This window comes from Nomascus leucogenys, chromosome 21, assembly GCF_006542625.1.
Source record: "Nomascus leucogenys isolate Asia chromosome 21, Asia_NLE_v1, whole genome shotgun sequence".
Classification (NCBI taxonomy): domain Eukaryota; kingdom Metazoa; phylum Chordata; class Mammalia; order Primates; family Hylobatidae; genus Nomascus; species Nomascus leucogenys.
The window spans coordinates 45,577,178-46,086,660 of NC_044401.1; the positions used below are offsets into that span (position 1 = coordinate 45,577,178).

The window sequence follows — 509,483 nt, forward strand, 5'->3', positions numbered from 1 at the left end:
GGAGAATTAAGAGTGAGCTGGATACCATTTCATAGTCGCTAGAATAACTATCAACAAGAAAGGTAATTGCAAGTGTTGGTGTGTACGTGGAGAAATTGGAACTGTGATACACTGCTAGTGTAAAATGGTGCAGCCAATCTGGAATGTAAAATGGTGTAATGTAATGTATGTACTTAATGGAATGTAAAATGGAGAATGTAAAATGGTGCAGCCAATCTGGAAAACAGTATGACAGTTCCTCAAAAAGTTAGACATAGAGTTATTATTTTGATGCAGTAATTCCATTCCTAAGTATATACTCAAGAGAAATGAAAATATGTCCACACAAAAAACTCATACATGAATGTACATAGCAGCATTATTCATAATAGCCAAAAGGTAGAAACAACCCAATGTCTATCAACTGATGAACAGATAAACAAGACGTGGTATGTCTATATAATGGAATACGGATGCTCTTCAGCTTACAATAGAGTTAATGTTCCAATAAACCCATTATAAGTTGAAAACATCATAAGTTGAAAGTGCATTTAATACATCCAACCTACCACACATTATTAGTTAATCCAGCCTACCTTAAACATGCTTGGAACAGTTACGTTGTCTGTGGTTGGGTAAAGCCATCTAATACAAAGTCTATTTTATAGTAAGTTTTGAATATCTCATGTAATTTCTTGAATGCTGTATTGAAAGTGAAAACAGTATGGGTACCACTGTAAAGTCAAAAGATCACAAGTCAAATGATTATAAGTCAAGAACCATCTATATTATTTCACCATAAAAAGGAATGAAGTACTAACTACATGCTACAACATAGATGAACCTTGAAAATATTATGCTAAGTTAAAGGAGCCAGACAAAAAAGACCACATATTGTATGATTCCATTTATAATAAATGTTCAGAATAAGCAAATCCACAGAGGCCAAACACAGTCTAGTAGTTGTCAAGGGATTGAGGGGCATGGGAGGTTTGGAGTATTTTGGCTGAGAAGTTCAGGTTTCTTGTTGGAATGATGGAAATGTTTTAAAATTGATTGTTAATGATTGCGGTAATGCACTGAATTTACTTTTTATTTTTATTTTTTATTTTTGAGACAGAGTCTCACTTTGTTGCTCAGACTGGAGTGCAGTGGCATGATGTTGGCTCACTGCAACCTCTGCCTCCTGGGCTCAGGTGATCCTCCTGCCTCAACCTCCCGAGTAGCTGAGATTACAGGTGCTCACCACCACGTCCAGCTAATTTTTGTATTTTTAGTAGAGATGGGGTTTCACCATGTTGGCCAGGCTGGTCTCAAACTCCTGACCTCAAGTGATCCTCCCGCCATGGCATCCCAAAGTGCAGTGTGAGCCACTGTACCTGGCTGATGTACTGAATTTAAATGAGTGAATTAAATTGTTTGGTGTGTGAATTATATCTCAATAAAGCTGTTACCAAAAAAAAAAAAAAGAATTTTTTTCCTTTAATGAGTTAGGACTGATTAGATGGAAACCCCTCCAGGGCAATTTGAGAGCAGACTGACTTAAAGGAAATTTTTACTCAGAAAAGGGCTCCCTCTGCTACACATAATCTTTTGCAATGACCACAGAAAATAGATTTTGAGATACGGAAATTTCAAAAAACTTTCTTTGCACTTGCATTGGGGGCCAAAAAGCAGCTGTTGAGACAATAGTTTAACTTCATAAACTATGTCTGCTGCAAATTTGTGTGGGAAGGGAGATCTTGCTTCTCATTGTAACTTTTGACCACCTGGTAAGTAAGGAAAACTGCTTTACATTACTCGTGAGTCATACAACATCAGTTGTTAAAATGACTTTACCGAAGGATAAAATTTGCATGTAAGTGCTATTTTGCCTTGTAATTATAAGTTGAATTCATTAAGAAGCATTATCTGGCCAGGTGCGGTGGCTCATGCCTGTAATCCCAACACTTTGGGAGACTGAGGTGGGCAGATCACTTGAGGTAAGGAGTTCGAGACCAGCCTGGCCAACATGGTGAAACCCTGTTGCTACTATAAATACAAAAATAGCCGGGTGTGGTGGCACACACATAGTCCCAGCTACTCAGAAGGATGAGGCAGGAGAATCGCTTGAATCCAGGAGGCGGAGGTTGCAGTGAGCCGAGATTGGGCCACTGCACTCCAGCCTGGGCAACAGCAAGACTCTGTCTCAAGCCAAAAAAAAAAAAAAAAAAAGAAGCATTATCTAACCTTCAACAAAAGATTATTTCAAAAGCCATCCAGTGTTTGATAATAGTGGTTGAAAGTGGTTCTTCTGACTCAAAATTTTAATCTTAGCCCTGTGCTCAAAAACTTGCAATAAAATGTTACCACTGCTAAGCCATGAAATTGCTGTACAGTAGGGTGAGTGAGAGTATTCAGCTTCTCTATCTGACAAAAATTCATGGAACCAATGATGGTTAAGTCTATTTAGAGGGTATAAGGCTCACTCGACACTACTGGTTCAATAACACATGATATATTCAAATATTTTCTGCAAAATACTTGCTCCTGCGTGCAGTGAATAACCATATATTTTAAATGCCTCACAATTTTACAAGCTTTGCAAATGTGCCCAACTACAAATGGTTCTGTTCCAACATATTTCTACCACCATCAATTGTAATACATCTTAGAGGAGTCTACTTCAGTTTATACCAAAATATTGCATTTCTAAGTTCTTTGAAAATATTCATTAAACAACAAAAAAACCCAGCTTTATTGAGATTTAATCCACATATTATAAAATGCACCCGTTTAAAGTGTATAATTCCATTAAAATTATTCTTGCCCATAGTTGTTCCACAGAGGCTATATAGGCTAATTCTTTAGTCATTTCAAACTTGTCATTGACTCCTTAAATAAACAGCAGAGCAGTATTGGTAGCAACTGTTAGCTCATCAAGATTCAAAGAAAACCACTCAAAGTCATTTGCCTTGTTTTTAAATTAACTGTTGATACTGTTCCCAGTGATTTCAACTCTCCGAGCAACTATTCTTTCCAAAGCAGTCTTAAGCAAGTTTAGCATGGTCTTGAACAAGTTTCTTTTCTCTGGATACATTTCTTTGGCTGCTACAATCAAACACAATGTAATCAACTCATCCCTAAATGGCTTTCCTTGCTTGGCTTACAAATGAAGCACTCAGAAACTTGCTTTAGTTGCAGCCTCATTTTCATTATTTAATTTTAAGAAGAAATTCTGCTATGATGAGACGTTCCATTTTAAATTTTCTGTTTTTTTCTATGGCTGCTTTCCTGTGACTTGGGAATATTGTGATATGTGTTTAGTGTAGTAATATTAACATGAACTATTATTTTAGCCTACCTATACTGTCATTGCATAGTACACACAATGCTTTGCCATCTATTTTGATAACAAAATAATCCCTATTCCACACCCGAAAATAATTCATACTGTGACTTAAATGCATGACATTTAAAGTCCCCTTTTCTCTTCTTTTCTTGTTTTGACACGATGGGTGTGCATTGGTAATTTAATAAAAAGAAAAGAAAATGGGCTAGGCGCTGTGGCTCATGCCTGTAATTCCAGCACTTTCGGAGGCCGAGCCAAGCAGATTGCTTGAGGCCAGGAGTTCGAGACCAGTCTTGCCAACATGGTGAAACCCTGTCTCTACAAAAAATACAAAAATTAGCCAGGTGTGGTGGCAGCCACCTGTAATCCCAGCTACTTGGGAGGCTGAGGCAGGAGGATCACTTGAACCTGGGAGGCAGAGTTGCAGTGAGCCGAGACTGTGCCACTACACTGCAGCCTCAATGACAGAGTAAGACTCCATCTCAAAAAAAAAAAAGAAAAGAAGAAGAAAGAAAGAAAGAGAGGGAGGGAGAAAGAAAGAAAGATAATGTCATGGTATGACCATATGCATGGCATTTGAAATATTGTTGAGTCATAGCTGCATCACTGGGATGTGTAGTGTTCTGTTTCAGCGTGCAGTGGTGACAACATCACATACAATCTCTGTCATGACTACTATACTCTGCTATTACAGCACAAATGCAGCTACAGATTATATACACTCAAATGAGTGTGGTTGTGTTCCAATAAAACTTTGTGGACACTAAAATTTGGATTCTATATAATTTTCACATTTTACAAATTATTACTTTAAAGTTTTACTTTAGTGATTTAAAATGCAAAAATAATTCTTAGCTCGTGGATCCTACAAAAATAGGCAACTGGCTGATTCTAATTCATGGCGTATAGCTTGCCAACCCCTGATCTAGAGAGCTATCAGCTCAATGAGGATAGGTACTTCCCTCACCAACATAAGAGCTCATCATTGTCCAGCAGTGTCCCAAAGATTGACAGGGGAAATGGGCTCTCAATTTTGACCTCCTAGAATGACCACAAGGCTTGACCTCCATTAGGATATCAGAAACCACCATCTTTCAGAACTCTTTCCTGAGGCTAGGTTGAATATTATAAGACATCCATTGTCTCCTTTAACTCAACTCTGAGAAGTCAGTTTTATGGGCACATTTTTATTGACTAAAAAATTCAGCAACAGAGAAGTTAAGTAACAAAGGGATATGTGTCAGATCTGGGATTAAATCCCAGGTTTCAAGGCCATGCTGTACTCACTAGGCCACACTGTCACTATTTAATCTAGACACTTATCTATGCCTGCCCCACATCCCTGCCCGTGTTCCCCAACCAGGCCTTCTTCCAGAATCACCGATGACGTCTGCCTGTATCCTGCCTAGTCAGTCAACACAGCTGTGCTTGCGGGCCTGCCCTCTCCCGTATGCTTCTGTAGCTTACGTGCTTTTATGACACACACTTTCAATGACTACGTGTGCTGCAGAAAGGATAATAAACTGGACTCTTATTCCAACCTTCTATAAACCAGCTATGTAACCTGCAAAATATTTTGCCCTCTCTGATCTTTAGTTTTCTTATCTGTAAAATAGGACTGGGAAGTTGAGTGATAAACCAACATTTCCTGAGCTCATTTCTAATTTTAGCCTTCCATAAGTCAATTGATTCCCTGTTTTATGACCCACATGTTGCAACGTCACATTATTAGTAACTTACAGAAAGTTATTACTGCTGATAGACCAGAGAATCATGGACCCTGAAACTTGTTTTAGGTATATGACACAATTGTCTATTAATAAGCATACCACCCCTGAAATGTCAACTGGTTGGCACATTCACAAGGGTATTTAAGAAAAAATTAACTGTGTTTCCTGTTGGGCGTCAAAAAAAAAAAAAAAAAAGAATAAATTAGCCAAAGAGGCCAACTTGATCCTTGATCTTTAGCCAAATGCATGAACTAAAGAGGGTAGAGAATGGGGCATTATGGAATGGGGAGGGACTGAAATGAAAGCCGATTTTACAAGTACTTATTAAGCACCTACCATGTGTTAACAGGGGGAGTAGGGGTTGATACCAAAACAAATAGATAAGTAAGACTGAGGTCTTTGTTCTTGAGGAGTCCACAGTCTAGTGGGTGATGACCAAGAAGCTAATAATAGAAATTTAAGAATAATACACATTTATGAATCAATAGCATTGATGTCAGTGAGTCTTTCGACCTATCTGCCACTGTAGAGAAGTAGGAGGAGAAAATTTGCTTTATTGTGATGCCTATCAATAAGGGGACAGAGAGAGGCTCAGTGAATATTCATGGCCTCGAATTTCCATTACCATTAAAGGTTACTCTGACTTAATTCTTTGGACACAAGCACTGTGTTGAGGGGCAAGAGAGTGAGTAGGATGTGCTCCTCTCATTACAGTGTGCTTCTCAACTTGTTTCACAGTTTTGGAGGTTGTTGGGAATATGCTAAAAAAAAAAAAGAAACACGGCATTATGTGAAATCAGCTACATAAATGGTGAAACCCAAGTCACAGTTCAATTGATTGATTCACAGTGTGAACTACAAAATGTAGTTTTTACATTTAACGAATAGGTACATTTATACATGCAATTTAATACATATGATTGTATTAATAAATGCTATATTTAATGAATATTGACTCGTTCAATTCTCATGATAACTCCAACAGGTAGATTCTATTATTGTTAACATTTGAAGAAACTAAGGCACAAAGTGATTAAAAATAATGTGCCCAGGGTCACGGAGCTAGTAAGTGGGGATGTGCACCCAGGAAGCCTGCATGAATGGCCAATGTCATCCACCCTCACCCACTAACTCTTCAGCCTCTGCCCTCCCCACCATGCCTGTGAGGATGGGTGGGGAGAAGCCACGGAGATGAGCAGGGAACTCTTGCTCTTCACCAGAGTCCCTGGAAAGTTGGCTGTGTCTGCTAGGGCCTCACCCTGGGACTCAGAGCAAAAGAATCTGTCCCCTTTGGCTAGTGCTTCTCAGCATGTGGAGCCCACCCTACCTTCACGTAGGAGGACAACAGACCCTCCTCTGCACTGTCAACTCTCCTCTCTCCTGATTAGCTTTGCTCATATCTGTCCCCATGCAGCCCTAACCTAAATCCACTTTCTCAACTCCTCCCTCCAAGCTCCTTACCCCTTCTGAGAGGACTCTCTTCCAAGCAGAGAAAATCGCTGGGTTGAAATTAGGAAAGGACGTTCCTCCAGTTGAAGCTACGGAGCTCTACAGGGGGCCTCATTGGAGCAAATGAGCTCCCTGTCACTGGGACATGTACTCAGAGAGAGGATTTAGGCATGTTTAAAGGGTTTTTAGGCATTTTAGAGTAGTTGATGGCTAAGATCTCTTCTCATCTTGAGATTTCAGTAATCTATATTTCTGGTGTTATTTATATATTTTTGATTTCAATAGCTTTTGAGGTACAAGTGGTTTTTGGTTACATGGATGACTTGTATAGTGGTGAATTCTGAGATTTTACTGCACCTGTCTCCTGAGTAGTGTACATTGTATCCAATATGTAGTTTTTTTTAATCCCTCACTCCCAACCCTCCTCCTTTTCAAATATCTAATGTCCATTATACCATTCTTTATGTCTTTGCATACTCATAGCTTAGCTTCCACTTATAACTGAGAACATACAGCAATTGGTTTTCCACTCCTGAATTGCTTCACTTAGAATAATGGCCTCCAGCTCCATCCAAGTTGCTGCAAAAGACATTATTTCATTCATTTTTATGGCTGAGGAGTATTCCATGGTGTATATATATCTCACTTTCTTTATCCATCATCTGTTGATAGGCACTTAGGTTGGTCCCATATTTTTGCAATTGTGAATTGAGCTGTGATAAACACATGCATGCAGGCATCTTTTTGATATAATGACTTCTTTCCCTTTGGGTAGATACCCTGTAGTGAGATTGCTGAATTGAATGGTAGATCTACCCTTAGTTCTTTGACAAATCTCCATGCTGTTTTCCATAAACGTTGTACTAATTTACCTTACTACCAGCAGTATATAAGCATTCCCTTTTTACCACATCCATACCAGCATCTATTGTTTTTTGGCTTTTTAATAATAGCCATTCTGGTAGAGGCAAGGTAGTATCTCATTGTGATTTTAATTTGCATTTCTCTGATGATTAGTGATGTTGAGCATTTTTTCATGTTTATTGACCACCTGTATATCTTCTTTTTCTTCTTTTGAGAGATGTCTATTCATGTCATTTGCCTACTTTTTGTTTCTTTTTTTTTTTTTTTGAGATAGGGTTTCACTCTGTCATGCAGTGGTGTGATCAAGGCTCACTGCAGCCTCGACTCCCCAGGCTCAAGCGATCCTCCTACTTCAGTCTCTTGGGTAACTAGGACTACAGGGTCACACCACCAAGCCCAGATAATTTTTGTATTTTTTGTAGAGATAGGGTTTTGCCATGTTGCCTAGGCTGGTCTCAAATTCCTGGGCTTAAGTGATCCTACTGCCTGGGCCTCCCAAAGTACTGGGATTATAGGTGTGAGCCACTGCACCCAGCCTTTTGCCCACTTTTTGATGGGATTATGTTTTTTTCTTGCTGGTTTGAGTTTCTTGTAGATTTTGGATATTAGTTGTGTCAGATGCATAGTTCGCAAATATTTTCTCCCACTCTGTGGCTTGTCTGTTTACTCTGATGGTTATTTCTTTTGCTGTACAGAAGCCTTTTAGTTTAATTAGGTCCCATTTATTTCTTTTTGCTTTTTATTGCATTTGCTTTTGGGGTCTTAGTCATAAATTCTTTGCCTAGACCAATGTCCAAGATTGTTTTTGCTAGGTTTTCTTCTATAATTTTTATGGTTGCAGGTCTTATTTTAAGTCTTTCATGCATCTTGAGTTGATTTTTTGTATAGGTGAGAGATAGGGATCAAATTTCATTCTCTTACATATGGTTATCCAGTTTTCCTAGCACAATTTATTGAATAGGGTGTCCTTTCCCCAGTTTGTATTTTTGTATGCTTTGTCAAAAATCAGTTGGTTGTAAGTATTTGACTATTTCTGGGTTCTCTATTCTGTTCTACTGGTCTATGTATCTACTTTTATACCAGAACCATGCTGTTTTGATCATTATAGCCTTGCAGTATAATTTGAAGTTGAGTAATATGATGCCTCCAGAATTTATTTATTTATTTATTATTATTATTATTATTATTTTTGCTTAGGATTACTTTGGCTATGGGCTCTTTTTTGGTTCCATATGAATTTTGGGATTTTTTTTCTAATTCTGTGAAAAATGATGTTGGTATTTTGATAGGAATTGCATTCAACCTGCTTTGGGCAGTATATTTATTCTTGATACTGATAATTCCAATCCATGAGCATGGAATGTAACAAATTTCCATATGGTTGCATAATCTGTGATTTCTTTCAGCAGTGTTTTGTAATTCTCCTTGTAGAGATCTTTTACCTCCTTGGTTGAGTGTATGTGTAGGTATTTTATTTATTTTTATTTTTTTGCAGTTATTGTAAAAGGCATTGAGTTCTTGATTTGATTCTCAGCTTTGTCATTGTTGGTGTATAGCAGTGCTACTAATTTGTGTACATTGATTTTTGTAACCTGAGAATTTACTGAATTTAGTTATCAATCTAGGAGTCTTTTGGAGGAGTCTTTAGGGTTTTCTAAGTATACAATCATACAATCGTATCACTGGCAAACAGAGATCATTTGACTTTCTCTTTTCCAATGTGGATGCCCGTTCTTTCTTTCTCTTCCCTGACTGCTCTCTAGGATTTCCAGATACATATAATAAACAAATAAATAAATAAATATATATATATATATATATATATATATATATATATATATATTTTTTTTTTTTTTTTTTTTTTTTTTTTTGAGGTGGAGACTTGCACTGTCGCCCAGGCTGGAGTGCAGTGGCACCATCTTGGCTCACTGCAACCTCCACCTCCCAGGTTCCAGTGATTCTTCTGCCTCAGCCTCCCAAGTAGCTGGGATTACAGGTGCCCACCACCACGCCCAGCTAATTTTTTGTATTTTTAGTAGAGATGGGGTTTCACTATGTTGGCCAGGCTGGTCTTGAATGCCTGACCTCGTGATCTACCCACTGCAGCCTCCCAAAGTGCTGGGATTACAGGCGTGAGCCATCGTGCCTGGCCTGCAGTACTATATTTAATAGAAATGGTGACAGTGGGCATCCTTGTCTTGTTCCAGTTGTTAGGGGGGATGGTTTCAACTTCTCCCCATTCAGTATGATGTTAGCTGTGGGTTTGCCATAGATGGCTTTTATTATTTTGAGGCATGTTCCTTCTATGCCTAGTTTGTTGAGGTATATTTAATATTTTTTAAAGCAAAGGATCTCCATCTGATGTCTTAAAACATTTCTCTTCCACCTGTGCTAGTTTTACCTTTAATGCTGTTGTTTATCACAAAGGATGCTGTTGGGACACATCTGCTTCATCTGGAGAGGTTTCTCTACTTCTTCCTTCTCTATAGCCATCCTCTTCACGAATGCCTGTGTCCTTGCAGGCTAAGGGTCAGGAACAGTAGTTCCTCCTTCTCCATGAAGCATTTGTTCCAAGACCCCAAGTGGATGTCTGCAACCATGAATAGTACTGAAATCTATATGTACAGTAAAACTATGTTTTTCTTTACACCCAGTATATATGTGTATATATATATAAAAATATATATATATCACGTGTATATATACACACACGTATATATACACATATATATTTTATTTTACTTATTTTTTTATTTTTTAGAGATGGAGTCTTTCTCTGTCGCCCAGGCTGGAGTGCAATGGCACGATCTTGGCTCACTGCAACCTCTGCCTCCAAGGTTCAAGCGATTCTCCTGCCTCAGCCTCCTGAGTAGCTGGGATTACAGGTGCCCCCCACCACGCCCGGCTAATTTTTTGTATTTTTAGTAGAGACAGGGCTTCACCATCTTGGCCAGGCTGGTCTCAAACTCCTAACCTCAGGTGATCCACCCACCTCGGCCTCCCAAAGTGCTGGGAGCCACCATGCCAAGCCTATATTTTTTAATAATATCAACTCTCTCCTTCTTTCAGCTAAGAACTGAGAGGTCTCTGATAACAGTGTTTTTACATTGGATAAGGGGTCCCTTCTCTGAGATTTTAGAATTTTACGTAAATATATTTCCGTGAATTAGCAGAACCTTTGAATAAGTAAAAACCAATTTACCATAGGTTTCAGGTGATCTCAGGATTCTTTTGGTCTTTGGATCACCAAGCATCAGAAGGGGTATTTAGGAGGTGGACTGGACAGCAATTGCCCTTTCTGAGGCTGCATGGCATCTTTGCAGCCCTCCCTGCAGCTGGGGATCTCCCGCATCACGAGGCCAGCCTCTGCAAGGTAGAAGCCAGGACCTTGCTACCACAGCCTTTCTTGTTGCTGGGATACTGGCCTGTTACTTGGCACCATAAGTCAGAGGCACCTGCCTAGGACTTGTATTTAGAAGAGATAAATGGGCCGGATGTGGTGGCTCATGCCTGTAATCCCAGCACTTTGGGAGGATGAGGCAGGCAGATCACCTGAGATCAGGAGTTTGAGACCAGCCTGGCCAACATGGTGAAACTCCATCTCTACTAAAAATACAAAAATTAGCTGAGCATGGTGGTTCATTCCTATAATCCCAGCTACTCAGCTGGCTGAGGAAGGAGAATCGCTTGAACCCGGGAGGCAGATGTTGCAGTGAGCCAAGATCATGCCACTGCACTCCAGCCTGGGTGACAGAGTGAGCCTCTGTCTCAAAAAAAAAAAAAAAAGAAGAGAGAAAGGAAGCAGGCACAAACAGAGTCCTTTTTTTGCCAGGATCAGTGGTGGGTGCTGTGTAGTCCATGCCCTGTGGTGGTGGCAGTGTGGCTGTCTTCACTAGAGCCCTCCTGCAGAGTGATTTGACTCCTGTTCCTGTCTGCGGATCTTCCAAGACCCTCTGGAAATTCTGTGAGTCACCTGATATCCTTTAAATCAAACAGATTGGATGCTTACGTCTGCAACTAAGAACCCCAACTAATACAGGGGGGTATGATAGTTAGAATTTAAAGCTCTTATTCGCCTCCTCAAGAAAGCCATAATAATAGCCCTCAGCATCTATTGAGTGCCTACAATATGCCAGGAACTGTGCTAGGATATATATAGATACACACCAAAAATAAGCAGAAGAACATCTCATTTTTCTTTCCCTACCTCCTGTTTTGTTGCCTATATTATTTTTACTCTATCAGGGTTTTATAACATATTCTATTTCCAAATCTTAATTCGTTCAGTTTTTAGCATTAATTCTATATCAAACACATCTAATATTTATCCCTCATAGCATTTTCATTCCCAAACTCTGTGTTTTGATTCCTCTCTTAGTTGGCAGATGTCCCCATGGAGTGGTTTTCCTTGCATGCCAGGTTCTCTAAAATCATTTCTGTTGGACAAAATCTGCCCATTGCTTTCATGATTAAATTAATAACCTCATAGATGTTGACTCATTGCCTTCTGGCTTTGCACGTTGCTGTGAAGAAGTCTGGTTTTGCCCTTTGAAAGGGACTTCCCTTAATTTTTTTTTTTTTTTTAAACAGAGTTTTGTTCTTGTTGCCCAGGCTGGAGTACAGTAGTGAGACCTTGGCTCACTGCAACCTCTGCCTCCCAGGTTCAAGTGATTCTCCTGCCTCAGCCTCCCGAGTAGCTGGAATTACAGGCACCCGCCACCACACCTGGCTAACTTTTTGTATTTTTTAGCAGAGACAGGGTTTCATCATGTTGGCCAGGCTGGTATCAAACTCCTGAACTCAGGTGACCCACCTGCCTCAGCCTCCCAAAGTGCTGGGATTACAGGCGTGAGCTACTGCGCCCAGCCAGGACTTCCTTTTAATGCCAGAACTGTCCTGGTTTTAAAAGTAGCAAACAAAAGCAACAACTAAGATCTGAGAATTCCGTGGCCTTGCCAAGGTCCTGTCCTAGTAAGTAGCTCATTTGAGCCCAGGATTTGCATCTAGATCTGTCTGTGAAGCCTGCATTCTTCTGTCCCACCATATGAGGATGTTTCTGTCCTGCTGGGGAAAAATACAACCAGGGACATTAGGAAACTTTGGGTAAAGTCATTCAGCCTCACTGGGCCTGAAAATCCTCTTTTGTAACATGGCAGGACTGGACTACATTAGTGGCTCACAGATTTAAAGGCTTAGAAAAATTAGTGACATGTCAAAAAAAAATTGATTGTGGAGGGGACTGACATGGAGCTGCTGACTAAGTGTAGGTACAGAAAACTACCATCTTCTATCACCATTATAAGGGACATTTTTATTACCAAAAATGTAGAAAGGACATTATCGCATATCAATGAGGTAGCATTTAAATTGAGTACATATTGCTTTTAGAAAAATCTCCCTACTTATTTTATGCATTTGGCCTCTGCCCAGTGATAACGTCTTCCTGAATCAGCATCTTTCTCTCTATATATATATAAGTAGGATTTTTAAAGCCCTGGCCCACATGACCTCACTAAAAAGTTGTCCAGGTCTCACATTCTGATACTTTGATCAAAGAGGAAGCTGCTCCTATTTTACAGGCTAAGATGGCTATAATCTGTCCCTTGATCTTTACAAAGGAATTAGCCTCAGTGCAAGATGTGAAGCGACCAGAAAGGAAATGAGGGACAAGGGACTCCCCATTGGGAGTAGTGGGTATGGACAGGCAGGAAACTTGGACCTTGCTCCTGGTTAACTTAATTATCACCAGGCTAAATATAGATCGAGTTCTACATGGATTATCAAATTATGGCATATTGTCCAATACAGCTTTTGTCTTTTTTTTTTTTTTTTTTTTTTTTTTAAGACAGGGACTGACTGTTGCCCAGGCTGGAGTGCAGTGGCATGATCTTGGCTCACTGCAACCTCCGCCTCCTGGGCTCAAGCGATTCTCCCACCTCAGCCTCATTAGTAGCTAGAACTACAGGCACACACCACCATGCCTGAGTACCTTTTGTATTTTTTGTAGAGACAAGGCTTTGCCATATTGGCCAGGGTGGTCTCGAATTCCTGGGCTCAAGCGATCCTCCCACCTGGGCCTCCCAAACTGCTGGGATAACAGGTGTGTACCACCATGCCCAGCTGCTCTTATCTTATTGATGATAATAGTATCACAGTGATAATGCCTTACTTGCGCAACCGTGAAGTAAGCAGGAGGGAAGGGCAGAGGAATTAATATTTTAGTTTTTTCTGTTCTATAACAAGACAGCTGCTTCAAGTGTGCCTGCCACAGAGCCTAATACACAGTTCCTCACGCCTGCTTCCTTTCAGGTCCAGAGCCTTAGATGCACCCTATCATTTAGACACAATTTAGAGACATCCTATCATTCAATCCCTCAACATACGTCTAAATTCTCTAGTTTCATTGCTTCTATGTTATGGAGGAGGAAACAAATGACTGGAGTGGTTAAGATATTCATCAAGGTCTCACTGCAGTAGAGGTGAGTTTCAAATCTAGGTCCTTCTGGTTCAACAGCCCACTCATATCACAAAGCTTCACACAGCAGCTTTTGCAAATATTAGACACACAATAAGTGCTTCTGATTTAAATGTTTAAAAACAAATTAAAACAACTTGGTTGAAGAATGTTAATGATAATCATAAATGGGGCTGGGCATGGTGGTTCATGCCTGTAATCTCAACACTTCGGGAAGCCAAGGCAGGAGGATCGCTTGAGGTCAGGAGTTCAACACCAGCCTGGGCAACATGGCAAGATCTTATCTCTATATATATTTTTTAAATTAGCTGGGTATGGTGGCGCATGCCTGTAGTCTAAGCTACTCAGGAGGCTGTGGTGGGATGGGAGAATTGCTTGAGCCCGGGAGTTCGAGGCTACAGCAAGCTGTGATTGTACTACTGCACTTCATCCTAGGCAATATAATAAGACCTTGTCTCAAAAAAAAAATCATCTGTCTAAAAAAAAAAAAAAAGATAACATAAATGTCCCATGGCATTGAACTAGGAATCAAACAATTTGCATGAACTGTAGTAACTAGGGTTACTTTTGGAGAGTTGTACTCATCAGCACTCCAGCTAAGTAATGCTGCAATAACAAGTCAAGTGATGCCTAAGTCTCAGTACCTTAACATAGCAACATTTATTTCTCATACTCTGGTCCAACTCTGGTCAGCAAGGCATTATGTTCATCTGAGGCAGTCAGTGTCCCAGAGCACCAACAGCTCCATCCCAGCACATATTTCCATGATTGCTGAGACTAGAGAAGTGAACATCATATACGGGCTCTTAAAGCATCTTCCAGGGGCCGGGCGCTGGATCACAAGGTCAGGAGTTTGAGACCAGCCTGGCCAATATGGTGAAACCCCATCTCTATTAGAAAAAATACAAAAGAATTAGCCTGGCATGGTGGCGCGTGCCTGTAATCCCAGCTACTCAGGAGGCTGAGGCAGGAGAATTGCTTGAACCTAAAAGGCAGAGGTTGCAGTGAGCCAAGATCATGCCATTGCACTCCAGCCTGGGCGACAGAGTGAGACACTGTCTCAAAAAAAAAAAAAAAGCAACTTCCCAGAAGTGACACATTTCACTCCCATCTACATTTCTTTGGTCAAAGCAACTCACATGGCCACATTTCAAAAGGGTAGAAAAGTACATCCTACCATGCGCCTGGAAGGAAGAAAGCTAGACATATTTGGTAAATAGCAGAAATCTCCTCCACCTCCAGGCAACCACTCATCTGTGTCCTGTTCCTATAGTTTTATCTTTTCTCAAATGTAATGTAAATGGAAAAGCCTTTTGTGTCCTTTTTGTGTCCAGCTTTTTTCACTTAGCACATTGCTTTGACACTTTTTCTGTCCAGCTTTTTTCACTTAGCACAATGCTTTGAGACTTTTTGTGTCCAGCTTTTTTCACTTAGAACAACACTTTGAGACTCATCTGTGTTGTTGCCTGTTGTAGTACTTTGTTCCTTTAAATTGCTGAGTGAGATTCTGTAGCACAGTTCCACAATTCCCCAGGGAAAGGACTTTCTAGTGTGTTTTGAAAGTGTTTCCTCCACAAATGTGTGCCTGAGCTTTGCTACAAGAGATCTTTGCTAAGTGCTCCTGTTCAGTGACATGTCATAGCTATATATTTTTCCACCATCAGCCAGTCATCAGCCTGCAGCTACTAGAGGAGCTAGAGCTCCAGAATCTTTAATTGTCATGATTTATTTATTTTGTTGGCTGATTGGTCTGCCCACTTACTCATTCTTTGTTTTAGTGAATGCCTGCTAGGTGCCAGGCACTGAGCAGATAATATTTAACAAGGATAGGATTGGTTCCTATGCCCGCAGGATTTATGATTTTGAGCCCATTAATCCCTTCATGATATAGGAAACAGGCTGGAGAAGGAGTAAAGGGGAAATGATGAGAACATTTTGACCACAAGTCCAAGGTCTTCAGGGGGAGTTACTAGCATATCAGTATGGAGATGACATTCAATTCTGCAACTGTCTTTCCTCTATTTTGTGGTTGTTATTGTTTTGTTGGCAGTAGTGGTATCTTACTCTGTCACCCAAGCTGGAGTACAGTGGCTTGATCCTAACTCACTGCAGCCTTGAACTCCTGGACTCAAGCAATCCTCCAGCCTCAGACTCCTGAGTAGCTGAGACTACAGGCATGAGCCACCATGCCTGGCTAATTTAAAAAAAAAAAAAATTTGTAGAGACAGAGTCTTGCTTTGTTGTCCAGGCTGGTCTTGAACTCCTGGCTTCAAGCGATTCTCGCACCTTGGCTTCCCAAAGTGGCATCTTTCCTTCTTTTGGTAACAGGAGGGCCCTATTGAAGAGAACCAATGTGCTATTTCTTCATAGTTTTCAATTCCTAGGGCTGGATTGTGGTAGCCACTTGGCACAGAGAGCAGGAACTTCAGGTCAGAAAGATAAAAAGATCCCAGGGGTAAAGATATTTGTGTTGATTTGTATTAAAATCATAGGAAACGCTCATAGTGTTTTCCTGTGAGTTCTCCCCTTTAACCCTCACGATAACTCTGTGAGGCAATGATTATTATCCCCACTTTACTGATCAGGACACTGAGGGCTCAGAGAACTGGGCAGCCTCTTAGGCCTGACATCATGATCTGGGAAAACAGCCACAAAATGGCTGGAGAGTGTCTTGTACCAGCTGATGGTGCTGCAAGTATTTATGAGGTCAATGCACATCGACATAAATACCTTTACTCCTGGCATCTTTTTATCTTTCTGACCTGAAGTTCCTGCTCACTGTGCCAAGTGGCTACCACAATCCAGCCCTAGGAACTGAAAGCTGCCACAGCCGTTCAATATCCAGTACGGGAGAGGACTCTGATCTGTATGATCTATGCATTGTGCCCCTTACCTTTTACTTCCCAAGCAACTGGGAAATGGCTCATTGCGCATTGCTGAGGTTTAGCCCAACAGTTTAAAACCACTTTTTAGCTCTTTACTTGCTGGTAATCAAAGCCTGAGGTGGAGGTTCTGCGCTGCCAGGTCAGGGGCACAAGTAGGATAAAGCACTCAGGCCAGCTTATCATGCACAGCAGAAGTTTCTTCCATTTTAGGTTCAAAACAATTACCAGGGTTCAGCATTATTCACAATAACCAAATACAGAAACAACCTAAGTACCTATCAACAGAAGAATGGATAAAGAAACTGTGTTGTATATTACCACATGTGGAATATTATTCAGTATTAAAAACAGAGATCCTGCCATTTGCAACAATGTGGGCAACAAGGAACCTGGAGGACATTATGCTAAGGGAAATCGGTCAGGCACAGAAAGACAAACACTGAATGATTTCACTTACATGTGGAATCTAAAAAAAGTTGAACTCATAGAAACAGAGAGTAGAATGGTGAGAGGGCACAGAAACGGGGAGAAATAGATCAAAGGGTACATACTTGCAGTTATGTAAGATGAATCGGCCTAGAGATCTAATGTACGGTCTGAGTACCATGGTTAGTAATACTGTGTTGTATACTGAAAATTTGCTAAGAGAATAGATTTTAGGTGCTCTTACCACACACACACACACACACACACACACACACACGTAACAATGAGATGATAGATATAATAATTTGCTTGACTATAATAGCCATTTCACTGTGTATATCAAAACATCATGCTGTATACCTTAAATATATACAATTTAAAAAATAAAATACAAACAAAAATTAGTATGAGGGGAGAGAAGGTCTGGACATGATGTGATGTTTATAAGTCTGCCTAAGCTGAGTGGGAACAAGCAAGGGGTCAGTCCTGGGTTCCAGCTCAGACCTCAGTTGGGATTGTGAGCTGTGGGGAAGGGAGAGCTGAGTGGGTGGGGCTGGCTCAGGAGAGGAGAGTGCTACTGGCCACCTCCATTCATCTGGAAGGCCGTAGCCCTGATCCAACCTGCCAAAAGGTCACCTTCATGCCCCAAACTGCCATTACTGGCCTCCCCCAGTGCCAAGGTTTTTGCCATAAAGCATATGAGAGGTTCATCATCCCTGACCTGCAAGGCATCCAAGGAAGCAATTCATTCACGAATGTATATCTAAACAGGCAGCCACATCCCTCAGTCACCATGAGCGTAAGATCCATGGACCACCATCTTAAAGTTCTGCAGATTCTCCCCACCAGAGCACACATAGGCTTACTTTCCCGTCTCCTCCAACACATGAAGAGTTGGCATGGAAGGGGTAGTGGGAGACATTGAGGAGGAAATTGTAAGTGTCTGAATTGGTCACTTATGCTCTCCAATTCACATAAACAAAAGCAGGTGTTAGATTCTAAGTTTGGCTTCCTGCCATTTAGTTCTGTTTGTCCATCCCTCCCTCCATCTATCCATCCATCCATCCACCCATCTATCATCAAAAGTGTACTTCCCCAGTGCTGGGCACTGAGAATACAGAAATGACTCAGCCTGCACATTTGCCATGTGGAAGTTCACTGTACAGCTGTTCCACTGTTTAAGTGATGCCCTCCTGAAAAGTAATTTGTTGCATTCTGGTCTGGTTTTCTTGTTATTAAGAGGAAAACACACAACGAAAATGATATTAATTTTATTGCATTATTTTACTGACTAGAACGCCAGACTTATAATGGATATAAGTATAAAAATAACCAAATTCTTACAAATAATACTTTGCTGCTACAGTACTGAATAATTAGTGGAGGTTGCAATTATAATACAACTTTAAATAACATTCTCATAATGGGTTTAACACAATCAACCAGGGGCTAAGGTTTAAAAGTTTACAAAGAGAAATCCAGGACAACATGAAAACTCCAAAAGTTCATATTCCAGCTACATGCTTCATTTAACCGTCAATCCACCAACACAAACATTAACAAAACTCAGAGCAACTCATGATGAAACAGTCGTTCTCTTTTTAGGACAGGCCAGGGTTAATACAGAAAGGTAAATGAGTCGGATTAGTTTCCCAGGCAGAACTGATTCCATCCCATCCCTGGCCTATCCCATCCTCCCTACCCAAGAAATCTGTAATGAAGTATGTTAAGTGCATTTAAAAAATCAGAATATGCAAATTCTTCAAAATGTCCTCTTTGAAAATGCCCAGGTGACAGACCCAGTCTCGGACCTGTCTCTTTTTAGACCTAAACGGTCCCCCTTTGGTTTCATAGGGTTTTCTGTGAGGAGTTTACACCAGATATGATGGAGTATAACGCTAATGAAGATACTTTACTACAGCAAATTAATTGGCATTTAATACTTTCATGTTCCTACTATTTTAGTCAGTTATCTTTCTTGGAGATTTAAGAAAAAGAAAAAAAGAAAACATACCCAAAGGCAAACTCTACAAAACCAGTATCTCTATTTCCAAAAACACACATGAGAACCTCAGAATGACACTTTGTTAAGGGAGGCAATGAAATATCCCTTCTCATCCACACAAAAGCTTTCAGATAGGACAAAAAGATGATACTAAGGGTAATTTCAAGTAAAATACAAAGTATTGAAATACTGAACTTTGCATTCTTCCTCTTTCCAAAGAAGTGCTGTAGTCTCAAAACTGGTGTATTTTAGAACTATGGGTCAAAACCCTAACTTCGGGTGTGTTAGGCTAAACTTAGCCAAGGGCAACTGGACTGGACAGCTCCTCTTCCTCAGGCAGAGTTAAATCAGCTTACAGGACACCTGGGCACCTCACCAGGGGGCAACACAGTTTCACGCAGGCACCAAAAAGCCACGCGAGGTGGGTGACCCAAAGGTGCCTGCTCTGGGAACTTTCACATCTGAATAGGTGTCATCCTTCAACGGCATATTCTTGGGTAGCCATCCAGCCTAGGAGTCCAAAGATGCTGCCCTCTCCCTTGGGCCCACTTTAAGAGTTACCTCTTTAAGAACTCAATCGTCACATCTTAGTTTTTGACCTCAGATGCCATCAGCCAGCTTGACTGAACCACCTATCAGCAATTTTGGCTCTAAATGACTTCGCTGCTTCTGAAAATATACTTCCCCTCAAAGGAGGAAGATGTGTCAGCGTTTAAGACATTCCACTGAATATGTTCCCAATTCTGAAAACAGTTCACAAAAATATGCTTCCAGTATGTGGAAGCCATGGCCTCACCATAGGAACAAGGCAAGCAGCTCTCAGATGGATGTGTATGTCTGACTGCGCTTGTCAGAAACCCAGGTCCTTGCCTTCCACTTCCTATATATACCAAAGCCACGTGCCAGTGTGCTTCTTGCTGAGCACAAGCCAGCCACTATTTTCTTAATGACAAGTGTCTAAGAAATATATATAAATACCAATCTGAAAGCACATTTTCAAAAGGGTATTCAGCATTTTTTTTTTTTGCATTTCATGTCATTAATTTGGTTACTCCTTAAAAATAATATTAAGGTTCCTTAAAAAAATAACTTATCTTTAAAGCCCTTTCTCTCTTGCCCTCTTTGATATTTAAGGTACACAGGACGGTGAGGGGTGTCCCAGACAGTAAGGCAGGGGGCTACAGTGGGCAGAGCAGCCGGGGGAGTCAGGCAGACAAGGGTTTCAGTCCTGCTTCTACAAGGCAAGCTATTTATCCTCTCTGAAGGTTTCTGTATCTGAGAAATGGGCACTTCCATGCCCACCTCTCGAGGATGCTGTAAGGAGCCTTGCCCAGAGCCTGGTCATGGTAGGAGCATGTCAGTTCATCCGCCTAAAGAAACAGACTCCAGGGCCTTGGGCTGGCTCAAGCGGCAGAGGAAAAGACAATGGCAATAAGACCCTCTGGAGCTTAAACCAAACCACTGATACCAGGAAGCCAGCCAGCCACCCTTCCCTGCTGCAGTGTGTGACAGGACATACAGATGCCCCTGCGCCCGGCTCCTCTCTACAGAGGTTTAAGCATCTTTTGAGCAGTTACACATCACTTGCCCCTTCCTCTCACCTTCCCCCATCTGTGGGATATTGGTGCAGGATTGTGGCATCTGCGCATGTGAATCACACACCCCAAGTGAGGGGCTGACATGGAGCACTGTGTCTGGGCGGAGAGCCTCGGCGTGCCAGGTGTGCATCCAGGCCTCTTCTGCTACCAGGTGTTTCCCCTCGGCCTAGGTGGGACCCTTCTGCAGCTAGGAACCCAATGCAGGAGTGCAGCTGGCCTCTCCCTTCCTCACTGGGTCACAGACATGCTTTACTGATGTCCCCTTAGAGCCTCATGCTCTGGAGGTGCCTTCCCCACCCCCACACGCCTCCTGAAAACTGTGGAGACTGTGTGAACTCAACCTTGTGGGTGCCTCCTTTTTTTCTCAGTTAAAACAACAAAATAAAACACTCTTAATCCACTCCATATGCAAGAAACCCATGAACAAGAAGCATTGTTGGAACTCACAGGACACCGTTTTCTGGATGTTGAGATTCTTCCCAAGAATGTTTTCAGGACAGAACACTTCATTTTGTGGAGCTGAAGGCTTCTGGCTCCGATAGAGGAGATGATTTGTCAGCTGTGATGTCAGCTGAAGGCAGTGGAAGTGTATGCCTGGGAATAGCCTCCCTACATGGTTCTTCCCACAGCTGCGGGTCCTGGGGATGAGCAGGCATGCTGCGGAAGGAGCCAAGAAGCCTAGTCTGTGGGCTCAGGTGAGCTGCAGGAGCTCAGAACTCTCCAGTTAGGTGTGAGGCCGTGAGCCACAAATGGCCATTGGTTCTACAGAGAGAGAGGTAAGGCCCAAGATTTCAAAAAGGCGACACTTTGAAATTTTAGGTTAGCCTCCACTGATAAAAACAGTTCTCCTTTTATTTATCTCATGGATGAGTGCAATTTAACTACTAAAATGCACCTCCCCTGACTAGGACTCCTGCTACAGCAGGGTGATGGTGAGTGGTGGAGACCATGGGACACAGGAGTTCATGCTTAAAACCATCAGGGCCAAGGATTATGTAAGAATAGGGATTATATTTAGGGGACCTTGAAGAAACAACCATGCCCAGGGCAGAACTGTCCCCAATGGCTGCACCATTTCCAGAAATGAGAAGCGGGCTCCCCGCTTCAGGCGGAGACAATTCTTTTACCTCCGTATTCCCCTCACTTTATCCAAAACCAGGATGCCCCAAAGCAGGCCAATAAACACAGTTCCCCAGGTGGCAATTAAAGACACCGAGTACTGGATGTCTCCCTGGCAGGACCCACATCACAGGCATAATAAATAAGACGAGTGGAACTTCCTTCCCGAAGGTCAACCCTCAGTTCCTCGACCAACTGGAAGTCTTCAGTTCTCCCACACTGACTGGAAGTATAACCACGTTTCTGGAGGGTGCGACACAGCCATATGAAGAGGTACAAATGACTGGGTGAGAAAAAAAAGTTATTTCTTCAGCCGAATAAACAGCTTTGAGTGGTTGAAAGTTTACATGGGGTTTGTGGACATGAGATTCTGGGAACAAAGTGCTGCAGTAGCAGGTGAGCAAACTCATGTGTGGCTCCATCTCGGCTCCCTGTTCTTCCTCAAGAATCCATGCAGCTTCCCAAAGCACTGTTGATGCAGGAAATCTAACCTGCCTATTCAGCCCATCCCTCTAACCACATCCAGCTGCAGGGGCTCAACAAGCTGCTTTCCTAGAGTGGTGAAACCTGCATTCAGTTTGACATTTCTCCTCCATACGCAGCTGCCTCTGGCCTCCACAATGGTGATCAGAGTCCCAGGCCCCAGGCTAGGCCCTCATGGATGAAAAGTGCCCCCCTGCCTGCAATCTGCCTGCTGAGCCTCCAGCTAAAACCAAATATAAGTTGTTTTGCCCTGATCCAGGCTTGTTTGAAAAAAGTGAGATTTCACTGCAAAGAGATTAAAAAAAAAAGTCTTAAATAAATGTGTCACCTTGACTTAAAAAAACACATTGCAGTTGTGTGCTGTGCCTCACGCATTTCTTCATTGTGGGAGTTGGCTTGGAAACTGTAGCATAAGAAACATGAAAATACTGTCCGTTCAACGGCGACATCTTCAGACTTTAGTGGTACGCTTATCCTCATCTGTTGTTTAGCACACAGGTGCTGGGCAGGAAAATAATTAACAAGCCAGTATTTTGCTGCAAATAAATCACCAAATTGCTGCCTATGGAAGTGTCTCAGGAAAGGAAGCCTTCTTTCTGGAACAGTCTTGAAACAGATCCAAAAGGAAACCTCCCACCCAATTTACTAAAGTGCAAATGAAGGGAAAACCAGGTCCCTGCACTGATGTCTAGTGGTCTGCCCTGGCTAATAGTCGCCCTGGTGCCAGTGCCATGGTGCAGTCACTCAGAGAGACTCTCTTGATACTGGCCCACATTCACGTTCACAGTAACAACAAAGGTGCCGAATGAGCAGCCTGTGGTTCCACATCCGCCTGTCCCCTCCACTGTGGTCACGCCCCGCATGCCTGTCCCTCTTCCTGCTTGCCACTCAGCGTGGCTCCCGACAAATCCTGGGCGCAGCCTCCTGGTGCAGTCCTCTGAGCAGAGGTCCCAGGTGACTGGCTCAGAGCAATGAGTCCCTCTCTCTCCTGGACTTAAAAGTAGTCTCTTCTTCTGCTTTCATCACTGATGAAAGACGGGTTATACTGTCCGGGGAAAATGCAAGAATGCCGTGATCCTGGCAGTCCAGTGTAGGCCGGGTAGAGTCCGTTTCGTTCAAGTTCTGGATTCCTTACACTTGTGGGCTGGTTGCCAAACAGAAAAGAAGGAAAGTCAATTTATCATCCTTGGGTTTAAATTACAGTGTTAAATCCCAATGATTTTAGACCAATGTAAGAAAAGATCTGGGTTTATCCTGTATGATGTGGTTCTACTGATTATTTCTAATTTTTTTAAAGTATCTTTCTCTCTGGAGCACGACCCACTTTAAACCCTTCCTGTCCCTGACCATGCAGAAGGCGACTGATGCAAATGGAGGAACTGACCTTTGTAAGGTCCTACGACCACCTAGTTGGACCCCAAACTAGAAGGCCAACAGCAATCCTCAAGTGACCAGTTTGATCTCAAAAAAAGGCTCCCTGGGAATAAGAGGGGCTACTTTGAGGCCTTCGTAGTAGCACCAAAGGTAAATTATTTCTTGGCAGAAATAAAATACTAGCTACTGTGTATCATAAATGAGTTGCAGGAGGGCCCAATGTGGGAATCACCTGGACAACACCTGAGCCCACTGTGCGGAACAGCTTGTCTACCCAGGTGACAGCTTCATGCCCTAAGCTTAGGCTCTGCCTCTACAGACTGCTCAGCCAGCTATCTTTCTTCCTTCTTTTTCTTTTCTTTCTTTTTCTCTTTCCTTTCCTTTCTCCTTTCCCTTTCTTTCTTTTTCTTTTTTTTACCTTTCCCTCTATTTCTTTTCCTTTCTCTTTCTTTTTTTAGATGGAGTCTCACTCTGTCGCCAGGCCGGAGTGCAGTGGCGCAATCTCAGCTCATTGCAACCTCTGCCTCCTGGGTTTGAGGTATTCTCCTGCCTGAGCCTCCCGAGTAGCTGGGACTACAAGTGCACGCTACCAAGCCCAGCTAATTTTTGTATTTTTAGTAGAGATGGGGTTTCATGTTAGCCAGAATGGTCTCGATCTCTTGACCTCGTGATCCACCTGCCTCGGCCTACCAAAGTGCTGGGATTATAGGTGTGAGCCACCGTGCCTGGCCTTTTTTTTTTGAGACAGGGTCTTGCTCTATTGCCCAGCCTGGAGTGCAATGGCACAAACACTGTTCACTGTAGCCTTGACCTCCTGGGCTTAAGTGATCCTCCTGCCTTAGCCTCCTGAGTAGCTGGATCTACAGGGGTCCACCACCATGCCTGGCTAATTAAAAAAAAAAAAAATTTGTAAAGACAGGGTCTCACCATGTTGCCCAGGCTGGTCTTGAACTCCTAGGGTCAAGCAATCCCCCCACCTTGGCCACCCAAAGTGATTACAGGGATTATAGGCATGAGCCACCGTGCCTGGCCAGCCTGCTATTTTTGGAATAAAAATGGGGTTCATTTACATTCTTGACTACATTTATTTAAGGTAACTCTTTAATACCATGAAAACAAGCAGTGAAGTTGGTTCCTATGATGCCACAGGCCTGTTTGTTGCTAGTTATTGAACGTGCTGGGGCTGAGGAGTCCCGAGTAAAGGATGAGAGTGTGGGGACACACCAGGGTAAAATACCAGCTCAGTTATGGCTTCAGTTGGTAAAGGAAAAGGACTTTCCTGATAAACAGAGAAACAAAGCCCAATGCAGAAATATCAATGGGAATATTTTTGCTAGAGCTAAGTTTGTATCTCTTTATGTTTTTTCCTTATTTATAACTTTTTGTTCTTCCTCTAGGTTCAAATTTTTCAAAAAGAGTCCATGGAAATAAACAGCTCCTTAGCATGAACAAACTTGTCCCTCCCATCCGAAGTCTGAATCCCCATGGTTAATTCCCATAGCAACCCAGAGGAATTATGGTTTCTGTCATAAGATTTTCTAACACCATTAAGTCCCCACGGGGCAAGGTTTCACATTTATTGCTATTCCTCAAACAGCTCCACATGGCACAAGAAGTCACCTGATAACCGTTTACTTCTCAGCTCAGATACGCCTGTTCATGTTTGCTTTGTGGTTGATACAGTGATATGAAATGAGCTGGGCAGTTTACAGGAATATGACACAGGTTAAATTCAATATGGGAGGGAAGCAGCAAGGGTTCAAGGTTGTCTCCTACCTTTCCAAATGATGCAGTCCAGGCTGGACATAGCAAATTATTAAAGGCATACTGAGTATACAATATTCTAAACCCGAGAAGTGCTTGTTGAGGACGACATTGAATTGTTGTTCTCTTTATACCTTTTCCCCATCCCCTAGTTGGTTTTTTTTGTTGTTGTTTATTTTATTATTATTGTTGTTGTTGTTGTTATTATTATTATTATTTGAGATAGGATCTCACTCTGTTGCCCAGGCTGGAGTACAGTGGTGCAATCTTGGCTCACTGCAACCTCTGCCTCCCCAACTCAAGCAATCCTCCCATCTTAGCCTCTCAAGTAGCTGGAACCACAGGCAAGCACTACCATGCCAGGCTAATTTTTTGTAGAGATGAGCATGGTTTCTGTAGAGACATGGTTTCACCATGTTGCCTAGGTTGGTCTCAAACTCCTGGACTCCTAAGATCTGCCCACCTCGGCCTCCCAAAGTGCTGGGATTACAGGTGTGAGCCACTGTGCCCAGCCACCAATCCTCTAGTTTTAAGTACCTAACCACACAAGGTAAGCATGGCAGACAGGAGACAAAAATGAAAGGGCCCAAGGCTAAATATCACTAAATTCTTGCTCGACCTTTCAGTATCCATTCCTATAACTTAAAAGCCAAGTTTAGTAACAAGAGGGTTACTGCTACAACCACATAAATATAATGTGCTTTATGGAAATATCCTTCATACCTCAATAGCAACACTGATAAGTACCATGCAAATAGATAGACAGTAGGTAAACTGAATAGTAAATCAGAGTTTCATGCCACTACTCTTTAACCCTTAACTAACTGTAATGCTTTTACTACAACAAAACAGAATTCTTTTACTTCTCAGAGGAACCGGGGGCCCTGGGGTCATCCTGACACAGGAATACACACCGAGTAGTACACATCCGTCATCTGGAGGAGGTTTTTGGTACTTCCATTCTCATGCATTTCAATCGCTTCTCGGCCCCATTCTTGTGAGCGAGGATTTTTGGGGTATTCAGCATATGGGGACATTTGGAAATCTCCACTTTTGAAGATGAGTTTGCTTATGTCATTTTTATTCTTTCTGTGGGATACAGAAATATTTGTAAAGCTCAATTCTGTAAAGAAGTGATATCTGTGAAAGCACCAACTATGATTTTATAATGTAAATTTAACTGAAAGCTATCATTATATTTATCTGTAGCTGCCCACTGAGTAGTATTATTATTGTTGTTATTTGGTATTTTCCTACAACAAGTAAATATGCAGTTAGGTGCAAAAAAAGATACAAAAAGTCTTCCAACCCCAAAGGGCCAGATTATCAGGGAGTGGGGGAGAAAAACAGTGGCATTAGGGCAGATTTAGACTCTTCTACAGGACAGAGATCACTGTGTCTTGGGGGTGGCCAGGAAAACAAGGGTCATAAATTCACAGAATGCTGGAGCCAGAGGGGCCCTTAGACTCATTCTAGTCCAGTGGATCCCGAGCTGCCCAAGCATCAGAATTTACATGGGAAGAGTCTGGGTCTCCCCCAGATTGACTGAATCAGGAGCTCTGGGGATAGGATGGGGCAGCTCCAGCTCAGTAAAGAGACCTGACTTGTCTTCTGGGTCACCTTTTGCTACTAGAAGGTTTGGAACTGGAATTCAGGCCTTCAACTCCCCAGGCAGTGCTCTTTCTACTACAAAAAGCAAATATTTCACAAGTCATAAAAACAGAATGGTTTATGAAAAAGCCCACCTATTTATACACCTGTACAAATTCTCATTTCAGCAGGTTACAGAAATGCTACTCGTGAGATTTCACTGACTGCGAATTGTTGGAATCTAACCGGCCCAGGATCAGAAATTTTAAATTATATTTGTCACAGATAGGATGATCTGAAGTCTTTTTCTTTCTACCTCACCTAAACTACAAATAAGTTTTCTAGGGAAGGCAAAAAGTGACTCAGGGTCATAAAACCAAATGTCTAGCATGTGGCTTAGGCGCTGGCTCTTTGTAGAAGTTGGGAACAGACCTGCCACTGTGTTGCTTCCTGGTGGGTGGGGTACCTGGGCTCAGACAATGACATACTCATGCACAACCACCTTCTCTTCTCAGGAGCCAGCAGGCACAGGCTCCTTCCCCAAATGGGTACACCACACAGTACAGAACACATAGCAAATATGAGGCTTCTGTCCCTTGAGCGCTCAGGTTATGTCCCTCTAGGTAACCATTCCTAGTCTCATCCCCTGAAGTTTATTTCCACTCATATGGTTTATCTTTGATGATTTGATGGCAATTTGGAAAATGATAGGCAAAGGCTATACCATAAGGCCTGCATTCCTAGTTGGGCAGTTAGGGCACATTGCTCTCTGCTGCCTTTTTGGAGACGGAGACTATCTTAAAATGTCCTTTATGTCAACGGTAGAAAAGATAACTAGCTATTTTGGGAGGTTCCCCCCATCTGTTACATCTAGATAATTCCTGCCATTATTATCATCTAAGTCAGAGGTCATAATTTTCCCTTATCTGAATAGATCATCGCAGAGAGGGGGAATCAATTTCCTTCTTTCCCTTCCTTTTCCAATAGAAACCCAATCTCAGTGGCTTCCAGGAAGCCCAAAGCATCCCACATTGCTGCTACAACTTCTCTACTGCAAAAATATTTCATCTTTCTTTGTCTGCCCCTCTCTGTACATAGCTTTACTGAGAAACAGTTCACATATCATACAATTCACTCATTTAATGGTTTCTGGCATATTCAGACTTGCACAACCATCATCACAATTTTAGAACAGTTTCATCACCCCAAGAAGAAACCCCATACCCCTTAGCCACCATCTTCCAATTCTCCCCTTTTCCCCACCACCCTGGCCCTAGACAACCATTAATCTACTTTCCAACTCTATTAGATTTGCCTATTTCAGATAAGTCATATAAATAGAATCATACAATAGGTGGTCTTTTGGGACTGGCTTGTTTCACTTAGCATATTTTCAGGGTTCCCCATGTTATAGTATGTATCAGTACTTCATTCATTTTATGCTGGAATCCTATTCCATTGTAGAAATATATCATATTTTGTTTATCCATTGACGAACATTGGTAGAGTTTTCACCGTTTGGCTATTGTAAATAATGTTGCTGTGAACATTCATGTGAAGTTTTTGTGTGAGTATACCTTTTCACTTCTCTTAATATACCTAAGAGTGGAAGTGCTGGGTCCATTGGTAACTCTGTCTTTAACTTTCGGACTTTTTCAAAGTGGCTGCACCATTTTACATTCCCACCAGCAGTGTATGGGGGTTCTAATTTTTCCACATCCTCACCAATGCTTGTTATTTTCTAGGTGTTTTTTTGTTTTGTTTTGTTTTGTTTGAGACGGAGTCTGGCTCTGTCACCCAGGCTGGAGTGCAGTGGCATGACATGATCTCAGCTCACTGCACCTTTGCCTCCCGGGTTCAAGCAATTCTCCTGCCTCAGCCTCCCGAGTAGCTGGGATTACAGGCATGCACCACCACACCCGGCTAATTTTTTTATATTTTTGGTGGAGACAGGGTTTCACCATGTTGGCCAGGCTGGTCTTGAACTTCTGATCTGAAGTGATCCACTCACCTCGAACTCCCAAAGTGCTGGAATTACAGGCTGAGCCACTGTGCCCAGCGGCTATTTTCTATTTTTTTTTTTTTTAATAGCCATCTTAGTGGGTGTGAAGTGGTGTCTCATGGTGGTTTCGATTTGCATTTCCTAGGTGACTAATGATGTTGACTATCTTTTCGTGTGTGCTATGATCGGGATATAGTTTATCCCCACCCAGTCTCATGCTGAAATTTAATCCCCAGTGTGGAGGTGCTAGGGGATGGGGCCTACAGGGAGGTGTTTGGGCCATGAGGGCAGATCTCTCATGAAAGGACTAATACCTTTCCTGGGAGAGCTGGTTGTTCAGAAGAGCCTGATACCTCTCCCCTAGCCCCCCACCTCTTGCTTTCTTTCTCATCAGGTGGCTCCCTTCATCTTCCTCCAGGAGTGGAAGCAGCCTGAGGCCCTCACCAGATACAGATGCCCAATCTCAAACTTTGCAGCCATCAGAATTGTGAGCCAAATAAACCTTTTTCTTTAGAAATTGCCCACTGATATGGTTTGGCTATGTCCCCATCCAAATCTCATCTTGAATTCCCACATGTTGTGGGAGGGACCTGGTGGGAGATGGTTGAATCATTGGGGTGGGTCTTTCCCATGCTGTTCTCATGATAGTAAATGAGTCTCATGAGATCTGATGGTTCTATAAGGGGGAGTTTCCCTGCACAAGCTCTCTGTTTGTCTGCTGCCATTCACGTAAGACATGTCTTGCTCCTCTTTGCCTTCCACCATGATTGTGAGGCTTCCCCAGCCATGTGGAACTGTAAGTCCATTAAACCTCTTTATTGTGCAGATTGCTCAGCCTTGGGTATGTCTTTATCAGCAGTGTGGAAATGGACTAATGCACCTAGCCTCAGGTATTCCTTTACAGCAACACAAAACGGACTAAGATAATGTGCTTACCGGCCATCTGTATCTCTTCTTTGAAGAAATGTCTATTCAAGCTTTTTGTCCAGTTTTAAAATTAGGTTGTTGAGTTATAAGAGTTCCTTCTATATTCTAGATACAAGTCCCTTATTAGACACAGAATTTGCAAGTGTTTTCTCATGCAACCCATATTTGCAAGCATGGGTTGCCTTTTCACTTTCTTGATAGTGTCCTTGGGAGTACAAAAGTTTTTAACTCTGATGAAGCCCAATTTATTTCTTTTTTCATTTCCTGCTTGTGTTTTCGGATATTCTTTTCTAATAAAGAAAATGAAGTTCCATTTACTCCCCTTCTTTTTCCTCACAGGCACCAACTACGATGAATTCCCTTTCTCCTTTTTTAAAAATGGGTTAGTCACACATTATGGTTTAATATTGTGAACCATCTCAAGTATCCCGTAAAAGAATACAAACTGACCCTTGTATAGCACAGGCAAAGGAACAGGATTGGAGTCTGAACTCTCATCACTTACCTGCAACAGGTAACAATCAGTGCGATGCCTAGGATGAGCAGGAGCCCACCTCCCGCGGCTGCGATCACCACAGTGATAAGCTGATAGGCTAAACGTAAAACAAACAAAAAAGTGTATTGGCTGGAGGTAATGAAGGAATCAGTGAGTTCTCAAGAATGGTCTCCCCTGACTCTACGGTCACCACCCTGCCTTGAGGGGTGCCTTCGCCTACAACTTCCTACTCTCTGGCAAGGGATCCTCAATGGCTATCTCCAAGGCTCTCCATATTAAGAAAAGTTTTTTCTTTTTTTTTTTTTTTCTGAGACAGAGTCTCGCCCTGTCGCCCAGGCTGGAGTGCAGTGGTACAATCTTGGCTCACTGCAACCTCTGCCTCCCGGGTTCAAGCGATTCTCCTGCCTCAGCCTCCCAAGTAGCTGGGACTATAGGCACGTGCCACCGTGCCCGGCTAATTTTTTGTATTTTTAGTAAAGATAGGGTTTCACCGTGTTAGCCAGGATGGTCCAATCTCCTGACCTCGTGATCCACCCGCCTCGGCCTCCCAAAGTTCTGGGATTACAGGCATGAGCCACCGTACCTGGCTGAAAAGCTCCCTTTTCTAAGTCACTCCTAGGATGGTGGTGGCTCCTAACTTTTACCTGTGCACCAGCCCCGATGACATTTTCACCAACCCACGGTAGAAAGAGAAATATAAATGTGAGTTATGAGTTTTTTAAAAACTTAATTTGTTCCTTTTTGATAACTGTTCTATAATCTAAGATTTTTGTCCTTTCTACTTTTCTCTCTCACTTAAGATGGATGCCTTTTATCATATGTAAATTATGCCTCAGTAAATCTGATTTTTATTAAAGTAATGGATGAGCCCAGGAGACCAAGGTTGCAGTGAGCCAAGATCAAACCACTGAACTCCAGCCTGGGTGACACAGTGAGACTCTGTCTCAAAAAAATAAAAATAAATAAAAAAGTAATGGAGATAACGCAGAATCTTTTCTTGGCCACTTCCCACCCTTTGGTGTTGTTTAATTTTTTGAGTTAATGGTGATAGTAGATGTAAAAATTCTTTTTTTTTTTTTCCTGAGATGGAGCCTTGCTCTTGTTGCCCAGTCTGGAGTGCAATGGTGCGATCCCGGCTCACTGAACCTCCGTCTCCTGGGTTCAAGCGATTCTTCTGCCTCAGCCTCCTGAGTAGCTGGGATTACAGACACGTGCCACCATGCCTTGCTAATTTTTTTGTGTTTTTAGTAGAGACGAGGTTTCGCAATGTTGGCCAGGCTGATCTCGAACTCCTAACTTCAGGTGATCCACCCGCCTCGGCCTCCCAAAGTGCTGGGATTACAGGCTTGAGCTACCATGCCTGGCCTAAAAATTCTTGATTCAGTTCTAGATTTTTACTTGATAAAATAAAAAGGAGGCAACCCTAGGTTAGACTCCCCAATTTTATAAGGAACATTACTCATCAGTTAAGTCCAGAGTCTGGGAATCACTGCGTCAACCATGCTAGGGACTGAGTAGCTCCTCAATAAATACACATCAAATTTAATTACCAGAAATTAGCAGTGATTTAAGCAAGTACATATCATATGTAGAAAGCAATATTAAAAGCTTTAATTAACTGCTTTTATAACTATGTGTTTCTGGTAAAATCATATCTTCAATAAATTTTATTAAATATTCCGATTGATTTTTTGATTGTGGAAATATAAGAAAATTGTGTTCTCTAGCTGTAGGATCCAGGATGAAACACCAGTAGCCGGATTCTCGATAGTAAATTAAGATTGGAGCTTGTAATCCCAGCACTTTGGGAGGCCGAGGCAGGCAGATCATGAGGTCAGGAGATTGAGAGCATCCTGGCTAACATGGTGAAACCCCGTCTCTACTAAACAAGGATGTAAACAAGGATGAGGTACAGGGCTGACACCCTCCTCACCAAGCTTCTAGGGCACTAGGTGCTGGTTGAGAATGAAGACAGGCAACAGGAAGACTATGAGCAAATACAAGCCATGCAACAATTTTCCTATCCTTTTATTTAAATAAATAGCACAGAAACCTGACTATTATGTAAAACCATCAGTATTAGGATACAAAAGCCATCAGTATTAAGATACACAGGAAACAAAGCCAAGCCACAGAATAAACACATTCTCTTCCTTACCCCGCAACACATGTATTTGAAAGTTTCTTTTTTAACAAAAGTGAAGACAGAAAACAAACCTCTTGAATTTATCCACTTTTCTTCATCTCCCCCAACATGGCTCTGAGCTACCATCATCCCTTGTCTGGACAACTGCAGCTGCTTCCCAACGCATCCACCTGTACCCAGTCTTGTCCACTCACTATTATAGAAAGCAAATCTGATCTTGCCATTTCCCTGCTTTAAAAAACCCTCCGTGGCTCCCTTTTTTCCTAAAGACCAGAGTCTGGCTCCTGCTTATCCTTCCACACCAAGTTAAATTTTCTCACTTCCAACAAAACAAGTAAGCATCCATTTTAGAAGTGACCCTTGCAAGTGGCTGCAGCTGTAGCAGGTTCCTGTTGGAAACAAGCAGTTTTGTCTAAAAAGAAACACAGATGGTGTAGACCAGTGCTTCTCAAACTATCTGTGGTCAAGGACCAGTTTTTGGTTTTTTTCATTTTTACAGAGTCTGGCTCCATTGTCCAGGCTGGAGTGCAATGGTGTGATCTCGGCTCACTGCAACCTCTTGCTCCCAGGTTCAAGCGATTCTCATGCCTCAACCTCCTGAGTAGCTGTGATTACCGGCACGTGCCACCACGCCCAGCTAATTTTTTGGTACTTTTAGTAGAGACGGGGTTTCGCTATGTTGGCCAGGCTGGTCTCAAACTCTTGGCCTCCAGTGATCCGCTCACCTCGGCCTCCCACGGTGCTGGGATTACAGGTGTGAGCCACAGTGCCTTGCCTGAGGACCAGTTTTTGCTTACTTGCTTGTGCTTCTGGATATCCTTTTTTTTTTTTTTTTTTTTTTGAGACAGGTCTCACTATGTTGTCCACACTGGAGTGCAGTGGCACAATCACAGTTCACTGCAGCCTTCAACTCCTGGGCTCAAGCAATCCTTCTGCCTCAGCCTGCCAAGCAGCTGGGACCATGGGCACAGCTAATTTTTGGTTTTTGTAGGGACAGGGTATCACTATGTTGTCCAGGCTGGTCTTGAACTCCTGGCCTCAAGTGGTCCTCTCACCCTGGCCTCCCAAAGTGCTGGGATTACAGGTGTGAGCCACTGAGCCCAACCTGGATATTCTTTTTAAATAAGGAAAATAAAGTCCCATGTGCTCCTCGCCTCATCTGTCCCCACAGGCACCAACTATCATAAATTTCACTTTCCCCCTCTTTTTTTTTTTTAAGGAGTTATATTTGGACTGATATATTTGTAAAATACAATACAACTCTTTTCCAAGGCTCCCATGCTTGGATGTGACAGTTATGTCAAGTTAATATAAACATTTCTAAGTGCTCACTCTCAGCTTCTGTGTTATCTTGCCATGGTCCAGTAACAGTTCACACGGCAGACCACAAGTTGCGTAGCACTGGCATAGACGAGGGCTTCTCAAACTCCCGTCTGCATCTCAGTCACCCACAAGCCTTGTTAAAACCCAGATTCCTGGTCCCTGCTCCAAGAGATTTGGTTCAGTTGTACTGGGCAGGGGCTCAGAACCTCACTTCTAGAGGCTTCTATGGGATGGTGCTGCTGCCAGCCAATAGACCAGACCATGAGTAGCACTGGTTTAGATTACACAGGAGAGGAAAGAGCACTGGGCTGAAAGCCAGGAGACCACCCAGCACACAAGCAGAGAGAAAGACCCTGGGAGGAACTCACCAAAATGTTTGCACAAGTTAGCACTGCCTCCGGTAATGGTGGATAATTTGCTTTCTTCCTTGTGCTTTTCTGTATTTCCCAAATTTTATTTACATATTTACATATGCACGCACACACACACACACACACACACACACACACACCCCTCCCTGAAATCTTGACATTGTGTATATATACACATACATTTTTTTTTTTTTTTTTTTTTTTTTTGAGACGGAGTTGCCTAGGCTGGAGTGCAGTGGCACGATCTCGGCTCACTGCAACCTCTGCCTCCTGGGTTCAAGCGATTCTCCTGCCTCGGCCTCCTGAGTAGCTGGGACTACAAGTGCGCGCCATCATGCCTGACTAATTTTTGTATTTTTAGTAGACACGGGGTTTCAGCATATTGGCCAGGCTGGTCTTGAACTCCCGACCTCATGATCCACCCGCCTCGGCCTCCCAAAGTGCTGGGATTACAGGCGTGAGCCACCACGCCCAGTCATATACATATTTTTTAGAGAGTACATTTGAAGTCCTTTGGCAGCCATGTCACTGTAACCTTGTAATATCCTCCACAGATCTTCTTAAAATCATTCTACAACTGATCTTTTGGGGTTAAGTACTGATTTTAGATTTATGATGATGTAGAAGTGCACAGATTTGAATAAGTGCCAACTGAAGCGTTTCCTAGCTTCAGAGGTGCTCTGAATATTTAGGTGAGACAGAGGCAGTGAATGTCATCTTAGGCTTGTCTGTCCTATCCTTTTTAGTGCGAAAAGATTTTCTGGAATGAAGAGCTTGGAATTCTTAGTCCTACTTTCTTCTTGGCATTTGTTGACATTTCAGTCTTTCTCAAGCAATGGCTCCATGTTTCCCTTACTCTTCACAGCTTGACATTGTTGTCATCACTGTTAGCATCTTTCATCAAACCAACAGCACATTCTGGGCCTTAGCCTTTCCCCAGAGTCATATGTGTCTATGTTTATATGCTTATTTGGATGGGATCTACTGGACTATCTGCTTAGCCACCCCCCTTCTGAGAACTGTGCACCTCCTTCCATCTGCAGCCGGGGATGGGCACACTCGGACATGTAACACCATCACCTGGACACAGCTCACTGGTCCTGGAATAAACCCCCCATCCAAAGTGGATCAATTAGTTACTTCCCAGGAATTTGGGAAAAGAGGGCCATCACTTTCACAATTGCTGAGCTAGGGACCTCCCCACCCCCGACCAAGAGCTGTTTGGTGACCCTATTTTCCATCATGTTATCTGGGAAGGAGAGCCTGCATACAGATACGCGGCAAAGAGCGGAGACGAGACATGAGGATGCAGTCATGGCAACATGTGCTCTCACAGGAAGCCCCTCGCTACCCCCAGCTGCTGAGCTTCCTTCCTCCACTTCCTTGGTTCCTTCCACTCCTGATGCCAGGATTCTTCCAATAAACTCTCTTTGTTGCTTAGGCTAGCTAGGCTTACTTACTCCAGGAGAACCTTAGCCAACCTTCCTTTAAGATTCTTGAACACATTACAGAATTTTCTAGGTAGCCACATTAGTTTTTATCTTACAATGCATTCAGTTCTCTCCATATTTTTCCTCACTAAGCTCACTCGTGATTTATGGTTAGAATTTTGCCTTTTATTTTTTAATCTTTTTTTGAGATGGTCTTGCTCTGTCACCCAGGCTGCAGTGTAGTGGCATGATCACAGCTCACTGCAACTTCAACCCCCCAGCTCAAGTGATCCTCTCACCTCAGTTTCCCAAGTAGCTGGGACACTATGGGCATGCCACCATGCCTGGCTGATTTTTTTTTTTTTTTCAGAGATGAGGTCTTGCTGTGTTGTCCAGGTTGGTCTCAAATTTCTGGGCTCAAGCAATCCTCCCTCCTAAGCCTCCTAAAGTGCTGGGATTACAGGTGTGAGCCACTGCACTCAGATGAATTTTGCCTTTAAAATCTTTCCATTCCTCTTCCATCTCTGTTCACAGCATTCTCATTTTCCCCTGCACCTTCTGAAATTCACCTTTTGCAAGTCTACAGCCAGGGTGTGAACATACCCAGTGCCCACCACTCTCCACTGTGACAGTGCCCCACATGATTCTGTCACTTTCTCCTGATGTTTTATACAACTCTATCCCTTCCACCTCACCAAATAGTACTCGCTAGCAGAAGGGTTGGGTACAGAACAGCAGTTCCCTCTCCCCAATCCCTGCCTTACCCCATTTGAAGTGAAGGGAGGCCAGTCAAGACCGAGAAAAATGACTGCTTTTAGCTAAATGAGACTTCCAGCTGCCTTCTGGGTAATATTAATAGATTCTCCCTCCTTCCTCCTAAGCAGTTTAGTGCTGTCTTCCCAGATGTTTGTTCTGAGTGACTCCCACCAACACACAGAATTTCCATTGGTCTAAGTCTTTTATAACCCAAGGCAACAACTGGGTGAACACAACTGAAAGACACCTTCTACACCTGCCATCGGACCATGGGTTGGGCTGGGAAGACAGTGCAGAATGATATTTAAGCGGAATGTCTGGCTTCACGGGAAGAGGGCTGTCAGTGGGGAAGGCAGACTCTCACTCCCTGCTGGCTATGCTGGGAGGCTGTGAGGAAGGGGTCTCCTCTGAAGAGGTGCAGACGCTTTGAATGAAAGGATGACCTACAAAAGAGACATGTGGCAAATATGAAAGAGGGATGGAAAAAAATATCTGTGGCCAGAAAAAAGTAATCTAGGAGAATTATGTGAGCTCTATGATCACAAAATGACAATAACCATAAAACAGGAAAATGGGGCCAGGCATGGTGGCTCACACCTGTAATCCCAGCGCTTTGGGAGGCGGAGGCAGGTGGATCACCTGAGTTCAGGAGTTCGATACCAGCCTGGCCAACATGATGAAACCCTGCCTCTACTATAAATACAAAAAGTTATCCAGGTGTGGTGGTGGGGGCCTGTAATTCCAGCTACTCAGGAGGCTGAGGTAGAATCCCTTGAACCCCAGAGGCAGAGGTTGTAGTGAGCCGAGATCGCGCCATTGCACTCCAGCCTGGGCAACAAGAGTGAAACTCTGTCTCAAAAAAAAAAAAAAAAAAAAAAAACAAAACAAAAACAAACAAACAAAAAACAGAAAAATGGCTTAGATGACAGGAATATTTTAAAAAGAGACTTTTGAAAGGCAGTAAGAGGGGAATGGTTAAGCAAATTACAGTATGTCCATAGAGCAGAATTCCACAGGACTATCCAAAGTAACATAAAATTATGTAAGTGAAAACATTCCACAGTTTACTAGGTTTAAAAGCAGGTTACAGAACAGTATGTTCAGTGAGATCCAATTTCTGTTAAAAAGACATACACATATCTATCTCTGGAAAAATATATAATACCAGTGTTTCTCAAACTTTAATATGCATACGAATCTGCATATTAACTAAACTTATGGGCCTGGTGAAAATTCAGATTCGGATTCAGTGGGTCTGGAGTGGAGCCCAAAGCTGCTCATTTCCCACAAGCTCCAAGGTGGATCCTGCTGGCCACGCCCCACACTCAGTAGTAAGGAAACGCGGTGAACATAGAGTTTAACGGGGGGTGAGACTGTTTACTTTACTCTCCTCTTCCCTTAACTTCTATTTTCTAATTAATTTGGGTTAAAATAGGGGAAATTAATGGGCATGTGCTATATTGTTATTTTTTTAAAAAGGAATTTATTTTAAAAATAGAAAAAAGGCTAAACAACCTAAAGTGTCATGAGAGCAATTATGAAACTGTGAGGAGGAACCAACGTAAACTTCCAGCAACAGAGGAAATGTGCACACCCTAAGAAAAGGGTGGAGGCAAGGGGAGACGGAGACACATCTGATGACACATTCCTAAAAGAATTCCGGGGCCATCTGGCAAATGGTATATTTGCTGTTGGAATTGGTGGAATCTGGGATATAAACAGAGAGATATTTTACGTGTCTAGAAAATTAAAAGGAGAGCAGTGATAAGAAAGGTGCAGGCCTGTGCTGCCCAGGAGTGGGGGCCCTGCTCCAGCAGGGGGTGAAGACTTGAGAGAAAGGCTTGTCCTGCCCTTTCCAGATATTTATTCATTTATTTATTTTTTGAGACAGAGTCTCGCTCTATTGCCCAGGCTGGAGTGCAGTGGTGCGATCTTGGCTCACTGCAGCCTCTGCCTCCCAGGTTCAAGCGATTCTCCTGCCTCAGCCTCCCGAGTAGCTGGGATTACAGGCATGCGCCACCACACCCAGCTAATTTTTGTATTTTTAGTAGAGACGAGGTTTCACCATGTTGGCCAGTCTGGTCTCGAACTCCTGACCTCAAGTGACTCTCCTGCCTCAGCCTCCCAAAGTGCTGGGATTACAGGCATGAGCCACTGTGCCTTGCCCTTTCCAGTTTCTCTGTAAGGAGCAAGGACTGAAATCTGGGCACAAGTAGAAAGTGAACAGAAACTTTTGAGGGGTAGGACATAGGTTATGCCTAATGCCAAAATCTACTGGAGTTGGATGATGTGTGCTTGGCTGGAAAAAGCCAGCCTCACTGGGCTTGGGTAGAGCATGTGCCCTAAGAAGCCTGCATAGAGAAGAAGCATTTCTTGCCTACGAAAAATCCAGCCTGAGTCACAGCCCCAGGAAGGCCCCTGCTGTCTTGGGTGGCAATAATGGGAGTAATAATGGTGGGCAGTCAGAGCCCTGCTATTTGGCACAAAATGTTGAGTGATGAGTCACAGACTCCCAATATGCTATTACCATAGAGAGGGATGAATTCCCAACTCCTTAACCAACACCCAGGTCTGGGCCCAGACCTCAGAGAAAGAGGCAGGTGGCAAGCGCTACTTATTATCAGCCACTATAATATTAACTGCCTTGCAACACTGAAACTAATAGAGATATCAAAATGATAAAGTGATATTTACATGCCATCACAGAATAACAATAGTTACCACACTAATGATAGGCTGCCGGTTCTAAAAGGTGGCCAGGAGCAAACCATCCAGACAGGCCTCTGCCCTCTGCTGGACAAAGTGACAATGACTTGGACAAATGGGAAGGAAAAGGAAGTCTGAGGAACCAGAGAGAAATCTTGGCTACTTCCAGAACCCCACAAAAATAATGGAGAGGGCTTGACTTTTTCCTAACGTAAGAACTTACAGAATAGTCAATGACACAGGGAAACAGCATCCCAAAACATGTAGTACTTAATAATCTCCGAGAAAAAAATTACCAGTGCCACTTAGAATAATGCCCTGCAGCTCACACCCCTTTCCTGCAACCCTTTATAGACTCATGTTCCCTCGATGGATCACTCTTCCATTCGCTGAGAAACATGAAGCATTTTCTAATAAAACTTATTTAGGAGTCAGGTGTGGTAGCTCACGCCTGTAATCCTAACACTTTGGGAGACCAACGTGGGAAGATTGCTTGAGCCTGAGAGGTTGAGGCTACAGTGAGCCACGATCAGGCCACTTCACTCCAGCCTGGGCAACAGAGAGAGACCTCATCTCTAAAAATAAAAAATAAAAACTAGGGAGCTGTCTGACCAAAGCAGGTTTAAAGTACTAGCTCATTCTATGAGAGGCCTGTCAGGGATGAGAGGCCCCAAGAGGACTGAGCAGGTCATATCTCTTACCTCCTGCTCCCTGGCTCACCCGAGGGGCACACGTGGAGAACAGGGTGGGCACACGTGGAAAACAGGGTGGCCACACCTGCACACCTCTCACCTGTCTCACTGGCTCTCTCTTTCTCTGCCATCAGGTGGGATTGCATTCAGATGAGTTTTCTGCACACGTGATACAGGTCTGCTGCACCTTGAGCCTCCTTCTGCATGAAATTGTCTAAGCCTCTCTGTTTCTAATACTTACAATATCTTAGGATCAGGTCCGCAGGCTTGTGGTGTAATCTCTACTCTTAGCCTTGAAGCATCTCTTCTGAAAGACTATATATGCGTACACACACACACACACACACACACACTCACACACACGTGTATATATATATACCATGTAGTTCTAGTATTCCAGCATTTGGGAAACAAGTCTCAAATATCTTAAATTTCTGTCCGATTAGTCAGCCTCCTTTTTCCACATCGAAACTTTATAGATTTTCTTATCTATTTTTGTGCACAGGCTACTCCATTCTCTGATCAGTTTATGAGCTCTCTGTGACTCTGTTCTGGTTTCAAGTGAGAAATGAGATTCACATGAAAAAGTGAACACACACCACTCTGTAGACCAGGCAGCCCCTTTAAGGCACAGATATCCTCCTAAACACAAAAGCACAAAGACCCTGAGCCCAGCTGAGAAACTGGCTTGCCTAAATACTGATCTTTAGAAAAGGACACGTACTGCCATCCAGACTGTTTTACATAAGCCAAATCTCCAAAATACTCAAGCCTACCCTGTTCAGCATTGACACCTAGAAAGAATTTTGACTATTCTTTATTAAATAAAAAAGCCTAACATATGATAACTTCCTTGCCTTATTAAACTGAGTGCACGAAACACCAGTTAGAGCGTGATGACTGGGGTCCATCAGAGTGAAGGGCCGTGCTCACATGGTTCTATGGCCCCACAGTGTCCTCTGGGACTTCTAAAGAGTACAGCGTTGTTTACTACACCACTCAGGGCTGCAGGTTGCTCCTAAAAAACAAACACCGGCCGGGCACGGTGGCTCACGCCTGTAATCCCAGCACTTTGGGAGGCCGAGGCGAGCGGATTACAAGGTCAAGAGATCGGGACCATCCTGGCCAACAAGGTAAACCCCGTCTCTACTAAAAATACAAAAATTAGTTGGGCGTGGTAGTGCACGCCTGTTGTCCCAGCTACTTGGGAGACTGAGGCAAGAAAATCACTTGAACCCAGGAGGCGGAGGTTGCAGTGAGCCGAGATTGTGCCACTGCACTCCTGCCTGGCAACAGAACAAGACTCCATCTCAAAAACACAAAAAAACAAATATCAATTCTGTGAACTCCTCCCTCTCTACTCATATACCTATAAATATAATTGCTTCTAGAATTGCCTCCCTAGTCTTTCTCTGAGGCTATCTTCTGTAACCTCTTGCTAGTCTGCAGTCAAGATAAATCAGAGGACCAAAGTCATCAGTAATCCTAAATGGATATGTAATTCTAAGTCTCTAGACTCTGGCCTGAGAGTAGTGCCATGCTGGGTGCACCAAGAGAGTTTTATGTCAGTTTTATATTCAGCATTGAATGTGTTTGATTTTATTTCATTATTTTTATTTTTTAGTTATGCTCAAAGAAAGTCAATAATGAAACTTGCTAATAGAAAACCTTTACGAACAAAGAAAACACCACTGAAGAAATCAGATGTAAGGTATACCATTGGGGAATAGAAACTGGGGGCTTTTTTACACACATTAAATAAAATCATGTCTACTTTCCTTCCAGTAAACTTAGAATATAGTCCACTGGCACATTTGTCTGTAGGATGACAGACAAAGCTGTCCTAAACTAAAATCTTCATTGTTAGTATTTCTATTACATCCTATGATATGCTATATCCCCAAATTTAATTTTGCAGATAATTTCAATTTCTAATGTATGAATATAAGAAAACGTCAGCGCAAGCAATCTTAAATGAATCACAACTGCTTTTCTCTAAGAACTGGATTAGGTGCAAAACACGCCCTGCTCACAGTCCCCAACAACACTCTTGGCTGCTTGGCGTTCCACCCTCTACTTCCGCTTGGAACAGAGAGGACTCCTAAGTGTGTCTCTATCATGCCTGGTGGGACTATGCTGGAAATCTCTAAGCTGCATCCACATTCTCCTCTGTCCAGTCTGTTCTCAACGCAGCCCAAATTGCTTTCTTTAATCAAACTGCTTTCCTGCTCTAAGAATTTTGCCAGCTGCCTGACAGTTATTGATTAGAGTCTACACTCCTCAGCCTGGTGATCCCAACCCCAACAGTTCAGACCCCATATACCTTGCCAGTGCAAATCCTCTACTTTCTGCCTTCCTATCTTCCTATCTTCCAGCCACACCCACTTATACACTGTCCCCAGAACACCAAGGGCCCATGGCTGCCTCAAGACCTTTGTCTAAGTTGTTCCCTCTGCCTGGGATGTCCTCCCCCCATATCTGCCAGTCTAAATCTTTCCAACTGTTCCTTTAATTCCACTCCCTCCAAGAAGTACTGTCGAGTGTCCTCTCATTCTTCTGTGGGCATAGTCCCTGCCTCCCCGTCCCATACCCCATGTCTGGTTATCACAGTAACACTCAGCACACAGCAGGGCTATTTAGGAGTGAGTGTTTCTCTCCCTGCCCAGACCTTGAGCCCCTGAACAGCACCAGTCAAGTCTTTCTCTTTGTTTTTTTTTGTCGGTGTTTTGGGGTTTTTTTTTTTAAAACGAAGTGTTGCTCTGTCACCCAGGCTGAAGTGCAGTGGCGTGATCTCGGCTCACTGCAACCTCCACCTCCTAGGTTCAAGCGATTCTCTCACCTCAGCTTCCCTAGTAGCTAGGATTACAGGCATGTGCCATCACGCCCAGCTAATTTTTGTATTTTTACTAGAGACGGGCTTTCACCATGTTGGCCAGAATGGTCTCTAACTCCTGGCCTCAAGTGATCCTCCTGCCTCTGTCTTCCAAAGTGCTGGGATTACAGGCGTGAGCCACCACGCCCGGCCTTTCTCTTTGTTTCCCCCATGCCATTGGCACAGAACCTAAGAAGACAGCGGGTGTGAACTGAGGGAAGTGGGAGGAGACTGACACCTGTGCACTAACAACAGGGCCAGGCCCCTGCCCACGCATAATGGTCCACTTTTGTACACTTACGGTTTCCACAGTTGAGACCACCAAGGCCAAATGGGCAACTGCAAGCCAAGAAAGAAAAAAGGGCAATAATTCGTTTCCAATCTCAAAAGAAATAAGTGAGACAATTTATCTAAATAACTTCTAAATAAGATTTGTAATAAAATTAGACTAAATCAACATGGAGCCTACCTCATGCAGGTTTCATTTTCAAGCCTATATCCATCTTCACATGCTGAAAGAGAAAAGGAAAACGCTTGAGCGTGTCTATTTACCTCTCCCAAACTCCCAGTTAATTAAACGCCAGCCACCCTAAAGTCCACAAGATTATTCTAGTACCAGAAGGCTGCAAACTGCTTTGGAACGATTCTCACTTAAATACTGTTGCCAGCACAACTCTTTTTTTTTTTTTTCTGAGACAGAGACTCGCTCTGTCGCCCAGGCTGGAGTGCAGTGGTGCCATCTTGGCTCACTGCAACCTCCACCTCCTGGGTTCAAGCGATTCTCCAGCCTCAGCCTCCCAAGTAGCTGGGATTACAGGCATGTGCCACCATGCCCAGCTAATTTTTGTATTTTTAGTAGAGATGGGGTTTCACCCTGTTGCTCAGGCTTGTCTCGAACTCCTAAGTTCAAAGTGATCTGCCCGCCTCTGCCTCCCAAAGTGCTGGGATTACAGGCATGAGTCACCGTGCCTAGCCTCAAATCTTAACCTTATCAAGAAACTTTTCTTAACCTCTTTGTGGCTCTCAATCTCCCAGCTATAAAAAGTATTTTATTGGAGGTGCTTAAGTGAAATAAGGCAATCAAATGGCTTAGTACAGGTCTGGTACACAGTAACCACTAAATCAATGTTTTGTAGTTGTAATTATTATTATTTTTTGAGACAGAGTCTAGCTTTGTCACCCAGGCTGGAGTGCAGTGGCACTATCTCGGCTCACTGCAACCTCGATCTCCCAGGTTCAAGCGATTCTCCTGCCTCCACCTCCCAAGTGGCTGGGATTACAGGGGCCCGCCACGAAGCCTGGCTAATTTTTGTATTTTTAGTAGAGATGAGGTTTCACCATGTTGGCCGGGCTGCTGAAACTTCTGACCTCAGATGATCCACCCGCCTCGACCTCCCAAAGTACTAGGATTAAAGGCGTGAGCCACCATGTCAGGCATGTAGTTGTAATTATTATATGACCAGTGCAATTCATTTAGAAGTTCTCTATAGATGAAGAATGTCCCTTGGGGAAACTCCTTCCATCACAAAGACATATGGCTCCCCTTCTTTAATGTAAATCAAACCTTTAACCTGATAATGGCCCTGCTGACACCCTTCCATGAGAAGGGGGAGCTGTGGGTGACATCTTCTGGGGCACAGTCCTGGTGTGTACCCAGGTTTTCGTAACAGAATGCTCACCCTAGAGTCTGTGTAGGGGATTTTGGACATATCTAGATGTGTGCTAATCGGCACCTTGCCCAAGAACAGAACTTTGAATCCTCGGGTGGTGCGGCTCATGGAACGCTGCTTCACTGAAGCAGTTGCAGCCCGGCCATTTCCCTGGATCAGCAGTTCCTGAATTTATGTGATCACAGAACATTTTCAACACAACAATAAGATGACAGAACACCATGAGCTATAATGCATGCTTGAATGAAAGCAGACAATGAAAAATGGCCTCACAGACAAATTCTCTGCTGCAAGGAATGATAAAAATGTGATTCAGGGTTAATATAGGAGATACATTGCATAAAAGATCCTGAATAAGAAAAGGTACAGAGTGTAGAGCTGCGATACTTGATGGGATAGCAGACATGCTAATGGTGGGTTATGGGGGCCAGTAGCATGCATGGCTGGGGGTGAGGAGGGGCAGGGGGCTGGCGAGTGATGCCCTGAGGGCTGGGTCCAGCGTCCTTGTGCATGATAACTTTCCTCATGACAATGTGTTGAATGTTCTTCCTCCTACTTTCTTAATGTTAGCAGCTGAATGTCTCTGGCATCTGCTTTATTGTTACAGACTTTCTATTAACATATCACTGGAGTGTTGTGGAATACAGTTTCAAAAACACTGTTCTAAATCATCTGTAATGTGTCTCACAGCAGATATTAGAGAGCTGTGCACCTGGACGGCACTGTTTTGGCCCCACAGTATCACTTTTCCTGAGCTACATTCTCTTGTATTAAGGGCTTTTTGTTATAAGCAGCAGCCATGGGAAAGTCCCTGTGGTATTTATTTCGGGATGTCATGGACTGCTTTGCTACAATACCACTCAGTAACCTCTTGATGAGGATGCCCCAGAGAAATTACTCTTGGCCCCATTGTTTTAAAAGACAGGGTTGCTCCTGAACAGCTGCTTTTTATTTTAGGGACCCTGACTCTTTTCAAAGTCATGTTTCCCTTTTTGCCTCAGTGTCCGGGAACCTCAGCACTTAAGTGAGGGGCCTTCTTTTAGCAAGTGTGCAGGACCCTGCTGTGTCTCGTTCTGCATATTTACTTTCCTTCTGGCCTCAACAAAACAGTCCGTTAATTTCCCCTTTGACCTGATTTACCTTTTACATATTTTTAAATCTTATTTTATCAAATCAGTTTTCACTAGGTGCTTTCACTTTATGCCACAGGGAGAGCGTAATTGCATCCTGTTTAGGGAAGGAGTAACGAGGCCCCATCTCCCAATCTTTGATACCTGAGTTCTCTGCTGGCCTCACTCAGGTGGGGCCTTCTCTAAGGAGGCATCTGAGTGCTCCTGCCTCTCCCATGTCCGGTGGCCCTCCTCCTGTGTATGCCTCTGCCTCATACTGCAGCAGGTTGTGGGAGTGGGGGAAGCTGCCCTGGATGATCTGTGGATGGCTAACGCTGCAGGGCAGCCACCAGAAATTGCTTGCTTCTTCAGTGACTCCTCCCCACCCATCTCGGCACTGAGGCAGGCTGATGTCACACCAGCCTTTTCTATTTTGAACACTTCTTCCTGGAAATGTTTTTACATCCAATCTCCCCACCCAACATTAGACTTCATCTGCTGGGTGGAAGCGCTCCACTCCATGGCTGTCATCCAGGCAGATGTAAGGTCCATCTGTTGTCTTGCCCGCGAGCTGATGGGTTGGGCTGTTTTCATTTTGTATCAGAAGTGACCTGGCTCCCTGATGTCATGATATTTCTCTATTTCAAATGGGTTCATTCCATCACGCATCAGTGGTTGAGTGCTACAGTGCCGTGGCGCTGTTCTGGGGAAATCTTGTCAATGAGGTGCTCCTGTGCTCCTTAGGACCCAGCTTCTCATCTCACTCACCCTAGAGCAGCAGTCCCCACGTTTTTGGCACCAGTGACTGGTTTCATGGAAGACATTTTTTCCATGGACCAGCAAGGGGTGGTCTTGGGAAGATAGTCTCAGAATGAAGCTGTTCCACCTCAGATCATCAGGCATTAGATTCTCATAAGGACCACGTAACCTAGATCCTTCACATGTGCAGTTCACAATAGAGTCCACACTCCTATGAGAATCTAATGCTGCCGCTGATGTGACAGGAGGCGGAACTCAGCTGTGCAACCCAGTTCCTAATTGCGCCTCCTGCTGTGCAGCCCGGTTCCTAACAGACCACAAACCGGTAGGGTTGGGGACCCCTGCCCCAGAGATATTCTGACCACAGAGCACTGAAGATGAAATGAATTTGGCAACAGCTAGTATATATTCCCAAACTGGGCTTCCCCTGTTGCCATAAGATACAAGTGAATTCAAGTCTTCTGGACTTAAAAATAGAAATAAGTAGATGGTGGCATCTTTTTTTTTTTTTTTTTTTGGAGACAGAGTCTCGCTCTGTCACCCAGGCTGGAGTGCAGTGGTGGGATCTCAGCTCACTGCAACCTCCACCTCCCAGGTTCAAGCGATTCTTCTGTCTCAGCCTCCTGAGTAGCTGGGACTACAGGCGTGCACCACCACGCCCAGCTAATTTTTGTATTTTTAGTACAGACAGGGTTTCACCATATTGGCCAGGCTGGCCTCGAACTCCTGACCTCGTGATCCTCCCGCCTCAGCCTCCCAAAGTGCTGGGATTATAGGCGTGAGCCACTGTGCCCAGCTGACAGTGGCATCTTAAAAACTCTTTTGTTCCCTTGCAGGAAATTATATCTAGCCATGTCAATCTTTTCCCATCTTATTTGCTGCCTTATCATCCACTCGTTCATTCAACAGACATTTGCTGAACCCTGCACTGCTCAGGACATGGTTCTGGCACTCAAGGCAATGGCAGTCGGATTAAAGAAAGAGACATGCAAACAGGTTGTGAGAATTCATTGCCAGGTGTGGTGGCTCACGCCTGTAATCGTAGCACTTTGGGAGGCCGAAGTGGGTGGACTGCTTGAGCCTAGGAGTTTGAGACCAGCCTCGGCAACATGGCAAAAGCCCATCTCTACAAAGAATACAAAAATTAGCTGGACATAGTGGCAAGGACCTGTGGTCCCAGCTACTTGGGAGGCTGAGGTGGGAGGATCACTTGAGCCCAGGAGGTCAAGGCTGCAGTGAGACTTGATTGCGCCACTGCACTCCAGCCTGAGTGACAGAGCAAGGCTTTGTCTCTAAAAAGCAAAAAAAAAGAATTAATCATGATACCTGCATGATGAAAGGAAGCTAAGAAACCTATGAGAGGGGTATCTACTTAGATTTTATGTGTAGCTTTGAAAGTCTGGTAAAGACATTTTCTGTGAGACACCAAGCACATTGTGTGTGTGTGTGTGTGTGTGTGCACACGCACGCTGCAGAGAACATACAGACTTGCTAATGTATAGCTTGAACTGTAGTGATTTGGAAAGCACACACTCCTCTATCTGATATTTATATTGAGCCTTGATTTGAGGTGTCAGTGCTCCAGCACTGATGGCCAGAAGATGTCACTGCTAACCCATCAGAACCCAGCCTAAAGGGCTGTGGCCCAAGAAGCTCTGGAATCCACTCCTCAGAGGCCTGATGGTGCAAATACTGCTGAGAAAGGACTTCACAGGGTCTCAGCAACAAGCCCAAAAGCGAATCAAGGTTTCCTTATGCCACTTCTTGGGTCCTCACTTGGTCAACATAAGGTTGCTGGTGCCTGTGTCAGCACACTTCGTAAATCTTTCACAGCTATTGAAATCTTTCACAGCTATTGTTAATGCTAGCCTGTAACTGAAACAATTATAAAATTGCTGACTTGGAAACAGAGGAAGTGGCCGCAGGCCAGCCAGAAGCAAAGGTGGTAGGGCCATTGTTGAGACACTGGTCACAGGGAACACCACAGCACTATGCCCATACCTCTGCCCACCTTGTGTCATCCCCTGTCAGCAGCACAGCGCCCCAACACACATGGATGTTAGCCCAGCCCCCTTCCCACGTGAAGATGGGCTCAACTTCTCATTTGTTTTCTTTTTTTTTTTCTTTTTCTTTTTTTTTTGAGACGGATGTTGCCCCGGCTGCAGTAGCACAATGGCGTGATTTCAGCTCACCGCAACCTCCACTCCCTGGGTTCAAGTGATTCTCCTGCCTCAGCTTCCCGAGTAGCTGGGATTACAGGCATGCATCATCATGTCCAGCTAATTTTGTATTTTTAGTAGAGACAGGGTTTCCCCGTGTTGGTCAGGCTGGTCTCGAACTCCTGACCTCAGGTGATCCACCCGCCTCAGCCTCCCAAAGTGCTGAGATTACAGGCGTGAGTCACCGCGCCCGGCTCAACTCCCCGTTTCTAAGAGGTGCAAGGAACAGTTTGCATTAAAGCAGATAAGATGGCATGAGGAAGAATCATCTCTTTGTAGCAATGTGGCAGTCTGGCATGGCACTGAGACACGCAGTGTGCTAGTCACACATCAGGACTTAGGCCCAACACAGAGAGCTGGCCCTCCACTTCAAAACCCATCACAGGTCCCACCTGGAGAGCTGATGATGAGCACTTGAGAAGAACTTTGCATCCAAACCTAACAAAGTCCAGAGGGTCTGAAGCTCAGGATAAGAGTGCTGCCCTGAAATATATTTTTATCTGTGATGAACAAGTCCTCTCATGGGAAGTCCTGATAGAGAAAAGTGGCATGTCACCTCGCCCCAGTATGTGATTTTTATTCAGATTCCAGTAACATCCATTGACATCTATCACCAGCAAGGTGTTGACTGAGTAGGAAAACTGGCCACCCATGATGGCCTTTATATCGTTAGTTTTTCTGGTGATTGCAAGTTGCAGCAGCCTTTTATAAGTCAGGGTGTGTGGTGCTCTTGGACCTGAATTAATTTTATTTTAAAGCAGTATTCTTGGACTACATTCTTTGAGCAGTTTTTCCCTCAAACTAAATGAATTTAAGCCTCACCTTAAAGGTTAGTAGAATTAGATTTCTGCTCTCAAACACTTCATGAGACCTTTAAAACCAGAACTTATTAATTCAACAACAACCTGGACCAAATACAAGAGCAGATGCTGATGGCTTACAAAGGGTCTCTATATCCACTGCCTTCCTTAACTCTTAGAATAAATATCCGATAGAGGATCACCATACCCATTTCTCAGAAGAGGAAACTGAGGCTCAGAGAAACAAAGTGACTTACCCAAGGTGATACACGATCAGTGAGGCAGAGTCAGGCTCTGACTCTGGCCTCAGCTGCCTCTGAAAGATATAAGCCTGACTCCATGCTTGTACTTCCACTTTAAAAGATTAGCAGACAATAGATAAAGCTTTGGGAATTAAAACAATAATTTTTCTAACTTCTTTTAAATGGAAAAAAAAAAAAAGAAAGAAAGAAAAGGCACTGCTACCACAGGCATTCCATTCTCTCTTCCTTTGAATTTAATTGGCCAGACCAGCATGCACCAGTCAAAGATAATGCTATTATTCCAAGGAGATAATGTATTCAATCCTGCCATGAGCAAAATAACAAGAACCAGTTACCCTCAGTTTAGAATGGTCACACCTAAGCAGACAGAGAGAGAGAGCAAGAGAGAGAAACAGCACTAGGCAGAGTGTCCCAGGACTGGGCACAGAACCCCAGGCGAAGCTGTGGCTACCTCGGCAGGAGTGGTCCATCTTGTTGAACTGAAAGTATCCCGACTTGCACTGGCACAGGGCAACGCCGTCCAGGTCAGTGCAGATGGAGGTGTCTTTGTCACACTCAGGACTCTTCCGCTTGCACAAGCTGCCCGCTGGAATGGAAAAACAAGACAGTGAAACAAAACAAAACCTCCTCCACTTCAAACCTTCAAACCTCCTCCACTTCAAACCTTCAAACCTCCTCCACTTCCAAGCTCATGCGTCTGCATGAACTTTCTATTTCAAGAGGCTGAGAAGAGTTTTCTGAAAAGTCTCCACAGAGCAACACTCCTCTCAGGAGTCCATCTGCGCTGCCTTCTGCCACTCCTCTGATCAGCCGCAGGCTGTGCACCAGCGTTCCCCGTTGAAAACACCCTCACAGCATGCCGTGGACCGACTGAAAAACCAAATTGGAATAAACAGGGCCCTGTTCCCTCCTCCGGTGCTCACTGCAAATACAGCCCTTAACGGCCCTGTGTCTTCCAAAGGACTGTGGGGGAAGGATCAGCACAACCAGAAAATACAGCCGAGTTCTTGGAAGCCGAGACTTGGCCTAAGAACAGGAGTGCAGGCCAGACCTGTCTAAAGTGGAAGTATATCTCAGCTCTGTGTGTCTGCATGGCCTAAAGTGGCACCTAGCACCACTCCCTGTGGCAGGGTGGCTTGCTGTCCTGACAGCGTGCTGCCTACAAGAGACTGGTGATGAGGAGGGGTCTGAAAGACAATCTACTTGCCCTGGGCTGTAGTGTAATTCTGTTTATCAGGCAGTCTCCCCTACTCCACTGATGGGTTCTTGAGTCTTCTTCATCTCTGGGTCTTCAGTGCCTTGCACAGGGACTGGTTGGTACACATGGCAGCCTGTCACTGACCAGGCAGAGAGAAACAGGGGCAGGCAGAGAAGGAGCCCATCTTTCAGGCTTGCTACCTCGTTCACTTTAGGGCCTTATTCATCTCATGGATGACAAAGAATCATTTCATTATTATCAGAAAGCATTTCCTGTGGGGCATATGGCCCTGTGTGAAGTTGTGCATCGCAGACACAATGAGGGTGCATAGGCCTACCATGTACATGGGGTACACAGAGAGGAGAACAAAAATAGGAAACCAACTGGATAGTGGATAGTACCTTATTTACACCCATGTGCAGGGCCAGGCAAGCTAGATATTTGCATTGTTATTGGGGGGCAAGCTCAAGTTCAGAATGGGAAGAAAGATGCAAGAGGAAGGGCCATGTATCTCTTGTGCAGGGAGGAATGGCTGCCAATTTTCCAGGCATGGTCTCCCATTTCCCACCCAAAGGAGGAAGCCAACCTATTCAGAAGCCAGGTACCCCTTTTAATGCTGCAAAACTGCCCCTGCCCAGGCAGGTTTTGGTGACATGAGCTGCCACCCCACATGGGGTTCCTGACATCTGCCCCCTTTTGTGAGTCCTGAGAGCTCAGGGCCGGTAGACAGCCTGGTCATACGAGGTAAGCTTAGGACACAACTCTAGTTCTCAAAGCTGAATTTCCTGCCTTTATCAGTGGAAGCTGGCATGCTCAATCAGAACCACATTTGTGTGTGTGATAGAATTTCCTTTGTTTATTGTAAAAAGTTTGTATTTAAGGGAGAAAAATTAAAAATGGAAAATCTCACCAGGCAAACACTGCAAAGCTGGCACCAGGGAGGTGATGAACTTCCACAATCCCTCATCTCAACTCTTTGAAGGCTTTGCCAGTCCTCAAACCTTAATATAAAGAAATTCCTCCAGGGCAGAAACCTGTCCAGGCTGACACTTGCCTTGTCCAGCAGCCAGCCAGAGTTGCCTGGCCTGATTAGATATTTTCTGGAAGCCAATGTCACGTTTTCCTTCCACCCTGCCCATTAATCCAGCCTGCTGGCAAGTCACTCTGCTGGAGCAACTGTGCCCTGCACAGAAGCAGATCCATGCAAAAGCATGGGACACAGGCCCCACCGCTGCAGTGGAGGAGCTGCTGCCCTACGAATTCTCACAGAATATTCTACCATAAATCCATCCAATAGGACCATGTAGAATCCCATTTTCATATAAAGCCTGGCAATGTGATTTTGCTACATTCACAATTCCCATGGTCTTTCCTGGGCATAACATCCACCAAAACAGACAATGAGACTCTAAGTAAATCTAAAGCTGAGACATTCCATGGGGGATTTCCAAAGACTAAACCTCTGGAGATGACAAGAGCTGCAGTTCTTTGAAAGGCAGGGAAGTGAAGTGAAGACAGAAAACCCTCCTTTCCAATGGCAGTGTCCAGAGTAGCTCAGCACTGCCCTTATGCTAGGAACATCCAGATGTCAGAAGCTGTCAAGGCCACCTCTCTAGCACTCAGAAAGGTTAGCATGAGACCAGGCTGGTCTTGGCAAAACCTGGAGAAGACCTGGGAGGAAAAACAGGGAAACAAGCCTGTTTTTTTTCAGCCGATATGCATTGCTGTCTTTGTTCTCACGGGCTCTGAAAGGAGAAGTAAATAGGAACTTCAGCAAGGCAGCAAGGCAGCAAGGATGAGAGGTACTTTCCCATAAACCATATACAAGCAGTCGGAAGAATGGGAGTCAGAGGACAGGTAGGGCTGCCACGAGCAGGCTCTTTCAAATCCAAATGGCTGGCACTTGATTTGCAAGGCACTTGATTTGAACGCATTTATGGGGCACAAAAAGTAAACTGGTACAATGCTGATCACATAGAATGTACTCCATAAATATTTAGTGAACTGAAAGGTGACTTTCCTACCTCACTGGGGAGGACAACTTGGTACCCTTGAATCCTTGTCAAGAGAAACAAAAAAGTAAAACCACAGAGTCTCAAAGTTTCGAGCATGATATAATGGGGCATGACCTTTCTACCTCACTCCCCCATCAATAGTAACTTCGACTTCAGAAAGTTTAGCTTTTTTTTTTTTCTCAAATTAATAACAGGCTTTAAATGGGCCAAGCTCCAGCTCTTATCCCAGAATGAAGGGCTAACAATCTGGCTCCCAAGCTCTGTAATATACATGCCCACTCCAGAAAGCTCTCTTGACCAGCAGTTCCGGAACCCAGGCCCACTGGGAATATCAATGTCATGGATCTACCAGCAGACTGTTACAACCTGATATCTTCTACTCATGTCCAGCATCTGGATGCCAGATGGGCAGTTTAGACTAGATTCTCCATCCTTTGCCAGCCCTACTTGTGTAGTAAAATGAGCTAACTTTGATCACATAGCACGTGGCAACAGGGACAAGCCCCCTTTGCAAAGAAGTACTTTAGATTCCAGTTGAGTTTTCCTGTCCTGGAGGTGAAACTTCTCCTCCAAGACCCAAACTTCCCTTTTGAACTTGTCTGCAATCCCTTTCTTCATTTGCCTCACACCAGAGGCACTATAGAAGCTTTTGACAAAACAGACAAAGCAAGAATGAGAAAAGGAAAATAATTGTTTATGGTGCCACTGTGGACATTCTGGCCTCCATTCTTCTGGTTTTGTTTCTGTGCATTTATAATGTGCAAACGAACAAACACAAACGATGGGTAATACTGCACATGCTTTTTTTTTTTTTTTTTAACCTAATAATGTATCATGATGAAGGTTTTGGTGGTGGTTGTTTATTTTGTTTTTTGAGGCAGGGTCTCACTCTGTGGCCCAGGCTGGGGTGCAGTGGTGCAATCATAGCTCACTGCAGCCTCGAACTCCTGGGCTTAAGGTCACCTCAGCCTCCCATAGTACTGGGATTACAGGTGTGAGCCACTGCCTCTGGCCAGATGAAGGTTTTTTTGGGTCACTGACAAGCATGTACATTCTGTTTCCCCAAAGAGAGCAGGAACTTTTCAATGGAAAAAGAATGATTTCTGCTTTGTCACATCAGCTCCTATGCCCCTCTCCCTCCCACATCAACACTAGATAAAATAAACAGAAGGAGCTGCATGCCAAAGACCAGGTGTCTTCAAGGCTTGTGTACAGGACTCTGGGTGTGTGTGTGCATGTTTGTACATGCATGCACACATAAAAGAAGATGCATGTGCACAAAGGTCTTTGACTTAACACCCATGCCAAAAATAGGCTCTGTGAGGGCCTTTCCTGGGCCTGGGCCCTAGATGCCTTGCATATCCATCTTAGGTCTGTGCCTAACTATATGGGTAGGGTCCTCCCAGAGGGCTGCCCTCTTACCTCTAAAGATCCGCCTCTGAGATCCCAAGAGCTGGCAGACCTCGGCAGAGGACTTGCAGGAGTTGACACATTTCTGCATCCTATCAGCCAGGTCAAATAGTGTCACATTGGAGGCCAGGGAAAAGGTTGTTTGCAGTGAGATCACCACCGCGTTGGACTCCCTATAGGCAAAGTTTGTGGGTTTTTAACAGCCCTGAAATGACACGTGGGTCCCAAGTCTTTTGGAAATGTATGTCATCGCCATTCTCCAGTGATGGAATGGGAAAGCATGAAGGTCAGTGACCTTGGCCCTGGATTGCCCCATGGCTGGGTGAAAACAGCCCGGTTTTGTTGCTATCACCCATGTTAGAACAGCCTCCCCTTTCTACAGACTAGTTCACAAGCAAATGTAATTCTGTTACTTACCTAGAGGCATGAACTGTAGATCGGATGTAACTAGGTAACGCTGAAAAACACATATTTAACTGAAAGGAAGAACAAGCCTGTTGTTAACAGTGAGTTAGACAAAAGCCTTGGACCTAGAACCAGTTTCCTATTTTCAGGATAAAACAGGCATTTTCTAGCCATCAAGTTATCAGCAGGCGGCTTTGCACAGAAGTGGTGTCCTTTTTTTGTTCCCCTCTTAAATGCCTTTCTGTTGTTCCACGAGTACAAAGAGAAAGAGGCAGAGAGTAAATCAGTGGGGAAAATCTTGGCAGGAAATGATGTTCAGAATAGCACCCTTGGATGCAAAACATCTTCAAAGAAGCAGCTCTCTTCTAAGGCCCAGGGTTTCAAACAACTCAGAGGCAACTGTTTATTTGGACTTTGCATAGTGAACGAGCTGCACTGGAAAGGCTCCTTTCAGCTACCCTAGGTCTGACAGGCCCTACATAGATGCCTCATAATCTACAATGAGTTGACCTAACTCAAAGACAGGTCTTCTTCAAAAAGGCTCTCCGTGAGAAATTACATTACGTGGGTCAAGAGCCCTTTTGTTGAGAGCAAATTAAGAGATACTCTCCCTATGTTTGCCTTGTGCCCTTGGAGACGGCAGAAAATCCCTCTACGGCATGAAATACCAGACCTGCTTCCCTGCTACCCTGCACAATAGGAGCTATCGGGACTCCCTTCCCGGAGTGGAGGGTCTCAGTACTGGGCCCAGTGCAGACCCACCTGTCTTCAAGGCCTGTGTATCAGATACATGCCACTCTGCAGAAGATGGAGGCAAACATGGGACATTATCAAACCCTTTTTATGACACCAGTTTACAGCCTAATAGCAATGATTTATTATTGTTGTTTTATTATTAACCTGTTTTTCCAGGTTTGGTAAACAGAATAACATCTCGGGAAAGAACATTTGAGTGGCTTCCTCAGCCAATGACGGACTAATCTTCACTCTTTCTTGGGGGCAGGTATGTTACATCACCAGCAAATTATACATTGATACTGGGCAAAAAATAGCAAGTCAAATAAGTCACTGAGCGCCATGTAATGCAAAGGACTGCACTTCTGCATAGAGTTCTAAATCCCTGTACTATCTTGGCAGGAGATATCGACCTGCAGCACGACCAAGGGGCAGCTGTGGCGAAGGGACAAGGTATAGGATTAGTAGACATAAAATTCTGCTGTGTAGTAAAGAATTTAACCTTGGCCCAGGGAAGTCAGGCCTTTGCTCTTGGGAGGCCATCTGGGAGGCCATCTCTAAGCCCTTGGAATGTGCTGTCTAATAAAAACTTCTTTGTTTACCTGGGGGTGCTGGGCCGTGCCAGAGAGTCCAACAATGTGATTTATGGTGGGGTTGGGTAACATGGTATCAGCTCAACTTCTAGAGGGGCTAGAGATTGAGGTCAGCCACATGACAAAGCCCCAGTCAAGGCTCTGGAGAGCTTCCGTGGTTGGCAGTACTCCCTGCGTACTGGACACACTGTTGCCAGGAGGAGTTAACACTGTGCAGGACTCCTCAGCGGGAGGACAGCTGGAAGCTCTGCATTTGGAACTCTCCCGGACTCTCTGCCCTGCGCATCTCTTTCCTTGGCTGATCTTAACCTGTTGACTTTCACTGTAATAAACTGTAGCTGTTAATATAATCACTTTTAGTAAGCTCTGTGACTCCTCTAGTGAATTATTGAAACTGAGGGTGATCTTGGGGATGCCTGAACTTGAAATGGGTATCAGTAGTGACGGTGGTTTAGTGGACTGTTCCCCAACTTTGCACCTGCTCTGCGTGGACTCAGGCAATGTCATTCACTTCCAGACCTCCCGGGGCTCTATCTGCAGAAGTGCTGGCAATGCCTGTCACAGGAGTGTGCCATCTGACATCATCCCTATCATGAATTTTATCCCGTATTTCACACAAATAAAGTCCAAAGTCCTATAGAAATGTATAATTCCTAGCTAATATACTAACTCTTATCCACAAAGAACAAGTAACACTGAGATTGGAAATCATTCATCTCTGAAGTTTTTTAATGACAAATTTCAATTTTCTGAACCTAGAGCTTAAGAACTCACTGTATAGACGAGTCAAATCTCTGACTCAGATAGCAGTTGAGGAGCAAAGTTTATTATATGAGCTTCATTTTCCTCTCTTCTTTCTTCCTCTCCATTTTCCTTTTTAGTTGTTGCTGTTTTGGGGGGTTTCTTTTGTTTTTGAGACAGGGTCTCACTCTGCCACCCAGGCTGGAGTGCAGTGGTTCGATCACGGCTCACCACAGCCTCAACCTCCGGGGCTCATGTGATCTTCCCACCTCAGCCTCCTGAGTAGCTGGGACCACACGTGCATGCCACCAACCCTAGTTAATTTTTGTCTTTTTTGTAGAGACAGGGTCTTGCCATGCTGCCCAGGATGGCATTTTTCTTTAAAAAAAAAAATTCTGATAAAAAGTAGGCAAAGAGGGAAAGAAGTAGAATCAAAGACCCCTTGGTCATCTACACAGTGAGTTCTCAAACCCTAGGACATCAGGATTAACTGCTGCACCTTTGGCATTCCTTTGAGGAAAAAGAGTATCATTTCCCCAGGCTCCAAAATACAAGGGGAAAGTCACACAGCCTGTCAACAGCAGATGGGACCGTAAGATTTTCCGGGTCTTTCCTCCTCACCAACAGCTCCTGCTGGTGCCTGTCATTGGCATGTCTGTGACTATGAGTTTGCACATGGAAAAGAAACACAAAGGTGCAGATAAAGACTGTGCATGAGGACACATTTGAAGAAACTCTTCTACTGGGCACCAATACCTCACTTCCATTTCTGAAAAGCTTTTTATTTTACCATGAAGTTTCCCTTCCAAATATAACAAAAGTGAAGAGCCCAGGAGACACAGCTGACCCCTAGGCAGTCCCCTCTTGGAATAAAATCTGTTCTAGGAAACACAAGACGAGTAGAAAGATGCCATTCAGGACACTTACCGTTTTGGTGATCTCATTTTCAACTTCTTGTAGGTCTGAATGTTTTTCCACAGTTGTATTAAGAAAAGTTCTCTTTAATTTAAACTCTGTCACGAAGGTTCTAACTGCAAATGAAAATGTAACTTGTTAGATTACACAACAGAAGAACCTACGCAAGGCTGTGTGCTTGCAAATCTCTGGGGTGTCCGGCTTTACTCCACCTCACAGGACAATCTCTGTGCATTTCTTTCTCCTTATGGGCGGAGACTCCCTCTCCCTCTTCTAGATTTTTCTCTAGCAAAGTGAGCATCTACTGGACCGTGCTGAAGGCTTAGATTGAGCAAACTTTTGAGAGAGAGAAACTCCAAAGAGCCTTTTTTGTATATGCGAGGCTGCAAAGAGAAGGAGCCTTAGCAATGTCCCTAGGATGGCCTCCTGCACAATAGATGCCCAAGAAAGCTGCTACAAAGAAGAAAGATGAACAGGTCTAAACAATGTCATCCTAGGAGGAGGGAGGGAGATGTGTTAGACACTAAAAATGCTCCTCAAGCCTCATCAGGCTTTCGACAGAGGAAAGCTCTTGTCCTCCGAGGTCTCCAACTGAGTCATGCCCTCCACTTCGAGGGAGTGCTTCAGTTTCCTCTTGTCCTTAGAGCCACCCCCATCCAAACACCATTCCTCTTGGTCAGAGGAAATTCCCATTTTATCATTGATAAAGGGGGCTTCCAGAGGTCAGGCAACTTCCTAAGAAAGCTCACCCAGGCTCCCAGGGGCCACCATTGGCACTGGAGCATGTGCGTGTCCATCTTCAAAGCTCTCCTTTCCCCTATAACGTCTGTGCCCTGAGGAATCTGATATCCTAAGGACACTCAAGGGGTTTGAGAGAAAGAAAGGTGCCAAGCATGTGTCGTGGGGCTATACTCCATGGGGCTGCCGACTCCATGATTATAAGCCACGTAATGAAAACAGCCCATATTCAAGATACTGTTGGGTTCGGAAATGAAAAAAAGCAGCCTCATTTTCAAGGCCCATTTCACTCATAAATAAAATTCCAGTTAACATCAAATGGTGCTGATTGGGCCTGAGGGGAATGGGACTTACAAATGGGCAGGCAATCAAAATTTAGTATGGTGTGTTTCATCGCTGGCTGTTATCTTCCTTTATATTAAATGCTTATCTTTCCCTCCAGATGGAAAACAAATAACTCAAGACACAGAAGTCCATGAAGCTGCTCTTTCCCCGAAAGCTTGCATGCTGAATTGAGAAAAAGACCCACAAATGAGCCAGGGAAAACATTTAACATCTTATACTTACTGTCTAAAGCGCTTAATCCTTACTTAACATCTTTTTGCTTGTTCTACAGTTCAGTGAAGCCAGCTGCTTAGGACTCTTTCTGAGCAGCAGGGAGCTCTCTGAAAACATTCTTGGCCAAATGAAAGCATTTCAGCATGCTCTAATTTGCATGTTCCTCTGATGTTTATGAACAATGAAGCTAAATGACTTGAAAAGGGAAAGATGATTGTGAAGGCAATAGTGCTGCTCTCCTCCTGAGCCGTGCTACCTGTGGAACCCTCTGCACACAGGCTTCCAGAACAGTGGTCCCGCTTCTTCACTGTCTCATCTCACGTGTCTAGGCTGATACCCAGACTCTCTGTATAGAAATTCACATCGCAAATGTCAGGTACATAGATCTATTCTGAGTCAGGACAGTAAATGTGGCATCTGCTTTTGGTGTGAATATAAAGATATATCAGTTTCATTCCAAACCCTGTACTCACTCCAGGCAGGGTTTTTTGTTGTTTTTTTTAAAGACACTTATACCTTTACACCTGCAGTTACAGCACCTGGCTTTAAGTAGAATTTTTACTTCCAATTTAAATGTTGATTTCCCTATGTTATATAAATGATTTTTTTGGGAAAGAGCCATAATTATTACTTTGTATTCAGCGCAGTTTATTGTTTTCAATGCTTTCAATTCTGGTCCAAGAGTTTGAAGACTAAAGTTAAATGATACCTCCCATCTGGACAGCTCTTCACCATTTTCAAAGCTTGCTCAAATATATTACTTTATTTGATCTTCACAATAATCTTGAGTGGGAAGCAGGACAGATGGTAATCTGATTTTACAGATGAGGAAATTAGGGCTCAGAAGCCATGTGCTATAGGTGGTGGCCCTGGAGCTGGAAGCAAATCATTTGAGTCCTGAGCAAATACACTTTCCCCACAATCCTTAAAAACAAAATCATTTCCAGCTTCTCTATTCTTAAACTGAAAATTCCTGGCTATATGTTAGTGTGTGGCTAGTTTACTAAAATGCAAGTAAATTATTAGAATAAAAGAAATTCTTTTTTTTTTTTTTTTTGAGACAGAGTCTCGCTCTGCAGCCCAGGCTGGAGTGTAGTGGTACAATCTCGACTCACCACAACCTCCACCTCCTGGGTTCAAGCAATTCTCGTGCCTTGGCCTCACAAGTAGCTAGGACTACAGGTGTGTGCCACCATGCCTGGCTAATTTTTGTAATTTTAGTAGAGTCAGGGTTTGACCATGTGGATGAGGCTGGTCTTGAATTCCTGATCTCAAGTGATCAGCCCACCTTGGCCTCCTGAAGCATTGGGATTACAGGCATGAGCCACCACGCCAGGCCAGAATGAGAGAAATTCTTGATTTTGACTGATGTCTCTATTTCTAGATCCTTCTTTTTGAAACAATGTTTTGACTTGATCTTTGTTATTTTAAACAATTTTCAAAATTCTACCATTATTTTGGTAGGGTACTTCTTAAAAATTCCCTTCAGCCCACAGGTAATAGCACATTCAAAGGATACAGACATTTGCTCTCTCAAAAACACTGAGCAATTTTTGTGTGTTAAGTGTCACACCGGGCAATTTAAGACGATTGAAAGATGAGTTATTTTATCTGCCAGTTTCCTTACTTAGCTTAGAAACTCTGTATCCGGCCGGGCACAGTGGCTCACACCTGTAATCCCAGCACGTTGGGAGGCCAAGGCAGGCGGATCACTTGAGGTCAGGAGTTCGAGAGCATGGCCAACATGGCGAAGCCCCTTTTATACTAAAAGTATAAAAATCAGCCAGGCATGGTGGTGCATGCCTGTAATCCCAGCTACTTGGAGGCTGAGGCATGAAAATCACTTGAACCTGGGAGGTGGAGGTTTCAGAGAGCCGAGATGGTGCCACTGCACCGCAGCCTGGGCAACAGAGTGAGACTCTATCTCAAAAAAAAAAAAAAAAAAAAAATCAAAACAACCAAAAAACTCTGTATCTTTCATTTCTAACTTCTTCAACAAATTATGTATTAAACTTGACATTCTAACAAGGGTCACACCCTGCAAGCAAGAAAGCTCCTAAAATTAACACATTATCGTGTAATAGAAAGAGCGGTGGGCTGGAAACCAGGCTTCCCACCAACCCGTTACGTAAGCTTAGCCACTTAGCACCTTGTGAGGGCCTTGGTTTTCATCTGGTTTGTTTGTTTGCTTTTTAACTTGTAAAATAGAGATTATTTTCAAAATCAAACAGCTTCATGAATCTATCAAATTAGCGAACAAAATACGACAAATTGTGTGATAGGACAGCAGCTTTCTCAAAATCTATCTGCCTACGAGCAAGAGCATGAAGGTCATTTTTAAAAACTGAAAGAATGTGTGAATGTGGTAGGACAATCAGAGTTTTACTGTCTCTTTTCTCCATCTAAATTGTTTTTTTTTTTACTATGTAGTCAGAATAATCCTTTTGACTTTTTTTTTCCTGGCTCCAGGGTGGAGTGGTTAAGCAAATAATATTATACACAAATGATGGCATAATATGCCATCATTAAGATGTTTGTACAATGTTTTCAACAACATAGGAAAATGTTGAAGATATAAAGTTTATATGAATATCCTAGGATTTCAACTATGTAAAAATATACTGCACATCAAAAACATAATGCAAAGTAGGGTGTTCTGTCTCCAAGTATTAGAATAATGGACAACAGCTTCCACTTTTTTCTATATTCCTTAAGTTTATAGCTTGGACAAATACTGATTTTGATTAGGAAGAAAAATAACAAATGTTACCTTGTGAAATATATTGTGGTATGGAATAAAGTCCGAAATAGACAAAGTCTCTTACCCAAATTGCATATCCCTTTTTCCAACTGGTATCCAACCGGGCATTTGCAGATAAAGGATCCCTGAGTATTGTTGCATGTGGCCGTGGATGGGCAGGGGTTCGACAGGCATTCATTCACATCTGTAGAGGAGAAAAAAGAAGAACATCTTGAATCTGTAGCAAACAGCAAAACCATAACCCAGTATAGTAAGTACTTACTAAGGGCCAAATGGTGCTAGGTGTGGTGAGACCCCAAAGGATGAGTATGAGAACACCCTTGCCCTCAAGGGGGTTGCCATCTATTGATGGTGGAGGTGGCCATATAAACAACTAACTGTAAATTCAAGACAAGATTTGCATATACGGGGGAAACAGCAAATTTTAATGGGGGGGAGAATTAAAGACTGTTTCACATAACATCTGGACTACAACTGGAAGGACTTTAATCAATAGATTAGGGTGGCAGCGGGGGGATTCCAGGCTGAGGCATCAGCACAGTAATGTCCAGGGGCAGGAATAGGGTACAGTGTGGCAGGAGTGTTGGGAACAGATATAGATCAGGAAGTCTGTCAGTGCCACACTACAGTTCCTGACATTCTCCTGCAGATCACAACCTACAAACATGCTAACTCTCAAGTAAGCAGGGTATTAACTAAAACAGCGTATTTGTCCACATTTTGGAGGAAAAAGGAGTTTATTGGGTAGCCCAATGTGGTACTGTAGTGCAGACCACTGGGCATTACTTTTTCTCTTACCCACACTGCAATCATCCCCTTGCCAGGAAGGCGGGCACCTGCAGTGGTAGCCACGGCTGGTGTTGTCTGTGATGCATTCGCCACCATGAAGACAAGGGTTCACGGCACAGCTGTTGACTACAAACACATTCCAGGAGTAAAGCGGTTAACCACACAGGAAATGTAAAGGCAGCTCTAGGTAAATATTTAATTCTCCCAGCTAATATTTGATTCTTGCTTATTTCTGTTTACTTGCCCTGAAAGGCCACATTACAAAAGTAAAATGGGTTTCCCAGAGGTGCAGTGGGACTGGGTCCTGGTACTAGCTTGTGTCCAGATACAAGTGTTAGACAATGGGATCCCTGAATGCAAGAACTGATTGTAATCAAATGCTGCTTACAGGTGACTCCATTCAGGATTGATGATTATATTGCCTTTGTGACACTTAGGAAATTCTACTTGAATCAATGCCAATTGAAAGCACACTTTAGGGGGAAAAGCGATCTCTGATCAACTCATCCCCCTGCTAGAAGATTTACTCTGTGTGCGTGTGTCTGTGTGTGTGCACACGTGCCCTGCCCTTTCTCTTGGGCTTTATCAAAATCATAGTATCCTTTACCCCAAAATCTCCAAATGTAACTGAGCCTCCACATATTGTGCCATATTTAGAAAATGATCAGAGTTGAGCAGCTATGTAATATGCTGCATACAGGTTTCTGACATACTTAGAGAAGCCGAAGCCTACAACATACCTGCATTGTCTGCAAAAAGGAAATCAGTGGTGGAATGAAAAAAAGAAGGTAAAAGTCAAGCCTTCACTCAAAAAAAAAATAATAGTAACCCTGAAAACAAATGAGCTAAACCTAAAGATGGTGTTCCTATCCTGTATTGCCATGTCAAGTGTTATCTAAAATCACCCATAGAAGCACAGCACTTATATAGCCAAACACTAACCCATGAACACTGGCACAAAAAATATACTAACAGCCAGTGAATCTGCCCCTAATACTTGCCTACAGTTGTCATCAGAATGGCTAATGGCTTTAAGGCAGACTTGTGAATTAGATTTCATCTGGCACTGGAATATATGTGGCCTCTGAAACTGAAGGCTATAGGCCTTGAAGCAAGGCTCCCAAACTTCCCTGGAGAAAGAGCCACCTTTCATTTCCCAGAGGTGCTCAGATCACTGATACAAAGGGGCACTGTGGGGCTGGCATGGGGGTGGTTTGCTTATGAGCCTCCAGCCCAGGTTGATTGTGGCTGACAGGTTGGAACTGTGCTGCTCACTGAGCTTCCTGCTCCAGCCACTACAAAGCATCATCTCTTCTTTCCTTCTTCCCTAAGACGCCAGTTTCCATTTCACTCCTTCTCCAACAGCAGTTTTCCTTTCCCGCGTCTGGACAAGCCAGAAGTGTAACTTTGAATATGACATGAAAAGCTGCATCATCCTACTTCCTTCTACCGTTCCTTAAATGACAAAGGATCATTTGGCTGGCTTTACTCTCCTGGTACCAGCAACTTCAACATGGCTATAAAAACCCTAAGTGTGACGTAAAGGAGCCCTGGCCATGCAGTCACTGTGCGAAAAGGTTAGTTCACCATCTTTTCATTTACATGTCTCCCCACTCCCATTTATCAACTAGCCACACACTCTTTGGGAGACAAAGGAGCTTGGGCTTCCCTGGATCAAGAGAAGCCCAGTGACGCCAAGAAGCCCCCTGGTGACTGGGGAGCCCCTGACTCAGAGACTCTGGGATCTGATCCAGACGCAGATACCCAGTTGATCCCTGTCTCAGCCAGGCCACCTAAGCTTCTTTACTTGAGTTTCTCCACCCTGCAATCCTGCATCACTGCCCTCCTCTGACCTCTGAGAAGTTAAAGGCATGCTTGAAAAGCTCTTACAACTACAGGGCACTAAAAGCTGCAATGGTACCATCTACTGATGTGACACATGGCCAATGCATCCTTTCCTCTTTATTCAGGAAGCATTATGCAACACAGGGGTGAGAAAATTAGGCCCACCCATGACCTTCTTTTACACTTTAAGTGTTTCAACAGGAAGCATTTTAGGTCACAAAACAGAAGCTATTTCAAATGCCAGCCATTTCTACAAATTCACATGAACCCTGAGCCCCATGTAGCTCTCAGTGCTGGACTGGGCCTTGCAGTTAACATGTGCTTGTGTGACTGCGTTTTACCTGAGGCTGAAGAGGACAGTGTTGTTGGTGACCGTGTGCTGCTCTGAACAGCAAAGGTGGCAGATTTGGGAGCCAAGGCTTCAGCCGTGGAAACAACTGTGGTTTGGGGAGAAGGAGATGTTCCGAGGGAATGTGAAGCTGGGCTATACTCTGCTGTAACGCCAAGCTTTGTGGTCATTTCTTTTGCTGATGTGGGTACACTGGTCAAAGGGATCAATCCAGTGGTAGCATCTACATTCACTTGGTTCCTTTCTGTGCTGATGCCACCTTCTGTTGAGATGTGAGGAACTAGAATTTCAGGATGGGTCAGCGAGAGCTGTTTTCCAGCTGTAGTCTGTATGGCTATAGGGCCAGTGACCAGAGATGCTGTGCTTGACAGGGTGCCAGGAGTGGTCAAAAGAGGCTGAGAGGTCTTCAGAATGGTGGTTGTGAAAGTTGGAGACATTTGTGCTAAGTTGGTGCTTGTGGCTGGAAAGGTTTGCTCTGTGGAGGACTCTGTTAAGGATGGAGGCAAAGGAGAGTTCGTTGTTACAGCTTTGGTGGACTCTGTGGGCAGAGACACCAGGCTTGGTGACTTTGATTCTGTAATGACTTTCTCTTGGTGTGGGGTGCTCTGGTTCTTAAGGTCTGCAGTTTGACTACTATGGAGCATTGTCATGAATGATGTCATTGTTGATGTCTGAACTGAAGTCACAGGAGTCTCCCTCACCCTGGGCAGGACTGGGGTAGAAGATGACTGTGGTAAGGTTGTTTGTGAGACAGAAAGTGGGGCAGCTGTAGATGTCATTAAGGATACTGGTAAAGGTGATGGTGAGGAAGACAACGGTGTGGATGCATCAGAGGTAGACTTTAGTAGATGCACAGAGGCCCTGGTTGATGGTAAAATTGATGAAAATAAATGGTGGGATTGTGACACAGAGGGCAGAGGCAAAGGAGGCCCTGAAGAAGAAGAAGAAGAAGAGGAGGAGGAGGAGGAAGAAGAGAAGGAAGAGGAAGAGGAGGAAGAGGAGGAGGAGGAGGAGTCACTAACAAACTCAGCATCAGTGTCCAGAACAACCGAAGTGTTTGGCATATTAATGGTGGGTGCGTAAGATGGAAGGTTGGATGTATGCAGAACTGGCGACTCAGTAGAAGGCTGAGCATATTCCCCGTCATAGGATGAGATGTTACTTCTCTCAGTCTGAGCATGAATAAAGGAGGAATACTCTGAATGTGAAGAGTTTGAGATCTTAATATAAGAAGTTGAGCTCTCCACGATGTCTGAGGATGAACTGTTATCTGTAATGGACAGTAATGCCCGTTCTCCTTTGGTGAAAGTAGATGACAGGTAGGTGTGGTCTGTGTGGTCACTGGAAGTCCTTTGTTCAATAGCTGTGCCACTCACTTGACCGTAGCTAATCCCAGTGACTGTAAACGGAAAAGCCAAAGTTAGGTCAAGTAAAAGAACAACAAATCTCTGAAATATGCACTATCAAACAGACTTTCAGTGTCATGAAACTCAATGAATTCTAGTGGGTGAAACACTTGCTTTGGAGAGGTGGTTTTCAATAGTGAGCACTCTGAAAAAGGACATTGTGGGCAGGCAGGAGTGGTCGGTGTCTCCTCTGAGCAGACTGACCTCCTGAGAGAAGCAGTGGTAGCGGCAGTGGAAATGGTAACAAAAAAGAAGTGGGGACTAAGGGTCTAAAAATGGAGAGGAGTTGCAAATTCCCTCCCCATGCCTTTTTCCATAAAAGCAAACTGGTATCTGAAAAGCTCTTAAGACCCCAAATAGAACAACTGTTATGCCTAAATGAAAAAAGGAAAATCTTCCCAACTTTCCATTCTGTAGAATGAGATATTTCTTTCCCAGGAGATTGACCTTAGCCACAAGTGGTTGGTCTCTTATTTTAAGTCTCCCAGCAGACACTATCCCAAATTCCTTAGGTGAGTGTGTGTGGAGGGCTGGGGGTAGGAACTGGGGAGGTGTATTCACCTTCCTGAGGGGGGAGAATCTAGAAAGTTCTCTCCATAAAGAGCTTGTAAGGCACTTTCTGGCTTGACAGCTAACTGAATCATCCCAGGACTGTGAGTAAGTGAATAGATGAGCTGAAGGGATGTGTTAAAAGAGACTGTGGAAGACACCCCACCTCCGAGGGCACTGGAGGCGGCCAGTGACCGTGAGACCAGGCCTATGTCATCCGTCACGTTCACGTGCAGAGAGGCACTCTCTGTTTCTTGGGGCATGGCCGCTGCAGGGCTGCCTGCTTCCCCAGAAGTCATGCTCATGCTGGTGTTGGTGAGGGTGACAGACCGCAGTGTGCGTTCCCCATTTCCAGTGACAGTAGCCAAGGTGTGGGTGCCGAGAGAGGGCACCCCAGAAGTCCTGTCCTCTGCATTGGTGGAACTGTCACCTAGCACGTGGCCTGGCTCTCGGCTGTCTTCCAAGGCTGAAAGTAGAGTGAGAGAAGATGGCTGAAAAATGCAGGGCTGGAGCGACAGGACTGTGCACCAAGCCTCACTTCCTGGGCTGTGGGAGCCAAGACGCTTTCCCGTACTCTTAGGGTCTTTATCTGAGATGTCTGTTGCTCTTGCAAACATGGCTCAGTGATTGAAACCTCAAGAGGAACTGTGGATCAGCACATCTGTTCAGGCACCCTGGATTTATAGGAGGGTATATTACTTTAGCAAATAGGATCGATACTGGATTTCTGTTCAGTGATACACAATAAACAGAGTTTATGTCAGAGAAATTGGTAGTGGTGTGAAGAGGTAAACAGTGGGTGAAAGACTAATAACCCTACTGGGGCTTTAGACATTTTCACAAGGCCCAGGAGGGAGGCCACAGTCCTCCTTAGAAGGCTCTTCCTCCCAGAAGGACCAGGAATACATGAATGGCCACAGGGCCAGTCATTCCATGGCATTAGTACAATGGCAAAGAAACAGCCTGAGGTGGGGGGTGAAAGGTGGGCTTGTTTTTTGTCTTCTTTTATTTTTTAAAATGCATGTGTTTTATTCTATTGATGGGGATGGAATAGGGAAGACGACACATGAATAAATGTCCTTTTCATTCTCTTTTGGGTATGTGTTTATGCTACAAACCTAAAGGGTCTTAGAACTAATCTTAGATTGTTAGATTATCAGATAAACCCTTCTTTTCAGAAATGATGAAAATGAGGTCCAATTCTCCTTGGCCTAAATCCTTCCTAATCTGGCTGTATAAAAACAAAAAACAAAAAACAGGCTCTTTTCTGGTTCTTATTCACATTCCCAGCCCAGACTGGCTGTCAGTACCCCATGGCCATGCTTTGATGGAAAACAGTGTAAAGCTGAGTGTTGGCTAAATTCATTTTGGGATAGGTTTGAATTGACAGAGACAGGAATGAGTACAGGCCACAGGCATCACTGAGAAAGCCAGAAGCCAGAGAGAGATGCGACTCAAGCTAGTCTGAAGGGCTCAAGACCTGTGGAGAGCCAACCAGGAGAGGCTCAAGAGCAGGATCTATCTGAGTACGATTTCTCTGGGCAAAGAGAAAAAGGCCTTGGATGGGGAGATCCTAAACTCCCTGTTAAATGAAATTTAGGCCAATGACCACATCAGGGTTACAGGCTTAACAAAGTAGAGAGAGAGTCACAAAGTAGAGAGAGAGTCAGACATGAAATGGAGACTCTGAATGCAGAAAAGGGAGTGGGCCAAGAACTCTAAAAGGCTAGAGTACAGAACCCCGTCAGCTCTGGGTGACTCTGAGGGAACGAGATAAAGCATTGTGTTAACCCACAGTGAGATGGTTTCAGGAATGTGACTACTTTCTATCTAGCTCTTTATAACTGAACTCCAAGATCTGATCACACTGAAATCATATGTTCCTCGTGAACCAACTGAGCATTAATTGCAGAGAAGAGCGTACTGAAGAGATGTAAAAGGGAAAGGCTAAGAAACTCAAGATCCTGGTTTGAGAAGGCAGAAGTCCTGACCCCCACAGTAGTGAGGGTGAAAAATGATTCCTTTTGCTTAGGAGATAGATAATGTGTTTTCCAGGCACAGACATAAAAGAGCATAAATATCTCCCACTCGTATGTGCGGTATTCTTTCATGATAAGCATATGCTTTTCCACATCACATGAGAATAAATGCTAATCTTTCTCCTCAATTAGGATTCTCAAATGGGGGAAATGAAGCTATAACTAGTGATGGAGAAGTAAGAATTTAAACCTATTCAAAGCTTAAATGATAAGCTAATACATTTTTGCTTTAGTCAGAATATACTTTACATTGATAAGAGACTGCTGAGAATTGTTTTAAAAAATTATCCCTAAGCATTATTAAAAAGAAACATCAAAAGAAAAATTTTCTCAAATTGACAAATTGGACTTCTTCAAATTTAAAAACTTCTGTGCTACAAATGATTCCATCAAGAAAGAAAAGACAACCCACAGAATAGGAGAAATGTCTGCAAATTATATATTTGATAAAGGACTGTATCCAGAATATGCAAAGAACTTTTTTTTTTTTTTGAGACAGGGTCTGTCTGTCACCCAGGCTAGAGTGCAGTGGCACGATCTCAGCTCACTGCAACCTCCGCCTCACAGGTTCAAGCAATTCTCCTGCCTCAGCCTCTTGAGTAGCCGAGATTACAGGCACGTGCCACTGTGTCTGGCTAATTTTTGTATTTTTAGTAGAGACAGGGTTTCACCATGTTGGCTGGGCTGGTCTCGAACTCCTGACCTCAAGTGATTCACCCACCTCGACCTCCCAAAGTGCTGGGATTACAGGCATGAGCCGCCACAGCCGGCCACAAAGAACTCTTACAATTTAATAATAAAAAGTCAAATAACCCAATTTTAATAGTCAAAAGATTAGATTAGACATATTCAAAGAAGATATACAAGTGGCCAAGAAGCACATGAAAAGATGCTCAGCATTATTAGTCAACTGGAAAATACAAGTCAAAACCACAATGAGATGCCTTCACCCCCACTCAAATGGCTATAATCAGAAAAGATGGATAGTTACAAGTGTTGGTGAAGATGTAGCAACATCAGAACACTTGTACACTGCTGGTGGGAATATAAAATGATGCAGCCACTTTGGAAAAGCGTTTGGCAGTTCCTCAGAAGGTTAAAAATAGAGCAGCCACAGCCACATAACCTAGCCATTCCTAAATGATTGAAAATTTATGGCCGGGTGTGGTGGCTCACGCCTGTAATCCCAGCACTTTGGGAGGCCGAGGCGGGCAGATCATGAGGTCAGGAGATCAAGACCATCCTGGCTAACATGGTGAAACCCCATCTCTACTAAAAATATAAAAAAAAAAAAATTAGCCAGGCGTGGTGGTGGGCACCTGTAGTCCCAGCTACTCGGGAGGCTGAGGCAGGAGAATGGCGTGAACCCGGAAGTCAGAGGTTGCAGTGAGCCGAGATGGCGCCACTGCACTCTAGCCTGGGCGACAGAGCGAGACTCCGTCTCAAAAAAAAAAAAAAAAAAAAAAAAAGGAAAATTTACGACCACATATACACTTGTACCTGAATGTTCACCACAGCATTATTCATAATAGCCAAAAGGTGGGAACAACCCAAACATCCATCAATTCATGACAATTGATAAACAAAGTGTGGTATATCCCTGCTACGGCATATTATTACGCCACAAAAAGGAACGAAGTTGTGATACAACATGGATGAACCTTGAAAACATGACACTAAGGGAAAGACACAAAGGACCACATATTGTATGATTTCATTTATAGGAAATGTCTAAAATGGACAAATCTACAGAGACAGAAAGCACAGGAGTGATTGTCAGGGACTGGGAGGAGGGAAGAATGGGAGGTGACTGCTGATGAGTTTGGAGTTTCTTTGTGGGGTGATGGAAATGCTCTGGAATTAGACAGTGGTGATGCTGCACAGCTTTGTGACTACACCAAAAATCACTGAATTGTGTGCTTTAAATGGGCAAATACTATGGAATGTGAAATATACCTCAATAAAGCTGGTTTTTAAAAAACAGAGAATTTATTTGGATGAATGCCCCGACAACTACTAACGAGAAGGTGATATTTTCACCTTCCAGAAGCTCTGTGACCTTGGCAGGTATGGAGTTATGGGTTGGCTACAGGGAATGAGAGGATGTGGACAGAGAAGTCCCTGAGCTGTGTGTGGGAAAAGGAAGTGGCAAGAACAGCTTCTCAGAGATGTACCAGAAAAAACTGGGGGATATATAGGTGTATCTGTATCAACCAGCTAGAAGAAGGGCCTGGGAAATAAGGAAGGAAAGTGGAGGGGCCTGAGGAGTTATTTCATTCATGCATGCTTTTTTTTTTTTTTTTTTTTTGAGACAGTTTCGCTTTTGTTGCCCAGGCTGGAGTGCAGTGGTGCGATCTCAGCTCACTGCAACCTCCACCTCCTGGGTTCAAATGATTCTCCTGCCTCAGCCTCCCAAGTAGCTGGGATTACAGGTGCCTGCCACCACACCCGGCTAATTTTTTGTATTGTTAGTAGAGACGGGGTTTCACCATGTTGGTCAGTCTGGTCTTGAACCCCTCACCTGACATGATCCACCCACCTCGGCCTCCCAAAGTGCTGGGATTACAGACGTGAGCCACTGTGCTCGGCCCTCATGCGTGGTTTTAATATGCCACAGATTTCATAAGCATCGTGAGTCCCTCTCTCCTCTATGGGGCACAGTTGCATGAAATGGAAAAACTCACTCGAACGTTCTCCACGTGGTGCTGATGAATTCAGGCTTTCTGAGGAAGATGTAGATGAAGACTCTGAATAACTCCTATCTCCCAACGCTGTGTGACTTCCTCCAGACTGTACAGTAGAGTCTGAGAACTGGGTCAACACTGAAGCATTCACACCTTCAGGATATGAAGCAGAGCTTCCTGTCACATCTGCAGATGTTGTGCTGTTGGTCAAGAGCCAGTGTGCAGTGCTCTCTCCACCTCTCACGGGTGCGACTGACCTAGACACAGTCTCAGTCTGAGACACGGGACTTCCATTTTGCACCTCAGAGCTGCCGGCAAGCTGATGTTCTCCAAAGGCTGTAAGGTAATATAGGAAAAAAGGCCATTACATAGATATGAAAGAGATTCCTTGGCAACTAAGAAGTGAGACCTCTCTAGGGAAAGATTCTTTGCCAAGGAACCTGGTATAGTGTTTATTAAATGTATTATGCACTATCATATTCTAAATAATTATTTCAAAACTCTTGGGTGGCAGCAAGAGAGTAATACAAAAAATATAACTTGTTGAACAGGGGACCTTTGAAACAGCATGTGCAAGTAGCAGAGTAACCTATAGGCTTGAGTGTTTCATTCTCTTTCCCATAAAAAGCGTTCGAGAGAGTGTGTGGTTATGTACAACAAATACAATGCACATAAATATAGCACGGTGAGAGCACTTTCCTAAAACAGTTCTCATATGAATAAAGGTTATTATAAGTATAGCAAAAACAAAAATCAATTATAAGGATTAAGCCAAACCATGAATTTGGGAATAATATTTATATCTGCACATTTATGTGGAAAGATGATCTGTACACAAAATAACTGAAGCTAGTTTAAAGAGTGGGCCAGGCTGGCTGCAGTGGCTCATGCCTGTAATCCCAGCACTTTGGCAGGGCAAGGCAGGAGGACTGCTTAGGGCCAGAGCTCAAGACCAGCCTGGGCAACATTGCAAGACCCCATCTCTACAAAAAATAGAAAAATTAGCTAGGTGGAGTGGCATGCACCTGTAGTCCCAGCTACTCCAGAGGCTGAGGTGAGAGATCACCTGAGCCTGGGGAGGTTGAGGCTGCAGTGAGCCGTAATCATGCCAGTGCACTCTAGAATGGGTGACAGAGCCAGACATTGTCTTCAAAACAAAATAAAACATAAAGAGTAGGCCAGCTCTCAGCTTGAGGACCATCCTGTAGGCTGAAAAAAAGATGGAACCAAGAACCCTGTGGCTAAGCTCTCAGCTCTACTGAGTGAGCTAAATGGCCAGACACCCATTACTTAAACCCTCAGAGCCGTAGTTTTCTCATCTATAAGAAAGCAGGAGGAATGACACCCGTCTGACTAACTTCACAATGTTCTCATAAGAGTGACCATCAAAATGCAATAGTGCCATTAAAGAACACACTTTTCTCTGGAGATTACAAATGGTCTTGAAGAGATCCCTTAAGAAAATTCAATGATTTACATATGTCCCTAATAGATCAAGTAAAGAGGGAATACTTACTTGGGGAATCATTTTGCCAATGCAAAGATGTAAGTCCAAATTCATTTTCCGTGGATGGTTCAGTGAATTCCTCGTCCCCTGGATTCCCAGTTACTCTACTGTTTCTTCTCGATTCCACTGCAGAGGGTGAAAGAAGGATTGAGGCTGAAGTCGTGGCAATTCTGGAGTCCTTGAGGAAGTCTTCTGTCTTGCTCACAGGTCCCAGACTGATCGTCAAAGATTGGAGCGTTCTCGGGCCACCATCAGTGAACACGGTGGCAACGTGCATTGTCTTTGTTTGACTGACTGAGGAGCTCTGGAGGCCAGTGGAGTTGTTAAGCTTCTCTGTACTTTCAGAAGCTACGATGGAAAAAGATATCCTTCAAAATTACTCAGGAGTTTAAGAAAATCCGGACTACATTCGAGATACAAATGACGTTTCTTACATTTTGGTGGATACATGTAAATACCGTGGACCTAATATAGATACAAACATATCTATACACACACATGCTACCAGGACACATGCCTGCACTCTCCCCTTACTAGGTCTAATTCTCACAGAGGAAGGTGGAGAACACCGAGATCCCTCACCAGGCACAATGAGAAGCTTATATGTTGTTTGCATTATTTGTTTTTTAAAGAGAAAGATGAAAATGTCTGCTGAATTCTACATTACAGCTTAAACAGGACTGGCCACTGTGATAAGGTTTTTGTAATTTTGTTCTGCTTTGTTTTAGCAATGTAACCTTTTTGTTCAAATGCTATTATTGATTAAAATCTCATACATAAAATGAATAACAGTGAAGCTGCTGCAAGGTGCTCCACCGCAGGTCACTATTGAGGAGGCCTAGGGTTTTGCAGAACACAGCTGGGACACTCATGGCCTACAGCAGTAATTCCCAGGCTTGTCACCATTAAGGGTTCTTTATTATTCCCCACCTCACGGCCACCATAAGCCCTATGTTTTGAAAGACTATTAACCAAACTGCATTTATTAAGTAACAGAATTTCTAACCAGCAGGAAATACTTATTATTACCCCACAAATTTAATTCTACCCAAAAGCAAACAGGCTTCATTATCATACTTTGCCCCATTAAGCTTTAGAGACCAGCTCTCAAATCTGCATACTACTCCAATGGGCCCTTGGAGATCAAGGACTCCAGGAGCGTTTTCTCTAATCGACGGATGGCAGCCATGGGGAAACTGTCAAGAGCCTCAAGGAGTGAATCAGACACTATTGGTCAAAAGGTGTAGTCTGCTCCACGTAAGTACGGGTGGCTCCCTTCCACAAACAACTTTCCAAAGGATGCCCTGAGAACTGACCTCCAGAAAGGTCTATTAAAATCTTTATTCCAAATGGGAATAAACTGCAGGAAAGCTTAGGGAATGGAAAGAAACATGGTGGGTAAGACTAAAGTCACAAAAAGAGAGTGTTTTTCTTCTTTTTGGGCTAAAAATAATAAAAAGGACTCTACACTTATATAATAAAAGGCTTTGAGCTGTTAATTATGGCCTAGAAAAGGGAAAAAGGAAGTTATCATTACAAACAATTCCTTGAAGACCAGTCCTATGTGCAGTTGTGACCAAAACCACAAATAAATTTTAAATATCACTACAGCGAGAGAGAGAGAGAGAGCAAGCATGGGAAACAAAAAGGTTCCTCTCATTCTTGTGCAAAACCATAAAAGCAGCTATATCTAGAACATGGCCGGCAGCTCTGGTCACCCCACCTTAATGGAGACAAAATGAAGATGCAGGCAATCTATAAAACTAGTAATGGAAACAAGAAACAGAAAGACCTGGACACAAAAATAGAGTCCCAGACCACCAAAACCCACCTCTACTTAAAAACATAAACCAAACCAAAGCAAACAAACAAAACACACTTCAGTATTAAAAAAAAAAAAAAAAGAAGAAAGAAAAAAAAGAAAAGAAAGCATAATAGATATGCCCCAAATCCTCACTCAACCATGTGACTTCTCAGCCCTAACTTCATTGGAGTCATCATTTATATCCACCAAATTACAGCCTCATCAGCTTGCTAGAGGTTCTTTCAAAACACTTTTATTCCCAGGATACTGCATTAATTTCACCCATTCAACATTCCCATCAAAATCCGGTGGTCGGCCGGGTGCAGTGGCTCATGCCTGTAATCCCAGCACTTTGGGAGGTTGAGGTGGGTGGGTCACCTGAGGTCAGGAGTTTGACACCAGCCTGGCCAACATGGTGAAACACCATCTCTACTAAAAATACAAAAATTAGTCGTCTGTGGTGGTGGGTGCCTGTAATCTCAGCTACTCGGGAGGTTGAGGCAGGAGAATTGCTTGAACCTGGGAGGTGGAGGTTGCAGTGAGCTGAGATTGTGCCACTGCACTCCAGCCTGAGCAAGAGAGAGAGACTAGGTCTCAAACAAACAAAAAAAACAAACAAACAAAAAAACAAAACAAACAAACCAAAAAAAACTCCAGTGATGATACTGAATTCAGCCTGAAAAACCCAGGCCTGTCCACCTCTAGTGGATTTAGCAAATCAATGGCCACAGAAATATAATGACAAAAGTCACAAATGCTGAAAATCATGAAAGGAAAATGGCTGTTTTTCCCTGACTCTGAGAGCTCTGCAGAACATTGCTTCTTTATCTCATTATCTCATCATTATCATCATTATCAAAAACTACCATTTACTGACCAATTATGACTTGCGAGGCATTGCGCTAAGTACATTACATACAAATCTCATTTAATCCTCACGGGAAAGCTATGAAATGTGTGTGAATACTTTGGCAGAGTTGATGACTCTTTGTAAAAACAGAAAATGTTTGGTCAAACTAATCTACAAACGCCACTTACATTACTAAATGAGCACCTGTTAAATAAATCTAGGGGGAAATGTACCACATTTCTAATCAACAGGCTGGATTCCTGGTTATTTAGTAATTGCCCTTCTTGCTCATTTCTACCCCGAAAGCAGCCATTCAAAGATGGAAAGACCATCCATCTGGGAGCAGAAACAAGCCAAATTCCTGATCTTTATAATGGGAGGTTGCAAGAATGCCTACTCATCTGCTAAAAGTACATGGGTCTCTCTTCAATCACAGCACAAAACACTGGAATCTTAGGAACACATCGGAACGCTCAACCTTGACCTGACTGCTATCCAGAACTTGCCAAGAGTACAGCTGAAGCAGCTGATACTTGAGAAAGATACGTCACATCTACAATCTTCTGAGTTATTTATGCTCTCTTTCTTTACAAAGTGAAATCACCACAAAGCAATTTACCTGGACCACAGTAGCTTAGCTACCCACAGAAATACTTTCATAAGTTGAAATACATTATTATGCCCTCAGCTCCTATTGAGAATCTATATAAAATATCACCTTTTAAAGAACATTAGCACAATTTCCACAAAACAGCAATTGAAGGCATTTTCCATTATGATTCTCAACATTTCTTATATAAACAGTCCTCTTAAAATGTACTGCCCCAAACACTTATGCCTATGGATGAAATTGTATGCTTACTTTATCTGAAAACAATTGCATGCCCCACCCGGTTTCTCTTTGTGCCCTGGTTTCCAGGAAGCTCAGTACTAAATTTAGTGCTCAATTGTAGCCACTCTCACACAATTCAACATACACATATCTCTTTCCACCTTCAGAAGGGAGCTTTTTTCCCTGTTTGTTGCTTTGTTTGCTTTTCCCTCCGATGATCAAATAGTACAATGGTCATTATTAAAAAATATGGGACATACAGAAAGATATAAAGCAGCAAAAGATGTAAAGCAGCAAGAAAAACAATTTCCAGTGGTTTCTGATCTCTTTCTAAAAATCTGATTCCATTGCCTAGGCCTATACTTGCTTTAACACTGTAAGGCACACAATTTGGTTTTGGAAGCAGGTAACTCCTGGCTATCCCAGCCTCGGAAGAGGTTATGTTGCATGCATGTTTCTGTGTAGCTGAGTGAAGAGTGAAATGAGGCACAGAATACAAAGGCTGAATACATGTGGAATCACAGATGTATTCAGATGTATTCAGATGTATCCAGTCTGAAACTAGAAAGAATCTTTCAGATCATCTGCTCAAATTCCTTCATGTTCCAAATAAGAAGCCCCCTCCTCTCCGTGCCAGGCTCCTAGTTATCTTCCTTGTGTTCACCTAGTGAGGCGCATCACTCATCAGACTGGTGTAAGCGCCAGGCTTTTCACAGGGTCATATTTCCTAGTGGGTGGAGTGACCAAGTGTTCACCTCCTTTGCTTTTGTTTTTCCAGAGCTGGCCAGCCAGGCTGAGTCGACTCCAGGTCTGCCTGGCAGGTCCTGCTGGCTCTCTCTCAGCACTCTTGCCTGAGTGCCTGGAGCTCCTGTATCATGTAGTCAGAAAGGGACAGTAACGTCTCAACATTTAGATTCAAGGGGAAGATACTGGTTAGTGGGTTAGCAGATGCCAGCCCAGCTTTAAAAACAAAGCGGAACTTTATTTCCCATGTAACTTCAGGTCCTTGTGCAGGTACCCTCTGCATCCCCACAGGGAGGAGGGGAGGTTGGCAGGATGGATTTAGACATACTTGGATGCCTGGTGAGAACCCCATTTAACAGCACCCAGAGCCATCTCTAATATCTAAAAGGGTGGTGGGACTCTACCTCGAACTGAACACACAGTTCACTAAAAAGGAAAAGAAATGCTCAGTAAAAGACTCAAGAGATATGAAAGATATGATGAAACTCACCAGCAGTTAAAAGTATAAGCTTTTAAAAGGATGGATGGTAAAAGAATTTCAGGGACAATTATATTTTTTAGTGTTGAAAAATATAGGTGAAAAAATATATAGGTGAATATAGAGTCATAGAGTCAAGTCCAGTAAAGTTGGAAACATAGGCTGATTTTTCAAATATACCACCAAACTAGGTTGAATTTAAATTATAAATATTAAATGATCCTGACCAGAATCAAAGCATAGCTTCCTAAAAAATGCTTCCTTTCTACCGTTTAGTAAAGCTGTAAATCACTGAACCACAGAACTTTGAGGCTGGAAGAACTGCAGCTTTTATCCAATCCAAGCAATGTTTATGAATAATCTTAAAAAGCAATCTTCTAAAAACATGAATCATAAATTATATCCAAATCCAGTCGGCAGGAAACCGTATACAGGGTATGTGGAAGAAGAACTGGCTGCTTTAAACAGGGACTCCAGAAGGGATTTCTGGGTTTAGTTTTTGCTTTGATGACACAAACCCAAACTCCTAGTCTCGCAAGGTACTTCTAAAAACCTCTGACCTGTAAAAATTTTGCAATGGCAATTTCGGAGGCAACCTAACCTCTGTTTCCCAAGAACATTTCCAACCCTCTCTGTCCTGCTCCCTATGGCATGAGGATGAAAACACAAGCAGCACAAACACTGAATAAAACCTCGGAGAAGAAAAAAGATGGTCAGAGTTTCCAATATTCTCTTTGGCCCATGGCATGATATGCCCTGTGAGGGCATCTGGGGCACATGCTAATCCCTATGTCTTATCGGCTGTACCTTGTTCTGGGGCGAGGGGGAACCTAAAGGAAGTAACAGACACAGCCCTTGTCCTCAAGAGGATTACAGTCTCTCTGGGCAGAGAGGCATTAGACGATCTGCTGTGACGAGGTGTACAGCACAGAGGACCAGATGGTTGGTTGAAGAAAGGCTCGAGAATCCCTGAGCTGAGACTTAACTGATGAGTAGTAATTGGAATAGCAGAGAGAGAGGAGAGCACTCCACAGCTGTAGTTACTAATATCACACCTTGCAAACTCCTGCATTATATCTGGTTTTTTTTTTTTTTTTTTTTCAAAATGGTGCCTAGAAAAATGTACACTCATGTTTTCTTTACCATCGAAGGAAACATTTTTGCAATAATAAAGAAATAAAAATCTCACTCCTAATCAAATGGTACAATGCTCACCATTTCATGCACCCCAAGGTAAGGTCTCTTGTTTGAGAATAGACACCAATAGCTGGGCGCAGTGGCTCACGCCTGTAATCCCAGCACTTTGGGAGGCCGAGGTGGGTGGATCGCCTGAGGTCAGGAGTTCAAGACCAGCCTGGACAACATGCTGAAACCCCATCTCTACTAAAAATACAAAAATTAGCCGGGCATGGTGATGGGCGCCTATAATCCCAGCTACTCAGGAGACTGAGGCAGAAGAATCACTTCAACCTGGGAGGCAGAGGTTGCAGTGAGCTGAGATCGCGTCACTGTACTCCAGCCTGGGCAACAAAAAAAAGAAAAACCATGTTAAACATGAGCCTCAATACTGAGATAAACTGGGTAGGTTGTACCTACTTCCACTCCAAGTACCTGAAATTAGAGGAATGGCATTTTGGCTTGATGTCTTTTCCCCTTACCCCCTATTATGAGTATGTAACTAGCTGGCTATGCACATTGATTTATGTCTACTTTGAGAGACTTCCGAGTGTTACACTGGATATGTGGCACTCACATGAGGAATGGTCTAAGAGAGGAGAGGAAGCTGCTGTCCTGTAGAAATGCAGCCAGGAGAGATCTGGTCCTGAGGAATTTCTCTTCCTAGAGGGCGTGGTCAGCTCTCCCATCTCCAAAGCAGGAAGAGAGGACGGGCTCCAAGCCGAAGTGGTGGCCTCTTGGATGTGCACAGTCACTTCTTCTGACGGCCCCATCGCCCTCTCTGTTCCCATCTCCAAGGTTGTTCCACTCTTTGTTTGAAAAGTGGCAATTCTTTCATCGAACTCTGAACTGCTGGATGGCAGGTGAAGACTTTCCGAGGCTGAAAACAGACAGCAACAGTTAGAATTCCACCAGCAGACTTCAAAATGTCTTAATATGATTTTAGGGGGCTCAGTTCTGACATCTACAAAATTTACAGACATAAGAAGAAATTAGGAGAATAATTCATTCTATGAAAAATAAACTCCTGAAAGACCACAGACCAAGGCAGAGAGTGTTATTAGATCTCACAAAGATTCTGTGTATTGTGGTAAAATTCTCAGAAAAGGGGCTCACTGGAGGTAAGTATCAGACAATATGGAATCAGAGATCAGGGTCTGATCATCAGGACCCAGCATCCACATTCCACCAAATTGGTCCCAGAATGTACCTGAATGCAATATAAACAAAATTCCCAATATCTGGGTGACCAAGAAGACCAGGGAATGTCATGTGCAGAGTTTCTAAGCTCTGTAGGAATCATTTATGAATACAAAAGACTTTCAGATGCATCTTTACAGAATCGAGTCCCTCCCAACCAGATCTCCTGCCACTAGGACCCGAAACCATGGAGTCATCTCTGGCAGCTTCATCCTTTACTTTCAGGCCATCAACAGGTCCTATCACTTTTCCTTGGTGAAGTCTCTACCAATCCCCTCTTCTTCATCCCTGTGGACACTAAGCCACATCACAGCACCTGGTGTCTGAATTTCTCTGTCTGCCTGGGTGGTCCCCTTGACTCCAGGTTCCCTCCATCCTCCCACCCCCACGCTAGACATCCTGTACCTGCCTGCCGGGCGAATCCTCCTCAAATTCACTTCAGTTATGTCACTTACTTGCTCAGAAACCTTCATTGACTCTCCTTACCACACCAAATCTAAACTGCCAGGTTTCAAAAGTCCTCCGTGATTGTCCCTAACCCCGTTCACACAATGGTCCTACCTGTTCGTCCTCTCCTTTGTGGGCAACTGATGCCCTCCCCAAGGGAGGCTGCTGGCCTTACCACCCTACAGACAGGCCACACCTGTCTTTCTCTCCTCTGCACCTTACTCTCATTGTCCAGGCATTCCACACCTCAGCACCCCCACCACCTTGCTCAGATACACACACATAAGCTCTAATCCCAGTTCTGAAACCTGTTAACTGTTTGACCTACACATATTGGGGCAACTAACTTCTCTGAGCTTCAGTTTCCAAATGCCTAAAAGGAGAATAACATGATCTCATAGGCTTGCTAGAAGGATTGAGAGAACAGACATGATGGTAAGTAGTAGGTCTCTAATTAATGCTAGTTTTCTTAGTCTTCTCTTCCTTAATGAAATTTTACCCATTGAGCCCCAGCATCTTCTTGATATTTTTTGCTAAAAATAGCAAACCACCAAGCTGTGCACACCAGAGCAAGAACAACCGTTTGGGCCACATCAACACAAACCAAACCCAAGCCTGTCCCAGCTATGCATCCCACAAAACCTACTGCCTCTGAGACCCTTGGGTGTGGCAGGCTCCCTGAAAAGGAATGAAGTTTGGATTCCACTGGCCATGGATCACAGATACCACAGGACCAGCAAATCTGCACCCTTGTCTGGTCGGTATTGACAAGCATAATACAAATGAGGCCTAAGTCACAGGTCTGACCCACCCCAGCCTAGGAACCTTGGAAGGGCACAATGGCTCAGAATGGGGGTTGTGGGCAATGGCAGAAACTTTGTTTTCCAGGACTGGACACACATACATGAAATGTGCATCATCAGCACAAGCTCACCTAAGTTGCCACTCTGGGAAGTCAGAGCTGTTGCTATCTCCAGCGAGTACCCAACAGGCGAAATGGTGAAGTTTGTTCTACTCAAAGAGCCGTTCCTTCCTCTAGCATCTGCTGTTTCAGCGAGTAGAGTGAGGTTTTCTGGAGCATCCGAAGCAGCATGGCTCTTCCCGGAGGTCTGAACCATCACGCCCTCTTTGGAGGACACTGTTGAAAAGTCCTCTTGATTCTGATAGAAGGTGATGTTTTCTACATGGGGCTCAGTGTTACTTTCTGGCCAATGTTTCCAGGCAGCATCTGAAAGAAGAAGAGGATGCATCAGGGAGAGTTTGCTGGCTTCTGAAAAGTAAACCTTCAGAAAAGACACCGTGAAATTCATCAGTAGAGAGTGAATTCAAGTAAAAGAATTTTGGCCAGGTGTGATGGCTCACACCTGTAATCCCAGCACTTTGGGAGGCTGAGGCGGGCATATCACCTGAGGTCAGGAGTTCGAGACCAGCCTGGCCAACATGGTGAAACCCTGTCTCTACTAAAAATACAAAAAAATTAGCAGTCGTGATGGCAGGCGCCTGTAATCCCAGCTACTAGGGAGGCTGAGGCAGGAGAATCACTTGAACCTGAGAGGCGGAGGTTGCGGTGAGCCAAGAACGTGCCATTGCACTCCAGCCTGGGCAACAAAAGTGAAACTCCATCTCAAAAAATAATAATAATAATTTCACCTTCCTTTTTTTCCCATATTCATTATTCTTATAATCCAGAGGAAGGAATTATGAAGCAACAATATAATACAGGATTAAATTGCATTGTGCATAGAATAAATGATGAAAATTTATTGATAGAAAGAGATCAACATGGGGCTCACGGAAGAGCAACTGAACCTCTGGCACCTGTGCAGGGTCAGAGAGGGGATTGGAGGAGGAAGATTGGGTGTAAGCAAAAGGCAAGAAGCATCTCATATTCGCCAAGGTTGCTAACTGTGCCTCCTGGGGTGGTGGGAAGCTATTATAAAAGCTGGCAGCCCTTGACCCTGACACCGACTCTTGCAGGTGGGAGGTGTAACGCACAATTCTGATAAAACATGAAGACTCTGGCAATATTACTAAAACTTGTGTGATGTGCATGGGTTTGAGGCAGCAATTCCAAATTGAATTTATCTGAAGGAGATACTCAAGAATGTGGACAAAGATTTAGCTGCATAGATGTTCATTACAGCATTGTTTACAGTAGAAAAAGGAAAAGAAAGAACAAACCTAAAACTCCTTCAGTAGGTTATCAATTAAATCAGTTACAGCAGACGGTATCCACAAGAAAGAAAACTATGTGGTCACTGAATTGGTGCTACAAAATAAAGATATCCTTCAGGGATTGTTGAATTAAAACAGCAGGCTTCAAATAGACTTTATATGTAATGATCTCATTTTGTGAAAAATAACAGTAAATATGCACTGAGGTAGGTAGCAGACGTAGGTGCCTGATGTGTATTCATTCAAGCACTGCACAAAGATGAAGACAGGTCCTCTTATTCTTCCCATTTTACATAGGAAGCAAAGGAGACATGGAGGGTGGGGGACATCATGCATCTTGCCCAAGTCGCACAGTCAAAAAGCAGGAGGGCCAGGCAGCCTGCTCCAAACCCAGGCCCCTCACCCGCCAGCTGTGCTCAGCTGGAAGGGAAAATGGTGGAGAGGAGTATGGTTTCCAGTTGGGAGTGCTGAGGAAATAATGCTGTTGAGGATGGACTGTTACTTGAAGCCTGTATATTAGGAATGTATTTATATTAGTCAGAAAATATATTTAAATGATAGCTAACTTCCGTAACACCCAAGATGGTGGCAAAGAGGGTATTAGTTAAAAATGTTCTGAGGATGAAGATAAAGTTGGGGGTTAAATTGGGCAAGAGGAAGTCATATGTAGCATCAAATGCCATTTGTCAAGGCAGGAGGCTCAGGGTCAGAGCAGGTGCGTGGGATGCCCAAGTCCAGTCCAAGAAAGCTGCCCTGTTACTCTGGAAAAGTCTGCACCCAACCTGGCCACTGCTTAGAAGCCAAAGCTGGGCCACTGCTGAGTGCTGGGTCACTGCTGGGTGCTGGGCCCCTAAAAAATAGCACCAAAGCCAAACAGCATTCTGAGAACACTGTCCTTTCCCCATACATCCAAACTAATGTGGAATCCAATATCAAATATGGGTGCCAATTGAGGGACACTGAGCAAGGGTGAGGACAAGGCCACGTGAAGTTGTCGCGGATTACGTGACTCCCTGAAAAAACCATTTAATTTTCCTCACTTGGAAATGTTATTTCTCTTTCTGCTTGGGAATGGGGACTGTAGGCATTGGTGAGAAACCTCTGTGGGGATGAATGGAATCACTTCTATTTATATGAATCAAACAAAAATGGCAAACCATCGGACAAGTAGAGGCTGCAGGTAGAACCTACAGTTTGTATCTAAATACCACACACACACACACATATACATACATACACACACACACCCACATATACCCCACACACACATACACATACACACACACACGCACATATACACACACATACACATGCATCCATACATATACACATACTTACACACATACACACATACACACATGTACACATACACACACACACATATACACAGAACAAGTTATCTTTCAGATCAGTGCTGCCTAAAAGATACTGAGTCACAAACACAATCCACATGTGTACACTTTAAATTTTCTAGTAGCTGCATTTTTAAAATTAAAAAATGTGAAATTAATTTCAATGTTAATATTTTATTTCACTCAACATAGCCAAAAGATTATCACTTCAATGTGTAACTGATATAAAAATATTGAGATATTTTATATTCTTTTTTTGGTATTAAATGTTTAAAATCCAGTGAATGTTTTAGGAGCCACATCTCGAGGGCTCCATAGCCACACGTAGCTGGTGGCTGCATCAACCATACATGGCTGGTGGCCGCATCACTTGCCAGTGCAGTTCTAGATCAATGGTTCTGAACATTTCTCCACTCTGATTCACTCCTTCTAGAAGCAGTGGCTCACTTATTTGGGGTTAGGGGATGATGATTATAAAAAACTTCCAGAAGACATTCTGACAAACTTTCCTAAGGGAATCACTTCCTCCCAAAATCCCTTGAGTGTTACTGTTTTTATGCCTCCTGTTCTGTTTCCTGTGGGTGATAATTAACAGACGCTTCCTGGAGGGGGAGGGAAGTTGCCATGCATCTGGGCTCCTCTGGGGCCCAGTTCCAGACAGGCAAGACCCACATGCAGCTAGAAATGGGATGTGGAAGGGCGTTTCCAGGGGCAGCCACAAGGCTTGTAAGTTCAACTTGAGAGACTGGGGTTACAGACAACAGTGGCCCACAGGGCATGTCCCTTTGTTCTACCTCTGGGAGCTGCGAAGGCAAGCTGGTCTCCTGGGAGGAGTTGAAAGGTCTGAGGATGCTTTTTGTCTCCTCTTGGTTAACTGTGCACAATGAGAAATTATTCTCTAAGGAAGCCAGAGAGAAGTGATTGTGGGGAAGCAGAAGGGACTCAAAACCCATGCCCCAAAGCTGGCCAGCTGTGAGCAAAGGGAAGGCAATGAACTTGGCTCCATTACAACCTTCAGACAAGGTGAGACTCAGCCATTGGTGAGTGTGGCGGGGACTTTGAGGAAGCAGCTTTGTTCCCTTCCTCTCCAGGGACCAGGATTGGAGGTCCCAGAGCCCATTCAGCTCAGGGAACTCCAGTGCAGTCTCCGAGGGGAAAAGAATGGCCACGTGCAGACAGGGCAGGACCCACACTGACCTGCGCTCTCTTCCTAAAGGGGTGACTAAAGATGTAAGAAAGAAAAAATGCATACTATAAACAAAACTAAAAGGTAGACAATAGTCCTGCAGTATCCTCCATAACCCTGCCACTATAAACAACTCAAAATGCGGAATAAAATATTTTTTTAAAAAAATTTCTAAAAGCATTGCTGAGCTGGCAAGTAAGTAAAGAATCAAATCTGAGGCCAAAAATGAACCATGACTAGGAATCCAGAGAAGTGAGCTAATGTTGAGGCTGGCAGCTGCCCTGGAGGCACCTGTTCAACATTTGTGACCTTGAATTTCTGTTCTGATGGCTGCCGAGAATCAGGAGATAGGAGACACGATTCTCAAGGAGGGAATCCAACAGGAAACCACACTGTAAAGCTGGGACTTTACACAGCTATGCCTTGGGTGTAAGGCAAATAGAAACAAACCTGCCCCGCAGAAGGGCACAGCAAGGAAACCTGGCCCTTCAATCTTGGTTTCAAGTGAAAGAAAAAATAAATCTCACCCGAGTATATATAACCATAAAGCTAGCCCTCGTATGGGTGTGCTGTATGTCACATTACCTCTATTCACGAGTGGTCCTGAATCCTGTGAATGCACTAAAAACCACCGAATTGTATACTTTCAAATGGTAAACTTTGTGGCATGTAAATCAGGGACCTCCAAACCCAGGCCATGGACTGGTAGTGGTCCATGGGCTATTCGGAACCAGGCTGCACAGGAGGAGGTGAGCAGTGGGCGAGTGAGCATTACCGCCTTAGCTCAGCCTCAGCTCCGCCTCCTGCCAGATCAGCAGTGGCATCAGATTCTCAAAGGAGCAAGAACCTTATTGTGAACTGCACATGTGTGAAAGATCTAGGTTGCATGCTCCATATAAGAATCTAATGCCTGATACATAATCTGAGGTGGAAGAGTTTCATCCCAACCCCCAGCCCACCCCACCCCACCCTATCCATGGAAAAATTGTCTTCCATGAACCCAGTCCCTGGTGCCAAAAAGGTTGGGGACCACTGATGTAAATTATATCTCCAATACACACACATCCTGTTAATAATGGGGCAGGGGCGGTCCTGATGGATAGTGCCTCCAGGTACCTGTATTGTGTAGACACAAATACAAATGCTCTCTAGATAAACATATCTTCAAACCAGTTTTTATCATTTATTGATAACATTCTAAGGAATAAGAGACCACAATCAAAAATCACAAAATACATGAGAAAATGAGGCATCCATGAGGAAACAAGACATCCACACCTCTTTGTCTGGTAATTCTAGTAGTTGAAGTCTTTGCTTGTTAAATAATTGCCAACAAATTAGACAAGCAAAGACTTCAAATGCTAGAATTACCAGACAAAGAAGTATACAAAACTACATTAGAAAAAAAATTTTTAAAAAGAGACTATAATAACCCAAAATATTTGAAAGAAAGCTAGATGGAAATTCTAGAACTAAAAGAAGTAATAATTGAAATTAAAAAAACTCAACAGCGGATTAGATGTGGCCAAAGTGAGAGTTAGAAAATAATTGTAATTCACTAGGCATAGTGGCTCACGCCTGTAATTCTAGCACTTTGGGAGACCAAAGCAGTAGGATTACTTGAGCCCATGAGTTCAAGACCAGCCTAGGCAACATAGTGAGACCTTGTCTCTACAAAAAAATAAACAAAATTAGCTGGGTGTGGTGGTGCATACCCATGGTCCCAGCTACTTGGAAGGCTGAGGTTGAAGGATTGCTTGAGCCTGAGAGATGGAGGTTGCAGTGAGCTGTGATTGTGCTACTGCACTCCAGCTTGGACAACAGAGTGAGACCATCTCAAAAGAAAAAAAAAAGAATTAGAAAATAAATGATAACAGAATGCCCAAAATGAGATTAAAAAACAGAAAATATGAAAAAGAGGTTAAGAGACAAAAAGAGTGAGAAAGTCCAACACACAAATGATTGGAGTTTAGGAGGAGAAAACAGAGAAAGTAGAAGCGAAAATAATTATTTTTTATTTTTTTATTTTTTATTTGAGACAGAGTCTTACTCTGTCACCCAGGCTGGAGTACATCTCAGCTCACTGCAGCCTCCACCTCCTGGGTTCAAGCAATTCTCATGCCTCAGCCTCCTGAGCAGCTGGGATTACAGGTGTGCCACCACACCTGGTTAATTTTTTTGTATTTTTAGTAGAGATGGGGTTTCACCTTTGTTGGCCAGGCTGGTCTCAAACTCCTGACCTCAGGTGATCTGCCCACCTCAGCCTCACAAAGTGTGGGGCTTACAGAAGTGGTAATATTTTAAAAGGTAATGGCTGGAAAATTTCCCAAAGTAATGAGAACTATAAATCTTCATTCCAAGGAGGCTCCTTAGGAGACTAAATTAAAAACGAAACATATACCTCTATCATAGTGAAACTGCACAAAAACCACAGACTAAGACTAGGTCTTAAAAGCAACCAGAGGGGAAAAAAATGGCAAATCATCTATACAAGGTGACAATTACAGCTGATTTCTCAACAGTGATAATGGAAGCCAAAAGACAGTGGATAAATATTTTCAACGTGCTGAGAGAACTATAATTGTATATTCAGCAAAGCTATCTTTGAGAAACATCTTCAGACTATCAAATAAAAACATGTTTGGTCAAAATTGAGTTTTTCAACCATTTCTACTAAAGTAAATTATAACAAATTTCTTTCAAGCAGAAGAAAAACAATCCTTAATGAAAGATATCAGATGCAAGGCAATATAATGAGCAAAAAAAATACATGTGTGAATAAATCTAAAGGAACACTGAATTTATGAAATAATAACAATAACTTCTCATTTGTGAAATTAATAAAACAAGATGGAACAAATCCTGGATAACAATAGTTCATAAGTCTGGCATGGGATAATTAGAATCATGTTGCATAGGAGAAGGGAAACTTTGAATTCTGTGAAAAATGCATTTAAAATACCTTTCTAAAGAATAGAAATAGAGGCCTGGCATGGTGGCTCATGTCTGTAATCTCAGCACTTTGGGAGGCTGAGGTGGGAGGATTACTTGAGGCCAACCTGGGCCTCAAGTAGAGATTCTGTCTCTACAAAATAAAAAAAATTAACCAGGCATAGTGGCACATGCCTGTAGTTGCAGCTACTTGGGAGGCTAGAGTGGGAGGATTACTTGAGCCCAGGAGGTCAAGGCTGCAGTGAGCTATGATGGTACCACTGCACTCCAGCCTGGATGACAAAGCAAGACCCTGTCTCAAAAAAAAAAAAGAACAGAAGTAGAGTGTGTCACTTCCAAACTGGCAGAGCTTGGAATGATATAAAATTGTCATAGAGAGAAATCAGTGAATACTGTCTAAACCAAAATTTAAAAAAAAATCAATAAATAGCAACATAAGCAGGTTAGAGATATGGAAAAAATGACTAAGATAATCAGTTAAAAGGGTTGAGAACGGTTAATTCTGGGGAACAGAAAATGATGATGATAGGAGTGGTCAGAGTTTTTATTACAGTCTTATACAATCTATTTGATTTTCAAACTATGTATAAGTCTGATAAAAATAAAAGCTATATTTGTAACAAGTTGAATGACAAACAAGGGTAAACATCTGCAGTGCCTGATAAAAATGTTTAGCATCCTTAACACACAAAGAACTTTTTCAAATCCCTAAGATGTACCCCTTGTAGACAAAGAACATGAATGTGCAATTCACGAAAGGAAATATATAAGTGGAGAATAAATACATGAAAGCATTGTTGAAAAGCAAGGAAATACAAACCCAAACTAGAAAAGATCTTTTACATTACTTGTTTATTTTTGTGTATCAAATTGGCAAAGATTTAAGAATAATATCTAATGTCATCACAGGTACTTTCATACGATATTGGTAAAAATACAATTAACACAGTCCTTTTGGTGAGGAATTTAGCAATCCATTGCAAAAGCATTAAAAATAGGCATATATTTTGGCCCAAGAATTCCATTTCTGGAAATTAGTTCTAAGGAAATTATTAGGAAGTGTGCAAAGTTTCAGGTATAAGGAAGTTTATCACAGAATTGTTTATAATAATGAAAAGTGGAAACAACCTAAATTTCTACAATAGGGAGTTGGCTAACTTAATTATGAGACAACATTTTAAAGGACTGACCAAAATATATTGTTGATACAGTTTTTCTTATGTATTATGCTCACACTATATTGTTAAATGCAAACATAAATTATAAAATAGTATGTATAATATGAATCCATGTTATTAAAAATACATCTATGACAAATGTGTCTCCCAAGATAAAGAACAAAAATGGTTGGTATCTTGATAAAAGGATCCCAGGTCTACGGACCTGGAGAAGCCACTTAGGAATGGGCTTTCTGGGATCCCCAGACGGCCTCCTAAGGTAGGTGAATTCTGTGACCTTTAATAGAAAGTTGGCTCATGCCAACTTGCTACTAACAAAGTGTGTAGGTAGGAGTTCCAGTGACATTTCTGAAACATAACGTAAGCATGTGAGTGGCTTTTGACGGCACAGCTGAAAGACTGACGAGTTTCCTTGTGCCTCGGCTGCTCTGCACCTGGATGCCTAACTACTCTCAGTAACAGTCATGGCCATAACTGGTGGCCCATGACCACCTCTCCACAGCAGCTAGACACCAAATACACCCTTGGTTAGTGCAGCCACTGCTGGGCCCTGCTGGCCCCAGAGACCTACCTTCTGTGGTTACACCTCCACTTCTCCTTAGTCAGCGGGCACCAGGGTCACCTGCACTGGTGAGAAACTACTGCTTTCCGTGTCTCTAGAAATTCCATCCTTAATAAGAGAGGCAGTGGGGGAATGCACAGACTGTGGTTCAAGTCAGACCATGTAGGTTAGACTTCTGGCTCCACCTCTTTCATACCCTATGATCTTAAGTGAGATCCTTAATTTCTCCACGCCCCAGCTTGCCTTCTGTAAAATGAGGATATTAACAGTATCTCCCTCACTGGGTTGTTGTGAAAACCAATGGAATGTAGACATGTAAGAGCTTAGAAAGAGTACCTGGTACACAGTGAATGCTACATATGTCATAGCTATTAAATGGATTTAGGGTTGTCAACTTTTAAGAAATAGATTTGGGTGGATGACCTTGGCAGGTACTGCTAATCAAAGCTCAGTGTCCTAACCCTTCTTCAGGTAGTGGACCAGAGCCCATACCAGAGCGGCCCCAGGCTCCCAAGCCCTCTTGGAAGCTATGCATCCACTCTGACAAAAGCACTGAGGCTAGACAAATGGCTGCAGGAACAGTTTGGGCCTCGCTGAATTCCACTCCACGACACCTCTCCTAGGAGGTATAGGGAGAGCTTAGGGCGCACAGGGTGAGACCTGGGACCACCTCCAGCATAGCAAGCTCTTGAAGTCACTGGCCTGGTACCCCAAAAGAACAATATCCCACTGTCCCCTACTGAACTCCGGGTACCCCTCTATCTCTCTTATTGCCTACTAACTCTTCCTTGGAAAGGGATTAATAAACCACACAGCTGGAGCAGGCAACACCCCCAGCCCACCCCTACTGCCACTGGAGGTCTTGTTTGACCGTGAACATCCAAGGGCTTTATACGATTCCAGGTGGCATCTCAGCGGGGACAATGGCTCAAATGCTAAAATATGTACTGAAGTCCAATGACTGATCCTTTCTGAAGCCCTGAGTTCATCAGGGCCACTATGGATGAATTCTGTTTAGGGCATGGCTTCCTATTCAGCACCTGTGTACACCCTGAGTAGGAGAGTAATTTGGAATAAACCTGCCACATGGGGGGCGAGCTGTCAAAGAACCTGCTCTTATTCTTGGTGGAGAAGAGAAATGGCCCGGAGGAAAGGAGATGGGATACCTCAAGCTTCAGAGCCTGGGCCCAGTGAAGTCAAGAGTAAGGAGAAGAGGCTGTGCCCCCTCAGACATTCATGGGATGGGAGGGGGAACCCTGGAGGCTCAGTAGGCTGGTGCTGTGCACCTCACCCAGGCCAGCTTCGCAGATGGTCAGAGATGATCATTCCAACCCCATTCACACCAACCCTCCTCATATTAGAGATTCGACATCCCATTTCTCAGGTATCTTTTGAGCTGAAAATACCATCCTTCCCTCTGTACTTAGCCCCCTGTGCTGGGCCATAACTTTCCCTTGTACCATGAATGGAGATTAAATTAACAAGAGCGTTTTATTGCTTGCTTTGCCTGTTTTTTTTTTTTTTTCCTTCTAAAGGACAACTTCCACTTCTGTAGCGTCTTAATGTTCCAAAACATCTGTTTGTGAACCAGCATCATCAGGCATGCTAGCATAGCCCAAGAATAGGGTTTCCTAATTAGCAGCTGCTACAGAGTCAACTCCTTGCCACCCCCCACTCCCTGCCAGTGATTTGGGGCTTTTCAATTTGCATTGTTTCTGAGCAGTGGAGTGAGTAGGAGCATACAGGGAGTGTGCTGTGTTATCCAAAGAGGTGATTTCCTCCTGGAGGGTCCACCCCACCCCCACACCTCAGCATCAACCCCTGCAGCGGGCCAAATGACAAGCGCTGCCAGCTACAAGCTTCTAGGGCACACAGTTGAAGAACAAGCCCTTTATTTTCTTTTCCCTCCATTTGGATTCAGATTTCACTAACATCTATTTAGGGCTTACCACGTGCTAAACATTTTCACATGCATTATCTCATTAATACCCTGTCAAGCGGGTATTATTATCCTCATACGGCACATGGGGAAACTGAGGGTCAGAAAGATTAAGTGATTGTTCCAGGTCATGCACTCAATAGTAGTACAGACACAGTCTGAACCTAGGGCTCATTCCATAACACTCCAGCTTATTCCATGAGGCTTTAAGACACTGGCCGGAAGAGCAGAGCCAAAAAAAAAAAGTCCCCCACAAAAAGCCAAACTGCAGCTTGAAACACAACTGTGCTGACCTTGTTTCTCTCTAAGAGGAATGAAATGGTGCCTATCACATGGGCTTTGGAATCAGACAGACTTGATTTGACAACAGCTGCACATTATTAGCTGGAAGACTGAGCAAGAGGACTTCTAGATCAGCTTCTAACTCAGAGAGGATTTTTATGCATAACGAAAAGAATAAGAGAGAAAGAGTGGAGCCATAATGAAGAATGAGCTTGAGGAACAAGAAAAGTCTGTTTTTGATATGTGACATTTGGGGTGATGTTACAACTTCCAAGGGAAAATGTCTGGCAGACAGTTAAAGATTTGGGACTGTTGATTAGGAGAAGGACAGGATATGACATACGAAGGGAAAAACCAAGGATCAAGGACTGATTCCCGGGAAAACTTGAATGTAGAGACAGGAGAAGAGCCAGTGACAGAGACACAGACGACAAGGGAAGGATAGGATGAAATTAAAGGCAGGAGCCAGTGAAGAGGAAGGCAGTGAGACCAGCCCTGCAGAAAGTCCCTAGGCCTTTCTAGGGTGTCGCCTGGTAGAAGAAAGATGAAGGTCATATTGCTCAAAAGGGAGCGGTTCCAGAACAGTAAGACACTGATACCCAGCTGTGGAATTGCCCATTCCTGCCTCCCCAGTAGAGCATTCCTGGGATCCTCAATTTGGGGACTGGTGGACCACATTCAAATGAAAATATAACATTGTCTTAGATACCAGCAATGGATCCTTACACCTATAAGAGGGGGTTTCTTTGTCATTTTAAAACATTTTCCTAAAATTTAATTGTTCATACAGGGAAGGGAGAAAACAGACTTTTTTTTTTTTTTAAAGGACTTTTAGCACCCTCCTTTAAAATTCCCCTTTGAGTATGATGGACGGCCACAGACTGAAGAGGGGCAGAGCACTGTTCACAGGTCCTTTCCAGGAGAATGAATCTGTGCTTCTCTTCCCACAGATCAAATTAAGAAAAAAATTCCCATGCATTGTACAATCGACAAAGCACTTTTTGCAGGATAATATCATGGCCTAAATTATCCCTTTAGATTCTGACCCTCTGAGGGCAGGCAGGAGGGTAATTCTTGCCCTATTTTACAGAAGTGGAGACTGAGGCTCAGTACAGAAGTCAGCTGCCCAGGTTAACCCAGAAAATAGGTGGCAGAGCAAAGACTAGAGCCCAGCTCCTTCATTCCAGTGTCTTTCCTAACTGACCACTTTCAAATGAAAACCAGTGAAGATTGAGCAGAGAGAAGCTCTTGCTAAACTGATTTCTGGCACATGGCAAGCTCTACTGACTAGCATCCATACTGCTTTACATCCTTCATTCTGGCCAAAGTTACCTGGATTGTCTCTGGTGCCCCCATCCCTCTCCAAAGGTGACCACTACCCTTACGGACCACAGCAACCAACTAACCTGACCTTCACAGGGCTGAGGTCCAAGAGGGATAGTAACAGTTTCAAATCTGCAAAACACCAATGAGTAGCATTTATAAATTCAAAAAATATTTACTTTCATACCCATTAGGAAGGCTATTATCAAAAAAGAAGAATGGAAAAGAAATGCTGGCGAGGATATGGAGAACTCAGAACACTCCCACAGTGCTGGTGCGAATGTAAGATGGTGCAGTCACTGTGTAAAACAGTATGGTGGTTCCTCAAAAGCTGAAGAGTTATGAGTTCATCCAGCAATCCCACTTTTGGGTCTATATCCAAAAGAACTGAAAGCAGGAACTCAAACAGACACTTATGCATCCATTTTCATAGCAGCATTATTCACAACAGCTAAAAGATGAAAGCAATCCAGCTGTCTATCAGTAGATGAAAGGATAAACAAAATGTGGTATATATGTACAATGGGATATTATTCAGCCTTCAAAATGAGGGAAATTCTAATTAACACATGCTACGACATGGGTAAATCCTAAAAACATGATGGTTAGTGAAATAAGCCAGCCACAAAAGGACAAATATTACATGATTCCACTTTCATGAGGTATCAAGAATAGGCAAAATCACAGAGACAGAAAGCGGAATAAAGGTTATCAGGGGCTGGAAGCAGGGAGGAACAGGAAGTTATTATTTAATGAGTTTCTATTTGGGATGATGAAAAATGTCAGTAAACAGATGGTGACGATGATTGCAACAACATTGTGATTGTACTCAATGCCACTGAACTGTATACTTAAAAATGGTTAAAATGGTAAATTTTATGTTGCGCATATTTTACTACAATAAGAAATGTATGTATTTAATAGGCCACGTGCAGTGGCTCATGCCTGTAAACCCAGCAATTTGGGAGGCCCGAAGTGCGTGGATCACTTGAGGTTAGGAGTTTGAGACCAGCCTGGCCAACATGGCAAAACCCTGTCTGTACTAAAAATACAAAAAAATTAGCCGGGCATGATGGCACACGTCTGTAATCTCAGCTACTCAGGAGGCTGAGGTACAAGAATCACTTGAACCTGGGAGGCGGAGGTTTCAGTGAGCCGAGATCATGCCACTGCACTCCAGCCTGGGTGACAGAGCAAGACTCTGTCTCAAAAAAAAAAAACAAAAAGTATGTATTTACTGAGCACCAACCATAAGCAAGACACTGTGAGGGTTACAAGGATGAATCAGGTACAGAATCTACCTCGAGGAGTTCCAGGAGAGCTGGACCATGTTAATAAGTCCCTGTGATGCTTCTGGGGTGTGAGAAGGGGCCCCCCAGGGGTAGAGACTGAGACTGTGCCTGGGAGTTTGGAAGGGGCAAGGCTAGGACTAGAAACTCATCCTTCCTTCCACGGCTGCCAGTCCCAGTCCCCTTCAACTAGCAGGGGCCCTTCCCCTGCAGGCCCTCTTTGCCTCATACCTTCCCCCAAGGGTCCTCTGGATGAGGGGGATTTCAGGCTGGTGGCCAGCAGTGGGATATTTCTGGGACATGCAAGAACCTTGGGGGCCTGTGGGAAGGTGGCTGTGGCCTCCCCAGAAAAGCAGCCGCCCACTCAGCGAGGCCACTCTGGGCTGTGTTTTGAAATGCTGCTGCGGATGTAATGATTTTGGGCGGAGGACGTTTAGAAGCCAAATGAGTTTGTGCGAACAAAAGACTAAGCCCTCGATCTGGACTGTCCAGGGCTCTCGGGGAGTTTCGTTTCCTTCCTTGTTCTTGCCCTGAAAGAAGCAGCCCTAAGAAAAATCAAGCGTGTTGGAAAGTGCTGGACTTGAGATTTGATGATCAGATTTTTAAAACGCTTCCCCTGCAAGCGCTCTAGCAATGAAGAAAGTAAAATCTATCTCCCCTCCCTGTGAGGGGTGGGCTGTTGTTGAGCTGAGCATTCTCTCCGGGTGACAGACGTCTGCTGGACTGAACCCAGACCCAGGGGAGGCCTGGCCTGGAGCTCCCAAGTCAGGGTCAGCCTTCCAGAAATAGAACTGGCTCTGAGGTGGCCTCGGGCATGAAGGAGGGATGCAGCCTATCCCAGCAGGAGTGAAAGATGAAGGACCTTGGAGTGACCTCAAGCTCTTTGCTTTAAAAAGAATTCTGTAGGTTTTTTTTTTTCAAGGCCTTGAGGAAAAGTCCTAGGGTCAAAGGTCAGAAGATTCCCAGTTGGTTAAATAAGTGAACAAAAAGGCTTTCTGCAGGGAGGAAAGGGGGTCTACCTTGTTTCTAGGGGCACCTTCCTTGCTGCCTCCATTTTCTTTGCCCCTCTCATCCTTTGACAAATAAACATCCAGCACAGTGGCTGAAGAGGAGGCTCTTCGGTAAAGGGGGAGTTTCCAGAAAGAAGTTGAAGCCGGTAGCTCCCAGTCCCCTCTGGACGCGAAGGCCAAGGGTGCCAGCGGGGTGGTGCGGGCCTCCGGGTCTCCTGTGTTGTCACCGTCACATTCGATCACACCCAGAGAGGAAGCTGGGTGGCAGGGCTCCACCAAAGGAGACCTGCCAGGTTAGCGAAACAATAAAAAGGCAAGGAAAAACATCCTGGTTCCGAGGAGGAAGAGGGGGGAGAGGCGGGCGCAGGAGGGGCGGGAGGAAACCGGCCTGCTCCCGGGGGTGTGCGCACTGGGCAGCCCGGCCCGGGCCCGGGCCCCGGTGTCCACACAGCTGGCGGCTGACTTTCAGAAGCTCTGCAGTTAATTTACTCGACAGACCTCTGTGAAGCGGCCCAGGACTCTGAGGAAATCATAGAAACATAATTTGTCTGGAGCGTTGACGACTGCTAGAAAATGGAGCCGTGGAGTGATGTTTCAGCACGAAGGGCTCTGAGGCCTGCGCTGGTTGATGGGAGGGAGCTCCAGGGCCTCTGAGGGGAGAAGCTAAAATCTAGTTAAGAGAGAAATGTATAGTCTGCTAATGCGTTTTGTAAATCAAGATTGGGAAACCTGACATTCTATTCAAATATAACCAGTATTTTAAAAAATCAGTTGTATACCATAGCCAGTTAAGAAAGATAAAACAGAGAAAGAGGAAGAAAGGAAGGGGGCTGAAAAGAGAAATAAGACAAAAAGAAATAAAGTTACGGAATTTTTTCAAAAGACATACCAGAGCAGGACAATAATAATGATTATTATGGTTATATTGCAGCCAAAACGTAGGTAGCATCCACTCCATGCCAGCCACTGTGCTGAGCATTTCACGTAGACTGTCTCAATCCATCCTCACGACAGCCTTATGAGGTCCTCCCGTTATTATCCCTGCTTTTCTGATAAGGAAACTGAGGTGTAGTGAGATTAAGTAATTTGTCCAAGGTTACACAGCAAATAGTAAAACCGGATCCAAACCCAGGTCCGTCTGACTGCAATAAAAATCCAGTTTAAAAAAATACAGAAATAGAGAAAGAATGAAATAAGAAAGAGCAAAACTAAGACTGAGAGCTCCAGAGAAAGGCTAACATGTACTGAAAGCAAAAGCCAGAAAGGACAGAGCTAGGCTTCCTCCTTGTGGGCTTCGGGGATGTCTCACTAAGGACGCTGGGATCCAAACTGCAATTTCCTGACACAAACAGGGATAGGACATCTTGATGTCCTATGTAACTCACTGTCCAAATGGAATTCAGCGCTCTGATACGATTTAGAAGAAAGGGAGGAAGCAAGGCTGGGAGGAAGGGAGAGAGAGGAGTCCATGCTGATTTCATGCAAGTAAGAAAAGGTGGCAAGAGACGAAGATGATGGTTTGAGTGCATTATTGGGAGATTAGTGGGACCATTAGCAAGCAAAGGGAGGTCAGGTTTTGGAGGAGGAAGAGATGACGTGTTTGCGTTTATAACTGTTACCTGTTGGTTTAAAGTGAAGCTCACTAAACCTGTGTGAATGCTGGCAGATGGCTGAAGGCACAGAACTGGATTGTAGTTGGAAGCACTCACTCAGAGAAAACAGGGGAAGCCACACTGTGTTTTCTTTCCAAGCCTTTGTCCCGCAGTTCTCTCTACCTAGACTGTCCTACTTCCTTCCCCTTGGCCTCCTGGCAAAATCAGCTCAGAGATCACCCCTTCCAAGAAGTATTCCCCAGAAACAACTCTCTCCCTCTGGACTATTTTATCTTGTTACACAATTCTAGCTTATTCTCTCGCAATCCTAGGTCTCTTATGAGAGACTGTGGCTCATAGCAGGTGCTCCGTAAATATTCACTGAACTGAGGGGGAGGCAGAAGGTCAAGGGTAGAGCTGTGAAGGACATCCCACCTGGTGGGAGGCAGAAGAGGTGGCAAAGCGTTAGCCATGGCAATCACAGACAGATGACAGGACAGAGACGAACAACTGAAAAGGCTATTGAGATTTCCCAGAAACGTTCTCCCTTTCTCCAACTCCTCTCCAATTTTCCACTCATCCTTCCACATCTACCTCTTCCTGATGCCTGACTCTCTTAGAGACATAACGCCTGATGTGTTCCCGGGAAGCATTCATGACTAACATGTACACAGCACACGCATGTTTGCAAAGCGTGTCCATGTGGATCAGTTCCATTCATCCTTCCAACAACACTGAAGTCAACAAAACAGTTATCGTCTCCATTTTACAGATACGGAAGCAGGTACAGAAGTTAAATGACTTGCCCAAGGTCATAGCCAGTTCACTATATCACAACTAAAACATTGCTCTGTCCAGTAAGTGCTTTCACAGTCATAATTATATTTGCTCCTCCTCAAAAATCTTGTTAGAAGCAGGAAAGTCTTTATTATCCTCATTTTTAATATGAGGAAATTAAGGCCTAGGGACATTAGGCAGCTATCCAATGCCACAGAGGCAGAAAACAGAAGGGGTTAAGCACAGGTCCTCCAACCCCCGCCAGAGCTCCACGGCATCTCTCCCCAACTCTAACAGCAGCTACAGCCAGTAGCACTCCATTACCATAAAGCATGACTGTACTAGAAATAATTCCTAACAAACCACAAGAATTCCCCTACCCAAGTGAGTATGGTCCTCTTCAAAGAGGTCCCAATAAGACAATACTTATTCCATCAATACTGTTATTGCTCACACACACACACACACACACACACACACACACATATATATATATTTTAATTATACAGATGAGGTCTCACTATGTTGCCTAGGCTGGTCTTGAATGCCTGGCCTCAAGCAATTCTCCTGCCTCAGCTCCCAAAGTGTTGGGTTTACAAGTGTGAGCCACTGTGCCCGACCCAATTGGCTAGTTTTCAATAGAGCCTGCAGAATATTATTCTCTTGAGTTTCCTGAATAATGATACATTTCCATCCCTTGATAACGATGTTGGATTATTTTGGAAACACAAAACTTCAAAGACGATCTGATGAAAGATGCAGTAGATGGAGATCCGCAACCCCATTTTCAATCCAGGAGGTTTGCTGCAAGAAACACCAGGGAGTTGCTCGTGTGGCTCACACACACTCTGAAGGTGGCTCTCAACTCCTTCAAACACTTGTGAAGCACGTATTGATAACCCCCAAAGGTTCTGATTTGAAGAATACTCATTGACCACAGAGGTCCAAGTGTGACTGATTTTCAAAGGCTTCTTATTTTGTGGTCACACCTGGCATACTGCTTTTATTCAATCCTGATAGCTTTCTATGTGTTCATCTGGTCTCCTCAGATGACCTTAGGTGAGGGCTGTTGCACTTGGTTTTTCTGACTTCAAATCATGCAAGTTGGCTCTTTCCTCTCCATGTTTAAGGCTAAGAAGCAAGAGAGAGTTCTAGGGATACCAAGGGGTGAGGTTGGCAGGGGTCCAACGAGGGGAAGACCAGGTAACAGAGGTCTTTGAAACATGGACTTGAACCCTAGGCAGGGAGCTTGCCTGCTGTCCAGTAAAATGCCTGGAAGGCAAGGTGCGGTGAGGGGGTTGCTGTCAACACCATGACCAGTGTAAACGGGCAGTGGTTTCAGTAGCATCACCGTTGCTAGCATTTCTAGAGCTCTCTTGCCCAGGCAACAAGCCGTCTGCTTTAGAGGTGTTATACTGCACTTCTCCATTCCGAGCAGGCCTCTTTCTATTAATAGCCCATTTGACAGATGACAAACTGACCACACAGAGAGGCTAAATAACCTACCACAGTCCTACAGCTGGCAAGTGGCACTGCTAGGGTTTGAATTGAGACTGTCTGACCCTTCCAAGCCGGGACCTCGGTGGCCTGTGACTGCAACACCAGCAGGGCTCTCGTCCACACCCTGGCAAAAGATGATCCCTGAAAAAGTCTCACCACATGGCCATAATAAAGGTCCTGGTGGCCAGGGAGGCGGCAGGAGTGAAACCCGTCCCCAAGTTAAAGCTGTTTCCATCTCCTATCACCCAGAAAAGGAAAATGGAGTGGTTTTCAATTCTAGCCCAACATATGATAATCACTAGTCACAGCCCTGCACGAGGAACATCCCCCCAGATGACAAGCAGGCGTCTCTCTCCTGACTCTTGCTACTTCTTCCTCCAATTTGATTCTTCAGTTCCAAGGTGGAACTGCAGGGCCACCTGAAGAGCTTGACCTTGGCCTCTGCCCTCTTCTTGTCACTTTTCTTCCTCCCCCATCTTCATTTCCCAGCCTATCAGAGACATTAAGAAGAAACTTGTCAACTTATCAAATCCATTTCTTTGCCTTCAGCACCTTCTCTGCACAGATAGATGGGGGCTCCTGTTATTCAGGGTCTTCAGTGAGGTCAGATCCTCCCTCGAGTTCCCCGAGACATCCCAGGAATTGGGAATGCAGTCTTGCCTGCCTGCCATGCTATCTGACCTGTAAGCTTTCCTCAAAAACATTTACATGACACAAAAGCTAGAATGAAGTTCAAGTACCTCAGAGCTAAAATATTAAGCAAAAGGAAACTGTCCATTTTTAATTGCCTCTGTAGACTTTGCAGATGGTCTTTCCAGCTCCTTAAGGACCTTGCAACCAGAGCCCCATACCATGTGGTGGTGCAGACCCTGCTGCAGGACCCTCCACAGCACCTAGAGGAAAATTGACCTCCTTACCATGGTTCTCACGGCCCTGGGTGATCCAGACACCCTGGCCTTCCTTCTTGCCAATCCTGCGACAAGGCAAGCTGGGTCCTGCCTTAGATCATCTGCCCTGGCTGCTCCCCCTGCCTGGAAGGCTCTTGCTGCTATAGGCAGGGGGACGCCATGTGCCAAGTCTCCAAGACAGAAATGAGTCTGGCATGTATTAACAACTGTCTGGTGTAAGTGGGGAGCAGAGCAAGAGAGGGTGAGAGAGGTGGCCAGTCAGATCCTGCAGGCCTCATATTCCAACTTAGGGGGTCTGGATTTTATTCTAAGTACAATGCAAAGCTCTTTGAGGGTATTAAGCCTCCGAGTAAGGTGACCTGAGTTACATTTTAAGAAGATCACTCTGGCTTCTGTGAGTACAGATTAGAGAGAGAGCATAAGTGGATGCAGACAACAGAAAAGAGCAGTGGGGAGGAGAGCAGATTCACCATGTATTCTGGAAACAGAATCACCTGGAGTTGCCAAAAAAGAATCACGGTAGTGGGTGAGGAAAGGAGAGGAATGGAGGGTGACTTCTAGGCTTCTAGCTTAAGGAACTAGGTGCATGGTGTTGCTAACTCCCGACATGGGAAGCGGCAGGAGTTGACACAGGGTGAGGGGTTGAGAATCAAGGATTCTGATTCTCTCTGATTTTCCTCTTTTATTTCACCATCAAACTTTGCCACAGACAGGCCTTCCATGCCTATCATACGGTAGGCAGGCTTCTTCCTGCACTTTTAGGAGTCCCACTAAACACCTCAGAATGGAGGCCAGTGGCCTTTCCCCAGACCTCATTCTCCCCAGTCTCCCTCTGCCTTTTAACTTGGATAGTTTCCAGGTGAGAGGACAAGTCAAGGTAGAAAGCAGAAATATGTTAACTTCTATGGACCTTCACAGACCTCCACATATGATGCATAAACCATGCTACATCCAGATTATCTGCCAATCCACAGCCAACCTGCAAGCCACCCCCACCTCTCATTGCGCCCTCATGCCGGGCTGGCATCCCTTCCTCTCCACCATCCACACTGGATGTTCTCCACCTGACTGGAGCTGATTTCCTCTTCCTCTGTGGCTTTAACTACTGCCCCTCAGGGCTGAATCTGGCCCTGGCCTCCCTCTAGTTCAGTTCCACATTCTCAACCATCCACAGAATACTTCCAAGGGGACATGCAGTCTTTACACCGAAAGGCTGAAACTGAAGGAGCCCCTTTAACAGCAAAGAGCTCCTTTCCATTCTGTCCCGTCATCCCTGTGGCCAGGCAGTCTAGTACTCCAGCCTTACTCTTTTAAGTGGCCCTTGCATCTCTCCCTTTCAATTTCCACTACCTCCACTCTAACCCATGCTCTGTCCTCAGTCTTTCCTCCCAACACATCAATACGATGCCCACCAGCATTCCAGTGTCTCTTTTTTTTTTTTAATTATAAATGAGTATTTTTATTCTTATTTTTATTTTTTTTTCTTTTTTTTTCATCCAGTGTCTCTTAAACAACTACGGGGCTGTAATGAGGACAGATATGTATGTGGTGCATCTATGAGACCCCAGCTCCAAGCAGAAATGAACAAGCTAATTATGCTTTCCCTGTTCAGAAGCCATCAGGGGCTCCTTGGTGTGGATGGGATGAAAACAAACACCTTAATAGGCCTCTAAAGCCCTCCACGATCAGGTCTAATCCTCCTTTCCAGTCTTGTCTTCAACGACTAGTTGATTTGGGAGCCTAACTAGCCTCTTCAAGTCCTTTTCTCCAGCCTTACTGGCTGTTGATCACCTCCATTTTGAAAAGTCTTGGGCTTTTCAATATTTGGGATTTTGCGGATGCCATTCATCCACCACCTCTCTTTTTTTTTCTTTTTTTTTAGATGAAGTCTCACTTTGTCTCACTTTGTTGCCCAAGCTAGAGTGCAGTGGTACATTCTCGGCTAACTGCAACCTCCGGCTCCCAGGTTCAAGCGATTCTCATGCCTCAGCCTCCTGAGTGGCTGGGATTACAGGCACATGCCATCATGCCCAGCTAATTTTTGTATTTTGAGTAGAGACAGGGTTTCACCATGTTGGCCAGGCTGGTCTCGAACTCCTGACCTCAAGTGATCCACCCGCCTTGGCCTCTCAAAGTGCTGGGATTACAGGTGTGAGCCATCGTGCCCAGCCCATCCTCCACCTCTCTGTCTATCCACATCCCAGTCAACTTTCAAAATTAAATCAACTCCCCTCTTTCCCACTGAAGTCTCCCTGGACTATCCAGCCCCCAGTGGTCTCCACGTCTGCATGCAGCAGCCCATCTCCACCCTCACCATTCCTTTGGTCAGTATGATCTCCTGTGGCATTTCTTCAGCTGTGAATCACTCATGCATCGTTATTTTGCTTTTTACAATCTTGATGTGTGTGCTCCAACAAGACTGAATGTTCCCTGGGGGAACATCACCTGGCACGGCTCTTCCACATAGCAAGGCTTCTGTAAATATATCTTGATTTACAAATCAGTCCAATGTGACACAAACAGAGACATCTGCCACACTCCAACAAAAGAAGAGTGAAAAACAGGATAGAAACGTCTTTGTTTCTGTCTATGCCCGATGAATGGTGAGTGGGTAGAAGAGAGCATAGAACGTTCAAATGAAAGCAATTTGACAGCATCTGCATGGAGTGCCATTTAACCTCACCTCCTACTAGGCAGGTATTCATAACAACTGCCTCACAATGTCAGCCACTGCTCCACATTCCCAGGAGAGGGCCCATTAAGAAAGTCACCAATTCATTTCAGCTTGGCTTATAATTAATGCAGCAACCTCTGGCATCAATAACCTATGGATTGGCATATGAGTAGGGCATAATTTACAATCTCTATATAAAATGTCATTTTAAAGACTTGTGGTCTTGTCTCAGGCAATTTCAAACAAAATTTTAAAAAAATTTTTACTCAATAGGTGTCCTCATTGCCACTGCCATCTCCTCATATTTTCCCCACGCCAATGCTGGCCCCTAATCTCTACAAAAAAGCAAGAGCAAGGAATGGAGGGAGGGAGGAAGAAGAATGATGAGCAGGAGAGGATCTTAGAGATCTAGGACAACTGGCACCCCATTTTACAGATGAGAAAACTGAGACCTCCTGATATTGTGGGACAAGCACATGGATTTGGTCAAAATCTATTTAAATCCTGCTGCCTCCATTTACGGTGTGATCTAACCTCTCCTGGCTACTGTTTCCAGAACTGTAAAACGCAAATAACATCCCTCATGGGCTTGTTTTGAGGGTTAAATGGACAAGGAGTGTGAAGGCACCGACCACACATAGGTGCTCAAAGGCCAGGGAGTCAAAAGTCAGACCCCAAAACTGGTTTCCTTCCTTGTTGCCTCCCCAGGATTCTTGGAAGGGAACATTTATGGCAGCTGAAACCTCCCATTCATACAAAAAGGACACTGGAGAGAGAGGGAAGCCACTGAAGAAGGCAGTAAGTGGCTAACAAAACCACAACTGCCATCTGTTCTTTGCTTTCTTTCTGAGTGTCTCTGGACAAGGACAAGTTAACTTCAGGAACACTGTTTTCAGCCAGCTGGGCAGGGCTACTGGAAGGCAGGAGGGATCACCAGGAGGGCACAGGCTCCTTCCCCAGCCTCCAGGACAAGGATGCAGAAACTGCCCAGCTGGGCAGCAAATACCTTTCAGTCTCCCTCAGTCCACACCATTCGGGTCTCTGGCAAAACATAACAGTTCAGCATGTGCACACAGGCTGAGGACAGCAATAAAAGGGTTCTTGCAAGGTAAAAAGGATGTGGCTTTTAAACACTCATGCACCACGGAGAGTCCCTTGCCCCCTCCCGCCTCCCCCCTTCTATTTGGGACACCCTCCATCAAAGCAAACAGGCTTCTCAGGAATCCCCACTACCACCACCCCCAAGCCTCCGCCAGGAGTGAGGCAGCTGCCTTCTGGAGGAAAGCCACTCTCCCTTCCCTGAGGGGCTGCTTCTTGCCCGCTGCACCTTGTAATGGTTCTCCCAGCAGCCAAGCTAAATGACGAAGTTGGCCCACAAAGTTAGAGCAATTCAGGCGACAGCTATTTAACAGCTCAGAAGGGGCTCAGCTCAAAGCGCTTCCTTTCCTCTAGGGAGCTGCATTTTTCTAAGATTATTATTTCTCGGGCTGGCTGCTCAGCTACTCAGCGTCATTTCCCCTTTGGGTGGGAAAGTTCTTTCCTTCTGCATTGATTTTCATTATGATTTAAGCCTTCTCTCCCTCTCATCTGCAGATCCCACAATGAAAGCATAGCATATGGGTCACAAAATTAAGGCATATAAACTTTGCATTCAGCTTAGAACTGTGGCTCAGAAGTCCTGAGTGGTAGAAAAACACACGCAGAAAAAGAAAACCTCTAGGTCTCAGCATCTTATCACCACTGGCTGAAACACCAGCAATAAACATCAGCTGAACAGCCAGCAGGGTGACGGGTGGGCGCTAAAGCTTAACAATGGCTATATAAACAGGGAGCTGCTCTCCAGGGACTTACAGTCTAATACAGGCAAACAATCCACAAAATGGAATGCAAACGCGGTTACTCAGCAATGAGAAGTTGAACTCTGCCAGGAAGAGAAGAGCTGGAAATGGCCCACAGGGAAGAAAAGGACATCTGTGGCCCTTGCTGCTGACATCAGTGTATTTGGAAGTCCCAGGGGCCAGGCCCTGACTACCAGCATCCCCATGGCACGAAAGGCCTGCAGGAAGCTTCCCCAACAACCAAATGGAGCACGTTACTTGTGAGACTCAGGGCTTGTTAGTGGCAGTAGCGTGGTGCCTCCCCAAACACAAAAATGCTGAGGGAGAGCCGGGATGACCATCTGTCAGGGGTGCTGGAGGGGCAGACATTTGCATGGGACACAGTGTGGACTAGAGGACCTGTGGAGGCCCTCTCAGCATTGAGACCTTGCTGCCTTGTGAAATGAGTGATAGCATCTAGTGATACATGAGGACCAATCCATAAGGCCCCCAATCCTGGTTATCAGAAAACTCAGACTCACTGAAATCACTCAACACTGGTTTCCTTATGTGTTGTTTCTTTTTTACCCCTAAATGACACTGTTTGAGCCACTATCAGAAAAACAAGCACAGGTCATGCCTAGATCCTTGGCCATATGAGTAGCTTCTAGCAGCTTCAACAGGTGTTCATTTCATCTCTTCTAATAGCACCTTTCTAACATCTCTTCAGAGACTGGGCCTTTGAGCCACTGAAGAGGAGGCACTCCTTGGGTGGTGTCTGTGGGGCACCAGGAGAGCCTACTTAGGTAAGAGAAGGTGTGCACTATTCCAACTACTCTCTCGCTGCTTTCTGGGACTCTCACATGTATTCCTTCCAGTACCTCATATACCTGAAGCCTCCATCACTCACCTCTGCAAAGGAATCAAACTGGGAAAGCCACAAAACCAAGACCAGCAGTGTTACCTGCCACACCTGTGAGGGATGTTTGGGTCCCATAAGGCCCCAATTCTTAGCAGCTGAGTGCTCTAAGCTAGCAGCCTCCACTGTCCCTATCTCTCTGTAATACCTGTAATACCTACCTCTCTCTGGAGATCCCACCCCTAAGAGAAGGAAAGAGACTCATTTGCCTGCCCCATCCAGCCAGGGCCCCTGCAAGTCAGTGTCCCTCCCACCTATCCCCTAACAACAAGATGGGGGCCATTCAGCTAAGACAGCCTGACTACTACCCAGAGAAATCTGCCTTCCGCTCTTGGGTGTCTCCTCTGAAATGTTCTCAATTCTCTGCAGTTTATCTTCTGTTTAGAAAAACTCACAAAATACTACACAGTGTTCCTCAGTTACTTTTCCCGTTGGAGAAAGTCGGGAAATATGTTGTTTTATGTTCTTGATTCCTTCCCGTGGAAGTTAGCAAAACAGCGTATGCTGTAAGTAATCTAAAGTCAGAGTCACTCCGGGATGTGTCTCCTACAAGTCTTCAGAAGCTTATCTCTCCTCTCCCTTTTCTTACTGTTCCTCGGTTTCTCAATCTTATGCCAGTGATTTAAAAATTCACAAAATAAGGCATTTTGCGATAATGGGAATACTGTTGAATATGAAATTGAGTTTTTACAGGAGAACTTGATTTTTAAAAATCCAAACTTTTTTTTATTGAACTCTAAGAAGCACCTCTAGGTTGGAGGAAGCAAGCTAATTCACGTGCCAGAAAGTCTGCATGATATGAGAAACTTAAACGAATTGTCAATTACGCAGACAAAAAACTCAACTTTCAGGGAAACTCCAAATCAATGTCCAGTGTTGCAAGCAACCCAGCTTATTTGAATAGCCCGGACAGAGCATATGCCCTGTGTCACTCACAGGAAGGCAAAGGCTAACACCACCACGTTGCTGACTTTGTTCAAAGCACTTTCCATTTATTTTTACTTTCATTTTGTCACATCATCACTAGGAGGCTAGAAGGAACAGGGATCATCACTTCCATTTCACAGATGGAGAAAGTGAGCTCAAAGAGACACCATTCCCAAGGTCATAATGGTATTATGGTTAGAATTCCACTCAGTATGTGGCATATTTTTCCAGATCATAAGAAAGAACTGGACACAAAGGTGGCAGGGAGAAGAGGTCAGTTCCTTCTCTCTGCGTGGGACAGGCGGTGGCTACCACGGAGCAACAGTTCACTGGGAAAGGAAAGGGGAGGGAAGAGGCTCGGGGATGGTCCTGTATCAGCCTGTGCCTTGCAGGGGTTCAACCATGCAACCCCAACCGCGTTCCTTTGCTTTTAAGTCGAACCAGTAGAGCGTTTTGTTTCAAACTACGTACATCCTTTGTCCTTTACAATATCCCGTCCTAGAACCCCTTAAAAATCAGTTATTTAGATGAGAAAGTCCAGCCCTGTACCTGGAGAGGCCAGTTCTGTATAGCGGAAAAAATGAAACTGGGGACCGGCTGGCCAGATATCGGAGGTGGGAGAGATGCTTTGGGGTCTTTTTCCCTTTCCTTTCCTTTCCATTTTTTTTTTTAAAGTGGGGTGGAAGAGATACAGGGTACCCCATAGGAAATAAGTTTTCTTCCAAAGGGTTGGGGGAGAACGGGATGGTCACACCCCTCAGTCCAGCCAACTGCGAAAGCGTCCCTCCCTACCCGCCGACCCTCAGGGTCCCGCAAACGCCGGGCAAGGAGCCCCCACCCTGGGTCGCGCGGCGCGGAGGGGCCTACGGCTGGAGATGCAGCCCGGGGCGCGCCCACGCCCCCAGCCCAGGCTGGCCAGGCGCCAGGTTCCCGGCTCTCACTCACCCGCGCTCCCGCCTCTGGGGGCCCGGCCGGAGGGTCCCCGCTGTGTTGCGGCGCCCGGCTCAGGGGCCCTGTAGCTGGGGCCGGGGGTCGCGGGCCCGCGGCGCTCCCGTGGCGGCGTGGGCGGCGGCTCGCGCTCCGGGCGGCGCTCCAGCTGCAGCTCCAGCCCCGCTCCCGCGACGGGCGCCAGGTTCAGCGCGCGGCGAGCCGGGGAAGGCGGCGGGTCCCGCGTCCCGGGGGCCGCCGGCGGCGGCAGCAGCAGCAGCGGCAGCAACAGCAGCAGGAGCGGCGGCGGCCACCGCGAGGCGCGCGGCGAGGCCATGGTGACGGCGCCCGCCCGCGCTCACATGCCCGGCGCGCGGGGCGAGGGCAGCGGGCAGCGGGCGGCGGGGCCGCGCGGGGCCGGGGAAGTGAGCGGAGTGAGGCTGCTAGCGCGCTCCCCGCCTCAAAAGTTGTCGGGAGCCGCGGGAGGGCGGCCGGGGGCCGGGCTGGCTGGGCGGAGGCGGCCCGCGGCGCCGCTACATGCTAATTAGCCCGGGCGGGTCGCTGGCTGGAGGGCGGCTCCTCCTCAGTTGACATCACCGGCCCCGCGCGGCGGGCCCGGGGGCGGGGAGAGGGCAGGAAGGGGGCTGGGGCCCGGCGCCTGGAGAGCGGCCCGGCCCGGGACAGCGGGATGAGGTCAGCGGAGCCACGGTGCTGCAACTTTTGTCACACACATGCTCCGCATAGAGTCTTCTGAATCGGGCACCACTTTCCCAACTCCTTAAACGCACAAGAAGTAGGTGAAAAGCAGGTCCTGGGTAATGTGATTAGCACCAGACTAGATTATCCCAAGTGCTTTGATAGGAGAGAGAAAGGGAACGGTCCCCTGGTACCCAGCCCGCGCTGTCACCGCCCTTACTGATTTGAAGTGTCCCCACTCCCACCCCCACCTCCCCTTCTCCAGGCCCCAGGGCTGGTGATGAGCTCGTGTTTGCCAAACCTAACACCTCACCCTCCGGCCAACGCGAGAATCCGAGTATCCCCCACGCCCTCTCAAGCTTGGATGCCGGCCGTTCTCATCCGACCACTGCCTTTGGCTCACACCAGAGTTCTGCAGAGATGTCACCGCGAGGACACCCAAACAGGCTGCAGGGAAAAGAAAACTGTGAATTCAGGCAGCCTAGGGCAAACTCATCATCAGGAAAAGAACTGCAGATCGCAAATTAAACCAAATGATGCCCAGAGATCACAGAATTTTAAATGGAAACCTATGGGGAAAGATTCAAAGATTTCATGTAAACAAATTTTCTTGGTAAATAAAGTTCCATTTGTTTCCATAACCTCTCCCTCCCCAGTAAATGAATAATAAAATGTCTAAAGTTTAGGACTGTATGCCTCCTCATTAAGTGCAGAAAGAGGGGCTCAAATGGGAAGATATCTTGCTCAAGATTCTGAAGGTAGACCCAAAAACGCAATGATTGATCTGTGAATGACCATGTGATATTATTAATTCTGGTCTCCCAATTCAGAGTTTGCAATAATTCGCAAACGGAAACAAATAGTATTGCAACAGAATCAAATGTTGCAGCTCCTTGGGGATCTTGCCAGTTCTGTTGGGGGCCCCTGTCTGACAACCAAATGCTCGTGAAAATATGAGTATGCACCTCACTTTCAGGCCTGGCTCTCCATCCCATTTCTCTGCTCTTCTCTGTTTCTCTGTCTTCAGATCTCCATGACCCATCTCCAGGAGAATGAGATCGTAGTGTCCAGGGCAGCTGCAGATGGGCCTAGGCCCACTTTCTGGTGACTCAGTACAAGTGAGTCATTTGGCAAAAAAACATAAAGGAGGCTGTGTATAAACAAACTCACCTTAAATGAGGGAATGAAGAGTAAAGATTTGGTTTTATTTTGTTTTGTTTTTAAACAAATCAGCTTTCCAGGGCTCTAACACAGAACTTCCAGGTCCCTCCAAGAAAGTATCAAACAGTAATCCCCCTGAAACTGACTTGGTTTGCTCCCATGGCCTGAGCTCAACTTCTCTGGATGCTGCTCTCACATTAACAGGCAGGACTGCACAGCTGCCCAGACCCAGCCAGACAAGCCCCAACAGACTAGGACTGTGCTCAGAGGTTCTGGTCACTGCCACTCCCTCCCCTCCAAGGAGACCATGTCACATAGTACTGGTTGCACTCCCAGGCAAGCAGAAAGGTTTAAGGGTAGAATGGCCCTTACAGGCTTCTAGTGTGGATTCAGGGATCCTATGAGATAATCTGCCTTCTCTACTAAGACCCAAGGAGTAAACATGTACCTGCCACCTCCCACCAATCCTCCCCCACCCCCAATCCCACCCCACTTTAAGTACCACAGGCTTATCTCTCTCTAATCTTCTTTCTGCCTTCTAAGAGAAATGACTGAATTCAGGGTAACTGCCAGCTAGAAAGGGCTTAACCAGCAGATTAGGAGAGGGACACACAGGGAGAACTTGGAAAGATTGATAAAGGTGTAGATAGATTTCAGCTCTTTTTCTTCTCCTCCTAAGGCAGAACCACCATAAAGTGGATTCATAATGTGAATTCTTGTTCCTTTAACAGCCTTAGACACTGATGTTCAGCTCAATAGGCTGTGTGAAGAAGCTGTCTCATTGAGCTGAACATCAGTGTCTAAGGCTGTTAAAGGAACAAGAATCCACATTATGAATCCACTTTATGGTGGTTCTGCCATACTTTAGGATAGCTTCCAAAGTTGCTCTGGGAATTGGCATCCCAGTCAGCCAGAGGTGAAAAGAACATGGTGGTGTGAGCAGAGGAGGTTTCGGTGGGCCCGGTCTGGAAGCGCCTCATCTCCTCTTACATTCCACTGGAGAGAGCATGGTCACATGGCTCACCCAACTGCACAGGAGGCTGGGAAATGTAGTCTAACCACAGAGGCAAAGAAAGGGAGAAGGGATTTGGGTAGACTGCTAACAATCTCTGCCCTACCTCTAGATATCGGTAGGGCAGGGAAGGAAAGGGAGAGTAAAAAGATTCATCTTTTGGTCTCAGTTTCCTTCTTTATGAGGGTGTTGAATCAAATGATCTCTCAAGGCCCACCTAATCTAACATTCAGTGGTGTGAAGGGGCCATGAAATGTCCTTCCACACCAAAGTGAACAAACTGTGCAGGTTCCTACCACAGCAGACCTGCAGCTTGAGGAGGCCTCCTCTGCTGATTGGTCTGACTGGTAGACTTGACAGAGAGGACCCTGGGTTCTCTCTAAGTTCTGTTCCAAAGCTATTCTCATTCTTTGGCCAAGTCAGGTGATCTCTATTGATCTGTCTCCTTAGCTGCCCAGTGGGGAGAAAAATCATTTCCCTCTGCTGCCTCTTGGGGTTGGCCTGAGGATATGATGAGATTACTGGCCAGAAGGCACCAGGAACTCTTCTGACTAAAGTGCTCTGCACGATGCCCTTATTGTAGCCAGGGCCTTTTATAACACTGCATTCTAACCTGGCCCCATGGTGGGCCCAGTTCCTGAGGATGGTGCCTGTGCAGGATTTGTGGTCACGCAAGTTGGCATTGCCATGGCTGGGATGCAGTGGCAGATGCACAGCAGTAATATCCTAGGGACACTCAGGACTCTGGTGACTATGGGTCCCTGAGAGCTGACAGATCAGTTAATAGACACCTGGATTGAGCTTCACTTAGGGACAGGTAGGTTGGGCCCACGGATCACTGTCTCCACTGGGGCATCTGGCCGGCTTCTCTGTTATCTGCTCATCACCCTATTAAACCCTGAGTCTGTTTACTCATCCTCTCATCTGCTTGTCCCCTCCCACTCTCAATCTACAGGGTGCTTTCTGGGACGCTCTGTGCTTTATTCATCTTTATATCCTCAAAATCCAACCTAAGACTTTCTTTTATTTAGTCATTCAACAAATATTTACTGAGTGACTACACTGTGCCCGGCACTGTGCTGAGTGCTGGGCAAGTCTGTGACATCGTAGAGCTTAAGGGTTTGGAGGAGATAGACAGTAATTAAGAGTATAAATGTAAACTTGTCATATGTAAGTGCCCGAAGGACAGCACTCAGGAGGGTGTGTTGGGTTTCCCCGTGGGCATGAAATTGAGCCCTGATCTGAAAGCTCTGTAGGCTGTTAACCAGGCAAAGCAGAGTGGGGAGAGTATATGCAAAGCACCTGAGGCAGGAGGAAGTGGGATGCATGGAAAGAACTGGAAGAGAGCCATTGTGGCTGAGGTAGAGAGTGACGAAGAACATGGAAGGAGGTAAGCCTGGAGACTTTGATAGGAACTAAATCAGGGAGACCTAACAGCTCATTTTAAGGATTTTTTATTTATTTTAAGAGTTTAAGGAAGTCATTATAAAGTGTTAAGTAGAGAAGGTAGAGTATAGTGAAGGTGGAGGAGGAGGAGTAAAAGGGTGAGGGGTGACATGATTTGGGATTGGAAATCATCATTCTAACTATGATAAGAGGAACAATTTAGAAAGAAACAAGAACTCATGCCCGGACTCTTGGAGTCCAAGTGGGAAGTGATAATTCTTGGATAAGAATAATAGAAGTGAATTCAGGGGAGAATATGGATGTGAGAGATGGCAGTAGGTAAAATCCACCAGACATGTTGACGGACATGGAGGATGAGGGAGAGAGAGAGAGTGGAAAGGTTTCTCAGGTTTCTGGTTTGCATGATTGGATGGATGGTGGTACCAATCACAAGGAGAGGGAACGGTGGACAAGAACTATTTGAATCTGCAGACTTGGAGCTGAGGGGAGAGGTCCAAGTTTAAGGTTTGGAGTACAAGGGGATGGGATTAAGTAGGGAAGAGAGTATCATAGTCAGAGAAGACAGGCTGAAAATGAGTCCTGGGGAACACAACATGAAATGGCTGGGAGAGGAGGCTGAGCCAGAAAAAAGACTGGAAAGGAGCCACTGAGAGATAGGAGAAAACCCAGGAGAAGGTTACATCACCCCAGCAAAGGGAAGGAGATCCTGGCTCACAGTGTGCAATGCTACCGAAAGGTCAAGTGAGGTGAAGACTGAAAATAACCATTCGTTTTAGCAACATGGAAGTCACCGGTGATCATAACAAAAGTGACTTCAGAAGAGTGTTCAGAGCAGAATCCACATGGAGAACAGTGGGAGGAGCGAGAGCTGAGAAAGCAGAGCTGGTGGAGATAACTTTTCAAGAGAGTGTTGCTCTGAAGGGGGAGAGTGAGCTGGGACAGTAACTACAGGGGAATGAGTAGAGGGGAGTTCTTGTTTTTAGGGGGAACATTTGGACGTGGAAATGGTCTGGGTGGGAGGGAGAAAGTCAAAGGTGATGGGATAAGGTTTCTGAGAAGCAGGAGGGGATGGACTCCCTAGCCTAGGTGGACAGACTGGCCTGGGAGGAGGAAAAGAGGAGAGCATGGGACACCGCAGGGCCTGGACTTCCCTCTGAGGACTTCAGTTTTCTTGGCAAAGTAGGGGACTTGACTTGTAAGAGGGGCTACTTGCTGTGAGTGGAGGGAATGACAGGGTGGCCCTGAGGGATTTGAAATTTTGAGAAACACCAATGTATTCTTTTCCTAGAGCTGCTGTAACAAAGTCCCACAAACTGGGTGGCCTAAAACAACAGAAATGTATCCTGTCACTGTTGTGGAGGCTGGAATTCTGAACTCAAGATGTCAGTGGAACCGTGCTCCCTCTGAAGACTCCAGGAGAGAGCTCTTCCTTGCCTCTTCCTAGCTTTGGCGGTGGTTGGCAATGCTTGCTATTCCTTGGCTTGTAGCCCCTGCCTCCATCATCATGTGGTCTTCTTCCCACTGTGTGTGTCTGTCTTCACGTGGTATTCTTAGAAAGACACTGTGACTGGATTTAGGACCCCTTATAATCCAGTCTGATCTCATTTTATTCACATCTGCAAAGATGCTATTTTCAAATAAGGTCACATTCACAGATACCAGAAGTTAGGGCTTGAACATATCTTTTGGGGAGGCGTAATCCTATCCATTATCATTAAGACATTTGGAAATGGTTGTAGAGAGGGAGAGAAATGGAGAAATGTCCCAGCATGCCCAGCCTTTCACGGGCCCATGGGGACTGGTGAAGATAAACCAATAGTGAGAGTATGCTGCAGCATCAGCTGCTCTCCCACTTGCTCCTCTCTGCTCACCGGCATCCTTGGGCACAGCTGGGGCACCTAGCCCTCTCCTGCTGCAGGGCAGTTTTCCCTCCCACAAGAACAGAACCTTGTGACCTCTCTTGACTCCTCCTCCCTTCCTGCCTCAGCCTCCATCTCTGCCTCCCATTCAGTCCCTTTCTCTGCCCCAAGGTACATGAAGAACTCCTGCAGACAGGAACTGCAGAGCTGGCCCCACAGCACCAGAGCTGTCACAGAAGAGCAGAATTCCAGCCCTCCATGGCACATGGGCTATATCTGCACTATTTTGTTCAGAGCTCCAAGAAGCAGGTGCATTGGGATTTTCACCAAAGAACGAAAGGAATAAACCCATCTCCCTATTTTTTAACCCCCCAGAAAAAGCCTTATTCTCTCCTTTCTGGAATGTCAGGACCAGTGTCATTTTGTCCAGGCTGCATTGACCTCTTTGCTGGACCCCGGGCATGGGGAGCCCTTGCTGCTTCTCAACCCACCAATGCTGAGCTCCAGGGGTATTTGCCTTGCAGGTCCAAGGTGATAATATAAACACCGCAATTCCTCTGAAAACTGGCTGGAACCTCCTCCAGGGAGGAAGCGTTGCTCATGGGCTGGCCAGGCTCCCAAACATCACACACAGCAACCTGGAGCTCCAACTTAACACAGCTTGGGGCAGGTCCTCAAATGACCTTCCGTTTCTTGTCTGCCCATCTGAGAGGACCATTCCATTACAAACAACATTCCTTTGATAAAAGTGGTTACACATTGTAAACATCAATGAGCCAGGAACATTCTCCGGTGCAACAGGATTCTGATAAAGCAGTCCTATTTTGCAAAACCTTCCAGTGTGAAACATCCTCCCCACAGCAAGCAGGGAAATTCCTGGGATGCCACAACATTGGGCAGAGTGTCCAGGGCCCCAGGGAAGGAGCAGAAAGTCTAGAGATGGAGCTCCCATTGTGGGTAGAGGGACCTGAGTTTTCAATCATCTGTTCATCAGTCACTCACTCAACAAATATTTGCTGAACACGTCCCAAGCGCCAGGCTCTGATGGAGTCACTGGAAACGCAGTGTTTTCACGTGACTGCAAAGCTCCCCTGACTTTCAAAAAGCAGCAATGATTTCCTCTCCTCACAAGTCCAGGTTGACAGTCGGGTGCAATGTCCACACACTTCTCTACCTCACTTGCTCTGTGAGTCTGGATGTGTTCTTCTTCCTCTCCAGCCCGCTGGGCCCTCATTCTGTTGGCTTTTCTGTTGTCACTCTCTGTTTGCAGGTATCTCTTCTTGAGCCTGTTTCTGGGTCTCTCAGTCTCTATTCTTCAAGTCTCCCTTTGTGTTACCAAGTGCTTCCCGGCCCAGCCACTCTACCTCTCCATCAGTCTGCCCTTCTTCCAATCAATTCATCCCCATTTTTTTCTCCTTCCCTCTTCTGTTTCTTCTCCTTAAGTGACTGTTGATATAGAACTAAATACATTTTTCTTAGGTTTGTAGAATAGACTTTCACATTCTCTGGTGTTAAGTTCTAAAATTCATTGAAAAATGTTTGCATTCTTTAGTGTGGTCTGAATTTCTTGTAAGAGTATGTGTAATTCTTTAAAACTGTTTATTAAAATACGATGCCTGTATTAGTCCATTTTCATCCTGCTGTGAAGAAGTACATGAGACTGGGTAATTTATAAAGAAAAACAGGTTTAGTGAACTCACAGTTCCACATGGCTAGGGAGGCCTCATGGCAGAAGGCAAAGGAGAAGCAAAGTCACATTTTACATGGCCGCAAGCAAGAGAGTGTGTGCAGGGGAACTGCCCTTTATAAAACCATCAGCTCTCGTGAGACTTACTCACTATCTTGAGAACAGCATGGAAAAACCCACCCCCATGATTCAATTACCTCTCACCGGGTTCCTCCCATAACACATGGGGATTATGGGAGCTACAATTCAAGAAGAGATTTGGGTGGGGACGAAGCCAAACCATATCAATGCCCGTGGAAAAAAGTGCCCATGAAATGCCATAAACATGCCAGGCAGAGCTCCAAGAATCTCGCTCACTGAACACACTTGTGTAGCCACATCTCGGACTAAAAGTTGCTTATGTTGCCTTTCAATATTCTCCCCCACATGTGTCACCACTGCCCTGACTTCTCTCAGCATGGACTCCTGTCTGATAAAAGACCAAATCCCTGGTTTTGTATGTTATGGAAGTAAAATGCAGTCATATGGATTAGTTCGTGTCTAGCTTCTACTGTTGCTCAGGACTTCACTCACTTTGCTGCATGTAGGCATGGACTCTTCATTGTCCTTGTGAGGTGGTGGCCATTGTGGGGCTATCCCACAATTTACTTTCTTTTCAGTTGTTAATAGGTATTAGGGTAGTTTCCATTTGCAGCTGTTACAAATACATTGCTGTTAAAATTCATGTACATGTCTTTTGATGGCATGTATTACTGTTATAAGCAGGAAAGAAAAAAAGAAAACTATTTCCATTTGGAAAGATGGGCATGGCCAAGTGGGATGTTTTCATAAAAGGGCTCTGAAGTACGAGACAGAACACGAGTCTTCCTTCTGGCTTCTCTATTATCTAGTTCTACAACTTTAGGCCAATCAGTTAACCTCAGTGAGTTTCAGTTTTCTTATCTGTAAAATATGAACAGTAATGCCTGTCATTGGTAGGCATTACTACCTCACAGGGTAACTGTAACAATCGAACGAGATGATGGATATGAGGAAAAAAATTTTTAAGGTGTCATGCAAAAAATAACGACCAGGTGTGGTGACTCATGCCTGTAATCTTAATGCTTCGAGAGGCTGAAGCAAGAGGATTGCTTGAGCCCAGGAGTTCAAGACTAGCCTGGGCAACATAGTGAGACCCTGTCTCTACAAAACTAAAATTAAATAAAAATTAGTCAGGCATGGTGGCATGCACCTGTAGTCTCAGCTACTTTGGAGGCTGAGGCAGGAGGATCGCTTGAGTCCAAGAGTTCAAGGCTACAGTGAGCCATGATCACGCAACTGCACTCCAGCCTGGGCAACAGAGCAAGACCCTGTTAAATAATAATAATAATGTCTTTATTTCTCTTATTACAGAAAAAATTAACAGCAACAATGTGATGCTCCTGACTTATTTGTTTTAGAATTTTGAACTTGTGACTTTCATTAGACATGAGAGCTCCCGAATCCCTGATCCACTGTGGGCCACAAAAGAGAAATGTCTCAAAATGTCCAATCTCCAAAGGTCTATGTTTTGCATGAGCAAGTGGGAACATGTGGCCTGTGCCATGTTTTTCCCCTTCCAGGTGGCCCTTGGCTCGCATTAGCTGGGGGCTCCTGGTCTAGATGAGCAACAGAAAAACCCACCGAATGAGCTGTAAGGGACCTTGGGGTAGACTCTGACCCCTCAAGGGAAGTCATGTACCCACAAAGGATGCACAGAACGCCAGGTCTGGACCTGTCTTCAGACACCAGCCAGCGCCTCATCCTCTACCTTACACCGCCCAACCTCATATAGCAAGGATCTGACGACAGTGTGGGCAGGAGACAGGAGTCCATGTCTGCTGACCATCAGAGCCAATCTAAGACTCTTCACTCTCTGCCAGCATGGATCATCTGTTAGTTTATGGAGGCTGTTGGAGTCCACACACTGGTGAAGATAGGCAGGGCACCCTCCCACCCAAGTTCTTCCTCCCCATCCACCCAAAGCAAACCTCATGTCCTGAGGCTCATGCTGTGAAATGTGTTGTTTCCTCAGGCCTCACCAGGATGGTTTCTACCAGGTGAGACCTCAAGCAGCCAGCCCACAGATTCTTTGTGAGCGCCCACCACACTGGCAGCCCTATCTCAGTGCTCTGGGGATACAAAGCTACAGGCTCCCTGCCCTTGGGGCACTCCCACCTGGGTGAGGGGAGAAGTATAGCCTGAATGACAGAGAGTGATATGAGTGAGGAAGGGTCTACAGTGCAAGGAGGCTCTGAGGATGAGCAACATGTGAGAGGGGTTCTGAGGCAAGAGCCCCTGAGAGCCTCCTGGGGAGATGGGGAAATGAATGAGAGCCTTGAAAACTACATGAAACTGGTGATTCTCAGCCCTGGCTAGACATCACATGTGCCAGGAGAGCTTTCACGAAATGCCAGTGCCTGGAATCCCCCTACTCCATCACAATCTCTGGCTGTGGGGCCCGGACATCAGTATTCTTCCAAGGCTTCCCAAGTGGGTCTAATGTGCAGCCACACCTGAAACTGAAACTTACTGCACTAGGAAAAAGAGACTCAGTGTAGGCTTTCAGCAGTAGAGGGACATGATCAAAGGGTCACTCAAGAAATATTTATTGAAGGGAGAGGGCCAGGGTTGAAAAACTACCTATCAGGTACTATGCTCACTAGTTGGGCAATGAGATCCTAAGAAGCCCAAACCTCAGCATCACATAATATACCTGTGTAACAAACCTGCACATGTGCTTCCTTAATCTAAAAATGTTTAGAAGAAACATTTAGCGAGCACCTACTCTGGGCTATCCAAAGATGAAGAAGATATATGTAGTGCCTGCCCTTGTCCAGCCAACAGATTAGGAGAAAAAATGGATCCATAAATATGTGTGATGTAAGGGAAGTTATTTCACATAAGTATGAACCAAGTGCTCTAAGGACATTGAGAGTTGCTAGAGAAAGCATTCTTAGAGATATTAGAACTCTTTCCCGGGAGATGTTTAGGAGTTTCCCAAGCAAAAAAACAGAGGAGAACATTATACATGAAAGACAGAGTACTACACAGGTGTGGGGCCTATGGGGACCAGGTGTGCTCAGGGAATATTGGGAGAGGGGGACAGGAGGCTGGAAAGAATGGGGAAGGTAAATGCCAAGGGCCTGGATTCTATCTGAGCTCCCAGTATTTGAACAATGAGACAGAGCGGACAGATTAGAAAAGAGAGAGGAAGGTAGACCAGTTAGAAGCCATGGTAGTGATTCAGATGTAAGGTGATGAAGGGCTGGACCAAGGAATTGACAGTGGGAATGAGGAAGGGAGAAACCCAAGAGAGATTTCCTTAAAAGGCAATGGAATTTGGTAGCAGAACAGAGATAAAGAAAGAGGGAAAGGTGAAGATGGCTCCACAGTGACTAATTTGAGGCAATGGGATAGATAACACAGGAATAGCAAAGACTGAGGCCTCTGGGTAGATGACTTAAATTTTAACTCCAAGGCATCCACATGGAGACGTGTCCAAAAGGCTAGCAGAAGGACAGAAGCTGGATCGTAGAAGGTGAAGGGGGAAATATAAGGAAAGTGGAATATCCAGATACAAACTATATACACCAGGCACTTGGCAGGAGAAGGAAAGAACAGGGGTGGCACCTGGCAGATCAGGTACCAGTGTATTTGCCAGGACTGGCCCCTGTGTGTGGGTAGAGACTGGAGAAAGGAGGGGGAAACAGGAGTCGCTGAGGAGATGGTCCGTAAGGCACAGGAGCATGGCAGCATGGCGTCCAACAGAGGGGAAGAGTTTGCCTTTAGAGAGGACAGGCATTTTTTTTTTTTTTTTTTTTTTTTTTTTGGAGACAGGGCCTCACTCTGTTGCCCAGGCTGGAGTGCAATGGCATGATCTGGCTCATTGCAACCTCCGCCTTCTGGGCTCCAGCAATTCTCGTGCCTCAGCCTCCCGAGTAGCTGGGATTACAAACGCACCACGACATCTGGCTAATTTTTGGATTTTTAATAGAGATGGGGTTTTGACATGTTGGCCAGGCTGGTCTCGAACTCCTGGCCTCAAGTGATCTGCCTGCTTTGGCCTCCCAAAGTGCTGTGATTACAGGCGTGAGTCACCATGCCTGACTAGGGCAGGCATTTCTTAATAGAGGTAGAGATGTCTGAGAAAACGTTCCCCAGGGCCCAGGTCCTGTCTAAAGAGAATAGATCAAAATCATCTAAAGCAGGGCTCAGGAAACATTTTCTGTAAAGGGCCAGATAGTAAATATTTTAGGCTTGGTGGGCCCTATGGGTGCCTGTCACAACAGCTGCAGAACTCTGCTGCTGCAGTGTAAAAGCAGCCACCGACAATGCATGAGTGGATGTGCTGTGTTCCGATAAAGCTTTCGTTTCAAAAACAGGCAGTGATTACAATCGTTAATTTTATGTTATGTGAGTTTCACTCAATTAAAACAAAAGCAGGCCATGGGTTTGATCTGGCCCATGGGGCTGTAGTTTGCAAACACCTGTTCTAGACAGTGGGGCAAGAGGGGTGAAGGGCAGGAGGGGGAGGAGCATTTGGGGACTTAGAGAAGACAAGGGCTGGGCTGGCTTCCATGGGTCCCGTGAACAGTGACCAGTGAATGATCTGAGTTCAAATCTGGCTCTGTCACTTCCTAGCTATGGGACTTTCAGTAAATTACTTATTTACTTATCCTGAGCCTCAGTTTCCTCTTCTATAAAATGGGGAAAAAGAGTGCCTACCTCATTGCATTGTTCTGAGAATCAAATGAGATAATGAATGTGGGTGGCTAGCATAAGGTCAATAAAGATTTTCTTATTTAATTTTAAGGATTGGCTATGAATTGCAAGACCCTAGCTGTTCCTAGGGCTCCAAGCCCTTCCTGGGCTCCCTGATCATGGATCAGCTCTTCTCTGGACTGGTGTCTAGGCAGGGCTTGGAGTCCTAGCAGCCAGAGAGGTGAGACTGGAAAGAAGGGAGGAGTTGGGGGCTGGGGTGGGAGGTAAAGGAAGAGGCCCTACCAGTCAGTGGCAGAGAGAACAAAATGTGCATCCCCAGATCTACAGAGAAATAGACCCCACAGGTGCCAACACAAACTTCATGCACACATGCACATCGAGATGATGCAGCCCATCTCCACCACGCTTAGTAAAACAAGGCTCTGAAGTGCTTTGTCTCCAGCTCATCAATGTGACCCACAGGGACAGGCCTCACTGCAGTGTGGTTTATTGGACCGCAGTGTGGACCAGTGTGTCTCACTGGCACTATCACATGAAGCTCTGGTCTGGGACTCCTGCTACTCACTGCAGAGCCTGGAGCTGATGGAGACAGCTAGTCACAGACTCAGGCCAGCCCAAATCCCTTCCACCTGTGCTTCTCGAGCTTTAACGAATCACCTGGGGAGGGGTTGCTTAAATGGAGGGGCCCCAAATCTGCATATTAGCAAGCATCCCAGATGATTTTTTATTTTATCAGTGATCTGAGGACTACACTTTCAGACATAAGGCTTTACTTCCTCATCTTTGAATGCAGTCGTATGATGGTACAAGGAGGTCCCCAACTTCCTTCCTGGGCTGTAGCTATATGGCAGGGTCCACCCTTATCTCTTATGCTTCCTCCTCACTGCTCATGAGAAAAAGATAATCCGAGGTTGTATTTCTTGGGGTAACGTAAGTAATTTCTGAAATACATGTGATGATATTCCAAGACACTGGGTTTATCCAGAAAAGCAAAACACCAGTCCAGGGAAGAGCTGATCCAGTGTTCTTCAGCCAATAAGAAAATTTTATGGGTAATCACTCTTCTCAGAACATTTCAGTTGAACCATCAAGTGCAGCCTATTCCAAGACCAGTTTCCTCTCATACTGGCCATCCAAGAGGTCTGTGCCCGATTCTTGCTTCTTCATCCTAGAACACTCTGTTGCTAGCACCTACAAACTGAGCTTCAGGCTGCTAGGGAAGCAGTTGCTGTCATCTAGTATCACAGTTTGTCTGAATCAAGCAAAATAGCTTTGCACACATAGACATTCAATACATACTTAGTGAGTGATGGAACAAATCCATGATGGGTTATACAGGCTGACGGCATGTCAAGAATACTTAAAACCGTAAATTGAGATGATTGCTTACAGAAGATACACCTCTACTCCTGCAGATTCAGTTGATTGGGCAAAAAGACCAACACAGATCATGAATAAATGATAGTGTATGAACCTAAACTACAAAGTCATCCACTACACACACACACACACACACACACTCAATTTATCAAAATGTATATACAGTGATGTGTCATTTAATGACAAGGATACGTTCTGAGAAATGTATCCTTAGGCAATTGTGTTCTTGTTTGAACATCATAGAGTATACTCACACAAACCCAGAAGGTACTGCCTACTATGCACCTACGCTGTATGACGTAGGCTACTGTTCCTATGCCACAAACCTGTACAGCATGTTACTGTACTGAATACTGTAGACCACTGTAACACAATGGTATTTGTTTATCTAAACATGGAACAGGTGCAGTAAAAATACAGTATAAAAGATTTAAAAAGATACACCTGTACGGGGCACTTACCGTAAATGGATCTTGTAGGACTGGAAGTTGCTCTGGGTGAGTGAGTGAGTGAGAGGTGGGTGAATGTGAAGGCCTGGGACATTCCTGTGCATGACTCTGCAGACTTTATATAGACACTGTGTTTAGGCTACGCTAAATTTATAAAAGATATTTCTCTTTCTTCAATAACAAATTAACCTTAATGTAACATTTTTACTTTATAAACTTTTAATTTTTTTAACTTTTTGTCTCTTTTGTATTAACATTTAGCTAAAACACAAACACATTGTATAGCTATACAAAAAGATATTCTTTCTTTATATCCTTTACATCCTTATTTTATGATTTCTGCTTTTTTCTACTTTTCTACTTTTTTTCTAATTTTCTAATTTTTTTCTACTTTAAAATTTTTTTACTTGTTTTTACTTTTTAAACTTTTTTGTTAAAAACAAAGATACAAACACACACATTAGCCTAGTTCTACACAGGGTCAGGATCATCACTATCAATGTCTTCCGCCTCCGCATCTTGCCCCACTGGAGAGTCTTCAGGGGCAATAATACACATGGAGCTGCCATCTCCTGTGATAACAATGCCTTCTTCTAGAATACCTCCTGAAGGACCTGCCTGACTCTGTTTTACACTTAACTCTTTTTTTTTTTTTAAATCTGGAAATACCAGATTAGGTTTACTTTAAATTTTAAAAAGAGATTTTAGCAGATTTATTTAATTTTTCTTTTTTCTACACCACTTAACTCTTTTTTAATAAGTAGAAGGCGTACACTCTAAAATAACAATAAAAAGGCTGAGTGTGGTGGCACACACCTGTAATCCCAGCACTTTGGGAGGCCAAGGCAGGCAGATTACTTGAGGTCAGGAGTTTGAGACCAGCCTGGCCAACATGGTGAAACCCTGTCTCTATTAAAAACACAAAACAAAATTAGCTGGGTGTGGTGGTGCACGCCTGTAATCCCAGCTACTTGGGAAGCTGAGGTGGGAGGATCACTTGAACCCAGGAAGCAGAGGTTGTAGTGAGCCAAGATCATGCCACTGCACTCCATCCTGGGTGACAGAGCAAGATTCCGTCTCAAAAAAAAAAGAAAAACAAAAAATAAGATAACAATAAAAAGTATAGTATACTAAATATATAAACCAGTAACATGGTTGTTTATTATCAAGTATTATGTACTGTATATAATTGTATTAATATGTGCTATACTTTTATACCACTGGTAGTGAAGTAGATTTGTTTACACCAGCATCACCACAAGCACATGAGTAATGTGTTGTGTTATGACATTACAATGGCTATAACATCACTAGGTGATAGGAATTTTCTTATACAATCTTATGGGACCCCTGTCATATATGTGTTCTGTCACTGACCCAAATGTCATCATGCGGCACATGACTGCATCTAAATGAATGTCGTTCCTTCCAAATCAGCCCCTTGGGAAGCCTCACAGAATTATTCCAGTGACACAGTCAATCCTCAAAATGTGCTGCATGGGTATCTCATCTTTGGAATTTGCCTCAAGAGTTGGTTTACTTTATGGTCACACCTCGTTTTTGACCCAAAGAAGGTGATTTAGCTTGATCAGTCCCCTTATTCCCAGGCTTGGTTCCAAATGATTTCTGGTGCTTCTAGGAATCAAAAGAACTCTCAAAGGATGAAAACTTACCATTCATTAGAATATTCAAAGGCTCTGAAGAGAGTACCAAAAATGGAATCCCAAGCATGATTTGAAGAATGGCAGAATTGTTGGCTGGAGTGTGTGATTCACCGCAGGAGACAGAGCTCTGAAGGCACAAACCTAGTCAAGTCAGGAGACTCACTCATTTGCCCTTAATAAGGAACTTCATCCAGCTTTCCCATCCAGCAGCATGGTGGCAGGAACTGGCCAGATGCCCACCAAACTCATCCTCTTCTTCCTGAGCACACAGCTGCTCTGTAACTCCCAGACTGCTTTCAGTCTGACAGATTATATGTCTACTTCTGGCCAACTGAATGAAGGAGGAAGTGACAGGAGCCCTTTCAGCCTTGGCCCCTAAAACCTTCCTGGGTTCCTCCATGTGTCCCTCTTCTCTCACCTGCCAGCTGGTGCTGAGAATTCAGGGGAAGACTCTGGGGTCATAGAAGATGTTCAAGCCATGCAACTGAAGGAGCCCAGGCCCCTGAATGACAGTGTAAAGAAAAACTCATTCCCTTCTGACTTGCATTGGACTGTAACATGAACTAGGAATAAATTTATAGTGTTCAGTCACAGCAATGTGGGGGCCATTTGTTACAGCAGCAAGTCTGGCCTAACTGACACAGACACACAGAGTTACACTGAGTTGCCTATGTGAGAAGCAGCTTAAGTAGAATAGAAATTGACACTGCCATTTGGAGCATTTATCCTTATGACTTTCAGTTTGGGGTTCATATTTGAAGCCAGTGTTATTTTCTCCATCGTCAGCCTCTTAATACATATGGTATATGTCACATTGCACAGATCAGCACTCGTCAAGCCCTCCTGCTGGCTGCTGGGGCATGACTGCTAATCCTTTGAAATGCCACCTGCCCTCAGAGCTCCCCAAAGTGAATCTGATTTATACCACATGGCCCGTATTTTAAGCCAGGCTTCACATTTGGTGAGTCCAACCTTCTCTAACAGAAACAAGAAAGTGCACACATGTACACATGCACTGGTGTGTGTTATTTAAAACAAGATAAAACAGAAAAAAAAAACAGGCTTTCCAATATTTTAGAGACTCTCATTTAGAGAATCACTCTGCACCTTTTAGAAGGTGGCTGTGTCCCCCTTCACGCCAACGAATGGTGGTGAGTCTGCATCCCCCACTCACCCTTGGCCGGTTGGAGGTTGGGAACAGGGAGCTGGTGCCAGCCGTGATGCTGCAGAATGGGCTGCATTCCCAGAAGCACAGCCAGCTGGAGACCCCTGATGCTGGTGGGCCTTTCTCACCATCTGCTTTGCCTTCTACTTGAATGTGGCCTTCTTCCCAAGAAGAGTGCCTTATCAAGAGTCAGGGGCTTAAGCCTCTCCTTCCTGCCTCAAGCTGACTAACTGGCATCTGTTTCTGCTGTGAGTCTCCCCAAAGGAGCCCAGGTACATCTCCAAGATGCAGGACTGCTGAGCAGTATTTGGTGAGCACAGATTTCCGCAGTCCCCCTGCCGATGGAGAAGTGCAAGCAATGTAGAAAAATCTCCAGCCTGCGCACTTCCACAGCGGATCCTCTCCTCTCAGATGCCTATGAGGACCTCGAGGGGATAAGACAGAGCAAGGCATGAGTTGTTTACTCTCGGGTAAGCCATGGTTCAAAAGAACTGGAGAGCAAGGTAGGTTTAAGTAACATTTCCAGCCAGGTGCAATGACTCATGCCTGTAATCCCAACACTTTGAGAGGATGAGGTAGGTGGATCGCTCGAGCCCAGGAGTTCGAGACCAGCCTGGGCAACAGAGTGAGACCCTGTCTCTACAAGAATACATTTTTTTTAAACTTACCTGGGTATGGTAGTGAGTGTCTGTGGTCCCAGCTACTCAGGAGGCTGAGGCAGGAGGATCGCTTGAGCTTGGAAGATTGAGGCTGCAGTGAATTATGACTGTGCCACTGCATTCCACTCTAGGTGACAGGGTGAGCTCCTGTCTCTAAATAAATAAAATAAAATAAAATAAAATAAAAAATGTCCAGGGCTCTGGAAAGGGAGGGAGATGGCTGGGCAGAGGAGTGGTATACGGAAGTGGCCAAATAAATTTGATAGGCTAAGGGGGTGGCTGGGTGGGGCGGTGGGCAGAGCTGAAATGGCAGTTGAGCGGCAGCTCTGCAGCTTCTCCTCTCTCTGATTTGGGTTTGCAGGCTTCCTAGTGCTGGCTAGTGAGGATGCGCCACTGTGTCTGTGTCTCACACGATACAGCGTGACCTCCTGAAGCAGAACCCCACTGTGCTCCAAAATTCCAGGTGAGCAGGTTTCAAGACACACTGCAGTTTTCATGGCTTTTTGTTTTTTTCCTGTGGTGTTGCCCACAGTAAGTGGCATGGAATGAGCAGGGGTGGGAGGAGAACATTCTAGAGATGCTCCTCCACATCCCCCACCAACACCCCGTCTTTATCTCCTCCAAAAAAAATGGGTCTCACATTTTTGGTACTCACAACTCCACGTGGAGGAAGGTAGGATTATAATTCCCATGTTACAGAGAAGGAAACCAAAGCTCAGGGATTAAGAAGACCGCCCGAGGCCACAGAGCTAGTAAGTGACAGAGCTAAGGTGGAAACAGAGATTTTCTTTCCCAATTCCCATGAATTTGCAGCTACACCAACCTCCTTCTCAGGTGACCTCACTTAAAAGTAAAAGTCAGGAAGAAGAGGCCTGGGTTGCAGGTAGGCCTGCCCTCTCCTGCCTGGGGCCTTCTGCCCCATGTGTCTTTGCCCATCTCATTCTCTTGGTTCAGAAGCCTTGCCATGTCCTCTCACCAACCCGGTTCGAAACTCGCTTCCTCCAAGAAGTCTCCTGGGCTTCTTCCTCACTGGTTGTCTCTCCGGCACTTGTGGATTCATCTTGTAGCATGTCGCTTGGCTGCGTGCTGTATGCTTTGTGGTTACGCTCCAGCCATTTCCCACACGCACCCAAGTCGCATATGGCAGGCAGAAGGATGCCCCTCCAAAGATGGTCTAGTCCTAATCCCCAAAACCTGTGAAGATGTCGCTTATGGGACAAAAGGGACTGTGCAGCTATGATTAAATTAAGGATCTTGAAATGGGGAGACTGTGCTGGATTATCCAGGCAGGCCCGATCTAATCACAGGGGTCCTTCAAAGCAGAAGAGGAAGGCAGGAAAGCCGGAGAAGGAAGTAAGATGGCAGAAGCAGAGGCCAGAGGAGATGTGCTTGCTGCTGCTGGAGCTGAAGATGCAAGGGCCCCGATCAAGGAAGGCGGACACTTCTAGAAGCTGGAGAAAGAAAGGAGCAGACTCCCCCGCAGAGCCTGCAGCAGGAGCCCAGCTCTGCCGACGCCTTGATTCTAGCCAGTGAGACCCATTTCAGCCTTCTGACCTCTAGAACTGTAAGATAACAAATCTATGTTGCTTTAAACGTGTGCAAATTTGTTGTAGCAGCCGCAAGAAAGTAACACTTCAGGGGCTGGGTGTACTGTTCACTTTGTTCCTGTCTCTACTCTCCCCCAAGACCACTTCCACAGGCCCCCAGTGCAGCTGGAGCTCAGCATAGAGTGGGAGCTCTGAGAACTGCAAGTGACTGCCCCCTGCCCCTCCAGGGGTCTGGGCTGGCTCCTCAGCCTCTCCTCCCACTGGCCTAGTCTCAGGGGTGGAAAGCCCCCTGCTGGCCCTCCCTGCATTCTCCAGTGTAGCAAGGAGGGCAGAAACAGGAACCAACGAATGTGTCAGGTAAAGAGGAGACCAGAAGCTGGATTTTTCCTGATCCTGGATCATGCAAAGTCATTTAAAAAATAAAACCCCGTAACATTTAGAGGATTGATTTTTGCTCTCACTCTCCAGCCTTCCCTCCTCATTCTCTAGGCACATAGGGTGGCCTGCAAGCCCATTCAGGATCCGACTTTACCTACCTCTCCTGCCTCAGGCTGCTGCAGCCCATAGGCTCCTGAAAGCCTAAATTATGGCCAGTCCCACACACTGTGTCTCATCTCCTTGCCTTTGATCACGCTGTCCCCTCTGTGGAGATGCCTGGCCGTCCTCTCTGCAGCTAACTGCTTGGGTGCGGGTCATTTACCTCCTCCTCCAGGGAGCCCTCCCTGACCATTGTCAGAGTGGGCTAGGGGCTTCTTTGCCCATCCATGGACCCTGGCTCTGCCACTGTCTCTGCTGTCACCACCACTGGACTCCTTTCTTCAGTCCTTACTTCCCTCCTCTACTCATGGAGAGGATGGAACTCTCACCCAACTCCCTTCCTCCATGACAAAGAAGAGGGAACACTCTGCCCCCTGCTCCACCTCTGTCATCCTGTATTTGCTCCTCCCCATGGTGGCAGCAATCTGATTGGCCAGTGCCTGGACCACCCTGCATTGGTAAGCAGGGCCCTGAGTTGAAAGGTAATGTGTGGCCACCACATGGTCTCTGTCCATCTGTTACGGGGTGACGAGACCAGCTGCCCTCGCCACCCAGATGGGCATTCTTTCTCTTGGTGCCAGCTTCTCATCCATCCTCATGGGGTCTCTGGATTCTTAGACTTAAGAGGAATAAAGGTAGACTCTAGAGGACTTGTGTCAACCCTCTGACCTTGGCTGCATTCTCCACTACAGCTCTTAACAAAAGCTTTGCACCCTCATCCTGGTATTAATACATTAACAGACACATTGTTTCCCATCTCTTCAGTCAGAAACCTGGAGAGAAGGAAGGATGATGGAATCCTGGACCTCAAACTCCCACACTAATTTATAATTGTGCAGGATACCCCCTATTATATAGGTGAGAGGACTTGTTAGCATGACTCCTGGAGACAGCTGAGAAAATCACCGCCGTTCTGGTTCCTCACCTGAGTTTAAGAATGCTCTGGCATTGGGCTGTACTCATCCTTAAGGTCTGAGGGTGGTGGCTGGGGAGTCTGCTTATACCTGCATGGCCTGTGATCATATTTTTACACGATAGAGCTCTGAGACTGGTGAGGTGTACCTGACTCAGATGAGGTGGTTTCAGACACCCATCTACAAAGTTATGAGAACAGTTGCTCCAGCCATGGATGGATGGGTGGATGGATTGATGGATGGATGGCTGGGTAGGTCAATGGGTAGGTGTGTGGGCGGGTAGATGGATCATTGGATGGATCAATCTATAGACTGGTCTGAAGGGAGACATTCATGGGCCCCGAAGGTCTAATACAACCTTCACTCATTCAGACATTATCACATATAACTGTGGAGTTCTTGGTAAAATTCAGGCCAGGAATCTGCCCCTCTCCCTATCTTAGAAAATGTTGCTGGTCTCACTGTCACATATACCAGCTGTACTGACATTTTGGGGGCATCCTTTAGATAAGAATGATCCAGTGACATGCATGTTTTGTCTTTCTGACAACCTGTACTTACCACTGACCTCTGTCAATATACAGGTTATTTATAATCCCTCTTAATGTGCCACCTCAGATCCTCTCTGCTTCACCTGTCTCTAGGGCAAGTCCACTTGTTCCATCTCAGCCGCCACTGGAACAACCAGTTCTGGTGGGCTGCAGCAAGTGTCTTCTTGCTGCAGCCTGCTAAGCACTCACGTCGTGCAGGTCACAATGGCAGGGTTGCTGGTGCCCACCCAGAGCTAACTTTTAGTTATGGGAAGCAGAAGCCAGTAGATGAATTCTGATCCCTTCCTACCCCTAGGGTTCCTGTGGTTTCTCAGCGGAGTCCTTTGAGGTGAAGCATCATTTGCATGTGATACTAAGTGGTTGCTAGCCCTCCTCCCCTGCTTTACCCTTCTTTCCTCTCATCCTGCTTCCATGGCTGCACTCTCCAATCAAGGGGTAACTCATAAGCTTCCACTTTCTGAGAAACCCAGGCTAAGACCTGGTTACTATTACTATTTTCACAATCCAGCTGGAGTGAAATACAAGATTTTTGGACCTCATTAGAAAGTCAGCCTGTGTAGCACCTGCCTCCTACACTGGACTGAGCCATTCATTTTGGTGTCTCCAATGTGGAAAATAATGTTTGAATTATCATGCTCCATTCTTCTCTTATTCTTTTCCATAAAATCAGTCACGTTAGGAGGGTGAACTTCCTGGATACTTGGATATTCTACTGCATTTGGTTTTTAACCTTGGTACCATCTTTTTCAAACTGCTGGTTTTCAAACTCAGTACTATCCTTTTCAGAGTGGTTACTTTCTTAAGTGTATAATTCAATGAGTTTAATAAGTGGATATAATCATAAAACCACCACCAAAATCGAGTTACAGAATAATTTCCCCAGCCAGGCGCAATGGCTCATGCTTGTAATCCCAGCACTTTGGGAGGCTGAGGCAGGAGGATCACTTGAGGTCATGAGTTCAAGACCAGCCTGGCCAACATGGCGAAACCCTGTCTCCACTAAAAATACAAAAATTAGCTGGGCATGGTGGTGCGCACCTGTAATGCCAGCTACTTGGGAGGCTGATGCAGGAGAATCACTTGAACCTCTGAGGTGGAGGTCGCAGTGAGCCGAGATCGCACCACTACACTCCAGCCTGGGTGACAGAGCGAGACTCCATCTCAAAAAAAAAAAAAAAAAAAAAAGACGACGACGAATTTCCTTACCACAAAAAGTTGTGTTATGCCCTTGGCAATCGATCCCCTCCCAGACCCAGATCCAGCCTTCTGTCATTGTGCTACTGCCTTTCCTGGAGGTCAAACAAATAAAACTTCAAGTATTTCATCTTGTGTGCCTGGCTTCCTTTACTTACCCAGTGCTTTAAAATTCAGCTACATGGTTTCCTGTGTCAGTACTTTAATACTCACTAGGATTCCATTGCGTGGATGCAACAGGATGTTGATCCATTCTTGTCAATAGAGAGTTGGGTCATTTCTATTTTCTGGTTATTTTACATAAAGCTACAATAACATTGCTTGTTACCTCCGAACTGGACTGGAGCTGGACTCCCAGGCAGTCCTGGATAGAGAGGAGCCTAGGGGCAGAAAAGGCCAGGACCTGAAAACAACTGGCAGCCACAAGACTAGAGCTCCAGCTTCTATTTGAAAAGATTTCTCTGGCTGCCACACAAAAATGATACCTTGGGCCAGGGTGGCATCAACATGAAAGGGGATATATTTGGCACTACAGCAATTCCAGTTGCTCTTCCCGCCCTCAGCCTCCAGGTCCACTAAATGACAATGAGCAAAAATAGATATATTAAGATTAGTCATGGCCGGGTGTGGTGGCTCATACCTGTAATCCCAGCACTTTGTGAGGCTGAGGCAGGAGGATTACTTGAGCCTAGAAATTCGAGACCAGCATGGCAACATGGCAAAATCCCATCTTTACAAAAACTACAAAGATTAGCTGGGTATGCTGGTGCACTCCCAGCTTCTTGGGAGGCTGAGGTGGGAGGATGGCTGGAGCCCAGGAGGTTGAGGCTGCAGTGAGCTGTGATTGCACCACCGTACTCCAGCCTGGGTGACAGAGTAAGACCATGTTTCAAAGGAAAAAAAAAAAAAAAGATTAGCCATAACAGCACAAAAGGAAAGGAGCAGACAAGATAAGGATCTGTCCACTCAAAAGTCAGGGCCAATTGCTGTGATTACCTTGAGCCCTCAGGACACAGATTTGAGGACTGACCCAGAGGTCTTGAAATGAAGAGAATCAAGCTTAGTCTTGATGGACACCATCAGAGATGTCACCTTTAAGCATTTATCGCAGTTACCAGTTTACATTTTTGTAATTTTTTTAGAAATGCTTGTTTCCTAGTAGAATATCTTTCCACTGTATCCTACAGTCAGTGACATCTGATTACTGGTTTCTAGACTTTTGAGACCAGTCTCCTAGGCAGGTGCTGGAGACAACCTCTTCTCAACACTGCTGAGGAGTGTGGGACATCGTCTGTAAACAAGAGACCTTATTCTTGCTGCTCCAGGAACCACTGGAGGCTGTCACTACAACTATGGTCCCTCAGGCTGAGCTCTAGGCCCAACATGTAGTCATGATATCTAGGCCACAAGACTTGGCCCACAGAGCTCTGTACTCTTTCCAGGAAGCTCTTGGGCAACAATGCAAATGAGAACACACCTGAATTTTGACATATTCCCTACCATTCTGCTGTCCTCTCTGAAGCAAAGTCAGGAGTCTCCACAAAAGCCTTCCCTTCTCTATTAAACTATTGCCAATAAATGACTGTGACAAAGCACCAACTGAAGCACATGCCTTGGGAGAACAGGTGGCTCCTGCACTTGGTGCTTAAGGCCAGCAGTGCCTGATTCTGTTCTCAATCCATCCCATGCAATGAGTAGAAACCCCAGGATTGAAGTGGCTTAAACTCTTTGTCACACAATCCAGGACAGTGTAAGGCAGGCAACTCCTGGGCTAGAAGAGTTGGAAACTCCATGAGTCTCATACAGGCATCATGTGTGGACCAACGATATCCATGAGAAAGGGGAACCACCTCTGGAAGCCCTGAGACCCCATCTCAGGTGCTCTTGGCCAAGGTTGGATCATGTCCTTACCTAACCTGTCAATGGGGAGGCAATGAGGGCCCCCAAAGGGCTTAAACAGAGTGGTTACTTTTTAAGCTTGTTATGTAGAATTCAAAAAAGCAGATTCAGTAAAGGTTCTGTGATAGGCTGAAAAAGGGCCCCCCAAAAGACCCACGTCCTATTCCCTGGAACCTGTGAATGTTTCCTCATTTGGCAAAGCCTTTGCAGATGTGATTAAAGTATGGCTCTTGAGATGTGGAGATGATCCTGGATTATCTGGGTGGTCCCTGAATGCAATCACATGTATCCTCACAGAAAGGAGACAGAGGTAGACTTCATATACACAGAGGAGAGGGTGATTTAAGATGGAACAGAGAGATTTGAAAATGTTGGCTCTAAAGATTTGGGTGATGTGATCACAAGCCACCAGAAGCTGGAAGAGGCAGGGAATAAATCCCTCGCGGAGCCTCTGAAAGGAGCTCAGCCCTGCTGACACCTCAAATTCACCTAAGTGTTACGATTTCAGATGTCTGGCCTCCAGAACTGTGAAAGAATACATTTCTGTTGTTTTTAAGCCATCCAATTTGTGTAATTTGGTATCGTAGCCACGGGAAAATAGAACAGCTTCTTCTTAAAAAGGGCCTGGGTAATATACCAAAAAAATTAGCCAGGCATGGCGGTGTGTACCTGTAGTCTCAGCTACTTAGGAAGCTGAAGTGAGAGGATCACTTGAGCCTAGGAGGTGGAGGCTGCAGTGAGCTATGATCATGCCACTGCACTCCAGTGTGGATGACAGAGTGAGATCCTGTCTCAAAAATAAATAAAAAGGTCCTCCAATGTCACCCAACTTAGCCCTTCATAGCTACAACCTTTTTCAGCATTTCTCCTTCCTATATGCCTACTGCCAACTCAGACTCTGCTTTCTAATGATGCTCAGAAATCTGGTATTTAACTAAAGCCAGATTGTGAGAACAGTAATCATAAATGAAACCTCATCTTCCAGGAGAGAACGTTAGGATCTAGCTGACCCTTCATCCTGACTTTCCCAGCCCTCACCCACTCTAAGCCCCATACATTCAACAGCTCAGCGTTTCTCAAAATGCGGTCCGAGGACTGCCTGCATTGAATCACCTGAGGCACTTGTTAAAGATGTAAAGTCTAGGACTGCAACCTCCGCCTCCCAGATTCAGGCGATTCTCCTGCCTCAACCTCCCAAGTAGCTGGGATTACAGGCCCCCGCCATCACACCCAGCTAATTTTTTATATTTTTAGTAGAGACGGGGTTTCACCATGTTGGTCAGGCTGGTCTCAAACTCCTGACCTCAAGTGATCCACCCGTCTCGGCCTCCCAAAGTGCTGGGATTACAGGCGTGAGCCACCATACCCAGCCTGAAATCTGCACTTTTGACAAGCATCCCAGGTGACTGTTAGCACACTGACTCATGACAACCTCCACTATAGAAGGAGCCAGAAGTGATCTAACAATACTTTCCTCCGTGGCTCGATGGCGAAGCCTCTGACCCTGGGCCAAGTGCTAAACTTTTCTGAGGAAAGCTACTGCCATGGCCCCTGGTACTGGGTGCTTGTGATGAATGTCAGGCAGAGCTCATAAGGAAACCAAAAGAGTCCTGTCCCCTCACGCCTTTCATGCTGCAAAACAGCTGCAAAGGCATTCCAGGAGTTGAGGACCACAAATTCTTTTGAGAATATGAGTCACCATTAGGCAATTCATGTTAATTCTTTAATTAAAAAGACCCCCACTAAACAATAATAGTTTACAAATGCGTGTACCTTTTGATCCTGCAATTCCACTTTTGGGAATTTATCCTAGAGATACACTTTATGCTTGCACATTTGTACAAGATTATTCACTGCAGAGCTGATTGTCATTGCAAAAGATTAGAAAGAATCCAAATGTTCATCATTGTGGAACTGGTGAAATAAATTATAACACATTTATATAATGAAAAAAATGAAGAAATGGCATATGAATTGATATGAAATGTCTCCAAGATAGATTGTTAAGGGAAAAAAGCAAGGTGCAGAACATGTGTATAACATGCTAACTTTTGTGTATAAAGAGAGAATGTGAGACTCTACATTCCCATTTGCTTGTATATCCATAAAGAAATGCTGGATGTATGGATGAGAACAGTGGTTACCTCTAGGCCAGGGTACACAGGAACTGAGCAGGTGAAGAATAAGGATTGGAGGGAGACTTTTCACTCTATATATCTTTTGGGTGTGGAACTACGTGAGTGTATTATTTATTCAAAAATAAATAATACAATAAAATATAAAACATACACTTATTGTGGCCCTCTGCACAAGCAATCTGGTTGTGGATGAGTTCTAGTTCTCCACACCTGGGAGTCTTGGTGTCCCCTGCTAGTCTTAGTACCTGTGTAGAGCTCTTCAGACTGGGTGTTGTGTTGTAGAGGCTGGCACCATTCCTTATGTCACCCTGGGTGAGACGTGGTCCTCAGAATCCAGATTTCCTTTTTTGTCTTTTTCCTTCTTCCACATGTTCTAAGAAAACGTCGATTTCTGGCCAGGCATGGTGGCTCACGCCTGTAATACCAGCACTTTGGGGGGCTGAGACGGGTGGATCACAAGGTCAGGTGTTCGAGACCAGCCTGGCCAACATGGTGAAACCCTGTCTCCAGCAAAAATACAAAAAATAGCTGGGTGTGGTGGTACATGCCTGTAATCCCAGCTACTCAGGAGGCCGAGGCAGGAGAATTGCTTGAACTCGGGAGGCAGAGGTTGCAGTGAGCCAAGATTGTGCCACTGGACTCCAGCCTGGGTGACAGGGCGAGACTCCGCTCAAAAAAAAAAAAAAAAAAAACTAAAAAAAAATGTAGATTTCCATTGTCCAAAGTGACAGCGGGAGGATGGGCCTTGAGTTTCTCAGGTTGGAGAAGCAGCCCCACGAAGGTTCTGGGCTTGGGTCCACTGTGCATGGGACAGCTCCAAAAGAGGAAGGTCCCAGAGCTGCATCTAGTAGTGAGGCATCAGCTGCTCCCGGCTCATGAGGGAGGAGTGGTGGTAGCGATCCCGAGTGGCAAAGTCTGCATTCTCCTGGGTGAGCTGAGTCATCTCCATGTCAACCTTAGCCAGGGACGGCGCCAAGATGATCTGCTCCTGAGGGGACCGCAAGCTCCTGCAGTGAGAGAGACACAGAGGATGGTGAGAAGGACAGAACAGAGACTGAACAGTAGAGGTGAGTCTACTGGGCATAAAGAAATTATTTGTAAACACACATGTATTTAAATGTCTAAAACATAATTGTTGAAAGGTATATGTACAAGTAGATATGAACTCAAAGCATGAGAAATACAAAGTATCAAATAAAATAAAAAGAGAGAGTGATATTTACCCTCCCTAAGTAGAAAAGTATAAAGCTGTACCTACCTGATAGGAAATAACCAACAAAGAGAGGTTTTGCCTTCCAAGTGGTATCATGTTGGGGCTCTGTAGCTTTTCTTTGCTTTTTTTGTCAAAAATAATGGAATGAAGAGGCTGGAAAATTGACAAGAGTAGAAAGAGAAAATTCTCGTAGATGTATTGAAAAGAAAGTTGAATAAGGAGTGATTTCAACAGCTAAGGCTCACACAGCAAGCAGCTAAGAGGGACTGCAAAGGCTTTTGACACCAAGGTGGCCTCAAGTGAAGAGCAAGTCCCATATGGATTCCACTGTCACTGGAGTCTCTGCATACAGTTTCGGTTGGGATAAACTGGGAAAGAAAAATGTTAGGGATGCATAGGGAAAGTGCTAAGAGGAAGAAAGGAGTGAGGAAAGCTCAGGCTGGCTGCCCGGGCAGCTGCTACAGAAGGCAGACCCAGTCACAGCTCTGTCCCTAATCAGCTAGGTGGCCTCCAGAAGCCTCTTTACCTTCTTTTGTCTCTATTTTCTCATCTTCCCAGGTCTCTTCCAGTTCCTATAGTCTGTGTTAGGTCCTTAAGTCATACCTTAGACATGGATTTCCTCTTAAAATTTTTACTCTAAAAGAATCATCTACTTTATGAGTAGTAAGGTTCAATTGTTTGAATATGGAATATATTTGAGAGTTGCGAAAAGGTAGAAATCTAATGTTATAGATCTGTGGAACTTAAACAGAAAGTTTCAACGGACTCTGGCCAAATGTCCTGCTATAGAAGTTCAAATCACATGACTATGGCATTACAGCCAGTTGTTGAGAACATGTATAAATTATATAGGTCTCTGAGGGTTCTTGAGAATTGAACTAACTTCTATAAAGGCTGAATCTCCAAAAAGGTTAGGAGGTGACAAAAACGTCATACCAGTCAATATGTAAGTGTTTTTGCTAATGCTTTTGTTTTGATTTTTTAGGTGAAACCATTACATTCTTCTGAGTCTGGAGAAGTAAAATACTTCACTCTCTAGTCTAGAATGACTTTCGAATCCTCATTTGGACAGTTGCTAGTGCTTCAAGAAACAAAGACTTCTCAACAATAGGCTCAACTTCACATAGTTTATGGGAATTGTAGGCATAACAGAGGAAGTAACCTAGCCAAATTCTTCTGCCAAAACACATCCTACATTCTTCTTCTTCTTTGGTTTTGAAGAGCATTTTGGGGGTTATAGTTGGGGACTGGGAGGGGAACTCAAAACTACAAAGCAGAAACACAGCTACCAATCTCTATTTTTATTTTTTATTTTAATTATTTGAGACAGAGTCTCGTTCTATCGCCCAGGCTGGAGTGCAGTGGTTGATCTCAGCTTACTGCAACCTCTGCCTCCCAGGTTCAAGCAATTCTCATGCCTCAGCCTCCCAAGTAGCTGGGATTACAGGTGTGCACCACCACACCCAGCTAACTTTTGTATTTTTAGTAGAGATGGTGTTTTGCCATGTTGCCAAGGCTGGTCTCGAACTCCTGGCCTAAGTGATCCGCCTGCCTCAGCCTCCCAAAGTGCTGAGATTACAGGTATAAGCCAGTGCATCTGGCTAATCTCTATTTTAAAATAAATCACCATTTTTTGGTTCTTTTTTTTTTTGAGACATGGTCTCACTCTGTTGCTCAGACTGGAGTGCAATGGTGTGATCTCAGCTTACTGAAACCTCCGCCTCCCGGGTTCAAGTGATTCTCCTGCCTCAGCCTCCTCAGTACCTGGGACTATAGGCACCTGCCACATGCCTGGTGACCGAGTTTTGCCATGTTGGCCAGGCTGGTCTTGAACTCCTGACCTCGGTGATCTACCCGCCTCAGCCTCTCAAAATCCTGGGGTTACATGTGTGAGCCACTGCGCCCAGCCTTTCTTGGTTCTTTCAACCTCCTCAATAACCAACCCAAAATATCACCCAGCAGCCATGGTGAGGCCAATAAGTTTGAGGTTGACTTAGCTGAGGCCTCTGCCACCCACCTCACAGCCCACAGAGCCTGGTGTTTGTGTTATGAATGGTGTGGACTGATTCTACTCCAACCAAAGTACTGTCCTTTTCTAAGAATAATCTCCCCCTAGTACATTCTTCTTTCTACATAGCACTGCTGTGACCTCCAAGGTGAAATCCTAGGAATTCAGAGTACAACATAAGGACTGGTGACCTCCTGTGGCATTTTTAGGTTTTAAAACCAGAAATGACTAAAAATATTCCTGTAAATCAGGCAAGGCAAAAAAATAGTCTCACCCACACACCACTTGCAGCTCCAGAATCTGTAGGCAGTTTTACACAGAATCTATTCCCATTTAAACTCTACTCTTTCTCAGGACTGGGTTGTAGGGGAGAAGAGATCAGTGAAGTGCTGTGACCTGGCTCACCCAACCTTGTGCATCGGACAGGACAAGAGGCAGAAAGATCACTCACCCTCTCTGCAGTTCCACATGAGACATTGAGCCCAGCTGGCCCAAGTAAGCAGATGACAGAGTGCTCCCCATGCACCCCAGCCTCCATCCCTGGGCCCTCTCCCTGCTGGTTTCTATAGCCCTTGCTGCTGCTTCTTGTCATCCCAAGCTCCAGCACGAAGGCTTTATTTCTTGTGCCTTCTTGAATAGTTCGGCAATTGTTTGAGAAGATTTGTCTTAAAAAGGATTCTTGGGAATGGAGAGTGTTTAATGGGCATGGTGATGATAGCACAGCAATGTGAATGTCCTTAATGCCATTGAACTGCACACTGCACGTAAACATGGCTAAGATGGTACATATCATGTTACATGTATTTCACTTTTTTTTTTTTTTTTTTGAGATGGAGTCTCACTTTGTTGACTAGGCTGAAGATCAGTGGCACGATCTCGGCTCACTGCAACCTCTGCCTCTTGGGTTCAAGTGATTCTCCTGCCTCAGCCTCCCTAGAAATTGAGATTACAGGCAAGCCACCATGCCCAGCTCATTTTTATATTTTTAGTACAGATGGGGTTTCACTGTGTTAGCGAGGCTGGTCTTGAACTGCCGACCTCAGGTGATCTGCCCACCTCGGCCTCCCAAAGTGCTGAGATTACAGGTGTGAGCCACCACGCCCCGCCCTATTTTACCATAATTTTTAAAATGAGGGGAAAAAAGGATTATGAAGTTACATCTGGGATCAATGGGAAAGGATCCCATGATCCACTAGCAATGTCTGGACATGGAGGGTGGAAATATTAGCAAGTACAACCCAGACATCTAGAGTCTCAAAAACAAACCAACAAAATGCAACCAAATGAACACTTGGTTGGGTTCTGCCTGGAATTTCCTAGCCTGCAGCTCTAGCTCCTCACTAATATTGAAAGGGGATGGAAGGGTGGGTGTAATTCCCCAGAATCCCAGGGCCTTAAAAGGTAAGAAGCAGTGGCACTGCAAGAGTGGAGGAGGAGTGAGATTAGGGCACATGTGAAATATGCCTTCTCTATGAGGCTTCTATTTCTCAGGAAAGTTTTTTTCCCCTTTCCTGTATATCTGACCATGGAGGTCCCACGGAAATCCTCCAGGATCTCCACTTTATTTCTATACTTGGCCTCTGCACTGTCCCCAACCTAGTCATGTCAACTACGTCTGACTCAGATGGAAGAATATGCATCCTGGCGTTACATTTCCCTTAGGCTTTAATCTTGTGTGTGATTATGCGTTGATGTTAATGTGTCTTAGACTGTAAACTCATTGAGAGTAGTGACTTATCACCCCAGCAACCAGATTCTAAATAAAGCCTCTGTTCTTGATGGCTGAGGATAAGAAGGGAAGAGGACATGAGCCTAGAGGAAGCTTCTGATGAGCCGAATCTGGGGGCTGAGTGTGGTGGAGTGCAGACAAGAGCAACATCTGAGTCTCCCAGAGGTGCCCAGTTGTTAGGTTCTCATGCCACAATCCAGGCCCAAGCCCAGCCCAGCCAGGAATGGGACACCCTTGGCACCTCCCAGGACTCTGGACACTCATCCATTCTGATACTGGCTCCAAGTTGGCACAGACCTGCAGGAGGGGAGCAGCAGAGACCTCATCCACCGGAAAAAGCTGAAGTTGGAGGCTGATCCTGCAGGGAAGACATATACATAACCATTTTTGAAGGTTCTACATATGCATCTAGAAGCTCAGTTTTAATAGGGTGAATGCATACCCCAATACACACACACGCACAGAATTAACACAAATGTTTTCCTTTTTCAGTCTAACCAAATAATAGTCATTGTAATCCTCCAGGACAGCAGCCTGCTAAGGACTTTTACTCATGTGAATCTTTCAAAAATTTATTTCCAAACTCCAAAATCACTCCCAAAAAACTGGATAAAGTGCTACAAAGACAAATGCAGAAGACTTGCTAACTTTAGTCTTAAGAATTAAAAATCTTTGATAAATTTTTTAAGATTCATACGGAGGAGTGTTGAATACACGCTATAAAATTTTCTACTAGACCATATACTGAGAATAGGGAACATGTCTTTTTCATCCTATAATCATCACAGTACCTCACAGGATCTGGCACTTAAGAATTTTTTAACAGGTGTTAAGTGAATCAAATAGTTCCACATGTAGAAATGTTAGAGCTGAAGTTTGAAGTGACGTTGTTGTTGATTCTAGCCAAATAATCCTCACATCAAACACACTGATTTGAATAGGGTTTATCAATTGAAAAAAATCCATTCCTCCTTTGGTGTAGGTTTAAAAAAATTCACATAGTAAATTATATATAACTTTGGAGAAACAAATCAAATGTGATTTTAGAAAATGCTTTTCTAAATTATACATATATATAATTGAAAATTGATTGATTAGATAATGTTCAATATATGATCAGGAAAATAGCATTATTTTAAGAGGCTTATATAAGAATCTCCACAAATATCAACAGTATGCAGCTGATAACGTGTTTCCTCAATATCATTTAGGCCCATATGGCTAAAGGGAAGACAAATCTTAGATCTGCATTTGCAATTGCAAAGAGAAGATTTCTAATACATTTTGAGATTGTCAGAAGGAAGAAAATAAACATAAACATTTTATTAACTCACCCTACTTAAGTGTGATAATTTAGATTCTAAATTATTTGAATTTTAGATGGACATTGGCCTGAAATTTGATTTCATGTTTTCCTATGAATAGATTTCTAGGAAATAATTGAAATTTCTTAAGATCAAACGACTTTTTAAGAAATAAAGAAGCAATCACTGAAGTAATCATTGTTAATTAAAATATATTCTATCCATGAAGTCAGCTAACATAAGGACCTCTTCTTAACATTACTGTTTTTCTAAATCATTATTTTTAATACTTATGTGACTTAAAATGTTTGAAGTGCATTTCTTTCAAAGTGTTTGAAGTGCATCAGACTATTCTAATTCTGAAGAACCTTTTTTTTTTTTGAGTCGGAGTCTCACTCTGTTGCCCAGGCTGGAGTGCAATGGCTTGATCTCGGCTCACTGCAACCTCCGCCTACTGGGTTCAAGCAATTCTCCTGCCTCAGCCTCCTGAGTAGCTGGGATTACAGGCACCTGCCACCATGCCCGGCTAATTTTTGTATTTTTAGTAGAGATGGGGTTTCACCATATTGGCCAGGCTGGTCTTGAACTCCTGACCTCGTGATCTGCCTGCCTCAGCCTCCCAAAGTGCTGGGATTACAGGCGTGAGCCACCTCGCCTGGCAAACCTTTTTTTTTTTTTTTTTTTTTTTTTTATTTTGCCTAAATAGTTATGGGCTATTTGATTTAGTTAGTAGTTGTAACAAGTTGCTTTATTTTAAATCAGAGCATCATAGGATTTTGCTGAAAAGGGTTCTCTAATGTATTTTTAAACAGCTTTATTATTAAGGAATAATTGATATGCAATAGACTGTGTATTGACTATATTTTCTTGTTTTCTATATTCTGGATGCCCTGGCATTTTGGATCTTGATCCTGGAGGGTCTAGCTAATTCCTAGATACTGAATAGCAAACAATTCTCCAGTGGGTGGGCTTTTGATATAAAACCAACCAATCCAGGGCCCTCCCCTTAATGTAGTTCTTTATCTAACTCTCCCACACCAAGCCAGTATTACCCCTGCCCTAAATCACACCAGGACGAGACAACTATAGTTCATCCCTGTAGCCCAGAGTCTGCTAAAATTACTCGAATTATTCAATCCTAGCCTTATGCAGTGTACCTACCCTGCCTTGCTCATTCTTTTCCACAAAAACCCAAAAAAGGCTCTAGGCCATGATCTCCCCTCTTCCTCTTCTGCCCCATGACTAACCCTGGTCCATCCCCACGTGGCCCTGCATGGCATGCCAAGCCTCCTGTTTCTAACGATCTTCCTCCTTCATGACAGTCATTTCCAGGTCTGTGTGTTTTACCACACCTGACTAAAACAAATCCTGGGTACATCTGCAGAACAAACTGCATGTAAAGACAGTCCATGACTTACAATTATTCTTTACGATTGGTTTATCAGGACATAATCCCATCATTAAATCAAGGAGTGTCATATTTAAAGTATACAATTTGGTCTGTGTGTGTATATGTGTATATATATATATATATACACACATCCAACCATGTGTACACTGTGAAACCATCACACAAGCAAGATAATGAACGTGTCTAGCACCTCCAAAAGTTTCCTCAAGCCACTTCATAAGATCTCTCTCCCATGTATCCTTACTCCACTCCCATTCAAAAGTATCCACTGATCGGCTGTAACTATAAATTAAACCCAGCCTTAAAAGTATTTTTTGAAGGTCAGAAGTCCTTAATTTTTATAAAGTCCAATTTATAAATGTTTTCATGCTTTTGTTGTATTTAAGAAATCTTTGCTAACTCACAGTTGCATAGGTTTTTCTCTTACATTTCCTTCTAGAAATTTTATAGGTTTAGGTTTCACGTTTAGTTCTAATATCCATTTTGAGTTATATTTTTACATGGTATGATATATAGATGGAAGTCTACTTTCTGCATATGGCTGTCTGGTTGTTTCAGTGCCATTTGTTGAAAGACTATTCTTTCCTCCCACTGAATTACCTCTGAATCTTTTTCAAAAATCAGTTGACCATATATGTGTGGGTCAGTTTCTGAATCCTCTACTCTGTCCATTGATTCACTTGTCTAGCTCTTCCACATTACACTGTCTTGATGACTTTAGCTTTAAAATCAGTCTTGAAATCAGGAAGTGCAAGTCTTACAACCTTATTCTTCTTTTACAAAATTGGTTGGGCTATTAGGTCCTTTGCATTTCCATATAAATATTTTAGAATCTGATTGACAATTTCTATAAAAAGGCAGCTGAGATTTTTGACTGGGATTATGTTAAATCTATATACAAATTGAGGGATAATTAAAATTTTAAGAATATTAAGTCTTCCAATTCATGAACGTAGTATATCTCTTCACTTATTTCTTTAATTTACTCTTTCATTTTTTTTCAGAAATGCTTTGTAGTTTCCTTTTCTCATCTGTAAATATGGTGAATTACATTGATAAACTTCAAATGCTAAATGAACCTTGCATTCCTGGAATAAACCCACTTGATCATGGTGTGTTATTCTTTTTACATATTATTGCATTCAATTTGTTAAAATTTTGTTAAGAATTTTTGCATCTATATTCATGAGATATGTTAGTCTACAGTTTTCCAAAGAGGTTGTATAGAATTAGTATTTTTTCTTCCTTAAAGGTTTGGTTGAATTTATTAGTAAAGCATAGGCAGAGGCTTTTCTCTCTGGTAAGGTTTTTAATGACCAGTTTAATGTCTTTAATAGATTACCTGAATAGCCCCATATCTATTTCTTCTTGAGTGAACTTTGATAGTTTGTATCTTTCAAGGAATTTGTCCAATTCATCTAAGTTGTCAATTTATCAAGAGAAAGTTGTTTATATTATTCCTTCATTTCACTTTTAATATCTATAGGATTTCTAATGATGTCATCTCACTCATTCGTTGTATCAGTAATTTGTGCTTCTTCTTTTATTCTGATCAGTCTGGCTAGAGGTTTATCAATTTTACTGATCTTCTCACATAATCAGTTTTTGCTTCATTTGCATTCTCTATTTTTTTCTGTTTTACATTTTATTAATTTCTACTCTGATCTATTCTGATTTATTATTTCCTTTTTTCTTCTTACTTTGGTTTAATTTGCTCTTCTTTTTCTAGTTTCTTAGGTTGGATGTTGGGATCATTGATTTGCACATGCTCTTCTTTTCTAATGTAAGCATTTGATGATATAAATTTCCCTTAGCTACATCCCACAATTTTGCTGTTCCATTTTCACTTTTATTCAGTTCAAAATACTTTGTAATTTCACTCTGCTTTCCTCTTTGAATAATGGATTATTTATTTTCTGTATTTTAATTAGGGTTATGTAATATTCTTTAGTTTCTAAATATTTGGGGATTTTCTTTCCTTTTTTTAATTTTTTTATTTAGGAGACAGAGTCTTGTTATTTTGCCCAGGCTAGCCTCAAACTCCTGGCCTCAAGCAATTCTCCTGCCTTAGCCTCCAAAGTAGCTGAGACAACAAGTGTGTGCCAAATGTGCCTGGCTTATTCAAGGATTTTCTGATATTTTTCTGTTATTTATTTCTAATTACTCCCCGCTCCGGTCAAAGAGCATACTCTGTTCCTGAATTGACTTGAATACTTTTAAATTTATTGAAATATTTTTTATGTACTAGAATATAGTCTCTCCTGGTAAATGTTTCATGTATAATTGAAAAGAACATATATTCTGCTGTTTTGGGGTAGAATGTTCTCTAACTGTTAATTAGGCCAGGTTTGTTGATAGTGTTATTCAAGTCTTCTATAGACTTACTGATTGTATACTTTATCAATTATTGGGAAAGAGGTATTGAAATCTCTGACTACGGTTGTGAACTTTTCTATTTATTCTTGTAGTTCTATCAGGTTTTGGTTTGTGTATTTCAAAGCTGTGTTTTTAAGTGCATAAACGTTAAGGTTTGTTATGTCTTACTGATGTGTTTTTCCCTTCAGCTTCATGAAATGACCCTCTTTATCCCTGTAATATTCTTTTCTCCAAACTCTACTTTGCCTAATGTTAATATAGCTACCCTGGCTTTGTTTTTCATTAGTGTTAGCCTGATGTATCTTTTTCCATCCTTTTAACATGTTTGTGTCTTTACATTTAAAGGAGGATTCTTGTAGGCAGCATATAGTTGGGTCATGCTTTTTCATTCAATCTGACAATCTTTGGCATTCAATTAGGGTGTTTAGACCACCCATATCTAGTGTGATTATTGATATGGCTGGGATTACATATACATAAACCATCTTGTTATTTGTTTTTTGTTTGTCTCATTTGTCCTTTATTATCTTTTTCTTCTTTTTCTGACTTATTTTGATTGAGTACTTTTATCTCCTTTATTGGCTTAACTATAACTGTTGTGTTATCTTACGTTGCTTTAGGGTTTATAGTATGCATTTTAAACTTACCACCATCTATCATCAAGTGATGTTATAGTATTTAACAAAGTATAAGAAACTTACAACAGTATACGTTCTTTTCACTCCTAGCTGTTGGACTATTGTTATCCATTTTGCTTCTACATATCTTATAAACCTCACACTAAGTTATTATTTTTATTGGTAATCATTCACGTGCTTGTCACAGTTCCCCTCCAAGACTATAAATTATTTGAAAATGGGATTCACATCTGAATCAGTGTTGGCATTCAATTGATATTCAAAACCTTTTTTTTTTCCAATGAATGGTAAAGAGAATGAGGGAACCAGTGGCAAAATGGCTCTGCTGCTTACCAAGGCGAAGCCCTGGACTAGCCCGGCCGATGTAGAAATACACGATGGCAGCAACACCCATGTTAACCAGGGTATACACCCACTGTATCACAAACATGATGAGAAGGGACCCAACAGCCTGTGAAAACAGAGTAGGAAGAGCAAATCACCTAATGGCTTTCTACATGGTAAGCAAGCCACAAGGCTAATGTCTTCAGCAACAACATTCCCTCTCATCAACTTCCGATCACTGTAAAAGTCTGAATTGAAGTTTATGAATAATTCAAAAAACCTCACTTAAGCAGATATTTGGGCAGATACCCTCTGAAAATAACTCTTTAATTAAAACTATCAACTAGATATTCTATCTTATCTCCTTGTCCCATCCTTCCCTATAAGAAACAAATTAGGATGAAAGTATGATAACTTAGTGTACCTTAAAATTTGGTAACCCAGAAGTTATCATAGACAATTATTTAAAAAGGAAATTATTGATTAAAATAAGCGGTTCATTAAATGTAATCTTGCTATATGTAGTCTCATCTAAATTCTAATAAAACAGGCAAATCACATTGCTTCTAATTAGGCCCTCCATCTTTCCTCCCCCTCAGCCCAAGATCACACATGTGTCCACCTGAACTCTGTCCCAAGAACAACTGAGATCAAGATGAAGTTACTTACCCCCAACAGGGAGACCCAGGGGTTGCACATGTGGGTATAGAAAGAAGTTGATCTTCTCCAGACATCTTGTTCTTGGAGCCTGGACTTCAGGAAGAAATCTAAAAAATAGCCAAAGATTTGGCTGCCAAATTGCTATCAACTCTCTACTGTTTTTTAGGAGAAAATACCTATGAGCTCCTCTTCCCCAATTTTGTAACTTAGCCTAAAAGACATCTCCCAGGGCTTGCTCTTGGAGAAGGCAGAAAGAAGTGTTTATGGCCTCCCACCAGCCAAGGATCTGAGAAAGAAAGGGAAGAGAGACACAGAGTGGAGAGGAAGGTCCTCTGATGCCCAAGGCACATCTGTCCAGATATGTCATCTGGGGGAATTGGAAACTCAGCTTTCCCCTCTTTTTCAGATGTAAGAGGTTAGAGTGGGAGAACTAGACATCTGGTATTCTTGGCTCCCAGGTGTGACCACTGGGACTGCTGGGGCAGGTTGGGTTTTGTCTAATGAGATGATCTTTGCTACCTTCTGACTCTGAAAGTTAGCTCATGTTAGAGCTGTCTCAGGTATCAACCAGAAACTGATGAAGGAGAAAGATGGAGGCAGAACAGCTCCTCTGATTCCTTCCTCTGGCAATTGAAATGGCTGAGGGGAAAGGGGCCCAGCAATAAACAAATGCATGATCCTGCCTCATCCTTTCAGGCACAACAGGGCTTCTCAGAGCTATGTCATATTCTATTCAGCTCTGCATTCTCAGTTTACAGCTGGTTCCAGAAGCGCTCAATTTAAAAATAATAATAATTTTTTAATGTCAGAGTAGTGAAGTTTGGGCTTTTAGTGTAAGCCTCACCCAAATAGTGTACACTGTAGCCATTAGGCAATTTCTTATCTCTCAATCCCACCTTCCTACCTTTCCAAGTCTCCAATGTCTATTACTCCACAATCTGTGTCAATGTGTACACATTATTTAGCTCCCACTTTTAAGTGAAAACATGAGGTATTTGACTTTCTATTTCTGCAGAAATGCTCAATTTAACTATGAAAATGCATCTAGATTGTTTAACAATATGGTCTAATCACCATAAACACCACAATAATGTTTCAAACAAATGATATGTTGGATTAACTTTGCCGTATGTTTATACTTCATTTCAACACTAAAACTTCAGGTGTTCTCAACCTTCATAGTTTGTTGCTCAGGAAATATAGTAGAAAGCTCCCTACGTAGCCCTTCTCTGTTCTCCAATATCAAATTTCTGCTTCAGCCAAACTGTCTTGACTGTGCCATCTCCTCTGCCCAGCCCTTCCTTCTTCACTACGGTCCAGATCCTGTCTCATATACCAGTGTTCTTCCCCACCTCAACCACTCTGATGTGTTGATTCCTGGAATCTATCTGGGATCCACGTCTCATGGATCCCCTAGCCCTCTGCTTATCTAACTCCTATGTGTCCCTCAGGTCTCAGCTCAGTTATCACTTCCTCAGGGAAATCAGCCCCCACAGGAAAATCTAAATATGTTCCCTCATACCATTAATATTTCCTTATGACCCATTTCCTCCACAGCACTTATCATCATTTGTAGTTGTATACTTATTTACATGTTTCTATGCCCACTGGATTATATGCTTCATGGGGGCAGAGTCCACATCCATCTTGAGCCTAGGGCTTGGCATGTAGCAGAACTCACTAAGTATTCCTAGTCCAAGTCTCCCATCCTCTCTGGTCACTGTTGCTTTATGACCTAGCCCCTTTGAAGCACTTGCCATCAGATTATTTCACACCCCACCCTTTATCATTACAGTCTTTTACCAACTTGTCATTCTTCTCTTGCTTGTTAAATATTTCAGCCCCTGGCTCACCATCTTTTTCTCTATCAGCATCCATTGCCATCCTTGGTGACTTCTACAAAAACAACTCATCCAAAGCCCTTCTTTCGCGATTCCTTGAAATCCTCTTACTAATAATCTTTTCTTTCACTCATCCCAACCATCAACTCCCTTAGCTGCACTTGCAGTGTGTCATTACCAGTAACCTTACATTTCCTAAATCATGACTTTAAGCAATCTACTCTCAGCCCATAACCTCCTTTAAAAACAATGTTAAGCTCATTTGCTCTGCTGTTCCTCATTCCAACCATTCATAGTCTACAGAGGGACCTTTAGATAATTTGCCTTAGTATGTTTTTGATTTCCATCACCTACCTCCCGCTTTCCCTAACCTCTTTCCTACCACATCTGCTCCCATGATTCAGCATTACTCAGCAGCCTCATACCTAGGCAACTCATCCTCCTACTCTCTGATAGAACAAATTTACAAGCTCTCCTCTCCAAAGAGAACTTTTTATGTTCTCTCATCACCCAATCAGCCAATTCACTTGCATCTATACCCTCTATTCTGCCTTCCTTCCTTTCACGGTGGATGAACAGTCTCTGATCCTAACTAAGGCCCATCCCTCCACTTGTGCAAGGATCCCATCCCTTTTGGCCTGTTCAAGGACTTTGTTTTCACATAATCAATTTTTCTGTCCCCTAAAATGAATCATTCCCATCAAATACAAATATACTGTCATCTCTCCCACCTAAACAAATGTCTACAGGTCACCCCTAGTTATTGCCCTATTTCTGTGTCTCCCTTATAGCAAACCTCCTCAAAAGAATTGCCTATGCAGTCTCTGTATCCCATTATTTCCCCAACCCACTCTTATGATGGTATCCACTTTTCCACTAAAACTACTCTTGCCAAAGTTGCCAATGATTTGAATCTTTTCAAATTCTGTGGTCAACTCCTAGTCCTCATCCCATTTGATCTTTCAGGCAGCATCTGATACATGTGATCACTTTCTCCTTCTTGAAACAATTTCTCCTCTAAGATGCCTCACTCTCGATTTTTCTATGTCACTGCCCACTCTCTCAGTCTTCTTTGCTGGCTTGCCTCCTCCTTCCAGCCTGAAAATATTGGAGCATTCCAATATTCAGTCTTCAGCACTCCTTTTTGCCATGTATACCCACTCCTAAGAGATTTATTCTAGTCTCATGGCTTTAAATGCTACTGATACACTGATGACTCCAAGTTTACATCATCCTTGACCTCTCCCTTGAACTTAAGTTTTGAATAGCTCATTGTCTTCTCAGTATCACCCATTAGTTGGCTAATAAGCACCTTAAACTTCACATGACTAACACAGAAATCTATTCACCTCAAATCTTCATTTGAATAAATAACACCACCATTTACACAAACATGTAAGATTCATCCTGACTGCCTTCTTTCTCTCACACCTATACTTATTCCATCTGTAAACGTTGTTGATTCTACTATCAAAATATATTCTGAATACAATGACTCCTCACTGCCTCCATTGCTCCCATGCTAGTCCAACCCACTTTCATCTTTCATCCATTTACTGCAGCGGGCTCCTGTGGTACAGACCACAGCTAGAGTACAGTCCCCAGGATTTCTCACTGTTAGGTATAACCATGTGACTAAGTTCTCAGCAACAGAATGTGAACAGAAGCAGTGAGTGCCACTTCTGGCCCAAGGTCTTTAAGAGAATGTGTGCCTCTTCTCTGTGCACTTTCCCGTTCCTCTGCCTGAAATCTGAATGTGGTAACTCAGTCTTGACTCTGCACATGACTAGGTCCGAGGGCATAGTGAAGTCATACAAATGGCAGGAGCCTGGATCCCTGAGTGGATGCATGGAAGAGGCGCTCCCACAGAGTTGGAACACCCTTCTTCCACTGTAAAGCAAGTAAATAACATTTTTTGGTTATCTGTTTAGCCTACCCTAATTTATATACCTCCAAATTGGCCTTGGCTCTCTCTCTTACCTCTAAAAGCCAGTGATCTTCTTAAAGCCTGACTCTGGTCACATTGTAGCTGTAGCTAGAACTTTCAGAGGCTTCCATCACACTCACAATGGCCCACATGGCCCTATACAGCACTGCCCCCCACTTTCCTCACTGGACCCCTCTCATCTCTCTTCCCTGGCTCACTGCTCTCCAGTCACTACTGGGCCTCTGCCATTCTTGATGAGTTGCCAGTCCAGTTCCCACCTAGACCTTTTTACATGCCAGGTCCTCTACCTGGAACTCTTCTTCTACCTCTCTGCATGGCTCACTGCTTCATGCAATTCAGTTCTCCATTAAAATATCATCTTCCCAGTGAGATCTTTTCTAATAAACCTATCTGAAACAGTGCATTTTCCTCCCCACCCTGGTCTCTCTTTATCCCATTACTCCACTTTATTATTATTCATTATACTTATCACGTATTGACATCACAGTGTGGTATTTGCTTGTTTATCATATGTCTTCCCCTACTAGAATGTAAGCTCTACAACAGCAAAAACCTTCTATGTCTATTCAGCATGTTACCCCAGCACTTAGGACAGTGTCTGGAATGTACGAGGTGATCCACACATGTGGGTGAATGAATAAATCATTCTACACCTTGAGAAGACTTCATTCTCTGAACATCTATTTGCATTCATCATGTGCCTCCAAGTATTATGCTTGTCTTTTTATACATCTATACCTTCAGGGATAAAGACCCTCTTTTATTTTCTAAATGCCAACTCTAGGCATTTAGAAGTTTGTGTATAGGAAGCGCTCAGTAAAGTCTCCTTAATAATTATGGATTAAAATAAAGTCTGCAAGATTGATCTGAATGGATGGCTCTATTACTTTTCAAAAAATAAATATTATGTTATGATTGCCATTAATTAAATTGTATAGTTTTAACAATTTAATTAAATTGGTTATTTGTTTAGCTTTGTACTTATCACTTATTGACATCACAGTGTGGTATTTGCTTATTTATCATACGTCTTCCCCTACTAGAATGTAAGCTCTACGACAGCAAAAGCCTTCTATGTCTATTCAGCGTGTTAAATTGTGTAGTTTTAACAATTTAATTAATGGCAATCATAACATAATTATTTTAAAAATTGTTTAATTTTAACAATTTAATTAATGGCAAACATAGGCTTAGTAAAATACAGTTGCCCTCTTGGTTATTAAGAAGGAACATCAGGCCAGGCGCAGTGGCTCATACCTGTAATCCCAGCACTTTGAGAGGCCGAGGCAGGCGCATCACGAGGTCAGGAGATCGAGACCATCCTGGCCAACATGGTGAAACCCTGTCTCTACTAAAAAAAATACAAAAAATTAGCTGGGCATGGTGGCACATGCCTGTAATCCCATCTACCTGGGAGGCTGAGGCAAGAGAACTGCTTGAACCCAGGAGGCTGAGGTTACAGTGAGCCAAGATCACACCACTGTACTCTAGCCTGGGCAACAGAGCAAGACTCCGTCTCAAAAAAAAAAGAAGAAACACTATTGGTTAAGAACTTATATTTTTGCCTCTCTCTGAGATCTGTCACCTATTAAAGCTCACCCTTTTACAACACTTGATCTTACACAACCTCAATTTTACTGAACCTAAAGGGAATTGTGTGTGTGTGTGTGTGTTCTGAGGAACTTGGGCAGAAGTAGTAGGAAAGGTTTGTCCTCTAGGCAGCCACAATGCTATTTTATATATCAGCAATGTAAGGGAGAATTTATGCAAAGATGCTCAATGACTCTTTGAATAGGTACTATAAAATAGACAATTATCCGTAATTCTGAATAGCCAGGGTTTCAAAACTCTTCCAAAGTGACTAAAGGAATTTTTTTTCTTGTCTCAGATTTTGCTGGAAAAAGCAAGTTGTACAAACTTGTCAGAGGGGCAGGGGACAGCTTCTCATGCTAGAAATAGGAAGTTACAACTAGGCAGGCAACTTTATTTATCAAGCCTCTACTCATAAAACAAACAAGCATGCATCGTGCATGTTAAAAATGCCAAACATAACAAATATAATGCAAAATATTAAACTGACTTTTAAAATCTAGTGATATGTCTAAGTTCTACGTTCACAGCAGATATAAACTCTTTAAGCATAAAGGAAGAAACCCCAATTATGTTAATTTTTAAATAATAAATTTAAGTAATTTTACAGAAATTACTTAAATCTTAAACACTGTGAAAATTCACTTCATATGTTTAACAGAATAAGTAAACATGTAGTTCTAATTAGCATGTATAAACTGATAATGTATATTGCCATAGTCCACACAGAATCATGTTTAAAGTCCATGTGGTATTTTATCATGTTGATGTTATAATTTGCTTAACCACTTTCCAAATGCTGAGCACTTAAGTTATTTCTAATTTGTCATTAGCACAAACAATGCAGCTATGACAATCTTGTACACATTTTTTGGTTTGTTGTTTGGCTGATTTGGGGTTGTTTCCTTGATAAACAGTTCCCTCAAATAGACTTACTAAATCAGGGCAATTAAACAGTTTTGTGTTTCTTGTTACATCCTGAAAGATCATTCTCCACAAAGAATGAACCAGAGGGACTTCTAGCCATGGCAGTATGAAGAGGTCAGTGAATCTTCTCCACACACACACAAAAGTATAAAACTAGACAAAATAATCCAAAACAGTTACTTCAGAGCTCCAGAAATTTGCCAGATGAAGAAAACAAATTGAGAAGTATTTATTTTTCAAAAATTTCTAAAGCTGAGGGTAAGAAACACGAAAGCCTGTAGGCTTCTTGCCTAGGCTGCTCCCATTAAGCATGAAGCTGATCAGAAACCAGCAGTTTGCTGTCAGAGGGGCAAAGTTGATTTGAAGCCAGGGCAAAAGGCTGTGGCTTTATAGGCTCAATATGATGAGCACAGTAGAAAAATGAATGGGGAAAATCCTTGCTAGCCTGAAAGTGCAGACCCAGCTAGGGTGAGCAGAAGACCAGCAGAAATTTAATGGGGAGGTCCTGGAAATGAATGCACCATAGAAAGACTAGATAACCTCCTCACATTTCCCTGGATGACTAGAAAACTATGCCCATGCCTGGGGAGGCCTGAAAGAACCTGGCAAAACATAAAACCCAGAGGAGAATGGGGAACTAATTGGATCCAACTTTGACTGTGCTTCCCAAGTGACACACAGATCCACTGGCAGAGAGCAGAGCCTTAAGGGCTATGCAGACACAGGGGGCAACCTCCTAGGAAGCAAGGCTAAACAAATAAAAATAAGAATAAAAAGATAACTAATGATATCAGCAGCCATACACCACAGGGGAGGCAGATGCCACAGTTGAAATCCAGGCAATTTACTAAAATAAACAAAAAACCAAAAACTCAGAAATATATATCAGAATAAAGAGTTGCTACATTATTTAAATTGTCTAGTTTTCAACCAAAAATTACAAGACATACAAAAAACCCAGAAAACTGTGATCCATGCTCAGGAAAGAAAAACATCAAGTAAAAGAAACTAACTGAGTAGGTTCACATGTTGTATTTAGCAGACAAAGACTTCAAACTTCAAAGCAGCTGTTAAAAATATTTTTAAATAATTAAGGAAAAATATAATGTTAATGAGAAAAAAATTAGGATGACAATGACTTTAAAAATAAAGAATACCAACAGAGAAATAGAAACCATAGGCCAGGTACAGTGGCTCACGCCTGTAATCCCAGCACTTTGGGAGGCTGAGGCATGCAGATCCCCTGAGGTCAGGAGTTTGAGACCACCCTGGCCAACATGGTGAAACCCCATCTCTACTAAAAATAAGAAATTAGCTGAGCATGGTGGTGGGCATTTGTAATCCCAGCTACTTAGGGGCTGAGGCAGGAGAATCGCCTGAACCCAGGAGGTGGAGGTTGCAGTGAGCCAAGATCGCACCATTGCACTCCAGCCTGGGCAACAAGAGCGAAACTCTGTCTCAAAAAAAAGAGAGAGAGAGAGAGGGAGAAATATAAACTATAAAAAAGAACCAAATGAAAACTCTACAGTTAAAAAGCATAGTAACAGAAATGAAAAAATGTACTAGATGGGATCAACAGAAGATTTGAGATGACAGAGGAAAGAATCAGTGAACTTCAAGACAAAAACGATCCAAAGAGAAGAACAGAGGGGGAAAGGTGGAAGAAAAAGAGAGTCTCAGAGGCCTAATGGGATAATGTCAAGTATATCAACAAATATGTAATGGGAGTCCCACAGGGACAGGAGAAAAAGAAAGGGCAGAAAAAATATTTGAAAAAATATTAGCCAAAAACTTCTCAAATTTGATGAAAAACTTTAATCAACAGGAAAGAAGGAATGAATCAATTAACGTTGCCTCTAGCAATGTGTACATACACCTAATTATCACAAATCTGCTATTTTTATTTAAATTTTTATAGCTTAATAGATATGCAATTATATATATATATATATATTTATTTATTTATTATTATTGTTTTTAAAAAATGGAGTCTTACTCTTATTGCCCAGGCTGGAGAGCAATGGCACAATCTCGGCTCACTGCAACCTCCACCTCCCAGGTTCAAGCAAATCTCCTGCCTCAGCCTCCCGAGTAGTTGGGATTACAGGCATGTGTCACCACGCCTGGCTAATTTTTGTATTTTTAGTAGAGATGGAGTTTCTCCATTTTGGTCAGGCTGGTCTCGAACTTCCGACCTCAGGTGATCCACCTGTCTTGGCTTCCCAAAGTGCTGGGATTACAGGCATGAGCCACCATGCAGAGCTTTATGATATCTTAAAGATGATTTAATTTGTGTTCATTTAATCAATATCATGGCCTAGTTCAAAACAAATACTCATTGCAAGTGGTGGCATACACATTGTGTAGTGGTTAAGAGCACAGGTTTGACAGTCAGACTGACCTGGATTCAAATTCTGACTGTCTCCTATCATGAGCAAGTGTTTAACTTCTCTGAGCCTCAGTTTTATCATCTGTAGAAAGACAGAACAATGCCTGAATCCGGGCTTCAGTGAAATCATTCATATTAAATGCTAATCTCAGTGCAAGGCACATAGGATGTGCTCAGTAATTGCTGGCTATTTTTACCTACTAATAATACTTAACAATAAGAATTCATTTGTTGAATGGACACGAATGGGTGAGCATTGATTTTTCAAATGTAAAACTTTGTATTTATCTCACCTGACATCTTTTCAGTAAAATCTGGATTTTGACCTTCCTGTTTTTAAAAATAATATGCTTTGGAAGGTATGCTTTTATCAGTTGTGTTTGTCAGAATAATTGTTTCCTTTTGTGACACTGTGTTGTGCAAATGTTTTTTATTTCTATTTAATCAGATACCTTGTCTTTGATGATGTCTACATAGTTAAAAATATCTCTCTTGCACAGCTGTTGTAAATAAATAATTCTTGTGTATATAAGGTATAAAATACAGCCTCAAGTTAATTTTTAAAATCCATGCTCTCAGGAATATTTATTCCATCGTGATTTGATTATTATTATTTTATAGCATCTGGTTTGTCAACGATTAGGTTCCTATAATAGTTTAACTCTTTCTATTTGATAAATGCTTCAATGTTTTAGCCAATATTTGTTCAATTGCTCATCAATTCAAGTAGGCTTTACTGAGTGTTTGCTACATTATGTGTACTGTGTGGGAATATTGTGATGAGTACAGAGGTGAAAAGACATAGTTTGCAAACAAAGGAATCTGACAGTCTAGTGGCAATGAAATGAGATTAATATTTATTTCCTTAAGATAGACAAATAAACCTAAAGACAAATGTGTAAACAAATGTGATATAAATATGATCTGATATAAATATGAGATAATAGTTTATATTACTAATATGAATCAAATGTTATGGTTGCACAGTGAAAGACATCAGAGAATCCTTCTCCAAAAGAGGTGAAAGTGGGTTTTAAAAGTCAGATGGATTTTAAATGATGTCAGAGTTTTCCAGATGGAGAAGGGGGAGGTGAAGCAATTGGAGGAGGCAGAACAGGGTGTATGAAGGCAGGAAGGAATAAAGAACATGGTGTGTTTAGGACATCAGTTTGGGTGAAAGTGGAACGTACAGTGCATGGGTTGTCATGAGAAGAGTGGCCAGGAAGGTAGGTTAGGGCTGGATTGCGAAGAACCTTGCATCGCACGCACTATCTGGGACTTCACATGGAAGGGGTTAAATTCCAGCAAGCATTTTTAAGTAAGAGAGACATGATGAGAGTTTTATTTTAGAAAGATCATTCAGTGGGCAGCATGAAGGAGAAATGGGATGGGGGAGAGTCTTGGAGACTCAGCAAGAGTCCAGGTACAAGATGATGAGGGTCTGCACCAAAGTAAAGGCAGCAGGGAGTGGGAGAGAGGGAATGGTCAACAACACCTATGACATTTCTAAGACTAGGCAACTGGACAGCGACCACTTCCTTGATTAAACATTGCAGACTGTCCATGTCTCTCCTGAAAACTCAATGAGAAGACAGAAAAGGAATGAAACAGACATAAACCCACAAACACGAAGAGAATGAGAAGGAAAAATAAAAACAAGTCCTGGAAGACGGAAAGGTGACAGTGGTGACAGACTGAGCACAGCAGAGGAGAGTGAGCCCTAGGGCATCCAGAGAGGGTGCTGGCAGGGAGCAGCCCAGTTCATTCTGGCAGACCAGGTTCAGGACCAGGAAGCACCACATCCCATGCAGTGGTAAGGTATAGGGGTCTGGTGGGAGGTCTATATTTGTTGTACACCAAGATCCTTTTCTCTGCCTATGAAGCCAAGTAACAACCCTTCTGTTGCCCAATTCCCTCCCCAAGGGGGCTTTCCTTTGAAACAATCAAGCCAGAGAGTGCCCAAACTTGGCACAACAGGCACAGCAAAGAGTGGGGAAATGAAACTTGAAGCCAGGGAATTAAATGAACATCTATACCCTAAACAGTGGGACCCCTCTCCAACTCACTCACCTCATCCTGTTCCCAGAATGCCCGTACCTATCTGTGTGTCCCTTGGGCAAGAAATTAAAGAACTCTTCTCTAGAGGAACACGCTGAAGAGCCCAAAAGAAAAACCTCTGGTTATTTGCATTTGGAGGTCCTCCAGTAAAAAGTCTAGCCCACTCCTCCTTATTCTACAGTAAGGTGCCCCAATTAACAAGCCCTGCTAAGGTACAAAGCTCTTCTAAACAGTTTTTTAGTACTTCACTTAAAAAAAGAAAAAAAAAAAAAGAGGCTCACCCTGTCAGCAAAGCTGGAGTACAGTGGCGTGATGATGGCTCATTGAAGCCTCAACCTCCCAGGCTCAAGCAATCCTCCCACCTCAGCCTTCTGAGTAGCTGGAACTACAGGCATGTGCCATCACACTTGGCTCATTTAAAAAAAAATGTTTGTAGACACAGGGTCTCAGTATGTTACCTAGGCTGGAGTGCAGTGATGCGATCCCCACTCACTGCAGCTTCAACTTCCCAGGCTCAAGCTATCTTCCCAGCTCAGCCTCCCAAGTAGCTGAGACTACAGGCATGTGCCACTATACCCCACTAATTTTTTAATTTTTTGTAGTGGCCAGATCTCACTATGATGTCCAGGCTGGTCTTGAACTCCTGGGCTCAAGCATTCCTCCTGTCTCAGCCTCCCAAAGTGCTGGATTACAGGTGGGAGCCACCGTGCCCAGCCAGTGCTTCACTTTTAAGTACAAAAAGAAGTCAAAAGATCAATGGGCATTTTAGTAAAAGCCTCCAAGATTTAAAAAAAAAAGAGAGAGAGAGAGCCCAAACCAAAGAGAAAAGAATTAAAGAAAACAGGAACAGTGAAAGGAACAGAAAAACTTTTTTAAATTATTATTTTTTTTATTTTTAGAAGCAGGGTCTTGCTCTGTCACCCAGGCTGGAGTGCGGTGGAGTGATCATAGCTCATTGTAACTTCGAATTTCTGGGCTCAAGAGATCCCCCCACCTCAGCCTCTGGAGTAGCTGGGGCTACAGGCATATGCCACCATGCCCAGCTAATTTCCTTTTTAATTTTTGTAGATATGGGGTCTCATTATGTTGCCCAGGCTGATCTTGAACTCCTGGCCTCAGGTGATCCTCCTGCCCCAACCTCCCAAAGTGCTGGGATTATAGGTATGAGCCACCATGTCCAGCCTCAGAAAAAAATTTTAAAGGGGGAAGATCAACGATATTATCAGAGAGAGAAGGTAAGCCATTGTACCCATAGAACAAAAATAGATGATGTTCAGGCCGGGTGCGGTGGCTCACGCTTGTAATCCTAGCACTTTGGGAGGCCGAGGCGGGCAGATCACAAGGTCAGGAGATCGAGACCACGGTGAAACCCCGTCTCTACTAAAAATACAAAAAAATTAGCCGGGCATGGTGGCGGGCGCCTGTAGTCCCAGCTACTCGGAGAGGCTGAGGTAGGAGAATGGCATGAACCCTGGAGGCGGAGCTTGCAGTGAGCGGAGATTGTGCCATTGCACTCCAGCCTGGGCGACAGAGCAAGACTCCATCTCAAAAAAAAAAAAAAAAAAAAAAAAAAAAGATGATGTTCAAATTGGAAAAAAAAAAGACAAGGACAAATTAGATTACAACCAAGAGGTCTTGGAAATTAAAAACTGGATAATTACGGCATAGACTGATAGTTGCTACCTTATCTCTCCTTTCTTAGGAAAAAAAACTACATAATTTTATGTAAAGTAGTGATATGACCAATTAAAAAACAATTTCTCAGCCTTCTTTGCAGTTTGTTGTAATCACATGACTAAATTCCAACCAGTGAAATATGAGAAGTTGGAATGGGACTTTTGAGGAAGCCTCCTCCAAATGACTCAATTTAGAGGCTCACCCTTTTGCCCTTTTTTCCTCCCCTTTTTCTAGTGCCTGGAATATAGATGTAATGGCATGACCCCAGCAACCACATGTTGGATCACAGAACAATATACTAAGGATGATGGTAAAGAAAATGATAAAGGAGCATGGGTCACTCAGGACCATGGAGCTGCCATGGCAGCCATGGACTGCCCACCTCTGGATCCTTGTGTATGAGCTAGATGAAGTCACTATTATTTTGCAATTTTGTTATCCTCAGTCAAAAACTAATCATGACTGATACAACAACCAACACTTTAAAAAAATCATTAGAAGCCTTGGGAGAGAAAATCCATGAAATATCCCAGAAAAAAACAACAAATAAATGAACAATAGGAAAGAGAAGAGAAAGAAAATTAGAGAAACATTTAAGAAGATACAAAATCAAGATAATAGAGGGGGGATGGAGGGATGGGGGTGAGGAATTATCAAAGAAAAACTATGTAAAAGCATGAAATTGGTAAGAAATCTCTTGTTTCCTGGATCTGACACAGAAGTGTGGTAACAAGAGGAATTCTAAGACAATAGCTTTGTAGCAGACCTAGCAAACAAACAGTCTAGAGTGGAACAGAAGCATGGAGCCACAGGACAGAGGGGAAAAAAGAAAAGAACATATTTCTGAAGAATTGGAGCATTTTGAAAATAACACAAAAAGGCATTTGACAGATCTGCCAAAGCATTTAAAGAAAAATGATGACAGAAAACCAAGCAAAGAAAAAACTAAGGCAATTATTAATTCCGGGAAACAGCAAAAGTTGAGCAAAAAAGGAAATGTAATCATAGTGTAACATATGGCTCAGAACTGAGCAATATTTACTTAATCATGATAACAAGAACACTAGCTTTTAATTTAATAAAAAACTGTGGGATAACTACTCTGGGGGCACTAGATAAGGAAAAGTCAGGAATGGCATATAAGAGTTAAATCCAGGCAGGGTGTGGTGGCTCACGCCTGTAATTTCAGCACTTTGGGAGGCTGAGGTGGGCAGACCACTTGAGGTCAGGAGTTCAAGACCAGCCTGGCCAACATGGTGAAACCCCATCTCTACTAGAAATACAAAAATTAGCTGGGTGTGGTGGCGGGTCCCTGTAATCCCAGCTACTTGGGAGGCTGAGGCAGGAGAACTGCTTGAACCCGGGAGGTGGAGGTTGCAGTGAGCTGAGATCACACCAAATCCTCATTTACCGTAAGAGGAACTCAAAAGATAATGTCAGAAACTGACATATCAAGAAGTAGCAATGCAAATACATTATTTAGTGACAGATTAACAGAAGAAGCAGAGTTTCGGTTCAAAGTGGGATTTTCTGGGAATGGGACTGGAAGTAGAGAAGGGCAAAAGGGGTGGTATAAAAGAGTAGGAACTACTGTTTCTGATTATGTGACTTTTAATATTATTTGGCTTATTAAATTGTACACTTATTACACTGATTAAAATAAAATAATTTTTAATTTTAATTAAAAGGTTCCCAGCAATTTAGAGGCAAAGAAGGAAAAACAGGTTTCTGGGAGAACATAAAACACTAGGTTTTTGGGTTTTGTTCTTTTTTTGTTGTTGTTGTTTTGTTTTGAGATGGAGTCTTATTCTGTTGCTCAGGCTGGAGTGCAGTGGCATGATCTTGGCTCACTGCAACCTCCGCCTCCCGGGTTCAAGCAATTCTCCTGCCTCAGCCTCATGAGTAGCTGGGATTACAGTCACCAGCCACCACGCCTGGCTAATTCTTTGTATTTTTAATAGGGACAGGGTTTCACCATGTTGGTCAGGCTGGGATTACAGATGTGAGCCACTGTGCCCGGCAAAAACACTATTTTTTAGACACCTCCTTCTATGTCCCTCGTCTCCTCCTCTTTGCCCACACCTGTCTGTATATAGCTCCAGGGAGAGCATAATGTAGAGGAAAGTACATGGGCCTCAAATACAGACAATACAATGCAGGGTGATGTCCAGCTGTGCAAAGAAATCAGGTCAGAGTCTTCTCTGTGACCTCATGGGGACACAAGGTCTTCATCTGTAAAATGGAAAATGCTATTATATGTTATATTACATGAAGTAATAGATGTAAAGCACCTAGAATATGGTAGGTCCTTGAAAATAAGAGTTCTCACTTTCAGAATTTCTCATACTCTATAAGCCTCTCTGTGAGTGTCTCTCTGTGTCTGTGTTTATAGATTTGAGAAAACAAAGCTTGAGCCACCTTCTTTCCATCCCCTCTTGCCTGGTTTGGGAGGTTCATCTTCCACAAAGAAAACATATTGCGTCCTTAACAGGTAGTTTATCACAACACATTTCCCCTTTTCTTGTAAGGAGAGATTGATTTTACTACATTGGCTTTACACTTCAGTTCATTTTTGAGTGAAAAGAGATTGATACCCAATTACTAGCTGTGGCTCCCAGGTCTAATATACAGGAGTAGATAGAAATTTCTGTTTAAAAGTAACTATCTATAACAGAGTACAATTATAAATAATTCAGCTGATACCTGAATATAATTTTTTAAATAAATATTGCACAAAATTAACAAGGATTTTAAACCCAGTTATAACTAGTTCACAATAACTGGGTAGGTAGGATAATCAGTGGTCATCCCCAAATAAGAGGCCCCAGTGTGATGCCAGAGCACTCACCTTCTCCACTGGACTCTGATTGGTTGCACAGCTCAGGAACAAGTTGCTCTCCATATGTTCCCTCAGGTTGAGTCCCTTCGCTCCTGGAAGTCTGCTTGTTCCAGCAGGACTCCTGCCCCTCCCAGGAGGCAGCGGGCAACCTGTCAGAGATCTCGACAGGGAAAGAAGGAGGGGATTTGAGGTCCAAGAGGAAGCTATCTTGTAGGGTCTGCTTGGTGGCCTTCTTGCTTTTCCTCTTCTGACTTTCTGGGGTCCTGTTACCCTCTCCTTGCCTGGGCTGGCTACTCTCAAGCTTCCTGGTTAGCTGGAGGAGCTGATCCATGTCCTTGGTGAATTCCAGCAGCGTGCCCTCCAAGACTCTTTGGGCAGGTCCCTCAGAGCCGTAGCTGGGAGCTTTCTCTAAGAGCAGGTGCTCAGAGCAGTGGAGGCCTTCTGGGCCCTCCCTGAGCACCGGCTCAGGCACCGGGGTCAGGCTGCAGGAACCCATGGACAGGGAGAAGTAAGAGTAGTCCACTGCGACGTATGTCAGCATGAAGTTGATGGTGACGATGGGGGCCAGAATGTTCACTTGACCCACAAGAACAAAGGCCATGGTCACCAAGCTGGTCAGGCAGATGGCAGCCACGGGTGTTTTGTTTGGCCCCTTCTGCAGCAACAAAAATAAGAAGCAGGACCATAAAATTTCAGATAGAATGTTTCAGAGATTTCAGAAGTTATAGGCTAGAAACACAACTCATAACGACTCAGCCATTTCTCCCCATGTGATTGTTCATCTATAAACTTGAGATAATAATATCCTACTCATGGGATTAGTTGATGCATGTGAAATGCTTCACACAGACTGACATGCAGTAAACTCCACAGATATTAGTTATATTAGCAACTTTTTGTTTTTTTGAGACAGGGTCTGGCTCTGTTGCCCAGGCTGGACTGCAGTGGTGTGATCTCAGCTCATTGCAACTTCTGCCTCTTGGGCTTAAGCCATCCTCCCACCTCAGCATCCTGAATAGCTGGGACTACAGGTGCACACCACCACGCATGGCTAATTTTTGTATCTTTTATAGAGATGTGGCTTTGCTATGTTGCCCAGGCCAGTCACAAACTCCTGGGCTCAAGCAATCTGCCCACCTCGGCCTCCCAGAGTGTTAGGATTACAGGCATGAGCCACTGCGCCCAGCCGTATGAATAACTATGAACACGGGGCATTATTATAGAACTCTGACTTCCCAAATATTTTCTCCTTTTGTCTTTCATTGGGTTTTAATACCAGCATAGAAAATCAAAGAAATGCAAAGTTGATTCTTCCCAGGGAGAGGCAGATTCCGGAAGACACAGCAGAATCACTGGTGGCTGGAGGAGGGGAATTCTGACACTAAACATCCACAAATGCTCACACACACACATTACACACACCTGTTATTAATGGAGGTGGGTATGGTGACCTGCAGGTGGACAGGAGTGGAAAAAAGGTGCTAGCTGCCTCTCCTGGGAGCTCTTCATCACAGTCACTGACAGAGTTCTTGGGCCAAAAGCAACAGTCACTTCTCAGTCCCTGTCTTCTTTGACCCAGTTGGCTACTCCGTCCTCTTCGAAACACTTTCTTCACCTCACTTCTCCTGATTGGCCTCCCTCTTCACTGGCTGCTCCTTCTTGGTTTCTGTGGCTGGCTTTTCACGTCTCTAAACTCCACATTTAAAGCAGCCCCAGGCTCCATCCTCAGATCTCTATCTGTACTCCCTCCCTTGGTGAGTTCAACTAGGCTCACGGCTTTGAATACCGGCACTATACTGACAACTTCCAAATTTGAATCTCCAGCCTAAAACATTCCCCTGAAACCCAGGCTTACATATCCAACTGCCTACTCAACATTTCCAGTGAATGTCTAATAGGATCTCAAACAGACTATGTCCAAAACCAAACTGCATTTTTGGAGGAAGGTAAAGGAAGAAATCAAGGATAAGTTGCAACGATGTGTTCCCTTAACCAGAGAGAGGCTGAAAATTGGAAGCGGGTGGGGAGGCCCTCTGTGGTACCCCCAACAAGACAAAAATGAACTCTAGCTTGCAAACCATACTAGTGGGAAATGGGATTCTCTGTTTATGTCTCTTTGGTCCTCCCCTGGACTTTAGGAATGTCTATTTTAATCATTCCAGCCATGTCTCAACTGAGCTGTCCTTTATGTATCAGTTAAGGTTGGTTCGTGATGGTTAACAGGAATTGTAGAGGCCAGAGGTGTAGGAAATCATCAAACAGCAACCCGCAAGAGGCAGGTGAACCTCAAGGGCAGAGTTAGAGCTGCAAGGACCAGCTCGCCTCCTGACCAAAACATGCTTTCTTCTATGCTAAACCTGGAGGATCCTGAATTCGTTCTTATTAAAGGATGGGGCACTGCATTTTCACGCTGCTCAGGGTCCAAGATGTTACTAGGACTGGTTAGCTAACCCAGTACTAAAAGTGCTAAGGGGCTGGGTGGCTGTGACATTTAAGATGCTTCATCTACTTAGCCCTAACCTAAGCCAGCCAGAGGACAGGGCTGAAAGACATGACCTCTGCATTATTTTCTGTGTCACCCCAAAGAAACTGACCAGAGGCTCTGATCAGAAAAGCTTAACCAATTGGTGGGCCAACAATGAGGTTAGCAGCAAAACATGTTTCAAAAAACAAACCAAAAAAAGAGGATTACTCACCCCTTGTCCCAGACAGGCAAGTGCAGGGATCACTTTCTCCTGGGCAATGCACTGCAGGATACGGGGAGCTCCATAAAGTCCTCCCATACAGGAAGCCAGGGACGAGATGTATAAGCCCAAAAGGAACAGGAAGCCCACAAGGGATACCTGTGTGAGAAGCGGTTTCATTCGCCAGTGCCAGAACCTGCTCCTGTGCCTTTCTACTTCCCCGGCACCCACCCACCTGCACCCCATGCAATCATCCACTGAGTCCTCTAGATCTGATCTCTGGGATACAGTTTCCACATCCCCAGCCTCACCCCCATTCATTCCATGGTTTCAGCTGAATCCACCACCACATTTCATATGGATTGCACAGTGGTCCTCAAATGAAGCATCTGCCAGACTCAGCTGCAGGGCTTGCTAAACACAGACTTTTGGGTCCCCTCCTCAGAGTTCCTGGTTCAGTAGGCTTCGGGTGGGGCCCAGAAATCTGGATTCCGCACGCGTTCCCAGAGACCACACTTTGAGAACAAACTGGCCAACCATAATGCTCATTGGCCTCTTGCCTTTAAGCTTACCCTTAAAGATGAGTTTAAATCTTCAGATGATTCACTCTGAATCATCCCCTAAGCCTCTGTTCTCTAAACTCAAATCTGATCACAATGTCTCTGATGCAGACATATCAAAAGCTCCCCCTGTCCTGACATATAAGGCTCTTCATGGTCTGTGACCTCTTTAGCTCCACACCCTGCACACTGAGAGTCTGATCAGCATGATTTTTCTGTCTGTAGGAAGCCTCTGTCCACACGCCCTAATCTACTCATTGTCTGTTAAACTCCAAATTGTGCTACAAAACTCAGCACCAACCTCACCTCCACTGTGAGGCATCCCCTCTTCCCTGACTACAGTAGTCACTTCTCAGTGCTCCATAGCATCCCCAACATGACGTTAGGACAGCACCTATCATGGTACCCCCTCCACTAATCTGGAGGCTTCATTTAAGCAGGTCTTCTGTCTTGTTTACCCTAGAATTCTTGGTGCCCAACACAAAAATATAAATGATGAATGAATGAATGAGATCCATGAACCACAAGGCACCAACAGATAGAATAAGAGGGCACCGCTGTTCTTCTTGGTGTCAACTTGCAAAAGATCAGGGTCCAAGATGTTACTAGCTAACCCAGTGCTAAAAGTGCTAAGGGGCTGGGTGGCTGCATAACTGCTTGCCATGTGCAGCCAGGTCCCAAGCTGTCACTCATGAATTCACCCTCCTGGGCCAGACCTCATCTGTACCCATGGGGAAGCATCTTTGTTTTCTTATTTGAGGTGCCTTTTCCATTCTACTTTACTTTAGGCACAATGGCTAGAACTGTACATTCCAAGTACTCATGTGTCCAATGCTTACAGATAGGTTAGAGTTAATATTCAGCTTTGTCACTTACACCCTTCTTGATGAAGGCTCTCCTCGCCCCATTTTTTACTTCCTTGCGTCAGCAAAGCACCGGATTCGTGTCATCAAGCTAAATTGAACACAACCCACTGGCTAGACTTCTTTCCTGGCTCATAAATTATCACTGGAATAATTTGACTGACTGATAAATCAGTCAGGACAGTTGACTGGAAAAAAATTTTCTTAGAAAAAGAATATAATTGTAGGACACTGGTGGTTTGTAGAATCATCAGGAGGCTAAAGGATGAGGCTCAGAAAAGGGCAGGACCAAGCCTGGAGGCATACCCAGCCTCTTCCCCAGGAACAGCTTGGCCAGGATGCTGCCAGCACCCCTGCTGCCCTGTGGACGGATTCTCACCAGCTCTTTATCTTTGCTTCATTGGTTACAATGGGAGCACGCAATGGCCTAGCGTAGGTCATGTGCCCTACCAGGGCTGCAAAGGGACAGGCAAGAGAGGTCTGGTCCATTGGGTTTCTATTACGCAAAATGGGCGTACTCTCTCCCTTCAAGACCATTGGTGGAATAACCCCCAAATGGTCAGGAAGGTCAGAGGCTTGATGAATAAGACTAAGGTCCACTACGGAGCCCACCTTGTCTTTAATTCAGTGTTGATTCCTTTCCCCTATCTTTATCATCTCATGCTTATCCCCAAAGAATCTCACCTGTCTCTTTTTTCAATATCACAGGTTTCTTGGGTTTGTCCTGCCCACCACACTCACCGTTTTATTACTACGGGAAATCAATGTCAACTAGTGTTTCCATCACTTTATGTGATCTGATGGTATTTTGTTACTTTCCATCCTGTGGGATAGTTTGTTATGCTCATAGCTTATCCTGCCAGCATCCTGAGCACCTCACAGGTAGAACTGTATCATGCATCCTGGCCCCCTTCCCCCAGCACCTCATGCAGAATCTGGCAAGCAGAGCTCAACGGCTGAATTCGTGCAGCTTCACAACTTTGCTGTAATCGTGCCCTAGGCGCCTTACAAAACTGTTAGACAAGCTGGATCCATTATCAATCCTCAATCCATTCTGAGATGTGATCATTCATCGATTACCTTTATTTCTGTCTTCTCTACCAAATGCATCCTATGTTGACTAGTTTTTAAAAACCAGATTCTATGATGAAATTTTATCAAGAAAGAGCCTTTTGAAAATTTAAGTCAATAGTGCTCCACTCTGGCTAAACATAAGAATCACCCAGAAATTCTGATTTAATTAGTGTAGAGGGAGACACAGACGTGGTTGATTTTAAGAAAGCCCTCCAGGTGATTCTAATGTGCAGCCGATGTGGAGAACCCCTGGGCACAACACATTGTAGCCACTTCATTCTCCCCTCAAAAAATTCTTTGGGAGAGTCAGGCATGGCATCTCCTTGCAGAAATTTCACTGCTTCTTACCTAAAAGATTATGTATATTTGAATTTTTACAACTCTTTTTCTTTTAAAGCCTGTCTATTTACTCAGAGCAGGAATGAGTGGGAATGCCCCAGCCTGACATCCTCCTAGTGTTGGACTGACCTCAGGAACTGGGTTGAGCCTCTGGCACCATGAGTACACGATATGGTGGCTTCCGTCTTTGGCCAGCTTTCCCACAGACACACCCTGGGATTCCTCCAGAGCCCTAGGAGCTGGGGTCAGACAGGGCCAAGTGTAGCAACCTATGTCCAGTTTGTCAATTGTGTAGAATGATCCATTCACTTACCACTTTAAAAAAATATAAAACTATTATTCAGTCTATTTTCTGAATAATATATGAAATGTTGGTCTCCACATCTAGACAAATTATAAAAACTTCATTCCATCTCTCTCCTGGCTAAATCCTACCTCTGTCATTTGTCATCCACCCACCCATCCAACCATCCAACCATCCATCCATCCATCCATCCATCCATTCAGGAAGCATTTCCTGACGACAGGTTATGTTCCTGGCATGGTGCTAGGCAGAGCAAGGCTTATAGACACACAGCTCTGCTCCCAGCCCTCACAGAACTTAATCATTTTCTCTATTCATGTCAGACTGAAAATTTGCTAAATGTGCCAGTGGAGGTGGAAGTGAGAATTTATTTGAGCAGAGGTGTGTCAACAGCTCTTTTTAAATAAACAGTGATTCTTTTCTGGCATACACCTGTTTGAGCCATCCCCCAACCCCAAAGCTCTTTCCAAAATATTACATGGGGTGTGAGCTACCCTGTTTTCTTTCTTCAGTAACTACTGATGAAAATAATTACTTCCAACTCTCTGCTCTTAGTATTTTCTCCCAGCTCCCACTTGAGCTTCAGTCATTGAGGGACTCCACTCATTCACTGGCTGCTCTCTTCTCTCGAAGGACTGGATTTAAAGTCATTTGCAAGGGGCTCATTCTGTCTCATCTAATTGCGGTGACCCCTGACATCACTGGGGAGTGCACCCTAAAAACCTTTACAATCCCAAGTGTATTAATAAGGCTGAGTCTCAACAACGCTTTGGTTTTTTCCTCCCACATCTCATTTCCAGAGTCATGAGTTTCCTAACACTCTCCACGCTCCATGAATTGATCAACATCTCAACTTTCAGTCAAGTTTTACCTCTCACTTGAGAGCCATTTTCCATAATGAGACCTAGTCTGCATCCCTTCCTGAGAGGCAGGACTGTGTCCACACTGGAGGGCAGAGGACACTCAGGCTGACCCATTCCCAGGTGCTGAGTGGCCCACTAGGCTCACTCCCCAGACACCAGCGCTATCCCATCCCCATCTTCCCTGTACAGCTTGTGTCACGAGCTTCCAAGGTCCCTCTTGAATATGTGAAACCATGACTATTAAATCCAGGAATCAGAGTTTGCTCTGTGGGATTATCCAGTTTTAGGGGGGTTTTGTATTTTTGAGACAGAGTTTCGCACTGTTGCCCAGGCTGGACTGCAGTGGCACAATCTTGGCTCACTGCAACCTCCGCCTCTCGGGTTCTAGCGATTCTCTTGCCTCAGCCTCTCGAGTAGCTGGGACTACAGGCGTGCACCACCACGCCTGGCTTATTTTTGTATTTTTTGGTAGAGATGGGGGTTTCACTGTGTTGGCCAGGCTGGTCTTGAACTCCTGACCTCAAGTGATCTGCCCACCACGGCCTCCCAAAGTGCTGGGATTACAGGCATGAGCCACCCAGATTCCCTAGTCTTAACAACAATACTTTTGGGATATTTTTCCTTCTTAGATTGCTCTTATTTTGCTAGTTAGCAAGCCCCAGGGCTCCTAAGGTATTTGGTCTTTTTTATTTGTAATAAACATCTGTTTCCTGGACTGTACACAAGTTTATTCCGAAACATTTAATCTATTTAATTTCACTCCAGCTAACACTGTGTTTATACAATTTCTTTTCTAACTAAATAATACTGAGATTGACTGTTCTGGCTTTTCTCTTAAATATGGTGGATTTGCGGGGAGAAAATGTGTTCCTAAAATAAATGTCTTGATCTGTAAGGGTATGCCCATAAGGAGTGTGGAAGGGAGTTAAAATTTAATTAGCACCTGCTATGTGCCAGGTAAAATGTATTATAATTAGCACTTACTACGTGCTTTCATGGGTTATCTCAGAGCCACCACTGTATACAAGACGTTTAAGAACGCACATACACCTGAGAGCTGGGAGAAAGTTCCTCTGTGGTGGGGATAAAAAGTAAAAAGACGTGGCTGGGCGCAGTGGCTCATCCCTGTAATCCCAGCATTTTGGGAGACTGAGGCGGGTGGATCACCTGAGGTCAGGAGTTCGAGACCAGCCTAACATGGTGAAACCCCGTTTCTACTAAAAAATACAAAAAATTAGCCAGGTGTGGTGGCATGTGCCTGTAATCCCAGCTACTTGGGGGGGCTGAAGCAGGAGAATCACTTGAGCCCGGGAGGTGGAGGTTGCAGTGAGCTGAGATCATGCCATTGCACTCCAGCTTGGGCAACAAGAGTGAAACTCTGTCTCAAGAAAAAAAAAAAAGTAAAAAGACGCTTCTTAGAGAAACTGTGAGTTGAGAAGCCAAATAATTAGAAATAGATCAGAGAAGCTGTAGGAAACCCAGAAAGAAACAGATTAACTGACCAGCTGCAGATCAGTAGAAAGGAATCCAGGGCAGCCTGCAGTCATTGAAGACGATTGTTCTGGCAGAAAGCCCCCAAGAGAAAGAGAGAAGAGTGCATTGGGGAGCTGCGAGTGAACAAGCGCCAAGGAGAGTATGTCAGAAACCCACCCTGTCTCAGTGTCCAGAGGTGATGCGCGGGGCACACATACAGAATAGGCCTTTTTTCAGGCCCAGGAAAGCTCAGAGATGCGCCGGCTCAGAACTGAAGCCACAAGTAAGACAGGAAGCTGAGGTGAACAGGTTATCAGGGTGGCCGGTTGTGTCAAATGACCAAAGTAAAGAGACTCCGCACTTGCACCTCCCAACCAGTGTAGGTTGCACCCTCCAATTCTCCAGGTACTGCCAGTAAAAACATCTGTGGCCCAATCTACTGCCTGAGCACGGTACCTGCTACTGCAGCAGAGTCAGTCCCAAGCAGCCACACCAGTGAGCAGGAAAGCAGAAAAGGTGTAGGAGGAAACTCCTGTGTGCTCTCCTTTAGGGGGTGGGTAGTGGGAACCAGAAGACCCAGGTGCTGCTATTTTGAAGTCATCAGGGTCGGTTCCATCACTGCTTACTGACTTGCTGCACCTGCCCATTTCTACTGAGCACCAAGAGCAGTAGCTTTGTTCCTTTATAGCCTTTACAATGGCCTATTCCAGGGAACAGTCTCTTGTCCTCTCCAAAAACTAAATCTCCACCTTTCATCCCAGTGTGTGCATAATTACATTCCCAAGTGTCATTGCTGGGCCTGATGCAGCAGGTGCCCCCAGCTGGCTAAGTGCTTGCCTACCTGCTCACTGTCGGGACAGGTGGCATTCCAAAGAGGCTCCCTTGGTTTGTGTGCCTATTATTAGGTGTGGGATTTCCACCCACAAAGGCTCTCACATGCTGTCTCTGGGCTGTTTTTACCCTACTGCTGTTTGTGGCCTTCCTTAGATACAAAGCTGCCTGCCCTCCCATATACCTACTCTGATCATTCCCTTGAAAAGCAGGGGAAGAAGAGGAGGGAGGAGAGCTGCGGCCCAGGGGATAATCAGATCAGAGTCTCTAAAGGGTGGAAGGACCTCTGTGAAGGAAAGCACGAGAAAGGAACTTTAGAAGCAGGCAGAGCTGGCCAGCCACTGGCAAGCTGCAGACGAGCAGGAAGCATTTCCCTCGGTCAAACCAGCCTCACCCAGGCTGCTCCCTGAGGCCTTCGATTCCTGTAATGCAGCCAAGCTTTTCATTCCACAACTAGAGAACAGGCCCTTGGGAGTGAAACTTCAGATGGAAGCGTGCATGTAGATACAAATGACAGCTATAGATTCCTGCCCTGAGAGCAAACCTTGCCAGCTGGGGGTCTGTGACCTTGGGTACTGGAAGGTGGGTATCAGTTCTCTCACTAACTGAACTGCACTGCCTTCCAAAAAACCTGCTTTTATACTAAGGGCAAGACCCTTGAAAACAAATAATCACCTTTGCTTGGGTTCCTACAAGCCTTAAAAAGAAACCTGTGCTAATGTGAAAACCAAGCTCAAACATATCTCTCAAAAGAAAATTCAGAGTTTCCTGCCCCAGGTTGCCCCAGGCACTGGCCCTCCATGAAGATCAGCAGGGCTGCTTTGTAAAGCCTCACACCAAGAGAAGGTACTCTATCCTAAAATATCGGGGCTCATGCCTGTAATCCCAGCACTTTGGAAGGCTGAGGAGGGAGGATCACTTAAAGCCAGGAGTTCGAGACCAGCCTGGGCAACATGGCGAAACCCTATCTCTACAAAAAATTGAAAAAAAAAAATATTAGCTGGGTGTGGTGGTGCATGTCTGTAGTCCTGGCTACTTGGGAGGCTGAGGTGGGACAACCACTTGAGCCCTGGAAGTTGAGGCTGTAACGAGCCATGTTCACGTCACTGTACTCTAGCCTGAGTGACAGAGTGAGACCCTGTCTTTAAAAAGTTAAAATATTAAATTTTAAAATACAAAAAATATAAGCAGCGATGCTCAGAAGTTAACAGAAAAACTCCCTAACCAACTACATTTCTCTGAAAAACGATGGGAATCTCAGGGTCTACTTTTTCTCCAAGAACTTAAAGGAGGGTAGGAGTTTTTGGAGATTTCCAGAAAAATATCTGGAAATCTTATTCATGTGGATTCTAGGATGCCAAATAAATGTCCGCGATGTCACATGACTTCCAGCCAATGCCAGGAATTCATTAATCTTCTCCTGGCAGGGTGCGGACTCTAGAAACAAAGATGTTGCAGCCAAATCAACCCGGAATGTCTGAGATTCTCAGGAAAGCCAAAGGGGTCAAGGACCTCAGGGACAAGGAGGGCCTCGGCCCTCACCCTGGCACTGGGCTTCCTCCCGCTCCCTCCACCTCTGCCTATCCAGCCTCCTTCTCCACTTGCCACTTCTGAGCAGCACATTCGATTCATCGTGGAAGGTGAAGCTATTAGCAAAAGTGAGGCGCTTGCTTAGCTGGGAATTTGGGCTGAGCAGATTCTTCCGTTTCTGTCCTGATTTTCGACAGGAAGAGATGTCCCCATTATCTAGCCCCTCATATTCGTGAATCTCTCTGGGCATCGTTATCTGTTTCTAGAAATCCCTAAGCAGAGTCTGTACCTTTTCCATCATCTCTCTTCCCCACCACAACCCAACACTTCATTCCTGGGCTAGAGACTATACGGAGGCTGGGCGTGGTGGCTCACGCCTGTAATCCCAGCACTTTGGGAGGCCAAGGCAGGAGGATCACTTGAGGCCAGGAGTTTAAGACCAGCCTGGGCAACATGATGAGACCTCATCTCTGCCAAAAAATTAAAAATAAATTAGCCCAGCATGAGGGCATGCCCCTGTAGTCCCAGCTACCTGGCGGTCTGAGACAGGAGAATTGCTTGAGCCTGGAAGGTTAAGGCTACAGTGGGCTGAGATTGCAACACTGCACTCCAGCCTAGGCAACAGAGTGAGACCCTGTCTCAAAAAATAAACTAGTTAAATTTTAAAAAGACTATATGGATTCCTAGACAGTACTGCAAGGGGAGTTGGCCATTTGTTGGTGAGAACAAATAAATGACTCCGGCAGACTGAGCCCTTGGAGTAGCACAGGGCCCACTCACCTTTTCCGCTATCAGGAAGTCATAGCGAAGGGCCTCTCGAGTGCAGATGGCGCCCAGGAGGAAGACGAAGACGATGTACAGAAACCACCTGCAAAACCCAAGAGCAGAGCTGCCCCCCACTCACCTCACCCAGCCCCATCCAATCCCCCCACTCAACCTTCTGTTTCCAAAGGGAACTTGTCTCAGAACGAGAGAAAGGCCAGTCATGAAGCTTCCCCAGCTGGCTTGGGAGGACACTTTTTGTACTATTTCTCTTCTGGCATATTTCTTACCAAAAAAGGGGTCCCATTGTTTTATTTCTTTTTTTACTTTTAAATGTATATAAAAATATGGAACGCTTCACGAATTTGCATGTCATCCTTGCACTTGGGCCATGCTAATCTCTGTATTGTTTTAATTTTAGTATATGTACTGCTGAAGTGAGCACTGTTCTTTCTCTTTCTTATATTAAAAAAGAAAAACATACAAAGGGCATTCTGAGTAGGGAAGCAGGAGGCCCAGTTTCCTCTAGGGTGCCAGGATTCAGGCCAGGGTTGCCCCGCAGCCTCACACCCCAGCCTCCTCCAGCAAAAGAACAAGCTGATGATCCTTCGGGCCTCTAAGTCCTGCTGGTCTGTTATCTTTGGATCAGATAATAAAGAGGGAAACTAAAGTCAAAAAGCAGAGAGCAGAGGCCTGGCTCTGTCCCCAAGATGCCCTGTAACCTTGAACAAGACCCAGGCTCCTGTGGTCTCCTCATTCCCATCTGGGTAGTGAGAGGATGGGCCAAGGGTTCCTCCTGGAACCTCCCAGCTGGGACCAGAAACAAGACAGGGTCCTCATTCAGAAGCCTCTTTCTTTCATTTCCTTCCCAACACTCAACTCTATCTCTGTTGTCTTCATTTTCTTCCCAATGTTATTGCCTTGTTTTGCACAAAATACCCTGATACTGTATGCCAGGCTGATAGCAATGGTTTCACTGCAATAAGCTAAGAGCAAATTCAGTGTTTGTGAAACAGAGACATTAATATTTTCTAAATACTGTGGTTAGAATAACACAGGCCCTTTTAACTTCTCAAGTCATTGTTTCTGGTCTCTGATCTCATTGCCTCTTCACACCCACCCAATGAAGGGCAGAGAAGCTTCTTCCTGTGGTACAGAGAGAAACAATATTCTAAAAGGTCAGAAATAGACTCAAGGTTACCCAGCCTGCTTGTGTGGGTGGCACAGTGTGAACTAAAACCCCAGAGGCCTGATGGCCTGGGGGAGCTGGAGGGGAGGCTCACTGGGGGAAGAAGAAGAGCTGGGTGCTGAGCTTCCACTGTGTGCCTTCTCTCTTCCCCGCAGTCTATAAAGCACATATAATGTCATTATCCCCATTTCACAGGAAAGGAAATGGAGGCTCAGAGAACTCAGTAAATTGTCCAGAGTCATGCAGCCCATCAGCGGCAGAGCTGAGATGCAGCCAGAATTCGTCTGATTGCAAAACTCTTCATCTTTACGCTCCCTCCAGTGATCCTGGAAACTCCGTGGTTAAAAAAATCCCCAAGTTCAAAATGGGGGTGGGGGAGGGACAGGGGCGGGAGGCCGAGGAAAGGAAAGAAAGGATTTGATCTGTGATCTGGGTCCTGACACTCCTCCTAGGCAGCATTCCCAGGCAGGGCGCATGAAAGGGCAGTGTCTGAACCCACCAGACGTGAATTTTCCAGCCCACCGAGTGTTAAAAGAAGGATCGGAATATGAAATAGATTGGTCACAGTCGGGGCACTCTCAGAACAAAAGGGGCAATCCCTCTTCTGCCTGGGGTTTTCTCTCCCACTCTCTAGCTCAGACTGACTGCCATGAGGGGAACTTACGAGATGCCAACAGCTGCCAGGGAGCCCAGGGGAATGCTGGCGGCAGGGTCCCTGAGGTCGCCCCCCATGTTGAAGCCGGCCATGACTCCTGAAAGACACCCAGATGGGGAATGGGGTGAGCAGCCTTCTCCACGCATCGCCTTCCCCAGGGCTGCCCCTTCCTCTCCTCCGGGACCCTCTCCTGGAAGCTGTCCCACGGCAAGCCCTCCAGCTGCAGCTCTGCGCACAGGCTGCTTTTCAATCTCCCCTAGCAACCAGGGAGGCATCCCTGTGGCGTGAAAGGGACCTTTGTGGGTTGGAGGAGGCTCAGGAGGAAAGCCCTCCCAGCTCCAAAAGCATCCTACCGCTCAGCGCAAAGCAACCAGGAGGAGGAAGGCGGCTTGCAAGGCACACAGAGGTCCTGCGCTGCGTGCTGAGCTGGGACAATGCCCTGGAGAGGCTCAGCATTACAAAGGTCTGGCAGCCTCCTGCTCAGCGGCTTTCCCTGCCTCTGCTGCCTGCTGATTCCATGGGAGCTTCTTGTGTCCTTGGGGTCAGGTACCACCCTCCAAGCCCCTGAGCTACCAAAGGGCTTGAAATAAACTTCAAAAAAACCAATCCTAATGCCACTGACATGGAGTCACAAGCTCCTTTTCATCATCACCTCTCTTCTGCAAGAAGACTAATGAAAATTAATTAATCCATGAGGGACCCACAGCACAGTGCTGCATGGTGAAGTGGGGATGTTGCCTCTTCCCATGCAAACAAATATATGAAAGCAACAAGACAGGGTGTTCTGAACATCGGATGAGGATCCAGCCCACAAGTGCCATAACAACTCAGTGTGATGGGCTGCCCTGGTCAGGAAAGCCCCATGGAGGGGGTGTGTCTTGAATGTGGCCTTGGAAGAGGGATTTGAATGGGCTTAGGGATGGGAATGAATCTAACACCATGATTTGTGAACACTTTCAACCTGCCTGGGCCTGTGTCAAGTGCTTTACATGCATTTTTTTAATCCTGTTTAATTCTTTTAACAACCTCATCAGAAAAGTAGAATTATTTCCTCATATTACAGAAAAGTGTTCAAAGAGGTTAATTAAAACAGCCTAAGGTCACACATTTAATAAGTGGCAAAGCTAAGATTCAACCCTGGTCTGTCTGACTCTGAAAATTATGCTCTTAATGCCTCTGCCATAATGCTTCACAGAATGCAAGCGAAGTGCAGTGAAGTGACAGTTTGGAATCAGAAAGTGAAAGTAGGGGGGTGTATTTCGAGAGAAGCCTGAATGCTGGCCCGCAGATGGGGTGCATATACTGTCACCCAGCAACTCCACTACGAGGACTTTACCCAACGTAGGTAGCCTTCCCTCATCAAGGCTATGAGGGAAGATTTAGCCCAGCATGTTTATAAACGCTTGTTTAGAATAGTGGAAATTAGAAACAACCTAATGTCTAAAAACAGAGGGTTGGTTAAATAAGTGATGATATAGCTTTCAATAAATACTAGGTCTCAGAATATTGTAAGGGATATGTTGTGACATGGAAAGATGTTTAGAAGCTTTTGCTTAGTTTTAAGAAGCATATTAGAAAACAGAACACATGGTATGATCCCATTATTATAAACATATATAGAAAAAGGAACTAGAACATGTTTTAAAACATTAACAATGTTATTTCTGGGCGATAAAAGAACAGATCATTTTTATTTAACTGTTTATATTTTCTCAGTTTTCTACAATGACCATTTTGAAAAGTGAAAACTTCTAAGGTTTTGTTGTTGTCGTTGTTGTTGTTTTTAACAGCATGTTAGGCACATTTTTTTTCCTCTCATTCCCTCCTCTCCAAGATCCTATTAAAAGCATAGTAAAGGGGAAAAGTAGATAAATTCCTAGAAGCAAAGAGAAGTTGGGAGGGGGACCCTAAGTAGAGGAAAGGTTCCCATGAATGTCCGGAACACAGAACATAGAAAATGGAGAACATAATACAGAGGAAAAGAGAAGGAAAGAAAGCCTCGGAATGCTTCTCTACAAGATCTCAATACACTGAGGAAAACCAGGGCTGGACGTTTGCACCCCAAATGAAGTCCTGCTCAAGAATCAACAGTATTCACAAACTTCTCATCGAGGTAGGGCCCCAGCGGAGAGACAGACCTAAATGTGCGACAGCTGGGGAAATCCATGCCGGCAACCAAGGTCACCCAATGTGTGATGAAAACCAGCAACAAATAAACAAACACATGCATAAATAGAAACAGAACAACCCAGGCTGGAAGAAACATATAAATCAGGATACAGAGAATTTGGAAGAAAACACTAATTAGTAACTCCAGATACATCCAAGAAGAATACTCTATCTATAAAACAAGGTGCTGTGAAAAAGAATCCAAGAACAAGAAAGAACTTTTGGAAATTAAAAATATGATCACTAAAATTAAAAATGCAATAGATTTAAGGGCCAGGTGTGGTGGTTCATGCCTGTAATCCCAGCGCTTTGGGAGGCCAAGGCAGAAGGATCACTTGAGGCTAGGTGTAATGGCTCACACCTGTAATCCCAGCATTTTGGGAGGACAAGGCAGGCAGATCATCTGAGGTCAGGAGTTCGAGACCAGCCTGACCAACATGGTGAAACTCTGTCTCTACTAAAAGTGCAAAAATTAGCCAGGTGTGGTGGTGCACACCTGTAATCCTAGCTACTTGGGAGGCTGTGGTGGGAGGATCACTTGAGCCCAGGAGGTAGAAGTTGCAGTGAGCGGAGATCATGCCACTCACTCCAGCCTGGGTGACAGAGCTCCATCTCAGAAAAAAAAAAAAGGATCCCTTGAGGCCACAAGTTTGAGACCAGCTTGGGCAACACAGCATCTCTTCATGAAATAAAAGTTATCCGGGCATGGTGGTACACACATCCCAGCTACTCAGGAGGCTAAGGCAGAAGGATCTTGAACTCCTTGAGCCCAGGAGTTCAAGGCTGTGGTGAGCTATGATAACACCACTGTACTCCAGCCAGGGCAACAGGGTGAGACCCTGTCTCTAAAAGAAACAAACAAAAAGATTTGAAAGATAAAGGTAAGTAAATATCCCAGTATTTAAGACAGAAAGATAAAGAGATAGAAAATATGGGTGAAATAGAGGAGAAATTTTGGAGTTTCAACAACCAACTAACAGGATATCTAGAAAGAGAGAACAGAGAATCAAAAGAAAATAACCAAATAGATAAAAGAAATAAATTCCCCCCACTGAAGACACAAGTCTTCAGATTGAAATATCGCACCAAGTATCCAGCTCAAAAAATGAAAAAAAAAAATCTATACCTAAATGCATCATTGTGCTATTTCAGGAGAAATCCTAAATGCTTCTGAAGATTGAAACATTTGCAGAGCAACAAAAATTAGACTGGCATCAGACTTCTCATCAGCAACACTGAACATTAGAAAACAATGGAGTACTGATTTTAAAATTCTGAGGGAAAATTATTTTGAAACTATAATTTTAGCTAGATTACCAATTGAGTAGTTAAACAGACAAGAGTTCAGAAAATTTACTTCCCCCATAGTGTTTCTGAGGAAGATACTAAAGTATGTATTCCAGCAAAATGACGATGTAAACCATGAAGGAGGAGAACATGAGATTCAGAAATCAGTGGTGATAACTGAGGAATGGAGTGAAGTTCCAGAATAAGGGTTGTACAGCAGAGAAACCACCAGGGATTAAAGCAAAAAATGGAGGCTCCTGGAGGGATGCCTCTGGAGAGGAAATGCTTTCAGCACAATGGGCAATATAATTAAATTGAATGATTTTAAGGATATACTGACTCACATTTTGGCAACAACATAAGAGTTATTGAAACTCCAGGAAAAGTGAACAAGAAAGTTAAGGTTTACAAATAGCTAGAAGGGGGATATTGAATGTCTCCTATATAAAGAGATGGTAAATGTTTGAGATGATGGATATGCTAATTACTCTGATCTGAGCACTATACATTATATGTATCACTACATATCCCAAAAATACGTGCCATTATGTGTCCATTTTAAAATTTTTAATTTAAATTTAAAAATTTAAATTAAAAAATTTTAAATTTAAATTTAAAAATTTAAATTAAAAAAATTTTTAATTTAAATTTAAAAATTTAAATTAAAAAAAATTTTAAATTTAAATTTAAATTAAAAAAATAAAAATTTAATTTAAAAATTAAAAAAAGAAAGTTAAGGTCTAAATATGAAGCAAACCAAAATGTGACATGACTTTAAACAACTAATAAAATGTTAGAAAAATTCTCCCATTTGACCATGGTATAGGAACTTTCTCTCCTAAATCACACAAGGACTATATGAGAATCACAGTGAAGAAAATGAAATTCTAGCCCACGACTTTGCTCTTCAGTGAGCAACAGCTGCATAGTCATAATCGTGTATTTGCTTATTGTTCTTTAACTTCTAAAATTGGCCCATAGACAGAGCACAGAGGACGTAACTATTGATATGGTTTAGATCTGTGTCCCCGCCCAAATCTCATGTTCATTGGCATCCCCAATGCTGGAGGTGGGGCCTGGTGGGAGGTGATGGGATCTTGAGGGTGAATCCTTCCTGAATGGGTTAGCACCTTTAGCACCATCCCTTTTGTGCTGTTCTTGTGACTCATGAGATCTGGTTGTTTAAAAGTATGCGGCACCTCTCCCTCTCTCTCCGGGTCCTGCTCTTGCCATGTGAAGACACCTGCTCCCCCTTTGCCTTCTGCCATGAGTAAAAGCTCCCTGAGTCCTCCCTAGAAGCAGATGCTGCCATGCTTCCTGTACAGCTTGCAGAACCATGAGCCAATTAAACCTTTTTATACATTATCCAGTCTCAGGCATTTCTTTATAGCAGTGCCAGAATGAACAAATGCAACTATAGTTATGAAACAGAATATGAATATTATTTATCTTGACAATGTAAAAGAAGGCTATAGCTAACTGATATTCAGAAGTGAAAAGAGGAAAGAGAAGGAGCGGGAAAAGAAAAAGCACTAATATTTTCATCATAGTAATGTAGAAAACAAAAATATGTAAGTCCCATGTTCATTCACCAGGCCTGACTTGAATGTTACAAGCTTCAATTAGTTTAATAAGCAAATTTAAAAGGTAATCTAAGCCATGCCTTTTGAGCTACCCGTTAAACGTGGTAGGTAGCTATGGAAAAAAACTAGCAAATATTTATATAGCAGTTGCAATAAATTTTAAGTTAATTATTTTGTATCTTGTTATAAAGTTGAGTTTCTAAGTGTTTGCTAAGCAGACCAAAGAAATGTCAAATAATATGAAGCAGTTTGTTTTCATAGTTCCAAAGATAGTTGACTTGTAACCTTAAGGCAAAAAATATTTTTAATAAGTGTGTGTGTATTTGTGTGTATGTGTGCATGTGTGTGCAAGAGAAAAACTATCTGTTCAGTGGAAGTTGTAAACTACATTTTTCTTGGGATTTTGCCCACTCGCCTGCTAATAATCAACTTGCTATCTATAGCTTTCCTGATAATGCTCTAAAAACTTAAGTACAAAAGGATTATGTAGATTCCCTTAAAATTAGGACAATAACTAAAGCATTCCTTATAAAAATAAAGACACATAAAATAAATATAATTCTAATACATTAATCTTAAAACACAACACAGAATCTCAATTTCCCACGCCAACAGCAAGAACTGAAGGGATGCAACCTAAAACTGACAGAATAGCCGAGATTTAAGTATATTCTTTAAAATTATCAATGTAATCATCAAAGTAACTAAAAATAAAAATATAACTATCAAACATTGGAAAGTGGATGAGGGAGCATGTAAGAAAGCTAACTCTCATATTTCCTAGCATGAAGTCAACAGATGATGTCTGATTTTGATTAACCAAATTATAGGTATACACATGTTGCTTGGTTATACACAGCTCTCAAAGTACTAAAAATGACTAAAGTGGTTGTCCCTACGGAGGAGTATTGGGGATAGTGAAAGGTGGGGTGGGAGACTATTGCTTTGTATTTCAAGCCCCTGTACTGTTTTATTTTGTATCATGTACAGGTCTTATTTGGATCAAAAAAAAAAAAAAGAATGCCCAGGACCTGCTGTATTCATCTGTTCTCTCCCTGCTAATAAAGACACACCCGAGACTGGGTAATTTTTAAAGGAAAGAGCTTTAATTGACTCACAGTTCCACATGGCTGAGGAGGCATCACAAATCATGGCAGAAGGGGAACGAGAAGCAAAGTCACGTCTTGCATGGCAGCAGGCAAGAGAGAGCTTGTGTAGGGGAACTCCCATTTATAAAACCATCAGATCTCGTGAGACTCACTCACTGCCATGGGAACAGCATGGGAAAGAGACTCACCTTCATGATTCAATTCCCTCCCACCAGGTCCCTCCCACGACACGTGGGAATTGTTACAATTCAAGGTGAGGTTTGGGTGGGGACACAGAGCCAAACCATATCATGACATAGTGCTCTTTATTCCTCGCCATTGTTGTACCTCCTACAGTTTGTCAGGTCATTTTGTACACCTTCCTTCAGATCATTTATACAGAAGTTAACCTATGAAGACCCCTGAGAACGCCACAGTAATATATGCTTCTGTGGAGGAAAGTGACTGATTCATCCTAATTGCTTCCTGCTTCCAAACACTTAACTGTCTCCATAGCAAACCCCCTTTCCTCCTCGCCCAGGTTCTGTGTAGGCTGCCTGATGTGCAGTACGTTAGGATGCTGGTCAGTGGGAAGAGAAAGGACTGACCGTGACACAGGAATGAGCCAGGCCCAGATATGGCCAGAAAGTTGGCTTTTGAGACAAAACAGAGAAGCCAGAAAGTAGATCATATCACAGACACAAAGAGCTAGAGACAAGGAGATGCAGGCAACTCGGACTGCAGACAAGAAGTCTCATGGGTGATTCCTGCTGGGGCAATGTGGGTGGTTCCCATGGCAAAGTGTACATTTTTGTTGTTGTTTGGATTTTTATTTTGAGGTGGAGTCTCCCTCTGTCACCCAAGCTGGAGTGCAATGGTGCAATCTTGGCTCACTGCAACCTCCGCCTCCCGGGTTCAAGTGATTCTCCTGCCTCAGCCTCTCAAGTAGTTGGGATTGTAGGCACCTTCCACCATGTCTGGTTAATTTTTGTATTTTTAGTACAGACGGGGTTTCACCATGTTGGTCAGGCTGGTCTCGAAGTCCTAACATCAGGTGATCTGACTGCCTCGGCCTCCAAAGTGCTGGGATTACAGACGTGAGCCACCGTGCCTGGCCTGCACATTTGTTGTAGGAGCTCACTCACTGTGGCTGTCATTTCCAAAATTCTACCTCTGTGTTACCACACGATTCTTGGGCAATGTTCTCCAGCTTCGGTGAATTATAAATGTTTCATTCGCTAGTTAGAGCTAGAAAAATTATTTTGACTTAGGATTTTTTCCCCATCTTTGTTAAATGTTACAGAAATCCTCTAGTTTGCTTTCCTTTTGCATCCAGTGCAATTTTAAAACACTATCGTTAAGGTCAGAGTTACATTTAGGGTTGGCATAATAGAACAAATACTATTTCCCAGAGCATTAGTGCCCAGGTGTTTTACAAATACTATATTTTTTAAAAAGTTCCACAGTTGAAAATAAGGTTGGGAAAACCTTAATTAGAGAGGTTTTCAGTGCTGGGCTATTGTAGTGCCTATAATATGCTAATATTCATTGTCCATCTCTAAGAAAAGAAATAAGCACACAGTGTTTCGCAAAACTTATTTGGCGTTGAACCCTTTTTTTTTTAAAGAAATGAAACACTTTCTTCATTATTAAAGTTCCACAGAGCACAGTTTGGGAAACGCTCAATGCCCATTTTATAATTACTATTTGGTCTTGACACTTTTCTTGGCGGGCTTCCAAAAATTGTTTAAATTTGGCTATTTAGGACTGGATGCAGTGGCTCACACCTGTAATCCCAGCACTTCGGGAGGCTAAGGTGGGTGGATCACCTGAGGTCAGGAGTTCGAGACCAGCCTGACCAACATTGTGAAACCCCGTATCTGCTAAAAATACAAAAAATTAGCCAGGCATGGTGGCACGCACCTGTAGTCCCAGCTACTCGGGAGGCTGAGGCAGGAAAATTCGCTTGCATCTGGGAGGCGCAGGTTGCAATGAGCCAAGATCATGCCACTGCACTCCAGCAAGACTCCGTCTCAAAAACAATAAAAATAAAAAATAAAACAGCTATTTAGAATCATGATTCTTAAGGCTAGGTGATACCCTAGCGATCATCTACTCCAACCTCTTATTTCACAGATGAGGCAACGGAGTCCCAAAGAAGGGAAGCCATTTGATTCAAGTGTTCCAAGCTAATTGCTAACAGAACCAGCACTAACCCTCAAGTTTCCTGATTCCAAGTCAGTGTTGTTTCCACTACATCACACAGCCTCTCCATTTCTTCCTAACACCCCTGCTCTTCATAGATTTCCCCTTCTGAAACAGTAATTGCATGATTAATGTGGGGTTACATACCCACAGGAAGGCTGAGCTTATCAGTTATAATCGGCGCTGTGCGTTGGTTTCCCCACAGGCACTTGCATCACCAGCTCCTAATCTCTAGACAGTGCTGGATTGATGGCATTTCTGGGTTTTAAACGCCAGTTCCAGGAAGCAGTTAATTGCTTTACCCAAAAACATTTTTTCTCCCTGCATCACAACGATGATCTGTCTGGTCTGCACACTGTTACCATGTGACTTAGGTAAACAGCTTCCTTAATATGGGGAAAGCCTTCTGGCTTGGGCTTCCACCCCAGTCCTGGGGCCTTCAGGCACATCTTTATGGTCTCAGCTTTAACATGCAAGTCTGAAGGTGTCAGCCATCACTTGACCAGCTTAGGTTTATGAGGCTACACCTCGAGTGGCATCTGTAGCCACCTAGACATCGACATTACGCCTACAGTTTCGATGGATGGCACCAGGTGAACAAGGGGCTTGGGGTCAGCACCTAGTTCCGGTGTCTGGTCTCACAGCAGACATAGATGGCCAGAAGATGAATCAACCCCTTATAGCTCTCAAAAATATATCCTTGGGTAAAATTATCAGTGTAAATGTCAATGACCACTTACCAACATTTGCAAGTGGGCAGGTCATCTCTTTTCTTCCCTGCCCCCTGAATCACCCAATGGCACACATTGATCAAAGTCCTTACTTTTCACCAATTACCACAAGCCCACTTCCCACCCCAATTCCCTTTTCTGTTCCTGAAAATGAAGATTAGTAGGAAAAGAAAAGAAAAGCCCAACAGTTTTTCTAGGCTTTTCAAGTTCCTGTTAGTTCATAAAGGACTACTTACTCTTTCTCAAGGAACTTCCAAGATTCCTCCTGGGGACTTTTCAATCCAAATCTGTGTCCTTAGAAACTCTTCAACTTTTTCTTTCCATTTATAGCTTAATCGTTTCTCTGCTGCCTGTTTTCTAAGTTCATAACTTTATTTTTCTTTCTTATGAAGGTAGACTACATGTGCACTAACGTGCCCAAGTCTTATCTGCTGCCTTTTTTTTTTTTTAACTGAAAAAAAGGGATCTATTACTGTTTGGAGGCAATGTGGCTCTGAGCCCTGCTTTCTTCACCTGTAAATGAGGATTATACTATTTGCTTTGCAGGGCTGTGGTGAAGTTGGAACAGATATTCATAAGCACCTAGCATAGTGGCTGGCACCTTCTGGGTGCTAAATAAATGCTCACCCAGGAGAGATGGGCTCTACTCCTTACTCAGAAATCCCTCAGATTCCTAAAGACTGGTCTGCCTCTCCTTACCTTCCTTCTGATTTTCAAACCCCATTCCTTTCCCATACCTGGCTTGCTGGTTTGTTTGTTTAGCTGTTCCTGCAGAAATCTCTAAACCTTTCTTGCTCTGTTCTTGTGAGTTTCCCTCCCTCTCAATGTTTTAGAGATCCTGCTGGGACACACAGTATCAAATAATGCAACTTTCCAACTCCAGGACCCAGGCAAGATTTATTGGCTTCTGGAGGAGGGGCGGCACCAACATTGTGTGTTCTCTCTTTATGGGAAGCAATGGGGTTTACTGCTTACTGGCATTGGGGAAATAACCTCTCTATATCTTTGTTTCCTCATCTGTAAAATGGGTAACTAATAGAAACTGTGGGAGGATCTAGGTTCCATGCGGCCTGAAATTTTTTTGAAAGTACAAAATTATGAATATAAAATTAGGAACAAGGCTTTGGAAGGAGCTCACGCAAGTGAGAGACCTTGAAGCCCAGGCTTCAACCACTTCATGGCAGCCCTGTGTCTGATGGAACCAGTCAGGCTGTGGAGAAGTTTAAACAGAAAACTATACATGAAGTGCTTAGTGCCTGACATAATACGTTATTATAATGATAATAAGTATTGTCGATATTTATAATTGTTTTGATAAAAACTGTTGATATGTATAATTATTTTGATAAAACAATTATAAATTAATTCCATAAATAAAATTACAAAAAAAGACATGATAATAATTATAAAGCTTTTTTTTTTTGAGATGGAGTCTCGCTTTGTCACCAGATTGGAGTGCAGTGGTGCGATCTTGGCTCATTGCAACCTCTGCCTCCCAGGCTCAAGTGATTCTCCTGCCTCAGCCTCCCGAGTAGCTGGGACTACAGGCATGCACCACGCTTGGCTAATTTTTGTATTTTTAGTAGAGACAGGGTTTCACCATGTTGGCCAGGCTGGTCTTGATCTCTTGACCTCGTGATCTGCCCACCTCGATCTCCCAAAGTGCTGGGATTATAGGCGTGAGCCACTGTGCCCGGCCTAAGCTTTTTTTTTTTTTTTTTAAGACAGGGTCTCACTCTGTCGCCCAGGCTGGAGTGCAATGATGCAGTCTCGGCTCACTGCAACCTCTGCCTCCCAGGTTCAAGCAATTTTCCTGCCTCAGCCTCCCGAGTAGCTGGGACTACTGGCTTGAGCCACTGCACCCAGCCAAAGCTTCCTTCTTGTCTCCTGTTTCTGCTCATAAGTCCATCAGAATGTAGGGTGTGGAGTGAGCCCCCATCTTCAGACTGTCCGTACTTGGGGCTCTCTAGTCCTTAAACATGGGGACCCCATTCTGATCCAGCAGGTTCTTGTCCTCTCACTCACAAGACACATAACTTGTGAGGAGACCTAGGGGATGCCTGGGAGCAGGGAATGGGGGAAGTAGGCCAGAGGAGGGGTGAGCACTAACAGCTGGGCTGAGGGGCCTGGAGCCAGCCAGCCAATTGGAGGGCCCAGCAAATTCCCAGAGCTTCCCAGGGTGTGTACATGAGCAGGAGAGAGGAGTCAGGCCCAGGGAGGTCAAAGGGAATCACAGAAATAGCTGGGCTCTTGAAAAGGAAGGTGACTGTGGACGTTTCGGTAAAGGCTGTAGGTTTCCTACCACATTTTTTCATGCTGGGTGTGGTCAACCACAGGCCCATGTGTTGGCTGTGGCCAAAGAGGCCCTTATCCCTTCCAGTAAGAGTTTAGAATCTGGGAACAAGGGTTACAGGACTTCACATGACTGATATTCTTCTCAGTGAATTTCCATTTCCCAGTTTCTCTGAATCGTGTTCCTGGATCCCTGGAGTGGCTGCATCCACATGGTGTGTGTGAAACCCTGGAGAGGAGATGTCTGCTTCTCAGGGAAAGTTTGGTAGTGGAGCTTGGAGAAGGAATGCACTTTGAGAAGGAATGCACTTTAAGAAGCAAAGCAAGTACAGCGTCCACTCCAAGCTCCCCCCACTCCACCCCTGCAGCCACCAGCACAGGGTGTAATGGAGAAGAGTGCAGTGAGGGGGCAGGGGGACAGCTTCCTAAATCCAGAGGAGCCCCCAGACTGAATCTCCAGCCACTCTTCCCAGGAAGCTGCCTGCCCTTGGGATAAAATATCTGAAGTAACTTAACTATCATATCTCTGACGGGAGGATGGGGGGCTGGGGGACAGAAGGGTTTGTTCTTCAAAACTCTCTCCTCGCCACAGCCTGGAGATTCTCTTGTTCCAGAAGAGGATGGCGTTGGAGGGAGCCCCAGCCATGACTCACTCGGAGCTAATCCTTAGCAAATCTATCACCATGGAAACTGCCAATCATCCATGCTTTTCATAGCTTAACCGAACATCTGCCAGGAGACAGCAAGTCATACAAACCATTCGTCCTGCCTATCGTGTTTACAATTGGGGCCCTGAAAAACAGAGACAGAGACACGGAGGGCAGCTCTCCACAGCAGGGTGATGGCCCAACTCTGGCCACTAATCAGCTTCGTGACCTCTGTGGGGTCCTTCATAAGCTCCTCTGCGCCCCTCCTCCCCAGCTGGTAAAATAAAGGATCAGATCAATGATTCTTCACCTGGGTTGCGCCAATGGAGAGTGAGAGGGACAGGAAAGCAGGTCCCCTAAGAGGGGTGGGGCAGAGAGGCCTGTGTAGTTACAATCTATGCACTATTATCATTTTACATTTGAAAGCTTTCAAAATAATACTCGTAATTTAAACCACAGAAAATAAATCTTGACTCATCGTCTTAGGTAGCTATAGCTTTCTCAGCGGAAGGACAACGACAACTCCATCTCTGAGCCAGAATGTCCAGTGTCTATGAGGCTTTTAGTATCATTATCAAAAGGGAATATAGGCCAGGCATGGTGGCTCATGCCTCTAATCCCAGCACTTTTGGAGGTGGGAGGCTGAAGCGGGTGGATCACTTGAGGTCAGGAGTTCGAGACCACCCTGGACAACATGGCAAAACTCCATCTCTATCAAAAATACAAAAATTAGCTGGGCATAGTGGCATGCTCTTGTAATCCCAGCTACTCAGGAAGCTGAAGCACGAGAATCTCTTCAACCCAAGAGGCAGAGGTTGTAGTGAGCTGAGATCACACCACTGCACTCCAGCCTGGGTGACAGAGCGAGACCCTGTCTTAAAAAAAAAAGAAGAAAGAAAGAAAGAAATATGGATTAAAGAGACAAAAGCTTGGGAGTTGGACTAGCTGATCTCACATGTGAATCCAGCTCATACTCTGGGCTACTGGGTAGCAACTTCAAGCCTCAGGCTGCTGCTAACTCCTGCCTGGAGGGAGAAGCTGGAGGGCAGGCTCACCGCCCCTTGCCCCCACTCACACCAGGCATCCTCTCTCTTAGGAAAGCCAGCCGTGGGAGCAGGGTGGAGAAGCACATGAGGGCCACATTGCCAAGACAACCCCCTGGTGCACCTGAGGACGCCCAGTACATTCCCTGCACAGTGTGACCAGGCAAAGAGGCCTTCTGCCCTGCCTCTAGGGTAAATGCTAACCTGGCATCTCGGCCCCGGGGTCTTCACTCAGTGGGGACACTGCCAGGCCCCAGGGAACACTCAGATGGTTTTCAATTTGGGTGTGGAAGGAGAGAGGAAGAGCGGCCGGGAAACATCTTCAGATGTTAACTTTGTTTAATTCCCTCTGTTTTTCCCCTTTCCTTTTCTGTCCATTCAAGAGGAAGCTGACCTATATTCTCTTGCCTTGTGGGAGACAGGAGGCAGAGAGGAAGCAGAATTTGCCTGTGCACTGTTTTGGCTTCTGTTTCTCAAAAGCCTAGGTCCTTAGAAGATTTTGGAGGGAAACAGAAAAGAAACAGCAAAATCGCTGGGAGAACATGGGCGGACAAGGAGAAAAACTATCACACAGTTTGTGGGGGCCACATAAAAATACAAATGCAGAATCAAAAATTATTAAGTTTTTTTAAATTTTTTGAGACAGAGTCTTGCTCCGTCACCCAGGCTGGAGTGCAGTGGCACGATTTCAGCGCACTGCAATCTCTGCCTCCCAGGTTCAAGTGATTTTCCTGCCTCAGCCTCCCTGAGTAGCTGGGATTACAGGCATGCCCTACAACACCTGGCTAATTTTTGTATTTTTAGTAGAGATGGGGTTTCACCATGTTGGCCAGGCTGGTCTCGAACTCCCGGGCTCAAGTGATCTGCCTGCCTCATCCTCCCAAAGTGCTGGTATTCCAGGCATGAGCCACCAGGCCCGGCCCAAGAATTTTAGCAAGAGCAAAGCCTTAAAACAAGCACGAGGCCCTTCTCAAGGTGGGGACAGTGTAAATGCATAGGTCACACACCCGGAAAGCTGGCCCTGGACAGGAGTGTCCCCATATTTGACAGAAGATTCGTTCTGGAGTCGGGGGCAGGGAGAGAGAGAGGTTGTTCACAGGTTCTGGGGAAATGAGGACCTGGGACCCCCCCCCACTCCCTGGCAGTACTGGTGGGGAGCCGGTAAGGCCCCCAGAAGGAAAGGTTTGGGGAGTACATAGACCCTAAGCATAGGGTTCCCAATCTCAGATTTCCGGTCCTTGAACGTGGCTCAGAGGCAGCACAAACCTGAAAGGCCCTATGGACAGGACAATGGCAAGGCCTGGTTCTATTTACAGATAAGGAATTGCAGAGCCCCCCAACCATGTCTGGGTTTAAACCCTAAGCCCCTGGAACTAGTGCAGAGCATGGCAAGAGCAGGTGGAGGCATGCTGAATTACTGCTGTTACTTTTAAGCCATCCTGGCAGAATGAAGGCTTAGAGTCGGAGACTGACTCTTTTTGTTTTATAAAAATGAAAACGATGCACTATTTCTGGCAAATCTGGATTTGTGGACCAGGATTCAACCTGCCACTTCCAAGCCCTAGTTCCAGGCTCATTTCCATGGCCAAGCCTTAAGAAAAGTCAGGCACGAGGCTGACACAGTGATACAAGTGATAGATGAACCTGGGACCAGAGTGGTCAGGTGGTAGACATAAGGAGAAGTAGAGAGAATCTAGCGACTCTTAGGAGGTAAAATTGACAAGACTTAGAGGGCACTGGAAAGAAAGAGGGAGGTCTGCTCACTGGCATAAGCAATTGGCTGGGTGGAGGTGCCATTTACTGACATCAGGAGTACAGGAGGAGGACGAGTTGAGGGGTAGGTGAGATGGGTTTCTTTCAAACTTGTTCAGTCCAAGATACCCAAGAGAACATGTCACATGGGCAACTGAATGTATGATGTGAAGCTTGGAGGAGAAGTCTGGGCTGGAAGTGTAAATTTTGGAGTCATCAGTTTTGAGGGTGGTTATTCAACAATAAGCATGGATGAGACTCCAAGGAAAATAGTTGAGAAAGAGATGCGAGGGCCTAGGAATAGCTTGAAGATCTCCAACATTGGACGGGCAGGCGGAGGGGATGCACCTATAAAGGCAAGTCAGAGAGTAGGAGGGAGCTGAGAAGGCTGCATCGTGGAAGGCAAGAGAAATGCAAGGGGAAGTGGGTTGTTGCTGAGAGTTAAATAAAGTGAGAGACTAAAAATGCGTGCTGCATTTAGTAACAAGGAAGTCACTGGTGAAAGAGCCATGTCATTGGAGAGACAGGCTTGCAATTCCCAAAGGAGAGACTGGGAGAGTTGAGTAGGGGATACAAGAATGGACATGGGGAGCCATGTTATGTTTGGCTATGAAGAGGAGAGGGAAAGGCTATTGCTATAAGGAAAAGTGGGACTGAGGAAAATCAATTAAAGATGATTAAAGTTATTGTCTTTTTCATTTTAACAGCTTTATTGAGGTATAACTAACATTCTATAAGATGTACATGTTTAAAGTGTAACAACTTGAAAAGCTTTGCTATATGAATATACCCATAAAACCATCACTATAATCAGGAATACACACACGCACACACACACACACAATTTTTTTTTTGATACAGGGTCTCACTCTGTCACTCAGGCTGGAGTATCATGGTGTGACCAAGTCTCACTGCAGCCTTGACCTCTCAGGATCAAGCAGTCCTCCTGCCACCTGCCTCCCACCCCTAAGTAGCTGAGAATCACTACAGGTGATTCTCCTGCCTCAGCCTCCCGAGTTGCTGGGACTACAGGTGCATGCCACCATGCCAAGCTAATTTTTGTATTTTTAGTAGAGATGGGGTTTCACCATGTTGGCCAGGCTGGTCTTGAACTCCTGACCTCAGGTGATCCACCTGCCTCAGCCTCCCAAAGTTCTGAGATTGTAGGCATCAGCCACTGCGCCTGGCCAGAGCTAACTTTTTAATCATCTTTTGTAGAGACCACAGGGTCTCACTATGTTGCCCAGGCTGGTCTCAAACTACTGAGCTTGAGGGATCCTCCTGCCTTGGCCTCCCAAAGTGCTAGGATTACAGGTGTGAGCCACCACACCTGACCAGTTATTTATTTTTATTATTGAGTGGTTTTCTATTGTGTGGCTACATCATAGTTTATTTATGCACTCACCTGTTGATGAACATTCAAGCTATTTCCAGTTTGGGACTATTAAAATTTAAGCTGCTTGGAAGTTCATGTACAAATCTTCATATGAACACAGGCTTTTGATCCTCTGCACTAGATAACTAGGCATGGAATAGCTTTATGTAATTTTTAAGAAACTGTCAAACTTTTTTCCAAAGTCATTGCACCATTTTACATTCCCTTCAGCAGTGCATGAGGGTTCTGGTGCCTCCACATCCTTGCTAACACTTGTATGGACAATCTTCTCAATCTTAGACACTCTAGTAGCTTCTCCTTCTTTTTCTGTCCCTATCCCATTTGGGGTGGGGACAACAAGTAAGGAAATGGCCATGTGTAGGAGGGCAGAGGGAAAGGGGAGAGAGACAAGGAGACAAGGCAGATACCCTCCGGCCATCAACACTCTCTTGATCAAGAGTGAAATGCTTTTCTTTCTTCATGAAGAGTCTGTTCCCTGGGGACAAGCCCAGTCACTAGCAAATGTTATTTTTTATGGAGCATCTGGTCAACATGTTAGCTTATTGCCTTCCAGGCCAGGGACCCAAGCATGGGGCAGGGGCCCTACAGGGACCTTGGCTGTGGGAGTCACTGTAGAGCAGGAAGTTGGGGAAGGGAGGGTAAGGAGATTCATTCCACACCCCTGGGATACTGGTTTGGCTCACACCTGATATAGCAAGAAAAGAAAAGACAATAGTGTTTCTCTGCCTTCTGGAAGAAGATGTGCTGGTACGGGTAGGGGGAAGGGAAGTTTCTATTCCAGGCATGCACTTATTCCACCTGTGAAAAGAGCGGCTTGTCCTGCTGAGGAATCCGTCCTGTTCAGCCCTATGAGATATGTATCCTTTCTATGAACAAAAGGTGTCAATGTGTAAGGAGTGAGGACGATTAAATCATATCGAGGGCCTTCAGTAAACTCTTAAAATAATAGACTTTTATGTTTGAGGCCAGGGGTTCAAGACCAGCCTGGGCAACATAGTGAGACCTTGTCTCTACAAAATACATACATAAATAAATAAAATAACAGAATTTTAGTCAAAGCTAAGCCCATATCTAAAGTTGGATATACATACCAAGAGCACATGCAGGCCAATGATGACGCTGAATTTTGGAACCAAGAACTTATACCCCTAATTTGAGAGTAAAAAAGAACCCAGATTACCATACCTGTAGCCGCTGGGAAGAAAACCCCAAAGACAGTGAAAAAAGATTCCCCCGGGCTGTAATCGGGCAGCGTGTTGTTCTGTAGCAGTTCGGATGAATATCCAATGAAACCATGTGCTGAAATGATGCAATGGAGAGCAACGTGAGCCCAGTGAGAAGACACAGGACACATTTCCCTAGATTATAGTACTATTTCATATATCACTTTAAATATTGGAAAGGTGGGGGCATGTATGTGACACAGAGTGACACAGCGGGTCTGCAGAACCATTTTCCTTCCCACTTCTAGGGTTGGCTGCCGAGCCCAGAGACACAGGTGGATGAAATAGCATGAAAGGAAGCAGTGGTTACTTCTGGGAAGGGGAGCATTTTCATCTTTTGCTTCATATACCTGAAATATCTTCCAATAAGCATGTATTTATGTGTTTGTTTTCCATTTAAAAAATTAATCGATATTTGCAAGTTACTTCTGTATTCGAAAACATTCCACGGGTCCCTAATAGCAACAGAATCAAGTCCAAACTCCTATCAAAGCCTCCACAACCTGGCAACAGCCACTGCTCCCTTCTCATCCCTTGCTTTTTCTCCTCCCCAGCAGCCACACCCTGAGGAAGGCCACCCACACCCACCCCCGTGCCTTCGTTAGGCAGTCTCCTGGCCTTCCAGACTCTTCTCCCGCATCTCTAAGCATCGTAGTGGGCCAGCTCTTCAAGCTCAGCCCAAATGGTGCTCCTTTGGGCTTTATAAGCACTCCCTAATCAGAATCTATTCCTCCCTCCTCACTGCTCTTGGCGCTAGGTCTGGCCACAGTAGGACTTTCCCCAACTAAACTCCTTGAGGCACAAAATCCAGGTCTGCAGGTCTCTATCCCCCAGAGCCAAGCACTGCACTGGTGCACAGTAGGTAGGTTGCAAATATGGGTCATGCTGAAAAGAACCTTTCTCTTAGATCTCTCAGCTTATGGGCACATCTCGCTTCCACACTTTCAATTTGACTTGTTCACAGACTACTTTATAGCAGGAACATCTCAGATCTCATTTCCTCAAAGCATTTTAAACATTTTTGTACATCGACTTTAACAAAGTTTTTTCAAGTGGTTTCAACCCTGCAGGCATATTGCTTCTTTGTCAAAAGAGGTCACTTTGAACAGCATCTGTGAACATGCTAGTGGGCTGTGGAATTTTAAGACACAAGTCAAGTGTTCTTGGTTTCAGGAACACCCAGGATATTCAGCCTCTGCTTCTGAATCTCATCTCTGAGAAGGAGTTGGTTTGTTCCTATTAACTGTCGTCCAAGAGAAGCCAATCCCTGCTCCTTTTCCCTCAACCCCTGTAGTCCCGTAGGATGGGTATTCAGCTGTCACTCCATAGCCAACCCCAGGGTTTTCGGGACAGAATTTCCCCAAGCCTCATCCTCCACCCGCTCGGAGCTTAATTACAGCCCAAGCTTCCATCCACAAAAGAAGGCTCCTGCCACTCTGATGAGTCTAATGAGGTCGCCTGCACTTCACACAGCTTCCAAGATTCATAACTTCATAAGAAAATTATTTTTTAAAAAAATAATGAAATGAAAGCTCAGGGAAGCACAAGGGACCCTTGGGAGTCCAGTCAGGACTTAAATCATTGTCAATTGCTTTATTTTGCCTAAACACAGAATTTGTTCTGGCATATTCAATCCCAAGTGCTGTACAACTTTTCTGAATGGTTTGGCGTCTTTGCAGCTGGCCCTCCCCTCATTAACAAAAAAGCAATAATAGCTAAGTTAACTTTAGCTTATCCTCTGGCTGACCTCACTGATGAGTCTTAAGGAGGAGAAAACCAGCCCAACCTGCCTTGGAACTGAGCTCAGCCAAGCTGGACTGATGTGCACGTCGGAAAGCACATCCGAGTGGAGGGCTGTGTATGCCCAGCAGGCCCGCCTCGCAGGACAGAAAACACTTCATCAGGCGTATTCATCTCCAACGGCCCAAGGGCGGCCCTGACATGGGAATATTTGGCCACTGGGCCTGAAGGACTTTGCCCTGGCCAGCCTGAAGGTTCAGAGGGATTTCAGGCCCAATAGATGAGTCACTGGGAAGCCTTTTCTCTGCCCGTCTCTTCAGCAAGACCCATAGACTGAGATAATGAGTCACTTGGCTCCCTCGTGGGCCTGCCTCAGTTGCCCTCTCTTGCAGGGCCAATGAGAAATGGAGCCCTGCCACATTCACAAAGTGCACACTCACACTCACGCTCACACTCACACTACTGCTGGCCCAGCCTGCTCTGGGCTGAAGCCAAGCTCGGTTCTGAACCTTGCTCAACGAAATAGTCTTAACTTTGCAAAGAACACCATGGACAAAAATATGTCAATGCTTTGTTTACAATAATGTAAAATCGGGGGGCGGGGGGCAGGTGCAGTGGCTCATGCCTGTAATCCCAGCACTTTGGGAGGCCGAGGCAGGCAGATCACTTGAAGTCAGGAGTTTGAGACCAGCCTGGCCAAAAGGTGAAACCCCATCTCTACTAAAAATACAAAAATTAGCCGGGCGTGATGGGGTGTGCCTGTAGTCCCAGCTACTCTGGAGGCTGAGGCGAGAGGATTGCTTGAACCCAGGAGGCAGAGGTTGCACTGAGCCAAGATTGCACCACTGCAGTCCAGCCTGGGCAACAGAGCAAGACTCCATCTCAATTTTTTAAAATTTAAAAATAAATAACAAATAAAAAAATCAGAGGAGGTTCTAAATGTCTATGTGGAACTGAGACATTTTAAATGCTTATAAAGAGTTTTTAGTATGAGAGAAAACTGTCCATGTTATACATAATAAATGCTAATTCAGAAAACTGGATGCCATTTATAGTATAAATACAAAAAAAAGGTGTATTAATCTATACATGTAAGAAACAGCTAGAAGAAAACACACCGAAATACTAACTGTGGTTGTTTGTATAATGCAATTACAGGCAATTCTTTTACTTTCTTTTTTTTATTTCTACAAAACATCAACATTTAAGTTAATGGGCTGAGTGTAGTGGCTCATGTCTGCAATCCCAGCACTCTGGGAGGCTGAGGTGGGAGGTCTGCTTGAGCCCAGGTGTTTTAGACCAGCCTGGGCAATACAGAAAGACCCCTTCTACAAAACACACACACACACACACACACACACACACACACACACACACACACACACTTAGCAGGGCATGGTACTAGCTACTCAAGAGGCTGGGGTGGGAGAATCACTTGAGCCCAGAAGGTCAAGGCTGCAATCAGCTGTGACTGTGCTACTGCACTCCAGTTTGGGTGACAAAATAATTTTTTTAAATGAACATAATCTACTTGTCATCAAAAAATACCTTTTAGGAAAACAAACAAAACATCCCACAATTGAAAGCCCACTTTCTCCAGGCAGCTTTTCTATGTATGAAGAGCTTTTCTTTCTTTCCATTTGTACTCTGTTTCCCAAAATGACTTGAGTGGCTTATGAGAAAAACGTAAACAAGACAGGAAAAATAAAGTAAGGACCAAAGAAAGAAAGAAACTGAGTGAAAGAGAGAGAGGGTGAGAACACCCCCAGTTGTACCTCCATGGCCCACAGTCCGAGGCCTTATTCAGGGAGAATTTTCTAACTCTTTTGACCAAGCCCACTGAGGCAGGGCATTGGATCTGGTGGCCCATCCCTCACATGGGCCACTTTCCAGTGGACAAAAAGGAGACCCCAAAGCTGGCACAGTGGACCCTGCCTCATTTCCTCTGCCCGTATCATCCCAGGCCCTTATGACTTGCGCCCCTCACCTATCACCACCCCACCTCAGGGTCCCCAGTCCTGAGCCAGTCCCCAAAGAGTCTTGCTCACTGGTCCCCATCCTGCCTGCTGGGGCCTGGGTCTCTTTCCCACACCCTGAACCTGGTGGCCCACTCAGACCTGAGGCATGGTTGACTCTCTGTTGGGCTTATGCAGAGTGGGTGCCCAGGGGAGGCACTGATGTCTCTGACTGGCCGGTACTGGCTAGCTAAGCACGGTGTGAGGTCAGTGGGTCACACCCAGGGTAGGGCTGAGGTCCATGCCATCTGCCATGCCCTCTGACAGTGGCTCTTAATGCCTGACTTGCTGATGCCCAGACCAAAGATTCCTAATTCTTTTAGTTGCCCCCATTTGAGAGTCTGATGAAAACCATGGTCCCCGTCCCCATAGACACCACATTTTGCATACCATTTTGGGAGAGGGCAGATTTCTGAAGCCTCTCTGGAGAGCATGGACCTTTAGGTTCGAGACCCCTACTCTAGCAGCTACATCTGCACCTGAGACTGTCCCGCCAGGAGGCACCTACAACTTTCCAAGCCCTGACTGCCACCATGCCCTGCCTCAGAGTGGACAGCAGCCCTGAGAGTGACGTAGCCAATAATGTCTTCATGCCACAGTCCTTGCCAAGCAATGGCCAAGACTGTGTGCACAGAGATTGTGGAGGTCACCCCAGGGACATCACAGGGCAACCTCACTTCTGAAAATAATGCTGAGCGACCAGTGACTGAACCTTTCCTATGTGCCAGCCACTGAACACCAAGACCTTACAATGTCATACTTGTACGACCACTAACTGAGGACACGGAGGCTCTGGAAGGTGAAAAATCTTGCCCGAGTTTACATAGCCAGATCTGTCTGTATTTCACCCACTCCCTCTCCCGGTGGCAGAAGCCAGGCCTCTCTCTCCAGGAGGTGGGTCCCCAGGCCCTGGCACTGCACCCCCTTACAGCACAGGTTGCCTTTCAGCCCCAGGAAACACGCCCACAGAGATCACGGCATCTCCCCCGGCCCCATCTGTGTAGGGCAGGCAGGAGTCCTATCCTGTGGAACACCATGTGCCTACCAGGATGCGATTGGCTGGAGCTTACACAGCTGGGAGGACACAGCCCATCCTGGACCCCACATCTGAGTGAATTCAGGTCTCCATCTACCACACTGACCCTCTGTAATCCATCCCAAAGTCATTCTCCAAGAATTTCCTTTTTTTTTCTTTTCTTTCCTTTTTTTTTTTTTTCTTAAAGAGATGGGGTCTCGCTCTATCACCCAGGCTGGAGTGCAGTGGCACTATCGTAGCTCACTGCAACCTCAAACCCCCAGCCTTGAGCAATCCTCCCACCTTGGCCTCCCAAAGCACTGGGATTATAGGTGTGAGCCTAGCCTTCTCAGGGATTTCCAACACTTGTTTCTTGACCTCAGAAGAGTCTCTTTGCCTCTCTGTTGGGCTTTCGATTCCTCCGCTGGTGAAACCAAGCCTGTGGTCTGGGGTCCTGTCATCTGACATCTTTCAACTCTCAAAGGCCTGGGATGCCTGGGGCCTGCAGCTGCTGCGTGTGAATGGATCTGGGTTTGACCTGAACATCTGTTTCTCTATCCACGGAATGAAAATACTTTGGTCCAGTTTGAGCTGTATGCTTTTAGGAAGAACAAAAACAAAAAGAGGGGGTGGGGTGCGGGTAAGAGAGAGAACAAATGACGACAAGACCCAGGCAGGAACAGGCAGAGGGAAAGTCCTTGAAGTTCTGTCTGCAGAAAGGCTTGATGTTTCCACCCGGAATTCAGGTAACTCAGGCTTCTTGTGATGTGGCCAGTGGGCTGTGGCTCTTCGGGGCCCGCCATCTGCTCCCAAGGGGTGCTCGTGGGAGCCTACACTCCTCCCCTTAGCCAAAGACAGGCAGCGAGGGTCACTAGTGGGACCGAGAGCTGCTCCAGCAGGGCTGCTTGGGGTGCCCAGCAGCCGGGCATGGGACCCTTGCCCTGGGTAGGCGGCTGGCTGCTGGGGGGCTCTGGGTGGCACCTGCGGTGCCCCCGACATCCCCCCTACGCCGCTGGGGGCTGCTGAAATTAGAAGAGGGAGTCGGGAAGTCATACCCCTCCCTGTGGGCGTCAGGTTGCACTGTTGACTAACTTAGCGAGATTTCTAAAAATGATGCTGGGGCTGCAGGCTGCGGGCTGCGGGCTGCGGCCTGCTGCCGCGGCAGGGGCTTCCGGCGGCGCTCCCTTCTGGGTCCCCCACCCCTGGACCAGCGACCGACGACCAGCCAGACAGCCCTTTCCCGGGAATGGACAATGGGAGAGGCTGGCGCAACCGAGAATAGCCAGCGCGGAGGAAGGGCTCGGGACAGAGCGAGGAGGGTGGGGCTCGGAGGGCGCAGGAAGAGCGGTTCTGCGAGGAAAGGGAAAGGAGAGGCCGCTTCTGGGAAGGGACCCGCACGACGACGCCCCAGGAGCGTCGGGGGAAGTGGTAGGCCCCGGAGACTGCGCGAGGCTCCTCGGCAGAGGAAGTGGGCGCGGCGCGAACGGGAGACCTCGCACCCGGCCTCGTGCGCCGCCTCTGGACAGCCCAGCGCCTCTCACCACCTGTACCTCGCCAGACGCGGCCTCACGGAGACGGGGATCTGCAGCCAATCCGAAACTGCCTGACCCAGGGGGTCTGCGGAAAGGGGAGGAAGGGGAGTGTCCACGGGCCCCATCCTGTCACTTGTCACCCACAAGGGTTCCTTCCCAAGAAGCCCCACCCTCGCCCGGACACTCACTCAGATACTGCCCAGCCCCAGATGTGCTAAGAGGCACAGAGATGGACAATTAAACACAGCAGACCCGGCCTGCCTGGGCTGGGGATGGGGTTTTTCTTCTGGGAGCTGCAAAGGGTGAAGCAGTTACAGGTTATCAGGGAGGAGCCCAGTCAAAACTGAACTCAAGGAGCATAGATTTGGGAGAAGTCCCCGCCATGCTTATCCTCCCCCGGCGTGAAGCACAGGGACCCCTTCCAGGCAGAGGACCCTGAAGATCTCTGGGTGGAGGAAGGCAAGAACAGTGGCAAAATCAGGAATCAGGACAGCTGGGTTCGGGCCCTGGTTATGCGAGGACTCACTGTGGGACTGTAAACATGCCCTTTTCCCTCAGAGCTTTGAAACGCAAATTTTGGGTCAGCGAGACTGGCATGGGCCAGAGACCCAGCCTTCCTAATGAGCTCCCTGGAGATGCCACGCTCCTGCCTGCAGATCGCATTCTCAATAGCAGAGTACAAGATGATTTTTCAGAACCCTTCTAATTCTGAAGTCTACCCAGCCAGAAGCCCACTCTCAGGCCTCTCAGGACACACTGTCCAAAGACACAGTTGGTTTCCAATGGCGGAGGTAAAATCCCAAACCAGCTTCCATAACATGCCCTCCTCCCTTCCCTGACTCTGTGGTTGTTGATACAGGATGTGCTCCAGAACCGTGAAACAAGCTCACTACCACAGTTTCATATGTTAATAAAACCTTACTGGCCGATAATGAGAGATTACATGAAAGGGCAGAGAGATGAGGAAACCTTCATGGTCTAATTCATTGGCATATTTTAACAACTGAGGAAACTGAAGTGCAGAGCTGGAGCCAATTGTTCAAAAGACACGCAGAGTCAAAAGGGGAACAGTAACCCTAATTGAGAGTACAGTTTGGAGTCCAGATAGTATCAAGTCCCAGTCTGTTGGGCTCTGCCATTGAACTGGGTCATAACAATCCTGGCACAACTATTGGTGTTCAATAAAAGTGATTTGAAATAGAACTGAATCGGGCTGTATTGCGTTGGACTGTTTTGAAATTAAACTGGATCGGGCTGTATTGCTTTGCATTGATCACTGCCTGGAGATTTGGAAGAGGAAATAATGATAGGTTTTGAAGAGGCCCCCAAAGAGTTCTGGGCGTGAGCCTGGACCCTTCCTCGGACCACAGTCTCCTCTCTGGCTTCAGCCCTATTGACTTTGGTCCTGCAAAGAGAGGGTGGAGAGAGGATGTGCACAGGGTTTCCAGCCTAAGACCCCACCCAGAGAGAAAATACACAGAGGGAGGGCTGGGCATTCTAGCAGTGGCCAGAAGGGAAATCTGAAGTGGGGCTGGACCTGCCCAGAGGGCCGGGGGAGTCCCGCCCAGCCCGCCTAGAGAGGAGCAGCCTAGAGCCCCTGCCTGGCCATGGGGAGGGCCTCCACCCTGTGGGACGACTGGCTGTCCTGAAACAGTGGGAAGGACCCCCAGGGCTGGGCAACCCAGGGGATGAAGGGCCAGGTTGGGGGATGTCAGGGCAGCCTCCCTGGCCTGGGAGGGAAGTGGCTAAAAGTGTCCCGTAACAAGAGCAGCTCCTGCGGTCTAGGAGGGCAGTCCCGGGGCTCTTTCTTAGCTAAGGATTCCTCATTTGTGAAAGGAAAGATAAGCCTTTTCTTCATGAAGAATGGTTTCTAATAACCAAGAAATTGTTCCATCTGCTAACACGGGCTCTATTTTCAATGCTTAATGAACCTTTTCTCATAATGGCCTTGGGGTCAGTAAGCTGAGATGAGATTTTTGCCTAGAGAGGCCTACAGCAGAAAGAGCTGTCAAATGCCCAAGAATGTGAAAAGAATCTGACTTGAGGAGACACTAGGGTCTCACCTGGGCCCCAGGAAACAAGAGGTGTCTTGGGGTGAGAACAGTGCTGTCCACTTCCACTGCATACCATTCGTTCCAAGTGCTTTACTGTATTAACTCATTGAAGCCTCACAACTACCCTATGAGGTAGATGGATTTTTTTCAGGGAAGGAAACTGAGGCACAGAGAGGCAACTGGGATTCAAACGTTGTGCTGCCATTGCTGTGGCAATGCTCGTCCAAGGCTGCAGGGAGTCTTGGACGAGTGCCAGGGGCTCCAGCTGGTCCAGCTGGGACCCTGCAGAGGGGTCCAGAGAGACCCCGCCCCAGCCCAGCCCACAGAGCCTCCACTAGCCTACTCTAGAAAGGAGCCCTGAGAAAGGAAAATCTGGCCTCCTTATCTCCTGGGGGAAAGGAATGCACTCTCCCTCCCGCCAGGATAAGGGGCGGTTTTAACGGGAAGTCTCCACCCTGGCTGTGGGTTCCTCCCAGCCACCACTTATTCCTTCTGGCTGTCTCTGCCTCTGGCATTCCACTTCCCATGCTTCAACTCCTGACCCCTGACACCCCCAAAATAATCCTAACTCAACTCATGGCCCCCTCAAATCAGCTGCCCCTGCACAGCTCCAAGCTGGTCAAGAAGTCTGCCCTGCCCCACTGTTGCTTGGATATCCTCTCCAGGCAGGCAGCTGAGAGAGGGTGGGAGGTCAAGTGGCCCCTGCAGGGAAGGGGCAGTCAGTATCAACACACAGATATGTAAGCAGAGCCCCCCTCCTGCCAAGCACCAGGCTGAAAATATTCACATGCTCAGACCCCTTCCCCACCAAGTTCTGAGGCCATGGGCAGCTCTCCCCCACCCGAAGTCCTACCCAAGAAACAAAGCAGGGCCTCCCTCAGAATCCCATGGCTAAAGATTCAGTATCATAGAACTGTAGAAAGTTAGCATCACAGCAGTCTTTAGCCTCAAGTCCATTTTACAGATGGGAAAGCTGAGGCCTGAGAAAGGAGACGCCCACATCACAAAGTTAGCAGCTGCTCAGGGGAGACCAGAACGCAGTGTGGCCAAGCCCTTGTCCAGTATGTCCTATGGGTCCCCATCTCTCTGCTTTACTGGCTGGCTACTTGCCTGTTTTTTCCACTAGACTATGAGCCAGGTGGGGGCAGGCACCATGCTCTCTTATTTTCTGGGGTGTCTCCAGCACCTAGCCCCAGGGGACGTGCAAAAAATATAAAACATTAATAATAAGAAACAATAGAAACAACCCAACTGTCCATCCACAGATGAATGGATAAACAAAATGTGGTATATCGATACAATGGACTATTATTCCACCATAAAAAGGAATGAATTTCTGATACACGCTACAACACAGATGAACTTTGAAGACCTCATGCTAAGTGAAAGAAGCCAGAAGCAAAAGGACAAATGTATAATTCCCTTCACAGTAGTTCCCCTTTATCCACAGAGCATCCATTCCAAAACCCTCAGTGGATGCCTGAAATGGCAGATAATACCAAACCCTATATACACTGTTTTTTCCTATATATACCTACCTGTGATCAAGTTTAACTTATAAATTAGGCTCAGTAAGAGACTAGCAACAATGACTAATAATAAAATACAATTATATTGTAATAAAAGTTTTATGAATGTGGTCTCTCTTCCTCATCTCAAAATATCTTTTTTATTCTTTTCTTTCTTTTTTCTTTTTTTTTTTTTTGAGACAAGGTCTTGCTCTGTCACCCCATCTGGAGTGCAGTGGCACGATCATGGCTCACTGCAGCCTCCACCTCCCAGGGCTCAAGTGATCCTCCCACTTCAGCCTCCCGACTAGCTGAGACTACAGGCTGGCGCCACCATGCTCAGCTAATTTTTTATATTTTTTGTAGAGACAGGGTCTCACTTTGTTGCCCAGGCTGGTCTCAAGCCCCTGAGCAGAAGCAATCCTCCCACCTCAGCCTCCCAAAGTGCTGAGATTATAGGCATGAGCCACTGCGCCTGGCCCAAAATATCTTATTGTACTATACTATTTTCATCTATTTTTGGACCACTGTTGACCGTGGATAACTGCAACTGCAGAAAACAAAACTGTAGATAAGGGGAACTACTGCAGATGAAATATCTAGAATAGGCAAATTCAGAGAGGCAGAAAGTATCACAGAACAGAAGTTACTGGGGGCGGAGTTTCTTTTTGGGGTGATGACAAAGTTTTGGAAGCAAATGGTTAGGACAATTGCACAACAGTGTGAATGTAACTAATGCCACTGAATTGTAAAGTTAAAAATGGTTAAAATGGCAAAGTGTGTGCTATGGGTATTTTACTACAATTAAAAAAAAAAAACAAAAAAAAAACTTGAGCCATTTCTTTCCACAGCACCCTCCCCAGGGATCCTCAGAGATGGTACCCTGCATCCTTGCTTAAGGCCTGGGTTCCTCCCTGCCGTACAGATGTGGGAATAGAGGATAAAGGGGGCTTCCTGGCCAAGGCTGGTGGAAGGCGAGGACAGAGCCACAGGTCCTGCCTACTAGTTGTGGCCTCCCTCAGAGTGCAGCAGCATGATCACGGCTCACTGCAGCCTCCACTTCCCAGGGCTCAAGTGATCCTCCCACTTCAGCCTCCCGACTAGCTGGGACTACAGGCGGACGCCACCATGCCCAGCTAAGTTTTTACATTTTTCGTAGAGACAAGGTCTCTGTTTGTTGCCACAGGGAACACCTCTTCACACCACAGGGAGGTCCTTCCTCCACAAGAAGCGAGGCGGGGAAGCTGCCCAGCGAGGCATCTGCCCACCAGTCACCAATGTAGGCAGAAATCACTGTGTGCTCAGGGGTTTAGGTGGAAAGGACCGTTGTGCTCAGGAGTTTGCTGACGTCTGGAATCCTTGGAGTTTTCCTCAAGGGCAAGTTGTGTGAGAATTTGCAGCAAAGCTCTCGAGAAAGGCAAACGGCAGGGTCTCAGTATCAAGCACGCCCAACTTCCAGGGAAGGCTTCCCCAAAATCAAGGGCGCTGTTGTCCTAGTCCTAGGGTCAACACATGTTCTCATTTTCAAAACTTTCCTGGTCACTGGGACCCAAGGCCCGGGAGCAGTGTTTAACCTGCAGTCCCACTAAATGAGAGCTGGCCTTGAATGAGTATGCCTTTAGCCGGGGCTGCCCTGGGCTAGTGCCGTATCACCTGACCTTGCAGCTTCAGGCTGCTCCCCGCTTCCCTTTGTGGGGCTGGCAGGGGCACTCTGCTCTCAGCCTCTTGGCTCTGAGAGGAGAAAACCAGAAGTGGCCCCTTCCTGTGCCTCTGTGTGTTCCTTTGCAAGCCGTTGTGTGCCTTTTCTGCAGGCGCTTATGGAGAGTGAGGTGTGTTTGTACCATCTCCCCATCAGATTAGGAATCCTCAAGGTCAAAGACAAGTTTCCTCCTCCCTCCGGATCCCCTCCTCATCCCCAGGTGGCTGCAGTCACTGGGGTGCTGGATGGGTCCAGTGACCACACATCCTGCCGTATATCCGGCCTGGACAGCCTGGGAAGTGTTTTGATGACTGATCAACCCAGAGAGCATCAGGGGAGAGCAAGAGGAGGAGAAAGGATGCTGCTGCTCCTGACTGAACGTGATGGAGGTGCCCCAGGAAACTACCTTGCTATGCAAAGTATGGTCCCCAACCTGTGGCATTGGAACCTTCATTTTAACAAGATCCCCAGATCCTGAAGCACTGTCTTAGAGTATAACCCAGGGCCTCCAGGGACCTATTCTTCCAAGACAAGCAATGATAATGACAATAATTATTTATTGAGCACCTACTTTGTGCCAGGCATGACACTAGGCCTCTTATAAACATTATCTTATTTTATACTTTGGCAACCCAGTGAGGCAGGCATTATTACTGCTTTTCAGAAACAAAGAGAGCAGGTCAGAGAGGTTACCTACCTCGACCAAATCTATGCAGCAAATTAGAGCTGAGCTGGAACTTGAACCTGGAGGTCTGACTCCAAAGCCATGTCTCTGACAACTGTAGTATATGTGATGCAATCTTTCACATCAGGCCAACAATGACAGCCACTTGCCAACCCTCTATGGGGTCCAGAGATTTAAAGGCAAATGCAATCCCCAGGGAGATGTCTAGAGGCTGCCCCATTGCCTAGTGCTGGCCTGGGGTGTGGGCACCTATGTGTTGGGGTTAGGTCAACCCTATGGCAGAGGCCTCAATATTTCTTCAAAACACATCCCTGAAGATGAAGGTGGATGCCTCAGTCCCCAGGCAGCATGAAGATCCAGGCAAGAGGGACATGTAAGTTGGATTGTGAGCAGGCCTGGAAGCTCTAGCACTGGCCTTGTCTGGGCCCTGGAGTGAGGGTAGCGGGGAGAAGAGTGGGGTGGGGGGCCCAAGTGGGTCCTTTGTATATTATTTAACTTTCAAATTTGCAATTTGGGGCATCATCTCCTGTCAGCCTCAGGAGGCGGCACTCTCCTGCCAGCTCCACCTCTGGGTTCACTCCCACCCCCGACCCTCAGCCAGCACTCACAGGCTCCTCGCACCACAGAGCCCACTCTCTGCACGTCCACTGTCAGCCCAGGACTTCCCACCTTGTTCTCTGGGTCTTCAGCTGGCCGCCTTGCTCCCCACCCAAATGTGAGTGACTTGAGGGCACATCTCCCACTTTGTGCTTTATACAGACCCACCATCCTGCCTCCTACCCCAGGAGGTACCCCCAAAATGGTGAAGCCAGAAGTGCCTTCAGGGACCCTTCTACAGTCACATGGAGAGTAATCTGCAAATTCCCCACAGCCAGGGGACACCTGCCACGTGCAGTGAGAGGAACACAAACCATCAGCGGGGGGCACAGGCGGGATGTGTCGGCCCACCCCTCAGCGGTCACCCACCGCTTCCTCAGAACTCCCAGCTGCTCAGGGCTGAGGTGGGCGAGGCTCAGAAGTGTGGAAGGGCCCTCCCCAGCTGGTGATTTCATGTGTCAGGCATCTATCCCCGGAACGCCCAGCCAGGGAGCCGGGCCAACCCATCCCTCCTGCTCACAGAGTCACAGAGTGGGAGCAGACTCAAGGGTTGAAGCTGGGCAGTGCTCGCTCGCACCTCCTTCTGCAACCTTGACCAGGTCCCACGGCCTCCTCAGCCCATGGCTCCTTTCTCTGATCCCCAAGCCAAAGCCAGCAAATGAGAATAATCCAATAGAGACGGCTGGGTTGTGGGATCAGGGTAGGGGCTCAGAGCCAGGGGTCTGGGATTCTGGTCAGTCAGTTTTTCTTCATCAGAATCAATCTCAGAACAAGAGGGAGGCCTAAGGCATGCCTGCTGCTGGCCAGGGGTGATGGGGACCACTGCCCACAGAAAGCCTTCTAACAACAGCTAGATCCAAACAGTCAGGGAACAAGGATGCCTAAAGCATTAGTTCCTCACCTAGCCAGAGAAATATTAAATGTGCAACTCACATAGTTTTACAAACAAGAACCACCAACATAAAGTAAGTGGAATATTGAAAATATTCAACAGGTGGAACAAGTCAAAGAACATGCCTTGCTTCCTATTCAGGCCAGGAAGGGAGAGAAAGAGAAGAAATGGAAGGCGAGGAGGGATGGGGAGATGGCAAAGTGGGGGCAGAGGGGAAAAAGACAGACAAAAGGATTGGGGAGAAAAAACAGAGAGACAAGCATAAAGGAAGAAAGGATGAGGCAGAAAGAAAAGAGGAGGGAGAGCAGGTGCTCAGAAATCCTTACCTGGACATGAGCCTTTGTTTATAATTCTTCACTGTTCTAACCCTTAAAAATACCTCTGTTCTAATCCTTAATCTTTCCCCTGTCAGGTCAAGAATGCCTTTGAGAATCTGGCAGTAGTTCTGAACCCTGTCCTAGAAAAATACACTTATTTACATACAATTTTGCATGCAACTTCAGGGGCTCAAGGACTCTATGTTAAAAATACTTATTCTAGAAGCTCCACTCTGATTGGGAGAACCATAATGGCCAAAGCAAAAACACCTCAATTGCCAGATGAAACTAAAATGAGGGTGGGATGTGTTGTATTCAAGTCATCACATTGAGCTTTAATTATACCATTGGCTTCAGTGACAGATTTGGGGCCTAAGCACCTTCTCCTGGTTACTACCCCAACAGTCATATTGGAAGCAAGGCTGGTTACTCCAGGGAGTCCATTGTGTACGTGGATGGTTATTTTGCAGTAAGGGGCCTGTCTTTGACTCAGGTAACAATATGTGAGTCAAATTAACCCTTTACAGATCCATAGGATTAGTAAATCCCATATACGTAGTAGCTTCCAAATCTGAATGTACTTAAGAATTTCCAGTATGCTTATCTAAAATGTAGATTACTAGTCCAAAATTTGAGAGTATGGATCAGACTGTTTTTCTAATGAGTTTCTAGATAATTCTGATACAGGAAATCTCCAAACCAAACGCTGAGACACACTGTTCTCAGGGAAAATTGCAAGCCTAAGAGGCTGAGCTTCTGGTCCCACAGATCAGCTGATTCTCTACTCTTTGCAGTGTGATTCTTGTACACTAGGGGGCAGGACTGAGCACATATACAAGGGCACCGCAAGGCAAGGTTTGGACTGTTGCATTAAAAAGGCTACCTTTACAGGGGAAAATAGAACGAGCAATGCAGAACATGAAAGGTATAGTGCCAGGAGAAACCTTCTAAGGGCCTTGAAGACAGTAGTTCCCAGATCTGACTTAAAAATCATGATAAAAAAACTACCTGGAGCACTTCTTACAATCTAGATTCCCAGGCCTCAGGCTATTAGGAAACGCGCGTGCGCGCACACACACACACACACACACACACGCACACACCAAGTTTCCTCAGGGATTCTGATACACACACGTATCACAACTTGTTTGTTTATGGCACTTCAAGCCCAAGGGTATTTTGATCACTATACAAGACCATTATTATAAAGACAATTCGAAAAACTAAAGTGCCCTTATAATTCTAAAGCAAAAAACAGTGAACATTACCAGAGTTTTCTTCTTTTCTCTTCCTCTTCCTCCCCCTCTTTCTTTTGCATTGAGGAGGCTAATTGGAGAAGGTGGGCCACGCTGGAATGCCCTGAATGGGTTCCAGATGGTGAAGTCATTGGCCTCTTGGCCCAACTGTTCCTCACTTTTCCCTTGAGTGCTGTACAAATATTATCATTTTCTGGCTGTGCGGTGACATGAAAATGGTTGAGAGGCTCTAGGTCAGGTGTAAAAGAAACTCATGGAAAGGGAAGAACAGCTCGGTCCAAAAGAAATTGTGGAGATACTTTCCGATTCTCTGCAAGGTGGGGAATCCCACATCAGATGCCAAGCTCAGCGTGGATTGGTTTGGGCTCATCATGGTGTCCAGTCCCCACTGGGTTTGGCATCTGATCTGGGATTGTGAGGGGGTGGGGTGGGTCTCAAGAGAAATGCTGAAGGGGCAGCCCTGCTTCAGGCTGCTTAGCAGAGTGGTAGCAACAGGGAAACCTAGGCACAGATTGCAGATCCTCCGCCCAGTGAGGATGACCACGATAATAAGACTGTCTTACATTTATTTAGAATCTTCCTTTGCCAAGGCAATCGTATTTATAGTAGTTGCTCATTTTGAGTATAACTTTTTAAAAACATTTTGATTTTCTGAAATTTGGATGTCTTACAAGCAACATGAGGACTTAATGTAATGCTTTTTTCCACCTGAAAATTTGGTGTGAATTAAAATTGATGGTGACTTGGAATTGAGGAAATACGTTTTATTACCTCATTTAGTCTCTAAATAATCTGTGAGGCAGATATTATTATTCTCTATTTTCTAGAGGAGGAAACTGACGCTTAGGTGATTTCCCCAAGGTCAAGGATTGAGAAAGTGGCAGAGCCAGGACTAAAATCCAGGTTCCAGTATTTCTTCCCTGATAATGTGTGAGCAGATTTGTTCATACACTAGGAATTTGGGATTGCAAAGTAATTGCTCCAGAACTGCTCCGAAAACCGGCTGCCACCCAGAGTTACTGGGGCAGAGAAAGCAAGAATTGACTTTCCTTTTGCTTCACGTAGAAATTTGAGGGAAAAAAAATAGAAATGTATATAGGTTTGTATGGTGGCTGTTTGTTTGCTTTAGGCCATAACAGAAGTCCCTTCATCACTTTAGGAACTTCAGAATGTACCATGCTCATTCCTCGTACCACGATCACCTCTGGTACATGTGAGTTTAAAATGGTGCTCATTCAGTCATTACAGATTTACTGTTTGAATTTGTTATTTTATTTACTTTAGAATGTTTTTCATTTTTAGCAATCAGGATTCTAGAGTGTCATACCTTTAAAAGTCTAGCATTTTGATTTCTGCCAGTTCAAAAGGATGCAGGAAGAAGTTTAACAGAAGAAACCATCTTCAAAATAATAAAACCCCAAAATTATTCTCTACAATATCCAGTAAGTGCTTATTTTCTAGAAAACAGTTGGCAGGGGGAGAGGGATAAGGAACCACCCCTCCCCGCAAAACTCAAAGAAAAAATAACTACTTTTGACGTATTATTTCTAATCCTTTAAAAAACACTCTTCCAGGAGGGTATTTCTTTCCATTAGACAGATGAACAAACTCAAAGGGTTTCAGTGACTTGCCTACAGTCACACGGCTAACAAGAAGCATGTGTTCTGATAGCATTAACCAGAAAAGCACATATTGCTGACATGGATTCCCTGCTTCATGAGGGCAGGGTCCATCGCTATCCTATTCTCCGCTGTATCATAAAGCCTACCTCCTGGCACCCCGTAGGCTTTGATGACTACCTATAGGGTGGGAGGATGGGAGGAAGAAAGAAAGGGAGGCGGAACAGGTGTGTGTGCAGCCAGGCGCTCAGTCCACCCTGCCACTCCTCTTCTTTGGAGACAGTGCTCTGACAATCTGTTCCATCAACTCCATCCTCCTGCAACTCTCATCACACTTTCACAAGCTACGCAGATTACATTTCCTAGGACTGTGTCCATCCATCTGCCTCACGGGATGCTGATCCACTCTGGTGTGTTTCCCAGTCAGTCACTCAGCAAAGTGCAACCAAGAGCCAACCATGTGCCCGGTACTTTCCAAGATGCCGGGATAAAACGGCAATAAGATGGGATTCCTGTGCTTGAGGTTTTTACAGCCTGAAAAACAATGACCTCTGCATTTCCTACTCAGCACTGTGTGCCCTCAACATCCAAGGTATGGGGATTTTCTGTAGCTGCCTATCAAACTCTCTCAGCTACCACCAGTGCTTCCTTCTGCTATTTCTGATGTCTTGTTTTGTTACTTTCAGAGACACCAAAGGATGGCCCCAATTGAGGGACTCTTCTCAATAGCATGTTCTTGTGCTTCTTCATTTAGGGCACATCTCCCATGCTGGGAAGTACAAGACAAACACGAGGAGTTGGGCAAGTGTCACACTAAGTTCTGCCCCTGGCTGGGCAGCTCACTGACTTCTAAGAGATAATGAAATTTATGTATTTATTTATTTATATATTTTTTGAGATGGAGTCTCACTGTCTCATCCAGGCTGGAGTGCAGTGGTGTGACCTTGGCTCACTGCAACCTCCACCTCCCAGGTTCAAGCGATTCTCCTGCCTCACCAGGAGAATCTTGTGATGCTGTAAGATGATAAAATGCCTATGTGACGAGACAATGTGGGGCAGATGACACACGCATCGTGACATAGCACTTGGCTATTATTGGCCTTGAGGTCCAGACTAGCTGGGGTTACAGGCGCGTGACACCACACCCAGCTAATTTTTGTATTTTTAGTAGAGACAGGGTTTTACCATGTTGGCCAGGCTGGTCTCGAACTCCTGACCTCAGGTGACCCACCCACCTTGGCCTCCCAAAATGCTGGAATTGCAGGTATGAGCCACCGTACCCGGCCAGATGATGAATTTTAAAATCAAGTTTTATTATGGGGAAACTGAAGACCCACAGATATTAAGGTGCTGGCCTAGGGTCCCACAGACAGTGGTAGAGAGAACGCTGGCTTCAAGTCTCCCAGTGCAAAATACTTTAACTACCGTCCCCTTTCACTTCACTAGTTAGCAACTTTGCAAACTGCATTTTCAATGCCATGCCCTGCATGGGACTTATGTGTCCTGCTTGCTAATTCAGTCAGTGAAGAGCAGGCGGCCCCAGCAGCTGGAAACAATGTGAGCTTGATGGTTAAGGACATGGACCCTGAGGTCAGAAGCCAGGGCTCAAATTCTGGCTCCATTGCTTACCAGCTGGATAACTGCTGGGCAATCTAACCTCTCTGAACATCAGTTATCTCATCTTTATCATGGGGACAATAACAGCACAGGGACCCCATGGATATCGTTAGGATATAGTGAGATGTATAATGCTTAGTGTAGCACCTGGCACATACAGAATGCTCAATAAACATTAGCTATTACAGTATCCCCCCTCCCCTCCCTTATCCATCGGGGTACATCCCACAACCCCCAGGGGATGCCTGAAACCAAGGATAGTACCTAACCCTATATACACCATGTTTTTTTCCCATATATACATACCTATGGTAAAGTTTAATTTATAAATTAGGCACAAGAAGATATCAACCACAATAATTAATAATAAAATAGAACAACTCTAACAATATACTATAATAAAAGTTATGTGAACGTCTCTCTCTCAAAATAGCTTACCATGCTGTATTCACCCTTCTTCTTGTGATGATGTAAGATGATAAAATGCCTACGTGGCGAGAAGAAGTGACACGGATGACGCAGGCATCGTGACATAGCACTTGGCTATTATTGGCCTTGAACTCAAGCCCTCTACTACTTGACAGTTGATCTGATAACCAAGCCAGGTACTAAGTGACTGATGGCAGGTAGTGTGTACGGTGTGGCCACACTGGACAAAGCAGGGTTCACGTCCTGGGCAAGACGGTGCAAGGTTTCATCATGCTACGCAGAATGGCCGGCAATTTAAAATGTATGAACTGTTTGTTTCTGGAATTTTCCATTTAGCATTTTTGGACTGTGGTTGACTGCGGGTAATGGAAACCATGGAAAGCAAAACCATGGGTGGTGGGGTGGGGGCTACTGCGTTACTTTCCTTGCTCACCGCACCACCTTCAAATCTTAAATTCAAGAAATGTACAGCAATGTGAATTGACCCAGGACTTTTTTCTCATCTTAATAAATTATTCCACTTTACTTTCTTCTCTGCTTACAAGCAGAAATATACTCAGTGTTTCGAAAAGTATTAATTTTAGCCAGGCCGTTTGGTAAAGAATGTCTGATAAGGACACTGTGAGATTCTGATGCAGGAATTGATGTAGACATCTGACATAATTTTCTGATGGCTTATTAGAAATAAGTTTGGGCCGGGCGTCGTGGCTCACGCCTGTAATCCCAGCACTTTGGGAGGCCGAGGCGGGCGGATCACGAGGTCAGGAGATCGAGATCATCCTGGCTAACATGGTGAAAGCCCGTCTCTACTAAAAATACAAAAAATCAGCTGGGTGTGGCAGCGGGCACCTGTAGTCCCAGCTACTTGGGAGGCTGAGACAGGAGGAGGGCGTGAACCTGGAAGGCGGAGCTTGTGGTGAGCCAAGATCACGCCACTGCACTCCAGCCTGGGTGACACAGCGAGACTCTTGTCTCAAAAAAAAAAAAAGAAATAAGTTGGAAAGGACTAAGAGCAGGGTAACAGTTGATGAACCACTTTTCTTAATCATTATCGTTTACTCTTGCAAAAAAAAAAACCCAACTTCGTAACTCCAATTATTTTTAATTTTTCAGAAAAGTGGCACATATTCTCAGAGAAGCAAGGGAAATTTCCCTTCACATCCCTAGACCGTATGCTCAGGGTGAAAGAGACTATTGTTTGGGCCACAGACTTGTGAGCCAGACGTGATTTTCACATGCAAATGGTGGCCACATACAGAGATAATCCAGGCCCCGGGCCTGGCAGAGACCCCAGGCGGCTGCCTCATCATGCTCTCACGGGGCATGTGGCTGAGCTGTAGTGCTGTGATGAGGGAGTCTGCCATCCAATGGGAGAGGCCATGTGTGGAAAAGGACTAAAAATATGAACCAAGCTAGAAACCATGCAAATGAATTTAGTTCAGAGTGAGAAGGCATTTTGTCACTGAATCATGGATGGGGCTGGCCAAGGTCTACCAGAGGAAGTGAAGTGCTTGAGTTCATGTGCCAGACATGGTGCCGGCTGCTTTCTCTCCAGTATCTCAGGGCCAGGCCATCCGTGTGCATGATCATGCATGGGTCTATGTGTGCACCCACTCACGTAGCCAGTGGTGCAAGGAAAGGAAATACTTATGGCAGGATCTTGGACCCTTTTTAATTTTTTCATCATTGTTTTGGATTATAAAATAATGAGACAAAAAATCAATCAAAGTTCTCATTGGTTAAAACAAATTTTGTTTGCATTTAACAAGTGTGTGTGTTTGTTCCCGATGGCAGTGGTGGACCAAAGATGGGATGGGAGGTGGGATGAGAAGGGCAAGAATGGAAACAATTAAGAGGCATGTACAAACAAATCAAGAGAATGAGATCACGAAACTGTCTCCCAAACTGCATCTGGTCTTCATCTCTACCCCACCTTGACTGCATCAGTCCAGGCTGTGTCTTCTCTAGACTGGACGATTGCAACCACCTCTGAAGGGCCCCAGCCTCAGTCCCTCCCCATCTGTGCCTACCCTAACTCCAGGCAGGGCTCCAAAGAGCAAATCCGATTCAACCCCTTCCCTGCTTCAAAGAAAAGCCTATTGACCTTTTGCTCAGCTTTTATGATTTCTGTATCTTTAAAATGCATGTTGAATTTTAAACTTATTTCTGGTTATTTTGTTTGTTTGTTTGTTTGCTTTTCTAACTAGAGAGACTAAGAAAATTCTCAAGATATGTCATCAAGCCTCTGTTTATAGTACATTCCATCTGGGACTTCTGAATGTTGCTACATTAGTTTTAACTTTAAAAATATTATATACTATGTAAGCTCAATTATGTTTTAAAACAAAAAAGGATAAAAAAAGGCTATAAGGAAATAGCTTTTAGACATCATATTTTTAAATTAAATATGTATTGTTCTTAATAAAAATAAGTTAAAATTATAAGTTATAGGTACTATCTACTCACATATATGAATACAAATATGCAAGGCCAGAATACTGGAAGGAAATACACTAATTATAAGTACCGATGCTCCTTGACCTTCAGTGGGGCCATGTCCCGATAAACCTGTCATAAGTGAAAAATAATGGCTGTGATCTGAACAGAGACAAGCTACTGTTCCACTTTTCACCAAGGCCTGTGATACAAGCCGATCCTGGAAGCCCTAGAAGCTGAAAGTTCCCTGAGCTTCCCTCTGCCTCCTTGCTTTGAAGCACCATCACCTAAGGGAAATGGAAAGAACTCTCTCTTGAACCTGAAAAGGCCTTGTACCCTTCTGGCCCTCTGTCCCCAAACCCTGTCCCAGCACACTCAGCTCCAGCACACCTACCTTCCTGCACTTTCTGAACTCTTCCATGCGTGCTGAGTGTTCACATATGCTGTTCCCATTCCTTGGGATCACCATCCCCAGTTTACTACCAGGTGAACCCTTATGTGACCTCTGGGGTACACTCACGTCACCCTCTCCTTGAAGACATCTCAGAAACCCCAAGGTCAAGGTTCTTCCACTCTCCTTCACCTGCAACTTGCATATTTTCCTTTAAAATACTGACCCAGGAAATGGTGATTGTTTGGTTGGGGAGAGACTGTGCCTTATTCTTGTGTGTATCCTCAATTTCTAGCTTTGGGTCTGCACATAGTGGGACTCAGGAAAAGTTTTTCAGTGAACTGATTAGAGTGGAGGAGAGAGGGAAATACAGGTGGAGAGGAGACAAAGAAATACAGAGATGAAGAGACACATGAGCCAAGGAAGGACGGCAGAAATGAAGGAGTAAGGGACCGAATGTTAGCAAGACACAACTTGACAACTCACTGTGGAAAATCTTTCCAGGAATAAATACATTTTCTCGTTTCAATCTAAAGTTTAGTTTCTAAGTAGGCCATTTCTCTGCTTATATTTGTTCCTAGTAAGCCCCAATGTCAAATTAGCTTTTCCTTTTTTTTTTTCTTTTTTGAGACGGAGTCTCACTCTGTCACCCAGGCTGCAGTGCAGTGGCGCAATCTTGGCTCATTACAGCTCCTGCCTCCCAGGTTCAAGCAATTCTCCTGCCTCAGCCTCCCAAGTAGCTGGGATTACAGGCATGTGCTACCACGCCCAGCTAATTTTTGTATTTTTAGTAGAGACAGGGTTTCACCATGTTGCCCAGGCTGGTCTCGAACTCCTGACCTCAAGTGACCCGCCCACCTCGGCCTCCCAAAGTGCTGGGATTATAGGTGTAAGCCACAGTGCCTGGGCCCCCAGTGGGCTTTTCTAATTATAAGTGTATCCAACTATTATAAGATCCTCTTTAGACAACTTAAGCTTTTTCTTTAGATACTGTTCCCACATATTTCGAACATGAAATCACTATTTTCCCTGGAGCACTACCTAAAACTTGCTTCTCTGCTGTTTGCAAATCCTCAAAAGTCAGGGAGGAAAGCTCTTACAGTCACTTTGGAAGGGTGTCACCATGCAAATTCACAGTTTCTGACTGCTGTGATTAAGTATCAGCCCATAAGGTAACACCTACTGAAGATAACAAGTAGTCTCAAATATTTATGATGACACTATGTCAGAAATCATATTGCAGCAACCCACCAAGAGAAAATACCTTCTTCATATCTCTTCCATGATATCATCCCAAATGTCTTCAAAAAGACTCAGAAATCTGTTTACAAAGCACTATTCAGATTTCCACAAATGGTCCCTAGAATCAGGGGTAGAATCCACAGTGATCACAGTCCTGAATCTAGGACTGTAAAGTTTGCCAGAGCAAGAGAGACGATGATCTCTTACAAAGAGATATACTAATACACCTTTCTAAATGAAGAATGATACTTTTTGGAGAGGAAATAATAAAATTCTCTAATTAAAAAAATTTTAAGTATGGTTAGTTTGTCATTGAAAAATATTAATACCAGACTTATCAGTTAAGATGGCGGACTGAATACATGTACCTAATTGTGTTCCCTCCCCACATCCCACCAATATATATCAAAGAACTTTTTTTTTTAGAGGTGGGGGTCTCACTATGTTGCCCAGGCTAGTCTCAAACCCCTGGACTCAAGCAATCCTCCCCGCTTGGTCTACCAAAGTGCTGGGATTAGAGGCAAGAGCCACCGCACCCATCAAAGAAATTTTTTAAAGGATATAAATCCGTAAGAATGGGGAAAACAGTAGAACACAGCAACAAAATTTCGGAAGTTAAAAAGCCGATAGTCCAGTGGTACAGACACAGACCCAAGAAAATGGAATGTCAAGTCAGCAGAGAGAAAATCTGAGAACCAATCTGATTTAGCCCTCCAAATGCTCAGAGGTCTCAGGAGCTGGCAGCACCAGGTATTTCCGGACATGGGTGTGAGAGATGGAGGCCTTGGCCTGCCAAAGTGCTGGGATTACAGGCGTGAGCCACCGGCCCCCAGGCAGTTTTCTGGTTTGACCCACTCCTGAGGGCTAGAGGTAGGCAATGAGGAGCTTAGAAGCAAAATACAGAGCAGCTCGCTCTCCCAAGCACTCTCTCCAGTCATCTAGAACCCCAGGCCTATGACGGACCCTCCAGCTGCCCAGACATATGCCCTTTCCTGGGACTCAGATTTGACTCTATGAACAGAAAGTAGGTACATGAATAACCAAAAGTCTGAGTGACTGCTGTGGAGATGCAACTGGAGAGAAGCAATGGTACTGGTAATATTCTATTTCTTTCTTTCTTTTTTAGGGTCAGGGTTCTCGCTCTGTCGCCCGGGCTGTAGTGCTCACTGTGACCTCGAACTCTTGGGCTCAAGTGATTCCTCCTGCCTCAGCCTTCTGAGTAGCTGAGACAGCAGGCAGGTACCACTATGTCCAGCTAATTTTTAAAATGTTTTCTAGAGATGAAGTCTCACTGTATTGCCTAGGATCGTCTCGAACTCCTGGGCTCAAGTGATCCTCCTACCTCAGCCTCCCAAAGTGCTGGGATTACAGGGGTGAGCCACTGCACCCAGTGCGACTTGGTTCTCAACTCTACCTATGGTAGGTGAGGTACTCACCTCTCACCACCTCTGTTTCCCCACTGTAAAATGGGAATAATAGTATCTACTTCTTTTGTAAGAGTCAAATGAATTAATACATATAAAGTACAAAAAATCAGTGCCTGGCATATAGTAATGCTCAATAAAGGTTAGCTACCACTGTCCTCACTGTTACAGATAAGCAGCATCTGACTACACATAACTATCTGCAAGTGAAGTTCTTTCCATCCAAAGGTCTACAAGTCCTGGGCCTTGCTGAGGGGGTCCTTCTCCTCATGGCTTCCTGATGTCCACAGCCTTTGCCGTCTCTCAATCGCCACTGGTTGCAGATGCGAGTTTAGATGAAGCAGGTGATGCTTATAACACCTTAAGTCTTTTCACACTCAGGATTAAGACATGGATCCCTAAAAGTGGCAAACTTAGCCTGCTGGCAGGCTGTCAAACAGCATAGCTGCCTCTTCCACCAGCCAGTGCCATAAGGGGCCTCTTTGCAAGAGAATTGATACACAGATGTGAGTGAGGACTCATCATAAACACAGGTGGTCACATGGGACTCAGAGGGAGCTGCATGGGGATACACGGCAGAGAGCACTGGGTGGGGAACTGGGAGAACTGGGTTCCAACAGTGGCTGTGTGTGACCCAGCGAAGTCACTCATCCAGATTCCACATGCCCAGGTTCCGGGACTCTTAAGTGGTTTGTTGGTTTGCCTTTATATACCATGTAATTAATGCAGGGAGAGAGGGAGGTCAGTCACAGGGCAGTGAGTCTACTGAAAAACACAGTCTATCATCCCAAACTGACTTCAGAGCCAGTGCTGACCTGCTTGGGCTTCCCATCCTCTTGTCTCGGCAGAGCTCATAACAATGTTATCACTTTTTAAAACATATGCCTAAGCTAGTTCCTATTCTAGACAATTGGCAGGTGCCCAGTTAATAGATTATTCCAGCAGACAGTTGAATGCATTGGCCATTGATCAAAAATGAGGTCACTGCAATCCTATGTGCTAGAACTGGAAAAGCCTGATGAGAAACAACTGTATCTTTTTTAACAAATAGAAATCCATATTCCTCTTTCCCTAAATTTGTCTTGCCTAGCATGTAGCTCAGAAGCAAAGGAGGATTTTGTTTAAGGTCAAGTCGGTCTTGCTTTTTGGCCCCGAATGTTTGGTTTTGTGACTGTCCATGCGTGTTTCACATCAGCAAATCCCCAACCGGATTCCAACTGACCTGCAGGAATGTCTGGCCAACACTGCCAGATCCCTGGTCTTTCTCTCAACCTGCACAGTCAGAAAGAACAGGTCAAGAGACTCTTCATCCCAGCTCTCTGGATCCTTGTTTAAATTTTACTCACTTACATCTGTGCTGTGGACACAGGTAATATGAAGCACATGTACTTTTCTCAAAAAAAAAAAAAAACTAAGGAACACAGAGCTGTTATTCCAGAGGCTGCAACGTCTTCCCAGCACATGGGCATTTGCAGACAAAGCTATCCCTGCCGACCTGCTGTGGGAAAGACATGCACTCTGATTTTACCACTGACCCAGCCACACTCTTTTGTGCAGTATATAATGCCTCCCTAAGCATCTCCTTTCCTTGCAAACAAAAAAACCCTGGAGGAAAACTTTCAAAGCCACGGTTTCTTCTCAGTTGCAACCCTTCCTTCCTTCCTTCTTCCCAAGACGGTCTGACTGGGCTTGCAAGCTGGCCCCGCCCTGGGCTGGGCCTCCACACAGGCATTGTGCGATCCTCTGCCATTCTGTGCAGACGGAATACCTGCGAACTGCTGCCAACACAGGAAGGTTGGCGCCTCTCTGGAGGGAGGCCTGGGGAGTATCCATCGCCCAGGCGACTGCAGATAAGCAGCTAAGGGGCTAGGGTTCTCCACGCCTCCATGTGGGTTCCAGAGCCTTTCTTTTGTACTTCTTTTACTGTTTTTGATTCATCCTTAATTCATTCACCTAGCAAACCTATTGAGCCCCTGCCCACAGCAAGCCCTGTGCTGGTGTTGGAGGACACAGAGTTGACTGAGGTAGATTCCTGTCCTCAAGGCTCTCATGTTGCTGAGACAGGCCACTCATGGAGCAACCCTGGCACCTGGGACTCCTGGAGCCCCCAGTGAAACCACCTTTCTGCAATCCCAGTATCAATCCCATCAGCAGGGTCCCTTAGATCACGTCACCAGAGACAAAGCCAACGGAGGGTGGAAGCAACAGGAGCGTGGTGCGGATCCACCAGCCCCAACTCCACCTCCTGGGTTTCATCCCTCCCTTAGCACCAGCAAGGACTTCCAGATTCAGATTGTTTTTGGTCTTAAGAACTTTCTTGTCACAGCCAAGTGGCAGGCGCTTAGACCTAGTGAATGAGTAAACTTTTCAAGACTAAATCATCAATGCTACCCACTCTGGATCCTCCAAATGCCTGCTCATTATCAGCATCTGCAATACAACAAGTACCTACCTGGGTGGTAACTAACATATACATAATGGTGATTCACAAAGAGGAATGAGGGCAGTAAAAGGAAGGATCCCAGGCCTGGCCAGAAACCCCTATCCAGTAGCTCATCCCAAGGGTCCAGCTAGGGATACAGGCAGAGGGAAAGAGATCAGAACCAGAAAAACAGGTAGAGGAAAAAGAGTCAGAAAGGGATGGGAAGAAAGAAAAAGAAAAAAGACAGGTGAAACCTAATAAAGGTTTGAAATGGTACTTGGGGCCAGGCGCGGTGGCTCATGACTATAATCCCAGCCCTTTGGGAGGCCAAGACAGGTGGACTGTTGGAGCCCAGGAGTTCGAGACCAGTCTGGGCAACATGATGAAACCCTATCTCTACAAAAGATACAAAAATTAGCTGGGTATGGTGGTGCACACCTGTAGTCCCAGCTACTCAAGAGGCTGAAAAGTGGGAGAATTGCTTAAGCCTGGGAAGTCGAGGCTGCAGTGGGTGAATATCACACCACTGCATTCTAGCCTGGGTGAGAGAGCAAGACCCTGTCTCAAAAATTAAAAAAAAAAAAAAAAAGAAAGAAAGCCGGGTGCGGTGGCTCACGCCTGTAATCCCAGCACTTTGGGAGGCCAAGGCGGACGGATCATGAGGTGGGAGATCAAGACCATCCTGGCTAACATGGTGAAACCCCGTCTCTACTAAAAAAAAAATACAAAAAAATTAGCCAGGCGCCTGTTGTCCCAGCTACTCGGGAGGCTGAGGCAGGAGAATGGCGTGAACCTGGGAGGCAGAGCTTGGAGTGAGCTGAGATCGCGCCACTGCACTCCAGCCTGGGAAACAGAGTGAGACTCTGTCTCAAAAAAAAAAAAAAAAAAAATTAAAAAAAAGAAAAGAAAAAGAAATGCTACTTGGTGCTTCCCATGTCTTTCATTGTGGCCACAAATTCTAGCAGGTCTGCTGCCTCTTTAGGGGCCCTGTGATCCCTGTGTACTTCTGATTAACACAACCTTCCAAGGAATCATCCAAGAAAGGGGCAGAAATTCTCCCTGATGCTGGGGTCAGACTGCCTGAGGCCAAGGATGCAGAGGGCTGGGGCCGAGCAGCTGGGCTCCCAAGCTGGCCTCAGCCTGTGTGCTCCAGGAGGTGCTGCTGAGGCCCTATGGGCTGAGCTGGGAGCGCCCCTGCCTGGCCGGACACCATTCCCCACCTGACTTGGGACTTGAGTTTGGTCCTGAGCTGAGTGTGTCTATGGCCTCTGTTCCTGGTGGCACTAGGGAGGTATGTTTTAGCCGCCTCAGCTCCTGGTCCTCACAGTCCACACCTCATTTCCTGCTTCCCCTTGAAGAGGCTCACCTCTAATAGTTTTAACCAGGCATGAACGGGCCCAGTGGAGACTGGCAGGTTCTCAGACCCCCTTGATCCGAAAGGAGAAAGGAAGCAGTAAGGAGTTCACCAACTTCCTCCAAGGGCACCCCAGAGCCAGCAGGTGCCAGGGGGCACCAGGGAATCATGCTTTGGAGTCAGATGCCTCTGAGTTTCAATCCTGGCTGAGCCACGGACTATGCAAACTCAAGAAAGTTGCACAACCTCTCTGGGGCTTTGACTTCCTTGTCTGCAAAACTGGAATAACCATCTCACCCATCTCACTCAGTTGTTTCAAAGATAAATAGAATAATCTATGCAAAGTGCCTGACACAGAGTTGTTGCTCCTTCCCAGTTCGTCACACACATCCATACCCACAACTAAGCAGGTGTTTGCTGTACTTGTGGCCCTCAGCTGAGTGCAGGTCGAGTGGGAAATACAGGAGGAAAAGGAGCCAGTCCTTACGTCAGGGGCTAACTGAAGAAGAGTTCCAGTCCTGGCCCTGAGCCCGTGCCCAGTGTAAAGGGGATGACAGTCTTGTCTCCAGGGTCTTGCCAGCCTGAGCGCTGAGGTACTTGGCCTGGATTGCTTTGGTTTCCTCCACTGAGCCTGGGTGCCCATATTTGCAGATAACAGAGCAGAGCCTGCATGAGTAGAGGCTGAAAGGCAAAGGTTCTCAACCCTGGCTGCACAGTAGCACCAGGAGCGCTTGAAAATACAGACCAACAGGCCCACCCCAGAGCGCTGATTTACTCGGTCTGGGGTGGAACTTGGGATACCTTTTTCCACACCTGAGGCTCCCCTGGTGCTTCTGATGTGCAGACAGGGTTAAGGACCCCAGGGATGGAGGCCAGGCTGTGAGGCTGGGGCCCCCACTTAAACCACTCATCAGCTATTCTGAGACTTTCTTCCTCTCTGCTGGGCCAGGAAGGGGGCTGGAGACTGAGGCCTGGGTTTTGAAGTTACTTCACCTCTCTAGGTCACTGTTCCTGCATCTTTGAGGAGGGGAAAGCAACCGAGCCTACCTCCCTCCCACCATCATCATGAGGGTCACATGAGAGTGTGTGGAAGGCCTTGCTGTGTAGCACCACCCACCCCAGCAGCCCAGAAGGAGAATGTGAATGTCAGGATCCCACAGCCATTTTACACAAAAGAGTGTTTCCTCTTAGTACCTCTGTGGGCAGCGAGGAAGGGTTGAGCCAGCTGTCCTGGGACGAACCTTTCCAGCCATCAGAGGCCAGAAAACAAACAGTCAGAATCACAACTCCACACAGAGGCCATCCCGGGCACTGCAGGGCCCTTCCAGGCTGCCCTAGCTCACTGGAGCCCAGAAGACCCTTCCTGGCAAAGCCATGCAGATGCCCTTCCACCACATGGTGAAGGGAGCCGCAAAGGAGACTCCGGGACACGCCCTGCTGGGAGGACGATTCTACAGAATTTTGGTGCTAACTAACTGCTGGCTCTTCATCTCAGGAGGATAACAGAGCCCCATCCAAGGGGGACCCAGGCAGATGTTCCCCATGGGGGCGTGGAGGGCTCCCTCCAGGCACCCATGGATGAGCCATCCTCACCCGTCCGGGCAGAAGAGGCCGCTGAGTCAGGCATCACAATCTTTCACGCAGTGTGTTCGTTCCTTGCACAAATATTTCCTCTATACCTACAATAGGCCAGCACTGTGCATCCTAGGAAGACCCCAGGCCTGGCCCTCCACAGCCACGGTGCAGGCCAGCTGTGAGGCCCAGAGAGCAGCCAGAACATCCATGTGCTCCCTGCATCCCGAGTGGAACAGCCACCTGGGGAGACTGTGGGTGTGTTTCTGGGTAAAGAATATTAATTTTTAGCTTACCCACTTTGGAATTTTGTCAGAAAGGCTTTTTAAAAATATATAGAACAGTGAAAATGCCTCTTCTGGTAAATTAAATTCACTCAACAAATACGGCTCTTTCTGCTTCCAAACCAGCATACGCTGCCCAAGCATTTCGCCCAGCCCACCGCTTCTCCTGCTCCCACGCTGCGGGGCACATTACCCTAGCCCTGACCACACCCCTGAGCTCTGGGCCACTGTTTTCAGCTGACCTCTCACGCTAGCTTCGCCATTTCCCCTACACTTGCTCCAGCTGCCATGTTCCTCCCGAGTCCCACAAGGTGAAGCCACCAGCCAGCCAGGTGTCATCCCTTTTCTTGGCCTCACCCCATACCCCGCCCCCATCTCGTCTCTTTTCCACCCCAGAGGCCCTGCCTGGCTCTTTTGGGTTGCCACAGCAGCTTCTCAAGTGAGTCCTGCCTCCTTTCTTCATCTCTATCCCGGGCCAGTTTCCGTACTGGGACCAGAGCAATCTTTCTAAAATATGAACTTGAGTCAGGTTTCCCGCTGCCCCCAAAATAAAGCCCAAGCCCCGCTGGGTGGCAGACAAGTCCTCTGCGTCCGTCTCCCTTAACACTCAGCTCCAAGAAAATCTCCTCTAAAAAGTCTTTCCTGCCTCTCCAACTGCACGGGGAGTGCCAGGAGCCCTGGGTGCCTTGTGCAAACCCCTCTCACACCACTTTCACCACTCAGTAACTTTTCTGGGTCTCCCTTACACGAAGAACAGTTAAAATGAATGAAATGCCATGACATGCATTAACATGGATAAATTGCAAAAATATGTTGGCTGAAAGAAAGCAAATTGCAAAATCATTCATTCACCATTCAAATTATTTATCAAGTGAAAGGATCCATGCAGTATGATACAATGTATATAAAATTTTCAAACACTAAATAATAGCAGACATCACTTAGGGCCATCTACATATGGTAGAAAAATAAAAACACATGGGGAGGATGAGCCTCCGGACAGTGGTCCCTTGGGGAACAGGAGGGGGTTGGTGAAGGTACAGCTTAAACTACATCTGTAATGCTTTATTTATTTTTATGTTAAATAGAGCTCTGAAGCAAAACTGGTAAAATAATATCCATTAAATTTGGGTGGTGGATAAATGAATATCTGTTATATTCTTTCCTGTATACTTGAAAGCATTCATCAGTACATTTTTAAAACTGTTTTTTTTTTTGGAGACAGAGTCTCCCTCTGTCACCTAGGCTGGAGTGCAATGGCACAATCTTGGCACTGCAACCTCTGCCTCCCGGGTTCAAAAGATTCTCCTGCCTCAGCCTCCCAAGTAGCTGGGACTACAAGCATGCACCGCACCTGGCTCATTTTTGTATTTTTCGTAGAGATGGGGTTTATGCCAGGCTGGTCTCAAACTCCTGACCTCAGGTCATCCACCCACCTCGGCCTCCCAAAGTGCTGGGATTATAGATGTTAGACACAGCACCCAGCCTTACAAATTTTAACAAGGAACCAGAGTCCCAAATGCCCTCATTAAAGTCCCTGGGGTCCCAAGCAGACTGTTACAGCCCCTCACCCAAAGGATCTCCACGGGCCTTGGGCCTGGCAGCCACGCTGAGACAGGCAGGAAGGCAGCCTGGAGATGTAAATATGATTTTCATCCTTGTTTTTAACCAATGAGAAAACCAAGGCTGAGAACATCTAATATGGCTCAAGACCACACAGGGGATGCTGGATTTCAGACCACGCCTTCTTCATGTACAATTTCCCAAACTACTTCAGCCAAGAGCAAGAACTTAGGTCCAACAAAGCACGGTGAAGAGAATTCCAGAATTAGAAGCAGAGCTGTATTCATATGCTTCATAAATCAGTGAATAAACACGTTTTGCGGGGAATTGTTCAGAAAGGGGCAGAACTGGAGATACAACCAAATGGGAAATTTAGGGATAGCCAATGTGGCTCTTTGAATGCAAACAGAATGGGTTTGGGTTTTGTCCTATAGCAACAGAAAGCAACTGATGCTGTTTAAGCTGGAGAGTGACCGAGACAAAGCACTGTTTTAAGAAAAGTGATCTGGCTTCAGTGCATAGGAGGTGTCAGTCGCCCTTTGGAAATGGCTGGGGACAACCAAAGGGAAGATCCTCAAGGGATAAATTCGGATTTGGACATTATCTAAATGGCCCACAGAGGAAATGACATCTGCTAATCTAAGGTGAGAACTATGGGGTTGTAAAGGATAAAAGAGCTTAAGCTAGACAGAGAAATAAAAGTTCTTTTCCAAGTTTTCCAGGCTTGGGGAAATGGTGATAGGCATTCAGATGATAAGCTGATTATTGGCTTGTTGATTAATCGGTGGAAAGGGCAGCTGGGGAAGAAGAGGCTAACTAAAGAGAGGAGGGAGAAATTGAGGGCTTTCGCTTTGTTTGCCTTTAATTCAAGATGGTGCCCAGATAGCCAGGTAGAGATCCGACAGGAGCTGGCGATATGAGAGCTATATTGAAGAAAGCTGGAGAAGCTGGGGGGAGCCACTGGTGCAGCGATGGTGGAAGTTTATTTCTGAGGAAAAAGGCACAGAAACAGCGACGTGATAGCAGAGGACTGAGCCCCGTGGCCTCCCTGCCCACATCAGGGAACGGGAAAACCAAGAAGAGAGCTAAGCCAGTGTTGCATTGTGGAAGAAATAGGAAGAGATCATTTCAAATTAGCATAGGTGGTCAACAGTGCAAAAAGTTTCAAGAGTAAGAAATGAGTCAAGGTCCTGGGGTTGAAGATCAGGAGATTATGGGAGCCTGAGATAAAGGAATCTCAGCAGACAGCAGAGGCAGGCATGCTTGCCCCATCCCTTTTACAGCTCCAAAGCAGTGACCTTGTCCTCACAGCCAAGCACAAGCCCCCTCCCTCACCCAGCAGAAGCAGCTCCCGTCTGTATATTCAGCGTGAGATGGAACTGTGCCTGGCCTGGCCCAACTGACCCACCTCCCACAGATGGCAGAGTGCCACGGCAGGACAGAGAGTGTGCACTGCAGGCTCTGGAGTGGAACCCTGTAGAGACCAGGCTACCGTCTTCCTAGATAACCAAAAACTTAAGCTTGGAGAGGCATGATTTCATTTTTAAATGCAGAACATAGAATTCAAATGTGCCACATGTCACTTTATTTTCTAAAATGTATTTTCTCTATATTTGCCTGACTTCTATGGCAATAAAACCATTTTGGCATGACACTCATCTTACATAAATGAAAATATGAGCCAACAGAATGGCATTTTAGTAGCTTTAAGCCAAACAAATTCTTGAGAGGGTCTTGTTTAAATTAAGTTTTCATGCTATTTAGATTTTTACAGTGAAGAAGCTCTGTGTCTTCAGAGAGCCTTGTGCAATGATGCTTGTTTTTGGAAGGAGGGGACAGGAGGTGAAGAAAGGAAGAGGGGCCCAGGCTGCCAGGCTGCAGATCGAGAAGTCAGGAGGTGAGGAAATGAGGCGATGAGGAGGACCCACTGTTATGGGAAGTTTGGAGATGAAATGAGAGACAAGACATAGAGTGAGGGTGACAGGGGAAGACAACTTGAGATGGAAGGACACAGTGGAGGGAAGGGTGTGCCAGGGGAAAGTATCTGACGAATGACAGTCTGCACCTGACTATGACGCTGCCAGCCCCTTTGCCCACCTCCATTCTGCTCCCCGAACTGAGGCAGCCAGGCATGTCCCTGGCAGGAGATGAGAGAATTCTTCTCTGGATAATACGAACTATACCAGAGAAAGACTTGCAGAAACGAACATTTGGGAGACTTCCAAAGAAACAACGCAGTTTGCCACCAATCACCCTACCGTGATGCCCACCTGTCACAACTGCTACCCACTTGGGTTGTGGATGGAACTCCCGATCAGCTCTGTGGTGCCTCATTACCAACAATGGATGGACAGCCAAGGACTACCAGACATTTGGAGAAAGCTGGCAGCACCTGACAGGGAGAGCAAAACAAGATTGTAGAAAAAGAAATCTGGAAAAGAAAATAGGGAAAATAGAAAGCAAAAACAGGGAAAGATTATAGACGATTCAAAGAAAAAAAATACAAGTGGGAATAAAATACAAAAAAAGAATCCTCATTAATGATTCAAGAAAGGCAAATTAAAAGAAAAAGATTACATTTTTTTTGCCCATCACATGACAGAAACTTGAAAAATTGAGCCTCTTCAATATTTTCCAAGGTATGGGGAATCAGTAACTCTTAGCTACTGTTAGTGATCATTCAGAATGCAACAACTTTATTGGAAGGCAATCTGGTAGAACCTAACAAAATTTTAAAACTGTTTGACCTTTGTCCTGTGAATTCTATTGATAAGCAATGATCCTGCAGAAATTAGCTCAAACTTTTGTACAGGATGTACACATCAGCAATATTTGTGATAGCAACAAACTGGAAAAACCTAAACACTCATCAGCAAGTTAATCTTTAAATATAAAGTATTTTAGGGGGCGGAGCGTGTGGGATCCGCTGGGAGCCTCAGATCCCCGACAGTTTTGCAGAACACTGATATCTATGGACTCTAAAATGGACTTCATTTAAAGAAACCCATGGACCATTAATGGACAAAAACATGAGTCAATATGTATTGTGGCATTCAAATCCTAGCACTTTGGGAGAGCATCAAGTACCACGTTTTTGAAGACCATGGCCTATCATCATTATGCATTCAAGATTTGAGTTTGAATAACCTCATCAAGACTTAGATCTTATTCAAAAGCTTCAAGTCTCATCTGCATTAAAGCTCTCCATTGAACCCTCTCACAAAAGTACAAGCTTAAAGGGACTAAAATCCATTAATACATTGCATTTTATATCCCTTCCTCTGACTTCTCTTCAATTTCCTTGGCCTCTAGCATCCTTCATATTGCTTATGTTCCTTTAGACTAGAGCCAAGGAGACAGTGCTTTCCAAAAAAAAATGTGTTCTGTGGCCATAAGTTTTCATTGATAGAGAAGCATAAATTTAACATGATGAATTTAGAATTAGGTCTTTTATCATATCCTATAAAAAGTTGAGTTAACAGGCTGGGCACGGTGGCTCACGCCTGTAATCCCAGCACTTTGGGAGGCCAAGGCAGCTGGATGCCCTGAGGTCAGGCATTTGAGACCAGCCTGGCCAACATGGCGAAACCCCATCTCTACTAAAAATACAAAAATTAGCCAGGCGTGGTGGCGGGCACCTGTAATCCCAGCTACTCAGGAGACTGAGGCGGGATAATCACTTGAACCCAGGAGGCGGGGGCTGCAGTGAGCCGAGATCACGCCACTGCATTCCAGCCTGGGTGACAGAGCGAGACTCCGTCTAAAAAAAAAAAAAAAAAAAAGTTGAATTAACAATAAGGAAATGAGGATGAAGCGGTGAAAATATTTTGGGTTACATTATACTCTCAGAAGCCATGTGGTTTAGAGGAAAGGGCCCCCAACCACAAAAGTTAGTGGTTCTTACTCTGTCTGCCTCGTACTAGGTATATGGTAACTGAGAAAGTCACTTAACCTCTCTGAACCTTAACTTCGTCATCTATAAAGTGAATCTAACATTTTCCCCCCGGCCTACCTCACAGGGTTGTTGTGAGGATCAAATGAAATAATGTACATGAAAAGACATATATAAAATGTATAATACAGACAAAGGGTCCTGTTAAAAATAATAACAATAAATAAATAAATAAATATAAAGTATTTTAAATCTCTAATATGGAATGCTATGTGGGTGTTTTAAAAGAATGAGGAAATCCTAAATGTACTGACATTGAAGGATATCCATGATATGTTAAAGAGTGGGGAGTAGCAAAACCATGTGGAATTTAATTATACTTTTACAAAGAGCTGTGCTGTGTGTGTTTATGTACATGCACGTGTGCATGTGAGCTTGTGCATGTATAGAAAATAGACTGGGGGTTGGGCGCAGTGGCTCACGCCTGTAATCCCAGCACTTTGGGAGGCCGAGGCGGGCGGATCACGAGGTCAGGAGATCAAGACTATCCTGGCTAACACGGTGAAACCCCCGTCTCTACTAAAAATACAAAAAAATTAGCCGGGCGTGGTGGCGGGCACCTGTAGTCCCAGCTACTCAGGAGGCTGAGGCAGGAGAATCACTTGAACCTGGGAGTCAGAGATTGCACTGAACCAAGATCGCGCCACTGCACTCCAGCCTGAATGACAGAGCGAGACTCTGTCTCAAAAAAATAAAAAATAAAAAATAGAAAATAGACTGAGAAGCTATGTGCCGATCTCCCTCTGGGGAGTAGGAGTGGGAAAACGGAGTGAAGGGAAGAAACTTTCACTTTTCACTCGATAAATTTCAGGATATTTTATATTTCTATGAAACAAAGACATTGATTTTGTCTTTAAAATAAAAATAAAGAGAAAAATATAGTTTGACTTAAGTGTATTTATAACTTTTTTCTGATTTTAAAATTAACTATTGTGGTTTTTAAATGTGCCTTCAAATTCTTTGACACTTCTCCATTGAAAAGGTGAAAATTTGGCCAGGCATGGTGGCTCAAGCCTGTAATCCCAACACTTTGGGAGACCGAGGCAGGCGGATCACCTGAGTTCAGGAGTTCAAGTCCAGCCTGGCCAACATGGTGATACCCTGTCTCTACTAAAAATATAAAAATCAGCCAGGCACGATGGCAAGTGCCTGTAATCCCAGCTACTCAGGAGGCTGAGGCAGGAGAATCACTTGAACCCGGGAGATGGCAGTTGCAGTGAGCTGAGATCTCGCCACTGCACTCCAGCCTGGGCAACAAGCACAAAACTCGTTCTTAAAAAAAAAAAAAAATTCATCTTCTCTGTTCTCTCTCTCTCTCCCTCTCCCTCTTTCTCTCTCTCTCCCTGTCTCTCTCCCTCTCTGATTGTTTGCTCTGGGAGAAGTCAGTTACCCCTTGTCTTAAGGATACTAAAACAGCTCTCAGGAAAGGACCACATGGACCACTGAGGCCTCCTAACAAGAAGCAATACCAACTTGCTAGTGAGATCCTCCAGCCCCAATTAAGCCTTCAGATGACCACAGACCCTGAAGACATCTGACTGAACCTCACCAGAGACTCTGATCCAGGGCCGCCAGCCAAGTCACACCCAAATTACTGGCTCACAGAAAAGGCCAGAGATAACAAATGTTTATTGTTATCTTATGCCACTAAATGTTGGGGTAATCTGTTTGACAATAATAGATAACTAATACATGGACCAATCTCCCTCTGGAAAGCAGTGGAGAAACTGAGTGAAGGAGGAGACTTTCATTCTTTACTTTTTACATTATACATTTCAGGATTATTTGGAATTGTTTCATTTTTTATATTTAAAGAAATGGGAAGAAATAAGGTTAGGCTTAAGTGTACTTTAAAAAAACTTTTTTTCTGATTTTAAAAGTAACGCTGGTCGAGTGCGGTGGCTCATACTGGTAATCCCAGCACTTTGGGAGGCCGAGGCGGATGGATCACCTGAAGTCAGGAGTTCGAGACCAGCCTTGCCAACATGGTGAAACACTGTCTCTACTAAAAATACAAAAATTAGCCAGGTGTGGTGGTGCATGCCTGTAATCCCAGCTACTTGGGAGGCTGAGGCAGGAGAATTGCTTGAACCCAGGAGACGGAGGTTGTAGTGAGCCAAGATTGCAGCACTGTACTCCAACCTGGGCAACAAGGGTGAAACTCCATCTCAAACAAACAAACAAACAAAAAAACACTGGTGAAAAGGGACAAAGTTGGAGGATAGATGCTAACCAACTTTAAGACTTACTATAAGGCTGTAGTAATCAAGACAGTATGATATTGGAGACAGAATAGACAAACAGAGCAACGGAACAGAAAAGAGAACCCAAAAACACACAAATACAGTCAACTGATATTTGACAAAGGCACAAAAGCAACTCAATGGAGACAGGAGAGTCTTTTCAACAACTGGTGCTGGAACAACTGGATATTCACATGCCAAAAAAAATAAAAAATAAAAAAATAACCTGGACACTCATCTTACACCCTTCACAAAATATTAACTCAATCTGGATCATAGACCTAAATGTCAAACAAAACTTCTAGAATGAGAAAATCTAGGAGTTTGGCAAAGAGATTTTAGGTACAGCTCCCAACGACCCAAGGCATGATCCATGGAAAAACATTGATAAGATAGACTCCATTACAGTTTAAAACTTCTGCTCTGCAAAAGACACTGTTAAGAGAATGAAAGAACCAACCACAGACTGGGGAGAAAAAATTTGCAAAACACACATCTGATAAAGGGTTTGAATCCAAAATATACAAAGCACTCTTAAAACTCAATGGTGGCCAGGCATGGTGGCTCACACCTATAATCCCAGCACTTTGGGAGGCTGAGGCGGGTGGATCTCTTGAGGCCAGGAATTCAAGACCAGCCTGGCCAACATGGTGAAACCCCATCTCTGATAAAAATACAAAAAATTAGTCGGGCATGGTGGTGCACGCCTGTAGTCCCAGCAACTTGGGAGGCTGAGGCACAAGAATTGCTTAAACCCAGGAGGCAGAGGTTGCAGTGAGCCAAGATCATGCCACTGCACTCCAGCCTGGGTGACAGAGCAAGACTCTGTCTCAAAACAAAACAAAACAAAACAAAACAACTCAATGATAGGAAAACAAACAAACAAACAAAAAAACCCACCAGTTTTTTAAAAAGGCAAAAGATCTTGACAAACGCTTCATCAAAGGTGATATACAGATGGCAAATAAGCATACAAAAACACATTCAATATCATATGTCATTAGAAAATCACAAATTAAAACAATGATGAGATATTACTGTGCATCTACTAGAATTACTAAAAAACAAAAACAAAAAAACTGACAATACCAAATGCTGATGAGGATGTGGAGCAACAGGAACTCTCATTCATTGTTGGTGGGAACACAAAATGGTACAGCCACTTTAGAAGACAATTTGGCAGTTTCTTACAAACATAGTCTTACCATATGCTCCAACAATGATGCATCTAGGTATTTATCCAAATGAATTAAAAATGTATCCTCACAAAAACCTGAACATGGATGTTTATATCAGTTTTATTCATAATTGCCAAAAACTGAAGGCAACCAAGATGTCCTTCAGTAGGTGAATGGACAAACAGTGCTACATCCAGTTTCTTTTTATTCAGTGATAAAAAGAAATGAGTTATCAAGCCAGAAAAAGACATGGAGGAATCTTAAGTGCATATTACTAGTGAAAGAAGCCAAACTGAAAATGCTACATACGGTATGGTTCCAACTATACAACATTCTGGAAAAGGCAAAACTATGGAAACAGTAAAAAGATCAGTGGTTGCCAGGAGTTGGGGAGCATTAAAAGACAAATCACAGGGAATTTTTAGGGCAGTGAAACTCATCTGTATGATGCTGCAATGCTGCATACATAACATTGTACACTGTCAAAATCCATAGAATGTATAACACTGAGTGAACCCTAAACTACTAGCAATAACCTATCAATATTGGTTCATCACTTCCAGTAAATGTACCACATTAATACAAGATATTAATAATAGGGGAAACTGGTGGGGGAGAGAGAAAAGGGGTATGTGGGAACTTTCGTACTATTTGCTTAATTTTCCATAAACCTAAAACTGCTCTAAAAGTGAATTAATTTTTTTTTAAAAAAATAACACTGGTCATTTGAAGGAAAAGTAGAAATAAGATAATTTAGCCACATATAATCTCAACAGAAAGATAGTCACTATTAGGCATAGTTCCTTCCAGTCTTTTTTTTCAAATGTCTGTGTATATGTCCTCATTTTTTAAGAGTTGAAATCACTCTGTTAAATTCATTCTGAAGGTTTAAAGTTTGGTTTCAGTTTGGATTTTTAACCACAAAGAAAATGTCCCATATGAAACATCAGTGATACCAAAAACAGATTCTTGAGGGGCCAGTTGCTATGGGAATGAAAATAAATTTCATCTCGCACTACACTCTACTAATGTATTGACCAGAAGGAAGGAAAAATATTTGGAGTAACTTAGAAGAGCAGCCAAGAAAACTTCTAATCAAGAAGAAGGAAAATACATCAGGCTAGTGTGAGGTTTCAAAGAAGCCAGTAGCATGGCCTTGCAATTTCACTAATTAAGCTCTTCCAGCAACCGTGTCGCTGGAGGGGGAAGTACCAGGAATCAGGGACCTGAGTGGACTCTGTCTTTCCTTCACTGACAGTTTGATGGGCCAAAGGCCAGCAAGTCTCCCTCCATATGTGGGCCATCTCTTCAGGGTGGTACATGGCCAGGAAAAAAAGAAAATCACTGTTTCCTTCCTGGAGATGCATCAAATATTTAGCAAGCTGCAAAGCCTGGGCTCCAGGTGATCAGTATGGACATCACATTGTCCCTGAGCATTAGAGTGGGCCTGGGGTTAACCCTTTAGGTGCCGGATCATTGGGGCATCTGAAGGTTCCTGGGGAGGGACTGGGATGCCAGAGGGTAGGGGATACTCAGCAAGTTCAGGGGAGTGACAATTTTCCAACAGAAGATTTTAATATGCTCAGAAGCAATAAGGCCAGATCAGTGGATGCCAACCAAATGCTGACCTTCCCACAACCAACATTTTTCTAAAAGGCAGGACTGTGTAGGTGCACATCAAGGCTGGCCTCCAAGGGGAAAAGCAGAGTTGCTGTCACAAAAAGACAGCATATCATCGTGCAAAAACAGGCCCCACTTCTCACCTCAGGGAACAGCTTTAGCATCAAACAGATCTCCCTAAATAATTTTTTTTGCATTTAGTAGAGACAGGGTTTCACCCTGTTGGTCAGGCTGGTCTCAAACTTCTGACTTCAGGTGATCCACCTGTCTCGGCCTCCCAAAGTGCTGGGAATACAGGCATGAGCCACCGCGCCTGCCCTGGTTTTTTTTAATAGCAATAAAATAAAAGGACACATAGGCATGGGCAAGGACTTCATGTCTAAAACACCAAAAGCAATGGCAACAAAAGCCAAAATTGACAAATGGGATCTAATTAAACTAAAGGGCTTCTGCACAGCAAAAGAAACCACCATCAGAGTGAACAGGCAACCTACAGAATGGGAGAAAATTTTTGCAACCTACTCATCTGACAAAGGGCTAATATCCAGAATCTACAATGAACTCAAACAAATTTACAAGAAAAAAACAAACAACCCTATCAAAAAGTGGGTGAAGGATATGAACAGACACTTCTCAAAAGAAGACATTTATGCAGCCAAAAAACACATGAAAAAATGCTCATCATCACTGGCCATCAGAGAAATGCAAATCTAAACCACAATGAGATACCATCTCACACTAGTTAGAATGGCGATCATTAAAAAGTCAGGAAACAACAGGTGCTGGAGAGGATGTGGAGAAATAGGAACACTTTTACACTGTTGGTGGGACTGTAAACTAGTTCAACCATTGTGGAAGTCAGTGTGGCGATTCCTCAGGGATCTAGAACTAGAAATACCATTCGACCCAGCCATCCCATTACTGGGTATATACCCAAAGGACTATAAATCATGCTGCTATAAAGACACATGCACATGTATATTTATTGGGGCACTATTCACAATAGCAGAGACTTGGAAGCAACCCAAATGTCCAACAATGATAGACTGGATTAAGAAAATGTGGCACATATACACCATGGAATACTATGCAGCCATAAAAAAGGATGAGTTCATGTCCTTTGTAGGGACATGGATGAAGCTGGAAACCATCATTCTCAGCAAACTATCACAAGGACAAAAAACCAAACACTGCATGTTCTCATTCATAGGTGGGAATTGAACAGTGAGAACACATGGACACAGGAAGGGGAACATCACACTCCGGGGACTGTTGTGGGGTGGGGGGAGGGGGGAGGGACAGCATTAGGAGATACACCTAATGCTAAATGACGAGTTAATGGGTGCAGCACACCAACATGGCACATGTATACATATGTAACAAACCTGCAGGTTGTGCACATATATCCTAAAACTTAAAGTATAATAATAATAAAATAAATAAATAAATAAATAAATAAATATACATAAAAAAAGAAAATAAAAGGACACATAGAAAATGTGCTAGGCGATGTCTGTGTGAAGAGGAGCTTCCAGCCTCATGAAGCTGCTCCAAGACACAGCCGCTCACCTGATCCAGGAACAGTTCACACCAATTGTAGGTAAAGCCTATGGTAAAGCCTATGGGGGTTAGGGGGAGATGGGATTGGCAAACTCACACCTACAAACATCTCCAAAGCAGTGAAGATCCATAAGGCCACATACTGGACTCCAAAAGGCTTACCTGGGTCCAGGTGGGTGAAAGAACCCACCACAAAGTCCAGTGTGGACACGGCCAGCAGGAACAGCAACAGCAGCTGGAGGCGGATTATCCATTTGACACCTGCGAGGTTAATGCCCAGCAAGGCCAGAAGCACTGCGACTGAAATTCCTCGCACAGCCCAGATATTCCTGAGGCCCAGCAAATCCGAGATGCATTCAGCAAAGCCGGTGATGTACATGGCACCTGCAACACACTGACATGCGATTCCAGGTAGAAGAGTCAGCAGGAAAGAAAGGCATGGACCCACGGGCAGAACTGCCCGGCGCTGAGAACCCTGCACCCCCATCGGACACACTCACTGGCACCGAGGCTCAGCGCCTGGGACCAGCGCAGGGTTAAACCAGCCCTTCCCACCCGTGAACCTGCCTCAGGCCCCATTTCTACTTGTCTACATCTCAACCAAAGAATGAAGGAGGAACCCAAGCTGAGAGCTGGCTGCCAGTGGTAACAAAGATGAAAAGACTACAGGAGGAAGAAGATGGGACACTGGGCCAAAGAAGCCTCCGGATTTCTCGGTCCGAGTTATTCAAGAACTAAATATAGAACAAGAACACACAGGGGTTCCCATCTACAGAGCCTTAAAAGGACACTGCAGTAAACCAGATTTTTCTTCATTTCTCTGTAGGTCAGTATTATTTTTAAAATTATCTAAAACTTAGCAATAGAAAAAAAAAGTGAGTGGCACATCTTTTTCAATGTCACATGTGACAAAGGCTACCCAAGGACTATCTAGGTGAATGTATTTCATTTTACTCACTATTTGCTGTTGATTAAATGCATTATATGCCTCAGATTTAATAAAGTTACATGTTACCTTATGGATTTTCTTTCCAGTACAGATGCAAATAACTTCTGTCCAGTGGAATATATAACCCAAAAGATTAGGATTTGTTGTCCCGTAAGACATTAACTGATGTCTATGAATTTACAAATTTGACCTCTATCCACCCAGCATCCTTTGCAGATGCTCTTTAACATCTTACTGGCTCCTCCATTAATTCATAAATTAAATAAAATCCCTGGTCCAGGTGAGGCTTCCTATGAGTATTTGTTATATAATCTTTAAAAAAAAAATGAAATGAAATCCTTGGCACATGTTTTTCTTACATTTGCCTGAGTGTCATGATTTTATCTTCTGGGAAATATTTGAAAGATCATTTCAAATTAAATTATTGAAAATAACATCAGTCTCACTTTTCCTAATTCCTCAGCCTCAGCCTTCTTCTCTCCTCGGGTTTGTCCTTCACTGCCCCCAGAGCCAGCTGGTCACTCATCACTGTAGCCCTGCCCTTGCCATTCTCTGGGAACAAATTCTATTAGGGCCTCATTCGTTCAAGTCCCTCCTTTTCCATGAAGCCTTTCCTCAACCTGCTTTTCTGAATAAATAGTAAGCTAACTGCTAAGGCCATACAATTAATTATCTGGTTCCATATTCTATTATCATGTCATGAACGTAAGTTTGTCTCCCCACCCCACCACCAAGAATGCAAATATCTTAAAAAATTGTTTATGCTGATTGTACCCCTTCAAATGCTTGCATTTGCTAAGTATGTTGCAAGCATTCAATAAATACTTTGTGATATGCTGATCATATAAAACGTGCTCTGGGAAGCAGGCTCCATGAGTTCCAGCCCTTTCGTGTAAAGGCAAAAGGGTAATACAACTTCTGGATTTGAAAGGAGCTTGTGAACAAGGCCCCACTCTTCAATGAGATCAGCTCACTTTGCAACTAGGCACATATCATGTTTGTCAGCATCCCCCAAATTTACACTTAGCTTAACAGTTATTCCAGCATCCCATAATGGTAAACATTTCTGTCCATATTAGAGTGAGGTGGAAAGCCCAAGAAATGTGAGGGAAATACAATCATTTCTGAGAGAGAGACAGAGAGAGAGAGAGAGAGAGAAAGAGAGAGAGAGACTAATGTTTTCCTGCATTCATCTCAGAACTCAAACTTCCTCTTTACTAAACACCAAGAGTGTGATGTGTGACAGTGACGTTATTTCATCAGTATTTGGCCAGATCAACAGGACTCTTCATGGTCAAAATTATCTGAGCAAAATAAAAGAAAATAAAATAAATGACAAAAATGTAGCAATGGATACCATTTATATGGGCACCACTTTCCCAGGTACCTGATGTCTCTGATGTGCAGAGGATGATGCCATGGGACCATTTGCATCTGAAGCTTCCAAACTGATTTTTTTTTTTCTAGCAGTAGAACAATTTGCTCACGCAAAGTGAGCCAAGCTGTAAATAAATGCTGCCTTTTGTTCCCAGTAACTCCAGTGGATCTCATTCTTCTGGTTTGTACCTAAAATTGCTTTTTAGCCCAAAGATGCCAGCAACAGAGGACGGGGCAGGGTAGGGGGCAGGGGAAGCTCCTCAGGAGGCTTGTAAGGGCATGGTGGTTAGGAGCATGAACTGCAAAGCCAAAATATCTAAGGCCAAATCATGGCTGCCTTGGGAAAGTGTTTTAACCTCTTCGTGAAATACAGATAATGATAGTAACCTTCAAAAGGTTACTGTGAGAACTAAATGAGATGATTTATGTAAAGTCCTAGAACAATATCTGGCTCATAGAGCTGTAGAAACAATAGCTACCACCTGCAATCCCAGCACTTGGGGAGGCCAAGGCGAACAGATCACCTAAGGCCAGAAGTTTGAGACCAGCCCGGGCAACATGGTGAAACTCCATCTCTACTAAAATAAAAATAAGCCGGGTGCGGTGGTGCACACCTGTAGTCTCAGCAACTTGGGAGGCTGAGGCAGGAAAATCGCTTGAACCCAGGAGACAGAGGTTGCAGTGAGCCGAGATCACACCACTGCACTATAGCCTGGGCAGAAAATAATAATAATAATAATAGCTACCCTCATTATTATGACTTTGTTATTATTCGCTGCTGAAGAAGAGGAAACAGTAGCTAGCTATGAATATCATAAGATCCTTTGTTGATGCTAAATAGATAAATTTGCAATGTAAGTTGTAAATAAGGGTGCTTGAGACCAAAGGGACTTACTTTAAGGAAAGCAATAACAATCCAAAATTAAACCATCTTCTCACAATGAGTCTGGGGGTAGAAGTGGGGGTGTTTACAGAGAGTAGGAAAGTAAATGTATCATAGAAGTTTACATTTGGGCCGGGCGCGGTGGCTCACGCCTGTAATCCCAGCACTTTGGGAGGCCAAGGCGGGCAGATCACGAGGTCAGGAGATCAAGACCATCCTGGCTAACATGGTGAAACCCCGTCTCTACTAAAAAAATACAAAAAATTAGCCGGGCGTGGTGGTGGGCGCCTGTAGTCCCAGCTACTTGGGAGGCTGAGGCAGGAGAATGGCGTGAACCCAGGAGGCAGAGCTTGCAGTGAGCAAGATTGCACCACTGCACTCCAGCCTGGGCAATGGAGTGAGACTCTGTCTCAAAAAAAAAGAATTTTAATGTTTGGTTGGTAGAGGAGCTAGTAAATAATGTGTCTTGGTTGAGAAGTGTAGAAAATTATGATAGAAAAGGATAAGTTTAATTATGACTTCTGAGGGTAGACTGTCACTACCAGAAGAACTAAAAGCATAGTAGAACTTCCAAATCAACCAAAATGCAATAGAAAAATAACTGACACATGTTGGCAAAGTCAAGAGAAATGAAAAATAAAATTTTATATTTTTTACAAAGTAATGAAAAAGAGAATGTGTTATTCAAAAACTCAAGAGGCATAACTAAACTTGTGTTCAGAAGAATAAAATGTATAGTCTTAAATGATTTTATTAGTTAAAAAGAAAAATAAAGGAATGAAGTATTAACTTGAGTCACAAAAAGATCAACATAAAAAGATAACAGAGAGAAGTATTTTATATAAAGAAATATGAAATTAATGAAATAGAAGAAAAAATAACAAAAGAAAAATACAAGAAACCAAAGCTGATCTTCAAAAAAAAAATTAAATAGATAAGCCTCTGGTAGCCTGATTACAAAGAAAAGAGAAAATGCAAAAAATATAGACTATTAGGAAAAAAACTACATATACAGAGGAGAGTAAAGAATGAATAGAGGGCCAGGCCCAGTGGCTCATGCCTGTAATCTCCGCACTTTGGGAGACCAAGGTGAGAGGATCACTTGAGTCCAGGAGTTCAAGACCAGCCTGGGCAACATGGCAAAACCTCATCTCTACAAAAAATACAAGGCTAGGTCCCAGGTGCAGTGGTTCATGTCTATAATCCCAGCACTTTGGGACACCAAAGTGGAAAGATTGCTTAAGCCCAGAAGTTCAAGACCAGCCTGGGTAACATGTCAAAACCTTGTCTCTACAAAAATAATTTAAAAATTAGCCAAGCATGGTGGTGCACGCCTGTAGTCTCAGCTACTTGGGAGGCTGAGGTGGGAGGATCACTTGAGCCCAGGAGTGCCAGGCTGCAGTGAGCTGTGATGGCGTCACTGCACTCCACCCTAGGCAACAGACTGAGACCCTGTCTCAAAAAAAATTTAAAAAAGAATGAATGGAGAATAGAAATGAGCCATAAATTTTGGTGTATTTATACTATACGATATTAAGTAACTATTTAAAAAGCATTGGTTTAAAACATTGACCAAGAGATATATCTATTACTTAAAGTGAGAACCACAAGCTATGGAATAATGTATGAAATTTGTCCTCCCCCAACTTTTTTTTTTTTTTGAGACAGAATCTTGCTCTGTCACCTAGGCTATAGTGCAGTGGCATGATCTTGACTCACTGCAACCTCTGTCTCCCGGGTTCAAGTGATTCTCCTGCCTCAGACTCCTGAGTAGCCGGGACTACAGGTGTGCGCCACCACGCCTGGCTAATTTTTGTATTTTTAGTAGGGACGGGGTTTCACCACATTGGTCAGGCTGGTCTCGAACTCCTGACCTCGTGATCCACCCACTTTGGCCTCCCAAAGTGCTGGGATTACAGGCGTGAGCCACCGTGCCTGGCCTTGGCCTTGTCCACATTTTTGTAAAAACAAGCAAGCACTTCAAAAATCCATAAATACATGTGTATAAGCCGAGGGAAATGTTCCAAAAGAGAACACTGGATCACCTCAAGGGTGTGAGGGAAAACTCTCTCTTTTCATTGTCTCCAATGTGTTAACTGACTACAATGAATGTCATTATGTAACTGTCAAAGAATTTTATTAAAAAATACAAGCAAACATATTAAAAATACCCTTATGTTTATAAAAACTAAATCAGGGTATATCATCGCCCTGTCTGCCCAGGTTTAGGGAAGCAGCCCCCGGACTCAAGGCCTTCTTCCACACACTCAGCAACTGCCCGGCCTTCCCCAGAGCAATCCAGCCACCCCAGAGGCGGTACCCCTTCCAACCTGAATGCTGCTCTTCCTTGGAAAACATTCCTGGTGGTTTGTTTAATGTGTAAATGTCTTAAGGGTTTATTATATGTTAAACGTATTCTATTTCCTCCTAAATCTTAGACCAGGCATTGCTTTTCTTTTTCATTCTCCGCAGAGAAAAGTCTAATTCCTTCTCACAAGACACAGTGGGTGTTGCTCACCATTTTAAAGAGAGAAGGTGGCCTATTTTCAGGATGTAACGCTTCCATTCCAAGGTAATTCTTTTAGCAAAATTGCACCTTGACAAGCACAGGCATTTTCCTTCCACCTTACCTGGAGGACCAGTGGTGCCCCTCAACACCCCTCCCCTTCTGACACAAACTCCCAGGTTTAAGGTTAAAGAGTTGGTGGATTAACACATATGTCCTGAATATGCGTTAACTCCCATAACAAAAACTCCAGGCCTATATCAGGTCCATAAAAACTTTCCAGTCATTCATTGTTTTTATACAGAGTCCAGCACAAAGCATGTGAGCCACTAATGAATGTTCTTTGACGTGTCAGCACAGGCTGAAGCTAGACATTTTGGTGTTCAGGGTAAACAGTCCCCAAGAACCCTCAGGCCCACACAGGTAAGTGGAGCAGGGAGTGAGGGGAGTCTCTAGTCCATCATCTCCTCCCCTGACAAAGAGTTTGGTCCCACAGAGTAGACCCTGCCACCAAGGCCTGAGAGGGATAAAGGGGGAAGGGTTTTGTAGGATGCAGGGCAATGACGAGCCTTTGCAAGCTTTTATTTTATATTATATTATATTATATTATTATTATTATTATTGAAATGGAGTATCGCTCTGTCACCCAGGCTGGAGTGCAGTGGCGCATTCTCAGCTCACTGCAACGTCTGCCTCCTGGGTTCAAGCAATTCTCCTGCCTCAGCCTCCCAAGCAGCTGGGATTACAGACGTGCACCACCACGCATGGCTAATTTTTGTATTTAGTAGAGACAGGGTTTTACTATGTTGGTCAGGCTGGTCTCGAACTCCTGACCTCAGGTGATCCACCTGCCTCGACCTCCCAAAGTGCTGGCATTATAGCCGTGAGCAACCATGCCTGACCTGCAAGCTTTTAAAATCATTACTTAAGTGTTAATATCTCCTCAATTTTGATGCTCTAGGGAAGGGACTGACAAACTTTGGGTCACTGGCCAAATTCTTCTTGCTGATTATTTTGGTAAATAAAGTTTTACTGGGACACAACTGTACCTGTTTTTTGTATGCCATTTATCTATGGCTGCATTCACGCCACAGTGGCAGGGGTGAGTAGTTGTGACAGAGCCATGTAACCCTCAAAACCCAAAATATTTATGATCTGGCCCTTATAGAAGTTGGCTGACCCCTGCTTGGGGGTAAAATCAGGGAATCTGTTTTGACAATCATTAGAAATAAATGAACGCACACATGCCCCGGGATGAGGGCTGAGGGAGTTAATAAGAACCAGGAATAGGGAGCCTCAAAACCCCAACCACACCCTAGAGGAAGGAAGAGCTCAAATCAATAACCCAATCTGTCACCTTAAGAAACTAGGGAAAGATGAGCAAAGTGAACCCAAGCAAGCAGAAGAAGGAATCAATAAAGGTCAGAGCAGAAATGAATGAGGGACCAGAAAAACAATAGAGAAAATCAGCAAAACCAATCATTAGTTCTTTGCAAACACACTTTTATCTAGGCTGATCAAGAAAAAAGAAAGAGAAGACATTATTTAAATTAGGAATGAAAGGGGAGACATTACCACCAAACTTACACAAATAAAATGGATTATAAGAAAATCTATAGACAATTAATACGCCAATGCATTAGATAACCTACATGAAGTGGACAAATTCATGGCCGGGCACGGTGGCTTACGCCTGTAATCCCAGCACTTTGGGAGGCCGAGGTAGGCAGGATCACCTCAGGTCGGGAGTTCGAGACTAGCCTGACCAACATGGAGAAACCTTGTATCTACTAAAAATACAAAATTAGCTGGGCGTGCTGGCGAATGCCTGTAACCCCAGCTACTCGGGAGGCTGAGGCAGGAGAATTGCTTGAACCCAGGAGGTGGAGACTGTGGTGAGCTGAGATCACGCCATTGCACTCCAGCCTGGGAAACAAGAGCAAAACTCCGTCTCAAAAACAAAAAACAAAACAAAATTCCCAGATTAAAAAAAAAAAAGAAATGGACAAATTCCTAGGAAGATATAAACTATCAAAACTGAATCAAGAAGAAGTAGAAAATCAGAATATGCCCGTATAAGTAAAGAGATTCCATTAGTAACCAAAAAACTTTCTATCAAAAAAAACCCAGGACCAGATGGCTTCATGGCAAAATTCTACCAAATGTTTAAAGAATTAACACCAACCCTTCACAAACTCCTCCAAAAAATAGAGAAGGAGGGAACACCTTCCAACTCACTCTACGAAGCCAGAATTAGCCTGACACCAAAACCAGACAAAGAATCACAAGGAAACTACAGACCAATATCCCTCATGAATATATACACAAAAATCCTCCACAAAATGTTAACAAACCAAATTCAGCAATTTATAAAAAGGATTACACAGTAACCACACCCTGATCAGGGACTCCCGGCCCGCGCCAGCTACAAACAAAGCACAGGCACTCCAGAGACAGCGACCGGGGGACTCTAATGTTTGGGACCAAGGCCCAAGTGGAAAGGCGGCAAAATAGCTGGGATGCTGGTGCAGTGGCGTCTCAGGCTGTGGCTGCCAGCACTTAGAAAACATGTTATTTGTGAACATCTTTTTTCCAAATCAGCCCACGTAAGTGGGACTCTCAGCAGCCCAGCTCCCTCGCTTTGTCCAGGGGTGTTCACGCCAGTGCCCATCCATGGCATCTGCTTCTAGAGGCTCACTTGGTGTCTGCACCAAGAGGGGGAAAGCAGGATTTTGCCTACCTTGCAGCCTGGTTAGCTATAAAATAACAGAGAAGTTAAAAAAAAAAAAAAAATTTATATACCAAGTCCCCAGGGTAATAAAGTAAACTGACCATTTATTACTCCCCTCTCCAACTACTACACTTAAAGAACTTTCTGCAGTCAAGGCAAATGCTTTTTAAGAGTGCAGAGGCCATCCGTCTGCCTTCCCTGCACTGTCCTAGACACACACAGGCACCCCCACCGCCCACACATGCACACACGCAGCTCTGTGCTATTCGAGAATCAGATGTATTTATGCTGAAACACCCTGCTCCTGGCTGCCTAAAAATAAAAGAAACAAAACCGATGCTTTCTCTGGGGAGATTCTTGCACACTCTTACTTAGACAAATTCTTCTCTTTAAACTGTTTTTTCAACCACCCACCACCATTTGCACTCTCATAAAAGCCTTTTTCAATCCAAGAAATGCTGACAAAGAACTGCTTCTTAATGTCTGTACTTTGTTCCCTCAGCATTAAGTCACCATGCCTGTGTTTTAGCTAAAAAAGCCTTAGGATTTCCCCCTACTCGCTCGTTTTCGGAGCGCCTTCGTCCATTCTGATGAAGCACACTCCTCATTAACATTCTCCCTCTCAGACAGGGCGTCCACACAAGGGACTGTCGGCCTCCCTGTGAAGGCCACCCAAGCTATCAAATGCTCCCGGGAGCTCCAGCTCATTTGAGAAGTGCCTGCTTCCAGGAAAGCCCTTTGGCACAGGCAAAATACCCGTCTTCAGCAAAAAAGCGCCCCAGGGCCCAGGCCACCTGGCTGCCACCTGGGCTTCAGCCACTGTCATGCATGCTGGTCCCCACATTGAACAGCAAGAATGTGCTGGCCAGGCCCTGCCCTGCTGGTCATATCAGGCATTCAGGAGGCGGGAGTGGCAGAGGGAAAGGAGTGCTAGACTAAGGGGTCAGGCCCTGGATAGCGACTTGGCTGTCTGCTGAGTTCCCTTCAGAGCCCCAGCCTGCTCGTCTGTCACATGGGGCAATCGTCCCTACCCTCGCCTCTCACCAGGTCAAGTGAGGAAATGGACAAGAAGAAAGTGGCAGAGGGCCAGGCAGGGGAAGCATCCCCGGCGCAGGCCTTACCTGTCCAAACACATAGAGCAGCCCGATGGTGCCTCCCGTCTGCCCACCCAGGACCGAGGAGATCATGGAGTAGACGCCACCACTGCCGATGCTGCTGCGCTCCCCGACGCCGATGCCAGACAGCACCGTGACGAGGGCCACCAGGACGACGAAGGACACCAGGAACATGCCCAGGAGCACTCCCGTGTTTCCCTGCAGCAGAATAGCAAGGACTGAGGCTGGGTTCGGTGAGGAGGCCCCACCAGCTCCCTGCTGGGGGCACTGACCGCCTCCCCTCCTCCCACAGCATTGGAATGGGGGCCGGGGGTGGGGGCACAGAGTCAGGAGAGCTAAAAAGGACAAGCAAGCACCACGACAGCCAAGGCCAGGAAGACGTTCTAAGTGAAGGGAAGCGTCCTGGCTACAAATTCTTCAATGACTCTCGCACCTATCGGGTACAGTCAGAGCTGCTGATGCCCTCACGAGGTGCCTCCTAATCTCGCTTCATGCCTAACATGCAGCGACAAGTTCTCTCCCCACCCCCACCCTTCCCCACGCTGATTCCCCTGCCTGGAAGGCCTCTCCTGCTCATTCTATATCTTTGTCAGGTGAACTCCAGCACATCCTTTAGGCCTCAGCGTTTAGGATTTCTCACCAGGAAGCTGGCCCTGTAACCCTTTCTCTGGGCTCCTCCAGTGCCAGGGCTTAGTACTTTTCACAGGACTTGTCATATTGAGTCTGTTTCCAAGCCAGTTTTGACCTCTAGGCTGTGAGCTCCAGGGGAGGATGATATGGTTTAGATGTTTGGATTTGGATCCCTTCCAAATCTCATGTCGAAATGTGATCCCCAATGTTGGAGGTGGGGCCTGGTGGGAGGTGTTTGGGTCATGGGGGTGGACCCCTCGTGAATGGCTTGGTGTCCTCCCACAGTAATGGGTGAGTTCTCACTCTGTTCGTTCACAGGAGAGCTGGTTGTTTAAAAGAGCCTGGCATCTCTCTTGCCTTCTCTCCGGCTGTGTGGCACGCCGGCTCCCTCTTCACCTTCCCCCATGAGTGAAAGCTTGCTGAGGCCTCACCAGATGCAGATGCTGGTGCCATGCTTCGTGTACAGCCTGCAGAACTGTGAGCTAAATAAACCTCTTTTCTTTATAAATTAGCCTCAGGTATTCCTTTATAGCAATGCAACGTGGACTAACACGGAGCAGGATCATGTTTTCTTCCCCTTCATGTTCTCAGTGCTTAGCATAACCTCCACAAAATAGGTGTTCATTAAATGCTTGTTAAGCAAATAAACAAACCATGCATGCCTGGAGATGAACACATGTAGACAGAAACATTTCAGTGTGAAAAGCAAGAGTCACAGAGAGGCGGTGGACACAGCACTTCTAAGAAGGAGATGTAATGTCACATGTTTTGCAATAGAAAGCAAGGAGGACTCCTGATAGTCAAGACTCCATGTGTTGTGAGTGCTGGAGAGAGTCCTAGGAGTGGGCAGAGCCAATTCAAGAGCTGGGTGGCCTAACATGAGCTGGAAAATTGTCCTGGAAGTCAGTTGTACTCTGTTCCAGTGTTCATAATATAATGCTCAAGGGCTCCACTGCTGGTCTGAGACCCACCCTGGCTGTGGCTAAGGCTGAAATCTGAGCTGAGGATCTGAGTGTGGCATAGAATGAGAGCTTAGGAAGGTCTGGCCTTGCCCAGACTTGTTATGGGGGCTAAGAATCCTGTACATCCCACTACAAAGGAGCTTAAATCTCCTGAAATTTGCCCATGTAATGGTTAATTTTATATGTCAACTTGGCTAGACTATGGCAACTAATTGTTTAGTCAAACACTAGTCTAAATGTTGCTGTAAAGGTGATTTTCAGGTGTGATTAATATTTACTATCAGTTGACTTTAAGTAAAGGAGATTACCCTCCATAGTATGGGTGGGCCTCATCTAATCAGTTGAAGGCCTTACAAGCAAAGGCTGGTTTCCTAAAGAAGAAGGAATTCTGCCTCCAGGCTGCAACACAGAAATTCTTCCTGCATTTCCAGCCTTCAGACTCAAGACTGCAGCATCAATCCTTACCTGCTAATATATACCTGACATACTTACATCTCCTGTTGGCATTGGCCTATTTCTCTGGAGAATCCTGACTAGTAGATTCTATACCTTGAATGGCCTCCTCTCTTTCACTCATCTAGTCCAGCTCACCCTTCAAAGCCTGGCTCAACCGCATCTCCTCCAGGAAGCCTTCCTGGACACCTCAGTGACTGCAGCACTCATAGCCTGTTCCAACCCAAGGGACTTAATGCTGTTTTGAGAACTCTCCTAATGCAATATCTACCCACCATAGCTGTTAGCTCATAGGGTGGGGCGGGGAGGAGAGGAGGGGATGAGGGCCCAGGCCACGTCTTGTCTTTTGTGATCCCATTGGCACTAAGCAGTGCTTGGCCCACAGCAGGTGCTCATCTATGTTTAGATGGTGACTGGCTTGCCTTTTGTTCTGCACACCTGTGTGGTCTACTGAAGTCCCACTGCATGAGATGGCACTGTGTGTGGCACTGAGAATCCCTGCTCCAGGCACACATCTGCTTGGAAGGTCCTAGGATACTTTTGCATAAGACTTAAAGAACAGGCCTTTTGTTCCTTCTACAGAGGGAGATGAACTGACCCCCAGGTCTCACACAGCAGAGTCCATCCTAGGCAATCCATCCCTAGAGGTAGGCGGCCCACACCTTTGACCAAGCATCCCCATGCACAGTCTTACCTACAGGGTTGCAGTGCAGTGGGGGAAGGCAACCATGTGGGCAGGCCCAAGATGAAGTGAAGAATACCAGGAAAACTACAGAGGGCCACAAGCTGGAGGCAAAATTGCCATCAATCTGATCTCTCTGACCCCTCTCGAGTCCCGCCCATGATGAGCCCTGACTTCTGTGCTCCTATTCTGCAGTTAAATCTATGGTGTGAGGTTTCCATCAGAACTTCGGAAGCCTATGTTCGCAGGATGCTCATTTAACAAGCAATGCTAGCTATTCGTTGCGCTTGCTTCTGTTTCATGTTCCAGGAGCATCTGTGCTTCGGGAATCTGTGGCCTGCACTGTAGAATGCAAGAGTGGCAGAGCTTTCCTGTCTTGGGCCTGTGAGAGGCTCCAGGCCACTAGCTCAGCACTCACCACCAGCCAGCCAGTCCTCAGGAAGAGCACAACCCCAAAGATGTTGATCATGCAGGATGTGAACACACCATCCCAGGTCCCAAACAGCACAGGCTCCCACACGAACAGCTGGCTCTTCCACCAGGGCTGGGGCTGGGCCAGGGCCTCCTGCAAACAGAATACACAGAAATCAGCTGAGGGGCCATTGGGAGGGCCAGGGATGGCATGAGAGTGGAACAGGAGGAGGGAGGTAGGAGAACTCAGCTTAAAAACAATCCTGTCTTATTGTGCCAGGGCAAGTGTGTGTGTATACACACACGCATGCACACACACACACACACACCCACACATGCACACACACACATTTTGAAGCATACCTCTACAAAAGGATCACTGTTCTCTCGCAACAACAGTGATTCCCGTATCCATATGTAGCAGAGACTCGTTGTTCACAAACCTAGTCCTTTTCCTCTGGTTAGCACTCAAGTAGTCAGGGAGTCAGGTAGACTCCCAGCCTCTTTGCAGCTAGGTGTGGCTGTGTGACTGAGTTCTTGCTCACGGAATGCAGGCAGAAGCAATAGATGATGCTTCTAAGTGAGTGTGAGATTCTGGGTTTCACCTCCTGGGGCTCATGGTCATGAGCCCTCTTCATCTTCCAGTCCCAGCAGGGACAGCAGCTTCCAGCAGTTGACCTTTGGCCAACCTTACTGGGCGCTCTTTGCTCCTTCAGCCCTTCTAACACCTCTGCAATCAGCCCTGTGGATGAGATTCCCTATTTAAAATGACTGGAGTTAGTTCTGTTTTCCTTACTGAGCACTAATACAGTGATCTCTGCTGATACCCCAGGATTCTACAGCATTACTGGACAATTGTTTGGAATCAGAGGCGAATAACGCAAAAACAGATTCCTTACTCATTTTTCCAATTCACAAATAACAAAGGCACTTATAAACACTCAAATGGAAACCCTTTACTAAAAAAACCATAACTTCGTGGATGTACTAAAATGATCTTAAACAAAACCAGTAGCAACTCACACTGTGAACGCTCTTATGTAGGTTTGGCAATTAATCTAAACTCAGGCATGAACAGAGTCTTCCAGTGACTGCAAACGACTACAGCAGTGATTATGGTTCTCAGCTGGGTGGGGTGGGTGGGGAGAGGAAGGCATCCAAAGCTAGGAGTCACCGTGTGCAATGAATCTGGACCTGGTGAGCAAATGTTATCCATAAACACAATAAAAAGGCAGAAAAATCAAGAGTTTAGGGGAAAATCTAAGATCCAGAGTCCACGGGGCATGGCTCCTGAATGGCTGAGAACAATGGGTACGCCCAGGATCTAGAACCAAAGGCTGAGGCCAACGGCACGTGCTCAAAACCAAAAGGGAGGATCCCAGCTCCTCTTCCACCTCCTGGATCACACATCCACAGATCAAGAAGGGGCCTTGAGAAATACTCAGGGATCTCAATTCAGCCACATGGGACTGATGGGCCAGGGGACCCCTTGTGTCTCCACCAGTCTCCAACTCCATAAGCTTCATTTATGCATGTACATGACTGCTTGCCTGTCCTTCACCAACCACAAACGAGCAATCTCCTGAAAGTCAATAAATGTCAGAGCAGTCCTCGTGGTTTGGAACAAAGACTCTGCCAATCTAGGCCTGTCCTTGAGCAAATGGTACCAAAGGACCTGCCTGGGGAATACAGGATTGTTTCCCAGGATCCTAATCTCGAAATTCAGGATGGGTCCCAACTTCCTGTCTCTGCTTGTGTTCCACTTCCTATCGTGGCTTGTTACAGGCCGACTGTTCCTCAGTAATAACAGTGACTCTCAGCAACAAAAAGACTAATACTGTAGAGAGTGCCGTCAGCTTCCACAGGAGCCCTCTGCTCTGCTCCTCGCAGCAGCCCTGTGAGGCAGGCACGGAGGGGCCCCCACTGACGGCTGAGGAGACAGAGGCTGAGAGAAGAAACCTGACGGCCCAGTCTCACAGCCAGGGCTTCCCCCGGCACTTGTAAGATCTATGCTTTTCTCTGCCCCACACTCACCTAAACATTACTTGCCCTTTTTGCCCCTAAGTTTAAGTCTTTCAGGTTTCAAATTCTAACACTCTGGACTTTGCATAACTGCAAATACATCTGCCTTACCCATGAATGCCTTTGTGATGACAGAAAACTTATTCCTCTTTCATGCGTGCCTTCATTTTCACACTCTGAAGGCTGGTTTGCACATGCGCTTGTTTGCCTGCTGGTGTATGAAATGCCTTTCATTTCCTTGATCTCACTGGACTAGTCAGTCAGCCTCAAGGGTAGAAACTTAGAGCAGGTAGAAACTTCAGGAAACCCTTTACCCTGAGAATGAAAATATAACTGATTTAAAATGGGTTTGGTGACTGAGCCTGGCAGCTTGTTTCAGGATATTTAGGGGTGTGTGCCTACCTTTTCTCACCACGTGACAAAAAACTATAACTAAGTCTTCCCACAGTCTGCTCATCAGAGACTGGGTGGGAAGAGCGTAGGTTTGACCCCAAGGGAGTAACCCTGATGTTCTTGGAGAGAGAGAGAGACACTACGTAAGCCCAGCAAGAGAGAGAGAAAGAAGGAAAAGGAAGAAACCAAAACACAGAGAAGGGGAAGAGGATGAGATGGAAAGCCCCAGAATAAAATGCCAAATAAAGCCCCCGAAGGATATTTCCCAGATGCCACGCTGCCTCCCAGGCATCCACATAGAAGTAGCAGCTTGGGGCTGGGCACAGTGGCTCATGCCTGTAATCCCAGCACTTTTGGAGGCCAAGGCAGGTGGATCACTTGAGGTCAGGAGTTCGAGACCAGCCTTGTTAACATGGCGAAATCGTCTCTGCTAAAAAATACAAAAATTAGCCGGGTGTGGTGGTGTGTGCTTTTAGTCCCAGCTACTCGGGAGGCTGAGGCATGAGAATCACTTGAACCCGGGAGGCTGAGGTTGCAGTGAGCCGAGATTGCACCACTGCACTCCAGGCTGGGTGATAGAGTGAGACCCTGTCTCAAAAAAAAAGAAGTAGCAGTTGTGTGTCCCTGCTCTTCTCACAGGTCCCTTGTCCAGGCTCGCCACATTTGTGATGCCATTCAGACTTTAGCTAGTGCCCAGAGCTCGCCTCTTGGGAGAGGACTGGCTGGAGAACTCAAAGCAGCTCCCTTGCGTCGTGAGAGCTCTTGCTCTGTCCTGCGTGCTCTCCCGTTCTCTTCAGCTCCTGCTCTGACAGGCTGAGGGGCAGGGCCACGGTCTGCAGTACGGGCAGACATGTAACATGAGGACAGAAGGTCAGCTCCCCTCCACATACACACAAAGTACTGGATTCTCCTGAGTCTGCATCCCCAATTCCTTCCCCTAAGGCAGAAGGAAGGAACCCCTCACCCCAAATAGGCCCTCCCACAAAGTCCACGCTAAGATTCTCTGAGTGCCACCACCCAGTCATTTCTGTTGCCCAGGGGAGGAGGGGGTGAAAGGGCTGGGGTGATGGTTGCTGAAGATTAGGCCAGTTCCAGGCTCTCTTGCTAAACACCAGGAGAGAGGTCTGGTCCCAACCATGGGTAGCTCTCTTTAGGATCTAGTGTCCCAGATTTGGGCCCCAGTCACCAATTCCAGCATAACATGAATCCCATTCAACATCCTATTACATAGACATAATGGGCTGGGGAAATGGAATGTACCCTATACCCAACATTGGGTCTATGGCAAAGTAGAGATAGAGGATGAGGGGGATAAGAAAAGCAAGGGGCAAATCAGTCCCTCAGAAAGGGCAGCATAAAACATGCCTGAGGGCAAGAGTCCTCTTCTCCCTGAAGACCCTCAGCCTGGCAGGGGCCAGCTTGACAGGTTCCAGGGCTGCGGTGACTTGGTGCCCAGTGCAGGATGATCCCTCTGCCATGCTCCTCATTGCTAGCATCTTCCTTCCAAAGCCCCCAGGACAAGAAGCCAGACTCCTGTCCCTCTGAGCCCAGGGGCCTGCGCGCCACGCTGGAAAAACCATGACTGCCTGGTGGGTGTTTTTAGTTCAGAAGGGGAAGTCGTTCTCCTGTGAATAATCTCCATACTTGAGCGAGGTAGGGGGCAGGTTGGGGGTGGGGGTAGGGGGTTGTCTAGAAAGGCGGGGAAGTTGCACTTGAGTGGGAAATACTCTCAATCCTGCATCCAGCAAGCAGAGCTGAGTAAGAGGCTGGAAAGTTCTGCCAGAGGCAATGACATGAGCTCAGCCCCAGAAGCCTTTTGCCACAAACAGTCACCAGCTAAGCCCCAGAAGCCTTTTGCCACAAACAGTCACCAGCTAAGTCTTCATGAATGCATCTGCAATGTGAGATGACACCTTTTCTCCCTTCTGGGAGCTGGAGGAAAAACAATCAGGTGAGAAATTCTGCTTCCGTCCATGCAGGTCAGGGGTAGGTCAAAGCAAGACCCGGCCTGCCCCTTTTTCCCAAAGTGCACCTGCAGAGACCGGTTCCACCTGGATTACATACACATGCGAACCAGAAGATGGCTTTCTGAAAGTTAATTATTGGATTATTAATTAAACATCAGAGAATATACCCAAGCTGCTGCTGAACTGCAATCCAATGGGCAGTCTGAGGAGCCTCATTCCTTTCGCCTGCCTCTGAACCGGCCCCATGTGCTGGACCACAGGGATTGAGAGCTGGGCCAGGCGCCAGCATGGCTGTGGGTTCCATGGGCCACAGCCCACATGTGCAGCTACATGACTGCCTCAGGGGGGCTTTGTAAAGTTTAGATGAGATGATAGTTGTGAAAGCTTGCGTAAACACGAAACACAACAGAGGATTTTAAATATACATGAGGATTTCTTCAGGGAAGTTGGAAGGAAGACAAAGAAGTCTTTTGACTGCATTTGCTATTTTCCCCAGCTAACTTGTCTTCATGTTTAAAGTGGAATCCTTGCTCTACAGCTCAGCCCTGAAAGCTGCGTCTCTAAGCCCTGCCCAGCCCAGGCATTCTGAGTAAGAGAGAACCCATCCCTTCTGTTTTGTAGTGGGAGTTCCAGAATGGACCTCCAGTGAGTGCTGTGCCGTGTGACTGATGCTGGAAATGGAAATGGCTTTGTAGCCAAGGAAGCAAGGATCCAGTAGGAGCTGTCAAAGTCTGATTTCCCTGGGTTAGGATCTGGGCAGCACCCTTGGTCTGTATAGATTTAGTCATTCCTAGAAATGTGAGGTCTTCGTGGCTGTGTCAGTCTCTTCTACCACAGAGCTGATATGAAAGCTGGGGTTGAAATCTAGTCATTCCCACAGACTCAATCTGTTTTTTTGTTTTTTTTTTTTTCTCCATACCTGTGCATCTTCACACTTGTTCAAGGCTGGGATTCTCACAAGGGCATGACCTGGTCACACATGGCTCAGCCCCCAGAGTGGCAAGACCATCAGAGGCTGTGAAAACATTGATGCTGAAGTTCTGCCTCCCAGGACCACACAGCAGCCTCAAAACTCAGAGCCCAGAGATGAGCTCTGGACACCTGATGTCATCTGGCAAACAAGAAAACCCCACAGCAGCCATGCTAAGACCACCTAAACAAGGGCTTCCTCTGCCCTTCCCAACTTCCTTGGCAAAAGGGCAGAGCTTTTCCTGCTGGACACAGGCTGCCACTAGGAAGTCTACTTGGATTTAACACAAGGAGGAGCAACATAGACCCTAATGCCCTCCCCCTAATAACAGGCGAACCAGTGAAACATCAGCTGCAAAAAGGTTATTCTTCCAGGTGCTTCAGTGGATCAGCCACTATTCTATCCATTTAAGAATTCTTATTTAGTAAGTAGACCCATTCATATAGTTAAAATTTTTGGAATCATGTTAATATTTTACGTATACTCAAAATCAAATACAATTAAATCAACAAAAATGAAAGTTAAAAATCTAAATAGAATGCAAAGAGAAACAAATTATCCTAGCTGTATTTCAAATGAATGACATAACCATACTTAAAGTGGAAAAAGAACTAACCGGAGAGTAACTTATGAACACAGTACTTTGACTATGCATCACATTCTAAAACAAAAATAACTGCAATTAATATTAAATGCCATATAGAAAATTTGGGTATTTGTAGGAGTATGAATTACCAATTCTAAATCTGCTTTCTGTGAATTATAAGCAAATAACAAAATATATTGAATAAGAGTCAAGTTTCTCCTGGTTGGAGAAGGAATTCCAACTAAGGAAAGAAGAGAAGAATAACCCCCATACTGAGGAACTGGAGTTAGACGTATTAGTATGAATTTATGGTTTTTAATATATAGAGACCTAGATAGATCAATGTACATATTTATATTTACATCCCTTCCCTCTGCCCACTAAAAGTGTCTATAAGGCCAGGCATAGTGGCTCACACCTGTAATCCCAGCACTTTGGGAGACAGAGGCTGGATAATTGCTTGAGGCCAGGTGTTTAAGACCAGCCTGAGCAACATAGTGAGACCACACCTGTACAAAAAATTAAAAAAGTAGGCAGGTGTGGTGGTGCATGCCTGTAGTCCTAGCTACATAGGAGGGTGAGGCAAGAGGATTGCTTGAGCCTGGGAATTCAAGGTCACAGTGAGCTACGGTCATGCTGTTGCACTCCAGCCTGGGCTACAGAGGAGACCTTGTCTCAAACAAACAAACAAAAAAAGTGGCTATAAGCCAAGACATCCCAGTGGCAATGAACATACCTAGCACCCAGATCTTGATTTCTAAATATCATTCTTCCCTTTAAGGAACCAGGGCTCCTTGCAGAATTTGCTAATTCAAGGCTAGGGCAGAGAATGTACAAAATGAGTCTGGAATATCTTGTACCAGAAAGTAGGGAAGTGCTAAAAAGAAAAAAATGACAAGGATGTGTCAAAAGGACACAAGAGCCACTTGAAGGGGCTCCCACTAGCCAAATCTGGCACAATTTGGTCCTGAAAGTAAATAATAGCAATGGAATATTCAAGGAGTAGAATAAGAATCTGAGTCCATACAGACATAAATAAATAAATTAACCAATTTTTTTTCTTTGAGACAGGGTCTTGCTCTGTCACCCAGGCTGGAGTACAGTGGCATGATCACGGCTCACTGCAGCCTCAACTTTCCAGGCTGAAGCAATCCTCCTGCCTCAGCCTCCTGAGTATGTGGGATTACAGGTGTGCATCACCATGCCCAGCTAATTTTTCTATGTTTTGTAGAGACAGAGTTTTGCACTGTTGCCCAGGCTGGTCTCAAACTCCTGGGCTCAAGTGATCCTCCTGCCTCAGCCCCACAGAGTGGTGGGATTACAGGTGTGAGCCACCCCACCTGGCCATGACTAATCATAATATATCTATTTCCGCTCATTGTCACTGAGTGGACCTGGAGGCTGAGGGCTGGAAAAGCAACTGGAATTGCTGTAGTGCCAAATATATCCCCTTTTATGTTGATATGGCCCTTCAAAGGTATCATTCCCGTGTGGCAGCAAGAAGAGAAAGCCCTTCCTTACAGTGGAAAACCAACTGATCCATGTGGAAGGAATTATGGGGTTAGAAAATCACCATTTTGCAGCCATCACAGCAATAGCCAGTTCTGCCAAGAATCATCAATGGATGCTAATGCTAGTGAGTGAAGGATTAATGGGGAACAGGGTATTTCTGTAGTCTCAAAGCATCTACAAATTACTTATTAACTACAAAGAGAAATTAGTAACTTTAGAGGGGATTAACCTAGTGGACACCACCTTAAATAAACAGCCAAAGTTAACATCACCAATAACGGGACAAATGGAAATCTTGTAGCTCCTACTGTGATGTCCTGGGAAGAGCATGGCATCACTGCTATGGTGTTCCTGCCAAAAATAGAAAACCTAAATCTACCTGTGACAGATCATGCCCCAAACTGAGGGACATCATCCCCAATTCTGCCTATAAAATACAACAAAACAAAAATAAGAAAACCTGAGGACAGTCTACAAAATAACCAACATGTGTCCTTAAAAAAAAAAAAAAAAAAGTCAAGGTCATAAAAGACAAAGAAAGGCCAAGGGACTATTCCAGATTAAAAGAGACTAAAGAGATTATCACAACTGGCCAGGTGCAGTGGCTCACACCTGTAATTCCAGCACTTTGGGAGGCCGAGGTGGGTGATCACCTGAGGTCAGGAGTTCGAAACCAGCCTGGCCAATATGGTGAAACCCCATCTCTACTAAAAATACAAAAATTAGCTGGGTGTGGTGGTGGACGCCTGTAATCCCAGCTATTTTGGAGGCTGAGGCAGAAGCATTGCTTGAACCTGGGAGGCAGAGGTTGCAGTGAGCCGAGATCTCACCACTGAACTCCAGCCTGGGCAAGAAGAGTGAAACTCTGTCTCAAATAAAATAAAATAAAATAAAATAAAATAAAGAGAAATTATCACAACTAAGGGTCATGTATGATCCTGGATTGGATCCTGGAAGGAGGTGTTGGGGAGAAGCTGGGGGATGCTAGTGGGATAACTGGCAAAATTTTAATGTAGAGCTATAGATTAGACAATAGGTTTTTTTTTTTTTTTTTTTTTTTTGAGATGGAGTCTCGCTTTGTCGCCCAGGCTGGAGTGCAGTGGTGTGATCTTGGCTCACTGCAAGCTCCACCTCTCGAGTTCACGCCATTCTCCTGCCTCAGCCTCCCCAGTAGCTGAGACTACAGGCACACGCCACCACGCCCAGCTAATTGTTTTGTATTTTTAGTAGAGACGGGGTTTCACCGTGTTAACCAGGATGGTCTCGATCTCCTGACCTCGTGATCCACCCAGTGATGGCTCACTGGAGGCTTAACTTCCCAGGCTCGGATGATCCTCCCACCTCAGCCTCCTAAATAGCGAGGACCACAAGGGCACACCACCATGCCCAGCTTATTTTTTGTATTTTTAGTAGAGATGGGGTTTCGCCATGTTCCCAGGCTGGTCTCAGACTCCTGGACTCAAGTGATCCGCCTGCCTGGGCCTCCCAAACTGCTGGGATTACAGGCGTGAGCCACCATGCCCAGCTGACAATAGGATTTTTCTATGTTAAATGTCCTGATCCTGAAAAAGATACTGTGGTTAGGTAAAAAAACATTCTTGTTCTTAGGAAATAGACACTGAAGTATTTATGGATAAAAGGACATGATGTCTGCAAATTGCTTTTATATGGTTTAGAGAAAATATATACATATATAGAGAGAGAATGGTCTAATGATAAAGCAAAAAGGCAAAGTGTCAACAAGTGGTCAATCCGAATCAACTGAGTCAAGAGTATGTGGGGTTTTTTATTGTATTATTACAACTTTTCTGTAAGTGTAAAATTTTGTCAAAATAAATAAATAGGTTGCAAAACATTATGAATGTATTTAATACCATTGAACTCTACACATAAAAATAGTTAAGATGGTAGGCCTGGGGCAGTGGCTCATGCCTGTAATTCCAACACTTTAGGAAGCCAAGGCAGGAGGGCCACTTGAAGCCAGGAGTTCGAGACCAGCCTGGGCAACATAATCAGACCCCTTCTCTAGAAGAAGAAAAAAAAAAGGCCAGGTATGGTGGCACATGCCTGTAGTCCCAGCTACTTGGGAGGCAGAGGTGGGAGGATCGCTTGAGCGCAGGAGTTCATGGCTGCAGTGAACTATGCTCACGCCACTGCACTCCAGCCTGGGTGACAGAGCAAGATTTTGTCTCAAAAAAATAATGAAATAAAATAAATTTTTATAACCAACTATAATAAAAGTGAAAATACAGTTACAGAAAATATGGTATAAACCTTGACAATGTAAAAATAATAAAGCAACTATTTAAAAATGGAAATGAAATGAGAGAAATGGAAGGAAGTGTATACGTGCCAATGTCCTATTTTTCATATGGGAAGTGAGAAGTAAAATGACAACAAATTGGTAACCTAAGAAACTGAGGTATAAGGATATTATTTAAAGTTACAGTGAGAACAATTAGAAGACATGAAAACCAGAAGCCATTAGCAATGACTGCCACTGGGGAATAGAAGTGAAGGAAGAGGGAAGGAAGGCTTTTCATTTCATGTCATGCCGTATTGTGTGAATCCTTCTCACTTCATGCATGTAGTACTTCTATGATAAAAACCCTAGACCAGCCACGGTGGCTCACACCAGTAATCCCAGCAGTTTGGGAGGCCCAGGCAGGTGGATCACTTGAGTCCAGGAGTTTGAGACCAGCCTGGGAACATGGCGAAACCCCATCTCTACTAAAAATACAAAAAATAAGCTAGGCATGGTGGTGTGCCCTTGTGGTCCTAGCTATTTAGGAGGCTGAGGTGGGAGGATCATCCGAGCCTGGGAGGTTAAGCCTCCAGTGAGCCATGATCATGACACTGTACTCCAGCTGGGGACAGAGCGAGACTCTGTCTCAAAGAAAAACAACAACAACAACAAAAACTAACTTATTTCATGTTTAAAGAAAAAATTACCACATTATTAGAAATATTTTAAAAACAGAATGGGTTTTTTGGCTGACCTAGCGTTAGGGATACCGTTTATGGCTATATGTCATTTTATTCAGCTGATGAATTCACCAAAAGATTCCTGTAATTTCAACCACATTTTAAAATGTATTGAATACATGGAATACCAAAGATGGTGAATCCTTTTGTAAAATCAACGCCTACCTCAAAATTTTTTGTGTATCTTTAAGTTTTTAAATTTGTTTTTGCTTTGTGTTATTCTTTACTAATAACTACCTAAACTGAAAAGGAAAGTGACTTAAAAGGAGTCATGGCTTTCTGTTTTAAGTTAAATTCTATGAACGCTGCGACTCATGGTAGAGCAGGAACACAACTATTTTTGGCTTAGTGACGGTTGCTTGGCCACCATTGCCTCAAGTTAATCAGTAAGCCCCTAAAGCCTGTAACCAGGGACAGTGACCATGGATGTGATTTACAGGATATCTGCAGACTGGGAAAAGAACATGCTAGAATTTTTACACAGGTGAGTGGTTTTTACCACACTACCCTTTTTTCTTTCTTTCTGGCTGTTCATGTGGGGAAGAAGACATTCATTCACTCAACAAATCAAAAACAAACAGGCTGGACACAGTGGCTCACATTTGTAATCCCAGTGCTTTCAGAGGCTGAGGCAGGAAGATCACTTGAGGCCAGGCAAGGAGTTCATCACCAGCCTGGGAAACACAGTGAGACCTCATCTCTACAAAAAATTTAAAAATTTGCCAGACATGGTGGCATGTGCTGTGGTCCTAGCTACTTGGGAGGCTGAGGTGGGAGGATCCCTTGAGTCCCAGGAGTTTAAGGCTGCAGTGAGCTATGATCACATCACTGCACTCCAACCTGGGCAACAGAGTGAGACCTTGTCTCTAAAAACAAAAAAACAAAGGGAATGTAAATAGGACCTTTCTCCCAAGCAGTGGTAAATGTTAAAGCATTATTGTATTAGAAATGCATCAAAGCCAGGTGAGGTGGCTGATACCTGTAATCCCAGTACTTTGGGAGGCCCGTGGGAGGATTGCTTGAGCCCAAGAGTTCGAGACCAGCCTGGGCAAAATGGCAAAACCCTGCCTCTACAAAATATTTTTAAAATAGCCAGGCATGGTGGCATGCACCTGTGGTCCCAGCTACTCAGGCCCAGGAGGTTGAGGCTGCAGTAAGCCATGACTGAAAAAAAAAAAAAAAAAAAAAAAAGAAGCATCAAAGCTTAAATAGGTACCAACTCTAAAGACTTTTCATGTCAAGCACACCCACCCTTTGATTAAGGTGTTAAAATTCGGAAAGAAAAAATTTAGGAATTAGATTAAATTACACTTGATAATTATTGAAGAGCAAAAAGAGATACTGAATTGAATTATACTGAAGTATGTGTATTTCTTTTTAATTTAATTTTTTTTTGAGATGGAGTCTCGCTCTGTCACCCAGGATGGAGTGCAGTGGTTTGATCTCGGCTCACTGCAACCTCCGCCTCCCGGGTTTAAGTGATTCTCCCACCTTAGCCTCCTGAGTAGCTGGGATTACAGGCACCTGCCATCACACCCGGCTAAATTTTTTTGTATTTTTGTAGAGACGGTGTTTCGCCATGGTGGCCAGGCTAGTCTCGAACTCCTGACTTGAGGTGATCTGCTCGCCTCGGCCTCCCAAAGTGCTGGGATTACTGGCGTGAGCCACCGCGCCCGGCCATATGTGTATTTCTCTTAATCCTACTACAATTAATTGATAATGTTCTATGAATACAGAACTATCTAATGTTTTAACTGTTATTCTGAAGAGATACATTTTGGTCAGAGAAAGTATAAAATGAATGAAAAGGTAAGCTAAAACTCAGTTACTCTCCCCTACAGGAAGCCAGGGTGTTCAATCAGGCCAGGCGGCCACAGTAAAAGCACCACCTAATGGCACCTTGTTCAAATTACAAGAATAGTACTTCAGAGGCATTACCATAGCATCTAGGCTTCCCTTGCAAACCCCAGACGATTAAATGATGGCAAGTGCAGTATTTTGTCTATATCTAACCATGGATGAAATTTACCTTAAGGCAGTAAGAAGGTTTGAAGTTACCTAGTCCCTCTATTCGTAGCTAGGCGGAATGTATTAACCATGTTTAAAAAAAAAAAAAATCTGTATCTAATGATGTTATGACAACTTAAAAATCTTGCTGACCAAGGACATGAAAAACCTCTACAATGGGAACTACAAAACACTGATGAAATAAATTAAAGAGGACACAAACAAATGGAAAGACATCCCATGGTTAGAATTATTAATGAGAAGCTGGGCACAGTGGCTCACGCCTGTAATCCCAGTACTTTGGGAGGCCAAGGTGGGCGGATCACCTGAGGTCAGGAGTTCGAGACCAGCCCGCCCAACATGGTGAAACCCCGTCTCTACTACAAACACAAAAATTAGCCAAGCGTGGTGGCAGGCGCCTGTAATCCCAGCTACTCAGGAGGCTGAGGCAGGAGAATCGCTTGAACCCAGGAGGCTAGACCCCCATCTCTCAACCTATACAAAAAGCAACACAAAATGGATTAAAGACATAAATGTAACACCCAAACTATAAAACTGCTAGAAGAAAACATACGGGGCATGCTTTGGGACATTGGTCTGGGAAAAGGTTTTATGGCTAAGATTTCAAAAGCACAGGCAACAGAAACAAAAATAGACAAATGGGGTTATATTGATCTAAAAAGTTTCTGCACAGCAAAGGAAACAGTAGAGTGAAAAGACAACCTGTAGAATGGGATAAAATATTTGCAAGATATTCATGCAACAAGGGACTAATATCCAGAACATACAAGGAACTCAAACAACTAGACAGCATAAAATGACTAATCCCATTAAAAAGTGGGCAAAACACCTAAATAGACATTCCTCTAAAGAAGACATACAAATGGCCAACAGGCACATGAAAAAATGCTCAACAGCACTAATTATCAGGGAAATGCAAATCAAAACCACAATGAGATACCACCTCACACCTGTTAGAATGATTATTATCCAAAAAATGTGAAATAACAAGTGTTTATGGGGCTTTGAAGAAAAGAGAACCGTTGTGCATTGTTGGTGAAAATGTAAATTATTACAGGCATTATAGAAAACAATATGGAAGCTCATTAAAAATTAAAAATAGAACTACCATATGATCCAGCAATCCCACTGTGGGTACTTATCCAAAGGAAAGGAAATGAGTATATCAAAGGGATGCCTGCACACCCATGTTTATTGCAGCCCTATTCACAATAGCAAAAGGAGTCAACCTAAGTGTCCATCAACAGATGAATGGATAAAGAAAATGTGGTAAATGTATACAATGGAAAACTATTTAGCCATAAAAATGAATGAAATCCCGTCATGTGCAGCAACATGGATGGAACTGGAGGTCATTAGGTTAAGTGAAATTAACCAGGCACAGAAAGACAGATATCACATGCTCTCACCCATGGGAGCTAAAACAGTTGACTTCATCAAGCTAAATAGTAGAATGGGCCGGGCGCGGTGGCTCACGCTTGTAATCCCAGCACTTTGGGAGGCCGAGGCAGGCGGATCACGAGGTCGACAGATCGAGACCACGGTGAAATCCCGTTTCTACTAAAAATACAAAAAAATTAGCCAGGCGTGGTGGCGGGCGCCTGTAGTCCCAGCTACTCCGAGAGGCTGAGGCAGGAGAATGGCGTGAACCCGGGAGGCGGAGCTTGCAGTGAGCCGAGATTGCGCCACTGCACTCCAGCCTGGGCGACAGAGCGAGACTCCGTCTCAAAAAAAAAAAAAAAAATAGTAGAATGATGGTTATCAGAGGGTGGGAAGGGGATTGGGGGGATGAAGAGAGGTTGGTTAATGGGTATAACTGTATAGTTAGATAAAAAAAAGTAACTTCTAGTGTTCTACAGCAAAGAAGGGTAACTATGGTTAACAATAACTTACTGTATGTTTCAAAATAGCTAGAGGAGAAGATTTGAAATGCTCCTAAAACAAAGAAATGATAAATGTTTGAGGTGATGGATACTCCAATTACCCTGATTTGATCATTACACATTGTATATATGTACCAAAATATCACATGTACCCCATAAATATGTATAATTATTGCATATCAACTTAAAAATGTTTTAAAATCTTGCTGGCCTAGGAAAGACTGACCCTCTCAAACCTAGCCAATTCTCAGAGACAGCAAAAGGCTTAGCCATGAACACACCTTTCTTAAGCAAAACAACCAATGCTGAGTCTATACATACTCCAAAGACCACCTTCTCATCTAACTCACACACCGAGCCAAGATTTCTCCTGACCCAAATCATCCCAGAGCCAGGCACCTGACAACCAGAGGCTACTCCTATAACCCAGAGCCCACTAGAATTGTTCAAACTGCCAGTCCTAAGCTGTCCACCATGCCCTGCCTTTCCTCTCCTGCAGAAATCCCAATAAAGGCTTTGGACTGGACATTCCCCTCACTCCTGTCTTCAGCCCCCTGAGCATCCCTGGTGCTTCCCCTGTGACCCTGCGTGGCATAGTGTATTCTCTCTTCTCAAGCAAGGTAAGTAACAAAAATCTTCTTTCAGTGGCATTGATCTCTGCATGTTCTCACCTCTATAAGTTAAAATATGGCAAGTACAAATGAGTCACAGAACCCTGCCTAACTCATTTCAGTGAAGAACACTTTCACTCCAGTTTCTAGGTGGGACATTTTTATCCAGAAAATGTCCCCACTCTATTTTTTACAAATATGCAGCATTTGGGCCCAGTTGTCATTTTCAGGCAAAGTAACCAACAGGGCTATAAAGTGGAAAGGGGGAATGACAGAGGAGAAAGAGAGGAAAGGATGTCAGTGTGCATATGAAACGCTTCTGCCGCATCTCAATCCTGAGAACAGGATCTGCCATTACTTCTCTCTAGCTCCAAGAGCATAAGCCTCTTGTCTTCTGCTGCCTTTAAAGTTGCTTCTGTCCATTGACCAGAGGTGGTTTTATGGTGAAGCTAACAGCTTAAGCCTTAGGATGCATCACTTGGCATTTGGTACCTTCCAAAGATTATGCCAAATTTTCTATTTGCAATTTGTATCCTTTTTACTAGAGAGTCCATAAAAATGGTATATGCTTCATGCCCTACAAAACCTGGGATAGTGAGGGGGTCATGGCCCTAGGAATCCCAGAATTGAGCCCTGCTCTTCCACCCAACCATTTGGGCCCCAGTGTCCTCATCGTAAAAAGAGGAGCTTCAAGAGATATAAATATGCATAAAGAAAAAAAAGAGGGGCTATCAAGACCATCTTGTCTGAAGTTCCCTTTTCCTTCCTTCTCAGCCGCATTCATTTTTTTACATCTACTAATAAAGCAATACGCTATTGCCTGGCACGTGGTTGCCGAGGCTCACTTTGCATATTGGCTTTTTAAAGATGCTAAAACAGCCCTGAAAAATGCATAGTAAAAATAAAAGCCAGTTCTTAACCATACACTGGCTAATGAGCACTCAGAAAATAAGAGCCAAGCTTTTGGAGTGAAGCCTGACACCCATACTCACAATTGGATGTGTCAGGGTCAACTCAGGGCTGTGCTCTGGGGCCAGTAGCATTGCTTCTAACCTGGTTCCGCCTTCTAACCTTGCTCTGGGCCAGTCATTCAACATTTACGTCCTCCTGGACCCACTACTGCTGTAACTCAAGTCTCTGGGCTTTCTTCTTGACACGACAAGCAAAGGGACTAGGCCAGAGGATCTCTAAGGACTCCTCCGTGTCTTGATTGTTTGGTTCTGTTTCTATCTGCCTCTCTTGCCGGTGCCACTTCCCTATTCACCATTGCCCCAAAACTTGACCAGGCTCTATCTTACCGTGCCAAGCTAACTCAGGTAAGCCATCTAATTGAAGAGGAAAAGACAGAGGGAAAGTGTGTATTAGTCTGTACTTGCATTGCTATAAAGAAATACCTGAGACTGGGTAACTTATAAAGAAAAGAGGTTTAATTGGCTCATGGTTCCACAGGCTGTACGGGAAGCACAGAAGCTTCTGCTTCCAGGGAGGCCTCAGGAAACTTTCAGTCACGGTGGAAGGCAAAGGGGAGGCAGGCATCTTACGTGGCCAGAGCAGGAGCAAGAGGTCCTGGGAGGTGCTGCACACTTTCAAACAACCAGATTTCATGAGAACTCACTCACTATCAGAACAGCATCGAGGGAATGGTGCTAAACCATTCATGAGAAACCACCCCCAGGATCCAATCATCTCCCACCAGGCCCTACCTCCAACACTGGGGATTACAATTAAACATAAGATTTGGTGAGGACACAGATACAAACCTAGGAGAGGAGAGGACACAGCAGGGAAAGAGCTGGGACGTTGTACAAGAAGACAGGGAGCAGAGTCAGAACCCAGGCAGGCCTCAGCGACCCGGAAACTCCTCCTCCTGCGCTTGGGCAAGACACCATGGTTCTGATGGGGAGCCTACTTCCACGGCCTGCAGCGGGTTTTTTCTAGAATAATTAGCCAGACTTTGGCCTGCAGACCTCCTAGAAAAGGGTCCACATGGACCCACCAGTGCTATACTTCAAGTCTCTGTGGTAAAGCAGAATGCAGAAAAGCATGAATCCGGTGTACTAGTTATATTGGTTTTTGGTGACTTATTCTCAGGCCAGCTTCCCTTTTAAGTTCCTATTGAGACCCTCCCACCTTGAGAGAAGGAAGACAAAAGCCTCAGGCTAGCTGGAGGCACTTCTTATTCCATAAGAACTAGGAGATTGCTGTTGTTTTTGTATTTGTTTTAGTATCTCCAGCAGGAGCTGGGGATCCTGGCAAGAACTGTCATTCAATAAACACCTGGTAAATGAAACCGAGTTTTCTCCCTATTCTTGATGCTAAGAGCATGAGATTCCGCTGGACTTCAGACCTCCACACAGCTTGTCAGCTTGCCATCTGTTTTTGTCTCAGGCTACCTGCTTCCTCCTGCCAACTCAGTCTTCCTGAAACACCCACATCGTCACAGTCCTGTCTGTCCAGTACCTGGCACAGACAAGCACCCAATCATTGCTCATTAGCCTCCTGTTCACCTCCCTCTGCACCGGCTGTTTCTTTCTTAGTTTTCAAGCCCCAAGTTTCACAGCCTACTCCGCTGGGTTTCCGTGTGCAGTCGGCTTCATCCAATCATCAAATGAGCATTTTACTTAGTGCTTGTCATGTGAGAGGCACTGGCCCAGACCCTTCCACATATGGCATCTCCTTTAATCTCATAAAAACCCTGAGAATCAGGTCCACTCACCCCATCACATAATTGTAGAAATAGACTGGGAGCCAGTGGGTAACTTGCCCAAGGGCCCAGCCTGTCCAGCGGCACAGTCAGAATGGGAAACCCAGAACCCAGGTTTGAGTCTACCACCAAAGCACTCAAAGTGCCTCCAGACGGAGGCCCCTGGAACAAGACTTGGCCTGCCAGCAGTTCGGTGGGTCTCCAAACACACACTAACATTCCCAAACCACTCCAGACTCACCCAGGCCTAGAAAGCACCCATCATCTTCAACAGACTGCCCACCCAGCAGGTTGTCCGGAACAATGTCCCACAGTCTGATGTTGGCCCAAGGTATGATTCTGGGTTTGAGACTCCTGCCTTAGGTCTTCTGCCTGACTCAGCTGTGCTGAGTCATGCATTTATTTGCCAATGGATCCTTCTGCTCATTTATACCACTACCCCCTGGATTAAATACATACTCCCCACCTTAGTTTTATTATTAGCCATTTATATAATATAAGCTGAATGCTGACCAGGAACCAAGCACTATACCAAATATTTACACAAATTATCTCTTTTGATTGTCTTCATTCTCTATGATAGTTTCAATCACTGGGCAGTCATTTTGTAGGTGAGGAAATGGAGGCTTAGTGAGGTTACGAAACTTGTTCAAGGTTCCAAAGTATTAGAGCCAGGACTTGACCCAGGCAGCACATGCACCCTCGACCACCACACCATTAACACTCAGATCTACAGATCCTTCCCAGCTGGCTCACTTATTACTGACCAATCTACACACACACACACACACACAGAGAGAGAGAGAGAGAGAAAGAAAGAGAGAGAGAGAGAGAGCTACCCTATCTGGTCCTAAAATGATTAAAGCCAAACCAAGAGTCCATTCATTCACCCTCCACCTAACTTCCAAGTGTCCCCACCCTTGCCAAACTTTCTGTGAGCTACTTTCTAATCACCATGACCAAGAGAAGAGCAGGTCAAGACTGAAGGTGGCATGACACCCACTAGCCTGTCTTCCCACTGGGCACTGCCTCCTAATCTTGTGTTCTGCAGGCCCCAAAGCTCCCAGCAGAATTTCTGATCCCCAAGACTGGAATAAAATTGTTCAAAGGTTCACAGGAAATTTCTTGAGGGCCAGCCACTCCTAGAGTTCAGCTTCCAGCATTTTAACCACCTAACTTACTTTCTGTTCCCCCGCAGAGGTCCTTAATTTGCCATCTGGGTGGCTTTGCTTATACCATTTGGAGCAGGAGGCACATAGCAAAAAGGATGAAAGCTTGAGACTTGGCATCAAACGTGCCTGGCTTTACAGTGCTACAGTTCTTCTGGTGTCAAACCAAAATAATCATATCAACTTCAGAGTGTTGTAGTGGAGATAAATGAGGTAATGCATATTAAGTGCTCAGTATACAGTAAGTGCCCACTAATTGGTAGCTATTATCATTTTCTCACCCTCCCACCTGGAATATGCTTCCCAAGTCCACCATATGTTCCACTGCCACCATTACTTTAAGACTTAATGCAAATGGCAACTCACCCAATTCCTAGCCAGGTGAGTTCAGTTCAGTAGAACCAACACTGATGGGGCATCTTCTATACACAACACACTATGCCAGGTATTGGGGATACAAAAATAAATAAGACATGCCCCTGAATTTAAGTTCACAGCCAGCTTTAAGGGAGACAGAAAAGAAATAGCTCATTTCAATGCGACATGGTAAGTGCAGTGACGCAGGATGCTATGGAACAGGAGGGGTGAGTTAACCATCACAGAGGGCCCTGGGGGCCAAGATGAGGAGTCTGAGCTGAATTCTGAAGGCAGTGAGAAGCTATTGAAGGAATTTAAACAGAGGGGTCAAATACACAGATGTATGCTTCATAAAAGAATCACTTAAGTAGCAATGTGGAAAAAGAAGTTAGGAGAGTATGAATCATCCAATCAAGAAATGGTACCTTTAACAAGACAGTGCAGGGGAGGGAGAGAGAAGGAAAGGATGGATTTCTAAATCATGAACACCAAAGGCCTTAAAATTGGGCATTGGGCCGTGTCCAATCCTTCAATGTTTAGATATTAAGGGAGAAGGAGGCAACACAGAGGTCATTGTATCCATCACATTTTAGAAATCAACTCTCTCTTAGGGTACTTATGACAATTTAACTTGCATTGTAGTTTTCTGTTGTTTGTTCATGTGGCCAATCAACTAAAATTTACTGTCCATTTAAATACCAATTTAAATACTTAAATACCTCTTAAATACTTGGGTGAAGGTTTCAGTGACAAATTGTTGATAAGAAGCATCAGCAAAGATCAAGGGAAAGATATAAGCTCTGGGGAATGGTGTGGTTCTGCTGGAAGGTGTGGCAGGAAGAAGATGTGGGGAACTCGACTTGAGACTCAGATGGGGTCAGACTGTGTAGGGCTGAGGCTGAAGAGTTTGAGCCCTTAGTGGTGCACATGAGGAGACACTGAAGGTTTTAAACAGGGGAGAGAGGAACAGATGCTATCACAGGGGAGATCCCAGAATGTCTTATTTGTCTCTCCTTTGGGAATTGCTGGGCCTCACATTTTCTATCTGGATTTCTTGTTCATGTTGGTTCTCTCCCCTCTGGTGGGGATTGTTCCCCTGTTATAAGGCTGGGAAACCCTCCTGCCCCTCTCTAGAAAGCAGGACAGAAAAGCCCAAGGGATGGTGAAAACTTCATGCTGAGTGATCATGGATGGCAAAGACCCTGGGTGCACATAGTTTCTGGATAAACACCTTAGTATGGTTTATTATTATTATTATTTCTTAAGGGATCAGCTCTCCATTTCTGGGTAGAGCCACTTCAATTCCTTATCTACAGAACGCATGTAACTAATGCTCAGCAGGGAGAAGATAAAGAAAAAAAAAAAAAAAAAAAAACAAAAAAACAGCAAACACCAGGGCATCCAGAAATCCTTTTGGCTTCAGAACATAAGAGTTTTTTCAGAAATAAATTTACCTTCTTACATTGGTTTGATTCAGAATTAAAATGAGTTCATATTATCTGAGTCCTCACTGTGACTGTCCGTGGAAGACCTCTCAGGATGGAGTTTGGAGTTGTGGGGGATCCCAGGATTCAAAATCCACCACAAATAATGCCAAAGGTTTTCTGTGTATGAACAGTTAATAATGGCTATAATATTTTGGCTATAATATTTTCTCATTAAACTGGATGACCAAAATAGACTTTGGAGTTAATTACATTTAAAGGGTGCACTGTAATGTTTGCATCCAGCCCACTGTCTGGGGATCCCCGTGCTCACAGGCCTCCATCACAGACCCTGGCACATCCTGAGCCTACCTGCTGGGCTGCCTCATGGAAGAGCTCCTGCACCTGGGACATCTGGGTCATTCTCCAGCAAACAGGGATCCTGGTGATCTGGACAGGGAGACTGCTCTGGAAGGCAACAGCATCCTTGGTCAGGCTGGCTCCTCCTCTCCTCTCCCCTTGTTGTCCATCCTTTCCCTCTACTAGAATTGTTCAAACTACCAGGCGAGGCCCTGGCTGAGGAAGAAACCTTGTCTACCTCATCTAGAAACTTGGCCAGGTTACCTTTTTGGTACCCAAGTAGATCCCGCTGGTCCTTCAGAGCCCACCTGTGCTCAAACCTTGCTGCCTTAGAGCCTCAGGCACTCCCAGCTCTCTCCTTCCCTGAGCTCCTTAAATATGTGAGGGTCAGAGCCAGCTGCCCGGCTGCCCAGCCCCTGAGGACACAGAGTCACACTCCTCTCCCACTTTCAAGTGCCTCGTGAAGCCCTCTCTCCAGGAGGAGGGCATCATGACGCACTAAACCTGGCTGCAGGTGGTGAGTGAATGTAGGTGCGCCCTCAGCAGAGGGGAGAGGTGCCATGAGGAGGCTGTTTTGGGGCCCTTCTGGAGCAGGGCCGGAGAAGGGTAGCAGAGTGAAGAGGGTGGGTGAGAAAAGGCTGGACAGGACTAGGGCAGCTCCTCAACCCACCCCAGGCACCCTCCCCTTCGCGCTGGACCTGGCTTTCCTTGAGGGGAGGAGGGAGTTTGTCCCCTTGATCTGTGTGGCACCTCTCCCCAGCACAGTGCTGCAAGGTAGACGGGGCTCAGGATCCTTTGGAAGAAGGAGGAAGGGGGAGGAAGAGAGCAAGGGGGAGGGGTAGAGCTGATCGTCCTGGGAAGAAGGCGACTAAGGACAGCAGCCAGCGCTGGCGAGGAGGGAAGGCGCCCGGAGCACTGAGTGGAGGGTTGGGGGAGCAGGGTTAGCCCAGTGGGAAGCTGGGAAGGCTGGGGGACTTGGTGGGCTGCAGTCCTGCCAAACGCCGGGTGATAGGTAGGGGGCCAGCGCACCCGGGTGTCCCCGGCTGCCCGCGCCGCACAAAGCAAGGGACCCCAGGCCTCCGCCCGCCCTTCCCGCCGCTCGGCAGAGCCCGCTTCTCCGCGGAGCCCCTACCCTCACGTCTGGACAGGGCTGGGACCCGGGCCCCTTGGCACCCCACGCAGACGCGAACCCCCACCCCAAGTACTGAGGCCAGGCCCGTGTGCCGGCGTGCAGGTGACCGGCGGTAGGGAAGGATCCACCTGGGCTAGGAGGTGGGGGCAAAGGTGACCCCAGGCCTGGCTCCTAACTGCGGGCCGGGGAGAGGAACTGTCCCGAGACCACCCTCTCCACCCCCAACAGCCCTTCCGCCCTCACCTGCTCCTGGTACAGCCAGCTCCCAGCGCCCGGCCCGCCCGGTCCCCGCCCCGCCGCCACGTGGCTGCCCCGGCTCGGCTGCGCGGGTCCCAGCTGTCCCGTCCCGGCGGGGGCACCCCTACCGCGCCAGCAGCCGGAGTCTCGGGCCCAGGTGGAGAGGGGGCGCTGCAGAGGCTTTCCCTCCGCAAGGGTCGGGCCTTCGCGCCTACCTGGACAAGAACCTTCACCTGGGTAGGGGCAGGGCTGGGGGAAAACAGGGAGTAGGGGCCGCAAGCCCACAGGCTCGACGTGACCAGCCACTGCCGCTCCCCCCTCGACAGTGCCACCAGCGGAGGTGCCCAGCCCCGGGACCAGGGGGGTAGGGACAGGAGCCTACCCTGTGCGGCTCTGAGGAACGGCTGTGAGCACTGCACGCAGGACTGAAAAAGCCCGGGATAAGCCCGGAGTGCAGGGAAACCCGCAGACCCCCGGGCAGATGCGGAGAAGCATCTGGTACCGGGGGTCTCCGTGTGTGCCTGGCTGCGTGATCAGGTGACCCCAGACTCTGAGGGTGTGGAACTGCTTTTGCCAGGAAAGTGCTCTGGGCATGCTGTGTAGGGGTGAATTACCCTTACCCCCTTCAGCAAGACCCAGAACTGCCTTTCCTAGGGGTGAAGTAAGGTTTCCAGGGCCTCATGTTGCAGAAAAAAAAAACCCTAAATTAACATACAGAGAGATTAAATTATCTCCATTCCCAATCTGGCATATTTCCTAAACCTTAAATAACTTGAGAGGCTTCCATGTGGGCTTCTGAGAAACAGGAGGGCAGCTGTGAGAACTTCCCACGCCCACAAGCCTTTGTGTGAAAATCCCTAAAAATAGAGGTTGTTCTTTTAAAAACAAAAGGGAAGGCTAAGCCATGGGAACACTGAAAGAACCTAACCTCTCGCTTCTGCTCCAGCAAAGACGTGTGTGAAGATATAGAACATCATATTTGCCATTTTTACCATTTTAAGTGTACAGTTCAGTGGTATTAATCACACACAATATTGTCCAACCATCACCGCTATTTCCAAAACTTTCATCGTCCCCAATAGAAACTCTGTACCCACTAAGCACTAACTCCCTGTTTCATCTACCCTGAGAGGTAACTCCCCTCATCTACTTGCCGTCTCTAGGGATTTACCTATTTTGTGTATTTCATGTAAGTAGACTCATACAATACTTGTCCTTTTGTGTCTGGCTTACTTCACTCAGCATAATTTCGTCAAGGTTCATCCATGTTGTAGCATGTGTCAGAATTTCATTCCCAGCAAAGAAATTTTTAATAACCCATCTCTGCCAGAAAAAAAGACCCCCCAAAAATTACAGATTAACCATCTGTGAACAAAGGATGAATAGGCGGACAGGTTGACACAGTCATGTTACTGGAATCCATTATGCAGTCACCCCTTGGCATCTGCAGGAGATTAGTTCCAGGCTCCCTGACCAATACCAAAATCCATAGATGCTTAAGTCCCTGATATAAAATGATGTAGTATTTGCATTTAACCTACACACAATCTCCCACATACTTTATGTCATCTCCAGATTACTTACAATACCTAATTCAAGGCCAGGCACAGTAACTCACACCTGTAATCCCAGCACTTTGGGAAGCCAAGGTGAGAGGATCACGTGAGCCCAGGAATTCGAGACCAGCTTGGGCAACATGGTGAGAGCCTATTCTTCTCCCTACAAAAGAAAATTTAAAAATTAGCTGGGCATGGTGGTGCATGCGTGTAGTCCCACCTACTTGGGAGGCTGAGGTGGGAGGACTGCCTGAGCCCAGGAGGTTGAGGCTCTAGTGAGCCATGATCTTACCACTACATTAAAGCCTGAGTGACAGAGTGAGATCCTGTCTTAAAAACAAACAAACAATCAAACAAAATACTATGTAAATTGTTGTTATACTGTATTGTTTAGGGAATAATGACAAGAAGAAAACTTTGTACATGTTCAGTACAGCTGCAACCATGCTTTTTTTTTTAACCAAATATTTTTGACCTGCCATTGGTCAAATCCGCAGACATGAAGGGCTGACTGTATTTCCATAGATTCATCAGAATGACCAGCAGAATCATTTTTCTTATTCATTTTTGGTGGGTCATACATGACACTTCTCTCTTTTTTTTTTTTTTTTTTTTGCCTCAAGCTGGTTTCCTGTTCGCTGTCACCTTCCGATGAGTCTCCCTCTAAGTGTCAACATGAATTTTGAAGAATCTGCATTCAATTCCATATCAGCCTGAGTTAAAAACTTTAGAAAAGGAAATCCACCTCTCGCTTTATAACCACCTACTTCCTGTCACTCGTCATTTTCTAAATAAATGAGAAGTTCCCTTCAAAGCTTATAAGCATCTTCTAAACCCAGGAACAAATATAGTTGTTTATTTTCTTCGTGTTAAGGCTAGAAAAACCTGCCCTTTGCAAAGAAAAATATATATGTATCCTGCTTAATGTAGATTTTTCTTATAACAATGACACTAACCTTAAACAAACAAACAAACAAACAAAAAAACTCGTGTTGAAAAATACACGCCCTGGCTGGGCGAGGTGGCTTGCACCTGTAATCCCAGAACTTTGGGAGGCTGAGGCAGGTGGATCATCTGAGGTCAGGAGTTCGAGACCGGCCTGGCCAACATGGTGAAAAACTGTCTCTACTAAAAATACAAAATTTAGCCAGGTGTGATGGTAGGCACCTGTGATTCGGGAGGCTAAGACAGGAGAATTGCTTGAACCTGGGAGGTAGAGGTTGCAGTGAGCTGAGATCATGCCACTGCACTCCAGCCTGGGCGACAGAGTAAGATTCTGTCAAAAAAAAAAAGAGACAGAGAGAGAGAGATAGTATCCTGCATATCCTTTAAACATTGCCATTTTTAAGATACTGCCCTACATGAACTAGTAAAAGCACGTTTGTTGCATCATTACTTTGTAATACTTTAAACAATGAGAACCTAAATGTCCATCAACAGAAGACTGCTTAGATAAGTTATAGTACAGCCATACTATGACAGCTGGCATTAGAAATAATTAGGTGTTTCTGGGCTGGGTGCAGTGGCTCACGCTTATAATCCTAGCACTTTGAGAGGCTGAGGTCGGTGGATCACCTGAGGTCAGGAGTTTGAGACCAGCCTGGCTAACATTTGTTTTTGTTTTTGTTTTGTTTTTTTTTTTTTTGAGACGGCGCCTCGCCCTGTTGCTCTGGATGGAGTGCAATGGCATGATCTCAGCTCACTGCAACCTCTGCCTCCTGGGTTCCAACGATTCTCCTGCCTCAGCCTCCTGAGTAGCTGGGATTACAGGCACCTGCCACTACGTCCAGCTAATTTTTGTATTTTTAGTAGAGATGGGGTTTCACCATGTTGGCCAGGCTGGTCTCAAACTCCTGACTTCGTGATCCGCCCCCCTCAACCTCCCAAAGTGCTGGGATTACAGGCATGAGCCACTGTGCCCAGCTGCCTTGCCAACATTTTTAATAAAAATACAAAAAATAAAAACCCCATTTCTTTTTTTTTTTTGAGACGGAGTCTCACTCTGTTGCCAGGCTGGAGTACAGTGGCATGATCTTGGCTCACCACAACCTCTGCCTGCCAGGTTCAAGTGATTCTCCTCCGTCAGCCTCCCGAGTAGCTGGGATTACAAGCGCCAGCCACCACACCCAGCTAATTTTTGTATTTTTAGTAGAGACGGGGTTTCCTCGTGTTGGCCAGGCTTGTCTCGAAATCCTGACTTCAGGTGACCCACCTGCCTCGGCCTAAAAACCTCATTTCTAATAAAAATACAAAACAAATTAGCTAGGTATCATGGCATGTGCCTGTAATCCCAGCTACTCGGGAGGCTGAGGCACAAGAATTGCTTGAACCTGGGAGGCGGAAGTTGCAATGCGCTGAGATGGTGCCACTGCACTCCACCCTGGGTGGCAGAGCGAGACTCCATCTCAAAAAAAAAAAAAAAAGAAACAAAGAATTAAGTATTTCTGTACGTGCTAACATGGAACTCTGTTCATCACATAATAATGAATAAACACAGCATGTCGAAGAATAATGTATAGTGTTTTTTAAAAAAGCAGTGTATACACATACACACACACACGTATATATATATAGTTTGTATAGAAAAATATGGCCAGGCGCGGTGGCTCACGTCTGTAATCCCAGCACTTTGGGAGGCTGAGGCAGTTGGATTGAGGTCGGGAGTTCAAGACCAGCCTGACCAACATGGAAAAACTCCGTCTTTACTAAAAATACAAAAACATTAGCCGGGCATGGTGGCGCATGCCTGTAATTCCAGCTACTCTGGAGGCTGAGGCAGGAGAATCGCTTGAACCAGGGAGGCAGAGGTTGTGGTGAGCCGAGATCGCGCCATTGCACTCCAGCCTGGGCAACAAGAACAAAACTCCGTCTCAAAAAAAAAAAAGAAAGAAAGAAAGAAAAGAAAAGTACACATCAATCTGTTAATAGTGGTTATCTCCAGGGAGGGATTGAGATAGTGAGTACACACTTTGGTATATAAATTCTGAATTTTTGTTGTTGTTCTGGTAGAGACAGGGTCTCACTCTGTTGCCCAGGCTGGTCTCGGGCAATTCTCCTGCCTCAGCCTCCCAAAGTGCTGGGATTATAGGCGTGAGCCGCCAAACCAGTCAATTCTGGATTTTTATTTAATTTTTTTTTCTTGCAATGAGCATACGTTACTTTGGAATCTGGAGGGGGTGGGGTGGGAGATGAATAAGAAAATTAAAAAGCAAACAATGTGGGGTGGACTGTATTTCCCATATGCTCTAATTACAGTATGATGTTGGGATTCCTTCAAAAGGAGTTAGGGTCTCTGTTACCTCCCACTGAGCCTGAGTGGACCTTTTTAAGTGCCCCAGCCAACAGGAGAAATGGTAGAAATGACACTACATGACTTTGTGGGCTAGGTCCTAAAGGCAATAGGGAGCCTGGCTTCCTCACTGTCAGTGCACTGACCCTTGGGATTCAGCCACCATGTTGTGAGGAAGCCACATGGAGAGGCCACATGTTGGTGTTCCAGCCAATAGCCAGTGTCAACCACTGGACATGTGAGTGAAACAAGCCTGCAGATGATTCCAGCCCCCCCGCGGAGGCTCCAGGCATTGTAGAGCAAACACAAGCTGTGCTTGCTGGGCTCTGTCTGAATTCCTGACTCACAGAACCCATAAGAGAAAATAAATTATTGTTGTTGTTGTAAGCCACTAAGGTTTGGGGTAATCTGTTATGCAGTGATAGTGAATACCTAGAGCATCCAACCAAGGTTAAAAAAAATATATATTTATTTCCTTTCAAAGTATTTCTATTTCATTGTTTGAATTCACTGTTTTTGAAGCCCAGTTATATATTAAAAAAGAATAATATTGTTATTAAACTCACTTTTTTTTTTTGAGACAGAGTTTTGCTTTTGTTGCCCAGGCTGGAGTACAATGGCACAATCTCGGCTCATGGCAACCTCCACCTCCTGGGTTCAAGCGATTCTCCTGCCTCAGCCTCCCGAGTAGCTGGAATTACAGGCATGCACCACCACGCCCAGGTAATTTTGCATTTTTAGTAAAGATGGGGTTTCACCATGTTGGCCAGGCTGGTCTCGAACTCCCGAGCTCAGGTGATCCACCTGCCTGAGCTGGGTGAGACACACAAAGCAATAGGCTCACTATTGTGTGCTTCACCTTGACCTTGAGTTGTTACTGAATAGAAGAAAAGGTGAATTTAAGGCCAGGCGTGGTGGCTCATGCCTGTAATCCCAGCACTTTGAGAGGCTAGATGCTCCCTCACCTCTTTCCTTCCAGTGGCTGGCACTGAGAAATGCCATCTGTGTGAAGGCTGGCAACAAAATCATAACCTGAAAGATAGCGTCATTTGTCAGAAAGTCTGAATCCTGGAGAGGGATCAGGGCTCTGAAAAGGTCAACCAGAATAGGAACGGGAAAGCAGGTTGAAAACATTAAGTCATGATGTGAATAGGTATGTACACAAAAACATATGTATCTCATAGCCTAGGCCCTGGAGCCACAGTCAAAAGTGCCTTGAGAGGTTGCCCACCTAGTGTGGTGCACATTTTACAATCACCTAGGGGTGGTTTCAGAAAATACCAATACCTGGGGGACCCACCTCCAGATATTCTGAATTAATTACTTAATTGGTCTGGGGTGGGGCCTGGAAATCAGCATTTTCTTTAAACTTCTCAGATGATTCTAATGCTCAGCCAAGGTTTGAAAATCATGAGATTTCTAGCCCAATAGTATTTTTTCCCCTCTTCAAAACACCTGAGAGATGGAATACATCTTTTTGGCAGTGGTGTCTTATTGTAGTTACAATTTTCAATGACAGGGAGAAGGTGGATATATTACTGAGGCAGCACAAGTAATTTACTACTTAAAGAGAGTAATTATATAAACTGCATATATATGTTTTAGTTGGTCATTGTGATGCACCTCCCTAAGGCAAGCCTGCGTATTTAAAAAAAATCACAGGAATTCTGCACACACTCACAGGGTTTGCTGGCTCTGAGGGTGGAGCCGAGATTGGAACCTAGGTCTCATTCCAATGCCAGGCTCTCTCCTCTGCACAGTGCAGCCTCTTTAATCCAGATGAAGAGATAAAATAGAGAAAGGTTTTTCTTCTTCATGGACTTTGAAATGCACTTCCAAGAGCCCCAGGCCCAAGAGGGTGTCCTGCCAGAGGGCCACCCAGTATTCCGGGGAGCTGGGAGGAGGTGACTCGGGAGACACAGGCCCGAACAAAGCACAAGCCCCTCACACAGGCTGAGAGAGCCTGGCTCCCAGGGAAGTTGGGGCGGGCCAGTCTCTTCCTCTGGCTTCCCTGATAAGACTGAGTGGAGAGGGAGGGGCTGCAGCTTTCCTGGTGTCGGGTGTTCAGCTCCTGTTGGGTAGGTCTCTCCTCCAGGATCTAGGCTATTTGTTGATTCTGGGGGTTTGCCCTGACAAGAGAAAGTCATCCTGCCTCTATCAGCCACCTGGCATCTGTCATGGGCTAGGACCTGTTGGGAGCACAAAACAAAATGTAGCTGCAGAAAGGAGCCTGAGAAACAGGGTCCAGATTATTTTATGATGACAGTGGCAGCCTCACTAGACTGTGACGACACAGTGATTAGCATTAGCTTTTACTCAAATACCATCTACGGCCAACCCAGTGACAGGCTGTCTAGAGTGCAGATGAGAGAAGTCAGGTCCGGATCTGAGACCTGGTTCTCCCTCTTCACTGTATGACCTTGCCCACGGTCTCCAATGTGTCTAAGCTTCCATTTTCTTACTTGTAGCATGGAGTTAATGATTAAGACCTGCTGAACCTACCTGGCAGAGTGGTTATGAACATTCTAGAATTTTACTGGGGACTGAAATCTAGATCAGCTATCTCTTGTTTTCACAATCCACTATTTTCCCTCCCATTTTGAAAATCACATGTCCAGTTTTCTGGTCTTACTGCGGTTATCCAGAGCCTCAAACTCCCTTGCAGTGGTTCTTCTGCAGGACCAGCAAGCTTCTCTTTCCATCCTTGGATATAGCTCAGGGGGCCTGCATCCCCTCCTTCAACCACATTCATCAAACATCTGTTGCTCACCAACGACTGTGGCCAACACAGAACACACAGTGTTCTGACCGCTCTGGACAGGCAGGCAAGACACATTCATCAAATTCTCACACATTACAAACAGCCATCTAGAAGCTAGAGAAACCATACAGAGTGATGAGAGAGAGATTCTGAAATGGTTAATGTGACCTAATCAGGAAAATCAGGATAAGCTTTTCTGGGAAAGTGATGCTAGGGCTGAAATTCAAGGGACGCATGGTGTGGGAGTAGGTGGTTTAATAGAATGTAGAGAGAAAATAGTGCCTTTGTAGCCCAAGAGGGCATGACCAAGTAACCGAAGCTGAAAGCAGTCCAGTGGTGGAAGAGCAGAGAGGATGACAGGCTTACTGTAGGAAAGGCGGGGGCTATGGGCAGCAGATGACCTCACAGGGCCAAGGTAAGGAATGCCATGTTTCTCCAAGTAACAACTGGGAAGCTTCTGATGCACGGCTGTTATGTGGAGCAAGAACCAGAGGCCAAGAAGAGTGCATGTACAGGAACTTACAGAAACCCAGGCAAGACCTGAAGGTGGTTCGGGTTGTGGTAGTTGTAAAGGGAGGGAGGGCTCCAAAGAATTTGAGAAATATTCACAAGCCCTGCCCTCCAGGAGTGGCCTGATTGATCAGATCATAGAATACTTACTGAACCCCATCCAGCAGTGAGCATTTTCCATTACTAAGCCTCACATGTGGACATGTCTCTTTTTTGCTTCTTCCTTTCTTTGCTCCTATGCAACTGGAGCAGTGAGAAAAGGGCTGGGGCCCACCTGCTCACTGATGAGTCCTGGCCATCCTACTCCTTATTCACCTGATTCTCATATACTGAGATGCCCTGGTCAGCGTGAGGTGGTAAGGTGCCAAGGGGAAGGAAGTGGCTCTAGAGGCCTTATAGTTCCAGCCACATCCTCTAGCTCATTTCTACACTAGGGTTTGGGAAATGACCATTGATGTGCCAGTTTAGGGAATTTTTTTTTTTTTTGAAGGTTATGGCAAGTGCAAGTTGTAGTTGAGTGCAGAATTCTGGCATTTCCAGGCCCCTGGATCATAGCATCATCTTAACGCCATTGAATCTCCACCATACTTCTAATACCTTCAAATAGCCCTCCAAATGCCTCCTGTACCCCCTAGCATTGTTTATTCATTCACATTTGCTCATTGTGTGAGGTAGCTTTACGCTCTCTGAACTTAATGCCTTTAAGAAGCTTACAAACTAATCCAGGGGTTCTCACAAGCTTCTCCTGCTGATCAATTTAGTTTTGAATGTTACTGAAATATGAATACTAAAAAAAACAAATAAGCCTAACCTGCATGAGAGGCAGGGCTTCAAATCTCATCACATACCATCTGCTGGTTGTTTCTATTGGATGTATACCTGTGATTATGGTATAGACACTCAGGAGAAAGAAAGAAAAAAAAAGAATAGCAAAGAAGGAACAGAAATAGTGAAAGAAAAATAATGTGAGAGAAAAAAGTGGTTCCAACATCCTAACCTCATTGTCCGTAATTTTGCTTTTGTCTCATGGGTCAGCCAGGTTCCCATTCATGATTAACCAATAGCTTAGGAGTGAGAAAGTGGGGACTTCCACCTCAGTATATTCCCTTACTTTTGTAGGATGACACTTCTGCTTATTGTTTCTCATTTGTGGCAATGTATGTCAGTGTTGTTTAGACTTCATCCAGAATGTTCCATCCCGTTGAGTGTATGTGATAATGAAATCATACCTTTTTTTGAGACAGGGTCTCACTCTGACACCCAGGGTGGAGTGCAGTGGCACGATCACGGCTCACTGCAGCCCCAACCTCCTGAGCTCGTGATCCTCCCATCTCGGCCTCCTGAGTTGCTGGGACTTTAGGTGTGCACCATCACACCTGGGTGATTTTTGAAAGTTTTTTTGAGAGATGGGGGTCTCTGTATGTTGCCCAGGCTGGAGTCAGTTTTTTAATGAAGCTTTTTGAATTATGTGTTCCTAAGGTTTAGGGCATGTGCTTTATAATACCCTCTATTCCATTTGCCAGTGAACACAAATTATGATAAGTGACCACTTATTTACAAAATTCCTATCATGTCTGCCTCACTAACTAGTTATTCCTTGTTGGTCAATTAAATCCAGACAGACTCTCATATCTTCTTCAGTCTTTTGAAAGATAATATTGAATGCAAGTGAAAGTTATTATATGTTCTGCTTTACATGAAATGAGGCTTCCAATTGTGAGGAAGCCAGGCTCTCTATTGAATATAGGACCTAGCCCACAAAGTCATGTAGTGTCATTTCTACCATTTCTCCTATTGGTTGGGGCACTTAAAAAGGTCCACTCAGGCTCAATGGGAGGTAACATAGACCCTAACTCCTTTTGAAGGAATCCCAACATCATATTGTAAGAAGAGCATATGGAAAATGCAATCTACCCCAGATTGTTTGTTTTTTAATTTTCTTATTCATCTCCCACCCCACCCCCTCCAGATTCCAAATACTTTGGTAATCTGTATTTACTGAATACAGTAAATACACTTGTCCAACTCTGCTCTATCTTGCTTTTGTGCCACTTCAAAATCTGGATAGGCTGGGCACAGTGTAATCACACCTGTATTCCCAACACTTTGGGAGGCCAAGGCGGGAGGACTGCTTCAGTCCAGGAGTTCGAGATCAGCCTGGGTAGCATAAACAAACAAAAAAACCCTGTCTCTATAAAAAATAAAACAAATATTAGCTAGACATAGTGGAGCAAGCCTGAAGTCTCAGATATTCAGGACGCTGAGGCAAGAGAATCTCTAGAGCCCAGGAGTTTGAGATTGAGCTATGATCATGCCACTGCACTCTGCCTGGGCAACAGAGCGAGACCCCCTTAAGAAAATAAATAATCTGAATAGGGTATGTATTTAGTACCTTACAGTTTACAAATTATCTCAAGTGATTTGACATTCACAGCAATTCATATAGGCATTTATTATCCTTATTTTGCAGATGAAAAAGTTGAGGCTCAGAAAAATATGTGACTTGAACAAGACTACACAGATAGATCAAGGCAGAACAGTCATTTAATCCTCTCAAGTCCTCTGCTTATTTCGCTGCCCCTTATTTGCCCATGCAGCCTATAGAATGTTATCAAACTACAGCTCTACTGTCTCACAATCATCCTCAACAAAAAACACACAGTTCATTTAAAGCTGTCCCATTTGGATACGCTGCCTTGGAAGTACTTTCTTAAAGGATATTTTTAGTCTGAGGTAGAGTGATCACTTGAGACCAGGAGTTCAACAGCAAGCCTGGGAAACATACCAAGACCCTGTCTCTACACAACGTAATGAACATAACTGGACATGGTGGCACATGCCTGTAGTCCCACCTACTCAGGAGGCTGAAGCAAGAGGATCACTTGAGCCCAGAAGTACAAGGCTGCAGTGAGCTATGATCATGCCATCCCATTCCAGCCTGGGCCACAGAGCAAGACTCCATCCCCCTCCCCCCCAAAAAAAACCATAAAACAATCCACAAAATTCTTTTTTTACACAAATACTACTAGACTGTGTGTATACTCTCCCCTTCCCCACCACCCCCGACAATGCACAAAACTGCTCTCAGCCATCTTCTGTAAGGTCTCAAATTACTCTGCATGCGTTTACTCTGCTGTGTCCTCTTTCAGCCATTTCGTGATCTAGCAATCAGGCTTAACCCTCATACTGTCTTCACAAAAGTTGCGTTAGGGTGATGGTGCTGAAACTTCCATAGTTTTCCCACAGGGGAAACTACCATATCGGAAGTTTAAAAGGTAAGTTTGGCAGAGGCCAAGATACCTTGAAGGAAATGGCCAAGGAAGAGAAAGAGAATCACACATAGGGACAGCTGGAAGTTATTTAACATGAAGTACCATAAACATAGTCGTAGTCTGGGAGGATGGAACAAGTAGCATATGACTTCAAGGTGTTTAAAATATTAATACCTTTCCATGAAGACTGTGCTAGAATGACGAATCAGCCTTGGTTTAGTTATTTCTCCACTTCCACGAAACCACCTCTCACCACCCATTTCCAACCCCGCAGTGGGGTACAGGTGACCCTCTAGTGTATTTTCACTCTAACGTGTGTGAACCTCAGTCCTGTGGTAAGTCAGTTCCTTCAAAACAAAGTCTGTTTCTCATTTCCACAGTCCAGGCTTGAATCCTATCCCTAACTTTGTTATTTTAGGTAGAGTCTAATTTTTGACAATGTTCCCTATTTCCACTTTTTTAGTCTGTATATATTTTCTATCTTCTGAAATTTATTAAGATTATATTTTCTAATCCTATCCTAAAACAGGGAATAAATGTACTTACAAGTTTGAGGGATGAGATTACTCAGCATAGCACTCAACACATCTTAACACTCATTGTTTGCTTGAATAATCTAAAGTACAATACTGTAACCTGCAATTGATAACACTATAAATACCTTTCACATGGTCAAATAAAGACGCTAATGGCCTCAACCATCTATTATTTGCATGGAGCACAATGCCTGTTATTAAATAGGTGATTGGTGCTGAATGAACGCAGGGTCAAAGAAGTCGGCTCCAGTAAGATTCAAATCAATAGAAAACACAGTTCCTACCTTGGGCAAGGCATTTCTTTGGCTCCCTTCCCCACCTTGACACAACATCTTATTTTCAGAACCTTATTAAGAATGAGAAGCTAGGGAAAATTAAGGTTACAACTTTAAAAGTTCATCTGTATTAGTAGGTAAATATGCAAATGCTCAAATGTTCTCTAACAATTCAAGTCCATTTCTAAACTTGAGTTTTCCCAGTCACTTGAAAATCACTTTGAAATGTCATTCTAATTTACAATATCACATTTCACATCCCAGCTCTTACACATATGCATATACAGCTGTGTGAATGTCTGGGTAAAATGTTCCTTTTAATTACACTTGAAAATGACAAAAGAAAGAAAATTATGAGACCCAAATTTTAGCTTTAGTTCACTTAAAACTTTTCACCTCCATTTATTCTTTATGCACCATATGAATATAATTTATATCCTATCAGGTTCACCAGAGAAGAAAGAAAACAGAACAGCCAGCACTCTGAAAAAAAAAAAATTTAAAATTCAATCCAAACATACAATCAGGAAAATCTTCATAATCACTTTGTGCATGATAAATTGTCAAGTAAGACTCAATGACAACACATTAATTCAAGTGACTTCAATTTTTTATTTTTTCTTATAATCTTTAGAAGATTGGAGAAATATCATGTAGAATATCTCCCCTCCCCTCTCCCCACCATTCCTAATCATTCAAGAAAAACTGGGATCTAGGAAATGCATTAGTAGACTATCAGTGGTATTATTATGTACAATTGGTTAAAGCACCATGCTAATAATAAGGCCAGGGTCCTAGGACTGATCATTGCAAGGGCCAATTAGTTTAAATGTGTTCCATGGACCCAGACTGCACTCCTAACCACAGACAACTTTCTTACAATGCATCCCGCTGGTCACAAGCTAGGGTACTGGCAAGGTGGTAGATGGATGAAAACAAATCTCCACTAATGAAAGAAAAAAGAAAAGAAATCCCACGTATGCTGACAGTGGGTTAACAGAGTCTTATCTGTGAAGAAAAAAACACATATTTTCTTAGCCCTACGATGAACACGTTTCAAGTCTAAAATATTCAATGACAGTAACATTTGACTCTTGCATTTTAGAATAACATTCCACATAAAGCTATAATAAAGGCCCTGATAATTGTTACCCAATTTGTGTAACTGTTAATTCCACACAGAAATTATTTTCTCTTTACTGTTATATCTATGCACCATGATTTTTGCATATTTACCATTCGTTATTTGGTTCAGAATATTGTGAAAAATTCAGCTCAAAAATTATCCATAAAACTGTATTCTATATTTTATTTTTCAAACAGCCAGTGTCCACATTTAAAATGCAGAATTTGCAAATATTAGTCTAATAATTCAATTTAAAGTAAAGCAAAACAACTTCCTTTAGTATCACAATACATAAAATGGTTTCATAAACTCCAAATGGCAAAGATAACTATATGACAATAGTGTTGAAAGCCGTGAAACTCATTAAACCTCTTATCAATAGGTCAGTTTAAAGAACATCTCTATGTTCCATGACTATGCATGAAACAAGCTGTCACTGTATTATAAACGCTCAGCAATTCATTCATGGCATAATATAGGGTCAAGCAAGATTTTGTTTTTACAATGAAATTAAAATATATTTAAAGAAACAAAAAATCCTCCCAATTGTTTAAAAACAATTCTATTTGGAGAGCAAAATATTTTAAAATATATTGACTTACCAAATTTCAATTGTTAGGCTGCTGACTACTGATGTAAAAGTTTGTATTTAAAAATATCACAAATCTCTTTTTATTTAACACTGAAAATTTCAATGTGATAAGTTTCATTGCAAAGCAACTGTCACCTGAGTAGATTTTAAAATTTAGTGCTCCTATTTTTTGGGGGAGAGGGGAAGGAAAGACCCATTTTGTATCTGATCCCGAGTTTGCAGTTGAATCCTTCACAATGATTTCTTAAGGAGTTGAAGAAACAACCTGCTGCAACCTTCCCAAGACACACGATGCCCCCCTTTCCCTCGGAAATTTGCTCTGGCATTTTAGGAACTCTCAGTATTCATCAAATATTTCCATTTCACTACCCACTCAAGCATAGCAACCCAATTCATTTAGTTCTATACAACAGTGTCTATATTATATACATATTTAATTATCAATAGGAAATAGAAAATAAAAATTTACAGTGATTGAGAAAAGGTCAGAAAATGGGATAGGAATAGTAATACTGTATAATCAGAATATCCTATTATCTTACCAGTTTTAATGACAGGGTTTTTCCTTTATTAGTTGAAATACAAAGAAGGCATAGGGGATCCCAGGAAAATAACACTATATATCAGAAAATTCAACGTGCTCCACCATCAGGATTTCCATCACACATTTAATTTCTTCTGTACAATGTTTATAAACTTGTTTTTTTTCAAAATCATCAGATTTTCAGATTAAATTCAGCACTACACAGTATGCCCTTGAAGTAAAATGAGGTTACCTGCTTTATTTGGATACCAAGTTCCCTTCAGACAGCATTAAAATAAAGACAAGTAAGACTACACAGATAAAATCCAGTATAATTCAAATCCAACAATGAAAAATTTCCCCCATATTGTTGCAAAATTCTTTCTACTGAAATGCTTTGCTACAATAATAAAAAGCATACATTACATATAAAAGATACCAGTGTACTAAAAAGTGACAGAAGTGGACTAGCAAATCCTTCAAAGCACATTATATAAATGACTAGCATTTAAAAACATTTTTTCCTATAAAATGTAGGTCATATACATTTATAAATTGGCGGTTTTATTTCTAAAGCAGTGATGTGTGTGTTCAAATAGCTGTTCTGTACAGTATAATATCTACTCACTTGAAACTATAATAGGTTTGTCTTCCTTTGTATTGAAGTTGAATAAATTCATCTGATCAGCTGAGAAATCAAGCTTGAAAAATAAGTATCTAAAAATCAATGTAGAAAGTTTAGAATTATTGAAATGTAGTTATGAAATATGAAGAGAACTATCTATTTCACAATGGATCTGAAGTCACCTCAAAACTTACGGGCTTGAATCTAAAACAGAAACAAATATTAAAATCCAAAGCAAATCACAAAGTTAGGTAGCAGTACAGAAGCAGGAAAAAAAACCACATCCCTTCCTTCAGTGTGATGGGCACTAAGTTTTGCGGTCTTCCTCCATCTTGCAGAAGAGTGGTAAGGCCATTCAATGCTTAGTGAAAGTGAGTACAGATGAAGTCAGATTTAGCCTGTCTCCCCTGCAACTTCAATTATGCTGTGTAAACAGTGTTACGTTCCAATAGGAGGAACAATGGAATTTGCTTATAAAAACTGATTAAAGATAATCATTATTAAATGAAATAAGGATAATTAATAACTCTGAAATGTTTTTAGAACTTTCCTGATGCTACTTGTAAAGTTAGCACTGCTATGTATTATTGCTTACATACAGTACAACATCATATGCCTTCTAACATAAAGCAGTACTGTGATTTGTTTGTACATATTTACAGATTCTTAAAAACAAGCTGTAAAAACATTACATACTTTCAGACAATACAAATTAGCACATTGGTACTCACTTCAAAACAAATGGAATGCATAACATTAATAAACATCATAAAGGAAGACTCACATAAAAGTCCTTGATTGTCAAGACACGTTTATATATAAACTCTAACTGTGCAGAATTAAAGATTCAATCATAGGTACATCCTTATTTGATGAACCATATTTACAGCATGGTATTGCATAAAAAAATAAAATAATGTTTACAGGGTTTTACTTTTTTATCCATTGGATTAAAGAAAGCAACAAACATAACAAGAAATGTTTGTCTGCTTTAGTTTGTTTCCTACCAAAGTTTAAGTGAAAAAAGGAAACACGGTTTTTATTTGCAGAATATAGCAAAACAACTGGAAAATTATTTCCCTGAAATAAAGCAATTTGAAACGGAAAAGGTTTTAAATTAAATTTCAGACTCAAAATATTTCTCAATGATTATTATAGTGCTTCTTCAAGTAAATATACTGTGAGAAAAAAAATGAGTTCTAGTTTAAAATGTTCTAAGAAATGCAGTACTACAGTAATGCCTACTTTTAGTTTCCCGGCCTTTTTTTTTCTTTTTTTTTTTTAAACAGCCCTTTAAAAACCCAAATTAATCAAATGAAAGAAGTGGCAAAAGATCTAACCTAGCTGGCACTCTGCAAGTGTCTCTCCTCTGTGGAAATGAAATCCTGCCCTGAGCACAATTCTTGACATAACTGCCTTCTGCCTCTTGAGATAAAAATGACCTGACCGATGGCTGGCACCCTCAGCCAGAGCTAAGAAGACGGATTCCTACCTTATCAAGTACATTTGCATGTAGACCCAAAACATTTAAGAGCCACTTAAATATTCAAAACAAATGAAATATGTGTGAATAAGGTTTTAAAAAACCCTTTAGAAGATGTTCAAGAGATATTACCTCGCCTAACGTGATGTTTCCAATCTTCAAACGTGACAGTAGGTCCCAAGAGGAAAAGCACACCTCACTCAGATTGATCAAAAGTTTAAGGGTGTACCAGCATGTCTTTATAGAACAATGTGCTCACTTTGAGAAATGAGAAACATGAATTGCAAAAGAATATCTCATATCCTCCATGTTTCAATCTAAAGCAGCACACAAGGCTACTTATTTTCTCCATTAATGCCCAGATAGAAATTAAATAACCTTCTGAACCAAAGTGGGGAAACCCAAAACTGTTGAGATGTTTATCATATTACGATAGAACAAGGTAACTCTGGTAGGCATTTGGAATTTCACAGTAAGAGAGTGATGACTATACATACATGGTAAGTCAATAAGTTATGCTGGCTGAGTATCACTTATCTAAAAAATGCTTATAACCTGGTAGAAAAGTCTGCCATTATGTAGATTTAAAGAAATGTGTTGAAAACAGGAATGCAACACCTGAAAGTCTCCTTGCATAACTACCATTTTCAAAGGCCTTCCTTCCCAAGCTCACCCTAAATGCTCAGCAAGAGTCACATTCTAAAAACTATGCTGGTGATGTTAAAACAACCGAAAAAAACCTCTACACTGTATCAAAATTGCATCAAGCTCTCCATGGAACAAAATTTTTGATCAGGCTCCAAAACAACTCACGAAATAAATGCCTACTCTCATCAAAAGTACTATGAGAAAAATACCAATGCCCATTTAGGGTGAGCACAGTTCCATTTTTAACATATCACCTGAATGAAGCCTTTTTGTAATTATGTAATGCACAACACAACACACACAATCTTAAGAGTCAATAATGGCAGAACTTAAATATTTACTTCAAAGAAGTCTAAAATTCTTGAAAACTTTGGCAGCAAAGAAAGCTGTCAAATGGGAAAACTAGTATTTCAAGCAAAACTTAATAACCAAAGTATAGAGGAAACCACATTAAATATAATTTATATTCCTTATCATAAAAACACCAATATATTCAAAATAAATGAAGGATGTTAAGGGTAGATAGTTATTTCTTCCCTTTCTTTATGAGAACAGTCTTGGGATAACATTAAATAAAAGAAAAATAATTTAAATGGATAACATATTCTATACTGAAACAAAGACTGCAGATCTATAGGGCCAGTATAAGAGTCAAAATGGAAATTAAGAATATTTTCATTTTCCAAGGGTATTAATTTTAGATTTTCACTGGTGCTATATCAGTATGTGCATTGTGACAACGATGGCAGAAATTTGAAATGTAAAAATGAAAAAGTTGTAACAAAGAGTCAATAACTAATATAACTTCCAAAAATCAGAACTGCCCAACGCATAACTCAAACCATCATTCTTCAGAAAAGTGTGTGTGTGTATATATATATATATATATATAAAAGCACTATTTATTGTACCATGCTGTATTATTTTAAGACAGAGTATTAAAAAAAAACATTCATGGTATAAGGATAAAGTCTGTAGTTTATTTAGATTTTGAAATGCAACAAAAATTTTCCGATCACTCATCTAGCTGAAAAAGAAATGGTAGTTACTGGAATTAGTAAACACTTTTGGTTTGTAAAGTTGTAATGAGCAGTGTTCATTAAAAAGTAACTCAAGATAAAATATGCAATTAAAATGCCCATTTCTTTAGTTTCTCTGGATACTGTTTAATTATCCAATCTATCAAGAGTCTAGAAAGAAAAAGATTAAACCAGGTTTTACAGTTCCAAAGATATCCCAATTTCCTTTTATTGCCAAAAGTTAAAATTGTCAATTATGAGATGATTATGACACAACCATATCAAACCTAAAAATCTAATTTTTTTTTTACTTTGAGAAATCAAAAATACCAAATAGATTCTAAGTGCTCTATGTTAACTGAAGTGTATATGTAAAGTAAAATACAATTAAGCTTTAAAACGTGGAATATACATTTTGTGTAAGCATTATGTTCTTGGGAATGTAATCTACAGAATTTCTTTTACTAAAACTTCAAAACCTTGATACCTGCACATGAAAAATCATAAAAAACATCTAGGTACAACTGTACAAAGAAACTGACACCAATATGCATACTTCCATAGAGAAGTGACTGCTTCAACAGTTGTGTGTTTTGGTAAAAGTTTTGAAAGTATGCATATTTTTAAAGTAATTAGGCTTTTAAATAGTGGAGTCTTAGACTATCAGATTTTTATTACTTTTTTTCTTCAAAAAAACACATGTCAATATAATGCAAAATGAAAATCAAGGGTATATGGCATATCATTCTTTTTAAAAGGTGGTTTCTTGGTTTTTTTCCCCCTATAGGACACACTAATTTATTTAAGCCATAATCTCTTGACATTAAACTTTTAAGTTCACTCTGTCTGTAAAGTATACTCAGATTCCCTGCTGAAGTGCAATGACTATGCTGAAAAACTTAGAAACAGTATGAGTAAATTTCACACAATTACTAATCTCCTAAGAATGTACAATGTTATCAGTTAGGAAACAATTGTGCGAAAGTCTTTTTTTTTTTTTTCTTTTTAACTTGGTGTGGGTGGAATAGCAAGTTTCTGATCTAAAACAAGTAATGCATTGCTTCTATAAAGGTGACAACATGTAAGGCAGTTCAAAGAATGCTGACTAACCAAACGAAATGCAGTTATTGGATTATCTTGCTATTCATATCAGCTTAACTTGTTATTACGCATTGCTCTTAAATCTGTACAGCACTCCATTTACACAGAGTAACCCCACTCTTGATTAATCTGTTCTAAAGTGCCAGTATTATTTACACTTCTTTTTTTTTTAGCCAAAAGTCTGGCCAGTTGTGGCATCAGGTGAAGATGTCATCCCAGCTCTATTATCATTTACATTCACCAAGGGAAATTCTGAAAATTCAGCACTTGTCCCTGGTCCCCGAAGGTTCACCTGTCCATTGGCAGTGCTAAATTGAGTAGCTATTCCAGCTCTTGATCCATGATACGGAGCACGGAAGGGCTGTTCAAAGGAGCTCATTTGGTAAGCTTGGTGGACAGGCTGGGCCTCAGCTTTCTTCTGAGAAGTCACTTGATCCAAAAAGTCCTGTGTTGATGTGGCAGAAGCATGGTTTGTCTCATCACCTGAAAAGGGAAATGAGTGCTGTGAATCACCAACTATTAGTCCAAAGTGGGACTTATCTGGAGTTGTTCTTAGTGGAGAATTCATTCCTGATCGAAAGCTATTGATGGGCATGGTGGCATAGACCTGCTTGTCTATGGAAGAGAATGCTGGCTGATTTGGGAGGGTCTGGTTATCAGTCACAAAGTTAAGGCTCGGGCTATTCAAATAGGCATCATTTTGGCTAGTTCTGTCCAAAGCCTGCTGCAGAAACTTGGAGTATTCCTGCAACATGTTGGCTTTATCTGATGAGGATGCTTGGGAGCTTGATCCAACATTCTCTGACGGGGTGACCTCTGGTACTTCTGAAGAATTTATTGATATGCTAGAAGTTACTTCAGTATCTGCAACACTGAAGGATATCTCATGCTGTCCATTAGCTTTGTGGGAATAATGATCCAACAGAGTCTGCAGTACCTCATCTGGAATAACATTTTTGTCATGATTACTCTTAATCTCCACATTCAGTGCCTGTGACTCTAATATGGATGCCGTGGTACTTTCATCAATGACACTTGCCACAGCTGCTTGTGTTACAGAAGGCTGAGAAGCTATGGTACCCACATTCAGCGCATATTCCCTGCTGTTGTTACTTGCTGCTTGAAGATACCGCTTCTTCTTCAAAAACTGCATGGCATCATCATAATTGGTACTACTATGCACAGGTTTACTGGGCCCCTCCTGCAAATTATCAACCTGATCAATGTCAGCATTGCCTTCTGAGTCCAGTAAAGCCTGTTTATCCACAAGTTCAAAAGCATACTTTGAAACTTTGCTCTCTTCATATGTGGATAAAGGTGAAATTGTTTGATTTTGCTCCAGTGGCTGTTTCAGACTTCTCTTACTATTAATTTTTTTGAGAACTAACTTAGGTGGGTGTATTTCTCCTGACGCATCTTCTAAATGCGAGCCCCCAACTGAAGAATGTGGCATTTCAACAGCATATTCTGCAACCATATACTCATCTTTTACTTTAGTACTTGACGAATAAAGAGGCAAGTAATCATTTTTGTCTTTTTTCAGGTCAGATTTGTCCAAAGCACTCTCTTTGTCCATTCCAGATGATTTTTTCTCCGCCTTCTGCCTTTTCTTTTTTGGCAGTGAGTTGTCTTTTGGTGACGTAGAAAAGCCAGAATCTTCCTCAGATGTCAGAAGGCCACCTTTGATGGCACATCTATTTAGTTTTTTGTCATGATTTTCATGGCACATACGTTTATGTTTCAACACACGATCTGTTCTGGAAAAATACTGTTGAATTCAGAGGATGGTAGTAGGTTGTTTGTGGTTTTGGTCAATCAAGAAAAGAAAAAGTGAAACAAAACAATTAATATAAAGATATATTAATGCAATAACATACATAATTCCAAACAAATTCACTGAGCCAATTTTCTATTATAAATCTAATCCATAAGAGTTAGAAGGCCCTCAAATAGCTCTAAGTTGTAATATTTTCTAATCTAATTTATAATTATTGTATAATTTAATTACAGTAGAAGAACTTCAAGCCATCTCTCTTACCTGTAAACAGTATTCACACTGGTAAGGTTTTTCTCCACTATGAGTTCTCTTATGCCTTTCCATATGATATTTTTGTATGAATCTCATACCACATTCATCACAGCGAAATGGTTTTTCACCTAGCACATAATATAGAAAGTTTAAAACAAAACAAATATTGTAAAATAATGAACTTCTTTGCCATAAGAATCTCTAAAATAAATGGCTTTTGAAAGTTATAACTTCCAATTTCATTTGTCAAATATATTTTGCTTTATAAAAATGAAAAGGATTAGCATATGCCATTGGAAAGAAAAGGATGAATACAGGCACAGTCCATTTTCCTGTCTTTTTGTTATGTGCGTATGTAATACCCTCTTTCCAAGGAGAACAGCAGTGCCAGGAATTTATAGCAATATGAACAGACTAGCTGATGTTTCTAATCTTTTTTTCAATCATATAAAATATTGTATAACAGTAAAAAACAAAAAGTTACCCATGCACAATACAACACAATTCCTGGGGACAGCTTTTTAACTCAATTTCTTTTTTAAAACATTTGTGGTTACATAAAATCTGAATCCTGAAAATATCCTTAAAAATCTAATTTAATAAAATATAAAAAGAACTTAGAGTCTTAAGTTTGTTTATATTTATTCTTTTCCTCAACTCAAGCCAGCACTTCCCATGTCATTTAGGGAATGAATTAAACTCAGCATTGTTAACTGGACACATAACACAACACATAACCCCCACTCCCATTTTTTAAAATCCCCTAATGACTCCTAGAATCTTCTGATTCATAGTCAGGTGTGTTATCCATTGTGCCACTAGCTCCCGCAATGATTTCTAAGCTGTAAAGAACCACTACTATGAAGCTCTAAAATAGTTTTTACTGATAAAACCACAGTCTAAGTAAACAGAAGGGTATGACAAGAAGTTACCTTGAATAATGCTTGTTGGGGAAACTACTGTTTCTACCTTTCATACGTTTAACAAAATTTTTACCAAATACTACTACTGTATCCACAGCCCTTGTTGTACGAGGTTAAAAGTATAAGACATACTACTTGTCTTCAAAGTTTATAACATAATCGGGAAAACAAGATACACACATTTTAAAAAGGCAACTAACAACACTATGTCTATTCTGATTTACTTTTACATCTTTATATTTCACTCTTTCTCTTGATAACCCTTTCAGACAAACCAAAATACCTACCATCTCATGCTTTCCTACTTTTGCCCTGATTCACGCTGCTCCTTTGATAGGGAATGCCCACCTTTGGGTGTTCAAATACTATATTCCCTTGGAGACCCAACCCATCTCCTTTGGGATACTCTGTCCTTTTCTCCCAGGTGAAAGGTATCTTTAAGTTTCCACAGAATTCTATCTGTACCTCTCCTACGGCACTCATTACTTTCAACTCAATAATCATTGAGTTAAACTTTTTTTTAAATTTCAAATTACTGAGTTGTTTACTGCGGCACTATTCACAATAGCAAAGACTTGGAACCAACCCAAATGTCCAACAATGATAGACTGGATTAAGAAAATGTGGCACATACACACCATGGAATACTATGCAGCCATAAAAAATGATGAGTTCATGTCCTTTGTAGGGACATGGATAAAGTTGGAAAACATCATTCTCAGCAAACTATCACAAGGACAAAAAATCAAACACCGCATGTTCTCACTCATAGGTGGGAATTGAACAATGAGAACACATGGACACAGGAAGGGGAACATCACACACTGGGAACTGTTGTGGGGTGGGGGGAGGTGGGAAGGATAGCATTATGAGATATACCTAATGTAAATGACGAGTTAATGGGTTCAGCACACCAACATGGCACATGTATACATATGTAACAAACCTGCACATTGTGCACATGTATCCTAAAACTTAAAGTATAATAATAAAAAAAAGAAATAATTATATTTAATTATTGTGCATATCTCTATTCTTCTACTAGATTATATTTCTTTAGGTCAGAATCCAGGCCTAAATTATACTGATGTAGTTCAAAGTACCTTATGCAATTAAAAAAAATTTTTTTTCTTGTACAGATGGGATCTCACTATGTTGCCCAAGGCCTGTCTCAAACTCCAGGCTCAAGCAATCCTCCTCCTGCCTTGCCCTCCCAGAGTGTTCGGGTTACAGGCATGAGCCACTGCGCCTTGCCCCTTGTGATAATTTTAAGTGCCAAATGAAAGGCATAAATAGTGACCATTACAGTGGATTATTAAGGGGAAAATGTTACTATGAGCTAGTATGATTTGGAATGGTTTCTTAGAAGTGTTGAAATTTAAGCTGAGTAGCAGAGAGATTAAAGCCAAGGGAAAAAAAATGTTGGGGGTGGGGAGGGAAATAACAGTACTCAAAGTGTTTAGATACTATAAAATGTGCAGGAGAAATGGTGTCTAAGAAGAGAATTTAATTTGGCAACAAGTAAATTGCTTAAAACTTTCAGGAATGTAACTTCAGTAATTACCGTAGAGCTACCAAATTTTAGAGCTGAAGGGTTTCCAGTGGCTTTCGAGCTGTGCTCTTTCAAGCTCCAGAGGCCCACACGGACGGCTGCTGATATGGCAAAAGGCTCAAAGCTTGCCACATAAAATTAGTACAGAATAGCTCACTTTTATACAATGGGGCTCCAAGTAAGGGTTCCAAAGATTCAGAGACTAGAAAGAGAGCTTACTACAACGAATCCAGACCAATTCACTCATTTTACAGAAAGGAAATATTGAAGGCCGAAAAGTTAAGGCACTTGGTCAAGGGGTAATGAATGCATTAACTAATGAAGCAATGGAAGCTGGGAGAGAAAGTCATTTATAAAGGAAGTTTGGAAGTGAAAGAAATGAGAAGATGGAGATGGGAAATAATAGTTAAGAGGCAATCCATTCCAGAATAAGCGCTGTTTAGGACAGGGAGACTGAATTGACTGAAGGCAGAGGAGCCAGAGAAGAGAAACTGATTATCAATACTGAATACCGTTGAAATGGTACACAATCAAAAGAACAAAATCCAGAGGAATCAAGATGGGAAGGGAAGGAGATTACAGGTAATGTTGGACAGTGGAAGAAAGAATATATGCAAATTTTGAAATAGGGCTGGTAAAGCTGGGTGCAGTGGCTCATGCCTGTAATCCCAGCACTTTGGGAGGCTGTGGTGGGTGGACTGCTTGTGCTCAGGAGTTTAAGACCAGCTTGGGCAACATGAGGAAACCTGTTTCTCCTAAAAATACAAAAATTTAGCCATGTGTGGTGGTGTGCACCTGTGGTTCCAGCTACTTGGGAGGCTGAGGTGGAAGGATCGTTTGAGCCTGGGAGGTGAAGGTTGTAGAGAGCCCAGATCGAGCCACTGTTCTCCAACCTGGGTGACAGAGTGAGACCCCATCTCAAAAAAAATTAAACTAAATATAAAAAAGAAGGTAGATGATAGAGCTCATTAATGTCAGAAGTTAGTTATTTATCAAAAGTGATAAAGAAAGAGAAAAATCAGTAAGTTGATTACAATTCAATTCATTCTACGTATTTGTGGATTGGAAGACTTAATATTGCCAAGATGGCAAAACTCCTCAAACTGATCTACAGATTTAAAGGAGAAATTGACAACCGAATGTTAAAATTCGCATCTAAAAGAGCCAAAACTATCTTGAAAAAGAAGAACGAAGCAGGAGGACTCATACTTCCAGATTTCAAAATTCACTACAAAGCCACAATAACCAAGATATCGTGATAATAGCTTAAGGACAAGACATACATATCAAGGAATAAAATTCAGAGTCCAAAAGTAAATCCTTACATTTATGGTCAACTGATTTTCTAAAAAGGTGCCAAAGTAATGGGGAAAGAACAGTTTTTTCAACAAATTTGATACCCACATACAAAAGAATGAAGTTAGATCCCCCCAACCAACTCCCACACCTCTCACATCATAAACAAAACTTAACTGAAAATGGATCAGAGGCCTAAATGTGAGACCTAAAACTATAAAAATGTTAGAATATAATATAGGAATAAATCCTTACAACCTTAGTTAGGTAATGGTTTCCTATATAAAACCAAAAGCAGCACAAGCAACCAAACAAAAAATAAATAAATTGGACTTAATCAAAATTTAAAACTTTCATGCTTCAAAGGACACTATCAAAAAAATGAAAAGATAGGCCAGGCACTGTGGCTCACACCTGTAATTTCAACACTTGGGGAGGCAGAGGTGGGTGGATCACTTGAGGTCAGGAGTTCAAGACCGGTCTGGCCAACATGGTGAAACCCCGTCTCTACTAAAAATACAAAAATTAGCCAGGCATGGTGGCACACTCCTGTAATCCCAGCTACTCAGGAGGCTGAGGCAGGTGAATCACTTGAACCTGGGAAGCAGAGGTTGCAGTGAGCCAAGATCACACCACTGTACTCCAGCCTGGGCAACAGAAAAAGACTCTGTATAAAGGAAAAAAACAAAACAAAACACACAAATGAAGTGACATTTAGGAAATATGTCTGCTGTTGGGACTGAAGAAGAGTTTGGCACTTCCTCAAAAAGTTTAACAGAATTATCACATGACCCAGCAATTCCATTCCTAGGTACATATCTAAAAGAATTGAAAACATGGATTCAAACAGATGCTTGTATGCCAACACTGATCACAGAATTATTCAAAATAGACAAAAGGCAGAAGTAACCCAAGTGTCCATCAACAGATGAATGGATAGAAATATGTGACACATACAAAGAATGAAGTATTATTCACCTAGAAAAATGAAATTATGATACATACAACATGAGTGAATCTTGAAGACATTATGCTAAATGTAAGAAGCCAGATACAAAAGGGCAAATGTGGAATGATTCTGCTTATATGAGGTATCTAGAACAGGAAAATTCAGAATAATAGAAAGTAGAACAGTGGTTATCAGGACTGAAGAAGAGGGGAAAAGAGAGTTATTGCTTAATGGGTACAGAGTTTCTATTTGGTTATACATTATACATGTACTTAATGTCACTGAATTGTACACTTATGATAAACTTCATGGTATGGTTGTAAAAAAGTGAAGACATAATTCCAGAATGGAATAAAAAATATTTACAAATCATGTATCAGATAAGGAACGTGTATCCCGAATATAAAGAGAACTCTTACAACTCAATGGGAAATAGACAACTAATTTAAAAATAGGCAATGGATCTGAATGGGCATTTCTCCAAAGAAGATAAATAAATGACCAATCAGCACATGAAAAGATGCTCACCATCATGATCATCAGGGAAATATAAATCAAAACCACAAGATTTCACTTGATTTCACCACTTCACACCCACGAGGATGGCTAAAATAATAACAAAAGCATGTATGTAGAGAATTGAAACCCTCATACATGGCTGGTAGAACTGTAAAATGGTATTAAGTACTTTGGAAAACAGTTTTGCAGACCATGAAAATGTTAAATATGACCCAGCAATTTCACCCCTAAGCACATATCCAAGAGAACTAAAAATGTTAAGTTCACACAAAAACTCATGCACAAGTATTCACAGCAGCATTATTCACAATGGCCAAAAGAGGAAACGGCCCAAATGTCCCTCAACCAATAAATGAATGAAAATGTGACATATCCAACTATAAAATTGGAATGGAATATTACTCAACTATAAAAAGAAAGAAAGTACAGGCTACACACATGCCCCAAATAGGCAAATCCACAGTGACAGAAAGTGATTAATGGTGACTCAGGGCTGGAAGGGAGTGGAGAATGGGGAGTGACTACTAACAGGTATGGGTTTTCTTTTGGGGGGTGACGAAAATATTCTAAACACCAGATAGTGGTGATAGTTGTACAACTCTGTCAACATACTAAAAACTAATGAATTATACATTTTAAATGGGTGGGTTTTCTGATATTGTGAATTATATCTCAATAAAGTTATTTTTTTCCCTCAAGGAGCTCAAGATTAATTAAAAAGAAATTAACTGGAGAAAGCCGGGTGCAGCGCCTCACGTCTGTCATCTCAGCACTTTGGGAGGATGAGGCAGGTGGATCACTTAAAGACAGGAGTTCGAGACCAGCCTGGCCAACATGGCGAAAACACCCCCAACCCACTGTCTCTGAATGAATAAATGAATACACACATACATACATAAACTGGAAAAAACCCACATTTAAATTACTTGCTACATTCTAATAGATGAACCAATAATTAACACTTTATTTAACTAAAAGCAACACTACGGCATCTCCTTTAACAAAAAAGTCAACCAGGTGTGGTGCCTCAAGCCACTGATCCCAGCACTTTGAGAGGTTCAAGCGGGAGGATCACTTGAGTCTAGAAGTTCAGGGCCAGCCTAGGTGACACAGTGGACCCTGTATCTACAAAAAATTTTTAAAAATTAGCAGGGTATGGTGGCACATGCCTGTGGTCACAGCTACTCAGAGGTACATACAGGCAGCAGGATTACTTGAGCCTGGGTGGTTGAGGCTGCAGTGAGCTGTGACTGCACCACTGCATTCCAGCCTGGGTGATAAGTGCAAGATCCTGTCTGAAAAAAAAAAAAAAAAAAAAAAAAAACCAAAACAAAACCAGAAACATTAACGCCTTAAAAGTGATTTGTACAAATGTTCTTTTGTTGCTAAAAACAATCCTCCTCCCAACTAAATAGAGCAATTATGATGGCTAACTCAGTCAAAAATGTATGCAAACATAAATTCACCTTCCATGGTCATTTATTATTTTTTGATTGGTTCTCATTTTTTATTCCTGTCTTTTGCTCTCCTTTAGTACATATTTCCTTCCTTTTTTACTGTACCATCTTTTTTCATATCCCTTTCCCTCCCTCCCATTCTTCTACTCGTCTCCATTCCTTTCTTTTAAAATTAGCCATTCTAGATATTTTTAAAATTTAAGTTTTGCCACTTAAGGATCCCTGTTTATTTATGGATTAGGGAATGAATTTACAGAGTTAAAAAAATCAAAACACTTAAAAAGAGTATACAGGAAAATGTCTTCCTCCTATCTTTGGCCCCGACAAAGGTAACTACATTTATTTGTTTGTGCGAGTTTCTTTACAGAGTTTCTTTCTTTTTTTTTTTTTAAAGACAGGGTCTCGCTATATTGCCTAGGCTGGTCTCGAATTCAGGGGCTCAAGTGATATTCCCACCTTCTGAGTAGCTGGGATTACAGGCACACACCTGGCCAGGTTTCTCGACACAACATAAGTAAAAATGAATACATAATCTTTTCTACTTTTCCCTCATTCTTTTACAAAGATAGCATATCTAATTCACTGTTCTTATCTTTTTTTTTTCCTTCACTCAACAACTTATCTTGGAGATCTTAGCAGCAGAAAGAGAATTAGCTCATTCTTTCTGACAGCTGATGTTATTTATTTGTCATTGATGGAAAGACATACTACAATTTATTTAACCAATCTTCTATTATTTCCCAACATTTGCTATTATGATTTTGTAATGGATAACTTGTAAATATATTAATTCACATATATGCAGGTATATTTGTGGAATAAACGCCCAGAAATAGAATCTCTGGACAAATAAAACATATATTTATGAATTTGAAATGTATTACCAAACTGGTCTCCACAGGAGATGCTATGAATCTGTACTCCCACACTAGCCATGGATGAGTTACTATTTCCCTATAACCCACTATGTTGTCAAACTTTCTGATGACTACATATCTAATAGGTAAAAAAAATTATCTCAGTATGAGGTGGAGCCATCTTATATTTCATTTTCTGCGAACTGTCTGCTCATAACTTCCACCTACTTTTTTGTAGTTCCAGGTTTTTTGCTTGATGACTTAAAATAGCTTTATTAAGAAGGTTGGTCTTTTGTCTATAATGAGTTTCAGGATTTTTTTCCTGGCCTTTCCCCTGCCCTTGAATGGTAGGGGTAGAGTTGTTTGCTAGTAGAGATTTTCATTTTTGTGCAGTTGAATTTATCAATCTTTTCTTTTATGGATACCGGATTTTGAGTGTTATTTAGAAAAGACTTCTCCACTCCGATCTGCTCATAATTTCAAACACATAAGTTTAAACTCTAAGTTTCATTTTTTACATTAAATCTCTCATATGGCTGGGTGCGGTGGCTCATGCCTACAATCCCAGCACTTTGGGAGGCCGAGGCAGGCGGATCACCTGAGGTCAGGAGTTTGAGACTAGCTTGGCCAACACGACAAAATTTCCCGTCTCTACTAAAAATACAAAACTTAGCCGAGCGTGGTGGCACGCGCCTGTAATCCCAGCTACTTGGGAAGCTGAAGCAGGAGAATTGCTTGAATCTGGTGTCAGGGAGCAGGCAGAGGTTGCAGTGAGCCGAGACTGCGCCACTGCACTCCAGCCTGGGCAAAGGGGTGAGACTCTGTCTCAAAAACAAAAACAAAACAAAAATGAAAAACAAACCCTCATATATTTGGAGCTTATCTTGAGGCAGAATGTGAGGTATGGACAAAACTTGTTTTTTCAGATGGCTATCCAGTTTCCCCAACACCATTTATTGAAAAGTTCAGCTTTTCTTGATCACATTTCTTACCATTCCTTTATCATAATCATACACTAATTAAGTTCCATGGGTCTATCCCTAGACCTGCTCATCTGTTCCACTAGTGTGACTGTTCATAAGCCAGAACCAAAATGTTTCAATTCATAAGCCTTTATCCTTTATTGTTGGTAAGGCTAATCTTCCTCATTGCTTTTTCTGCATTTGTCTTGTTTGTCCTGCTGGACCACTTTCCACATAAATTTCAGAACTAGCTTATCTAGAATTAGACGGAGGAGAGTTCTCTGAAGTGTTTATGTTAACTTATGAACAATTTGATATTATTTACCATGTTTATTCTTTTCACCTAGGAAGGAAAAAGATACATCTTCCCATTTCACAAACCTTTGTATCCTCCATAGTGCTTTGAATGATTTTCTCATATGGGATTTTCTACATCTTCTTAAATTCATTCCTGGGCTTGCCTTCTTGTTGATACTGTGAAGAGTGTTTTCTTCTGTTATATCTTCTATTCCTTGTGTATGTGTGTGTGGCTATATAAAGGGTATGGTTTTCTGCTATTTTAATGAAGTTACTTATTTGCAGTAATTTTTCAGTTGAACCTCTTGGGTTTTCCAAGTTTATAATCGTATTGCTTGCCAAAAATATTTTTTTAACTTATTTGTCTCATCCACTATTCTCAAACAATTAAAAAGAAGTAGTGATAATGGGCTCTATATCTTATTCCTGATGTGTGTACTTTGGTATGTTTCTGATTCTTTTTTTTTTTTTTTTTTTTTTTTTTAAGGAGCAGGGTCTCACTCTGGCACCCACGCTGGAGTGGAGTGATACAATCATAGCTCACTGCAGCCGTGAACTCCTGGGCTGAAGTGATCCTCCCCAACTTCAGCCTCCCAAGTAGCCAGGACCACAGGCATGCACCACCATGCCCAGCTAATTTTTGTATTATTAGTAGAGATGGAGTTTCACCATATTGGCCAGGCTAGTCTTGAACTCCTGATCTCAAGTGATCTACCCGCCTTGCCCTCCCAAAGTGCTGGGATTACAGGCGTGAGCCATCGCACCTGGTCCAGAAATCTTACTAGTCCTCTCAACAGCATTCAACTCAAGTGATCCCTTTCTTTTTCTTGAAACTCACTTTTGCCTTGGCATCTATGACATCCATACTCCTTCAACCTCTCCAACTGCTCCTTCTCAGTGGTCTTTCCAGCTCACCCTCTTCCTTCCAAATGTGAACTGTTTTAGTTCTTCAGAACAAGCTTTCTGCTTATCTCATTCTATATTTTTCTCTTTGGCATGAAGGGAAGCCCATCTATCCATAGCTTTAATTACTCTCAAGACCTCCAAAACCACATATCCAAACTGCATACATATCCACTTCTATAACACTTAAGGATCTCAAATACATCATATCCCACAATAAACTTAGGGACTGTGACATGGTTTGGCTCTGTTCCCCACCCAAATTTCATCTCAAATTGTAATCCCCATAACCCCCATGTGTCAAAGAGGGACCAGGTGAGAGGTGACTGGATCATGGGGGCATTTTCCCTCATGCCGTCCTCCTGATAGTGAGTTCTCATGAGATCTGATGGCTTTCTAAAGCAATTTTCCTGCTCTTGCTTGCTTTCTCTCACCTGCCACTACATAAGACTTGCCTCTTCCCCTTCCACCATGATTGCAAGTTTCCTGAAGCCTCCCCACCCATGTGGAACTGTGAGTCAATTAAACTTGTTTTCTTTATAAATTACCAGCCTTGGGTATGTCCTTACAGCAATGTGAGAATGGACTAATACAATCTTCAACTTACAGCTTATGCCACAAATGGCACTCCTCTCCCCGCTAAACTGCACAAACGAGAGGACTGTACAGCTTTTTTCTTCTTTATTCTCTCTCCATATTTGGACAATTGACAGGCCCTACTGATTTGGCCTACTAAATACCTATCAAATCTGTTCACTTCTCTCCACTTCCCACTGTCATCACCCAAAGGTCAAGACGCCATCATCCTGTGGTCTAGCCTATCACATAATATCCTCCTAAGGAGTAGTCTCTCTGGGTTCTATCATCTTCTTCTAATTCCACATTACAGCCAGACTCTGTTTATTTAAGTATATCTGATCATGTTTAAAGCATACTATTGGCCTTCTGCTGTTCTAAGAATAAAAATTAAAACGGGGTCCTCTATTCATCTGGCCCCTAACTTTCTTGTGTCTGACCTTTCTTTGCAATTCCCCACTCTGCTTTCTGAGCTCTAATCAAAGTGGCTTTCTTTCTACTCCTAAACTACCATGCTTTTTTCTTACCTCTATAATCATTTTCTGGTGATTTTTTTCTACAAAACTTCCCCAAATCAATTCTTTGTTATGATAGCAAATGTAAAGCACTTAATACTCAAAAAATGGTATCCATTGTTGTATTAATCAGAATATATGTGAAAATTATTTTAATAATAAAGGGTCTTCATAAAATCTGGGTGAAAAATAATTATGATGAGAGTATGACAAAGTTAACATGGCATAGTAATACATACTTGACAACACAAGGAAACATCCATATTTAATAAATTACAAAGGGTAGACAATAAAATTTACAAGCATCATAACCATTATACTAACCAAAAAAAGATCATGTACCATTATGTGATGCAATATAAAATAGTACTTAAGAGTACAGGTTCTACAGCCAGATGAGCTGAGTGTTAATGCTGGTCTCAGCATTTCTTACTGTGAGAAATAAGCGTGTATTTAAACTTCTATGACTTTATATTCTCATCTGTAAAATGGAAATATTAATAGAATATACCTCAGAGCCAAATGTTAAATGAGATAACTAATGTGAAGTAGGAATTTAAGAATGAAGCCTAGCACCGTAGTATAACAGCTCAAAAAATGTTAGCTATTAAGAACAGGAATGAGGAGGTTGATAACAAATGATTACCTACATATTGATTATACTTACATATTGATTATAATTATAACCATACTTACATATTGATTATAATTATAACCCAATGTCTGGGCTATATATCCTAAATGAAAATATCCTTAAGCTGAACAATAAACTTGAGAAAAGGTGAAACAATGACAATTACTAAAATAAATCCATGGACTAATAACCACATACCCAATAATTTTCCTTAAAACTTTAGAAAATATGAGAGTATCTTTGGCATACAGTCCTTCTAGGAGGTTAGAAATATCATTTATCAAGCTAAGTAGAACCCATATACTATGCAGGAAATTACATCCTATAGGAAATCATCTGAGACTAAATAACAACCAATGAAGTAGAATATAAAAACTGAGAAGCTGCAACACTAACACAAAGACATGTCAATGTCAGTTAAATCAAACTGGCAAAAAACTCAAAGGCGTTAAGGTAACTAATGAAATAAGTAATTTTTCTGGGTATCAAACTTTTTAAATAACACGTTTCTAGTATAGAATGGTTTTCTTTCCCTAGAATGTAGGGCAGTGAGAAACTTCAAATTCTGCATTTCAAACTTCAGAAAGATTGGCAATGTTTGCCCATTTTGTAAAATAACAGATTGGGGTCACTAACTCCTCCTTCCCCAAAAAGAAAGTTTAAAAGATTCTTTTTTCTGGGTTTTCTTTTGCAGAGTTATGAAATTACACATTTATATACACTGTAATATTTAAGTAGTCTATTTCTCAAGTTTCTTAGGATGAAATAGCAAATGAGAGCAGGAAAACTTTTTTTTTTTTTTGAGACAGAGTCTCACTCTATCAACCAGGCTAGAGTGCAGTGGCGCAACCTCAGCTCACCACAACCTCTGCCTCCTGGGTTCAAGCGATTCTCATGCCTCAGCCTCCTGAGTAGGGTGGGATTACAGGCACGCACCACCAGGCCAGGCTAATTTTTTTGTATTTTTAGCAGAGACAGGGTTTCACCATGTTGCCCAGCTGGTCTCAAACTCCTGACCTCATGTGATCTGCCTGTCTTGCCCTCCCAAAGTGCTGGGATTACATGTGTGAGCCACCATGACCGGCTGAGGGAAACTGTTTCATGGCTTCCAACAGATTAGGTTTTAAACTTCCACTTTATGAGGGAGCCATCAATGAAAACTGATCAATTGCCTCTAGTAAGAGCAACATCCTCAGGAAGCCCTATGCACAAATTAAAGATCTGAGAGTTGGTCTAGGAAACATACATGAAAAATACAAAACAAAACAAAAAAACCATTGTCCTAATTCTAAAATAAGCTGAACACCATACATTTAAGACACTTCCACATCTCACTTTTCTATCAGTCAGTTATACACTCGGTACACAACTGGTATTAGCATCTAAGCATATTAACACTAAATAATTGATGTTCCAATGATGGCACCTAGGCAGTACAAGACCTAAATTAAAGCAACAGCAGTTACTGTAAACACCATCTAAATATGATGTATGTAAAATTAGCAAAATGGCTAGATATGTAGGCACCAGTGAATTTCTACCAAACACAAATGAGTTAGAATCCCAAAATGTACAACAGATTTTTAAAAACAATGTTTACTAAAAAGTGTCCTGACTTCTAACATTTTAAATTAGTCATGTCTATTTCTGAACTTGATATAAGCTCCCCAATTTCCAGCTACCTCCTGAAAACAAGTTCCCTATAATAAGAGCTCAACAGTGAAGGCTACATTAAGCCCATAATGGACTTACCAAATCAGATGACTCTATGTTGAGTCCCCTTAAAAGAAACCCATCATCAGCTTACTCTTCATATAAAACTGTAAAAATGCACATCAGTTTTCTTCCCTTTAAAAAAATTAACTAGGGTATAAAAGATGAAGGACCATTCTCTCAGAAAGCATACTTTTTTCATGACTAAAATCATTTTCCTAATCAGGGTCCTATGGCTTTTTGCCCACCCATACGATGTCACTATTATTCTGCCACAATAAAATGATTTGCTTTTTTTATACTAGCTGCAACTTACACTTTAATTTCATATACACTGTATTTCAGAAACATGGTTTAGGTGCTTTAATTTGAGCAAAGAGCATTAACACTACTTTTATGTAAAGAAATGAGAGAATCAGACTCAGAATTAGTGACAAATTCAGCAGCTATCTCTTCTGGATTTGGCTGTCAATTAAATATCTAAAGAGAATAAACAAGCACTACAGGTTCCAGGAACACGAAGTGTTCTACTGCAAGAGGTCTATTTCTTGAAGTATCATCTTAAAAATGCAGGTGTAATTTGCATTTCAATCTAGAATACCTGTCTTATCTCTCTCTTTAAAGCTTAAAATCTCTATTCTTGTACACCATACACAAAAAAACAACTCAAAAAGGATTAAAGACTTAAATGTAAGACCTGAAACGATAAAAATCCTTGAAGAAAGCATGGGGGAAAGCTCCTTGACATGGGTCTTGGTAATGATTTTGTAGATATGACAACAAAACCTTATAAGCAAATAAAACAAAAATAAATGAGTAGGACGTCAAATTGAAAAGTTTCAGCACACTCAACAAAATGAAAATATAACCTATGGAATGGGTAAAAACATTTGCAAGCCATATATCCATCAAGAAAAGAAGCTAATATCCAAAATGCATAAGGAACTCATACAACTCAATAGCAAAAGCCCACAAATAGCCTACTTTTAAAATGGGCAAAGGACCTGAATATACATTTTTCCAAAGAAGACCACACATTTTTCCAACAGGCATATAAAAATGTACTCAACAACACAAATCATCAGGGAAACGCAAGTCAAAAGCATGAGATGTCATCTCACACCTGTTAGGATGGCTATTATCAAAAAGTCAAATGATAACAAGTGTTGGTGAAGATGTGAAGAAAAGAAACCACTGCACACTGCTGCTGAGATTGTAAACTGACAGAGCCATTATGGAAAACAGTATGGAGGTTTCTAAAAAAACAAAAAAACTAAAAATAGAACTACCATATGATCCAGTAATTTCATTTCTGGCTATATATCCAAAGGAACTGCAATCATTATCTTAAATAAGAGTATCTGAACATTCACTGTAGCATTATTCACAACAGCCAAGATACAGAAACAACCCAAGTGTCTGTCAATGGATGAATGGATAAAGAAAATGTGGAGGTGTGTGTGTGTACATAATGAAATATTATTCAGCTTAAAAAAGGAAAGCCTGTCATTTGTGGCAATGTGGGTGAACCTGGAGGACATTATATTAGTTGAAATAAGCCAGACACAGACAGACAAACACGCATGATCTCATTTATAGGTGGAATCTAAAGAGGCAGAACTCAAAAAACAGAGAGTAGAATAATAGTCACCAGGAGCTGGGGTAAGGGGGAATGGGAGGATTTTGGTCAAAGGTTACAAACTTTCAGTTGTAAGATGAGTTAGTTCTGGAGATATATAGCATGGGACCTATAGTTAATAATTTGTACACATGGAATTGAGAGTAAATCTTAAGTGTTCTCACCACACACACAAAAGATTGTTATGTGAGGTGATGGTTATGTTAATTAGTTTGACTGTGGCAATCACTTCACAATGTATACATATATCATGTTGTATACCTTAAATATATACAATTTCCATTTGTCAATTTTACCTTGATGAGGCTAGGGAGAGGAATAAATTATCCTCACTAGGTGATGAAAGTTTTGCCCAGGTCATCATGCTAATAAACCAAGCCTGGGAATGAACGCTGGCTGGCTGCCTTTCATCTCCAGAAAAGCTGCTTCAGTGCTTATTCATCTGAGATAGCTTATCTCAGAGCATCCCTGAGTGTGGACCTCTGATTACATGTACATACTTCTTTCAAATAATCTGTAACTTACCTATAAGAAACTAATGCTCAATATTTTCTATAGTTAAAAAAAATGTAGACCAATAATGTGCCAAATGGTACCCCAGTCATTAATTCATTTAGCAAGTATTAAGTTGTTACTAGTGTCTGGTCTTCCAGGTAGATGACAGCAGTTGGAAGGAGTTGAACCTAAGTTTTCTGGGTTTTTTGTTTTTGTTTTTTGCACTATTTGACTATTTGATTGGTTCTGAAAGCATCATCACAATCAAGACAATATATCTTAAACCACGAAATTTCCTTTTATTCTCTATATTTCCTTTCTCCTGCTCCTCTCTGTCATCCCCCTCCAGGAACAAATTGTCTGCTTTCTATTCCTATAGTTTATCTTAATTATCATTATGGATCTTTTCAAACCTACACAAAAGTAGAGAACACATAAAGATCCCTCACTTATCTATCACCCAGCTTCAATAATTACCAATAATCAGCAAATTTTATTTCGTCTAGCCCTTCTCATTATTTCTTCCTTTGCTACTTTCTTATTTTAGGCAAACTTTTTACTAGAGTGTAACAGTCATAGAGAAAAGTAAATAAATCATAATCATAGCTCATTAAATTTCCACAAAGTCCATCAACTCACGTAACCAGCACTCATAATCAAGAAATAGAACATTATGAGCACTTCCTAAGTGCCTCTTTAAGTTTCGCCTGATCAGCATGTCTAACTTCTCAAAAATAACCACTATCCAGGCTTCTAATACCACAAATTAGTTTTCTCTTTTAACTACCTTTTTATCAAGGAAAATTTAAAGCATATAGAAAGTACACAGAAGGTACCCTCGCTATATTTTAAAAGTAAACATACTGAACTGTAATAATGTATAGAAAAGTATACAAACCGTTAAGTGCCGTTTGAGGAATTTTCTCAAAGTGAACACACTTGTGTAATTAGTATCCCAATAAAGAAAGGGAACATTAGACACTGCAGAAGCACCTCCACTCCTTTTCTCCATCAGTGATCACTATCCTAATTTCTAACACAATTAATTTTGCCTTATGAACTTCACATGAATGGAATTACATAGTGTATATTCTTTTGTGTCTTTTAGTCAATGTTATGCTTTTAAGATTAACCCACAATAATGGGTCCAATATTCATTCCATTCATATACCACAACTGATTCATTGTAGTAGATTCTTGATGGAAATCTGGGTTGTTTCCTCAGTTTTTGGTGACTACGAACAAGGCTGCTTAAATGTTCTTATCCTTTGGTGAAATTATGTATGCAATTATATAGGGAGTGGAAATGGCAGATCATAGGGTTTGTGTATGTTCAGCCTCCACATATTACCGAAGTGGATGCACCAATTTACAGACTTAGCAGTATGAGAGTTCCAACTGTTCCACATCCTTGTGAGTACTTTGTACCACCTGTATATTTCATTTTGGCCATTCCAGGGTATATGCAAGTGGCCTCAGAGTACAGTTTTATGTAATTTTCCTGATGGTTAATGAAGCTGAATACCTTTTCATACATCTAACCATTTAGATATCCTTTTCGTGTTTCTGTGAAGTGTCTATTCAAGCACTCTGCCCACTTTTCTACTAGCTTGTCCTTTAACAGATTTGTAGGAATTCTGTACATATTCATCAGGCTTGGTTTTTCACCTTCTTGATGGTGTCTTTAATGAACAAAAGATCTTAACAATAATGTGACCAATTTTTCCATTATGATTAGTACTTTCTATACCCTGTTTAAGATTTTCCCCCCATTCCAAGTTGTGACATTATTCTCTAAAGTTTTCTAATAGAAGTTTCATTATTAAAAAAAAAGTTTCACTATTTTACCCTCATATTTAGATCTACAATCCATCCAGAAATGATTTTTGTATATGGTGTAAGATAGAAAGTCAAGATTAATTTTTCCTCCTAGACCCAGCAACATTCATTAAAACATCATCCTGCCGGGCGTGGTGGCTCACGCCTGTAATCCCTGCACGAGGCGAGCGGATCACGAGCTCAGGAGATCGAGACCCTCTTGGCCAACATGGTGAAACCCCGTTTCTACTAAAAATACAAAAATTAGCTGGGGGTGGTGGTGCATGCCTGTAATCCCAGCTAATCAGGAGACTGAGGCAGGAGAATCACTTGAACCAGGGAGTCGGAGGTTGCGGTGAGCCGAGATCATGCCACTGCACTCCAGCCTGGCGACACAGCAAGACTCTGTCTCAAAAAAAAAACCAAAAACCAAAAAAACAGAAAACAAAAAACAACAACAACAAAACACATCATCCTTTCTCAGCCACACTCCAGTGTCATCTTTACTGTACATCAAGTGAATGTAATACATGTAGGTCTGTTTCTGGAGCAACTGATCTCTGTTTTTCCCTGTGCCAATTATACAATGTTTCAAATGATTATAGCCTTACAATATATCTTGATATCCAGCTTAGCTCCATGCTTTTCCATATATGTTTTTAAATCAGTTTGAAAGCTCTCCCCTCCCATTCTCTCCCCTCTCTCTCTCTGACACATACGCATCTGCTGGTATTTGATATTTTAACTGAAATTGCATTTAATTCATAGATCAGTTAGTAGGATAGACTAACATTAGTCTCATAATCAATGAATACATTATATCACTCCATTAAGTTTTTTCTTATCTCTTTATAATGTTAATTTAGAAGTCTTGCACATCAGGTCAGATTTATTCCTGACTATATGATCCTTTTAAGTTATTTTAAGTGGTATCATCATAACATTTCATGTTCTATTCATTGGTATACATAAAAATACAATTAATTTTTGAATACTGACCTTGTATACAGTGATAACTGAAGAATTTACTATAAATTATCTGCAAGTTATTTTGAATTTTCTATGTATTTAAAATAATTTGTGAATGACAGTTTCCTTCTTTCTTTACTTTCTTTTTGTTCTGGCCTTACTGCACTGACTAGGACTTCCAATACCATGTTGAACAGAAGTGGTGATACCAGGCATCAATCTCAGGGGGAAAAATTTTAGTATTTCACCATTAAATAATTCAATAGTTGTTACAGATGTTTGACACATACTCAGATAAAATAAGTCCCCTATTATTCTAGTTACTGAAGATGTTACTAATCAGAAGATGTTAAATTTCACAAATGTTTTCTACCTACCTACTGAGATAAAATTTCCCTCCTTAACTTGTTAATTAAGGGTGAATTCGATTTGCTGATATGTGAATATTAAACCAGTTTTGATACTTGAAAAGTTGATGTTGTCATGATAAATTATATTTAAATACTGCTGGATCTGATAGTTAATACTCTACATAGAATTCTTAAACCCATGTTGATAAGACAGAAATAGGTCTGCAATTTTCTTTTCCTGTCATTTCTTTCTTGGGGTTTGGATCAAGTTATGATGGTTTCATAAAACAAACTGAAAACTGCTTCCTCTCTTTCTATTTTCTGGGAGAGTAAGACCAGCATTATTTTTTCCTTAAACATCTAGAAAAATTCACCAGGGAAGCCACCTGAGCCTGGTGATATGTGAAAAAAATTTAAATTTAGATTCAATGTGTTTAATATATACAGAATTAGTCACAGAATTATTTCAGTTTTGGTAAACTGTATTATTTTAGGAATGTCCATTTATCTTATTTTTCAATTTTTGAAACAAAGTTTTAATCTCTCTCCCTTTTCTTATGACTATGTAGATCTAAGTGATGTACACATTCATGTTCCTAATAATCACCAACTATATTTGATAGTGGGCTGAGGTTTGCTTTATGGCCAAATGCATGATCTCTTTTGACAAATGTACCTACCATGTACATTTGAAAATAATGTGTACTTGGTTACTGTTGGGTACATGGTCTATGTATGTTACTCAGGTCATGGTTATGTTATTCAGATCTCTATCTCACAGATACTTTTGTCTCTTGGACTATCGATTATTGATAAACACATTATCATAGGTAACCACTATGTGAATCTGTCTACTTCATTTTGTTCTGTCCATTTCTGCTTAACAGACACACGTTTAAAATTTTTTGAAAAATCTTCTGATGAAGACAACACTTTATCATTATTAAATGTTTCCTTCGTTTCTAATAATGCTTCTTGCCTTATTCTCTTTTGTCTGATATTAGCTTAGCAACACTTGCTTTCTGTGGTGTTTCATACACTGCACTTTTTTTTCCAATTATTTTATGTTCTGCCTTACTAATCCTTACATATAAAGCGTGTCTCTTTTAAGGAGCATGCCATAGGGCATGTTTTGATATGAATCTAACTCTTTACATGAAAGTATTTAGATTATTTGCATTTAATGTACTTTCTGATCTATTTTGGATTAAATCTCTATTTGTTTTCTGTTTGTCCCATCTGTTCTTTGTTCTTTTTTTCTTTACTGCTTTAAGACTCAATCAAGTATTTATTTTTCCATTTTTCTGCCATTTGATCTTGTTAGATTTTATAATCCTTTTAGTGATTATACAGAAATGAATTATTACTAATTTCAATGATTACTATTACCACTTCCATGACAATACTAGGATCCTGGAGCATTAATTCCATTTACCCGCCTCACTATTTTTGCTATTGGTGTTACACATTTTCAGACTACAAATATTTTAAGCCTCACAATAACATTATCAATGTCTGGTCTGTAAATATTCATTTATGTTTAACCACATATTTAATGATTTAATGTCTCCACCTGCTTCTTTTTTTTTTTTTTTTTTTTTTTTTTTTTTTTTTTTTTTTGAGACGGCGTCTGGCTCTGTTGCCCAGGCTGGAGTGCAGTGGCACAATCTTCGCTCACTGCAACCTCTGCCTCCCAGGTTCAAGCGATTCTCCTGCCTCAGCCTCCCAAGTAGCTAGGATTATAGGCGTCCACCACCGTGCCTGGCTAATTTTTGTATTTTTAGTAGAGATGGGGTTTCGCCACGTTGGCCAGGCTGGTCTCGAACTCCTGACCTCAAGTGATCCACCTGCTTCCACCTCACAAAGTGCTGGGATTACAGGCATAAGCCACCATGCCTGGCCCATTCTTGACTACATTTCCATGTTTTCATATGGGATCTTTTTTTTCAACCTAAGGAATTATGGTTTCTTTTAGTGTGGGACTGCTGGGAACAAATTTACTCAGTTTTTCTTCACCTGAAAACATTTTAATTTTACCTTCGTTTTTTATGACTAGTTAGCGAACTAGTCATAAAGGTACAGAATTCTAGGTTAGCTTTTGGCATTTTAAAGATGTCATTCCATCTTTCTCTGACATTCCATTTTTTTCATTTCTAATGAAAAAGCAGCCATTCTTCTTACTGGTTCTTTGAGGATAATTTGTCTTTTTTTTCCCCGCCTGTCTTTAAAATCTTCTTGGTCTTTAGTTTTCCGCTGTTTCAAATGATGTGCCTCCTTTGTTCTTTTTTTAAAAAAAATTTAACCTGCTTGGGATTAATAGACGTGGCTTGATATTCTTCATCAATTTTGTAAAGTTCAGCCACTGTTCTTTCTCCTATTTATCTGGGATTCCAATTATAAATATGCCCAGCTTTCCTCGATTAGAATTCCGTTAAAAAAAAAAAAAATTGGCAGGGAGCGGTGGCTCACGCCTGCAATCCCGGCACTTTGGGAGGCTGAGGCGGGCAGATCAAGAGGTCAGGAGATCGAGCCCATCCTGGCTAACACGGCGAAACCCCGTCTCTACTGAAAATACAGGAAAAAAAATTGGCCGGGCACGGTGGTGGGTGCCTGTAGTCCCAGCTACTCGGGAGGCTGAGGCAGGAGAATGGAGTGAACCCGGAAGGTGGAGCTTGCAGTCAGCCGAGGCAGCCCCACGGCCTGGGTCAAAGAGCAAGACTCCATCTCAAAAAAAAAAAAAAAAAAAATTAAGCCCTGGCTAGGTGTGGTGGCTCACGCCTGTAATCCCAGCACTTTGGGAGGCCAAGGCAGGTGGATCACCTGAGCTCAGGAGCTCAAGACCAACCTGGCCAATATGGTGAAACCCCACCTCTACAAAAATACAAAAATTAGCCAGACATGATGACAGATGCCTGTAATCCCAGCTACTCAGGAGGCTAAGGCAGAAGAATCGCTTGAACCCAGGAGGCAGTGGCTGCAATGAGCCGAGATCGTGCCACTGCACTCCAGCCTGGGCGACAGAGCAAGACTCTGTCTCAAAAAAACAAAACAAAACAAAAAATTAAGCCCTAATGCTCTAAGACACCCACTGTATGCAGTAAATTACCCTTTCCTACTAGTTATGTACTATCCTTGAAAGAAGTGAGGAATCCCAATAAAGAAAGATTGTGTCCCATGTCTCTTTTTCTGTTTTCATTTTCTCTGTGATATTTCCTACTGATGTCTTTCAATTCATTAATCTTCTCTTTTGTTGTCTCTAATCTTCCATTAAACTTATATGCAATGTTTCTTATATCAGTTATTATGTTTTCAGTTCCAGAACTTCCACTGTTTTTTTCTTTTTTTTTTTTACAAACTGCAATTCTCTGGTAAAATTATTTCTCTTTTCATCTATTTTCTATACCTTTTTCCACTATTTTCTTAAATGTTAGTAACAGTTTAAAAACCCTACTCTGATAACTCTAATCTCTGAATCACCCATGAGTTTGTTTTTATTATCTATTTTTCTCTTGGCTTTCTGTCATTCTGTCCTGTCACTTGGCATGAACTGTAACTTTCATTGGATGAGAAACACTGTATATGAAAAATTACAGAGACTGGATTATAATTTCTTCTTTTAAAACAGGTTTGGCCAGGCACGGTGGCTCACACCTGTAATCCCAGCACTTTGGGAGGCCAAGGTGGGCAGATCACCTGAGGTCAGGAGTTCGAGAACAGCCTGGCCTGAACATGGCGAAACCCCGTCTCTACTAAAAATACAAAAAAATTAGCTGGATGTGGTGGCGTGCACCTGTAGTCCCAGCTACTTGGGAGGCTGAGACAAGAGAATCGCTTGAACCTGGGCTGTGGAGGTTGGTGGTGAGCTGAGATCATGCCACTGCACTCCAGCCTGGGCGACAGAGCAAGACACTGTCTCTATTTAAAAAAAAAAAAAAAAAAAAAAAAAAAAAGTTCACCCTTTCTTCTCCAGAGCACATACAGTGGATTAAGCCAATTTGAGATTAGGTTATTTTGTGGCAAATCCACAACTATGTGGTTTTTCAAAATAAGAAAATGCCTCTTTTCCTTCCCATTTCTCTCCACCCTCAAAAATTTTTATTTTTAATAAAGACTGCTTCCAGATGTCTAATGTTCACCATGACTTCATAAATCCCTGAAATATTTGCAGAAGTATTATACTCATTGTTTTTTCATCTCAACTGTTTCCTCCTCTTCTGAAAACTGCTCTTCCTTGTCTTGTTACTCATTGCCTATTCTGCCTCCTTCACCTTTCCTACCTTTATAGTGTTCCTTCCAGTCAGTGACAAGCAAAGCACCAAAAACTGTAATATAATTACAATAGTAGTTCTAAGATTTTATATAACATATTCTCTCTAATAGCATCAGGTCCCTTAATTTTACTATGGACTTTTAGATTATTTAATGTGAATGAGGGTCTTCACTTACTGAGATCATACTGTTTATTTCACATATACTGTGGTAACGGCATTTTTTTTAAAGAGATAGCATCTTCCGGCCAGGCGCAGTGGCTCAGGCCTGTAATCCCTAGCACTTTGGGAGGCCAAGGCAGGCGGATCATGAGGTCAGGAGATCGAAACCATCCTGGCTAACACGGTGAAACCCCGTCTCTACTAAAAAATACAAAAAAAATTAGCTGGGTGTGGTGGCGGGCGCCTGTATTCCCAGCTACTCGGGAGGCTGAGACAGGAGAATGGTGTGAACCCAGGAGGCGGAGCTTGCAGTGAGCCGAGATTGCGCCACTGCACTCCAGCCTGGGAGACAGTGAGACTCCATCTCAAAAAAAAAAAAAAAAAAAAAAAAAGGGATAGTGTCTTCCTATGTTGCCCAGGCTGGGCTCAAACTCCTGGGCTCATGATGCGATTCTCTCACCTTAGCCTCCCAAGTAGCTGGGTCTACAGGTGTGCACCACTGCACCTGGCTATAACTACATTTTAATTGTTACAAGCAAAGCATGAATCTGAAAATTAGTAAGAATACAAATTAATCATATGTTAAAATACTTTCCAAATGTAATTTATTACCCATATAAGTTAAATCTTTTAGTGCTTCAGTTTGGTAGTAAACTTTTAAGTATTTTATTTTACCTAAAACAGTCTAACCCATTTTTTAAGAAATAGATGTTATGTAAGAATACTTACATTACCCACTGAATATTTAAAAATTCATAATGTTCTTTAACATATATAATAAAACATAGGCTCCAAACTCAATAGAGAAAAATCAAATCCAACTGATATGTCAAATTTTTGGTTTTGGATTTTCACCTATTTCAAAAAAAAATGTTAATGTAAACTCATTACCCTTTTACTTTTTATTTTGTATTACAGTTAGAAATATGAAGTTAATAGTATATCACAGAAAAATAAAATTAAACATGATGTTATAGCTTGAAAAATACTAAGAGGCCTTTTGAGAAAAAAATGCTTCATCAATTTGAAAAACAATCTATGGGAAAAAAATTGCAAATCACATATCTAATAAATGAAAAACTCTTCAAAAATCAACAACAAGGAAATAAACAATCCAATTTTTTAAATGCGTAAAATAGCTGAACAGACACATTATTCCTCTACCCCCAAATATACAAATAAACACATGAAAAAATGCTCAACATGTTAGGTCCTTATAGTAAAACCACAGTGAGATACTAGTACACACTTATTAGAATGACTAAAATGAAATATAGCAGTGCCAAATGCTGTCAAGGACACAGATCAACCAGAAATCTTGTAAGATACTGTGGAGATGTAAAATGGTATAGTTGCTTTGGAAAATGCTATGGTGATTTTTCATAACATTAAACATACAGGCATACCTTGGAGATATTGCAGGTTCAGTTCCAGACAACCATAATAAAGCTAACATCACAATAAAGCAAGTCACACAGATTTGCTTCTCAGTGCATGTAAAATATGTAAAAGTTATGTTTACATTATACTATAGCCTATTAAGTGTAAAATAGCATTACGTCTAAAAAAAACCAAGGTACATATCACAATTTAAAAATACTTTATTGCACTGGGTGCGGTGGCTCATACCTGTAATCTCAGCACTTTGGGAGGCTGAGGAGGGCAGATCACTTGAGGTCAGGAGTTCGAGACCAGCCTGGCCGACATGGTGAAACCCCATCTCTACTAAAAGTACAAAAATCAGCCGGGCATGGTGGCGGGCACCTGTAATCCCAGCTATGTGGGAGGCTGAGGCAGGAGAATCACTTGAACCTGAGAGGTGGAGGCTACAGTAGCACTTTTAATTTCCTTTAAGAGCTTTTTCCTTTGCATTCACAACTTGGCTTACTGGCACAAGAGGCCTAGCTTTTCAGCCTCTCTTGGCTTTCAACGTATCTTCCTCACTAAGCTTAATCATTTCTAGCTTTCGACTTAAAGTGAGAGGTGTGCAAATTTTCCTTTCACTTGCACACTTAGAGGCCACTGCAGGGTTAACTGGCTTAATTTCAGTATTGTAGTGTCTCAGGAAATGGGGTCACAGTAGAGGCAGAGAAATGAGGGAACAGCCAGTTGGTGGAGCAGTTGGAACACACACAACATTTATCGATTAAGTTCACTCTCTTATATGGGCGCAGTTTGTGATGCCCCAAAACAATTACAGTAGTAACATCAAAGATCACCGATCACAAATCACCACAACAGGTAATACTGAAAAGGTTTGAAATATTGAAAGAATTATTAAAATGTGACACAGAGATAGAAAGTGAGTGCATGCTGCTGGAAACATGATGCTGACAGATGCTCAACACAGGGTTGCTATAAACCTTCAATTTAAAAAAAACTGTAATTTGCAAAGTGCAGTAAAGTGAAGTGCAATAAAATGAGCTATGCCTGTCCATTTATCATATGATCCAGCAATATCACTCCAAGGTATTTTCCCAATGGAATACTACTCAGCAATAAAAAGCAATGAATTATTGATGCATCAACACAGATGACTTTTGAATGCACTATACTAAGTGAAGTAAGTCAGATTCAAAAGGCTACATACTATATAATTCAATTTATATGATATTCTGGAAGAGGCAAAACTACAGAGACAAAAATCTTATCAACATTTGTCATGGGGTGTTGGTAGGAGAGGGGCTCACTTCAAAAAGTGCAAGGCACTCTTGGGGAGTGACAGAACTAGTCTGTATCTTGATTGTGGTAGTAGTTACAAAACTGTCAATACGCACAGAACTATACACTAAAAATGGTAAAGCTTATTGTATGTAAATTGTACATAAAAGAAGTCTGAAGTCAACAACACATATTTCCCTTCATGGAAAACAAAGATTTAAACTACCTATACATACCTAAACAAAACACTGGAAAAAATCCTCAGCTTTTTTGCAAAATAAAATAAATCACTATTTGCCCATCTATCTCCAGAAGATCAAAACTTCCTGATTTATTGACAAGCAGAAGTACTACAAACTTACTGAATTTCTCATCTGATTACTGCAATTTGCTCAGTGATTGGTAAAGGGCGGGGGAAGTGTTGGAGGTTTATGGAAAGGAGAATGTATGAAACACCTGTTTAGGAGAAAGACTGACAAGCTTTTAAAAGGGCCACACAGTAAATATTTTAGGCTTTCAGGGGCCATACGATCTCTGTCACAGCTACTCAACTTTGCTGTGTAGCCATAGATAATACATTAAGGAACTGGTATGGCTCTGTTCCAATAAAATTTTAATTACGACAATAGACAGGTGGAGCTGGCCCATTGTTTGAACTAAAGACCCAGTCTGGATGAGCAGGAGAATGAAAGGACTAAGGAAATCATTTCCAGAAGTCATTATGGGCCCTCTTAAAATCTAAAGTGACCCTAATTCACTGTGGCTTTCTGTTGGAGTAACACAGTCAGGTGAATAAAAAGATCAATAAATTTACTTATGGCTGTAATTTAGCCAACGTAAGTACTATGTATGCGAGGGCAAGGGTATGAATGTAAGCAAGGGAGTGAATATGATAAATGATGACAATTTAAATTAAATAAGGAAAATGAAGATATGAGGAAGACGAGGGATAGTGAAAAGGAGGTAGAATCACTGGATTGTGGGTCCTCGTGAAGACAAAGGGCTGTTGAAACCTAAGTACTAAACGACATGAGGAGGAATGATAGGAGAGAGTGCCTGGGAAATAAGAAACTAAAGTCACAGGAAGACTAAAGCTTGGTGAGCACTAGTCTAACATACGACCATGACAGAGGAAGAATAAATGACAGTGTCACCAAGAAAACAGAGGTCTAAGAACTGAGAGGGTGGGGCATTCAAAATAACCTGACAGGGGTTGACAAGCTTTTTTTTTTTTTTTTTTTTTTTAACACAAAGGGCCACAGAGTAAATTATATATATATATATATATATATACATATAGTTTTTTTTTTTTTTTTTTTTTGAGACAGAGTCTTGCTCTGTCGCCCAGGCTGGAGTGCAGTGGCACGATCTCAGCTCACTGCAAGCTCCGCCTCCCGGGTTCACGCCATTCTCCTGCCTCAGCCTCCCACGAAGCTGGGACTACAAGCGCCCGCCACCACGCCCAGCTAATTTTTTGTATTTTGAGAAGAGACAGGGTTTCACCATGTTAGCCAGGATGGTCTCGATCTCCTGACCTTGTGATCTGCCCGCCTCGGCCTCCCAAAGTGCTGGGATTACAGGCTTGAGCCACCGCGCCCGGCCAGAGTAAATAATATTAAGCTTTGTAGACCAAAAGGTAAAATCAAGGATACTGTATACAAACTCATATGAGAGAAAACAATTTCCACACAAAATTTATTAATGAAATTCAAAGTATGATAATAACGCATAACTTTTCACCATACAGGTCTACTAATGAAAACGCTGGAATTCTCTTTTATAGGGCTTCAAAATTGGCATTCCCTATCATTAAAGTCGATTGTAAATGTATGTTAATGCTGATCTGCAATGAGATTTTATGCATTTCATCTTTGCAACTGTCTTGTCACAAAGACAGATACTGATATCAATCCGTGAAAATGTGATTTTATCAAGCATTATTCACCACTTGGAAGGCATTTACAGAAAATTTTATTAGATCCCTGATATTTGCCTTTTATCATGTATTACACTGGACATTAATCACTTCCAATTAAAGAGTAGGTAGAGTTGCACAATTAAGTGGATTCTGAAATATGAAAATTTTCTTTGCACTTGCATCAAGGTCCAAAATCTGATGAAATTGTAGTTTGAGCTTGGAAAATATATCCACTGCCTATTTGTGTGAGAGTGGAGATTTTGTTTCTTGTTCTAACTGGTATCATAGGAAGTACATAAAGCAGCATTTTGTGATTCAATATTAGCTGCTGTCAAGATAACTTTATCACAGGAGAAATTTCACATATAAACACTGGTTTCCCTTGTAATAACAGGCTAAATTTATTAAGAAACATTTTCAAGTCTTCAGCCAAAGCTAATTTCCAAAGCTATTCTTCAGTGATTGAGATTGGTGCTATTAATTCAGAAAAAGTTTAATTTTGGCTTTACATTCAAAAGCTCCCAATAAGACTTTACCACTTCTAAGATGTTAAACTGCTATATAATAGAGTAAATCAGAATATTCAGCTTCCATAGCTGACAGAAATTCACACAACACTGATAATGGTTAAGTCCACCAGAGCAAATGAAGTTCACTATTGACACTATTGGCTCAATGACACATAATGTATTCAAATGTTTCTCACAAAGTACTGGCCACAAATACTATTATGAAAGGCCATAAACTTTAAATGCTTTGTATTTCTCAAGCTTTGTAAATTAGTTCAACTAAACTATTCTGTTCCACATGTATTTTTTTTTCCCTACCATTCGCTGTAACACAACTTAGCAGATCCACTTCAGTTTATATTAAAATGTTTTGTCAAGTTATTTAAAATACTCATTTTTTTGAAAACACCTTGACATTTAAGTTGCATACCATTCCATTCATCCATTTAAAGTGTATAATTCCATTTTGAAACTATTCTTGCCTATAGTTGTTGCACAGAGACGAATTCTTCAGTCACTTCAAACCTAGTATTGACTTCTTGAATAAATAACAGGGTAATATTGTAGTATAAGAAGAAATACATGTTTAGGCTGGGCACGGTGGCTCATGCCTGTAATCCCAGGACTTTGGGAGGCCAAGGCGGGTGGGTCACCTGAGGTGAGGAGTTTGAGACCAGCCTGGCCAACATGGTGGAACCCTGTCTCTACTACAAATACAAAAATTAGCCGGGTGTGGTGGCATGCACCTGTAATCCCAGCTACTCAGGAGGCTGGGGCAGGAGAATCACTTGAACCCGGGAGACTGAGGTTGCAGTGAGCCGAGATTGTGCCACTGCACTCCAGCCTAGGAAATAGAGTAAGACTCCATCTCAAAAAAAAAGAAAAAGAAATATACATTCAATTTTTGTCCCTAGGTCCAGACAAAGAGCTCCTAAAACTCTAGTAAATTTCCCGAGTGATCGAGGTGATAAAAGCATCTTTTGTTCTAATATTTGGTCTTTGTCCCTGATTCCTGACAGAGCTCCTAAAATCCTTTCAATTTCCTGAGTGATAGGAGTGTCTTTTGTTCCTGACACAGAACTCCTAAAACCCTAGGGATTTCCTGGGTGATAGGAGCCTCATTCGTTCTAATGAGGCGACTCTTTCTGGGACCCTAGATAGCTTCAGGATAGGGGCTGGTCACCAGAAAGACAAGGCCTTGAGTAGAAGCCTAGAAATTTCAGCCCCATTCTCCTCAACCTCCAGGAAGGGAAGAAGGGCTAGAAACTGAGTTAATAATCAATCCATCATGCCTACATTACTAACCTCCATAAAAGCCCCTAAGTAATGAGGTTCTGAGAGCTTCTGGGTTGGTGAACACATCCAAGTGCCAGGATGGTGGCACACCCTAAATCCACAAGACAGAAGCTCCGGTACTTGGGACCCTTCCAGACCTTGTCCTGTGGACCCTCTTCATCTGGCTGTTCATCTGTATCCTTTATAATAAAATGGTAAATGTAAGTAAAGTGCTTTCCTGGGTTCTGTAAACTGTTATAGCAAATTATCCAAACTCCCTCCCCCCATGATTTATAGCCAGTTGGTCAGAAGTACAAGAGGCCTAAACTTGTGATTGGCATCTGAAGAGGGGGCAGCCTTGTGGGACTGAGCCCTTAACTTGCAGGATCTGATGCTAACTCCAAGTAGTTAGTGTCAGCATTTAATTAAACTGTGTAATAGGACACCCGGCTGGTGTCCAAAGAGTTGGAGAAGTGTTTGTTGGTATGAGGAAAAACCCACACACTTGGTGTCAGAAGTGGGTAGAAACAGATCATAGTAATTGGTACCATCTGTCAACTCATCAATAGCCAAGGAAAACCACTTGAAATCATCTGCCTTGTTTTTTAATTGACTATTGATGTTGATACCATGTAGGATTTCATTTGAGAATCAGAGTTCCATCAAAAAAAGGTTAAAAGCCATTCTCCTATATTAGTTTCACTCCAATTTCTTCTGTTTAAACTACTATTAAATTTCATCTGTATTTATTTTTCCTCCGAAATGCCTTTCATGTCCATTTCATTCAATTTTCAGTCTTAAGGTCTTTTTCAGACTCTCATCACTTAATAAAATATACTTTGCTAGAGTATGATAGTAGTATTCCTAAGAAATCTCATTATAAAACAATCATTTCAATGAGGCAGGGGAAAAAGCGACTGGGATTAGTTTCAGAAGTTAGTTTCCTTCAGGGGAAAAAAAATTTAATGGCTAATTAATTAGATCTACAACCCAAACGCTGCTGAGCAAATATATCCAGACTGTTATAGAGTAAGTAGCTTTAACTCTCGGTTCAAAAGAGTAATGATTTCAGGTAAACTTCAAGTTTATACACAATATTCCAAGAACAGCTTTTGAATACAAAATATCACATAAAATACAAGGGGGAAAATGAACAAAAATACTTTTATTCTGCTAAGATAGTCTGTTACTACTGCTTATTTTTTCACTGCAATCTTTTACTTTTTAATATCAGAAAAGGCCTAGATAATGTTAGACACTGAGCAAATTCTCCTACTAAATAATCTAGCAGAAGTCTGGATGACTGAAGCATAGCATCAAGTACTGTTTTTAGTAGCTAGCCTCCACTCATCCTGTAACAATCAAGAGCTTCTTCAGCCTTACCTGGCATCTCATCTCCTTAATAACAGCACCTCAAAAGTTTCTCGACCAGTCCCTAGTATTTTTGTCAAAGGCTTCTGCATAAGCCAAACTCCCTTGGATTTGTCACGGCATCTTAACATTTTAAAATAATACCTTTCAGGTTCCTATAGGTCCATTGTCTATTTCTCCTAAATACCATTTAAGAAAACAGAATGTCTGAAGAACAGGTAGAGCACAACAAGATTTTTCTATTGGGATAAAGTTAGACTTTCTCAGGACTCTAGAGTTACAGTGGATCAAACTCCACGTCCTCCCCCTCTATCCATTGATAAAGAACTAAAAGGTAGATGAAGTGGGCAAGACCATATATGATTGATTTTTAAGGTGAAGAGAGATGAAGTGGGAAAGAATATATATGATTGATTTTTAAGGTAGAGTTCCTCCATTATATAAGTACAATAGGCCCATATAGAATACTGTGTGTCTTCAAACAGCAACAAATAGGTTGTTCTTTTTGTGTTTGCAGTAATTTTGTATTTTTTAATGAATGCACTTGTTTCTTTAATTTTAACTAATCATACAAATATAAAACAAGAAAGAGTAGGGGTCATCATTCTTGTATCAGATAAAAAAGACTTTAAACCAACAGTAAAAAAAGACAAAGAAGGTCATTTTATAATGATAAAGGGTTCAATTCAACAAGAAGACTTAACTATCCTAAATATATACGCACCCAAAATTGGAGCACCTAGATTCATAAAGCAAATACGTCTAAACCTAGGAAAAGATGTATACAGCCATACAATAGTGGCAGACTTCAACATCCCACTGACAGCATTAAATAGATTACTGAGGCAGAAAACTAACACAGAAATTTTGGACAAGTGTCTAATTTCTCACTTGACCAACTGGACCTAATAGAGCTCTACAGAATACCCAACAACCATAGAAAATACATTTTTCTCATTTGCACACAGAACATACTCTAAGATCAACCTCATGCTGGGCCATAAATCAAGTCTCAATAAATTCAAAAAAATGGAAGTCCTACCAAGCACATTCTCAGACCACAGTGAAATAAAAATAGGTATCAATACCAAGAAGAACCCTCAAAACCACACAATTACTAGAAACTAAACAACTTGCTCCTGAATGACTTTTGGATAAACAATGAAATCAAGGCAGAAATCAAAATATTCTTTGAAACAAACAAAAACAGAGACACAACCTACCAAAATCTATAGAATGCAGCAAAAGCAGTGTTAAGAGGAAAGTTTATAACACTAAACTCCCACATCAAGAGGACAGAAAGATTTCAAATTAATCATGTAATATCACACCTAAAGGAACTAGAAAAACAAGAACAAACTAATCCCAAGGCTAACAGAATAAAATAAAACAGAGTAGAAATGAAACTGAGACCCAAAAACCATACAAAGAATCAACAAAACAAAAAGTTGGTTCTTTGAAAGGATAAATGAGATTGACAGACCACTAGCTAGATTAACAAAGAAAAAGATTCAAATAAGCACAATCAGAAACAACAAAAGTGACATTATAACTAATCCCACAGAAATACAAAAGCTCCAATGAGATTATTATGAACACCCCTATACACACAAACTAGAAAATCTAGAGAATATAGTTAAATTCTTGTAAACACACAACCTCCCAAGATTGAATCAGGAAAAAATTCAAATCTTGAACAGATCAATAACGAGTTCCAAAATTAAATCACTAATAAAAAACACACCAACCAGGAAAAAAAAAAAAAAAAAGCCCTGGACCAGATGGATTCACAGCTGAATTCTACCAAATGTACAAAAGACAGCTGGTACCAATCCTACTGAAACTATTCCAAAAAATCAAGCAGAGGGGATTCCTCCCTAACTCATTCTAGGAAACCAGTATCATCCTGATACCAAAATCTGGCAAAGACACAACGAGAAAAAAAAAAAAAAACTAAAGGCCAACATCCCTGATGGAAATAGATGCAAAAATCCTGAACAAAATACTAGCAAACTGAATCTAGGAGCACACCAAAAAGTTAATTCAGTTTGATCAAGTATGCTTTATTCCCGGGATGCAATGCTGGTTTACCATATGCAAATCAATGAATGTGATTCACCAAATAAACAGAATTAAAAACAAAAATCACATAATCACATGATCATCTCAATAGACACAGAAACAGCTTTTGATAAAATCCAACATCCCTTCATTATAAAAACCCTCAAAAAACTAGGCATCAAAGGAACATATCTCACAATAATAAGAGCCATCTACGACAAACCACAATCAACATTATGCTGAACAGGCAAAAGCTGGACACATTCCCCCTAAGAACTGGAACAAGACAAGGACGCCCATCCTCATCACTCCTCTTCAACATAGTACTGGAAGTCCTAGCCAGAGTAATCAGGCAAGAGAAAGAAATAAAAGACACCCAAATAGGAAAAGAGAAACTCAAATTATCTCTTTGCTGACCATATGATTCAGTATCTAGAAAACCCTAAGGACTCTGCCAAAAGCTCCTAGATGTGATAAACAATTTCAGTAAAGTTTCAGGATACAAAATCAACAGCATTTCTATACACCAATAACATTCAGCTGAGAGGCAAATCAAGAACATAATCCCATTTACACTAGATGCACACACACATACCCATACCCTAGGAATACATCTAACCAAGAAGGCGAAAGATCTCTATAAGAAGAACTAAAAAACACTGCTGAAGGAAATCATAGATGACCTAAACAAATGATAAAAATGTTCCATGTTAATGAACTAGAAGAATCAATACCATTAAAATTGTCCATACTTCCCAAAGCAATCTACAGATTCACCACCATTCCTATCCAATTACCAATATCATTTTTCACAGAAATAGAAAAAACTATTCTAAAATTTATATAGAACCAAAAAAAAAAGCCCCAAAAGCCAAAGCAATCCTAGCCAAAAAAGAATAAAACCAGGACTTCAAACTATACTACAGACTACAGTAACCAAAACAGCATGGTACTGGTACAAAAATAGATACACAAACCAATGGAACAGAATAGAGAACCCAGAAAAAAAAGCTGCACACCTACAACCAATTGATATTCAAGAAAGTTGGCAAAAAATAATCAATGGGGAAAAGACCCCTAATAAATGGTGCAGTGGAAACCAGCTAACCATATCCAAAAGAATGAAAGTGGACTCCTACCTATCACCATATGCAAAAATTAATGCAAGACAAATTAAAGACTTAAATGTAAGACAAAAACTATAAAAATCCTGGAAGAAAACCTAGGAAATACCCTTCCAGACATAAGCCTTGGCAAAGAATTTATGACTAAGCACCGCAACTGCAACAACAACGAAAACTGACAGGCAGGGCATAGTGGCTCATACCTGCAATCCTAGCACTTTGGGAGGCCAAAGTAAGAGGACTGCTTGAGGCCAGGAGTTCAAGACCAGCCTGGGCAACATGGCAAGACCTGATCTCTACAAAAAAACTGCGACAAAAACAAAAATTGACGAGTGGGACCTAAAGAAACTAGAATTTCCGCATAGCAAAAGAATCAGCAGAGTAAACAGACAACCTACAGAATGGGAGAAAATATTCACCAACTATGCATTCAACAAGAAACTAATATCCAGAACCTGTAAGGCAGTTAAATCAACAAGCAAAAAACAACCCCATTAAAAACTGGTCAAAGGACATGAGAACAGACACTTCTCAAAATGAGACATACAAGCAGTCAACATATGAAAAAGGCCAGGCACAGTGACTTATTCCTGTAATCCCAGTACTTTAGGAGGCTAAGGCAGGTGGATTGCTTGAGCCCAGCAATTTGAGACCAGCCTGGGCAACATGGTGAAGCCCGGTCTCTACAAAAAAAAAAAAAAAAAAAAAAAAATTCGCTGGGAGTGGTGGTGTGCACCTGCAGTCCCAGCTACTCAGAAGCCTGAGGTGGGAGGATAACTTGAGCTCGGGAGGTTGAGGCCACAGTGAGTTCAGATCATGCCATCGCACACCAGCCTAAGTGACATAGCAACACCATGTTTTAAAAAAAAAAAAAAAAAAAAAAAAATGAACACCACAATGAGATACTATCTCACACCCCTAAGAAGGGCTATTATTAAAATGTCAAAAAATAACATGTTGGTGAAGCTACAGAGAAAAGGGAACACTTATACATTATTGGTAGACATGTGAATTATTTCAGTGCCTGTGAAAGGCAGTCTGGAGATTTCTCAAGGAAGTAAAAATAAAACTACCATTTGACCCAGCAATTCCATTACTGGGTACATACCCAAAGGAAAAAAAAAAAATTCTACCGAATGACACATGCACTCATACATTTATGGCAGCACTATTCACAATCAAAGACACAAAATCAATACAGGTATCCATCAGCAGTGGACTGGATAAAGAAAATGTGGTACATATACACCATGGAATACTACACAGCCATAAAAAGAGCAAAATCATGTCTTTTGCAGCAACATGGATGCAGCTGGAGTCCATCACCCTAAGTGAATTAACATAAAAAATAGAAAACCAAATAACACATGTTCCCACTTATAAGTGGGAGTTAAATCTTGGGTACATACAGACGTAAAAAATGGGAACAACAGACACTAGGGACTCCAAAAGGAAGAAGAGGAGGAATGGGGGAAAAGGCCTGAAAAACTTCCTATTGGGTACTATGTTCACTGTCTGGGTGACAGGATTAATAGAAGCCCAAATCTCAGAATCATGCAATATCCCCTTGTAAGAAACTTGCACATGTACCCCCTGAATCTAAAGTAAAAATTTTAATTAAAAAATGTTTAATAATTAACCTATGACCTCATCAATTCACTCCTAGGTAATTAAGAGTAAACTGAGTATATTTTCTGGAATAATTAAAAATGCACACTGAAGCTAGGCACAGTGGCTCACGCCTATAATCCCAGCACTCTGGGAGGCCAAAATCGGAGGATCACTTGAGCCCAGGAGTTCCAAACCACCCTGGGATACATAGGAAGACTCCATCTCTAAAAAAAAAATACAAAAAATTAAAAAAGATTACCCAGGCATGGTGTTGTGCTTCCTATATTCAAAAATCCTGAGGTCTTCAGGAGTTTGAGTTTAAAGAAGTAATTGAGTATTTTTTCAAAAGAATATGGTGTGAAATAATTTGTAAAACAAAGCATTATATCTAGACCCAACTGAATGAACGTTTCATCTTCTGTAGAATGTAAAATAATTTTTTAGGGGGCCCTACATTAAAGGAAGGCAGGTTAACAAGTCAAAGAGTAGAGAAACTTATCTTGTTTCAGAGTACATTTTGTACAGTTTTTGAAAGTATTTTAAAAAGGCAAACCAAACCATACTATGGTCAAATAAGAAACTACTGTGAAAAGTAACTTTAGCCAGGCATGCTGGTGCACACCTGTAGTCCCAGAAACTCAAGGAAGCTAAGGCAGGAGGATTGTTTGAGCCCAGGAGGTGGAGGTTGCAGTGAGCTATGATCATGCCACTGCACTCCAGCCTAGGCAACAGAGGGAGACTTCATCTCTGAAAACAAAAAAAGTATTTAAGTTTTGCCTACTTCTCAAACTGCCCAAAACTAAAGTAATATTACATTCCTTAAAGCTTAACTATGTTGTTCCGTTTGTTTTTAAAAAATTTAAATACCTAATTTGATTAATACATTTGTAATTATGAGTAAATATTTTAGCATAAAAATATTATACAATTTTTTTCCTATTAGTTATGATTAACAAAACAGTAACTTATTTTCCAAATTTCCATCTTTCCTCACAAAACAGTATTTTTTTAACATGGCAGTTAAACGCCTTGGTATCTTATAATGCTTTACAAGATAAATCTGACATTCCTTAGCTTAGCATCAAGGCTAGACAATGCAATTCCAAAATCAAGCTTTCTAGACTTATCTCCTCACCCCCTCTCCCCGTCCTTCCTGCTTTCCTCAGAATGGCCATTTACATGCATATCTTGCCTCTGCCCACTCCACTGTGAAATCCAGTCTTACCCCTACACCCACAGACTTCATTTCAGTGAAGCATAGAAGGCTACATACATACAGGCTACAGGCCAGGTCCAGGACTGGCTTTTCCCATACCTGAACAAAATAAAAATCTCCCTGGTTAAAACCAAAAGTTGATGTCACTTTGAAATTTCCTTGGTGCTTGATCTCCCCTTTCAACAGCACATTGGTTAAGGGCACAAACTTTGAAGAGCTAGATTGTTATTTACCAGTTATATGCACTGAGGGAGGTGACTTAATCATTTTGAACCTTATCTGTAAAACAGGAATACCAGTACCCTCCTCACAGGACTGCTGTGTGGATAAAGTGAGATAATTTATGTATTGGGTTACAGTGCTTGGTGGAGAACAGATACTCAATAAATTTACTTGAGTATCACTAGGCTTATGATAATCATGAATTCTTAGGAATTGCTAGGTTTTTTTAAACTGCAATGAAGTACCTGCCTCTTTCTAGTTCTTTTAAGCCAGGATATATGACACTCTGCTTGGCCTCTTGTCCAGCATCTGCAACTGTCTGGGTGTTTGCCTGTCTGCCTCAGTTTTAACTTGCTACCCTGTGTGTGTTTCTGAATCGATTATCTGAGTATCTGTTTACCTGTTCTTGCCCAACAATTCCCAACTTCCTTCAGTATACTGTAGTGTACTGGTCCTGGCTTCTGGCCCTGGCTTCCGGTCCTGGCTTCCATCATGCCTTTGCTTTACTACCTATTGTTCCTGTGATGACACTTGACTCCCATGCAACACATGGATTACAAAGCCTAAATCAAATTCACTCTTGGGGTCACTTAAGTTCTATCTCTTCCATGAAGCCACCAATCTGAATTCTGTCTCGTCTATTTCAACGAAATTCTAAAGCACAGGTTGTGTGCACCATTGTGTTGGAAATCTGACATACGCTTCATCGAATTGTGAGTCACATGATTCACATGTTCATTCACTCAACGACTATATGTTAAGAATGAGACCACTTCAACCAAGTCTCAATTTGTTAAAGGCTTGTTAAAACAAATGCTAAACATCTTTTTAAAATATAGCTGCTGTGAACTAACAAAGAACATTCTATATAGATTTGAGGGGTAGGGATACTCATACATAAAATATATACACTTAATTGAAAACTGGGCAACTTTCATTATAAAGCCTCTGATTTGCCATATTTCTGTTGTAAGACATAATAATAAAATGGAATCAATCTTCTGGATGACCTCCCCTATCCTCCTAAACAAAAAAAAATTTAAGTATGGTTTAATATTTTTATATATATCAGGTTTTTATCAATTTATATATAATTACACCATACTTTAATTATATACATACACACACGTATAAATGATCTCTTTCATTGTCTTTACTGAGATATTTTGATATATAGTATTAAGCTTTTATATGTTTTATGTATAACCAATCTTTTAGTATGAATTATTAACAGCTTTGCAGATAAAAAAAAAAAAATTGGTTTCTAAAAGCTTTGTTAAAGCAGAAAATGTCAGTCCCAGCAATCCATACTTCTCTACTTAATACTTCCTTGGCAAGCTCTGTCCATGCCAGTGCAGTCTGGGCTTCAGCAATCACAACGCCAGGAGCTTGTAGTGCACACAACATTCTCAGTTATACAAACAGTATTCATTTCCTTCATCCTCACAAATTAAGAGTTAAACTCTAAGTAGGTCTTTAACATTTTCTTTCATAAGACTTCTCTATTAGAGCTAATTAACTATAAATTAGGGCTTAAAAAACGTGAGCGGAAAACTAATTTTTATAAATAACTGAACCATACTAAGGGAAATATAAAGGGTTAAGCTAAGTTAGTCAAGAGTAAATCAACATTCTCTCTAACCCCACCCCATTAGCCCAACTGGTTTACAAAAATAAGAATGCTGTTATTATTCAGCTATTTAATACAGCTATTTAATATAGTTGTGAATAAAAGTCATAGTAAAGAGGAAAAGAGGACTGCTGTGTTTTCAGGCATGAAGAACACTAACTTAGATGACAGGTTTTCCAGTGTTTTTATATTTTCACAGACAGAACTGTATACAGCTAAGAACTAAATGCTTAAAAAAGAACCTTACGGAAAAAGAAACCTAGTGAACATATATAATTCTGAGTGATTTAGTTTTTTCAAAAATCTCTTTTGTTTTTGGGAGGAGAATCTTTTTTTTTTCTTTTTTGAGACAGTCTCGCTCTGTTGCCCAGGCTGGAGTGCAATGGCATGCTCGGCTCACCACAACCTCCGCCTCCCAGGTTCAAGCGATTCTCCTGCCTCAGCCTCCCGAGTAGCTAGGACTAAAGGCGTGTGCCACCACGTCTGGCTGATTTTTGTATTCTTAGTAGAGATCGGGTTTCACTATGTTGGCTGGTCTCAAACTCCTGACCTCATGATCCACCTGCTGTGGCCTCCCAAAGTGCTGGGATTACAGCATGAGCCACCGCACCTGGCCAGGAGGAGAATCATTTATAAAAACTTTCCTATAGAAATAGCTTCGTGACATTTTTACTAATTGAAATAAAAAATAAATTATGAAAATTGGCATAACTAAAAAGCAACCATAATTTGTATAACAGAACATCAGGAGAGGTATTCTGTGGCTTACTATTCAGAGGAATTTACAAAAATAAAATTAAAAATGGTACTTAAGTTTTTTACTCCTCAATCCCTCTTGGTGATAAGACTGGCAGTTTCTTAGAGTAAAATGCTCATAAGGTGAGAAGAAAATAACTCAATTATGGATATATGCCATTCTAACATTTATTCTATATATGCATTTTTAAAATAGGCACCTTAGACAAGGAAAGGGCATGTCAGACAAAAGTACTTGATCCACAAGGAAATCTGCCAATGATGATAAATGTTTAACCTTGATATGCACTTGATCAGTAATCCTGGCCCTAAATAAAATGATCAATTATAATTATCTTCGACCTTAGCCTCGAATCCTCATTGTCCCTCTCACATCCAAAACATCACCTAAATAAAGGATCTGTAACATTCACAAAAAATATAATATTCACAAAAAAGGTAAATCTCCCATAATTGCCAAAAATAGCAGTCCTGAGGATATTTACAATGTGACAGTTTTCAGTGCCGTAGTCTAAAGGAATAAAGCTTAAACCAGAATTTCAGGGATCAGCCTCTGGATGAAAAAGTACTCTCCCCTAAAATGGTATTTCATAGACAAGCCCAAATTTAGGAAATGGAATTAAATAATAGCCTGTCTAGAGCATGTTAAAAATTTTTCCTTTTGAAACCAAATCAACTATGTTCTTGGTTTTAGTAAGACACAGGTTTCTTTATTGTTGGCCACAGCTACCAAGCAACTAATGATTTTTAACCATGTTGCAAAGGGGCAGAGAATGGGCTTGGAGGCTTGAGGGACCAGGAGGACACAGTATGAGACCTAAAGGGAGAAGGAAGGAAGGATGTATGGAAAATGTATGTAACTGCACTGAGCTTGCTTATATGTGTGTTTTTCCACATCTGTTTTTCCACAAGAACGTAAACTCCAAAGAAAGAAACTGCCTTATGGTTTTCACCAACCTTTGAGGGTCAGTTAGGTGACTCATTACTCATTTGACAATTTAAAAATGCATAAAAATATGGAAAATCTTTTTTAATGCCATAACTATTTAAATGCATTCTTCTAAACTAAGGGCCTACAAAGAAAGCAAGCCTTCACATGGGCAAACTTTAGGGCACTACCCTCCTCCAAAAATAAAAGTCATTTAGAAAATGAAAGGAAGAACAGTAAGAACAGAATAATAAATGATGGAGCCCTATTTGTAGTTCTAGATATATATTCCCAAATAGGTTTAATAAAAAACATTTTACTGTCTTTAAAAAGAATCTATAAAAAGAATCAAGAATATGAAGTAAAGAAGGGAAAACTATCCCCTTATATCAGTTCCACCTAGTGGGGAGGGAACAATAGGGCAGAATTGATTGTCTCTTCAAAAGAACCTTTCTTTGTTAAGGAACCCTAGTGATCGCTTTGTCCTGGTTCCTCTCAACTCCTTATCTTCTTCTACACTGTTCTCTCTTAACATGAGAACTCCAGCCTTTGCTTCTACCACTTTTACATGCTACTATACCTATAGGAAGGCTAAGCCATAATTGGCTTAGTGACAGAGCAAGAAAAACTCAAAAAGGCCCAAATATAACTTTCTGCTTCTAGTCCCATTCTGCATAGCCAGTGATTTCACATGCGTACTCTGGAATCACAGAGGCTTGAGCTGAAATCTTGGTTCCATCATTTATTAGATATATACATTTGGGAAAGTTTCTTAACTTATGTGCACTTCTTACTACCTCCTCATCTATAAAATGGGGATAGTAATAACTCCTGCCTTTCAAGATTAATGTGAGGACTAAATGAGATATTTAACACAGTTTTCTGGTACTTAGTAAATTCTAAATAAACATTAACAACCCATTATACTCTGCTTAAATCCAAGATTCCCCATGGTCTAGTGCAATTGATTACAGGATTGTGACCAGCACTTTCTTAAAAAAAGAATTCATACACACACACACAAAATATCACAGTGCAATGAAGGTAAGTACTGTTTCAAAAATATTTTTTTCAGATACACACCCACCCACACACATATATTCTTAACTTAGCCTCATGTAGCTTTTCTGTGACACCTTCCCTAAGAACGGACAGCACATGTGTCTCTTCCTCAGGGCACAATAGTATCTTGAGAGTTTTGTATAAAATTCTACAACACTTAACTGCACTGTGCTTGCTTATATGTGTGTTTTTCCACAAGAACGTAAACTCCAAAGAAAGAAATTGTCTTATGTTATCTATTTCTGGTGCTTGAAAAACACTGGATGCTCAATAAATTTTTGTTGAATGAATGAGTAAAATATCAAAACCTATTAGGTATTAAGAACACACAAAAATAATCACTTTCATTTGTATCTGACCAGGTTTTACTGTTATATAGGAATTTAAATTTAGCTATAAGTCACACAAAATCTATAAATTTTTTTCTCCCACAGTGCCTAGTATAGCCCCTTCTAACAAAAAGAGATGAATACGTTTACTTAAAAAACTGAAATGAGTAATGTGCAAAATGACTGTTAAAAAGTAGAACATCCAAGCATACAGACATGTTGCACAGTTAAAGTTTTATTTATTCATTTATTTATTTATTTATTTTTGAGACGGAGTTTCGCTCTTATTGCCCAGGCTGGAGTGCAATGGCACGATCTCGGCTTACCACAACCTCCGCCTCCCGGGTTCGAGCAATTCTCCTGCCTCAGCCTCCCAAGTAGCTGGGATTACAGGCATGTGCCACCACGCCCGGCTAATTTTGTATTTTTAGTAGAGACAGGGTTTCTTCCATGTTGGTCAGGCTGGTATCGAACTCCCGACCTCAGGTGATCCACCCACCTCAGCCTCCCAAAGTGCTGAGATTACAGGCATGGGCCACCGCGCCCAGCCCAGTTAAAGTTTTATTTAAGCAGACCAGACACATTCATGCTTCTTTTTAGGGGCAAAGAAAATTGAAAAAAAAGTTATCAGACAGAAAAGGTTGTTTCTGTATGACAAACTGTCCTATCACAAATACTGCAGGTCCCATGAGAACACATCTAAATAACAACACTGGGCAGGTACTTACTTGAGTACTTAAAACAGAAAAATATGAAGAACTTTAATATTTTCAATATTCTCATATTATCACAATTCTCAATTCTATTCAAATGTAAAATTCAAAGTTATACAAATTTACCAATTCTGCTTTTATTCCATCACAAAAAGCAAAACACTGGAAATCAACTCTAAAGAAACACTTTTCAACATGCTTAGACGCAACAAAGGCTAAATCAACAGACTACTAAATCAAAGTTACTTATAAAAGTTGGTTTTACCATTGGCAAAAATAGATGCAAACAAATATTTGCTCTAAAATGAGACTTAGGTTTTTAAGGTATGTGTTCCTTTATAGTGATCCTCTAGAATATTTAATTTCTAAATCATTAATAACTTGACTGAGAAATTGGCAGTTCTCAACTTTTTAAGATTACATGTCTACTGATAAGGTAAGGTATATACATGAAATGGAAAGAAAATGAATTGTATTGCTGCTTTAGGAGTTAGGAATTTGCTTCCTACCCCAGACTAATTAATGATAATTTTAAGCTTAGTAAACACCTAACGAAATAGCAATTTCAGAAAACCTTCCTTCCTTTTGTGACTTTAAACGTATATTTTAGGTTATTACGCAACTCTAATTCAAAGTAATTTCTTGGGCTTGGACATTAAAGTTAAGTCTTAACAGTTAACATTGATTTATTGAAGGGAGAAAAAAGATAACCTGTGATTTATAGTCTAAACCAATGGAAATGGCAGCAAGTCACTGCCACTTATTAAAAATTCTTCCCTCCATTTGAAATAATCATTTTAATGAACCTAGTAAGGGTGGTTAACACTCACCAGTATGAATCTTCTCATGTCTCTGTAGCAGGTACTTCTGTATGAAACGCATGTCACATTGACTACACTGAAATGGTTTTTCACCTTAAAATAATTTCACATCCACAAATTAGTCACTGAATAAAACAACAGTTTTTAGTTACTGTTTCTGAGGAAAGAAAAATCTTAGCTGCCCAAATTTTGGAAAATTACAAAATAGCCATACAAATTTTTGATGTTATTAACAGAATTTTATGTCCTCTCAATTTTTTTCCCAGGATTTAAAAATTCATATTCTCACAATCACATAAAAATGAGATTAAATTTGATCTATATATTCAAGGGGGGAAAAGGAAATAAATAAAACAATTTAAAATTGAATTTTAACATCATGGGGTGAGAAAGAACTACAGGTTCTCACGTGTCTTAAACATCTTTCCTTCCTTTTTATCTGGAAGAAGGTGCGCCCATCCTGTTTTCTCCCTAGTTAACCATCCATTTATGCCCTTTTACATATTTTCTTCAGAACCTTCAGAACATTCTAAACATCCCTTTTTTAAAAGATCCTGTCTCTTCAAACTTTCTCTCTCTGCTGGGGCTTTTCCTTTTAAGGAAAGTATTCTCTGGCCTGCTCTATGCTGAGAAACCTTGTTTCAGTCCTGAAACACTTCTACCTTAGTACTTTCTCTCCTTCCCTTTCACTACACCTCCTTAAAAGAGTAGTCTACTCTAAGTCAAATTCTTCACTGCCCACTTGTGGTTTAACCTTTACTCTGCTTTCTGAAAAGCTACTTGTGATCTCCTTGCTATTTATTTCAAAGATTTTTTTCTTGGTTCTCTAACCTCTGTCCTCCTAGGGCACTGGCACTGTTGGTCACACCCTGCTTGGAATCCTATCTTCTGCTAGCTTCTGGGACACTATTTTCCTAGTTCATTAAATCTCCCTTATAACTGTTTTTCTTCCTCATTTCATCTTACATGTCTAGTTTGTTTATCCAAAGGTCTGTCATCTTTAATATTGTTCTCTACAATTTCATTATCTTAGCTATCATTTATTTATATTTGATTTCCAAATCCATGTTTTAAACTCTGCCTGGACATTTTGCACACACAAAAAATGAACGCTGATAAACAGGCTTTTAATAATACATTCTTTAATCATTTCTCTAGCTAAATGGAGCACATTAAGCCAAACAGGTGTCCAATTAAGACTATTTAATTAATTTTACACATCCATGCTAATTGTTTTCTCACTTAAGAGTTTTTCCTGATTTCCTTCTGACATTCTGGCCTACAAAATCTCTGATTTGGAATGCCAGATTAGCTATGGTCTTAGGAATGAATGACGGTTACACGAAGATGAAAATAACAAAGATAATAACTTTAATGGCCACAAGCCCATTTTAATTCAAGAAATACCTGTATGAATGAAGACATGTCTCTGTAAGTGATAGTTCGTTCTAAAGGCAGCATTGCAGTGCTCACAAACGTGAGATTTAGGGGTTTTCAAACCAAGTGATCCATCCTCATTTATTGTAAGGATCTAGTTCAAAAAAAAAAAAAGGCAAAAAAAAAGAAATAAGTTTTAAAAACGTAATTAAATAGTAATTTTCAAAAAAAGAATGCAAACAACGGTCACCACAGATTATGAAATATATTGTTCTTAAATAATCTTGAAAAGACTATTAGAATAATGTTATCATTAACTGTAGGAAAGTACAATGTGACTCAGAATAAGCAAAAATCACTAATAAAACCTTGGAAGCTGGTTAAGTAAGATCTCACCACGGTCTTCTCCTCTGTAATGCTGATGCATGATGGAGTTCCTAAGTGTTCAGTTAGGGTGAGCACAGGTATATTTTCAATTTCAAATTCTCATATACGCAGGAAAAAAGCCTTTAGACATGATCTAATATCAATTGGTACGGGGCTAATTAAATAAATCATGGAAAATGAATACAATTTAATATGTGGTTGTGAAATAAAATGACAAAGCTGTCTATATACTTATATGAAAAGCATGTCAGGATTTGTTAAGTTAAAAAAAAAAAAAAAGGCAAAGTTTAGAACCCAGTGTAGTTTTGCTAACTTTTGTATATAAAAGGTACATATAGGAATATATATTTGCATAGGCATAAAAACTACTTGAGAAGGATATATATATAGAAGTATATAACCTTGATTGTGATGGCTGGGGAACTGGGCAGACAAGAGATAAAATGGGAGGGAGGTTTTACACTGTCCACTTAACACATTTTTTTGAACCATGTAAGTGGTTACCTACTACTTAAAAAAGAGAGAACACTAAGTTTTCAAGTTATAATATGGTAGAATTTATGGTCTGTTTCAGTCTAGGATCACTAAGGTTATTCTAGAACTACTAAATTATTGTTAAACATATTCCTAAGAATATCTGTCAAATAAATAAATTAGAAGTGGGTATGGGGTCCATCTGGGGCATAAGTACTAAATAAGAAAATTATTTAAAAAAAATTTTTTTTAAAATAGAAGTGAGTAAAAGGAAGGAAGACAAGAGACAAAGAAAGCAACCTTATCTTTCTGAGCTTATTGAGATTAAGAGTATTGTGAGCCTGGTCTGGATGGTACCAGAGAGAAACTCACCTTAGGCTGCATGTATTCCAATTTACCAACTTGTTCAATGTGCAACATTAAGCTGCCTTTTGGCCAGGCATGGTGGCTCAAGCCTGTAATCCTAGCACTTTGGGTGGCCGAGGTGGGTGGCTCACTTCAGCCCAGGAGTTCGAGACCAGCCTGGGCAAAATGAGGAAACGCTGTCTCCACAAAAATACAAAAATTAACCAGGTGTGGTAGCACACACCTGTACTCCCAGCTACTTGGGAGGCTGAGGATGGGGGGATCATTTGGGCCAGGAGGTCAACGCTGCAGTGAGCCATCATCATGCCACTGCACTCTGCCTGGGCAATAGAGCAAAACCCGTCTCAAAAAAAAAAAAAAAAAAAAAATTGCCTTTCATCAGACGTGGAAGAGTGAAAATAATGATTCCTTTTTCATTATTGACGAAAGCAAAAAAAAAAAAAAGGGCAGAATATTATGCTGAAGCAGCAAAGAAAACTAGATCTGATCAGGAGGGGTATGGCCAGTGAGAGGGAAACAATGCTCTAGGTGTGGGCACACAGAATGGGAGCTAAGAAACTGTCCAACATAGGCAGAGAAATCTGGCAAATAAATACAAAGAACTGTGGAAACTGATTAGGGCCTGCAAACACACAGCAATGACCCCTTCTCAAACCTAGAAAAGGGCAGTAGGTAAGGGAAAAAGGCTTTAACCCTTAAAACATTTTTACTTAAATTCAAGAAGACAGTTCAGCCTATACTATAGGCAGATCAGTGGTAATTATTACGCAAATTATACAGGGCATTTGGATTCTGGGCAAACAGCCAATGTGGTCAACAATGCTTCAAAGTCTATGCACCAAAGTCATGGAAGGGAAACATTTGGCAGGAGAATGGAAGTGGGTGCCACAGCTTCCTGAGGAGAGTCAAAGAAAGTGGAACACTTCATCTCTGGGCCAGTCAGTTTTAAATTTTTTCAACTCCTCCAAGTCACATAATAATAAGCAAGTCAACACCGTGCAAAAGGAAAACACACAAAATCTTTTAAAATATGACTCAAAATTATTTTCAACATAAAACAAAAAGATGTTAAATACTTATATAAAATGGAACTAAAAACAAGACAGCACCAGGTATGCTTTTTCATGTATGTTGATAACAAATAAGAAAATCCAACTGCCAAAAAACATGGCACTTCAATAGCTTTCTGTGGCATAGCAACTGCAAGGAAAGGCTTTGTAAAGAACAAATCTGGCCCAAGTTGCTTAATGTGAAACGGATGTAATCCTTGACTGTACAAAGCCCTTTTATGAAGAGTTAAGGAGTTCTAGGTCATTGTTTTCTGGCACTGGAGGTACTGCTGCCTTTCATTGTAGATTCAAGCCTTAATTCAAGGTGAATTTTGTGGATGAAACAGCTACCACTGCCTTGTGGATAAACACACAGGAAAATCCAGCTTTTTTTAAGTTCAAAGACAGAAACACCAAATTCTTGGACATTTTATATTTTCCTTACTTTCTTTAGGCCAGAGTAACAAACATCTTTGTTTAAAGGACACAGAGTAAACTCATCTTGACTCAGATGAGCATCAATGGCCCTTCCACTTTGTAACCTATTTTAAATACATCCAACTGATTTTTATTCACCCTCATAATCTCAGTGTTCAAAATGGTATCTGGAGCATAGTGGAGACTCTATATCTGTCAAAGGACCTGGCTGCCTGCTGTCCATAACAATTACTCCTCCTAGCTTACCACTTTATTGTTTTTTAAATTTATTGCTAAAAGCAATACTTTACTTTTCAATTTTTTAGTCTTCGGATAACTGAGTAGTCAGAGAAGCGGGTAGGCAAAGAATAAAATCCCTTAGCAGAACACAAATAGCACATTAATGCAGGCAAAATTTTCTTCCCCGGTATAGACTTGCCTTCTTTTCTTGCTCACACCTTTTCAAGATCTTTTAGTAGAATGTGACCTACCAGCTGAGTGTGTATGCCTTAGAGATTAGCAGTCTTACCTGCGACTGGTTCCATAAAATATTTTTGCTTTTCCTTTTTCCCCAACATATGAACACCATTACAATTGAAGAATTTAATGTTTAAAATTTTAAATTCTAAGATGCCTGCTAGACATCTTCAGATGCTTCATCTTGCCCCTTGTCATTGCTACTTCAGGAGAAATATAGTATATTACACAGACCAAGCAATCAGGCTTTAGCAAGTGGAGAAATTAGTAATACTCTAATTCTCAACACACTAGATTTTTTTTTCTTATCTGTTCAGTAAATTTAAAACAACATTTTATAGAAAAAAATTGAGTATCAAATGGAATTTCTCAGTTAATCTGCTTTCTTAATCTCATATCCATTGTGACATATTTTCTGTTTTAAGACAAATCTATTACCAGCCGGCTACCTAAATATACACATATGGTAAAGGTTATCTTAAATAATATACCCATTTTCAACAGGCAAAGCCCTAAGGTCTGCCTATTCAAATTCAGAGATTTTTCACTCCATAAGGATCACTGCCACTGAATAAATGAAACCTGACACCCCTCACTGAGAAAGTTCTGTTTTCTTAAAAGGCAGACATGATTTTTCACATTCAAATGTGTACTACTAAAATTATTAAGGCATATTTTAAACTAAACACTATAGGTTTTTTATCATATATTCCTGAATCAATCAAAATCAACTTCGAAGCCACTAAAACTCAAAAGACAACTTAGATAAGAGAGTTTACATTTCTCACCTATTATGAGACGTTCTACTGCAACTGGGGGTGGCGAATGACAGCTGTGACAATTCTCTTTACTCTCCAAATCCAACGAGAAATGGAAAATAGTGCAAGTCCAAAGATATACAAATAACAAAGTCACCCTGAATAATACCCATCATGGCAACTTGACTGTCCTGGTCATCGTTAATCACCTATTCTAACATTGTCACTTTCTTTTATTCATCAAGATTTTCTATTGTTTCTCAGTACTAGATTTTTCTCATCACCAAATTTCATTTTTAAATGGTAAGCTTTTGACAGCACCAGAACAAGAAATTCACTGTATCATAACCATGGCACAACAACTATGTTCAGCAAAATGACCCTGGGTTTTAGAAAAAGGCTGTTTCTTCCCTGTTTCCTGAATATTAGGCAAAGAAGTAGGTAATATTTTCTAAAGAAAGATTTACATCAGATTTTTTTTTCAAAGTTAGGGTTCAGTTCTATGGAAAAACAATTTATCCAAGACACACAATTTCCTGGGAAAATTAGATAAATAAAACTCTATTATTTTGCCAATCTTCTTCCTTCATTTTCTTACTATTCCATACTTCCTGTTTGCATGCTCAGTCTTATAATCAGTTCATCTTTAAAGCTACTTCTTCCTAAATCAAGGTAACATGTAGAAGAAAGCATGATAAATGTCTGGTATATCTACTTCTGTTTCGTTTCATTAAATTTTACTTATTTTACATAATTCAATCTTAAATCTTTTTGATACCAAAATCTAAAATCTTTTCTGGGAACCAACAATATATAATAAATTGCTGGGAAAGGATTCTTTATATAATTTATAATCTATTTGATGTGTGAAAAGTGCTCTTCCTCAGTTCAGCATAACTTTGAATAATCAATTTTTATTTGGATCACCTTAAGTGTTAACAACAAACAACCCAGTTCCTTTCTTCAGTACCTGATGAGAGATCTTGGCACATAACAGGCACTCAAATTATTTGTGGAATAAATGAAAAGAGAGATACATTTCAGAATAAAGAGATGTAATTAAAAATATCCTCTCTCTCAGTTACTAAGGAGTTGGAAAAGACCTATATAATATATACAACATGGGATTTAGATAATATTGTTATATTTTACTGAAAAAAATTCTTAGAATTCATTAATGTTAACCCAACAATCCTCCTAAAACCCTTCTGAGATGGAAACTGTTACTAATTCACGTAACAAGTGAATACCAAAGTCCAGTAGTAATACCTCATTTATTCAGAAACTTTTAGTGTCAAGATTTGAAGTTTTCAAGCTTAAGAGTGTAACAGTCACCAAAAACAGACTCAAAGGGGCAAAGGCAAGTGATGTTAAGTGACCACTCAGATATACAGCAATGTAAAAATGAATAGCATGTCACCAAGGAATGAGAAGTGAAGTGATTATAAGCAGTATAACACTTAAAGTCTAGCAGTGAGGATTTTCAGGGTCAGGTGGGTGGGGGAGAGCCCTAAAATCTCTGTTCTCCTAGAGGGCTTCACCTGCAATACACGATTTTAAAAAATGTTTATGTCAGCTTCAAGACATTAAAAGCTGAATTATGTTCAAATACACTATATTTAAAAGGAAAACAACACGTTAAAGATTTCCCAAAAAAATGGTGAAAATAAAATGAAATTTGATATTTAAAAGGTGTAAGCTTCTCTTATGTAGAAAACTTACTTTCTTAAAACAGCTAATTCCACAACAGATGCAAATAGCTTGACCTAGATGATGTTCCCTAGCTCTGTTACCCTCTTCATCAGGCATGCTGCCAAGTGTATTCAGGCAAATTTCAAGTATCAAAACCTACCTTAAGATGATCAGGCTTTCCCATTGCATTTAAGTTTTCCAAAAAAAAAAGACTCAGCTTTGCCATATGAGAAAAGTTCAGCTATTGCTTAAAATCCATGGCAGCTAAAGATGGCATAACAACACAGTACTTTAAGGGAGCCATAGTTACACGGATGTTTATAAGCGCTGATGTTTTTACTAAAACTTTTATCACATTATACTTCTTGTGCAGATCCCCAATCTAATACTACACAATGGTGACACAAACTCAAAATATTCACAATGGCAAGATTTTAAGATTTGGAAAAGGTGCTGGGGAGAATGGAGTCCTCTAGGCATAATAAATCATAATTCTTTGAGGAACTTAAAATTGTTTTTAAGGAATTTAAAACAAGTAACACTTACTGATTTACAAACATGGGTAAGTTTCTCTTTCTCTTCATACCAAAGAGCAGAATGAATTACTTTAACAGAAGTTCTAAAGCATAAATTTTTATATACACTCCTGAGAAAATGTAAAATTACTCACTGGTTACATCTTAAAGTTCTAAGACTCTAGATACAAAAAACCCATTCATCTGGAGATGGCAGACCAGTGGTTAAAAACAGTCCACAACCATTCCCTGTCCCATTACAAGTAACATGCCAGGACAGTTGAAAAATAATTGTTTGTTCTTTATTAAAAAAAAAAAAAAAAAAAAAAAAAAAAAACAGAGACAGGGTTCCACAATGTTGCCTAGGATGGTCTTGAACTCCTGGGGTCAAGCAATTCTTCCGTCTCAGCCTCCCAAAGTGCTAGGATTACAAGTGTGAGCCACTGTATCTGGCCTGTTTGTTATTCTTACACCTCTGTCTGCTGTATATTGTTTCTAGTCACTTCATCTTCCTAAGAATTTCTCTAAGGGGCTACCCTAAAACATTCTCTTATACACACTATACTTAGAATAGGACAACTCTGTCATCTGGCCACTACAGAGGTATATAAATACTTAAGTAATACCTTTAGAAATATTCTAAAATGATACATTATGAGTTTACCGCAAACTAGACGAGCAAAATAGCTTAAAGCCTGTAAATACCTAATCTATATTTACAAATACCTAGAACATATCACCAAATACAGAGTCCAACACCCAATGAGAAGATAATCTGGGTTTTAGTCAGAATTTCAAGAAGAGAGTACACTTGAAATAGATACCCCATAGATCAGCAATGAATCCAAAGTAACAATCAATCACTATCACAAACGATTTTAGAAATAATTTTTTACACAAAACCTGGTATTCTTCTATATTTGAAGAACTTGATTTGTTCATTAATGTAAAGAACCCCCAAAAATGATATAAATTACTGAGAAAAACATTAAAGCCCCAAGAAAAGAAGTGGAGAGAGAGGGAAGAAAAGAAGGGAGAATTTCACAAAACATGAAATATAAAAGGCCAACAAAAATTTTAGAAGTTTAGTGTGACCAGAAACTAAAGAAATTCAAATTTAAACTATAATGAGCTCCCATCTTAAGCAAAGTCAGACACTCAAGACCAGTGAGAATGCAGACAGATATACCTCAGGTCCACTGCAGGTAGAAATGTAACTGGTCTAACATTTCTGAAAAGAGTAACACTATCAAGAAATCTTTCTAAAAGTTCATACCCTTTGATCAATAGTGCACAAAGATACATACTCAAACATTTTAAGTGCAGCATGATTTAAAACAGAAACAGGACTACAACTTTCAAACAACATAATAATGTCTAATAAAGCAATCATTAAATATAACATTATCTATCAAAAAATAGATTATGTAGCTAATAAAATGATTACAAAAAACATTAAAAACTTTAAACACAACAATTGCTTGCATTTCAAGTGTTAAAAATCAGCTAATTAAATCTATATTATACCTCCATATCTATCTGCACAAATTTGAAAAAAGATAGAAAGGGAATATGGCAGAAAATCCAAGTAGTTATCTCTAGGAAATGTAACTATAGGTTATTTTAGTATCTATGTTTTTCAAAATTTGCTATTGTAGGCATATTTATATATCCCCAAATTAGTGGTATGCTGGCAAATATTTAACCACCAGCTAAGGAATCAGGGGGTATAGAAACATTTGCTGATTTCTGGGGTGTAAATATTCCCACCATAGCTAATTATAAGCTACAAATGGTTTTGGCAACTAGTTTGTAAATGAAATCTTGCAAGCCAGCTCAAGCTGGCTCCAACACACTAATAAGTCCAAAAGTATACAGAAATATAAATAATAATGATGATTATGATTTCAAATCACAAATTTTTAAAAAGCCATCAAAAAATCATTTTACAGTATGATCTTTTTAAAAAGGACTTTCTCACCACATGAGGGAAGAAAAAAATAAGACTTAACTATAAAAATGCAAATATACTGCAGAGAGTTCAGAGAATTTCTAGGAATACCAAAAATGCTGCATACATTCAGCTATCACTATACTAAAGGGAAAAAAACAGGCCAGGAGTGGTGGCTCGCGCCTGTAATCCCAATACTTTGGGAGGTTGAAGTGGGAGGACGGCTTGAGACCAAGAGTTTGAGACTAGCCTGGCCAACATAGCAAGACCCCATTTCTGTAAGAAATTCAAAAATTAGCCAGGCATGCTGGCACATGCCTGTGGTCCCAGCTACTCAGGAGGCTGAGGCAGGAGGATCCCTTGAGACTGGGAGACTGAGGCTGCAGTGAGCCATGATCATGCCACTGCACTCCAGCCTGGGTTACTTGTTTATTTACTAATACATTCATTAACCCATAAAATATTTATTGAGGATCTATTATGTCTCCTATTCCAGGGTCTTAGGATACAGCTGTGTACAAAATGAAGTCCCTGCCCTCATGAAGTTTACATCCTATTAACAGGGATCCTCTATCTTTTCCTGATGAATAACTGGAATTACATTTTCCTGAAACCTTAATATAAAGATAAGAAAAACTAATACAAATGAGACGAAAGGGCAACGCATGCCATCTGTCAGAGATATGGAAAAAGAAAAGTTCATTTTTAGACAAGTCAGGAACATGGTGAAAGAGAAGCAGAAAAATTGAAAGTAAGGTCCACCACCTCCATGCAGGCATGCACCCCTTCCTACTAAACCACACAAGACTTTTACATCTGCCTTAGGGTCCAGCCAGGTTCTTGCCTATAGAATTAACCAACAGTTGGAATTAAGAGGTTGTGATTACCACCTTAATAAACTGTCTTACTTTTGCGGGAGAACGTTGTTTCCGCTTCTTCTTTTTCTGTAAGTCTACTGGCTCTCTGATTTGTTTTTTGTCTCTCATCAGTTGCTCAGATACATCAGTAAAAGTAATTTCCTGCTTTACACTTATCTGTTTAAAAAAAGAAAAGCCAATTTTAGACATAAATAAAAAGTTCATTGTGACAAAAGGCCATTTTATGTTTAATCCTTTGCTAAACCCACATATGGTTGCTTCCGGAATGATGATCTATGTGTGTGTGTGCTAACTATATACAGTACTATAGAATTCATTAATAGGCAGTGGGTAATAAGAATTGAGAGTACATAAATTGAGGGATAAACAGATTTTTTTTTTTAATCTACCTGAGAAAAAAGATCAAAGACGTCCTGGGAAAAGATGATCATAAGACCAAGCAGAAGTCAGGAAATCGTAACATCAATTTCATTCCCACATTTAAGGAAACTGATACTGAAGTTAAAAGCACACAAAAAAGGTTAAGGTCCAAAAATCAACACAACACTGGGGAATAAAAGAGGTATTTAGACTTCTAGATGGGCTCTGTATTTATAAAATATCAAGCAAACCACACAAAATTCTAAAAGATAATTTGTCAAAAGAAAGACAAATTACCAATGAAAATCTAATTATCTTCATGCTCAACAGTTTTGACATATGACTCAAGATCTTAGCCAGTACTTTCCTGGGCTCTACAACAAACCATCACCAAATATCTGTTTACAGAAGCAAGTATAATTTTAGGCCGCTACACTGTACAAGACATGATGCTAACTACATAATAGAGAAATACTAGAAGAAACATTAAGATTTCAACAATGTTCTTCAATTTTCAGATCTCAATTCTCAGAGTTACTTGTCCTTAAAGAAAAGAAAAACCAAGGTTGTAAGTTCACTAACGGTACTGTCGTCAGTTCTCATCAGATTTGATGGTGTTCAGTCATCCCGTCCTCACTGCTACATTTTCAATCTATCCTTGAAGTAAAACAAGAACCTTAAAACTAGGAAACTTTCAACTCAGGCTATAAAATACAGTAAAGATCCTTGAGAATAATTCAGTAAGTACAACGTGCTAATGGCTACATTTTCAAGAAACACACTAAAAAGCATGCTGCAAAAGATGATGAACATCTTACAAATTCACAGTGTAAAGGTGGAAAACAGCTGTGTGGAAGAGGTTCACGAGAAAAATGCAACCTAAGCCAGGAATTTCAGACTGACAAAAAGCAGAAGTTCTCACGAATTCCTGAAAGGCAGGCCATGTGAGAATCACAAATCAAGAACCCTGGCACAAAAACATGATGTAAATGATTATTTATTTAGCTAGTAATTCTACCAAGTTACAGAAGGGTACAGTGACCACTCTTGTGGCTTCGTTGGTATCAATTATTTTGAATACAAAATAGGATGGTAAAATCACCACCTACAAGACTTGGGAATACAGACCTCTTATCACCTCTGAAGTGATATTTACTGAAAAACAATAACTGGGAATGGGTATAAGACAAGAAGAGATAAAGACTATGTAAGCAGCTGTGGAATTTCTCTGCCCTATTTTGAAGGAGTACCAAAAAGTAGTACAAACATTTCTGTGAGTGTGTAAATTCCAAATAAACCATGGAAATGTAGCATGTGGCAATAAAAAAGAGGAACTCTTTTTAGCAAGCGTCAAGAAGAGTGTAAGATAAATTCATAAATAAGTTCTGCTGTTCACTGCCATTCACAAACCAAACAAGAGCCTTTATATGCAAACAGTAAAAAAGATTAACACATATATCTGAACCTGTTATTTCCACATATATGAAAAGTGATTATATTAATACTGTGATTTTCACCTAGTCCCATTAGTACCCTCATGCCTATTTGCAGGCCTGAATTTCAATGCTGTTCTTATTACCAGTCCAGATATGCCACCACCACCACCATCCACCACCACCCTACCTGCCCTTCTTTCTTCAGATTTGACTAAACTCAGATATTTCTCCTAAAACTCTAAGGCCCCTGCTCATCCACTGAGTCAATCTCCCTCTGGGCTTCCCACTTTGAAACTACAGAAGCTTTCAGACATGATTTCCTTTTCATATCTCCCTTCTATACTCATCTAACTTCTTCCCCAAGTTAAGACAGAAGTAGAGACCTATAGTGTCATGCTTCCTCTTCTCTGCCACTCCCTACGCTGGTTCTTTCTTGCAAGTTCTAAAATATCTCTTAATTACCCTTTTTCTCATTTTCAATCTTTCCCTCTTTATTTTCCTGACTTTAGAGAGTCCTCCCTATACTGAAAATATTCTTCCTTTGATTCTAATCATTAACTCAACTCCAGAATGACTTGCTTTATCAAGACTTATTTCTCACCCCAAAATAAAGTCTTACTTTTATATTTAACTATTTCATGTACATGTATACTGTTTTGATATTTTAAAGTAAGATACTCTGTTAGTATTTCTTATAATAGCTGTCATTCATTTTCTCATTCAACGGCTATTAAGTGCCTGCTCTGTCAGGCTAAAACACTGTAACAAAAACATTTACTGAGATTGTAATATGTGCAAAGTGCCATTCTAGATATCAAGCACATTCTAAATATCAGATTTCCTTTTCAAAGGTCTTAAAATGTACGTGCAGAGTTCTGATGCATTACCAAAAAAAAAAAAACCTAATACAGAAAGCACATGTGTCATACTGTAACTGAACGGAACAGAGAATAAGGGTAGACATTCAAAGGGAGAAATAAAGACAATGTGAAATAACTGCATCAGGCTTTGGGGATGAAACAACAGACAATGACAGCTGCAAGTTTAGCACATATATCCCCCCTTTTAATTTTTTCTTGCAAATTTGCTACTCTTCTTAACTTCATCAAGTCTCAATAATGATAATAAGTGATGTAACAAATATAAATTGTACCTAAATAATGTTGCCAGACATAATGTGATGAATAAGTATTTCACTACGGTTGCAAATCTTGGTCTACCCCTTCTCCCCACCTTCCAAACAAGATGACTGACTCCTTGGAATCATTTTAGACTCTTTCTTCTCTTCATTCTCAACATCTTGCACCCATACCCAGTGACATCCACTTCCCTCCAATTAACCATACCAACCTCACTGACTTAGAGTATTATCATCTCCCAATGTATTCTTCTACAAATAAATTAATATAAAACTATTTCCTTATCATTTCCTCAGTGAGGAATTGGCAACAGACTGTTGCCTATAGTATTCATTATCAGCTCCCCAGCTCAGCTTTCAAAATTCTGTATGATCCACTTTACAGAAAAGACCTAAGGTACTTGGCAGAAGGATATGACCTTACCATCACTTCTCTCCATTTCTGGAGTCACATGTTCCTATCAATTTTCAATTTCAAATTTTGGTATTCTCACTCATCTTCCAACCCAGTAGAGTAAAAGGAAGGTGGTCTTTCTGTTTTCCCCTATACTCCTGATTCCATTCCCACCCATTTTCATGGCTCTGCTGCTTCACTATCTATTTTATAGTCTCCCTAACACTACTAGCTACTTCTTCTCTTCTTAAAAGCACACTGAAATTTCCCCTATAAGTTCTTGTGGACCAAAATTTTTCCAGCTACTATATTCCTTCTTTTGGCCAAACATTTTGAAAGAATAATCTGTAGTCAGCATACAGAGATAAAATAACTGTGCCCAAATTTAGAGAAATGGTTGTTCTGAGAGTAAAAGTAGTATACACAGACGTGTAAAAAAAGATGTGTTTAACTATCACTAGAAGGAACCTGTTCCAAAATATTGCCTAGGACACACCCAAGTTGAATCAAGGTGACTAAAAGTATAACAAGTTTAAATGTAAAAGGAAAGGTATAACACAATTAACTGTACTGTAAACATACTGTCTAATGAATGTCAGCAATATTTGGGGGTATTCATGGAGTCCAGAAAAGGAGAAATTTAAGATTTAACTTTAATTTGCATGTGTATTTCCAGGATAGAACTGCAAGAACAGTTTGATGTAACCAGACAACAGGAAGACTTCAAATTCCAAGCTCACAAAGCCACTGAACAGGACAGGGAGGTGAAGCAGTACACTGATGGATAGGCTTGTGTGAATCACGAATTATATCCGTCCTGTTTGCCTGATCCATGACTGCATGCAAAATTTTGAAAGGAGCTACATTTGTCAGGAGAAAGTCCATAGCTATCCTTTGATTTTTGAAAAAGTTCAGAGAGCCACAGTTGGAAACAGACATTCTGATCTATTTCCCTATTACATTTCTCACTATAAATGTAAACTCTGGTTACTATATCAGCATCTTACAGTTTATATAATTAAAGATTAACTAGATGAACTGATCAAATCAAGTTACCTTACCTGAAACAGTGCTGACCATCCCTATCCTACTTGGAAATTCTAGTCTTCCAAGTTCCATAAAATCACCTAATTTAAGTTCTCTCCTTTTCTTCATAGCAGTTCTTCTGGATCCATCCTTCCAGTAATATGTGCCTGTATTTTGTAACAGTTTCAGAAAATCTACATCAGTGGTTCTTAACTCTTTATGTTTAAAGTCGGGAGAATAAAAAAGGAAAGACTGAAAATGAGAAAAAGGTCAGGGTAATTAAGAGATGTTTTAGAACTTGCAAGAAACAGCCAGCATAGCATGGGGACTCTTGAGGTCCCTTATACCCTTTCAGGTCATTCATGACATCAAAACTACTTTCATAATAGTACCTGCTTTTTAAAACTCTCTTTCCCTCAAAAGTATACAGTGGCATTTTACAGAGGCTAATTAAAATGTGATATCACTACAGACTTAATATATGTCACCACAGATATGCATTATATCCAGTTATATTAAGCCAGATAATAGAGATATCAAAAAAATGTAAAACAATTTCCCTCTTCTCACTAAATTTTTTGTTTTGGAAAACAGAGTTATTTTTTATTTACAAATGTTACATGCTAACATGTAGTGAGTTTTATTGTGACAAATTAATACATAAAACTTTAAATTTCTCAGCTTTAATTTTGAATATGGTAAATACTGATACATATAACCAACATAAGCAAAAGCTCTGAGGAGTCCTCAGTATTTTTTAAGAGTATAAAGGGACCCCATGGCCAGAACATTTGAGAGCTGCTAATCTAGATACATCTTAACTATACAATCCCTTTCTCTCTTTCACTCAATCTCTTTTAATACAGATGCCTGGGCCCCACTAATATAAAGAAATTACTACAGATGTTGTGTGCCTGTGTGGGTTAGTAGACATATACGTATTTCCTAGCTTGATTGCTGAGGTCACTGAAAAGCAATGACACCCAACACACCTAGCACCCAGAACTTAGTTTCTAAATGCCATTATCCAAATAAAAAAGAACCAGAGTTCTCTGAGAAGTGGTTGAGCCCAGAGCTGGGTCGGGGAAAAATATAAGATGACTCTAGAAAATCATAATGTCAGAAGCTAAAGTGTTCAAAAAAGGATCAAAGGATGTCAAAAGGACATAAGACCCAGACTGAAAGAGCTCCCAATGGCCAAAGATGGAATGATCTGAGCAAGAACGTAAGCAACAACAGTGCTGGATTATAACCCACAGAATAAAATGCATATCCACAGATACAAAATGAAACAGTAAAAACAACAAATAAATGGAGGAAATGGGACAGCTACAAGGAACATCAATATAGAAGGAATGAGGAAAAGACAAAATCACAATTAGGTAAACATCATGCTAATAACCATTACAGGCAAGGTCCCCACCAATAGATGCTAAAGTTAGTGGGCAAAATTTTGAGAGACAGGATATTTAAACGGTCTCAAAGTATCTCCTCCAAGATATCTGTCAATTATAAAGAAAAAAACAGTAACTCTACAGTGGGGAAACCTGGCAGATAATCACAGTAAAGAAGGATCAAGGTTACTATCACCAGTTTTAAGACCTATCTACATTATGTGCCCCCGATATGATGCACTGAGGGGGACACAATATCACTTCTGTGGGGAGTCAAAAATGCAGAGCATCAATCTAACCATGAGAAAATACCAGAGAAGCTCAAATTAAGAAACAGTCTACAACACAACTGACCAACACCCATCAAAGTATAAAGGTCATAAAAGATGAGGAAAAGTCTGCGTTCAACTGAAACAGATTGGAGGTGGCTAAAAAAACAGGATAACTCAATGAAATGTGGGTCCTGAATTGAATCCTCAAACAGAAAAAGGGTATTTGGAGGGAAACATAAAATTCAAACAAGGTCTGTAATTTAACAGTATTTCACCAATGTTAAATTCTTGGTCTTGACAACTGTACCATATGGTTACATAAGTTTTAACATTAGAGGAAGCTGTGTGAAAGGTTTATGCAAACTCTACTATTTCTGCAACTTTAAGTATAAAATTATTTCAAAATGAAAAGTTAAACTAGACTCTGATTTTTCTAACTACAAAAATACTCAGCATTTACATGGCATTTTTATGAGTTTGTGATTCTGCCTCCTCAGCATATACTAAGATTTATCAGACATTTACTATCATGCACTGTCCTAAGTGCTGAAGATATTAATACAATACATGGGGAAGACATGGTCTCTAGCCTGTAAAGTCTATTGCATTAAATCCTACAGTAACACTATGTCAAGAATTTTCATTAAAAAAATAGAAAGCTAAGGCCCAGGAAGGTTGAGTTACTTGCCTAAAAGCACATTAATTAAGACAGAAAGACAAAATTTAAACCAAAGTCTTCTGAATCCAGTGACTAAGATCCTAAGATTGTGATCTGTGAATTCTTTCTTATCCTCGTGTTACCAATAAACAAACTAAAATTTCAGGGAGGTAAGTGTCTTACCCAAGTTATTAAGTTGTAAAACTAGGACTTAAGATCAAATACCTTTCAGTCCAGGACTGCTTTTCAATAAATCTAAATTATTCAAACTTATTTAAAAATGCTTTTTGTAGAAACGTACTGTATTTTTCCATATATGAACTATAGTTTGGTTGCTTCCAAAATAAGAAAAAAATTTTAGTGGTTTTAGAACACCTAGTGATTATTACTAAAGGAAAATAAAATGTTAAAAAAAAAACATAGGCCAGGCACAGAGGGTCATGCCTGTAATCCCAGCACTTTGGGAGGCCGAGGTGGGTGGATCATGAGGTCAGAAATTCAAGACCAGCTGGCCAAGATGGTGAAACCCCGTCTCTACTAAAGCTACAAAAATTAGCCGGATGCAGTGGCAGACGCTTGTAATCCCAGCTACTTGGAAGGCTGAGGCAGGAAAACAGCTTGAACCCAGGTGGCAGAGGTTGCAGTGAGCCAGGATCGTGCCACTGCACTCCAGCCTGGGCGACAGAGTGAGACTCCGTCTCCAAAAAAAAAAAAAAAATGCCAAGAATATTTAGATGAAACATTAGAAGACTTGGGTTTCAACACTCTCTTCCAATTACTAGCTAGTTGAACTTGGCTTCCAGAAGTAGTATGACAAAACAAGAAAAGCACAGGGTTGGGAATTCAAAGAAATAAAATCCAGTTTCAAACAGTAATACTAACAGTGTGTGAGGCTGAACAACTAAAATTGAATCATGCCGAACTTTGCTCACCTGTAACCTGGAGGGGAAAATCTCATAGGATTTTTACAGAGTTAAATAAGATAACTCTGTAAAGTACTAACTACAGTACAGAGCAGTATGAAATAGTTCTTGATGCTACTTAGTATCATAATAAACTCATCTGTTAATTGGTAGTAGTAATAATATCCATCTTACATCAGAAAATCAAATGAGATTACATGAAAAGCACCTTGAAAACCTTAAAGCACGAAATGAATATATAGTTATTAATTATCATACAATTAATAGGTGTGTAATTGCTTGGATACACAAAGGATTAGCAATTTCTATAAAATATCTCTACGTAGACATCTTGATATCTAAAACTCAATATGCCTAAAAAAAAAATCTTTCCTTTCACATTAGATCCTCCTTCTAAATTCTCTGCCTTTCAATATATCATCCCAGTATCCTATCTAAAGATTCTATTATTTTTTTTTTTTTTAAGACAGAGTCTCGCTCTATCACCCAGAGTGGAGTGCAGTGGTGCAATCTCGCCTCACTGCAACCTCTGCCTCCCAGTTTCAAGCAATTCTCATGCCTCAGCCTTTCAAGTAGCTGGGACTACAGACATGTACCACCACACCCAGCTAATTATTTTGTATTTTTAGTAGAGACGGGGTTTGCCATGTTGGCCAAGCTGGTCTTAAATTCCTGGCCTCAAGAGATCCACCTGCCTCGGCCTCCCAAAGTGCTGGGATTACAGGCGTGAGCCACCATGCCCAGCCAATGCTATTTTTTAGTTTTCCTTTCTACCTTCCACCCAGGACAAAGTCCAGTTGTTGCTGTTCTTCCTAAATATAATATACAAATCCAGAAATTATACTTCATATTTCCTTCTTTAGATTATTTATAATGATACTAAGTTGGGACTCTCATACACTACTAGAGGGTCATCTTTTGTAGACTACGATTTGGCCAATATACAATAAAAGCCTTAAGAGACCTATATTGAAGAAATACTTTCACATGACAAAAAAACACATATACAACACCACAATATTATTTATAACAGTAAGAAAAGGGTGCAAATGTCTAATACCCAATAATAAAGAAATAGTGAGATAAGTTATAATACAGCTATATGGCATACAAATATTAGAAATCTGACTTTTAATGACCAAGATGAAATGCTCATGGTTTAAGGTAAAGTAATAAATATAAATAGGCATGTAGATAAATACATTTTCACAATTTTATACAAACACAAATATAGACACAGCAAATTTTATGCAAACACACAACTACCCACATAGAAAAAAAAACAAAAAAAGAAACATTAAAATGCTAGGAATGGTATGTTAAGAGCAGTTATCCTAGAGTAGTAAGATTATAACAATTTTTATTCTCTTCTTTATAGTTTTAAAATTTATACATTTTTCAATCTTAGAAAGATATTAAATCTAGTCCTAGTACAAATCCTTTTCATTAATTTAAAAAATATATTATTATCTCAATATACTAAGTTGTTCTAAAAACTGAAACATTAACCCAGCAAAGTGAAAGAAAATCTCTATGGGTAAGTTTGAGAAAGAAACCAGAACTATCAAATAAATCTTAATCTCCACACTTCACATCACCAGCAAAAATCAATTAGTGGATTACTGATCTAAATGGGAACGGAAAACCACAAAGCCTCCAGAAGTTAAAAAAGGAAAATATCTTCACAATGTTGGGACAGGCAAAAATTTCTTAAGAGGGACACAAAAAATACCAAAAGGAAAAGACTTACACAATAAATCGAACCTTATTAACTCCTGTTTACCAAAAGAGTAAAAAGACCAGCCAGAGTCAGAAATGATAATTGCAATACATACATCCAACCAGTGGATAAAGAACTACTAGAAATCTGTAAGAGAAAGAAACAACCTACTAGAAAATTAAGCAAAAGATGAACATCTACCTTACTAAAAAATAATATTCAAGTTGTCAATAAACATGAAAAGATAATCAATTTCATTAGTTACCAGTGAAATGAAACGTTAAGTCATATTGCAATTCCACTATCATACCACCAAAACGGCTAAACTCAAAAGGACTGACAAGATCAAATAGCAAGGATATAGAGCAATCATTATAAATTGGCAAAACCAATTTAAAAAACTTCTGTCAGTATGTACTAAAGCTGAACATATGCATATCCAGTAAATTCAATTCTAAGTATATAACCAACAGAAATGAGTACATACACACACAAGTGACATCCAAGAATATTCACAGCAGCACTTAATACCAAACATCTAGAAACAATCTAAATGCCTATTAGACTAGAATAAATGAAATTCACCCAACTGATGATTCTACAGAAATTACATGCAATAACATGGGTATATCTCATAAACAATGAAAATAAAGAAACCAGATACTTAGTATATAGTGTCTATGATTCTGCTTATTTCTAATGCAAAGTCAGGTAAAACTAATAGACTATGACAAAGTGTTGGGGTAGTAGTAATCTTTAGGAACTAGAGGAGTGCTGTCACCAAAAGGGATTCTACATCTTGATCTTGATAGTGGTTACACGAAATGTTCACTTCGGAGAAATTTAATGAAGGTGAACTCTTATGATTTGTGCACTTTTCTGTATAAATGTTACATTTCAATAAAAAGACATATACCTAGAGCAATGTTATAAATGTGCATGCATACACACACACACACACACACGCTCCTTTCCAATTATTTCATTCAAACAAACCCAGTAATAACAAATGTCAATCAACAGAGGAGTGTGATTAAATAAATTATGGTATATCATTTAATCACTCATTAAAAGGGCAGTTTTACATGCAATAACATGGAAATCTCCACAAGATATGTCATTAAATGAATAATGTAAATTCCAAATGCATATAAATAACATTATCCAATTTATGTAATAAAACAAAATATTGTACATTTATATTAAATATATGGTTTTTTTTTTTGAGACGGAGTCTCACTCTGTCGCCTAGGCTGGAGTGCAGTGGCACGATCTCAGCTCACTGCAAGCCCCACCTCCCAGGTTCATGCCATTCTCCTGCCTCAGCCTCCCAAGTAGCTGGGACTACAGGTGTGTGCCACCACGCCCAGCTAATTTTTTTTTTGTATTTTTAGTAGAGACAGGGTTTCACCATGTTAGCCAGGATGGTCTCGACCTCCTGACCTCGTGATCTGTCTGCCTCGGCCTCCCAAAGTGCTGGGATTACAGGCGTGAGCCACTGCGCCCTGCCAAATATATGTATTATATATCCAAAATGTATTATATAGACATAAATGCATGCACACAATATGTTTCTTTATAAATTTAAAACTTCCAGAAAGGTATCAATATTAGTAGCTATTTCTTTGGAATTAGAGTAGACAGACGTCGGAAACAAGGAAATTTTACTTTTCACTTTATTATTTCTTCTACCTTGTTTTAATTTTTATAATGACCATGTAGTTCTTTTATAATAAAATACAAATATAAAAACACCAAAGTAGACCTCTCTGAAACTGATGTAGCTAGGCTGACTCTACAAACCCTGTCCTAAATGATTTCCAGTTGGTGTACTACTAGTCTAAGAGCATAACTCTCCTTCTGTACCACTGTCTCACAATTCCAGATGAAGGAATTAGACATCAAAGGTCAGATAGAACTATATTAAGAGTGTTAGGAGACTAGTTATGTTATTAAAGTCAGCTGGAAACCGGCTGTGGTGGCTTACACCTGTAATCCCAACACTTTGAGAGGCTGAGGCAAAAGGCTGGCTTGAAGCCAGGAGTTCAACGCCAGCCTGGGCAACCTAGCAAGTTTCCATCTCTATAAAAAATTTAAAAATAAAAATAATAAAGTCATCTATAAAGAAATCTTCTACCAACAATTTATGTCCACTTAAGGGGGGAAAAAAAGGATATAAACTGGGTCAAACAACCTTAAGAACAAGTGAGGATACTGAAAAATAGACCATGTTGGGTCAATTCCCTAAAACAATCTACTGGAAGAGATAATCTGATTCATCTACTTGCCTGTTGAGCTGAAATCATTAATAATAAGCAATAAACATGACTCTCACCAGGAAAGGAATAGTACTCAGTCCATGCTTTCTGCCCAAATAATGATCACTGGTAGATAATACACTTTTTTAAAGAGCCGTGTGGTATGACAGTAAAATCTTGTGAAAAAACTAGAGTTGAAGTTAGTTACCATCTATTCTCCTTAAAACAAGCTCAATTAAACTACCTGTGAAAATGATATTCAAATAATACGCTGAGGTAAAAAGGATTTGAATGTTTGTTTTGTTGTTGTTGTTTCTGAGGCAGGGTCCCAGTCTGTCACCCAAGCTGGAGGGCAGTGGTGCCATCTCGGCTCACTGCAACCTCCACCTCCCAGGTTCAAGCGATTCTCGTGCCTCAGCCTCCTGAGTAGCTGAGATTACTGGTGCCCACCACCATGCCTGCCTAATTTTTGTATTTTTAGTAGAGACAGGGTTTCACCATGTTGGACAGGCTGGACTTGAACTCCTGACCTCAAATGATGTGCCCACCTCAGCCTCCCAAAGTGCTGAGATTAGAGGTGTGAGCCACCATGCCTGGCCTGAATGTATTTTTTGAAGCACCTCTTGAAACATATATCCCCAATAAAAAACAATGCAATCACTTCAAAAGGTAAGGACCCAACAGCCCGTGCAAAAACCAAAACTACTACTGAATCCCTCAAATAAACTTTAAAAGAAATGCAATGGTAGTTAAGAATTGGGTATAACTTATAAAAGACTTGGAAAAAGTACATAATATAATAAATAACAAGTTGGAAGTTAGCCAGAGGGGGAAGAAACATATCCTATAAATGGCTATTTAAGCCAACAAATACAAAGGCAAACTGATTTGTCACCTCCCAGAATGATTCTGAAAGATCATTCGTCACCAATAAATGCAATCCAATTCCTCAATTAAAGCAAAGCACAAAATATCTGTCAAAAATAATAAATACCATAAAGCCACTGAAATGGGTAAAATAATTCTTTTTTTCTAATAGGAGGAAAAAAGTCACCAGTCCCTAGCATCTGTATATTGTTTTTATTGACTGCAGCATGAAACATTTGGGAGAATTATCTATACCATCCTCCCTAAACTAATGATAGGATTCACGGAAATTTAAAAACTAAAAACCAAAACAGAGGTCTTATACCAATGGCCAAATATATTTTGAGTTTCCTGGGTCATTAAATGAATTAATCATAAACACGAAAACGCGTAACAGTATGCCTGCAATTTTATACTTGCTGCTTTATAGCAAAAAAATTCATGACTAACAATGCTACATGAATGCTGAAGCATTTTTTAAGGAATTATACATGCCTGAAATATTTCGTATTTTATTACATCACCATGTGACTAGAGCATGATTTTTTAGATAGTTCCTACTTTATAAAATCTTTTCACTCAAGTGATACAAAGCAATAGTTTTCTAGAAGATGAATGCAGCATACATCACTGTGAATTACAATTTGCTCTGTTTTGCTAATACAGAACGTAAGTCGTTCCTCTTAACATGCTTGCCACCAAACTGAAAAAATAAAGACCATAAAAATTTATGATTTGCTAAATCCTCCTGAATGGGTCTGATAAGTGTAAAATGGATAAGCCAAATAGTTTTTCTTAATTGCTGAAATAAATTTTGTTTCTGAGTTGAGAGGCTTTCTAATATAGTGCTATCTAATAAAATATTCTGAAATGATGAAAATATTCTTTATCTACGCTATCCAATACAGAAGCCATTAGCTAATGTGACTACTGAACACTTGAAATGTGACTAGTGTGACCAAGGAATTGAAAAATTAATTTTATTAAAATCTAATTTAAATATCTAAAATATTAAAAAACAAAGTTCTAATGAGAAAGATGTAGATGTTCAAAAGTTGGCCTAGGCCAGGCATGGCAGCTCATGCCTGTAATCCCAGCAGGATTGCTTTGAGGCCAGGAGTTTGAGACCAGCCTGGGTAACAAAGCAAGACCCCACCACTATTAATAAAATTTATTAAAATAAGAAACAGCTGGCCTATACTTTGCTGCTGAAAACATAGTGCCATTGAGCTAAATCTGAGTGACTGACTTAGAGAGCCAAAATAAATCCTGAAAATTGGCAGTTATCACAAATGATGACTTACACTTCAAATGTCACCAGACACTAGCGAGTTTACATAGGCTACAGAACTTAAATAATTTTAAAACACTAAAAACTCAATTTTTTGCGTTGAACTAACCAAAAAAAGTTAATATAAAGTTCTTTGTACCTTCCACATGAATGAGCAAATCAAAGAAGAAAATCATTAACATTCAATATTAATTTTTAAAAGGCTTTAGCACAATCTAGAAAAACACTTGAGTAAAGGACTGTTAAGTTTCTACAGTTTTGGGGACCTGGATCATACTATTCTAGATCAATGTTCTCTCTTCAATTCAAAAATGTACATTCAGCCAGGCGCAGTGGCTCACACCTATAATCCCACCACTCTGGGAGGCCGAGGTGGGCGGATCACCTGAGGTCAGGAGTTCAAGACCAGCCTGGCCAACATGGTGAAACACTGTCTCTATTAAAAATAGAAAAATTAGCCAGGCATGGTGGCGGGCATCTGTAATCCCAGTTACTTGGAAGGCTGAGGCAGGGAGAAATGCTTGAACCCAGGAGGTGGAGGTTGCACTGAGCCAAGACCACGCCACTGCACTCCAGGCTGGGTGACAGAGCGAGACTCCGTCTCAAAAAAAAAAAAAAAGTACATTCATAGCCAGTTGTGGTGGCTCACACGAGTAATCCCAGCACTTTGGGAGGCCAAGGTGGGAGGACCGCTTGAGCCCAGGAGTGCAAGAGCAGTCTGGACAACATACTGAGATCCCATCTCTGAAAAAAATTGTAAACATTAGCCAGACAAGGTGGCACACAACTGTGGTGCCAGCAACTTTGGAAACAACAGTGAGAGGATCACTTGACCCAAAGAGATCAAGTCTGCCATGAGCCATGATCATGCCACTGCACTCCAGCCTGGGTGACAGAACAAGACCCTGTCTCAAAAAAAAAAAAAAGAGAAAAAAGAAAGTACAATGATGAAACCCAGACCTGCCCTTTACCTCCCTGCCTTATCAACAGGAACCCATAAGTAAGACGTAAGGGATAGAATTTCTCATGTCTCTTATGCTCTACTATAAACCAATGTTATGCAAACACTTTGCAAATTCTGCCCATCTGGTATATGGCATAATACAGCTTTTCATTGATTCATTTTCAGAATGGACTCAAATTTATCATTATCTATTAGGAATAAAAGGACTGAATTATGGGTTACCAGAAAAATGGAATTATCAAGCAGACATTGAAGTTGTTTCAGAAGAATACAAAATTGAGAAAAGTTCAAAATATACTGTTAAGTGAAAAGACTACATAACAAGCAATATGATCTTATGTATGGCATGCTTATCAAAAAAGCATAAAGCACATACACTAAAATGTTATGAGTGACTATATCTGGGTGATAGGGGTATGGTAGGGTATTTATTCTCGATATATGAATACCTATATTCACAGAAAAACCTGCACACAAATGTTAACAGCAGCTTTATTTTTAATAACCAAAACCTGCAGACAACTAAAATGTCCCTCAATAAGTGAATGGTAAACTGTGGTACATTGATGCTATGCAACACTACTACAAAACAAACAGTAACAAATTACTGATACATGCAACAACCTGGACGACTCTCAAGAGCATTATGTTGAGTGAAAAAATAGTCAATTCCAAAAGGTCACATCCTGTAGGATTCCATTGATACAGCATTCTCAAAAATAACAAAGTTCTAGAAATAAACAACAGATTAAGGGTATTCAGGGGTTAGGAATGATGGAAGGAAGAGAAGAGGTGTTACTATAGGGGGTAGCACCAGAGAGATCTTTGTTATCCTGGCTTAGTTCTGTATCTTGATTGCTTTGGTGGTTACACAAATCTACACATGCTGCAAGGGTCCCCAACTCCCAGGCCATGGACCAGTACCAGGCTGTGACCTGTTAGGAACCCGGCTGCACAGGAGGAGGTGAGCGGCCAGTGAACAAGCAAAGCTTCCTCTGTATTTACACACTGTCCCCACTGCTTGCATTAATGCCTGAGCTCTGCCTCCTGTTAGGTCACCGGCAGCATTAAATTCTCATAGGAGCTCAAACCCTATTGTGAACTGCACATGCAAGGGATCTAGGTTGCCTGCTCCTTATGAGAACCTAATGCCTAATGATGATCTGTTACTGTCTCCCATCACTCCCATATGGGACGGTCTAGTTGCAGGAAAACAAGCCCAGGGCTCCTACTGACTCTACATTATGGTGAGTTGTATAATTACTTCATTATATATTATAATATAATAATAATAATAGAAATAAAGTGCACAATACATGTAATGCTCTTGAATCATCCTGAAACCATCTCCACTCCCACCCATTTGTGGAAAAACTGTCTTCCACAAAACTGGTCCCTGGTGCCAAAAACGGTTAGGGGTTGCTGCATAAAGTACTCAATATGGGATACACTGTAGCAATGTGAATTTCTTGATTTTGACATTACAGTATATTTATATAAAATGTAACAACTGGGAGAAATTGGATGAGGGATGCAGGGGGTCTTCTCTGTACCATTTTTGCCACCTTCCATAAATCTATATAATTTTAAAATAAAAAAATGTTTAAGAAAAAGGATAGATTTTTGTCCCTTTCCCCTTCCTGCTCTTGCCTATCCTCTTATTCTCCAGGAACCAGTCAGGTCTAATGCCATAAGCTGGGGCCAAACAAGGTGTCAGATACCAGACAGAAAGAAGAGGGCTTCTACATGGGAGGATGGCCCAATATAAGATGTCAAAGCCCAAGCAGGGTGAGGTGGTTCTCCATATAGAAGGGCAGCTCAGCATGAGGTGTTGGAGCCCAAGCAGCATAAGGAAGAGTCTAGACTGTGGGAAAAGGGCAGCCTGGACCACCATGTCAAAAGCTAAGTGGGGTGAAGAAAGTATCAAGGAGTGGGTGTGGACCAGTGCAGTGTATCTAAGTAAGAGTGCCGTAAGGAGGGGGTCTGCTTGGTGCTAAGGTCTAGTTCAAGTTGTCAAAGCACATGTAGGAGGAGAAAGGTATCCACGCAGGGCAGGGGTAGCAAGTACTCCTGTGAGGCTTAGAAGCCTAGGAGCATCTGCATTGGGGGTTAGGATAATAAGAAAATAAGTAAATATGCTGAGTTAACAAGCCAGGTTTCTCATCGTCTAATGTACTCTGCTGGACTGTAATGGGAGGTAGCAGTAGGAACTTAATGGTTTTCAATGTTGACAGATATGGAAACTATAGAAAGGAATATGTGCACTATATGTAAATGTATATAATTATATACATACATACATTCTCTAGCTCTGTCCATTGAGAGGCCTGGGAGCAGCTACACCCCAACTGCAAGGAGCAGCATGTTCAGCATCCAGACCTTGGCTTCTAAATACCATTCTCCACTAAAATGAACTAGGGGGTCCTTGGAGAAATGGCTGACTCCAGAACTGAAGCAGAAAAAGGACAAGATAAGCCTAGAACATAATGTGCCAAAAACCAAAGAAGTACTCAACGACTGACGAGATATGTCCAAGAACGTAAAACCAGCTTGAAAAGGCTTCTGTTAGCTAAAGCTTAAACTGAGTATTAAAATAATCACAGTAATAGATTTTAACCCAGCAAATTTTTAAAAACCCTAATTCCATATTGATAAATATGGAATATTTATAAATTTCATATTGATAAATGGAATATTGATATAAATGGAATATTGATAAATATGGAATTCCATATTGATAAATAAAGTGTGATAAGGAATAACTTTATAGTAGCAAAGCCTGCAAGGTATCAATTGATCAAAGTGAACCATCATCTGAATGACAGCAAATAAAACTCAGGTGCTGCCTGTCAGAATGCAATGGCGAGAAAACACAGCATTATTCCTACAATATTCCTGCCAAAGATGCTTAACTTAAATATTCTAAGGAGGAAAAAAAATCAGGTAAGGCCTGAGGGACATTCTACTAAATAAATGTAAAATATAAATTCCAAAAGTGATGAATTAACCCAGACTAACAAAAACTGAAGAACATGACAATTAAATGCAACATGTAATTTTGAACTGAGTCTTTTGTCTAACAAACTGTTGGACTTCAGCAGTTCTCTCCCAGTAACTAACAGAACATGTAGTTCAGTGAGTACATAAAAGAGGTAAAGAATACAATTATTGGCTGGGCGTTGTGGCTCACACCTGTAATTTCAGTACTTTGGGAGGTGAAAGCAGGAGGATCACTTGAACCCAGGAGTGTGAGACTAGCCTGGGCAACATAGTGAGACTCTGTCTCTACAAAAAAATTTTAAAATTAGCCTGGCATGGCGGTGTGTGCCCGTAGACCAGGTAGCTCAGGAGACTGAGTTGTGAGCATTACTTGAGCTCAGGAGGTGAAGGCTACATTAAGCCATGATCACACCACTGCACACCAGCATGGGCAAAAAAAAAAAAAAGAAAAAAAGAAAAAGTGAATACAACTAAACAACTTGACCTAACTGACATTTATAAAATAATCCGACCAACCATAGCCAGCATACACATTCTTTTCAAGTACACATAGAACACTCACCAAATAGATCATATGCCAAGCACTGAAACAGGTCTCAATAAATTTAAAAGGGCAGAAGTCATACAGCATATATTTTCTAACCACACTCATTAGATATCAATGATGAAAAGATATCTGGAAAATTTCAAAATATTCAGAAATTAAGCAAAACACTTCTAATTAACTCATGAATCAAAAAGAAATAACAAAGGAAGTTAGAAGTATCTTTAATTGAATTAAAATGAAAAAATAAAAGCCATGCTGAGAAAAAAAGTTTAGAGCTTCACATATTTAGGTCAAAAATGAATATCTAAAATCAGTCACCAAACTTTCTACTTTAAAAAGCTAAGATAACAAGAGCAAATGAAAACCAAAGTAGTAGAAAGAAATAATAAAAAGTAAAAATGAACAAAGTTAAAGTGAATAGTGAAAATCGATAAAACCGAAACTTCACTATTTGAAGAGACAACGAAAACTAGTAAATCTCTACCCAGTCTAATTAAGAAAAGAAAAATTATTATACCAGTATCAGGAATGAGAAAAAAGAAATCACCATTGATCCTTAAAACAACAAAGGAAAATATTAATAGAACTTTGATCAATTAAACAATTAAGAAAATACAATTTACCAAAACTTATTCAAGAAAAAATGTTTAGTATGAACAGCCTACTTATGTTTTTTAAATAAAATTTGTAATTTAAAACCTTCCCACAGGCTGAGGTGGGAGGCCACTTGAGCCCAGGAGTTCGAGACAAGTCTGGACAACATAGTGAGACCCTGTCTCTACAAAAAAAATTTTAATTAGCCTGGTGTGATGACGTGTGTGTGTAGTCCCATCTACTTGGGAAGCTGAGGTGGCAGGATCATTTAAGCTCAAGAGGTTGAGATTACAGTGAGCTGTGCCTGTGCCCCTGCACTCTGCACTCCAGCCTGGGCAACAGAGCAAGACCTTGTCTCCAAAGAACAACAAAAACCCTTCCCACAAAGAAAACTCAACTCTAGATTAGCTTTACTGGTAAAGCCTATCAAATATGTATGATAAAAATATCAATCTTACACAAACTCTTTCAGAAAACAGAGAAGGAAACACTTCCTAACCCATTTACAATGAGGCCATTATACCTAAAAATGACATAGCTATTCCAAAAAAAAAAGAAAACCATGCACTAATATCTCTCATAAACATACAAATGTTTAAATTAGTAAACTGAATTCAACAAGAAAAAAGGATGACACATCATGACCACGTGTGATTTATCCCAGGAACACCAAGAGCTATTTAATATTTGAAAATCAGCACAATTCACCATATTAAGAGAATAATGACAGGATATTCATATGATCATTTCAATCGATGCAGAAGAAGTACTTGATGAAATTAAATATCCATTCACGTGTTTTTTGTTTTTTTTTTGTTTTTTTTGAGACGGAGTCTCGCTCTGTTGCCCAGGCTGGAGTGCAGTGGTGTGATCTCAGCTCACTGCAAGCTCCACCTCCCGCATTCACACCATTCTCCTGCCTCAGCCTCCCTAGTAGCTGGGACTACAGGTGCTTGCTACCATGCCCAGCTAATTTTTTGTATTTTTTTTAGTTGAGACAGGGTTTCACCTTGTTAGCCAGGATTGTCTCGATCTCCTGACCTCGTGATACGCCCACCTCAGCCTCCCAAACCACTCACGATTTTTAAACAAAGTCTCAGCAAACTAGGAAGAACACTTCAACCTAATAAAAGTAATCTATGAAAAACCTACACCTAATTCTTTTTTTGAAACGGTCTCACTCTGTCACTCAGGATGGAGTACAATGGTGTGATCTTGGCTCACTGCAACCTCCGCCTCCTGGACTCAGGTGATCCTCCCAATTCAGCCTCCCAAGTAGCTGAGACTACAGGTGCACACCACCATGCCCAGATAATTTTTTTTTTTGGCAGAGATGGGGTTTCCCCATGTTGCACAGGCTGGTCTTGAACTCCTTAACTCAAGCAATCCCTTGCCTTCCTTGGCCCCCTAAAGTGCTGAGATTACAGGCATTAGCCACTGCACTCAGCCCCTAACATAATTCTTTTTTTTTTTTTTTTTTTTTTTTGAGACAGAGTCTGGCTCTGTCCCCCAGGCTGGAGTGCAGTGGCACCATCTCGGCTCACTGCAAGCTCCACCTCCCAGGTTCACGCCATTCTCCTGCCTCAGCCTCCTGAGTAGCTGGGACTACAGGCGCTCGCCACCACGCCCTGCTAATTTTTTTGTATTTTTAGTAGAGACAGGGTTTCACTATGTTGGCCAGGATGGTCTCGAACTCCTGATCTCGTGATCCGCCCACCTTGGCCTCCCAAAGTGCTGGGACTACAGGCTTGAGCCACTGCACCCGGCCGCCCCTAACATAATTCTTAATGATGAAAGAGTAAATGCAGTCCCCTTAAGATCTGGAACAAAGCAAACATGTCTACTTGCATCGCTTCTATTCATCATTGTTTTGTAGGCCCCGGACAGTGCAATAAGAAAAAGAAATAAAAGAGATACAGATTGGAAAGTAAGTAAAACATATGGACAATACAACAGTGAAGAAATCTAAGGAATCTACAACATAACTACTATAACTAATAAGTAAAGATAACAAAGTCACAGAATACACAGTCAATATAAAAAGAATCAACTGCATTTCTATATTCTAGAAAGTAACAATTAGAATTTGACATTTTAAAACATACCATTTACAATAGCATCCAACCAAAACCATGAAATACTTAAGGATAAAATTAACAAAATGTGCCCAATAACTTTACACTGAAAACTACAGAACAATGCTGAAATAAAGAAAACCTAAATAAAAGTAAAGGTGTACTATGTTCATGGACTGGGAGCCATTATTGTTTAGATGTTGGTTTGTATCAAGTCAATATACAGAATCAATGCAATCTCAATCAGAATCAGTTGGCTTTTCAAAAAAAAAAAAAAAAAAAAACTAAAAGGTGGATTCCATACTTTATATGAAAATGCAAAGGACCTAACATAGTCACTACAGTATTACAAAAGAACAACAAAATTGGAGGACTTACACAATTTGATTTCAAGATTTACTATAAAAGATACAGCAATCAAAACAGTGTGACACTGATTTAAAGACGGACGCTAGGTCCATCAATGAAAACCCACAAGAAATAAGACTTACACAAACACGTACCAAGAGAAATGAAAAAAGACTTGTACAACAATTTTCTTAACCACTTTATTCATAGTAATTGAAAGTAAAAGACAACACAACCACAAAAAGGAGAATGAATAAACAAATTTTAAGATATTAATTAAAATGACTAAACATTAATCAATAGGGAAAAAGAATGATACATTCAACCAACATGGATGAATCCCAAAACATGTTGTGCAAAAGCAGCCAGACACAAGAGTTACATATAACTCCATTTACATGAGGTTCTCAAGGACAATGACAATCTATGAAGAAAAAATATCAGAACAACTGTTGTGGAGGAATTGACTGGGAAGAATTACAAAAAAACTTCCCAGGATGACAAAAACATTCGGTATCTTGATGGATTATGGATTATACAAGTTTATGCAGTTGTCAAAACTCTGAACGACGAACTCAGAATCTGAACATTTCACTTTAAACTTTTCCTCAATTAAAAACAGAATGTATATTTTCACTCAAAAAAAAATCTGATTGCCTACTATAACCCAGGTATTGAGAACACAAAATTTAAAGGCAGGATACAGAAAAAAATACCTTAAAATATAATGACAAGACAGTCTTGCAAGCAAAGAAATGCAGAGTTATTATAGTTACCACAATGAAATCACAAGAAAGAGACATCTTTTAAGGTGAAACGTGAATAACAGTAAATTGCCAAATAAATAATATTATAGGCATATATGACATGAACAAAAGTAACAGAAAAAAACCATAGTGGACCTAGGCAACTAAATTAATTTGATATGCTTAAAGCATAAAATGGTGGGGAAAGGGGCTGAACTACAGTTTAAAAAAAAGTTGGATAAGGGACGGGATTATGATGGCTATTTCTGCCCATGCAAAAAAGTACATTTTACTGTTTAGTAATGAGGAACCACTGGACAAGTTTCAGTAAGGGAATGACCTGTATACATCTCATTTGGAAAGATCACTGTAGAAACTATCTGAAAGATACACTGGAGAAGGCTCAGGCTACTGTCAGTCTAATAAAAATGTCAGTCTATTGCAATCTATAGACTGCCTCATCTAACAAAAACAGAATGCACATTCTTTTCAAGCTCCCACATAACATTTCACCAAGGTGGACAACATTCTGGGCCATAAAATACAATCTAACAAACTTAAGAGAATAGCAATCATACGGTGTCTGCTCTAAGACCACAACAGAAATAAACTAGAACTAATAACAGAATGGTAGCTAGAAAATATCTCAAAATACTTGGATATTAAACAACACACTTCTAAACAATAATGGTTCAAAGAATTTTTTTTTTTTAAGACAGAGTTTCACTCTGTCACCCAGGCTGGAGTGCAGTGGCGCAATCTTGACTCACTGCAACCTCTGCCTCCGGAGTTCAAGTGATTCTCATGCCTCAGCCTCCCACATAACTGGGATTACAGGTGCATGCCATCATGCCCGGCTAATTTTTGTATTTTTAGTAGAGATGGGGCTTTGTCATGTTGCCCAGTCTAGTCTCAAACTCCTGAGCTCAAGTAATCCGCCCACTTTAGCCTCCCAAAGTGCTGAGATTATAGGTGTGAGCCACCACACCCCAGTCCAAAGAAGAAATCTTAAACAGAAATTTTAAAATATATTGAACTAAGTGAAAATAAAAACACAACTATCAAAATCTATGCAGTGTAGCTAAAGCAGTGCTTAGAGGAAAATTTATAGTATGAATGCATATATTAGAAACAAAAAATCTAAAATGAATACGCTTCCACTTTAGGAAAGTAGAAAAAGAAGAGCAAATTAAATCCGAAACAAGCAGAAAAAAAATAATAAAAATTAGAGCAGAAATAAATGAAACTGAAAATAGGAAATAGAGTAAAAAAAAAATCAAGAAAACTGAAAGCTGTTTCTTTGAAAATATCAATAAAATAAGCAAGCCTCTACCACTGGGCAGGGGGAAATGCAGAGATGTTTGAACATGAGTTTCAGTTTTAGTTTTGCAAGATGAAAAAGTTCTAGAGATCTGTTGTACAACAATGTCAATACAGTTTGCACTACTAAAATGGACACTTAAAAATTGTTGCTCTCTCTTCTGCTCGCATTCTCACTCTGCCATGCCCTGCTCTGAAAAGACACCCACCATTACCCCCAGCAAACAGGCTGGTTTGCAGAGGAGGGCAGCATGCAGCTCCATTTTGCCCCACTCTCTGAGCAGGCCACAACCCTGACTCAGGGATGCACAAAGGACACAGGCTATGACCTCAACGGTGCCTATGATGATACAATACCACCTATGGAGAAAGCTCTAGTGAAAATGGACATTCAGATAGCTCTTCCTTCTGAGTGTTATAGAAGAGTGGCTCCATAGTTTGGCTTGGCTGCAAAACACTTTATTGATGTAGGAGCTGGTGTCATAGATGAAGATTACTGAGGAAATGTTGGTGCTGTACTGTTTAATTTTGGCAAAGAAAAGTTTAAAGTCAGAAAAAGTGATCGTATTGCACAGCTCATTTGTGAATGAATTTTTAATCCAGAAATAGAAGTTCAAGCTTTGGATGATGCTGAAAGGCATTCAGAAGCATTAGGTTCTACTAGAAAGAATTAAAATTTATGCCAAGAATAGAAAATGAGAACTCATACCTTTTTCTTAAAGAGTTTTTGCTTAAAGCATTTTGGTAAAACTTCTGTAATCTTAATAGGTTTACCTTCTAAAAATACCGCATTTTCTTATGATCAAGGAAAAGAGTACCTCTGTTCAGATCACACAGAAACTCTGTTTTTCTGCTGATAGTTGTATGTAAATCTGCTTTGTCGTGATATAAGACAATGTCTTTTTAAAATCAAATGTACATCAATTACAGACCCAAAAAAACCCTATGTAATTTAACTTAGTAAATATTACACCCAAAAAAAAGGGAATTGTTAAGACAGTAATTTTTTTAAAATTACTGTCTTAAGAAAAAAAGAAAAAAAAGAGAAAACACAAATTACTAATACCAGAAATGAAAGAGAGGACATCACTATAAACCCCTGGACATTAAAAGGATAATAAAACAATACTATGAATTTTGTTCCCACAAATTTGACAACTTTATCAAAATAGACCAATTCCTTGGAAGACACAATCTGTCAAAACTCACACAAGAAGAATTAGATAATCTGAAGAGACCTATATTTATAAGAGAAATCAAATCAACAATAACTTTTGAAAACAGAAAGCACCAGACCCAAAGCAGTTCACTGGTGAATTCTACCAAACATTTAAGGAAGAAATTACATCAATTCTCTACAATCTCTTCCAGAAGATATAAGCAGAGGGAATACTTGCTAATTTATTCTGAGACCAGCATTACCCTAATACCAAAAACAGACAAAGACATCAAGAAAACAATAGACTAATATTTCTTATGAACACAAATGTAAAAATCCTCAAAATATGATCAAATCAAATCCAACCACTTCTAAAAAGAACTATATACCACAAACAAGCAGGATTTATTCCAGGTATGAAAGCTGCTTCCATATTCAAAAATCAACTAATGTAATCCATTACATCAACAGGCTAAAGAGGAAAAAGTTACTGCAATGGGCTAGGTAAAGCTGGTGAACGTATGTATTAGAGCACAACTACAAGTAGTTATCCACTCATTCACACCATGTGCCAACACCTGGACTACAGTGAAAAGTAAGACAAAACTCCTGTCCTTATAGAGTCTACAATCCATCAGAGAAACATCGTACAAGTAAATCACAAGTCCTTAGCACAGGGACTCAACCTAGTGTCAAGAGAAGTGACAGGCTGATGATGATGGAGCACTATCTAGAGGTTATAAAACAGGTATGAAGTATGACTGAGGGTAATATCTCAAGCAGGAAATATTAAAGTCCTAAAGCAAAAGAAAAAGTACATGTTAGATGAACTGAAAGGAACCTAGGTTTGATACCATAGAAAGAAGAGACAAGAATTTACATGATGGTTGTGGTTTCACTGATTATTGGGTAAAAATAAAGATAGAAGAAGGAAAAACCTACGGGTGCTTACGAAACATCTTAAATGATGTCTGGGGTAGATAGGAAAGAGTAAAGGGCTGACATACTTTAAAAAGATAAACAGATCAAGCAAGCGGAGGATGCAAAGAGAGCAGAGAATAGGAGCATATTAGAAAAATTTAAGAAGGCAAGAATTACAGAATTTGAAGGAAAAACCCTTGAATGTGTGATATTTTTCTAGTTATGTTGAAGATTCAAATGTTTTACTCTTTAAGGAGAAACCGAGAAGTTAAATAAAATATCTTTTAAAATTAAGCATTTAAAATTTAATACCAAAATAATCCTAATATTGTTATCCTGAAAGAAATAAGCTTCTAAAATAAGAACTTAATTTTGCCTTTCAAATATGATTTATGTCAATATTTTAGTATATCTATTCAAGAACACTAGCCCTGAAACATTTTCTGAAATTTCTTTGATGACTTGCAGTATTACTTAACAAAAAATTAGTTTCTAAGTTTAATATCTTAAAAAGGAATTACTTACAGGGACATTAAGTGCATACTGTAGTCCTTGAGGAAGTCTCTCATGTGTTTCCATCTGCTCTTCATCATTTTTCACTGTCTCCTCATGGACCATGAGTTCATCATGTGATATCATATCCTGTTGTCTCATTTCACTTTCTTGTAACACTTCATCTGCAGCAAGGATCTCCTGGTGAGGCATACTTCGATCTTGAAGTACTGAATCCTGTAGCTCTCCAGACACAGTAGACTGGCCAGACACTCCACCCATTACAACCATTGTCCTGGAAGACTGCATTTCGTCTATGCCGCCACATTTAAGAAACAATCCTTCCAGTTTGTCGTCAATGTTCATGCTTAAGTATAACTGCCTAGAAAGACCAAGTTTGGCAACAAAACATAGTAAATTAGTTTTATATGACTACTTCATTTTTTTTAAATTTTCAAATTAAGAATTTGAACATTCAAATACAAAAATTTTATTGATGTACTTTGGAACTGCCTCCAATTTTAAAATTATAATACCAAGATAGGTTTCCAAAGGCTGATAGAATAAAACAAAAATTTTCATTTTGATATAAAGGCATAAAATCCTAACTACTTCATTATTGAAAAATAAGCCTGACATAAAAGCAAATTAGGGAAAAGTATTTGTAACATCAGTCAAGGGATCCATATTCTTTAATATATTAATAATATATTGAAATGTGTTAAAAATAAAAAGAGATGAATTCAATAAGGAATAAACTGACAGAACATCATCAAGCAAATCATTTTTAAAAATTTAGAAATAGTCATTAAACATATAAAAAAGAGTCTCAGTAGTAATCCAAGAAATTACCGTTAAACAGCACTATCATATTTCATCTACCAAACTGATAATGACTCTTAAAAAATACATCCAATGTTGAAGCATTAAAAAAAGACACTCATCTACTGATAATAAAAGTATGATTAGATCAACTATTTTCAAAAGCCATTTGGTATCAAATGCTATAAAATGCATCAAAAGCTATAAAAATGTACATATTCTTTGAACAAGGAATTCTACATTTTGGAATTTATCTTGATGAAATAAAAAATGTAAACAAAGGTAGACACAGAAAATCACTACAGCAGTCAATACCATAATGAAAATGTTAAGTATATTTCAGTTTAGTCACTTCTTTCCCAAATTAATCACATAAGTAATGACCAACTTTGATCATAGTTTTCAGCAGTCAAATACCTAAGTTAAATTCCAACACACTACTGAAATCAAAATACTCTCTCCTTTACTAAGGTTATCATTAACAGAGAAAACTTTACTGAAATGAACAGCTCAAAAAAACCTTATAAACAGCAAAATACACAAATGTATAATTCATAACTTGCTAATCTTTCTTCCCTGGTACCAGTTATTATCAGCCTAGAATATATACAGTATATCTGTACAAAACATCTGATTTCACTTTTCAAAATCTTTAGGTAGCAAAGTTAAAATCTAAAGGTCAAAGATTGCTGGGTATGGTAGTTCACGCCTGTAATTCCAACACTCTAGGAGGCCGAGGCGAGCGTATTGCTTGAGCCCAGGAGTTTGAGACCAGCTAGGGCAACAAGGCAAAACCCCATCTCTACAAAATAAAAACACAATAATCAGCTGGGCATGGTGGCACGCACCTGTGGTCCCAGCTACTTGGGAGGCTGAGGCAGGAGGATGGCTTGAGCCCAGGAGGTCGGAGCTGCAGTGAGCTGTGATTGTACTACTGCACTCCACCTAGGTGACAGAACAAGACCCTGTCTCAAAAATAAACAAATAAAAATAAAGGTCAAAGATGTTACATACATCACCAAATAGCTGCTCTCTTCAAAAATTTCATTTATCACATTTCTTAGAAAACAAACTAAAACTAAATGAAACAAGTCTCTTCAGGCTAAAATTTGATTATTCTGTCCATTTATTTGGAAATCCTTAAAAATCAATTGGTGAAAAGTATTTGTAACATCAGTCAAAAACTCCATATCCTTAATATATTAAAATACCTTAAAAATAAGAGATGAATTCAATAACGAATAAACTGACAGGAACACTATCAGACAAATCACTAAAGAAAACTTAGAAACAATCATTAAATATATAAAATAACTGTATTTTTATGTTTTAAATATATAAAACATTGGCCGGATGCAGTGGCTCACGTCTGTAATCCCAACACTGGGAGGCCGAGGCGGGCAGATCAGGAGGTCAGGAGATCGAGACCATCCTGGCCAACATGGTGAAACCCTGTCTCTACTAAAAATACAAAAAAATTAGCTGGGTATGATGGTGCATGCCTGTAGTCCCAGCTACTCAGGAGGCTGAGGCAGGAGAATCATTTGAACCCAGGAGGCGAATGGTGCGGTGAGCCGAGATCGAGCCACTGCACTCCAGCCTGGCGACAGAGCAGGACTCCATCTCAAAAAAAAAAAAAAAAAAGAAAAAAAAATTGGAGGGAGTACATATATACCTAAGTATACACATTTATGAGGTACATGAGGTATTTTGATACAAGCATGCAACGTGAAATAAGCAAATCATGGAGAATGGGGTATCTATCCCCTCAATAATTTACCCTTTGAGTTACAAACAACCCAATTATACTCTTTAAGTTATTTTTAAATGTACAATCAAGTCATTATTGACTACAGTCATCCTATTGTGCTATCAAATAGTAGATCTCATTCATTTTTTCTATTTTTTTTGTGTGCCCATTAACCATCCCCACCTTCCCCTTCTCAGCCTCCAGTAACTATCCCCTTTTACTCTCTATATCCATGAGTTCAATTGTTTTGATTTTTAGATCCCACAAATAAGTGAGAACATGCATTTGTCTTTCTGTGCCTGGCTTATTTCATTTAACATAATGATCTCCAGTTTCACCCATGTTGTTGCAAATGACTGGATCTCATTCTTTTTTATGGCTGAATACTACTCCATTGTGTATATGTACATTTTCTTTATCCACTCATCTGTTCACAGACACTTAAGTGGCTTCCAAGTCTTAGCTATTGTAAACAGTGCTGCAACAAACACAGGAGTGCAAATATCTTTTAATATACTGATTTCCTTTGTGGGGGAAATATACCCAGCAGTGCGAATGCTAGACTGTATGCTAGCTCAATTTTTAGTTTTTTGAGGAACCACCAAACTTTTCTCCATAGTGGTTGTACTAATTTACATTCCCACCAACAGCATAGAAGGGTTCCCTTTTCTCCACATCTTCACCAGCATTGGTAATTGCCTGTCTTTTGGATATAAGCCATTTTAACTGGAGTGAGATGACATCTCATTGTAGTTTTGATCTCCATTTCTCTGATAATCAATGATGTTGAGCACCTTTTCATATGCCTGTCTGCCATTTATATGTCTTCTTTTGAGAAATGTCTATTGAAATCTTTTACCCATTTTTTGATTGAATTATTAGATTTTTTTTTCCTATAGAGTTGTTTGAGTTCCTTATATATTCCGGTTATTAATCCCTTGTCAGATGGGTAGTTTGCAAATATTTTCCCCCATTCTGTGGGTTGTCTCTTCACTTTGTTGACTGTATCCTTTCCTGTGCAGAAGACTTTTAGCTTGATGTGATTTTTTTAAAATTAATCTTATGCCTAGCATCAAGCCAAAACAATAAGTATTGAGGAAGTAGTAGTATTCTGGGGACAGATAATATTTTGGAAAAAAGGCATAAAGTGCTAGAGTGTGAGACTTGGAACAGGAAGAGAGCACACCTTGATACAGAAGTAGTAAACTGAAGACAAAGTGGAAATACTCCAAATGAAAAACAAATGACCTCTTCAAAAATCTTCCTGAAAACCAATCACATGCAAAGAAAAAGAAATCTCTCTTCCTTTTTACATAAGTTCCTTATTCCTATGGCCCCAAATTAAGGCATATATTTGGAGTTAAACTGTCTGCCCTGGAAACTGTTTTTGAAATACCCTGAAATTTCCCCAAAATACCAGAAAGTACTAAGACATCAAAACAGACTCCAATATCAATGGACACAAGGTTTTAAATAAGACAAAGTTTTAATATGAGCTTTAGAAATATCTATCAAAATGAAAACCGTATGTACTCTTGATCCAGCAATCTCACTGCTAGGGATATATAGTATACAACCTTATGGGTTTATTCATAGACATTCACCAAAGAAGTTAAGTGTAAGGATGTTTGCTACAACCCTTCAATGGGAAAAGACTGGAAACAAATTTAAGCATCCATAGACAGGGGAATTGTTACATTAATTATGACTCAACCATACAATGGAACACATGCAGCCATTAAAAGGAATGATGTTAGCTTTATGTGCTGGTTCTCCAAGATATATTAAGTGAAAAAAAATCAAGGAGAACGATGTAGATAGTAAGATCTTTTATCTATCTATCTATCTATCTATCTATCTATCTATCTATCTATCTATCTATAGAGAGAGAGAGAAAGAGAAATACATACACACACATATATATATATTTTTTTCCTGGTAAGAAACTTAACTGGAATTTGGAAAATGAAATAAGAAAGGATCTTCATGAAGAAGACTAATTTTGACTTTTTATTATTCCTTTTTCATGTACCAACATCTTTTCTTTCTTTAATGTTACGGCAGGCTAATAGGGTATGAGTAACAGAATTGACTCTAGGTCTTGTTTTTCTTCTTTATTTTAAAACAAAGACTTAGTGTTATTTTAAAATATGTTTCAAAGACAAAGTGAGTTATACCTCTATCATATACCTCAACCTGTCTCTGGCCAGGAAATTTTACCAGGCCCATGGAAAAACGGAATAGGACAAAGCTACACTTAATAATGAAAGATAAAGTACAAAAAAATACGTTTTTATTGTCCTTGCACCTCCCTTCTATGCCATTATGGTTTTAACCTTTCCCACTTAAACTCTTAAGTGGTCTCAGTCAAAGCTCTCATGTGCCTCACTGCATATTCAAAAATCCAAATACAACAAAAGGTCCCATGCTCAAAAGCTAACACATGCCATATCCCTCCTCTAATTTCATTATTTTTAGGGAGGATCAGCCAAGTGTAAAGAAAGAAAACTGAGGTAATCAAGCCACACTAATATGTGAATAATTAACTGTCTCTTCCTGTTAACTCCTCAAAAAGCCAACTGCTTTCTAATCCAAATGTGTGTATAATTAATGGAAAGTCAGGGGTTAGGGATACTACACAGAAGCGAGGAGGAAAGAAATAATGCTTCCTTTAAATCTTATTACTCACATGGAAGACTGATTTGGAAGGAAAAAAAAAACTAAACAATTAATTTCAGCTTCAAGGAACCTCTGTCCAACTGGAGAGAAAAGAAAATACGTGGAGTAATAAGCCACTCTGAGCTTCCTGTGAAGACCCTTTATCTTGTAGAGACCTTAGGCAGCTGACATCATAGAGTACAAAATGGCAGCGCTGTTAAGAACCGAGACAGGCTGGACAATGATGTCCAAGGGCTAATTCAGCTAAGAATGAGAGGCAATCCTTCCTCTGCACTGCAAGTTACCCAGAGCAGAGAATGACGAAAACTACAACAGAGCAGGAAAGAGAAAGGAAGGAGACCAACTCAGGCCAATTTCTCCTAAATCTCCCTTTCACAGATTACTTCAAATTCTGCATTCTTCCCCCGCTTCCATGATTTATTCTTCCCTCATCACCATCCCTCTGCGAGAGAAACTGTCTACAGGGGTATCTAGAGAGCCACAACACAACTTCCAGTTTCATTAAATTTCCCCTCCCTGCTCCCACTCCCAACCCCACACACACTTAACATCCTTCCTATTGACACATGTTTAGTTCAGCTGTGTAAAAGCCTAACTGTAGTGGCTTAGGTAACCCTCTAGTCATTTAAGCCTAGTGGCAGAGGGGTACTTAAAAAGAACGTAAATTATCTGCCATTACCTTTCTCCTGTCTACCAGAAGAAATAGCTGACTCTTCTTGTGGTCATCTTCTAATTTAATGTTTCTAATCAATTATGTGTAAGTAATTAAAAACTAACCTTTACAGATTTATATTAAGTTGAAACAGAGTAAACAGTTTTGGGTCGGGGCTTTTAATAAGGAATTAAATACATAGGCTTTTAATACAAATATATTTGACAATTATTTCCAAAACTCGGGGAACTGTCTGGGCTTGTCTTCAGAGGACAAAGTTAACAGAAGCATTACAAATGGACAAGTTGGGCACTACTACTCATTTTTAATCAAATATACGAGGCTCTCAAAAATGCTTGCTTGTTCTACAAGGGCCAATTAAAAATTGGGAAAAAAATGCTTGCTGAGGTTTTTTGTAATGGGAGTTGTATACAATTAATGAGGTCTTTCCAAATTAATATGTTTATGTCTGTATTCTAAAATTCAGAAATTATGAAAACCTGGAGAGGAAAGACAACTAATGTGTGCTGAGATGTAAGACACTGTGCTGGGCACCTTTAAATATATTACTTTACTTTTTATTTACAATAACCCTTAAGACAGTAACAGCATATCCCCATTTAACAGACAAATTGGGGCTTACATAGCTCAGAAGTAAACTGGGATTTCAAACCAGACTTACCTGACTCAATGCACTTTTTACCGTATCACACTATTTCCTGACTTTAAAAGGCCCGGGACACTTTAGGAAGCAGTTGAACTCTCATTGCCCTCTCACCACGTGCTCTTCTTTTTTTTTTTTTTTTTTTTTTGAGACGGAGTCTTGCTCTGTCGCCCAGGCTGGAGTGCAGTGGCGCAATCTCGGCTCACTACAAGCTCCGCCTCCCGGGTTCACGCCATTATCCTGCCTCAGCCTCTCCGAGTAGCTGGGACTACAGGCACCCGCCACCACGCCTGGCTAATATTTTTGTATTTTTAGTAGAGACAGGGTTTCACCAGGGCCTCGATCTCCTGACCTTGTGATCCGCCTGCCTCGGCCTCCCAAAGTGCTGGGATTACAAGCGTGAGCCACCGTGCCCGGCCCACCACCTGCTCTTAAGGCCTTCTATCATCATTGCTTGGCTTGGCAAAGCAATCAAACTGTCCTTAGCTGACTACTCCATCTCATGGCTACCATGGGAGAACTTTCTGACACAGAATTCCCTTTTCTCCCGTGGGAGGATTCAACACTTTCCACATTTTCTATTTTCCAATTTCTATCTGTTACTCACATCTCAGTGAATTTCTCCTCAGTCATTCTTTCTTTTTCATGGGTTTAAATATATCTTCTTAAGCTACCTTCCTTCCTCTGTTTTCTCAAAGCCTTACCAGGAAAATCTCTCTACCTTCCCATTTCCAATTGGAAATTTAAAAATAATCCTAAATATGGCTAATAAATGTAAAACCAGTCAGTCCTAATGATACACCTGTATCAAAAAAAGAGGGCTGTACATTTTAAAATGAAAACAGATTTGAAGGCTTGTGCTATATGCTCTAAAATTTTTTAAAGCACCAAGTTCCCTTTCAGAATCTATATGAACATCCATGTGTCACTTATTACCTTCAATTAATCTGCATTTGAGCATGAAAGAAATATTTCTCACTTAGAGATCCTACGTTTCTGCTTCATTTGAGTTTGGTAGTAATATTATTTTCTATATTTTTTGAATAATATGGAACTTCAACTATGAGTCAAAGCAGGTTATAATAGGCAAGCTTCTGAACCTAATCATCATTGTCTTTTGTAGAAAAAGAGTAATTCCCAACTTCAAATATTCTCACAAATTCAGTAATACCTCTTCCCCTGACTTTGTAACAGAACCCATTCAATCTAAAATGAAACTTCACTTGTAAGCCAAAAGAGAAGCACTCAAAGGAACTTGTTCTGAAAACAGGTAAAAGAAAAAAGCTAGATTTCACAAATTACTTCTGATCCAAAGCACTCTGTTATTTGGAGGATGCCAGTTACATTAACTCGGATATTAACATTTCTAACCTATGTTTCTAACCGTGAGAAATTACACCTTAAAAATATCAGCATTAGAAATACAAATATCAACCAACCTCCAGATCATTTGGTGAGATGAAACCCGTGACTAATACCAGAACTTTTAACAAATTTGCTATTTGTTATTCTGAAGAAGTTTTGTCTTTGCTTTCATCTTTGAAAAGTATAGTTTTGATCTAAGCAGAAACTATTTCATCTCTTATTAATAAAACAAAATCTATTTCTTGTCTAAGTACATTCAAAGACCTCTTCAGATATACCTCTGTATAACTACCATTTTGTATCTATAAAACATATCTTCTAAACCATGTTAATTTTTAAAGTACTACTATTTCAAAATATCCTAATAGGAACATCATTTATAATAATGGTAACTGGACAAAATGGTCTCTCATTAGTGCTAACAACAAGAAAGGATGTTTAAACAAATATCTATTTCAATGGCTGCTAACACAACTATTAATCAGAAAACTTACACGCTAACAATAATCATTTTATATGACTTTAAAAACCTAAAAACTTTAAAAAAAAACCTCTTTTTTCACCACGGAAAAATAATTTATAAATATTTGAATAAGTCAAAGTTAATAGGCATTTCTATACCACACTGAAGTCTCTCTCAAATAAAACAGAATCTAGGCATATTCTGCATTCCAAATATTTATCATCTGTTTTGTAAAACAACGTAACATCAAGAAGATAGTAGTATTTAGAAATACTAAAACATCAAATTTACGGAAATTCAAACAGTTTAAGAAACAGCTATAATTTATCTTAATAAGGAGAGGGGGAGGGAAAAAGTAAAAAAAAAAAGTTCATGCAAAGCAGAATCCGACATTCTGTTGGATCTAGTCATTGCATCCACTACATTTTATGCCAATATCAATAATTCAAACATTAATATTCAAACTATAAAGTTTCTGTAATCTTACATAATAAAAAGAAATATTAAAAAAACTTCTTAAAACAAAATTTCCCTGTATACTATGAACAAATGTTAAACACCTAATTTTTTTTTTTTAATTACATGAGATGGGACTGTGCACATCCCACTATGCCTAGATTGCTAATGGTTATTTTTAATACATACCATACAGTAACCAAGACTCATTCCAGAACAACAACAAAAAAGTTTACTGTTTAAATCAACAGCACTTTTTTTTTTTTTTTTTGAGAGAAAGACTCTCGCTCTCACCCAGGCTGGAGTGCAGTGGTACCATCTCGGCTCACTGCAAGCTACGCCTCCCAGGTTCCCGCCATTCTCCTGCCTCAGCCTCCCGAGTAGTTGGGACTACATGGGCCCACCACCATGCCCGGCTAATTTTTTTTGTATTTTTTTGGTAGAGACAGGGTTTCACCATGTGAGCCAGGGTGGTCTCGATCTTCTGACTTCGTGATCCACCTGCCTCGGCCTCCCAACGTGCTGGGATTACAGGCGTGAGGCAATTTTTTTTTTAATGAAAATAAATCTGACTCAAACCTTAATGTGACAGATAGCTGGCTATCTCCCCAGAATCTGTTCTCTCCTTCTCATGCAGTAATAAAAATTAAGTGCAACATATGGCTGCCTAGGTCAGAGTCACTCACTTCCCAGCCTCCTTTGCAACTGGTTGTGACATGTGACAAAGTTAGAGCCAAAGGGATCTGAGTGAAAGTGATATATACAAACTCCTCTTAAAGGTAAAGAGAATGCCCTTCTCTTTTTCTTCTTATTAGCAGACACAATGGTAACCATCCTCACCCACAATATAGAAACTGCATAGAAGAAGAGCAGAGCAAGACAAAGGAGCCCTGGGACATAGTGATTTTGCAGCCTCCATATAATCTCAAGATAGTTTACACAGACTTTTCAAGTAAATATAAATATATTTCTACCTTTATAAGCCTCTGTCACAGTAGCCAAGTCTATATGCTAACATATCAAACTTAAGTGATTACTGAATTATCTGTAAGACTGCTTCCTTATATTAGTGCAGGCATATATACAACATGTACAGATGTATAAAAACTGATATGTCTTCTCACATTTTAAAAATTATATAGCAAACATCATTAAATTTGACTAACATGTCTAACTTTCCTCGGTGTGAAAACAGTTTCTCTGAAAATTCTGGGAAACTTAATACGAGTGTATATGTGTTCAGGATAGGGAGTAAAAATGCTATACCCTGTTGAGAAAAAATGTTAAACCAAGAAAATAACTCTCAATTAAATTTCACTTAAGACTACACATTCTTGTGTGTGTTAGAGTCTAAAATGACATCATTATTCATCATTTAAATTTGTTTTCTCAGGATAAAAACTAGTTTCTTCCAAATATAAATACCAAAACTTTAAGAAACTATTATATAAATTCAGTATAAAATTCTAGCAGCTGAACACAATTACTTCATATTTGAAAAAGCTTATTTATTCAAGATTATGAAAAATAAGTATTAAAATTACCCGAGACTAACGTAAAAATGAAGACTTCAAGGAAAGGAATGCTGTAGAGTTGAAAAAGAAATCATGGTTGAGTTTCTACCTTTCATAGGCTTCAGAAATCCTCAATACCACCTTAATCACTTATGCCATCCAATTCCTACAATAAAACACACACACAACAAACATTATTTATGGTAGGAAAAGATACTATACAAATATAATATGTGCAAATTGGTATGAATACTGAAGTGAAAATTCTTTCTAAATACAGTAAGTTATGACTGAATGACCAATGTACTGACTTGTTTTCATGTTTGAAATTGGGAAAATACAATAGTGGTAAGTAGACAGTAAATGAGAAACTTGGCCTTATAAAGAACAATTGCCAGCCAGTCGCAGTGGCTCAGGCCTGTAATCCCAGCACTTTGGGAGACCGAGGCAGGCGGATCACGAGGTCAGGAGATCGAGACCACCCTGGCTAACACGATGAAACCCCGTCTCTACTAAAAATACAAAAAATTAGCCAGGCGTGGTGGCCGGCGCCTGTAATCCCAGCTACTCGGAGGCTGAGGCAGGAGAATGGCGTGAACCCAGAAGGCAGAGCTTGCACCACTGCACTCCAGCCTGGGTGACAGGGCAAGACTCTGTCTCAAAAAAACAAACAAACAAAAAAGAACAATTGCCTAGATGTGGAGTCTACAGCCTCAAAGATACAGGATATTCAAGGAAATTCAGATAATTACAAACCTAAAAGGTTAGAAAAAAACAAAACTTAAGAAACTACTTACAAACAGTAATCATATCTGCTTTGTTAAAGTCTATAAAGTGAAGAGAGAAGAAACACAATGGTGGGCCTTACAAACAAACTAATGCATGCCAAAACTTAAAAGAAACTATTATATAAATTCAACATAAAATTCTAGTAGTCAAAAACAATAGAAACGATTATGGTTATAAAATCAGCAAGATTACCACTGACAGGGAAAAGCTGACAAAAAAGATAGATAAAATCATATGGAAAATTTTTGGCACATTCAAAACAAAAACAAGAGTATAGGCTATACACAGGAAGAAAACTTCCTGACAGTAAGTATTCTGAGCATAGTTAACAGACTAAAGATTTTATGGAATTTCCTACCCTGGAGGTTCTTAAAATACTAGATTCCTATCTATCAAGAATAGTTCGCATACACTCCTTCACAAGAAGTGTGTAGACCAGATGATATGTTAAAGATCCTATGATTTTACATTAGCTTATGATGGTACAAAGGCAAAAAGAATAGTCTTTCCCACGTACATCCATATCACTAATGATTTCCTCTTTGAACTTCAGAAAGTATAATATTAATTCATTTTTTTAAAAACATTTCAACAGTTTACATATTTTTTTAAAAGCTCAAATTCTTGTAGAGCTATTCACCTCTCAGTACTCTTGCATTTCAGAATTTTCCTGGATATTCATGTAAATCTCTTTTTACAGATACACTTTCGTGCAAAATAAAATTTATTTTTCTCAATAGGATTGTATCATATATAAACTATAGTGAAATGACAACAGTAACAATAAGAGGGGAGGGGCTCATTACAATCCAGAGTTGTTACAATATATTATGTAAAATATCTATTATACATATGTTAAATACGTTAAAAGGAACTCATGTTTTAAAGTTTTTTAATTATGAAAAACTGCAATCAACAAATAAGAGATCTTCAACAAAGACGCAGAAATTATGTAAAAGAACCAAATGGAAATCCTGAAGTTTAAGAATATAGTAACAGAAATAAAAAATTCATCAGAAGGGCTCAACAGATTTATGGCAAAAGAAAATCAGTGACTTTTAAGATACATCAATAGAAACCATCCACTCTGAAAAATAGAGTGGAAAAAGGTGGAAGTAAAATTAACAGAGTCTCAAAGACGTGTGGAACAACATTCAGCTTACCAACATTTTGAGTACCAGGAAAGAAGAGAAAGAGCAGAAAAAAAAAATTAATAAAATATTGGCCAAAAACTTGCCAGATTTACTTTCTTTTTTTTTTTTTTTTTTTTTTTGAGACGGAGTCTCACTCAGTCGCCCAGGCTGGAGTGCAATAGTACTATCTCGGCTCAGTGCAACCTCCACCTCCCCGGTTCAAGCGATTCTCCTGCCTCAGCCTCCTGAGCAGCTGGGATTACAGAAACCCACCATCATGTCTGGCTAATTTTTGTATTTTTGTAGAGACAGGATGTTTCACAATGTTGGCCAAGCTGGTCTCGAACTCCTGACCTCAGGTGATCTGACCATCTTGGCCTCCCAAATCCCCACCTGTGCTGGGATTATAGGTATCAGCCACCGCACCTGGCCCCAAATTTAATTTTTCTAAGGAAAATAAATCTACAGATCTAAGAAGCACAATGAATTTCAAGTAGGAAAATATAAAGCAACCTACACCTGGACACAACATAGTTAAACTTGTTCAAAGCAAACACAGGGAGAAAAATCTTGAAAGTAGGAAGAGAATAATGATTCAGCATATGCAGAGATTAGTGGCTAACTTCCAGTTAGAAACAACAGGGGCAAGAAAGACAGTGAAATCACATATTCAAAAAACTGAAAGATACAGCTGTCAACCAAGAAGACAGCAAAACCATCCTTCAAAAATGAGAAAATATTCCCAGATAACCAAATATTGAGAAAATTTTTTTTGCTAGCAGACCTGCCTTAAACGAACACTAAAGGAAGCCCATCAAGCTGAAAGGAAAAGACATCAGACTTAAATACACAGAAAGAATTGAGGAGCACCAGAAACGGCAAATATGTGGATTAATTCAAAAAAGACTCCATAAACATATTTTTCTCATTTCTTCCTCCCTTTAAAAGACCCAAGAATGTATAAAGCAATGATCACAACACTGTACTACTGGGTTTGTAATATATATAGATGTATATTACAAATAGCGGTACAATAAAGAAGAGAAAATGGACCTACATTAGAAGAAAGTTTCTTTATCTTACTGATAACAAGCAGCTTGTTAAAAATGCATAATCCTGACAGCAAACACAAAGAAAATATCTTTAAAAATATACAGTTAAAAAAAATCAATGGAGTAATTAAAATGGCACACTAAAAAGTATTTAACACAAAAGGCAATAGAGGAAACAAAGGAACAAAAACACAGGAGATATCTATCTATATCTATGTAAAGATACATATATATATAAAGGATCATATCATATATAAACCATAGTGAAATGACACTATATCTATGTGTATATATATACTTACTTTATATATGTATATATATATCTTTTTATATATGTATATAAAGATATGTCTTTTTATATATGTATATAAAGATGTCTTTTTATATATGTATATAAAGATATGTCTTTTTATATATGTATATAAAGATATATATCTTTTTATATATGTATATAAAGATATATATCTTTTTATATATGTATGTAAAGATATATATCTTTTTATATATGTATGTAAAGATATATATCTTTTCATATATGTATATATATATCTTTTCATATATGTATATACATATATATCTTTTCATATATGTATATAAAGATTATATCTTTTCATATATGTATATAAAGATTATATCTTTTCATATATGTATATAAAGATATATATCTTTTCATGTATGTATTAAAGATACATATATCTTTTCATATATGTATATAAAGATATATCTTTTCATAAATGTATATAAAGATATATATCTTCATATACGTATATGAAGATATATATCTTCATATACGTATATAAAGATATATATATCTTTTCATATATGTATAAAGATATATATCTTTTCATATGTATATAAAGATATATATCTTTTCATATATGTATATATATCTTTTCATATATGTATATATATCTTTTCATATATGTATGCAGATATATCTTTTCATATATGTATATAAAGATATATGTATATATCTAAAATATATATATATATATATATAGTGTGTGTGTGTAGCAGATACCAAAATGGCAAATGTAAATCCAACCATATCCCTAATTAAATATGAATGGTCTAAATAGTCCAATGGAAAGGCAGCAACTGTCAGAAAGGATAAAAACACAAATTCCAACTATATGCTGTCAACAAGACATATCCTACATTCAAAACTGAAAGTAAAAGGATGGGAAAAAGGATATACTACAGAAGCAGTAACCATAAGAGACAGAATGGCTATATTAACATCAGACAAAGCAGACTTTATAGAGACAAAGAAAGACATTTCATAATAATAAACAGTCAAAACATCAGGAAGATATAATAACTGTGTATGCACCTAAAAAGAGTCCCAAAATAATGAAGCAGTAACTAACATTATTGAAAGGAAAAATTAAAAATTCAACAATTATATTTGGAGATCTCAATGTCCCACTCTAAACAAGTGATAGAATAATTAGACAGAAAATTAGCAAAGACAGAGAAGACCTAAACCACACTATCAACCAACATATTATACCTAAGTGGCATATATAGAAAACACTACCAAACAATTCTAGAATACATATAGTTTTAAAACATTCTCTAGGACAGGCCACACGCGTGGCCATAAAATAAGTCTCACTAAATTTAAATGGATTGAAGTCATAAAAATATGTTTTCTGAGCCACACAAGGTGGCTCACGCCTGTAACCCCAGCAGTTCGGGAGCCTGAGGTGGACGGATTGCTTAAGCCCTGGAGTTCAAGACCAGCCTGGGCAACACAGCAAAACCCTGTCTTACAAACAAATACATTTATATGTTCTCTAACCATACCAGAATTGAATTTGAAATCAACTAAAAAACTGGGAAATCCACAAACATTTGGAAATTAAACTTCAAACTTCTAAATAACAAAGACAAAATGTAAAGGGAAATTAGAAAATATTTTTAACTGAATGAAAATGAAAACAAATATCAAAATTTACAGGATGCAGCAAAAGCAATACTTAAAATATACAGCTTTAAATATATATTTGAAGAAGAGTCTCATATATACCTTCCTATCAAAAAATGTAACTGATTCAAATACTCTTTCTTATTCTTCCATAGAGTTTCAAATTTTTTTTTTTAAGTAATATGCTCTCAGGCATTTTATCTTTGTAGTTGTCATTATGAAGGTATACCTATTCTTCCATCATGAGTCCCAATACCTATTATTTATATTTTAAAAGATAATTATTTATGTATATTCATTTTCTTCCTAAAGACACCTGGCCAAACTAATTTAAGAAAAAAAAAGAAAAAGAAACAAAAGTCAAAGTATGATAAGTTAGAGATTCATGTCATTCAGAGATGCTACAACCTGGAGTGAAAAGTGAGCCCTATAATCAATGATAAAGACCTTTTAAATCTAACACAGAACTGTTCTCCACTGCCCACCTCAGCCATGGAAGATGAGATTACTATATTCAACAATAAAAAATGAAAATTTCTGTTGGGCAAAATAATAAAATCAAAAGATGAGCAAAAGTAATTTGTCTAATAAATGACAAGAAGCTCACAAAGAAATGGTAAATATCTGAAGTGATGAAAATACTCTAATTAGCCAGATTTGATCATTACACAATGTAAGCATGTATCAAAATATACAAAAAGTGTTTATTTTGAATATACAGTATTTTTTAATAGTGTATAAAATTTAAATATACACTATGTATGTTACCATAAATATACACTATATATGTGTCAAGCAAAAATAAAAAACATAATACCCTCATAAGTATATACAATTGTCAATTGGAAAACTTAAAAAAAAAAAGACAAGAGGCTCCTTTCCTTAATATACAAATATATAAAGAGCTCCATAAAAGGGCAAAGCACATGACCAAATTGGTAACTGAAAACATACATTATGGCCAATAATAATGGAGAAAATCCTCAAACTCACTCATAAGAAAAAAAAAGCTAATCAACAAAAAACTGACAAATATTAAAAAGTTTGACACTACCTAGTGTTGTCAAAGAGACAGAGAGATCCCCTCTCATAGACTACTGATATTTGGCCTTCTTTTTACAGTTAGACAATTTATCCGCCAAATTGTTAAATGCACATAATCTTCGGTCCAATAATTTTTCCCTTCAGAATTTATACTACAGATATATATATATATATATCTGTATATGTATAGAAATTGTCTGGAAGGATATACAATGATTATACTGAATGGGGAAGGGTTGGAAAGCCTTTTTTCGATGTTATAACATTCTCTATTGCCTAAGTGTATACACCTATTATAATAAACATGAGTAAAGAAGTGAAAAATGTTGAACATGACAATTATCAGAAGATACGGAAAAAATAGGAAAATCCTAAAATATGGCCGCTGAAACTCCAAATAATTTCAATCCACAAGGTGAAAAAGAATTCTCAGGCTGAGCACAGTGGCTCCGGTCTATAATCCCAGCACTTTGGGAGGCCGAGGCAGATGGGTTGCTTTAGCTCAGGAGTTCAAGACCTGCCTGGGCAACATGGCAAAACCCTGTCTCAAGAAAAAACACAAAAGTTAGCCAGGTGTGGTGGCATGTGCCTGTGGTCCCAGCTACTTGGGAGGCCTGAGGTGGGTGGATCACTTGAGCCCCACAGGTACAGGCTGCAGTGAGCCAAGATCACACCACTGCACTCCAGCCTAGGCAACAGGGCAAAACCCCATCTCAAAAAAAAAAAAAAAAATTCTCCAAAAACAAATTTTGAAATGCACAGAGAAATTTTAGAATTTTTATGATCAGGCCAGGTACAGTGGCTCACACCTGTAATCCTAGCACTTTGGGAGGCTGAGGCAAGAGGACTACTTGAATTCAGGGGTTCAGGACCAGCCTGGGCAACATAGTCGAGACCCTGTCTCTATTAAAAAATTAAAAATTAAAAATACAATAGAAGAATTTTTATGATCATTAATAACTGACATGAGTATGTGCCACTGACAGATACGTAAACTCCTTGAAAACTGTTAGATATCTTCTTTCATGTTGTGTGAAAGATAAAAGCATAGGTTTAATATATGCACCAACATAGGCCAACAAGAAAGGAGAGGATCATTTGCCTTCCTAACATAAAGGAAATGAGGCCTAAAAGAAGATATGGAAGTAATCTTAAGAGAAGATAATGGACTTCATCTTATAAAATTAATAATGTTCTTTTCTATGTACATATGTCCATATCTACATATTATTTATAATATTTATAATAGTGATACCATGTTATTTATATGAATATAAAAAGAAAAGGGATTGGCCATAAATGCACACTTATACCCAACAGTTATTGTAAGTATGTGTAGTAACATGGGCATCTATCACAGGTAAAAATTAAAGGTTGAGTCAAAGAATGCTGAATTACCTCCATTAAATATGTCAGGCAAATGCCCATCCCGCCAGATCACGTGCTTGAATTTCCAAGCTGCTGATTCCTCCCTCTATCCTACAAAAGTACACAAATACAGGTTATCCCCCAAAAGAATCAGGATTAAACATAGTCTTAAAGTCAGGTAAAATTGTTACATTTAAGTGTCCTAAGTCTAACAAAATTCTTTCCATGGTAGATACTGTTAGAGTAAATAAAATTAGTAACAACTAACACTTAGTCTGAGTGCAATGACCCATCAATGCTAAATGATATCACAACAATGACTCACATACAAATTGGACTTTTTCAAACTTAACTTCCAGTGAAGGATTAAGATTTCTTTGAAGTCAGGACAATAAACTTGACAATCATCTTAAATATCCTAACATAGGAAGGAAAGCACAGATGTGTTTCACTAAAATCATATTTTGATACTCTCCAACACTCAAATAGCACTATTTCTTGATAAACTCTTACAGTAACATTTCCCTCAGCTGAAAAAATCTAAATATATTAAGGATGCAGTTTTTGAAAATACAAACAGCATTTTAAAAGTTCAAAGCAAAAGGTATTTAATGATGCTAAAATGGCCCATCGATATTTTTTAAACATCATGCTATAACCAACCTTTTAGCAGAGACTAACACAGAAAATTAACATTATACATTGGTATTGCATTGATACCGACCACAGATCACTTTATTCATGTAACTGGGATTTTTCCGAGGTATATTTTAAATGAAAGCAATGAAGACTGAAAGTTGAATTATCAGAAATAAAGAACAAGCCAAACATAATTTTATTCAGAAACAATAGATAAAGCATTTTATGTAACAGTCCTAATACAAGTTTAGGGATCCATAAATACCTTGCACATCAATAAAAGCCATAAATGTAAAAGCAGAATATTTTCTAGAGATTATCAATTTCTATAAAATAACCAAGTACATCAATTCAAGGTTACATTTACATATGCTTTATCAAGAAACTACAAACAGTACAGTCTTTCTGATAATTTAGCATTTTCCAGTACTTAGTAGCTTTGTTACTGAGGTAGTTACAAACAAAAAAAATCTATTTTAAAATACTTTATTTCTACTAAGCTCCTAATTGCCTGCCTCAATGTTTTGCAGCCAAGCATTCAAAAGCACATACATGTCATTCCTCTCAATTATGCAAAGTTATTTTAAGTACATACTTCTATAGCAATAGTACCAAAAGGATAATAAAAGCCATAAAACTATACTACTATGTTAGACACTATTAAAAATGGGTAAAGCTTAATTATGTTAAATTAAATTAGGTCTAAAGTTGCCTCTCTAGGTAGCCAACTAAACCTAACTTACTATGTAAACAAACTGCTAATTTAAGAGTATATTTTTGTAACAAGTAGCTGAGTCTCAGCAAATCACAGTAGCCAAGCCTCAGCCAATTACAGACTGCTGCCTGATAAGACTATGTCCATATAAGGCAAATGCCAATCAAGCTATTTCTGCTTGTCACTTGCTTTTTCTGTGTATAAATACTGCCTGCCTATGTTGCTGGGTGGAGCTCTCCAAACCTCTTCTGGTTCAGAGTGCTGCCTGATTTATGAATAGTTCTTTGCACAGATACACTCTGCTAAATTTAATTTGCCTAAAATTCTTCTTTTAACAACTGTTTCTGCATTACACTGTTGTTCACTATTCTATTAGAATATTATATATTCTGTACACATATTGCTACACACATTACTACATACAACTTTTAGAATTGCTAATTACAATAATAAAATTGAACACAAAAGGACACTGCAAAGCCTATATACAGGGAAAAAAATGTCTTCACATTATGCATTTTAACATTATGAGTCTTTTTAAAAGTTGATGTGATGTATCTATTCCATAATCAGGATATTATTATACATCTCATCATGAGCTAGTAACATCTACAGACTGGACAAATGTTTTTGAAATCTTAATATTCAGTTGAAAACATTTTCACAAAAAGCATACTCACCTTCTTGCATCACATTTTATTGAAAGCACTAAATTACTGCAGCTACACATCACAGAATATAACTTAGATATGTAAAAAGAAAACAAAAATAAAATAGTGAAGCAAGAAGGAAAAGGAAACGTGCATACACACAAAATAATATAACCTCAAAGTATAAATTTATAAACAGAAATTCTGGAATGTCTTTCCCACACAACCATTCCTCTACCATGTAAACCCACAATTTACCCCAAGTCACCTGTCACATAGTCTGTCTCTGGAACACTAATTCATTTAGCATCATCTGCTAATTTCATTTCTTCAAGCCTCTAACCCCCTTTCTTCTCTTCCACTCCTCTCAACCAAGAATGGGGAGAAGAGAACCTACTAAGCTGGAAACTGAAACCATGCAAATACAAAAAGACAGATATAAAATTACTTGGATAAACCACCGAAGTCAGTTCAGATCTTCCTCGTTCCTTGCCCTACTCCCTCACTTCAGCAGTCAGTGAATATTCCTGCTTAGCAATTCTTTTAACATTTTGCTGGCTAAATAATCTTTGATTATAAACACTTGGGCAGATATAAACAGATTAAGACTAAAAATATACAGATGTTCCTTGACTTAATGCCTATGCCTTTTGCATCATCATAAAGTCAAAAGATCCTAAATCAAACCACTCTTAAGTAGGGAACTATTGTATTTTAAGGTAGGAGTTTTATTTTATCTATGCTATCAATCAAGATAGTATTTGTTTCCTATCAACCAATGACAGCAAATGTTAATAGAAATACAATAATATACATAAAGACTTTTCATTTTACATGGTACAAACTTGTATACCGATATAATATTTAAGGAAATTTTCTACTAATACCAGTTTGAATAATTATGGCACAGAAATAAAATACACAAATATTTTGCAGAGGCCGTTAGCTACCACCCTTCCACTATTTAGTTTTGATAGACTGGCAATGTTCCAATATACTTACTAGCAGGTGGTCTGATTTATTAATTAAGCCAACATTTTTGTCATTAACTCAGTCAACATTTTTTAATCATGATATATATTTACAACACATTAAGATTCCTAAGACATAATAAAATACCCTGGTCTCTGTCCAAAGGCATTCATAATTTAGCAAGGATGATAAGCACATACAGAGTAAATGTTTGTGATAATAATGTGATATAACTGAAGCATAAGCAATTTATCATAGAAAAATCAAAGCAGGGAGCAATTAACTCTCCCTTTGCTACCTTTTCAAAAGAAAAGGAAGAAGGTGATCTCTTAATGTTAATTCCACATGTAAGAATACATGCAATATATAAGCAATGAATATATGCTTTGGACTCTGCTCAGTAGTGTTCCTAGGACACTACAGGTATTAAATCACTTAAAACAACAAACCTAAGAGATTAGTATTGTTATTATTCACATTTTACAGATGACAAAACTAAAAGGTTATATAATTTACCAAAGAATACAAAAGCAGTAAGAGGCAGACCCGAACTCCTTATAAGGGTCTACAAGGCCTTACATGCACTACTGTGCTTATCCCCTACCCATCAACGACCACCTCCACCACCACCCACCCTCATCTTTCAGACCTCATTTTCTATCCTCTCTCCTTGTTCACTCCACTCCAGCAGCAGTGACCTGACCTCCTTATTGTCCCAGAATCTCCAGCATACAGCAGAATCTACTGCACTGGCTGTTCCTCTGTCTGGAACACTCTTCCTCGAGAGATCCTCGAAACTAAATCCTTTAGCTACTACAAGTCTTGCTAACGAGACCTCTTCCAGTCACACCATTTGAAATTGCAACATCCCACCACATACATTCAATCCCCCTTTTATTCTGTTATACATTTTGCACAGTACTGCCCACCTCCTAACATATCACACAACCGACATATTCATGTTTTTTTCTGCCCTAACTATAAACTCCACAAGAGAATAAATTTTTGTCTGTTTTATCCACTGATATATCCCAGTGCCTAAACACATAAGAGATGCAGTATTTAATTATTAGTAAAGCTGGAATTTCCTCCTAGGAAATCAGGCTCTACAAGCTTAACCACCATACAACACTCTTTCTAATTATGGAATCACAGATAACAAAACAAAGGCATGTAGAAAAGTCACCCAAGGTCACATAAACCTAATAAAATGGCGAAACTTGGTCTCAAAACCAGCCTAAATGGGGTTTGGCAACATTATGTTACCCTTAGAATTTCCAGAGAAAGACTTGACTGTCTTAACAATAAAGAGATTCAACCTACTGATAAGTCTACTATAAACTTTATGAAACACCGTATGAAATGTACCATGGTAATTCTTAGCAACATAAACAGGTTAGTCCAATCTAACTTAACTTCCATTCTTTGTTTAAAAATAATGCTAGTAACAAATTTCAGAAGTACTCCTTCAGAAAAGCTACAAAAACTGCATGCACGTTGCAACAGATAGGAAGAGCTTCTTTCATATTTTCAAATATTTCACATTTCATGTTTTCAAATATTTCACATTTCATGTAGACAGTTTCTACTGATACAGTATTTTCAAAGTATATCTTTATGTTGTTTGCAGAGCATACTTTTAGCCCACCAAATTATGTTTTAACTGTCATCTTTGCCTAGAAAAGTAAGATTGCTAAAGATGAAGTTTTATGAATTAACGTAGCAAGATCCAGATAAGAGATGTGTTAGAAGAAACTCCCACAAAAATTCTGTCAAGAATATAAATTTCTGAGGCAATAAATAAAACCTTAATGTTACTCCTAAGTATGATCATCCTTTGAAAAGCCATTCATTGAAAAGAACATAGTTCTTGGTTAATTAAGGTAATCTTTCTAGAAAATCATTTTTAAAGTTTCAATGAAATGTGTAATGCTTACACATTTTTAACTGTTTATGCTCCCATGAGCACTACCAAATAAAAAGGCTACCTCTGCCCTTTAAATCAAAAGCCCAAAGCAATGAAAGGATAAATTACAGCACACATGGCTGTAAGAATCTGAAACTAAAAATGCTTACAGTCCTTTAGCATCTTTTAACTAGAGCACATTTTACACATTATACATTTACACATTAGTCAAGTTATATTTTTAAATTAGTTCTTACTTTTATGATTTAATGAGCCTTTCTGAATGATGTTTTAAAAAGAATAAAAACTTGTTCCAGGCAAGAGATTTCTATGAATTTCGTTTGAATCTCTCTAGAGTGACAATGCAAAGAACAGACGTATGTGTTCTTTAAATTTATAATAACTGCTTTGAAATTTAAAATTATTAAGATTCCCTCTAAGGAGTTATACTTTATATATTTTGAACTAAATGATATCTGAATGGCCTAATAGTATATTTTTCATAACCATATCTATCCCAAGGAGGAATGACAGTCCAACAAACTTAAACCAACCACCCCAGAAATTGCCTTTTTTTTTTTTTTTTTGAGATGTAGTCTTGCTCTGTCACCAGGCTGGAGTGCGGTGGCGCGATCTCAGCTCGCCACAACCTCCACCTCCCAGGTTCAAGCGATTCCCCTGCCTCAGCCTCCGGCATAGCTGGGACTACAGGCACGTGCCACCACGCCCGGCTAATTTTTTCTATTTTAGTAGAGACGGGGTTTCACCATGTTGGCCAGGATGTTCTCGATCTCCTGACCTCATGATCCACCCACCTTGGCCTCCCAAAGTGCTGGGATTACCAGCGTGAGCCACTGTACCCAGCCAGAAATCACCTTTCTTAAGCCACTTTCCATTTCTACTCTCACAAAAAAAAAAAAAAAAAAGTCAAGCCAAAATCTTTAAAACTTTGCAATTAGTGTGGTTACTGCACTTAGCTGAGAAAGAAAATCCTACAAAGGAGCACTCAGATATATAGAAGCTGGCTGAGCAAAGTGAGTAAAATAAAGCCATCAAGTGAAAATTTTCACCTGCCCTTGACCTTTTCAAATCAACTAACCAATAAACATTTGTCAAACAAGAAACCAACTGTCCATCTATGTTAGAAAAAGTAATGCTACAAAAGCATTGTTATAAACAATGCTATAAAATAAGCATTTTATAAACTTTACTAGACTATAAACCACTAAAGAGACAGAACTTTTAAATCTAAATCACCTGCTTCCAGAAGCAGCATTCCAAAACTAACCTATCACAGTGAGGATGCTGCACTAACAAGCAACTATGTAATCCTTCCCCAGATAATGTAAATGAGTTTTTAAGGTTAGTAAGCCACCAAACTTAAGGAAAAGCTGTTTAATTCTTACACAAGTTTTTACTGAATAAACATTAATTTTGTAAATAATCATGATACACTTTGTACTATGATGATCAAGATCACCCAGGCAAACTTTGAAACAATCTTCTCAAAGATGAAACCACCCCATTCTGATAAAGTACTTTAGAGTTTACAAAGTGCTTTCACATGTGACATTTCATTCCCCACCCCTTAAACACTCACACACAACTACCTGTCTCAGTTCTTTAGATGCTGAAACAAGTTCAAGAGGTTAAGTAACGAAGATTACACACCATCTTAGCGGCAAGACAAAGACTTCAACTAAGGCCAGGCACAGCAGTTCATGCCTACAATCCCAACATTTTGGGAGGCCAAGGTGAGAGGATCACTTGAGCCCAGGAGTTTGAGACCAGCCTGGGCAATATAGTGAGACCCCAGCTCTACAAAAAAAATTTTTTTAATTAGCCAGGCATGGTGGTGCATGCCACCCAGATACTAGGAAGGCTGAGGTGGGAGGATTACTTGAGCCAGAGTTTGAGGCTGCAGTGAGCTAGGATTGCACCACTGCACGCCAGCCTGAGCAACAGATCCTCCACCTCTTAATAAATGTCTACTCTAACATAACACCACAGGTAAGGTCATTTTCAAATTAAGATATATTTAACATTACTCTTAGCAATCTTCTAGGAGTCAGAAAAAAAAGTAAACATCTTCAAAGTTCAATGTAACACCAACAGACATAAATTTTGAAATGAAGATGCTATTTACAATGATAGGTACATATGTATATAATCAGAGAAAACTCATCATTTTTATTACATAAAGTTACTGTAATAATGAAGGGAACCCTAGAAAAGAATACAGAAATGCCCATTTAAAAATTAAAGTTTAACACTTCATTTAACTTTGATTTTTAAAGTGTCAATTCTTTGTGATCAAAAACATGTTAAAATACTATTACAAGTAATTAGCCAGGCGTGGTGGTACATGCCTGTAATCCCAGCTACTTGGGAGGCTGAGGCATGAGAATCGCTTTAGCCTGGGGAGCAAAGGTCGTGGTGAGCCGACATTGTGCCACTGTACCCCAGACTGAGCAACAGAGTGAGACCCTGTCTCAAAAAAAAAATAAACTATCACAAGTCAAAAACACCAAGGAATGGAATTAGTAGTTTTAATATGAAATATAATTAAATATGGTCATTTAAAAACTTGTAAGTGGGCCACAAAAAGCCATACTCCATTTCCAGTCCATCTTTTGATATTTTTCACCTTATTCAATGCCAGAACCAATCTGAACTACTCTGCCTAGAATACATGCCCAGAATTACACTAGGCACTGAACACAATGTAGAGGTGTGTCTAAACATAAAAGAAATCATACAGTCACTGAGCTAAGGGAATCATTTTTAATCTGATTAGGAAAACTGAGATTTGCCATAAGAATCAATTAGAGAATACTAAGAAGTAGCTGCAAAGGAGCCCAGTGATTCTGCTGTTGTTGTTCTTAGTGACTGAGTCTCACTACATTTCCCCAGGCTGATCTCAAACTCCTGACCTCAAGTGATCTTCCCACCTCAGCTTCCCAAGTTGCTGAGATTACAGGTGTGAGCCACCATCCCCAGCCAGAAACACTAGCTTCTATTAACGTACGGTGAACATGTTCTTATTCTGGGCCAATTTATTCTCCATTAGAAAACTAGGCAATGTAAAAGCACAACAATTTATCTTACCTTTTCCAATCTGTTAGAACAAATCAGTTGCATAATACAAGATTTTCAGTCTTTTTTTGAAAAATGTTTAAGAGTACTAAAATGCAGTAACATATTACAGGAATAGTTGAAACATCTTAAGTACAATCTACTAAACACATCTTTGAAGAAAATGCTCAGAATTCAAAAACTCACTTTAATTAACTAAATAACAAAATTCTCTTTATGTGTAGACGCACAGTAAAACAGTATGCATCTATTCCCTAGCAACCTCTTGAGCTGGATATGACTGACCTCACAAAAACCTTCTGAGTGTTAGATAGTGTGGTTTATAAGTGAAGCACACATTTTATATAATGCTTAGAAGTAAACAAGGCGTACATTTTTAAATAACTGAAATAATATAATTGGACTGTTGGTAATACAAAGGATAAATGCTGGAGGAGATGGATACCCCATAATCATTATGCCTGTATCAAAATATCTCATGTACCCCATAAATATATACACCTACTATGTACCTACAAAAATTAAAAATTAAAAATAAATTTTAAGTTCACAAAGCACATAATTATATATCATTATTTTCAATGCTGAAATAACTCCCTGGATTGAGATGATGCAGGGACTTCAACTTCCAGTTCAGATAAAATGGCCTAGATCTGTTCTCCTACTGCCCCTACTCACGAAGCACAACTGTAAACCACTGAAATAACAAGCAAAGGAAAATCCAAAGGTGGTAAAAAGGCAGTAAACCAATTTGGGACCCAAGGAATGGAGAAACAAAAGAGCAGCAGAGTGTTTCATGTCCTCACACCCAATAGAAGAAGACAATCCAGACCTGGCATTTCCCAACCACCAATCTAGCAAGAGAAAGCAGCTCAGATAGTCACATTCCTCCACCAAAATAAATGGCAACAACTCTCTGATGTTGTCCCGAAAACATCAGGAAAAGGAGATCAACTGGAAGCCCAAACGGCAATAAAGACCACAGGAAGCACTCTTCTTCCCTACTTGGCCTGAGGCTGTTTTCCACCTAGACATAGAGAGGCAAGTAGGCGAAATTCAGGGACCCAGCCATAGCAAGTGGCTCAGGTTGGGCCAAGAACCTCTTCACTTGCCCAAAGTTACCAGGACAGGGGAGAAAAGAAGAGACCAGTAGGTGGGTCCCACCATAATCCTCTCCCATCTGTAGACAATCAGAAACCCAGCATGGGGAAACCCCTTCCAGTGGGAGCTCCAGTAGGATCAAACAAACCAAGCAGACTGCAAAGTCTCTAAAAATTAAACTGCCACTAGAACCACAGCCCACTCCTAAAATAAAAATTTAAATAGGGCCCAGAGCCTCCTAAGGTAACAGATAAAATGTCCATGATGTAACAAAAAACACCTAAGAAAATCATACCATAAATGAGAAAAGAAAATCAACCAAAGCCAAAGTAGAGGTAAATCAGATATTGGAATTTGACAAGAATTTTTAAGCAAAAGTTTCAACAATATATTAACAAATTCTACTGCAATAAGTGAAAAAAACACAAACAGCCATAATAAAAATGTTTCCACAATTATACATTATCCAGAAACAAGTGAAAAAATGGAAAATCTCAGCCAAGAAACAGAAGTTATTAAAAAAAGAAGCATAGTCTTCAGATATCTACTACAGAAAAATTAAAAAAAAAAAAAAAAAGCAAAGCCAGCTGCAGTAGCTCACACCTGTAATTTCAGCACTTTGGGAAGATGAGGCAGGAGGATCACTTCTGCTCAGGAGGGTAAGACCAGCATGGGCAACACAGTGAGACCTCATCTCTACAAAAAAATTTTACAAATTAACTGGGCATGGTGGCACACACCTGTAGTCCCAGCTACTTGCCAGGCTAAGGTATGAAGATTGCTTGAGCCTGGGAAGTCAGAGCGGTAGTGAGCTGTGATCACACCACTGCATTCCTGCCTAGAAAAAAAAGTAAATAAAATAAATAAGCAAATAAATAAAAACTAAAAAGAAGAAAAAAATTAAGACAACTAAAAAGTACAATAAATTTTTAAGGTGGGCTCAATAAAAACATAGAGATGGGGTAGACATTGTGGCTCACGCCTGTAATTCCAGCACTTTGGAAGGCCAAGGAGGGTGTATTACCTGAGCTCAGGAGTTCAAGACCAGCCTGGGGAACATGGCGAAACACCATCTCTACAAAAAATATAAAAATTAGCCAGACATGGTGGCTTTACACCTGTAGTCCCAGCTACTCAGGACGCTAAGGTAGGGGGATGACTTGAGCCTGGGAGGTGGAGGTTGCAGTGAGCCAAGATCCTGCCACTAACTCCAGCCTGGGTGACAGAGCCACACCCTGTTTTGGGGGGGAGGGATGGAAATGATGGGGAAGAAAATCGTTGAACTTGAGGACAGGACAGGAAAGTAGAATTCACCCAATCTGAACAAGAGAAGAAAATAAACTGAAAAAAGTAGTAGCTTTAGGGAACTACAGGGCAATTAAAAAAAAAAAATCCAACATTCACAGCATCAAAGTTCCATAAAGAAGGAAGAAAGGGAGTGGGGCTCAAACACTACTTGAAGAAATGATGACTGAAACATACTCAAATTTAGGGAACACTAACTTGCAGATCCAAATAGCTAAGCAAATACAAGGAGGATAAGCCTAACGAAATTCACTCTAACATCATAATTAAACATTCAAAAACTAAAGACAAAAAAAAAAAAAAAAAAAAGACAAAAAAAAACCTTGAAAGCAGCCAGAGAGAAACAACACATTACCCATAAGGGAACACCAATTCAAATGACACCAGATTTCTCATCTCAAACCACAGAGGCCAAAAATAAAAGTGGCACAGTATTTTTCAAACATTGGAAAAAATGCAACTGCCAACTGGGAATTCTACATCCAGTGAAACTGCCCTTCAGAAATAGTAAGGAAAAAAAGTATATTCTCAAATGAAGAAAAGTTAAAAAAAAAAAAAGTCTCTAGCACACCTATCCATAAACACTGGCTGAAGAAAATTTGCTGAACATAAAGAAAATGATTTTTTTAAAAAGGAATGTCGAAATGCCAAAGAAGAAACAACAGAAAGAACGGAAATATAGGTATAAACAAGACTTCTTCTTCGTTAGTTTTATAAATCATATTACATGATGGAAACAAAAGTTATAACACCATCTGATACTCAATTATATTTAAAATTGGAGAAGGTGAAAGGTAAAATAAAAGTGAGGTTTCCACACTTCTGTTGACGCATAAAAGTTGATACTCATAGACTAAGTCATGTATGCATATAATAACCAAAACAGCCACTACAAAACCGAGATAGACTCAAAACAACATTATAAATCAGTCAAGATGGAATCCTAAATAAAGGTTCTAGTAATCTGCAAGAAGACAAGGAAACAAACATTCACGCACTACCAGAAAAATTCTTAATTTATATTAAACCAGAAATGTAACAATTTCTGTAGAAGATTCATCCTGGCAATGCTAACTTCACAGCAGACTAACACTACATGGCTCACATTTTAAACACGATGGAAAAGTAGATCCATGCTTTTACGTGTTTTTTTTTAGTAAGCAATCTTTTCCTACCATTAACGTGTCAAGGATCACCTTGGAGTACACTTAATAAAAACGCAAAGTACACACAGAGATTTACAATTTTAAAGACAAAAAAAAAAGCTCCTATTATGCGGTCCCAATGAGAGGTGAAGCCAGATGGACTTCTTGGGGACTGGGGACTTGGAGAACTTTTCTGTCTTACAAGAGGATTGTAAAATGCACCAACCAGTGCTCTGTAGCTAGCAAGAGGATTGTAAAATGCACCAATCAGCGCCCTGTAAAAACTCACCAATCAGCACTCTGTAGCTAGCAAGAGGATTGTAAAATGCACCAATCAGCACTCTGTAAAACGCACCAATCAGCGCACTGCAAAATGCACTAATCAGCGCTCTGTAAAACACACCAATCAGCAGAATCCTAAAAGCAGCCAATCGCAGGGAGGATTGAAAAAAGGGCATTCTGATAGCACAGGAAACAGAACATGGGCAGGGACAAATAAGGGAATAAAAGCTGGCCACCCCAGCCAGCAGCAGCAATCTGCTCGCTGCTGCGAGCAGACAAATTCCACCCTGTGGAAGCTTTGTCCTTTCTCTCTTCACAATAAACCTTGCTACCGCTCAGTCTTTGGGTCCATGCCATCTTTAAGAACTGTAAAGCTCACCGACCTCAAAGGTCCATGGCTTCATTCTTGAAGTTAGAGAGACCACGAACCCACTGACAGGAACCAACTCTGGACACATCAACAATAAACTCAAAAGTCTATGACAAATGGGGACTCTGTTGAGCTGTCTATAAATACTTTAGATTTGGTACAATTATACTGAAAGTTGAGTTCATTTGAAATGTTCAAAAAGAAGTTCCTGTTAATCTTCAAATGGTGCTTGTTATAGTTTAACAGCTCTGTTAAATGCATGCATTAAATTACTTGAGTTACCCAAGTGCAGCAGCTGCTCCTAACTGTGTATGGTTAAGGACTTTAACTGGCCATCTTCCTCAAATTCCATTCCTTCTTGACCATTTTCAACAATTCTCTTTGTAGTGATTTTTCTGTCATTAGCCATTTTAGTAGAACCTGATATCAATTTGGAAGTGCCCATCCCACTACCACCAAATGACACGGAAGAGAATGAAGTGAACCCCCATGACCTAGTGACCTGAATGAAACAAATCTTGTATCAAAAGAAGAAAATCCACTTCCAAAAGATGGAAATCCACTGAATGTGGAAAAAATGACTCTGTCCCTTGGCCTCCTCAGGGACCCCATTCCAAAAAAAAGTCTTCAAAAGGGTCTTCAAAGAAGTCAAATAAAAATGGGTCTCTTCCACCAAAAAAATACCCTGAAGACATCATCTGGGTTACAGAAGGTGAAGCCAAACTCAAATGGACTGTCAAAATAACTTCCACCTCCTCCTCCACCATTTAATCCTTCTTTGCCATATCTGTCATAGATGTACCATCTTTTAGCATCTTACAGCACCTCACATGCCTCAGCCACTTGTTTTGATTTTCTCTCTGCTTCTTCTTTAGTCTCAGGAATCTGGGTGCCACTTCGGTGCCAGTTTCCATTATGCTTTTTTAATATCCGTGGGTGAGGTATGTCTCTACACATCTAGAACTTCATAGTAATCCATCATGTTTTAGCAGATAGTTGGAAGAGGACTGAGGATGCAGGTGGCAGGCGATGGGACACAGGGGAGGTGGGGCAGTGGCCTGGATGCTCTGGGCTCTGGATCACCTCTCGGCTAGCCTGAGTAGATTTTTTAATGGCCCAATTATATGTTGCTTGCAAGAAATTTAAATTCAGCAACATAACAAGTTAAAAGCATGAGAATGGAAAGATATAACAATAAATTTTTTAAAGCAGAGTGGCTACATTAATAACACAATCAACCAACAGGGTCTTCTTGACATATGTAGAGAATATTCCACTCAATAACAGCAGAATACAAATTTTTTTTCAAGTACCCATGGAACACTCACCAAGACCATAAAACAAACCTCAAAAAACTTAAAAGAACTGAAATGGTTAACAGTGTATTTTCTAACCATTAACTAGAAATCAGTAACAGAAAGACAACAGGAAAATCTCTAAATAGAGGAATAAACAACATACTTTTAAAAAGTCCATGGATGAAAACAGAAGTCTCAAAATTTTAAAATATACATAAAAATAAATGAAAATAAAAACATAACACACATCAAAATACATGGGATGCAGCTAACCACAATCAGACGCACTAAATGCTTACATCAGCAATGAGGAAAGATCTCAAACCAGTAATCAAATTACCAAAAGAAACTAAAAAAGAGCAAAATGAAGCCAAAGCAAGAAGGAAGGAATTATTAAAAGAAGAAATAAAAGAGGAGAATAGAGAAAATCAATTAAACAAAAAATTTGTAAGCCTCTATCAAAACTAACAACAACAACAAAAAAAGACAAAGAGAAGACACAAAACATCAGGTATGAAACAGAGGACATCAGTACAGATCCTATAGCAGTTTTAAAAGAATACAAGGGAATACTACAAACAATTTTATGCTCTTAAATTTGACACCAACTTCTCAAAACCACACTAGCAAAACACAACCAAGATGAAATAGAGAATATAAATAACCCCATAGCCATTAAATAAAACTGATTTCTTAATTTAAAAGCCCCCCAACTGCTGCCAAGAAAGAAAAAAAAAAGCAGCTGCAGGCTCAGATGGCTTCACTGGTGAATTCTACCAAACATTTAATGAAGAATTAATACCAACTGTTCACAAACTCTTCCCAAAACTCGGGGAGAATATTCTTCAACTCATTTTATGAGATCAGCATTACTGTTACCAACACAAGACAAAGACATCACAAGAAAAGAAAATGACAAGCCTATAACTCTTACAAATGTAGCTGCAAAAATCCTCAACAAAATACTAACAAACCAAATCTACCAACACATAGAAAGGATTATGCATGACCATGTAGGATTTATCTCAGAAATGCAAGGTTGGCTTAAGATTTGAAAATCAATATAATATATACCACATCAATAGAACAAAGTCCAAAAACTTTTATTTTTGGCAAATCATCTTAGATGAAGAAAAACATTTGATGAAATAAAACACCATTTGCACAATAAAAACACCCAACTAGGAAAGGGAACTTCCTCAACCTGATAAAGGCCATCTATGAAAAATCAAAGCTAATATCATATTCAAAAGTAAAATAAGTGCTTCCCCCTAAGATCAGAAATAAGACAAGGATGTCTGCTCTTGCTACTACTTCTATTCAACACTACAGTAGAGATTCTAGCAAGGTAAATGATATGATTTGGTTCTGTACCCCACCCAAATCTGATCTCAAATTGTAATCCCCATATGTCAAGACAGGGACCTGTAATCCCCACGTGTCAAGGGAGGGAGATGATTGGATCACAGGAGCAGTTCCCCCATGCTGTTCTCATGATAGTGAATGAGTTCTCACAAGATGTGATGGTTTTATAAGCATCTAGCATTTCCACTACTTGCATTTCTCTCTTCAGCCAACATGTGAAGAAGGTCCTTATTTCCCCTTCATCTTCTGCCATATTTGTAAGTTTCTTGAGGCCTCCCCAGGCAATTAAACCTCTTTATAAATTACCCAGTCTTGGGTATTTCTTTATAGCAGTGTGAGAATGAACTAATCCCCAAAGTTTACTGTAAATTTTGATTAACTTACAGTAAATTAAGCAAAAAAACTGAATTAAATGGCATTAATATTGGAAAAAAAAACTGTCTCTATTTCCAAATGACATGATCATATATATAGAAAACCCTACGGAATCCACTAAAGCTACTAGAATAAACAAGTTCGACAAGGATGCAAAATTTACAACAATCAATTATATTTCTGTACACAAGCAATGAACAATTCAAAAACAAAATTAAGAAAATAATAAGCACTTATAATAGCAGGAAAAAAATAAAGTACTTGGTAATAAATTTAACAAAACAGGTACAAGACATGTACACTGAAAACTACAAAACATCCCTGAAAGAAATTAACAAAGACCTAAACAAACATCTAATGTTCATGGATTGAAAAATTTCATATTGTTAAGAGGAAAATACTCCACCACCTACTGATTCAGTGCAACTCATATCAAAACCCCAGAACCTTTTTTTTGCAGAAATGGACAAACTAATGCTAAAATTCATATGGAATTGCAAAGGACCAAGAAAATCCAAAACAATCTGGAAAGAAAAGAACAAAGTTAGAGGATGCATACATTCTGATTTTAAAACTAACAAAGCTACAGTAATCAAGACACTGTGGTACTGGCATGAAGATAAACATATAGATCAAGGAATAGAATTTAGAGTCCAGACATAAATAACTAAATTTATGGTCAATCTTTTTTGTTAAATTTTATGTATTCTTTTTTTTTTTTTTTTTCTGAGACAGGGTCCCGCTCTGTCGCCCAGGCTGGAGTGCAGTGGCACGATCTCAGCTCACTGCAAACTCCACCTCCTGGGTTCAAGTGATTCTCCTGCCTCAGCCTCCTAATTTTATGTATTCTTTTTATAGAGGCGGGGTCTCATTATGTTGCCCAGGCTGGACTCCAACTCCTGGGCTCAAAGATCCTCCTATCTCAGCCTCCCAAACAGCTGAGACTACAGGAGTGTGCCCACTGCACCAGGCTAAGTCAACCAATTTTTTGACACCAAGACAATTCAGTAGAGAAAGAAGTCTTTTCAACAAACCAGTGCTAGAACCAAGGAATATCTACATGCAAAAGAATGAAATTGGATGCCTTCATCATTCCATATACAAATATTAACTCTAAATGGATTAAAGACCTGGCTCAGTGGCTCATGCCTGTAATCCCAGCAAACGCAGGTGGATCATTTGAGCCCAGGAGCTTGAGACCAGCCTGGGCAACATGGCAAGACGTCGTTTCTACCAAAAAAATACAAAAATTAGCCAGGTGCGGTGGCTCACGCTTGTAATCCCAGCACTTTGGGAAGCCGAGGCGGGCGGATCACGAGGTCAGGAGATCAAGACACAGTGAAACCCCATCTCTACTAAAAATACGAAAAATTAGCCAGGCGTGGTGGCGGGCGCCTGTAGTCCCAGCTACTCGGAGAGGCTGAGGCAGGAGAATGGCGTGAACCCGGGAGGCGGAGCTTGCAGTGAGCCGAGATTGTGCCACTGCACTCCAGTCTGGGCGACAGAGCGAGACTCTGTCTCAAAAAAAAAAAAAAAAAAAAAATACAAAAATTAGCTGGCCATGTTGGCATGTGCCATAGTCCCAGCTACTCGGGAGACTGTAGCTGGAGGATTGCTTGAACCTGGGAGATCAGGGCTGCAGTGAGCCTTGATCGTGCCACTGCACTCCAGCCTGGGTGACAGAGCAAGACCTTGTCTCCAAAAAAAAAAATTAGTTAAATGAATTAAAGACCTAGAAGTAAGAGTTGAAGCTTCAAAAGTGTCAAAAGAAAAGTCTAGTGTGGTGGTGCATACCTGTAGTCCCAGCTACTCAGGAGACTGAGTCTCACTCAGGCCGGAGAGGTCAAGGTTGCAGTGAGCTGTAATAGCACCACTGCACTCCAGACCAGACAAAAAAGCAAGACCTTGTCTCAAAAAAAAAAAAAAACAAGCTATACAACACCAACAGCATCAAAAAGAATACTTAAACTTAACTAAGGTGGCAAAGACTTGTACGCACTGAAAACTACAAAACACTGATGAAAGAAATTAAAGACACAAATAAATGGAAACACATCCCATGTTCATGGATTAGAAGACTTAATGTTAAAATGTCCATACTACTCATAGCGACGTACAGATTCAATACAATCTCAATGAAAATCCCAATGGCATTTTTTACAGGAACACAAAAACAATCCTAAAACCCAAACAGAACCACAAAAGCCCCCGAATGTAGCCAAAACAATCTTGAAAAAGAACAACAAAGCTAAAGGCCTCACACTTCCTGATTTCAAAACATATTAAAACAGTATGGTACTGGCATAAAAACAAGACATACAGACCAATGGAACAGAATAGAAAGCCCAGAAATAAACCCAGGCATACAGAGGCAACTGATCTTCAAGAAAGGTGCCAAGAATCCACAACAGGAAAAGAACACTCTTCAATAAATGGTACTGGGAAATCTGGGCAGCTATATGAAAAAGAATTGAAGTTTGACCCTCATTTTACACCATACATAAAAGTCAACTCAAAATAGATTAGAAACTTTAATAAGGCCTGAAACTGTAAAACTCCTAGAAGAAAACATGGGAGAAAAGCTTCACGACACAGCCATGATTTATAGGATTTGATACCAAAAGCACGGGCAACAAGTGTAAAAACAGACAAGTGAGATTACATCAAGCTAAAAAGCTTCTGCAGAGCAAACAGATCAATCAACAGAGCAACCAGGCAACTTATGAAATGGGAAAAAAATATTTGCAACTACACATCTGCTAAGGGGCTAAAATCCACAATATATAAGGAACTCCTACAACTCAATAGCAAAAAATAACAAATAGCCTGCTTTTTAAATGAGCAAAGGACCTGAAAAAATATTTATTCAAAGACAACATACAAAAGGACAACAGGTATATAAGCAGATGCTCACCATCAGTAATCATCAGGAATATGCAAATCAAAACCACAATGAGATACCATCTCACACCAGTAAGAATGGCTATTATTAAAAATCAAAAACTAACAGATGTTGGTGAGGCTGTGAAGAGAAGGGAACACTTAAATATTGCTGGTGAAAATGTAAATTAGTTCAGCCACTGTGGAAAACAGCTTGAAGATTTCTCAAAAAAACTTGAAACAGGCCAGATGTGGTGGTTTACACCTGTAATCCCAGCACTTCGGGAGGCTGAGGCAGGAGGATCACTTGAGTCCAGGAGTTTGAGGTTGCAGTGAGCTATGATCTCACCACTGCACTACAGCTCAGAAGACAGAGCCAGACCCTGTCTCAAAAAACAAACAAACGTAAAACAGAGCTACTATTTGACTGCAGAATCCCATTACTGGGTGTATATCCAAAAGAAAGAAATCATTATACCAAAAAGATACGTGAACTTGTATGAACAACCATTATCCAAAAATAAAAATAACAAGTATTGGCAAGGAGGGAAAAATTGTAAACCCTGTGTACTGTTCATATGAATGCAAAATGGTGCATACTTTTTTTTTTTTTTAAAAGTTCGGAAGTTCCTCACAAAACTAAAAATAGAACTACTGTATGTTCCAGAAATCCCACTTCTGCATATTTATCCAAAAGAACTGATAATGGGTTTTGGGTTTTTTTGTTTTTTGAGATAGAGTCTCACTCTGTCACCCAGACTACAGTGCAGTGGCACAATCTCGGCTTACTGCAACCTCCCGTCTCCTGGGTTCAAGTGATTCTCCCACCTCAGCCTCCCAAGTAGCTGAGACTACAGGCATGCGTTACCAGGCCCATCTAATTTTTTTTTGTATTTTTATTAGAGACAGGGTTTTACCATGTTGGCCAGGCAGGTCTCAAACTCCTGACCTCAAATGACCCGCCCGCCTTGGCCTCTGCCTCCCCAAGTGCTGGGATAACAGGTGTGAGCCACCACCATGGATTTTTGAGGAAATATTTGCACTCATGTTAACTACAGCAGTGGTCCCCAACCTTTTTAGCACCAGGGACTGGTTTCATGGAAGACAATTTTTCAGTGGGTCAGGGATGGTTTCAGGATGAAACTGTTCCACCTTAGATCATCAGGCATTAGATTCTCAAAAGGAGCATGTAAAACAGATTCCTCACCTGCGCTGTTAACAATAGGCTTCACGCTCCTAAGAGAATGTAAGAGAATCTAATGCCACTGCTGATTTGACAGTAGGCAGAGCTCAGGCAGTAATGCTCACTCACCTGCCACTCACTTCCTGCTGTGCAGCCCAATCTGTAACAGCCCTCAGACTGGCAGCAGTCCATAAATATATATATACACATACACACACACAATGAAACATTATTCATCCTTAAAGAAGGAAATTCTATAACGTTGACAACATGGATGAACCTTAAGAACATTGTAAGTGAAACAAGCCAGTCACAGGAGGCCAAATACTGTATGATTCCACTTTTATGAGGGATTTAAGATAAAGTAGTCAATCTCATAGGAGGAGAAAGTAAAACAATGGTTGCCAGGGGATAAGGGGAGGTAGAAATGAGGAGTTGAGGCTGGGTATGGTGGCCCACACCTGTAATCTCAGCACTCTGAGTGACCAAGATGGGAGGATCGCTTGAAGCCAAGAGGTCAAGACTACAGTGAGCTGTGATCCCACCACTGCACTCCAGCCTGGGCAACAGAATGAGACCCAGTCTCTATAAAAATAATTTAAAAATTTAAAATTAGCCAGGCGTGGTGGCAGGTGCCTGTAGTCCTAGCTACTCAGAAGGCTGAGGCAAGAAGCTTGTTTAACCCCAGGAGGTTGAGACTGCAATCCGTTACTCTGCCACCGCACTCTCTGGCCTGGGCCACAGAGTGAGACCTGGTCTCTCAAAAAAAAAAGAAAAAAAAAAAAAAAAAACAAAGCGCAGTTGCTATTCAATGGGTATTGTTTAAGCTATCCAAATGAAAATGTTCTAGCGATCTGCTGTACAACATTGTGCTTATAATTAACAATACTGCATTGCACACTTAGAAATTTGTTAAAAGGGTAGGTCTCATATTATGTATTTTTTATTACAATAAGAAAATTTTAACTGTTATGCTTCAAAAGACACTATCAAGAAAGTGAAAACAACCCACAGAATTGGAGAAGATATATGCAAATCATTTAACTGATAAGTCTAATATCCAGAACATATAAAGAACTCTTAAAACCCAACAATAAAAAGACAACCCAACTAAAAAACAGGCAAAAGATCAGAAGACATTTCTCCAAAAAATACATACAAATGGCCAATAAGCAGATGAAATGATGCTCCACAGCATTAGCCAACAGAGACATGCTAATCAAACCATGAAATACTGCTTCACACCCACCAGCATAGCTATAATCAAAAAGACAGTATGAAGTGTTATGAAGGATATGGGGAAACTGGAACCCTCATATACTGCTGATAGAAATGTAAAATGGTAAAGCTGCTTTGAAACATAGCCTGTAAGTTACTCAAATGGTTATACAGAGGTACCACACGACTCAGCAATTTTTCACTCCTACATACACATATACACAAAAGAAATGAAAACAAACGTTCACATAAAAACTTGCACATAGACGTTCACAGCAGCATTATTCATAATGGCCAAAAAAAAAAAAAGTAGAACACAACCCAACAAATGATGAATGAATACAAAAAAAATGTGGTAAACCCATATAATAGATTACTATTCAGCAATAAAAAGGAATGAACTGCTGACACATGATACATCATGTAACACTACACTAAGTAAAAAGCCAGACATAAAAGGCCATCTACTTTATGATTCCATTCATATGAAATGTCCAGAACAGGCAAAGTCCTAGAGACTGAAAGTAGACTAGCAGTTGCCAGGGATGGGGAGGAAGAGGGAATGCAAATTGACTGCTAATGGGTAGTTTCTTTTTAGGGTGATGAAACTGTTCTAAAATTGATTATAGTGATGGCTGTACGCCTCTGTACACTGAAAACAACTGAACTGTATAGCTTAAGTGGGTGAATTGCATGGTATATAAGTTATACCTCAGTAACACTGATTAAGGAAAACTATATGATGGCTGGAATTTGCTTCAAAATAATATGGAAGATCTATGTAAACGGAGAAATATCCTGTGGTCATCGACTGAAGGACCTCTATATAATAAAAAAAAAAAGATCTTCTCGAATTCAAATATAGGTTTATTCAATTCCTATCAAACTCCCAGCAAGATTTTTTTTGTAGATACAGATGTGCTTACTCTAAAATTTATACGGAAAGGCAACAAAACCAGAAGAGCTGAAACAATCTTGACAGAGAAGAATGAAGTGAGAGGAGGCACTCTACTCGATAAGACTTACTATAAAGCTATAATAATCAAGACAGCATGGTACTGGAGGGAAGGCAGACACACTTATCAATGCAAGAGAATAGAGAACCCCAAAACAGAGCAATACAAATATGTTCAACTGATTTTTGAACAGTTTGGAAGTTTTTTAAATAACTAAACATGTACTTGCCATACAACCCAGCAATCCCACTCTTGGGCATTTATCTCAGAGAAAGGAAAATTTTCGTTTACAAAAAACCCTGTACACAAATGTCCATAACCTCTTTATTCATAATAACAAGATACTGCAACATACTAAAAGTTCTTCAACAAGTGAATGGCTAAACAAAGTATGTATACAAAGTATACATACATAAACAAAGTATGTCATTCTGGAAAGAACAAAACTATAGATAGTAAACAATTTGCCAGGGTACAAGGAGGAGTGTTGGAATGGGGTGGGAATATAAAGGGATAGCAAGAGGAGTTTCCTTTGTGATGATGCAATAGTTCTGGATCTTGGGCTTGGTGGTAGTTACAGGAATTTATATATGGGATAAAATTGCTAGAACTGTAAACACACAAAAACAAGTGCAGGTTTAAAAAGCAGTGAAAATGATATAAATTCTGTAGTGTGGTTAACAGTAATATACCAATGTCAATTTCCTAGTTTTGATGTCTTACTAGAACTTTATTAAGATGTCTGGGTGAAGGGTACATAGGACTATGTACTAATTTTGCCACTTCCTGTGAGTCTATAATTTTTTCAAAATAAAGGTTTTTTCCTTTTTTTATATAGTAGGGACAGAGTTTCACCATGTTTCCTAGGCTGTTCCTGAACTCCTGAGTTCAAGAGATTCACCTGCCTTGGTCTCCCATAGTGTAGGGATTACAGGCATGAGCCACTGTGCACAGCCCAGAATAAAGTTTTAAAAAAAAAATTAACATGTGAGGCCAGGTTCAGTGGTTCATGCTTGTAATCCCAGCACTTTGGGAGGCCAAAGCGGGAAGATCACGTGAGCCTAGGAGTTTGAGACCAGCCTGGGCAACATAGCAAGACCCCATCTCTATACAGAAACTAAAAAAAGAGAGAGGAGAGAGGGGTAAGGTGGAGGTATAGATGACATAAGCTTAGCCATTAATTGCTATATGAGAGTTCACAATATTCTGTTTTTCATCATTTAAGTTTTTCCATAATAAAAGGTTAGTAAAAATAAGAAAGCCATATACCAAAATATTAAAAGGAGTTTCTCTTGATTCCATTTTTCTTTATGCTAATATGCATTTTAAGTTTTTTCTATTAAATAAATTTCTTATATAAAATTTAAATTTTAAATTCCAAAAAATTTTTAAATTTAAATGTCATATATAAATTTTTAAGGAAATCTTTGCTCATATTGTCTTTTTGGAGATGTCCACTGCTCCTGGGGCCACACAAATCACACTCAGACATTCAGAGCCTGGAAAACTCAATTCACTTTTTTTGTTTTGTTTTTAGGGAAAAAAATTAAATATAAAAGAACCCCATTGAGGGAACACTTATTCTATTTTATGGAATTGTTGCCCAATTTTTTAAAAAATTAATTTAAAAAAGAACCCCATTGATACTTCTTCTGACAATACACTGCTTATGCAATCTGAAAATATTTCATGTAAATATCCAATTTATATTTCCCCAATTACATTTCACCTGAAGGTTCCAGTATCTTTTTCTAAAATTAACTAAGGGGCCTTGCTATAACAGATTTACAATCAGCACAATCATTCACCACTTTAGTGATCCTCACACAACAGAACAAATGTGTTAAGTTCAAGATACCCTAAGATGTTTCAGTAATTCTGGTTGAGTTTGCATTCAAAATTTTGCCTAAGCTATCATAACTAACTTTGTTTTGTTTTAAAAATTGTATGTGGTCTTTTTAAATTTTTCAGACATTTTCTTAAAAAGCAGCCACTGAAAAGTTTATAGTGGTAACAATACCATGCTGAAAAATTCAAAAATATGTGTGAATCTGAATAAGTAACTAATTCACTGAAAGACAATATTTCTCACAATGCGATTATTAACATTGTAATTTGATTAAATTTATCTGTATCAAGCAAAAGTGATGCCACACCCTTTCCCTCAGCAATGATTTAAACTAAGACGTAGAAGTAATAAGAGACCTGAGCTCTGCATTATCTGTCCAACCTTGGGTAAGTCACCATCTCTCCATAACTCAATGTCTTCATCTACATACTGAAGGAGTTATACTTGTTAATCTTCCAGCTCCACAATCCTATGTTCTAATGTTCTAATACATACTTCATAACCTTTGACCCATGATCATTCTAATGACAACATTGGAAAAAGATTTATAATATACATGATATAGAGATATCAATTACATTACAAATAACTTTCATAGGTTTAAATCATTTGGGAGAATGTTATTCTCAATACATCAGATCAGGGTTTTGTCAACATCAGCACTACTGACATTTTGCAGTGGATAATTTCTTTGTCATGGGGACTGTCACACGCATTGTAGGAGGTTTATCTACCCACTAGATGCCAGTGGAACCCCCTCAGCGTGCTGACCAAAAATGTCTCCAGATATTTGACAAAATCACCTCTGGTTTGAGAACTATTGCATTCGATTTAAAATGTCCAGGGTTTCCAGCCAAGGGAAAAAGGAAGAAGACTGTTTTTGTTTTGTGATATAGGAGGAATGGCATAAGAAAGGACAGGAATGTTTTCCAGCAAAAGAAAAGGTCGGGCTGGGCACAGTGGCTCACATGTGTAATCCTAGCACTTGGGGAGGCTGAGGCAGGAGGACAGCTTGAGGCCAGGAGTTCGAGACCAGTCTGCTCAACACAGTGAGAACCCAGTCTCTATTAAAAAAAAAAAAATTTGCAACTCACATACTAGAAAAAGGTACCCTCTTGTATGAGGCCTAATGAAAACATTAATTAAATATTGTTGTGTGTGGCTAATGTAGTAACAATGAGAATAAAAGTATACAAGCTATGGGGAAATCCATAGGTATTCCATCCATGCCTTGTAAAGAATCCTCAATAAAGAGGTCCAAAGGTTTTCAACAGAGATTAATGACATTAACTTAATTCCTCTTCTCCCTAGCATTTCAAGGAGGCTAAAAGTGCTCAAGTTACTTACTCCCTATTCTAACCACTGAGAACATCCACATGAAAAACATATTTTCCCCCCGTTAAATACCATAGGCATCTACCTGTTGTAATCAAATGTAAATGTGGTACAAATCCCACTAAAAGTACCACTATGTAATATCCTCAAGTCCTCTGTTTTTAAAGAAAGGCCAAAGAAATCCAGTGTGGAGAAATTACTTTTAAATGTTTTAACAGAAAAGTAAACGTTCACATGTTCACTTTTTGGCTCAGCCATATTTTCCACCAAACAGACAAACACCCAGTTTCCTTAGTCTATTCTGGGATTGGTCACCAGACTGGGCATAAGAGACCCAGAGTCTATTCCAGCTCCAAAACAGACTGGTAATCTCAAGCAAATTATTCACTCAGGTTAAGGTTCTATACCTGTATCATGCTAACAATACTGAAAATCTGCCCAGAAACAAGCACAGAGAAACCCAGGACTTCCTCCTGCACCCAAAGGACAACTGCAAATATATTTTTAGATTTATTAAATCTAAAAATCTGAATAGGATTTTATTTATAGCAACATTTTAACATACTTGAAATTTCCAAACAGTGGTGCCTTTACCACTGCCCTCTATAAAATTAAGAAACGCTCTTGTTTAATCACACCATGCCTAATTTTGCAAAATTCTTCATGTAAACTGAACAAATCACAATTATTATGTAAAACAAAAAGCTGTTTTAAATTCAAGCTGTTGGAAAGAGCTTCAACTTTTGCATTTCCAACTCTAGCTTTCATTCTACTGCACAAGTAGTTCTTTCCTGGCATCGTAAAAGGTGTTTCACAAAGTCTGGAGAGCAAAAGTTTGCCCCACAGCCCAATTCTGGAAAGGCCTTAGGATTGTTCTTACCACCAGACAGGCAGGGTTTTTTAATATAAGGATACAGGTGTAGATTTTTTGCTCTTAATACCCAGTAAAAAGCTGTCTAGTAAAGCAAGTTACCTGCTGACCTTTTCACAGACATGAAACTGTAAACACAATGCAGTTCAACAGAAGATCTGTAAAAGAGGAGTAAGAGGAAAAACGGGTGTCCATCATCAGCCTTCGGCGGCCCCCCCGCTGTCTGGCGGACACTTGTTAGTGGCTGCGGAGAAGCCACTCACAAAGTTTCCCATCCCGCTGAGGGAAGGGGCCCTGATTGCGCCAGCGGGGCAGACCCAGAAGGCGCGGTATCTGGGAGGTCCGGCCGCCGCAGACGACCCCGCCGAGGCCCCAAGTGCGCCAGCTTCTCTGCGCCCCTCCGCCTCCTCCTTCTCCTCCCTGCAGAGGGGCGCACGCGCACAGACACACGCATGCACGCACGCACGCACGCACACACAAAAGGAAGGTGCTGGTCCCTGCATACAGGCACACTCACGCAGGACACACACACACACCCCAAAAAGAAGCGTGCGAGGTTCGCCAGACGGTGAGCAAAAGCCCGTCCTCCCCCACTTCCAGGGCCTGCTCACTTCAGGGAGCGCCCACTCGCCCAGCCACCGGCTAAGAGCGCAAGGACCCAGGCGGGCGGCAGCCCACCCGCCACCACGCAGCTCCACGCCGCTGTTCCACAGCCACCAAGTGCATAGCCAGCACAGTCCCGCCCGCGCAGCTGGCCCAATCGGGCCTGGGCTGCAAAAGCCCAGGGAATATGAGGGCTCCCTACTTCCAAGTTTCCTTAATAAAAATATTACATTTAATGATGCTTGTCAATATCCTCACCCCTACAAACCATGGCCTGTTTAAACCCCTTTCCTTAAAGAACCAGTTATCAATAGTATCCAACAAAACGCTGCAGAACACAGCTTTGTATTATCACACAGCCTGACAGTAAGAAATCTCTTTCAGTAGCCTCTGCCTTAATCCTTCCTCTTACTCTCTAACTTTTCCACACGCTAATTTACTCATTTTAGTTTTTCCTTGCCTTGCTGTTTTATATTGTTCCCAAAAGAAATCTTCTCTAATCCATCTTTCCATTTTACTTTTCTAATACTTGTAGTAACAAGCTTCATAAATCGGACCGGCACGGAGACTCAGGCCTGTAATCCCAGCACTTTGGGAGGCTGAGGCGAGCGGATCACTTGAAGTCAGGAGTTCGAGACCAGCCTATCCAAAATGGTGAAACCTCATCTCTACTAAAAATACAAAAAATTAGCCGGGTGTGGTGGCGGGCACCTGTAATCCCAGTTATTCAGGAGGCTGAGACAGGAGAATTGCTTGAACCCAAAAGGCAGAGGTTGCAGTGAGGCGTGATCACGCCACTGCACTCCACTCTGGGCAACAGAGCAAGACGCCATCTCAAAAAAGAAAAAGAAAAAAAAAAAGCTTCATAAATCACTTCCATGATATCTCCCACTTAGCTATTCAAAATCTCTCCACAACTTTTATAATTTTTATCAGCTCCTACCAAATCAATTCATAAATAACTTTCTCAAACACTGCGTTTTTCTTGTCTGTTCTCATTTCCTCAAAGCTAACACTCTCCAACTTATACAAATTTGCCCCAAACTGGCCATCAAAGTTTGTGCATCTATTCTAGAAGCCCCCACAGTTACAGAAAAATCTATTTCCTAGGCTTGTCCCCAAAACCTTGAAAATGATCTTTCCAAATATTCTGTAACAATTCATTTAAATCATTCATAACTCAAAACTAGTTGGACTACTAGTCCCACTTCCCTTAAGACTAATTATATAACCTAATCAAATAAACAAATTCTAATATTACATGTACCTACACATACAGGTGTGTACATACGACAAGCACACATATACAGGGGCCTGCAGAACAGCAAGTGTGCATTTCATTCTTTTTTTTTTTTTTTTTTTTTTTTGAGACGGAGTCTCGCTCTGTCACCCAGGCTGGAGTGCAGTGGTGCGATCTCGGCTCACTGCAAGCTCTGCCTCCTGGGTTCATGCCATTCTCCTGCCTCAGCCTCCAGAGTAGCTGGGACTACAAGCGCCCGCCACCACGCCCAGCTAATTTTTTCTATTTTTTTAGTAGAGACGGGGTTTCACCGTGTTAGCCAGGATGGTCTCGATCTCCTGACCTCGTGATCCGCCCACCTCAGCCTCCCAAAGTGCTGGGATTACAGGCGTGAGCCACCGCGCCTGGCCTGTGTGCATTTCATTCTAATCTCTTGGATATTGGCTCTTCTCAATTTTACAGGGAAAACTTCACCATGCCACCCTAGATGTTCAAAGGTCAAACCCCTATATTGTGAAGACATTTATCGATGTTGAATTAATATAGTTATCATTTAAAACTCACTTCTCTCCATGTCTACTACAATCCTTCCCATCACCTTCTTTAAGATACTCATCATTGGCCTAACCCACACAATCCACCCAAATATTCAGAATATGCTCTCCTTCAACAAGGTCCAGTCTGAGGCACATCCTAAAAACAACTCTAGAATGAATCAAGCAGGGCTGCTACATGATGGTACAGCCAAGTTTCATGAGTTGAGCAAAGTGAGAACCGTGGGCCCTCTCAGGCCTTCAACACTCTGAGTCTCCAGAGATCTTTTGTTATTAAATTTGGTGGCTAAATAGATGTAGAAGTTAAGGCAGGAAGAAAGTGATGAAAGCCCAGGGCTAAATCCTGGAACTAATCCTGAAGCAAAGCTACACTAGGATGGAACACCAATACTACATATTTTGTGCCTTGTCATATTTTTCTCACTGCCATTTCATGTTTCTACATTAAATATGCTTTCTCTCTCTCTCTCTCTCTCTCTGAAACATGAACATCAAAAACTCTGATATGGGCCATGCACAGTGGCTCATGTCTATAATCCCAGCACTTCAGGATTATTAAAGTCATTATAGAAAAAAAGGAAGCAAAGAGTCCACTTTAGTTCTCTTAGGACATCTCATTCTTACCATGTGCCCCATTCTTCCACATTTTACCCGAATCTCTTTACTTATGCAAGTTTTTGCCAGTTTTTGCAAACAGAAAACACGATGTGGTTTTGAAGCACACAAATAGACATCTCAATGTCTCTATCATTGACAATATTTTTTTAAAAGCTGGCATGACATACTGCCACCTTTTATCATGGGTGGCACAGACTGTTCTTATTTGCACAGAGAAAGAATAGGTTTCTGACATCAGTTATTTCCTGCTCACTTCAGGGAGCGCCCACCTGCCTGCCCTGCCATGGGCCAAGAGCACACAGACCCAGGTGGGCGGCAGCCCACCCGCCACCACACAGCTCCACGCAGCTCCACGCCGCTGCTCCGCCACCTGCTAAGTGCACTGCCAGCACAGGCCCGCCTGTGCAGCTGGCACAACTGGGCCTGGGCTGCAAAAGCCCAGGGAATATGAGGGCTCCCTACTTCCCAGTTTAATAAAAATATTACACTTAATGATGCTTGTCAATATCCTCGCCCCTACAAACCATGGCCTGTTTAAACCCCTTCCTATATGTTCTCTCCATATTTTCTCTGCTGCAAGCTACTCCCTCCTCTCTTATGCCTACAACTTCAACCTCCTCATTCATTTCCAGTCCATCTATTTACTAGATCCTATCAGCTTGCCCATGTTCTATTGTCAACAAACAATAGAACATCTTTTGTCTTTTACCTTCATCTTTTTTTTTTAGACAGGGTTTTTGTTTTTTTTTTTTAGATAGGGCCTCACTCTGTGGCCCAGGCTGAGCGCAGTGGTGCAATCATGGCTCACTGCAGCCTTGACTTCCAGGGCTCAAGTGATTCTCCCAACTTAGCCTCCTGAGTAACTGGAACTATAGGTGTGCACCACCACACCCGGCTAATTTTTTATTTTTGTGTAGAGACAGGGTTTCCCTATGTTGCCCAGGCTAGTCTTGAACTCCTGAGCTCAAGTGATCCTCCTGCCCCTGCCTCCCAAATCACTGGGATTACAGGTGTGAGCCATCATACTCCGCTTACCTTATCTTTAATACACCTCCACCTCATCTTTTGTTTCCAATGTCTCATTTCTTAACCCACAAATATCTTTCAGCTAAATTTATATCAGTATATTACACATGAATGGTTATGATTTTGCAAGTATTATTTATTTTATAAACAAACTGTTGGGAGGCCAAGGAGGGAAGATCGCTTGAGACCAGAAGTTTAAGACCAGTCTGGGCAACATAGGAAGACCACATCTCTTAAAAAATAAATAAATAAAAATTAAAATTAAAAAATATATATATACATATATATAGAAAAGAAAAGCCAGGTGTGGTGGTATACATATGTAATCCCAACTACTCAGGAGGCTGAGGCAGGAGAATTGCTTGAGCCCAGGAGGCAAGGCTGCAGTGAGCCATGACTGGACCACTGCACCACAGCCTGGATAACAGAGAAGACCCTGTCTCAAAAATTAAAAAAAAAAAAAAAAACCAGAACTGGTAGATGTAACAAATCTAGCTACTTTTCTCAATTCCCGTGGCTCAACGATTCCAATCACTATCAACTCTTGCCCAATTATTGTGATCACCTGTCTCATCTTACCCGGCTTTTCCTGGACAATCTGCTTCTCTCATGACTAGCTATATCATTCTCCCACTCCTTCAGCTTGATAAAAAAGGACTTGCTGCTTCTTGCTCCCCAGGACCACTCCCTGTTATCCTATCACTAAATAATCACTTGGGAGTCACATTACTCACTGAAACCATTCCTTCTGCAACATCTACCAACCTCCAGAACACCCTCCTATTTTCCCTACCCAGTGACTTCAATTCTACTTGCTCCCAAATTCAGCCATTATTCTAAATGACTTCAACAAAGATGCTCAAGAACTTTCTACCCCCGACCTTCAAAAACTCCTAAAACCTTCATCTGCACGTCAGCTAGCCACAAAGAAACTGAAAACAGAGCCATCAACTGAAAAGTGCTAGGCCGGGTGTGGTGGCTCACGTCTGTAATCCCAACACTTTAGGTGGCCAAAGCAGGTGGATCACTTGAGGTCAGGAGTTCGACACCAGCCTAGCCAACATGGTGAAACCCTGTCTCCATTAAAAATACAGAAAATTAGCCGGATATGGCAGCTCATGCCTGTAATCCCAGCTACTTGGGTGGTTGAGGCAGGAGAATCACTTGAACCCGGGAGGTAGAGGCTGCAGTGAGCCAAGATTATGCCACTGTACTGCAGCCTGGGTGACAGAGCGAGACCCTGTCTCAAAAAAAAAAAAAAAGTTACAATCCACTAGGATTGTAACTTCAGAGACCACCCCCCTTTTCTTTATCCACAACTACTTTATATTCTAGTTGTAGACCTGCTCTTTACCTCAACTTGGCTTTATTGTCTCCCTATATAATTTAAACCTGTCCAATAGCCATTTTAACACTGTCCTCTCCAGAATATCATGACCTTCCATTATTCTCACTATGCATCTCCCCAGTGATAGACAATCCTCACCACCTGTTTTCTCCACGCCCACGCATTGGGTGTTAAGCACCACCAGAAAGCTATGAAATCTTCCACAACAGATTTATTCTAAATACAACTCTCCGTCTCATTGACTAATCCAAATCATTTTCATATTTAAATCCCTAATCCCAACAAATACTCAAACGCTTCTATAAAATTCCCTCAAATCACACCTTCTCCACCTGTGATCAAATCCTCTTCAGAGCTTCTAAAATGCTGTATCTTCATCCATCTGTTACTTCTTGCCTCCAGTTTTAGAATAAGAGTTGTTGTTCTTCCTTCTCAAACTAAACTTCTTTACTCAATTCCTGTATTTATTGCTTCCATATTCTTCCAACCCACTCAGTAAACCACCATGCACCCTGGTCTCTGAACTGCTCTCTTGAAGACCACAAAAAAAACAAAAACCAAAAAATCTATGTTCCAAATCGTATGATCCCCTATCAAAGTCCGTACCTGTTTTTGTTTTGTTTTGTTTTGTTTTGTTTTGAGAAGGGCTCTTACTCTGTCACCCAGGCTGGAGTGCAGTGGTGCAATACCAGCTCACTGCAACCTCCGCCTCCCAAGCTCAAGTGATCCTCCCACTCAGCCCCCCAAGTAGCTGGGACTACAAGTGCACGCCACCACACCCAGCAAAGTTTGTTATTTTTTATAGAGATGAGGTTTCATCATGTTGCCCAGCATGGTCTCGAACTCCTGAGCTCAAGCAATATGCCCACCTCAGCCTCCCAAAGTGCTGAAATAACAGGTATGAGACACCATGCTTGGCCAGTCCTTGCCCTCTTTTTGGCAATGACACTTAAGCTACCCACTTTGCTTTATGTCACTGTAGCATGATTCTACTCTGACCTCTCTGGTTGTTTCTTCTATCTGAAATCACTGCTGCTCTTCCTAGCCCAAATTGTGGATATTTTCCCAAGGTCTGACCTGGAGCCTCCTATAATTCTCAGCCACTAAAGGTCTCATCCCTCACCACTGTTTCTACATTTTCATTCTTCATATGGCTATTTTCCCCCAGCTACCCAAAATAATCTTTAAACCATCACCCTCTCCTACAATCCAATTTACTCCTGAGGAATAAGAATATATAATGATTTCTTTTTAACTAGAATTGGAATATATAATGATTTCTTTTTAACTAGATTCTTCAACTATTACTTCAATTAACACTTCAATTATCAGTCCAAATAATTTCATAACCGTCAGTGCCCTAACTAAATCCAGAATTAGTAGCTGCAATTATCAACTCTATGTATGTATTCCCAACTCTATATTGGACTTCTTTTCTTAGCTCCAATCCAGTACTGATGCCTCACACACAGGTCAATGTGTCTTAAAACCCCAAAACAGTTCTGCTAAGTGATCTAATAATTTCTATTAATGGCACCATCAATCTCAGTCACCCAGATTAAAAGCCCTAGAGCTTTTCTTCAGTTTTCTTTTTCTCTACTGTTTCCCAAAAGCCTATCTGCCATCAAACCTTCCCATTCTTTCTTTGAGGTATTTCTTATAGCTATCCCTCTCCTTTTATTCCCACTATGACTACCCAACTTATACCCTCAATACTTCACACTTTTTTCTTTTTTTTTTGAGACAGGGTCTCCCTCTGTCACCCAGGCTGGATTGTAGATTTCAGCTCACTGCAACCTCTGCCTCCTGGGTTCAAGTGATTCTCCTGCCTCAGCCTCCCATGCAGCTGGAACTACAGCCATGTGCCACCATGCCCGGCTAATTTTTTTTATCTTTGTAGAGACATGGTTTCGCCATGTTGCCCAGGCTGGTCTCAAACTCCTGAGCTCAAGCAATCTGCCCACCTCAGCCTCCCAAAATGCTGAGATTACAAGCATAAGCCACTGTGTCCAGCCTACTTCACACTTTTTCCTATCTTTGTCTCCCAGTCACCAGGTTCTCTTCATTACAAAAAAAGAAAGGTCACCAGATTAGTATTCTTAAATATTCTCTTATTTGCCCATTCAAAAATCAACAATGGTTCTCCACTGCATACTGACTTAAGTTAAAACTCCTCAGACTTCAGCCAGGTATGGCGGCTCATGCCTATAATCCCAGCACTCTGGGAGACCGAGGTGGGCAGATCACTTGAAGTGAGGAGTTTGAGACCAGCCTGGCCAATATGGCAAAACCCTGTCTCTACTAAAAATGCAAAAATTAGCTGGGCGTAGTGTCACATGCCTGTAACCCTGGCTACTAGGATGGCTAAGGTAGGAGAATCGCTTGAACCCAGAAGGCGGAGGTTGCAGTGAGCAGACATCGCACCACTCCAGCCTGGGTGACAGAGCAAGACTCTGCCTGAAAAAAACAAACAAAACTCCTCAGACTTCAAAAAACTTGAAACCATCCAATAATCATGGAATAGATAAATACACTGTGGTATATTCATATGACAGAATACCACACAGCAATGAAAAAGAATAAACAACTGCCAAACATAACATGGATAAAACTCACAGACACGCTCCTTGAGAAAAAGGAACTAGACACAGAAATTGGGTTCTACTTATACAAAATTCAAAAACACACAACACTACTCTGTTATGACAATAGTCAGAATAATAGTTATTTTTGGTTGGATGAGATATCAGCTTCAAAATGGCACCTGAGGCATCCTTCTGGAAGTTGGAAATGTCCTGTATATTGAACTGGGTGGTGGCTACATAAATTTATACCTAAGTATCCTTAAGACTGGAGCAATTTACTGTAAATATCTCAATAAATAAATTTTCAAAATCCAAGTTAGCCTGAATTTTGAGATAGTCTGCCTATTTTCCAGCTTTATTTCCCTCCACTCCTCAACATGGACCCTAAATTATAGCTAATCTAGACCACCAACCCCTAAATATACCCTGAACTTTGCTCACTGTCACTCATATCACTCCTTCTTCTAGGAAAGCCAATCCTCACCATCTTGCCTATTATCTTATTTATCCTTCAAGGTCTAAGCTACACACCTATTTCTCCACAAAGCCAACCTTGAACAAACCTGCCACAGTACTTGTGTCATAGATGGATGTGTATATTTTGTCCCTGGATAAATTCCTGAAGAACACGGACTGTGTCATATATAAACATGTATCCTTCACACTCCCTACCACAGAACCTTGCACATGGTAAATATAAAAATATACCCTGAATGAATAAATTCTGGCAGTCCATTGCATACAGTAAATATAAAAATATACCCTGAATGAATAAATTCTGGCAGTCCATCAAAGTATCCTTCAGTCTAACCCTCCTTCTCATATCCACCCATCACTGCTTCTACTCGCAATTCATCCCACAGTTCACGTATTTAGTTTCTATCATTCAACAAATAATTGAGCAGCTACTACATGAAAGAAACTGAAACTATACCCTAATGTACTGCACTAAACTACCCAAAAATATAATCCAATTTCAGCTGCTGCCATTTGAATATTTCTACAACTCTAAATTTCCAGTCAGCCAGGCGTGGTGGCTCACACCTGTAATCCCAATACTTTGGGAAGCTGAGGGAGGGGATCACTGGAGCCCAAGAGTTTGAGATCAGCCCAGGCAACATGGTGAGACCACATCTCTACAAAAAAAAAAAATTAAAAATTAGCCAGGCGTGGTGGCAGATGTCTGTGGTCCCCGGTACTCGGAAGGCTGAGGCAAGAGGATCACTTGAATCCATGAGGTAGAGGCTGCAGTGAGCTGCTCTGTTCACACAACTGCACTCCAGCCTGGGCAACATATCAACAGCCTCACGTTCGTTCATTCAATAATAAATAAATAAATAGTATATTTCTAGTCATCTTCTACTCTTCCCTACCTCCAACTGCATTCCACTCCCATATTCTAATCCTACTGCTATCAAACTAATTCAAGCCCTTCTTAATATCTCCAGTAGCCACCTAACTGGTCTTTTTGTTTTCTAACTGGTCTTTTCACATATAATCTTACTCTACCACCACATTACCCGCAATCTATCCAGTAAGGTATAGCTATTGCCAGCTATCTAATACACGGTCCTTGGCTCAATTCTCTACTCAGAAGAGTTCAACAGCTATACACTAACGATTTATGCTAACATACTTTAATCATATGTTAGCATACTTTAATTCTCACATCCTCACCACAACCCTTGCCAGGAAAGTATGATTATCAATTTGATGAGAAAATGGAAACTCAGAAAGGAAATAATTCTCCATAATCATACAGTGGGTAAACAGAAGAGCCAAGACTAAAACCCAGCTTCTGTTTGCTTACCAAGCACAACACTACATCATATCAAATACAAACAGCTTAGCTTTCAAGGCCATCCATTTTCAACCCAACCCCATCTGACTCCCCTACCTTGTATTATACCTTATTCATGAACTCTCTGCGTTCCAAACTATAGATTGTGATTAATTATTTTGTCAGTCATGAAATCAGTTTAATGAGTGACAATCAGCTTTTTTTTCTTCCCCCTTGGCCAGCTTTTTTTCTTTTTAGTCAAACAAAATAGATAACATCCAACTGTACCTACCACTGTAATGACAGTTACTGTATTATGAAACTTCTTGTTTTACCCATACACAAACATTCATACATGCATATATTAGATGGAAGTGTGACATGTATTTCTTACTATAGGTCATAGTTTAAAAATTAAAACCTAACTCACCATTCCCCACATCTCCTGGGCTTCTCACCTCCAAGCCTTTGCTTACGCTAATCTCTTAGGCAGGAATGCTCTCTTTCAGTAATCTTTGCCAATCAAAATCCTATCAATCCAAAACTTAAAAAAAAAAAAAGAATCTTATCAATCCCTTCAAAGACTAGCTAAAATTCCACTTTTATGCCTTTAAAATGCTGTCTCAGGTTTTCTCCTAATCAAATGCATTTTCTGCCTTTTAAATTCAGTAATATTTGGTATATTTGTGACTCACAGATATATTTGTGATTATAGTACAGGTATTTGTGCACAAGTCCAGCTGCCCTATCACAATATAAATCCCAAAGGATTTATTCCTGACGGCAAAGCATTATATGCTTTTGCATATAACAAATGTGCATTATCTGTTAAATAATGAAAAGTCATTCCATCATTTTCTGAAACCTTGTTATAAATCAACATAATTTAATAACCTCTACTATATTCCAAACTTCTGTTGACTCTTATCCTTCAAATAGCCTTACCATCTTCCTCCTCAAAACAGCCCTCTCAAATAATCCTCCTTACCTTCCATCTTCTCATGCTTTCCTCCAAACACAGCCTGTCATATTTCAGTAAACTTTTCCCTCCTTCAGAATCATCCTTTCTATCAGATACCATCTTTCATTCCCCATCTGCTTATCTTCTACCTTATTCCTAGTTCTCTAATACCCATACACATTGATCTATATTCTTTAAACAGATTTTTCTTTTCTTCACCATCTCTTTAACCAGATTTATTGAATTATTTCAATTCATTGCTAGTGCATAATTTGGCAGCCCCGTTAAGTCCTTTGTAGAAAAAGTCAGGTTATGAATAAATGAAAAAGAAACATAAAACATATAGACAATTCAGATCTCCTAAATTATCTCAAATATCTCATTCATTCATTCATTCATTCATTCAACAAGCTCGTGTCTACTGGACACATGCCCTCAGTTCTGTCTATTCTATTCCGTAATTCAGAAAGCAGCTTTGAGAAAAGCATGCAGGAAAATGCCAGGATAACAGGGCCAAGTTGACTCATGCTCTTCTCTCATGATGGCCAAGTAATTTGTGGGGTACAGGCTCATAAAAGAACAACTAAAAGTTACACTATACAAAGATGGAAAACAGACCCCATAGTTGTTTCAGGGGGCTCAACATCTACCAACAAATGTGAATCTGAAAGGAACAAACCAGTAGGAGTAGCTAAAATGAAACAGGCAGAAAGCATTTAGACAAAAATAGATCCAGACTCTAGGTTCACTTTAGGGCTGCAAGAGGAATTTGGAGTCATTTAGTTCCTCTCTGAGATCCCTAAGGAATCTTTTCAAATATAAGTATGGTTCACTTAAATCATTTCACCAAACCTTAGCCAATGTTCATTTCTCCATTCCCTGAACTCCTACAGCACTTACTGTCTGTAAAACTCATTTGTGAACTTAAACTATCTTGCTCAAGGTAATAAAATTATTAACAAACATACTCAGAATTTATTTCATCTGAGAAAAATGAGTTTTTTTAAAAATTTATTTACACATTCAAATCAGTATGGTCCTCTTTAAAATACGTTACTTTGGAAGGCTACCACTTACTCATTTATTCACTCCATCCATCCAACCATCTGATGCACTCAACCAACATTTACGTAGTGCCTAACTACATGTGAAGCTATCACCCCTGTTCAAAATATTTCCAACTTCCTCCTTGGGAGTGTTCTCAAAATCAGCTAATAAGTCAACCAAGAAAATGATTCCCATTTCTGTGATTAACTGGATTTAAGGCAAAACTATTCTTCATTCACTCTATTTGATATTGACTAACCTTCAGCATTTCTAAAAATCAAAATTTCAAAGTAAAAAGATCTGTCATCAATGAGACCATTCAGAATAAGATTATACCATGTATTATTTAAAAGTGTGCCTCTTGGCTGGGTGCGATGACTCACGCCTGAAATCACAGCACTTTGGGAGGCCAAGGTGAGTGGATCACTTGAGGCCAGGAGTTCGACAGCCTGGCCAACATGGCGAAACCCCATCTCTACTAAGAAATACAAAAAATTGCCAGGAGTGGTGGTGCACACCTGTAGTCCCAGCTACTCTGAGACTGAGGCAGGAGAATCGCTTGAACCTGGGAGGCAGAGGTCGCAGTGAGCCAAGATGGCGCCACTGCACTCCAGCCTGGGTGACAGAGAGAGGCTCCATCTCAAAAAACAAACAAACAAACAAACAAAAGTGCGCCTCTTGGGCTTGGTGCAGTGGCTCACGCCTGTAATCCCAGCACTTTGGGAGGCTAAGGTGGGCGGATCACCTGAGGCCAGGAGTTTGAGACCAGCCTGGCCAACATGGTGAAACGTGTCTCTACTTAAAATACAAAAATTAGCCAGATATGCTGGTGTGTGCCTCTAGTCCCAGCTACTTGGTAGGCTGAGGCACGAGAATCAGTTGAACTCTGGAGGCGGAGGTTGCAGTGAGCCAAGATCGCGCCACTGGACTCCAGCCTGAGTGACAGAGTGAGATCCTGCCTCAAAAAAAAAAAAAAAAAAAAAAAAAAAGCCATAGAAGCCTGGAAAGAACATTCTAGGGTCATTTTAATACATTTCCAGATTTCCCACACTAAAACTCTCCAGAAGACAAAGAATACTGCAATCTCAAAAAAAAAAAAAAAAAGTGTGCCTCTTGAAGGGATTATGAACTCCTAGCAAACAGGGACCATGTTTCACTCACCTTTATAGACCCCTTCCCCCAACAGCACACACTAGATACTCAATAAACATGTAAATTGTATAGAATTGTACTCAGAAGTTAATTCAGAAAAGGTGTTCCAAAAACATTCTGGGCCGGGCGCGATGGCTCACGCTTGTAATCCCAGCACTTTGGGAGGCCGAGGCGGGCGGATCACGAGGTCAGGAGATCGAGACCACGGTGAAACCCCGTCTCTACTAAAAATACAAAAAATTAGCCGGGCGTGGTGGCGGGCGCCTGTAGTCCCAGCTACTCGGAGAGGCTGAGGCAGGAGAATGGCGTGAACCCGGGAGGCGGAGCTTGCAGTGAGCCGAGATCGTGCCACTGCACTCCAGCCTGGGTGAAAGAGCGAGACTCCGTCTCAAAAAAAAAAAAAAAAACATTCTGAACACTGCTACTGAAAATGACCACCAAAATATAAAAATTCTTATCTGGAGATATAATTTTGATATTTGTTTTTAAAAATCAACTTTCTGAAATCTTATACCATTACTGAATTATTTCACAACTGTCTTTCTCTCTCAAAAGAATGTAAATACTACTTTGGGAGGCCAAGGTGGGAGGATCACCTGAGGTCAGGAGTTCAAGACCAGCCTGGCCAACATGGTGAAACCCCATCTCTACTAAAAATACAAAAAATAGCCGAGCATGGTGGCACCCTCCTGTAATCCCAGGTACTTGGGAGGCTGAGGCAGGAGAATTGTTTGAACCCAGGAGGCGGAGGCTGCAGTGAGCTGAGATCACACCGCTGCTCCCCAGCCTGGGCGACAGAGCAAGATCCCATAAAAAAAAAAAAATTGTAAATACTATAAATTCCTTGAGAGAAGAAGCTTATCTGTTATTTTTACTATCCTAAAAAAGAATTAAATCAGACAGTCCTAAAACAGTCATTTATGCCTGAGGTAAAAAAAAAAAATCTAAATTAAACCAGCACCCTGCTACAGACCAGATTTTACTCCAGATTAAACGAGCTTCAAATTTAGAAGAGACCCCTTGGTCCCACCTCTTCCAAGTTGTTACAGAACCATTGCAATTCCATTCTAATCCAGTCTGTCTTCTTCCCTTAAATCTAAAGGTCCTCTCCAGTCAAATATCCCTTGTCCTTCATGCTGTCAAACATACACACACACAGTTTTGTCTACAATACCCCCATAGTACTCAGCAATTTCATACAATCCCACTATTATCGCTAATAGTGAACACTACTTTCTATCAGTCATTCAACAGGTATTTATTAAGCACTTAAGAATCAACCTGCTGTGAGTTTCCCTAGAGATTACAGGAAGTCTCTGCTCTAGAACAGGTTACAATGTACCATTTGCAAAACAAAAAGAATAATTGTCACAAACACAAAATTTAGCAATACATAAACTACATGTGAATACTGTTACTACTGAAAGTAAGGAAGACTCTCAAGAGTTGCCATTACTTAGACTCCCAAAAAGAAGTGGAGTAATATCTTTCTAATCTCCCAATATCCACCACAGTGATTTGCACCTCATACACAAATTTCAAAAACACTAATATTTTATGACTCTAAACTAACAGAGGACATCGAGCCCAGTATAGTTTTTTCCTACCACATTCCCAACATATTCGTGACTTAAACATGCTAATTTCCTTAAAAATGACAAAAATTTTAGTCTCATCACCATAAGGTAAACCTCCTTGACATTAACTATATCCAAATCCCCCTGGAAATTCTCTACCTTTTCTTCAGCCTCCTCAAAATGTATCACCACCTCCATCAAACCCTGTTCCTCATCCTCATCCTCCTCTTACCACATTTCCCCATCTCTCCCTACTACATCCCCCCAAAAAACACATGTACACGCCAATCCATTCCCTCCTAAAAATAAAAACATAAGAATTGTGGCCGGGCACAGTGGCTCACGCCTATAATCCTAGCACTTTGAGAGGCTGAGGCAAGCAGATCGCTTGAGCCCAAGAGTTCAAGACTAGCCCGGGAAACATGACGAAACCCCGTCTCTATAAAAAATACAAAAAAAATTAGACGGGAGTGGTGGCGCATGCCTGTATTCCCGACTACTTGTGGGGCTGAGATGAGAGGATTGCTTGAGCCCAGGAGGTGGAGGCTGCAGTGAGCCGAGAACATGCCACTGCACTTCAGCCTGGGTGACAAAGTGAGACCCTGTATCATAAAAAAAAAAAAAAAAAAAAAAAGGACAGGGCGAAGTGGCTCAGGCCTGTAATCCCAGCATTTTAGGAAGCCGAAGCGGGCAGATCATGAGGTCAGGAGATCGAGATCATCTACAGTGAAACCGTGTCTCTACTAAAAACACAAAAAATTAGCCAGGTGTGGTAGCAGGCACCTGTAATCTCAGCTACTCAGGAGGCTGAGGCAGGAGAATTGCTTGAACCCAGGAGGCAGAGGTTGCAGTGAGCCAAGATCGTGCCACTGCACTTCAGCCTGAGCAACAAAGCGAGACTCCGTCTCAAAAAAAAAAAAGAATAGAAGCCTAGAAAGAACATTCAAGGGTCATTTTAATGCATTTCCAGATTTCCCACACTAAAACTCTCCAGAAGACTGTCAAAGAATACTGCAATCAGGCTGGGTGTGGAGACTCATGCCTGCAATCCCAGCACTTTGGGAGGCTGAGGCGGGTGGATCACGAGGTCAGGAGATTAAGACCATCCTGGCTAACATGGTAAAACCCCGTCTCTACTAAAAATACAAAAAATTAGCCGGGCGTGGTGGCAGGCGCCTGTAGTCCCAGCTACTTGGGAGGCTGAGGCAGGAGAATGGCATGAACCTGGGAGGCAGAGCTTGCAGTGAACTGAGATCGCACCACTGCACTCTAGCCTGGGAGACAGAGCAAGACTCTGTCTCAAAAAAAAGAATACTGCAATCTGGTAACTAATTCCAAGATGAACAACTATCATTGTCAATCAACTCCTCTTCATCTCTAGCAAGCAAATCTTATGCTGCAAAGATGGTTCCTACAACATGGTCTTTCTGATAGGTCCATCCAAACTTCCCTTTATCATCTCATCCAGCATTTTTAGTCTAATTGTCAATGTTCCTTCTACTTCAGGAAAGCCATACCTAGGCTAAATCCCTATAATACAATGGGGAAATCAAGAGATACAGCCTAAGATTGTTGGATTCTAAAATCAAGGTTTAAGCATATTATTTAAAAATATAAACACACTGAATAAAATAACTAAAATAAATATCAAAGGTCAGAAAGGAGGAGAAAGGGGATAATGTCAATGACACATTCAGAGACGTCTTCTGACTCCCTGACAATGTCATTTTGATAAATCAAGAAATAATATTATATGCCCATTACTTGGAGACATGGAAAAAAACATGTTAAGAAATACAAAATTAATGCTTAGAAGTAGCAGCCTCAGTAAAGTGGAACTGCAATACAGGTGAGACAGGGGCTACTGTTTTTCATTGTAAGTTCCCTCAGAACAATTTTATAATAAAAGGGTAGAGGCCAGGCGCAGTGGCTCACGCCTGTAATCCCAGCACTTTGGGAGGCCAAGGCGGGCGGATCACCTGAGGTCAGGAGTTCAAGACCAGCCTCACCAACATGGAGAAACTCCATCTCTACTAAAAATACAAAATTAGCCAGGGGTGGTGGCAGACACCTTTAGTCCCAGCTACTTGGGAGGTTGAGGCAGGAGAATTGCTTGAACCCGGGAGGTGGAGGTTGCAGTGAGCCGAGATCACGCCATTGCACTCCAGTCTGGCCAACATAGTGAAACCCCATCACTATGTGAAACCCCACCATGCAAGGCTGGTGTCGAACTCCTGGCCTCAAGTGATCTGCTCGCCTTGGCCTCTCAAAGTGCTAGGATTACAGGTGTGAACCACCATGCCCAGCCAGGGCTTTTTTAAACATAGTATGCTGTACTCAATTTTATTGTCATCATGGCATGAGAGGGCTAGTCTTCCTTCCCTTTTCCCTCACCAGCACTGTATATTATCTGTTCTTTTAATTTCTGTAAGCAGAATGCACTTAAATATGTTATTATTGTCTTTCTACTCTTTTAAAAAATTTATTTATTTATTTTTTTTGAGACGGAGTTTCACTCCTCTTGCCCTGACTGGAGTGCAATGGCGTGATCTCGGCTCACTGCAACCTCCACCTCCCGGGTTCAAGCAATTCTCCTGCCTCAACCTCCCAAGTAGCTGGGACTAAAGGTGTCTGCCACCACCCCTGGCTAATTTTGTATTTTTAGTAGAGATGGAGTTTCTCCATGTTGGTGAGGCTGGTCTTGAACTCCTGACCTCAGGTGATCCGCCCGCCTCGGCCTCCCAAAGTGCTGGGATTACAGGCATGAGCCACCGCACCCGGCCGTATATAGTTTTTTCTTAATAAAACGTGAATAATATCCGGGTAGTTTTTAAGAGTATGGTTCTAGCCCAGAGTTCCCTCTTGTAAATCTGGTCTGGTGTGAGCTCAGCAAATCCAGAGACAGCTTGGTTCATTTCCTGACATAGAGATGCTAATCCTCCCTCCAACCTGGCTCTAGAGTCATCCAGTCTCCTAGGTTCCCCTAGACCTTCTGATAACTAGTCCTGACCTCCTTGCAACCTAAAACCAAAACAGATATTCTAGATCCTCCATTCTGCAGGCCCACACTTTGCTGGCTGATACGTTTTCTTCAATACCATCATGCCTGAATGAGAGTATTCTCTCACTGGAGAACTCCCTCACAGTTCACATCAGGAACTGTGAATGGCAGAAGATCTCCCACCAGCCACAGATTTATGGAACCAATCCAGCCAACTAATTTGAGCTACAAATGAAGTATCCAAAGAAGAGCCACCAAGCATGTCTTCCCCCAACCATTAATTATAATCTTGTGTACTGCAATCCAGGCTGAATAATACAGCACCAATTCTCCTGGACCAGATAAACTGGGCAGTGAAGAAAAACACCAAGTCAATTAATTTCCATTCCAGCGTTTGCCAGGATAGTATTTACCCAACCTCTGGTAAGTGTTAATACTTCAAATTTTCTAAAATCGAAGCTCCATGGCCTAAGGAATCCCCACAGGCCAGGCCCTTTCTCAAGGTCTGCTTCAGAGGTTCTCATACTCATTGGTGCATGTCTAAAATGTCACAGACCAAACTACAGACTAAAATCTAATTCTCAGTGACCCCAACCACAGCCCAGACCCACACTTACCAGATGTCATCTACTGAAGAGCCCACACAGGTTCGGAACTAGGCCATCCCGGCCCATCTGGAATAACTCTTCAGTCCTTAGGCCAATATTTATTAATTATACTACATCTGTCTATTCTATTATGCATTCCCTGCATCTTCTCTACTATTTAGCACTCCTTCTTGCTTCAAACGCGATCCTTTCTATTCACGGGAACTCCCATCTCCCTTCTTTCCTTCCCTGAGAAACGCTTCAGTTCTTTCCATCATGAAATACCTAACGTATCTGCACAATGAACACCCCCCAGAATCCTCAAGACTCCTCCACAGCCACCTCCCCGCATTCCTCCACCTCTCCGGCATCTTTCCTCCGGCCCCTCTCCCTGTTCGCACTCCCACTACGTTTCCTGCAAGCATTCCCTTTTCTCCAACCCCTGCCCTTCCCTTCTCCCAAAGAGCACACTCCGGCAGCAACAGTGACTGAGGCCTGCGGTGCATAAAGCACTGCACCAGGCACGGTGGACAGAGCCCTGGTGTCTCCCTAGCCTTTTCACACCCACACCCAGCACCCTCCGGCCTCCCCGTGCAAACATCCCACCTCCTCCCCTACCTCTGACACCCGCCTCCAGCCTCGGAGGCCGCCTTCTCGCCTCCGCCACCCCCGTCATTATCCCTCCTCAACCCCCCAACCCACCCTCCGCGCCCTGCTTCCTCACGTCCCCCAGCCAGCCCCAGCGTTTCCCTCGGCCTCGGCCGGCCCCCTGGCCACCCCCAGCCTCGCCACGGCTCGCTCCCCCCGGGGTCAGGCCGTTACCGCCGCGCGCTCCCCCCGCGCGCCGCCCCCTCCCCCTCCCCCGCCCTCCCCCGGGCCCGGGCCTGCCAGGCCGAGCGCTTTACCGCGGGCGGGCGCCGAGTCGCGCGGTCACCGACTGCAGGCGGCGGCAGCTCCAACCTTTCTAGGGGCCTTGAGAGGAGGGGAAGGGGGGAGGGGGGAGAACTTTTGCTGTGGCAGCTTCGGCAACAGCTCCCACCCCTGCGCCTTTCTCCTCTTCCTCCCCCTCCTCCTCCTCTTCCTCCTTCTCTTCCTCCTCCCAGAGCAGTAGAGACGCAGACATGCCGCAGCTAGAGCGCCGCCGCGGTCGCCGCCACTGCCGGCCCGGTGCATTGTGGGAAGCCCCGCACACGGGAAGCGCTCCGCGGCGCTCGCCCTCGTCTGGCGCAGAGACCTGGCTGGGAAGACACAGCGTGGCTTCGATTCCGGCGCCTGCGTGTCACCAGCCCAGGGTGGCCGTGGAAGCTGGACCCGAGCCGCAGGCCCCCCAGGCTGGGCCCGGGAGGAAAGCGGTTTGAAAAAGATCGGAACTGAGGAACTCTAATTCCCTGCTCCTTCAGCCTTAACCAATGCCTAGCGCTCGGGGAAGTGGAGGATTCGGGGATTCAGGAGCGTTTCAGGCCTGGGGAAATGGAAGGGTCGGGGACCTAGGTGAAAGGTTATTTGCCAGAAATGTCTTGGCTTTTTCATTTATTCTGTCTTACCTAGCCCTCCGCCGCCACCTCCAGTCGTTGGCCTCTACCACCTTCAAATGCCACCTTTTCCGGAAGATGTAGCCCTGCGCCCTTGAAACTGGCAAACCCTATTATGTCTGCAAGCTGAGATGCAGGGTGTGGGCATAGAGACAAATCAAGAGATCCGGCTCTGGACCCTCTTGGGCAGAACCTTGCCCTTCTCATTTCACCTGAAGCCCAAACTTTGTCTGTATGGCAAAGACTTGGTAATGATCTCTGTAGAGCTAGGATTACACAGTTTTCTCATCCTTTGGGGGTCCTTTAGCCAAATTGTGACCTCCTTAATGGTGCCTGCATCAGGTAACATTAGGCGCCCTGAGGTGCTTCTGCATACTGCCATCGTTTACAATTACTCATCTTTGTGTACCCACCCTAGCACAAGGTCAGCCATATAACATAAAAGATGCTCAGTGAATGTTGAGTAATTGTGAGCATCTGGAACTTGCCGTGGGATAAAACGCCTTCATTGGGATTTCTTCATAATAATATGAAGATTCCATTTAGCGCCTCTCTGCAATACTTAAACGTAACTTGAGGGGAGAGGGAAAAGAAAAGGCATGAAAATATCTATAGAGCCATTTCTGGTGTTCTCCTTCCCTTTTCCACACCCGCCTTTCCACCCCTTGCCAACTAAATGTTCATTTGAATAGTGCTTTTTGGCAAAACTCCAAACTCCTGCATTATGCACTTGTGATGACACTGAATTAGATTAGTGTCTGCAAGGTTAATGTTCCCTCAGGCATTAAGTAAACCGTGATGCCTGTTTAGAAATAGCTAAGGCCCAGAGGTTCAGCTTAATTTAGACACAGATAACTAAGAGCAAGAGTAAACCACAGCTCCACAATCAACTCTCTCTGTGTGCTTTCTCCATTAAAAAATATAAATTTTAATAAGATGACTGCACATATTCTGAATGTTAATTACAACAAAACAATGATACAAGTTAGAGCCAAGGGACAGTTATCTGGAGGACAGCCTTCTGGCAACTTCTAGCACCTGCAATGGCATCAAATTCAGATGTCATAATGAAAAACACCTCTGGCAGCAAGAAAGCCGACTCTCAATATTAGGCAGTGGGAAAACTAATAACTGAAAGGGGCTCAAGGCCTGGAGGTTACATCCAATGGGCTAGGATTGATTGGTTTGCTATTAGGAATAGATCTAGTTCTGTGCTCAGCAGCCTAACAAGCGATAGAGAAATGGCTGTCTAAAATGGGCAGAATAAAGAGAACTACAGGGGTAGTAACAGCAGAAGCCATGGTGAGGAGCAAGCTTAGGTCCTTTATAAGTTAAACTGGAAAAACTTCTCAGCTGCAGGTTGGCTCTCCATCCTCCTCTTGCTCACTTCCCTAAACACCACCCGTAGGTACTCAGCCTACTAACTTTTCCTTTTTTTTTTTTTAACTTTTTATTTTGAAATAATTATAGACTCACAAGAAGTTGCAAAAATAGTCCAGAGTCCCATGCTTTCCCCAATGGTGACTCTTATAAAGCTCTAGTAAGACATCAAAATCAGTGTCAACCTAAATAACAGAGAGGCTTTCTAAAAGAAAATAATGTTTATGTGGGAATAGAGCATTGCAATGAAAATATACACGTCATAGTTAACTGTCTGCATATTCAGGGATGTAAAGGAAGACAAAGGTGTTTAAAGGAAAAAATGGAAAGGATTACATAATTGTTTTGAAATAATTATCCTTGACTACAAAGATCAATAACAAGGGTGACGCCAGTCCGAGGATGGACAGGCATTTGCTGGGGAGATGTCCTTGCAGAAGTATTTTTTGTGTAAGGTTATGATGGCCTTTGTGCAAGGTTGTGGTTTTTGCAGTCTTTTTTTGATAGTTTTTGTTATCAGGTATACAAATGTAAGAACCCTCTCTTCGTAGCCTTCCCTAGCTCTGTTTGTCAGGGTTTCTTAACGTTAGTAACTCCATTTTGATTGTGACGACTTTCACACCAGGAAATTGACAACGGTACATTACTGCTTACTGTAGACTTCAGAACTTATTACTTGCCATTTTCTTAACCTGTGTTCTGTTGTGTGTGTGACGGGGGGCGGGGGTGGGGGGTCGGGGGTGGTTCAATGCAACTTTACCTCACTTACAGATCCTTGTAACCACTCCTATAATGAAGACATAGAACTGTTCCATCACCACAAAAGAACTCCCTCATACTACCTTTTTGTATTCACAAATCCCTCCGCACTGCAACCACTCTCCCAACTCCATGCCTGTCCTCTAGTAACCGCTAATCTATTCTCCACCTCTATACTTTCGTCATTTCAAAAATGTTATCTAAGTGGAATCATACAGCATGTAAACTTTTGAGATTGATGTTTTAACCTAAACATAAAGGTCCACAGCTCAAGCAAATCTAAAGGGCACAGCCACTTCCAGCTGATGGTTTCCAAGAGGGAATGTAATATTTAGGAAATCAAGAGAAGTCAGGAATCTGAGTTTTGGGGTGAAATCTCCCAAATATTAAATGTTGACAACTCACTCCATTTTTTTTTAAGAACATAAAAGCATGTCAGACAAAACATGCCTGTGGAACAGGTTAAGCCCATAGCCCCCAGTATATCTTCTCTGATGTGACCTAACCCATAGAGGCTGGCACCGCTGTTCTGACGGGTGAGATTCTCAGGGACTCCCAGGGCCTCTTTCTTCTGGCTCTGGAATTAGTTCTGAAGCTTTGTCTTTGCACTCCTTCCAGGAGAAGAATGTACTTCCATCTCTTTCCTGCTTCACCAGGTCTTCAGACCCTCCTCTAGTAATCTCTTTCCTTCCTTTTTTCTAGTATTCTCAGATTCAGGACTAGATGGAAGTTCTGTCTTCTCTATCCTTATGGCTCCCTGCAGCACTAGCCATTTGTCAAAGCTGGTTCTCCCTTAAGGATAAACTTGTCCTTTTCTTTGCAAAACTCTAAATTCATAGCTTTGCCACAGATTAATCCACAAGAACCTGCCTCTACTGCGTCTCTCCTACTGTACCCAGAAAAATACGGCTTTTCCTGTTCCTAAAGGAGTTCTTTTGCTGCGACATCTCCCCCTGAATTCCTGCTTCAGATATGCTTCAGGCCTGGGGAAGTGGAAGGGTTGGGGACCTAGGTGAAAGGTTATTTGCCAGAAATTTCTTAGCTTTTTTGTTTATTCTTTCTTACCTAGCCCTCCGCTGGAGGGCAAAGGGCATCCCAGATCACTGATATATTCTAAAACTAATGAATAGTCTACTGTCTCCTACTTAGGATATAGAGTGTGGGTAATTTCTTGAGTTTGAGACAAAAAACCCTGCACCTCTTAGAAACATCTAAAGAAGGTACTAGGTCGCACTAAAGTTCATCAGCTGTGAGATAACTGTGGTTTAGAGGGGCACAAGGGAAGACACCACTGAAAGGCCAAGATACATAAGAATGAATGAAAATGAGGTCTTGGGCCAGGATGATATTAGTGGGTAAGGAAAAACTAAAATAATATGAGGATAATATCTACTAATGCCTAGAGGTTAGTCTGGTGATTAAGTCCACAGATTCTGCAGCTGAAGCCAAGTGAAGTCAGGGTTTGAATCCTGACTCTACCACTTACTGGCTTTGCAATCTTAAGTTACTTAACCTGTCTGTGCTGTCAAGTGCCACATCTAACAAATGGAGCTAAGAATAGTACCTTCTTTTTAGGGATATTATGGCTATTAAATATTAACATAGAGTAGTTTAATGTTTATTTATTTATTTATTTTAGAGACAGGGTCTCTGTTGCCCAGGCTGGAAGGCAGTGGTACAATCATAGTTCACGGCAGCCTCAAACTCCCAGGCTCAAGTGATCCTCCCACCTCAGCCTCCTGAGTACCTGGGACTACAGGTGTGCACCACCATGCCTGGCTGATTTTTGTATTTTTTGTAGCAATAGGATCTGGCAGTATTGCCCAGGCTGATCTCGAACTCCTGGCCTCAAAGCGAGCCTCCCAGCTCGGCCTCCCTAAATACTGGGATTACAGGCATGAACCACCACACCTGGCAATGTAAAGCAGTTAGAACAATCACTGACACATAGTTAAATGTTCTATGTGGTGTTGATATTGTAGTTGCTATTATTACTATTTAAAATAACCTAAAGGTAATACTGAACCAAATTTCCTAAAAATAAAATTCAATAGAGAAAAGACATCAGTTTCTACAAGTGGATTGGGGTGAGGAAAAAAACAGAAACTATACAAGGACAAAAAAAAAAGAACATGATGAGAGAGGTGATTTAGGTGGGAAAATACCTTTCAGAATGTTTACCATGGGGAATAAAAAGGGTAAAGAATAGGTAGATGGCACTAGGAAAAAAATTAACCTGCAAAAAAAAGTGCTATTATTCAGATATTTTATTTCTGAGCGTAATCTTTGCCTCAACAATTTTATAAGGCTGATGACATTGGTCTATTGTAAGGATGCTTGCTACTTTCTATCCAGCCAACACCAGTGAATCAAGTGCCTACCTCTTCTTTCCCAAAGTTTAGCCAGAATGAAGACAAGTTAACTATTCATGTATTAAAGCTGTGGGTTTTCATAAGAAAGAAATAATAACAATTTTTACCATCCCAGAGTGTTCAGAGATCTCACAATTTGCTTATTGCCAAGATAGTGCAATATAATGCAGAAATGATTTTTTTTATTTCTTGTTTTTACTCTCTGAATATGATTTGAATTAAAAAGCATGTGAGAATTCTGGACTCATCAAAGTATATCAGAACTACCCTGTTATATGTAGTAATTCAACACAGAGAAAAAGCGTTCATTTTCCCTCCATTACTATCTTTCTAACTTGCCAATATTCGGCTTAAATATTTATTTAAAACCCACATGCCAAGAGCTACAAATGGCACCACAAAAGGGGTAAAACAGATACAGGATTGCACTAAAGCCCATCAGCTGTGCAATAACTATGGTTTGGAGAGACACAGGGGAAGATACGGGGAAAAGGTCAAAACAGGCAAAGACACAAGAATTAAGCACTGGGGTTAAAGCTGTTTTACCTTTTCTTTCCTACTTGATTTTTCACAAAGGCAACCATTTTACACTTCCTGAAGAAAAGTATGTAGCTATGTAAGAACACAGTGTTAAGGTTCAAAGAAGACTAAGACATGTTCTACGTTCATGAGAAGCTGTAAACTAAGGGAGGAGGCCGGGTGCAGTGGCTCATGCCTGTAATCACAGCACCTTGGGAGGTGGGAGGATCGCTTGAGCCCAAGAGTTTGAGGCCAGCCTGGGCAACATAGTGAGACTCCATCTCTACAAAAATCAAAAAATTAGCTGGGCATGGTGGCACATGCCTGTAGTCCCAGCTATTTGGGAGGCTGAGGTGGGAGGATCACTTGGGCCTGGGAAGTCGAGGCTGCAATGAGCTATGATCACAACATTGCACTCCAGCCTGGGCATACAGAGTGAGACCCTGTGTCAAGAAAAATTTTAAAAATGAAATTAGCCAGGTGTGGTGGTGCATGCCTGTGGTCCCAGCTACTTGGTGGGCTGAGGTAGGAGGGTTGCTTGAGTCTGGGCAGTTGAGGCTGCAGTGAGCTATGATCACCATTGCACTCCAGCCTAGGTGACAGAGCAAGACTCCATCTCAAAAAATAAATAAATAAGTAAATAGATAATGTTGCTAGGGTGAGAATGAGCCCTCACTTCTTTCAGTTGCTCAGGCTTAGGTTTTGAATACCTACTATGTGTCAGGCAATGAGCTGAGTGTCAGGGATATTCAGTCCATTGAGAAATCTGTACATCTTTTATTCATCAAACAAATTGTTATCAAATGTCTGGTACTATACTAAGTACCAGAAATACTGTGGTAAATAAAATACTCTTCTAGCCCAGAAGCTTACAACCATCAGTTGGTGGAGTAAAACAGGTGAATAAACTGCTTCACTGCAGGGTGATACATTCTAATAAAGAGATGAGCACCGGACGCTGGAGGAGGACACTAGAAGAGGACCTGTGCAGCCCCGGCCCAGGACAGCTTCCCCAACATGACATTTTAGCTGACACATGAAAGGGGGTGGTACTGGTGGAGCCCTGAGCAGGGGAAGGAGATGGCATGTGCAGAGTCCTAGTGCCAAAGAGAGCTCAGTGTGTTCAGGGACCTGCGAGTCGTTCCGAATGAATGCATGCAGGAAGTGGTAAAAAAGAAAAAAAAATGATACTGCAGTGGAAAGCACCAGCAAGCTCCAGAGTGCCTTGTGGACTTAGTTGAGACATCTGACCTTCCTTTGTCCCAAGAACAGGCTATCCCAAAGTGTGGCTGGATGATAAGATCTTAGATGGTACACAGAATACTATTTTTTTATTTTCGTAGTTAATGGAGTGAACATGCATAGAAGATATATAGATAGATAGATATAGATATATTTCATACATGCAACACATTGCTTATCTTATATCATTGCTTAGGATGAGGTTGAATTCAACTGACAGAATACTACCTAGATTATAGTTGGTACATGAACAACCATGAATGACTGTTGTTTGGGCAAAAATGCCTGAGGCTGACAGATTGCCACGGAAAGCTTTTATGTAGGGAAGTCACATAAGAATACTTCTAGGTTAGAAGGAACACTCTGGTTGTGGAGAATAGATAAGGACAGTATTTGCCAAACTTCTAGTTAAGTCGCATGAGTGGATTCTGATATCAAATTTAAAGTTGTGTGGAGTGCAGTTGTGCACACCTGCAATCCCAGCTACTGGGAAAGCTGAGGTGGGAAGATTACTCGAGCCCAGGAGTTCAAGAGCAGCCTGGGCAACACAGTGAGACCCCATCTCAAAAAAAATTTTTTTTAATATTCTTAAAGTAACTGGAAGAGTTTTTTTCAGTAAAACACAATAGGATACAATAAATATTATCAGATGGTTTCACATACAATCAGATGGCATCACACATAACAATACGTTTAATTTTACATATGCATCTATAAGCATGTATGCGTGTGTGTAAGTGTTACTAGGTTACAGCACAAAATATTTTTCTTACTGTGGGTCAAAGTCAAAGAAAGTTTAAAAGTCACTGGAAACAGACCAATTAGGAGTCTGTTGCAGTATTTTGTTCATTCAATTAGTGTTTATTGAGTACATATTATGTAACAGGTGCTATTCTACGCACTGAGAATATGGCTGGTGAACAAAATTGATAATGTGCCTGATCTCACAAGGTTTACACTTTGGTGAGGAGAGGATACAATAAGCAAGTAACCAAATAAGTTCCTAAGACAACTTAAGAGAAGTGAAGTTCTTTAAAAAGCAATAAATCCGAGGGAGAAATGTAGGCTCCACACAGGCTGGTCTCTTATTGTTTCTTTTCTTTTTTACTTTTTTTTCATTGCCATGTTCCAAGCATAGAGAATAGGAATAGTGCTTAGAACATAATAGCTGCTCAGTAAGTATTCGTTGAATGACTGAATGAATGAATCATTCAATGAAGGCTGCTGTTGGCTTGACTTAGGTAGTTACAATAGAAATTAAGAGGACTAGATGGATTCAAGATATATTTAAGAGGTAAAATAAATGGGGTTTAGTGAGAAAAGTAGGATTTGGGGGTTAAGAGATAAAAATAAGAGGAATAGTTTCTCTACAACCTACTCTAAAGATAGTAACCAGAGTGATCATGTGATTTCTCCACTGCAAACCCTCCCACAGTTTCCTATTGTACTCAGAGTAAAGCCCAGGCTCCTTACAATGGCCAGGAATGCTGTCCATGACCTGGGCTTGGGTGCCTCACTAACCTCATCACTAAAGATCTCCCTCTGTCTCGCTCTGTTCCAGCCACACTGGCCACCTTGCTGTTCCCCAAACCCCCAGTTAAGGCACTGGTCAAGGCATTTGCACTCACTGTCCCCTCTTGAAATGCTCTTCTCCCAAATATTCACATAGCATAGACCTCTCTTCAAGTGTCTCCTTCTTGGAGAGGTCTATTCTCACCACCTAATATTACAACTCACGTACCGTGACATACATTCTTCTGCCTGCTCAGTTTTTCCCCACAGCACTTATTGTGAGACGTGTGTATGGGTGTGTGTGTGTGTGTGTGTGCGCAGCACTCTAACATACTATTATAGTCGATTATCCCCATTGTCTCTCTCCCACAGGAATGTTACTATCCATGAGCCTAAAGCAGTTTGGCACATTGTAGGTGCTCCATCAATATTTGCTGAAAAAACAAAGACAACTCTCAGGTTTCTGGTTTGAGCAACCGGGTGATTGTGGCTTACTGAGGCAAGAAACACAGAAGGATACAGGGTCCGATGGGCAGTGACAAGTTCCTTTTTTGATGTGCTGAGCCCGTGTCTTGTGAGACCAATGTCCAGGTGGGAATTCTCTTTAGGCAGTTGAATATATGGGTCTGGTCCTCCAAAGAGCCACAGATATAAACTTGAGGGATCACTGGCTTATAGATGGCATTTGAATGGATGAGACCAGCAAGAAAATGTATACAGAGATGAAGAGAAGACCTTGGAGAAACAGCAGGAGCTGAAAAACAGCAATAGTAGAAGAGCCCACAAAGGAAAGAGAGCAAGTGACGGAGTTAGGATGAAAAGCAGTTGTGGAAATTCATGGGAGAGTAGTTTTAAGAAGGGAGGTATATTTATTATCTATTCCTGTATAAAACTTATTCCAGCCTCATAACTATATATAATTATTAGGTGTCAGTTAAAAATACATTTTAAGTCCAGGCGTGGTGGCTCACGCCTGTAATCCCAGCACTTTGGGAGGCTGAGGTGAGAGGATCACTTGAAGTCAGGAGTTCGAGACCAGCCTGACCAACATGATGAAACCCCAACTCTACTAAAAATTAGCCAGGCATGGTGGCGGGCACCTGTAATCCCAGCTACTCAGGAGATTGAGGCAAGAGAATCGCCTGAACCTGGGAGGTGGAGGTTGCAGTGAGCCAAGATCGTGCCACTGTACTCCAGCCTGAGTGACAGAGCAAGACTCTGTCTCAAAAATAAATAAATTTAAAATAATTACCCCAAAATTTAGTGGCTGAAAGCAAAACACATTTATTATCTCACTGTCTGATAAAACACACTCTGTCTGTCTACACTGTCACACAGAACACTGCTAACACCAGGTGTACAGGGGTTTTTCCACACTGAAAATTCTCTGACACCAGTTGGGTGTCCTATAATTCAATTCTGACACTATCTACCTGGAGTTTGGGTCAGATCCCACAAGTTAAGGGCTCAATCCCACAAGACTGCTCCCACCTAAAATGCCAATCTCAAATCCAGGCCTCTTGTACTTCTGATCCACCCACTATAAGTTGGGGTTTCCCAAGACCCTCTCCTCATGTGCAATAATTTTCTAAAATGGGGCACAGAACTCAGAAAAACACTTTATTTACGATTATGGTTTATCATAAAGGGTACTGTTAAAGACAACTAAATATGGCCTGAGAAAGATTCCATACTTCTATATTTGAGTCCTTGTGGTTGAACTGTAACCTAGCTTCATAGTCAGACAAAATTGAAAACCTAACTTAGGAGTGGCCGGCCATGGTGGCTCACGCCTGTAATCCCAGAACTTTGGGAGGCTGAGGTGGGCGGATTACTTGAGGTCAGGAGTTTGAGAACAGCCTGGCCAATATGGTGAAACCCCATCTCTACTAAAAATACAAAAATTAGCTGAGCATGGTGGCGTGCGCCCGTAGTCCCAGCTACTCGGGAGGTTGAGGCAGGAGAATTGCTTGAACTGGGGAGGCAGAGGTTGCAGTGAGCCGAGATTGCTCCATTGCACTCCAGTCTGGGCATCGTGGCGAGACTCCATCTCAAAAAAAAAAAAAAAAGAAAGAAGAAAACCTAACTTAGGAGTATGTGCCTGTTACAATAACTGAGTCTTGGCCAATCCCAGCGGCCATACTTCATTCAAAGACTGCTAAGTGTTCAAACTGTGTTCCAATAAGGCAAACGCCAACCTGTAATCGATCCAGCTGTTTCTGTACCTCACTGCCGATTTCTGTATGTCATTTCCTTTGTTTTTGTTTTTTTATTTGTTTGTTTTGTCTATAAATCTTCTTCCACCATGTGGCTGCACTGGAGTCTCTGTGACTCTGCTGTGATTCTGGGGGCTGCTTGATTGGTGAATTGTTCATTGCTCAATTAAACTCCTTTAAATTTAATTTGGCCGAAGTTTTTTTATTATTTTTTTTTTTTTTGAGATGGAGTCTCACTGTGCGGCCCAGGTTGGAGTGCAGTAGCACAATCTTGGCTCACTACATGAAGTTTTTTTTGTTTTTTGTTTGTTTGTTTGTTTTATCAGAACAGATGAACAGCCAGATGAAGGGATACATGGGGTGTAGTCTGGAAGGATCCCAAGAACAGGAGCTCTGTCTCTGTGGAGTTGGGGTCCACCACACTCCTGTTGTCCTACTATTATTTTTTCAAAAAGCTTAATCTCTAGCCCCTTCCAGGAAGTCTGTTGGTAGGCCTGAAAGTTTTAACCTTGTAATCACTTGGTCTTTCTGGTGACCAGCCCCATCCTGAGGCTATTAGGGGCAAGTTACCTCATTAATGTAAACTCAGATGTGACCAAAAAGGGTTCATTATGAATAACAAAAGAAACTCATAAAATACCAAGGGCTTTAGGAGCTCTGGGCCAAGAACCAGAGACCAAGACCAAATATGTTTCTTGTTACACCACATGCTATTCCTGTGGGTACAGGGTCTTGCGCTGTCTAACTGGGTCCTCTGTTTTAGGGTCTCTTACAAGGCTGTAATCAAAGTGTCACTCAAGGCTGTGGTCTCATCTGCAGGCTTCTCTAGATAGTGATCCTCTTCCAAACTGTTGGCAAACTGTTTCAGTTGTTGACAGGATTCAGTTTTCTAAGGACTGTTGGACTGAGGGCCTCAGATCTTTCTCATGGGAATTTCTCTATAGGGCACCTCACAACATGGGAGTTTGCTTCATTCACCAGAGCAAACCTGAAAGAAGAATCCAAGAAAGAGTGTGAGCAAGTCTTCTATAACCTCATCTTGTAAGTGCTATGTCATTCCATCTCACTTTTGTCTTATTCTAATCATTAGAAGCAAGATACTAGGCTTAGCCCACACAAAAGGAAGGGATTAAAAAAGGGAGTGAATACCAGGAGGTGGGGATCACTGTGAGCCGCTTTCAAAACAGCCTCCTACAGAGGATGTGTCGGTAGCGTTAAAAGTCATAGAGTGGTCAAGCATCCAGGACATTTGGCAACAAGGAGCAGCGTTTGTTATTTTAGAGAGAGCTGGCTTAGCAGAGGGTGGAGGCAAAGCCAGATGATGAAGGTCTGAAGAGTGAATCAGAATGGAAGAAGCAGAGGTGGCAAGCACAGACAATTCTTTCAAGAGGCTTAGATATAAAGGGAAGGACAGTGATAGAGTGGCTGCAGGAAGGAATGGAGTCAAACCCAGATAGCGGTTTATTATTATTATTATTATTATTTGAAAGAGATTTAAATGCATTTAAAAGTTATTGGGGGCCGGGTGTGGTGGCTTATGCCTCCCAGCAGTTTGGGAGGCCAAGGAGGGAAGATCACTTGAGGCCAGGAGTTTGAGACCTGCCTGGGCAACTTAGCAAGAACCCTGTCACTACAAAAAGTTAAAAAAAAAGGTAGCCAGGAATAGTGATGCATGCCTGTAGTCTCAGCTACTCGAGAGGCTGGGGTGGGAGGATCACTTGAGCCCAGGAGGTGGAGGATGCAGTGAGCCAAGATTGTGCCACTGCAGTCCAGCCCAGGAGACAGAGTGAGAGCCTATCTCTAAAGAAAATAATGAAAATAAAAATAAATAAAAGTTATTGGATAGGTACGTGTAGAAAAAAGAGATTAAAGAAAGAAACTGGACCCCTTCCTTACACCATATACAAAAATTAACTCAAGATGGATTAAAGACTTAAATGTAAGACCTAACACCGGCCGGGCGCGGTGGCTCACACTTGTAATCCCAGCACTTTGGGAGGCCGAGGCGGGTGGATCACGAGGTCAGGAGATCGAGACCACGGTGAAACCCCGTCTCTACTAAAAATACAAAAAATTAGCCGGGCGTGGTGGCGGGCGCCTGTAGTCCCAGCTACTCAGAGAGGCTGAGGCAGGAGAATGGCGTGAACCCGGGAGGCGGAGCTTGCAGTGAGCCGAGATCGCGCCACTGCACTCCAGCCTGGGTGAGAGAGCGAGACTCCGTCTCAAAAAAAAAAAAAAAAAAAAAAAAACCTAACACCATAAAAACCCTAGAAGAAAACCTAGTCAATACCATTCAGGACATAGGCCTGGGCAAAGACTTCATGTCTAAAACACCAAAAGCAATGGCAACAAAAGCCAAAATAGACAAATGGGATCTAATTAAACTAAAGAGCTTCTGCACAGCAAAAGAAATTATCATCAGAGTGAACAGGCAACTAACAGAATAGGAGAAAATTTTTGCAATCTACCTATCTGACAAAGGGCTAATATCCAGAATCTTCAAATAACTTAAACAGATTTACAAGAAAAAAATAACCCCATCAAAAAGTGGGCAAAGGATATGAACAGACACTTCTCAAAAGAAGACATTCATGCAACCAACAGACACACGCAAAAATGCGCATCATCACTGGTCATCAGAGAAATGCAAATCAAAACCACAATGAGATACCATCTCATGCCAGTTAGAATGGCGATCATTAAAAAGTCAGGAAGCAACAGATGCTGGAGAGGATGTGGAGAAATAGAAATGCTTTTACACTGTTGGTGGGAGTGTAAATTAGTTCAACCATTGTGGAAGACAGTGTGGCGATTCCTCAAGGATCTAGAACTAGAAATACCATTTGACCCAGCAATCCTATTACTGGGCATATACCCAAAGGATTATAAATCATTCTACAATAAAGACACATGCCCACATATGTTTATTGCTGCACTATTCACAATAGCAAAGACTTGGAACCAACGCAAATGTCCATCAATGATAGACTGGTTAAGAAAATGTGGCACATATACACCATGGAATACTATGCACCCATAAAAAAGGATGAGTTCATGTCCTTTGCAGGGATATGGATGAAGCTGAAAACCATCATTCTAAGCAAACTATCACAAGGACAGAAAACCAAACACTGCATGTTCTCACTCATAGGTGGGAGTTGAACAATGAGAACACATGGACACAGAGTGGGGAACATCACACACCGGGGCCTGTCAGGGTATGGGGGGCTGAGGGAGAGATAGCATTAGGAGAAATACCTAATGTAAATGACGAGTTGATGGGTGCAGCAAACCACCATGGCACATGTATGCCTATGTAACAAACCTGCACATTGTGCACTTGCACCCTAGAATTTAAAGTATAATAATAATAATAATATTTTTAAAAGGCAGTAGAGTGCGCACTTCAGCAGCACATATACTAAAATTGGAACGATACAGAAAAGATTAGCATACCCCCTACTAGGCCTGGCTGGGTGTGGTGGCTCATACTTGTAATCCCAGCACTTTGGAAGGCTGAGGAGGGAGGATCACTTGAGCTCAGGAGTTCGAGACCAGCCTGGCAACATAGTGGGACCCCATTTCCACAAAACAATAAAAAATTAGTGGGGCATGGTGATGTGAGCCTGTAGTTCCAGCTGCTTGAGAGGCTGAGGTGGGAGGATGGCTTGAGCCCAAGAGGTCAAGGCTGCAGTAAGCTATGATCACGCCACTGCACTGCAGCCTAGGTGGCTAGGTGAGACCTTGTCTCACAAAAAAAAAAAAAAAAAAGGTGTATGAGGTGGTCATAGGCCTGAAAAAAGGGGCCCCAAGCACAATAGAAGCATTAGGCAAAGGGGCAGAAGAGAGGACAAGGGTAGATGGAGGTCAATCCGTGGAAGTGGTGGCAGGAAGTCAATAGATGCTTTTATTTCCTCTGTAAACCACGAGATCACCTGCTGAGAGGAAGCAGGAAGGTGCTGTGGTAGGAAGTCGGAATAGTTTGGAGAAGGTTTGAAATGGCTGCATTCAAAGGGGAAAATAAAGAGATTAAGAGCAGCTTGAGGACTCTGAAATTAGACCCATAAGGAGCAGCTTGTTACGTCACTTTCTCCAGCAGCATCCAGCAGCTCAGGTGGAATGTGGGAAGGCCAACAAATAACCGCAATAAGCTCAAGGTTTCCTAAGGTCAGCATTGCAAAGAATATGGGTCAAGGAAATCAATGGCACTGGCAAAAGGGACAGACCTGTGGTCTAGCCAGAGAGGAGAGAAATCCCATTCAGAGTGCGGGAGAGGATGGGGCTAACGGGAGATAATAAAAGGGCCAAACCCTCAATACAACTGAAAACCAGGCACAGTGAGCAAAATGGAGTAAGAGAGCTGAAAGTTAGATAGTTGGGGTCAGAGATAGAAACGAATTGCTTGGATGGGTTGATGAGGGATGGAGAAGACCAGCAGTGAGTCCAGGAGAGAGATGATGTGGGCCTAAAAAACTACCCTTTATTAAGCCCCTACTTGTCCAGGCTTAACATGCTAAAAGCTTTGCCTGTATAATCTCATGTAATACAACTCTCAAAGGTAAGGCTTGTATCAGCATTATACAGAAGAGGAAACAGGCCAAGAGAAACTGCATACTTGGCTGGGCACAGTGGCTCACATCTGTAATCCCAGCACTTTGGGAGGCCAAGGTAGGCGGATCACTTGAGGTCAGGAGTTAGCCTGGCCAACATGGTGAAATCTCATCTCTACTAAAAATACGAAAATGAGCCAGGCATGGTGGCACATGCCTGTAATCCCAGCTGCCTTTTAAACGAACCCTTAACTTTCTTTTTTTGAGAAGAAGTTTCGCTCTGTTGCCCAGGCTGGAGTACAGTAACACAATCTTGGCTCACTGCAACCTCCATCTCCCGGGTTCAAGCAATTCTTCTGTCTCAGCTTCCTGAGTAGCTGGGATTACAGGCACCCACCACCAAGCCTGGCTAATTTTTGTAGTTTTAGTAGAGATGGGGTTTCACCATGTTGGCCAGGCTGGTCTTAAACTCCTGACCTCAAGTGATCCACCTGCCTTGGCTTCCCAAAGTGCTGAGATTATGGCACGCCCAGCTCAGGCAGACCTCTTTATTTTTCTTTTTCTTTTTCTTTTTTTTTTTGAGACAGAGTTTCGCTCTTGTTGCCCAGGCTGAAGTTTAATGGCGTGACCTCAGCTCACTGCGACCTCTGTCTCCTGGGTTCAAGCAATTCTCTTGCCTCAACCTACAGAGTAGCTGGGATTACAGGCACCTGCCACTACGCCCGGCTAATTTTTGTATTTTTAGTAGAGATGGGGTTTCACCATGTTGGCCAGGCTAGTCTCGAACTCCTGACCTCAGGTGATCCACTTGCCTCGGCCTCCCAAACTTTTGGGATTACAGGTGTGAGTCACCACACCTGGCCCCAGAGCTCTTAACTTTCTAAATAATTCTCCAATCTGTCTTCTGCTTTCATCTTTAACATACCTGCCTTAGTTTAGGCTCTGAGTGGCAGTATCACCTAGCACAGCACAGTGCTTCTCAAACTTTGGCTGCTTCAGTTATCTGCACATATTGAAACACAAATTACTAGGCCCCGCCCCAATTCGAGAACCCCAGAATATCTGATTCAGTAGGTCTTGGATAGGATCTGATAATGTGCATTTCTGTCAAATTTCCAGATGTTGCTGATGCTGCTTGTTGCTGGTTGAGACCCAGTGGCCTAGAGGTTGATTTCAAATGCTACCCCTCTTATTTACTATATGACCTTCAGCAACTTATGTAGTTTCTTTTTTATTTAATTTAATTTAATTTATTTTATTTTTGAGACAGAGTCTTGCTCTGTCACCCAGGCTGGAGTGCAGTGGCACTATCTGGCTCACTGCAACCTCCACCTCCCGGATTCAAGCAATTCTCTCTGCCTCACCCTCCCAAGTAGCTGGGATTACAGGCGCCCCCCACCACACATGGCTATTTTTTTGTATTTTTAGTAGAGATGAGGTTTCGCCATGTTGGCCAGGCTGGTCTTGAACTCCTGACCTCAGGTGATCCGCCCGCCTTGGCCTCCCAAAGTGTTGGGATTACACTGCTCCTGGCCCCAATTTATATGTTTTTAATTGCTTATGCTCTGAGTGTCATATCTAAGAAATTATTGCCTAATTCAAGGTCAAAAAGATCTACACTGATTTTTCTTCCAAGAGTTTTATGATTTTAGCTCTTACATTTAGGAAGTTCATGATTTTGGGTTAATTTTTGTATATGGTGATAGGTCAGATAATTCTTATGATTCCATGAGATGAATATTGCAGACTACAGGGCACATTGTAAGCGCTCAGGGACTGGTAGCTAGTATTATTATTGTATGATTTGTTTAAGGAAGTCACCAATGTACAATAATCATTGAATAAACTGCACAGAAAGATCAATCTTACTTCTTCACAGTCATGTCTTCTTTGGGGGAAAAAAACATAACATGATCACCTAATTTGATTGTCCACCTTGCTCATCATCCTTGGTAACTTCTAGTCGTTTCCAAAAGGATGAAGACTTGCCACAGGTAGAGAATTCAAAGCAGAGGTTGGTCCCAAAGGCAGGCCTGGCACCATCCTGGGGAATGAGGTACCTCTGGCAGAAGCATAAAGCCTCCCAGGGTGACTGCAAAAGAGGAAAAAACATGCATTTTGGCATGGGTATTTTTCATGAAACATTATAGTTTCATCTTTGTGTTTCTATGTCCATGTGCATAAACATTTATTCACATAAGCTTTATGCAGAGTTAATTAACTTCTAGGGATTTACCCAGGACCCCAGTGCTACAATTAAGTCATCAACCCAGCTACCCAAATATACCATATTTACTATCTGGATCTTCCATATTCTCAGTGGTTCCATGCGAGTCTTCTCTTGGGAAGTCTTGCACACTAAAATCTCAGTGTTTTTAATTGAGACTGCTTTGCCCCATCGTATATTTGGCAATGTCTGGAGGTATTTTTGGTTGTTACAACTGAAGGGGCATTACTGGCGTCTAGTGGGTGGAGGCCAGGGATGCTGCTAAACATCCTACAATGCACAGAATACCCCCCATACCAAAACTTATCCAGCCCAAAATGTCAATAGTGCCAAGGCTGAGAAACCCTGACTAGCTATATGTGAGTTGTCTATGCTTACACTTTGAACTAAGGCAGCAAGCTATGATGGCTCTGAAATCAGAGAGACTGGGCTCAAATCCCAACACTGTCACTTACTGCCTCTGTGACCCAGAGCAAGTTACTCCACCTTTCTGAGCCTTAGTTTCATCTCCTAATCACTCTAATACCTATCCATGTGTATATAAAATAATCTAATATACATAATAATCATCTAATATATTTTAAATCACCTTATGTGTAAACACATACACATGTGTGTGTGTTATATGCTGCCCAGTGACTAGTACATATTAAATACTCAATAAATATTAGCTGACATTAATATAGGTGATAGCAATATTATATATATAAAAAAAAAACTTCTTAGGGCCCGGCATGTTGGCTCACACCTGAAATCACAGCACTTTGGGAGGCCGAGGCAGGAGAATTGCTTGAGTTCAGGAGTTCAAGACCAATCTGGGCAAAATAGTGAGACCCCGTCTCCCCTAAAAACAAAAACATATTTGCTGGGCGTGGTGGCACAAGCCTGCAGTCCCAGCTACTTGGAAGGTGGGAGGATTGCTGGGGCCAGGAAGATCAAGGCTTCAGTGAGCTATGATTGCACTGCGCTCCAGCCTGGGCAACAGAGCAAGACCCTGTCTCAAATAAATAACACCTTAGTGTTCTGTTTTGTTTTGTTTTGTTTTAAGTTGGGTTTACTGGCTGGGCACAGTGGCTCATGCCTGTAATCCCAACACTTTGTGAGGCCAAGGCGGGCAGATCCCTTGAAGTCAGGAGTTCGAGACCAGGCTGGCCGAAGTGGCAAAACCCCATCTGTACTAAAAATACAAAAATTAGCAGGGCATGGTGGTGCGTGCCTGTAGTCCCAGCTACTCGGGAGGCTGAGGTATGAGAATCGCTTGAACCTGGGAGGCAGTGGTTGCAGTGAGCCGAGATCACGCCACTGCACTCCAGCCTGGGCAACAGGGCAAGACTCTATCTCAAAAAAAAAAAAAAAAAAGTCAGGTTTATTGAAGTATAATTTACACAGAATATAATTTATCTTTTTACAGCATACATTCAATGAGTTTTGGAGGATACCGTTCTATAACCCCCACCACAATCAAGATGTCAAAGTTTCATCACCCCACAAAATTCCCTCATACCCCTTTGTAGAAAATTCTCGCCCACACCAAGCCACAGACAACCACTAATCTGCTTTCTGCCCCTATAATTTTTTGCCTTTTTCAAAATATTGTGTAAATGAAATATCGCCTTTTATGTCTGGCTTCTTTCATTCACATGATACTTTTGAGACTCACTCAAGTTGTTGCATGTATCAGTAGCTTTGTTCCTTTTCATTTGAGTAGCATTCCATTGTTTAGAGGTACCACAATTTGTTTTTCAATTTACTAGTTGAGTTGATGTACTTCTGGGTTATTCATTCAACGGGGGTGGGATTTAGTTGATGTACTTCTGGGTTATTCATCCAACGGGGGTGGGATTTAGTTGATGTACTACTTCTGCGTTATTCATCTAACAGGGGTGGGATTTCTGGGTCCTATGCTAACTGTATGTTTAACTTTGTAAGAAATTGCCAAACCCCTTCCCCAAAGTAGCTATCATTTTGCATTATTGATCCAAATCCTCGTCAGCACTTGGTGCTGTCTGGTTTTTTGTTTGTTTGTTTGTTTGTTTTGTACTTTAATTTTAGCCACTCTAGAAGGCAGATAGTGGTATCTTGTTGTGTTTTAAATTTACATTATCCCTAATAACTAGCAATGTTAAGCTCTTTCATCTTTATTTCATTTCATAAAATACAGGACATTTTGGATGCTTTAAATCTCATAAACTATATTAGGTAGAAATAAACATGTTCATGCTGATAAGAATTAAATGCATGGCTTCTCTCCACCCCATCATCTCCAAAGTGACTGCTTCCCCACTTCCCATAAGAAAAGAAATGTCTGGTTTTGTGTACTCTCTAGCAACCCAAGCTGTAGCCAATCTGCGTCATCCTCACTGTGTAATTAGAGGCTGGAGGTGCCCACGTGTCTCATTTTAGGATCCTGTGGGCTACATTTGGCCCAGATTAGGTTATACTTTAGGCATTTCACTGCATATCTCTTCTTTTTCCTCTCAATGTTCCATTTCTCAGAATGTTTGTTCTTCAGAGAACAAATAGATCTGGGCTGGCATGAAGAGTCGCATTCTCTGAGGACAGTGGGGTGAAAGGGACCTCTGTCAGGCACGATCTCAAAAGCAGAAAAGAAAAGAACTCAAAACCCACCAGCCCTTGATGGCTCAGAGACTTGGACTCAAACCCAGCAAGAGTGCACTGCTTCACTTACTAAAATCGTCTGTCCACAAAAATCCTGTTTATTTCACAAGTGGGCACTGGCCCTGCCCACGTTGTCCACGTTTTCCTCTCCCTTCTTCTCACACAGAACCTATCACCACCACCACTTTTCCTTGCTTCCTAGTTATGGTTGCCAGATAAAATGCAGGATGTCCAGTTAAAATTGAATTTCACATCAACAATAATTTTTTTTTGGTATAAGTACACCTTGTACAATATTTGGAGGCTATCTCCACTGCCAGTGTAGAGGGAGCTAGTTTATTTTTATTAAGGAAGTCATGCGCTTATTTGGTGAAAGAGACAAGAACCTGTTTGACTTCTTTTGGATCCATGCGTGGTTGTTTTCAGAGGCAACTGCTTTCTTTCCCCACTGCAGCATCGGTCATGAGACTTCAGAAGCATGAAGAAACAGAGCTAGATGACAGTGACCTACCTTTCAGGAACAATCCCTATTAAAAAAAACAACGAAAAAAGCAAAGCTCTTTCTGGGCTGGCTCTGTATAATCAGATGAAAAACTGACTATTGGCCAGGCGCGGTGGCTCACGCCTGTAATCCCAGCACTTTGGTAGGCCGAGGCGGGTGGATCACCTGAAGTCAGGAGTTCGAGACCAGCCTGACCAACATGGTGAAACCCTGTCTCTACTAAAAATACAAAATTAGCTGGGTGTGGTGGCATGAGCCTGTAATCCCAGCTACTCGGGAGGCTGAGGCAGGAGAATTGCTTGAACCCAGGAAGCAGAGGTTGCAGTGAGCTGAGATTGTGCCACTGCATTCCAGCCTGGCGACAGAGCAATACTCCGTCTCAAAAATAAATGAATAAAATAAAAATAAATTAAAGGGCCACTTCAACTCATTTCTGCCCAGCACTTTGGGAGGCTAAGGTGGGAGGATCACTTGAGGCCAGGAGTTCGAAACCAGCCTGGGCAACATAGCAAGACCACACCCAGCCACCCCCGCCCCCAGGTCATCTCTACAAAAATTAAATTAAATTAAAATTTAAAAACTCATTTCTGGAGTCAGTTTGATATGAATTCATTCATTTGATTTCAATAGTTTTGGGTTGCTGCACTGGATACCAAACCTGCTAAGGTTCGCTTCCCCTACAGTTAAGGGCAACAAGCAAATTGGAACCCTCTGGCCCCACATGTAAGTTTTACAGGAAAAAAATGCAAAATATAAGTAAATGTAAACAGAACAAACATCACTTTTTAACAGAAGAGAAAAAGGTTATTGAACGCCTCCTATGTGCCATGTTTCCTGTGTGCATTATCTACATGTATCTAATTTTTGCTAACATATTTGTGAGTTGTGTGTTATGAGACTCTGAGTACAATACTTTGCCCAATACTAGTGGGTAGCTTGGACTTGAATTAAGGTCAGCCTGATTCTGAAACCAAAGGTCTCCCTCCTAATCTGTACAAGTCTGATAGCACCATCATCCCTGAGAAGGAAAGAAATGCTTCCCAGTAAAAATGCTCAGTGGCATGTGGAAATTATCTCGAGTCAGCCCCACAGTCCAAGGCCTGTGATTCCACCAACCAAGCAGAACCCATCTGGATAGCTCTGACAGTGATGCAAAGGAGAGGTTTGAGGTGCCATGGCCATGGATTGTTTGAGGCAGCACTGGGGCTTGAGTGAAGGGTCAGGACTACAGATGGGTAATTGTCTCCTTCCAATATCACCATTTTCTCTGGAAATGATCTGAAATACAGAGCAGACATGAGAAGCAACTACAAACACTGAGGCGTCCAAAAGTCATTGAAACGGAGGGGAGTAAAAGCATCTTGTAATTGCCAGAGGCCAGAGCAGCGAAGAGATCTGGAAATCAGGCAGGCTGAGAAATCCAATCTGATTTCTAGCCACCAAAGCACCATGACATGACTGTGCCTCCAAGGTAACGTCTGGGCCAGCCACATTCAGGGACTGGGACCTGCATCCTCAGGTGTGAACACCAACAACAGCAAGAGCTAACACTTTACATAGAACTTTCCAGGTGCCAGGCTCTGTTCTGAAAACTGTATATCCATTAACTCATTTACTCTTTACAACAGCCATTTGAGATTAGTACTCTTATTATCCTTCTTTTATAGATGAGAAAACTGGGACAAGGAGAGGTTAAGTAACTTGCCCAAGATCCCACAGTAAGTAGGTGGCAGAGCTGGGATTCAAGCAGGGCAGTCTGTGCTCTTTGCCATCAGGCCATACTGCTCTGGTCTTTGCACTGGTCCAGGAGTAGTGCTAATGAGGTCTGAAGAAAGAATTGAAATGATGAGTTGAGGCCAGGCACGGTGGTTCATGCCTGTAATCCCAGCACTTTGGGAGACCGAGGCGGGTGGATCACCTGAGGTCAGGAGTTCGAGACCAGCCTGGCCAACATGGCAAAACCCTGTCTCTACTAAAGATACAAAAGATTAGCTGGGCGTGGTGGCATGCACACCTGTAATCCTAGCTTCTCGGGAGGCTGAGGCAGGAGAATCGCTATAACCCAGGAGGTAGAGGTTGCAGTGAGCCAAGATTGCACCACTGCACTCCAGCCTGGGTGACAAAGTGAGACGCTGTCTCAAAAAAAAAAAAAAGAAGAAGAAGAACAAATAGTGAGTTGGAATCAGCTTACCAAAGAGGGCCATGGATAAAGGAGGGATGGCACTGGGGTAGCCACTGAAGGGAATCGGATTATGCAGTATCGGGGGAGCAGCAGGAGGAGGAAGGGAATCCACAGTGTCCAGTGCTGCAGGGACAGGAGGGCCTGAGAAATGGTCATTGCAACGGGCAATCAGAAGCTTATGTTGAAGATATGGGTTACTCTATAACAATACAGATTTGGCTGCTGTAATAAAGACCAAAATAACAGTGTACAGTATATCTTCCTCACACAACAGCCCAGCATAAATAGTTCAGGGATAATGTGGAGGTGCCACATTGATGGGGACGCATACTCTTTCTATCTTGTTGCTCTACTATCTTCAGCACATGAGGTTGCTATTTCAGGTCAAAAATGACTGTCCCTGACATCTTTCTACATTCTAGCCAGGGTGCAGGTGAAAAGCAAAAGTGAATAGCATGCCCCCTTTCTTTTCAGGGAACATCCCAGAAGTTACATACATGGCAACACTTAGCTTTAAGGAAAACTTGAAAATGCAATCTTTAACTGGGAAGTCTGGTATGCAGCCAAAAATAATGGGTTCTACTTCTAAAAGAAGATGGCAGATGTTGGGACATAACTCTCTGTCATGAAGGTCATTGGTCACCTTTGGAGTTACAGTTTTGTGTGAACCTATAAAGTTTGCAGGGAGATGATGGAGTGAATAAGGGGAAAGAAGTACCATCTGAGAAGGCTGGTGTTGCTGGAAATAGAGAAACTCAGGATAGTTTGAGAAGTAACAGAATAGAGAGTTAGTTTGTACAAGAGAAGCAGGGAAGCAGGTTTGTTTGTGCAGAGCACGAAAAAACAAGAGGTGATGCTGGAGAGGTGAGGACAGTCGATGGCGCAAGGCTTCAAGGATATTGGGGTGAGAAGCGATTGAGGTTCAGTTGGAGAAGTTAGCCTTGGGCACTTCTTTTTTTTCTTTGGGACAGGGTCTTGCTCTGTCACTCATGCTGGGGTGCAGTGGCACGTTCATGGCTCACTGCAGACTCAAACCCCTAGGCTCAAGGGATCCTCCTGCCTCAACCTCCAAAAAGTAGCCAGGACTACAGGCGTGTGCCACGATGCCCAGCTAATTTTTTCATTTTTTTTGTAAAGACGGGGGTCTCACTATGTTGCAGAGGCTGGTCTTGAACTCCCGGCCTCAAGTGATGCTCCTGCCTCAGCCTCCCAAAGTGCTGAGATTATAGGCATGAGCCACCATGCCTAGTCAGCCTTAGGCATTTCTTTCTTGAAACAAGAGAGAAGAAGGCAATGAGTAAAGATACAAAGACATTTTTATGTGAAAAGTAGGAAAGCTGGCCAGGTGCAGAGGTTGAGGTGGCAGTGAGCTATGATTGCACCACTGCACTCCAGTGTGGGTGACCTGTCTCAAAAAAAAAAAAAAAAAAAAAAAAAAGGGAGAGAGAGTAGGAAAGTTGAAGAAACCTGGATTCAGTTGTTCTCAATCCCTGCCATGTAGGTGAGATAATCTCTCTCCGTAAACTGTGTTTCCAAATGTGAAGGCTGCTGAGAGCTTATGAAATCTAAGAACCAGGCTCCATCTGCCTCACTAGCATCTGATCGCCTGGGGGCACCCTGCCTCCCAGGAGGAGGTTAATGAATATGCAATATCTCCCGCCTACAGAGTTAGAACACCTGACAGAGCTGCCTCGAACCTGGGAAGCCAAAGAGACACTGTGGGCACAGAGTTGGCCCTCAAAAATATTGGTTATGTGAATGAATGCATGAATGAATGAACCAACACATTTCCTACTCCATGATTTTGGATAGTTGCACATGTTCAGAACATTAAAATTTCTCTTGAGCAGTACAATTCCCTGCAGGCTGACATTCATTTCAACTGATTCCATTTCCAAACCTGCTTCCTTCTTCTCTAAAACATGAGAATTATGTGTTCCCTGGAATTTCTGAGATGTGGATTTTACTAGGCAATGTCTGGATCTTCTGTTTTGAGTTGTCAGAAGAGGTTGTAGGGATACACTCAAGCTAAATGTTGACTTCCTCCAGTTTAAAAAAAATTAGCATCACTAATAGGTTGGTTTTTTTTTCTCTAAAAGGAAAATATTCATTCATGGAAGTCCTTTGTGTGTATTTGTTTCCAACTGCCATAATGTCACATCATTTCAGATGACAGGCAAGCCATGAGAGGACTCAAGAATCCAGATATTTCAGACCAAGAAAACAAAACAACCTCCCCTCACCTCCACTTCCCACCCTCAGTTTTTGTACTTGCTTCTCATGTTTGCTCTGCATTTCAGAGCACTTCCAGAGAAGATGGTGACATTGGAAGGAGAAGATCAGATCAGCCATCAACCACCCACAAAATCAGGATTTTTTTTTTTTTTTTTTAGAGACAACATTATCTCACTTTGTTGCCCAGGCTGGTCTTGAACCCCTGGCCTTAAGCCATCCTCCTGCCTTGGCCTTCCAAAGTGTTGAGATTATAGGCATGAGCTATCATGCCCAGCCAGGAAGTCTTTCATCATAGTCATTGTATGTGGTGATGTGCTGAGGACTAGACAAACCAAATGACAAAGAGCTAGTGACTGCTGCCACATAGGCACAAAGGCCCCCTCCCGTGAGAGAGTCCCCTCCCTGAGACAACTTGCAACCTTGACCCTCCCCTGAGCTTCTTGCTGAAAGAAGCCTATTCTGCTGGTCAGACACACAGAAATGATTTTCGAGCAAAATGATTACATCACTTCTACTTATGTTTCTTTTTTTCTGGCCTCAACATGAGGAAGCGATGTGCTTGCTTTTATCCTCACCTTCAGATGCCAGCTCTCCAAGTAGCCTTAGCCTTCTGAAGGGCAAAGCTGCCTCTGGTCTGCTACCCTTGGAAATCTCCCTGAACTTGTCTCTTTCCAGATACGGTATTCTGCAGAGCGTCCTCTAAAGCCCTGACTCTATAACACAAGAAAAGAGCAGGTGTGCAAGGGAGCTGAGACAACTATCCCCTTTCTCCAAGTGGGGTGGCTTTTGATGAATACATCTGGGTCACTACCTCTGCCTCTTTTCTATTGTCCTAAGAACACCGAGTTTCCCAATGTTATGGGCAAGGAAGCAGGGCACTACTCTTGGTCTCAATCCCACCCTGCCTTCCAGATTATTCCACTAACATCTGGCTGGAAACAACCCAGGGCCCCCATATCACTTATGTTTGACATGACAGCCTCTAACTTCTCAGCCAGCATCCTCAAGTGGCCAATGGGGCTCTTCCTGCCAGAGCACTAAAATTACAAGGTAGCATTTGTGTCCAATCCTTGGTTAAACACAATCAAATTGGTGCTAAATCTTGTCTGTCCTCTTCCGACCACATGGTTATGGTGAAGGGTGATTTGTGCCTCTGTGAGGTCTATCTCAGCCCATGCCAGGTCCCCATGCTGACCTGGCCAGGGCCCGGATCCCTTTCTAATTACAGAGCAGCTAGCCTAGTTCTTCTGCATCTGAATCTTGCCCCAGCCCTTCTTGATGCATTTGACATTTCATACGCAGTGTTTGGTTCTGGGTGTCATATTTTAGAAGGACATTGACAGATTTAGGAGAACACCCAGCTGGTGAGGAATCTGGAAACCATCTTACACCAAGAATGGTCAGAGAAACTGAGGACACAGGCTACAGAAGAGAGAACTGGTGAGTGGACATGGCTAGACATGGTTGTTGTAGAAGCTCCAACTCTGGATTAGGGCAGAACCAGGACTGGTGAGATACATGTGCTGTTTTCAACTCAAGAGAAGGGATACCTTTCTTTTACTAACCCAGCTACACTAAAGTAGTGCAGACTGTTCTAGGAAAATGGTAAGTGCCTCTTTACCTAAATTGTTCTAGCAGAGATTATCTGGCCCTCCAGCAGAGATGTTCCAGAAGGAATTCTTTTGTTGGTTAGGAGGCTGGCCTTCCAACTGCAAAATTGCCTATTTCTGTGAAGAAGACACAGAGAGGGTCTGGAATTTTTTGGTGACTATGATCCTGTTAAGCCTCGCTGCTTGCTTGGCTCTAGACATCAGTCAGCTTTCAACTATTATTATTATTATACTTTGAAATTCTGACATGCTCTCCAGGAATTTAAAATATTCCCTTCTGCAGGGCGACATAGCCTGCCAGCTTTCAATTTCAAACTTCAAAGCTGCTTTGGACATAAAGGTTTGCTTTTACAATTTTAAAGATTTCTAGCCATAGGACAAATGACTTGCACTTTGGAAATTTGTTTTTGAAATGTAGACCTATTGACCAATTTACTGGTTAGACTGAGAGTCCTCTCAACATGTACAAGCGCCTGTTTAGCTTACCTTTGCTCTCTGAAATAAAAAGGCCTGCCTCCAATCTAGAGCTGTCTAGAGCAGCGGTTCCCCACTCTGGCTGCACATCAGCATCAAACAGCCTCCCAAAAAAATAAGGTAATTGCCCAGACCTCACACTCATAGGTACTGATTTAATTGGGCCGGGATTGGACTCCTGCATAATTTTTTTTTTTTTTTGAGACAGGGTCTCACTCTGTCACCCAGGCTGGAGTGCAGTGGTGCAAACATGGCTCACTGTGGCCTTGACCTCCCAGGCTCAGGTGATCCTCCTACCTCAGCCTCCCAAGTAGCTGGGACTAAAGGTGCATGCCACCATGCCAGGCTAATTTTTGTATTTTTAGTAGAGACGGGGTTCTACCATGTTGCCCAGGCTGGTCTCGAACTCCTGACTGAAGCAATCTACCCACCTCAGCCTCCCAAAGTGCTGGGATTACAGGAGTGAGCCACCGCACCTGGCCATCAATAATTTTTTTAATGCCATGGGTCATTCCAAAGTGGCGCCAGGGGTGAGAAACTGTTCTTGAGGAATTAAGAGTCACAGTAGTCAAATACGCCCCATGTTCCTCTCAGAAACTCAGATCGGGCCGGGCGCGGTGGCTCACGCCTGTAATCTTAGCACTTTGGGAGGCTGAGGCGGGTGGATCATGAGGTCAGGAGATCGAGACCATCCTGGCTAACACGGTGAAACCCCATCTCTACTAAAAATACAAAAAAAAATTAGCCGGGAGGGTGGTGGGCGCCTGTAGTCCCAGCTACTCGGGAGGCTGAGACAGGAGAATGGCGTGAACCCGGGAGGTGGAGCTTGCAGTGAGCCAAGATTGCGCCACTGCACTCTAGCCTGGGCGACAGAGCAAGACTCCATCTCAAAAAAAAAAAAAAAAAAAAAAAAAAGAAACTATTTCAGATCAAGCCAGTTTACTTGGTTTCTAGAGGATTCATAGTAATATCATATTCCAAAACATCGTTCTGGAACAAATGAATGAATTCTTGGTAACCTGTTGTTTTGATCCTCAGTGAACCTTGTGTCCCAGGTCTACTGGACCCAACTCTCATGGAAGACTGAGAGTGGGGTGGAGTTTGAGGGATGTTTTTACACCTCTAATGACAAAAGTAGGATTCTCTGCTCAAGCTAAAATCAACTACAGGTGTTTTGAGTTTCCCTTGGATACCCCTTGCCAAGACAGTTTCCCTCTGCCTAGACAAAAACATCTTTCTCTGAAGCTTTCAAAGTCTCAGCCAAGAGGCAGCACTCCATTAGGGAGGCTTTTTGATATGCTGATTGCAGCTGCTTATATTCCAGAAGAGCTGTCAAGTGGGAAAATCACACCCACATGACTATTGAAATATAACTGCCCACAGGAACCCATGAGCCAGCAGATTCACCATTTCGCATTGTGCTAGACCCTTGTCATCCCCAACAAAAAAAAAAACCCAAGAAGACAGAGGCCTCATGGATCTTGTTCGTCTTTGTAATTTCAAAGCTCAGAAAAATGCCTGACACAAAGTGGATGCTAGATAAATGTATTCATTGGATGAATAAATGAGTAAATGAATGAAATGATACTCAGGGCCCAGTTAGAACTCCAGTGACAATCAAGATCACTTAACAACTAACTAAAAGATTTATGTCCACATTCTGGTTTCCCCAGAGCTTCGAAGAAGAGCTCAGATACCAGCGGAAGGCTTTGCAGACATCTTCACACTTCGACCCTCGGAGGAACAGGGTGGCCAGAACAAAGACAAGTCAATCTATAAGAAGCCTTGGATCTCCTAAGTTACCAGCCTCTCTCATTGGCAGAGTCCTCCAACCTCCACTCTCTTCAGCCTGAGCATCATCAAAGTCCCATTCTGCAGAGCTGCCTCCCAGAACACAGGGATTCCCTGCTAGTAACCATATTAATGTCCCTACTAACTAATCAACTTCCCTCCAGGGATAGCCCCTCTTTAATACATTTATTTTGCCCAGGTTTCAAGGCCAAGCCCCCTCTCCTTGCACAATTCCAGTTTTACCAGTCATATAGCACCCTGCTCTGCTCAGCTGGGTAAGGCATCATCAAGCCCCTCTTCTCCTCAAAGAAGGCAGCTCGTCAAAAACATTTTATTGGTAACTCAAAAAATTAGAACGAGGCTTGTCCAGCCTTAGCAGTATTAGCAATCATCTGCTGGAGAAGCATACAAATTTGAGTTTAAAAAAAGCCAAGCAGCTGCATTCTCCCAATCCCCAGGGCCCTAGAACACACCCCATGAAGAGTAGAAATCCTTTCTAGAATATAGAATGTGGGATTTGATGACAAGATTCTGCCTCGGTCCTCTTTCTCCTCGGCTCTCACATCACCCGCCTAGAGGGGCCTGGTTACAAAAGGGGAAGCTATACCCAGGGAATTTTAGCTCCACCTGTAGCCTGGCACTAACTGTGTGACTGGGCAGAGCTGAGCAGTTCTCCCTGAGTCTCTCTGACTGGTACAATAAGGAATTTTTACTTTGAGGCTAAGTCAGCTTTCTGATGAAAGGAATTCACTAGGGCTCAGTGTAGGTATTGCCTGTGTCAGTGTGCACATGGAAAGATGAGATGCTGGGACCCAATAGTTAATGTATTCAGTCTCATATTTATCACAATCTCTGGCCGAGGTGGCTCTAGAAAAGTCCCATCCATGCATTAATTCAACTAGGAAGATTGTTTCCTTATGGTTCACACCTCTAGGGATATGCATCTTGATTGAAGAGGGAAATATTCAATCAGCTTGATTTCCAACAATAACCTGTGATTGTTAACTACAAGTTAATGTTTTAAGAGGAGCAGCATTCAAATTTCTAATCAAGGGGCCATTGTTATTGGTATGATTATTCCCTCCCTGCTTATCCCTAGCTTTGAAATCCACATCCTACATGGGGTGGAAAGTGATCACTTATTTAGGAAACTTCAATGTGTTCCACATTATCACAACCCCTGGGAAGTTCAATCCAATGGGATGTTAGATTAGGGACTGAGAGGCAAGGCTGAGAGACAGACAGTACATTTAAAGTAGCATCTGGTTAGCAGCCGCCTGAGGCAGCTTTTCTCAACTTGCCCCTAAAATACATGCAGACGCAGAGTATTGAAAACTCTAAGTCATTCAAATACTTAAAACATATTCATCTGACAAGTGCTGAGTAAACAGTTACTGCTTGCAAGGAACTTATGGTCCAGTCAGTAGACCAAACTCTGTATTAATTAAGTACTGCTACCTAACAAATTACCCCAAAACTTAGTGGCTTAAAACAACATACAGGCTGGACACAGTGGCTCATATCTGTAATCTCAGCACTTTGAGAGGCCGAGGCAGGTGGATCACCTGAGGTCAGGAGTTCGAGACCAGCCTGACCAACATGGAGAAACCCCGTCTCTATTAAAAAAAAAAAAAAAAGATACAAAATTAGCTGGGCTTGGTGGTGCATGCCTGTAATCCCAGCTACTCGGGAGGCTGAGGCAGGAGAATCGCTTGAACCCGGGAGGCGGAGGTTGCAGTGAGCCGAGTTCACGCCATTGCACTCCAGCCTGGGCAACAAGAGCGAAACTCCACCTAAAAAAAAAAACAAATAACAACCACAAAAAAACCATATATTTATTATCTCCAATTTCCAGGGGACAAGAATCCAGGCACAGAGTAGGTGAGTCTCCCAAATGAATTTCTCAAAAAGCTGTAGTCATCTCAAAACTCAACTAGGAAGGACACGTCTTCCTCCCTCACTCAGGTGGTTGTTGGTAAGATTCAGCTGTGCAACGGTTGGGGTGAGTATCCCTTGTTTCTTGCAGTGTGGACTTCCCCATAGAAAGTTTCACAACATGGCAGCTTCAACCTGCAGATGAGCAAGAACACTTCCAAACTTCCCACCCATCACCCATCACTGCTGTGATTCAATGGGTATCTTAAATGTTTAGTAGCTACCCATCTGCATTTAGGCTTTCTTCTTGTTCCTTCCTGTATTCATCTATTCTCACGCTGCTAATAAAGACATACCTGAAACTGGGTAATTTATAAAGAAACAGAGGTTTAATAGACTCACAGTTCCACATGGCTGGGGAGGCCTCACAATCATTGAGGAAGGTGAAGGAGGAGAAAAGGCACGTCTTACATGGCAGCAGGCAAGACAGTGTGTGCACGTGAACTATCCTTTATAAAACCATCAGATCTTGTGAGACTTATTCACTATCACGAGAACAGCATGGGAAAAACCTGCCCCCATGATTCAGTGACTTCCCACTGGGTCCCTCCCTCGACACGTGGGGATTACAGGAGCTACAATTCAAGATGAGATTTAGGTGGGGACACAGACAAACCATATTACTTCCTTCATCAATTTAACCATTCAATAAATACTTTGGGGCTCTCTCTACATGCCAAGCACTATTTTGGGTAGTGAGAATACAGCAGTGAACAAAACAAATTTCCTATTCTTATGGACTTTACACTCCAGTAGAGAAAAAAGATAATAAACAAATAAGAAATGTAGAGTATAGCAGAGGATAAGTGTTACAGAACAAAATAAGGCAAGGTAAATGGGAGGGGAAGGGCTGAGAAGTGTGTGTGTGTGTGTGTAGGTGTAAGTGTAGTTGTGGGCAGTGGGAGGTTATAAGGTGATGTTTGAGCAGAGGAGTGAAGAAAATAGAGGTCTTGGGGTGGGAGTGTTCTTGGCATGTTCAAGGAACAGCAGTAAAGTCAGTGGAGCTGAGGAAAGTCAGTGAAGCAGAGAATAGCAAGGCACATGGTGACAGGGGTAGTTTGTTGAGGGCAATGGGTTTCACTGCACAATAAGTTGAAGGGCTTTGTAAATCATTTTAAGACTTTGAATTTTACTGTAAGATAGAGTAAAAATCTACATGGGCAGATTTGGAGAAGATGAGCAACATAATCTGATGTAAGATCACATTTGTTGCTAGTTTTTTTTTTTTTTTTTGGTGGGGGGAGGGTGGTTTTGGTTTTTTTTTTTTCTTAGAGATGGGATCTCCCTCTGTTACAGAGGCTGCAGTGCCATGGCACAGTCATAGCTCACTGCAGCCTTGAACTCCTGACTTAAAGGGATTTTCAGCCCCTAAGTAGCCTCAGCCTTCTGAGTAGCTAGTACTACAGGCTCACACCACTGTGCCCGGCTCATTTTTTACAGACAGGGTCTCACTGTGTTCCAGGCTGGTCTCAAACTCCTGGTCTCAAGTGATTCTCCCACTTCAGCCTCCCAAATTGCTGGGACTAAAGGAGTGAGCCACCACACCTGGGTTGCTAGGTTTGAGTGACTGTCAGTGGAGGCAACAAGGAAAGCCCAGGAGACCACTTGAAAACTGTTGTTTTGTGTGTGGGTTTTTTTGTTTGTGTGTTTCTTTGTTTTTTTGAGACAGGGTCTTACTCTGTCACCCAGGCTGGAGTGCAGCAGCACAATCACAGCTCACTGCAGCCTCAATCTCCTGGGCTCAAGTGATCCTCCCACCTTAGCTTCCTGAGTAGCTAGGACCACAAGTGCATGCCACCATGCCTGGCAAATTTTTTTTTTTTTTTCAGAGATGGGGTCTCACCAAGTTGCCCAAACTTAGCTGAAAACTTTTGAAAAAATTCAAGGCCAAGGCCAAGCATGGTAGTTCAAGCCTGTAATCCCAGCACTATGGGAGGCCAAGGCAGCCATATTGCATTAGCTCAGGAGTTCATGACCAGCCTGGGCAACATGGCAAGACTCTGCTTCTACAAAAAATTTAAAAATTAGCCAGGCATAGGAGCATACACCTGTGGTCCCAGCTACTCAGGAGGCTGAGGCAGAAGGATTGATTGAGCCCAGGAGGCTGAAGCTGCAGCGAGCTGTGTTCCTATCATTGCACTCCAGTCTGGGCAACAGAGCATTTATAGGAAAAAGAAACACTCAGGGAGGAGCAAGTTGGGGAATGTGCAGAAATTAGGAATTCCTTCAAATGTGTTAATTTGAGAGCCTATTAGAATCCCAATTGGATACGTCAAGTAAGCAGTTAGATAAATGAGACCGCAGTTCATGGATTGATTCTGGGCTAGAGATATAAATCTGGGACTCCTAGGATTAAACCCTGGGACACTCCAGCAGTGAAGAAGTGGCCAATAGGTAAGAGGAAAATCAAGAAAAAGTTGGCCTGGCATGGTGGCTCATGCCTGTAATCCCAGCACTTTGGGAGGCCAAGACAGGAGGATCCCTTGAGCCCAGGAGTTTGGGACCAGCCTGAACAGCATAGTGAGACTCGGTCTCTACAAAAAAATACTACTAATGAAAACAGAAAAAATGGTGCCAGGAAAACAAGTGGAGAAAGTATTCCAAGGTATTGCATCTTCCTTTAGTTTATGTGTTATTCAAATGCTAATGTATGTAAGAATCACTCTACAAGGTAAATACATAATATCTTAATTACTTCTTTCATGGGAAATATAAAGGATTTTCAAGGCAATTGAAGTGCTGAATGAAGAACGAAACTGTGGTCCAATGGGAACCGAACCCACTGTAGGACATGGAGTGTAAGTGGGATTCCGTAGTACTAAAGGGACAGAAGCAGTGTTTCATCGGGAGTCAGGTGTTAAGGGTTTATTGTATTTTTTTATAAATTCAATTTTTAAAACATTTTATTATAGAGAATATCAGGTATACAAAATGAGCAGAATAGTATAATGAGCCTCTGTGCTGCCATCACCCTGTTCAACAATTATCAACTCATGGCCAATCTGGTTTCTTTTATAATCCAGCTAGTACTCCCTGTTCAATTTGAAACAGACTCCAAACATTGTACCATTTCATCTGTAAATAGTTTTGCAGTTATCTTTAAAATTTTTTTTTACATTACTCAATACCTTTATCACCCCAATAGTTAACATAATTTCTCTTTTTTTCTATTTTATTTATTTTTTATAGAGACAGGGTCTTGCCATGTTGCCCAGGCTGGTCTCAAACTTCTCAGCTCAGGCGATCCATCGGCCTCAGCCTCCCGAAGTGCTGAGGTTACAGGTGTGAGCCACTGCACCCAGCCAAATTTCTTAATATTACAAAAAAAAAAACAAAACAAAAAAAACCACAAGCTAGCACTAGGTTAATTTTTTTAAAAAAGAAAAAAATCCAGTCAGTGCTCAAATTTTTCATTCATTTAATAACTATACTTTTTAATTGCTTGAATCAGAATCCAAATAAGATTCATACATTGAGAATCTTTTTTTTAAAGGGTCTCGCTCTGTTGCCCAGGCTGGAGTGTGCTGCACAATCTCTGCTCACTGCAGCCCCAATATCCCAGGCTCAGGAGATCCTCTGACCTCAGCCTCTTGGGTAGCTGGGACCACAGGTGTGCAACACCACACCTGGCTAATTTTTTGTATTTTTATAGAGATAGAGTTTCACCATATTGCCCAGGCTGGTCTGGAACTCCTGGGCTCAAGTGATCTGGCTGCCTTGGCCTTCCAAAGTGCTGGGATTACAGGTGTGAGCCACTGTGCCTGAGAATCTTTTAAGTCTCTATACATTCCCCTTCTACCATTTCTCTCATATATATATAGAGAGAGAGTTCTTTTTTCTCCTGGCAAATTATTTGTTAAAGAGAGCAAGTTGTTTGTCCTGTAGAGTTTCCCACAGTCTGGATTTCCATGACTGCATACTCATATTGCTAGTGGTGAAGTGTTTAGCGTGTTCCTCTGCCTCTGAATTTCCTGTAAAATGGGAGTTGAATCTAGGGGCTTGATCAGGTTTGTCAGATATTTTTGGCAAGACTACTTCATAGATGCTGCTGTTTTCTTCCACCAGGAGTCCCTTAATGTCTAGTTATGTCTCTTTTTCGTGATGATGGTAGCTGTTCATGATCAAAGCCTAGATTCATTATATATTGGGGGTTGCAAAACGGTTCTAACGCTATCCTTCCTTCTTCATTTATCACCTGTAATACTTCTATAAGGAGAAACTTCCCCACAATCTGTATATGGCTTCTCAGTGATAAAGTTCACATAGGAAAGGCAATGTAAACACTTGATTTCTTACCTTTATCTATCAATTTCCAAAATAATGAATTGGCCTCTAACATGTTCTCACAGAATCTAACCAGGGCTTTTGTTTTGGGAGGGGAATAATGATGAATGCCTAGACTTAATTATTTTATGTTTCAATCCATTGCAATTATCTCACTGACACTCATATTATCTGTCATTGGCCAGTGGAAGCTCTTCAAGTTGGTTCCTGAGTCATTTTGATGAATAATCCTCACTATCTGGTACTCAAAGACATTCAGGTTTATATTGTGTATTTCCTACCCAGACCTGGAATCAGCCATTTCCCCTAGAAGCCCTGATTCCTCTTAATGGAAAAGGAGTTGAAGTTATTATGCACGATATGGGGTCACAGAATCAAAGAGCCAGGCAGTAGGTGTCGAAGGAGATGCCACCTCGGCGAGCAAAGCTGTATTAGAGTCCTCTAGAACTCAGAGTTTGACTGGGAACCATTTACACCAACCTCCTCTCAAGCTGTCGATCTAAGAAAAGGATGCTATTATCTCCCAAGCAGAGAGTGAGGGGCCAAGCTGGACAATTTTGTTTCATTCATGCCAAGTAAGTAAAAAGAGAAAAAAAATTGAGCCCACGACAAAATGCTACTGAATAGGAGAAAGGACAAATCCCTTCCTCCTTGAAGAGCAAGAGGAAGGGGATAATTCCTGAAAAAATGCAGACTACTGCAGGATACAAGAAAATGTTGGAAAATTGTTTGACATCTTCAACAGAATGGAAGAAGAGATGTCTTTCATAAAACATGAGCAGTCCGCCATATGAAGAAAACAAGCAGAGAAGAAAAAGAACAAAATAAATCGAACGGTAGATGGATAAGATGAAGAATTCTAAGGGAAATTCAAAACACAAGAGCAAAAACAGAACAAAATTATACATACACATTTATATACACAATACTGTTGTTTTCTCCTAGCAATAGATGAGAAACATCTTTCTACATGTCATTAACTATCTGTTTTCATGATATTTCTATGACTGGACTGCATGGATAATTTAACATATGGAGGATCACTCTTCACTTACCATATATACCCTCATGTTAGAAAGTTAAGCATTTTCCAGATTTTTTTCTTTTTTGCCATTATGAGCAATGTGAAAAGGGTGCATCCTTGTGCATGTGCCCATGAATTCAATAACTTTTTTTTTTTTTTTGAGAAAGGGTCTCGCTCTGTCACCCAGGCTGGAGTGCAGTGGTGCAATCATGGCTCACGGTAGCCTTCGCCTCCCAGGCTCAAGCAATCCTCCCACTTCAGCCTCCCAAGTAGTTGAGACTACAGGCACGTGCACCTGTATGGCTAACTTTCTGGTTTTTTTGGTTTTGGTAGAGAGGGGCTTTTGCCATGTTTCCCAGGCTGGCCTCGAACTCCTGGCTGGGCTCAAGCCATCCGCCCAACTTGGCCTCCCAAAGTACTGGGACTACACCCATGAGCCACCGCACCCAGCCCAAATTCAATAACTGCTTATTGAGCACTTAATGATTACCAGGCACAGCACTAGGTGCCAAGGTACATGGTAATGAAAAAGATGGACACAGTTCCCATCTACGTGGCCCTTGTGGTCTAACAGGGAAAGACAATTAAGTATGAAATTTCAATACTTTTGTGATGGGTGGTAGAGAAAAGAAATACAGGTGATAAGGAAGCACATGGCCAGGAAACCTAACCTAAGAAAGTGACATTTAATCTGAGACCTGAAAATGAGAGGAGTTAAGCTAAGAAAAGAATAACAGAACAATATTTTAAGGAGGGAGAACAGCATGTTCAAAGACCTGAATGTGAGAGAGAGCAAGGCACACTCAAGATGAAAGAAATTCAGTGGCAGCTCAGAAAGGGCCTTGCCTCTGAAGGATTTTCAGCATGGGAGGGTCATGGTCAAATTTTTCTGCTATAGAAGATCTCTGGAGCACAATGGACGTTGGCTTATAGCCTAGCATAATTAAAGGTAGGGAGACCATTAGGAAGTGAGTCAATAGCCCAGGCGTGGAAGGGTGGTGGGCAAGAAGAGGGTATTGGCAATGGGAATGTAAAGAAGCAAATAGACTAGAAAAATATATTTAGGAGAGGCTGATTCATTTGACGTGGGTGGCAGGGGAGAGGGGAGTCAAAGCTGGCTTTCTGGTTTCTGACTTTAGAAAACCAGGTGGTGCCATTTACTAGTAACGGCAGAAACATATAGAAGAAATTATGAGTTCAGCTGGGTAATGCTGAGTTTGAGGTTCCTACAAAACTCCTAAATGGAAATATCCATTATGCATTTGGCTATACAGATCTGGAGCCCAGGAGAGAGGTCTGGGCTGGAATTCTAGACTTGGGATACAACAGTATATGAGTTTTAATGGAAACTTTGGGAATGGTTGAGAGCTTCCAGAAAGCATATATACAGGGAGACAGAAAAGCACCTAGGAGAGAACCCTGAGGAGCAGCACTAACATTTAAGGGATGGGCAAAGGAAAACGACTTTTAAAAGACTCTGTAAGTCTAGATGAGTAAATTGCTCCTTTCCGATTGCTTCTTTTCCAGAGAAAAGAAACCCAGAGAACATGCAACTTTAAGAAGCCAGTAAGGCTGAGTGCAGTGGTTCATACCTATAATCCCAGCACGTTGGGAGACCGAGGCAGGCCAATTACTTGAGACCAGGAGTTCGAGACCAGCCTGGCCAACACGGTGAAACCCCATCTCTACTAAAAATACAAAAATTAGCCAGGTGTGGTGGAATGTGCCTGTAGTCCCAGCTACTTGGGAGGCTGAGGCAGGAGAATCACTTGAACCTGGGAGGCAGAGGTTGCAGTGAGTCGAGATTGCGCCACTGCACTCTAGCCTGGGTGACAAAACAACACTCCATCTCAAAAAAAAAAAAAAAAGAAGAAGCCAGGAGAAGAGCTTGTGTTAAGAGGAAAGGTGTGGCTAATAGCACCAAATATTTTCCAAGAGGTTAAGAAAGACAAGGGCTGAAAAGATTCCACTAGATTTAGTGACCACCTAAATGACCTTGGTCACCATGATAAAAGCAGTGAGTGGCCGTGGTAAATTGAGTGTGGTGACCAGATATTATGGTAAAGAATTAGGGGGTTTTGTTTGTATTTCTTAGACACAAGGTCTCACTCTATTGCCCAGGATGGAGCAGTGCACATGATCATAGCTCACCACAGCCTCAAACGCCTGGGCTCAAGGGATCCTCCTGCCTCAGCCTCCTGAGAGCTGGGTCTACAGCCATGCACCACCACACCTGGCTATTTGTTTTACTATTTTCTTTTGATTTTTGTAGAGACAGGTTCTTGCTATGGTGCCAGGGAGGGCTGGTCTTGAACTCATGGGCTCAAGTGATCCGCCCCAAGTCTCCCAAAGTGCTCGGATTACAGGTGTGCCCAACTGCACCCAGCCATAAAGAGTGAGTTAACTGAAGGTGAGAAAGCATTCAGCGTCATTTGACTTTTGACCCAGTTTGAGAATCATTGTCTTTTACTAGGCAAGTTTAACTCATCTACATTTATATTCATAATGGTTTTATTTGGGTTTGCTTCTTTCATTTTCTTTTATGCTTTCTAGTTTTTATGTTCCCTTGCTCTTTCTTTTCTATTCTATGTTTTGCTGAGTAGATTCTTATATTTACCATTAGCTCCTGAGGTGAATTCGAGGGTAGACAATCTGCTTTTAAATCTACTCAGTAGTGGAACCAGAATTTGCATCCAGGCAGTCCAGAGTCCAGAGATTCAGCTACTGTGCTACGCTGCCTTTCTTGCAACTCACAGCATCCTAACAGACATGGAAAATTAATTTGTCCTTGAAAATAGTCACAACACATGGGCAATAATTTCACTTCCAGAAATATATCTTAAAGAACCAATCAGAAAATTATGCACATATGTACTCATTGCAGCATTAAAAAAGTTTTTTTCCACTCTGTCACCCAGGCTGGAGTGCAGTGACACAATCATAGCTCATTGCAGCCTCAACATCCTCAGCTCAAGCAATCCTCCTGCCTCAGCCTCCCAAGCAGCTGGGACTGCAGGTGGCTCGAGCCACCACATTCACCTCAATTTTTTATTTTTTGTAAAGATGGAGGTCTCACTATGTTGCCCAGGCTGGTCTTGAACTCCTGGGCTCAAGTGATCCTCCCAACTCAGCCTTCCAAAGTGCTTGGATTACAGTGTGAACCTCCTCCCCCAGCCGGCATTTTTTAAAAATAGTAAAACAATGTACATTTGCATAGATTTTCCTTTCTTAAAAAATACTGGCCGGGCGCAGTGGCTCACACCTGTAATTCCAGCACTTTGGGAGATCGAGGAGGGTGGATCATCTGAGGTCAGGAGTTCGAGACCAGCCTGGCCAACATGGTGACACCCCGTCTCTACTAAAAATACAAAAAAAAAAAAAATTAGCTGGGTATGGTGGTGGGCACCTGAAATCCCAGCTACTCCAGAGGCTGAGGCAGGAGAATCGCTCGAACCTAGGAGGCAGAAGTCGCAGTGAGCTGAGATTGCGCCATTGGATTGCAGCCTGGGCAACAAGAGTGAAATTCTGTCTCAAATAAATAAATAAATAAATAAATAAATAAATAAATAAATCAGCTGTTTCTCTTTAATGCTTGACTTGTCTTAGAGTCCATGTTAATAGTTTTTTGCCTTGTTTGTGAATTTTGGTTGTAAATTGGTCATGTTCATTTAAAAGTTGATTGAAAAAATATATATGTTAAAATGTGTGCCCTGCTTGCTTCCTGGGCTGGCTATTTACAGCCCAGAACAGGACATGACATACAGGAGTGGGAAAGCAGAGTCCATCTGAAGGTGACAGAAGAAGCAGGTATTTTCCAGCACCAGGACCCAAAATATTAAAAGATTAAGAGATTTGCTTCTAAGATGTCTGGCAATGAAGCACAAAGAAATGCAGTAAGTTGCATAATTTTTATTGTCCAATAAGACAAAGAAATTCTAATTCTTCTGCAGGAGTAGTTTTATCTGGGATCTAAAAGTCAAGCAGGAATTTATTCTGTGTATCCTCCTGCAAAGGGTATTGAGGGACACTAAAGACTATCTTTAAACAATTGATAAAGAAATCCCATTCAACCCATTCACGTGGATGGCCTCTATGAACTTGCCATCCAAGCTCACAGTGAGGCATCAGCTCCTAACCAGGGGGAGGCGTTTATGCCTCGCAGCTGAACGGGGGTTCGGGTGCGGTCTTCTGGTTCATCTGCAGAGCTCTGCCTCCAACAAGGCCCTTCACAACCCGTGCTTCTCCAGCTTTGCACAAAAGCACCCTCACGTGAACACCAGCTGGGGGCGGGTGAGAAGAGGTTGTAGCCCAAAAAGGCCAGCTGTAAGCTAAAAATTTCTTTGAAAATTTGCAATTTATATTTAAAATTCATGTGAATTTTACAGTCTGTTTCATAATGTGTTTATAGATAAAAATGTGTTTTCCCCCTTAAAACTTCTAAAAAATTGGTGCTCCGGGTGGATAGGCTGTATTTACCCTATCTGCGTATCTCTCGGCAAGCTACCCTGGACCTCCCCACCTAATCCCCACCCTCCACAGACATGTCATGATTTTAATTTGATGTTGAGCCAGACTCTCCAAGTCTAGATGAGTAAATTGCTTCTTTCCAATGTTATTATACGTCCTGGAATAGAACATCACATATTCTTCTAACATACAGAGAAGAGGGTCTACGTAAGCTTTGGTTGACAGGTGTTTTTGACATTGCCTTGCGAACATTTGTGAGTAGGACTTCCTGTACAGACAGGGGCGACCACATCAGGCAAGAGCTAAAGGATCTTTTAAGCTCTAGGGCTCATGATTGGTCATGACCTACCTAAAGTCCCAGGGAGAGCATGTCTGGGTGGCAGGCACTTGGCAGGGCTGACCTCACTACAATTACAAGGCTCTAAATGAGAGGTTTGAAGCCCCCCATTTGCCACAAGTTCCCTGAGAGAGCAAGCATCTCTAGGAACTTCTGCACATTGAGTCATTTATCCTGGAAGCTCAGTCCCTATTCAGTTGGCCCTTTCTCTGGCTAGGGCTTTTGGCTTTCAAAAGTCCAGGGTGGGTTAAGGCAGCTCTAAATGGCAGAGGGCTGGTGTGCAACTCCTCTGGCTAGATTTAGGGCTGGGCCAGGCTGTCCATAGGTGTTTAAGGTTTGATGGAAGGCACAAGATCATTTGGGGAAAGATGTATTCTCCTGAAATTGGAAGTCACATCCTTCATGAGCAAGACTCTTAGAGTGCTGTCCTTGGGTGTGATGAAAAGGGGCTCATTAAGAATAACAAAGGAGCCAGACACAGTGGCTCATGCCTATAATCTCAGCACTTTCGGAGGCCAAGGTGGGAGGGTCCCTTGAGCTCAGGAGTTCGAGACCAGCCTGGACAACATAGAGAAACCCCATCTCTTCAAAAATACAAAAATTAACCAGGCGGGGTGGCGTGTGCCTGTAGTTCCAGCTATTCGAGAGACCGAGGCAGGGGGATTGCTCTAGCCCAGGAGGTCGAGGCCGCAGTGAGCCGTGTTTGTTTGTGCCACTGCACTCCAGCCTGGGCAACAGAGCGAGACTCTGTCTTAAAAAAAAAAAAAAAAAAAAAAAAGAAGAAGAAGAAGAAGAAGAATGAAGGAAAAAGAAAAGAAATAAAGAATAACTAAAGACACTCCTGTCAGGAAACTCCAAGGGTTTTAGGTGCTCTGTGACAGGAATCTAGGCAAAGACCAAGGATACTCTATATTATAGCACAGAACCCCCATCCAGAAATCCTTGTGGGTGGGAACAGGGGCAGCCTAACCTGTGGGACTTCCCTGAAATGATGTCATTCCCGGACTAATACCCTGGGAAGAGGAGATCCTTCACCTAAGGACCTGGATCATTAAATGAGGCCCTCAGCAAATTGGAGTGGGGAATCCACTTCCCTCTACTGGCCTCATTGTCTCAACTTTCAACTGCCTTAGTAGAGGGGGTCAAGGTGGTGTCAGCCTGTGGATTTTGGAGGTACAGAAGAGAGAGAGGGACCTCTGGAGAGAGTCACAAAGCAAGCCCTGCCTTGCGAGCCAGATTTTCCATTTTTTTTTTTTTTTGAGACAGGTTCTTGCTCTGTTGCCCAGGCTGGGGTGCAGTGATGTGACCATGGCTCACTGCAGCCTTGATCTTCTGGGCTCGAGTGATCCTCCCGCCTCAGCCTCTCAAGTAGCTGGGACGCCAGGTGTGTGCCACCACACCTGGCTAATTTTTTTTATTTTTTGTAGATGGGGTCTCACTATGTTGCCCAAGCTGGTCTTTTAAACTTCTGGGCTCAAGCAATCTTCCCACCTCGGCCTCCTAAACTGCTGGGATTACAGGCATGAGCCACAGTGCCCAGCCCAGACTGCCACTTTCATATCACTGTGTTCTCTTCTCAGTTGTATGTCTTAAGCTTTTGTTAAAACCTTGTTTAAGTAGGGTAGCCTTGTCTTCACTGTCTGGATGGTAAGAAAAAAGGTTATATATTCATCCTTGGGACAGAAGATCAAAGCAGGAAGCAGGTGTGGGAGCCTGGGGTTGGTGAAGAGAGACTCCTACGGAGAGGATAAGTTTCCAGCTCCATGTTACAGCCACACGCTCCAGCTGCCCCTTCCCCTCAAGAGATTCTGCTCTCATGCCAAGGGATAGATTCTGCTCTCATGGGTATTTTATTAACATATCTGGCATTTCCTTACTACCAACTACCCTCAATCTGCTTGACCCCATAACCACAGCTGTCAATACAGCAGCCAGGAATCCAGATCTTGGCCTGTGGGTGCAGCTGCCCACAGATGGAGGTGTGCAGTCATTTCAGACCTGAGACCCAGGCAGGCAGAAATGTAAGAGACCTCCAGGCCAGGGCGAGACTCCAGAGGGCTGGAGATCGTTTCTATCTGATGGACACAAGGCCCTCGGGGAAATTAAAATCCTTTCCACCTTGAATCCTGTCCCAGGATCTTGCTGAACTTTCTGGTAAGCCTCTCTGCCCTCAGCAAAGAAGGGTCAGAGGAACGAATGACCTGCATAATCCTAGGGTTTCATGGGTTTCACATCGTGGCCTTTGGGCCTCTGGGGTGGTGGCAGCGTCCCAGTCATGGGGGTGCAATGCGCAGTCCTGGGTCCTCAGTTTGCAATAGTACCATTCCTTGATCATATCTCTATGCTGAACAAGCATGGCTTGTGATGAAATAAAAAACTATTTCTTGCCTCCCATTACCTTTTTTTTTTTTTCTTTTTGAGACAGAGTCTCACTCTGTCACCCAGGCTGGAGTGCAGTGGTGCAATCTCAACTCACTGCAACCTCCGCCTCCTAGGTTCAAGTGATTCTCCTGCCTTAGCCTACTGAGTAGCTAGGATTACAGGCACATGCACTGCACCCGGTTAATTTTTGTATTTCTAGTAGAGACAGCGTTTCACCGTGTTGGCCAGGCTGGTCTTGAACTCCTGACCTCAAGTGATCCGCCCACCTTGGCCTCCCAAAGTGCTGGGATTACAGGTGTGAGCCATCACGCCAGGTCTCCCACTACCCTTTTTAACCTGAGTCAGGGTGGGAACTGTTTCTTCTGCTACAGAATGAAACCTCAGCAGACCCAGTTTCAGGTCATAGAGAGGCTTTCAGTCACTTTAAATCAGAAGGACAGTCTCAATTCAATAGTTACATATAAATAACTCTTAAGTCTTCATGTGAAGGAAAGGCTTCTCCCTCTCTTGCTGCAGACACTTGTAGCTGATGCTGCTGTCTCTGAGAAAGGGGTGACGATCAGCTTCTTCCTCTCCAACCCAATCTCCTCCTCTCTCCCTTCCATAGCACTGTTTCCATCATCACCAGGTGAGGGAAAGGGCAGAAGATGAGGTAAGGGGCTGGTCACATGCCACTTGGCCAGCTGGCTTTGCTCTCTCTGAGTTGGCAGAGAATTCAAACTGACTTTCTATTTGGATGCTTTGTAGATTGCTCAGAGACTCCCGTCCCTGGAATCTTTCTTCCACAATTCCTTGGCCAGGGTGGTGCATCCATTTCTGAATGGTTTCTTGTGACATCTTTATTCTCAGCTTCTTGCTACTTGGGCCTCAAAGGTTCGCTCTTCAGCTTGATCTCACGTTATTGCCCAGGCTGGAGTGCAGTGGCGTGATTAATATCTCACTGCAGCCTAAAATTTTTGGGCTCAAGTGATTCTCACGCCTCAGCTTCCTGAGTAGCTGGGATTATGTGTGCCACCACATCCGGCTATTTTTTTTGATTTTGTAGAGACAGAGTCTTGCGATGTTGCCGAGGCTGGTCTCAAATGCCTGGCCTCAAGCAATGCTCCCACCCCAGCCTCCCAAAGTGCTGGGATTATAGGTGTGAGCCACCAGACCCGGCCTTTGCCCACTTTCTGACCCATGAGAAACATTCACACTACCCTTTTGTTAAATCAAGTTTACCCTAAAGCTGCCTCCTTACATATTTTAAATTTAGCCTAAAGGTTTCTCTGTACATAGTGAACAATAACCTAAATGAAGGTGTAAACAGAATGTATTCTACTCTTGTGCCAATCACCCAGTTTTGGCCATCAAAGGGGGCCAACTGTTCAAACTGTGTTCAAATAAGGCAAATGCCAAGCTGTAACCAGTTGGGCCATTTCTGTACCTCAGTACAGAATGTAACTTTCCTTTTTTCTGTCCCAAAATCTTCTTCCACCACATCACTGCGATGGAGTCTCTCTGAGTCTAGCTCAAGAGGCTGCCCGATTTGCAAATTGCTCTTTGCTCAATTAAACCTGTTAAATTTAATTTGGCCAAGGATTTTCCTTTAACAGATGGTGTCAGAAGTGGGATCTGATGTAGAGCTTCCAGCAACCCCCAGGAGCACTGAGTGACCAAGTGAGGTACCCCCTGGGCCCATTATGTCCATTGCTCTTTCTCACAGCAACTGGGGATCGTGGTAAGTTCTCCCTCAGATTCAGAAGCTCTATGAACTTGTGTTTTGAGCTCTTTGAGTTTGAGCAAATTTCTGATCCAAACTGGGTTTGGAAGTCATGACAGAAATTGGACTGGGTCTAGGATTGAATTGGACCTGATCAATAACTGGCTTGGATCCAGTTAGAGGCCTTTTATAGACGTCTGACTGGGTCAGAAAGAAACTGGTAGTAAGTGGCAATATTGCATGTGATGTAAACTTCAGCTTTTGGAAATTCGTGGGGATTTTTGTGTTCTACCCCCTATGTTTCTTTCTTCTTGCGTGCTTAGGTAAGGAAAAATCATTGGCAAAATTGGTCGAGAGAATCTGAGAGCCAAAGCCAATATTTTAGGTAAAAATTGGATCCTTAATTTTTGAAGAATTGAGTACCTTCCAGCTTATAATGCATAAGTATTAGGCCCTGAAAGCAACAAAGGCTTAGGAAATGGTGAAATCTTAAGCTAAAGATAAGTTACAGTAGAACATTCCAAATAAACAATACTGGGCCAGGAGTGGTGGCTCAGGCCGTAATCCCAGCACTTTTGGGAGAATAGCTTGAGTCGAGGAGTTCGAGACCAACCTGGGCAACATAGTGAGACCCCATCTCTCTAAAAAACAAAAAAGAAGAAACAAATGAACAACACTGCCCTGGAAGAAGTGCATTTGAAAATGAGGCCTCCCAAAGTAGTCTCATCTAGGGATGCCTACTGATATGCAGAAACTACTAAAGAGTTGGGGTTTTTTTGTTTGTTTCATTTTGTTTTGTTTTGTTTTTTGTTTTGTTTTGAGACAGAGTCTCTCGCTCTGTTGCCCAGGCTGCAGTGCAATGGCACAATCTTGGCTCACCGCAACCTCCGCCTCCCAGGTTCAAGCAATTCTCCTGCCTCAGCCTCCCGAGTAGCTGTGATTACAGCCGCACGCCACCACACCCAGCTAATTTTTGTATTTTTAGTAGAGATGGGATTTCACCATGTTGGCCGGGCTGGTCTTGAACTCCTGACCTCAAGTGATCTGCCCGCCTCGGCCTCCCAAAGTGCTGGGATTACAGACATGAGCCACCTCGCCCAGCCGAAAAGCTTCTAAAGAGATTTTAATATTTGTATTTAAAGACTCTTTATAAAAAGCAAATAAAAGCTTAAACAACTAACTGATAAGAAAAATTATATCTGCTAATCTGTTAGCTTAGTTACCATCCCATCCCAAAGGTGAAAAGAAAGTTAATCTAGATAAAATGTTTATAAGAGGCAAGGCTTCTTTTTCAGATTTATTCATGCTGAGTCCAGATATAGAGCATGCTTTTTTTGCCTTATTCCTTAATGGGCTTCACCCTGAACTCAGTTAATTTTAGCTAAGAAACAGTGGCTAAATTAAAAAGAACACTTATTGAACTAAAATCCACCTTTCTGGGCCGGGTGTGGTGGCTCACACCTGTAATCCCAGCACTTTGGGAGGCTGAGGCGAGTGGATCACATGAGGTCAGGAGTTCAAGACCAGCCTGGCCAACATGGTGAAACCCCAACTCTACTAAAAATAAGTAAATTAGCCAGTGTGGTGGTGCACACCTGTAATCCCATCTACTCAGGTGGCTGAGGCATGAGAATCACTTGAACCCAGGAGGTAGTGGCTGCAGTGAGCTGAGATGGTGTCACTGCACTCCAGCCTGGGTGACAAAGCGAGACTGTCTCAAAAAAATAAATAAAATAAAATAAAATACAGTTTTCTGGAATTTAATTGGTTATCTTGAAACCCTTTTGTAAAGAAAATTACATTTATTAAGGAAATCTCAATTTTTGAGGATGTCTGCCTATATACATTAGAAACTCTTACCATTGTTTTAAGTTTACATAATAAGTCATACCTTTGTGTAAAGTGCTTTTCTGGCCATCTTGTCTGGATTGAACTTTTACATGAGCACTGTTTTTTTCCTTGGTTTAAGCAAATGGTGATATAATATTTAGTCCTAAAATCTTAGCTCTGTGCTTATGAAATATAATTTTTTTGTTTTATCTAAGAGTTTTCTCTTTAGAAATGCAATTTTTTTGCCTGGTTAGTAATTGCTTAGGGCAATGAAACAGATAATTGGAAGATTGATAGTCTGAATGGGGAAAAGAAAAGCTATTTAAAAGCCAGCAAATAAAAAAAGACAGCTTTATGACAGCTCTAAGACTGTTTCTATGTGTTTGTGTGTCTAGATGTGTTACGTACATGTGATAATATTTGATAACTATAGTTTTAAAATTGTTGGTAAAATAAAAATGGCTTCAAAATGATCAGTTAAATATAATTAGATGCTTGATTTGACTGTGAGCTTGCGTTTCTGGTTTAGAGCCTCTACATTCACGAGTCTGGATAGGGGGCCATGCTGAGGTCTGGAGGGGTGCTCTCAGTGCCTGGACCAGCAGCTACAAGGCAGAAGCAAGCCCAGTATGCGCCTTCTTCCTTGCTTCCCCTGATTGCTTACTGGCTATTTTGGGAGAGGTTGGATCCCTTAGGTATAGTAGCCGGAAGTGATGCCTCATGCCTGTAATCTCAGCATTTTGGGAGACCGAGACAGGCAGATCACTTGAGGTCAGGAGTTCAAGACCAGCCCTGGCCAACACGGTGAAACCCTGTCTCTACTAAAAAATACAAAAATTAGCGAGGGGTGGTGGTGGGCACCTGTAATCCCAGCTACTTGGGAGGCTGAGGCAGGAGAATCACCTGAACTCAGGAGGAGGAGGTTGCAGTGAGCAAAGACAGCACCATTGCACTCCAGCCTGGGTGACAGAACAAGACTCTGTCCTAAAAAAAAAAAAAAAAAAAGGGCCAGACACAGTGGCTCACACCTGTAATCCCTTAATCGCAGCTACTCGGAGGCAGAGGCACAAGAATTGCTTGAACCTGGGAGGTGGATGGTGCAGTGATGTTAAAATATTAAAATATGAATTATTATATCAATTATTAATATGATACAGAAAATTGAAATATAAATTTAGATCTCTTAATAAATAACAATTCGAAGAAGCATCTTTCTAAAAAATTATAAAACGGTTTTTCTTTACAAATACTGATATAAAACAGTTCAAAATTACTTTCTAGGGGCCAAGTGAGGTGGCTTATGCCTGTAATCCCAATATTTTGGGAGGCCAAGGTGGGGTGGATCACCTGAGGTCACGAGTTCGAGACCAGCCTGGCCAACATGGTGAAACCCTGTCTCTACTAAAAATACAAAAAATTAGCCAGGCGTGGTGGCACACAGCTGTAACCACAGCTACTCGGGAGGCTGAGGCAGGAGAATCACTTGAACCCAGGAGGCAGAGATTATGCCACTGCACTCCAGACTGGGCAACAGGGAGATTCTGTCTCAAAAACAAAAAACAAACAAATAAACAAAAAAACCCTGTAGGGTTTTCATTAGAAATTAAGGTTACTGGCCGGGCGCGGTGGCTCACGCCTGTAATCCTAGCACTTTGGGAGGCTGAGGCAGGTGGATCGCCTGAGGTCAGGAGTTCGAGGCCAGCCTGACCAACATGGAGAAACCCTGTCTCTACTAAAAATACAAAATTAGCCGGGCATGGAGGCGCATGCCTGTAATCCCAGTTACTCGGGAGGCTGAGGCAGGAGAATCACTTGAACCCAGGAGGCAGAGGTTGCAGTGAGCCCAGATAGCGCCATTGCACTCCAGCCTGGGCAACAAGAGTGAAAAACTCCATCTCAAAAAAAAAAAAAAAGAAAGAAATTAAGGTTACTAAGTGTTTTTGTTTTGTTTTGTTTTGTTTTGTTTTAAGACAGAATCTCCCTCTGTCGCCCAGGCTGGAGTGCAATGGCGCCATCTTGGCTCACTGCAACCTCCACCTCCTGAGTTCAAGTGATTCCCTTGCCTCAGGCTCCCAAGCAGCTGGGATTACAGGCGTGCCATACCATGCCCGGCTAATTTTTGTATTTTTAGTAGAGACAGGGTTTCACTATGTTGGTCAGGCTGGTCTTGAACTCCTGACCTCAGGTGATCCACCCGTCTTGGCCTCCCAAAGTGCTGGGATTATAGGTGTGAGCCATCACATCCGGCCAGGTTACTAAGTGTTAAAATTGTAGTTAATATATGTAACTAATACTACTAGATATGAGAGAAACAATTCTGTAAACAGAATTTATAAACAAAAGCAAGATATGCTTTGATGAGAAAAGTTATAAAGGCCTAAAAATGTGTGTTTGTTAAAAAATTCTGTCTAGTTTGGAATTTAAAGGTTTCAGGCCGGTGCGATGGCTCATGTCTGTAATCTCAGCACTTTGGGAGGCCAAGGTGGGTGGATCACCTGAGGTCAGGAGTTTGAGACCAGTCTGACCAACATGGAGAAACCCTGTCTCTACTAAAAATGCAAAATTAGCTGGGCATGGTGGCGGGCATCTCTAATTCCAGCTACTTGGGAGGCAAAGGCAGGAGAATCACACTCCAGCCTGGGCAACAACAACAAAAAAGAGGTATCAAATTAAAGGAGTAAAAAATAGATAAAACTAAATAAGTATAGAACGTTTGGAGGGGAATGTAAAATGTAAAACGTTTATAAAAATCTTGTATGGTTAAAAGATAATAGATTTGATCAATTTATTTGTAAGGTTGTATTAAAATTAACTTTAGTATTGATAGTTCACTAATATAAAAGTAAAATTTTGTTTTCTCTTTTGAACAAAAATGTCATGTAGTATTAATAAGACACAATAAAATATTTTTGTTCATCCTTTGAGTAAACTACAAAAAGAATAAAGAAAGAAGAGAAGAGACAGATTCTGTCTCATACTGTCTTTTTCAGGTCTTTTGATTGTTTGGAAAACTGAGTCTCCTGTATCTAAGACTACAGGTTTTGGGTTTTTTAAGAAATCTTTTAATTATCACTTTGGCTAAATAAATAACTATTATTTTACGGTGACCTGTGATGCTATTTTGGTCAAGTGTTTTAAACCTTTGACATATTTAATAGGCTTCCCAAAATCAAATATCAGCTTCAAAATTAAGTATTTTTTGACCTCAAACTTTGGGATGCTAGAGTTGGTGCCTGAAATATCCAAAAGAGAGATAAACAGGATTATTTTACATATTAAATTACATGGGAAGCAATGTCAAATAAGAAATGATGTTTAAAAAAAGATGTTTAATCTTCTTCAAGTTATATTTAAATGAATATGCTATTCATATCTGTTCCAAACTTATATGGGATTTCTAAAATTCTAATATATCTGGGTATATGCTATCAGTCATATTTATGATCATTATGTTGAGTTTTTGTAGGCCACAGATATAACCAAATTTCCTTAACAATTATGTCTTTAACTATGACCATTTAAAGTCATTTCCACAGTTAACTGCTTACTTCTGGTGCAGTTTTCCTGAAAACTTCAGAAGCATGCAAAATCCTAGACTATTGAGTCTTTTTTTTTTTTCTTTTTTTTTTTTGAGGCAAGGTCCTGCTCTGTTGCCTAAGCTGGAGTGCAGCGGCATGATCTTGGCTCACTGCAACCTCAGCCTCCCAAGTAGCTGGGACTACAGGTGTGAGCCACCACACCTGGCTAATGTTGGTATTTTTTAGTAGAGATGGGATTTCATTATGTTGGCCAGGCTGGTCTCAAACTTCTGTCCTCAACTGATCTACCCTCCTTGGCCACACAAAATGCTGGGATTACAGGCGTGAGCCACTGTGCCTAGCTGAGTATTGAGTCTTTAAGGAGGTTCATGAAAGGATGGAAAGGATTGTGAAAAGCACTGTTGAATACAGGTTTCTGATAACTTTAGATCATATCATTTGGACTGGGTAAGAATTCCCAGAACTCTAATAAAGAGAGTGACTGGTTCATGAAGCTGCCAAACCAAGCAGGACAAAAACTAATTGAATACCAAGAAAATACTTTGCCAGATTTTCACACTAAATCAGAAATTATTTAGCTATACAATTTGAATGAACTACATGGTCCAAGTCAAATTACCTATGATAACCCACCAGTTATCAGTACTGTGCCCCTAAATTGGAAAAATAACTGGTAATTAAGAGGACCTAAGTCCAGTGTTAAGTATGGACTCATGGTGACTCTGGATAGCTTCCTTGTCCTTCCTGAGTCCTTAAAGCTTTCATTATTAAAAGCTCTGCATTTTGTGACTCATCATGGAAGAGATAAAATGATCCAAATTAAAAATATAGATATTGGTGTGGTGACTGTTCCAAATTTCTAAAAAAAGGCTGGGCACAGTGGCTCACACCTGTAATCCCCACAATTTGGGAAGCCAAAGTGGAACTATCACAGGCCCAGGAGTTTGAGGCCAGCCTGGGCAACATAGTGAGACCCTGTCTCTATGAAAAATAAAGAATAAATAAATTCCAAAAATAGTTTATAACCAATATTTGGTTTGGCAAACCCACATTCCTGGTGAGACAATCAAAACTTCAGATACATTTCTGCTATCTGATATCAGGGCATTTAATCATTTATAGTGGGATTTCATTCAATTGCCATTTTCTTTTTATTATTATTAACAGCATCTCTTACCCCGTCACCCAGGCTGGAGGGCAGTGGCACAATTTCAGCTCACTGCAACCTCCACCTCCCAGGTTCAAGCAATCCTTCTGCCTCAGCTTGCTGAGTAACTGGGACTACAAGTATGTGCCACCACGCCCAGCTAATTTTTTTTTTTTTTTTTTGTAGAGACAGGATTTCACCATGTTGGCTAGGCTGGTCTCAAACTCCTGAGCTCAAGCAGTCTGCCTGCCTCAGCCCCACAAAGTGCTGGGATTACAGGCATGAGCCACCACACCTAATCTGATTGTCATTTTCTTTTTGCTTCTTTGTTTTTTGAGATGGAATTTCACTCTGTGGTCCAGGCTGGAGTGCAGTGGCCTGATCTCAGCTCACTGCAACCTCTGCCTCCTGGGTTCAAGCAATTCTCCCACCTCAGCCTCCTGAGCAACTGGGATTATAGGCATGTGCCACCATGACTGGATAATTTTTGTATGTTTAGTAAAGATAGGGTTTTACCATGCTGGCCAGTTTGGTCTTGAACTCCTGACCTCAGGTGATCCACCCGCCTCCCAAAGTGCTGGGATTACAGGTGTGAGCCACTGTTCCTGGCCTGATTGTCATTTTCAATGCATGTCTTCTGGTTGTGTTAAAGCTTTCCCATGCAAGAAGGCTGTTATAACAGCAGCTCATTATGCCAAAGTGTATTTTCACCAGTTAAAGAGAGCTTTTCATAGTCCTCTGACTGAGGACAATCAACTTCTTCACAATATAGGACCCGAAGATGGGTTCAGGTTCTGAGAACATCAGAAACAAACCACCCTTGCCATCCACACTGCAGCAAAACTTCAGGACCTTGAACCTTGGATTCATTATCTGACAACTCAGAAAGGCCCTTCTACACTCTTGGAACTGTATGCCCATTGGAAACCTTAAGGTAAAGCTAACCAGGGAAGTTTCTCCCCAGAAGAAGACAGCATCCTTGACTTGGACAGCTTTTCCCCAAGATCATGAATGAAGACTTCTTTGCTATCATGAGGCTCTTATCTGTCAATTTTTTCCTTTGCTTTGCATCTATGAACAACAAAAGTGAAAAGGTAGTCTGTTGTGTGCACTCATGGGGTATACTTTTATTTGTGAAGGATTTTGCAACCAGCTTTATACATGCACAATCTTATGCCTCGATAGATGGAAGATGAAGGCCCAAAGTAGAGAGAAATTTTAATGGTACATTTGTTGCCTCATCAGCAGTCAGAAACAGAACATTGATCCATTCTCCCTAACCTACACCATGGGTTAAAGAGGACATTGCCAGAAGGTCTTTGTTTTTCTAGATGGGCATCATTTTTTAGGTCTCTTTTCCCCATGGTTTGGAGTAAATGAAGCCAAGATTAGAAATTTACCCTTCATGATAGGCTCTATAGCAGATTCTACTGGAAAGGCTATTGTATTAGTCCATTCTCGAATTGCTATAAAGAACTACCTGAGGCCGGGCGCAGTGGCTCACATCTGTAATCCCAGCACTTTGGGAGGCAGGGCGGATCACGAGGTCAGGAGATCGAGACCATCCTAGCTAACACGGTGAAACCCTGTCTCTACTAAAAATACAAAAAATTAGCCAGGTGTGGTGGCGGGCACCTATAGTCCCAGCTACCAGGGAGGCTGAGGCAGGAGAATGGCATGAACCCGGGAGGTGGAGCTTGCAGTGAGCTGAGGTCACGCCACTGCACTCCAGCCTGGGCAACAGAGCGAAACTCCATCTCAAAAAATAAATAAATAAATAAATAACTACCTGAGACTAGGTAATTTACAAAGAAAAGAGGTTTAATTGGCTCACAGTTCCACAGGCTGTACAGGAAACATGGCTGGGAGACTTCAGGAATCTTATGATCATGGTGGAAGGCGAAGAGGAAGGAGGCACATCTTACATGGCCAGAGCAGGAGGGAGAGAGAGAAGTGGGAGGTGCCATACACTTTTAAATAACCAGGTCTCATGAGAACTCACTCATTATGATAAGAACAGCAAGGGGGAAGTCTGCCCCCATGATCCAATCACCTCCCGCTAGGTCCCTCCTCCAACGCTGGGGATTACAATTTGAACATGATATTTAGACAGGGACACAAATCCAAACCATATTATCTATGGTTACACACCAGATTTTTTTTTTTTTTTTTTTTGAGACAGAGTCTCACTCTGTCACCCAGGCTGGAGTGCAATGGTGTGATCTAAGCTCACTGTAACCTCTGCCTCCCCGGTTCAAACGATCCTTGTGCCTCAGCCTCCCAAGTAGCTGGGACTACAGGCACGTGCCACTATGCCTGGCTAATTTTTGTATTTTTAGTAGAGATGGGGTTTCACCATGTTGGCCAGGCTGATCTCAGGGAAACTCCTTGGCCTCAAGAGATCTGCCTGTCTTGGCCTCCCAAAGTGCTGGGATTACAGGCGTGAGCCACCATGTGGCCAGACTTTAAATTCTCTTGTGTGTACCCCTGAACTTAAAAGTTAAAAAAATTATCTTGTGAAAGTTATGCTAAATAATAGAATTGCTCCAGATTACTTACTAGCCAAACAGAGTAGCATCTGTGCCATTACTGGCATTTCTTGTTGCCCGTGGAGAAATAAATCAGGTATTACAGAGATTTAGTTGTAGGGGATTAATGAACAGGCTGCTTGGTTAAAGTGAGTAGACTCTTTATCTAGCTCATTCTTTGATCTATTTGATTTTAATTGGTTTGGTTCAAGGGAACCTTGGCTAGGGAGCATACTCTAAACTCTTAGTATTATCCTCCTGATGGTGATAATAGTAGTTTCCCTGGTGTGTTGTATTCTCTCAAAAGTTTTAAATGTTTGCATGCAGCTATCTGTAGAACGTCAAGTGGTCTCTTTTCAACTGGAATGACAAGAGCTGAAAGAACTGTGTGACCATGAGGGCACTGTAACCTATGAATGACATGCTGAGGCCAAAAACCCAGAATGACTGGTCACAGAGTGGTGCTAAGGCCCTAAGTTTTTGTCACACTCTCACCTAAGTGAGTACCTGACCAAAACCAGGGAAATTTTAAACAAAATTATGGGAGGCCATTGTTTTGGACTAAGCTCATGCACTGGGCCCCATCAGACCAGATCAAACCAAAATGGAGTCATTCATGCTAAATATGACATAATCAAACTAAGACTTTAAGGAAACATGATAGATCCTAGAGCAGACCAGATTTTGTTTTTCTCCCATAAACAGGACATTCCAGCACAAGGAAGTACCCTCTACTCTAACTCTTACAAAAAATAGCCTGAAGTCCTTGTTCCCACCGTATAAAACCCACTGTTCTACTAATTTCCAGTAGGTTTCAAAACCAAGTAAGTACAGTTACAATAGTGATAGTGACATCAATGACTTAAGTTTTGGTCATCCTTTCCCAGTTGAAAGGATGACCAAAAAGGGAAGAATTGTTCAATCAAGTTTAGCCTAAAATTGCCTCCTTACATATTTTAAGTTCAGCCTAAAGGTTTCCCTGGACATAGTGAACTATAATCTAAATGAAGGTGTAAGCAGACTGTAGTCCACTCTTGTGCCGACCACCAAATTTTGACCAATCAAATCAAAGGGGGCCAACTGTTCAAACCATGTTCAAATAAGGCAGATGCCAAGCTGTAACCAATCCAGCTATTTCTGTATCTCACATATGTTTTCTGCATGTAACCTTCCTTTTTCTGTCCAGAAATCTTCTTCCACCACGTGGTCGCACTGCAGTCTCTCTGAGCCTACTCTGGCTTGGGGGACTGCCTGATTTGTAAATCATTCTTTGCTCAGTTACATTCTGTTAAATTTAATTTGGCTAAGGATTTTCTTTTAACACTTTGTTCCAATGAAATGAAATGAAATCTGAGATGATCCTAAGATACCAGCAAGCTTCTGGCTGTCCTACAAAGCTTAAGTCAGCTCATCTGTCTGTCATACTCTGGAGAAGGGAATCAGGCCCCAGGCTCCTGTGCACCCCCTCAACACCAGAGGCCTTCTGATGTGATCGTGTCATCACTGTCTCCAAAGAGAGCCACCATCAGTTCTTCCCTCTATTACATGCATGGCACCCAGCTATCCAGAAGTGGAGTCTATAACACCCCGCCTTGAATCTGAGCTAGCCCGTGGCTGCTTAACCAACAGCATGTGGTGGAAGTGACTCTGCACCACTTCTAGCCTTTAAGAGTGTTGACCTAAAGGACCTAATATAATTTTTTAAAGAGTTTATTTGAGCCAAGATGAGAACCTGGAAGACTCAGTCCCAAGAAACTGTGGAGCTGAGCTCTGTTCGACCTTTGTTACAAGCAGGCTTTTAAAGGCAAAAAAAGGTGACAAGGAGTGGGCTGATACAAAGCTGCTTGTCAGGAATTCTCATTGGTTTACAGAAACAAGATTGATTGGTGTTTGGACATACATGGTTGAACCGTAGAGTATGAGTGATGGTGTCCAGTGTGCCACATTGTTAGATTAATTTATAGCTACTTTTGGGCCAGGCAGGGTGGATCATGCCTGTAATCCCAGCACTTTGGGAAGCCGAGGTGGGTGGATCACCTGAAGTCAGGAGTTCAAGACCTGCCTGGCCAACATGGCAAAACCCCATCTCTAATAAAAATACAAAAATTATTCAGGCATGGTGGCACATGCCTATGATCCCAGCTACTCAGCTACTAAGGAGGCTGAGGCAGGAGAATCGCTTGAACCTGGGAGACAAAGGTTGCTGTGAGCCAAGGTCGTGCCACGGCACTCCAGCCTGGGCAACAGAGTGGGACTCCCTCTCAAAAAAAAAAAAGAAAAGAAAAGAAAAAAAGAAAAAAAGAAAAAAAAGGAAAAGAAGTTTATAACTACTTTTGGTGACAGACAATCTAGAGCCCACACTACAAGCAGCTTAGCTCAAGGGGGATGTGGGACACAATGGCTGCCTCATTCCTATGCCTCTCTGGGCCTGACAATTTAGAGGAGACTCACATTCCCCAGATTAAAAGTTTGTTTTCATTCCCAGGAGGGTTGGCATCTTCTCACTGCTCCCAGTTGGAAGCCAGCCTCCATGTTGTGAGGAAGCCCAGGCAGCCACATGCGGAAGGGCCAAGCCCCTCAGCCAGCAGTCCCAGCCAACCTTCCAGCCATCAGCCAGCACCAAATGTGAGGGAGCCATTGTGGAGCCCACACCATGTGGAGCAGAGACAAATTGTCCCCACTGAGCCCAATTGTAAAATTGTGAGCAAATCAATAATTGTTGGTTTTTTTTTTTTTTCCTTTTTTCGAGATGGAGTCTCTGTTGCCCAGGCTGGAGTCTTGGCTCACTGCAAACTTTGCCTCCTGGGTTCCAGTGATTCTTGTGCCTCAGCCTCCCAAGTAGCTGGGACTACGGGGGTGTGCCACCACGCCTGGCTAATTTTTGTATCTTTAGTAGAGATGGGGTTTCACCATGTTGGTCAGGCTAGTCTAGAACTCTTGAACTCAGATGATCCTCCCGCTGCCTTGGCCTCCCAAAGTGCTGGGATTACAGGCATAAGCCACTGCACCTGGCCAATAATTATTGTTTTAAGGCACTAATTTTAGTAGTGTGTGTGTGTGTGTGTGTGTGTGTGTGTGTGTGTTTGCAGCAAAAGGTAACTGAAACACTTGGTAAGCTCCGCAAGTAGCCCCATATGAGAAATAAAATTCCAAGCCCCCGCAACTGAATGAACCATCTCTTGGCCAAGGGAATCCCAGAGAAACTTTGGAATCTGAGTTCCCTGCTCTAGCAGGATGGGAGGTTGAACACGCCTTGTTATACCCCCTTCCCCATTAACTGCCTAATGGCTTTCTTCCCTAAGGGCCAAACTGAAGCCAGCCCTTTCAAAAGATTTCATCAATTGTTTTCTGGTTTGTCTAGAGGAAAGAAAAAAAAAAAGGCTCCTCCACTGATATTAACCAACTGCCTGACGCTGCCCTTCTTTTTCTGCTTAATAAGGGACCCCCGACCTCATCAGTCTACAAAGGACATGCACAGAGGGTTTTTGTGTCCTCTGCTTCACATTTTGATATCAGAGGACTGTAAACTCCACCTTCAGGTCATGCTAAGGCTGCCATTTTTTGTACAAGGGACGCATAAATGGGCGTGAAGCTCAATTGAACATACATACATTTCTCCTTTCATAAATATTCATGACTCCTATAGCTTATTGAATATGTAGATTTGCCCACCTTGGTCAGCATAAATCCCTGTCTTACTCTTCCCACCCTCAAAGTGTCTGTTTCCAGCTTCTGGTTGGAGGCTACACTTCCCAGCCTGTCAACATGGCCACCCTGCAGGCTGCAACACTTTACGAGAAATGAAATTCTCCTTTCCAAATGTATGAACCTCCATTTTTCAGTTGACACTTGGAAGCCTTTCCCACTAGGTTTTAGGCACAGTAGATAGCACCTCCCTTCCTTCCCACTAGGAGGAACAGGGGATTCAGCATGGCCACAGATCTCTCCAAGGAAATCTCTTTGCAAGGCATTCTCTCTCTCCACAGTCTACTGCCTTTTTATATCCCCGATATGCAAAAGTACAAAGGATGTGGAACTGGTTCTTTAAATTTTCTTTTTAAAATTTAAAGTGTATTGGCTCGGCATGGTGGCTCACGCCTGTAATCCCAGCACTTTGGGAGGTCGAGGCAGGAGGATCACTTGAGCCCAGGAGTTTTAGACCAGACTGGGCAACATAGCAAGACCTCATCTCTATTTATTAAAAAAAAATGTAGGAGGTTTGGGAACTCTGTTTCATGATCACTTAAATGTCAAATATCTTTCACATTAGTCCTCAGTTAAATCTGAAGTCCCAAGAACCTCATGTTCAGATCATGTGACACTGAGTCCAGGATTGACTAGACTTCAGGCAGAAGACGTATTGCACAGAGCAATAATTTTTCAAAATGTTTTTCAATACTGAAAAATCCTGGCAGAATTTTATTTGAAGGCTTAAACTAGCCAGAGGCTATGCCCCAGTTGAAGAGACCTGGGGACTCTTTCCTGCCTCCCATAGTGACCCCTAAAATGACATAAATGCCGTTGGTTCTGCAGAACACACTTTGAACACCACCAGTGTAAGGCAAAGAACCTGGCTTTGGAGCAGGTGAGCCACTCTGAACCTCAGTGTCTTCATCTGTAAAATGTGGAGGATGATAATAAATAACTATAACCTACTTCACAGATTGTTAGGAGAGTTCAATGAAATGAAGAGCGTGAGCGAATCTGTGCTGAGCTGGTATTCCACAAATGTTTGCTCTCTCTCTGCTTTCATTTTGACTCATGTTTCGAGTCAACAGCAACACTGACTTTCCTGCCTGGGCTCAGTGGACAGCCTGCACTGTATCCCCAGACCTCTGTAGAATGTCACTAGGTCAGACAACTTGAAGCTCCTCTTCTGCAGAGGCCTCAGACCATCCCACGGCCTACCATAGGAATCTGAAACCAGATTCCCAGTAAGAGAAGGGTGGTCAACCCCTCACGCCTACTTGCCCACAGGCTGAAAGGCTAAGGTGGATCAAGATCACAAAAATGCTGGGATGAACCCAGACCCTTTTGGCAGCCCCACACTACAACCCAGGGAATTCCTCCTGAGAAAGTTATAATACAGGGTGGTTGCAGGAGAGGAGAAAACTCCAGGCAGCAATTTCACATGACTAACCAAAAGGAAACTGTTGAAATAGCTGCAGAAGCTAGGGACTGATAAAACACTGAAAACCAGCATGTGGACCAAGCTGGCTAAGACTGACTGGACCCAACATGGTGCTGGATTTGACCTAGATTGTTCCTGGAACCTCATTATCTGCTCATTAACATACAAATCAGACACCCACCAGTGCCATGACAGTTCCCAGAACATTCCTATTTAGTATAAAAATGGGTGGCACCACAGTTTCAAGAAATCTCCACCTTTTTCCAGGAATTTTCATGAATATTCCACCCCTTGGTTAAAGAAACCCATAAAGGTAGAAATCCCAAACCTCCTAGTGTGACCCTTTCGAGTCTGCCCACACTCCCCTTTCTTGACTGTGTACCTTCACTTTGCAATGTATCTCTGTATTTTCACTATTTTCTGACTCATCCTTGAATTTCTTCTCATGATGGTGGTATCAACAGCCCAGGCACTAGCTGGGGGCGAGATCCCACCAGTGTTTGGGAACCTCCCCCAGCCCACTGGTTCTTGCTCCCTTGCAATCACTGTGGAACAACGCTAAATGCTGTACATTCACTATTTTATTTAACCCCAAAACAACTCCCGGGGGGTTGTTACTTTCGCAGATCAGTGACTATCTGGGCTGGCGGTGTGGGCAGCAAGAAGAATTTACCAAGTCAGTTGTAGGTAAAGAAAGACAGATTTGTTAGAGAAAGTATGAAAATATGTTGCAAGAAAGCAATGGGCAAGTTAGCGAGAGAGGAGCTGACTGCAAGGAGATAAAGGCTTGCTGCAGACTTTACAGGATGGTGCTTGTGCTGTGTGCTGAAGAGGGCTGTGCAGTGCTAATAACACCAACGTTGCAGTGAGCTAACTTGCAGGTGTCTGGTGATAGTTGGCTGCAGCAAGATTGTGAGTTATCTGCACAGGAGGGCTATGTGTCCTGGACCATGAAGAAAGGCAGACTCATAGCTTATCTGCTTTTTCTTTTTGCTTTCCCCTGATCCTGCCAGCCTGATTCCTTTTCCCTAATTAGGGCTTTACAGATACCCCTTTTTACAAGTTACCCTTTTTACAAGTTAGAAAACGGAGATTCAGAGAGGTTAACTCAGCAATTTCCAAGGTTGCCTGACCATCAGAGTAACTGGGGAGCTCTTAAAATGCACATTCCCAGGCCCCACCTGCAGAACAACAGAACCAGACCTTAGTTCTGTGGGGTCCAAGGTTACACACCTCTCCAGTAGGAAGACAGGGCTGGGACTGGGATGAGACAGGTGAGGCCCTCGCTGTCGGGTACCCATCTGTCTGTGTGACCCAGACAGCATGGGCCTCCTTCCAGTCTGCACCCTTGGTCTCACCCAAGACCCGCCCATAGCAAAGCCAGTATTGGGATTACAGATCTGTCTGCAGAAAGTCCACACCCTTAGCCACAAAACTATTATTGTTAATACTACAGCCCCAGGATGCCTTAGGGCAGAAATTCTCAAACTGGAGCCTGCATCCAAATCACCCAGAGTGCTTGTTAAAACGCAGAGCACTGGGCCCCACCCCATTTCTGAGTCAGCAGGTCTGGTTGGGGCTGAGCATTTACCTTTCTAACAAGATCCCAGGTGGAGCAGATTCTGCTGGCCCAGTACCACACTTGGAGTACCACACTTAAAGATTCACCGCCTGCAGGTGGAAGGAGCTGGCACCTCAAGCAACAGCTCTCTTCTCTAGATTTCTTCTCTCAGAGTCTATGATGAAATGCCCTGGGCAGCTGGATTGCCTGACCCTGCAACCCCGAGACACTCCAGTTTCAAGTCGTAGTAAATTCCCTCATTGCTCACCTGTACCCAAGCATCTTGATGCAGGTATTCTACGCCGCTCCCCGTTCCAATAAGGAAAGAGTATCCTAGGAAATTGTCTAAGATTTGCCGGGAGCGAGGGGTCAGGCCTTAGCAAGGTCAGCACTGATAGGGTCTCTGGCTTCTGAGATGGCGTTGCTGAGTTCATGTTCGTCTTTGTGCTTTTTGTAGCCCCACATTTACGCAGCTGTCCGGGAAAAGGAGAACCTGGTCTGAAAGTTGCTAGGGGTGCTCCCTCGGTGAGTGATCATCCTGAGAGCAGTTGCAGACATTTGCGTTAATTAGTTAATTTAATTTTATGTGAACCTAGTTAGTGCTCTAAAAGAGAATCTACAAATGGCAGCTCACATGCAAATGAGTGAAATTCACAGCCCCCAGACTTTATGGTTTTGGTTTTCGTTTTTAAACAGCCCTACAGCCTGTGGGCCGGCACTGGGTATTTCCTTCTAATCCTCAAAAAAGTATTTCTGATTCATTGAGCACCTAATTGCACAGCTCGTAAGGGAAGTTCCTTCTAAAATGAAAACCCAGCATCCCGCGGGCATTGGCCCTCACTCATTTCTGCTCGTTACCAATGGCAGACTCACTCAGCTGCCAGCACCACTCTCCTCAACACCCTGATTTCACCCACCTGTCTGACCCCTGACCCCTACCTCTTCCTCCCAATATCTGTATTTGAATCTGGGCCCCCTGTGGTTGGTAAAGTGCATAAAGTGGGTGTCAAGACATGTGGTTTCACCTGCTAACTAGCTGCATGCATTTGGCAAAGTTACCTTTCCTCTCTCAGGCTTCAGTTTTCTCATCTAAATACCTATGAGGGTAACAGGAGGGTGGTTTCTCCTCAGGGAAATGGGAGGCCCTGCTGGGAAGAGGAATCAGGACAGGAAATGAGACGGCCCTTGGGACAGGAGAGGAAGGACCCGCTTTGGGGCTTTGGGAATTGGAGGTGCTGGGAGGGCAGGAAGCAGCTCTGGCCTGGGGTGAGCTGGTTCTGTTTAGTTAGCAGGGAGACTTGTGGCATCACTGAGTGGCCATTTTGGTTTTTGCTGGCAACTGCAGTGAGGGACAGCCTCTCACTTCAAGGTGATGCCAAGAGTTCTTGGAGCTCCTTCTCCTGAATCATGGGTGAAAGAGTGACTCTCAGACTTAAGACCACGGCACACCGGCTCGGCCAAGAGATCTTTATTGGAGGCAGCAGGCTGGGCTGGACAGGAGAGAGAGAGCGAGCGAGAGCAGCGGGGGGGCGGGTTGCTTCTTTTATGCCCAGGAGGGCTGCGTGGATGTTTGTGATTGGTTGGGGTGGGGCTTAGAGCGAGGCGGGGGAAAAACTCCTCTGATTGGTTTTTCCTTTGGCGAGCTTGCATTGAGGAAGAAGAACCTGGAACCAGTGCCATTAGGGTGCTCTAGTTACCTAACATTACTCCCTTTTTTGTTTTTTAAGAAGTGGAGAGGTGGGCGTCGCTGTTCGTCTGGCTACTTCCTGCTGAATGGGGGCGTCGTGGGGAAGGGATATTGGAGGACTGTAGGGGCAGAGCAACAGCAGGAGGCCAAAGAAGACAGCGCTGAAGGTGAACACTTCCCGGGGTGTGAAGTCTAAAATGTCCCTTGTAAGTAGAGGTCATCTATGGACGCAAGCTATCTGTATGGCAGGGAAGGATCTGCTATGAGCCACGTATCTTCTTGGAGGGCCTGGAGGAAATCTAAGAAATTACAGGTCCTGGAGGTGGAGGCCATGGGTAGGTGAGTCCTGGTCGTCTTCTTCAGTTGCTAGGAGTTGGTAGTGCCTGATGAGAAGCTGGTTAAAAGTCTGGTTAGATAAGGAGGAGATTTGTTGTTGCATGAACTTTATTAGGCAGGGCAGGAGGTTACGAAAGGCCGCTATTCCTAGGAGGGGTCCGAGAAATGGTAGGACCCAAGCTAAAAGAGGCATTTTTAGAGTGTCCCAAAGTGAGAAGCCTGTATTCGTTTCGAGGAGTTTTTGTCTTATGTCATTAAGATTTTTTATGTTAGTCTCGACAACCTGGGACTCATTAATAAAGTAACAACAGCTTTCTTGGAGGAAAATGCATGTGCCTCCTTTTTCAGCTGTCAGGAAGTCTAGGGCTCTGCGGTTTTGGAGGACTACTCCGGCTAAAGAGGTGATTTGTCGCTGCAGGGCAGCTAGTGACTGCGCAGTTTGTTCAATAGTGGATTCTAGGCGTATCTTTAATTCCTTAACCTGTGAGACTCCGTATCCGGGAGAGGTGGCCCTTAGAGCGGAGCCTAGAAGGGAGGTTGCAAGGGAGAGGCCAAGGATGGCAGGTATAAAGACAGCCCGTCTTTTTCTTGGGGCCTGATTTATGGGAGGGTGGTTAAGGTTGAAGGCGGTGGTCCCTTCAGAAAGGGAGAGGAGGGTAAGTTGTGGCAGGAGTGTGACGGGGAAGCAGGTGGTATTGATGGAGGAATTGATTGTTTTGTAAAGAGTGTGGTTACACTAGAAGTAGTATCCATTGGGGGCGGAAGAGTTAGGGTAGGAGGTGGAGGTATTGCAGAAGGAAAAGGATTCAGGGGAGTCTGTGTAGCAGGTAATGGCCTGGGACGTATTGAAGAGGGGAACACCGGATATTAAGGGGGTGTTTGGGGGTGGTGAATGATCAGAAGTGTTGGTAGTGTTTGGGAGGGCGACAGGAACAGCAATAAGCGGCAGTTTATCAAGGCTGGCACATAGGAAGCAGTTGGAGGGAGAGATATTAGAGGCGTTTAACAGTTGGATTCCTTCCTGTAGAAGTAAGAGCCAGGACTGCTGTACTGAGATGGAAACGGAGGAGGAGTCTAGCTGCTGGAGGAGGTCTTCGGCGGCTTGAGAGATGTTGCAGGAGATGCCGGGAAGCGAGATTTTGGGAGGGGTTTTATAAGTGCGGGTGATGGTAAGGGTCTGCACTGGGTAGGAGCATGCATTGCTAGGGTAAATGCTACCAGGGATATGTCCTCTGGCCTGGTGGGTTGGAAAGGGGCGGGGTTTTAAGGGCGTGTTTTGGTTTGTCCTCTGGCAAATAGTGCAGTTGGAGGTGAGGTCTTGAAGGAACTGAAGATCAGAGGGTGTTAGCGTGAAAAAGGAAGACAGGAAGGTTTTAAGAGCCTGGGGGCTAGTGTGAAAAATGGAATGTAGATGAGTGAGGAGGGTATGTCTAGAGACGATGGAGGGGGAAGGGTCGAGTGGGCTTGAGAGTGTTGCTAAAAAGGTGGGAGGGAGACTAGAGAGGGCTGCTCTTCGGGCCTGATGATCGGCTTTGTTGTTACCTTGAGTGATTGGTGAAGAATCGGTCTGGTGGCTTTTGCAGTGGACAATGCCAACCTTTGAAGGGAGTAGTGAGGCTTTAAGGAGGTGGGAGATGAGAGAGGCATTGGTGACTGAGTTTCCTTTGGTCGTGAGTAATCCTCTCTCTCTCCAGATGGCGGCGTGAGAGAGCAGAATGTGAAAAACATATTTGGAGTCTGTGTAGAGTGTGAGTGTATGATCTGCGCCAGTTCAAAGGCACGGGTAGCCGCAATTAGCTCTGCCTGTTGGTTGGTGGTATGTGGCGGCAGAGGCTTGGCCTCAATGGTTTTGGTCAGTGAGACCACAGCGTATCCCGCGAGGTGTTGGCCTCGTGATATGAAGGAGCTGCCATCTGTGAACCAGGTGTGATCAGAGTGGGGTAAGGGTCCTTCGCTGATGTGAGATGGGCAAGGAAGGAGAGATTCCAGAATTTCATTACAATTGTGTTGGGGGAGGTCATGGTTGACTGGCAGGAGAGTGGCCAGGTTGAGGGGGGCACGTGCCTGGAAGGAGATAGTTGGATCGTGCAGAAAGGAGACTAACAGAGAGAGTATACGGCAAGGGGGAAGGGTTTGTGGGCTTCTATATGTGAGGAGATCTTTAAGGTGGTGAGGGGAGGCAATGACTGTGTTTGCCCCAAAGGTGAGTATTTTGGACTCCTTGAGTAAAAGGTAGGCTGCCGCCAGGGCGCGGAGGCATGGAGGCCAGCCTTTGACTGTGGGATCTAATTGTTTGGACAAGTATGCAATGGCAGCAAATGAAGGCCCTTGCAACTGACCTAAGACACCTAGGGCCAGTCCCTTTTGTTCATGTAGGTATAGGGTGAAGGGTTTCTGGAGATCTGGAAGATGTAGGCTGGGGGCCTTGAGAAGTGCCTTTTGGAGGGCCTGGAAGGGTTGAGTAACAGCAGTGTCTAGGGGTTCGGACGGGGCTCTGTGGGCCAAGTCATAGAGGGGCTTTGCTAAGAAAGAGTAGTTAGGAATCCATGTTCTGAAATACCCTGCTAACCCAAGGAACGAAAGAAGTTCCTGTCTGGTTTTGGGAACTGGGAGGCTCCGTATAAAACATTTTCGGTCTAGGGTTATGGCCTTGGAGTTGTGGGACAGGAGGACCCCTAAATAGATCACCTGGGGGGAGGAGAGTTGGACTTTGAGTGGAGATACTCGATATCCTTTGTCTGCCAGAAAGTTGAGGAGAGATACGGTGTCAGTCTGGGAGACTGCTAGAGAAGGACTACAAAGGAGAAGGTCGTCCACGTATTGCAGGAGGGTGGACTGAGGTAGTTGCAGTAACCTGAGATCTGCAGCTAGGGTTTGTCCAAAGATGTGGGGGCTGTCTCAAAACCCTTGGGGAAGGACTGTCCAGGTGAGTTGTTGTGATTGTTGAGTGTCTGGATCTGTCCAGGTGAAGGCGAAAAGATCCTGAGCTTGTGGGGAGAGGGGGATGGTAAAGAAGGCATCTTTAAGGTCTATGACAGAAAAATGTGTTGTGTCAGGCGGAATAGAGGAGAGGAGGGTGTAGGGTTAGGAACTAGTGGGTGGATAGGCCTGACAGCGTCACTGATGAGACGTAGATCTTGAACCAGGCGAAATTTTCCGTTGGTTTTTTTTACTGCCAGTATGGGATTGTTGAACAGAGAGTGTGTAGGCCTGAGGAATCCTTTCTGTAAGAGTTCAGAAATGAGGGGCTGCAGGCCTCTGAGGCTAGTAGCCGGAAGAGGATACTGAGGTTGACTAGGGAAGTGGTTGGGGTTTTTTAGGGAAATGTTAATGGGTGTGCAGTGAGCTAGGGAAGGGGTGGTTACATCCCAAACTGTGGGGTTAACGGAGGCCGGCAGAGGCGGCAGAGAGCTGGGCGGGTCTGGGGGACTGGAGATTACAGCGAGGAGAGAGGTGGAGTCTGGGAGCACTGTGGGGTTGAATGTAATAGCTGCCCCAAATTTGGAGAGGATGTCTCTACCTAATAAAGGAAGGGGACACTGGGGCATAACTAGGAACTTGTGAGAAAAGAGATGACCAGAGAAAGAGCATGCTAGGGGTGGGGTGGTCTTTGACCGCATGGTCTGGCCTCCTACCCCGACTATGGGAGGGCCAGAGGTGGAGACAGCGCCCCAACACTCCTGCAGAACCGAGGAAGTAGGAGGGGAATGACAAGATGCCTACTCACTGCAAGAGGCACCCTGGGCTCCTGCGTGGTGATGGTGTGTGTCGGGAAGGGGTCCTAGGGCCCCGTCAGTCGTAGGCTGCCAACTTAATGAGATCGGCTTTAGGACGGGGTCTGGCCCAGCTCCCCCGAGGGAGCTGGGGCAGTCGGTCGCCCAGTGGCCGGATTGTTGGCACTTGGGGCACGGTCGTTTGGGTGGCCTGGGATTAGGACACTCACGAGCCCAATGACTTTTGTTCCCACACTTAAAGCAGGGTCCAGGGGGTCGGCGGTGAGTGGACATAGAGGCAGGGCGTCTGACAGGTTGGGTTGGGGCCTTGAAGGCCTGAGCCAACATTTGGCACTTTTGCCTCCTTGCCTGCTTGTCACGGTTGTGGTAGACCTTGAACACGGTAGCGAGGATCTTGGTCTGCGGGGTAAAGGGACCTCTGTCTAGCCTTTTAGTTTGGCCCGAATGTCTGGGAAGCTTTGTGCGAAGAAATGGAACATGAGAAGTTGTCTGCTGTCGGGGGCTTTAGGGTCCGTGCTGGTGTATTGTTGGAGTGCCTGTGTAAGGCGGGCGAGGAAGGCGGACGGGTTTTCATGTTTTTCTTGGATGATTTTGTGGAGTTTATCAAAATTGACTGCCTTTTGAGCTGCCTTCCGGAGACCTGTTATTAAACAGGTGGCAAAGTGGTCTCGGGCTGTGACACCATCTTGGGAGTTATAATTGCAGCCAGGATTGTGGTCGGGGACTGCCTGCGCTCCGATGGGTAGGGCTGGGGTTGTTGGCGGCGGCGCGGTGGCGGAGGGGCGAGTTGGGGATGGTGATATGGCGGCGGTTTGTCAGCAGGGTTAAAATCGGAAGTAGGAAGGGGAGAGGGTTGGGAAAGGCTTTTGGAGTGGAGGCCAGCCATGACACTTGTGGTTAGGGTTAACAGGGACAGAAAGAGGTGAGGCTTATCGTCTAATAGGAGAAGTTAGGAACATGGGGGATCTCTGCCCAATCTCCTGTGCGCACAATCATTGTAAGGGCCCTGGGGAATTTCAGGGTCTAGGGTCCCATAAGGGGCCATTCATTTTGGTTGTCTAAGGGGTAGGTTGGCCATGCATGAATTTGATACAGCAGAATTTGATTAGGCGCTTGGGTTTAAGGTCAGCAGCAAGGCCTAGGGTAGCCAGATTGTCTGAAAGGCATTTTAGGGGAGAGTCGGCCAGCAGGGATGCGGAGCCTCCCATGGACGGAGAGGCAGTGAGGGCTAAGAGGGCGTCCCCTAGTTAGCCGAACACTGTAATCAGGTTCAGGGCCTTCGTGGTCGTCACCAAGGTGAAGGGACTGAAGGGCCAACAGCATGGCCGAGGGACCGTGAGCCACTTGGTACCAAGATTTTTGTATGTAGCCAACAGTATGGCGCGGGGCGGAGGCTTGGGGCGGAGGCTCAGGCCGGAGGGGCAAGGAGGAGAGGGAGAAAACTCCGTTTCCTGCGGGTCGAAGAGGGGAAGCAGGAGTCTGTCGCCACAGTATAGGACTAGGCGGCAGACTACGGAAGGGGACTTACCAAACAGGAGCCGGTAGTGGATGCACTGTTCGGCGGACGGGAAATTGGGCGAAGGCCGGCCGGGGCCTGGTCTGAGTCTGAGGGGAACTGGGGTCCCGCCGGAGGCGGGGAGTCCCAATCCGAGTCACGGCACCAATGAAAGAGTGACTCTCAGACTTAAGACCATGGCACACCGGCTCGGCCAAGAGATCTTTATTGGAGGCAGCAGGCTGGGCTGGGCAGGAGAGAGAGAGAGAGCGGTGGGGGGTTTGCTTCTTTTATGCCCAGGAGGGCTGCGTGGATGTTTGTGATTGGTTGGGGTGGGGCTTAGAGCGAGGCGGGAAAAACACCTCTCTCTGATTGGTTTTTCCTTTGGCGGGCTTGCATTGAGGAAGAAGAACCCGGAACCAGCGCCATTAGGGTGCTCTAGTTACCTAACAATGGGGAGAACTGGCCCAAGCTGGTCGGAGCCTGGCTTGTGACCCACTGTGTGTGCATGAGTTCAAAGAGCTCAGTCTCCAAAACTCTGTGGCCATGGAGCCCAGGCTAGGTCTAGGCTAACTATAACTGTGCAGAGGAATCCTTGTCCCCATTTTGAGCCCCGAGAAACTACTGTGGCATGAGAGGCAGGCCTCAGTAGCCTGGAAGTTTCCTGCGGAGACAAGGTCCCTGCCCTCAAGACAGTTCCCAATTGGACATGGTGCACTATTGACCAACTGCTTGTTGGCTGCAGCCACGACAGAGAGTGGCCTTTTAGGCCTCTTTGTTTCTTCTCAGGGAGGTGAAGTAACCATGACTAGGAAGCACCCAGGGGTCCTTAGATTGACTATGGGAGGAGTTCCAGGGAGGACTTTTTTTTTTTTTTTTTTTAACAGAGACCACTCCTTGTAAAAAGGACATTTTAAATAATTAGTGTGTTGGGAACATGGAGTCACTTCTTTAGACCTTAAAAAATAATTTGTTGTTTTCATTCAAGTGGGTAAAGCAAGTTATTTGGTTATTTAAGAGAACTAGCCTATGATCTTATGGGACCACCAATAATAACATTCCATGATTCTGTGAGATGTCCCAGATCCCTTACTTAATTGAACAATAGCCAATGTTATTTATCTAGCACATACCTACCAGGCACACTTGACATGCATTATTGTCATTATTGTATCAAATATAACATTTCTTTTTTTTTTTTTTTTTTTTTTTTTTGAGACAGAGTCTTGCTCTGTCACCCAGGCTGGAGTGCAGTGACACAATTTTGGCATACTGCAACTTCCACCTCCCGGATTCAAGTGATTCTCCTGCCTCAGCCTCCAGAGTAGCTGGGACTACAGGCATGCGCCACCACGCCCAGCTAATTTTTTGTATTTTTAGCAGAGATGGGGTTTCACCATGTTGGCCAGGCTGGTCTCGAACTCCTGACCTCAAGTGATCCGCCTGCCTCAGCCTCCCAAAGTCTGGGATTACAAGTGTGAGCCACCGCACCTGGCCAGTTGTATCTAATATAATATTTCTGCAAAGCAGGTGCTATCCACACTTTGTCCTGAATCTGAGGCTCAGTAAAGGTAAGTAACTGACAAGTCAAGGAACTTGTAAGAGGTGGAGCCAGGAGTCCAACCAGGCCTGAATGTGACTTCAGGATCCCCTGATTCACAGCCTAGAGCCTCACTCCTGGCTACTGTTCCAGGACCAGCCCCACCTGGAGGTCCCTAACTCTGGTGCCAGTCAGGAGCTCACCTTTGTGCATGGAGCAGAGGGACCCTCCCTTCAGTGTGAGGACAGGGCACTGGGAGGCAGTCAACTCATGCCTGGGACACTGCTGGGGGAGGGCTAGAGGGAAACACTGGTCCATCCAGTGAGAACCAAAACATGGTAGGATGTTTTAAAAGTCCTTTTCAATTGCTGGGCATGGTGGCTCACATCTATAATCCCAGTGCTTTGGGAGGCTGAGGGAAGAGGACTGCTTGAAGTCGAGACCAGCCTCGGCAATATAGTGAAACCCCATCTCTACAAAAAATGAACTAAACTAGCCAGGTGTGGTGGTGCGTGCCTGTAGTCCCAGCTACTCAGGAAGCTGAGGCAGAAGGATGGCTTGAGCCCAGGAGGTGGAGGCTGCAGTGAGCTATGATCCTGCCACCACACCCTAGCCTGGGTGACAGAGCGAGATGCTGTCTCAAAAAAAGAAAAAAAAAAGGCCTTTTCATATTCCAATTCTATTGAAATACAATACCCACAACATGGTGAAACAATTTGAATGTATGTTCAAATGGTTTGAAAAAGATACTGCCCAGCAAGAGGGGAAAATGGACGAGCAAAGCACCAGTGTTTGTACAGGAACGCTAAAAAAAGGAAAGGGGAAGGGTTTAAAAAATAAAAGCTTTTTTTTTTTTTTTTTTTTCTAAAGTGGGGCAGAAAAATCTCAAAATGTGATTGGGAGATTGAAGAAAAGAAAGAGGCATTTTCTTCCCAAGCTGGAAGATTAAAGGATGCCTGGGTAGATGGTGAATCTGAGATTCTCTCCAGAACCAGGAATGCCCGCCTATGCCCCCTAGAAGGGTATATTCAAGTCTCCTGGGGGCCATTCACTGCCCACCAACATCCCACTCTCTAAATTCCTTGCCTCAAATTCTGATACGCTTTCCCAGTTGAAGGTCTTCCTATAGCTTTGATTACTGCTAGGAGTGTGCTAGTGCAGAGGGCAGAGGCAGCAAAGAATGGGCAGAAAATCAGGGAGAATTGCCCAAGTGTGGGTGACTTAGAAAAAGAGATTTTCACCTGAGGAATTATATTGATGAAATCTAGGCTTGAAAGGTCCAAGTTCAAAGGTCTGCTTAATTTATTATCGTTTTACCCAGAGGAATGTGCCTGTTAGGTTAATATTTATTTTATTGAATAATCTAGTTTTAGTTACTGTCAATAAAAGTCAGTGCTACTTTCTGTAGGAAAAAAAAGGCAGTTTTGTGGCTAATTTCAGAGCTCACAGAGGTTGTTCCTGGGCCCATTGGCTCTACCGCCACCTGGTGGTAGATTCCTGTAGAACAGGGCTGGCCATTTGGGTTCCGGACCAAAACCCAAGTCTGAGAGGTTGAAATCCTGATCTGCTCACCCAGGAGCAGGGTGACCAGTTGGACAGACTTCCTCTCCCTGAATTTCAATTCCCATATCTTAAAATAGAGACCATAATATCTACTTTTGGGGTTTGTTGTAACAATCAAATGAGTTAACATATATGTAGTGCCTAGTGCATAGTAAATGTTTAATAAACTATTAACTATTGGCCTCATTGAAAAAGAACTTGATATCCCCATGGGCTTGTTTCCAGTGGTTTGCCATGGAGTTCTGTTCTCACCATTTCCATAACTGGAGCAAAGCTACAGAAGACACGGCCCCTGCATCATGGCCGACACTCTGCTGATCAGAGGCTGGGAGAGACTGACAGTTTGGAGGGACGGGCCCAATCTAACGGATTAAATTGTAAGAGGAATAATGCAAGTCCCAAATGACACAGAATGTCTGCCAAGTGCACACATATTGGGTGAGGGACAAAAAAAAAAGACCAAGTCAAAAACACTGAGGGATTTTGGGAACAGATAGCTCAACAGGAGCCAATTTGGTGACATAGGCACCAAAAATTCTAATTTCATCAACAGCCATGAAGGAACAACATATATGAAAAGTCTTTAAAATATTCATACAGCCTAACTTTGTAATTCCACTACAAGGAATCTACCCAGAGGAGGAAACAATTGCATACAAAGATGCTCACTTCAGTGTGGTTTATAAAAATGAAAAATTAGAAACAATGTCCAATAATAGACAAAAAGTTAAATTGTGGTTTATCCATGCAGTCCTTTAAATTTTTCAAAGGAAAACATACATGAAATAAGTTGAGGGGGGTGGTGAGAATCGGGCTCTCATTAGAAATAGGGGACACATTGATAAAAGGCACAATTAGATAAGACATAACAAAAGCCTACATGCATCTAATAAGACAGCTTCAAAATTTACAGTGCAAACATTGACAATCCTGCAAGGAGGAATGGACAAGTTCAACTTTAGGAGACTTTAATACACCTCTCCCAGTAATTTACACATCAAGTCAACAATAACAACAACAAAAAGTCAGGAGACTGATTTGAGTAATAACTCCGTTTACTGCAATACCTCAGTCTCAGTGAATTGATTTTGTCTGTGCACTTATCAGGCAATTACAATAATTTGTTAGAATGACTCACAAACCCAGGGAATGCTTACTTATTATTCCTGATTTATTACAAAGGAAAATTTAAAGGATACCAATAAACGGCCAGATGGAAGAGATGTGAGAAATAAAAATAAAATCCTAAGTACCTCCAACAACAACAACAATGACAAACAATCAGTAAGAAAAAAAGAGGGCAGGTGTGGTGGCTCATGCCTGTAATCCCAGTACTTTGGGAGGCTGAGACGGGTGGATCACCTGAGGTCAGGAGTTCGAGACCAGCCTGGCCAACATGGAGAAATCCCATCTCTACTAAAAATATGAAAAGTAGCCGGTCATGGTGGCAGGCACCTGTAATCCCAGCTACTCAGGAGGCTGAGGAAAGAGAATCGCTTGAACCCTGGAGGCGGAGGTTGCAGTGAGCTGAGATTGTGCTACTGTACTCCAGCCTGGGCGACAGAGTGAGATTCAGTCTCAAAAAATAAAAAAATTTTAAAAAAGAAAAGATTTGAACAATAGAATTTAGAAGCTTAATATGAGGGCCCTGCATAGTACACTGCACCCTACAGCTGGAGAATACATGTTCTTTTCAAACACATCTGGGATGTCTGGGCACGGTGGCTCATACCTGTAATCCCAGCATTTTGTGAGGCTGAAGCGGGCAGATTGTTTGAGCCCAGGAGTTCCATACCAGCCTGAGCAACATAGGGAGACCTCCATCTCTACAAAAAATTAGAAAATGAACCAGGTATGGTGGTGTGAGCCTGTAGTCCTAGCTACGAAGGAAGCTGAGGTGGGAGGATCGCTTGAGCCTGGGAGGTCAAGGCTGCAGAGAGCCGAGATCACACCACTGCACTCCAGACTGGGCGACTGAGCAAGACCCTGTCTCTAAAACAACAAAGACACATATAGAAGATTTATAAAACTTAACTACACACACACACACACACACAAACGCAAACCAACTATTTCAGTATGTGGGGCTAAATTCTAAGGGGAAGTACAGGGAGTTTTGGGAGTCAGAGGCTCTTTGATCAGAGGCTCAGGGACAATCTCCCAGAGAAGGTTATGACTGGGCTGACTTTGTGAAGATAAGTTATCCAGCTAAAGGAGGTGGGGCTGGAGGCTGAGCTTTCTCAGGCAGGGCGGAGGGCAGGTCTGAGGGCCCCTAGGCAAACAGAAGTGAGTTTAGGGAACTGCAAATCCCTTCCCAGAATTCACCTCTTGCTTCCAGGCAGGGGCCCTGCTAAAAGCTATCGGTCAGTTTCCATCTCTAACAGGAGATGGGGGTCTTCAGTTACCATCCAGCCAGGGCATGTCCCCCAGAAAGGAACATGAGCTGGGCCCGAAAAGGAGCTGCCCAGAGCTCTAGTGTCAGGCAGGCTTGGGGAGCTCCCTGCAAGTGGGCAGGACACAGGACTCCTGAGGCCCCACCATCTCCTAAGGAAGCCCCCTCCCCATCCTCTACTACTCCTAAAAAGCCTGGAGGGCCTCCCTGCAGGCCAGCTCAAGCAACATGGACTCCCAGCCCTTGCCCCGCCCACGCTCACACATAGTTTCTCTGGGGCTCAGGCCATCTGTTAACACAGCTATCACTGGCTTCCTGCTCACCATGCCAAGCTGTCACACACGTGAGCTCAGGTCTAGGAAAGAACTCCAGAGGGGTTTGCAACACTACCTGTCCAAAGTCTCTGAGTAAGTGAAATGCAGTGTTTAGCCCAAACCTTCATTTTAGCTAAGTGCCTTCCTGTGTCCTCCCCAAGAACTACTCTCAGGGTACCCTCTCACCTGGTGTGGGGCCTCACTTTACCCTCCTTTCAGTCCCTCCTTCCTGACTACTGAGCAGGCGGGAGATGTGAGAGCCAGAGAGACTTGGGCAAGCCACACAGGCCCATTAGCTCAGCAGCTATGGAGAGAGAAGCCATAAAGGAGTCTTGTCTGGAAATCAGAAACCTGGATGGACTGGCTATGTGGCCAGGAGCAAGTCACTTCCCCTCTCTGGTCCTCAGTTTCTTCCTTTTTAAAATAACAGGAAATCATCTCTAAGCTTATTTCTAGCTGAAGATTCTGGGATCTTATTTAAAGAATTGGGTCTATTTCAAAAGTCGACTTAGTTTTTTTGAGGTGGAGAACGGGGTCTCCCTATGTTGCCCTGGTTGGTCTCAAACTCCTGGGCTCAAGGAGTCCTCTGCCTCAGCCAGCTTCAGGAAGTTTTTAATTGGAGGATATTGTCCTTTTTGTTGCTTTTCTGGGGCTGTTGCAAGGTGGAAAGAAACAGAGGTGGGCATCCTTGAGCCACTGCTGAGCCATGACTAGTAATTTTTTTTTTTTTTTTTTTTTTTTTTGAGACGGAGTCTCGCTCTGTCACCCAGGCTGGAGTGCAGTGGCGCGATCTCGGCTCACTGCAAGCTCCGCCTCCCAGGTTCACGCCATTCTCCTGCCTCAGCCTCTCCGAATAGCTGGGACTACAGGTGCCCACAACCACGCCCAGCTAATTTTTTGTATTTTTAGTAGAGACAGGGTTTCACCGTGGTCTCAATCTCCTGACCTCGTGATCCGCCCACCTCAGCCTCCCAAAGCGCTGGGATTACAAGCGTGAGCCACCGCGCCCGGCCTTAACTAGGAATTAGACTTCGCAAGGGAGCTGCGTGCGGTGGCTCACACCTGTAGTCCCAGCATTTTGGGAGGCTGAGGCAGGAGGATAGCTTGAGCCCAGGAGTTCAAGACCAGCCTGGGCAACATGGCAAGACCCTGTATCTACTAAAAATAAAAAAATTATCTGGGTTTGGTGGCGCATGCCTGTAGTCCCAGCTCCCAGGGAGGCTGAGGTGGGAGGATCGTTTGAGGCCGGAAGGCAGAGGCTGCAGTGAGCCAAAATTGCACCACTGCACTCTAGCCTGGTGACAGAGGGAGACCCTGTCTCAAAAAACAACCAACCAACCAACCCAAAACACCCAAATGATGATGCAGTGAGTATCTCAGTGCTTGAATGAGCGCATATCTGTAGGTTAAATTTGATGGGAATTCTTTAAAATAAGGTTTTATGTCTTATTTTAGGGTAAGTAATCTCCCAAATAGCTGAGACTACAGGAGCATACCACCCAGCCTGGCTACTTTTTAAATTTTTTTTATAGAGATGGTGTCCTACTATGTTGCCCAGACTGGTCACGAACTCCTGGGCTCAAGCAATCCTCCTGCCTTAGCCTCCCAAAGTGCTAGGATTATAGGCATGAGCCACCATACCTGGCCATCATCTGCAATAGCCCCAAACTGGAAATCACTGTCATTTCCATTACTACAAGGCAAATGAAATCAATTATGGTCTGCCAAAAAGAGACTGGGGTATCTGTACTGACCTGGGCCAATCTTCCAGATATGTGAAGTGTGTACTGTATTCCCCCATTTGTGTGTGCTGTTGGGGAAGGCGTACATGTCAGTATATGATAGGTAATTTCTGGAAGGATGCATAGGAAACTGATAACAGTGGTTTCCTCTGGGGAGAAAACAGGGGGACTGAGGGGCAGGGAATGAGCAGAAAGACACAACTTTTCACTTGTAGGCCTTTAGCACCATTTGAATTTTTGTTTTTCCATCTCCATATATTAACTTCAAAATTTTTCTTCTGGTAATATAGTGATTGTAACAATTGACTTTAAATGCAAAAATAACCTTGCATTCTGAGATAAACTGTATTGAGTCATAATGCATATTGCTGGATTCAATTAGCTAATAGTTCAGTGATTTTGCATCTATGTTCATGATGTATTTAGGTAGTCACTTTCTTTTCTTGAAATGTCTTTGGCCAGTTTTGGTATTGTGGCGATACTGTCGTCATAAAAAGAGGTAGAAGGGAAGTGTTCCCTTTTTCTTTTATTTTCCGAAAGTTTGCATAGAATTGGAGGTTTTTCTTTCTTAAATGTTTGATAGAACTCACGAATAAAGCAGTCTGGACCTAAAGTTTTATTTGGAGATTTTTTTTTTTTTTTGAGATGGGGTCTCACCTTGTTGCCCAGGCTGAACTCAAATTCCTGAGCTCAAGTGATCCTCCTGTCTTAGCCTCTCAAGTAGCTGGGCCTGTAGAAAGATTTTTTTTTAATAACACATTTCTTTGATATAGGGCTACTCAAGTTTTCTGTTTCATCGTGTACATTTTAGTAAGTTCTATTTCTCAAGGAATGTGTTGATTTCATCTATTGGTTTAAAGTTGTTCATAGTATTTCCTTATTATCCTTTTTTGTTTTGTTTTGTGTTTTTGTTTTTTTGAGATGGAGTTTTGCTCTTGTTGCCTAGGCTGGAGTGCAATGGCACGATTTCAGCTCACCACAACCTCCGCCTCCTGGGTTCAAGTGATTCTCCTGTCTCAGCCTCCTGAGTAGCTAGGATTACAGGCATGCGCCACCACGCCTGGCTAATTTTTGTATTTTCAGTAGAGACAGGTTTCTGCATGTTGGTCAGGCTGGTCTTGAACTCCCGACATCAGGTGATCTGCCTGCCTCAGCCTCCCAAAGTGCTGGGATTACAGGTGTGAACCACAGCACCTGGCCCTTATTATCCTTTTAGGTTATCTGTAAGATATCTGTAAGACCTATAATAATATCTCCTAGTTTGTTACTGATAGGAATAATTTGTGTTTTATCTTTTTTTTCTTACAGTTTTGCTAGGGGCTTATTAATCTCCTCAAATAATCGACTGTGGCTTTGTTAAATGTATTGTTCATCTGTTTTCAATGTCATTAATTTTGCTTCTATCTTTAGTATTTCCTTTCTTCTTAGTTTGTTTTTCCTCTAGCTACTTTCTTTCAAATATATAGATATTTAAAGCTATTAATATATCATTTAGGAAGCAAGTACAACCTACTAATTTAGCCTTTTATTATTTTATTTCTCTGGGTGAATCAATCTTGAAATATATTTCTAATTCTTTTTTTAGAGAAAACTTGACTTTTTATTTTTATTTTTTTTAAAGGCTACATTGGCAAGAATTTAGAGAAAACTTTCTAGGAGAATCAGGAAATACTACCCATGGTGGGTGGAAGGGAGTATATGTAAAAATCTAGAGAATGATTGTAAGGTTAGAAAAAATCTAATATTCCTGTTCTTTTTCATTCCATTCCAAGCTGTATTTATTCTAAAGATACTTGAATTTTAGGAACGCTCAGTTCCTTTTTGAATGCTATGCTGTAATTACCAGTGACTCATTCATCTATACTCAAGTTTTTGGATATAAATGAAGGTTAAATATGACTCTGGTTAATTTAATACTTTAACTATACCATACCAACCGCATCACTAATACACTGTCAAGATGCAATCTTCCTTTCTTACTAATTACATTAACTTGATGAGTCACTTTTCTTTAGTTATTGCTTATATTACCTTTTAATATTTATCTTTGGTGAACTAATTCTCCCATCTTTTTAATAATTCATTTTAATTTCTGATTTTTAAATACT

The 509,483-nt window shown here is 42.4% G+C and overlaps 3 protein-coding genes, 1 non-coding gene and 3 pseudogenes across 7 annotated transcripts; 2 read left to right on the plus strand and 5 right to left on the minus strand.

Moving 5' to 3' along the window:
• Positions 1-18,394: 18,394 nt before the first annotated feature.
• On the minus strand, positions 18,395-108,115 carry HEG1 (heart development protein with EGF like domains 1). Its single transcript, XM_030801767.1, has 18 exons — positions 107,689-108,115; positions 81,316-81,609; positions 79,312-79,614; positions 72,860-73,198; positions 71,344-71,679; positions 66,787-67,086; positions 64,658-66,064; positions 62,481-62,597; positions 61,747-61,866; positions 57,638-57,741; positions 54,654-54,712; positions 54,249-54,409; positions 50,065-50,199; positions 43,263-43,305; positions 43,095-43,132; positions 30,507-30,594; positions 26,397-26,571; positions 18,395-23,488 (listed from the first exon to the last, which is right to left on the minus strand). The coding sequence occupies exons 1-18, from the start codon at positions 108,005-108,007 to the stop codon at positions 23,339-23,341; spliced, it is 4,488 nt and encodes a 1,495-aa protein (XP_030657627.1). The 5' UTR covers positions 108,008-108,115; the 3' UTR covers positions 18,395-23,338.
• Positions 108,116-134,412: 26,297 nt separating this feature from the next.
• On the minus strand, positions 134,413-269,128 carry SLC12A8 (solute carrier family 12 member 8). Its single transcript, XM_030801979.1, has 14 exons — positions 269,069-269,128; positions 267,706-267,801; positions 246,730-246,876; positions 243,591-243,782; positions 234,186-234,417; positions 191,770-191,883; positions 174,401-174,488; positions 172,566-172,653; positions 163,961-164,107; positions 161,274-161,919; positions 146,005-146,102; positions 145,345-145,462; positions 139,580-139,640; positions 134,413-135,339 (listed from the first exon to the last, which is right to left on the minus strand). Exons 2-14 carry the CDS (start codon positions 267,754-267,756, stop codon positions 135,177-135,179), a joined length of 2,145 nt encoding a protein of 714 aa, XP_030657839.1. The 5' UTR covers positions 267,757-267,801; positions 269,069-269,128; the 3' UTR covers positions 134,413-135,176.
• Positions 172,889-172,992, minus strand: LOC115832244. Its single transcript, XR_004027670.1, has one exon. It is a non-coding gene; the product is annotated as a U6 spliceosomal RNA (small nuclear RNA).
• Positions 269,129-281,853: 12,725 nt separating the features above from the next.
• Positions 281,854-432,135, minus strand: ZNF148 (zinc finger protein 148). 4 transcript variants are annotated; one of them, XM_003275554.3, is made up of 9 exons: positions 431,889-432,135; positions 387,424-387,504; positions 380,187-380,243; positions 369,746-370,094; positions 343,840-343,965; positions 334,876-334,999; positions 333,478-333,561; positions 290,417-290,535; positions 281,854-290,146 (listed from the first exon to the last, which is right to left on the minus strand). In XM_003275554.3, exons 4-9 carry the CDS (start codon positions 370,076-370,078, stop codon positions 288,548-288,550), a joined length of 2,385 nt encoding a protein of 794 aa, XP_003275602.1. In that variant the 5' UTR covers positions 370,079-370,094; positions 380,187-380,243; positions 387,424-387,504; positions 431,889-432,135; the 3' UTR covers positions 281,854-288,547. The 4 variants fall into 4 exon arrangements, with proteins under 4 accessions (XP_003275602.1, XP_003275599.1, XP_030657368.1 ...); XM_003275551.4 differs by having other exon boundaries at positions 380,108-380,243; XM_030801508.1 differs by lacking the exon at positions 431,889-432,135 and adding an exon at positions 431,014-431,601 and having other exon boundaries at positions 380,108-380,243.
• Positions 367,324-367,918, plus strand: LOC105738793 (annotated as a pseudogene).
• On the minus strand, positions 399,665-401,240 carry LOC115832024 (annotated as a pseudogene).
• A 13,777-nt stretch (positions 432,136-445,912) lies between the features above and the next one.
• Positions 445,913-446,011, plus strand: LOC115832191 (annotated as a pseudogene).
• Positions 446,012-509,483: the final 63,472 nt, after the last annotated feature.

Bases quoted from the DNA above. Each gene is read 5' to 3' on its own strand.
- SLC12A8 (XM_030801979.1), bottom strand. From the start codon at position 267,756: ATGACCCAGATGTCCCAGGTGCAGGAGCTCTTCCATGAGGCAGCCCAG. The intron at 243,783-246,729 runs GTGAGTGCTGAG...ATTCTGCTGCAG, and splicing joins TGAGGACTGGCTGGCTGGTG to GGAAACACGGGAGTGCTCCT. The intron at 135,340-139,579 runs GTCTGTGCCAAC...CTCTCACTGCAG, and splicing joins CTGCTGCTCCCCTCCTGCAG to GAGCTTGCGGTCCCCTCAGG.
- ZNF148 (XM_003275554.3), bottom strand. From the start codon at position 370,078: ATGAACATTGACGACAAACTGGAAGGATTGTTTCTTAAATGTGGCGGC. The intron at 343,966-369,745 runs GTAAGTAATTCC...TTTTTTAAACAG, and splicing joins AGTATGCACTTAATGTCCCT to ATAAGTGTAAAGCAGGAAAT. The intron at 290,536-333,477 runs GTGAGTGTTAAC...ATTATGTGCTAG, and splicing joins ACATGAGAAGATTCATACTG to GTGAAAAACCATTTCGCTGT.
- HEG1 (XM_030801767.1), bottom strand. From the start codon at position 108,007: ATGGCCTCGCCGCGCGCCTCGCGGTGGCCGCCGCCGCTCCTGCTGCTG. The intron at 71,680-72,859 runs GTAAGTATTCCC...ATTACCTTACAG, and splicing joins TTGGCAAAATGATTCCCCAA to CCTTTGGAGAACATCAGCTT. The intron at 26,572-30,506 runs GTAAGTGATGAG...TGTATCCCACAG, and splicing joins CTGATTGTTACCTGTTGCAG to AAAGAATAAAAATGACATAA.